The following is a 404,590-nucleotide window of genomic DNA, read 5'->3' as shown; positions in this document are numbered from 1 at the left end:
TTCAAATAGGTCACAACCAAAATATGACTCAAGGTTCCCACAAAAATATACACGTGAATAAATAGAACAAGTAACTGACTCATACATTCAACATTAAAGCCAGATTTCAAAGGGTTAATGACGGTTAGCTGTACAGAACACAAGCTGCACAGATAAGGACATTCATTCATGGAAGCTTCCAACATTCATACAGACTTGAACAAAAGACACAGTAGGGTGAATTTTACAGACCCCCCTGATGTTGGGGCTCATGGTGGGGGAGGGGCAGAAAATGCCTTTTGCAGAGCCCCCCCACGGGCATCGATGCCGGGACGGCCAGGCCTGATATTGGCGATGGCGAGGCCTCGTGGCGGCCACTCCACCGCTTGGGGACGGGAGCCAAATTTAAATATGTAAAATAATTAAAATAAAAGAATAAATTACCTTCTCACTCCCGCCACCTGTCCCTGTGTGATATTGGTGCACAAAGGCAGCTGACACCATTGTCAGGGACGGACAGCCGGCCCCCTCCACGTCATCAGGGTGGGCATCCTCCCCGGCTATTTAAATGAGTCACCGCAATTGATATTGCAGCAGCTCCATGACGTGCAGCCCGCATGGGTGGACCGCCATTGTTTAGGGAAGTATAAATTTCAGCCCAGTAACTTGCTTTTACTCACTTTAACTTTCACTAAAATTTTCTTACTTAAGTTGTCCCTCTTTCCTCAATTTGATACCTATCACTTTCCTGCTCTGGCTCCCCCCAATCTACAATTCCATTATCGTCCTCATAGGAGGCTGGGACAATGCCTCCCATGGTTACTACAGACAGGAATGCCCAATGTCTCCCCAATCTTCCCTGCAGTTCCAAATTTAAAAAACAACTCTCATTCTCCTCCTTCTGTTGTTTCAACTGACTTTTATTTTCCTGAGCGTCAGTCACAGCTGCGCTAGTGTTCAGGTTAGAGATATGCTACTGTCGCAAAAGAGCGCTCGTATGCTTGTGGCACAGCTCCAAATCTCAAACCCACTGGTTCAGTTGCTCAATCTCTTTATCTCTTAGAGTAGAGGCCTCTTGGATCCACTGAGTGCTGTATGCCAGAAGGTTTTTTTGCCTTCTCTATCTTTAACTTCTTCTGGCCTATCTTATCTTGAATGAACTCTATAACTTCCTTGTATTTCTGCTTGAAGACCCCTTTAACGTTGTTAGACGACATAACTTTATTTATACTCTTGATATTCTCATATAAGTGCCTTTGATCACTGGTGGGTCTGTTAAGATCTCCACACTGCCCAATGGGTTTTCCCTCCCAAGACACGCATTGGCCGGACACACAAACTCTTTCTCTCAAAAAAAGTTGGCAACATGCCACGACCTGCCATGGTCACCAGATGTAAGATTAGATAAGATGGTTAGGGTTTATGCCCCCTTCTAGGATGGGAACAGACTTGGCAGCAAAGCTTGTTGTGAATCAACTTTATTGAGATAAAGGTAAGGATAAGTTTATGAAGTTTTCCGATAACTATAGTCACAAACTCAGGCAGTGATTAACAGGTCTAAAACAGATACTACCCGTATAAGAAACGGGATGGCTGGAGCGCATGACTGGTTTCAGTTGCAGCTTTTGGTCTTCAAGCTTCAAGCTTTTTTCTCTCTCTCCCTTATAGTTTCTTATGTTCGAAAAGTTCTCTTAGCCATATAGAGGCACAGACACAACACCTTTATCCTGGCTGCTTTCCAATTAACCCTCCCTTTCCCCAATCAGTGATTAGTCTTGTATTAAACGTTGACTTTCTTAATGAAGTGGCAGCGGCGGCAGTGAGAGGAGCTGAGGTATAAAAAGCAGAGAGCCGAGACCCGAGACCAGAAGCGGCAGCGGTGAGAGAGCTCTGTTCAGTTCTGTGGACCTGCTTGACCAGCAAAAATCAAAGTGTGATGTCACAGGAGAGCTGGTAAGTGATTGGTGGGTATTTGTTTTGTGTCTCTTTTTTGTTTTGGCCAAGTGATTTAAATCAGGAGACGTCATTACGGGTTAAGAGTACACTTAAATTTTTTTTTAAATACTGAGATCTAAATTAATTAATTAAATAGAATAGAGATGGCTGGGCAGGCGATGTGTTACAGCTGTAGTATGTGGGAGCTGGTGGAGACCGGTGCGATCCATGGTGACCACATCTGCAGCAAGTGTTGGCTGCTTGAGGAACTTCGGCTCAGAGTTGATGAGCTGGAGACAGAGCTGTGGACACTGCGACACATCAGGGAGGGGGAGAGTTACCTGGACACTGTGTTTCAGGAGACAGTCACACCCCTTAGATTAATTACATCCAATTTGGACCGTGGTCATGGACAGGAGGGTGTGACTGTGAGTGAGGCAGGTATGGGGATCCAGAATTTAGCTTTGGAGGAGCCTCAGCCAGTGCCCTTATCCAAGAACCTTATGATGTGGATGATGGCACAGACTGCAGGGAGGATGAGTGAACTGACCACAGCACCGTGGTTCAGGGTGCCATTCAAGTGGGAGGTGAAGAGAGAAATGTAGTAGTAATAGGGGATAGCATAGTTAGGGAAATAGATACTGTTCTCTGGAGCAAAGATAAAGAGTCCTGAAGGCTATGTTGCCTACCTGGTGTCAAGGTTAAGAACATCTCTTCTGGGCTAGAGAGGAACTTGGAGTTGGAGGGAAAGGATCCAGTTGTCATGTTCCACGTAGGTACCAACGACATAGGTAGGACTAGGAAAGAGGTTCTGCTGAGGGACTTTGAGCAGCTCAGGGCTAAATTAAAAAGCGGAACCACAAAGGTAATAATCTCCGAATTACTACCTGAGCCATGTGCAAATTGGCATAGGGTAAATAAGATTAGAGAGGTAAATGTGTGGCTCAAAGATTGGTGTGGGAGAAATGGGTTCGGATTAATGGGACACTGGCACCAATACTAAAGAAAGAGAAAACTGTTCCGTTGGGTTGGGCTGCACTTGAACCATGCTGGGACCAGAGTCCTGGCGAATCGTATAACTAGGGGGTTGTAGATAAGGCTTTAAACTAAATAGTGGGGGAGAGGGTTCAATTGAAGGGAAGTTTAAAAAGTCAAAAAGTAACGAGAGAGCAGAGGTGCAGGGTAGTGAAGGAGCATACATTAATCAGAGTGTGACAGGTAGGTTCAGAGAATACAAACATAAGAGTACAGGAGAAATTAGAACCAGAGTGGATAAAAATGGTAATAAGTCAAAGCTCTTCATCTGAATGCAAGTAGCATTTGTAACAAGATAGATGAGCTGACGGCACAGATAGAAATAAATGAATATGATTTGATAGCTATTACAGAGACGTGGTTGCAGGATGACCAGGACTGGAATCTCAATGTTCAAGGATATTCGACGTTCTGGAAGAATAGGCAGAAAGGAAAAGGAGGTGGAGTAGCTTTGCTATTAAAGGAAGGGATCAGTGCAGTTGTGAGTGATGATACAGGTGTAATAGATCATGATGTAGAATCAGTTTGGGTGGAAATAAGGAATAGCAAGGGGAAGAAATCATGGGTGGGAGTGGTCTATAGACCCCTGAGGAGTTGCCTCTGTGTAGGACAAAATATTAATCAGGAAATAATGGAGGCGTGTAAGAAGGGCACTGCAATTATCATGGGTGGTTTTAATCTGCTTATAGACTGGACAAATCAAATTGGCGAGGGTAGCATGGAAGACGAATTTGTAGAGTGCATCAGGGATTGTTTCTTAGAACTATATGTTGCAGAACCTACCCAGGAACAGGCTATTTTAGACTTGGTAATGTGTAATGAGGTAGGATTAATAAGAGATCTCGTAGTTAAGGATCCTCTCGGGGGAAGCAATCATAACATGGTAGAATTTCAAATTCAATTTGATGGTGAGCAACTTGGGGCTCAAACCAGTGTCTTCAACTTAAACAAGGGTAATTACAGAGGTATGAAGAAACAGTTGTCTAAAACGGGCTGGAAAAATAGACTACAGGGTTAGTCAGTAGATGAGCAGTGGCAGACTTTTAATCAGATATTTCATAACACTCAGCAAACGCTTATTCCGGTCAGAAGGAAGGACTCGAAGAGAACAATGAACCACCTGTGGATAACAAAGGAAGTTAAGGAGAGTATCAAACCAAAAACAAAGGCGTGTGAAGCGGCAAAAGCTAGTGGTAGGCCAGAGGATTGGGAATTTTTTAGAAACCAGCAGTGGATGACTAAAAAATTAATAAAAAGAGAGAAAATTGATTATGAGAGTAAATTGGCAAGAAATATAAAAACAAACAGCAAGAGCTTCTACGGGTATATAAAAAGGAAGAGAGTAGCTAAAGTAAGTGTGGGACCCTTGGAGGATGAGGCTGGGGTATTAATAACAGGGATCAGGGAAATGGCAGATAATTTAAACCAATATTTTGCATCGCTCTTCATGGTGGAGGACACTATAAACATCCCAAGGAGAAGAGAGGGGCAAGGTGTAAATGGGAGGGAGGAACTTGTAACAATCTCTATCGCAAGGGAAAAGGTGCTTGACAAACTGATGGGATTAAGAACAGACAAGTTGCCAGGACCTGATGGCCGGCATCCAAGGGTTTCAAAAGAAGTGGCTGCAGAGATAGTAGAGGCATTCGTCATAATATACCAAAACTCACTGGATTCCAGTACGGTACCAGTGGATTGGAAAACCGCTAATGTGACACCGCTATTCAAGAAAGGAGGGAGACAGAAAGCAGGGAACTATAGACCAGTTAACTTAACATCTGTCATTGGGAAAATGCTAGAGTCCATTATTAAGGAAGAAATAGCAGGACATTTAGAAAACATAATGCAATCAGACAGAGTCAACATGATTTTATGAAAGGGAAATCATGTTTGACAAATTTGTTAGAGTTCTTTGAGGATATAACAAACAGAGTGGATAAAGGGGAACAGTAGTAGGTAGTGTATTTGGATTTTCAGAAGGCGTTCGATAAGGTGCCACATAAAAGGTTATTGCACAAAATAGGAGCTCAGGGTATTGGGGGGTAATGTGTTGTCATGGATTGAGGATTGGCTAACACACAGAAGGCAGAGTCGGGATCAATGGGTCTTTTTCAGGTTGGATAGCCGTAACTAGTGGGTTTGCCACAAGGATAGGTCCTAGGGCCTCATCTATTTACTATCTATATTAATGACTTGGAGGAAGGGACACAGTGTAGTGTATCGAAATTTGCTGACGATACAAAAATAGGTGGGAAGGCATGTTGTGATGAGGACACAAAGAATCTGCAAAGGGATATAGATAGGTTAAGTGAGTGGGCAAAAACTTGGCTGATGGAGTTCAATGTGGGAAAATGTGAGGTAATCCACTTTGGTAGGAAGAATAAAAAGGCAGATTATTACTTAGATGGAGAAACACTACAAAATACTGCAATACAGAGGGATCTGGGTGTTCTTGTGCAGGAAACACAAAACGTTAGCATGCATGTGCAGCAAGTAATTAGGAAAGCAAATGGAATTTTGTCCTTTATTGCTAGGGAGTTAGAGTTTAAAAATAGGGAAGTCTTATTACAACTGTACAGGGTGTTGGTGAGGCCACACCTGGGTACTGCGTACAGTTTTGGTCCCCGTATTTAAGGAAGGACATACTAGCATTGGAGGCTGTTCAGAAAAGGTTCACTAGGCTGATTCCTGGGATGAAGGGGTTGTCTTATCAAGAACGGCTAAACAGGTTAGGCCTTTATTCATTGGAGTTTAGAAGAATGAGAGATGATCTTATTGAAACCTATAAGATTCTAAGGGGGCTCGATAGGGTAGATGTTGAGAATATGTTTCCACTGGTGGGGGAATCTCGAACTAGGGGACATAGTGACAGAATAAGGGGTCACACATTTAAAACTGAGATGCAAAGGAATTTCTTCTCTCACTGGATGGTGAGTCTCTGGAATTCTCTACCTCAGAGTTGTGGAGGCTCGGTCACTAAATGTATTTAAGGAGGAGGTAGATAGATTTTTGAAATCTCGGGGAGTCGAGGGTTATGCAGAGCAGGCCCGAAAGAGGAGTTGAGGCCTGGGACAGATCAGCCATGATCTTATTGAATGGCGGGGCAGGCTTGAGGGGCTGAATGGCCTACTCCTGCTCCTACTTCTTGTGTTCTTGAGTTCTTGTGTTCTGAACCAACCAAGGACCATTTTGTGGTTGTTGCTAATCCTTCCAATTTACGTAAGTAATGCCATTGTTTTTACTTTCCATGGTTTCTTATCTTATTGAGAGACAAATCTACATTTGTTCTTACAGAAGCTGTTGTCATCGTCTGCTCTCAAGATCTCACCTTTTTGCTGCAAGTAAGCATTGTAAAACTTGACATAATCTCCCAGAATCCCTCTACCTTGATATCTTGTCTATACTGTGCCCTATTTCTAAGCTTTCCTACTTTGCCATGCTAAAAAGAAGGGTTCTAATAAAGCTAAATGTTAGTTAATGATAATGGGCTGGGTTTTAGGGAGCCCTTGACGTCAGGATCCGTGGTGGTGGGAGGCTTGAAGATGGCCCCAGATGAGGCCCGCCATGGATCACGACGCTGGCAGGGCCCGGCCCGATCCTCCCGGTGGTGGCAAGGCAACATGGCAGCCTACCCGCCAATGGGCGATGGCACTGCAATTTTAATATTCCAATCAATTAAATTAATTAATTTAAATATACTTATATCGCCTCTTGCTGGCCTGCTGCGATCTTTGGTCCAATGGCCGGCTCTCCTGCACCTTCAGATCCCGGTCTGGGAAAATGAGGCGCAACACTGGTGGGGAGGGGGAAGGAGGTAAATTTATCAGAATGGGGGTGGGGAACAGGCTCACATTAACGTCATGGATGTAGGGAATGGTGGAAAGGGTTGTAGTTTAAACTTTGTGCCGTTCGGAGGGGGGAAGGTCAGATGGTAAAAGTAAGTGTTTTTGGGGGAAATGGCAAATTTAATTGTTATGGGGGGGGGTGGTGGAAGAGGGGCAAAATACATGTTTATTTATTTAGAGATACAGCACTGAAACAGGCCCTTCAGCCCACCGAGTCTGTGCCGACCATCAACCACCCATTATTTTAATACTAATCCTACTTTAATCCCATATTCCTACCACATCCCCACCTGTCCCTATATTCCCCTACCACCTACCTGTACTAGGGGCAATTTATAATGGCCAATTGACCTATCAACCTGCAAGTCTTTGGCTGTGGGAGGAAACCAGAGCACCTGGCGAAAACCCACGCGGTCACAGGGACAACTTGCAAACTCCGCACAGGCAGTACCCAGAATTAAACCTGAGTCGCTGAAGCTGCGAGGCTGCGGTGCTAACCACTGCACCACTGTGCTGCCATGTATTTATTTAATTTTATTCCATGTATCTTTAAATATTTAAATAAGCCGGTAGGGCTGACAACCCTTTAAAAATGGCGCCATTGCCAGGGACGGACAGCCCGCCTCCTCCACATGATCGGGGGGCAGCCCACCCCGGCTACATAAATGAGCCGCCATTTTTGCGGTGGCGCACTTATAAAATCCAGCCCAATAAGTCAGTTGTAGTTTATAATAGCTAGACTTCAACAATTAGTATTCTGGTTAGTAACTTTTTAGTAACCTTATAATTTTACAAGTTTGATGGAAGCAGAGACAATGAATGATTTCAAAAGGAAATTGGACTGGCACTCGAGAGAAATAAACTTGCAGGGCTAAAGGGATAGAGTGGGGGAATGGAACTGACTGGCTTGCTCTACAGACTGCTGGCATAGATTTGATGGGCCAAATGGCCTCAATCTGTGCCATAATGACCCAATGGCCAGAATTATAACAGCCCATTGGAGACAGGCTGGAGGTGGAAGGGGTGGTAAAATGGCAGGAAAAGGCATTGGGAGGGAAGCCTGATGTGTTTCTGCCACCAGGGGATGCTCCCAGCAGCGGGAACGGCAGTGGTTCAGTTGCCCACCAACTGGAGAGGGAAGGGGTGATACCTTCCGTTACGGAGGCTCCATTGTCCAAGGCGTAGGCCCATGGTGGCAATGGCTGCCCTTTAGCTCCACCATTGCTGCTAGAGTACAAGAACACAAGAGATAGGAGCAGAAGCAGACCATATGGCCAATAGAGCCTGCTCCGCCTTTCAGTACTATCATGGCAGATCTTAGGCTTCAATTCCACTTTCCTGCCTGCTCCGCATATCCCTTGATTCCCTGCGAGACCAAAAATCTATCTATCTCAGCCTTAAAATGTATTCAATGATGGAGCATCCACAACCCTCTGGGGTAGAGAATTCCAAAGATTCACAACCCTTTGAGTGTAGTAATCTCTCCTCATCTCAGTCCTGAATGATTGGCCCCTTATCCTGAGACTGTGTCCTGTGTTCTAGAATCCCTGACAATCTCTCAGCTTCTACCCTATCAAACCCTTTCAGAATCTTGTATGTCTCAATTAGATCGCCTCTCATTCTTCTGAACTCCAGAGAATATAGGCCCAATTTACTCAACCTCTCTTTATAGGACAACCCCCTCACCGCAGGACCACTTTAATAAATCTTCCCTGCACTGCCTCAGTGCAAGTATATCCTTTCTTAAATGTGGAGACCAAAATTGCACACAGTATTCCAGGTACAGTCTCACAAAAGCCCTGTACAATTTTAGTAAGACTTCTTTATTCCTGTACTCCAATCCCCTTGCAATAAAGGCCAACATGCCATTTGCCTTCCTAATAGTCTGCTACACCTGCATGTTAACTTTGTGCGTTCCTTCTATGAGTACCCCCAAGTCTTTCTGAACATCAACACTTACCAGTTTCACACCTTTTAAAAAATATTCTGCTTTTCTATTTTTATGACCAAAGTGAACAACTTCCCTACATTATACTCCATTTTTCATCTTGTTGCCCACTCACTTAACCTGTCTATATCTCTTTGCAGCCTCTCTACATCCTCCCCGCAGCCTACCTTTCCATTGAGCTTTGTATCATCAACAAACTTAGATACATTACTCTCTGCCTGTTCATCCAAGTCATTAATATAGATTGTAAATAGCTGAGGCCCCAGCACTGATCCTTGCGGCATCCCACTATTCACTGCCTGCCAACCTGAAAAGGCCCCATTTATGCCCACTCTCTGCTTCCTGTCTGTTAACCAATCCTCTACGCATGCCAATATATTACCCCCAACACCACGAGCCCTTATCTTGTCTATTAATCTTTTATGTGGCACCTTATCGAATGCTTTTTGAAAATCCAGGTATACTACATCTACTGGTTCCCCTTTATCTACCCTACTAGTTACATCCTCAAAAAACTTTAATAAATTTGTCAAACAGGATCTCCCTTTAGTAAAACCAAGCTGACTTGTTCAAATCATACTATTTACCAAGTACAATGTTAAGACTTCTTTAATAATAGTTTCCAGCATCTTCTCAACAACTGATGTTCGGCTAACTGACCTGTAGTTCCCTGTTTTTTCTCTACCTCCTTTCTTGAAAAGCAGCGTAACATTTGCCAACTTCCAATCTCACAGGACCATTCCTGAATCTAAGGAATTCTGGAAAACATAGCCATATAAAATCATAGAGAAGTTACCTCTCTGATTGCCAGGGACTGCCTACCTGGCCCCAGCACAGAAATATATGACTTACCAGCCCTTTGAGGGCTCCTCAATATGGAGGCAACCTCTCCTCCTTTCAGCCTCAGCAGCGGCTACCTCTATCTGTGTCGCTGCCGAGGCTCCAGAGCTGCTGGCCTCTTGATTGTTTGACGCCGGGAATTACAGCATGCTGGTAAGATCCCGGCCTATGACTTTGTAAGTGATACACTGACTGTGATTAGATCAATTCGATCAATCAGAATGGAATTAGGTGAGTGATAGAAGTATTTGAGGGCAGCTGAGGAGAAATCTTTTCACCCATGGGTGCGATCTGGAACTCACTGTCTGAGAAGAAGGTTGAGCCAGAAACCCCTCATTGCATTTTAAAAAAATGTGGACGAAGTGCCATAACCTAGAGGGCTATGGACCACAAGCTGGTGAGTGGTATTAGGCTGGCTAGCTCTTTTATGGCCGGCACAGACACAAGGGGTTGAATGGCCTCCTTCTGTGCTGGATGATGGTGGAGAGGTGTTGGTGGAGGATGTTCAGCTGTGTCAAAGGCTGCAGAGAGGTTGAGAGAAGGATGAGGAGGGATAGTTTACCTTTGACACATTCACGCAGGATGTCATTTTGACTTTGTCAAGAGCCATTTTGGTGCTGTGGCCAGTACAGAAACTTAATTGGAAGGATTCAAATATGGAATTCTGGGAACAAGGAGCAGAGATTTGGGAGATGAAAACATGTTCGAGGACTTTGGAGAGAAGAGGGAGGTTGGATATGGGGTGGTAGTTTGCAAGGATGGTGGGGTCAAGGGTCACTCTTTTGAGGAGCGAGGTAATGAAGGCAGTTTTGAAAGAGAGAGGGACAGTACCTGAAGAGAGAGAGCCTTTACAATATCATCTAAGGTGGGAATCAGGAACGGAAGTTGGGTGATCAGTAGCTCAGCAAGAATAGAATCAAGGGAGCACGAGGTGGTTCACATGGACAAGATGAGCTGGAAGAGGGCATGAGGAGAGATAGAGAAACTAGAGAAAGATGTAAGTTTACAGCTAGGGCGGCAGGGAACTTTAGAAGAAGTTTGGCCCGGTGGGCTAAGGGAAGATAGGCAGGCAGCAGAGGCAGCGAATCAGATGATCTCAATCTTAGTGACAAAGAAGTCCATGAGCTTCTTACATTTATTGTTGGACGTGTGGAACAGGCAGGAGAGAGGGGTTTAAGAAGATTGTTTGCAGTAGATAAAAGAAGACATGTGTTATCTTTGCACTTCTTGGTGATCCTGAAATAGTGAGCAGTTTTCACAGATAAAAGTAGGACCTAATAGTGCTTTATGTGGTGCAGCCAGATCTGGTGGCAAATGGCTCAGCCAGTTGTCAGCTATATCTAGTCAAATCAGCATCTCTTGAACTTAAGGGAGCAGAGACGAGGGCCATACCAGGGTGAACAGCCAGAGTGAGAGAGGGTAATGGTTTTATTGGGGTCTATGGGATCAAAGGTGGAAATGGGGATGCAATTGAGCAAATCAGTAGCTGCAGAAATGTTGTGGTGAACAGAGGGCCAAAGGCCAGACAGTTGGGATTTTAAAAGTGCAGTTGTAACTGAATTGGGCAATAGTTTTTTCCGGGGGCAGACACAGAAGGAAGTAAGGTTGGAACAGGGACAAGAATGTGGGTGGAGAGTGATACATGGAAGTGATCAGAGATGGCCTTTTATCTGTGATTGATGCGATATTTTGTAGCCAACTAACTATTTGGCCCTGCATGCTCTAACCTTAGTCATGAGACTACTATATGGTATCTTATCAAAGGTCTTTCGAAAATCCAAGTATATTATGTCTACTACATTACCCTGTCAACTCTTTGTTATTTCTTCAAAGAATTTAATAAGATTGGTCAAGCATAGAACCATAGAAAGCATGATCTCTTTTGAAATCCGTGTTGACTATATTATGTTTTCAGTTTCTAGATACCTTTCTGTTACACCTTTGAGTAAAGATTCCATTACTTTTCCTCCCACTGGTATTGTTAACTGGGCTATAGGGCTGGATTTTCATTATGGAGGTGGGAAACAGGAACCAGGTCTGGTTTTGGGTCAGAAACTCGTCTCCTGTGGGAAACTGATTCGGATTGCAGTTTTCAAATGGGTGAGCCCTAAATTGGTTTGGAAACGTGTTTCCTGTTCACCTAGAGCTAATGGGAATGAAAATGGTTTTGAGTCAGATCAAGTGTGGGGCTCATGTAGACTCCTAACACTGCCATCACTGAGGCTGTTGGTTGTCCTGAGGGAGAGATCTGTCTTCCACAGCGCCAGAGGGAAGCAAGTTTCATGGGAGAGGGAGGGCTGGCACTAGGGGCAGGGCAGACCCTCTCCATCAATGCTGACCTGGATCGAATGCTGGAGGCCGTGATGGAGAGGAGGGAGGTCGTCCAACCAGAGTGTGGCAGGAGGAGGCCACCTTGTCGTGCAGCAGGGGCACCTCTCTGTTCAGTGTTATCCCCCTCCACCTCTCCTGCTTCTCCCCTGATGAACTGTCTCCTTCCAGGACCTCACTATCCTCAAGGTCCACACCCCTCTGGAGGGCAATGTTATGGAGAGCACAGCAGACCACCACAATGACCGAGACCCTTGCAGGAGGGTATTGGAGGGCACCACCCAACCAATCCAGGCGCCAGAAATGCATCATCAGAAAACCAATGACCCGCTCAATGGTTGACCTGTTGAGCAGGTGGCAAGGGTTGTTTTGCCTCTGTGTCTCTGTGCCTCTGTCTGGGGCTCCCATAGAGCAGTCAGTAGCCATCTCTTCAAAGGATTTCCCTTATCCTCTTGGATGCATCCATGCACTTTGGGGGATGGAGTGAAGTACTGAGGCAGTCTGGTCTGGTGCAGGATGAAGGAGTCATAGCAGCTGCCAGGAAAGCAAGCGCACACATGGAGGAAGCTCTTGTTGTGGTTGCTGACCAGTTGGACATTGAGGCAGTGGAATCCTTTCCGTTGGATGAAGGCAGCAGGCTGGTCTGTGGGTGCTTTGATTGCCACATGCATGCAGTCAATCACCCCTCCACCTGGGGAATCCAGCGATGGCCTGCGAGTCCTATAGCCCTCTGAGCTTGACTGTTTGGATGGGTGTGGAAGTGTACATAGTCGTCTGCCATCCTGAACATGGCTTTGGTAACCTCCTTGATGCAGCGATGTGCCGCAGATTGGGAGATTCTGCACATATCTTCAGTGGACCCCTGCATAGAATTTCTGAGCCACGGTGACTTTCAGCGCTACTGGCATTGGGTGTCTGCCACGTCCCAGGGATCTCATGGCACATAGATCATTGACAGCCTCCCTAGAGAGTTGCAGGCTTCAGACACCCTGCCGCTTGGACATCTGCAGGAAGTTGAAACATGGCCGGTATACCCTCTGCGGAGGGTACCTTCTTCTGCGCACTGGGAGTTGTTACCTTGCCCCTCTCTAGCCTTCTCCAGCCTCCTGAGCCTGGAGCTGGACCTCCTGTGGGCCCCCAATATGCTGTCACTCCCCTGCCCATCCCTGAATCTCCCTCCCTCCCTCTCTCCTCCTCCTCCTCCTGGGGAGCATCAAAGCCAAAGTGAATGAAGTCTATGAGAGGTTAGCCTCTCCCTGACTGCAAGGCCTCCAGTCCAAATATGGATTTCCAACCATCCCCAATCCCAACATGTGCCCTTCAGGGAGGTGGCACAGTCCCGATGCTATCCTTTTGTGGGTGCCCCATGGTGCTGACATCTTGACCCCCAACTCCTGACACTGTTTCCCGATGAGCTCACCCCATCCTTCCTGGCAAACAACACTAATATTGAGCTCCCTCCTCGTCACCTCTTTGCACTAGGCGAAGCTCTGAAGCCCCGTAGTTCCCATTCGCCCTGAAGAAAATTCAGAACTGTGAATAAAATTGCTGTGTATTGGCTTGTTAACTGCCTTAATTGGCTTCCCGACTCGTGAATATGCTAGGCCCACCCTCCATGTCAGCCGCCTAGGGAAAAACCCCCCAGCCACCGTAGCCTACATTGCCATCTCAAATGGGCCCATAAAATTCAGCCATAGTTTTTTGGACTTGTTGGGCTGAATTTTACAGACCCTCTGACATCGGGGATCATGGCCAGGAGGCCGGGAAAATTCTTCCGGGAGAGGCCCGCCACGACACCTGATGCCAGGAAGGCTCTGCCGCATTTTACTGGTGGTGGTGAGGCCTCGCTGTGGCCCCCGCCCCCGCCGCATGCTGCGGAGCCTTCATTTGCTTATTATAATGAATGCAAATAAATGTTAAATAACTTACCTGGACCGGGTGCCATCCTACGGCGATATTCCGACTGGTGGCCGGAAGGCCCGTGCCTTCAGAACCCCTTTTGGGGAACCGAGGCAAGACACTGGTGGGGAGGGGGGGAGGAATGTAACTCTCAGGGCGGAAGCAGGGAGAACTATTGTCATTGGTTGTGGGGATGATTGGAAGGGGTTGACGATCAAAGGTGCTGAAGTCGGGGGGGGGGGTGTTGGTGGGGAGGTTCAGAATATCAAAAGGTATTTTTGGGGGATATGTCAAATTATTAAATGAAGACTCATTGCGGGGGGTGGGGATGGGGGGGCGGATGGCAGGGTGGGTGGTTTTGGGTGAGAGTAATCATAGTAAAATTAAAAGTATTCTTCAGTTTTCTTTGAAATGGGACCTTTAAAAATTTAAATGAGACTGAAGGTCCTGAAGCCCTTTAAAAATGGTGCCGGCGCCTGAGTGGTGGTGCCGGATGCTGTTGTTGGGGATGGAGCGGCTGCCATTCCCACATCATCGGGGGCAGCTATTCTGCCCCCTCTATTGAAATGAGCCCCCGCATGAAATATCACGGGGGTTCAGCGACAGCGCATCTGCGCCTGAAGACCAACGAGATCAGAGCGTGCCACTGCGATTTTAAATATAGAAATAACTTTTGCTGTCTTCCAGTCTGCTGACACTATGTTGTTTTCCAACGAATTTTTAAAAATATATTATAATGCTTCTGCTATCTTTCCACTAACTTCTTTTAGTATGCATGGATGTAATCCACCTGAACCTGGGGACTTATCCTCCCTAAGTTTGACTAGTTGATCAGTTACCTCCCCTCTCTATTTTAAATCTTTTAATCTCTTCTTCTAATATTATGTCTATTCCTGGTAAATACTGAAGCAAAGTAATTATTCAATATTTCTGCTATTTCACTGTTATTATCTGTGAGTTTATCCTGTGTATTTCCTAGATACCCTATCCTGTAGAATAATTTACTATTACTTTGTATATTCCATGATAATTTAATTTCATAGTTCCTATTTGCTTCTCTAATAGTTTTTTTTTACTTTTTTCCTAACCTTTGTAATCCCTTTTGTCATCCTCTCCTTTATTGTCTACGTTAGTGTAGACCTTTTGCTTTAGTATTAATTTTGCCCTTATCTCTTTATTCACCCATGGGACTGAATTTTAAGCAGCCCTTGGGGATAGAACAGAGGGAAGGGGGGATAAAATTGGGACAGGAGGCGTTAGAGCAGAATTCCAATTTTGTGATGTCCCATCCTGATTTTATCAATGGTGGCGAATATCGAGGGCGGAGACCAGACATCAACACGGCCGACAGGTGATTTAGGTCGTTTAGAGACCTATTGACAGAGATTTTATTCTCAGTTTTAAGTTTTATTGATGGCGCTGGGGAATCACGGGGTTTCAGAGCCTCAGCTGGTTGAGGGAGGCGACATGGAGGCGGGAGTTCGTTGTTGACTGCAAAGGGAGGCCTTTGGGAGAAGCAGCAATTGCCAGCCAGCATGGAAAAGGGAGGGCATCGAGAATTGTCTGAGGAGTGGGGTCAAAGATGCTGGTACAGCGGGAGGGGGATGAATGGGAAAGTGCCATTTCGCCAAAGATGTCATGTGCAGGAAAGGAGGGGTGCCATTGACAGTGAAGGCCTTGAACTTGGGGGAGGCCACATATCATGGGCTTCATTCATGCAGGCTTTGGGGACCCCATTGAAGAGGAGGTGCAGCAGAGCGGGAGAGAGGTCCAGGCACAGGAAGGGACACCACAACAACCTGTAAGCTCACAGCAGGGAAACATTGGCCTCCAGATGGTGAAGAAGGATGCAGAGGGGAAAGTCAGGAGCCTCCTTCGCATGGAAGAAGCTACCCTCCAGAGATCGTCTACCGGTCAAGGCTCAACTACGGACAGATGTCCGAGAAGCAGTGCCAAATAAGGTTCCGCCTCTCCAGGAAGGCCATCACTGACCTATGCTCTATGATGCAGGACAATCTGAGCCCCAGGGGACTTGGTGGAAATCCAATGCCAGTGGCGCTGAAGGAACTTCTACGCCTCTGGATCATTCCTGGATTCACTGGGGACACGTGTGCAATGTCACAGTCAGTGTCCCATTGATGCATCAAGGAGATCACTAATACCCTTATCAAGAGGGCTGGAATCTATATGCATTTCCATATGGATCCCAACCTTCAGAGAGGTCCATCATTTGGGGCCATTGCTGGATTCCCCAGGTGCAGGGTGTCACCAACCACAGGTGAGAAAGAATCCGGCTATAATGAGGGGTTATTATGTTAAAAGACTTATTTTCCTTTGAATGAGGGATTAAAACTTTTAAAAAAGGGTACATCTTCCTAAAGATCATCTCTATAATACTAAATGGATATAAACCTTAGTGAAAAAGCTTGCCTCATCTTAGAACCATAAAGGCAGGTTCTAATAAGGAGGATTTGCTCCAAAGTCATGAACCTCACATTGATAATACGGTTTTACAAACTATCACAAAAGCTACCACAGCATAATCATTGATAAGATTTTATGGTGATAGCCCTAAACCACAGTGAACTTAAATTTTGACAAAGCTAATCATACCCAAAAACTGAATTATAATCTTGAAACACAGTTACATGACTAACGAGAAATTGACCATCATGAAGCTTGCAGCTTGGCTTTCTTGGGAATCAAAGAGGGTGGACCTTATCTAGGAATTAACAGTTATACAGCCTTATTTGGGAAATAATGGGGGACGAACTTACGTGCAGTTGAGGTAATACCTCCATACCTAAGAAATCAGTTATGCAACTTGAAAAACAGTATATTAGAAGCACACATTGGATTTTTAAATTCATTGGACTCACTCCAACATCTCTCATGGTAAAGGTACGACGATTGGAGTAAAGCAATGATAATTCTCCCCTTAACTGGGATAGAGGTATCTCACTGACTCTGTGGTCTTCTACTCAGGGATTTAATGTTACTTTAATAATTGATGGATATCTAAGTTAAATATTCTACTGTAACAATATTTAGATTTAAAAATTGGATTTTCTACTAGAAACAAGATTGTACTTTCTATCTTTTCCTAGAACTATTAATGTTGTGATTGACTGTCTCACCAACAGCGAATTGCATGTTCAGTTCTTTAATAAACTTTTATATCAATTAGAATTTATATTTTCTCATATAGTCTTCTGTGGGAAAAATACATCCCTTGCTTTACTTTAGTTCGGACAAGACAAACAGTCTAGTGAGGCAGGGACAACAGCCAAATTATAGTGTCATGCAGGCCCCTACCTGCCAAGAATGAGGCACATTAATTTTGCCACATGGACATTAAATTCCAAACTGTTGCTGGAAAGAAGAGAAGGCCTGTTACAAGGGGTTGCCAGACTCCTGGCTGGAAAGGCATTTTTGCATATTAACAGACAGTGCTGGAACAAAGGAGCTATCCCCTGCACCAATACAATCCACAAACAGACCTGGTCAAACCTGTTAGTCACATGACTAACCTGCTTGGCAGTCTGTTTTTTTTTAATTGTAGAGTTTTGAACAGAAAGCTCTTTGCTCCTGGATTGAAAAGACCTCTCCTGGCTGGTTCGCCACAGCCTCTTCTGTCTGCTCCCATCTCTTTCTCACGGAACTCCAAAAAACCCACTGGAGACACATGAACCCCAAGAGAGAAAAGTCTCCTACAGTGAACAAGGGCGGCACAGTGGCGCAGTGGTTGGCACCGCAGCCTCACAGCTCTAGCGACCTGGTTCAATTCTGGGTACTGCCTGTGTGGAGTTTACAAGTTCTCCCTGTGTCTGCGTGGGTTTCCTCTGGGTGCTCCGGTTTCCTCCCACATGCCAAAAACTTGCAGGTTGATAGGTAAATTGGCCATTAGCAATTGCACCTAGTATAGGTAGGTGGTAGGGCAATATAGGGACAGGTGGGGATGTGGTAGGAATATGGAATTAGTGTAGGATTAGTATAAATGGGTGGTTGATGGTCGGCACAGACTCGGTGGGCCGAAGGGCCTGTTTCAGTGCTGTATCTCTAAAACTAAATAAAACTAAAACTAAGAATACTGGGCCCCAATGAAAAGCAAGACCCATCTACAATCAAGGACTTTACAGTGAGCTTGAAGAACCATAACAAAAACTCTTCAGATATTGCCTCAAACCTTTCCACTTTATTTTTCTTCTGCTCTTTTCTGTCTCTATTTGCATGTGTGTATCACATATGCATGCTAGTGTGGGCACGTTGTGTATCTGCAGGCGTCAACCAAATTAGAGTTTAAGTTTAATAAAATTTCACCTTTCTTCTTTAAACCTAAGAAAGCCTGTTTGTGCTCGTTTCTTTGCCTTATAATTGGAAAGCGGTGAACAAAGATTCACCAAGGGTGAGCTAAAAACACAGTATGTTTAAAAATAAAACCCCGTTCCAGTAAGACCAGGTGAAGGCTGAAAGGGAACCCTAGACCTCTTTCTCACCTGGTCTTAACAATAGTCAATCAACCAGAATTTATTAAGATAATGTCAACAGTATACTGAACAGTAGGCAATGAGCAATGAGTGTCCACGTTCCTTGCTTTCCTGAAACTGTCAGACTCTAGACAATGCTCTCTCCTCGGTTCCTCTTCTTCTCGTCTTCAGTAGTAGATTGAGTACGTTGAACAGGCACTGGGGATTTTTGTAAGGTTCTAATCACATATTCTGATAGTTTAGTCTCTAGTCTCATACATTGCTTTTTTAGTCTTAGGTTTGTTAGTTGCTTTCTGATTAGTTACTATTTACTCATTTTCTTGTTAATGATGAAGCCCCTTCCCAAATCTACATCGTGACTGCATATGTGAATTTCCAGTCAGGACGAGCAGTCTGCTTAATCACATTATTCATACACAGGGAACATATTTCACTCTTCATTTACACCTTGTCCGAACCTGAGCCGTCTGGCTCCTCTGTTTATTCACACTTTCTGATTGTGTAACACTGTCGACCCTGGCTTTAAGCAAGCTGTGATTTCCCAATAGTTGCAAATGTCTAAAACTCACTCTATAGTTACTGAAGGTTCATGCACATTTAATCATACAAAAGCATAAGGTTTACCCATAGTATAAGAATGACAGCACGCTGTCTTAAAGAGAGATAGTATAAGTTTGACAAGCATTACAATAGGTGCTTCAGCTTAAACAGGACCCACCAAATTCATAATACATAAAGATATGTTGGCAAGCCTGCAGTTCTTACAACAACAGTTTTGACCACAGACTTAGCCGACACTGATGCCCTTTGTTCCCCCTTCCACATGGTTGGCAGTTTCTTGACAAACTCTACTTGTCTCTATAACATCTTGTGGTCTCAGTTTAATACATATTTTAGCACCATGTGCAGTAAGAGTTGACCCATTGTTTCCTACAGTCCCCATTGCCTGAATGCCTGAACCATACATCCAGACAGACTTGTTTTAATTTCCACGTAATTGTTCTGAATTGTTCTAACTTCTTATCCTTTGTCTCTATAAATGTCTAGTTTCGTGTAATGTTTTTATCCCTAATCACCATGTGACATCCTTTATTTGCACCTAACATAATCAATGCATACCAGCAGTTAGCTCTTTGATTACTAAAAGCCCACACAAACATTTATGAAGTACTGTATCTAAAATTCATAGTACAAGGAAAAAATATTTAAAAAACATATTTCTCACACTTCTGTTGCTAACTCATGAAACTGTCTCTGTACACTCTTTGGCAGGGAGGTACATTACTGAGGAGAGATTCCTGGACACTCATAATATCCAGGTTATTATAATCTGGCTGAAATTTGTATAAAGTTAAGCTTCTATCTCACAAAGCTTCTATCTCTGGAGGATGGTAATATTCTAAGCAGGATCCTTTCCTTTAGGAAGAGTTAAATCAGTCCTTCAGACCCATTCGAGTGTCTTTGGGATGTCTTTCTCAACCTTATGTTGAGAGTGATCATTTGAGAAGTAGGCCTGCTCCCGGATAGCCCAAAAAAAGGGCTAGGATTATAATTTACTACACATGCATATGGCCATCAAGGTTCCTGCACACCAGCAAGGCCTTAATCAACAGGAAGGGCTTCTACTCCCTCAATGTTCAACTTGTCTGTGACCACTGTAAATGGATCCTCCAGGTCTGTGCACGCTTCCCAGGAAGTTGCCACAATGCCTACATTTTAAGGCAGTCCCACGTGCCAGAGCTTTTACAGCCTCCTGCATGGCTTTATCCTCAGAGACAAGGGCTACTCACTGAGGATTTGGCTACTGATGCCTGTGATGAACCCATGCACAAATGCGGAGGAAAGGTACAACTCCCAATAGAGGACAACTCGTGCGACTGTGGAGAATGCCATTGGTCTGCTCAAGATGAGATTCTGGTGCCTAGATTGGTCCGGTGGAGCTGTTCTGTATGTCTGGTGAGGGTCTCATGCATTGTGGTGGTCTGCTGTGCACTGCACAACTTGCCACGTCAGAGGGGGCAGGAGTTGAACAACAAGGTTATTGAGGAGCATGATGCTCTTTGGATAATGAGGATGTGGAGGAGGAAGCCGGCCAAGCATCTCAGATGAAGGATCCCAGGGAGAACAGGAAAGATGCCATGTGATACTCATAAGGGAAGCTTGCAATGCCCTTAAACATTCGCGTTTCCTTTGATCCTTACTGCCAGTTGTAGGTTAACTAATAAAGACTTACCTTTATGCAGCTCTGTTGTCACCTTCCTTCCTTTAGGAAGCATTCACCCAGCACCCAAATGCAAAGTGCTCAGCTGGCAAGGTTCAACACTTGACCGCTTGTAGCAGGATCCATTCTCTTGAGCCCCTTGACAGAGGCAGGATTAACCATGAAGCCCCAAAGGCCATAAATAAGAGGAAGGATATCTTGTGAGATAGAAGCGTAACTTTATTATCCCTGACAACAAACGCGACTCTTTCTATTTACATTAAACATTCACCCGTGAATCCCAAGTGCTTCTAGGTGCCCTTCTTTATTCTTTTGCATGTACTCCTATGTGGTGCTCACTCTGCGCTGTCAGTTGAAGTGGAGGCAGACTGCTGACCTTATTGCCCCTTGGCTAAGGCCTCCTGCACAGAAGCAGTACCACCCTCTGTTGTCAGGGATGAAGGAGGATCTGGCATCACTGGCAGAGGAGCTGAGGAACTGCTGCCTGCACCAGTAGCACCCTGAGAGGAGACTCCAGCTGCGGGGTTGGGGGGTGGGGGTGGGGGCAGCCGCTCTTCCTCCCTTGTAAGGCACACTTGTGCCTCACTGCTGACCTGAGAGGGTGAAGGACGTAATGGTGACTCCAGGTCCCTCATCTCCCTCTCGCCTTGCCACTGCTGCCTTGAGCTCATGGTCAAGACTTACTCAATGTCCCAGAATCCACTGCACTCTGGGGTAGTGAATTCCACAGACACATGACCCTTTGAGAGAAGTAATTTCTCTTCATCTCTGTTTTAAATCTGCTACCCCTTATCCTAAAACTATGACCTCTTGTTCTAGATTGCTCCACAAGAGGAAACATCCTCTCTATGTCTACTTTGTCAATCCCTTTAATCATCTTATAAACCTCAATTAGATGTCCTCTCATTATTCTAAAATCTAGAGAGTAAAGGCCTAAACTGCTCAATCTCTCTTCATAAGACAAACCCCTCATCTCTGGAATCAATCTAGTGAACCTCCTCTGAACTGCCTCCAATGCAACTACATCCCTCCTAAAGTAAGGGGACTAAAACTGTACACAATACTCCAGGTGCGGTCTCACTAATGCCTTGTACAGTTGCAGCAACACTTCCCTACTTTTATACTCTATTCCTTTAGCAATAAATGACAAAATTCCATTTGCCTTCTTTATTACCCACTGTACCTGCAAACTAGTTTTCTGCGATTCATGCATGAGGACACCCAAATCCCTCTGCACTGAAGCTCTCTGAAGTTTTGCTCCATTTAGATAATAATTTGCATTTCTATTGTTCCGAACAAAATGGATAACCTCACACTTATCCATGTTAAACGCCATCTGCCAAATTTTGGCCCATTCACCTAACCTATCCAAATGCATTTGCAGATTCTTATTTCTTTATTGCAACTTACTATCCCACTTAGTTTAGTGTCATCTGCAAATTTGGCTATAGTACCTTCTATCCCTGCATCCAAGTCATTAATATAGATTGAAAATAGTTGGGGCCCGAGGACCAAACCCTTTGGCACCCCACTAGTTACATCTTGCCAACCAGAAAAAAGACCCATTTATCCCGACCCTCTGTTTTCTGTTGGTTAGCCAATCCTCTATCCAAGCTAATAAATTGCCTCTAGCCCCATCTGATCTTACCTTGTGTATTAACCTTTTGTGTGGCACCTTATCAAATGCCTTCTGGAAGTCCAGATATGCTACATCTACAGGATCCCCATTATCAACTTTGCTTGTTACATCTTCGAAGAACTCGAGCAAATTAGTCAAGCACGATTTACCCTTCATAAAACCATGCTGACTCTGATGGATTGTGTTTTGACTTTCTAAATGTCCTGTTATTACTTCCTTCATAATGGATTCTAACAATTTCCCAACGACAGATGTTAAACTAACTGGTCTATAGTTTCTTATTTTCTGCTTCCCTCCCTTTTTGAATAAGGGCGCTTTTTTCCAATCCACTGGAACCTTTCCCGCACCCAGGGAATTTTGGAATATTATAACCAATGGATCCACTATCTCTGCTGCCACTTTCTTTAAGACCGTAGGATGTAGGCCATCAGGCCTTGGGGACTTGTCTGCCTTCAGTCCCAATAGTTTGCTCAGTACTTTTTGCCTAGTAATGATGATTGTTCTAAGTTCCTTTTCTATAACCTCTACAATACCTGTTACTATTGGGATGGTACTAGTGTCCTCCACCATGAAAACTGAGGCAAAATATTGATTCAGTGTCTCTGCCATTTCTGTGTTGCCCTCTATTAACTCCCCAGTCTCATCCTCCAAGGGACCAATATTCACTTTAGCTATTCTCTTCCCTTTTATATACTTATAGAAGCTTTTGCTATCCATTTTTATATTTTGCGCTAGTTTTCTTTATCGTTGCTAATTTATCTTTGCCCTTTTTATTACTTTTTTAGTAACCCTTTGTTGATCTTTAAACATTTCCCAATCTTCCAGCCTGCCATTGGCCTTTGCAATATGGTATGCCTTCGATTTTGTCTTTGTTATCCTTAACGTCCTTGCTTAGCCATGAATGTTGTTTCCCTCTCTTACAATCTTTCTTCCTCTCTGAAATATATTTTAGTTGGGAGGAATGGAATATCTCCTTAAACATCTGCCACTGCTCATCAACTGTCCTACCTTTTAATCTTCCTGCCCAGTCCACTAGGGCCAAATCTGTCCTTATGCCTATGTAATTACCTTTGTTTAGTTCCAATACGCTAGTGTGGAACTCCAGTTTCTCAGCCTCATACTGAATTTGAAATTCTAGCAGGCTATGATCACTCTTCCCTAGAGGATCCTTAACTATGAGATAATTAATTAATCCCACCTCATTACACAATACCAAATCTAGAATAGCCTGCTCCCTGGTTGGTTCCACAACATATTGCTCCAAAAAACAATCTCAATGGGGATGTAAAGGGGAACCGGTGGATGTATTGTACTTAGATTTCCAGAAGGCATTTGATAAGGTGCCACATCAAAGGTTATTGTGGAAACTGAAAGCTTATGGTGGAGGGGGTGACATTTTAGCACGGATAGAAGATTGACTAGCTAACAGGAAACAGAAAGTAGGCATAAATGGATCATTTTCTGGTTGGCAAGATGTAATGAGTGGTGTGCCACAGGGATCAGTGCTGGGGCCTCAACTTTTTACAATTTATATAAATGACTTGGATGAAGGGACTGAAGGTATCGTTGCTAAATTTGCTGATGATACAAAGATAGGTAGGAAAGTAAGTTATGAAGAGGACATAAGGAGGCTACAAAGGAATATATAGATAGGTTATGTGGGTGGGCAAAGATATGGCAAATGGAGCATAATGTGGGAAAATGTGAAATTGTCCATTTTGGCAGGAAGAATAAACAAGAAACATATTATCTAAATGGTGAGAGATTGCAGAGCTCGAGGTGCAGAGAGATCTGGGTGTCCTAGTACATGAATCACAAAATGTTAGTATGCAGGTACAGCAAGTCATTAGGAAAGCTAATAGAATGTTATCGTTTATTGCGAGGGGAATTGAATACAACAGTAGGGAGGTTATGCTTCATTTATACAGGGCATTAGTGAGACCACATCTGGAGTACTGTGTACAGTATTGGTCTCATTTAAGGAAGGATGTCAGTGCATTGGAAGCAGTTTAGAGGAGGTTTACTAGATTAATACCTGGAATGGGCGGGTTGTCTTACAAGGAAAGATCGGACAGGCTAGGCTTGTATCCACTGGAGTTTAGCAGAGTAAGAGGCGACTAGGTTGAAACATAAAAGATCCTGATGGATCTTCACAGGGTGAATGTGGGAAGGGTGTTTCTTCTTGTGGGAGAATCTACAACTAAAGGTCATTGTTAAAAAATACAGGGACACCCATTTAAGACAGAGATGAGGAGAAATTTTTTCTCTCAGAGGGTTATGGGTCTTTGGAATTCTCTTCCTCAAAAGGCAGTGGAAGCAGAGTCTTTGAACATTCTTAAGGCAGAGGTAGATTGATTCTTGATAAGCAAGGGGGAGAAAGGTTATTGGGGGTAGGTGGGAATTTGGAGTTGAGGGTACAATCAGATCAACCATGATTTAATTGAATGGCGGAGAAGGCTCGTGGGGCCGAGTGGCCAACTCCTGCTCCTAATTCGTATGTTGGTATGTTCATATGAAGACGATGCCCTCCACATAAGGTATACTGACAATGCATGAGCTTCCTGAATCTGACAGTGTATCAGTCACCGAAGGATGTGCCTACAAGGCATATGGTAACAGAGTTGTGTGTCCTGATGGGGGGCCACCTCACTTCCTTGCTGGGAGTGTCAGCCCGCCCTGCCAGTAGCTGTTAAAGTGACTGTTGCACTGACAATCGGCTGCCCATCACAGCATACAGGAGGTCACAGATGCCCTGTTTGAGAGGGCATTGGATTACATTGAGTTCACCACTGATGGGGCCATACAGGCACGGAGGGAAGTGGGATTACTTCCATTGCTGGACTGCCTCAGATGCAGGGGGCTGTTAACTGGACCCATTTGGCCATCGATTCACTGGCAGAGCAGCCAGGGGCATTCATAAACAGAAAGGGATTCCACTCTCTTAACATTGAGCTGGTGTGCGACCATCAGAAGTGTCTGTGCACGGTATCCTGGCAGTTGCCATAACTTCTTCATCCTTAGGCAATCACAAGTGCCACAGCTGTTCATGCCACCGCAGAGAATACATAGATGGCTGTTTAGTGACAAGGGCTAGCCATCGAAAAGAAGTCTGCTAAAACCTTTATGAAACCCTTCAACGGAGGCACAGAGGCACTACAACCGCTGCCATCTCAGCACAAGGGCTGCCATAGAGCAGGCCATTGGACTTCTCAAGATACAGTTCCAGTGCCCTGGCTGCTCAGGGAGTGCCCTCCATTACACTCCTTCAAGAATTTCTTGAATTGTAGTGGTCTGGTGCACTCTTCACAATATGGCCATCCAGCGTGGTGTGTACCTTGATGAAGGAGAAGTGGAGGAGTGGCACACTTCCCACATTGAAGGTGCCACATTTGGACAGGCCAAGGCGCCTCATCGCTGCCTGCCTCAGCCCTTTCATGTGACACTTGATCATCAGAGGGAACCACCAGCTGGGGCACACCTGGCATCCACTCCATACATTGTTGCGTCATCAATGTCACTTACCGATCAATGCTACAGAATGTGTCACACATTCTGCGCCTCTCAGTGTGCTGCTCCTGCATCCACTGAGCATCATGACACGTTTGATTCTCCAAGAGGTTGGCCAGTCTCTCAATGGATGATGACATGCACTCATATGCCTGAGACATAGCTGAGTACATGTCATGGATGGACGCCTCCATTCTCTGCCCGTGACTCCACCCTGCCTCAGAGAACTTCAACATTTAGGCACAGATCTCGTGCTGCTGCTCGAGGAAGACCCGCCTTGTGTGTGACACCCGAGGCTCTGCATCTCTCCCCAGCTGAGCATGGCTGTGTCTGTCCTCTACCCCCTTCTGTGATATGTTGCTCAACCTGTGCCACCCGTTATTAACGTGCGTGAGGTCATACCCAGGTGAGAGTATCTGCACAGGTGGAAGGTATGCTTGACTGATGTGACTGTGTTGGCCTGATTGCTTCTTCCTTGGCTGAAGAAGATGATGATGTCACTCGTTCCTGCGCTGGCTCTCCCTCCACAACTGGCCCTGCAGGAGACATAAGAAGCTGGTAAGGAAAACTTGCCTATTTCATCAGCTGCATTCAATTACATCATATTTATAGGAATGGAGGAAACTGAGGAGGAGAGAGCTCCATCCCCGTCACCTGGAGATGGTAAGATCATTTCACCCTCTCTTGAATGGACGCTCATCTCACCATCGCTGACTTCCTGATGGGCTGCCACCCTGGCAATGTCAATGGCCTCCTCCATTGACGTTAGAACAGCAAGATGGGGCATTACACCACCTGACCGAGTCCTTTCCCTGGAGTTGTGAGCTTGCTTCTCCGGCAAGGTCAAGAGCAAGAATGGTAAGACCATGTTGTCATCCTTCACCACTTCTCGCGGCTCAGACACATGAAATTTCAATGCCTTTCATGCTGCCTCCTCCACAAGTGACAGTGGTGTGATAACTGCCACTGCCTCAATTGTGCTCCAGGGCATACATCGTTTTAATGATCAGGAGCACTATGCGGCCTCAGGTTACTCAGCTTGTGGGTGAGTTGGTCAGTACAGAACTGGAGTCGTCATGTGGCTGTGACACTGTATTCATCTGGCCAGCCCTCAGTAGGTCATTGATGTGCTATTGGCACTGTACCCACATCCTGGCAGCAGCGCTGCGGCTGTTCACTTCACATGCCACCCCCAGCCATGCCACCTCTGTCTGGCTGGCTGGCCTCTTCCTGCCACTCTCTGGGAAAAGTATGCTCCGCTGTTCAACCGCCTCCAGAAAAAACTCAAGGGAGGCATCTGAAAATCGTGGGACTGCCCACACTTGAGAGTCTACCCTGCTGGTGGTCCACTACTCACCTCTCTCTTCAAACCTTCAACAACTCCATTCCTACAATGGTGGTGCTGTAAGCCCTTTAAAGTGGGCTCGCCGTGTCCAGCTCCCTCACCTAATTGGATGCTGAACGTGCCTTCTTGCTACTAATTGGCCATCTTATTGAAAATCATGGCAGTAGTCATGTGTGAGCCAAAAATGGTCCCAACGTCAGGATCCTGACCCTAGAAAATTCAGCCCAACGTCTGCCAAATTCCTTCAGAATCTTATATGTTTCAATGATATAACCTCTTGTTCTTTTAAACTCCAGAGAGTATAGACCCAATTTACTCAGATTCTAATCATAGGACAACCCTCTCATCCCAGGAACCAATCTAGTGAACCTGAGCTGTACCACTTCCAAGGCAAGTATATCCTTCCTTAAATATGGAAACCAAAAGTATGCACGGTACTCCAGGTGTGGTCTCGCCAAAGCCCTATCAAATTGCAGCAAGTTCTACAACTATATCTGTTCCTTGACTCTGTATCAACTTTATTGCTTATCTTGGTCCAACCTTTCATCTCATCTCCTATTTCTTTTATCTTCAGACTTATGTTATTTCTATCATATCCCTCTCCACCTTACTAGTTTAAAGCCCTATCCACAGTTTTATTTATTCGCCAGGACTCTGGTCCCATTCCAGTTCAGGTGGAGCCTGCCTCAGCAGTATAGCTCCTTCCTGTCCCAGAACTAGTGTTATGATCCCATGAAATGGAAGATCCCCTTCCCATACCAATCTCTTAACCACGCATTCAATTCATTCACCAATCCACCCGTCTGTCCCTATGTCAAATAGCACGTGGCACAGGCGCTAATCCCAAGATTACCATTCATGAGGTCCCTCCTTTTAATTTAGTTCCTAACTTCTCATATTCTCTTGGCAGGGCCTCCTCCCTGTTCTTCATGGATGATGATAACTGGATCTTCCCCCTCCCTTTCCAAGTCCTTCTCCAGTCCCTCTGAGATATCCTTTACCTTTGCACCAGGTAGGCAACAGAACCCTCTGGACTCTTGATTGCAACTGCAGATGATGATCTATGTCCCACTAATTATCGAATCCCCATGACTACAACCTTTCTATTCTGCTCCTTTCCCCTTGAACTACCTCCTGCTCCACAGTGCCATGGTTAGCATTCTGACCATCCTCCATCAGCCTTCATCCTTCTCCTCATGGGCAGCAAGTACATCGTACCTGCTATGTCACAGAACCTCTCTCTGCCTTCCCTACGTTCCCCCTACTCTGCCTACTGATAGCCAACTTTCCTTTTCCTGCACCTGTGCTTTCTTCTGAGGTTTGACTGTACTCTGGAGAAAACTATCAAGAAATTCCTGTCCCTCCTTTATGTGTCAGAGTGTCTCCAACTCACACTCCAGCTCAATGACTGGGAGCCAGAGTGACTCAAGGCAGAGACATATCCTGCAGATGTGGCAATCCTGGACAAACATACCTGAGCTGACACTACAAGCACACTAATTCCAACATACTGCAGCCCCAACCGACTACCTATGCTGTTTATTTATTGTTATATGAGCAATGACGGACAGGAAAAGACTCTTTGTTTCATCCAGCCTGTCGCAGACAATTGCTGTTCCTTGTGCATCACAATATATACACTCTCATCCACCTGAAATCCATGCAATCTATACATAGATAGTATTCTCTATAATCTTAGGAAAACTTGGTACTCAGGAAATATTCTCTTCTGATGCCTCCTTTTCAAAAGGAGAGTGATGAATATATTGCCTTTGAAAATAATCATAGCATCATACAGCACACAACACCATTTAGCTCATTATGCCTGTGTGGGCTCTTTGGAAGAGCTATCCAATTAGCCCCACTTCCCTGCACTTGTCCATATTTTTTGCTTTTCAAATATATATCCAGTTCCCTTTGAAAGTTATTATGAGGCCTATTTCATTTGCTTGTTGCAGCTGACTGGCCGATTAAGTGTGTCTTACCAGTGGCAGCCTTGCAGATAAAATGTTATTGCATGTCCACTGGAAAAGTCCAGGTGGCCCAAGTTATCAGTGTGTCATTCTTTCTATGAAAGGCAGGTCTCCTCATGCCTGGGAAAATCATTCTTGGCTAATGATTGCAGTTCTTAGGAAAGGGTGTATATAATACCTGAGGTACAGTCACACTGCCTTTCTCAGGAACTGCTCTTCTCTTTCACTTTTAACAACGCTATTGGAATTCCCAAAGAAATGCCTATCCAAGCTACTTTGGTTGTTAGAAGCAAAATAGCAGCTGGAAACAAAATGGTTGTATGAAATTGATTTGGAAATAACAGTCTTGCAATTTAAAACATCAGGCACAAAGAGCAACAAATATTAATGTGACAATGAAAATGCAGATAAAGTAACAATAAATTAAAAAATAAACTTGAAAATCATAACCTAAAAAATTATTATTTGTCTTTAAGAAGTCTACTACTATAGGCCAGGCTAGCCACACACTGGAGCATCAATTTCAAATAGGCAAGCTATGCTACTTGCAAGGAATGGCAAGAAATATGCAAGATCCAGTCAGAGGTTTATTTATCAGGCCACAATCAAATATGCTGCCATTTTATATGCCACAAAATACTGCCCACTATGAATGATAGGCCTTTGCACCCAACTTCACAACCTGTGCTCTTAACCAACATGATAAGCCTTCAGTTCTTAGTAATCTAGAGAAGACTTATCATGATGTGTCAAATTGCACTTGCATTTGTAGATTTGACAAAGATACCTGAGCTGACATTACAAGCACATACACTATGTAATAGATTTGGGCTGCCTGAAATGGAAAATGTTATGAAAGTGCTTCTTTTAAAAAAAATATTTTTCTGAGAACTCGTGTTTTAGAATTGTGGAGATGGATTCATTGGAGGACTGAAGAGATTCCATGGATGTGGTTTTTTTAAAAGGGTCACTGAAAGGACACTTGGGATTTTAAAAAAAACTATTACTGGAAGAGTCAAGAAGTGCTAAATAAACATCAGAAGCCTTGCTGGCTATCGGAGATGTTTACAGAGAAGCCACATGTCTTGGTTTATGGTGATCAGGAGTTTTTGACTTTCTGGTTGGGGTGTGGACTGTTTTGAATGTCAGTTGGCGATAAGTGTGCTAAGAGAGCAGCCATCACCAGCTCATCCTTTTCCATCTCTTTGAGAATCCCAGAGAATCAAGTGTAAGAAATAAAGAAACTGAAGCAGCATTTTTTCTGAAAAGCTGCTGCGAGACTTCCTCTTGACATCTCCTGAAAGAACTGCTTCTGAAAAGATCCCAGTGAACCGTCTATGTGTACTCGGACGCCAGACTGTATGCCATCTGGAACATAACATATTTTATCCTTTTTCTTCAAGAATTAACAAGTACTTTAGCCAAAGCATCTTTATTTTTCCCTTAACTGGTGTGTGTGTGTGTTGGGTATTTAGAAGGGAATATATATCTATATATATATAACAAACAAATTTCTCTGCAGCACCTGTGAAAGAGCCTGTCACTCCAGAATTGGCCTTTATAGCCACTCCAGGCGCTGCTTCACAAACCACTGACCACCTCCAGGCGCGTATCCATTGTCTCTCGAGATAAGGAGGCCCAAAAGATATATATACTGTCATATTTCAAACTGTGTGTTAAAGCTTTGCATCTTTATTGACTAAGTCTTGTTTTATAATAAGTTAATAATTTTGTTGTTTATTAAAGAAACCTGGTTGGTGGATTTTACTCTGAAATGAAAATAGAGTATATGATTGGCCATATCGGTAACTAGGTAAACATTTAAATGTATGTTGTGACCTGTGGAGAAGTGGAACTAGAGAAAGACAGGGCAGTTCTCCCATAACAAACATAACAGTTCTCGGTCATAACAAAAGAAATCAGAGGACTGACTGTATTTCCAACAAAAGACTGACCACTGAAATATTTTGTATGTTGTTTACCAACCTTTATAATTTGTAGCTGCCCATGTTGCAATACCGCTCCTCAGGGCGGCTTATTCTCCAGGGGTGGTGGGACGGGGAATGTGAATGTGTTAATTAAAGTAGGGAAGCTACTGAGTGAAAAGCTGTTTAGGGGTTTCCTGTGGAGAACAGACCAGCACAAAACTGCCATAGCTAGGCAAGGATGGAATAACAAAATTCAGATTTATTTGCAACTCACAGGGGACAAGATAACAAACAGTCCCACACCTGACTATCCACTTTGATAGCAGGCAATTCACGGCCCTATTGTACGCATGTGCCACTTTCTGTATGATGAAGGCAGAAGTGGTAGATCAGCAGACCTCATATAGGTCCAGCCCTTATAGTGACAAATTCTATCAGCAATGGACTGACAGGGAAAATTACCATTGAATTTATCCCACTGGCATTCAGATTTTATCAAGATTGTTTATTAACTGAGAATTTGTCAGTGCCTTTCCTGCTAGATCGCAATTTCATTTGTTAGTAAGGAGTCATGATTGATTAAGTTTGATAATAAATATTGAATGTCTTATAGAGAAAGGAAAGCTCCTGAGAGGCAAGTTTTAGTCAGATAGAAACTGATAGATAGTATTAATGAACCACATATAGGGCTGAATTTTCTGGGCCCTTTGGGAGCGGGCTTGGAGGTGGGGCAGTGGGTGGAATAGCAGGATGGAAGATGTCGGAGCGGCCAATGGCAACCAACATGGCAGGAGGACATTGCATGAATGTGACAGAAATGTAATTATGGCAATTAATTGGCCAATTGTGAGAAATTTCAGAGGGGTTTTTGAATTTTACAAACGGCACACGGGAACCACGGGGCTTCAAACCTCACCCTGTAAAAGCAGGCTGCATGCAAATGAGAGCTCAGTGCTGGCTTCATCCAGTGGCCATCATGAGAGCCAGAGTGGTGTTCCAGGGAGTGGGAAGCAGCAAGGGCACTGGCAAACAAAGGGAGGGATAAGTTGCTAGCATTGTGAGGGTGTGCTGCCAGGGTCCCATCTGGACAGTGGAATTTGAACATTAGAAGCAGGGCTGGGGGTGGGGGGGAGTGCGATAAAGTGGGGGGGGGGGGGGCGCCTTTGCATAAGAGGCCTTGGAAACTGAGAGAGGCCACCTGCCATGGACCTCATTCACCCTGACATCAGGGCTTTTGGTGAGGAGGAGGAGCAGCAGAGAGGGAGGGAAGGTCAGTCATAGGCAGCAAGAGATCAGCAATCTCTGTGCCAACCGAAGAGCCTACCCTGAGGTGGGGATGCAGGAGAAGGGTGCTGAGGGGCATGCGACCTGCCTTCTGAGTGCAGAAGAGGCAATCCTCCAGAGTGGGTCTATTGTCCGATGCTCAGCTACCTTCAAATGTTGGAGCAGCAGTGTCGCCAAAGGCTGTGCCTTTGCAGGGAGATTATCACTGATCTGTGTGGCACGCTGGAGCACGAAGAAAGCCCCATGGGAGGTGATGGCCACCCAATGCCAGTGGTGCTGAAGGTCACCATGGCACTGAATGTTTATGCCTCTGGATCTTCCCAGCAATCCGCTGGAGATATGTCCAGCATCTCAGTCTGCAGCACATCAATGCATCAAGGTAGTGACTGATGCCTTGTTCAAGAGGGCTGGCGACACATTTCTGTACCAATCCAGACAGGCAAGCTGAGAGAGCCATTGGGATCAGGGTCATCCCTGGATTCCCTTGGGTGCAGGGTATGATCGACTGCATGCGTGTCGCCATTATGACTCCCACAGACGAGCCAGCAGCCTTCATCAACAGGAAGGGCTTCCACGTGCTCAATGAAAAACCAGTCTGCAACAATCCCAGATGGAGCATTCAGGTGTGTACACAGTAACCGGGAAGCAGACACGACACATACATACTTCGGCAATCCCAGGTGCCACAGCTTTCCCAGACCCCCGCGTGCCTTCAGGGATGGATACTTGGAGCGAAGGGTTATTCACTGAAGACATGGTTACTAACATCTGTAAGGAACTCACACACTGATGCAGAGGAAAGGTACAACATCTGCCACAGGGAAATCTGAGCCACCATCGAGCAGGCCATAGGGCTTCTGAAGATTCAATTCAGTTGCCTTCATCGATCCAGTGGAAGCCTTTAGTTTGCCCCAGCACGAATCTCGCATATTGTGGTGGTCTGCTGTGCACTGCACAATCTGGTGCTGCAAAGGGAGGAGTTGAACAACGAGGATCTTGTGGATTGTGATACCTCCTCTGACAATGAGGATGTGGAGGAGGCTGCTGACCAGGCGATGCAAAAAGAGGGACCTCAGCGAGCACAGGCAAGATGCAATGAGATATGCACAAGGGAGACTCAGGACATGCTAATACACAGACATTTCATATGACCCTACGTCTGTTGGATACATACCAACAAAGTGTTACCTTTTTACAGCTGTGCTATTGCCTGCTTCATTTACCTTTCCAGTGCCCTGCACCCAGTTGCACATCGCACAGTGGCAAGGGTGAAGCGTTGACCGCAGGCAGCATGATCCCATGCAACCAGGTGCTAAATTGGGGGAAGGCTAATTATAACAATATTAGGCATGAATTGAAGAATTTAGATTGGGGGCGGCTGTTTGAGGGTAAATCAACATCTGACATGTGGGAGTCTTTCAAATGTCAGTTGATTAGAATCCAGGACCAGCATGTTCCTGTGAGGAAGAAGGATAAGTTTGGCAAGTTTCGGGAACCTTGGATAACGCGGGGTATTGTGAGCTTCATCAAAAAGAAAAAGGAAGCATTCGTAAGGGCTGGAAGGCTAGGAACAGACGAATCCCTTGAGGAATATAAAGACAGTAGGAGGGGACTTAAGCAAGGAGTCAGGAGGGCTAAAAGGGGTTATGAGAAGTCATTGGCAAACAGGATTAAGGAAAATCCCAAGGCTTTTTATACGTATATAAAGAGCAAGAGGGTAACCAGGGAAAGGGTTGGCCCACTCAAGGACAGAGAAGGGAATCTATGTGTGGAGTCAGAGGAAATGGGTGAGGTACTAAATGAGTACTTTGCATCAGTATTCACCAAGGAGAAGGACTTGGTGGATGATGAGCCTAGGGAAGGGAGTGTAGATAGTCTCAGTCATCTCATTATCAAAAAGGAGGAGGTGTTGGGTGTCTTGCAAAGCATTAAGGTAGATAAGTCCCCAGGGCCTGATGGGATCTACCCCAGAATACTGAGGGAGGCAAGGAAAGAAATTGCTGTGGCCTTGACAGAAATCTTTGCATCCTCATTGGCTACAGGTGAGGTCCCAGAGGACTGGAGAATAGCCAATGTTGTTCCTTTGTTTAAGAAGGGTAGCAAGGATAATCCAGGAAATTATAGGCCGGTGAGTCTTACGTCAGTGGGAGGGAAATTATTAGAGAGGATTCTTCGGGACAGGATTTACTCCCATTTGGAAACAAATGGACTTATTAGCGAGAGGCAGCATGGTTTTGTGAAGGGGAGGTCGTGTCTCACTAATTTGATTGAGTTTTTTGAGGAAGTGACGAAGACGATTGATGAAGGAAGGGCAGTGGATGTTATCTATATGGACTTCAGTAAAGCCTTTGACAAGGTCCCTCATGGCAGACTGATACAAAAGGTGAAGTCACATGGGATCAGAGGGGAGCTGGCAAGATGGATACAGAACTGGCTCTGTCATAGAAGACAGAGGGTAGCAGTGGAAGGGTGCTTTTCTGAATAGAGGGATGTGACTAGTGGTGTTCCGCAGGGATCAGTGCTGGGACCTTTGCTGTTTGTAGTATATATAAATGATTTGGAGGAAAATGTAGCTGGTCTGATCAGTAAGTTTGCGGACGACACAAAGGCTGGTGGAGTTGCGGACAGTGATAAGGATTGTCAGAGGATACAGCAGGATATAGATCGGTTGGAGACCTGGGCAGAGAAATGGCAGATGGAGTTTAATCCGGACAAATGTGAGGTAATGCATTTTGGAAGGTCTAATAAAGGTGGGAAGTATACAGTAAATGACAGAACCCTTAGGAGTATTGACAGGCAGAGAGATCTGGACGTACAGGTCCACAGGTCACCGAAAGTGGCAATGCAGGTGGATAAGGTAGTCAAGAAGGCATACGGTATGCTTGCCTTCATCGGTCGGGGCATAGAGTATAAAAATTGGCAAGTCATGCTGCAGCTGTACAGAACTTTAGTTAGGCCACACTTAGAATATTGCATGCAATTCTGGTCGCCACACTACCAGAAGGACGTGGAGGCTTTGGAGAGGGTACAGAAGAGGCTTACCAGGATGTTGCCTGGTATGGAGGGCATTAGCTATGAGGAGAGGTTGGATAAACTCGGATTGTTTTCACTGGAACGTCGGAGGTGGAGGGGCAACATGATAGAGGTTTACAAAGTTATAAGCGGCATGGACAGAGTGGATAGTCAGAAGCTTTTTCCCAGGGTGGAAGAGTCAGTTACTAGGGGACATAGGTTTAAGGTGAGAGGGGCAAAGTTTAGAGGGGATGTGCGAAGCAAGTTCTTTATACAGAGGGTGGTGAGTGCCTGGAACGTTGCCGGGGGAGGTGGTGGAAGCAGGTACCATAGAGACGTTTAAGAGGCATCTTGACAAATACATGAATAGGATGGGAATAAAGGGATACGGACCCCGGAAGTGCAGAAGGTTTTAGTTTAGGCAGGCATCAAGATCGGCGCAGGCTTGGAGGGCCAAATGGCCTGTTCCTGTGCTGTACTGTTCTTTGTTCTTTGTTCTTGAGGGAGGCAGGGTATAACTGAAGTCCCAAAGGGATGCAAAAAATGGAAGGAGATGTAGCGCCAACACATTAATCCTTTATTTAACACAACAACAAATGTGAGGCTTCACAGTTTGACACTCTTCACCTGTGAACCCCAAGTGCAGCTAGGTGCTCTTAAATTTCTTACGAGTGCTCCGAGGTGGTGCTCCCCCGGCAATTACAGCTGAGATGGAGGCAGGCTACTGAACTTGCTGCCTCGTGGCTTGGGATGATCTTGGCGACTGTCCTCTGGCTGCCTGAGGCCTGCAGGCCCTGGCAGGACCCTCCTCTGTTTTTGTAGCTACTTGAGGCACTGGTTTCACTGGCAGACAGGCTGACGAGCTGTTCTGAGAGGAGCCACAGATGCATCAGGCATCCGCTCCTCTTCCCCTGCAAGGCACACTTGCTCCTCCCTGCTGACCTGAGAAGTGCGAGGACCTGGTGGAGAATCCAGGTGCCTCGACCCCCTCTCGCCCAGCCAATGCTGCACAGAGCTCATTGGTAAGTTGATGGCATGAGGTCTGTGTGCATCTCTGGCATCTACTCAGTGGTTTGCTGGATCTGGTTCTCCATGAAGGTCACCAATCACTTGATGGAGAAAGCCAAGTGTGCATCCATCAGAGACATGGCAGCACACATGGCCTGGATGGACTCCACAATCATCCATGCATGGTTGCGCATTGCCTCTACAATCACCAGATTTTCTCTTACATAACACTGCAGCTCCAGCAGGTGCTGTGTTGCCAATGACTCCAGAGGCATGTCATCAAACTGGGGCCCAGCATCAGTCTGGCCTCCCACAGGACTCCGACTCTCAGTGGCCTGGGCTGTCACAACCTCTGTCAGCTGTTTGAGCGAGTCTGTGATGTGCTCATCAGGTTGTGTTCCCGAACCCCGGATACCCACTGATGTGAGAGTACCTGCGCTGGTGGAGGGTGTGGGGGAATGATGTGATGGTGCATCGAGGTCCCCATCCCCTCCTCGCTGGCTGCCCCCCAGTGACTGCAGCTCTCTGCTCTTCAGCCTGACTTGCATGAAAGAACAGATAGATTAAAATGTTATTCACTCCCATTGCGTCCTTCCAGCTATCCTGGTGTGGAGCTCCATGTGTCTAATGGTGGCACATGAACACTTTAACTTGCGTGTGCCAGAGGCTCCCTTGTGCCTCTGCACTCAGCCACTTACTCTCTTGGGTGTGCACTCCTGTTGCACCATCTGCGATGGAGCAGGCACCATGCTGCCATGCCAGTTGTAATGCCTCCTCCTCCATGGGGATTAGGATGGGCAGGTATGGGACCCTCTGCCGGTCTTGACCCATTCCTTAAAGTGTCTTGTCCTATAAGGAGAAAGATGAACACTGTTAGTCTTCCTGTGATGTCAAGCACAACACGTATGCTGACGGTAGCCCAGCCGTCCATGATGGGGCCAAACAAATGTCTCCTGCATGCAGCCACTCTCGAGGGACCTTGTGGTAGTCAGCAATCACAGATGAACACCTCTCACTGAGATGTAGCTATGCCTCTGACAGGATATGTTGTTACCTGTCCCCTTTGTCACTGACTAAGTGGTCATTCCCTCTCCACCAAACTCACCCTCTCATGGGACTTGTGCAAGCCCCAAAGGGAAAAGAGGTATGGAGTGCTCACCTTGGCAGAATGATTAAGGTTATTGACGCACTTGCAGCTCTTGATCTAGGTTCGTTTTTTTAAAAATTCATTTATTTAACCTTTGCAGTATCCAGTGCCTTCAGTCGTTTCTTGACATCACATGGAATTGGCTGTGATGCTGGGGACTTCAGGAAGAGGCTGAGATGGATCATCCACTCGGCGTTTCTGGCTGAAGATTGTTGCAAATGCTTCAGCCTTATCTCTTGCACTAATGTGCTGGCTTCCCCATCATTGAGGATGGGGATATTTGTGGAGCCACCTCCTCCAGTTAGTTCTTTAATTGTCTACCACCATTCACAACTGGATGTGGCAGGACTACAGAGCTTAAATCTGATCCGTTGGTTGTGGGATTGCTTAGCTGTATCGCATGCTGCTTACGCGGTTTGGCATGCAAGTAGTCCTGGGATGTAGTTTCACCAGGTAGACACCAATGCCTGGTGTTGCTCCTGGCATGCCCTCCTGCACTCTTCATTGAACCAGGGTTGATCCTCCATCTTGATGGTAATGGTAGAGTGGGGAATGTGCCGTGCCATGAGGTTACAGATTGTGGTTGAGTACAATTTTGCTGCTGATGTCCTACAGCACCTCATGGATGCCCAGTTTTGCATTGCTAGATCTGTTCAAAATCTATCCTATTTAGCACAGTGGTAGTGCCACACAACACGATTGGAGGGTATCCTCAATGTGAAGACAGGACTTCGTCTCCACAATGACTGTGCTGTGGTCACTCCTACCAATACTGTCATGGACAGATGCATCTGTGAGAGGCAGATTTTTTTTTACAACAATTGACAATGGTTTCATGGCCATCATTAGACACCACAGCTGCTGATCTCCTCTGCTCTCTCCATCAAAGCTTGCTTGGTCAGGTGGGCCAGTCTTCTCCTCCTATCTGCGGGAAAGAAGACCTCCCACCTTGCCCTTGCAGCCTGGAGGAGAACATGCATGGAGGCATCACTGAACCGTGGGGCCACTCGAGGTCTTCCCTCTACCATTCTCATTGCCGCTTTCTTCCCTTTCTAAAGGTTTCCAGGCAGTCTCCAGTATATTGAGCGCATGTCCAAGATGTCTTTTCAATCCAGCGGAAGGTTGTTCCACTTCAAGTTACTACTATTTGAGCTGTGCAGTGCCCCAGCTGTGTTCCAGTACCTTATGAATAATGGGCTCGTTGTTCTGTCGTGTTCCTAGATGATATTACACCACCCAATTATTCAGGACCAGCTGAAGTATTTGCAACAAGTGTTCTTCCAACGACTAAAGAAAGATTGACTATAAACATAAACATGTTAATTTTTAGAGTCATAGAGTCATACAGCATAGAAACAGGCCCTTCGGCCCACCGCGTCCGTGCCGACCATAATGCTTATCTATACTAATCCCACCTGTCTTTTAGAACATTAGAACATTACAGCGCAGTACAGCCCCTTCGGCCCTCGATGTTGCGCCGACCTGTGAAACCATCTGACCTACACTATTCCATTTTCATCCATATGTCTATCCAATGAGCACTTAAATGCCCTTAAAGTTGGCGAGTCTACTACTGTTGCAGGCAGGGCGTTCCACGCCCTTACTACTCTCTGAGTAAAGAAACTACCTCTAACATCTGTCCTATATCTATCACCCCTCAACTTAAAGCTATGTCCCCTCGTGTTTGCCATCACCGTCCGAGGAAAAAGACTCTCACTATCCACCCTATCTAACCCTCTGATTATCTTATATGTCTCTATTAAGTCACCTCTCCTCCTCCTCCTCTCCAACGAAAACAACCTCACGTCCCTCAGCCTTTCCTCGTAAGACCTTCCCTCCATACCAGGCAACATCCTAGTAAATCTCCTCTGCACCCTTTCCAAAGCTTCCACATCCTTCCTATAATGCGGTGACCAGAACTGCATGCAATACTCCAGGTGCGGCCTCACCAGAGTTTTGTACAGCTGCAGCATGACCTCGTGGCTCCAAAACTCGATCCCCCTACTAATAAAAGCTAACACACCATATGCCTTCTTAACAGCCCTATTAACCTGGGTAGCAACTTTCAGGGATTTATGTACCTGGACACCAAGATCTCTCTGTTCATCTACACTACCAAGAATCTTCCCATTAGCCCAGTACTCTGCATTCCTGTTACTCCTTCCAGAGTGAATCACCTCACACTTTTCCGCATTAAACTCCATTTGCCATCTCTCAGCCCAGCTCTGCAGCCTATCTATGTCCCTCTGTACCCTACAACATCCTTCGGCACTATCCACAACTCCACTGACCTTCGTGTCATCCGCAAATTTACTAACCCACCCTTCTACACCCTCTTCCAGGTCATTTATAAAAATGACAAACAGCAGTGGCCCCAAAACAGATCCTTGTGGTACACCATTAGTAACTAAACTCCAGGATGAACATTTGCCATCAACCACCACCCTCTGTCTTCTTTTAGCTAGCCAATTTCTGATCCAAAGCTCTAAATCACCTTCAACCCCATACTTCCGTATTTTCTGCAATAGCCTACCGTGGGGAACCTTATCAAACGCCTTACTGAAATCCATATACACCACATCCACTGCTTTACCCTCATCCACCTGTTTGGTCACCTTCTCGAAAAACTCAATAAGGTTTGTGAGGCACGACCTACCCTTCACAAAACCGTGCTGACTATCGCTAATGAACTTATTCTTTTCAAGATGATTATAAATCCTGTCTCTTATAACCTTTTCCAACATTTTACCCACAACCGAAGTAAGGCTCACAGGTCTATAATTACCAGGGCTGTCTCTACTCCCCTTCTTGAACAAGGGGACAACATTTGCTATCCTCCAGTCTTCCGGCACTATTCCTGTCGACAATGACGACATAAAGATCAAGGACAAAGGCTCTGCAATCTCCTCCCTGGCTTCCTAGAGAATCCTAGGATAAATTCCATCTGGCCCAGGGGACTTATCTATTTTCACACTTTCCAAAATTGCTAACACCTCCTCCTTGTGAACCTCAATCCCATCTCGCCTAGTAGTCTGAATCTCAGTATTCTCCTCGACAACATTTTCTTTCTCTACTGTAAATACTGACGAAAAATATTCATTTAACGCTTCCCCTATCTCCTCTGATTCCACACACAACTTTCCACTACTATCCTTGATTGGCCCTAATCTAACTCTAGTCATTCTTTTATTCCTGATATACCTATAGAAAGCCTTAGGGTTTTCCTTGATCCTATCCGCCAATGACTTCTCGTGTCCTCTCCTTGCTCTTCTTAGCTCTCCCTTTAGATCCTTCCTGGCTAGCTTGTAACTCTCAAGCGCCCTAACTGAGCCTTCACGTCTCATCCTAACATAAGCCTTCTTCTTCCTTTTGACAAGCGCTTCAACTTCTTTAGTAAACCACGGCTCCCTCGCTCGACAACTTCCTCCCTGCCTCACAGGTACATACTTATCAAGGACACGCAGTAGCTGCTCCTTGAATAAGCTCCACATTTCGATTTTGCCCATCCCCTGCAGTTTCCTTCCCCATCCTACGCATCCTAAATCTTGCCTAATCGCATCATAATTTCCTTTCCCCCAGCTATAATTCTTGCCCTGCAGTATATACCTGTCCCTGCCCATCGCTAAGGTAAACCTAACCGAATTGTGATCACTATCACCAAAGTGCTCACCTACATCTAAATCTAACACCTGGCCGGGTTCATTACCCAGTACCAAATCCAATGTGGCATCGCCCCTGGTTGGCCTGTCAACATACTGTGTCAGAAAACCCTCCTGCACACACTGGACAAAAACTGACCCATCTGAAGTACTCGAACTATAGTATTTCCAGTCAATATTTGGAAAGTTAAAGTCCCCCATAACAACTACCCTGTTACTCTCGCTCCTGTCGAGAATCATCTTCGCTATCCTTTCCTCTACATCTCTGGAACTATTCGGAGGTCTATAGAAGACTCCCAACAGGGTGACCTCTGCTCTCCTGTTTCTAACCTCGGCCCATACTACCTCAGTAGACGAGTCCTCAAACGTCCTTTCTGATGCTGTAATACTCTCCTTGATTAACAATGCCACACCCCCCCTCTTTTACCATCTTCTCTGTTCTTACTGAAACATCTAAATCCTGGAACCTGCAACATCCATTCCTGCCCCTGCTCTACCCATGTCTCCGAAATGGCCACTACATCGAGATCCCAGGTACCAACCCATGCTGCAAGCTCACCCACCTTATTCCGGATGCTCCTGGCGTTGAAGTAGACACACTTTAAACCAAGTCCTTGCTTGCCAGTGCCCTCTTGCATCTTTGTAACCTTATCCCTGACCTCACTACTCTCAACATCCTGTACACTGGAACTACAATTTAGGTTCCCATTCCCCTGCTGAATTAGTTTAAACCCCCCCGAAGAGCACTAGCAAATCTCCCCCCCAGGATATTGGTACCCCTCTGGTTCAGGTGAAGACCATCCTGTTTGTAGAGGTCCCACCTACCCCAGAAAGAGTCCCAATTATCCAGGAAACCAAAACCCTCCCTCCTGCACCATCCCTGCAGCCACGTGTTCAACTCCTCTCTCTCCCTATTCCTCGCTTCACTATCACATGGCACGGGCAACAACCCAGAGATAACAACTCTGTTTGTTCTCACTCTAAGCTTCCACCCTAGCTCCCTGAATTTCTGCCTTAAATCCCCATCTCTCTTCCTCCCTATGTCGTTGGTGCCTATGTGGACCACGACTTGGGGCTGCTCCCCCTCCCCCTTAAGGATCCCAAAAACACGATCTGAGACATCACGAACCCTGGCACCTGGGAGGCAACACACCAACCGTGAGTCTCTCTCGTTCCCACAGAACCTCCTATCTGTTCCCCTAACTATGGAGTCCCCAATGACTAATGCTCTGCTCCTCTTCCCCCTTCCCTTCTGAGCAACAGGGACAGACTCTGTGCCAGAGACCTGTACCCCATTGCTTACCCCTGGTAAGTCGTCCCCCGCAACAGTATCCAAAACGGTATACCTGTTGTTGAGGGAAACGGCCACAGGGGATCCCTGCACTGCCTGCTGGTTCCCTCTCCTTCCCCTGACGGTAACCCATCTACCTACTTCTTTTACCTGAGGTGTGACTACCTCCCCAAAACTCCTCTCAATAATCCCCTCCGCCTCCCGAATGATCCGAAGTTCATCCAGCTCCAGCTCGAGGTCCCTAATGCGGTTCTCGAGGAGCTGGAGTTGGGTGCACTTCCCGCAGATGCAGTCAGCAGGGACACTCTTGTCGACCCTTACCTCCCACATTCTGCAGGAGGAACATACAACTGCCTTAACCTCCATTCCCACTATTCTAAATTCCCAACAAATCTACTGAAAAACCAAAAAAAAAAAGTCAAAACTTGTTCGCTTAGCAATCCGACGGACAGAACTTTTTAAATAAAAAGCTTAACTTATCAACACACCAGAGTCCTTTTTTTTTGGTTAGAGGAGGAGGGTGGGTGGGAGACACTACACGTGTAGTGTCTCGGGTACAGCCACCGCCCAAATATATAGTTTTTACTTACCCAGCAGTCCCCTGGTCCTCCGAAAACAAAAGGGAATTAACTTTTAACTTACACTGAAACTGACCTGCATTAATTCCACATCCCTCTATGCCTTGCTCATTCAAGTACTTGTCCAGATGCCTCTTAAATGTTGCTGCTGTTCCTGCCTCCACCACCTCCTCTGGCAGCTCATTCCAGATACCCACTACTCTTTGTGTGAAAAATTTACCCCTTTGATCCCCTTTAAACCTCCTCCCTCTCACCTTAAATCTATGCCCTCTATTTTAAGTCACCCTTACCATGGGAAACAGACTCTGACTATCTACCCTATCTATGCCTCTCATAATTTTATATACCTTTATCATGTCCCCTCTCAGCCTCCTTCGCTCCAGGGAAAACAGACCCAACCTATCCAATCTTTCTTTATAACTCAAGCCCTCCAAACCAGGTAACATCCTTGTGTATCTTTTCTGCACCCTCTCTAGCTTAATCACATCTTTCCTGTAGTGCAGCGACCAGAACTGCACACAGTACTCCAAATGCGGCCTAACCAACGTCATGTACAACTGTAACATGACATCCCAACTCTTGTACTCAATGCCTCGGCAGATGAAGGCAAGCATGCCATATGCCTTCTTCACCACCCTGTCTACCTGTGTTTCCACTTTCAGGGAACTATGTACTTGCATCCCAAGGTCTCTCTGCTCAACAACGCTCCCCTGCCATTCACTGTATATGTCCTGCCCTGGTTTAACTTCCCAAAATGCATCACTTCGCACTTGTCTGCGTTAAATTCCATTTGCCAATCCCTTGCCCAATTTCCCAGTTGATCTATATCCTGTTGTAACCTTAGACAACCTTCGTCACTGTCCACTATACCACCAATTTTGGTGTCATCTGCAAACTTACTAATCATGCCCCCTACATTCACATCCAAGTCATTAATATATATGACAAACAACACAGGGCCCAGCATCGATCCTTGCGGCACACGACTGGTCACCAGCCTCCAATCTGAAAAACAACCCTCCACTACCACCCACTGCCTCCTATCACCAAGCCAATTTTGTATCCAATTGGCTAGCTCACCCTGGATCCCATGTGTTTGAACCTTCTGGAATAGCCTACCATGTGGGACCTTGTCAAAGGCCTTGCTAAAGTCCATGTAGACAACGTCCACCGCCCTGCCCTCGTCAATCTTCTTGGTCACCTCCTCAAGAAACTCAATCAAATTCGTGCGAAGCCATGCTGATTATCCCTAATCAGACCTCGCTGTTCCAGATGCCTATAAATCCTGTCTCTCAGAATCCCTTCCAGTAACTTTCCCACCACTGATGTAAGGCTCACCAGCCTGTAGTTCCCTGGCTTATCCCTGCTGCCCTTCTTAAATAAAGGCATAACATTAGCTATCCTCCAGTCTTCTGGTACTGCACCCGTGGCTAACGATGATACAAAAACTCTGCCAGGGCCCCAGCAATCTCCTCCCTTGCTTCCCATAGCATCCTAGGATACACCTGGTCAGGCCCTGGGGATTTATCCGCCTTAATGCACTTCAAAACCTCCAACACCTCCTCCTTTGTACTGTTGATATGCTCTAGGATATTGCTGTTCCGTCCCTTGAACTCATTAGCTTCCATGACATTCTCCACAGTAAATACAGACGAGAAGTATTCATTTAAGACCTCGCCCATTTCCCGTGGCTCCACACATAGATTACCACACTGATCCTTAAGGGGACCTACTCTCTCCTTAGCTACCCTTTTACTCTTAATATACTTATAGAATCTTTTAGGATTCTCCTTTATCTTATCTGCCAGGGAAATCTCATGGCCCCTTTTCGCCCTCCTAATTTCCTTCTTAAGTGTACCCCTACATCCCCTATACTCCTTGAGGGACTCACTTGATCCCAGCTGCCTATACCTGACATCTGCCTCCTTCTTTGTCCTGACCAGGCCCTCAATATCCCTCGTCAACCAAGGTTCCCTAAACTTGCCAGCCTTGCCCTTCAATCTAACAGGAACATGCCGGCCCTGAACACTTCCTATCTCACTTTTGTGAAATTAAATAGCATTCTTGGAACATATTAAGCATAATTTTCCAAATTTGTATTCCCTGTGGGGCATCTCATACCCCTGCTCAAGGGGCATTACTTACAGAAAGGTATGCATTCATCACACACCATTTTCTGAGCATTAATTTAAATGGTCAGTGCCTGAATTTGTGTTGAGTGCTTCCTCCAGGTGAAAGAAAGAAAAACATTTACATGATGCCTTTCACAACCACTGGGTGTCTCAAAGCACTTTACAGCCAATGAAGTATTTTTGAAGTGTAGTCACTGTTATAATGTAGGAAATGTGGCAGATAATTTGCTGGTGGCCTTTGCAAACAGGAATCTTGACAAAGTTTACATACAATATACAGTGCAGAAACAAGCTATTCAACTCAACAGGTCAATGCTGGTGTTTATGCCCCACATGACCCTCATCTCATCCCTCTTCATCTAATCCTGTCAGCATAAACTATTCCTTTCTCTCTCATATGTTTATCTTGCTTCCCTTTAAAATGCTATTCACCGCAACTACTCCTGTGGTAGTAACTTCCACATGCCGACCACACTCTGGGTGTAGAATTTCCTCCTGAATTCTCTATTGGAATTATTTGTGGCTATCTGATATTTGCAGCCCCTAGTTTTGAGCTCCTCCACAGGTGGAAACATTTTCTCTCCATCTATCCTATCAAACCCTTTCATAATCTTAAAGACCTCTATCAAGATGGAGTGTAAATATTCTGCAACTGAAAATGAGTGCCTGGCAGTTCAATTAAAACCATTTGTTATGTGATTTGTTTAATTATATGCATGACTGGCAGCGGTTGGAATTTTTTTAACCTCTGAACCCAACAACCACAGTTTTAGTCTGTGTCTTATACCTCTTTTTAAAACCTATTAACTTCTCGGTTGGCCCAAAAATGGGGGACTTATTCCAATTAAAATAACATTACCGGGGGAGATGGTGCATTCCAGTCCCCCCGGTGCCCATGGGTTGCAGAAGGCCTCAAGCGAATCGACGGAAACCGTGTGCTCCTTTGCCAGAGACACCCGGGTGCAGACATAGCCATGGGAGAGGCAGCCAATTGGGCCGAGCGATCCCCTCGACCGCCCGCTTCCTGGACCTGTTGCTGGCCACCTTGGCCAGGCCCAGGAGCAATCCCACGAGGAGGTCCTCCGATCTGCTCAAAGATTCGTGGTCAAAGATCAGGAGTATGGTACTGAAGTACAACCAGATCTTGAGGAGCAGCCCCCTCAGATAGTCAAATAGGGCTGCAACCTCATACTTTCCATATAAACGTGAAACACAGACTCCTCCAGACCGCAGAAATTACAGGTGAGCTGGTTAGAATTGAGCTGACAGTTAATTAAATCCATCAAGTCCTAAACCATTACTTAAATAGGCTAAACTGTTAATGTTAAAATCATTGAGGCAGTTTGAACCTTTAAAGAGAGATGGGTTAGGCCAGTTCAGCTTTTGCAGTTCGAAAGACACCTTGAAAAGAATACTGCATATTTAAAGGCTAACAACAAAATAATAGCTAAACATATATAAATAAGGTGACCATTTATTGTTTTGTTCATGGAGCTGATTAACATAATATCTACTGAAAATATTTACATAAAATATATTACCATTATATACCAGAATGTTCATCTTTTGCTCAATAAATTTATTTATTAAAGTTCAAATGAAGTCTGATGTTGTGATCCTTTGATATTTTTAAAGACAGAACAAAGTTTCTATGAAGGTACAGGATAAATCCAGTAGCTACAAGAATTTACCCAAAGGTTTTCTGATTACTATCCTGTCCCAGGTTTCTGCTCCAATGCAGTTACAGCAATGAAATCAAGCCCAGGATTTTCCGGCCTTGGAAATGCAATTGTTGAAATGTTAGTGCTAATCACACTCCACATGGCAGCTTGCCAATTGGGAGGGTGGGAAATCTGGCAGGTGGCTGCCACCTAAAGGCACCTAGCTGCTCCTTTAAAGGGTGCGGGGAGCTGGGCAAGAAATAAATAGTATTGTAGGTAAGGAGGTGAATGAAGGCAGTATGAGTGGTAGATGTATATTGGCACCATCTCTGAGACTTACCTTAGCTACTCTTGTGAGGATAGTGAACCTCTTCCAGTACTCTGCAGCAGTTCTTGGGGTGATGGAGGTAGAACTCTGCCACCTCCTTCCATACAAAATGTACCACCCTCTTGTGGGGTTTCTTGGCCTCATTGCCGGTAGTGTTTTGAAAATATCATTGTGCATTTTGTTCACTTGAGGCTGCTGTACACACACATGCCAGCAGAGGAGCTGAAAAGTGAAAGTAAAAATAAAGAAGTATCCATTGTTTCAACAGCATGCTGTCCGTCTCATATCTTTTACTAAACACTACTGAACTTTACTTCAGTCCCGAGAATGTCACTGTGCCCAGCTATTCTGGCATTGGCTTTGACCAAAAGGGACTGCCATCCATCCTGAAATGGGCTTCAAATCTGATTCAAGCATATGACACAAATCTTGTATAGCCTCACAAATGAAGCATTGGTTCCTTAAGCATTGCTCATGTTGTGAATCTGTGGTGCCTGATAAGCCTGTATTCCATGAATTGCTCTTCCTCATTCATTTCTCCTTCGAAATAGCACAATTAGAAGGGAATCTCTAATAGATGCATCTTTTTTGCCTGTGTTGAATGAGCTACATAAAGATAGCCACAGGAAATAAAAAACAACACTGGAACTAATAGAAAGATTTGGATCAAAAAAGAAAAAACATTACTTTAGTGATCGTTCACAAGCAAATTTATAGCAATTTGAAGATCCTATGAAGGTTCACTTTAAATGTGGTTCCACCTGCTACTGAATGCCCCTTAATGGCCTTCTTAGTGATGGCCTGACCACAGACAGAAATCAGGTGGCTGACATGAATTCCAGTAGACTGTATTTGGATGGATGCAACTGGCCATTGTCCTCGGGTTGCTAACCCTCCAGGAACAGCCTGGCATCTCCAGGAATTGAAGATTAATCTCCAGGACACTGTGGCAAGCGACCTAAGTCATAGGGGCATCAAAATATTGAACATTTCTAAGATATGTTATAAAAATATTGGAGATGGAAGAAAGGCTGTTTGGCTGACAGTCAAGAATGATCCAATTGGGCAATGAAGAGTCTTTTTGCTTTCCAACTGGGGTGGGAAGGCAGTGCACAATGACGGTGGATGTTTTGGGCGACAAATGGCAGGAGTGTTGGTGAGAGTGGTAGTGGTTGGGAGGCAGGAGGTCATGTGATGAAACCTCCAGGAATACATACAACCAGAGTTGGTAACCTTACACTGTCCTCATGTCAGAGGAAAATGCTGACTGCTATTGTTAAGGAAGAAGTGATTCAGTGGACAACCTCATCAACCAGTTTCATCTTCTCCCTGTCCTGAAACCAGCCAGGTGTTAACTTGGAAGAAGTCCAAGTCTAGGTTAATTTATGCTTCAACTACTGAGATGATGAAAATGTCCTCTTAGTTTAGAATTGCTAGAGAAAATCTTCTGTTGCTGTAAAACTAGTAGGATATATGCTTTTGGTGGGATAATAGTCTGCGAAAGGTAAAATTTGTTACTGATATGTTTTGAGATGCCCACCACCAAGTGATTATAATTATTTTGATCCAGCAAAGTCCTCTCAAGTCTGATTAACCTGCTGACTTCTTGTTGCTATGTTTCTTCATTAATATTTATTCCTACAAAAGACATGAAACAGTAGTGTTTTTGATGCCTTCAATTAATATTAACTTTTTCATATAAATATGCTTATTGTTAAAATGTTTTTAAGGCTTGTTCAATTGAGCTAGATTAACTTTACAATGATCTTTCTAGAAACATTGATGTGGATAATTTGAGGAGCAAGAATCTGCAAGAATTTAGGCTTGAAATGAAAATGCATTTTTAAAATACGGAACTATCCATTTTTCAATCAACAGGACCATATATTTATACAATAGTCTTCATTTTTTTTTTACAGTTTATAGTACTGTAAAACCATAGTGAATTCAGTTTAATATAAATTACCCCAAACAAGAGGATGAGTGACTCCCAAGGCTTCATTCACATGTACACGCCTGTCTGTATCTTAATTACTATTATACAATTTAACTGCTAATTATGGTTATTTGTTTGGCTTCAGATACTAGCACATTTCATCCAAAAATATAAAATCAATGACAGCAATGGTGAAGGTGTTAGATATCTTATGCTAGACTGAAAAGTAAACTAATTTTGTATATAAGTTAAATGCATTAGCATTAGACAATTCATACATTATACAATATTATAATCAAACAGCAAAGATGTATTTTTTAAGAAAATAATACACTTTGACATATCAAACATTCCTTGTTGAAGGAGTAACATTTCATCAATATTTCATAAACAACAAAGAGGAATAGGTGAAGATATTAACAAAGGAATAAAGAGATACACCCTGTTGTGACTAAATAATTAAATAATGGACTAATAATGATATTTTGTGTAAAAGTTAGATGTTCTGACCAAACATTTTATTGCAGAAGTCAAAGATCCAACAAGTTGAATATGATAGAGCAGATGTAATGCTCAGTAAGATACCAATCTTTACAGCACTGCAATTACAGAATACTAATGAATTTAATTCCCTAAAGTCTATATTGGTAATAGCTGACAAAATATTAAGGCTTAGCATTATAAAATAGAGGAGGAATAATCTCTAGATCAAATTCGAATGAATTAAATAATGTTCTAAATGATGATTAGTTGTCATCAATATTATTATGCCCTTGTAAACCTGTCCCAATAATTGATCCACTTTATCTGAGGCTTCTGTTTTACTAATGTTTTACTTATTGTCTAATGGCAGCCTCTCATTACTATAGTATAGATTGGTGGTAGATACGCAACTCGCCCACCAAACATTATTGTCTATTGTTATTCCTAAAATTGGCATTGAATTTTAAAAATATATTGGAAATTTAAAAAAAATTCTAGGAAACAGGATGAAGCAAAAATATTTGCTTCTCTCTTTGGAGTGTCCTTTCTCACTGATGTTTTTGAGTCTAACATTATAATGGATTTTCCCTTTTTTATCTTAAACTTGCTTCCTTTTGCAAAAAAGGTATTTCCTGCTGTTGAATATTATTTATGTAATCTGCCTATTTACTGGACAGCATGCTGCTGGATTCTAGGGGCAGATTTTCCGAAAGGATTCCTCAATCACTGGCTGTAATTTTTGCAGAAGATCGGCAGAAATCCTGGATTGCTTCAGGGTTTCAGCCAACCTTTCCCAGAAGTTATGGCAGAAGGTAAGAACTGCCATAGAAATTCCAGGTGACTGTGTTGAAAACAGAAAAATTGGACACATTTACAATGTTTCCATAATGCCACTTAAACTATCGGGTATGTTCTTATGGTACTAAATTTGTGGGAGATAAACATGTTCTGAAAATAATGCCCAGAATTCTTCAACTAACCTGAATAATAATAACTTCAATTTAGTTTTTGAAATAACACAATGCTATTTATAAATAGCTTAATAGCATGAGGTGAGGCTGAATTTTAAGCCAAAAATCTACCAATTAATATCTGGACCCTTGACAACCCCTTTAACCTTCTCGAAATAAACTTAATGAATCATTTACAATTACTGCACACCTTCTCATCAATATTGCTTAGATAGCTTTTACTTTTTCTCAATAGGAATTCCCTGGGCTGAATTTTACAGACACCCCGACGTTGGGGATTGTGACATAGGGGGAGGCTGGAAATTGCCTCCGGGAGAGGGCCGCCACGCACCTTGACACCGGGAGGGCCCGGCCCGATATTGCCGGTGGCGGCGACGCCTTGTTGCAGGCCCCCCACTGCCACTTGGTGACGGGACCACCATTTAAATATTTAAATACATTAAAATTAATGAATTAATTATACTTGCGCTGCCACCTTCCGTCCCGGTGCAATCTTCCTGCCGCTGGCCAGCACCCATGTGACGTCGGATCCCCCTCTGGGGAAATGAGGTGGAACACCTGTGGGGAGGGGGCAGGAAGTAAGTTTCTCAGTGCGGGAGGGGGGAACAGGGTCAAAGTGACATCATTGGTGTAAAGGATGGTGGGAAGGGTTATAGTTTAAAGTTTATGCACTTTGGAGGGGGGAAGGTCAGGTGTGCAAGGTAAGTGTTCTGTGGGGGGAGAGGGCAAATAATTAATTTTATGTTTATTGGGAGTGGTGGGAGAGGGGCAAAATAAATATATTTACTTTTTTTTATTCACTGTCTCTTTAAATTTTTAAATTCAACAGATGGGTTCAAAGCCCTTTAAAAATGGCACGCTTGTGGGCCGCTATTGTTTTCGCCTTTATTGACATTATTGACACTACTGTCAGTCTTAACTTAGACGGTCTTCAGATTAACAGATAATCATTGATTACTTATTGCCATAAATTGCACTTAATCTTTTTACCTTTTGCTTACAAAATATGACGAATGGAATTTGACTATTTTTTAAATTACTTTATAATGTATCATTATGGGTAGAAACCTGTAAAAGAATGCAAAGAGAGGTTTAAAGTTTACGCATGTACAGTTGTCTGTGAAGGCTCATGAACAGTCAATCTGAACAGATTGATTTAAATTCAACAGTAGGACTCAAAGCCCTTTAAAAATGGCATCAGCACTTGTGCACAGGCAGCTGATACCATTGCCGGGGACGGACAACCTGCCCCATCCATATCATTGGGGGAGGTAAGTCAAGGCTTGTAATATTCAGCAGTTGTAGAAGGGTATTTTCTGATGTAAAAGGTAGGATAGTGCTGAGAGGGGGAAACAAGAAGAAACAGTGCTGAGAAATTGCATTGGTGCTTCTTCAATCTTTTGTTATATTCAAAGACTGAAGCCTAATATTTTTTAATATCAAGGAAGAACCAAATTTAAGGTTTGAAGTTCCAATGCAAAGATTTCTTTCAATGTACACAGGAGTCTTTCTGAGTAAACCCGCAGTTCATTATGTTAGAACTGAAAGTACACGTAAGTTGTTCATTGATAAAAGCACTACAACATGTGATTACTGATTCGTATCCAATACAGTCCTTGTTGAGTGTATCGAACAAGATGTGTCATACTACTGTGTAGTGTTATAGGTTCCATCTGTGCATCGAGATCATGAAAGAACTCTGAAAAGAGAAGAAACTGAAGTTAATTTGTATGCAATGGAGCATAGATTAAAAAAAACACACCATGTCAAAAATGAGAAGATAAATAGTAAAACAGATTAGAATCACACTGAGGTTAATAGTGCTCTGTTTGCTTTTTTCAATGAGTGGCACAGAGAGCTGATGACACGAAATTGACTGACAGGGCACTTGCATGGGTGTGCCATACATGCTCCAGAAGCATACAGAGTCAGTGGATCACAACACCAAATAGTCTCCAATGCTGATTTGGCGCACAATCTGCCATTTTGGACTGTGCAGGTCCAGTTAAAGCTCTCTGTTAATCATTACCTGCTGAACATGTGTTCAATTGCATGAAGGACCCCCTACTGGTGTTACTTAAAGGGCCAACCTGACCTTCCAACATAAGGGCAGAAGTGGAGATGTTCACTGATAATTGTACAATGTTCAGTACCATTTGTAACTCCTCAAATACTGAAGCAGTTTGTGTCCACACACAGCAAAGCCTGGACAAAATCCAGGCTTTGGCTGATAAGTGGCAAGTAATGTTAATGCCACACAAGTGCCAGGCAATGACCATCTCCAAGAGAGAATCTAACCATCTCCCCTTGACATTCAATGGCATTACCATTGTTGAATCCCCCACCATCAACATCCTGGGGGTTAATATTGACCATAAGTGGGAACCGGAGTAGCCATATAAATATTGTAGCTACAAAAGCAGGTCAGAGGCTGGGAATTCTGCAGAGAGTAACTCACCAACTGACTCCCCAAAGCCTGTCCACCATCTACAAGGCACAAGTCAGGAGTGTTATGGAATATTCCTCACTTGCCTGGATGTGTGCAGCTCCAACAGCACTCAAGAAGTTCGACACCATCCAGAGCAAAGCAATCTCTTTGTTCAGTGCCCCATCCATCACCTTAAATATTCACTCCCTCCACCACCGGTCTACAGTGGCAGCAGTGCAGACCATATACAAGATGCCCTGCAGCAACTCACCAAGGTTCCTTCGGCAGCACCTTCCATACCCACGACTTTTACCACCTAGAACGACAAGGGCAGCAGACACATGGGAACACCACCACCTGCACGTGTCCCTTCAAGCCACACACCGTGCTGAACTGGAACTATATTGCCATTCCTTCACCATCACAGGATCAAAAACCTGGAACTCCCGTTCTAACAGCACTGTGGGTGTCCCCGCACCACTTGGACCAAAGCAGTTCAAGGCGGTGGCTCACCACCACCTTCCCAAAAGGAATTAGGGATAGGAAACAAATGCTGACCCTGCCAGCAATGCTCACATCCCATGAAAGCAGAAAAAAATCCTTCTCCCAGATGAGGTGCTTTTGACTTACTTTCGCTCATGCAGAGTTAGTGGAAGTACTGTGCTGTGTTAATGGAGGAATTTTGCTAACTTATTGGATTTTCAAGTGAGTGATGCTGGATCCTCACAAGGAGGTCAGTGTTGTTTGGACTGGCAGGAGAAAACTTCCTTCGGTAATGGGGGCTACAGTTACAGTCCCTCTTTGGTTGCAGCATGACTTGGAAATGGGGCAGACGCAGCAGAGGAGATGCAGTGCACAGAGGGAAGAGGAGGAGGGCTCTCAATAGAAGGCCCTAGGCACCAAGAGTGTTTAGGGAATACTTCTCTTACCTCCACTTCAGCCAGAAGCAGTGTCCAAGGTGATTCAGCAAGGAGGTGGTAGCTGAACTGTGTCACCTCCTGCAACTCGACCTGCACTCATGCAGCAGGGCAAGGACAGCACTGTCAGTGGCTGTCAAGATCCCCATGGCCCTAAATTTCTATGCCAGTGGATCTTTCCAGGCAGGAGCAGGCAACATCAGCAAAATCCCACAGATCACCTTCCATCGAAGCATTCGGGAGATCACTGACGCCCTATATAGAAGGAGAGGGGACTTCATTGTCTTCTTACTGACCAGAGAGAGTACATGATTTTGCAGATTCGTGGGATTCCCAATGGTGCAGGATATGATTGACTGTAGGCCCCATACAAGGGCTACCACTTCATCAACATCCAGTTGGTGTGTGGCCATGACCAGAAGATCCTCTTGGTGAATGCCCACTATCCTGGAGCAACCATGATGCCTTCATCCTGAGGCAGTCAGCCATACCCGTCATCTTTGAGCCATCACAAAGAACCAGAGGCTGGCTGCTGGGTGACAGGGGATATCCGGTATACACCTGGCTCATGATTCCCCTCCACCACCCAACCTTGTGAGGACAATGCACCAATAATAAGAACACTGCAGCAGCAAGGAATGTCATGGAAAAAACATTGGTGTTTTGAAGCAACAGTTCCACTGCTTGAACCACTCGAGGGGCCACTCTTCAGTACTCAACAGAGCATGTGTCCAAGTTCATGGTGGTCTGCTGAGTCCTCCACAACCAAGCGGTCATGTGGGCACATCCCTTGCCACCAGATATTCGGAGGTCATCTAGGGAGGAGGAGGAGGAGTAGGAGGAAAAAGAGGAAGCATCTGGGACCCCTTTGCCCAAGACAGCTGTCCATGAGCATATACTGAGACTCTGGTTCCCCTAAAATGTCATTCCAACATCACAGTACCTCCACAATTCCCCACCTTTCAATCCATCTGCTACATAGTCAGGATGGTGACTTGGAAGGGAACTTGCAGGTGGTGGTGTTCCCGTGCGCCTGCTGCCCTTGTCCTTCTAGGTTGAAGAGGTCGCAGGTTTGGAAGGTACTGTCAAAGGAGGCGGTGAGTTGCTGCAGTGCATCTTGTATAGGGTACACACTGCTGCCACTGTGCATCAGTGGTGGAGGGAGTGAATGTTTAAGTTGGTGGATGGGGTACCGATCAAATGGGTTGCTTTGTCCTGGATGCTGTTGAGCTTCTTGAGTGTTGTTAGAGCCACACCCATCCAGGCAAGTGGAGAGTATTCTATCACACTCCTTACTTGTGCCTTGTATATAGTGGACAGGTATTGGGGAGACAGGAGGTGAGTTATTCGCCACAGAATTCCCAGTCTCTGGCCTGCTCTTGTAGCCACAGCATTTATGTGGCTATTCCAGTTCAGTTTCTGGTCAATGATAACACCCAGGATGTTGATAGTGGGAATTTCAGCGATGATAATGCTGTTGAATGTCAAGGGGAGATGGTTAGATTCTCTCTTATTGGAGACGGTCATTGCCTGGCACTTGTGTGGCTTAACATTACTTGTCACTTATCAGCCCAAGCTTAAATGCTGTCCAGGTCTTGCTGGACTGGACTGCTTCTGTATCTGAGGAGTTGTGAATGGTGCTGAACATCGTACAATCATCAGTGAACGTCCCACTTCTGACCTTATGATGGAGGGATCGTTATTGATGAAGCAGCTGAAGATGGTTGGGCCTAGGACACTACCCTGAGGAACTCCTGCAGCAATGTCCTGGGGCTGAGATACTTGGCCTCCAACATCCACAACCATCATGTGCTAGGTATGAGTCCAACCAGTGGAGAGTTTCCCCTTGATTCCTATTGACTTCAGTTTGGCTAGGGCTCCTTGATGCCACACTCGGTCAAATGTTGCCAGGGCAATCACACTCACCTCACCTCTTTTGTCCACGTTTGGACCAAGGCTGTAATGAGGTCAGGAGCCAAGTGACCTTGGTGGAACCCAAACTGAGCATCCAAGAGCAGGTTATTGCACTTCAAATGGCACTTGATAGCACTGTTGACGACACCTTCCATCACTTTGCTGATGATTCAGAGTAAACTGATGGGGCAGTAATTGGCTGGATTGGATTTGTTCTGTCTTTTGTGTACTGGTCATACCTGGGCAATTTTCCACATTGTTGTGTAGATGCCAGTGTTGTAGCTAGACTGGAACAGCTTGGCTGGGGGCGCGATCAGTTCTGCAGCACAATTGTTCAGTACTACAGCTGGGATGTTGTCAGGATCCATGACTTTTGCAACATCCAGTGCTTTCAGCCATTTCTTGATATCACATGGAATTGGCTGTGATGCTGGGGACTTCAGGAGGAGGCCGAGATGGATCATCCACTCGGCACTGCTGGCTGAAGATGGTTGCGAATGCTTCAGCCTTTTCTTTTGCACTGATGTGCTGGGCTCCCCATCATTGAGGATGGAGATATTTGTGGAGCCACCTCCTCCTCCTGTTAGTTGTTTAATTGTCCGCCACCATTCACGACTGCTGTGAGAACCTGCATGGCCCTTTGCACAGCCATGACGGTAGCAGTCTGAGTCTGCATAGCAGCAAGCATGGATCTCTTGACCTTCATCTGAATTTCCACTGCAGCACTGAGATATTGGAGCTTCTACCTGTGCTGCAATGGAAGCTGAGACATCAGCCACCAGGAGCTGCATCACAGGTGGGTCCGCAAGTGCTGTTATGGAGTTCGCCACGACTTCTATGATGGAAAGGAAGGGCGCCAAGCTCTGCAGAAATCCCTGTGGCAGGTTGGAGCTGGACTCCTCCATGCTTCTCGACAGTGACAACAAGCTGTCCAGCAGGCCTGCCAATGCACCAAGCATCTCAGTGTGCATGACCATCAGCGTTCTCCTGTAGGCTGCTCCATCAAATTTCTCATCAGACTGCTCTGCAGTGGCACTCGTCTGTGACCTTGCACTCCTTTGAGCTGGCACACAAACTATCCTTTCCCTGGCATGGCTGCAGCCCTCTGGTGCCCGGTGACTCATCATGTACAAATCCCAATTCTATACTACCCTCTAAGGCACATGCAGTGCCAGTATCTGAGTTGGTGTCTGTGAGTGTCACATCATGTGACAGTGCTTCTTCATGAGAGGTCAGGTGTAGTTGTCACCCTTCCTCATGAGGCTGCAGTGGCTGGCCAGGTGGCAGTTCTTGCATATCTGAAATCATAACTGCAGAAGGGGAGAGTTGGAATGAGGGAAGTAGGGTGGATGGGAAACAAGAGGTCCACGCCCATGCCATCTGTAGCTTACACTTCATCCTGCTATCTGGCATGAAGGTGAGGTGGGATTTGAGAAGGGGCATAAGGCAGGAACATACTGCCATCCTGAATGTTCTCAGTGATGCTGTATGCAATGACCTCAGTTACAGCAAACTCTGTGATCCGGAGTAACATTTCCTCCAAAGTCCTCAGGTGATGCAGGCTTGCCTGTCCCCTGCTGGTTTTGTGATGCTCCCTATGGTTATGGGTCACCTTGACCTCTAAGAGAGGGAAGAATGGCAGTGAGTGTGTTACAATGTGTTTGGGTGCTGTGCCTGCCATAGCTGAATGGCTGGAGGTCTGTAGAAGCAGTGAGAGGTGAATGTGAGGCTGGAAGCATTGGTAGATGTGTAAGGATGAGGCGGTGTATCTGGATGTTAGGCATGAGTCCTGATTGCTAGAGATTGCTGATGGGTGAGTGATGGGAGTGTGGTGCATTGAGCAGTGAGAGAGGTTGGTCATACAGAGGGTAGGGTATGTCATGTGTAGATGCACTCACTGACCTTGACCACCTGTGTGAGGTCTTTGAACTTCTACCAGTACTGCTGCCAGATCCTTGAGGTCAGACTCCAGGAATTGACCTCCCTGGCCACTTGCTCTCATTCCCTTCTTAGGGTGTGCTTTGAGGGACTCCTGGCCCTCTGCGGAAACATCGTATCACTTCTCCTTTCCAATTCCTGGAGTAATGTTTTCTTCAGGCAGCCAGTGGTTACCTTCTTTCTCCTGCTGTGACAGGTTCCTGAAGCTTATTGCAGTAAGTCTCCACTCCTAATCTGATGCAACTGCCATTCATTATAACATGTGTTATTGTCAATACTCTCCCTGCTCCCATCTTAACTGTGATAGTTCTTATCATTTTATATTGTTGTGATGACGCATCAATAAGACTTTGATTAAACATTAAAAAAATCTTGAATGTAAAATGTTCGTAACAATTCTTTTAACATGGAAACTAAGGTTAGACAAACTTGCCAGAAACTACTTTAGGCTTCCACAGATTTGTAAGGTGAAAAATGGCGAGCTATGCATAGGTGGTTTGGCAAACTTGTTCAAATTACTAGTAAATTCTATGCATTTAAATCTCGACATGGAGCTTGGTTGGCGTGTTCTTTTAAAACTACTCCCAACATAATGGAGACACAAAATAGATATCTATGGAATGCCAGAGAAGGATAGGTCAAAAGTATTGTATCGTTCTCATGTTTGCATATTTGATGTTCACATTATTCTGTTTCTGGACCTCATTTTGTTTATATGTGAATGTTATCTCATTATTATGTACTTTGGAATAAAAACCTCAGACTGGCAAGCAGAAAAGCCACTGTTAAAGCAATCAATCTACTATACGTCATCTCCAACTAAGCCAAAATATATACCTTTGTTCTCCTTGGTCAGCTTATCAGCCATTTCCCAGTAGTCGTAACTGTAGAGAATGCTGTTGGTGATGTTGACATGGTTAGCAGCCAACTGATGGATACGCTGTGGAATGTTAATGGTTGAGGAGGGGGATGACCCACTATTACTGGAACAGCTCCTATGAGATCCAGCTGAACTAACTAGGGAGGGCGTAGACAACATTGGTGAAGATGTTCTTATGCATCTAGAAAGACAAGTATAAATTTAGCTGAAATAATACAGAAAGAACAATGACAGCTTTTTTTCATACAACTTAAGATTTGTCTTTAAAAAAACACATTTTGAATTTTGAAATTGTTGGGGATTATGTCAGCTTTGTTTTTTCCTGAGATTTTAGGTTGGTATATAAGAACAAACAAACATAAAAAATCAGAGCAGGAATAGACTATACAGCCCCTCGAGCCTACTCTATCATTAAAGAAGATCATGGCTGATCCTCGACCTCAACTCTACTTTCCCATATCCATACATCTATAATCTCCATATCCCTTGATTGCCTTGGAATCCAAAAATTTAGCAATCTCAGCTTGAATATACTGAATATAATGACTGAGCATCCACAGCTCTCTGGGGTAGGGAATTCCAAAGATTTACAACCGCCCAAGCGAAGAGATTTCTCTTCATTTTTGAGGAGAAATGGCTGACCCCTTTTCCTGAGACCGTGCCCCCTAATTCTAGCCTCTCCAGCCAAGGGAAACAGCCTCTCTGCATCTACTCTGTCAAGCCCTGTTACGACCAGGTGAGAAAAGTGTCTAGGGGTCCCTTTTAGCCTTCACCTGGTCTTATTGTAACAGGGTTTTGTTTAAACTCACTGTGTTTTGAGCTCCCCTTTGGTGAATCCTTGTTCAATGTTTTCCAATTATAAGGCAAAGAAATGAGCACAAACAGGCCTGCTTAGGTTTAAAGAAGAAAAGTGAAATTTATTAAAACTTAAACTCTAATTCGGCTAACACCTACAGATACACGCCGCGCCCCACACTAACATGTATACGTGATACACACATGCAAATAGAGACAGAAAAGAGCAAAAGAAAAGTAGTGAAGAGGTTTGAGGCAATCTCTGAAGAGGGGTTTTTGTTACTATGCTTTGAGCTCGCTGTAGTCCTTGCTTGTAGGTAGATCTTGCTTTTCGTTGGGTCCCAGTATTCTTCTTAAACCTTATTCACTGTAGGAGACTTTTCTCTCTTGGGGTTCATATGTCGTCAATAGATTCCAAAGCTGGTGAGAACGAGATGACAGCAGACAGGACAGAGGTCTTTTCCAGTCCAGGAGCAAACAGCTTTCTGAGTTTTAAAACTCTGTGGCAAGTTCAAATTCAAAAACTCAATTTGCTCAACAAGTTAGTCATGTGACTGGGGGGTTGGTGTGACCACATCCGTTTGTGTATTCAGCCATCTTAGCAGTAAACCTGGAAATGTGGGCTCCTCCACCCTTAACATCTGTTAATCAAAAGTCCATTGTGGATTAAATTGGAGCAGGGAGTGGCCCCTTTGTCCTATCCAAGTACTGTCTGTTACTATGCAAATGGATTTCCAGTCAGGGGCTTGGCAACCCCTTGTAATAGGCCTTCTTTTCTTCCCAGCAACAATTTTAAAATTTAATGCCCTTGTGGCAAAATATATGTGCCTCATTCTTGGCAGGTGGGAGCCTGCATGACACCCTCTTAGTATCTTTTATGTTTCAATGAGATCACCTCTCATTCTTCTAAACTCCAGGGAGTATAATCCCATTCTACTCAATCTCTCCTCATAGGACAACCCTCTCAACCTAGGAAAATGTGCAGCTGCTCATGGATATCAGGCATTAACTTGCAGGATTACATTGCTGTAATGATGTGCAGATTTCTGGTGTGGTATTCGTTCTCTCTTTCTAATTTGGGTCCATTTTCCCAATCTAATTCTTTTAAAATGTTCTAGGTTTACACACAGACACTCGCTGTCACCCTGTTACGTCTTCTTGTCGTTTTCTGATTCCCAGATGTTGGAAATAACCACACTTTAGACTTGGAACGGTTGGAGCTCTTTGTGTTTAATACAGCCCACCATGCTGCCTGGTAGGGCTGACCAGACTGTTTTTTTGTTCTACATCCTATGACTTTCAAGTGCAGCCGTGAATGTGGCCCCACTGGAACACTTACACATATCAACCAGTTCCTAGCTAATTAGTTCATAGTACTTTACAGATAGTATAACAATATATAACTCATACTCTTGTACAACCAGATAACTTCCCTCTTCCTTTTCCTACTGCTGCTACGTGGTGCAACCTCTGTGGCATCAGCAGAGGTAGAGGCTCTGACTACTGAAATGCTCTTGGCCGACATCCTACAAGTTTTGATGGTGTCATTGAAGTGGGGTGCAGCCTTTAAGCATTTTGAATCCACTGTCAAAGTTATTCCTCTTTTGTTTCCAACTTCAAATTTCTTCAAATTCCATCTTTGTATTGACCCTTTAAATGCAGGTCTTTATCACGCCCACTGCTGTGCACTAGACACCATACCCAGAAGTACAATGATAATGAGATGGCTACATTAAAGTATTACAGACACGCTAAAGTTCCTTCTGGGTCTCCCAAATGATATTGGATCCCCTCTCTCCACTGCTTCCAAGTTACTATTGGGGCCATAGATTCCTGATGCCTATGTGGGGTCTACCTATAAAGACCCAGGGAAAAAAGTTGAATTAGGCTTAAAAGGTCAGATGATAGTTTAGAAACAGTTTATAAATGAGGGTTTTTGAAGTAAAAAACTAGAAGTATTGAATTCCTCGTCAATGCTTCTCAACCTATGGCTTACTCGGGGAATTTAAGATAAAAGTTTACTTTAAATTTTGATGGATATTCTAAGATATTTTCCTGTAACATTATCAAGGTTAAACTTGTATGTTCAATTCTTTAATAAATATATAAAAGTTAATAAATCATCTCATGTAGCATTCTGTATACAACTACAAGAACCCTCTCTCTGTGTTTCTTTAAGTGGAGAGATAAGTATTGAAGAGAGTTTCCCAGACCCTTATAATATCTGGGATATTTATGACTTAGTCATAATTATTTAAAAAATAGGCTATCCGAAAGATGATAATATTCTCTGTTAGTTTTCTTTCTTTGAGGGAAGACTAGTTCAATTCTTTGGACCCAAAAAAGTGTCTATAAGAATTTGTCTGGCTTGAACTTAAAGGAGATTCATAGGGATGTACGCTTGATTTGGTTTTATCCCTATAAGGGTTTAAAGTCATTAATCACTTCACTGCCGGACAAGTTGACGCATAGCCGGAGGCAGCAGGAACTAACCAGTGGGCTAGAATGCATAGTTGCACAATCTCACCCCCATAGATTTGATATTGGCCCTCATTGGAGCAGCCATGACTGAGGCTGTGGACGTGGTGGGACTGAAGTTATTGAAGATGACAATATGTTCCTACCTAATCCACCATATATCCCACTTTCTCCTCATCCTTCTGAACTACAAGCTGCAGATGATGCAAGCATGCAACTCTTGCTTTTCCTTCACTTCACTCACCCCAGCCTTACCCTTGTGCCTTTCTTCTTTCAGATATCCAAGAACTGCCACAGGACCAGACAGTGCTGCATGAGCAAAAAGTGCAAGACGAGCAGGGCACCGATGAAAAAAAAATCCTGTCACTTGATCTCACATTCACAGCCATCACCTAAGATATTGGCACTATATGTACTTTAGGGAATAGCACAGTGACATGATCTGCACACGAAGGGCTGAATTTAATGAGTCGACATGGAAAAGGTTATTGTTCGCATTCATCATGTGGGCAGCTGCACTACCGCGATTACGCGGCAGGTGGCAATTTTGCACAGGGGAGTTGCGGGTGCCCCTCAAACACATGTTGGGGGCAGGAGGAGAGTCGTTGAATACAGCCTCAGATGACTCCTGAGAAGGTGCTGGCACCTTATGCCAGCCCTGCATTCATTCCTGCCTTGGATTTATTGTCAGCTTTGTGCAGCCTACAACTCTGTGTGACTGGTTCCTGTACCTTCATTTCCCGAGGAGGGCAGAAGATGATGGCTGTGGCAAGACATAGGGTGACCCCACAGTGTTCAGTGATGCCTCCCTGCAGATTCTCCTCCAGGCTGCAAGGGAAAGGCGGGAGGTTCTCTTCCTCCACAATGGCAAGAAGAAGTCCTCCCATCTGACCAAACAAATCTGGGTGGAGATCGCAGAGGAGGTCAGCAGCCAAGGGGTCGCCCAGCGCAACTTGGGCCAGTGCAGCAAGAGGGTCAACAACCTCTTATGTTCTGCCAAGGTGAGTGCTTGATACCATTCGCCTTTCTGAACACTGCATGTGACAACGCAAGAGGTTGCGTGACATGGGAAAGGTAGCAGCACTGTGGTGTTGGCTGATTGGCTAGGTTTTTATCTCTTCCTAACAGATGCATGGCTGCCTTTTGGCCACAGGCCACCTTCCTTCATAGCTCACCCCTCTTAACTTCCCTCACAGTGAGTGTCAGCATGAGATAAGTCAGATCCTCCAGTAGGGGACAAGGGGCTGACATGAGCAAAATTGTTATTCTCAACTATCTCCATCCTTCCTCTTGCAGGACAAGAGGGCCCATAATAGGAGGGAGATGGCCCAGACTGGCAGAGGTCTCCCACATCTGTGTTCTCTCACCATTGCGGAGGAAGAGGCATTGGAGCTGGTGGGCACCCAGGGCGGCCATGCAATATCAGACAGGAAGATTAGAATCCCTGCGCAAGAGAGTGAGGATTGACTCCAGTTGGCATGCGCATTAATGTTGGAGACCCACATTAGGCATGGTTGGCATTAGAAGATCTGCACAGCCTAACCCATATATCTTTGTGTTCTCTCATGCAGGTTGCCATTCGCAGCGGTCTGCAGCCACAGGGGGACAGTCGTCCACCTCTGAGGAGGAGGACCACTCAGAAGATGCACCATCCCATGACTTTCTTGCATCCTCCACTAGTGCAGATACTTTCACCTCGGTGGGTACCTGTTCGGTATTAGAATCAGGGTCACAAGATGGTGAGTGCACCACACACATTCCCGTGCAGCTGGTGAAGGTGAGACAGCCTAGGCCTCCGAATGTTGGAGGACTGTGGGTGGCCAGGCCCTTGTTGAACCCCAGGCTGATGTTGAGCCTCTGATGTTGGCAGCCCAGGGCATGCTGGAATTGCAGAGAGAGATAAGGCAACATCGGGCGGAGATGCCAAAGGTCATGCACAGTCATGAGTGGATGATGGAGGTGTCCATCCACGCCATGAGTGCTGCCATGTCTCAGACCTATGAGCACATGACTTTCTCCATCAAAAGGTTGGTGACCCTCATGGAAAGCCAGATCCCACAGATGCATGCAGACCTGCACACCATCACCTTGGCGATGAGCTCAACGCAGTAGTGGCAAGGCGAGAGAAAGAACAGGAGCCCAGAGCTTACTCCAACTCCTGGGTCCTTCTCTGGGGAACAGGGAGGCTCAAGTGAGCCTTCAAAAGGAGGAGGAGAGGCTGCCATCCACATCTGGGGCCTCCCCTCAGGGTACTCCATGTGGCCACCAGCTCCTCAGCCCCTCCGTCAGTGAGCCCAGCTCCAGCAGCCGCAGCACCTGATGAGAGTCCTGCACCAGACCAGGTCACCCCCGGGCACCTGGGGCCTTCCAGGCCTCAGGCAGCCAGAGAACACCCACAAAAGTCATCACAGGCCAAGGGGCAGCCTGCCTTCAGCCTAGCTGCTGCCGTGGGGATCATACTGCAGTCGAGCACCCGCAAACGTATTAAGAGCACATAACCACACTTTGGGTCTCACAGGTGTAGCATTTATGTTTTTTGGTAAATAATTAAAAGATCCTTTGTTCAAATCATTAGGTCATATTATTTGAAAGCCATATGTCATTATGTCTTAATTGTGAGCTGCTGACCTCCCTCTTCCCCCAGGGTTATGCCAATGAGACCACAGCCCTCATTAACATGCCAATGTGATGAGAGCACTCAATAACATAAATTCTCCCATGGTCATGAGTGTGTACTGCAACTGCTTGCAAGACAGGGACCACAAATGGGACAGAGGTGGCAGAGTTCATGTATTAAGGTGAACCTTTATTTCACTCTCTAAACGAGTCATTATGAGATTGTTTCTTGCCTCCTTCGTGCATTGCTTAACCTGTCAGGCCTCCTACCTTAGGATGTGATAATTCTGTCAGCGCAGTCGCTGATGGACCTCAGAGGCCAACCTTGATGATGGCCCAACCTCTGTTCCAGCAGTGTGAGCAAACAGACCCATCATGCATCATTTAGCCATCCCTATACAGACACCCCCCCAGGCACAGCCACACTTAGCCCCCCCTGCAGAGCCCCCAGAACCCTGGACCCCCCCTGCAGAGCCTCCCGGACCCCCCTGCGGAGCCCCCAGACCGTCCTGCAGATTCCCCAGAACCCCAGACCCTCCTGCAGAGCCCCCAGAATCCTACAACCCCCTGCAGAGCCTCCAGAACCCCGGATGCCCCTGTAAAGCCCACAGCAATACAGTCGATCAATAGATCTAAACACCCCCTCTTTCCCTATGCAGCAATGCTCCAGGCTGCCTACCCGTCACAGCAATATGTCCTCTCACCTCTGTGCTGCCAGGCTTTACCAGTCGTTAATCTGGCAGCATGTGAGTGATGCCCCCCATTCATGGAATCACTTACCCATCATTAAATCATTTTTAATTATATTTTAATGCATGTAAATTGGCATTTCAGCAATTTAAAATAGGTTCCCATCATGTTACAGCAGTAATGCCGCCATTGTGCTTTCCTGCCACTGACAAAATCCAGAACCGATGCCATGAAGCCGGACCTCCAGGTGGATGGTTACATTGCAATTTGCCATCCCCACACACCACCATACCCGCCCTTGATGGCTGCACAAAATTCATCTCGGTGAGTCACCGGGCACAAGTGGCATACAGCCAAGGCAGGGGAAAAGGGTAGCGCAGGTTCCAGCTCTTCAGCCAACAAGGTCACAAACAAATACTGCTACAGAGGATTCAAATGAAGACTTCGATGGGGCAGTGTACAGGAAAAGGTTGTTGGGCATGTACACAGAAGTGCTTGGTGCATTGGCAGGCCTGCCCAGAAAGTCTGATGTCACTGTCAAGGAACATGGAGGAATCTGGCTCCAACTTGGCACAGGGCTTTGTGCAGAGCCTGGAGCCCATCCTTTCCAGCATGGAGCGGTGACAAACTCCACAAGAACACTTGCTGACCCAAACATCATGCAGTGCCTGATGGCTGATGTCTCAGCTTCCATTGCAGCACAAGCAGAAGCCACCCAATGGGGGAAGTTTTATGCTTGCGGCAGGGGGGGCTTGATATTGGGGGAAAATGATGCCGAGATCTCCACGTTGCCTCTTCTATGGAAGGCCTGCCGAATTTAGTGCCAATCAGGCACTTAACTGGACGGCTGGCCTTCCATAGGATCTAGGACCCAGTTGCCAGAAGTCCCAGCCTTGTTGAGCTGCCAACCAATCAGAAGCCGGTAGCTGCAGCGCTACTGCACAGGCGGTGGTGGCTGCTGCAGCCACCAGACATTGAGGAGCGGCGCTGGAACCAGGCTTAAGGTAGGTCAGGGTGGGAGGGGTCTTGCGGGGTGGGGGTCCCGGTGGGGGGGGGGAAGGGGAAGGGAAGTTGGCAGCAAGGGCAGGGGGTTGGCCCTCAGTGGGCCCCCCCTTCCTGATGCTGGGTCCCTTGTTCAGGCACTGTGCCTTTGAATGAACAACCACCTCCCACAGCTGGGAAGCAACCTGCACAGTTTAACGTACCATGCTTCCCATGCAGCAACAGGGCCGCCCGCCGCACAGATAATTGCGGCTGCGGCGGGAAGAGGCCCTTAATTGGGGCTGAATTACCCATTTAAGGGCCTCAATTAGCGGCAGGGTGGAAAGACCGTTCACAGGCCTTCCCGGCCTGGACTAAATTTTGGTGGAGGCGGGATGGTGGCGGGGACCCCAACCCCCCACCCGCCACCATCCCACCTTATTTTATGCTCTCTCTGTCTCCACATTTGCTGTGGGGGAGAGCATAAAATTCCACCCAATGTCTCAGTGCTGCAGTGGAAGCACAGACTGAGGTCCTGAAATCTCAGCTTGCTGCCATGAAAGCACAGCTCGTTGCCATGTAGGCTCAGATTGCTGTCATCATGACTGCCACACTGGGGGAGGAACAGTGGCTCCATGGAGCATGAAGCTGCTGTCCTCTCTCAGGATGACAGCATTTGTGCTCCCACCACTGCCACTCCACCAGTGCCCCTGCTGTTGCCTGTCAGCCATCCAGCACAAACTGCTGCAGCAGTGGTGGTCTGTAAGGGAAGGATAGTAAGGTGTGTGACTGTTGTACAATGGGGATTGTACAACAGTGGAACTGTAGTCATAGAATTACAATGGCACAGAAGGAGGCCATTCAGCCCAACAAGTCCACATCGAACGAGGTGATCATGGACAGCCTGGCCAGAAAGAAAATGTGCTAGTTGCCTCCTCCCTTCCTCCTGCTTCTTCTCCTCCACTCCCTTTACCTACTTCTCCAGAACTGCTTTTATCCCTGGTGGCAAGGGCTGTGCTCTCATAATGGCCAGGTTGTGGAGGATACAGCAGACCTCCATAAATCTGGGCACAAGCTCTGGTGAGTATTTTAGGGCTTGTCCAGAGCAGAACTGACAGCAGAACTGTTGCTTCAGCACTCCAATGATCTGCTCCATGATGTTTTGTGTGGCAGCATGGCTCTCTCAGTCCACATGCTGGCCATGTGTGGTTGGGTTGCAGAGTGGAGTCATGTGCCAGATGTTAAGTGGATTGGCCTTGTCACCCAACGGCCACCCTCTGTTTTGATGTGTTAGCTCAAATATTGAGGGAACAGTGAACTGATGCAGAATAAAAGCATCATGACTGCTCCCAGCATTCACCAACATAATGTGCAGAGCATGGTCTCATTCAGCGAGTAGTATTCTTTGCAGCACTATGGAGATATGGCCTGGGAGTAAGACTAATTGGAGAGCTCTTCCAAGGAGCTGGCATAGGCATGATGGCTGAATGGCCTACTTTTGTGCTGTATCATTCTATGATTCTACAATTCTGCTGCAGTATAAATTGGGAGAATGGGAATCTCTTTCTGTATTTCCATAGCGCTAAAGAAAACCAAATCATGAGGATACATTTTTAGGTCCAAAAGCATTTCAAAGGGTATGTTCACTCTCAAAAGGAACTGCACTTATCGACCACATCACTCCTGCCTGGGTTTCCAAGTGGTAGAAGAGTCAGTAACCAGGGAACACAGATTTAAGGTAATAGGCAAAAAAACTAGAGACATGAGAAATCATTTTTTAACACAGTGAGTTGTGGTGATCTGGAATGTACTACCTGAAAGGGTGGTGGAAGGTGAATCAATAGTGGCTTTCAGTATCTGAGCTATATCAACTGCTGTAGATTGGTTCATAGACATCAAGGTGGTAAAAGGTTTTGTCCTTTCCAGATGGTATTGTTATTAAGATGTTTCTCTTCACAAACATGGTATCAGCCATTTGGTTTGTCTACAAAGTAACTGCTTTTTCACACTTCTCTGCATTAAATTTCATTAGCCCATTTCACCAGTATGTCTTTATCCTCCTGATCTCTCCTCAATAGAGTCATAGAGAGATACAGCACTGAAACAGGCCCTTCGGCCCACCGAGTCTGTGCCGATCATCAACCACCCATTTATACTAATCCTACATTAATCCCATATCCCCACCTTCCCTCAATTCTCCTACCACCTACCTGCACCAGGGGTAATTTACAATGGCCAATTTACCTATCAACCTGCAAGTCTATGAAATGCTTTTGGACCGAAAAATGTATCCTCATGATTTGGTTTTCTTTAGCACTATGGAAATACAGAAAGAGATTCCCATTCTCCCAATTTATACTGCAGCAGAATCATAGAATCGTAGAATGATACAGCACAAAAGTAGGCCATTCAGCCATCATGCCTATGCCAGCTCTTTGGAAGAGCTCTCCAATTAGTCTTACTCCCAGGCCATATCTCCATAGTGCTGCAAAGAATACTACTCGCTGAATGAGACCATGCTCTGCACATTATTTACTATATTTCTGAGCTTTGTGTCATCTGCAAATTTTGAAATTATATTCTGCATACCCATGCCCAGGTCATTAATATCTATCAAATAGAGCAGTGGTTTGAATACCGACCCTTGGAGACCTCCCCTTGTCCTCATCTTTCACTAACCGGCACATTCAATACATCAACCTCTGCCATTTCCGCCACCTCCAGTGAGATGTCACTACCAAACAAATCTTCACCTCCCATCCTCTTTCAGCATTCCAAAGGGACTGTTCCCTCTGACACCTTGGTCCATGCCTCAACAGCCCCTCCCCTTCCCACACAAGTGCAGGAGATGCAACACCTGCCCTTTTCCCTCGTTCCTTCCCACAATCCGAGGCTCCAAATGCTCCTTCCAGGTAAAACAGTGAGTTACTTGTACTTCTTTTAATGTAATATACAGTATTTGCTGCTGATGGTGCAGTCCGGTCTACCTTGAGGAGATGAAACCCTGACTGGGTTTGAAGAATGCCTACATTCAGTTCGCAAGTGTGACACTGAGCTTCCCGTTTCCTGTCATTTTAATTCTTTGCCCCACTCCCAATGAGGCTCTATGTTAGTTTGAGGAACAGCACCTTATCTTTCACCTAGGCACTTTACAGTCTTCCAGACTCAAACTTGAGGTCAACGGACTTTAACAATTTCAGAACATAACCTCAGTCCCATTTTTTTGGACAGCAGCCGTTGATGTTGACTCTGCTTTCCCATTTACACCTCTTCTAGACCCATATTTTGTTTCTTTACTTGTCCCATTACCATCTCTTTCTGCCTTGCATCATCATTGTTCTGTTTGTCAGTTAATCTCTCCTATCTCCCATCCTATCACAAACCTTCCCTTTGGTTCTTCCACCCGCACACCCTGCCTCTGTACCTGCTTAAAACCTGTTACACCTAAATTTTTTCTAGTTCTGATGAAAGGACATTGGTCTAAAGTAAAAGCAAAATACTGCAGATGCTGGAAATCTGAAATAAAAACAAGAAATGCTGGAATTGGCCTAAAGTGTTAATTTTCTTTCTCTCTCCACAGATGTAGCCTGGCCTGCTGAGTATTTGCAATATTTTCTGTTTTTATACAACTGTACACTCCCCTCCAGTCTGAAAACAACTGTTCACCCAGTACTCTCTCCTTTTTGTGCCTTAGCCAATTTTGTACCCATGCTCTCCCTGTCCCTTTAATCCCAATGGGCTTTATTTGCTGACATGTCTGTTATCTGGCCTCCTCCTGAAATCCCCACCATCATAGCTGCCAGTCTTCAGCCAATTCGATTCACTCCGCATGATATCTAGCTATCACTGGATACTGCAAAGGCGATGGGCCCTGACAACATTCCGGCAATAGTACTGAAGACCTGTGCTCCAGAACTTGCCGTGCCCCTAGCCAAGTGTTCCAGTATAGCTACAACACTGGCATCTACCCTGCAATGTGGAAAATTTCCCAGGTATGTCATGTACACAAAAAGCAGGATAAATCTATCATGGCCAATTACCGCCCCATCAGTCTACTCTCAATCATCAGCAAAGTGATGGACGGTGACATCAGCAGTGCTATCAAGCAGTACTTGCTTAACAACAACCTGCTCAGTGATGCTCAGTTTGGGTTCCGCCAGGGCCACTCAGCTCCTGACCTCATTACAGCCTTGGTTCAAACATGCACAAAACAGCTGAACTCAAGAGGTGAGGTGAGAGTGACTGCCTTTGACATCAAGGCAGCATTTGACCAAGTATGGCATCAAGGTGCCCTAGCAAAACTGGAGTCAATGGGAATCAGGGGGGTGACTCTCCGCTGGTTGGTGTCATACCTAGCGCAAAGAAAGATGGTTGTGCTTGTTGGAGGTCAATCATCCCAGCTTCAGGCCATCACTGCAGGAGTTTCTCAGTGTAGTGTCCTAGGCCCAACCATCTTCAGCTGCTTCATCAATGACCTTCCTTCAGTCATAATGTCAGAAGTGGGATGTTTACTGATGATTGCACAATGTTCAACACCATTTGCGACTCCTCAGATACTGAAGCAGTCCGTGTAGAAATGCAACAAGACCGGGACAATATCCAGGCTTGGGCTGATAAGTGGCAAGTAACATTTGCGCCACACAAGTGCCAGGCAATGACCATCTCTAACAAGAGAGAATCTAACCATCTTCCCTTGACATTCATTGGCATTATGATCACTGAATCCCCCACTATCAACATCCTGGCGGTTACCATTGACCAGAAACTGAACTGGAGTAGTCATATAAATACCGTGGCTACAAGAGGAGGTCAGAGGCTAGGAATCCTGTGACGAGAAACTCACCTCCTGACTCCCCGAAGCCTGTCCACCATCTACAAGGCACGAGTCAGGGGTGTGATGGAATACTCTCCACTTCCCTGGATGGGTGCAGCTCCAACAACACTCAAGAAGCTCGACACCATCCAAGACAAAGCAGGCAAAACTTGACAGGCACCCCATCCGCAAACATTCACTCCCTCCACCACCGATGCACAGTGGCAGCAGTGTATACCATCTACAAGATGCAATGCACCAAGGCTATTCACAGTCTCCACCACCAAGAAGGACAAGGGCAGCAGATGCACGGGAACACCACCACCTGCAAGCTCCCCTCCAAGCCACACACCATCCTGACTTGGAACTATGTCGCTGTTCCTTCACTGTCCCTGGGTCAAAATCCTGGAACTCCCTTCCTAATAGCACTGTGGTTGTACCTACCCCACATGGAATGCAGCGGTTCAAGAAGGCTGCTCACCACTACCATCTCATGGGCACTTAGAAATGGGCAATAAATGCTGGCCTGGCCAGCAATGCCCCATCCCATGAAACGAATAATTTAAAAAAATTTGTCGAATGCCAAACGTCCATATACACAACATCAACTGCACATTGCTCATCAACCCTTGTTGTATCTTCTTCAATGTTAGTGAAACATGATTTGCTTTTAATAAATCTGTGCTCACTTTCATTAATTAGCCCATACTTTTCCAAGTGCCAATTAGTTTTGTCTCAAAAAGTTCCCACACCACAGACGATAGATGATTTGTAGTTGCTGGGTTTATTCCTCTCCCATTTTTTGAACAGGGATGTAAACATTTGCAATCTTCCAGTCCTCTAGCACCACTGTCATATTTAAGGAGAATTGGAAGATTGTGGCCAGAACCTCCCTTACTTCCCTCAGTCACCTAAAATGCATCCAGACTGGACCAGGGTACATTTTTACTTTGAGCACTGCTAAGCTTTTAAGTATCTTTTTTTTATACTATCCAATATCACTACTACCTCCTCCTTTACTGCAACATTGGCAGCATACCCTTCTCTAGAGAAGACAGACACAAAGTACTCATTTAGTACCTCAGTCATGCCCTCTGCCTCTACAAGATCTCTTTTTTGGTCCCTAATCAGCCAGACACTTACTTTCACTACCATTTTACTATTTATAGGTTTGTAAACACTTTGGGTTTCCTTTTATGTTAGCCACTAATCAATACACTTAATCTCCCTTTGCCTCCCTTCTTCCCATTTTTTAGATCTCCTCTGTACTCTCTCTATATTCATTTGGCTTTCTTCTGTATCATCAAACTTATCAGTAATTGCCAAAACCCCAGGAAATTGAGTTTTAACAAAATGAAGGCTTCAACAAAAAGACAAAAGTGTAGAAAGAAGAAGGTGCCAAACTTTCCATTCCCTGAGCAGATAAACACTCGCTGTCAAAAATCTAGGCATCAATATTGATGTGAACAACAGCGATAGCTTTAAGACAGGTGCCCAATTTAAGTGGCTAAACAGTATGCAGGAAACAGGGCCTCAATACAACTTGTGAAATTCAGTGAGAGATTCTATTTAATAATTAGGTTAATAATTATTGCCTGCAGTAAGGCCTCTTCATTTCGCTCAAATTTGTCGATTGGAAAATTAGGCATCAAACAAGTCAGGTGCATGTGGTGAGGTGCTGGATTTTCCAAACTGCGCCTGCCACCAGTGATGCTCTGTGCTGCTGTCAAAACCTCAGAATAGAAGAACTTTGAAGTCATTAATATAAGGAACAGATTACCATTTGGCACTATAAACGTTTACTCAAGCTGAAGAATTGCAAGTGAATTAGGTTGATTCCTGACACTGCAGGGGTTAGAGAAATAAAAGTGGAAAATGGTTGGATACTGAACCAGGTCCTGGGCAATATAGTGTGCTGGATGTGCTGAATGATTTTTATCATTACTATAATAAGCTTAAATGCAAGTGACAGGATGTAGATGCAGTGGGGACAATTCTGAGTAGGTTTTCCATCTGTCATGAAGGTGCTTCTATTATTAATATTTTTTCAGGGCTCATGTTTAAAATATTGTGAAAATTGGTTCATTTGAAAGACTGAGGAGATGCCTGACTTTGTTTTTTTAAAGGGTTACTGGAAAGACACTTTGGATTAAAAAAAACACTTACTGGAAGAGACAATGAAGTACTAAAATAAACATAAGCATCCTTGCTGGCTATTGGAGTTGTTTACTGAGAAGTCACATGTCTAGGTTTATGGTGGTCAGGAATTTTGGCTTTTTGATTTGGCTTGGACTGTTTGAATGTTCAGTTGGTGTATAGCCTGCTAAGAGAGAAGCCACCCAACTCAAACTTTTCCATCTGTTTTGGAAAATCTTCTGAGAATCCAGTGTGATAGCTGAAACCACTGATGCAGTAATTCTCTCAAAAAGCCTGCAAGACTACTCCATGACGTCTCCTGAACAGAACTGTTCCAGAAAGATCCCAGTGACAGCCGTCTACATGTACCAGGATGCCAGACCAAAGGCCATCTGGGACATTCCATAGCTTATCCTTTTTCTTCAAGAATTGACAATAACTTGGCCAAAGTACTTTTTTAAAAGTTGATCTCCGCAGAGCCAGTTTTATTTATTTTTCTTTATTTTTTCCTTTAACTAGTGTGTTTGTGCATGTGTTAGGATATTTTAAAAGGGTATATATTTATACTTTCATATTTCAAACTGTGTGTTAATAAGCTTTGCATCTTTATTGAATGAGTCTTGTTTTATAATCAATAATTTTGTTGTCTATTAAAGAAATCTGGTTGGCAAATTTTTTTAAAAATTCTGAAACTAATATAGATAAAGTATATAATTAGCCGTCTCAGTAACTGGGTACAACAGTTAAACATACATTGTGACCAGTGGAGTAGTGGAACAAGAGAAAGACAGTGCATTTCTCCAACTGAGGTCATAACACATCACTGAAATACAAAGAGAGCTGACGGAAGTTAACTGTGTTGGTACTGCACAGATAACATGTTAAAATAATGAAGTAATCAATATTGTGAAAGTAGGGAGGTATTTTGTGACAAACACAATGTTAGTTTTTTTCCCATCCTTGCTAATTTTCTCCTCCGTCTTGAAGACACTGGGGGCTATTTTCCCTGGATCCTTTAAAAGCTACAGAGCCTCCGAGGTGGCCAAGATGGGGTCTTAAGCTGCAATGCCGGTCTAGCTTGCATTTATTTCAAGACACCAGCTTGCTGAAGAGTTGAAGACTGCATTAAGAACAGCCACCTGGAGGATCAATACGGGGCTGATTGACAATTAAGTTGCCTGCTAGCGCTCATTAAAGCGGCTACACGTCATTTTGGTGGCTAGAGATTGACTTAACCTAAAATGTGTTAGTGTTGTGCTACTGTACCTTATTGAACACCTTGTAGGAGTCAACAGGAGAAAGAGAGTACTTGGTCATTGGCATCTTGCTCGGGGACACTCTTGGTCTTTGGGAGGAATGGGAGGAGGATATGAGTCCAGGAAGAGCAGCACCAGCTGCTGTAGGAGTGAGGGACAGGAGGGCAAGGTTGACTCATTCTCCCCTGTGGGTACATGTCATCCCTGCTCATCTGGAGCTCCTCCACCAGACCTCTGAGACCTGTGTCTCAGAACCTACGTTGTCTTTCATTTGGTCCTGAAGCCATCCTGAATTCTGCTGCTGTTTGCCAGTCAGACCACTCTACACCTTCAGTAGAAGTGGGTAAGCTACCTGTACAGCTCCAGGAAAACTGTGTCTAATCACTTAAGTGCTAAACCTGCAGTTGTCATTCTCAGTGCCTGCAGGCGTGTTTAAGTCATGATAATCATCAATTTGTCCAAAAATTGCAGGCTAAATCCATACTTTCAAACAGACATTTCTTATTACTGCAGCACCCATTTGGTACCTGTTTTCACTTTTGGGTCAAAGTAATTCTTCATGGGAATATAGGTCTAGGTACTGCAACACTTTTGATCATTTGTTCCACTGCCATCCCTGCTGAGATTAGCGAATTTAACATGTAATGGGAATCAAAGCTGAGATACTCCTAGTTATTATGACTCATGGTATAAATTCCCTGAGAGCACAGGTAAGCCTAGGTAATTCATTTTCACTATGACAGGTGGATGTCAGTGACAAGTAGCAAGGAGACTTGTTGAATTCACGACTGCTTGGATGGGACACCAATGCTCTAATTAGCAGGCTCGGAGAACAATCACAATCATTCTTTGAAAGCTTCTATTCTTTTTGTCTTTAAAATACTGAAAACATTGTATGAAGACTATGGCTGGAATTTTTCGTAGGGCTGCGGGGCCCCGTCCACCAGCCGAAAAGTCAGTGGCAAGTCCGTCTCCGCCGGGCCTGGGGAGCCAGATCGGATTTTACGCTCCCCCGGCCCTTAACTGGTGTTGGGCGGGTCTTCCACCTCCTTGAGACAAGAAGTCCCACCGAATGGAGCTGCGGCCAATCAGCAAGCCGGCAGCTCTTAGTCCCAGCAGTGCCACCGGGAGCAGTGGCCACTGCTGGGACTGCATCCAGCCATCGGAAAAAGATAAAGGATGGCCCTGTAAAAAAGGTATGTTTTTAGGGCCTCGCTGGGGACAATCAGTCGGGCCCCGGCAAGGCAAGGAGGATGGGTTAGGGAGGTGGGAGGAGTATTGTGAGTTGGGGGTGGTTGGGACTTCGGGGGCGGCCTTATCAGGAAGGCCTCCCCCAGCCCGCAAGAAGGCTCCTGCTTTCATTAGGCGAGCTTTTTGAGGCCTCAGCTGACTGCCAGCCAAGGGTAAAATACCTGTGGCGGTGGATGGAGGCCCTTAAGGGCCAGTTTATTGCCCACCTATGGACCGTGATTGGCCTGGGGTAGGCGGGTCATTTCTCACCATCGCCGCCCTGTGTAAATTGGCAATGGATGTGGGAGGGGGTCGGGAATGCCTCCCCCCACCTCCCACTCAATTTTACGCCCCCACCCCGCTTGTTTGGGGGGCGTAAAATTTCAGCCCATATTAATTGAAATAGTTTTATTTATAGTTTTCACATAAGGCACAGAAAGGCACTGCGAACCAATTTCATGGGCATTGTCTGAAGAAATACAAGTTGAGATATTGAGAAGACCATCCAAGTTGGAAGGGGGTGGGGTGGGTGTAAAATGAGCAATATTGGACTTCCATTATACACCCCATTTGATTTTTCTTTCCAAATAGGATGTATAATGGAAGCCAATCCAATATTACTCGCTTTATGCCACTGTTGATGTTGAACATTTTGGCCATTGTTTCAGTTTTACTTTTACATAGTTCCATTTTCGGTCAGAAGAAAGAAAAGCATACTTACTTTCCACTGGCACCCCACGGATTTGATGTTTTAACTGTTTCACCAGAGTCCTGTAATATTAAAATGAATCTATTTTAGACAGAAATTTCAATTTCTTTGCATTTTTTGTGGTTTTTTTAGATCAAATTTAGTCAGAACAATACAACTTGTCAAAAGCAATTGGATATTAGGTGTAGTCAGCCACTAAAGGAGGATCTAGATAGGCTGAATGGTTTTCCTCACCGAGTGTTACAGCACTGAAATAGGCCATTCAACCCATTGGGCTAGATTTTAAGAGCCTGAAAAAATTGGTGGCCCTCATGTGCGGGGCCGCACGCTGCACAGCTGCCCCGATCTCCAGTGTGGTGGCTCATTTAAATAGCCGGGGCGGCCCACCCTCCCAATCACATGGAGGGGTTGGGATGTCCGACACCGGCAATGGCATCAGCTGCCTGTGCAGCCAGCCCTGTCGGCAAATTTAAAATTTTAAAGATATAGCCCCCCCCTCCCCCAATATGTATCAAATAGAATCCTAATACTCCTTTCCCAACCCCAATAAAAATTACTTTAAGTATTTGCCCTTCTCCCCCCCCCACCAAAAAAAACCACTTGCCTTTGAAATCTGACTCTCCCCCACCCCACAGACTGTACAAAGGTTAATGATCATCCCTTCCCACCATCCCTGACACGGACGATGATTATTTGACACCGTTCCCCATCACCCAGTAAAATCTTAACTTCCCCTCCCTCCCCACTAGTGTCACGCCTGCTTTCCCCAGACAGGGAATTGAAGGTGTGGGAGTGCCGGCCATAGCACTGAAGATCGCGGCAGGCCCGGAAGACTGCTGGTGAGTTTATTCAAATTTATTCATCTCGTTGATTTAAATATTGAGATGCAGTTCCCATTGCCCAGTGGTGGGGGTGGGGGGGGGCTGCCACAGAGCCTCACTGCTGCCAGGAGGATTGGGCCGGGCTCTGCCAGTGTCAAGCTCAATGGCTGGCCTCTGCCGGAACCATCTTCTGGCCACCCCTGCCACAGAGCCCGATGTCGGGGGCCCGTTAAAATCCAGCCCATCAAGTCTGCATTGGTGTTTACTCTTCACATCATCTAAACAAATCCCACCCTCCTGCTTGTTCCCCATTCTCATCAATATTCCTCTTTAACAAACAATTAATACCCATTTAAAAGAATTTATGGGCTAAAAAACAGCTTGTGGCAGAGAATTTCACATTTTAGCTACCCTTTGGGCAAATTGTGATATGTGAGAAGACTCATCCTTGGTACACTTTTTGACTAGAACTAATTTGCAATTCTAGAACAAACACGAGAACACAAGAAATAGGAGCAGGAGTAGACCATATGGTCCATTGAGCCTGCTCCACCATTCAGTACGATCGTGGCTGATCTTAGGCGTCAACTCCACTTTCCCGCCTGCTCGCCGTATCCCTTGATTCCCTTAGAGACCAAAGATCTGTCTATCCCAGCCTTAAATGTATTCAATGATGGAGCATCCACAACCCTCTGGAGTAGAAAATTCCAAAGATTCACAACCTTGTGAATGAAGTAATTTTTCCTCATCTCAGTCCTAAATGATTAGATTCCTCGACCAGTGGAAACAATCTCCCAGTGTCTAAAATATAGACTCAATCCCTGAATTTAATTCCATAACAACATCTTAATACAAATTACCTGAAGTTCCTCCTAGGTTAAATAGTTAAATAGTGAAATCAGAAACAAAAATTGAACTACAGTTCAAATTTCAAAAATTGTGTGCATCATTTTCTTAAATTCTATTTCTTTTTTTTGGGTTAGTTTTGGCCTCTTTACAACTTTGAAATTTTTGATTCCTCATGATGGGGAATTAAGTATAAAGGCAGGATTTTCCATTTGCGGTTGGGACTCCAGTGGCGGAACCATTTCCGGATCCGACTCGCGCTCTGAGGGTGAAGCAGGCACAGGACCCCATTTTCCCCAAGGTTGGTCCTAATTGACTGGACGGTGGTTTTGGTAGCCAATTAGTGGCAATGAGCATGGAAAGATGGTGGGAGTTTTAAAGTGTGGGCCCGATTTAAAGGAATGATGGCAGTCATTTCTGTGGCAGCCATCCTGCAACTCAATGGCAAGCAGAAGTGAGGAAGAGGAAAGGCAGAGGCCAGGTACACCTGGGCAGGGCTGTCTGAAGGTTTAACCATTGAGGTCATTTTGGAGGCTGCGTGCATAAGGCAAGGAATCTTGTTTTCGGAGGGTGGCAGCAGAAGGCCACCCTGCTAAACTAAACAGGCCTGGCTGGAGGTGGCAGAACATGTAAGCAGCTGCAGTGTTGTCAGGCGGACCTCGGTGCTTTGCCACAAGAGGTTTAATGACCTTCTTCTGGCAAGGTGAGTACAATGCGACACCCAGATGACAGACCTCCAGCTCTGCAGCCACTAACAGACAGATCAGCTGAGTAGTTTGAGAGTGCATAGCGCTCCAAAACATGGGAGAAATGTGTGTCCACTGACCCGTCCTCAAAGCTCACCGCTTTAGCCCTATTGAGGAGATGGTAGCATTGATAAATGCAGAATCTTATTTAAAGGAACCACTGGAAATGGTGAGAGAGGCCAGAAGTGCCTAATTTCTCTCTCTTTTGTCCTTGCAGGAGAAGAGGGCACATAGTGCAAGGGAGAAGGCATGTACAGGAGAAGGAGTACCCCAGCTCACTATCCTTCCTCTGAAGGAGGAGGCAGTATTTGACATTGCCGGGGTGGCGCTTCATGAGGAATTGGGCGATGGAGAGATGGCCGTAACAGTAAGAGAGGATGAAAAGATAGTGAATTCTGTAGATGAAGGGGATGGAGTGCACTTCTCATCATGCGACAGCATTCCAAAGCCTCAGCTGCATTGGGAGGCCTCTGTTCTGCAGAGGCATCTGCTGTCAGAGGTGAGTTCTCATGATCTCCTTCTTCTGTCTCTGGGGGAGCAGGCCAGTGCCTCTGTAGCATCACCAGGGTGCTCAGACAACATGGAAGCCACAGACCCAGCACCGTTACATCAATCAAGCGCACCCTCCACCTGAGCAGATAATTCACCTTGGTGGGTCCTTGTGCATAGTTAGATAGGATGGCACTGGGTGAACAGCACATCACTAGTGAGCAGGAGGTGAGAGAGGCAGCGATATCTATGAGCAGTTCCCCTCAGAGGATGGAGGATAGACACAGCCATGCTCAGCTGGGCGCAGATGCACAGCCTAGGAGTGACAAGCAAGGCGGCTCTACTTTCACCAGCAGCATAAGATGTGTGCCTACATGTCAGAGTTCCCTGAGGCAGTGTACGGTCATGGGCTGTGAATGGAGGAGCTCATTCAGCTCATGCACTCCCATGGCTCAGGGTTTTGAATGTATGAGCTCCTCCATTGAGAGAGTGGCTAACTTTATGAAGAGCCAAATGTGGCAGCACTCTGAGTGGATGCAGGAACAGCGCACTGACATGCTACATTCTATAGCATTGACTGGTCAGTGGCATTGTATAGTGCAAAGATGCATGGAGTGGATGCCAGCTGCGTCCCAGCAGGTGGTACCCTCCAGCAATCCAGAGTGCCAAAGGACTGAGGCAGTCACTGAGGAGGAAGAGGGTGCCACCTCTCATGGGCCACCATCATTATCACCAGCCTCCTTGGCCCCTCTGACTGAGGGACCATCTATGCAGCAAGGCCCTGTGATGGAGGCTGCCCTTGCAATGATGCCAGTGCAGCAGCCTCTGGAGGTGTCCCCATTGGCAGCTCTATGACCAGGAGAACCACCACGGGCATCTTAGTTGCAGGCAGACACATGCAAGCAGGCTGCCTGTACCTCATCCGAGGCCACAAGGCGAGCATTGCGTAGAAGTGTCTGAGAGTGAAGGCCATTGAACTGGTCATTACACTGAGTGGTTTGCTGGGGTGACTTTCATTTGTGGTTGTGTAAATTGTTAGTTATTAATTACATTGAAGATTTTGAGCTATGATCCCAGACTTATGAGCAGGCAAAACTGGAAAAGCGGGAAGAAGTGGTGAAGGGAAGCAATGGTCTTTGAACGGGGACATTGAGACCGCTGGAGAGATATCTACAATGCATTGACGGTAATAATGGAACAAATCAAAGTTGTGTGTTTAGTGGATGTGTTCTCACAGGCAGTGCAGAATGAGTGCCAGAGCATGCAGTCCTGCTGGCTGAGTAGCGTTCAGGTGAAATGTGCCTTGATCAGATGTGCCCCAGCATTGATAAGTGCTTTGACTCCTAAGCTGGCCCTGGCCCCCTCCCTGCACAAAATTGGCAAAGTTCTGCTCTGCATATTTGTCCTCTTCCTCCTCCTCTGATGAACTGTGTTGATCTGGTGCTTCACCCTCTTCAAGGTCCACACCTCTCTGGAGGGCCATGATATGGAGAGCACAGCAGAGCACCACAATGTGTGAAACCCTTGCAGTACTGTAGGGTGACACCCGACCGGTCCAGGCACCAAAACAGCATCTTCATATGCCTGATGGCCTGCTTGATGGTAGTCAATGTGAGCAGATGGCTTCAGTTATAGGGCCTCTGTGCCTCTGTCTTGGGGTCAGTAAAGATGTGAATAGTCATCTTCAAGGGATATCTCTTGACCCCTAGCAGCCATCCACAGAGTTTCAGTGGTGACATGAAGAGCTGTGGCACCCGAGACAGCCGGATAATGAAAGCATTATGGCATCTGCCAGGATAACGAGTGCACACATGCATAAAGCACTTGTGTGGTTGCATACAAACTCAACGTTTTAGGAAATGGAGGCCCTTTCTGTTGATGAATCTCACTGGTTGCTCACTCAGCGCTTGCATGGTCAGAATGATGCAATTAATACCTTGCATCTGCAGGAATCCAGTGTTGGAGGCAAATCCACTGCCCTTTGTGCCAGCGAGGCCCCATCTATTTGAAATTGTATGAACTGCCCTGCTTTTGCAAATAGGGCATCAGTGACCTGCGATTTGCAATGGTGTGCTGCTGCTTGAGAGATGCCACAAAGGTCCGCTGGATCCTTGGAAGGAGCCAGAGGTGAAGAAGATCAAGGTCATAGTGACTTGAGTGTCTCCAGGCATGGCATGGTGAGAAGTACTGTGAGGTCTGAGGTCCTCCTCAATGAAGGCACAAGTCTCAGATACCATCTACCTAGATAAGCGCAGTCTCCTGTTGCACTGATCTCTGGCATTTCCAGGTAGCATCTTCTTCAGCAGTACACTCGATGCTGAGGGCATGGCCTTCGTTACCTTCCTGCCCCTCATTCCTCTCCTTTGCCCTCCTCATGCCCAGGGCTCTGCATCTGCCCCTGGAGGACCTTGATCCTCATTGCTACTTGCCCCTATTTCCGAGTACCTTAATCCCATATCCAGCTGTTGCCTTGCTTGCAGTCAGCTGCACTCACAATGCTTACTGTAGCTTCCTCTTATGGCCCCCCTGAAGGAACACGACCCCCTCAACTGACTGAGCATGCACAGATCACTTGCTCCGCTAATTCTGTTCATCTGATGGAAACTGTGTGCCAATGGATGAGTACCCCTTTCAGCTGTGCACCCTTTTATGAGCCCATCTCATGGAATGGTGCGGCCATGACTGGCTCCTTGTCATGTTGTTACCTCCTCCTTCTTGGCCTGTTTCAGATCCAGCATGGATCCTGTGCCTTCCCACAAAAATTGCAGACAAGCCCTTAATGAGTTGACAATAAACTTGTGAACAGGCTTAATTGAATATTGATCCAAATTGAGTGGGTTGCCGGGTCCCACCTTCTCCCCTCCTGAGCAAAATCGCTGACTGTTGGAACGGCATTGGGAATCCAGCGTGACAAAATTATATGCCTGCCCGCCTCCATTCCTCCCCCTATTTTGCCACCCGAATCCTATGTCTGAACAGAGACTTTCAGCAGTTTACTGTTGACGTGCTTAAAGTGACCATGGATGAAACACTGCTCAGATGATTAAGCTGCAAGTGAATGAAGTACAGTAAATGAAAGCCCCAGTGGTAATTGATGCTTAGTTTCCAATAGAGTCTTTGGTCCCAAGCAGCCCCCTCTCACCTACAACATGAGCTAGTAAATGGTAAAATCATAACAAAGTCCATGCAGAGTTTACTACTCCATTGTTGAATTAACTCCAGTGCCACAGTTAATTCCTACCTAATTGATTAAATCTTTTCCAAGGGAAAACTGTAACATCTTCCTTTTATAATTCATTAACAAGGCCAAAACAAAGAGGCAAATACAGAAAAAAATGGCAGTTTCAGCACATATCCTGGTTTTCCAATGATTTTAACATTAATGTTAAAAAGCAACAACAGAGAATATTTGCCTATATTCCTTTAAACCTTCTTATACCCATATATTTCATTTTATATTCCTGGTAAGTGTTACATAGTTGTGCCCATGATATCCCACACCTATTAATCTTAATTATTCCCTTCACTTGGGCAATGACTTCATTCTGACTTTAGCCACCCATCATTTTTACAAGTGGAAACAGATCAAAAATGTACTTGCAGATTCTATGGCACAAAGTTCTACAAGTCAGTTGTCAAGAAAAACCTGCTTAAAAATTACATTTGTTATGGAAATTGTTTTTGCTAAACATCAGTCAAAAATATATTTTTAAAAATTCAATACCTCTTTTTGTATAAAACTGCAGCAATGATGGATGTGTGACTGAGCTTTGAATTTGAGTGGTTGACTGCAGTACTGATGTGTGCACAGGTCCTTCTGATCCACAGCAGCATGTGCTAAACCACTGTTTAGCACTTCTTTCCTGTTGCACTGAGGTCAGAGAGCAAAGAAACATATTTAATTTGGGCAGTCTCCTGTTAATGAAAGAACAATAAGGTTTGACACTAAAATAAAAGCAAAATACTGCGGATGCTGGAAATCTGAAATAAAAACAAGAAATGCTGGAACCACTCAGCAGGTCTGGCAGCATCTGTGGAAAGAGAAGCAGAGTTAACGTTTCGGGTCAGTGACCCTTCTTCGGAACTGACAAATATTAGAAAAGTCACAGGTTATAAGCAAGTGAGGTGGGGGTGGGGCAAGAGATAACAAAGGAGGTGTAGATTGGACCAGGCCACATAGCTGACCAAAAGATCACGGAGCAAAGGCAAACAATATGTTAATGGTGTGTTGAAAGACAAAGCATTAGTACAGATTAGGTGTTAATACACTGAATATTGAACAACAGCAAGTGCAAACATGAAAAAAAAAACAGTGGGTAAGCAAACTGAACAAACTAAGATGAAATGAAATAAATGCAAAAAAAAAATTGTAAAAAATGTAAAAAAGAATGTAAAAAAGAAGAAAAAATAACTAAAAATGAAAGTAAAATGGGGGGCTGTCATGCTCTGAAATTATTGAACTCAATGTTCAGTCCGGCAGGCTGTAGTGTGCCTAATCGGTAGATGAGATGCTGTTCCTCGAGCTTGCGTTGATGTTCACTGGAACACTGCAGCAATCCCAGGACAGAGATGTGAGCATGAGAGCAGGGGGGAGTGTTGAAATGGCAAGCAACCGGAAGCTCAGGGTCCTGCTTGTGGACTGAGCGGAGATGTTCCGCAAAGCGGTCACCCAGTCTGCGCTTGGTCTCCCCAATGTAGAGGAGACCACACTGTGAGCAGCGAATACAGTATACTACATTGAAAGAAGTACAAGTAAATCGCTGCTTCACTTGAAAGGAGTGTTTGGGGCCTGGGATAGTGAGGAGAGAGGACGTAAATGGGCAGGTATTACACCTCCTGCGATTGCAGGGGAAGGTGCCATGGGACGGGGACGAGGTGGTGGGGGAAATGGAGAAGTGGACCAGGGTGTCGCGGAGGGAACGATCCCTTCGGAATGCTGACAGGGGAAGGGAGGGGAAGATGCGACTGGTAGTGGCATCATGCTGGAGGTGGCGGAAATGGCGGAGGATGATCCCTTGGATATGGAGGCTGATGGGGTGGAAAGTGAGGAAAAGGGGAACCCTGTCACGGTTCTGGGAGGGAGGGGAAGGGGTGAGGGTAGAGGTGCGGGGAATGGGCCGGACACGGTTGACGGCCCTGTCAACCACAGTGGGGGGAAATCCTCGGTTGAGGAAAAAGGAGGTCATATCAGAAGCACCGTCATGGAAGGTAGCATCATCAGAGCACATGCGTCGGAGAGGGAGAAACTGGGAGAATGAAATGGAGTCCTTACAGGAGGTAGGGTGTGAAGAAGTGTAGTCGAGGTAGCTGTGGGAGTCAGTGGGCCGACTGCTCACCACTTGCTTCCCACCTCGCCGCATCACCCCCCTCAGCACTTGCACCTCACCTGCTCTTCCCGCCGCTTCTCCAGGCAGCGAGGCGGGGAGCGAGTGGCAGGGGAGAATGGCGAGCAGATGGGCGTAGGAGAAAACAGAGGAATGGAGCGGCGAGAAGGAGGGTAGGAGAGGGAGTGGGGAAGAGAAGCGTCGATCACGGGAGGGAACGAGAAACTGTTGGGAGGATGGAGCTGGTAATCACAGCCATTGAGGGTCAGGGTTTGAGTTCAATTAGTTTTTTGTGTCAAATTGAGCAGTGCCACTTTTATTACTGGAGCTGCCTGAGACGTCACCGACAGTGAAGTTTCTGTCAATGAGGCTTCATTTGGACATGTGCCAGTTCTGCACCACCTAGCAGCTGCGTTGTCAGCAAACACAGCCTTTAAAAAAATGGACAATGCTGCCAAAAATGGACACCAAAGGTAAAAAACCTGACGTTTGTAGCTTCAAACTGTCTGACAGGGACAAAGGAATACCTTTTGAGCTGGGAGAGGTCATTTACACCCATCATAAAAACATTCTTGAATGAATGGGTTCTTCTGAAACAAAGAAGGTGCAAAGTAGCCATATCCTAGGCCATTGTTAGTCACCACAGGGACGGAGATCCACATCTCCCAACAGAGACAAAGGTGTTAAACCAATTTTTTCCTTAAAGGTAGGAGAGAGAGAGGGAGACAGCTAGAAAAAAGCCACACCAAGAAGCTTGTTTCCAACTAAGGGGCTGGGAGAAATCCAGCAAGCTGTGAGCCCTGTTGCAGAATTCTACATCTTTACTTCTGCAGCAGTGAATTAGAAGTGATCCACTATCTTCAATGGAACTTTCCACCAAGAAAGAAACCTACCAACACCTCAGACCTGCAAGCAAGAGTATTTGACTTCCGAGAGAATTCAACAGGTTTACTGTGACCCCTGAATCCTACTCCACTAACAAGCACTTACCCCTTTTCCTCTCTGTCTCTTCTAGTGTGTGTGAGTGGATGCGGTTGCGACAATTTTGGGATAAGGCATATTGTTCAATAAATAATTGATTTTCTCTCTTAAAGCTATAAGAAAACCTATCACTGTCTGTTTATTTGTCAAATTAAACATAAAGGGGATAAAAGCAAATAACAAAAACGGAGTAACTCCTGACAACGCAGAGCATATGCACAGCGATCATGGATGTCATCAGTGTGTGTGAACATTTGCCAGCTTGCCAGTTTGAATGCCCGCATGCACGTGCTAATGTCACTGCGCAATGACGTCCTCACCCCTCAATAACTGCAATCGTCGTCTCCATTCCCCCCCAACAGTATCTCACTGCCTCCTGCCATCCCCACCTCAATTACCGTTTTCAGTTTCCTGCTCCCAACTACTCGCTGATCCATCCTGTTTCACCACATCCCCTCCCTCAGCCTCTCACTCCCCACTTCCTCCCTCGGACACTCGCTCCCGGCCTCACCGCTTTCCCACCCCTGTCTCTTCTCTGGGTGGTGAGGTGGGGAGCGAGTGGCCGAGGAGTGATGGGGTGGTGCAGGGAGTGAGCAACCAAAGAGATGATGTAGGCAACGGGTGGCCGTGGGGTGATGGGGTGATGCGGGGAGTGAGTGGCCGAGGGGAGGAGGCAGTGAGCGAGCAGCCGAGAGAGGGAGGCAGGGAGGGAGCAGCCGTACGCAGGAGGGAGCGGTGAAGAGAAGCAGAGATGGCAGGAGGGAGCAGGGTACTGTTGGGAGTGGGGAGGAGGAGGCGATTGTAGCCATCGAGGGGATTTGGGTTTAATTTGTTTTTTGTGTCAAATTGAGCAGCACCATCTTTATTACTGGCAGCTGCCTGAGACATCACAGACAATGATGTTTCAGTCGATGAGGCTGCGCTTGCACATATGCCAGTACTGCATCACCTAGTGGTTGCGTTGTCAGCAAACGCAGCCTAACAAAAAACACTTGCTATGGTCAGGGGGGAGTTGAACAGCCAAAGTTGAACAGTTGAACCCACCCAAACCCCTCACCATGTGGTCAAAACAAATTGGGGGCTCAAAGCCAGGATCTGAACAACCAGACCAATGAGAAATTTGGAAAACAGGAAGAAAATTAACCTCTAAAATTGTGGAAAAGTAAACAAACAAGTTTTTTTGCATTCTTCTGCTTTTTCTCTACGGTGTTAGAAACAAAAGAGATGACTGCATTTAATGCTAAGGCATTTGTAGAGTGGGGAGACATATCCCATGATAAGTTAAATATTTAAATATTGAAGATTTAAACAGCATGGCTACAAACTAAAACAAATAAACCTGAACTGGTGAAGAGTTTAGCAAACCATTTTAAACATACCCCTGAACCAGACGAAGACAGAATTGAATCAGAGTCTGAAAAAATAATTCTAGCTAGAATCCAGTTGCAGACGAAAAGGGAAGAAATATAATTGCAGTTGAAAAGAGAGGAGATGCAGTTTCGGAAGGAAAAGGAAGAGAGAGTTTCAAAAGGAGAAAGAACAAAGGGAGTTTCAGATTCACAAAGAAAGAGAAGAAAAAGCGTTTCAAAGAGAGAAAGAGGAAAGAGAGGTGAAACAGTTTGAGTTAGCAAGGTTGCAAACCCAAAATGAAAATACCACTAGCCACTCAAATCTTGTCTCCAATTCAGAACAAAATTTTGATGTACTGAGATACTCAAGACAAGTGCCAAAATTTTAATGAGGAGGAGGTTGAGTCACATTTTATCTTAGCTATTTTCTCAAATATCAGGCTAAAATGACCGAAAGAATTTTGGACTCTCCTCTTACAAGGCATGTTTGTGAGTAGGCTCATAAAGTTTTTCCCGTTATCAGAAAATAGTTCCTCTGACTATGTACAGATTAAAACTGCAATTCTAACTGCATATGAGTTAGTACCTGAAGCATATAGACAAAATTCAGACACACCAGGATAAGGCCAACACAGACTTACATTGAATTCGCAAGAATTAAACATATGGCTTTCAATCACTGGATACAGTCTCTTAAGCTAGAACCCTCATATGAAAATTTGAAAGAAGTGATATTGCTGGATGAGTTTAAAACCAGCATCCCAAGTAGTATAAGGACCCACATTGAAGAGTTACAAGAGTAAGAAAAGCAGCAAAAAAAACCTGACAATTATGAGTTAATTCACAAATTTCTAACTCAGAATAAATTTGGGTATAATAACTCTTACAGGTTAGGGAAAGATAGCAGGGATGTAGAGGAAGCAGAAATGGGCTTGAAAAAAAAGGAGAGTAGGGAAGGAAAACCAGATCAGTCTCCAACTTTTAAAAAGAAGGAACCCAGGTGATAAACCAGTAGGGGTCTGCCCAATGTGTTTCCAGTGTGGCAAATCTGGGCATGTCTAAGCAAACAGCAGGCTTTCCAAAAAACAGCAGGAGGCACTGTAGTCAAGCTTGTGTCCATAGCTATGAAAGTTGTGAGCATGTGTTCTAACATAATGCAAGAACAAAGCACATACCAGAACTTTTTACAAAAAGGAAAAATGACTCCTTTTGTATCTCAGGCAATAAGCAAAGCGATAACCATCCTCAGGGATACTGGTTGTTTTCAAAACCTACTGGCAGCCAGATTTATAGAAATGTCACCCAAAAGCAGAACAAATGCCATGGTATTAGTAAAAGGGCTTACTGGCAAATGCTTGAAGGTTCCTTTAGTTAAAGTTTACCTGCAGAGTAAGTTGGTCACTGGTGTAGTGACGGTCAGGATCATTCCGAGCTTACCAATGCAGGGTGTCGACCTATTGCTGGGCAATGACTTGGCAGGAAGCACAGTATTGTATCCAGAGGATCCAGAACAGTCCAAGGAGACTGGAGAAACTGAGAGGAACAAACAAAACTCTGCACAACTGCAGAGGGCCAAGGTAGTTCCAAAAGGCCAAGACAGAGCCAGTAGAATTTAAAAAGGCCAGGATAGCGCCAGAGGAATTTACAGGAGCTAAGATAAAAGCAGCAAATGTTGAAGGAAAAGCACCAGAGATATGGTTGGCTGAAACCCTCTTTAAAGATATAAATAGGGACAAGCAAAGCTCCCAAACAGGCAAGCCGAAAGTGAGGACGATGCCTCACCTAGTTGAAGTACCATAGGGGAATGCAGTGAAAGCTGGATAACCACCTAAGAGCAGTAGTGTCCCAGATGACATGGGGCAGATTAGGGACAAACCCATCCCTGACGTAAAAAGAAAAGGGAAGGTAAAATGCCCTAAAGTTGTTCGTATGTTCGTATGTTTAAAATCACAAGAGAACTCAAAGTAAGGTCAGAGTGGATGTATCCATTGAAGAATCAAACTATCAGGTTCTAAATCCAAAGCTAATCAAACCCAACAATTTAGATTCAGAACTCAGCAAGAACAAGGGGCAGGAGGAAATCCCAGATGCCTCTCAGGGGCTAAAAATCAATTTATCACCCACTATCCCCCTTGAGATAAGAATTATCAATGTGCCAGTACGTGAATTGTTAAGCCCATCTGTTGTGGAAACAGCATCAAGGAGCTAAAACTTATACAAGCAGTGCAATTTGCCAGCAACCCAGAACAATACAGTAATGGAAATTTGCATACTACAAGCTTCACCAACAACCACATGCTTATTGAGATTAACATTCCCAAAATACTACAAACTGATTCTAGAGAAACTCCTATTTGACAACATGTATCCAAAGGAAGTGCAATCTTTTTAATGGTACCTCATCCAAAGGAAGGATGATGAAAAAACTTAAACTTGAACAAGAAATGGCTGTTACAGACAATGCCAGCTTTAGCAGTTGTGAGATTTAGGTATGGATGCCATGTGTGCAGTGGTGTGGCCCCAAAACCTTTTCCCCTTCTTTCTTTCTAAACCCAAAAACCAAACCACTTAAAGAAATGAAATCTGAGTAATTTCTTTTTTTTTCCCTTTTGGGGGAGGTGTCACACACACAAGAAGTGTAATGATGAAAAATTATGGGCTAAACTGAAGAGTTATAAAAATTGACTTTACCTTTTTAAAAAATGGACAATGCTGCTAAAAATGGACACCAAAGGTAAACAACCTGGCCTTTGTATATTCAAACTGTTTGACAGGGACAAAGGAATACCATTTGAGCTAGGAGGGGTCATTTACACCCATCCTGAAATAGTCCTGAATTGAATGGGTTCTTTTGAAACAAAGAAGGTGTGAAGCAGCCACATCCTAGGCCATTGTTGGTCACCACAGGGACAGAGATCCACATCTCCCAACAGAGACAAAGGTGTGAAACCATTTTTTGACCTTAAAGGTAGCTCCCTGAAGAGATAGAGGGAGACACCCAGAATGAAGCCTCACCAGGAAGCTTGTTTCCAGCTGAGGGGCTGGGAGAAATCCAGCAAGCCAGAATGGAAGTGCAGAATTTTACATCCGTACTTATGCAGCAATGAATTAGAAGTGATCCACTGTCTTCAATGGGATTTTTCACCAAGAGAGAAACAAGAAACACATCAGGCCTGCAACCAAAGAGTATTTGACTTCTGAGAGAATTCAACAGGTTTACCGTGACCCCCAAATCCTACCCCACTTACAATCATTTACCCCTTTTCCTCTTTATCAGTCTCTTTGTGTGTGTGCGTGTGTGTGTGAGTGATTCGTGATTGGACGTGGTTGTGACAATTTCGGGATAAGGTATTGATCGATAAATAATTGATTTTCTGTTTTTAACCTACAACAAAACCTGCTGCTGTCTATTTGACAAATAAAACACAAAGGGGTTAAAACTTAATAACAAAAAACATTTGCTGCGGTCAGGTGGGAGTTGAACAGTGGGAACCACCCAAATCCCTCACCATGTGGCCAGAACAACCAATTTAGGAATGTTTTACTGGAGGATTCCATTTCTTTCACTATGAAATTCTAGGGGTATAATTTATATTAGATACCGTAATAACCTATCAAGGAATGGATCACAGCTATCTTGATGACGTCTTTTGATGGTTTTGGACTTGTGTGTACATACTTTTCCACTGATGCACAGTGGCAGCAGTGTGGACCGTCTTCAGCTGCTTCATCAATGACCTTCTTTCAGTCATAAGGTTCAAAGTGGGGATGTTTGCTGATGATTGCACAATGTTCAGCACCATTCGCGACTCCTCAGATACATAAGCAGTCCGTGTAGAAATGCAGCAAGACCTGGACAATATCCAGGCTTGGGCTGATAAGTAGCAAGTAACATTTGCGCCACACAAGTGCCAGGCAATGACCATCTCCAACAAGAGAGAATCTAACCATCTCCCCTTGACATTCAATCACATTACTATCACTGAAAGCCCCCACTATCAACATCCTAGGGGCTACCATTGATCAGAAACTGAACTGGAGTAGCCATATAAATAACGTGGCTACAAGAGAAGGTCAGAGACTAGGAATCCTGTGGCGAGTAACTCACCTCCTGACTCCCCAAAGCCTGTCCACCATCCACAAGGCACAAGTCAGCAGTATGATGGAATACTCTCCACTTTCCTGGATGGGTGCAGCTCCAACAACATTCAAGAAGCTCGACACCATCCAGGACAAAGCAGCCTGCTGGATTGGCACCCCATCCACAAACATTTACTTCCTCTAACACCGATGCACAGTGGCAGCAGTGTGTATCATCTACAAGATCCACTGCAGCAATGCACCAAGGCTCCATAGACAGCACCTTCCAAACCTGCGACCTCTACCAACTAGAAGGACAAGGGCAGTAAATGCATGGGAACACCACAACCTGCAAGTTCCACTCTAAGTCACACACCATCCTGACTTGGAACTATATCTTCGTTCCTTCACTGTCGCTAGGTCAAAATCCTGGAACTCCCTTCCTAACAGCACTGTGGGTGTACCTACCTCACATGGACTGCAGCGGTTCAAGAAGGCAGCTCACCACCACCTTCTCAAGGGCAATTAGGGATGGGCAATAAATGCTGGCCTAGCCAGCAACGCCGACATCCCATGAATGTGTAAAAAAAAATCAACTCAGCACTGCAAATATATCTGGGATTAATTTCTCATTGTCGTCTTCTTGAAAAAACACAGAATCATATACTAGACTCCCTATGAAATTACCTTAGTGCTTTATTTGGAGAAATGTTAAGTCTGAACTGAAGCTAAGAATAAGTAAATAAATTGAAAAAAACTATTATTCAAGCTATATTCAATAACTCCAGTTTATGAAGTAACAGAAGATTCAGAAAATGTATCAAATGTTTACCTTGAAATAGTTGATCAGGGCTTTAGAATACTTAACAGCATTGTCCCTCTTAAGTCTGAACATCCTCCAATAAAGGAGGGCCAAACAACGGTAACTGTAGAAATCAAAAGTAAAGATTTCATAAACTGTGCTCAGACTTACAATTAGACAGATCAATGGTGCATTTGATAATCACATTTGTCTAGTCTACATCTAAAAAAGGAAACAGTTCAATGAATTCAAGAATTCTTGTCTCCAATCCAAAAAATTTTAAAAGCACTACTTTACTGTAACTTCTTAGAAACAGCATCTTTCACACCAACAGATAAAAAAAACACAATGGCCGGATTTTGCTGTAATAATAACTGCAAGGCTATGCGCATCAATGTTATTACGGGGTAAATCTGACAATAACTTCTGGTTTTTGCACATGTGCAGGTATATATGGAACCCCAGTTATTTCCGTCAGAGATACCCTGCTCTTCCACATGGTGCGCTATTGCAGTCTTTGCTGACAGATTCGGCATTGAAATCACTTTAATGGCGTGACCTTGCTGTACTTACCCACTAGTTCCGCACTGAAGACAGATGAAAAAGTTAGAGCTAGAGCACTCAGGAGTAAGTGAGTTTTTAAATGGTTTAATAAGTGATAATTACTGCTACACGACCTCTCTTGCCCTGAAAAATTAATTTTACAAGTGAGGAATCTCATTCCCTCAGAAGAAAATCAATATTGCGAGTTTTAAAAAAAATGTATTAAATTTTTTAAAAAGTTTTTTTCTTTTGATTTTCTTTTTTCTCCCTTAATCCCATCTGTACATCCCAATTTTTTATTTTGCTTTCTGTATATTATTTAAGCAATATTTATATTTCCTGTTTTTACTTCTTGGTTTGCTCAGTGAGGATACTTCAATCTGACTGGTTGAAGACCCTTGATGTTGCATGCCCTGCTCACAGGTGCCACAGACCTCTGTAGGGGAGGTTACAGTGGATTAGATTCCCAATTGGTGGAAATCTCTACTGACAAACCCATGAAAAGTCCCTAGGCAACTGTATGCGACATGAATGAAAAAGCTGTTCCTTCGCCACTGAGAGCAAAATCTGTTGCAAAGGCTATTAAGAAAAATGCAATATGAAACAAAACAGAATATTCATAATTAAATAAGATATGTTGCTCCATTTAGGGATTTTTGGACCATTTTTCTATAGAAACAATTTCAAAATATGTTACATTTAAACGGTGCATTTAAATTAAAGTGGATTCATGCAGATTTAGAAATTTGTTTACAGCAATATGCTATAGCCATTGTGACGAAAAGTAATTTACGAGTTAATGGACCATGCATTGAGTATGTGTTTCCACAGTGACCTGGGACAATGCTTCCTATGAAAATCCATGCCGATTATCATGGAGATGACCTATTATTCTGAATCATCCATGCCGAAAATCTTCATTTGTTGCGGGGTGTGCGGCATTGGGGTGAGTGGGAAATAGTTGAGTTTAGGGACAGGCTTACTGGTGAATAATGGAATGGGGAAGAAATTGGAGGGATAGTTCACCCACTTCCTGTGATTCAGAGTAACATAAATGAGAAAAAAAACAATGTTCAATGTCAATCAAATAGGTCTGTTAAGGGAGCAGAGTCTAGCAAGGGAAAACTCACTGATCTTAAACTTTGACTGGGTCAGGCCCAGAAAATCGACCAGGAAAAGTTAAGTTAGTCCACTAATTTGGAAAAATGTATTTTTTTTAATTCATGGGGGGCTGAAGTGAAATGAATGAGTTTTGATTAGAACGATCACTCTGTGCCTTCACTTGCCACCTGGCTTTGTCTCATTCTGCCTACTGAAGAATTGGAGAAGTTTATGTAAAGGCACAGGTGAAAAGTGTGATCTCCAGTTCAGATCACAAGGAGGTACTACTGTTCTAGCTCTGAATTACATGACGTATAATTAGATATTGGGCAGTACATTCTCACCCCTGAATGTAAAATGCAGAGACTGCTTACAGGAACAACCAGTACCTCTGAACTGGAGAGAAATTTATAACACATTGTAAACACCACAAAAGTCAAGTAAACCAAAGTAAAATCATGTTAAATGTGCAAAAGTGTAAAACAGATGCTTTCAAGTATTTTCGCCCTGCTGTAAATATTTTCCTCATGTTTTTGCTAGTCACCACTTCCACGTGCTTGGAAGATGCAACATCCAGCTGCGGTCCCAAATTTCTTTATTCCCATCTCTTTTACAGACTGATTATCTAGTTTCAAGCAATGGCTTCTACTAACATGTTTAAAAATGTATCACTGCACCACCTCATATGCGAAAACCACAGTTTCTGGATTCTTATTGTACCTAGTAAAATAACATTAAAATAGAACAGAAGATGGATTTTACAATTGTATGTATTCCAAGAGAAACCATTAATGAGTTGTTAATGAGTAAGATTTCAAAATTCACTTATTTGTGTTTTGAGGACAAAACTCTTCAAAATCTTTGTATTTAATCCTCTTTCTCCTTTCTATCAAATGTTCTGCAACATTTTAGTTGAGGAAGCCAGATAGTGAACTGCTCCCAGATCACTCCTGCATCATTGCCGAACCTGTTCCTGAAAGTTGAGAGAGAATTACTTGTTCACCAGTTTTTCCTCTCTCTAAGGAAGTTTCTACTCCTGATTCCTATTCAATGCATCGCCATGGTGGCATGGATGAGAATAAAAACTCAGATCTGGGGGTGGGCAGGGAAGTATTCAAGCTATTCCATATTTCACCAATCTACAATGCTCTAAAATGCGGCCTTACTGCACCACTTATTGACAGACAAACACAGACACAACTACAATTACCAACAACTGGATTTGATTTTTAAACAAAATACTTCTGTATGTAAAGTTAAGATGTAAAATGCAAATTTTTAATTCAGTTTCTATGTTAGAGAGATGTTTCACAGTTGAATAAAAAGAATTAATGACTGATACTGTCATTTTATACCAAGAAAAAAAAGAAAACATTTATGTAATGGGATTTACTTTGCAGTCTCATAATTTAGAAACTCACCACAAAGCAGCTAGCTGCTTGTCTGCTTGAGTGGCTGTTGCACCTGAATGAGTCTTCAGTTTCATAGCATATCTTTAAACAAAATCCAAATTAAAGCAATGGTATAAATAAAAGATAGAAGCAAAATTATTTCATATTACCAGATTCACTGCCAAGATGAGACATTTAACATACAAGTGAACTTTCAGTTGAAGTGTTTTAATTTGATATATTAGGCAACACCTGCATAGAAATACTAAACATTCATCAGTTTTTGTTCAATTAACCTGCAGCATTTCTAAATATGCTAAACAAATCTGTGCTATTAATCAACTTGTGTTATCCATGTAAAGGGACTTTATTAGGCATTACTTATGAGCTAGAATTATAGAATCAAAGACTGATACTGCACAAAGGAGGCCATTTGGCCCATCATGTTTGTGCCAGCTCTTTAGTAGAACGATCCAATTAGTCCCACTCCCCTACCCTTTCCCCATAGCTCTGTAATTTCTTTTTCATCAAGTATTTATCAAACTTTCTTTTGAAAGTTACTATTGAACCTGTTTTCACCAGCCTTTCAGGCAGTGCATTCCAGATCATAAGAACTCACTTCATTAGAAAAATGTTTCCTCACATTGCCTCTGGTACTTTTGCCATTTATCTTGAATCTATGTCCTTAGGTTAGTAATCCTTCTGGCACTGGAAACAGCTTCTCCTTAATTACTTTATGAGCTATAGAAATCTCAACTGCAAAATGTGCTACCCCAATGCCGCTCTTTTAATTTGGTTTCTGGGAGTCTGGTATCTGGATCCCAAATTTTATGCTGTTAAATCAGCTTTTCACAATCCAGCAGCACAACAGTAGACTCAGTTAAAGAATATAAAACAGGTAAAGCTTTGATTTTATAATGATGGCATTCAATTGCTTAAATAGTGGTGACCAATTTGAAATAAAAATTCTGTGTTCATTTATCATGATTTTTCTGTTTAACTTCATTGATCAGCAACTCTCCATTGTATTACAGTTCCAAGTAGGCAAACCTGTCATTTAAATCAGAAATGAAAGTGGAGGTCAGGTACATCTGAATTGCCCTGATTTAGGCTCTAACTCCAGATTTACAGTGCAAGTTTCATGTCAGTGCAAATCTAAAATTGCTAAATTTGCAATGCAATTGCACCCTAAAATAGTTCAGAGAACAGATCGAATGACAGACACAAAATATACCAGAGTAGGGTGGAATTGGGGGAAAGGGAATTGTAAAGGGATCTAATAGATCTTGCTTAGCAGATCATGTTTTAATGACAGATGATCTCTGGTGACTTTTACTCAAATATGGCAGCATAAAAAGTTTTGTTAAGACATGCATCCTGGAGTAGAATTTGAACTAGAGGTTAATCTTATTTTGCACAATTTTAAGCATTGCTGGCAGATGAGGTGAGACGGAGCTTTGCTGTAGCGAGGAAATGGGCAACATTCAAGTAATGACAGTAAAACTTTGAACTGTAAAATGTATTTAACAACAACTGTCAGGAGATTATCTGCAGTATGACATAAATCCTATTCAAAATATCTGCTTTCCTCTTGAAGCCTTCAGGCTGAGATTTTCCATTTTGGAGTCCTAAGCACTCCCAAGAGTGTATATCAGGAAACTGCACACCTCAGAATGTGATTTTCCATTCTTTAAAATTAACAGAGAATTTTGGGCTAAAGGTGTGCAATTATCTGATCTGTTCTTGTGGAACACTTTTAAGTGGAGAAGCCTGATGAAAGTATTTATAGATCAATCCAATCTCTAACCACTAGATGGCAATATATAGCTTGACATACATGATTACATCTTCCTTTTTCAAGAAACTAATAAATTCAAAATACAAATAAATTTGAAACTGTAGCAATTATTATCATATGTTTATATCATCATACAGGTAAAAAGGTCTAATCTATCAGATGATTTTCAGATTGTGCTTAGGTATTTCTTCCAAAACTCAGGTTTAGTTTGTTGTTGCACGACTTTATTTTATTGGTTCACACCACCCTCAGCCTTTCAAATGTTTTATTGAGATCTCTCATATTCCATCTCAACTGTGTAGGAGAAATTGCCCTAATAGTTACCTTAAATGAGTCCTCAAAATGTAGTCAATATTATGACTGAATAATAGGAAAGGGTTAATGTTAATTTAACCATGAAGCCTTATACAAACAAAACATTCCTTACCAGGGACAGAAACAAGCTTTCAAGACCACAAGCCATGTGGTCATGTGGCCATGTAGATGGCTCATTAAATATGTCCTGCCTTGTCTGGACCTGTGTAAGGCCCTTTGTTAGAAAAGACTTGAAGCAATGGATTGAGTGAGTGACCTGGCACGTCTAGGTACTGGTGCTTCACTGATTTGGAGGTCATCAAAGGTACCCAGAGAGCTGTGTGAGGTGATTGACAACAGATTGGCTGAACTTTTCTTACACATTTCATTTGGATTAATCAATAGAAATGGGGAGAACGTTTTTTTGGAAATTACAAATATGATAAGAAATTGTTTAAGACACAAAGGGGTCAATTTTAACTCCCTCACATATTTGATCATTATGTCTTATCCACTCCATTCCCACCCGATGATGCCATGAGGCTCGATCTGCTATTTTAACCTGAAGCCTGAGTGTCGGAGGAGTGATGACTTTCCTGCCAGGCCAACGCTGCTGAGAAGAATTGCCAGGGCCACATGTGGCCCAACAAGGTCAGATTTTAACATGCTTTTTCAGTTCCTCGTGCGCCAGGAGAAGCAGTCCTACAAGGAAACCATGGTCCGCTCCTGCCCCTGGACGTTCCCCCAGCTATCAACTGGGACTCCCTTCCTTACCTTTTACTAAGGACTGTTCTCCTGGATCTATGACTGCATCCTCTTGTTTCCTGTTTTTAACAGCCAGGCAGCCACTTCCCACTGACTTCCTTGTTGCTCCAGTCGGAAAGTCGGCAGGAGGTATATTGGCTGAGTGTCTCTGCTACCTGTCCCAGATGAGTTGGATGCTCGCTATGTTGTGTTCCTGCCCAGAGCCCTAAAGTTCAGTTTCAGTTCTCAATCTTCAGTTTTCAGTCTATAGTTCTTACTTTAGTTCTAGTCGTTTGTCTACAATAGATAGAAGTGTGTCTAAAATTGAAAAGTACATCTTCGGCAGAGAGGTTACAGAAGGTGTACAGCTATGTCAGCCAGATATGAGTATGTCACTTAGATGTACCAGTTTCACTGAGATCAAGGTAGATGGAATTCAAGCCAGATAGTCCAAATACAACTACCAGTGTGAATGTTGAATGTACCCAGGAACAGAGGATCCAGGAGAAATGGATGGTACTACCTATTATATTGTTATATTATCCAAAATGACATAGGAACTACATTGTTCAAGCATCTGTATATATATCTCCACAATGTCACATCACTCACTACTGCACTATAACCTGTACCAAACACATATTGTATCACTCTGCCACGCGTGGAGAGATGTGACGGAATATATTAAATGCAAGCTCCAGTATCTGTATCAAAAGTGTGATTACTTAAGAAGCTCTGGGAGCCACAAGACATAATATGGTGGCAGCAAGTTGTTTTGAGTAGAATTCAAACCCTACGAGTCATGTAAATGCTGAATTTGACTATGACTAACAACCCAAATTAGTGCCAGAAAAAAAACTGTGTAAATCATGTGAAAAATGAGATGGCTGCCACTGCAACAATGAACGCGTGGTTCCAGCCCATAATGAATTGGGCGACAGACAACGTTGTGGAGGCAATCGAAAAGTTTAAGCAAAAGTGCAAATTAACATTGAATAGTTTTCTGAAGAGGAAAAGGCTAGCTACATCGTTTTGTGGACAGGAGAGAAAGGGTTAGATCTTTTCAATAGCTGGGAAATGAGTGAGGACGATAGTAAAAACACAGACAAGATTTTTGAGAAATTCAGCACGCATCTTCAGCCAAAGTAATACCATCGGATCCACCATTATGAATTTCAGAGCCTGAGACAGAAACAAGGTGAACTTATTGACAATTTCTTAACAACACTGAGAAACATAGGCAGCAAGTGTAAATTCAAGCACATGGATGAAAGGCTGGTCAATCAGCTCATTTGGAGCTCTGCACACCCTGATATACAAAAAGCTTCAATTGGAAAGGACAAGCTTACAATATTGCAGGCTGTAGACACTGCCTGAGCACATGAAGCCACGAATAGACAGATGAAGACACTGATTACCCAAATGGCTAAGCTTCAGTTAAATCAAGGGAAAGGATGCAGGGTTGATGCAGTGAAACAGCAACAAAGGAATGCACACCAGAGAGAGAGAAAGATGTGCAAGAGATGTGAACAACTAGATGAGCTGACAGACAGAAAGAAATGTCCTGCATATAGCTCAAACTGTGGAGCTTGTGGAAAGCCCAATCACTGGGAAAAGATATACAGAACAAAGAAAGTAGATGGTAAAGGAATTACCAGAGGCAGAGCAGCAAGGCAAATGTGAAATAAAGGAAAGCATCCATATCCCAGAAGATGACGGGGAGTTTGAGGATGCAGTAGACATAGGAGCTGTAAGGGGAGACTGGCGTATGGGGATCATGGGATACTTGGCATAAATTGGGTCCCTGAAACGTGAGAAAAGCTTGCCTGTTAGACACCCGAATCACATGAATAACCTAATCAAAAGGTAAATGAGATCAGGAGGGAGACACCTGAATCACATGAATAACCTAATCAAGAGGTTGATGAGGTGAATAATATAATCAAGGCAGGATGAGATTATGGAAGACGGCAGATGGGAGATGATGTAATTAAAGAAATAGCTTATCAAGTAAACCTCCTGTAAACTGTATAAAATGACTGTTTAAACATTGTACTAGTAGAATCCCTACAATCATTTGTGAGCGTAGGAGTTCTCCTTGCATGCTCATAATAAAGATCGCTCGTTTATTTAAGACATCTGACTCTCGAGGCATTTTTGGGTACCGGGACAAGCCCTCACCCCTTACAGAACCATAGACTTACATGAAATGTCTGGTTGCAAAAGTTCCCAAAAATAAAGTAAATTTACACAACCATACAGATGAGGAGGAAGGTGAGAAGTAAGCCCACACCATAAACCTGAAGCCGATTCTTGAAACTGGAGCACAGAGTAACATCAACCCACTCAAATTATATCAGAAGATCTTACCTGAAAACCTGAAAGAAAATCAGTACCTAAAGAAAGATGCTCTGAAACTGTGCAACATCATGCTGACAGCATATGGCGGAACTGAGATTCGATGGCTGGGAACAACCCAAATCAGAGGGACGCACAAAGGAAAATATGTTAACTGTATATAATAGATGGTCTAGCTATCCTAGGGTTGAGCAGTTGTGAAGAGCTGCAGCTGATCTCAGTAAACCATGAGATGAAGGAGACATCAATGAAAGTTGAAGGTAGCCCACCCATTGAAAAGTGCCCTCCAATCAAAAGTCCAAATGTATCCACAGTGTTTTGAAGAGACTGCTGGATGCTTTGAAGATTTTAAGTATAACATTACCATTGACCCAGAGAAGAAACCAGTGATTCATCCCCCACATAAGGTATCATTAGAGCTAAAAGGAAAGCTTGAAAGAGAACTCAAAGAGATGGAAGAAAATAAAGTGATTGCTAGAGTCACAGAGCCTACAGATTGGTTAAATTCCATCATGGTGACAGAGAAGCCAAGTGGACGGCTACAAATTTGCCTGGATCCCAAAGATCTTAATCAAGTAATAAAGAGGAAGCATTACCCTATTCCAACACTGGAAGCGATCACGCCAGCACTGGCACGCAGAAAGATTTCAGCAACATCAATGCCTCCTGGAATGTGAAGCTTGACAAGGTATCTTTGCTGTTGACAATATTCAACACACCCTTTGGACGGTACAAATTCCTGTGTCTACCTTTTGGGCTTAAAGTTAGCCAGGATGTGTTCCAACAGAAAGTAGACAAGATATACCGAGGATGTTAAGGAGCAATCAGAATAGCTAATGATATCCATATCTATGGTGTGGATGAGAAAGACCATAACTACCACCTACATGAAACCATGGAGAGAACCAGGAAACCTAGGATCAAGCTAAATGCTGACAAATGCATTGTAAAGGTGACAGAACATCAGTCCTTTGGAATGGTGTACACATCTGATGGAGTCAAGCAAAATCCTGAAAAAGTTACAGTTATCTCTGAGATGGAAGCTCCGAGAGACAAGAAAGAGCTGAGAAGTTTTCTTGGAATGATCCAGTACATGAGCTGTTTCATACCTCACATGTCAGAGCATACAGCAAACCTACAAGAGCTGATGAGAGAAGATGTTGAGCACCAGTGGTCAGAGTCACATGAAAGGAGTTTCAGTAAACTCAAAGAAGTAATATGCAAGGAGACAAGTCTGTCATACTACAACAGAGCAAAACCTGTCACTCTACAAGTAGATGCTTCTACAAAAGGACTGGGAGCGGCCCTGGTACAAGAAGGAAAGACGATAGCATTTACATCCAAAGCTCTAACATGAGCTGAGACCAGATATGCCAACATAGAAAGAGAGCTTTTAGCAGTGGCATATGGATGCGAGAATTCCACGCATATCTCTATGGAAGAAAATTCATAGTGGACAGTGATCATCTAGTAGAAAAATCTGTGTTGAGCACCAGCAAGATTACAGAGGTTATTCCTGAGGCTTCAGAGTTACGATTTCACTCTGAAATACAAGCGGGAAAAGAAATAGTGCTAGTGGATACTCTATCTCGTCTGTCACCACAACTGAAACACAAGAGACTGGAGACAGAGCGAGAGAGAGCGGAGCACGGCAGGAGTGGAGAGAGAGAGAGGAGTACGGTGGGAGCGGAGGTTTAAAAAGAGCACCAAAAGCCCAGAGTCAGAGACCGGAGACAGACAGACAGAGAGGAGCATGTCAGGAGCGGAGCAGGGAAAAATCGAAAAGTGACATCAGAGTGACATCACAATCAACAGTGAGAGCAGGGAAACAGAGAGCCGCTGGGGTGAGTATACGTGTAAGCTCTTAATTTAATTTAATTTAAATAAAATATAGCATCAACCATCACAGGCAAGTAGGTAGGTGATTGGTTTGGGAAGAAGCTACCTGATGGGGAATATCTGGCAAGTGATTAAGGTCCATTCTAATCCTAACGTTTAAAATAGTAAAGGAACTAGTGGTAAGCTTAATAAAATATATAAAAAAAGGAAAATAAAATAAATAATTGAATAAAATATTTAAGTAGTTAATTAAACATATTAAGGATGTCAGGACAGATGATGTGTCACAGCTGCAGCATGTGGGTGCTCCTGGATGCCAGTGTGATTCAAGGCAACACGTCTGTAGTAAGTGTTTGCGGCTCGAAGTGCTTCAGCTCAGAGTCATTGAACTGGAGTTGGAGCTGCAGACACTGCCACACAAAAGGGAGGGGGAAGGTTACCTGGACATTTTGTACCAGGAGGTGGTCACACCCCTTAGGATAGGGTCTCCCGGTTTGATCAGTGGTCAAGGACAGGAGAGTGTGGCTGCAGGCGAGGCAGGTAAGGGGACCCAGAGTGCAGGAGTTCAGGAGCCTCAGCCTTTACGATTGTCCAACAGGTTTGAGGTTCTTTCAGCTTGTTTGGATGAGAGTGGGGGCTGCAGGGTGGATAAGCAATCTGACCATGGCATCATGGTACAGGAAGCCATTCAAGTGGATGGAGAAAAAAGGAATGTAGTGGTAGTAGGGAACAGTATAGTTAGGGGGATTGACACTGTTCTCTGCAGCAAAGAACGAGAATACAGATGGCTCTGTTGCCTGCCCGGTGCCAGGGTTCGGAACATCTGCTCAGGGCTGGAGATGAACTTACAATGGGAGGGGGAGGATCCAGTCGTAGGCAGGACAATGAAAGAGGTTCTGCGTAGTCAGTATGAGGAACTAGGCGCCAAATTAAGAAGCAGAACCTCAAAGGTAATAATCTCTGGATTATTATCTGAGCCAAATTGGCATAGGGCAAATATGATTAGAGAAATTAATGTGTGGCTCAAAGACTGGTGTGGTAGAAGTGGGTTCCGGTTCTTAAGTGGTGGCTGTACCGTTGGCACGGTCTACACCTGAACCATGCTGGGGACAGTGTTCTAGCGAGCCACATAACTAAGGAAGTAGAGAGGGTTTTAAACTGAATAGTGGGGGCAAGGGCTCAAATTTGGGAAGATATGTTAAATCAAGTAGTAGAGACAAGGCAAGAGAGAAAGGTATTAATATGGGAAATGATAAATAGACTGTGACAGGAAGGGACAGAGCGTACAAATCTAAGAGTAAATCAACAGCTTGTCAGAAAGGTACAGAGATGATTATGGGGGATTTTAACTATATATCGACTGGAAAAATCAGATGGGCAGAGGTAGCCTAAATGAAGAGTACAAAGAATGCTTTCAGGATAATTTCTTAGAACAACATGTTCTCGAGCCAACCAGGCTATACTAGACCTGGTATTGTGCAACGAGATAGGATTAATTAATGACCTCATATTTAAGGCACGCCTAGGTAGCAGTGATCATAATATGATTGAATTTTACATTCAGTTTGAGGAAGAGAAAAGTGGGTCCTATGACTAATATTTTAAACTTAAATAAGGGCAATTATGAGGGCATGAAAGCAGAGCTAGCTAAAGTGAACTGGCAAATCAGGTTAAGGAATAGGTCAATAGAGATGCAGTGGCAGACATTTAAGGCAATATTTCAGAATGCACAGAATAGATACATTTCAACGAGAAAGAAAAATTCCAAGGGTGGGCCTGCCACCTGTGGTTAACTAAAACAGTTAAAGATAGTATCAAACTTAAAGAAAAAGCCTATAATTGCGCAAAGATGGTAAGCAGGTCAGAAGATTGGACAGAATATAAAAAGAATGACTAAAAGATTAATAAGGAAGGTAAAATTAGAGTATGAGAGAAAGGTAGCTAGAAATATACAGACAGATAGTAAGAGTTTCAATAGATATTTTTTAAAGAGTTAACAAAGTGAGCGTTGGTCCTACAGACAGTGAGTCTGGGGAATTAATAATGGATAATAAGGAGATGGCAGATGAATTGAATAGGTATTTTGCATTTTTCGTCACTATTGAGGATACAAGTAACATCCCAGTATTAGCTGTAAGTCAGGAAATGTAAGGGAGGGAGGAACTCAAGAAAATTACAATCACCAGGGAAGTGGTACTGAACAAATTGTTGGAGCTGCGGGCTGACAAGTCCCCAGGTCCTGATGGACTTCATTCTAGGGTGTTAAAATAAGTGACTAGTGAGATAGTTGATGTGTTAGTTTTAATTTTCCAAAATTCCCTAGATTTGGGGAAGGTTCCATTAGATTGGAAAATAGTGAATGTAACTCCTTTATCCAAAAAGGGAGGGAGGGAGACAGAAAGCAGGAAGCTACAGGCCAGTTAGCTTAACATCTGTCTTAGGGAAAATGTTAGAAGCTATTATTAAAGACGTTATAGCAGGGCATTTAGAAAAATTCAAGGTAATCAGGCAGAGTCAACATGGTTTTGTGAAAGAGAAATCATGTTAAACCAATTTATTGGAGTTCTTTGAGGGAGTTACATGTGCTGTGGATAAAGGGGAATCAGTGGATGTATTGTACTTAGATTTCCAGAAGGCATTTGATAAGATGCCAAATCAAAGGTTATTGCAGAAAATATAAGCTCATGGTGTAGATGGTAACATATTGGCATGGATAGAAGATTGGTTAGCTAACAGGGAACAGAAAGTAGGCATAAATGGGTCATTTTCTGGTTGGCAAGATATGAATGGTGTGCCACAGGGATCTGTGCTGGGACCTCAACATTTTACAATTTATATAAATGACTGAGATGAAGGGGCCAAAGGCATGGTTGCTAAATTTGCTGATGATACAAAGATAGGTAGGAAAATAACTTGTAAAGTGGACATAAGGAGGCTACAAAGGGATATAGATAGGTTAAGTGAGTGAGCAAAGACCTGGCAAATGGAGTATAATGTGGGAAAATGGGAAATTGCCCACTTTGGCAGGAAGAATAAAAAAGACACATATTATCTAAATGGTGAGAGATTGCAGAGCTCTGAATTGCAGAGGGATCTGGGTGTCCTACTGCATGAATCGCAAAAGGTTAGTATGCATGTAATTAGGAAAACTAATAGAATGTTATCATTTATTGCAAGGGGAATTGAATACAAAAGTAGGGAGGTTATGCTTCAGCTATACAGGGTATTGGTGAGACCACATCTGGAGTAATGTGTACAGTACTGGTCTCCTTATTTAAAGAATGATGTAAATGCATTGGAGACAGTACAGAAAAGGTTTACTAGACTAATACTTGGAATGAGCAGACTGTCTTACAGCTAGGCTTGTATCCACTGGAATTTAGAAGAGTAAGAGGTGATTTGAAGGAAACATATAAGATCCTGAGGAGCCTTGACAGGGTGGATGCGGAAAGGATGTTTCCTCTTGAGGGAGAATCTAGAACTAGGGGTCACTGTTTAAAAATAAGGGGTCACCCATTTAAGACAGAGATGAGGAGAAATTTTTTCTCTCAGAGGGTCGTGAGTCTTTGGAATTCTGTTCCTCAAAAGGCGGTGGAAGCAGAGTCTTTGAATATTTTTAAGGCAGAGGTAGATAGATTCTTGATAAACAAGGGGGGGGGGGGGGGTGGTGGTGGAAGGTTATCGGGGGTAGGTGGAAATGTGGAGTAATAAGTTCAGCCATGAACGTATTGAGTGGCAGAGCAGGCCCAAAGGGCCTGTTAAAAGATCTAGGTATAAAGATATATTACATAGTGAATGCAACACCACCGAAAGTCAAATCAGAGCTATGATCAGTAAAGAGGAAGAGTTACAGATGCTCTCTCAGCAAGTGATTCAGGGATGGATGGATAAGGTGGAGCAAACAAAACCAGTACAGCAGTATTGGTCAATCAGATATGACATCTCATTAGAAGATGGTGTTTTGCTGGCCAGATCCAGAATCATTGTACCCAAAATGATGCAGAGAGAACTTTGCAAGAAGATACATGAAGGTCATGTGGGAATGGAGACGTGTAAACTTAGAGCCAGATCAGCTGTGTACTGGATAGGCATCTACAAAGACATTGAAAAAATGGTATCTACATACAGGGTATGCCAGAAGTATAGAAATACACAGCCAAAAGAGGAGATGATGGCTGGTGAGGTACCACCCTGACGCTGGCATACTGTGGGAGTCAACTATTCACACAGAACCAAGAATGGTATCTTATAGTAGCAGACTATTACTCAAAAGTTCTCCTTCATCAGAAAGGTAAAAGATTTAAGAGCTACTACAATCACCACAGCAGTATGAGTCCTGTTTGATAAGCAAGGGATTCCAGAAAGGGTGATATGTGATAATGAAACCCAATTCATCTCCAGAGAGATTAAGGACTTTGCTGAACAGTATGGATTCAGCATCATAACTATGTCACCACATGACCCAAGGGGGCATGGTTTTATAGAAAGACATGTCCAGATGGACCCTCATAAAATGCTGAGAGACAAAGGATGACCTAAACCTTGCCTTATTGTCACTCCAAGCTACACATCTCAAGGCCGACATGAAATCGCCTGCAAAGATACTGAATGGCAGAAAATAGAAGACAACTCAACCAACCAAAATACATCCTCCAAATGACCATGGGGAAGTAAGATGAAAAATCACTGATGCACAGGTAGAAGGAAGTCAGCACGTCAACAAACATTGCCTGAGTTATTGAGCAGACAATTTATGCCATTCAATAAGGACCCAATCCTGAAAACCAGGAACCCAGCAAAAGTTGTTGGTAAAGCTGAGGCTCCAACATCAACGAATCTGAAAGCAGTTGAGAAGGAACAGAATCCATATTCGGCCTACACCAGAATTTGTAAAGTAAAAAAGGTCATCAGGAACATCACCAACAGGTGACACAACATCAACAATATCTCCAACAAGTGGTGGAACATTAGCAACATCACCAGCGAGTGACACAACATCACCAACATCAAGCACAACTTCTGCAACAAGGAGCAGCATGCACAACAACGCCGGTACAGAGCGCCAACTCATCATAGACAGGGATGACGACACCTGATCCACTAGATGGAGGCACAACATCTGAACACCAAAACAATATCTTGAACAATGCTTTGAAAGAAAATGAGCAATAGAAGAGTTTTAGTTGTAGAAGTTGATCAGATATTTTTTTTAGTAGCCAGAAAAAAAGTTAATGTTTAGAAAAGTTATGCTGATAAAAAGAAATTGTAATTTTAATTTCTATTCTTTCATGGGATGTGGGCATCACTGGCAAGGCCAGCATTTGTTGCCCATCCCTAATTTCCCTTGACAACTGAGTGGCGTATTAGGCCATTTCAGAAGGCAGTTAAGAGTCAACCACATTGCTGTGGGTCCAGAGTTACATATAGACCAGACCAGGAAAGGGAGGCAGATTTCCTTCTTTGAAGGACATTAGTGAACCAGATGAGTTTTTACGACAATCGATGATAGTTTCATGGCACCATTACTGAGACTAGCTTTCCAATTCCAGATTTTTATTAATGAATTGAATTTATTAATTAATTCAATTTAAATTCCACCAGCTGCCATGGTAGGATTTGAACTTGTGTCCCCAGAACATTAACCTGGGCCATTGGATTACTAGTTCAGTGACATTACCACTATGCTTTTTTCTAAGAAAGAGGGGGATGTATATTGTTATATTATTCTAAAATGATCTAGGATCTATATTGTCCATGTGTATGTATACATGTATATCCATAACACCACATCAACCACTACTGCAGTACAGTCTGTGTTCCAATGACACATTGTATCATTAGACCACATGTGTAGAGATGTGTAAAATTTAAAGAATGCAAGCTCAAAAAGTGTGATTATTTCGGAGATCTGGGAACCACAAGTTGTAATACTCAGTAAATGTAAATCTCTTTCTTACTTTTGTTGCACTTAAGCTGTCATGAAAGTCCTTTGATAAGTTTTGTTTTGATCATTGGTCATTTGAGGTGGGAAGTGTTCTGTGGCTCAGCAACAAAAACATTATGATGATAAAATAGGGCTAGATGTGCATCTTGACCTTTTGCTTCCTTCACATACTTTGCAATTAGAGCAGCATTATCAGATTTCCCATTAAATTGTAGGGGCGTCAGTGAGAAGGTTGGGTGGTTGACATTGTAGGCTTCACGAAAATTTCTGGACTCTGTACTTGCAAATCAAGGTACATGATCTAAAACAACTTCAACTGGGATCCATATCCAATGATTGCTGCTTGCAATATGCACTAACTTTTGAATTCTGAAAGGAACTGTGTTCAAGCAATTTGAAAAGAAATCTATGACAAATAAATAATAATTTGAATAAAAATCAAATATATCCATGCCAGCCTTCTAACAAGGTCTGCTCAGGATGTTATATGATTTCATTGGCTCTTTGCACATTATCTTTCTGTTATATGTCACATGTTGGACATTAGCTAAATACATCTGCAATTTGTGCTCACATACCGGGCCTAATTTTCTCAGATGTCGAGAAGTCCTGCTGCCAGGACCAAAAGTGGGTGCCGACCCCGCGCCAGTGGGTAGTGGGACCCGGGTGGGGGTGGGGCAGCATTTTACCGGCAGTAGCCAATTAAGGGGCACCACCAGGGCTGCCATCCAATTGAGGACGGCAGCCCTCCTCCCGGAGCTGCTGGCCCATTAGAGATGGCTACTGCTGAGATGCTGAGACTGCAGCATGAAGAAGAGGGCTGTTCAATGGCAACGCGCCCTTGAAGACGAGGTAAGCTCTGTTGAGTAAGCTGGGACCAGGCAAGCACGCCCTGGTGTTTTGAGTGGGGAGGTGCATATTTTAGCAGTGACACCTTAGCCGCAGGGGCAGCCATTCCTGCTGGGGTTCCCTCCATGGGCCATGGAGCGGTCATTAAGGAGGGCTCACTGTCCCCAACCCACCCCACTCCCCCCACCACCCCCGGGAACCTGCTGAGAGGCTGCCAGGGTTTATCTGGTGGTCTCCCTACATGGCAGTGGGCCCTCCTGACACGGACAAAATGCCTGCGGGGCGGAAAGTGGCCCTTAGTTGGGCACTTAAGTAGCGGCCGCTTCGCTGAGGTTCCCACCACTGGTATTATGCCAAAGCGGCAGGAAGACATCAGGCTCCTCCCCAGACGCCTTCCCCTGCCATATTACCAGCCCTCCCGCCTGCCAGTCTGTCGCCATAGGGCTGATAAACTTCAGCCCACTGGGTCAGAACAAGACATCTCTTGCAGTTTTCTATTCCTTGATGGTTTTGATGTATTTTCCCAAAGTAAGCTTTCTCTGGCTGATATGATAGTCTAATGGTTATACTAATGATTTCACAGCCAAAGGTCATGAATTCAATTTCCAATTTGCAAGTCATAAATCTGAATTCAATAAATCTGTTAACCTTTGGGCTGGTACCAGAAAAATGACCATGAAAGCTACTGGTTTGTTGTAAAACCCAAATGACTCCTGGAAAGGACTCCAGTCCCACATTCTGTGGTTGACTTTTATATGTTCTCTGAAATGGATGAAAAAGCCATTCAGTTATACAAACAATCATTAAGCAGAAGTCTTACTGTTTTCACGGCCACGAATGAGCAACAAATACAGCCTTGCCAGTATCACCCACATCCTGAGAACAAACAACAAAAAAGGTACAAGAGCCTGGTAGTCTTTAAGCCCTTCTTTGGTTCATCTACGAAAAATCAGGGATTTTTACTTTTGTAATGATTGTTCTTTCTCAGTTTCCGTTAACATTTCAACTATTACTGCTTTTGAATTCAGGAAACAAGTTAGCAACCATAATTGTTTGATCATCTTTACCATCAGTTTCAAGTAGGTAATTTCAACTCCTTCTACTGTGAGTGTGTGTTTTATGTTACTGACTTCTTGTATGTTGAACTTGTAATTATTGTTGTGTTCCTGGTGGTATTCCCTTACTTGTTGTAAGACTTTTTCCAGCCTTGTTTCTATTCGTTTTTTCTCCAATTGAGGGTATGATACAGTATAACTGCCGTCTAGGACTTGTGACATTTAAGTTGGAATAGCTATAGAGTTGCAGTGATCCTAAAGGCATTTTACATGTTAAAAGAACTGTTAAAAGAACTATTAAACATGCACAACTTTCATGAATCTCCATTTAATTGTAATTGCCAGTAGCCACAATTAGCACCAATTTAAAGATCCTGACCATCATTTTCCAATCCTCTCTGGCTACAGGGATGGTGCCAGAGGACTGGAGGACAGCTAACAATATATCATTGTTTAAAAAAGGAGAAAGGGATAGACCAAGTAATTACAGGCCAGTCAGCCTAACCTCGATGGTGGGAAAGCTTTTGGAAAAAATTCTGAGGATCATGATTAATCTCCATTTAGAAAGACAGGGATTAATCGAAGACAGTCAGTCTGGATTTGTTAAGGGAAAGTCGTGTCTGACTAGCATGTCTGAATATTTTGAGGAGGAAAGAAGGAGAATCGATGAGGGTAGTGCATTTGAAGTAGTCTATATGGATTTTTAGGAAGACTTTTGATAAGGTCCCACATGGTAGACTGTTCACGAATGTAAAAGCCCATAGGATCCAAGGCAAAGTGGCGAGTTGGATCTAAAATTGCCTCAGAGGCAGGAAGCAAAGGGTGATGGTGAATGGGTGTTTTTGTGACTGGAAGGCTGTTTCCAGTGGGGTTCTGCAGTGCTCAGTACAAGTTCCACTGCTTTTTGTAGTATATATCAATGATTTGGACTTGAATATAGGAGATATGATTAAGAAATTTGCAGATGATACAAAAATTGGCCATGTGGTTGATAATGAAGAAGAAAGCTGTAGACTGCAGGTAGCTATCAATGGACTAGTCAGGTTGGATGGAACAGTGGCAAATGGAGTTCAATCCGTAGAAGTGTGAGGTAATGCATTTGGGGAAGGCTGACAAGACAAGGGGATACACACTTAATGGTAGGATACTGAGAAGTGTAGAAGAACATTGTATGTTTTCAGGAAGGAGTTCGATATAGCTCTTGGGTTTAAAGGGATCAAAGGATATGGGGTGAAAGCGGGAACAGGTTACTGAGTTGGATGATCAGCCATGATCATGATGAATGGCGGAGCAGGCTCGAAGGGCCGAATGGCCTACTCTTGCTCCTATTTTCTATGTTTTTCTAACAGAAGGACCTTGGAGTGCATGTCCACAGATCTCTGAAGGTGGCTGGACAGGCAGATACGGTGGTCAAGAAGGCATAGAATATAAGAGCTGGGAGTTTATACTGGAACTGTATAAAGTACTAGTTAGGGCACAGCTGAAGTAGTGTGCAGTTTTGGTCACCATGAGATGTGATTGCCCTAGAGAGGGTACAGAGGAGACTTTTGAGGATGTTGCCTGGACTGGATGATTTTAGTTATGAGCAAAGACTGTATAAGCTAGAGTTGTTTTCTTTGGAACAGAGGAGGCTGAGAGGATACCTAATTGAAGTGTATGAAATTATGACGGGTCTAGATAGAGTGGATAGGAAGGCCCTATTCTCCTTGGTTGAGGGGTTCATAACCAGGAGGCTTGGATTTACGCTAAGAGGTAGGAGGTTTAGAGGGGATTGTTGGAGGCGGTTCAGAGGTTTACTAGGAATGAGCGGGTTGTCTTATGAGGAAAGGTTGGACAGACTGGGCTCGTTTTCACTGGAGTTTAGAAGAGTGAGGGGAGACGATTGAAGTATATAAGATCCTGAATAGTCTTGACAAGGTGAATGTGAAAGGATGTTTACTCTTGTGGGTGGGTCCAGAACTAGGGAACACTGTTTTAAAATTGGGATCACCCTTTTAGGACAGAGATGAGGGGAATTTTTTTCTCTCAGAGGGTTGTGCGACTTTGGAACGCTCTGCCTCAGAAGGTGGTGGAGGCGGGGTCATTGAATATTTTTAAGGCGGAGGTAGATAGATTCTTGTTAGGCAAGGGAATTAAAGGTTATCGGGGTTAGATGGGAGTGCAGAATTTGAAACACAAACAGATCAGCCATGATCTTATTGAATGGCGGAGCAGGCTCGAGGGGCCGAATGGCCTACTTCTGCTCCGAATTTTGTATGTTCATATGTTTGTATGTTCGTATGATTCAAGGGGAAATCTTTTCACCCAGAGGGTGGTGGAGATCTGGAACTCATTGCCTGAAAGGGTGGTAGAGGCAGAAACCCTCATAACATTTAAAAAGTACTTGGATATGCACTTGACATGCATAAGGCTATGGACCATGAGCTGGAAAGTAGGATTGGATTGGATGGCTACTTTTCAGCCAGTGCAAAACACGGTGGCCTGAATGGCCTCCTTCCTTGTTGTAAATTTCTATGATTCTATCTGAGCATTTGATACCCATGATACTTTTCTCCATTTGATAATGTTCTCTTTTTATAGATTAATTTGAATCTTTAGGGTTCAGGCATATTCATACTTGTTCATTGTTTGGTTTAACTACTGTCACCATACTGCTGATCAACAGGCTTGGTTCTTCAACTTTATTGCCTCAGGTTTCTCCATTCTATCTAACTCATCATGTATTATCAAAGAGTGCAACCAGCTTTTCCCTGCTGAATGTTTGGCTGTTGTCATATGCTATGCTTTCTTGCTACAAATTCTAAGCTGTTACACATGTTAGCCAACTTGTCTAATACTGCATTTATTGTTAGTGGTTATATCAACTCTTTTTATCAATCCTAAATTCTAGAATACTTGTCTACTTGCTGTTCCAGGATTTTGAATTTTAATCTTTGTTATTTGTTTTTATATCCACACACCACATCATATTTTCCTATGACTTGATTTTGTGGCCAGAATACACCAACACCTTTAGTTAGACTTTCTCAATTTTGTACTTAAACTCTGTAAACTGACTGTGATATGATGTTAAATTGAGCTCCAGTGTCTAATTTAAAATTATCAGTTCATGGTTGCCATTTATCTTGAGGTTGACCTGCAGACTGAACAGAATCTCCTGTCTGAATCTCATCCATAAAACAAATCATTCTCAATCTCTCAGGTTACTCTTCCATTGTGTGAACTTTCTTGCATTCTTTTATCTGATCAGGAGTCTTTTGCTTTGGCTTTGCACACTTTTGCAAAATAGTTTTGTTTTTCATACTGCATAGACGCTTGACCATACACTGGGCAGTTTTTCCCTTTACTACACTAACTACCATGATTAGTTAATCAGTTAAATATAATTTTTTCCCCACAACTGTGAAAAGTGACATCTCTGCTCCATTCACATCATTTATAGAACTGACAGCATTACATAGGTTCTTTAATTATGTTTTGCTAGCTTCTGCTGCTATACAAATATCAACGGATTTCTATAACCTGGGTGCCCTTGTTCATGAATCATTCAAAGCTAGTATGCAGGTGCAGCAAGCAATTAGGAAGGCAAATGGTATGTTGGCCCTCATTGCAAGGGGATTTGAGTACAGGAGTAAAGATATTTTGCTGCAATTGTGTAGAGCCTTGGTGAGACCGCACCCGGAGTATTGTGTACAGTTTTGGTCTCCTTACCTAAGGAAGGATATACTTGCCATAGAGGAAGTGCAGTGGAGGTTCACCAGATTAATCCCTGGGATGGCAGGATTGTCTTATAAGGAGAGACTGCAGAAAGTGGGCCTGTATTCTCTAGAGTTTCGAAGAGTGAGAGGTGATCTCATTGAAACTTACAAACTTCTTACAGGGTGTGACAAGGTAGATGTGGATAAGATGTTTCCTTGGCTGGTGAGTCTAGAACCAGGGGACATAGTCTCAGAATAAGGGGCAGGCAACTAAGACTGAGATGAGGAGGAATTTCTTTACTCAGAGGATGGTGAATCTTTGGAATTCTCTACTCCAGAGGGCTGTGGAAGCTCAATCATTGAGCAAGTTGAAGACAGAAATCGATAGATTTCTGGATACTAATGACATCAAGGGATATAGGGATAATGGGGGAAAATGGCATAGAGGGAGATGATCAGCCATGATCTGTTTGAATGATGGAACAGCCTCGATGGGCAGAATGGCTGACTCCTGGTCCAATTTCCTATGTTCCTATAACTCTAAACTCTTGCTTCAGGTATCTGGCTCTTATTTGATCATCTTTATTTTATAACTACAATTCTCTGTTCAATGAGGGAGCCAAACTGAGAAGATTTGTGCCAATAATTAAGGTGTGGATTCTCCAATCTCCTGACATAACTTCAGTGGAAGATCAGTAGAAGCCCCAGGAAATGGTGTTAACACTGTAAATGGTGTTTCTTTGGGGTTTGCACTGATCTTCCACCTAATCTACAGTGGGAGATCTAGAACCTCTGTGGAAATTCTACCCCTTGGTCCTTGTTCACAAGCCTATGGCATACCAATCAATCCTTGTGCTTGAATCTCATATTAAAGGCATATCTTTTGTAAGTAAGATTCTTCTGAGGTGTGAAATATACCTCAAGCTTGGCCATTAATTTCATATTTCATTTACCCTCTTCCACTCCGTAGGTAAATGTAATGTACATCCCTGTTACTTTCTCAGGTATTGCATTTATTAAAGCTTTCCGGTCTGCAGCTTATCTATTTTAACTTGTACGCTAGTTACTGTTGCAGTACTTTGAAGCATTGTTCTAAATGTCTCTATATATCTTGAAAATTTTGTTCTAGTGTGAGATGATATGGGAGCTTTACAGCTTCCATTTCCATCCTAATTCTATCACCAGGTATCTTAGCAATTTGAACAGCAGCTTTTTGGAGACTCTGCAATATCTCAACCTTTATTCAAAATGACTTCTTCCTTCTCTGAGCATGAAGGTAGCGTTTCCATGTCATCACATGCATTGATGTACTGTGCTACAGGTTCACCACCTGCAATTTTCTCTCATGTCATTACAATGTGCGCTTGTGGCATGGGAAGACCCGGAAAATAAATTCTATGATTTACACATATGAAGAGAGATTCCGCATTCCCGCACTTCCAGCAGGAAGCTTAAAGGAGTGCACAGTAGGAAATCAACTGCAAATATCCTGCAATTAATGCTTGCAATTTCTTGCAATCCAGTCCCTGTGCATGCTACTCCTTGCTGTGAAATAAACTGGATAGGGTGAATGGCTTCTTCTAATTCTTACATTGTTATGTTCCTAATATTGAAATAAAATTTGAAAAATGTTGGATGAGTTTATCAAGATGAAGGATATTAACATTGAGGAGTGAAACAATTTACTATTTCAAGCACACAGTGTTAGCATCAAGCAGGTCAGGAATTGCATAGCAACTGCAGAGTAAAACTCACTTAAATCTGCCCAACAATGTGCCTTAGTTCAAACTCACAATTGTAATCTCTATTGCACTAATGTGTTATTTTCACTTCCCAACACTAGCCATACTTTCAGTCTTTTTGAAAGGCCCTCAGATAAGGCCCTCAAATACCAGGAACAAGGAGGTAGAAAAATGCCATTGTCTGGGCAAGTGGGGGTAGAATTTTGCCAATTAGAAATTCTATCTGAAGTTGAGTGGACTCATGATATCCCTGTCCACATATGGGCATGCATATTGTGATGCTATACAAATAAGGAAAATAAGTTGTATACCATATTTCCTATTATTTGTACCTTAGCAATGCTTGGCTTCTGAAAGCCAGTGTTGCAAAGTGCCTCAAGGAGAATTTAAAAGGCTGATTTCCTGAAAGCAATCAATCACTGAAATTGGGCTAATTGGAAAGTGGCAGCACAGAAAACATTTTAAACATGTTGAGCCAGGACTGCTGGTCTACTTAGCTGCGGCAACAAAATTATTTCCCCTATCCAAGGCTGGTGCCCCTTTAGCACCGTAAATGACACGGACATCTGCCTGCAATATGTTAATAACCTTTTACCCTGTAAATGAGCATGGGTCAGTTGTGCAGCCAGTCCAAACAGGCTTTCCCAGGAATTTTTAGGCCAAGGTTCCCGCTCACATATATGCACTTTTTCATTGCACTGAATTGCCTTAGCTAAATCTTTGCATTAACTATGTATACTATTATCCATTTCCTGCAATCAATGATCTTAGCATTTTTAACATACCTGATAAGTTCCACTGTTTCAGAATACATCCTATATGGAGATTTGGCTTCAAGGGGTCCATGCTCCATTGCATTGCCACACTCAATAAAAGATAATGCTGCATCTATATAATTCACTGCCTTTCCGAATTTTTCCACCTAAACAAAACACAAAAATAACCTCAGCATTGAAATGTTCTCATGAGGACATATTAAATTGTATCACCTTTCAAAAAGTTAATATATTAAAATCATAATACAAAACCACACTTACCACAGCATCAGCTTTGTGCTTCATTCTCTTTGCCTCTTGCATGTAGTATTCTGCATTGTGTTGCCTACAGAGATAAAAATCAAAAAGTTCCAAACTGGTGAATATTTACAAGGTAGATTAACCTCAAAAATTGTATAAATCAACTGAAAATTGCTAGAGGTTACATTGTGTGTACAGTGTTGATTGCCCTTTTAAGTGCTTAACACTTAAAAGAATTATAATGTAACTTTTTCAAAATGCCTTACTCACATGTCATCAAATACAAGCATAGGTCTCCTAAAATCTTGTTGCTCCTCTGATGCTGAAGACCAAGAACTTGCTTGAGGTGGTTGAGATAATTGATTATTACAAAAACGATTGCTTTCTGAGTTAATGTGGTGCTCTTTCTGCATCATAAATACAGCAAAATAATTTTAGTAGTCTATTACAAAAGAGATCAGAATAAAGAACATGTTAATAATATTCTTCATAAAACCTGTTTATAAAGGTTTGGACATTATGACAGACCATAGCTACAATGTACTAATTAGCAGCTAATCAAACACTGCATGTACAGTAAATAGGGACAGATTCACTGTAAAAAATTTTGCAGACCTAAGAAGTTGCTTCTAACTATGTTAGTGATTTCTGTAAGTTTGATTCCATGTGTCTTCCAATATTATTATCTGCAAAACATAATTGTTAACGGTACTGCACAAGAAGTGAAAGAGTACAATATTCAGTACTGGCAGGATCTCTGACAGCTGTGAGTCAGAGCCAGCAAGAGTCTTGAGAAGAAATGAGTCACAGAATAATTAGTGGCATTAGCCTTGAGAGGGAATGAATCGCTTAATACAGAGGGAAAAGCTGCCCTCCAACTCTTGGATTACATATGTGGATTTGTATTGGCAGATATTAAGGAAGAAACTGCATAGTTCCCCCCTTCCAGTTGGTGGAAAATGGCTGGCGCAGAGTAACCTGTGAAGTGAGAAAATGTGATGGAACTGGAAAGGAACAATAACATTTTAAAAAATCTGCATAATATTATCCTTGCTTCCTCAGAACAGCACAAACTGTCCTTCACATAATTCTCAAAGGGTCACAGATCCTTTCACAATTAATTATTAATAAGCCTGTTAGTAGCCATTAAAATAGCTCCTGGATTGATTCAGGTGGTAATGGCAGCACAACGCTGAGTGATTTGGACCAGAGGTCCTAGGCTCGATTCTTGGAGTGTGCTGCAATAGCCATTTTGCAGGTGTGGAAGTTGTAGTAGTACAGTTGGCCTCAGGTTATCTAGGCTAAGGAGGAAAAAAAAATCAACAATGCTCCTGATTACTGTTCCCCATGCTGCATGGGTATGTCAAAGGTGGGTGATGACAGGAACAGGTTGGTCTATATTGCCACTGACCGTTGAACATCCTGCCAACATTTTATCTGATTTCCATAATAAGAACAGCCACTTGAATGAAGTTGTTACAGCCACGTGGTGTGATGTGGATAGTTCCCACTGTTCAATTCCCCACCTGACCACAGCAAGTGAATTTGTATTGAGAGTTTATCCCCTTTGTGTTTTATTTTTCAAATAAACAGAGACCGACATGCTTTCTTGTAGGTTTTTAAAAACAGAAAGTCAATTGTTTATTGATCAATATGCCTTATCCCAAAATTGTCGCAACTGCATTCACTCACGCATCCACTCACGCAGCGTACACACACACACACACACACACACACACACACACACACACACACACACACACACACACACACACACACACACACACACACACACACACAGAAACAGATAGAGAAGGGAAAGAGGTAGGTGGGTTTTTGTGGAGGAATAGGGTTACGATAAACCTGTTGAATTCTCTTGAGACTCAAAGTCCAGACAGTTGCAGGCCTGCAATGATTGTAGATTTCTCTCTTGATTGAAGACTCTGTTGAAGTTGGTGGGTCATTCCTAGCTCTCTCTCTGCTGTATGGTGCAGATGTTGGATTTTTCCAGCAGCGCATGTGCTTTCTGGCATGCTGGAATGACAGCAATTACAAGTAGCTTCACCTTCTGGGTCAGTTTCTCTCTCTCTCTCTGGCTGTCTTTTTTAAAGGTAGAACTGCCACTTCTCACCTCCTGTTAGGAGACATTCTGGTTTCTGTCCCATGGTGATCGCTCAATGGCCCAGGACATGGCTACTTCATACCTCCTTTGTTTTAGAAGAAGACATTGAATTCTGGAATGTTTCTATGATAGGTGTGTGAAGGGTTTCATTATCACCTTTTGACTTTGAAGATTTGTGTGTGTATGTGTATAGAAAATTATACAATTTCAACATTTACCATGTTAAAAAGCAAATGAAATGTAGGTATTTTTATTTGCTCTAAGGATAGGGGTATCACGTGGCAAGGCAGTGTTTAAGTCTGATGACCAGGTGCCCTAATGACATTTAATGTCAACCATGCATTGTCAGACTGGAGACTGATGTCGATAGACCGGATGACATGATTCTTTCCCGGATGGACATTATTGAACTAGTAGGGTTTGACAACAAATATAATTTCATAGCAGTTTTCTAGTGCTCTCTCACAAGTTACCAGATATGGTGAGTTCCATTTCAGAACATGTCATGGTGAGCTTTGAACTCTCGACTTCTGGGTGGACAGTCCACTCAGATACTGTACACTTCTTGAGAATAACTTCTTTGGGTGGCACAGTTGCGCAGTGGTTAGCACCGCAGCCTCACAGCTCCAGCGACCTGGGTTCAATTCTGGGTACTGCCTGTGTGGAGTTTGTAAGTTCTCCCTGAATCTGCGTGGGTTTTCGACGGGTACTCCAGTTTCCTCCCACCACCAAAGACTTGCAGGTTGATAGGTAAATTGGCCATTATAAATTGCCCCTAGTATAGGTAGGTGGTAGGGGAATATAGGAACAGGTGGGGATGTGGTAGTAATATGGGATTAGTGTAGGATTAGTATAAATGGGTGGTTGTTGGTCGGCACAGACTCGGTGGGCCGAAGGGCCTGTTTCAGTGCTGTATCTCTAAATAAATAAATAAAATAAATTTGTCCTTTGTCTTTATTTGAATATACAAAAGGTTAATCCCCTTTGCTTTGGTGGCCATTTTGGACCATTGTTCACTTTAAAAAAATATAGGTTCATTTTTTAAAGACAAAGTCTGTTTTATCATAACTCTTCAGAGTTACTCCGTGAATGTTGTATCATCGCACATCTGATGTACATGGCAAGGTCATGAAGGCTGCTTGGCTCCCATGAAACCAAACTCCAAAAGCAGTCAATACCTTCTGAAGAGGAGAGAAAAAATATCTTTGAAAATTACACATTGTTAACTTTTTAATCTCTTGATGAGTTAACAGTGTGAATGTATGAGAACCAAATATTCAATGTGTTATAAAAACAAGAAATGCTGGAAATACTCAGCAGGTCTGGCAGCATCTGTGAAGAGAGAAGCAGAGTTAACGTTTCAGATCAGTGACCCTTCTTCAGAACTGGCAAATATTAGAAATGTAAAAGGTTATAAGCAAGTATAGTGGGGGTGGGGCAAGAGATAACAAAGGAGAAGGTGTAGATAGGACAAGGTCACAGAATAGCTGACCAGAAGGTCTTGGAGCAAAGGCAAACAATATGTTAATGATGTGTTGAAAGACAAAGCATTAGTACAGATAGGGTGTTAACGGATTGAAAATTGAACAGCCGCAAGTACAAACATGAAAAACCTTCTCCTTTGTTATCTCTTGCCCCACCCCCGCTTTACTAGCTTATAACCTTTTACATTTCTAATATTTGCCAGTTCTGAAGAAGGGTCACTGACCTGAAACATTAACTCTGCTTCTCTCTTCACAGATGCTGCCAGACCTGCTGAGTATTTCCAGAATTTCTTGTTTGTGTTTCAGATTTCCATCATCGGCAGTGTTTTGCTTTTATTTTAGTATTCAGTGTGTTCCCTAGTTCTACAACACACCACCTGTGGTCTTTTGTGTTGGAAAGACAGGAAGAATCAGGCCAGGATTTTATGTGGCGATCCAAAGAGCGGCTGCTGGGACTGGATAGTGGGTGCTGCTGGCACTTGCGACCCAATCCCTGATTGCACCACTATCTTGCACCATCTGGCTAATAAACCGCTGGCAGGCGAGGGGGGTGGGGTGCGGAGGCTAACCATGGCAGCCAATTGTGCACCACAAGCTCCCACAAACAGAAATGTGATAATGATCAGATATTTTGTTTTTGTGATGTTAATTAAGGGATAAATATTGGCCAGGAGACTGGGGATTTGAATTAGTGCCACTTATGTCCACCTGAGAGGGTAGAGAGGGCCTCAGTTTAATGTCTCATCTCAAAGACAGCACCTCCAACAGTGTGGCATTCCCTCAATACTGCACTCTAATGTTAGCCATGATTTTTGTGCTCAAGCCTTGGAGTGGGATTTGAACCCAAAGCCTTCAAACTCCGACCACCTCCCAAGCACTAATACCTATAAAACCATCCCCACAAATCAAACAGGCTGCCAGTGAACCTGTAGCAAGAAAACTAGTTCCAGGCTTTCAGAAATCCAAGCAGGCCTTGAGTTTGTGATCACTAAGGAAGTACAGATTTTATTACCATTAGAGGCAGAACTCCCCACTGCCAAGATGGGCCTGGACAATGAAGGATCAGATTCTGGGTCACTGGAAATGGTTTGGGGACAGGACTGAACTGTACACCTGAGCAGAGTAAGGACCCTTTTTTAATAAACACAAGTTGTCATTTATTCAGTTAAATGTATGATGGCTAATTAAATCTGCGTGCCAGTTACAAATATTCGGAAAGGCCACGGCAAAGCGTGTACAAATGGCTGACTCTGGTTGATAAATGGAGTTATTAGAAGATAGTTAAACCAATAGAATCTTCACAGGAAATGATAAGGTAGACCAGTTAGCTCCCATAGTTGGAAAACATTACAAGAGAAGGGGAAAAGGACTATATTTATAAAAATCAATAAGTAAGTAACTTACTTAGCATTAATGTAGATTCTGGGGGTTTGGACAAAAGCTCATTGACCCTGCTTTTCTCTCTACAGATGCTGCCTGACCTGCTGAGTGTTTCCAGAATTTTCTTTATTAACTTCATAATTCCAGCATCTGCAGTATTTTGCCTGCTGCCATCAATTTTTTACATTTGAAATTAATCAGGCAGGCTCCACTTTTTGACCACCAGTCTGCTTCTGACACCAAACAAATGGCCAAATCCAGTCAAAGAGTGAAACAAACATAACCAAATACACCTCGTCACAAATAGAGATTAGTAAAAATGTTTCAGTATTGTTGTCAAATATATACTGTATGATTAATCATGTGGGTAAAAAATGTATCATAATGCTCTTGGTTGTTTTGCCCATTCAAATGGATACACTATTGAAAGAAAGCAATTAACTTGTTTCATTGAGCTGCCAGTATATCTGGAATTTTGAAGTGTAATTTTTGAAATGCTGATATTTCTCTCTATATCTGCTATACCTCATCTAAAACAGACCATTACACAACAGAGGACAAGCAAATCAACCAAGAGGTTTGCTGCTTTCTGCCTTTTTTTTTACTTAAGTAAATAATAATAATTACAAAGTCATTTTTAAGCTGTGAAGAACCAGTGCAGACCTTGCAATGAATCACCATGTCCCAACACAGACAATAATTACAGTGCTGTTATAGAATGCAATGAATTGGCTAATAACATAACCAAAGAAAACTGAACAAATAAAGTTTTCTGTTACAGACTAACTTAATTTGGTCATTCCTTTTTTCTCCTTGTGGTCTAACAGTGGTTCTGGTTCCAACCACATGCTTGTGCAACAGCTGCTGATTGCAACAAAACTGAAATTTATCAGTTCTGCAAAGAAATGTTTTATTTAGTCAACTGAGTATGAAAAAGATTCATTATGCACATGTGATAAATACCATCAAACTTCAAATAATACATTCACCAGGAAATATCTTAGAAGTTCTCCCAAATTGCTGCCATAACTTCGGTGGAAAATTAGTGGATACTCCATTTACCCCTTGTCTGAGGTTTACACTGAAGTTACAGAGGCCGATTGGGAAAACCCCTCTGGAAATTGCTGATGATTGTCTTTGCAGCTTTCAGGAAGCTGATACTTACAACGTACATTATAATCAGATTGATAAATGCAAACTGAGTGACATAGTAAAGAATAATAGGTTCAAGAAACTGCTATCTCCCTAGGCCAAGCAACTCAAGTTTACAGCTTATGCAGTGATGCTGAAAATAATTTTAATCTTATGACAACAAAGGTGCTCAAGTATCAGTAATAGGTTTAATTCTGTAATATTAACCCTACGCTACTAAAATAAATCTGCAAGTCAAATGCTGGTCTTAATACCAGATGATTTTATTAATGACAACAGGTTCCCCAATAGTAAGTGGGGAGGGGGGAGGGGGGTTCACAGTAGGTGTGGCCTAGACTTTCCTTGTGCAGCTTGGAGGAGGTGTTAGTGTAAACATTTTCAGTACAGCAATTTCCAGGTGCATATCATTTTAAGGACTCATAAGGAGTAAGCATTCTTTCCCTTATTTTAGGTATGTGCATTCACAGAACAGAGCTGCAATGTGTAGATCTATCACTACGTCACTAAAAATCAATCTAAATTTGTCCAGTGGTCTCATAACACAATTAGACTTTAAACATCAGATTTATTTCCATTCTACTTTTCCTGTATATCTTCCAGTTCATGTTCAAATGTCAGTAGATGAGGGAAAACTATGAAATTTTCCATATTTTTTAATGTGTCTGAAATCCTGTGCATACAGAACACTTAGCTTCTCTAATTCTCTCACTCCTGCTTCATTCTTTGTCATTGTGAGCAGTATGGATGTACTATAGCAAAATGGGCAATAACATTTCTCATTTATTTATTTTGTCAGAGAATCTTGGCAATCAGTTTCATGGCTTCCAAAGTGTATTAGAAATCCCGTAATTGAATTACATAAAATTTACAGCATAGAAGAAGGACATTTGAGTCAACTGGTCATTGTGAGTTTTTTTTTGTCCACATGAGCCTTTTCCCATCCTACTTAAGCTAACCCTGTCAGCAATTCCATCTATTCCTTTTGCCTTACGTATTTATTGTAGTATAAGGATGTAAAGGGCTAATACTGAAAATGGTGAGAGAGACTCTCCCACTGTACGAGTGATGATGTAACAGTCAAATGAGATAGGCTTGAGAAGAAGAAGGTATAGCAGCACAAAGGATGATACCTTAGGTGGCTTGCGGAGAGTGTATATAGAAACTGTAAATAATAGAGCTGTTAGTTAACCTTTACTGGAGTCTAAGACTTTCTCTAGAATGCCCTACAACACTACTAATACAAATACAACTAAACCCAATGCTTATATAGCTTCCTCTATAATGCAACTATGAATTCCTTCTCTTATATGTGTATCCTGATCTACAGGAATTTCTACAGCTATGGTAGCAATATCTGGTTTACTTTCCCACATTATAATCTCCACTCTCTCCTCTACCACAACAAATACTAGCTTGGTGTGTAACATCTCAAATGGAATAAATGGAAAAGCACTATTTGTGTGACTCTATTAAAGATTTGTTTCACATGCTGTGCCACTATACCTTTAACTAAATCACAACCATTCTACCCTGCCAATGCTATATGAATACCTTGGGTAACTTGGTCTAAATCTATCAACAGATTTTGTAATAAATTAAAGGCTGTTGGAGAGTCTTTAAAATAATAAAGCAAAATGTATAATGCCCAGAATTTCCATTATTACATGTTGTACAGAGTTTGAATGTTATATTTACTTACACTTGAGTCTTTAGTGCAATGCTGTGATTTAGTCTCAGATTTCCAATGTTTTAAGGAAGAGAAGGTTGATGAGGAGCTGTTTGGTAAAACAGTGTCATTGCTTCCTCCAGTGGTAATGTTATTTTCAATGGGGTACTTCTGATCTGAAATGTCGGATAACGGTGAAAGTGGAGGTTGAAGTATTTTCTCTCTGTCATTTGTTTGCTTGGATAATCTACATTAAGATAATGACAATAGAAAAAAATATTGGAATTATAAGGTAACAACAACATTAAAGAACTATTGGCATTTTTCATGTACGTTTAGTTTCTGATTATTATAAAGTAAATATTAAGGGTAAGAATTCCACTGGGGGTACAGGGTGTCGTGCACAGCTGCTGTCATTTGTATAAAAGATACACTGCCAGCATGATTGGGCCATGCTCTGATAGCAGTAAGGCCAGGGAGGGAAGGCATGGGAAATCTACACCATGCTCTACGACGGTGCACTGTGAGAGTGGCAGCCTTCCGACATGCAAGAGCTGCTGCACAGCTCCCGTGATATTACGCACGGGGTCTGATTTAAATAGATGGGGCAGAACAGCCACCCCCGATGACATAGAAGGGGTGGCCACCGCGTCCCTGATAATGGCGTCCGACGCCATTGTGCAGACACCATTTTTAAAGGAGTTCAAGCCCTGACAGCTGATTTAAAATTTTAAAGGGACCAGCACTTTAAATGTCAATAAAAACATTAACTTCAACATAAAAGTGCTACTTTCACCCCCCACAATGATCACAAAATAAATTTATTTCCCTCTCTGCCCCGAAAAACCACTTTTAACAGTCCCGACCTTTAAACCCCAAACTTTGCACACTTAACCCTTCAACTCCTTCCCATCATCCCCACAGCTAATAAAAATGTTTTCCCGACTCCTCCACCCCGCCCCCCACCCCGAAAATGTTATTCCTCCTGCCTCCCCACCAGGTTCTTGCCTCGGAACACAGTGTGGAGTTCTGAAGGTGCGCAAGCTGCATTCGGCAGCAGTAAAATCGGCGTGGGACGGCTGCCGCCTGCAGGTAAGTTTATTTATATATCATTTAGGTTGATTTAAATATGCAGATGAAGGGTCTGCTGCCAGGCGGCGGGAGGGCCGCACTGAGGTTCCCCCACCGCCAGTAATATGCCATGGGCCCTTCTCGACGTCGAGGGTTGAGGCGGGCCTCTCCCCGCAGAATTTGACAGGCCCCCGCCGCGATCCATGGCATCAAGGCGCTGGGAAAATTCAGCCCGTGAGGTAAGGGACAGTTACCATTTTTGGTTGTGAGGAGCAACTTCCCCACAGGTGAATGCAGTTTCTGTTGTGTTACGAGCAGGAGAGAAAGAGGTCTAGGGTTCCCTTTCAGCCTTCACCTGGTCTTACTGTAACAGAGTTTAATTTTGAACACACCGTGTTTTTAGCACCCCCTTGGTGAATCCTTGTTCACCGCTTTCCAATTATGAGACAAAGAAACCAGCACAACAGATTTTCTCAGGCTTAAAGAAGAAAAGTGAAATTTTATTAAACTTAAACTTAAAGTCTAATTCGGTTAATGCCTACAGATACATGATGCGCCCACACTAGCATGCACATGTGATACACACAAGCAGATAGAGACAGAAAGAAAACAGAAGAAATAAGGCGGAAAAGTTTGAGGCAATATCTGAGGAGGTTTTTTGTTACAGGTCTTCAAGCTCACTGTAGGGTCCTTCACCATAGGTAGATCTTGATTTTCGTTGCAGCCCAGTATTCTTCTTAAACCTTGTTAGCTGTAGGAGACTTTTCTCTCATGGGGTTCATGTGTCTTCAGTGGATTCAGAAGCTGGTGAGAAAGAGATGGGAGCAGGCCGTAGAACTGTGGCACGCCAGCCAGGAAAGGTCTTTTCAATTCAGAAGCAACGAGCTTTCTGCCTCAACTGTTTGTACAAATTCAAAAAACTCAGGTTGCCCAGCAGGTTAGTCATGTGACTAGCTGGTTTGACCACGTCCGTTTGTGTACTTGGCCATCTTCGCAGTCAACCTGGAATGCAAGCTCCCCTCCTTCAATGTCTGGTGATCAAAAGTCCATTGTGGGTTGAATGTCACGGAATGGTTGCTTTGTCCTTTCCAAGTACTGTCTGTTAATATGCAAATGTACTTTTTTCCAGCAGTCCTTGTAACAGGCCTTCTCTTCCCAGCAACAATTTGAAATTTTATATCCATGTGGTGAAATTAATATGCCTCATTCTTGGCAGGTGGGGGCCTACATGAAACCTCCACACCCAGGGGAATGAAATGCAATTTGAGAAAATCGCATTTAATTAAAAGGCTTGAGAGAAAATATAAGATACAGAAAATAACATGCATTTCTCTCAATTTCCATTCATTCATAAATTCTAAAGCTTATTAAAATTGTCTGTCTTTTCTTGGTGCCAGGGCTACTTTAATTGCCCCCTTTTGGCATCCCAGTAAACATGTGGTTCTTTGGGGAAGTTTTTCTTCAGTTCACCTATTTCCATTACTGCCTAGGGCCTTTGTTCCTGCTGTGGTCTGGCAAGGGGTGGGGGTGGGGGGGAAGGGTTAGATTTAATTAACCCTATGTTGGAGATTTTTTTCCCCAAAAGAGTCAGTAATGGGCAGGTCTATCCTGAACTCTCTTTCAGTGCTTTGCTGAGTCATGCAAAGGCTTTTGACTTCAGGGGATGGGTGGGGGTTCCCATTTTCTCCGACTGTGAGGGAGGGTTCTTTGCTAATCTCCCCTTTTTTCTCTGGGACACTCCTGCCTGCAGGTATTTGTGCAGCCTCTACTGCAGTCCCCTGCGGCACTTCGACTAATTGGGGCATCACCCTCACGGTTTCTCTGCCCCGAGATGTCTTTCTTTGTCTCTGCAGGTTCCTGTAAATGCTGGTGGGGTGCTTCTAGTCTCTGCATTTACGTAGGAGGATGTGAGGTCTAACTTTTCACATTTTTGGGGATGGCTGACTGGATAGTAGGGGTTTTAATCTGATATTCCTCCCGGACTTCCTTTAATCTGCCCTCTTGATCACTTTTTCCCCTTCCCTGTCTAACCGTTTGCCAGCCTTGTGCTTGCCTGTTCCTTTTTATTCTCAGTGGGGGTCCCTTACAGTTCATTAGCCCTCTGCTGGAGGGTCCTCCTAACACGGTACAGGACTTAGGGGTGCAGGTTTCACTGTAGGTTGGGGTGTCCCCTCAACCTGGCACATGTGGCAATCTTGCAGTATTCCACCACATTTATGTGCACTTTTGGCCAGTCAAACTGTTGTCTAATGCGGGCTTTCATCTTTCAAATACCGGTGTATACAGCCACTGTAGTCTCATGGGCCCTTCTTAATATTTTTCTCCAGTATCCTGTGGCACCACTAACTGGTGAACCACTGTCCAATCCTTGCTCTCACGTCAGTGAGGAGAACTCCATTTCCTCATCAGTACCTCATTCTTTAAATATTAGCAATCAGGGACTCCCTCTCCTTCACTTTCAGACTGGACAGCCTGTGCTAACTCTCACAATACTGGGTCAGCTCGCTGAGACTCAGCTAGGGAAAATCCATTTAATTCATTCCCTGGGTGTCCTAACTGTCCAAAGGAAGTCTTGGACAAACAGAAACGGTCATTTGCCTGCAGTGCCAATGCAGTCTCCTCTGGGGGAGCTGGTTTGATCATTGCCTGATCCACTACACATTCAGGAAAACTGCAGGGGACCGTCTCCTGCCACTGCCCTGTCTCTCTGACCTCCTGTGCTTTCTTTCACTACTGGGGGCTTACCACTTTCACCCTCGCCAGATCATTACCTAGGAACAGGTCAACTCCGTCCACAGGCAAACTAGGGACAATCCTTACGGTCACTGGTCCCAAAACTAGATCGCACTCCAGGTGCACAGGTACACTGCCCTCCAATACCATTCACCATCATTCTGGTGTTCACTGCACTCTCTGGGGGAAAGGTCAGGCCTTTTCCCAGTAAAAGGGATCTAGTGGCCCCTGCATCCCTGAGAATTACTATGGGCTTGCTTGCTGCACTCGAGGGGTATGGGGTTACTTTCCCTTCAGCCACAAAACCCTGATAATCTTCAGGAATCCTATTAACTTTTCCTGCACTTGTAGTAGTAAGCTTCCTGGGTTGCACTCTTACTGCAGTTAAAGCCACGGCTTGTTCTGCTGTATTTTCCATCAGGTTCACATCTTCACTGAGTGGGTGTGCCCTGATTAACCCTACAGGTTTTCCCTTTAATTTCCATCAGTTAACTTTTAAATGCCCTGCTTTATTACAATGGAAGCACACAGGTCTCTGGGTCCCACTCTTGCTCACATCACCTTCCTTTTTGGATTTGATTTGTGGGGGTGATTAGGAAAGGTTCTCACCTGGTAAACCGACTTAGAAATTAAAGCAAACTCATCAGCTAGAATGGCTGCTTGCCGGGCTGTCTGAACCTGGGGCTTTTCTACAAGGGTCTTTATGGAGAGTGGGAGAGAGTGTTTAAATTCCTCCAACAGAATTTATTCTCTGAGATTCTCATAGCTGAGCTGTACTTTACGAGCCCTCAGCCACTGGTCAAAAGCCAGCTGCTTACTTCTTTCAAACTCCAGATAATTTGATTAAATTGCTTCTTGAGGGTTCTAAACTTTTGGTGATAGGCTTCAGGTACTAACTCATATGCCCTTGAGGTTAGCATTCTTGGTCAGTTCATAATTTGATGAACTCTCATCTGGCAACAGGGAATAAACCTCATGGGCTTTACCAGTTAGCTTGCTTTGTAGTAAAAGAGACCAGGTCTCAGCTGGCCATTTTAGCTGCCTTGCCAGTTTCTCAAAAGACACACAAAAATCTTCTACATCTTCCTCATTGAATTTTGGGATTAGACAAGCTAGTTGTAACAATTCTGTACACAGCCCTGAATTACGTTTCTCCATATTGTCCACGCTTTCATTGGGATTGCTCTCTTACCCCCTAGTTAACTCAAGCCGCTTCAACTCTCTTTCTTCGCATTCTTTCTGGAATATTCTTTCTCTCTCCTTTCTTTCATTTCCTTCACGTTCCTTCTGGAAGTCTCTTTCTTTCTCCCTTTCCTGTCTCTCTCTTTCCCTTTCCCTGTCTTCTAATTCATGTTTCTTTCATTCCAAATGTACCTTTGCTAGAAGTACCCTGTCTGGGTCTGCTTCTAACACTGTTTCTGCATCTTCAGAATCAAGGGAAAACTGGTCGGCCACTAGCCTTAGGAGTTCAGACGTAGCCTTGCCACGTACAGTGATGCCACACTGCTCAGCCATTTTCCTCAACTCCTCCGTACACAGTGCTTCTAACTTATCCCAAGTTATTTCAACCTGGCTTGAAGAGCTACTCGCTTCAGTTGCAGACATGTTAGCATTCAAGCACACACAACCACAAGAAAGTCCCTATTGAAAATTTGCTCTTTTTGATTGGGAACAATTTGGCTCCCCACTTCCAAATTCTCTCGTTTGTCTGTGGGTAAAATCCTGAACAGTAGCCCCCAAATTTCTGTTACAACCAGGTGAAAAAGAGGTCTAGGGTTCCCTTTCAGCCTTCACCTGGCCTTACTGTAACAGAGTTTAATTTTAAACACATTGTGTTTTTAGCTCCCCCTTGGTGAATCCTTGTTCACTGCTTTCCAATTATAAGGCAGAGAAACTAACAGAACAGGTTGTCTCAGGTTTAAAGAAGAAAAGTGAAATTTTATTAAACTTAAACTCTAATTCAGTTAATGCCTACGGATACATGACGCGCCCATGCTAGCATGCACACGTGATCCACACAAGCAGATAGAGACAGAAAGAAAACAGAAGAAATAAAGTGGAAAAGTTTGAGGCAATATCTGAGGAGGTTTTTTGTTACAGGTCTTCGAGCTCACTGTAGGGTCCTTGATTGTAGGTAGATCTTGCTTTTTGTTGCGGACCAGTATTCTTCTTAAATCTTGTTCGCTGTTGGAGACTTTTCTCTTGTGGGGTTCATGTGTCTTCAGTAGATTCAGAAGCTAGTGAGAAAGCGATTGGAGCAGACAGTAGAGACTGTGGCGAGCCAGCCAGGAAAGGTCTTTTCAATCCAGGAGCAAAGAGCTTTCTGCCCCAACTGTTTGTACAAATTCAAAAAACTCAGGTTGCCCAGCAGATTAGTCATGTGACTAGCTGGTTTGACCATGTCTGTTTGTGTATTCGGCCATCTTCGCAGTCAACCTGGAATGTGAGCTCCCCCACCTTCAACGTCTGGTGATCAAAAGTCCATTGTGGGTTGAATGTCACGGAATGGCTGCTTTGTCCTTTCCAAGTACTGTCTGTTAATATACAAATGTCCTCTTTACAGCCATGGTCTGGCAGTCCATGTAACCTGCCTTCTCTTCCCAGCAACAATTTGAAATTTAATATCCATGTGGTGAAATTAATATGCCTCATTCTTGGCAGGTGGGGGTCTGCATGACAGTTGCTTGAAGCCTCCCTTCCAGATGCTGATATTTGTTTGAAATAACAGTGAAAATGAAGACTGGAGTACAATAAATGCATTGCAGCAACTGCTGAGATACTTAGAATCTAACTCCAGAATACAGTTCTGATGATCACTTAAAAACTGCAAATTAATGGAATGGTGTTCTTTCCTGTTCAAAAATTCATTACATTGATGCAGGGAGTCATATGTGTACATAGCTAACTCTGATGAAGCCTAGTTTCTTTTTGTAATGCCATCTACTAAAAAGTGAAGAGCCCTCTTCTGCTGATAATCATTGCCATCAGGGAAATTGATAAAAGCCCTTGTCCCTAGAAATCAACTCTTAATTAACTTAATCAACAGTGTTGCACTGCAGCCTGGTCGATCTGATAGATATCAAACTTGGTAGTCTGAAAAGAGCCAGTGGCTTAGAAGTTCGAGTTAGTCATGACTTTGACTACCGTAATAGAGCTATGCTAGTTACTGAGAGTGTTTCGAGATCCAATAACGGGTAAGCAGCAAGGACTCACTACTCTGACATGTTTAGTTAACTATGGTGTTTTCTATAGATGCACTCCTCAGGCAGGCATGGATCCACTGAGCCCTCTACTGATGCAGGTATGCCTGCCTCTACTCATAGCTATAGAACTCCTCATCCTCATTTTCCAGTTCTCTGACAGCAAAAGGAATTTCCAGATTACTGCTCATACTTGGCGAAGGGACTGCTGACAAGTACAGTATATCTCTCTTGAATAGTAGGTGGTAAAAAGAGGCAAAGCAATAAAAATGAAAGGATAAGTTAAAGTGCAGTGTCAATGAATACAATGCAACTTGAGCAAAGCAAGTAATCAAAAATGATGCAAAAAAATCAACCAAGGTAGCATTAAGAACAGGAATGCCTTCTGCTGGTTTTAAACCTACTTTAATTTATGTACTTTGAATTTCATCTATCACTGTTCAACCAATATTCATTATTTATCTAGCCTCTTTTGTGGTTCTTTGGCTTCCTCATTGTACTCATGCCTTCCCTGAAGCATAGTGTTGTCTGCAAATGTGATCAATTTTCTCTAAATTTCTGAATCCTAATTGCTGATACAGACTAGAAACAGCAGGCACTCTACCATCATTCCCTGAGCACTCTATAAAGTACTTGCTTCACATCTGAGTCACTCCCCTAGTAAGTGCCCACTGCTTCTTTTCCTTCTGCCACTTTCTTGTCAGGTTTTACTTTGAATTATCAAAGCTAATGTAACAGCCTCTTATGACGAATATTGTTGATTGGCTTTGTGGAAGCATTGGTACACCATTTTATAATGCTTTCCATTGATTACTTACAATGTTATTTCCTTAGAAAAGTGTGTTGGCTGCTATTTTCTATTTGATTGCTCAAAATTCCCAGTTTAAAATGAGAAATAGTTGACTCCTGTTTACAATAGAAACAATGGTAAGGACAAATAATAACACCTACTCATTGATGGACATGGCTTTTTGACTTGGCACAGAAGAGCTGTCAATGGAGGGCAGTACTGCAATGAAAGGCTCTTTGTCTAAATGTTTCTTTTTATTTTTGTTGTAAGCCTCGTTGTTTTCAGACTGCAAAAATATATAATGGTAAAAGTTATTACAAAAGCTTGTAAATATGTAGCAAACATTGCAAAACCACTTCACAGAATCATAGAAAATTACAGTACATTACATGTAATTACGTGTTGCCCATCTTGTCTGTGCAGGTGTTTTTATTTCCATTTGGGCCACCTACTCTAGCCATTTCTCCTGCTTATCCCAGATGTTTTAATATTCTGTGTCTTTAAGAAATCACCAAATGACTTAAAGAATTGATGGAATCTCCTTCAACAAGTAGACATTGCTATGGTGGAAATAAGCAATCTTGGTAACGGTTATATGTGTTTTGAAGCTCAGCTCTGGGTCAAACAGAACACTGGGGTTATGCACAGTCTAGTTCAGTGTGAACAAGTAGCCAGGGAGGGGGTGGGTGGCGGATCGTGGGGGTAGTGGTGGTGATGGTGCTGATGGCAAACATGCAAAGTTTTGAAGTGGGCCATAAACAATGGCTTTGGTCTTTCTAATGTTCATGTGGAGGAAATATTGGCTCTTCCAAGACTTCATAACAAGCAGGCAGCCCAATGGTACTAATGCAAATCCAACAAAGCTTCCATCGCTTCACTCAACCATGGCTCTCTGCCCTCTCCTCGTCTCCATCATCATAGTTGTCCCGTGGCCTTGGTCCAATTATCTCCTCCCTCTAATCCTGCCCTGAAAACTATACTTGGTCTTGTCTTCCTGTGTGCAATACCATGGGAAATAGACTAGTAATATAAATAGAAACTGGAGACAAACACCTTTTAAGCATGCTGCTTCAGTCAACAGTGTTTGTCTGCAACATAAAAACAGATGTGTGGCACCCAGCAACTATAATGGTAAAAACACTTAAGTACAAAGGCTACAATTTGTTTTCCACCCTTGTATTGGAGACAAGGGACAGGAAGTTTTGTTCCTGACAACCCAGTGTTCTGATGATGATCTAGGTGGCAAATAGTTTTCATTTCAATAGTTCCTGATGATTTCCCCCCCCAAATAATTGAAGAGCCAAGCAAATTATAACAATATTAGGGTATCTATCTACTGAACCTCCACAACTTTGTGATAATCTGTTTGACAAACTTTCCAACTGTTATGAGATTCATTCTCTATTGTAACCTTCTAGTGAATAAGAGTTTGTTACCTACATAAAAGAAAATAATAAAGACTTGCATTTATATAGTGCCTTTCACAACCTTAGGATGTCCCAAAGCACTTTACAGCCAATGAAGTACTTTTGAAGTGTAGCCACTGTTATAATGTAGGAAACATGGCAGCCAACCGGCACACAGCAAGCTCCCACAAACAGCAATGTGATAATGATAGATAATCTGTTTTACTGATGTTGATTGAAGGATAAATATAAGCTAAGGCACTGGGAATAACTCCTCAGCTCTTCTTTGAAATAATGTCATGTGATCTTTTACACTCACCTGAGAGAGCAGATGGATCTCAGTTTAGCATCTCATCTGAAAGACAGCACCTTCAACAGTGCAGCACTCCCTCAACACTGCACTGGAAGGTTAGCCTTAATTCTGGAGTGCAACTTGAACCCATAGCCTTCTGACCCAGAGGCAAGAGTGCTACCAACTGACCAGGGTGGCCAATGCCAGAGGCCAAGAACAGCGGGAACCAGACCTGGCAGACAAACAGTGCTGTGGCACAGGGTGGAATGATGTCACTACGCATGGAGATGACTGTTTTCTGATTGCCTTTAAGACCGATGTCCCTTTAAGATCTTAGTTTGTTAATGAGCCAAGTACCAGGATGCAGTCATGTGATGCAGAGCAGAGTCACCCTGCAACTGTAACACCTACAGTAAGGTTCTGTAAATAGTTTGCTCTGTACTGTATAATAGTTTAGCTGTAATAAACCTGTTTGGGATCTTCAACGACCTGGACTCCACGCATCTCATTTATGTTGCTTCAGATAGCATAAAAGAACGCATTACACTCAGCAGCCCAATAACATTTAATATTCTTTTGCTGCCTGATCTTCCTGCAGACATAATTAGCTTCCATGTTTGTTGTCATACCAGCAGTGACTCCATTTCAAAAGCAAATCGTTGGTTGTAAATAATAAATAATTCAATAAAAGGCTTCCGGAAAAATTTCTTTATCCAGAGAATGGTGAGAATATGGAACTTGCTACCACAAGGCGTGGTTGAGGCAAATAGCATTGATGCATTTAAGGGGAAGCTGGATAAACACATGAGGGAGAAAGGAGTAGAAGGATATGTTGATAGGGTGAGATAGAATCATAGAAGAATCATAGAAATTTACAGTATGGAAGGAAGCCATTCAGCCCATCATGTCCTCACTGGCTGACAAGCAGCCACCCTGCCTAATCCCACCGCTACCACCATATAATGAGCTCTTTATGTTGACTGATGCAACATAAATGAGATGCATGGAGTTCACCAAGGCCATATGGGCATAGAGCATGAGACACTGTTTATTGGCCAGGGATAAACAGTGACATCGAAAGGTTAGTTAGGATGTGCGAGGCATGCCAGAGCCACCAGCCACACCAATGCAAAGAACCTATACACCCTCACGAGATTCCGTCAGTCCCTTGGTCCAAATCGCCACTGACTTGTTTTCTGTTCATGGAGACGACTTTATCTTATGCACTGATTATCTCTCCAAATTTCCAATTATCAGACAGGTAAAAAACACGCCAAGCGCGGTCGTCGCAGACACATTGAGTGCCATATTCTGTCTATTTGGTGCACCTGAAGAAATCGTTTCTGACAATGGGCCACTGTATACGGGCAAACCTTTCAGGGATATGTGCGCCAAATGGGACGTAAACCATGTGATGTCCTCACCACATTACCCTAGATCTAATGGTCTTGCCGAGAAAATGGTTCACACAGTCAAGTCACTTATCCTGAAGTGTAGGACAATGAAACAAGATTTTCGTGTTGCCATGCTCCACCTCAGAGATACACCTATGGATATCGGCTTACCATCACCAGCAAAGATCATGTTTGGCAGACAGTTGTGGACAACTCTGCCAAGCCACCATTTGTCCAAATTCTCCGAGAAGCAGGAGACACTGCTCGAAAAACGGGAGAATGAAGATGGTGCATGACCGACATGTAGGGGCGGAACTACCTCAGCTACATGTAGGACCAAAGGTCAGGGTCATACACCCCAAAATGAGAATATGTGAGAATATGGTTACCCGCAGAAGTATCCAAAATTTGTAGTGAGCCTAGGTCCTATGCAATTGCAACACCTTGCAGAGCGGTGTTGAGAAGGAACTATAGCCAACTAAGAGGAGTGTACAATAACCCAATTGGGTACAGTGGACTGGAAAGAATGCACTCCGTAGATGAGGGTGTCATAGAAGAACAGGACAACGACCAATACAGTGACAACATACCTGCAAACCCAAAACAGCCAAGGATGACATCCCCAGAAGGTTATACCATAACCAGATCTCTAAGAGTTGTCAAACCACCGAAACAATATGTGGACTATTAAGCTTCTGCACGGATAAATTTCATAATCTCTATACCTGTGTAAATAATTTTGATGTTATCTAATTTTATGTGTTTTTACTTTTAGCATACAAAACTTATCTTTGGAAAGAAGGGGGATGTTGTATGATTGCCTTTAAGAGTGATGTTCCTTTCAGATCTATGTATGCTAATGAGCCAAGTACCAGAATGCAGTCATGTGACTCAGAGCCAGCATCACTCTGCAATTGTAACACCTAGAGTAAGGCTCTGTAAGTCGTTTTCTCTGTACTGTATAATAGTTTAGCTGTAATAGACCAGTTTGGGATAATCAATGACCCGGACTCCATGCATTTTCATTTATGTTGCATCAGACAACATAAAGAACTCATTACAATGACGTCATCCTGAGCCACCCATCTACAAGCCCGCAACAAAAAAAACACCAGAACCACTTGCGTTGTGAGTATAATGCATTAATTTCCAGTGAAAAACATTGATGAAAACAGCAAACTGAATCGCAGTGTATTCTGGCTAGTCATTGTCTTTTAGATTCCTGTATTTTGCAAAATTACTTTAGGTGCATGTCTCTTTAAATGATTCTTCTGTCCTAACCCTAGTTTACTGGACATAAAGGCATCTGGTATGGGACAGTGGACAAACTGGCTAAAAAACAGACTGTCCAGTATAAAACCGGATGAATGGCCATCCTGCAACTGAGCCATGGCTGACATTTACATAGGAGTCAATGCTATTATGTATGCATAAATCTTTTTTTTTAAGAGATACAGCACTGAAACAGGCCCTTCGGCCCACCGAGTCTGTGCTGACCAACAACCACCCATTTATACTAATCCTACATTAATCCCATATTCCCATATCTTGTTGAAACCTAAGTGTTTAAAGAATCTATGCACACCGACGTTGTACATGGACAGAAAATGTAAAATTACAATTGCAAATTTGTGCATCCAGCCCTGGGGCAAGGTCTTTAAAGGCTAGCAATGCTGAAGGTTTATTATTAGCCTGCATGCAGGCAATTCCTAAAATGGCAACATACTGTCAAACATCTTCACACAAACCTATATTTTTGCTGCTATCAGCAGTTTGATTTGGAGACAGAGTAAAATCTGTTGCAGGAAATTTTCATTGTCTCCACTAGTAAATTTCTTGGATTATTTATACTGCACAGTTGTAGTATATAGGGGGAAATTAAATTGTAAATGTTAAGAGTATAAGCGATACAGCAAAATGCTATCTTTTACAATTTTATAAACAATAATAGGAAGACTATGCTTGGAATTACATATTAATTTGACCATTTAGCAACAAAGGTGTTATATATGACATCATATTTTGTACAATGGTTGCCTTGATTACAGCTTTTCAATAAAGGCAAATGAATGGCCAAAGGCTGAAACGGTATCTCCTGAAATACCTGGGAATGCAGGTTAGTTTACAGGAGGAAATCATTTTAATAGTACACTGTGATGAAAGCGACATGCACATTTTTAAGAAGGTAATAAACTGAGATCTCCTTTTGCTTATGACTCAGCTTCTTTTTCCCTCTATTCTCTTCTCCATCTTTCTTAATATTTAGCTGTACCAAGTATTGTTCGCAAGTTAAATGTCATGTGATTTGGTAAGTGTGTTCTTAACTACTGTGCACAAAACAAGCATATGTTTGTTTTTACCTTGCACAACTGTAGTGACTTCTTCATTTCCAAGGTTGAGACTTCTACAGCTTCCTCAGTTTCCTTCTTCCCTGTTCTAAACCTGAACCAGTCTCCTACCTACTCTAACACTGAGCACTTACAATTTTGCAGTTTCTCCCCTGTCTCTCACCCTACGCTTTTCAAAATAATTTGTAGAGTCATAGGAACATAGCAACAGTCCTCCAATAATCCATCCTTGGTCCCTTCTCTTACTCATCTATATGTTGCTTTTTGGTGATTATCATCCACAAGCATGAAGTTAACTTCCATATTAATGCTGCTGACACCCAGCTCTGCCTCTCCACTTCTCTCAATCCCACAACCACCCCTTTGCTGTCAGATTGCTTCTCTGAGATCAAGTCACAGAGAAATCATTACTTTCACCAACTGAACATGAGGAAGACCAAAACTATTAGCTTTGTTTAGCTTCCTTTAAATTTAGCCAGCAGTCAGAAGTAGTTTTTTTAAAAAGCTACTATCAGAATCTTATTGCAAGATTGACTCATTACAAATTTTGCAAGTTTCATCAGGTATCTTCAAAGCTTAAGGGTAGACCTTTTGCAGAAACACAGACAGTGTGATTTATTCAGTTATATGTACACAACAGCGAGCTATTTTCAAACATGCCCAACAGTAAGTCTGATAACTGTTTTGGGATAGTTCAGAGGTATAACTGTTCGAGTCTAAGCCCCCTAAATTTACAGAGAGGGAGCGGGGTGCTGCAGTTATGTGAGGGTAGGGGAACCCGTAAATCGTGGGAACACCTAGGTCTAGCCGAATCTAACGACAGGACATCATTTATTCTGTTTCCCAACAGGCAGCCAGCCAGGTTGACAGGAGAACAGCAATCGGGAGGGAGTGAGGCAAAGATTAGAGTTTGGGGTGATGGAGACAGTGTGGAGAGGCTGTGATGGGCAGAACATTTGCTTGAGGCGAAGGTGAGAGTACTCCAACTCCTCCTGGCTCACATGCAGTGGTATAAAAAGAACTTACTTGCTTGATCCTTTCTCCATTTAGCTGCTGAGTTTCCCAAGCTCTGGGAAACCTGGCCAGCATTAAATTTAAGTCAGGCCTCCAACTGCATAGGAGTAAATATTATAACAAAGTGTCCTGCCTCTTGAGAATGGGACAGAAACATGCCATGCAACCCACCACTACAAAAGTGATGTCAGATATGTACACAGCAGGTTGGGGTTGTGTTTCAGGATTTTAAATTTTTAACCACACCCTCGACCATCTCCCATCTGTTGTGAAGGGTCAATATTGACCCACAAGAGTAAGATTTTAACTTCCAAAAGATATACTTCATATTAAGACAGTTACCTCAGTCGTTAAAAAAAACACAAGAAGGAAGGAAACACTGTTTATGTAAGAGTTGTTTATAAAAGAGTAGATTAACATTTAAAGCAAATTTAAATAGTTGTTTTTACTTGTTCGTCTTTATTCCTTGCCTTTTGAAGAGCTAAACATAAGGGCCTAAAAATTGGTCTGCACCCATTGATGGGCACGGGGAGGGACCAGGGGTGGGGGGGCGTGATTCACAATCTAACTGTGGCCATTCCCGGTTGAGGCAGGCAGTATGCAAACTTTGCGCTGTCTCCTCATTTTCATGATTGAGGTTAGATGACAACTTCCTTGTGGGTGCTAGTTCATAGAGAACCTGCTAGCTAATGTCATCAAGAAGATGACCGAATTCCCAAAAGTGGCTGCCCGACCTGAAAACCTTGAAAGCATCAAACATGTCAACTAAAGGTCCCTTTCAGAGCCAACCAACCAAGATAATCAGTCCAGCACTCCACATTTATCACCACAACATTGAAGACCTGTCCAGAACGAAGTGTGAGATCTTGTCAAGGGACCACAGAATGCAAATGATCCATGTTCTGCCCTCCAAGAAACACGCCTACCTGAGCCAAACTCATACCGGATGCAGATAAATGGATTCCACATGATAGCGTGCCAATACCACATGAAATATGGTATGGCCACATATGTCCAGATTCAGTTGATTACCAAAGCTGAAGAAACCCTGCCAGCATCAGTTCACCGTTGTCCATTACAATCAGACTGGGAAAGCTGATCATCATGAATGTTTAGAAACTGCTGACAGAGACATGTCCAACCATCACCCTACCAATCGTCCATCACCCAGCCACCTACATTGGCAATTTCAACGTCACCACTACCTGTGGGGCTAGCAAAAAGTAGACTGAGCGGGTGAACAGCTGGAAGACTGGGTGCTTGTCTCTGATATCCATCTTGTCCAAAATGCCAAACAGCCATGCTTCTTTTCTTCTGCCCGCTGGTGGCAGAAATACTCATTGGATCTCTGTTTTACAACCAGTGACAACAAAGGATGGCCACTCACCTTCTCCTGGAAGTTCCTTAAGAACTTTCCCAACACAAAGCACCAACCCAGCATTGTACATGTAGGGATAGAGTTGCCAAAACAAAGATGGAACTTTCATAAGGCTTCCAGGCCTACCTTCACAAGCATTGTTGAGAACACAACCCAGAGAATACTGCCAGCTGCTGAAAGTGGGGGCTGCCAGAATTATCCCGTGTGGCTACAGGAAACAATACATGCCATGTTGGTCTACCAGGAGAGTGAGTGATTGCTGGCAGAGTTTAATGTCACTCAAAACTCAGATACAGCAACAGCACTCATAAATTCCCTAGGTGAAGGCAGATAATCGTGATGGAGATAAACAACTGAAAACCTGGATTTCTCATGTTTCAACAGGAAACCCTGAAACTTGCTTCACTGGCTTGGCGCCCCCTCCCTGCCCTGACATGAGGCGCCATGTGATGGAATATAGGTATAATAGGCTTAATTAGGTAGCATTTAGATATAGTTAATATATTATACCTTTTAGAATTAAAGATTGAATAAATGGTCAGTTTTCAAGACTCACTGACATTCCCCTTTAAGAAGGTAGAGTTAAAAATTTCAACGTCTTTCAAGGTCCCTGTTATGAACCAGATACAAGTTGTGAAATCCATTTGTGTCTCTGTTGTCAGGGACTTGGAAGATAAACACACACATTGAAATATCATGTGTGACATCAGTAAGAGGTAGCAATAAACTTAATTAGTTTATGGGGTGGTTGATGCAGATAAATCGGCTCAAAATGTTGACCCACTCCCGCCTTGGTCACCACTTTATGCAGGGTGGCGGCAGCGAAAACCAGCTTGCCCGCCCCAGGCCAATCAAGACCCTTAAGTGGCCAATTAACGGCCATCGCCTGCCTCCATGCGGATTCTACACGTGGCAAGCGGGCATCCTGGAGCTGGGAGAAGCTGCCTAACCAAAGCATTGTGCCCGATGGAGGGCCGCTCCTGCTACCCCAACCACCCCCATGACCCAACACACCCCCCTTCCCCCCAAATGACCACACTTGCCTCACCGGAGCCTGACCAATTACCCCCGGTGAGGCAACCAAAACTTACCTTCCTTCCCGGCTCCCAGGCATCTTCTCTGCATGCTGGACTGCAGTCCCAGCAGTGGCCACCGCTCCCAGTGGCACTGCTGGGACTAAGAGCTGCCGGCCCGCTGATTGGCTGGCGTCTCTATTAGGCGGTCCTTCCTACCTCAAGCGGGTAGAAGTCCCGCCTCACGCCAATTGAAGCCCAGGGACCCGCAAAATATGGGTCAGATCCCCAGGCGAGGCGGAAGCGGGTTCGACACTGACTTTTCAGTCGGTGGCCAGCTTCCGTCCGCCTAGGGTAAAATTCCGGCCTTTGTGTCTCTTTAAGTGGAGAGATACATGTTGAAGAGAGTTTCCCAGATCCTTATAATATCTGGGATATTTATGACTTAGCCATAATTATTGAAAACGTAGGCTATCCGAAAGATGGTAATATTCTCTGTTAGTTTTCTTTCTTTGAGGGAAAGCTAGTTCAATTCTTTGGACCTGAATAAGTGTTTATAAGAATTTGTCTGATTTGAACTTAATTAAAGGAGATTCAGAGGGATGTACTGCTGATTTAGTTTAGTCCCTATAAGGGGTTAAAGTCACAAATCACTTCAGCCAAAGGTGAGTGCAAATGTTATCATGGTCTGCCTCCTAACCAACTCAAAGGCAAAGATGATCACCAAATACAAACCGAGTGGAAAAGTTACTTGTACTCTATGTGGAAAAAGCTGCTCCACACATCACCTTTTCGGTTGCCTTCAGCACTAAAGGGGTGAACACGGTGTTGACAGCCACTAAGTCTAGGAAGGTCACTGGGATTGACAACATCTATCCAGAATTCCTCAAGAACCAGGGTCCAAATGGACAAATGTGGCTTGCCAAACTTATCTCCAACATCCTTGACACTGGGATAATTCCAGAGGTTTGGTGCCATAACCAAAATCATTGAAATCCGAGACCCAGGAAAAGAAGCCACAATCCCATAACTATCATCCAATTGCCTTTCTGTTTATGTTCTACAAGGTGGCCGGATGGCTTGTCCTTAACTGCATAAAGCCAGTTTTGGAAGCCACTGTCTCAAACGAGCAGGCAGGTTTCAGAGAAGGAAGAAGCTGTTTTAACCAGGTCCTTACACTCACTATCACCATTGAGGCAGGGTTGCAGAAACAGCTGAAGACTGGAGCTACCTTCATAGGCTTGTCTTCAACATACAACACTGTCCATCGCAAAGGCCTGCTACTGAAGCTTTCAACAATCATTCAATGCTATAAAACTCTTAGGCTTATCAACACCCTAACAAGCAACTGTAAGTTCCGTGTTTATTGAAAAGACTAGCTGAACATGGATGATTAACAATGATCTGCCAAGGGGTTGATGCTCGCACTGGTCTTTTTCAACAGTGGACATACCTTGCACCAAATCACAGAGGTTCATCTATGCCAATGACACAGGCATCAACACTAAAGGAAGCAAGTAGGATGCTCATCACGACCTGGACCTTGGAATGCTACTTCTGGACCTGGTGCCTCCACCCCAATCCAGAGAAGACAGTTGTGTCAGTGATCCACCTCAACAAAAACGCTGCCAGGGAAGAACTAAATGTTTCCTTCTGCAGAAGGTGACTTACTCATGATTCCCACACAAAATACCTGGGTGTCATCCTGGACAGGACTCTCACCTATTGGTCTCATTTCCCCAAACCCAGCCAAAAAGTAAAAACCAGAGTAAACCTTGTCCAGAAACTCGCTGGAACATCATGGGGGAGCAGAAGCAGAATATTTTACACTGGAACAGTGGCCCTAGTCTATCCTGCTGTAGAAGACTGCTCTGCCTCATGGTCCTACATTTACCACACAAAGATCATGGACATGTAGCTGAACACCGCCATGCAGATGGTGTCAGAGGTGCTTAGGTCCACTCCAACTGAGTTGCTCCCAGTGTTGTCCCACATTGCCCTGCCTGCCATTCACCGCAATGTCATCGTGCTTTGTGAGATGTAAAAAGTCATGAGCTACACCAACCTATCCATTCACAAAGACCTGAAAAACGTACCAGGAAAATGCTTAAAATTGCACTGGCCGTTCTGGGAAACAGCAGTTAATATTCATGCAGCTGGTATCAACCCACTATCCAGATGGAGGGAATCATGGGACAGATGCAGCATATAGAACCAACACCTCATCATTGACCCGACAACTGAGGTTCCTGGCTTCAAACTCCCTCGAAAACAGTGGACAGCGCTCAATCGAATCCACACTGGGCTTAGACCATGTGTCCACCTCCATTAGTGGAAGATGAGGGACAACCTGAAATGCAATTGTGATCATTTGTCACAGACCAAAGAACATATCACATCAACCAGCCCACTAAAATCTGTAGTGGGAGGCCCCTCATTTCTCCACCTTGCATCTTACAAGGACATCAATTGGATAGCCAAACTAGACATTTCATTATTTGCTTTTCCCGTCATATGAATGTAATAGTATTTCCATGATTTCTGCGAGCAGTCCAGAGTGACCCATGCTGCTGGCTGGCTGCACACACAACAGGGGTGTGCCATAGTGTGCCAAGCTAGTGCGTTTGCAGTTAGCCTCCAGTTCTTAAAGGCAGTCTGTCCCTCTTAAAGGGAGGATGCACTGAAACACAGGAGGCTTCTGCTGAATGATATTCCTGCATTTCTTATCTTGCTATCTGTCATGAACAAATTTCTCTGCAGCACCTGTGGAAGAGCCTGTCACTCCAGAATTGGCCTTTATAGCCACTCCAGGCGCTGCTTCACAAACCACTGACCACCTCCAGGCGCGTATCCATTGTCTCTCGAGATAAGGAGGCCCAAAAGAAAAGAAAGAATCTGTCATGATGTGCAAGCAGTAAGATCTTGGACCTCTTCCTTTCCTCCCCATCCCCTCTCCCTCAGCCCAACCCTCCCCTTCTGATTTAAGCTTTCAGACACCCAAGAACTGGTGCCTGGCCAGCCACAACACATCCAGGAGGAAAACAGAGAGCAATCGCTTCCAGTGATGAGGAAGCACTGTCACTGTATCTGACACAGCCACCAGCTCAGATACTGCGCATACCTTAGAGACTAGTACAGAGTCCAGAGCATGAGTAGGTGGCAGCCAAGCCACGGGAAAGGATAGCGAGTGTGTCAGTTCACTGGAGGGCGAGGTAGCACATGAGTTCTGCTACAGGGGACTGAGATGAGCATTTTGATGGGGCAGCCTACTGGAGAATGCTAAGGAACAGGCAGACAGATGCTTGGTGCATTTGCTGGCCTGCCAGACAGCTTGTTGCCACTGTCAAGGAGCATGGAGGAGTCTAGCTCTAACATGGCAGACGGCATTGCACAGATCTTGGAGCCCATCCTTTCCATCACGGAAGTGATGAGCAACTCCATGACAGCACTTGTGGAAGGCACTTTCTGACAACGCGTCCAGAGCAAAGGGGTCCAGAATGCACCATCCATGCCGACTCCTCTTCTTCCTTCTCCGTCTCCTCCCCTTCCTCCTCCTGAGGTGACCTCTGGATTCCTGGAGGCAATGGCTGTGCCCTCATAGTGGCAATATTATGGAGGACATAGCAAATCACCACAAACTTCAAAATCTGCTCCAGTGTGTACTGGAGGGCTCCCCTCAAGCCGTCAAGACAGTGGAACCATTGCTTGAGGAGGCCAGTTACCCGCTCCATGATGTTTCCTGTGGCTCTCATTATATACCCGCTGTCTTTGCTTGGTTGGGTGGCGGAGGATGATCATAAGCCACGTGTACAGAGTCTAGCTCTTCCCTGTGCATCCAGCTTCTGGTGCTCCATGGAGGACCGAAGATTGTGGGTACGGCTAACTGGCACAGGATGAATGCATCATGGCAGATCACTCACCAACTGCACGTTTGTAGAATGCTAGCCATTGCGATTCCTGTATCTCTCCCCATTGACATGGGGGACACGCAAAGCCACATGCGTGCAGTTGATGGCTCCCTGCACCATTGGAAATCCCACTATCTTGGCAAAGCCACAAGCCCTCTCATCCTGTTTGCCCCTGCTGACAGAGAAGATGATGCGCTCTTCTCTTCTGGAATAGATGGTTTCCATGACCTGCTGAATGCTGTATTCTGATATGTTCAAGATGTCGCTTGCTTGCTCCAGGTTGTGTTGTTGGAGGTGGCATAGTTCAGTTACCATCTCCTTGTCAAACCTGTGTCACCATAGACATTGCTCCTGGGTCAGGTGGAAGGAGACATGCTACTGAGAAACCTTTGTTTGGTAGTGCCTTCTGCATAGAGCCCTCTTCCACCTCCCTCTTTACAGCATTTCTCATCTCTGCAGCCTTCACTCCATTTTTGGGGAGATGGTGGTGCAGCGGTAATGTCGCTGGACTGGTAATCTAGAGATCCAGGCTAATGCCCTGGGGACACAGGTTCAAATCCCACCACGGCAGCTGGTGGAATTTAAATTCAATTCACTAATAAAAATCTGCAGTTGAAAGCTAGTTTCAATAATGGTGCCATGAAACTATCATCGATTGTTGTAAAACCCCATCTGGTTCACCACTCTCCTTCAGGGAAGGAAATCAGCTGTCTTTACCTGGTCTGGCCCACATGTGACTCCAGACCCACAGCAATGCAGTTGACTCTTAACTGCCCTCTCAAATGTCTAGCAAGCCACTCGATTGTTCAAGGGCAATAAGCGATGGGCAACAAATGCTGGCCTTGCCAACGATACTCACATTCCATGAAAGAATATTTTTAAAAATCTGATGGTCATATTGCAGACCGAGGCCCTGTAACCACAGCCCCCATACGTTGGTCACCAAGTCTTGTGTCCTGCCTGATTTTAAGCAGCAGCTATCCAAAACACTTCCAAAAATATACAATGGCACTTCCACAACCTGAGCCTAAGAATAAGCACTTCACCTTCAAGTTGGTGTCTGGTCCTTTGAATAACACAAGTGAGGGGACCCTCGTGCTGTTGAACATGTGATCAGCACAGGTATTCATTGGCCATGTCCAGATGAAGTTCCTGAAACTAATGTTAAATCATCCGAAGGGGCTGCAATGGCTGTGCTAGAAGTGGATGGAAGCTTGGGCAGTGCCATTTTCTTGCGTCAGGGCTTCCATAGCGTTACGGAGAGCAATTTCGCACTCAAGGACTTCTAATGCAAATGTACCAAAATATTGAAATACTATTACTTTCACTTGTTCATCTTCTGTCCTACCATTGTTGGCAGAGCCTTCAGCTGACCTTATCCTGTTCTTTGTGACTCTCTCCCTAGAACCCTCTTTAAAAAGCTTCTCAAAACCTATCTTTTTGACCAAGCTTTCAGTCGCTACTCCTAAGCTCTCTCCTTATATCTTGTTATACATAGAGTAAAGCCAGTTAAAGTAGGACTATGATAATCCAGTAACCTAACTAACTAGACTAACAATCCAGAGGCCTGGACTAACAATCCAATAGAATGTGATTTTAAATGTTACCATGGCAGTTTTTTAAAAAATCCACAAAAAAAACTGATATTGGTAAAAATGACCACGAAGCTGTCAAATTGTCTTAAAAACCCAATTGGTTCACTGATGTCTTTCAGGGAAGAAAACCTGCCATTCTTGCCTGGTGCACCCTCAATGTGACTCCGATCTCACAACAATGTAGTTCAATCTTAACTGTCCTCTGAAGTGGCCTAGCAAACTACTCAATTGTATCAAACCACCTCTAAGGGCAACTAGGCTTGGGGAATAAATGGCGGCCTTGCCTCTATACTCGAGAATAATCTTTTTAAAACGCTGGATGTATTATCACTTGTTGCAGAATAGGCATACAATCTATTGTACTGCCTGCTAGCCTGTCTTAAGAACCAGCTTTTATTTTATTCAGCTGCATCCAGTACTCCATCTGAACTAGGCAAATTATGTGGAAGTCAGAGCATGTCCTGAGTACCGTGCTGATAGATGGAAATAAGGAAAGAAAAAATGCACAGTGACTGTTTGCATTAATTGAGAAGCAAACTGAATGCATTATGGGCTTAAAATAAAAATGCCCTGAAAGTTTGTGGGCTTTTTAGTGCAGTGCCATCCCAGATATTGTCCCGTGCATCAGGTGAATGGCCAGGGGGACAGGACTTCTAGGCTAGCCTAGGATCTTCTGGGTGGCCAGTACATTGAGTGAAATGAGCCTCCTGGCTAGTGTAAGTGGATCCCACTAGGTGGGATCCAAGCTTAGGTCTTAGCCTGCAACCCTGAAAAACTGTTGACAGGCTTCCAGCCTGATTGGCCCATTTTAAAAGGGGGCTGGTAGGCATTTCTGAAATTTTCCATTTTTGCTGCAGTGCATTAGGGTGGATGGCTTCACACCATCTCTTGAATCCTACTGGCAGATCACAAAGTACATATCAAATAATGATAATGTTTTCCGTTTATAAATAATTATACATTGACGTACCTTGCGTTTTCTTATTAATTCTGTTGATTGTTTCTCCTTTGAGGGACTGCAACCTTCATTAACACTGCTATTGCAAATCCCCTCAGCAGTATTTATTTGGGTTAGAGAGTCTTTGGGTAACTGTCCAGGAATTCTGGATAAAAGTGTCAAGTCTATTTTTACCCAGAGAGACTTGAGTTCCTCATTGTCTTTTAAAGGTGAAAGAAGTTCATTTCGACCAAAAGGAACTAAAGCAAACAGCTGTCCTTCTGAGTCAGTGCTTGATTCGTTACTATTCCTATTGACAGAGGTGACTGCATTGCAGCTCCTGACTCTGCTGAGACTGTTACTACAATCATTTAATTTGTGGTTGTCTGGTGAAGTAGAAGCTGGTGGAAATTTGGCTGGAAGAAATTCTTCATTATCTGAGTCTAGTCTTGAGCCTGATGAGGATGAACATGATGAGGATACAGAGTCAACAAATTCTCTGGATTTAGGTACACTTTTACCAGTTTCCCTGTGCTTCCTTTCTTTGCAAAGAGAACCCATCTGCAGTTCTCTTTTCGGCCCGACATTGTTGGCATTAGGTTTGGTTTTGTGCTGTTCTGATATACTGGAGTCCTGACTTCCTTTTCCCTTAGAAATTATGCTTTGATTCTCTGAGTTTAACAAGCTGAGATCATCTTCAGTAGACATTTTTACTGTCCTCCTGGACTGCTTTTTGCCCAATGTCCTTCTCTGGGAGGCAGATTCATTATGAGTAGGTAACTTTTGTTTACCAAGTTTAGTTTTGTGAGCAGTTCTAGGCCTTTGCTTTTCTCCATTAGAACTTTGATTTTCGTGGTCTTTGAAGTCTGTTTGGCTGAGTACAAGAGCTTTTCCCTTTTCCTGGTTCTTATACTGTTGTATACTATGAAACTGATAGTTGCTGAGTCCATAATTGCCATTTTTGCTCACAATGGTGTTATTGTTTTGTGAGCTCACTTTGTTTAACCATTTGTCAAGTTGCCACTTGTTAGTTGAGGTCTGCTGTGGCTGGAAACAAATTTAATACAATATTTTAACATAATAAACTATTAATAAGAGAGATGCATTATGAACCAGTTATGATTACAACGACTAATTAACCAAAAGTGATTACATGACAACATTTGCTTGGAAAACTTGTATTTATGAGTAGTATTTGGTCTTAAGATCAGCGCAGGCTTGGAGGGCCGAATGGCCTGTTCCTGTGCTGTACTGTTCTTTGTTCTTAACAGGGTTTTGGAACACAGCCCAGCACCATATTAATCTGCATGGTTAAATTGCTAGGTTGTAAGATAAAATCTAAAATTAACTTGTAGCAGTTTCTCGCTGATAATATCTTATATTTAACTATCATGCCAAAAGCATTATTTAAGGGTAATAAAACCAATTATTTAATGCACTTTCGACATTAAGGTTAGATCAACAGCCTGTTATGTTATGCCACTGTCAATGTAATTTTTGCAGAGAAACGTCTGGGAAATATACTGTAATCATTATGTGGGTTTAAAAAATTATTGTAAAAGCAAAATACTGCAGATCCTGGAAATCTGAAATAAAAACAAGAAACGCTGGAAATACTCAGCAGGTCTGGCAGCATCTGTGGAGAGAGAAGCAGAGTTAACGTTTCACGTCAGTGAAGGGTCACTGACCTGAAGCCTTAACTCTGTTTCCCTCTCCACAGATGCTGCCAGACCTGCTGAGTATTTCCAGCATTTATTGTTTTTATTAAAAAAATATTGCACTGACAGTAACACTGATATCTTTGCTTTAAAGAAAACAATGCTGTAGTGTGTAATGATGCTAACTTTTTGGCACCTGCCACCTTTTTGATTTTATGATATTATGACCCTGTTACTTTCCTTTAATACTAATTGTTATTTAGAAATGTGTTCCTACCTCAGGAGTAGTGATATGTGAAGGTTTGCTGCTATTGGTGTCACTGGAGTAACTTTCAGCCTCAGAGTCAGAATCTGAACTGCTTTCTGATTCACTGGAATTGCTTGGCTCCTCACTGTAATGACTTGAAGCTGTGCCTTGAGTCTGTTGCATTGGACCACTGTAAGAAAGTACAATAAAGATTACAAATTAAACAAATATCTGTTTCTAAATAGCAATCTCATACTGTTGTATACTATGAAACTGATAGTTGCTGAGTCCATAATTGCCATTTTTGCTCACAATGGTGTTATTGTTTTGTGAGCTCACTTTGTTTAACCATTTGTCTAACCATGCAGATTAATATGGTGCTGGGCTGTGTTCCAAAACCCTGTTAAGACCAAATACTACTCATAAATACAAGTTTTCTAAGCAAATGTTGTCATGTAATCACTTTTGGTTAATTAGTCGTTGTAATCATAACTGGTTCATAATGCATCTCTTTTATTAATAGTTTATTATGTTAAAATATTGTATTAAATTTTGTTTCCAGCCAGAGCAGACCTCAACTAACAATGGCAATCATATCCAATTAGTGTGTATTATTACTTTTGCATTGCTGAGAAATGGTTCTGATTCATAGAAATGCAAAAGTAACTATAAGGTCAGAGTCCTGATTCTAGATCTTCTGGAGGAAGCCATCTGTTTTGGTTTGACACCAAATAGAATATCACTTAGTCTAAGTCTAGTTTGAAGGATGTTTAGAAGCCCATTGGAATGGGCGGTTATTTAAATGCTTGAGAGTAGGAGCACTTTCACCTCTGTTTTAAGTATACAGACTGGGAACGGAGTTCTACTCATTGGCCTAAAGACACGTGCACAGTTGTTGGCTGGACCCCAGAATTAAATTTGCAGCTAGACAGTATAAACAAATGCAGTTGGCTGTGAATTACTACTTTAACCATGAGTGGTAGCTGTGACTGCAGCCTCAGTTAACATGCACATCTTTTACAACATGCATATATTTTACAACTTAATTTATATGTCGTCAAAATGGGTAATGAACTGGCTGCTCGTTCCACATTCTGCTTGATTTTTCTTTCCTTAGATGGGCTGTAAAATGGGCCTTCCATTTTATGCCTCCAACTTCAAAGTCCATCCGTAGCGCCTGTTTCTTTTCCTGCATTATAATTTTACTTTTCAAGTTGGCCTCAAAGCACTGTGATCGATAAACAGAAATCATTTTTATTACTCTTCCCTGCTTGCCTTTTAATGAATCAGAGTCTCTTTGAAAGTATTATGATCAAAACTTTTTAATAAAATTATAGGACCAATTTGAAACCTGCACCCTCGGTGGTCCATGAGAATGGGGCATGTGGGTTTGTAAAATTAGAACCAGTGTCCTGCCCTCAGACTTAGTGCTACACTCACATTGATCTCTGTTAACTCCTGGATTTTGGAAGTTGTTTGAGGCCCTCGCTAGGCACACTGTGTGCCAAGAACCAGTAGGACCAGAAGATGGCTGCAGAGGTAAGTGAATTTAATTTTGTAAAGATTTATTTGTAGGCCCAGAGGAGCTCTCCTGTTCCCCATGACCCAGCGTTCCTCTTCTCCCTCTGATCTTCAGGTCACAGGGCCTAATTTCAATTTATTTTGATGACGGGGCTAGGGGTTGTTGGGGAGGTGGACTCCTGTGCCTGGGTGGCATCTGGGAATCATGGAGGTAAAAGGGGTAGAAGGCTTTCTTTCAGACCTCCCACTTCATTAGCATGGCTGCCCTAAACTTGTGCAAACACTTGACAGCCCCTTGAGGGAACCCCAAGAAATTTCCTGCATAGCATAAAGGGGGCTGAGAATTGGTGCATAAATCTCCTCCACTTTTTCCTATCACTTATGACTGGAAGCTGATCATTACCCAACTGTAAAGGAAATGAAAATGTGTCCCAATGCTTCTTCTTGTATATTATTACAGTTAATAAAAATATTGGAATTAACTGAAAATATTTTAACTTTGGTTAAAACTTTCTTTTAACTTTGCCATAAAATAATTAACTTTCTGAACACTGAATTGGGGAGATCATTTCAAAATAGATTAATAGGACAAATTTTGATGTGATCCCTTTCTTCAGATGGGAGTGAGTCCCTTACCAAAAATGGTGGGGATGGTGAGGGACAGCTGCCAGTTGACTTAAGATAATATAGGAGAGCCACGTAGGGTTGGGAATTGAACAGAGTAATTTTTGTCCTGCTGGTCTGCCAACAATCAGTGAAAACCTGCCTACCTGAATTTTAGAGTCATTTGCAGCAGTTCCTTTAAGGATTTCTGGCGAGGCCACTTTATGTCCAGTACTACCAAGCACAGCATAGACCACTCACAGGGCGGAATTTAATGTCAGTATCCCGGGTCTTTGGTGGTGGACCCAGAAGTGGGCGGCATTGCCATTCGGGGAGGGGGGGAAGAGGCTGGCTGAATGCGATTATGCGATGACAAGCCAATTAGCAAGATGAAAGTGCGGGGCCTGGCCAATCAAGAGCTAGGGGCGGGCAGGAAGGTGCCACTCCCGGCAATAGCTGATATGAGAACAGGTGCTGGTGCTATTTTTAAACAGCAGCCAGTCCTGACAACAGAGTCTGTGACCCTCTCGAGTCACCATGACAGCCACCGAAAGGTTCGAACTTCTGGCCCCTGAAGAGCTTTCCAACTCTGAGCTGCCCTGCTGAGTGACTGCCCCTCAGCTCCTCTGAGCTGACCCACTGAGTGACTGCCCCTCAGCTCCTCTGAGCTGACCCACTGAATAACTGCAATGTCATCATCTCTTGTAACTGCTAAAGTTTCAGTCCAATGGAACGCAGCTCCACAATGGCTGACTTTCCAATTGGAACTGAGGCCACACCAGGATGCCCACCTTTGAGTGGTCAGGGATCTGATGGTCATGGATCTCCTGGCTCCAAAGATACAGGTAGCATTAAATTTTAATCAATTGCGTGTAAAGTCTTATGGGGTGAGAATGATGCCCTGGGGCCGCCTTGACTGGCTTCCAACTGTGTACCTGCCTCCTCTCAGCTGTTCAGAAACTGACAGCTTCTAAAACCTGTTTGTCCCTTTAAATATTCCACTCTCCCCCTTCAACAAGCTCTTTATGAGCTTCTTAAGTAGTTTAATTGGCCTCAATTGGGAGGAGAGCAGGATTCCTGTCCCACCCTCCCCCCTCCCTGGTGATCATTGCCAGCGCCAGGATTAGTGCCTTGAAATTGACATGCTGCCTTCCGTCGTTATTTTCGGGGCCCCATGCCTCTGTTCCAGACTTCAGGGGACCGTGAAAATTCAGCCCCCTGATTTAGATAGATATGAAAAGAACTATGTAAGGATTGTCCCAGGTCCGTGGAACGATGGATGAGAGCTATTGAATGAGGTAAATCACATCAAACACTGTGGAGAAGTGAAGAGGATGAGCAGAGAGAAAATAACGCAGTTACTGTCACAGAGAATGTTATTCGTGACTTTGGTTCGTGCAACTTTGTTACCATTTAAGCATTTACAGATTTTAAGACATGTGTCAACTTATATGCAAATTAGGGTATAATACATTATTGAGATTTAAAAAGTTCGCATAAAAGTATATTCCACTTTATAGAACATAAGAATTTGTAGTGTCTGAGATTTCTCTCTGACTGAAGCACCTTGATCAAGGCTTTCTGTTTCCGTATTTGCCAGCACATAATTTTCCACCCATTTTTTACTTTACTAGACCATTTCAAGGAGAAATGTTTAGTGGTCCTGTCATTGACACCACTCATAATAGAAGGGACCTGACCTTCAGTATTCTGACAGCCGCACAGATTCAGATTTTTATGGGTCTAGCAGTCTGCTATCTGATGCCTCTGTTCCATGGCTAATCTGGTTGACATTACTGAGATTGCACAGCCACAGAGCTGAGGTTATTACACTGCCTAAATTATGATGGGTTGACGTGCAGACCTCAAATGGTGGTTTCTGTTAGTTTTGAAGCTGTGCACTTGAGTTGAAAAGAAAAGACCATAATGCATTGTTCTGTTCTCATTGTAACCTATGGATATGCCATTCAATGAAGCACATTGGAAATGGTCTCCATATTGCAATTCAGTCTAACACTATGTGAGCACCATATGCGACATCTCAGGTACTGAAACAGTCCATGTAGAAATGCAATAAGACCTGGGCAATATCCAGGCTTGGGCTGATAAGTGGCAAGTAAGATTCGTGCCACACAAGTGCCAGGCAATGACCATCTCCAACAAGAGAGATTCCAACCATCTCCCCTTGATGTTCAATGGCATTACAATTGCTGAATCCCTCGCTATCGACATCTTGACCAGAAAGTGAACTGGAGTAGCCATATAAATACCGTGGCTACAACAGCAGGTCAGAGGCTAGGTATCCTGCGGCGAGTAACTCACCTCCTGACTCCCCAAAGCCTGTGCACCATTTACAAGGCACAAGTCAGGAGTGTTATGGAATACTCTCCACTGCTTGGATGGGTGCAGCTCCAACAACACTCAAGAAGCTCGACACCATCCAGGACAAAACAGCCCAGCTTGATTGGCACCCCATTTACAAACATTCATTCCCTCCACCACTGACACACAGTGGCAGCAGTGTGTACCATCTACAAGATACACTGCAGCAAAGCACCAAGGCTCCTTAGGCAGCACCTTCCAAACCCATGACCACTACCACCTAGAAGGACAAGGGCAGCAGATGCATGAGAACACCACCATCTGCAAGTTCCCCTCCAAGCCACAGACCATCTTGACTTGGAACTATATCGCCATTCCTTTACTGTTGGAATTCCCTTCCCAACCGCACTGTGGGTGTACCTACCTCACATGGACTGCAGCGGTTCAAAAAGGCAGCTCACCACCACCTTCTCAAGGGCAATTAGGGATGGGTAATAAATGCTGGCCTAGCTCATGATGCCCGCATCCCATGAACGAATAAAAACAAGAAAATATATATGGGGAAAGGAAGGGATGCAGGGAGCCCATTCAAGTATCATTTTGCCAAACACCAGTTAAAAGCTCAGCAGTAAGGCAAAACATCTCAAAAAAACACACTGGATAGGCATCATTGTGTATACTTCTTGGTGAATCTTTTGTTGTGGTGTCAATCTGATTCATATTGTTGCCTACTTTGCTGTTTAACTCAGGAGATCTGCAGATGTTCTTGCCGCATAATCCATACTCCACTGTTATTTATACAACACAAGGGAGATTTTCCCTTCGCGGGCAGGAAACAGGAATGGGACTGTATCTGGGTCCCAGACCTAACTCTGGGGGAGGTAGTCACCAGGGGTCGGTAACGTGTCCGTATGTGGATATCAGTATCCGTGGTAAAAAATTTGAGGTACTTGGTAATTTTAAATTCAGGGATGAGAAATTTCTGCCAAATGGTGGATTTGCAACATTGGGATTTCAAAAATGTGCCATTGACTTCTCCCTTTGCCTGCTGAATATTAATTTTAGATTTCCAGCATTCGTAGTAGTTCGCTTTTGTTCTAGTTAGAGACATCAGCTGAGGACTGTTTGCCAGCATTAAAGATGGTGAACGCAGTTTTAAACATTGGCTGAAGCCAGTTTGCCAGCACTAAAGATGCCAGTGGTTGTTATAGGCATTGGCTGAAGGTGCTATGACAGTATTAAAGAAGGCAGTGGATATTCGTTTAGCAATGGTACGAAAGCGCATCTCTTTACCAGCTGAGGTCAGTAAACAGAGAGCAGGAGACATAAAGCGGGGAGACACAGAGATGGGGGACAGAGAGAGAGAGAATGGGTACACAGAGCGAGTTGGGGACACAGTAAAAGGGGTAGATAGAGAGAGTGAAAGGGAGTTAGAGCGAGGGAGGAGGACACAGAGGGGGGCAGTGAGAGAGGGGGAACACAGAGGGGGGGACACAGTGAGAGGAGGGACAAAGAGGGGGGTCACAGAGAGGTGGGACACAGTGATGGAGTGTCAAAGAGAAAGGGGGGACAGAGAGAGAGAGAGAGGGAGAGAGACTCAGACACAGAAAGAGAGACACACACAGAGAGGGAGAGAGACACAGAGAGGGAGAGAGAGGGAGACAGACAGGGAGAGAGAGGGGGAGACTGCTATGGAGAGAGAGAGACAGACAGACATGGAGAGAGACCTGAGGGAGAGAGACAGAGACATGGGGCCGGGTGGGGTGGGGGGGGGAGAGAGAGACAGAGAGAGAGAGAGAGTGAGAGGGATCATCAGATGGACATCTATCTGGAATACTCTGCATTACTGCATCAAGTATAGGGCAGACATTGAATACTTGTGCAAACAAAAACAATGCCAGGCATCTCACTAAATAGGGAGAAAAGTGTTTTAAGTCAGACGGTGTTTAGACGGCATTATGTTGGCGAAACACTTTACAGATTAATTGCCCCAATGTCTGTGGTTGAGTCAATAATGGTGCAACATGTTGGTGACTATCCCTGATAGTCACTCTTTGGCATTTTACAGAAGTGCCTCCTTAATTGGCATGGATATGGGGTTCCTGTCCAATTAAGGGTGGTGGGTGGGCTCTTGAAGCTGGAGGGCCAAACAGAGTCCTTCCAGCTTGAGAGAAGCAGCAGCCTGCAATGGATGGTAAATAACTGACAGGGCACTTCAACATGGAGGTGCCCTCTCACAAACATTTTTAGAAACTTTAAATAAAAATGTTTCCTAAAGCCAGGCCACCAGTGTGGGGGCGTAATTCCTCCACAGGGCGGCATGTGGCTGCTCTTGTACCCAGGCAGGCAGGGAGGGCCTCAAAGCCTGCCTGCAGCACTGGCCGCCCCAGCCTGCTGCTGGGTGCTCGCCTCCAACCAGTTAAACTGTCCCCTGCCGGTTTGGAAAACTGGAGACCAACTGGAAAATTTCAGTCGGCCTCCTGTAATTAGAGTTAACAAGGCTCTTAACAAGCCTAATTGGCTACCCACCCAGTGAGGGTGGTAGCCCTGCTGATCCCGAACTCACCTCCTCTAAAATTAATGGTGTTGGGAATAACATCGGGAAATCAGCACACCGGCCAGTGCTGGTATTTTTAGTCCCCGTCTGCCTCCGTTCCTGCCCTTGGCAGGGGCTAAAATCAGCCCCATGATATTAAATGAAAGCAGAAAATGCTAGAAATACTCAACAGGTCTGGCAGCATCTGTGGAGAGAGAAGCAGAGTTAACGTTTCAGGTCTATGACCTTTCATCAGAACGCATGATATTAATATAGTTTTAAAATGTATCCTAGCTCATTCAAATAAGTTTAGATTTCCTGTTTCTAGGATGTAGCTATTAATATCTATTGTAATTTATTTGCCCGATGTCATGCATTCATTTTTTTAACTTTCAAATCATCATCTTGTGCGTGTAACCTATTGTAACTCAACAACTGCCACCTTTAAGAGAATGAGCACAATATTAACGGGCCACCACCTCTGGTCCAGTACACCTACTCAGGATCTATGCTCCAACACTCTGCTCCCCACCTGAAGCTCCCCACCAGTTCTACGAGGAACTCCATAATATCATTTGTAGCATCCCCAACACTGAACACCTGTTCCTGCTGGGGGACTTTAATGCCAGGGTTGGGGCTGACCATGACTCATGGCCCTCCTGCCTTGGGCGCTATGGCGTTGGAAGGATGAATGAGAATGGACAGAGACTGCTTGAGTTGTGTACCTATCATAACCTCTGCATCACCAACTCGTTCTTTCACACTAAACCCTGTCATTAGGTTTCATGGAGGCACCCAAGATCGCGTCGTTGGCACCAGCTGGACCTCATCGTCACAAGGCGAGCCCCCTTAAACAGTGTTCAAATCACACGCAGCTTCCACAGTGCAGATTGCGACACCGACCACTCCCTGGTGTGCAGCAAGGTTAGACTCAAACCAAGGAAGCTGCATCACTCCAAGCAGAAGGGCCACCCGCGCATCAACACGAGCAGAATTTCTCATTTACAGCTTTTACAAAAATTTCTAAATTCACTTGTAAAAGCCCTTCAAAACACTCCAACAGGGGATGCTGAGACCAAGTGGGCCCACATCAGAGATGCCATCTATGAGTCAGCTTTGACCACCTATGGCAAACGTGCGAAGAGGAATGCAGACTGGTTTCAATCTCATTTTGAAGAGCTGGAACCTGTAATAGCCGCTAAGCACATTGCACTGTTGAACTACAAGAAAGTCCCCAGCGAGTTAACATCCATAGCACTTAAAACAGCCAGAAGCACTGCACAAAGAACAGCCAGGCGCTGCGCAAATGACTACTGGCAACACCTATGCAGTCATATTCAGCTGGCCTCAGACACCGGAAACATCAGAGGAATGTATGATGGCATTAAGAGAGCTTTTGGGCCAACCATCAAGAAGATCGCCCCCCTCAAATCTAAATCAGGGGACACAATCACTGACAAACGCAAGCGAATGGACCGCTGGGTTGAGCACTACCTAGAACTGTACTCTAGGGAAAATGTTGTCACTGAGACTGCCCTCAATGCAGCCCTGCCTCTACCTGTCACGGATGAGCTGGACGTACAGCCAACAAAATCGGAACTCAGTGATGCCATTGATTCTCTTGCCAGCGGAAAAGCCCCTGGGAAGGATGGCATTATCCCTGAAATCATCAAGAGTGCCAAGCCTGCTATACTCTCAGCACTACACAAACTGCTTTGCCTGTGCTGGGACGAGGGAGCAGTACCTCAGGACATGCGCGATGCCAATATCATCACCCTCTATAAAAACAAAGGTGACCGCGGTGACTGCAACAACTACCGTGGAATCTCCCTGCTCAGCATAGTGGGGAAAGTCTTTGCTCGAGTCGCTTTCAACAGGTTCCAGAAGCTGGCCGAGCGCGTCTACCCTGAGGCACAGTGTGGCTTTCATGCAGAGAGATCCACCATTGACATGCTGTTCTCCCTTCGTCAGATACAGGAGAAATGCCACGAACAACAGATGCCCCTCTACATTGCTTTCACTGATCTCACCAAAGCCTTTGACCTCGTCAGCAGACGTGGTCTCTACAGACTACTAGAAAAGATCGGATGTCCATCAAAGCTACTAAATATCATCACCTCATTACATGACAATATGAAAGGCACAATTCAGCATAGCGGCGCCTCATCAGACCCCTTTCCTATCCTGAGTGGCGTGAAACAGGGCTGTGTTCTCGCACCCACACTGTTTGGGATTTCCTTCTCCCTGCTGCTCTCACATGTGTTCAAGTGTTCAGAAGAAGGAATTTTCCTCCACACAAGATCAGGGGCAGGTTGTTCAACCTTGCCCGTCTAAGAGTGAAGACCAAAGTACGGAAAGTCCTCATCAGGGAACTCCTCTTTACTGACGATGCTGCTTTAACATCTCACACTGAAGAGTGTCTGCAGAGTCTCATCGACAGGTTTGCGGCTGCCTGCAACGAATTTGGCCTAACCATCAGCCTCAAGAAAACAAACATCATGGGACAGGACGTCAGAAATGCTCCATCCATCAATATTGGCGACCACGCTCTGGAAGTAGTTCAAGAGTTCACCTACCGAGGCTCAACTATCACCAGTAACCTGTCTCTAGATGCAGAAATCAACAAGCGCATGGGAAAGGCTTCCACTGCTATGTCCAGACTGGCCAAGAGAGTGTGGGAAAATGGCGCACTGACACGGAACACAAAAGTCCGAGTGTATCAAGCCTGTGTCCTCAGTACCTTGCTCTATGGCAGCGAGGCCTGGACAACCTATGTCAGCCAAGAGCGACGTCTCAATTCATTCCATCTTCGCTGCCTCCGGAGAATACCTGGCATCAGGTGGCAGGACCGTATCTCCAACACAGAAGTCCTCGAGGCGGCCAACATCCCCAGCTTATACACATTACTGAGCCAGCGGCGCTTGAGATGGCTTGGCCATGTGAGCCGCATGGAAGATGGCAGGATCCCCAAAGACACATTGTACAGCGAGCTCGCCACGGGTATCAGACCCACCGGCCGTCCATGTCTCCGCTTTAAAGACGTCTGCAAACGCGACATGAAGTCCTGTGACATTGATCACAAGTCGTGGGAGTCAGTTGCCAGCAATCGCCAGAGCTGGCGGGCAGCCATAAAGGCGGGGCTAAAGTGTGGCGAGTCGAAGAGACTTAGCAGTTGGCAGGAAAAAAGACAGAAGCGCAAGGGGAGAGCCAACTGTGTAACAGCCCCAACAAACAAATTTTTCTGCAGCACCTGTGGAAGAGTCTGTCACTCTAGAATTGGCCTTTATAGCCACTCCAGGCGCTGCTCCACAAACCACTGACCATCTCTAGGCGCTTACCCATTGTCTCTCGAGACAATGGAGGCCAAAGAAGAAGAAGACTCCTCTATTTATTGAGCCATCCAATATTCCACACAAAAATCAACTAATCACGCTTGTGCATTCCTTCCTGGCAGGCCTGCCAATGTACCAAGCACTTCTGTGTGCGCAATCATCACCCTTTTTCTATTTGTCACTCCACTGAAGTTCTCATCTGAGTCCCTTGCAGCAGAACTCATCCTCCTGCTCCCGCTCCTGAGCTCCTCACCGTATCCATGGCGGCAAGGGCTGTGCCCTCATGATGGCCAGGTTGTGGAGGATACAGCAGATCAAAAACTTTAACCAACGCTGCAAACACCAAGCACTTCTGCAAGCTCAAACAGAGCCAGTAGAAATTAATCAGCAACTAACCTGCTAGCTGTTGATGATCCCTTTAAACAGCGCTGGTGGGGAGTTCTTCCTGCTGTTGAATGCACGCTTAGCTGTGCAAATTTAAGAGAGAGCATTAATTGGAATGGTGAGGTTGAAAATGACAGTGCTGTTGTCAAATCGGCGTTGGACACTGATTGGCATCACGATCTGCCTACTCTGCTTACTTCTGGCGCACACTCCTAATGCCCAAGCTGATGCCCTCACCAGGATGGTGTTCGGCGAGGCCCCGCTGGATGTGTGCACACATGCAGTATAGATTCCATTTTGGTACCAAAACAGCACCTGTAGCGCTGAGACTACGGACAATTCGAGTTCAATTTCGCTGTCTTAATATTTTGGCCTATGGAGGCCCCCTGTAATAACTTTTCAAGATACTCCTTGCCTTCATAAAGCTCATTTATGTCGTGTAATATTGGATCTATACTAATTATAGAATAAATGGTAGTACAGAACTTGAGTATTGCTGAAAAAAGAGACATGCTGTCGAAGTTTTTCATCTTGCACTCATCAGGACAGACGCAAGAATGTCAAATTTCAAAGGGAGCAACAATTTATACTGCATGAGAAAAAGGTGCTGATTGGTTGGCAAGTTGACTCGGATTGGTTGAGGCGTTGCCATGGAGAATGCACCAGTGAACTGTTGTCCCCCATGCTTTTCTTTAATTCTAAAAAACGGCGCAATGCCCGGACATGTTTCTTTTGCTTGAAAAGGGCAGGTCCCTGTGTATGAATATATATAGCTTCTAGCAAGTGAAGTGAGTCACATTGCAAGCCCGATGAATGTTAAATTGTTTGTCACTGTAATTCTTAGCACACACGGGATTGTTCAGTAAGTGCTGTCCATTTGTGGAATCACATCTAACGTTAGACATTGGCTGGGATTTTATGAGTCCCACAGCATTTCCGACGGCGGGACCAGAAGATGGCGTAACTTCCGTTTCTTCCATTTTCCCCATATCCCATGTGATTCAAGATTCAAGTGAGCGGGCATGGGAGACATGTGGTATCACTTGGCGGGGACAGCCTTTCATTGGCGGAACCCGCCGTCACTGGGCCAATGCGATGGATATAAAGCATTCTGTGCTTGCAGCCTCAAGGATCAGCAACCTTCCTGTTAAGTAAGTCTCTTCAGAGTAACCTAAATTAAAGCTTGTACTTAATTCAAAATACATTTGCCTCCCTTGATTTGTGAAAACTAGCTCCAACTTCACATCATTTATTTTCCCTGCAGCAAAAGTGAAGCAGACAGTGTCTCCCCCCACGGTTCAGTGATGCCTCCCTGCAGGTTCTCCTCCAGGCCATGAGGGAAAGGCGGGAAGTTCTCTTCTCTGCAGATGGAGTCCAAAGACCCTCCTGCCTGACCAAGCTGGCCAGGATGGAGGTAGCAGAGGAGGTCTCGAACTATGGGGTGACGCGCAGAACCTGGGTTCAGTGTCACGAAAGGATCAATGACTTGCTTAGATCGGAGAGGGTAAGTGGTCTTGCCAAAGCAGCTCCATTGTTATCCTCCTTGGCTCCATGTCTTTAAGACAGAGGATAGACAAGGCATGTAGTGGAGTGCGTGAGCAGCCTTGGTGCCATTCACTAAATGATTGTACGCCGAGATGACGATTAGCATTGTTTATGTGCTTGGATATGTTATGCGAAAGCCACTGCAGAATGAGTGATTTTGATGCATGTATGCAATCGTTGTGATGCATCTTTTGACATGTCATTAAATCTGCACAGTCTCCTACAGGATAAACGCACCCACAAGCAGCACGAGCATGCTAAAATGGGAGGAAGTGTCCCTGACATCAGGCTGAGGAGGAAGCATCGGAAATTGTGAGAGAGGAGGGAGGCAGGGCGATTGCAGATGGCGAGGCAGGGTCCACAAGGCGTATGGATAAAGTGTCAACTCCACTCTTGCAGCCATATGTGGACACCAAAGGAAAGTGTGTGAACTCATGTTTAAAGTGCCCCTGTTTGTGTCTCCACTGCAGGTGCCCGCACTCAAGTTGTGGAATTCCATGTGGCCAACGATTTCTCCTCTGGGGAGGAAAAAGAAGCCAATGCCCCACAGGGTGCACCATCACTTGCCTCTTCTTCCACCTCTGCCAGCACAGGTATATTCACATGGTCCGCAGGGGGTTCAAGATTAGAAACAGGGTCACAAGCTGGTGGTCACAACACAGATGTGTCCCAGCAGCTGAGGGAGCATGTACCAGCCAGGTCCCCTGACAATCGGAGGACTGCTGGGGACCAAGCTCCTGCTCAGCTCATGATGATCCTCTGTTTGTTGCAACAATAAGTCTGCTGGATATGCAGCAAAGCCATTTGGAAAATATGTCGGAGATGTCTGAGGTCATTGTGGCTTTGTGCATGTCACAGACAAGTCCATGCCAGCCATGACATCTGCCATGTCCCAGCCATGAGCGTATGGCTTCTTCAGTCGAGAGTTTGGCGAGCTCTGAGTGAGTCTGGTTAAGCACTCAAGCCATATGCAATCTGACCTGCACTCCATCGCTGTTCCCATGGGCTCCATGCAGCAGAGTCTAATCGAGAAGGGAACAAGGAACCTGGACCTCCCTACAGGTGTTCCTTCCCCTTAGGGAGACAGGAATGTGCCATTGTGCACACAGATGGAAGAGGAGCACGTGCCAGCTGCCCCAGGGCCTTCTTCACAGGACACCCCTAGGGTAAGCAGCGTCTCATCCTCCTGCCTGACATTGACCCCCTTATCTCCATCAGGCGAGCACACAGGGGATACTAAATCACCATTGCTGCAGACCCCCAGTAGGATGGAACCAGAAAATCCTCATGCTTCCAGAGGACACCCGCCATGATCATCCACAGCAACGGGGCAGCACATCGAGCAGACTGCCTCCACCTCAGCTGCTAATGTCGAGGTTGCACCTAGATGTAGTGGCAGGAAAAGTAAGATGAAAAAGTGATGAGCATGAAGGTGGCACAGGTTGTTGTCAATAATGTCCACATTTTGATCCATTTTCAATACATCTTTATTTACTTTAATTTTTAATCCAATCGTGAAAGTCATTTGCTTGGTTTCATTTGAAAAGGAAAACATTTACTGGAGGTGTATGGCAGGAATGCATTGTTGCTTCAGAAAGTGTCCAGTGTCCGTTTATCAGCTTGATGTTAGCCTTCAATCGTCAATGATTGCTGTATCACGTCAGTATATTTGTCAATGTCCAAACTACAAACATGCCTTCCATTTGTGGATTTGTGGTCAAATTTTATTTTCCTAGCATTGTTATGTTCCCTGTTCATCATAGCCCACACGACATTAGATCTGCTGGACACATCAAAGTGCTGCAACGTTGTAGCTTCCTATGTGTGCGGGTTAATGCCTTGATGCATTATGATATTTTCAATGTAGACGCATGTCACTGGCAATGAAGTGGATAGCATAAAGGCCATTTGCAACATCTCCACTACTGGTTTATGTGATATTTTCAGAAGAGTCCTTTTTGTTTGTAGCAATAATTAAGACCTCAGGCGCTGGTGAACATATTGAAAGAATGTATGTTTCCTCCTCTCAACGTAACTCTTTAAATGGGGTTATTGTTGTCTGAAAAGTGCAAATATGAGGTGTTCGCTGATGTCCCTTGCATGTCTCTCATATATAACGGCATTGTTTGTATTGTTGTCCTCCTCCTCACTCCTTCATAGTTAAGGAGTTGGCAACAGTCGGCTTTGTGCAGTCTATCTGTAAGGACTGGTGTTCCACCTGTTCCTTCGTCTAAAGAAAATATCCATAATGCACAGCAGACAACGAGGACTCATGAGACCCTCTCTGGCGTGTTGTGATGAGCCCCTCCAGACCTGTCAAGGCAGCGAAGCGCATTTTAAAAATGACAATGCTGTAATTGATTATAGCTCTGGTGGATGTGTGAGCAGCTTTGCATCTATCTTCAGCTCCACATTGGGGATGATGCACTGGTGTCATCAACCATGTATAAAGAGGGTAACACTTGACATGTAGGATCCAGCTATCCACTTCGGCTGGTTCTTCAAAAACTTCTGGCAGCTGTGATCCCCTAAATATGTATAAGTCATGACAGTTCCCTTGGAAACGTTCGCAAACCTGCATTATTTTTCTCCGGTGGTCGTAAACTAGTTGTACCTTCAAATATTGGAAGCCTTTGCGAATCACAAATGCAGCAGTCTGCTCCCAGGGAGCTGTAATGGCCACATGAGATCCTGCAAGATGAACTTAAGGAGTTAGGAGCTAAATTAAAAAGCAGGACCTCAAAGGTAGTAAACTCAGGATTACTTCCTGTGCCACGTGTAAGTGAGTTAGGAACAGAAGAATAGACCAGATGAATGCATGTTTGTAGTTTGGACATTGACAAATATACAGATGTGATACAGCAATCATTGAGGATTGAAGGCTAACATCAAACTGATAAACGGACACTGGACACATTCTTCCAATATGTTCACAATATGTTCAGAAATGGTGCAGGAGGGAGGGATTTAGATTCCTGGGACATTGGGACCGGTTCTGGGGAAGGTGGGACCTGTACAAGCGGGATGGGTTACACCCAGGGCAGGACTGGAACCGATGTCCTCGCAGGGGTGTTTGCGAGTGCTGTTGGGAAGGATTTAAACTAGAATGGCAAGGGGATGGGAACCTGAGTGGGGAGACTGAGGAGGAGGAAACAAGGATAGAAATGAAAGACAGGAAACAAAAAGACAAAAGTGGAAGGCATAGAAATCAAGGGCAAGAAACAAATAGTGCAAAATAATGCTAAGATGACTAAGAATGTTAAAAAGACAAGCCTAAAGGTATTGTGTCTCAATGCGCAGAGTATTCACAATAAGGTAGGCAAATTAACTGCACAAATAGATGTAAATGGATACGATACAGTTGTGATTACAGAGATGTGGCTGCAGGGTGACTAAAGATGGGAACTGTACATCCAGGGGTATTCAATATTTAGGAAGGACAGGCAAAAAGGGAAAGGAGGTGGCATAGCGTTGTTAGTAAAAGATGAAATCAATACAATAGTGAGGAAGGATATTAGCTCAGAGAATCCTGATGTGGAATCTGTATGGGTGGAGCTAAGAAACACCAAGGGGCAGAAAATGTTGGTGGGGGTTGTATATAGATGCCCAAACAGCAGTGGTGATGGAGAGGATGGCATTAAACAGGAAAATTAGAGACGTATGCAATAAGGGTGCAACTGTAATTATGGGTGTCTTTAATCTATATATAGATTGGGCAAACCAAATTAGCAATAATACCATAGAGGAGGAATTCCTGGAGTGTGCACGTGATGGTTTTTTGGACCAATACGTCGAGGAACCAACTAGAGAACAGGCCATCCTAGACTGGGTGTTGCGTAATGAGAAAGGATTAGTTAACAATCTTGTTGTGCGGGGTCCCTTGGGGAAGAGCGACCATAACATGATAGAATTCTTCATTAAGATGGAGAGTGAGAGAATTGATTCTGAGACTAGGGTCCTGAATCTAAATAAAGGAAACTATGAAGGTATGAGGCGCGAGTTGGCTATGATAGATTGGGGAACGTTACTTAAAGGGTTGACAGTGGATAGGCAATTGCTAGCATTTAAAGAGCATATGGATGAATTACAACAATTGCTCATTCCTGTCTGGCACAAAAATAAAACAGGAAGGGTGGCTCAACTGTGGCATACAAAAGAAATTAGGGATAGTATTAGATCTAAGAAAGAGAAATATAAAATGGCCAGAACAAACAGCAAACCTGAGGATTGGGAGCAATTTAGAATTCAGCAAAGGAGGACAAAGGGATTGATTAAGAAGGGGAAAATAGAATATGAGAATAAGCATGCAGACAACATAAAAACTGACTGTAAAAGCTTCTATAGACATTTGAAGAGAAAAAGATTAGTGAAGACAAATGTGGGTCCCTTACAGTCAGAAACGGGAATTTATAAAGGGGAACAAATAAATTGCAGACCAATTAAATACATACTTTGGTTCTGTCTTCACAAAGGAGGACACAAATTATCTCCCAGAAATGTTGGGGAACATAGGGTCTAGTGAGACGGAGGAACTGTATGAAATCAGTATTAGTAGGGAAATGGTGTTAGGAAAATTGATGGGATTGAAGGCCGATAAATCCCCAGGGCCTGATGGTCTGCATCCCAGAGTACTTAAGGAACTGGCCCTAGAAATAATAAATGCATTGCTGGTCATTTTTCAAAATTCTATAAACTCTGGAACAGTTCCAACGGATGGGAGGGTAGCTAATGTAACCCACTATTTAAAAAAGGAAGTCGAGAGAAAACAGGAAATTATAGACCAGTTAGCCTGACATCAGTGGTGGGGAAAATGCTAGAGTACATTATAAAAGATATAATAGCAGCACACTTGGAAAACAGTGACTGGATCGGACAAAGTCAACATGGATTTACGAAAGGGAAATCATGTTTGACAAATCTACCGGAACTTTTTTGAGGATGTAACTAGTAGAATAGATAAGGGAGAACCAGTGGATGTGGTGTATTTGGACTTTCAGAAGGCTTTCGATAAGGTCCCACATAAGAGATTAGCGTGCAAAATTAAAGCACATGGGATTGGGGGTAAGGTACTGACACGGATAGAGAACTGGTTGGCAGACAGGAAACAAAGAGTAGGAATAAATGGGTCTTTTTCCGAGTGGCAGGTAGTGACTAGTGGGGTACCACAGGGATCAGTGCTCGGACCCCAGCTATTCACAATATATATTAATGATATAGATGAGGGAATTAAATGTAATATATCCAAGTTTGCAGACGACACAAAGCTGGGTGGGAGTGTGAGCTGTGAGGAGGATGCAGAGAAGCTCCAGTGTGATTTGGACAGGTTGAGTGAGTGGGCAAATACATGGCAGATGCAGTATAATGTGGATAAATGTCAGGCTTTGGTGGCAAAAACACAAAGGCAGATTATTATCTGAACGGCGATAGATTGGGAAAGGGGGAGGTGCAGCGAGACCTGGGTGTCCTTGTGCACCAGTCACTGAAAGTAAGCATGCAGGTGCAGCAGGCAGTTAAGAAGCAAATGGTATATTGGCTTTCATAGCGAGAGGATTTGAGTACAGGAGCAAGGATGTCTTGCTGCAATTATGCAAGGCCTTGGTGAGACCACATCTGGAGTATTGTCTGCAGTTTTGGTCTCCTTATCTGAGGAAGGATGTTCTTGCTATGGAGGGAGTGCAGTGAAGGTTCACCAGACTGATTCCTGGGATGGCAGGACTGACGTGTGTAGAGAAATTGGGTCGATTAGGCTTGTATTCACTAGAGTTTAGAAGAATGAGAGGGGATCTCATAGAAACCTGCAAAATTCTAACAGGACTGGACAGACTAGATGCAGGAAGGATGTTCCCGATGGCGTGGGAGTCCAGGACCAGGGGTCACAGTCTAAGGATAAGGGGTAAACCATTTAGGACTGAGATGAGGAGGGATTTCTTCACCCAGAGAGTGGTGAACCTTAGGAATTCTCTACCACGGAAAGCAGTTGAGTCCAAATCATTAAATATATTCAAGAAAGTGTTAGATATAGTTCGTAGGGCTAAAGGGATCAAGGGATACGGGGAGTAAGCGGGAACAGGGTACTGAGTTTGGATGATCAGCCATGATGGTAATGAATGGTGTGCAGACTCGAAGGGCCGAATGGCCTACTCCTGCTCCTATTTTTCTATGTTTCTATGAGTGCAATCAATCAGCCCTTGCACTCTAGGGAACCCAGTGATTGCGCCAAAGGCCGCAGACCTTGCTGCATGTCTGACCTCATGTACAGGTACGTAGATGAACTCATTGGCACAAAGAAATAGGGCATTGGTCATCTCTTTGATACATCTGTGGATTGCTGACTGATATGCCACATATGTTGCCCATTGATCCCTGGAAGATGCCAGTAAGCAATAAATTAAGTGCAGCAGTCACCTTGAGGGAAAGTGGCATGGGTTTCCTGCTAATCCCAAGTGGCTGCAGGTCATGCTGCAGGATTGCAGAATTTTCTGTGACCATTTCATGAAACATCCTTAGGCTTCTCTGGCATTGCCTTTTTGACATATGAAGGTGATTTGTCCTTGTCCTGAGGATGCGATGACATGCCAGTTCCCATCTTCATTCCTGCATGTTGTCAGTCGCAGCATCCTCATCTTCCTATTCTTCCTGTTGCTGGCATTCATCCATCATGCGATGAGGGAAAAGATCCATCCTTAGTTGCTCCCTGTGCTCCTCTTCCCGTAGTATTAGAAAAATGGGGGAATGACACCCATGTCGCTGCAGCTTTGCAAATAATGAAGCGAACAGAACATTTCAATGCAGCCTTCTGCTGCCAATCAGCAGAAACATCCAGGCAATGTGTAGTCTTCTTTTCTGTGTCTTAGAATTGCAGCCAGGTTGAGTAACCACCCACAATTATTTGTCTCCTCCCACTTGCCTTGCAATCCTTGAGTGGCCACATGGTTTTCATTATTGATGGAGAAAATGGTGCAGCTGCAATTTAAGGCAAGTGTCACCACCTTCCAACCTCCTCCAGCCACCTTCCAGCCTGAACCCTTGACCCACCCAATGTAACCTTAACACTTTCCTCCATTACCATTGAACTTTCCCGCATTACCGTGCAGTGTCACAATCAATTTATTCATGACATCCCTCCCCCCGTTCCAACTTCTGTCACCATCGAAATGCCCACTCTGACCCTTGATCCTCCTGAAATCAAGCTGAATATTACTGCTGAATCCCCTTCCCTTCCCTATGTTCCCGTAGAGTATCTCTGCCTGCTGGTACCCTGAATTCACCCCACAGGTCCCCGATGTTGACAGCACTAACCCTCACTTTAGGCCCTTAATGATCTTCCGTTGACTGTAATACTCAAATCCACCCAACAACCCTGCAGCTGCCCACAGCCAGCTTCAGCAGCAAAAATAGTCACTGCATACCCTGGATGCTCCCCTCCTCCCTCCCCTGCTCCTCCATGCATACAGTAACCCCACCCTTTGTTTTCCCCTGCTCCCTCCCCTGCTCCTCCATTCTCCTGGTAACTCCACCCTTGGTTCTCCCTGAGTAACCTCCCCTGCTCCTCCATGTAGTCCCAGTAACCTCACCCTGTCCTCCCCGAGTAGCCTCCCCTACTCTTCCTCGTAAATCCACCCATACCTTCACTGCCATCCCCTGAGAAGAATCGCCCCCACTGGTGTTAAGCCTGGAGGTAAACATTTGTTCCAATGTTGGTGTTCTTTTTGTCAATGAGTGCAAAGAAGAAAAACACTGACCTCGGACATAACTGCACAAAGCCGACTGTTGCACGCCACATTCAAACAAATGTGAACTGGGTGGCACGGGAATAGCCCTCCCCGTTCACTTAATCTGGGAGGTAGAACTTAATTGGAACTAAGTGTAGGGTAATGAGTATTCATGGCAGTACATGAATGCACAGCTGTAATCTGCCACTGTATGGAGGGGGCGGTGGTGGGGGGCGGGGGAGGGAGCCCTGGAACGCTCCAATGCGCCGCCGACTTAATTTTGGTAGAAAATCCCGCTGTCGGATATCTGAAAAAACATCTCACGCCTCATGAAATCACCCGCATGCCACCAAATCTGCTCTTGCAGGGCCCATAAAATTCCACCCATTGTGGTCTGAGTTTTGCAAGTAGGGGCTAGTTGAGTATTGTCACTACTCTGCCTATTGCAAACAGCTGAAGGAACGTGCTGTTTGATACGATTTGCCAATCTTTGGGACGTACGGCCTATGTACCTGGCATCACACCGGCATTGGAATTCATGTACCACATTATTCATTTATGTGGTAGGCAAAACTTTAGTGGAAAATACCACTTGTGTTGCTACTGCATAGTTGCAATGTGAAACAGCTAGCTACACCTGTTGCTCAAATTTTTTGAGATAACCTTACCCTTCCAAAGAAACTATGCCTCCTCTCACTTCTTGATCTGTCTGCAGCCTTTGACATGGTTGACCATACCATCCTTCTCCAACACCTCTCCACCATCATTTAGTTGGGTGGGATTGTACTTACCTGGTTCCATTCTTATCTATCCAATCATAGCCAGAGAATCATCTGCAGTGTCTTCTCTTCCACTCCCACACCCTTACCTCTGGTGTCCCCCAAGGATCTATCTTCTCTACATGCTGCCCTCGGTGACATCATCCAAAAGCACAGTGCTAGTTTTCACATGTATGCTTGTCTGACATCCAGTACTGGATCAGTAGAAATTTCCTCCAATTAAATATTGGGAAAATTGAAGCCATTGTCTTGAGTCCCCGCCACAAACTCTGTTCCATCGCCACTGACTCCATCCCTCTTCCTGGCAACTGTCTGAGGCTGAATGAGACTCTTCACGACCTTCGTGTCATACTTGACCCTGAGATGAGCTTCCAATCGCATATCTGCGCCATCACTAAAAGATTCTATGTGCACCTCTGTACCCGACTCCACCTCCGACCCCACCTCAGCTTATCTGGTACTGAAAACCTCATTCATGCCTTTGTTACCTCTGATCTTGACCATCCCAAGGCAGTCCTGGCTAGCCTCCCACTTTCAGCTCCACAACCCTGCTCTGCCAATTCTAGTTTTTCGAGCATTCCTGATTTTAATTGTTCAGTTATTGGTGGCAATGTCTTTAGATGCCACAGCCCTAAACTCTGGAATTAATTCCCTAAACCTCTCTGCCTCTCTTTTCTCCTTTAAGAAGCTCCTTAAAACTTACTTCAACTGCCCTAGTATTTCTTTATGTGGCTCAGTGCAAAATTTTGTTTGATAACGCTCCTGTGAAGCACCTTCAGATATTTTATTAAGTTAAAGGTGCAATATAAATGTTGTTGTTGTACTGCCCACACTTGTGGGTGGCTTGAAGAACTGCTGGTAGCAAAGTGGGTAGAGATGAAAGAGGTGTTTGGACCTTCAAAGGTTTGCTAGTGCTGTTGGGATGGTTTAAACTAGATTGGCAGGGGAATGGGAACCTGAGGGTAGTTTCAGATAGGACAAATTCAGAGCAGGGAACAGGAGGCAGAAAATTCGCAAGTGACTCTGAAAGACAGAAGAAGCAAAGTTAAAAGATGTACAGTACAGGAATTTGGCAGTGTTAAAAGGTATTTATTTAAATGCAAGGAGTATAGTAAATAAAGCCGATGGGCTGAGGGCACAGATAGACATACGGCAGCATGATATCGTTGCTATAACGGAAACTTGGCTTAAAGAGGGGCAAAAATGTCAGCTCAACATCCCTGGATATAGAATTTTCAGGCAGGATAGAGAGGAGAATAAAAAGGAGGGGGTGTAGCATTATTGGTTAAAGAATCAATTATAGCTGAGAGGAGGGATGATATGCCAAATGAATTATCAAATGAGGCCATATGGATTGAGCTCATAAATAAAAAAGGGGCAGCCACACTACTAGGAGTGCACTATAGACCCCCAAATAGTGAGAGGGAGATAGAAGAACAAATGTGTAGGCAAATTTCTGAGTGCAAAAACAATAGGGCAATAATAGTTGAGAATTTCAACTACCCTAATATCAACTGGGATACAAACAGTGCGAAGGGCACAGAGGGCACAAAAGTCTTGAACTGCATTCAAGAGAACATTTTTAGCCAGCATGTAACAAGCCCAATGAGAGGGGGCGCAATTCTAGATTTAGTTTTAGGAAATGCAGCTGGGTAAATGGATCAAGTAGCAGTGGGTGACCATTTTGGAGATAGTGACCATAATACAGTTAAGTCTAGCATTATTATGGAAAAGGACAAATATAGAACAGGAGTAAAAGTTCTAAATTGGGGGAAGACAAATTTTACGAAGCTGAGAGATAATCTGGCGAAAGTGAACTGGGTACAGCTATTTGAAGGGAAGTCAGTGGCAAACCAATGGGAGGCATTCAAAAACAAGATTCTACAGGCACAGCCAGAAAGAAAAAGGGTGGTACTGCCAAATCTAGAGCCCCCTGGTGATTTAGAAGTATACAGGGTAAGATAAAACAGAAAAAGAAAGCTTATGACAGTCACAAAAATCAATACTTTTGAAAACGTAGAGGACTATAGAAAGTGCAAGGGTGAAGTAAAAAAGGAAATTAGGAAAGCAAAGAGAGGAAATGAAAAAAACATTGACAGGTAAAATCAAGGAAAATCCAAAGATGTTTTATCAGTACATTAAGAACAAGAGGATAACTAAGGAAAGGGAAGGGTCTATCAGAGATGCACAAGGTAACTTATGCATGGATGCAGAATATGTGGGCAGGCTTCTTAATGAGTACTTTGTCTCTGTCTTCACAAAGAAAAGGGATGGTGCAGACATTGTAGTTAAAGAGGAGGAGTGTGAAATATTAAATATAATAAGCATAATGAGAGAGGAAGTACGAGAGGGTCTGACATCCTTGAAAGTGGATAATCACCCGGGCTGGTTGGATTGTATCCCAGGCTGTTAAAGGAAGCCAGGGAGGAGATAGCGGATGCTGTGATGATCATTTTCAAATCCTTACTAGATACAGGTGAGGTACCAGAGGATTGGAGGTCTGCGAACATTGCACCATACTCTAAAAAGGGTGTGAGGGATAGGCTTAATAAATGTAGTCTGGTCAGTCTGACCTGGGTGGTGGGCAAATTATTAGAATCAATTCTGAGATAGGATAAAATGTCACTTAGAAAGGATGGACTAATCAGGGATAGTCAGCAGGGATTTGTTAAGGGAAAGTTGTGTCTTACTAACTTGATTGAATTTTTTGAGGAAGTAACAAGGAGGATTGATGAGGGTAGTGCAGTGGATTTTGTCTACATGGATTTTAGTAAGGCATTTGACAAGGTCCCACATGGCAGACTGGTCAGAAAAGTAAAAGCCTATGGGATGCAGGGGAATGTGGCGAGTTGGTTCCAAAATTGATTGATGGATGTTTTTGTGAATGGAAAGCAGTTTCCAGTGGCGTTACACAGGGCTCAGTGTTGGGTCCCTTGCTGTTTGTGGTATATATTAATGATTTGGACTTAAATGTGGAAGGCATGATTGGGAAGTTTGCAGATGACACAAAAATTGGCCGTGTAGTTGATAGTGAAGAGGATAGCTGTAGACTCCAGAATGATATCAATGCTTTGGTTGAGTGGGCGGAAAAGTGGCAAATGGAATTCAATCCAGAGAAGTGTGAGGTAATGCTTTTGGGCAGGGCGGCAAACAAAGCAAGGGAATACACAATAAACGGGAGGATATTGAGAGGGGTAGAGGAAGTGAGAGTCCTTGGAGTGCACGTACACAGGTTCCTGAAGGTGGCAGGACAGGTAGATAAAGTGGTGAAAAAGGCATATGGAATGCTTTTCTTTATTGGCCGAGGAATACAATACAAAAGCAGGGATGTAATGCTGGGAATGTATAAAAAGCTGGTTAGGCCACAGCTGGAGTATTACGTGCAGTGCTGGTCACCACATTACAGGAAGGACATAATTGTTCTGGAAAGAGTACAGAGGAGATTTACAAGAATGATGCCAGGGCTTGAAAACTGCAGCTATGATGAATGATTGGATAGGCTAGGGTTGTTTTCCTTGGAACAGAGGAGCTTGAAGGGTGATTTAATTGAGGTGTACAAAATTATAAGGGGCCTAGATAGAGTAGACAGGAAGGACCTGTTTCCCCTAGCAGAGAGGTCAATTACCAGGCTGCACCGATTTTAGGTGATTGGTAGAAGGATTAGAGGGAACACGAGGAAAAACATTTTCACCAGAGGGTGGTCGGTGTCTGGAATGCCCTGCCCAGATCGGTGGTGGAGGCAGAAACCCTCAACTCATTTAAAACGTACCTAGACCTACAACTGAAGTGCTGTAACCTGCAAGGCTACGGACCACATACTGGAAGGTGGGATTAGAATGGGCGGCTAGGTTTTTCAGCTGGCGCAGACACGATGGGCTGAATGGCCTCTTTCTGTGCTGTAACCTTTCTATGGTTCTATCAACTTCATCATTTGACCTCTATTTATATACATTAATGAAGTCTGGATTCTGATCAGATTGGTGGCCGCCTAAATTGAGGTCCACCCAAAAATAAGAACATCTTCAGTGGTCGCTGGTGGACTTTTTTCAGTTTCCATCTCTTTTATAGGCATAACAGGATTGGTAGTGAGACAAAAATCAGACCCATGCTGTCTGTTTGTATCTCAAGTGATATTTGCTACTGCTGTACTTTGAGTCCTTAGTTTATTTTTTAATTGGTTCTCATGATGTGACAACATTGGCAAGGCCATATTTACAGTGTGACTTGTCCTTGACCTGAATGTGAAGAATTTATGGTAATATTTTTGTTAGATCTCCATAGGAATTTGCTGCTAATGCCTTATTTGTTACTGCCAGAATGGAAATTGCTGTAACTCAATTCAAGAGAACTCCCACAAATATTTTACTCCCTTACATGTGAAGCCACGTTCAGGCAACATTTTCCTTTATAAATTCTGATGACCACAACTATAATTACAGCCGAATTACAGCAATGGATGAGGTACTAAATGAATACTTTGCATCTGTCTTTACCAAGGAAGAGGATGTTGTCAAAGTCAGAGTGAAAGTGGAGCTAGTTGAGTTACTGGATGGGCTAAAAATTGATAAATAGGAGGTACTAGAAAGGCTGAATGTACTTAAAGTTGATAAGTCACCAGGATCAGATGGGATGCATCCGAGGATGTTCAGGGAAGTAAGGGTGGAAATTGCGGAAGTACTGACCATAATCTTCCAATCCTTCTTAGATACAGGGCTGGTGCCAGAGGACTGGAGAATTGTAAATGTTACACCCTTGTTCAAAAACAACTACAGGCCGGTCAGTTTAACCTCGGTGGTGAGAGACCTTTTAGAAATGATAATCCGGGACAAAATTAACAGTCACTTGGGCAAGTGTGGATTAATTAAGAAAAACCCAGCACAGATTTGTTAAAGCCAAATTATGTTTAACTAACTTGATTTGATTTTTTTGATGAAGTAACAGAGAGGGTTGATGAGGGTAATGCTGTTGATGTGGTATATATGGATGTCCAAAAGGCATTTGATAAAATGCCACATAATAGACTTGCCAGAAAAGTTGAAGCCCATGGATTAAAAGGGACAGTGGCAGCGTGGATACAGAGTTGGCTGAGTGACAGAAAATAGAGAGTAGTATTGAACAGTTATTTTTTGGGCTGGAGAAAGGTACCCAGGATGGTTCCCCAGCTATAGGTACCAAGACCACTGCTGCGCTTGATATATATCAATGACCTAGAATTGGTTGTATAGGGCACAATTTCAAAATTTGCAGATGACACAAAATTTGGAAGAATTGTGAGGAGAATAGTGATTGACTTCAATAGGACATAGGCAGGCAGGTGGAATAGGTGGACATGTGGCAGATGAAATTTAATGCACATAAGTGTGAAGTGATTCATTTTGGTAGGAAAAACAAGGAGAGTCAATATAAACTAAAGGGTACAATTTTAAAGGGGGTGAAGAAACAGAGAGACCTGGGGATATATGTGCACAAATCGTTGAAGGTGGTAGAACAGACTGAGAAAGTGATTAATAATGCATATCAGATCCTAGGCTTTATAAACAGAGACATAGAGTAGAAAAACAAAGATGTTATGATGAACCTTTATAAAATATTGATTTGGCCTCAACTATTGTGTCCAATTCTGGGCACTGCCTGGCACAAGTGGGCAAAGTTAGCAGAATGGATCAGTGCCAGAGTATCACCCACAGGACATAGCTGCAATGTAGGAAAAAGTTTAATGATAAACCATGGATAGCTGAGTTAAGTTTCCTAATCATATCTCTCATTTCTCAGCTTTGCCTCAGCACTTAATGCCCTGCTCTCCCTGAGTTACAAGCACTTTCCACTAATCACGACAGGGCACTTCACACCAACATCTTTCACTCCTAATGAAGCACTCTGCACTCATTAGTCTTTTCATTGTTATTCCCTTCGCCTCCTTACACCTCTGCCATCTTACATACTCCAGAAAGACTATTCTACCCTGATATGCACATCCTCAAATCTTCTGACTACTCTAACACTGACAGTTCCTACTTTCTTGCAGTAACAGGGACCAGGCCCCATGTTTCGTCCATGTACTTTTCCTGACTTGAAGAACCATTTATGGGCAATGTGCAGAGAGGGTGTGTCTGGAGCATGGAGTCTAGCTGCAGGACGTCCCTTGTTTCTCTTTTACTGAAATTTCACTCGTACACATTTGCATGACCAACTGTTGCTTTCAGAAGCCACTCATCTGTCCCTGCTTACCATCAGGAGGTGTGTATAACAGTCAGCCAAACTGTTATCACCCATTATATGCTATTACGAAAAGTTACAATTACCCAATGAATCCAGTATGTTTCTTTAAATTAAAAAAATAAAAATCAATTAAGCTTATCTTCAAATTTACCATTGGCAACAATGACCATAATGACAAAAAGGTGACTCCTGTTACAATGATACCTTGGTAGCTTCCTTCGGGTGTGCCATCTTCTTTCGACACCTTGTGGAAATTGCAATTGCATTGTGTACACTTGAGGCTGCTGTAGAACACACATGTCAATGAAGGGAAAGTGAAAGTAAAACAGAATAAAGAAGACTGGATGATTTAGTTTAGTTTAGTTTAGAGATACAGCACTGAAACAGGCCCTTCGGCCCACCGAGTCTGTGCCGACCATCAACCACCCATTTTTATACTAATCCTACACTAATTCCATATCCCTACCACATCCCCACCTGTCCCTATATTTCCCTACCACCTACCTATCCTAGGGGCAATTTATAATGGCCAATTTACCTATCAACCCGCAAGTCTTTGGCATGTGGGAAGAAACTGGAGCACCCGGAGGAAACCCACGCAGACACAGGGAGAACTTACAAACTCCACACAGGCAGTACCCAGAATTGAACCCGGGTCGTCAACAGCTTGCTGCCTCTGTCTCAGTCTTTGCCTTAACTATACTAAACTCAGCTAAACCTCACTCCAGTCCCAAGAACATCATAATGTTCCAGGCATTCTGCCCTGCTGCCCTCTGGGAAGGACATCCTTGAATGTGAAACAGGGGATAACACTCCTTGTAATCATTTTGTGCTGTAAAATCTCTACTTTGCCAGCCATCAAAGAGATTTGAATCTGCATCACCCCATCATGAGCCCGTAGACTCAGGTCCTGCCTCCATCCTTATTATGCCAGCCCTGTGTTTTGCAGCCTTTTGAAAAGCTGAAATAGACACTTAAAATATTTGCAGTTTTTTAAAGACTATCAAAATTATTTTCTTCATATGCAGCTACTGCTCTTTAAGTGAATACACCCTTCTAAATGTCCCTAGCATCCCTTGTGACTGATTTTACAGAAACTCTGCTGAGTTTCTGGCACTGGGATCAAGATGGTTTGGGAGCTCATTTGGAATATTTAAATATATTAAATGTGAAGACCACAGGAATTCTATTGTACTTGGAATTCAGGCAAAAACTGGGAGCAGAATATCTTTGCTAAAGTTTCTATTATTGAAAAAGAAATAATACCTAGGGGCAAAGCATAATATAATTTTTAACTTACAACAGAGGAAAAGTATGTGTATAAATAGAAAAGTATATTGCCTATATTTTCAGAAAATACAACATCTTGACTTGTGAAATAATTTTCATATCAGACAATGTTATAACAGGTATGAAGTCACAATATGTTTATGTGAAAATATCTGTCCTATGTTTAAACATGGCTGTCACACACATATAATAAAGTATTTATATGATATAACCCTTTCATGATTGATGGATGAGGATGTGGAAATATAATGATATGGACTGGATTTTAAGAGCCCACCACTCTTACTGCAGTTATACAGAGCTTTGGTGAGACCACATCTGGAGTATTATGTGCAGTTTTGGTCTCCTTATCTGAGGAAGGATGTTCTTGCCATGGATGGAGTGCAAAAAAGATTTACTAGGCTGATTCCTGGGATGGCAGGATTGACGTATCAGGAGTAATTGGGTCGACTAGGCCTATATTCACTAGAGTTTAGGAGAATGAGAGGGGATCTCATAGAAGCCTATAAAATTCTAACAGGACTAGACAGGATAAATACAGGGAGGATGTTCCCGATGGCTGGGGAGTCCAGAACCACGAGTCACAGTCTCAGGATATGTGGTTTGCCATTTAGAACCGAGATGAGGAGAAATTTCTTCACTCAGAGGGTGGTGAACCTGTGGAATTCTCTACCACAGAAGGCTGTGGAGGCCAAGTCATTAAATATATTCAAGAAGGAGATAGATATATTTCTTAATGCCAAAGGGGTCAAGGGATATGGGGAGAAAGCGGGAACAGGGTACTGAATTAGCCGATCAGCCATGAGCTTTTTTTGAATGGCAGAGCAGGCCCGAAGGGCTGAATGGCCTACTCCTGCTCCTATTTTCTATCTATGTTTCTATGATCTTGGCTGCACTCCAAAGATCTGCTGGGATCTTAAGTGCAGCGGCTCATTTAAATAGCTGGGGTGGCCTGCCCCCCCCCTCCCCCCAATCTCGTGGAGGGGGCGGGCTGTCCATCCCCGGCAATGGCAGCATCTGCCTGTGTGCAGGCGCTGGCACCATTTTTAAAGGGCAGCCAGCCCTGCCGCCCAATTTAAAATTTTAAAGTCCACAAAATTAAATAAATAAATTTCAAACGACTCTTTCCCACCCCTCAATAACAATTACAATAGTTATTTGTGCTTTCCTCCCCAAAAGACTTACCCTTTTGTCATGCAGGCCTCCACCTGCCAAGAATGAGGCACATTAATTTCGCCACATGAACATTGATTTTTAAACTGTTACTGAAGTGAAGAAAGAACTTGCTTTTTAAAAAAAACACACCAGACCCTTGACTGGAAAGATATTTGCATAGTAACAGACAGTACATGGAAAGGACAAAGAGGCCACTCTCTGCTCCAATTTAATCCACATTGGACTTCTGATTACCAGATGTTGAAGGTGGAGAAGCTAGCATTCCATGTTGACTGCTAAGATGCTCCCAATGTGCAGAAGAGACTTGGTCAAACCAGTCAGTCATGTGACCACCTGCTGGCCAACTAGGGGAGTTTTAAATTGGAGAAACATTGTTTGAAGGCAGAAAGCTGTTTGCTCCTGAACTGACAAGACCTCTCACGGCTGGCTTGCCGTAGCCGCTCCTGTCTACTTCCATCTCTTTCTCACGGAACTGAAAACCACTGAAGACATAAGAACCCCAAAAGAGAAAAGTCTCCAACGGTGAACAAAGTTTAAGAAGAATACTGGGCCCCAATGAAAAGCAAGATCTACCTACAAGCAAGGACTACAGCGAGCTCGAAGCACAGTAACAAAAACCCCTCTTCAGAGATTGCCTCAAACCTCTCAACTTTATTTCCTCTGCTCTTTTCTGTCTCTATTTGCATGTGCGTATCGCATATGCATGCTAGTGTGGGGCATGCGTGTATCCGTAGGCGTTAACTGAATTAGAGTTTAAGTTTAAGTTTTAATAAATTTCACTTTTCTTCTTTAAACCTAAGAAAGCCTGTTTGTACTCATTTCTTTGCCTTATAATTAGAAAGCAGTGAACAAGGATTCACCAAGGTGGAGCTCAAAACACAGTGTGTTTTAAAATAAAACCTTGTTACAGTAAGACCAGGTGAAGGCTAAAAGGGACCCCCAAGACATCTTTCTCACCTGGTTGTAACATTTTACATCTGACCTACACCCCCCAAACTGCACAAAGTTTAAGGTTCAATCCTTCCCACCATCCCCTACATACACCCATTACGTGTATTTAACCCCATTCCACCCCTCCCCCACACTGATAAACATACCTCCTCCCCCCTCCCCACCATTGTCACACCTCGTTTCCCCAGACTGGGATCTAAACGCGTGAGAGTGCCGGCTGAAGCTCTTGGCGGGCCTTCAAGATCTCAGGTAAGTATATTTAAATGTGTAAATTTTATTAATTTGAATATTTAAATTGTGGTCCCGTCACCCAATGGCGGGTGCCCGCCATGGAGCATCACATCCGCTGGGAGGAATGGGCTAGGCCCTCACAGCTTCAAGATCCATGGCGGGTCTCATCCAGAGCCATCTTCAGCCCCTCCCCACACATGGGGGAGAACAAAATCCAGCTTAATGTTAATGGACTAGTAATCCAAAGGCCTGGACTAATGCTCTACAGACATGAATTCAAAACCCATCACGGTAGCTGGGGACTTCAAATTCATTGAATTAGATAAATCTGGAGTAAAAAGCTAAAATCAGTAATGGTGAACATGAAACTACTGGATTGTTGTAAAAACTCATCTGGTTCATTAGTGCTCTTTAGAGAAGCAAATCTGCCATCCTTACCCACTCTGGCCTATATTTGACTCCAGGCCAACAGCAAAGTGCTGACTCTTAACTATAACAGCTTAGCAAGCCACTCAATTATTTCAAAGTGCTACATATCATAAGAATAAATCTACGCACTGGTCACAACAAAAATACAGCCAGTTCCATCGACCCTGAAAAGTCCTCTTCACTAACATGTGTGGACTTGTGACAAAAGTGGGAGAGCTATCCCACAGACAAATCAAGTAACAGCCTGACATAGTCACACTCACAGAATCGTACCTTTCAGCCAAAGTCCCAGACCCCTCCATCACCATCACCACTGGCAGGACAGACCTGCCAGATGTGATGGCACAATGGTATACAGTTAGAAGGGAGTGAGCCCGGGAGCCCTCAACATGAAGTCTCATGGCATCAGATCAAACAAGGAAATCTTCTGCTGATTACCTCATAACACCCTCCCTTAGCTGATGAATCAGTACTCCTCTAAATTGAACACCACTTGGAAGAAGCACTGAGGGCAGAAAGGGACACAATGTACTTTGAATAGAGGATTTCAATGTCCATAACTACAGTAGCTCAGCAGCCCCACTAATGGTCGAGTCCTGAAGGACATATCTGCCAGACAGGTCCTCAGGCAGATGGTGAGAGAACCAACATGAGGGGAAAAACTTCTTGACTTTGTCTTCACCAAACTACCTGTCCCAGATGCATCTGTGACCACTGCAGTCCTTGTGGAGATGAAGTTCCATCTTCATCTCCACTGAGGAAACCCTCTATCATATTGTGACGCACTACCACAGTGCTAAATGTGATTGATTCAGAACAGAACAAGCAGCTCAAATCTGGACATACATGAGGTTCTCTGAGTCATCATCATCAGCAACAGAATTGCATCCACCACATGTAACCTCATGGCCTGGCATATCCCTCACTCCACCATTATCATCAAGTCAGTAGACCAACCCTGGTTCAATGGGGAGTGTAGAAAAGCATGCTAAGAACAACATCAGGTTACCCAAAATTGAGGTGCCAACCTGCTGAAGGAGGAAGCTCCATGAACATCCCCATCCTCAATGAAGGCAGAGTACAGCACATGAGGGCAAAAGACAAGGCTGAAGCATTTGCAGCCATCTTTAGCCAGAAGTGCTGAGTGGATGATCCCTTTCCTCCTGAGGACCATGGAATCACAGATGCCAGTCTTCAGCCAATTCAATTCCCTCCACGTGATATCAAGAAACAGCTGAGTGCACTGGATATAGCAAAGACTATGGGCCCCAATAACCTCCCAGCTGTAGTGCTGAAAACCTACATTCCAGAAATAGCTGTGCCACTGGCCAAGCTGTTCCAGTACCGCTACAACACTGGCATTTACCCAACAAAGTGGAAAATTGCCCAGGCATGTCCTGTCCACAAAAAACACAACAAATCCAATCGACTAATTACTGCCTCATCATCCTACTCTCAATCATCAGCAAAGTGATGGAAGGCATTGTCGACAGACCTATCATGCAGAACTCGCTCACTGATACTCAATTTCGATTCCTCCAGTATCACTCAGCTCCAGACCTCATTACAGCCTCGGTCCAAACATGTCCAAAAGAGCTACTTCCAGAGTTAAGGTGAGAGTGACTGCTCTTGACATAAAGGCAGCATTTGACAGAATGTGGCATCATGAAACCCGAGTAAAATTGAAGTCAATGGGAATCAGGGGAAAATTCTCCACTGACTGGAGTCATACTTAGTACAAAGGAAGATGGTTGTGGTTTTTGCAGGCTAATCATCTCTACCCCAGGACATCACTGCAGGAGTTCTTCAAGGTAGTGTCTTAGGCTCAATCATCTTCAGCTGCTTCATCAATAATCTTCCCTCCATCTTAAGATCATAAGTGGGAATGATTGCTGATGATTGCGCAGTGTTCAGTTCAATTTACAAGTCCTCAGATACTAAAGTAGTCTATGCCTGCATGCAGAAAGACCTGGACAACGTTCAGGCTTGGACTGATAAGTGCAAGTAACAATCAAGTCATACAAGTTCCAGGTAGTGACCACTTCCAACAAGTGAAAATCTAACCACCTTCCTTTGGCATTTAATGGCATTACCATCGTCGAACCACACCACCCCACCACCACCCCCCACCCTCCCCAATCACACCATCAAAATTCTGGGGCCATCATTGACCGGAAGCTTAACTGGAGCAGCTACATAAATACTGTGCCTACAAGTGCAAGTCAGAGGCTGGGTGTTCTGCAGCAAGGAACGCATCTACTGACTCCCAAAAATATTTCCACCATCTACCACGCACAAATCAGGGGTGTGAAGGAACACTTTTTGATGATTGCCACTCCAGCAACACTGAAGAATCTCAACAACTTTCAGGACAAAGCTATCCACTTGATTGGCACTCTATCCACCACCTTAAATCTTCACTCTGTCCACTACCAGCACATAGTGGCTGCAGTCCATATCATCGACAAGCTGTAATGCAGCAACTCACCAAGGCTTCTGTAACAGCATCTCCAAAACCAATCCCCAGACACCACCACCCTCCTCCACCTGGCTGAACTTGTTTTCACATTGAACAACTTCTCCTTCAACTCCACTCACTTCCTTCAAATAAAAGGTGTTGCAATGTGTACCCGCATGGGTCCTAGTTACGCCTGTCTTTTTGTGGGGTATGTCGAACATTCCTTGTTCCGGTCCTTCTCAGGCCCCCTCCCCCAACTCTTTTTCTGGTACATTGATAACTGTATTGGTGCCATATCCTGCTCTTGCCCCGAACTGGAAAACTTCATCAACTTTGCTTCCAATTTCCACCCTTCTCTCACCTTTACATGGTCCATCTCCGACACTTCCCTTCCTCGACTTCTCTGTCTCCACATCTGGGGATAGATCGTCCACTAATATTCATTATAAGCCCACCGACTCCCACAGCTACCTCAAATACACTTCCTCACAACCTGTTTCCTATAAGGACTCCATTCCATTCTCCAAATTTCTCTGACTCTGATGCATCGGTTCTGAACATGCAACATTCCACAACAACGCTTCTGATATGTCTTCCTTTGTCCTCAACCAAGGATTGCCCCACACTGTGGTTGACAGGGCCCTCAACCATGTCCGACCCATTTCCCGCACTTCTGCCCTCACCCCTTCCCCTCCCTCCCAGAACCGCAACAGGGTTCCCCTTTTCCTCACTTTCCACCCCATCAACCTCCACATCCAAAGGATCATCCTCTGCCATTTCCACCAACTCTAGCGTGATGCCACCACCATCTTCCCCTCCCCTCTCCTGTCAGCATTTCAAAGGCATCATTCCCTGGTGCACTCCTCCATTACCCCTGACACCTTGTCCCCTTCCCATGGCACCTTCCCATGCAATCGCAGGAGGTGTAATACCTGCCCTTTTACCTCCTCTGTCCTCACCATCCAAGGTCCCAAACACTCCTTCCAGGTGAAGTGGTGATTTCCTTGTATTCTTTCAATTTGGTATCTTGCATTTGCTGCTCATAATGCGGTCTCCTCTACATTGGGAAGACCAAACGCAGATTGGGTGACCACTTTGCAGAACACCTCCGCTCAGTCGCAAGCATGACCCCGAGCTTCCGGTTGCTTGCCGTTTCAACACTCCCCCTGCTCTCATGCCTAAATGTCTGTCCTTGGCCCACTGCAGTGTTCCAGTGAACATCAACGCAAGCTTGAGGAACAGCACCTCATTTTCCGATAAGGCACTCTACAGCCTTCTGATCTGAACATTGAGTTCAATAATTTCAGAGCATGACTGGCCTCTTCTTTTTTATTATTACTCGATTTTATTTGGTTTGTCATTTTTTTTAACCATGTACCAGCCTTAAACTGGGTTTTTCATGCTTGTGCTTTTGGTGAGGGCTGTTCATTATTTTGTCATTAACACTCTCTCTTCACTAATTCTTTGTCTTTCACCACACCATTAACACACTCTTTTTGCCTTTGCTCCATGACCTCCTTGCCAGTTAGTCTCTCTGGCCCTCTGTCCTATCACACATCTTTTTTGTTCTCTTTCCCCCCACCCCTGTTTTACTTGCTTAAAACCTATTACATTTCTAACCTTTGCCAGTTTTGATGAAAGGTCACTGACCTGAAACGTTAACTCTGCTTCTCTTTCCACAGATGCTGCCAGACCTGCTGAGTATTTCCAGTACTTTATGTTTTTATTCCAATGGGAACACTACCAGCTATAACTTTCCCTCTAAGTACACACCATCCTGACTTGGCAATATATTTCCATTCCTTCATCGTTGCTGGGTCAAAATCCTGGAATTCCATCCCTAGACTGCAGCAGTTCAAGAAGGTGGTGCATCACCACCTTCTTAAGGGCAATTAGAGATGGGCAATAAATGCTGGCTTTGCCAGCAACACCCACATCCTGCGAATTAATAAAAAAAATCCATTATATACTGGCAAAAATTGAGAGAGACTCTTGGTTTGGGTACTGAATGGGTAAGATCTCGGCGGTCTGCCTATGGCATTTGCCCAGCACAGTAGCTGGGTGTAATTATTCAGGCATGATTAACATTTTCTCCATGAGCTTCAGGTGCCAAATGGGTGTCCTACTGCATCTTGCTGGTCAAGTGAGTAGGAAAACTGGCTGCCTATTATATGATGCAGGCTGGTAGGCAAGACATTTTGGTAGGGAACCAGATGTTGAGGTGGGGAGGAGATGAGAATGGACTGTCAGCAGTCTGGAAGATTTTTTGTGGGGCACAAAGATTTACTCCTCTCCTCCTAGCCAGACAAAAATCTTTTTTTTTTCTAAGGACCACCAGTTGGCCTCTTAATGCCTGCAGAAAGTGGGGCTGGCGTGAACCATGCATACTTTGCCTGTCTCTCCTTAAAAGTTCCAATTGGAGTCCAACAACAATTGTAGGACCCTGACTTGAGTATTTGAACAATCTCCCACCTGCTTTGGGTGGGAGAGTTGGGCATCCATTGAAAGTTGATTCAGAGGGAAATTGGGTGCACAAGGTCCCTATAGATTTTCAACTGCTGGGTGCCCGTTGTTCAGGCGAGAAACAGCATCTAGCTGATGAACGTATCCCCGTCATTATAAAGCAGAATTCATGAAAAAAATACTGACAGACCTTGTTTACAATGAGAATCCATCTGTGCCATTTCCAACTATGAAGGAAAGCACCAACCTTTCCTACACTCTAACAATGTTCTGTGACAGATCAGTCGGATATTTGGAAAAATTGACTAAAGGTGCTCTTTTGCTGTTCAGCCTTTTATTCAATCCCGCAAACTGGCATCTGTGAGCTGCCTCCAGGGATGTATGTCATTAAATCCACTTTTCTTCACTTGGCACAAGATGTGCAGATACAGGTAAGGTTTAACGGATGGGAAATTGTGCAGAGCATCCCTGATTTCCTGATATTAGCTACTGGTAGGCAAGGTTCCTCATCAGGATCATAAATTTGTAAAATTGGCCCTGTTGTCTCTGATGATCCTTTTTCAGTCCTGTTGTGCCTACTGTCATGCAGGCCCCCACCTGCCAAGAATGAGGCACATTGGTTTTGTCTTATGAACATTAATTTTGACCTGTTGCTGGAGCAAGGAAATGACTTGTTGAACAGATCAGCCATGGCTGGAAAAAAATATTTTTGCATACTAACAGATGGTGCTTGAGTAGACAAAGGACCATTCCCTGACACATTCAACCCACAATGGATGTTGATCACTGGACAGTGAGGGGGTGGGGAAGCAATTCCAGGGCCTGCTGAGGTGATGCAATCCACAGGTGCCAGAACTTGTTGGACCAGCTGGCCACATAACTAACTGGCTGTTCCAGGGTTTCTTTGAACTAGCCACAGAGAATTTGAAGGCAGAAAGACTGTTTGTTCCTAGACTGAGAAGATCTCTCCTGTCTATTCCCATCTCTTTCTCACAAGCCTCTGAATCCACTGAAGACACATGAACCCCAAGAGAGAAAAGTCTCCTACAGAAAACAAGGTTTAAGAAGAATACTGGGCCCCAACAAAAAGCAAGATCTACCTACAATCAAGGACTCTACAATGAGCTCGAAGAACGGTAACAAAAACTCTTCAGCTATTGCCTCAAACATTTCCACTTTATTTCTTCTGCTCTGTTCTGTCTCTATCTGCATGTGTGTATCACGTATGCATGCTAGCGCGGGCACGCGTGTATCCGTAGATGTTAACTGAATTAGAGTTTAAGTTTAACTTTTATAAATTTCAACTGTTCTTTAAACCTAAGAAAACCTGTTTGTGCTGGTTTCTTTGCCTTATAATTGGAAAGCAGTGAAAAAGGATTCACCAAGGGGGAGCTAAAAACAGTGTGTTTAAAATTAAACCCTGTTACGTCAAAACCAGGTGAAGGCTGAGAGTGACCCCTAGACCCCTTTCTCACCTGGTTGTAACACTACCCTTATGGCTCTAATGAGATCATGGGACATAATTGTTACAACGTATGTTCTTCTGTTCTGTGTTACAGTAGATCTGCACCATAAGGGCAATATTGAACACTTAATAAAAAAAACACAGCCACCAACATTCTCAGAATAAAAAAGTGTAACCTTGAGTTTTATCTTTCTGGATTAGTACTTCTGCAAATCTCAAACGGTTACATTTGGTTAACATTATTAATGCTATCAGTATTTTTAGTGAAGAAATCCGAAAAAAATTACCTCTCAGAAATAGTCCTAAGAACAAACTTCTGTGATACCTGCTGAAAGAAAAAAAAAGTTACTTTTGTAACAGAAGTATGTTGTGCATCATATGTTGAACAGTAAACTGAATTTGTCAACAATGCATTTGGTTAGTTAAAAATACCAAAAATCATGAGCAAGGTTGATGGTAAGACTTCCTCTGGCATTATAGTGCATGCCGAGAGGATGAATGAATCATTTCCTACCTATTTATAGCCTTGTATCGTGCAAATGTTAACTTCAAAATAAACAATTATTACGACCGAGGTGGGGGGAGTGCAGTGTCGTTTCTAGTTCCACTTCTCCACAGGTCACAACATATATTTAAATGTTTACCCAGTTACCGATGCGGTCAATCATTACTCTACTCTTTATCCCAGAATAAAATACACTAACCATGTTTCTTTAATAAACAACAAAATTGTCAGTTCATTATAAAATAAAACTTAACCAGTAACGAAGCAAATCATTAGCACACAGATTGAGATATGAAAGTTCCCTTTTTACCTTAGCCCCTCGCAGACACACACACACAGGGCTGAATTTTACTAGCCCTCTGGCATCGGGTATCATGGCAGAGGGGCCCGGAAAATTCTTCCGGGAGAGTCTCGCCATGACCCCTGACACCGAAAAGGCCTTGCCACATTTACCGGCGGCGGCGAGGCCGCGGTGCAGCGGAGCCTTCAATTTAATATTAAAATTAAGTTAAAAACATGCAAATTAACTTACCTTATCCCGGCGGCCATCCCACGCCGATATTCCAGCCGCCGGGCAGAATTCCCGTGCCTTCGGAACTCCGTTCGGAGTTCCAAGGCATGACACTGGTGGGGAGGGGGGGAGGAGTGAAATTATCAGGGCTGTGGGGAAAACACTTTGTATTGGCTGATGGGATGGTGGGAAGGGGTTGAAGGGCAAAGGTAATGAGGTTGGGGGGGGTGGGATGTTCAGGATGGGAATAAAGTTTATTTCGTTTCGATAGGCCCAAAAACAAACACTGGGGGTGTATGTGTGTGTGTGTCGGGGTGGGGGGGGGGAGCTCCAGCTTTTATTTAATTTTTTAAGGACAATGTCAAATAATGTGCCTTTAAAAAAATCAAATGTCTTCTAAGGGCTCGCAGCCCTTTAAAAATAGCACTGGCACCTGCGCGGTGGCGCTGGATGCCGTTGCCAGGGTTGGAGTGGCCGCCCCCTCTGTGTCATCAGGGGTGGGTACTCTGCCCCCTCCATTTAAATGAGCCCCTGCACGAAATAGCATATTGGCTCAGCGACGGCTGCTTCGCGGCGGCAGGCCGCTGAGATCAGAGCACACCACTGCGATTTGCAATAAAATTCAAGGCACACACACACTAGTTAACCAAAAAATAAAGAGATGTTCTCTTTAGAGCTCTGTTACAAAATAAGACAAAAAAATACTTTGGCCAAATTCTTGCTAATTCTTGAAGAAAAGAGACGTGGAAAGATGCCATCCCAACTCCCTGTCCAAAGTGAAACCCAAGAGTCAAGCCTCCTGACTCTTATTAATCTTGACCTGTCACTTCTCTGTAAACATCCTCCCCAGGTCACAAAAGCCCCTGCTGGGTACTTATATGTAGACAGGTGACTTCCAGTAAGGGTTGTTTACAAACCAAGTCCAAAAGGCCTTCTGATGATCTCTTTTAGAAAAAAAACACCAAGTCCAGCATCTATGGAATCCTTTTCAATTTTAAAACTCTAAAACCTCAAAAAAATTTAACAAAAAATGGAAGCACTTTCGTAACACGATCTATAAACTTAATTTGAAAATAGTCATATTGAGAAATAAAAAAGGTAAGTAATACACTTATGAGTTTCCAAAATTTCTGAAGTCATGAGATTAATCATCTGAAAAAACTTTACTGGTTTAAAGTTTTTTAATTTAATGTCATTTCTATAGATTATGCTTTAAAGGTAAGAGTTCAATATGTACCCTTCTTATTGATCCTGTAAACAGCAGTCCAGATACTTTAAAATAATAATGAAGCAGTTAAACTAAAATCTGCACCCTGGACTCCCTCTTCTGATAAATTACAAAAGCGAAGCACTTTCATTGCCTCATACATTGATACCTGAGAAACTACACACAGTAAATCATTTAAATTGTTCAATTTCACTACCTCCGGAGTAACACAACAAAAAGGGCCCAGCTTGTCTCTGCTGAAATGGGTTATGGATACATTTACTGCCAAGTTCATTGATCTGCATACAAATTATTTATCATTTATGGAAGATTCCAGCTCTACCCAGTCTATTAGATGAAACAAGTTCTATTGCCTGTCAACTGCAATCATTTGTCAACTTGCCATTCCCAGCAGATTGCATCTACTACACTGTCCCTATTTCAGCAAAATTACTTAGCAACAGGATCAGCAGGCTTTCAGGTTTCAATGTGCTAAATGAAAGCTCCAAATTAGTCTATGTCATACATCTTTCAGTGTTTTATGACCATGCCATGTGTTTTTGAGGCAGTAGTAAGAGATAACGGACCCAATTTTTAAGAATGCTATTTCACAAGTGCAACTGTGCTTACTCTGTGTCTTCCTTTTACATAAAAAATAAATCACCATCCAAACGTAGGTTTTTGAAGGCATGCGTGTGTGTGGTTGATTAATTTATGCCATTTCTATTACACGAGTGAGCCTGAAAATACAGCATAAGCTATATCCCATGTTGCTTCATGGAAAAATAAAAATAAGATCTTAAATCAGCTACTACACAACTGAATTTTCATTCCTGAAGAGTGTAAATTATTCTACCATTTCTCGTGCTTACTTACTTTCTATAATTTTAGTATGGTCTTATATTTATTACTCAATAATACATGGGGCTTAGCTATAGAAGTAAAACATATTTAATAATATTAAAGGACTAGGATTTTAAGCCCATCCAGTATGATCATTGGCAGCAATCCAGAGCCCTGTATGCTCACAGGGCAATACTAATAGAGCAGAGTGCAGGTGAAAGGGATCTTCTGCTGGTGAATGCCGGTGCCTCTTGGATCCAGCAAATTGAGCCCAAGAATAATTTAGGACAACAGGCCCAGCGTATTTCACAATTCCATGAATAATTGTTACATTCTCAGTCAAATATTTGAGACAAAGGTAATCTGATGTGTTATATTCAAGGATTTTAACCACAAATAATGATGCTTAGATGTTTACTGCAAATATCTATACTCAATAAATTTCTATAGATTTCTCCCCATCAATGCTCTCATTTACTCCCCTGAGGTTGTGTCTTATGCTGGGGTACAGTTTTTTGGGCACTGACAGCATTTCGATATCACACCCAAGTCACTATCTTTCATATGTAGGTGTCATGTTTCAGGATGCTGCGGTTGCAGGGGAAAGGGGTGGGGAGTCAATCAGAGGAGGGATCCCAGGTGGGCTGGAGTTCCCCGGGTGGGTGGTGGTAAGGGAGGTTGGAGGCTTGGAGGCCTCAGTGGAGGGTGATTGGAGGCCTTGGGGTGGAGGTTGTGGGCCTGGGAGAGGGATCCGAGGCCTTGATGGTGGGAGGTCAGGAGCTTGGGATTATAAGATCAGAGGCCTTGGTGGGGGAAGGGTGGGGAGAGAATTGGTGGCCTGGGATGGAGGAGGTTGGTGGCCTGGGAGTGGATATGAGGCCTTGGTTGCCTCAGGTAGGATCGGAGGCCGTGGTGGGGGATTATCGGAGGCGTCGTGGAGTAGGTCAGGGCAAGGTGCCCGACTGAGGGGCTGCTCAGGCAGGCCGCTGGATCCAGAAGGATGTGTAAAGGCACACCTCCTGGATCTGCCAAATGCTCACCCGGATGTCGCTGCCGGGTTTTTCAAGGCTCTGGAAATCCACTTCCTTGGAGCAGATTGGTCTCCCGCCCACCTTCCCCACTCATTTAAAGCCAGAAATAAGCAGGTTGGAGGAAGGGTTAACGTTTCGGGTCAGTGACCCTTCTTCGGAACTTTCGAAGAAGGGTCACTGACCCGAAACGTTAACTCTGCTTCTCTTTCCACAGATGCTGCCAGACCTGCTGAGTGATTCCAGCATTTCTTGTTTTTGTTTCAGATTTCCAGCATCCGCAGTATTTTGCTTTTATATTAGGTTGGAGGAAGGTTTGGTTTTGGAATCTGATTTTTTAACATTTTAACCCCCTCCTGACCCAACAGCCCATGCAATGCCCCCCACCCCTCCTCCACACCCTCTTAATTTGGTTAAAATTCTCCCTAAAAGTGCAAAGTGAAAAGAAGCGAGTCTATTTCAGTCAGAAATACAACTTACTCAAGAAGGGTAGCATTGCATGTTCACTATTTTTCTTAGCTTGCTGAGATAAATTCTATCGATTGAACTAAGTGACTCTAATCATAATTATTGCTTTGTACATTAACCTTATAGTGGACTAAAGTACCTTCATGATCTGTATGAAGTTTTGCTCTATCTGATGTCAACTCAGTCTGATATTGCAGAGGTTGAAGAAATACACATTAAAAGACACAGCTATCTAGTTCTTATCGTAAGGTGGAGGTTGGAGGGAGGGGGGTTGTTCAATTTTTATATACCTGGCTATTCTATTTTACAAGTAGACAAAGGGCAGCCTGACTTAAATCCTATAAAAATATGATACTCAAATGTTTACAAACTGACTGATAACATTGAACCCAATAAGGTATCGATGGCAGACTTGAATTTGTGACAGTGAATTACCAAGAATCCATGGGCCTTCGATCCATGCATAAGTGGTAGAATTGGCATGATGGGAACCTCTGCCACTGACCTTGCCAGATAGCAGGGATGTGGGATTTCCCTGATTTACGTAGCACTGGTGGGTGACCATGCTACAATGGATACATAGTGGGTCGAAAAAGCAATGGTAGGTGTTAGATCTCACTTTGTAGATCTGCTATTGTAAATATCTGGAAGAAACACACAGCACTACCTTCTGGATTGCTGCTGTAAACTGAACTTTTATTATCGACTCCCTGTCGTGCCACACTGCACATGCTACACCAAGCATGTTCAGTGGCCTCAAATAAATAATACACAACATATTAAATGAACAATACACTACATCCCTCCCCTTCTTGGTAAATGAGAGTTTCAGTTGTTTGCTTATATTGTTCTGTTTGGACATTACCTCAGTTTGTAATATAATAGCTAAATATGGCAGACGTTACCACTCATGAGTAGGATATCAACGTGTGACATTAGGTGTTGTCTCATATAAATCATGTGCTTCATTTGAAGTGTCAATGTCTGGATTGGATGCAACACTTGCAGATGGTGTTTGCAACACTTTGAAGAATGACACGCTTCCTGTAATGATTTGCGAACTACGCTTAGCAGTGATCAGTGATGCTTTTCTGTTGGTCACAACAGAGGGTTGTTTGCTTCTCAATATAACCACCATGTTTTACAAGCACCTTGTCTCCTGACTTCAGTGGTGTAGTTCTGTACTTATGTTTTGCTCTGCATTTGCTTTCCTATGATCTTTCTGTCCTCGATCATGCTCATGTACATGTTGATCATTAGCTTTGAGGAGTAGTTCAGGATGATGTGTGCATACAGGCTGTGCAAAGATGAGAGTAGCTGGAGGCTTTCCAGTAGCCAAATGAGGAGTCATTCTGTAATTGCGAAGAAAACAATACAATTCTTGTGGAGCAGGCTCGAGGGGCTGAATTGCCTACTCCTGCTCCTAGTTCTTATGTTCTTATGTATCACCTTTTTCAAGGTATGCATGAATCTCTCAACTTCTCCATTAGCTCTGAGCTAACAGGGTGTGATTTTTCATTGAGTGAAGCGCAGGTAGTTCACGAATTTACTGAACTCATTGCTGTTGAATGTTGCCTCTCACCATTTGAGAGACTCTAAACAAAGCGAAAATCTGGTCAAGCTTTGGGAAGACAGCTTTCGCTGAGGTAGACGTAACTATTTTGACGACTGAGGATCTGCTGTAGTCGTCAGAGACAACAAGCAAGCACTCATCAGTGGGCAAATCTGCCAAATCTATGCTAACTTCAGTCCATGGTTCTGCAAGTAACTCAGACATGTTGAGCACCCCATGAAGATTTGACATTATGGTTACTTGACTTGGCAAACACTGACTGATTTTGTGCTCCACCATGTGGTCAATTCCTGGGAACCACCCCTTTTCCCGAAGAAGTTGCTTGGTTTAGGCAATTCCCTTGTGACCCTCATGTGCTATTTCTACAATACATTCTCTCAATGATTGTGGAATGACAATGCAGTTGCTGCGTAAAACAAGATCAGAAGTGAATCCAACTGTGAGCTTATTTGGAACATTGTGAAGACCTTGTAGTATGTGAGTGATTTTGTTTCGCTCTCTCAATCACGTCTTTCCAGTTTTGTGATTTCATAGTTGTCATACGTAACTGCAATGCTTCATCTTGTTTTGTTGCTACTTTGGTGTCAGTTAATTTTAGCGACTTTAGCACCATGTTTATGTTCACATAGTTAAGATGTTGTTTAGCAGTCTGTTCTTCTCAACTAGTAGAACTGCTTGTCGGCAAAGGATGGCGAGAAAGGTGGTCCGCTGGGTTAAGTTTGCCTGGCTGATACTTAACACAAAACTCGTACTCCTGTAGTTTGAGTATCTATTCGAGTAGGTGGCTTGCTAAGCGGATTGTTGAACATGCTCACTAGTGGCCTATGACTGGTTATCACTTCAAACTCGCTTCCATACAAGTAGAGTGTAGGATGCTCCATGTGATTGAGAGTGCTTCACTCTCTGCAAATATCATTGTTCTACGAGCATTAACAATCTGCTTGCCACCACAACGATTGATGGGTGAGCTGCTTTATCTTCCTGCACGAGAATTGCATCTAAGCCAACCAAGCTCACATCTGGTATTAGCTGGGTGGTTTTCTCGGGGTCAAAATAGCCATTTGTGCTGACAACAATTGTTTGATCTGGTGTGCAGCTTGCTTGTGTGATTTAGTCCACTCGCACTTGGTGGTCTCTTTTGTTAGATCGTGGGGGGTGGTGGGGGTGCGTAGCGAGATCAGGAATGAAATGACTACAGTCACTGATGAGCCCAAGCAGACTCCGGACTTTCTGCATATTTGTAGGATCTGCAGCCTTGGTTTCAACTTTCCATGGATCAGATGATACCCCTTCACCGCTGAATACATTACTGAAGAATTCAATTCTGTTTTCAATGAACAGGCACTTGTCTTTGTTCAGGGTGAGGCTACATTCTTTAAGATGTCGTAGGCTTGTCTCAAGTTCACTTTCAGTGCGACGTAGATGAGAATGTCATCACTGATATTCAGGATGCCCTCAAGTCCTTGCAGTGCAGACTGAATCATGTGCTGAAATACCTCAGCTGCTGAGTTGACTCCAAAGTTGGGCCTCTTGGATCGAAAGAGCCCGATGTAAATGGAGAACACTGTAAGATATCACAGTTCTTCTGCAAGCTCGATTTGATGATAGCCTTTGGGGTCCAGTCTAGCAGAACGTTTGTCACCATTCACATTCTGTATGATATCGCCAATTATCGGTGTCAAATGTCTTTCTCGTTGTATTGCTTGGTTTGGTGACCGCATATCGACGCAAATTCTGATCTTGTTCTCTTTCTTGGGTTTCTTGTCTGGGTGAGACTCAAGGGGTGGGTTCATCCCTAACATTCTCAATGATGTCAAGGTCAAGCAAGCACTGAAGTTCCTTCTCTGTCTGCTTTCTGAAATGGAATAGTATTTGTCTATGTTGATGCACGATTGGATGCAGCTTGGGATCTACATGCAGCTTGTATGTAGCACCCTTCTGTTTGTCAATATCCATGAAGCAGTAAGCAAGAACGTTATTGGTATGCATAGGAACTGCGTATGTGACTGCAATCATGCACAGAACTGTTGTTGTGTGGAAATTGATGCGAGTGTCACTTTCTCAAGATATGACATAGAATACAGCATTCATTCTGGTGTCTTTGAATGTGACTGACGTTTCAAGAATCCCAAGAACTTTCAGTGATTTGTTATTGTTGAAGGGGAAGGTTGTTGATTTCCCTGATTTGCAGAGGATTGGGCAGTCCTGAAGTTTGTTGAACATTTTATCTCCCATGACATTGACAGATGCTCTTGTATTAATGAAAGCACCTACATTCGAGCAGCCAATGGTCACTGTCGCACATGGCTGGTTGCTGTGTCCAGAAGAGTATATTCAGGGTCATCTATCTTTACATCAGCCACATTCTCTTGCCCTTTTGGTGTGGTACACCCACCTGGCAACCTTTCGGTAGTATTGGTTTTCATAGTTGATTTTTGTGATGAGTAGCAAATATGAGTAAAATGGTTAAGTTTTCCACAAGCTTTACACTGTTTGCCAGCAGCAGGGCATACTGTCTGGTGTGGATAAGCACCACCATAGTGGAAACATTGCTTAGACAAATCATAATCCTGTTTGCGAGATTGCTGCCATTGCTTTGCAGGTGGTTGCTTGGCACATGAGGGGTGAACACTGTTCACAGTAGTTCAGCTTGAAGTGTGGCATTGCTGTTGGTAGCCTCAACTTCAGCAGCTCTGGACTCTGAAAAGGTTAGAGATCTTGCTAACTCCAGCAGCTCTGACAGCTTTCTGTCTTCATTGAGTGCTTTTCGGCATATTGGACTAGAGAGGCAACCTTCAATTATTTGTGTTTTGATTTCCCGTTCAACATGTTTGATGTCACCAAACACAGATTTGGTTGCCAGTTGTCTCAATCATATGCAGTATCGATCAATTATCTTATTTTCTTCTTGCTTGGTTCATCACAAAATAATCGTTTTGTATATTGTACTCTTCTTGGGTGTGAAATTAGTCGTTAGTGCATTTTTGTTTGCTGAGTTGTAGTCACCTTGCACAGGTGTAAGTGTCTCAAAAATATTTTCCAATTCTTCACCTCCATATTGGAGAAGTAAGGTCTTTTTCTCTTATTATTGGTGATTCCAAAACCCACCATTGTGCCCTTGAGTCGTCACAGCCACTTCTGCCAATACGGGAACACAGTTGAGAGCTCAGAGTGCACATCAAAACGTGAAAGATTGGGCCATCTTGATCAGCAGTGTAGCAATAGTGCATGATCAAGGATGCAGGATAACATATTGCAGTCACAATCACATAAACATTGTCAAAGTAGTAAAGGCAGGTGGAAGCAACAAATACACATTTCATAGGGTGCTACAATCCGCATAAATTCTTCTCTAAGATTTAAGCAGAACAAACTATCCTGGAATTGATGTATGAGACAAAATGGCTGACCTGCATTAACTGCACAAAGATACAAGGCCTGCTGTGCACAAACCCCAATACCATGTGCATTTGACAATCTGCATTACCTGGAATTCATGACTGAAAGTACAGCCAATTATACCTGGCTATAAAGTAAATGCAGACGCCATCCTCTTCGCCATTGTAAGATCGCATATTGTTGATCTGCTTTTGTAAATCTCTGGAAGAAACACACAGCACTACCTTCTGGATTGCTGAACCTTTTTTATTGACTCTAATGTCTCACTGTGCATGTATTGTGATGGAAACTACACCTGCCAAATGAAAACATATTAATTTCGTCAGATGGAACACTACATGAACCCTTTTGCTGGATGTTGCACAGAACTTGTTTAAAAAAGACCACAGAGTTGGACAGCTGAAACATGGCTGCATATTTGCATTCTGAGAGATAGTTGACTAGAGAGATAAGGGGAGTACTCACTGATTCAATTAAAAAGATTGGTATGGGTAATCATAATAATCAACCTTCTTTGGCTGTGTAAGAGCCAGAGCTCAACACCCCAGCAAGTGTGACTGGAGAACTTTGAGAATCAACAACCCTCGCAGACGATGCTGTTTCAAACAAAGAGCTGGTCGCAAGACTTACCTACTGGCCAGACCGGGAACTGTTTGAATTGTGAAGACTGCAATTTGAAGACCAAAGAGAAGGAAGGTCCCTCACTCTCTCTGTCTCTCTCTCTCAAGTAAAGTCCCAGGGACCCATGGAAGCAGCTTAAGCCTCAAGACAGAGGACCTCTTCAGCCTTCTGGTACCAGAGAGGTAAGTTTGAAAGTGTGCACTGGGCCCCAGCAAGAACTGCAAGATCTCAATTCCAACCAAGGACTTTACATTCAAACCAAATGGCAGTAGCTGAATTCTATTTATTGCCAACCCCACTTAAACTTCCCCTTTTAATTCTTTCTGCCCCTCTGTATCTATTTGTGTGTGTGTTTATCTCATATGCATGCCAGCTTGTTTGCATCACATAGTTTATAATTTTAACCGAGTTAGAGTGATAAGGTTAATAAACTTACATTTTTCTTGTTTAAACCTGAGAAAACCTGTCTGGTTGGTTCATTTACAATTACCATTAGAGAGCAATGAGCAAGGACTCACTAAGGTGTTAAGCTAAAAACATTGCATTTTAAAAGGTTAAAGCCTGTTATAGCCAAACCAGGAAAGGGCCAAGAGGGGAGCCTGAGACCCCTTCCTCAGACAGTCGTAACAGAGAGGTGGTCTCATTAAAACTTACAGGAATCTTACAGGGCATGACAGGGCGGATGTAGATAGGATGTTTCCCCTGTCTGGTGAGTCTCAGAACCAGGGGACATAGTCTAAGAATAAGGGGCAGGCCATTTAAGACTGAGATGAGGAGGAATTTCTTCACTCAGCAAATGGTAAATCTTGGAATTCTCTACCCCAGAGGAGTGTGGAAGCTCAATCATTGAGCATGTTCAAGACAGAAATCAATGGATATCTGAATATTAATGACATCAAGGGATATGGGAATAGCGCTGGAAAGTCGCATTGAGGTAGATGATCAGCCATGATCTAGTTGAATGGTGGAGCAAGCCTGATGGGCTGAATGGCCTACTACTGTTCCTGTGTTCCTATATTCCTAAGTTCCTATTCTGTAAGGATCCATTGACCACTTTGTAAAGGGGGCTGGCTGGACTTGACAGAAGGCAGAAGACTTTGGGACTCCAGGCCTTCATCCTTAAAACTATACCACAAGAGAGGAAGGGAGGGGTAAAAATTGGAGGAAAGGAAAGTTACTCAGCTCATCTGATGGTTGCTGCTTCATCCCAGTCATGGCCACTATGACATTGGGACCATGATCAGAGTAGATAAAGATTTTGCCTCAACCAGACTCCCCCTAGAAAATTTACAACAAAGGCTGGGATCTGACATTTCTTGGTTCCAGTTTAATTTGCAGGCCTTCCATTACATTCCCAGGGAAATGATACCAGAAGTGCACTGAAAGGCCCATAGATTTTTGAAGGGCCAGAATGCTGAATGTCAGCATGCCATTTGACTACGGATGGTATCAAAGCTGAGCTGACCCAATCCTTGGCCTAACTTTTACAGAGAACACAAAGACAGTCACTATCTAGTTGAATTTCCAGCAGAGCTGCATGGTGATCTAAAGCGGGAACATTGCCTGATTTTATTCCTTGCTCATCCAATGAGTGTTAACTGTAGTGCAACAATTTACCTCGGCTGAGGTTAACTAACTCTGTGCAGAAGAAGGTTGTAACATAAGATCTGCCTGGCCTGTTGGATTCAGTAGCATTAAGGAAGCACAAATAATCTTTTAAAGAAAAACATTCAGCCTTCCAAGAAGGAAACTTTTAAGTTCTTAATTATCTAATATAATGAGACAGCAGTCATCAAATGGGCTGAGTACCTTTTTTGTTCCAATTTTTCACTCTCTCTTCCTGGTGGGGTATCGTTTTAAGGCCCATTCACTGTCAGGTAGCTTGATCAAGTAACCAGTATTAATGTGTAAGCTTTGATAGTGCTAATAACTATCTGACTGTGGAAGACATCAACAATAGCAACTTGCATTTATATAGCACCTTTAACACAATAAAACTTCCCAAGGTGCTCCATAGGTGCATTACATAAGGAGATACTAGGGCAGATGACCAAAAGCTCAGTTTTAAGAAGCGTCATATAGGAGGAAAGTGAGAGGCGGAGAGGTTTAGGAAGGGAATTCTAGAGCTTAGGGTTTGGCAGGTGAAAGCATGGCCACCAATTTTGTGATGGTTAAAATCAGGGATGTTCAAGAAGCCAGAATTGAAGGAGTGTGACTATCTCAGAGGGTCGTAGGACTGGAGGAGATTACAGAGATTGAGAGAGGTGAGGCCATGGAGGGATTTGAAGACAAAGCTAAGAATTTTAAAATCAAGGTGTTTCTTAACCAGGAGCCAGTGTAGGTCATACAACACACGTGCGATGGGGAATGGGACTTGATGAGAATTAAAACAGAGTAATCAGAGTATTGGATGATCTCACATTTATGGAGTGTAGAAAGTGGGAGGCTGTCAGGAGTGCAATGAAATAGTCAAGTCTAAAGCTAACAAAGGCATGGATGAGGCTTTCAGTGGCAGATGAGCTGAGGCAGGGCAGAGTTGACGAAGTTATGGAGGTAGAAATAGGAGGTTTTAGTGATGGCATGCGAACCATATTCTATGCTCACCCAACATTCATATACTCATTCCCAGCAGAGATTTCTGGACAGCTTTCAGGAGGGCAACATTGGCTGATTTCCCTTCATTAATCCAGGGGTGCTGTTGCCACTATAGCATCACAGTTGAGTTGAGCTAACTCAGCATAGGTTGAGGATTGAATCTGAGACCTTATTGGTCTGTATGGCACAGAAAGTGTGCCAATTGAGTGGCCATTTCAAGTAATTAAAAACAACATATAGGTATACAGGTAATATGAAAACGTGGCAATAACATTAAGCAGGAAGCTGGCAGTGTAAGACCTCGGCTAAAACAAACCCATAATTTTGGGAAGTGTATAATTACACACGGTAATCTGTTAACAGTGGAATCGTTGAGATATATGTATCTCATGCACTTTGGAAAATGTCATGAAAAACACATTGTTAATACAAACAGCTTCAGTTCTGCAAAATTACAACATAAACAGCCTTTTGGATGTCATAAATGGAATTTAAATTCTGAACTAAGGAAAAGCTTGGAACCATTCCATCCTCTCATCTTTTATAACCTATCATCTAGAAGTATGCTACTTACTTATTTCACATGCACTGCTTATTATAATCTACAACAAAGTAAATGGAAATATCACAAAACTCTGCTTTATGTTCACACAATTAATCTAGACTATCTGATGTCTTAATAAACCCTTTATCTTCAAATTGTGCAAGAATGCTGTTTAAATTTGCCCTTTTAAAACATTACAAAGTATTAGAGGAATGCAGCCACACATACTAAGGAGCCAATGGTTATAAATCCCAAAGGATGTGGAAGTGCCTTGAGTTGCTAAACTAAAGGAACAAATTACAGATGAACACAATGGATCCATTTAGTCAAGAGTTGGCAGTCTAGATATAGACTTACTCTGTAGGTAATAAATTTTCACATCCACCAAACATCAACAGTCAACGGTTCAAGAGTCATAGAAAAGAACTTTGTAATAAAATAGGTCCGTGTTGTTTAAATAGTTCAACTTTCAATTCAATTTGTTACGCTAAATTGTTTCTTTAACTATTTTAAATTGCACCATTTAAGTATTCTTTAATCTGATTGATCAAAACCTGATTCATGGAATAGTGAATTTTACCAGTTAAAGATCAAAAGCTGAATCCAATCTTTTCTATAGCTTTCTTTTTAACATTTATTAAGAAAATGTACACAAATTAACAAAATATTAACTTTGAAATAATGTAGGTCCAGAAAGTTTCATCACTTAAGTATCCAATTTCATAGTTCAATTTTATTGTGTCAAAATAGACATGTTGTACTAGAATCGAACAACATCAAATTACTGTAGCATATTTTAAAAAATTAAATATATAGTTTTCCTTTTATAAAATTTTTTATAAGTGTAATATTAGTTATATTTTTCATAGTTAATATACAGCTGATAGCAGATGTTGTGCTCACAGTAGTCGTTTATAAGTCTCAGAAGCCACTACCGAAATGATTTTGCAGGGTTGCTGTGTGTGCCTCAACTACCTTTTGCTTTCTGGCTGCCTAACAGTCATACTCTCATTCTGACAGTTTATTTATGTTGTGTAGCTCTCCTTCCTCCCCAATATCAGTTCTGGATGTTCATTTACAGAGTTCCCTGATCTTCAGTGTAACCTGTAATCCCAAGCTAAACTTCCAATGACAATAACCTTCAACAAGCCTTAAAACTAATGGCATTGTACTGTTCACTATGCCCTCTCCTCTGCATAACATAAGACATCAAAATGTCAAAAATAGAGCAACAAAAAACATCTTTTTAAAATAACATGCAGGCAACATCTTGTATAATATCAACAAAAAGGTGGGGAGATTGTGGGAAATAAACTATTCAGATAAACCATAATGTGGTTAACATAACTCACTCATGCTTACATCATTCAGGAGTTATGTGCCCAATTCACATCAACGATTTATTTACATAATGCATTGCTACACAATATGCTTTTCTGTATAATTATAGATTTGATGGGCTGAACTTTGGGGAGGCAGCAGAGGTCCTGCCACCAGAGCCGAAAGTGGGAGGCGACACTGCTTCAGCCAGCAGTGGGACCCAGGGAGGCATATTGCCGGTGGCAGACAATTAGGTGGCTGCTACCGGGGCAGCCCGTCCCAACAGCTGTCAGTCCAATCAGAGGGCTGGCGGTCTCAGCAGCAACACAGTTAGTGGGGGCCACTGCTGAGGCTGCAGCTACAGGATGAGGGTGCCTCAATGGCTGGGTGCCCTCAAAGAAAGGTAAGTGGGGTTGGGGGGGGGCGCGCCAGGGCTGGACAGGCAGGCCCCAGCAACTGGGTGGCAAGAGGTTAGGTGAGGGCCACTAGCGGCATTACCATAAGGACGGCCATTGCTGCCGGGGGCCATGAGGTGCCCATGAAGGAGGGAATCCTCCTGCAACTTGCTGGGAGTCCACCAGGTTTCACTGGGTGGTCTCCCCTCATGGTGGCGGGCCCTCCTGATCTGGGTAAAATATTTACCAAGGGGGTGAAGTGGCCCTTAATTAGCCACTTAAGTGGTTCAATTGGGCTCCCAGCGGACAGCCAATCTACCAACTTTCCTGCTGCTGGCAAAAGGACATGGTGGCGGGAAGACGTTGGAAACCTCCACTCCTTGCCAATGCCTTCCCACACCATTTTGCCAGCCTTCCCTCCTCCCAGACTTTTGCCAAAGGGCCTGGAAAGTTCCGACCGATATTTCTTTTTTTGTTTGGAATGATGATTTTATCACGAATAATTCTTAATTACCTGCACCAAAATAATTTAGTTGTTGAATGATCTTTGTACTGAAGCATACCAACCTGGCTATACTTTCCATCACCAGCTCCACCCAGACCACGGTGGCCCTTATTCTCAAATAAAACCTTGCTCTCCTCTCACTCCTCTGGGACCTTCTATTCCTTCAAGCTTCTCTTTATTGCACTCTTATCTCTTCTTTAAATCCTTGTTGTCTACTGCCCACCCCTGCTGTCCCCCCAAGCATCACCCTGAGTTTCTCTCTGAGATATCTTATTTCCTTTTCTCCCTCTGTCTGCACTGAGTGACTCTTCATTCTTGGTGTTTTCAATCTACATCTCAACTCCCTTTGGCCTTTCTTCCATGAATTCACTGCCCTCCTGTCCTTTCTAAATCACTCCCTCCATATAAACTTTCCTACCAATATTCAGGGCCCCCCTTTTGGCTAGCTATCTCAAGTGGCCTCTCAATTCTGTGGTCCAAATCACTGACAAGGCCATCTTGAGCAATTCCTTGGATCCCTCTCCATCATAAAGACTGTCTACTTCTACCTCTGTAATACTTCGGCCTCTGCCCTTACCTTAGCTCAGTTGCTGCTGAAACTTACATCCATGCCTCTATCACCTCTAGACTCAACTATCCCAATGCTTTCCAGCCCGCTTCACATCCTCTCAAACTTCAACTCATCCAAATGCTGCTGCCTGTATCCTATCCCATGCCAAGCCATGTGCACCTTGTTCTTGGGAACTACATTAATTCCTGGTCTTCAATGCCTCCATTTTAAAATTCTCATCCTTTTGGTTAAATAAATTTGTGGCCTTGGCCCTCCCTATCTCTGTAACCTCCTCCATCCCTACAATCTATCCTTTTCTCTCACTTATGAATCCCTCCTCCTTCCCTGCTGACCCTATCATAGTTTGGTGTCCTTTTTTTAATTTCACCCTTGTGAAGTGCCCTGCGTCTTTTGTTCTACATTAAAGGCACTACATAAAAGCAACCTGCTGCTGGTTGGAACTGCAAACCTCTTCTCCATTTGCAATATTCTGTGAAAAAAGTCAACATTGTAATTTTTAACATTTTAGTTCATATTGTTAAAAGTGATACTGGAACTTAAAAAAATGGAAACTACTAGCTCTGTTGAGGAAGAGGGTTTTAAATTATCAAGGTGCATGAAAACACTCTGGTCTTTTTCTTTGGGTATTTTAATTGTTCTAATATTCAGAGAGTATTATTTGAAGTTTGGCAATTATATTCTGAACCATATTCCGCTTGTGACAGCAAAGTCAGACCTTCTTTCCCTGTAAATTATGTAAATTCTTTTGGAAAAATAAGGATTAAAGCCAGAGCATTTGTAGCTTTGGGAAAAGCTTGGCACCTGTATTGTAATGATCTATGAGGCTCTCACCCTTGTCTCTTGGCATTTCTTCGCGGACTAGGATTTTGGGAAGATTGTACTCATCGGAAGTAGTAGTTGGGGTGGATTTCCTTCCTGCCTGCGCATTGGTGCCTTCAGGTGAAGTACATTTTCCGCTGACTGACCCCACCCTTTAAGTCTGGAGCTCATCTTTCGTGGCCCAGTGAACTGGGACGGTGGCAGTGAGGTCTCCACGCCGTAGGTTTGGATTCAGGGTTTCCTTCGTCTAGGTGGGTTGCCGACCAAGGCTTGAAGGGACCCTCCTTCCCTTGCCATTTTATCCATTACTGGTATACCAACTACCGTAGTCCACGCAATATGGTGTGGCACGCCTCTGGTCCAGAACATGATGTCACTTGATCCGCTTGGAATCCTTCAACCCTGGTCACTACCTTTATCAAGAAAGACATCTGTCCAGGTGGTGTCATGTTCATCATTTCTCCCCTCACTACGTTTCGCCTGTCAGCTGAGACGGTGTACTGGGGTGTGGTGCTTGGAACCAGCAGTGTAGATGAGGACCAGTGATTCCAGTCCATTCTACAAATTGGATGCAGCTGACTGAAAATAAAAGGGTACTATCTCTTTCTGAATACCCCATACACCCTCACCCTTGTAAAAAGATAAGAATTACATCCAGCTTACCACATAAGTGAATGCCTGACTTAAACAGAATTCACATATAGAAATCTGACATGCTTTCTGCCAGATGAAGATGCTTCAGAGGTTGACTCTGAAGTGGTGTAGCAAGCAACTCAGTTGTCCCACCACTCCCTTCACATGGCAACTACTGATGGACAAAATGCTAGCCTTGCAAGCAACACCCATATTGCGAGACTGAATAAACTAAAAAAGCCCAGACAATCCTGCACTCACCAGTGTGAGAAAATCTATGGTTCCTGCATGGGCTCATCCGTTGCCATGGGATGCAACAAAGAACCTGAGAAATTTCTGTTGAAAAGCACCGTGAACTACCTGACTATCAAAGGCGAACTGTTAGCTGCTCTCTACACTACTCTGATGAAAGGTCATAACCTGAAACATTAACTCTGCTTCTCCCTCCACAGATGCTGCCTGACCTGCTGAGTATTTCCAGCACTTTCTGTTTTTATTTCAGATTTCCAGCATCTGCAGTATTTTGCTTTCATTGTAACATTCTTACTGACAATCAGGATAAGTTACAGATTGGGCATTTTCCACCTGTTGAGACATGTGTAAGCAGCATATTTACTATTACTGCAATGCTGACTGGGAATGAATTCCAGGCATAACATTTTACAGCATCGGTGACCCTACCTACCACTGACAATGCGTTTCCTATGTTGTAAGTCGGTTGCAGATGCTTTGTTGCATGTGGCAAAACTCTGTAACTAGCTTCCTACTGACCTTGTGCTAGATGAGTTTGCAAATAAAGTCTGGTGTTTTCTGATCTCCTTAGCATGTTGCAATCTCTCAATGCTACATCTGAGACACTTTAAAAACAAAATATTGGCCCTTAAAAATATTCTAAAACAATTAATAACATTTCAAAAGTAGGGAAAATTTCTAATAAAACAATACAATGCCCAATTGCAAAAACAAACATACAAAGACCACACCACTTTAAGAGCTACTTCACCCTTGGAGCTTCCTTTGTTCATGTTCCAAGTGGGCACACAATAACAAAATAACAAACCCAGTGAAAATCCAGTATAATTGCGCTCGGGATATTCTATAAATATTTTTTGCACAAATCCAGTGTCTTAATGAAGGTAGCACACTTTATTGGTGCAGCATTCTAGAACATTAAAGTTGAGATGATCTGTGACACAACTGTGGCATGGATGTGGGCGTCACAGGCAAGGCCAGCATTTATTACCCATCCTTCATTGCTATTGAGAAAGAGGTGGCAAGCCGCCTTCTAGAACCAGTGCAGTGTGTATGTGGTGAAAGTACTCCCAGGTAGGAACTTCCAGGAATTTGACTCAGTGATGATGAAGCAATGTCGATATATTTCCAAGTCATAATGGTGTGTGACTTGAAGGGGAAATTGGAGGTCACAGTGTTCCCATGTGCCTGCTGCCCTTGTCCTTCTAGGTGGTAGAGGTTATGGGTTTGGGAGCTGCTGATGAAGTCTTAATGAATTGCTGTGTGCATCTTGTAGATTGGACAAACTGCAGCCATGCTGTGCCAGTGGTGGAGGAAGTGAATGTTTAAGCTGCCAATCAAGTGGGCAGTTTTGTCCTGGTTGGTCTCAAGCTTCTTGAGTATTGTTGCACACTGCCCACGTGTGGGTGAGATGTGCACTGGAGTCATGAGCCAGGTGGTTAGCAGGTAGCTCTTGTCGCCCAGTAGCCACCCTCTGGTTTCTCATGGTGGCTTATATTCTGATGGTATAGCGGATTAGCGCAGAATCAAGGCATCATGACTGCTGCCAGAATACAGGGCATTGACTTGTATGATACACTGAGTATGGTCAAACACCAGCTGGACATTGAGGGAGTTGGAGTCTTTTCAATTGCAGTACATCTCTCTGAAATTACATGTGGAAAGACAGAATGCAATGTATCCCCCTCTTTTTGCGTACAAAGCATCAGGCTCCTCCCTTATACAATAGTGGACCGCGAACTGCAAGGTTAGAGATGTCATCTGCTCCAGGCTGGGAGAAGCCCAACGCAAAGAAGTTCATGGCCATGGTCACCTTTACAGCCATTGGCAATACCATTCTTGCCCTTCTGTGAGGTTACAGGTCTGCCTGCAGCAGGTGGCAGATTTCAGTGAGTACCTCCTTAGTGAAATGGAGATGTCACTCACATGGCTGCTCACTGAAGCTGATTTTAAAATACTCTCTGAATACATTGGCTGAATTTGGCCTCCTGCTGTGAGCCCTTCTTCCCTTCCTCCTCCCTCTTTCAGCAGCTTCTCCTCCTCTTTGTCACCTCTGCTCGTTCTCCCTGTCATGCAGCAGGTCAAAAGGGATAGAAACTACAGCAGCCATGACATGGAACAGTGGTCTGAGTAGAATCCTTGAAGTGATAACCAAGGCCTTCACCATGTGCCACACAATTCCTTGTCAACATCACCAACTTTAAGTAGCAGTAGAAACCACCAAAACACTTCCAATAACTCAGCAACAGTTAGTAGAAATCAATCAGCAAATAACCTGAATATAGTTGGTGATCCTTTAAACAGTGCTGATGGGGGTGGGCGCTTTATGCGACTGAATATGTGTTCAGCTGTGTGGGATTAAGAGATGGTGTCAGCTGTAGCGTTGAAGTTGAAAATGGCACAGCTAGAGTCAAATCAGTGAAATCACAATCGGACTACTCTAAATACTTCCAGTGCACACTCCCAGTGCCCATGCTAACAACCTACCCAAAATGGCGTCCGATGCAGCCCACACCAGAAGAGTTATGCAACAGAATTTTATAGCCCCTATGCTACTATTAAGAAGACTATTTTGACTGGGCACCCTCCTGTACATTTGTTAAGGATAGATCTTCCTCGTCCTTATCCATTGGGATTTGACATTCCTCAGACATATGGAAAACACAATAGGGATCTTGTTGACACTTTACACTAGGGGGTTACTTTATGCTCGTGGCGAGGGTCTTGAAGTCGGGGGAAACCAATGCAGAGATCCCCATGCCTGCTCTTCTACGGAAGGCTGGCTGAATTTAGTGCCAACCAGGCACTTAACTGGACAGCGGCGGGCCTTCCATAGGATTTAGGACCACATCGCAGGAAGTCCCAGCCTTGCAGAGCTGCTAGCCGCCACAGAGGCAGTGGCTGCAACGACCAGACACCGAGGAGCAGCGCTTGAACCAGGCTTAAGGTAGGTCAGGGCAGGAAGAGTCTCGTAGTATGGGGGCTGTGGAGCGGGAGGGAGGTTGGCAGCAAGGGCAGGGGGGTGGCCCTCAGAGGGCCCCCATTCCTGATTTCGGGTCCCTCATTCAGGCATTAAGTGCCTTTGAATGAGGGAACCCCCACCCCTCCTGGAGGCAGAAAGCAGTCCGCATGGTTTTCTGTGCCATGCTTCCTGTGAAGCAGCAGAGTCACCCGCCACATGAATTTTTGCTGCTGTGACGGGAAGAGGCCCATAAAATGGGGTTAATTACCCAGTTAAGGGCCTTAATTGGTGGGGGTGGGAGGGTGGGAAGGCTGTTCACAGGCCTTCCCACCTCACAATAAATTTCGGCGGAGGAGGGATGTTGGTGCGGGTCCCCCCCCCCCCACCACCACCATCCCACCCTATTTTATGCTCCAAACCCACCGCAGGGGAGAGCATAAAATTCCACGCTAGGTCTCATCCCCTGTGCTGTCATGGTATTTCCTGGGCTTTCCCTGTTAATGTAGGCATAGCTCCAGTATTTCTATTGCAGTGAGGGCGGGAGGGGGCGTTTATGGCCTCTTGCCTCATTTTGCAGTGATAACAGCTGAAGAAAACTGTTGCAATATCTGCCTATAGATCAGGACTATCAATCACTATATCTTGCTTCCCATCCCCTGCCAAACTAACTGGCAGTGGGATGGAAACCAGGATATAGCATTAGAAAGGAGAAACAAGGTGCATGAAAGATTGGGAGAGACAGCTAGCAATACAGTAAGAAAGAGCAAGGTATTAGGTGAGGTCAGACTAAGAAGGAATATAATAATGTCTAAATTAGATTTACAGTCCATGTATGTCAACACACAAAGCGTGGTCAGAAAGATAGGGAAGGAAAGAAAGGAAGATCGTTGGCAGTATTGATTAAGGAGAATATTATAGTGCTGGGGAGAGAGAGAGTGTCAAGGACAGAATCTATTCCATTAAAGTTAAGAAACAATAGAGGTACTATTACACTACTGGGTGTATTCTATAATTCTCTCTCTCCAGCACTATAATATTCTCCTTAATCAATACAGCCATCAAATATACAGGGGCAAATTTTCAGGGAAATTACAGAGGTGCAAAAACTATAGAGTAGTGAAAATGGAGGATTTTAATTATCCTAATATCGGCAGGGATAATAATAGTGTAAAGGGCAGAGATGAGGAAGAGTTTCCGAAGTGTGTTCAGAAGAATTTTCTTGATCCGTATGTTTCTGGCCCAATGTGGAAGGAGGCATTGCTGGATCTGGTCCTGGGGAATGAGGTGGATCAAGTGGTCAGTAGGGGAACATTTAGGGAAAGGTGATCATAGTATCATAAGTCTTAGATTAACTATGGAAAATGAAACGGAGAAACCTAGAGTAAAAATATTTAATTGGAGAAGGGCCAATTACAGTGGGATGAGAATGGATTTGTCCCACTTAAATTAGAAACAAAGATTAGCAGGAAAAACTGTAACAGAACATGGGCTGCCTTTAAAGATGAAATAGTTTGGGTACAGTCAAGGTACATTCCCAAGAGGGGGAAAGGTAGGACAACCAAAGCCAGAACTCCAAGGATGACAAAAGAAATAGTGTGATGTTCTTGGGACTAACAGTAAGATTCAACCAGGAGTAAGACACAGAAATGTTGCACATGCTGCTAAAACATGGATTCCTTTATTCTCTTCCAGACACCCTCTGCTGGTATATATGTGTATGGTAGCCTTAAGTGGACAAAGTGCACAATGCAATTTTCAAAACAGTAAGATGAAGCAGAAAAAGGGTGTGTATGACAGATGTCAGGTTGAAAATTTAACTGAGAACCTGGCTAAATATAAAAAGTTCAGAGGGGAAGTAAGAAAGAAAATAAGAGAGGCAAAGAGAGAGTATGAGAAGAAACTAGCAGCTAATATAAAAGGGAACCCAAAAGTCTCTAAGCATATAAATAGTAAAAAGGTAGTAACAGGAGGGGTGGGGTCAATTTTGGAGCAAAAAGGGGATCTAGCATTGGAGGCAGAGGGCAGGGCTGAGGTACTAAATGAATACGTTGCACCTGTCTTTACCCAGGAAGAAGATGCTGCTAAAGTCATAGTCATAAAAATATGAGATAGATGAGATGCTGGATGGGCTAAAAATTGATAAAGAGGAGGGATGAGAAAGGCTGTATTTAAAGTTGATAAGTCACTAGGATGGGATGGGACGCATCTAAAAATGCTGAGGGGAGTAAGGGTGGAAATTGCGAAGGCACAGGCCATAATCTTCCAATCCCGCTTAGATACGGGAGTAGTGCCAGAGGACTGGAGAACTGCAGATGTTACACCTCTGTTCAAAAACATTGTAAGAACAAACCCAGCAACTACAGGCCAGTCAGTTTATTCTCAGTGCTGGGAAAGCTTTTAGAGATGATAACCCAGGACAAAATTGTCACTTGCACAAGTGTCGTTTAATAAAAGAAAGCCAGCACAGATTCATTAAAGATAACTCATGTTTATCTAACTTGATTGAGTTTTTTGATGAGGTAACAGAGAGGGTTGATGAGGGTAATGCAGTTCCGATTGTGTACATGGGCCTCCAAAAGGCGTTTATGCCATATAATGGGCTTGACAGCAAAATTGAAGCTCATGGAATAAAATGTACAGTGGCAGCATGGATATGAAGTTGGCTGAGTGACAGGAAAGAGATTAGTGGTGAATGGTTGTTTGTCAGACTGCAGGAAATGAGTTTCCCCAGGGTCAGTACTAGGACCACTGTTTTTCTTGATATATATTAATGATCTAGACTTGGACATACAGGGCACAATTTCAAAATTTGCAAATGACACAAAACTTGGAATTTCTTTTCCTTTTCATTCGTTCTTGGGATGTGAGCATCACTGGCAAGACCAGCATTTGTTGCCCATCCCTAATTGTCTTTGAGAAGGTGGTGGTGAGCTGACTTCTTGAACCGCTACAGTTCATGTGGTGTAGTTACACCCATAGTTCTGTTAGGGTGGAAGTTCCAGGATTTTGACCCAGTGACAGTGAAGGAATGGCGATATTGTTCCAAGTCAGGATGTTGTGCGACTTGGTAGGCAACTTGCAGGTTGTGGTGTTCCCATGCATCTACAGACCTTGTTCTTCTTGGTGGTAGAGGTCACGGGTTTGGAGGTTCTCTTGCAGGAGGCTTGGTGAGTTGCTGCAGTGCATCTTGTAGATTGTACACACTGCTTCCACTGTGCGCCAGTGATGGAGGGAATTAATGTTTAAGGTGGTGGACGGTGTGCCGATCAAGTGGGCTGCTTTGTTTTGGATGGTGTCAAGCTTCTTGAGTGATGTTGGAGCTTCACTCATTCAGGCAGGTGGGGAATATTCCATCACACTCCTGACTTGTGCCTTATTGATGGTGGACAGGATTTGGGGAGTCAGGAAGTGAGCTTCTTGCCTCAGAATTCCCAGATTCTGACCTGCTTTTGTAGCCACCGTATTTATTTGGCTGATTCAGTTAATTTTCTGGTCAGTGGTAACCCCAAGGACGTTGTTGGTGGGAGATTGACTGATGGTAATGCCGCTGAATATCAAGGGGAGATAGTTAGATGCTCTTTTGTTTGAGATGGTTATTGCCTAGCACCTGTGTGGAATGAATGCTACTTGCCACTTATCAGCCCAAGTATGAATGTTGTCCAGGTCTTGCTGCATGCAAGCAAGGACTGCTTCAATGTCTGAGGAGTTGTGAATGGTACTGAACACTGTGCAATCATCAGCAAACAATCTGACTTATGATCTCATGTTGGAGGGAAGGTCATTGATGAAGCAGTTGAAGATGGTTGGGCCTAGGATGCTACCCTGAAGATCTCCTGTAGCGATATCCTGGGGCTGAGATGATTGGCCTCCAACAACCACAACCATCTTCCCTAGTTCTCGCTATGAAGCATAATGAACTCTGAGGAAGATAGTGATAGACATCAGAAAGATATAGACAGGCTGGTGGAATGGGTGGACACGTAGCAGATGAAATTTAATGCAGAGACGTGGGACATGATACAATATGATAAAAAGGAGGAGAGGCAAGGTAAAATAAAGGGGACTGTCATGCAGGCCCCCACCTGCCAAGAATGAGGCATATTCATTTTGTCATATGAACATTGATTTTAAACTTTCTGGGAAGAAGAGAGGCTTGTTACAAGGGCTGCCAGACACTTAGCTGAAAAACATTTGCAAACTAACAGATAGTGCTTGTGGAGATACAAGGACCATTCCCTGACACATCCAACTCACAAGGGATTTTGATCACCAGACATTGAAAGTGTAAGGAAGAGCATTCCAGAGACTGCTAAGGTGATACCATTCACAAAAGGCAGGACTGGTTAAACCAGCTGGTCACATGACTAACTGGCTGGTCTAGGGTTTTTTAAACTAGCCACAGAGTTTTTGAACTGAGAAAGACTCTTTGCTCCTGGAGTGAGAAGACCTCTCCAGTCTGTTCCCATCTCTTTCTCACAAGCCTCTGGACCCACTGAGGATACAAGAACTTCAAGACAGAAAAGTCTCCTACATCGAATAAGGTTTAAGAAGAAAACTGGGCCTCAACAAAAAGCAAGATCTACCTACAATCAAGGACTTTACAGTGAGCTTGAAGAACAGTAACCAAAACCATCTTCAGATATTGCCTCAAACTTTTCCACTTTATTTCTTCAACTCTTTTCTGTCTCTGTCTGCATGTGTGTATCACATATGCATGCTAGCGTGGTTGCATCGCGTATCCGTAGGTGTTAGCTGAATTAGAGTTTAAGTTTAATAAAGTTCAACCTTTTTTTTAAACCTAAGAAAACCTGTTTGGCTAGTTTATTAGCCTTATAATTGGAAGTTAGTGAACAAGGATTCACTAAGGGGGAGCTAAAAAAGTGGGTGTTTATAACTAAAATTTAAAATTAAATCCTGTTACGATAAGACCAGGTGAAGGGTGAGAGGGAACCCTAGATCCCTTTCTCACCTGGTCATAACAGTACAATTCTAATTGGGGTGCAGGAACAGAGAGACTTTGTTTACAAATCATTTAAGGTGGCAGGGCAGGTTGAGAAAGTGTTTAAAAAGGCATACGGGATCCTGGGCTTTATAAACAGAGGCAGAGTGTACAAAAGAAAGGAGGTGATGATAAGCCTTTATAAAACACTGGTTCAGCCTCAACTGGAGTATTGTGTCCAATTCTGTGCATCACACTTCAGAGAGAAACAAGAGAGAAAAAAAAGTAAAGAAAAACTAAACAAAATAGGGAAAGAGGTTCCGATCTAAAATTGTTGAACTGAATGTTGAGTAATGAATCCTGTGAAGTGCCCAATAGAAAGATGAGGTGCTATTCCTCGAGCTTGTGCTGAGCTTCACTTAAACTCTGCAGGAGACCGAGGACAAAAGGGTAGAATGGGAGCAAGGTAGGGAAGTAAAATGACAAGCGATTGGAAGTTCAGGGTCACACTTGTGGACTGAAGGGAGGTGTTCCACAAAGCTGTCACCCATTCTGTGTTTGGTATCCCCTATGTAGAGGAAACCATATTGTGAGCAGCGAATACAGTATACTAAATTGAATGACGTACAAGTAAATCACTGTTTCATCTGTAAGTAGTGTTTGGGACCTTGTGTGAAGGGAAGAGGTAAAAGGGCAGGCGTTGTATCTCCTAAGCTTTCATGGAAAGGTCCTATTGGAAGGGGAGAAGTTGTTGGGGATGCCTGAGAAGTGGACCAGGGGATTGCAGAGGGAATGGTCCCTTCAGAATGCTGAAAGGGGAGGAGGGGGGAAGATGTGTTTACTGGTGGCATCAGACCGGAGGTGGCTGAAATGCGAAGAATGATTTATTAACCTTCAGGGCTACGGACCAAATGCTGGAAAGTGGGATTAGGCTGGGTGACTCTTTTTCTTTTAGCCAGCACAGACATGATGGCCATAAACTTTCTATGATTCTTAAACTTTCTATGATTCTAGGATCTATTGAATACTGAGGCTAGTTAGTTGGAAGGTGAAGACAGGGGGAGCCCTATCATGGTTCTGGGAGGGAGGGGAAGGATTGAGAGCAGAAGTGCAGGAAATGGAATGGACACGATCGAGGGCCCAGTCAACCACAGTGGGGGGAATCCTTGGTTGAGGAAAAAGCAAGATATAGCAGAAGTGCTAGTATGACGGCTGCATCAACAGAGATGGAGAAATTGGGAGAATAGAATAGAATCCTCACAGGAGGTGAAGTGTGAGAAACTGTAGTCAAGGCAACAGTGGTAGTCATTGGGCTTATAGTGAAAATTGATTCATAGCCTATTCCCAGAAATACAGATAGAGAAGTCAAGGAAGGAAAAGGAAGTGTCAGAGATGGACCTTGTGAAGGTGAGAAGGGTGGAAATTGCAAGTACAGTCAATGAAATTTTCCAGTTCAGGGCGAGGGAAGGATACAGCACTGATACATTTATCAATGTACAAGAAAAAGAGGTGAGGGAGGGGGCCTCAATGGTACTGGAACAAAGAACGTTCCACATATCCCACAAAAAGGCAGACATAGCTAGGCCCCGTGTGGGTACCATAGCAACACCTTTTATTTGGAGCAAGTGAGTGCAGTTAAAGGAGAAGTCATTCAATGTGAGAACAAGTTTAGCCAGGTGGAGGAGGGTGTTGGTGGAGGATGGAGACTGGTTGGGTCAAGGAAGAAGTGGAGAACCTTCACACTGTCCTGGTAGGGGATTTTGGTGTAGAAGGATTGGTGAAGAGGAGACCGTTAGGGCCAGGAAACTGGAAACTGTGAAAGTTACAGAGGGCATCAGAAGAGTAACTGGACAAGGGGAGAAAAAAATAGAGTTGAGATAGGAAGAAATCAGTTCGATGGGGCAGGAACAGGCTGAAACGATAGATTTATCAGAGTAGTCCAATTTGTGGATCTTGGGAAGGAGGTACAAGCAGGCTGTTCAGGGTTTGGGGACTACGAGTTTGGAGAGTGTGGACGGAAAATCTGCAGAGGAAATTAGGTCAGCAACAGTCCTGGAAACAATGGCGTGATTTTTGGTGGTGGGGTTATGATCCGGGGGAGGTAGGAGGAAGTGTCTGAGAGTTGGCACCCATTCACACGTCCTCTAGACACAGCTTTTGTTTCTTTCTGTATCCCATTACTACTCCTTTTGGCCCTGCACCATGAAACTTTTTGTCATTTAATTTCTCCTGTCTTCCACCCTATCACAGACCTTCCCTTTTGTTCTTTTTCCCACCCTCCCCTCTTTCATTCACTCAAAACCTATTACATTTTTAACTTTTCCCACTTTTGATGAAAGGTTACACACCTGAAATGTTACTTCTGTTTCTGTCTCCACAGAAGCTGCCAGACCTGCTGAGTAGTTCCAGCATTTTAAGCTTTTATTTCAGATTTCCAGCATCCACAGTATTTTGCTTTTGAAATAAAAATTAGATGCTGTGTGACCTGACTTTCCTAACTTCAGGCTCCTGGCAGAATGCCTTGCCTGACAGAAGTGTAAGTTGGAAACTAATGGTCAGAAAATCATGAGCAGTGTGTGCCTGAATTTCTAATATATGCTCCCAACTGGCAAGGCGTCCCACTGGGAGTGCAAAATGATAACATTAGCTCTTATTATAGGATTTGAGGTTTTGATATTTTATGCTGATTATATTTATTTTCCATTGGCCTGAATATTGCACAATGTACAGTACTGCATAATGAATCATTCTACAAACAAGATATAAAAAGTGAAAAAACTCTGACAAATAATGCTTTTTAAGTCAATGGTTCTCAAACTGGAGTCTGTGCACAGAAACCTACCAGGGGTCCGTGACACAGGGCATTCCAGATGGCTGGCTGACATGGTCAAAACTAAGTGGGTAAGCAGCAACCGGAGACGTGTTCTTCTCTCCCTGTGCTCCTGCTGTCCTCCTGCTCCTTTATTGCTCTTTGCATGCTCTGCTCTCTCTGTGCTCCTCCCCTCTCAGCATTCCCATTCCCCCCTTGCTCTTGCTCACCCCATGCTTCTATTCCCCTCCTTACTCCCACTCTCCCCTTACACCTGGTGCCTCCATACTCCTGCTCCCCCATAGGATCATGGAATGGTTACAGCACAGATGGAGGCCATTCTGCCCATCCTGTCCGTGCCAGATTTCTGCAAGAGGAACTCACCTAGTCCCACTCCCCTGCCTTTTCCCCGTAGTTCTGCAAATTTTTTCTCTTCGGATAATTATCCAGTTCTCTTTTGAAGACCTCGATTGAACCTACCTCCACCACACTGTCAGGCAGTGCATTCCAGATCCTAACCACTTGCTGCATAAAAAACAGCTTTACTCTTGTCACTGTTGCTTCTTTTGCAAATCACCTTAAAAAACTGCAGACTATGCTAATTTTGTCTAACATATAATTATTTATGATAATTAGTCATGATTTACACTTTACATTAGGTTAAATAGAAAACTAACATTTTCCTAAAATTCAAAAACTGTAGCATTTATCTTGAAATTTTGAAAGTATAATTTTCATGGATAACCTGTTAATAAAACAAAGAAGAACAAAGATAATTACAGCACAGGAACAGGCCCTTCGGCCCTCCAAGCCTGCATCGATCCAGATCCTCTCTCTAAACATGTCGCCTATTTTCTAAGGTTCTGTATCTCTTTTCTTCCTGCCCATTCATGTATCTGTCTAGATACATCTTAAAAGACTCCATCGTGCCCGCATCTACCACCTCCGCTGGCAATGCGTTCCAGGTGCCCACCACCCTCTGCGTAAAGAACTTTCCACGCATATCCCCCCTAAACTTTTTCCCTTTCACTTTGAACTCGTGTCCTCTAGTAATTGAAACCCCCACTCTGGGAAAAAGCCTCTTGCTATCCACCCTGTCTATACCTCTCATGATTTTGTACACCTCAATCAGGTCCCCCCTCAACCTCCGTCTTTCTAATGAAAATAATCCTAATCTGCTCAACCTCTCTTCATAGCTAGCGCCCTCCATACCAGGCAACATCCTGGTGAACCTCCTCTGCACCCTCTCCAAAGCATCCACATCCTTTTGATAATGTGGCGACCAGAACTGTACGCAGTATTCCAAATGTGGCCGAACCAAAGTCCTATACAACTGTAACATGACCTGCCAACTCTTGTACTCAATGCCCCGTCCGATGAAGGAAAGCATGCCGTATGCCTTCTTGACCACTCTATTTACCTGCGTTGCCACCTTCAGATGCCACCTTAATGAATCATAGCAATCAGACTCAATTTATTTATGCAATTAAATTACTTACAAAGTAGTTTCCCTGTTAAATTAAACCATTCTAACTCCTATCTTGTAGCTATGTTGCACTTATTTGTTCCAAACTAGTCCCCAGTATTGATTTTGTGACGATATTCCAAAAAGATTTGGCCTAATTATCCTGCTGTTCTCACCACTTACACTGATATGAGGAAGGCTCTTGGAGGTCTATATATATATATATATATATATATATGCTAAGCTATTTCTACACGATGTGCTGATGTCCTGGACTGTGATTCTCCACTCTCCATATATGGATCACTGAACCTGTTTCTGATAGAACTGGAGACTTCATGGATTTTATTATTTCTTACAAAACAACATCCTGACCACAAACTATACTGATTAGAAAACCTTAGAGCCACGTAAATTTGGATGCATGCAGTGATGTCATCCTGTGAATGCATTATAAAATAAACTGTGGGGCTTAGAACTGGTTTGAAAATTTAGGCGAGCAGTCATCCTGCCTCTTCCAAATCCTGGGGAGAAGGTTGTATAGCCCCCGAAAACAGGCACTGGGATCATGATATGTCATTAACCTGCACCTCTTTGTTCCAATTTACATAATTGCAGCATGGTAAGTGCGCTGCTGAGTGACCTTTTGGATACGAAGGGAATTAATGGATATGGGAATAGTGCAGGAGGTGGAGTTAAAGTAGATCATCAGCTTATTGAATGGTGAAACAGGCTTGAATGGCCAAATGGCCTACTCCTGCTCCTATTTCTTATGTGCTTACGTTCTTATCTTCATCTCGCAATCTCTTCTGACTTACAAGTTGCAGATGGTGAAATACTACACCTCTTGCTTTCCCCCTCCTCCCCACACCACATCCCTACCCTTGTGCCTTTCCTCTTTCAGGTACGCAAGAACTGCAACCTTACCAGGGAGAGGTGCAGAAGCAGGAAGTGGAAGAGGAAGAAGACACTGATGATGAAGACACACTGTCATTTTCTCTCACACTCACAGCCACCAACTCAGATGCACGTACTTTAGAGGGTAGCTTAGATGTGAGATCTGCATGTGGGGTGTAGATGCACTCTGGGCATGAGTGGCCTGCACCTAGCACAGGGGAAAAGGGTAGCACAGATTTCAACTCTCTGGAGGACGAGATCACACACAGGTTCTGTCACAGAGGGCTCCGATGTGGACTTCGATTGGGCAGCGTACCAAATATGGCTGATGGGTATGCACACAGAAATGCTTGCTGCCTGCCAGAAAGCCTGCATTCATTGTCAAGCAGCATGAAGGAGTCCGGCTCCAACTTTGCACATGGCTTTGCACAGACCTTGGAGTCCATCCTCTCCAGCGTGTAAGTGGTGGCCAACTCCATTACCACACTTGTTACAGCATCTGATGATCAATGTCTCAACTTCCATTGCAGCACAAGCAGAAACCACTCAAAGTCTAAGTGCTGCAGTGGAAGCTCAGACTGAAGTCATGCAAGCTCTGCTTTTTGGTGTGCAAGTTCGGCTTGTTACCATGCAATCATGTTCAAAGATGCTTGCAGGGTTTCAAAGCAGTCCAGAAATCTGTCCTCCAACACATTGCTAGGATGGCTGAAGTGTTGCCCCCGGGGAGCGGCAGTGGTACAGTGGAGTACAAACCTGCTTTTCTCTCTCAGGATGACAGCATTAGGCCTCCCACAACTGCCACTCCACCAGTGTCCTTGCTGTTACCTATCAGCTAGCCAGTGCAGACTGCTGCCATCCTTGCCCAGGAGATGCACTCCAAAGCCAGGCCTCTAGGCCCAGAGCTGCATGATGTCATGTAGCAAGACCATCTGCAGTGACCCCACTGAAAGATAGAAGCTTTCCAGCATCCATGCTGCCACCACTGGGGTAGCACTGTGCAGGAGCCCTAGGGCAGGCAAAGCCCTCAGCAAGACAGGCACTAAGGAAATGCACAAGAGTGATTATTGGACTTTTGTATTGGATATTTGATGATTTGTTGGATAAAGTTGGTTTGGAATGGGTATTTTGTGATGGCTTTTGTTTCAGCATTGTGGCCAAGAGGATGCTGTGATGGTTAGTAATTGAGAGAAGGAAAGGTGTGGGACTGTTGTAGAATGAGAATTGGTGTTTTAGGCACAAGGGCTATCTGCTAACCACTTGGCTCATGACTCAGTTGCACAACCCATGCACACGTGGGCAGTATGCATACAATTGCATGAGCTGATCATGGACAGCCCAGTTGGAAAGGGGATGCGTTCGTTGCCTTCTCTCTTATCTTCCTCTTCTGCCTCCTCCTCCTTTTTTTCCAACTCCTCCTCAACTGCTTGCTGTATACCTGATGGCAAGAGCTGTGAGCTCACGATGGTGAGGTTGTGCCAGATGCAGCAGACCACAATAAATCCATACATGCGCTTTGAAGAGTACTGAAGGGCTGCTCCAGAGTGGTCCAAGCAGCGGAAGTGCTGTTTAAGTACCCAGTGATCTACTCAATGACATTTCATGTGGCAGCATGGCTCTCATTGTATGCATACTGCCCACGCGTGCATGGGTTGTGCAACTGAGTCATGAGCCAAGTGGTTAGCAGATAGCCCTTGTGCCTAAAACTCATCCTCTGGTTTCTAATGGTGCTGATGGCACAGTGGACTGGCGCAGACTGAAGGCAAAATGACTGCTGCCAAGATAGCAGGCATTGACCTGCATGATGCGCTGAGTACGGTCACACACCAGCTGAACACTGGGTTGTGGTACATTTTTGACTTTACATGTGGTGCCCAGAAAGTGACATGTGTGCAGTCAGTGGCACCCTGTACCATGGGGAAGCCTGTTATCTTGGCGAAGCTGTGAGTACACTCCGGCTGCTTCTCTCTGGAAAGAAAGAATGTCATGTATTCCCCTCTCTTTGCATACAGAGCATCAGTGGATGATGTTAATTGTATATAAATTTGATGGTTCATTGTATTCAGGTGGTGGGCATTAACTGGGGATTCACTTGTGGTCCTATAAATAGTATCAGACTGAAACAGTGTTAGTTAGGTTTGGAGGTGGATATTTTTAATGCATGTCTCTGTAAATAAAAACTTATAAGGGTGTAAAGACAAGGCTCTAGTTCTATCCTTCATCTCCTGGTTACCTTGAATGTAACAGATGGCGAATTGTGAGATGTTGAGGACATTGCCTGCTCCAGCCTGGAAGGAGCCTGACACGAGGATGTTCATGGCCACCGGCACCTTTACAGCCACTGGTAATGCCATCCTCGTCCTGCTCTAAGGCTGCAGGTCTGCCTGCAAACAATGGCATATTTTGGTGAGCACCTCCTTACTGAAACGGAAACATCGCACACACTGTTCCTCGCTTAGGTTGAGGTAAGGGAATTGTTCCATGAAGACCCTGGGTGGATATAGCCTCCTACTGAGAGCCCTTCTCCTCCTCCTTCTCCTCCTCCCTCTTGAAGCAGCTTGTCTTCCTCTGTATCACTGCTGCTCATTCTCCATGTCATGCTGCATGCCAAGTGAGATAGAAACTATTACATGCATTACATGCATGACTTGGAGCTAGTGGTCTGAGCAGAACCCTTGAATTGAGAATCAATGCCTTCATTACATCCCACACCACACCCTGAAGACTTCATCAACTTCAACTAGCAATACAAACCTCCAAACATTTCCACTAACGCAGTAACAGCCAGTAGAAACCAATCAGTAACTAACTCAAAAGTAGTCGATGATTCCTTTAAATAGCACTGGCGTGGGGTCCCTCCTGCTGCTGAATGCATGTTCAGCTGTGTGAAGTTAAGAGAGGGCGTTAGCTGGAGGGTTGAGGTTGAAAATGGCACCGCTAGAGTCAAATTGGTATTACACGCTGACTGATGTCATGATTTACCTACTCAGTATACTTCCGGCAAGCACTAACAGCGCCTGTACTAATGACCTACCTAAAATGGCAGCCAGCACGGCCTGCACTAAAAGTGGTTGCCGTTTTGGATGTGACATGGCATCTGTAGTGCTGAAAAAAATGGGTGCTATGCAACCAACTTTTGCGGCCTAAATTTTCAGATGCTTCATTGGTTTTAGAATGGGATTGGCAAAGCTCCCCTTTACATTTGGGAGCGGTTTTAAAAAAGTATTAAAACTCAGTACTAGTTCAGTTATGTCCAGGATCGGGTGAAACTTTTACAGTACATGGGGCAAAACTGAAACCATCCTGTTTGGTTCTCATCAGACAAGTGCAGCAACACCCTGTTTTGCTCATTTGGACTAAGCCCTGTGATGTGCAACCTTGCTGTTTTCTTTGAAGTGAAATTTCAACACCACAGCAGTATATTGTCAGGACTGCCTTCTTGCCCACTTACAATCCTATATTACCCCATTTGCTGTTAATATTCTCAACTTCAAGTACATCACCTTGTAGATCGAGTTTTCAAATATTCTTCTCACTGAATTCCCCACCTCTAGCCTTCACAACTTCAGGTAAATCAGAATCCTGTGGCCTCTCATGCAAATTTTTACATATAAATCATTGCTTTCCTTATTCAGCTCTACTGACTGCTCACATTATTTGGGAAATCTTCATCCAAAAAATCTCACTCCAAGCCCTCCGGTTACTCTGACTCCAGTACTGCTTATTCTCAACCTCTTCGGCCACACTAGCGTGGCTGATCCTTCTGTCAATCAACCTCTACACTTTGCACTTTCTTCCTAAATTACTTTAGCTTGCCTTCTCTTCCTCGGCACCCAAAATCCTGCTTAAAAAAATCTAATTGACTGTGTTTTACTTTCTCCCCCTCTTTTGCCTCCAAACTCCTTGGTTGTGAAATTCAATAAGCTTCAAAAGCAGGTGCAGGGATCACGATGTGCTATAAGCCCTCACCCGTCACTTTCAATGCAGGCAGCACACAAACTTTGTGCTGCCTGCTAATTAAATGAAAATGATGGGAAGCTAGCACTAAGCACACTGTTGAGTGGCTGCACACCTCAGCAAGGGACACAAAATTGTGAGAGGCAAGCATGCGTTTAAACTAGCCTGTAATACTTAAAGCCAGCCTGCACCTCCTTAGGATGAGGTGCACTTTGACAGAAGCCAGTGCAGGAGGTCATTCTACAACTGAACCTGACCTGGGCAAGACACAAGAATGGCACAATATGGCAGAGAGCAGGCTCCAAGATTTTCTGATACTGCACTGGAGATCTTGCTGCAGGAGGTGGAGAGGAGGAGAGATGTCATCTAACCACAGGGGTGCCAGGAGGCTCTCCAGACAAACTTTGCCAAGACAGTGGGACCAGATAGTCATGGCAGTCAATGATAGGAGTGTCGCCCCGAGGACCTAGATGCCGTGCCACATGAAATTCAATGGCGTAACACGAGTAGTCAAGGTCAGTGAACATATATTCAAATGCCATATCCCACCAACTGTATCACTAGCCTCACACTCTGCTCAATGCACTACACCCCATCACTCACATACCAGTAATCTCCATCACTCATACCTAACATTCATGGCTTCACCTCATCCTCATGCATTTAACATTGCTGCAAGCCTCACACCCACATCTCACATCTTGCACACATTGCCAGATATTCATCACGACAGCAACATTACCCAAACACATTGCACCATACTCACTGATACTGCAATTCTGGTGAAGCCACATACTCACTCGACCTCCTTCTTCTGGCAAGAGAGAACGAAATACATTCAGCTCTCTTGGAATACAGAGTGAGTTTTGAATGGGTTAAAATCAGACCCAGAGACTCAGTGATCTCTATTATGCAACAGTGGGCAGCAAACTGTGAGATATTGTAACTATCACTTGTACTAGCCTGGAAGGTGCCAGAGGCATAGCAGTTCATGGCCACAATTACTTTCACAGCCACTGGTAATGCTGCCCTCACCCTGCTCTGTGGCTGCAGTTCGGGCTACAAGTGACAGATTTCAGTGAGGACATTCTTAGCGAAACAGAGGCATCTGACACACTGTTCCTCGTTGAGGTTCAGATAGGAGAACTGCGAGAGAAACGGTGAGAGGAGAAGCCATAAAATATGGGAGAAGCGACTGTGAGGAGAGGCCATAAAATGTGGAAGAAGCAGCTGAAAGGAGAGACCATAAAGTGTGGGAGAAGAGGCTGAGAAGAGAGTCCATAAAGTGTGGGAGAAGCGACTGTGAGGACAGGGAAGAATCTGAAAAAAATTCTAAATGTGTGTCAAAGCAGTAGTGGAGCCTAAGGAGCCTAAGCACAGTGATTAATTTATTTTATAACTAAGTTGTGTATAATTTATCATATAATTAAGTTTAGTGCTTAATTAATGCATCAGATCTAGGGGGATAAAATTAAAATTAACTAAACAGAGGACACTAACATTAAGGAGTTCCGAATATTTGCCAAATTAAAATCTGACATATATAAACAAGAGGTAAGTAAATAACACAATAAAGGAGCTGATAAACAAAAACAAGGAGCAGAGCAGAGTAAAAGACCAGGAATCGGCGCAGCATGAAAAGAAGCCCAACATTAATTTAATTTCAATTAAATAGTTCAACAGGAATGACAATGCAGGTTGTGTGCTGCAACTGCAGCATGTGGGGGTTTGTGGCGAGCATTGTGATTCCGCACAACCACATCTGCCGTGACTGTCTGCATTTTGAGGAACTTCAGCACAGAGTTGTTGAGTTGGTGTCCGAGGTGCTGAAACCTCTGGGCATCATAGAGGGGGAAAGTTACCTCAACCCTTTGATCAGGAGGCAGTCACCTCCCTTACGTTAGGTAGTGGTACAGGTTTGGCTTGTGGTCAAAGACAGGAGGGTATGACTGCTGAAAAATTGGGTGCAATGGAGTTGAATTTCATGACATCTGATTTCTGTTATTTAAGGTCAATGGTAATTCACTTACATAAATGAGTTAGTGCAGAGGTGTAAATTTTGCTGAACAGAATATCCTGCCTTGGAGCTGAAGGGCTTTTGCAATATGCTGTATTTTCGCCACTGCTTGGTTTACGAATGGCTCTGCGTTCCCTCATTATTAGTCCTGCCATGGCTTGGAAAGTTTTGGTGCTAGGAAATAGGAATAATTTTATTTTTCCCTGTGAATATGCCAGCCTGCATTGCTGATGAGTCTAATTCTTGAGGTCTTTTTGCTTTCTTCAGTTGCCTTGCTGTATAATTTTGGTCAGCTGCTGGCCACTCGTTTTGTTCATCCAATTTATGCACTTTTATTACTTCACTTCATTGTGATTACACCCCTGAGTGTTACTGTTACCATAAGTAATAAGCTCATTGCAATTTATCTGATTCTGCATTTTTAAAGACAAAATCCTGAAGTAACAAGTTTTAAAAAAATAAAGAGGTAACAGATTTGGCTAGAAATGCCTTTTCTACTATGTAGGAACAGATCTGTGGCAGGGTGGAATTTCCACCCACCCATAAATATGCCCATGAGCCAGTCCTAAATTCTAGGGTCAGAATAACATACATAGTATGGGTGGGTACCAGTACCTTTTTGATGTCACTGGAGTCTCTGCCCGAGAGGAATGCAAGGTGTGAAGGGGATTTCACTGTAACATCTTGCTGTGCGACTGATTGCCATGGGGAGGCAGCCTCTTGAATGATACTGAGTCCCACTACTCAAAGAATTAAGCTCTGGCATTACAGTGGAGGCAGTGGAAGCAGAACTGAAAGGATTCTGGATGGATTATATCATTCTGCCAGATCTAATTCTTCTGGTGATATCCATATAAAGTTGAGGGGGTTGCTGACACAAGAAGTGCCTGCTCTCACTTCTAGTGAAATTTTAAAACAGTAAAATAAGTGTTTGAGATCTGGGGTTGCCAAATCCTGCCTCAAATTTCTTCCCTGCCGCCCACCCCCCCCGCACCCCCCCCACCCCCCAACCCCTGGGAAATTCCATTCCTTTTGTTTTTTGATACCGTTAAGATGAGTAATAGAATTACCATTGTAAACAACATTTTTGTTTTATGTAATATTTTCTGTCTGAAATGTTAGTGTAACATGCGTTATACAAGTCAATTGCCTGGAGGATTGCTCATGTTGAGGCAGCATTGTTTTATAATGACAGGAAAGCTATACCATGTGATGTACAATGTGTTACCGTATAATATTTAAGTTTTGTTTTTATGGTTTGTTATGTCAACAGGATTCACTGAATGATAAACCGATTTTTACTCAGACAGTCAATCTTACCTGTTCACTTTCTTCATCACTACTGATTTTAAGATCGTTTTCTAGCATTCTATGGATAAAAAAACAGAAAGATCAGGAACTTAAAAATTATTAAATACACCTTTTATCATTTAACAGGTAACTAAATGACAACAGGATGTGAAAGACATTTTGAGAGGAGAAGCACAGTATATAAACTCTTCTTAATATGTTCCCCATAGTAAATCTGGATTATGATCATTGCTGGAACAAAGTAAATTAATATTCAGACAAGGAGTATATATATATATAAATTCTGCTTTGGACATGTCCCATTATTCACCATTGTCTCAATAATTAATTGGCATTTTAGACATAAGAATATTAATTAAATATTTGTGTACTTTTCCAAGTCTTTAAACATATTTAAGAAAGATGCCAAAATATGTGAAACTAGTAGAAATATTTTATGAATACAGTAAGCTTAACCAATCTTTTACAGATCTTGAATGCAAGTTCTGAATACAGGTAAGAATGATGGCACCTCTGGGGAGTGCAGGGAAAGCTAAGTCCACGGTACCAAGGGTGGCTCAGCTGCACAGTTGGGGAAGGAAGCAGAGTGGAAGAACAATAGTGATAGGGTATTCGATAATGAGGGGAACAGACAGGAACTTCTGCGGCCGCACCTGTCACTCCAAGATGGCATGTTGCCTCCCTGGTGCCAGGGTTAAGGATGTCATTCAGCAGCTGCAGGAGATTCTGAGAGGGGAGGCTGAATAGCCAACGGTCATGGTCCATAACAGCACCAATGACATAGGCAGAAAGAGGGATGAGGTCCTGAAGGCAGAGTTTAGGGAGCTAGGAGAGAGATTGAAAAGTAGAATCTCTTAGGTAGTAATCTCTGGATTACTCTCGGTGCCATGTGTTAGTGAGTACAGAACTAGGAAGATAAAGCTGATTAATATGTGACTGGCGAGATGGTGCAGGAGGGACGGCTTTAAATTCTTGAGACATTGAGATTACCTTTGGGGGAGGAGGGACCTATACAAGCTGGATAGGTTGCACCTCAACAGCGCTGGGGCCAATATTCTTGCAAGGGGTTTTGCTAGTGCTGCTGGGAAGGGTTTGGCAGGAGGAACTGGAATCTGAAAGCAGATTCAGAAAGGAGAGAAGAAAAGTTAGAAATGAAAGACAGAAAATTAGGAAACGTATTTGGAAGGCAGGGGAAACAAAGGCTAGAAAATAGACATCAAAGGAGTTTGGCAGTGCTAAATGGTATATACTTCAATGCAAGAAGCCTAGGAAATAAGGCAGATGAGTTCAGAGCACAGATTGACACATTGGAATATGATAGTGTAGCTATTACTGAGACGTGGCTAAAAGAAGGGCAGGAATGGCAGCTCAACATTCCTGGTTACAGGGTTTTCAGACAAAATAGAGAGGAGGATAAAAAGGAGGGGGATCACAATATTGATTAAAGAAACAAGTATAGCTGTGAGAGATTATATGGTAGAAAGATCATCAATTGAGGCCATATGAATTGAACTGGAGAATAAAAAAGGGGCAACCACACTACTGGGAATGTACTATTTTGACCCTCAAACAGTCAGAGGGAGATAGAACAGAAAATATGTAGATAAATCTCTGAGAAGTGCAAAAACAATATGGTAGGAGTAGTGGGAGATTTCAACTACCCTAATATTAACTGGGATAGAATTAGTGTGAAAGGCACAGGGGGAGCAGAATTCTTAAAATGCATTCAGGAGAACTTTTTTAGCCAGTACGTATCAAGCCCAATAAGTGAGGGGTGGTTCTGGATTTAGTTTTAGGGAATGAAGCTGGGCGGTGGATGGGTATCGGTTGGGGAGCACTTTGGTGGAAGTGGTCACAATTCAGTTAGATTTGGGGTAGTTACGGAAAAGGACGAAGATAGACCAAGAATAAAAGTTTTCAATTAGGGAAAAGCTAATTTTACTAAGCTGAAATGTGACTTAGCTAAATTGGATTGAAAACAGCTACTTGAAGGTAAATCAGTGCCAGATCAGTGAGAGGCATTCAATGAAGACATCGTGAGGGTTCAGAGCAAGTACGTTCCCTTAAAAAAAAAGGATGGGACGAACAAATCCCCTGGATGTCAAGGCGCTTAAAAGAGAGGATAAAAAAAGGGAAGCTTATGGCAGATAAAGGGTTCAATACTGCAGAAAATATAAAAAGTGAGGATGGGGGTGAAATTCGGAAAGCAAAGAGAGGGCATGAAAAATATTGGCATGTAAAACCAAGGAAAATCCAAAGATTTTTATAAATACATAAAGAACAAGAGGATAACTAAAGAAAGAGTGGGGCCTTTTAGAGGCCATGGGTTAATTGTGTGTGGAGGCGGAGGATGTGGGTATGGTTCTTAACGACTACTTTCTGTCTGTTTTCACAAAAGAGTGGGACGATACCAACATTTCAATCAGAGAGGAGGAGTGTGAAACATTAGATGAAATTAACATAGTGAGAGAGGAAGTATTAAGGGGTTTAACATCTTTGAAAGTGGATAAATCCCCAAGCCCTGATGAAATGTACCCTAGGCTGTTAAGGGAAGACAGAGAAGAAATAACAGACCATCATTTTCCAATCTTCTCTGGCTACAGGCATGGTGCTAGAGGACTGGAGGACAGCTAACATTGTACCATTGTTTAAAAAGGGAGAAAGGGATAGACCGAGTAATTACAGGCCAGACAGCCTAACCTAGCTGGTGGGAGAATTATTGGAAAAAATTCTCAGACAGGATAAATCTTCATTTAGAAAGACACAGATAACTCAAAGACAGTCAGCATGGATTTGGTAAGGGAAAGTTGTGTCTAATATGTTTGAATTTCTTGAGGAGGTCACAAGGAGGGTCGATAAGGGTAGTGCATTTGATGTAGTCTATATGGATTTTAGCAAGGCTTTTGATAAGGTCTCACATGGTATAAAGGTCACAAATGTAAAAACACATGCGATCCAAAGTGAAGTGGCAAGTTGGATCCAAAATTGGCTCAGAGGCAGGAGGCAAATGGTAATGGTCAATGGGTGTTTTTGCAACTGGAAGGCTGTTTCCAGCGGGGTTCCGCATAGCTCAGTACTAGGTCCCTTGCTTTTTGTGGTATATAGCAATGATTTGGACTTGAATGAGGGGATATGAAAGTCTATAGAGCAATAGTCTTGCCCAGTCTACTGTACACATGCCAGACATGGACTGTGTACCAATGTCATGCCAAGAAGCTCAACCACGTTCACTTGAGCTGCCTTTGGAAGCTTCTGAAAATCAGATGGCAGGACAAAATACCAGGCAGTGAGGTGCTTACCCGAGCTGGTATGCCAAGCATTCACACCATGTTGAGACAGTCACAACTGAATTGGGCTGGTCATGTAGCCAGAATGCCAGACACTCACTTACCAATGCAAATCTTCTATGGAGAGCTTGGGTCTGGGGTGCACTCTCATGGTGGTCAAAGTAAACACTACAAGGACACTCTGAAGGCTTTGCTTAGGAGTTTTGATATTGACCCTGAGTCCTGGGAGAAGCTTGCCCAGGATTACTGCACCTGGAACAACCAGTTAAAAAAGGATGCAGCCTCCTTCAAAAGCAACCACATATCAGAGGTAGATAGAAAATGCAAGGGAAGGAAATCCCAAGCCAGCAGCTCATTCAAAACTCAATCATCTGCGGTATCCTACCCTATTTGCAGCAGAACCTTCTGGGTGCAGATCAGCCTTAGCAGCCACTTACATACCCACCGGAAACCTACCAAACACCCTAGATGATGGACATGGTCATCTTCACCTTGAAGGATGAGCAACAGAGGGTATGATTAAGAAGTTTGCAGATGATACAAAAATTGGCCTTGTAGTTGATAATGAAGAAGAAGGCTGTATGACTGCAAGTAAATATCAATGGACTAGTTAGGTGGGTGGAACAGTGGGAAATGGTGTTCAATCTGCAGAAGTTTGAGGCAATACATTTAGGGAATACATAATAAATGGTAGGATACTGAGAAATGTAGAGGACAGAGGGACCTTGCAGCGCATTTCCACAGATTCCTGAAGGTGGCTGGACAACTTAATAAGGTGGTCAAGAAGGTATATGGGATGCTTGTCTTTATTAGTCAAGCGATAGAATATAAGAGCTGGGAGGTTATGTTGGAACTGTATAAAACACTAGCTGGCCACAGCTGGATTACTGTGTGCAGTTCTGGTCACTGCACTATAGGAAAGATGTGATTACGCTAGAGAGGGTACAGAGGAGATTTATGAGAATGCTGCCTGCACTGGAGAATTTTAGTTATGAGGAAAAATTGGATAGGCTAGGGTTGCTTTCTTTGGAACAGAGTAGGCTAAAGGGAGACCTAATTGAAGTGTACAAAATTATGAGGGGTCAAGAGAGAGTGGATAGGAAGGCCTTATTCCCCTTGGTTGAGAGATCCATGTCTAGGGGCATTGATTTAGGATAAGAGGTAGGAGGTTTAGAGGGGATTCAAGGGGAACTCTTTTCACCCAGAGGATGGTGGGGATCTGGAACTCACTGCTTGAAAGGGTGTTAGAGGCAGAAACCCTTATAACACTTAAAAAGTACTTGGATATGCACTTGAAGTGATGCAAGGCTACGGACCAAGAGCTGGAAAGTGGGATTAGGCTGGATGTTGGCCAGTGCGGACACAATGGGCCGAATGGTCTCCTTCTGTGCTGGAAACTCCCATGTTTCTATGTTTTTAAATCAACCCCTTACTTAAAACACTTACGCTTAGGGGACAATATATTTTTTATTGGTCAATGGCCCTTAATGCTGCTATTTAAATAATAATAGAGAACCATAAGCAGGTTCATAAACCGAGTGGCTCCAGCATACTTTACATACCAGGAATAGTTCAGAACACTTATTAAGGTTAGAAGCACAGGCTAAACCCTTACAATCCCTCATCAGTCAAACTAAGAATGCATTCTTTATTCAAACACAGAAGTATATCTATGAGCTTTGGCAGACCTTTTGCTGATTTCTTTATGTTGGAAAAATAAATTATGCTGGCAGAAATTATGAAAACGAAAATGACAGAAGAGATGTATGATCTGTTCCCGTCACATGGACCTGTGTGCTACACTGAGTAAATACACCATGGCAACAGAAAACCAAATTATAAAACCAGCCTTTTTTGTGACTTGCTTCTCTGGCATTTATTAACATAGGAATTGATAGAAAATAGTCATTATCAAAATATTCAATTGAATTTTTCAACAGAAGTTTTCATACTTGTAAACTCAATAAAATAATTAATTAAAAGTGAAAATAGTGCTGTTTTACAACAGTTAAAAAATGTTGCTGTTATTTCTGTCTGAAACTCTATGGCATTCACAAATAGTATATTTGCATCTGATGACAGTTAACAAAAATGCAGTGATATTTTTGATTGCAGTTGCACTATTTAACAGGGTTGTTTGTAACTTACACAGAAAATTATAGAAAGCTAAATGACTATTTTCACAAGTTTGAATCCCTAAACAGTGTGAACAAGTGTCAAATTATAATAAGGCCAGTGGGCCAGTGTTGGAGCAACAAGGCTAAATAATTACTGTCCCATGTAAAGAATCTCAGTCTCCAGACTGTAAAAGTCACTATTTTCATGTGCCATCTATATCCTTGAGACGTTCCCAATAGCTAGAAACTTTATAAGTCAATGGGGTAAAGAAGGGCCTGAAATCATGCAAGATGAATTTAGGAAACAAGTTTAGGAGCAGATAAAATAGATGACAATCTCAGATTACTTCCCCAGATTTTCACTAGAGTAGGCAAGGACAATACGATCAATACATGGCTATAGGTATTCTGTCAGGAAGAGGGATTCTATTTTATTGGGTATTGGCACCAGTTCAGGGAAATATCGAAACTATCCTGCAAGGATGGGTTAAATGAACAGGCAGGAATGTACCAACAGAACAGTTAAATAGTGAAGTGATGAAATACTTGAACTAGGGAGCTGAGAAAATAACATCAAGCAGGATCAGCTAATAATGAAGGGACAAACAGTTGAAGATAATAATTGATACAGAAACCAATTTAGCAAGGGGGATATGGCAAAGAGGAATACAATTAAATTGACTACTTACAAAACAGGGAATAGAATGAAGTAAAGGTAGGGGGTAGTTTAGGCAAAAAAAAGAAAATCTGTAATGTTAAAAAAAAAGAGGCTAAAATGCATGTATTGCAATGTGCGACGAAAGAAAATAAACTGGAGCAACTGGAAGCAATTATTTTGCACAGAGTCCAGACTTAAAAACATTCACAGAAACCTGTCTGCAACTGGACAAGAATAGAAAATAAACATATTATGATATAATATATGTATAAGGAATAGAAGAGATGAGAAAGGGGGCCAAATGGCTATATTAGTAAAAGATAGAATACATGCTGTAGAGAGGATTGATGTAGTTAAAAGAAGGGCACACACAGTCAATCTGGCTGGAACTTAAAGATTTGAACAAAAGCTGGTTGTATTAGTACGGGTGTATTATACATTTACAGATCATGTGAAGGAAATGGAAGAGGAAATCTCTAGTCAGATTAAAGAGATGAGTAGGAATAACAAAATTGTTGTTTTGGGAGCTTTTAATTATCCACTTGTCAATTGAGACAGAGAGGATAAATGGAGAAAAGGGAATGGAATTTCTAAAATGTGTACAGGACTGCTCCCTGAAGCAGTATGTTAGTAGGCCTACAGGAACAGAATATTGCTCGATCTGGTTATGAGTAATGAAATAGATCAGGAAGAAAAACTTAATAGGTATGAACACCTTGGGAGTGGTAATCACATAAGGTTCAAAATTCGACTAGAAAGGGAAAAAATTCCTTACAAAAACTAAAAGTCCAGACTGTATTACAGCAGCTTTTAGAAAGATGAGGACCAGACTACGTGAGGTGAAGTGGAAAGAAAAATAAACACACAGGACTGTAAAGCAACAGTGGGGTGTTTTTTCTTAAAAAAAAAGACATTGCAAAGGTACAGATTAGGTATATTCCATTAGAAAAGGAAACTACTGGAATCTTTAGCTGCATTGGATAAATAAAGAGGTTAGATGCAAATTAAGATTGAAGAAGAGGGCCTATGAGGGTTATAATAATGAAATATGAGAAAATACAAAAAGAAGTTAAGAGTCTGATAGGAAAAAAACTAAAAAAGGAATATGAGTAAAATTTTTCAATAAAATTTTAAAAAATTATAGAATTTTACATGTATATAATAAAAAAATTATTATAAACTAAGTGGGACTCCTGAGAGGAGAAAATTGTCAATTTGGGAAAGATGAACAATAAATAGCAGAGCTATTTAATAAGTACTTATTATTAAGTACTTCAGTCTTAACTAAAGAGATGGCTATGGCTTTTGTTCACCCCTTCTAATATTTCCTTCTATTGCTTGGCACCCATTTTTCATCTGATTCTGCACATGGGTCTTTCTCTATGTTAAAGGCATGATATAAATGCAAGCTGTTGTTGTTGTTGTTGCATATGCAGGACTTTTAACGCATTAGTCACAGATTTGTCCTTGCTGAGTCAAACGTTTGTAGGCCAAGATTATGCAATGGCCTTCTTTAAGAGGGGTCTGGGGTGAGGCTAGATTTCCACCTGCATTAAGGATGCACCTCTGATCCTTACCTAAGCCCTGGGGGTCATAATCATATGTATGTTATAGGTAGGCATCTGTGCAATTTACAGCATTGAAGAGACACAGCGTAATCTTATTCATACAACCCTCAGACCAACCCATTTTGACACAGGGATCGTTCATGTCAGCCTGCCAGCATGAACCAATCTGTAGGCATATGTTCTTATGTCCAAATCAAGTCAGTATCTTCCATATATATACTGGGAGCACAAGTGAACCTTGCACTAACTCCAGTCTTTTCCAATCAAAATAACATCTATTTACCCTAACGTTTTGTTCCCTGTCCTTCTACCAAATTCGTATCCATGCAGCTACATTTCCTCATACACCATATGCCTGAATTTTTCTTACAAATTTCTTGTGAAATACCTTATCTAACATATTCTAACCATCTATATGCACAATTGCATTCCATTTATCTATGAAAACATGATTCTTCAACTTGACTTTCCAAACAAATTCATGCATTTCTAAATGCTAATTAACTTTATCTCAAATTATGGATTCACAAGTCCCAATTTTAACCAGGGGCACAAGATAAGCAAGGGGTCGGGACAATGAGCCTGCTGCTCTTCCAAATCACCAGCATGAGGCCTGGTTTTTAAAACACCTGAACATAGTGCAGGCCCAACTCCTGCCCAAACCCATGTTACGACCAAGGTGGGAGAAATACACTGACTTTTCTAGTTTCACTTTTCCACAGGTCACAACATATCTTTGGATTTTTTTCCCAGTTACCAATACAGCCAATCATATACTCTATTTATTATCGCCGAATGAAATATACCAACCAGATTTCTTTAATAAACAACAAAATTATCAGTTTGTTACAAAAGAAAACTTAACTAGTAACGCAGCAAAGCATCATCACACAGGTTGAAGTATGAAAGTACCCTTTTTAAAATTCCCCAATTACACTCACATGCACACTGGAAAAAATACAGAAATACTCTCTGCAGAGGCCTGTTCCAAAACAAAAGACAAAAACGATTACTTTGGCCAAATACTTGCTAATTCTTGATGAAAAAAAGAGAAGATATGGAAGGAAGTCAGTTGTCCCTTTTTTGGTCTGAGACAGGTCACTGGGATCATTTCAGAGGCAGTCTATTCTGGAGATGTTGAGAATTCTTCTCGTAGGCTTTCCAGGAGAAATGTGGCATCAGGGTTTTCCACCTGCACGCACTTGAATTGCAGGATTTTTTTCAACTTCTCAGGAGCACCAGGGATTTTAGTTCTCCCACACTGGGGGCTGGATTTTACCAGCCCATTGACGTCGTGGGTCATGGCGGGGGGGCCCATACAATACTTGCAGGAGATGCCCGCCACAACGCACGACGTCGAGAAAGCCCCGCCACATTTTACCCGCTGCGCCGAGGCCTCGGTGCGGACCCCCGCCGCCAAGTGGCGGGGCCTTCATTTAAATATTAAAATTAATAAAAGCAAGATGCAAATAAACCTACCTGGTCCTGGCAGCCGTCCCACGCTGATATTACGGGCACCGGCTGCAGCTCATGTGTCTTTGGAACTCCGAATGGAGTTCCGATGTGAGACACTGGTGGTGAGGGGGGTGGTGGAGAGTGAAATTATCGGGGCGGGGGGAAGCCGGGAAAATGTTTTTTATTGGCTGTGGGGATGGTGGGAAGGGATTGTAAGGCAAATGTAATGAGGTTGGGGGGGAAAGTTCGGGGTGGGAATAAAGTTGAAGTTCGGCATATGGACCAATTAAAAAAACATTGTGGGGTGTGGGAAAGGGCCTCCAACCTTCATTTAATTTTTTAAGGCCAATGTAAAATACTGTTGCTTTAAAAATTCAAATGTCTTCTAAGGGCTTGAAGCCCTTTAAAAATGGTGCTGGCATCAAAGTGGTAGTACTGGACACTGTTGCCGGGGATGCCCGGCCGCCGCGATTTGCGTCACACTCATAAAATTCAGCCCTGGATCGTTGCAGGATTTCTTCAAAGAGGTAGAGAAGGTGGTGAGCTGGGTGGTTTCTGTTTTTCCCTGTCAGGAAAACACCAACTGTCTTCAAGCAGTTCACACCCCAACTAAACTGAAAACAATGTCCAAAAGAGCGCGGAGTACTGGGAGAGGCTACAATGAAAAGAGCACGGAGAGTGCAGGTGGCTTCATTGACAAGAGTGCATAGAATGGGGAGAGGCTTCATTGAAAAGAGTGCAGAGAGCGGGGAGAGGCTTCATTGAAAAGAACATGGAGAGCGGGGAGCAGCTTCATTGAAAAGAGTGCAGAGAGCGGGGAGAGGCTTCATTGAAAAGAACATGGAGAGCGGGGAGCAGCTTCATTGAAAAGAGTGTGGAGAGCAGGGAGAGGCTTCATTGAAAATAGTGCAGAGAGCGGGGAGAGGCTTCATTGAAAAGAGTGCAGAGAGCGGGGAGAGGCTTCATTGAAAAGAACGTGGAGAGCGGGGAGCAGCTTCATTGAAAAGAGTGTGGAGAGCAGGGAGAGGCTTCATTGAAATGAACGTGGAGAGCGGGGAGATGCTCCATAGAAAAGAGCGCAGACTGCTGGGAGAGGCTTCATTGAAAAGAGCGTGGAGAGCGGGGAGAGGCTTCATTGAAAAGATTGCGGAGTGCTGGGAGAGGCTTCATTGAAAAGAGTGCGGAGAGCAGGGAGAGGCTTCATTGAAAAGAGTGCAGAGAGCAGGGAGAGGCTTCATTGAAAAAAAACGTAGAGAGCAGGGAGAGGCTTCATTGAAAAGAACGTGGAGAGTGGGGAGAGGCTTCATTGAAAAGATTGCGGAGTGCTGGGAGAGGCTTCATTGAAAAGAGTGCGGAGAGCAGGGAGAGGCTTCATTGAAAAGAGTGCAGAGAGCGGGGAGAGGCTTCATTGAAAAGAGTGCAGAGAGCGGGGAGAGGCTTCATTGAAAAGAATGTGGAGAGCGGGGAGCAGCTTCATTGAAAAGAGTGTGGAGAGCAGGGAGAGGCTTCATTGAAATGAACGTGGAGAGCGGGGAGAGGCTTCATTGAAAAGATTGCGGAGTGCTGGGAGAGGCTTCATTGAAAAGATTGCGGAGAGCAGGGAGAGGCTTCATTGAAAAGAGTGCGGAAAGCAGGGAGAGGCTTCATTGAAAAAAAACGTGGAGAGCAGGGAGAGGCTTCATTGAAAAGAACGTGGAGAGTGGGGAGAGGCTTCATTGATAAGAGCGTGGAGAGCAGGGAGAGGCTTCATTGACAAGAATGCAGAGAGCGGGGAGAGGCTTCATTGAAAAGAATGTGGAGAGCGGGGAGTGGCTTCATTGAAAAGAATGCAGAGAGCGGGGAGAGGCTTCATTGAAAAGAGTGCAGAGAGCGGGGAGAGGCTTCATTGAAAAGAATGTGGAGAGCGGGGAGATGCTCCATAGAAAAGAGCGCAGACTGCGGGGAGAGGCTTCATTGAAAAGAGTGCAGAGAGCAGGGAGAGGCTTCATTGAAAAAAAACGTAGAGAGCAGGGAGAGGCTTCATTGAAAAGAACGTGGAGAGTGGGGAGAGGCTTCATTGAAAAGAGTGTGGAGAGCGGGGAGAGGCTTCATTGAAAAGAATGTGGAGAGTGGGGAGAGGCTTCATTGAAAAGAATGCAGAGAGCGGGGAGAGGCTTCATTGAAAAGAATGCAGAGAGCGGGGAGAGGCTTCATTGAAAAGAATGTGGAGAGTGGGGAGAGGCTTCATTGAAAAGAGTGTAGTGTGCTGGGAGATGCTCCATAGAAAAGAGCGCAGACTGCTGGGAGAGGCTTCATTGATAAGAGCGTGGAGAGCAATGAGTGGCTTCATTGAAAAAAACGTGGAGAGCGGGGAGAGGCTTCATTGAAAAGAGCATGGAGAATGGGGAGAAGCTTCATTGTTAAGAGCGTGGAGAGCAGGGAGAGGCTTCATTGAAAAGAGCGCGGTGTGCTGGGAGAGGCTTCATTGAAAAGAGCGCGGTGTGCTGGGAGAGGCTTCATTGAAAAGAGCGCGGTGTGCTGGGAGAGGCTTCATTGAAAAGAGCGCGGTGTGCTGGGAGAGACATCATTGAAAAGAGCGCGGTGTGCTGGGAGAGGCTTCATTGAAAAGAGCGCGGTGTGCTGGGAGAGGCTTCATTGAAAAGAGCGCGGTGTGCTGGGAGAGACATCATTGAAAAGAGCGCGGTGTGCTGGGAGAGGCTTCATTGAAAAAAGCGTGGTGTGCTGGGAGAGGCTTCATTGAAAAGAGCGTGGTGTGCTGGGAGAGGCTTCATTGAAAAAAGTGCAGTGTGCTGGGAGAGGCTTCATTGAAAAGAGCGCCGTGTGCTGGGAGAGGCTTCATTGAAAAAAGCGCAGTGTGCCGGGAGAGGCTTCATTGAAAAGAGCGTGGTCTGCTGGTAGAGGCTTCATTGAAAAGAGCGTGGTCTGCTGGGAGAGACCTCATTGAAAAGAGCGTGGTCTGCTGGGAGAGGCCTCATTGAAAAAAGCGTGGTGTGCTGGGAGAGGCCTCATTGAAAAGAGTGTGGTCTGCTGGTAGAGGCTTCATTGAAAAAAGCGTGGTGTGCTGGGAGAGGCTTCATTGAAAAGAACATGGTGTGCTGGGAGAGGCCTCATTGAAAAGAGCATGGTGTGCTGGGAGAGGCCTCATTGAAAAGAGCGCGGTGTGCTGGGAGAGGCCTCATTGAAAAGAGCGCCGTGTGCGGGGAGAGGCTTCATTGAAATAGCGTGGTGTGCTGGGAGAGGCTTCATTGAAAAGAGCGTGGTGTGCTGGGAGAGGCTTCATTGAAAAGAGCGTGGTGTGCTGGGAGAGGCCTCATTGAAAAGAGCGTGGTGTGCTGGGAGAGGTTTCATTGAAAAGAGCGCCGTGTGCTGGGAGAGGCTTCATTGAAAAGAGCGCCGTGTGCTGGGAGAGGCTTCATTGAAAAGAGCGTGGTGTGCTGGGAGAGGCTTCATTGAAAAGAGCGTGGTGTGCTGGGAGAGGCCTCATTGAAAAGAGCGTGGTGTGCTGGGAGAGGCCTCATTGAAAAGAGCGCGGTGTGCTGGGAGAGGCCTCATTGAAAAGAGCGCCGTGTGCTGGGAGAGGCTTCATTGAAATAGCGTGGTGTGCTGGGAGAGGCTTCATTGAAAAGAGCGTGGTGTGCTGGGAGAGGCTTCATTGAAAAGAGCGTGGTGTGCTGGGAGAGGCCTCATTGAAAAGAGCGTGGTGTGCTGGGAGAGGTTTCATTGAAAAGAGCGCCGTGTGCTGGGAGAGGCTTCATTAAAAAGAGCGTGGTGTGCTGGGAGAGGTTTCATTGAAAAGAGCGCCGTGTGCTGGGAGAGGCTTCATTGAAAAGAGCGCCGTGTGCTGGGAGAGGCTTCATTGAAATAGCGTGGTGTGCTGGGGGAGGCTTCATTGAAAAGAGCGTGGTGTGCTGGGAGAGGCTTCATTGAAAAGAGCGTGGTGTGCTGGGAGAGGCCTCATTGAAAAGAGCGTGGTGTGCTGGGAGAGGTTTCATTGAAAAGAGCGCCGTGTGCTGGGAGAGGCTTCATTGAAAAGAGCGTGGTGTGCTGGGAGAGGCTTCATTGAAAAGAGCGCCGTGTGCTGGGAGAGGCTTCATTGAAAAGAGCGCCGTGTGCTGGGAGAGGCTTCATTGAAAAGAGTGTGGTGTGCTGGGAGAGGCTTTATTGAAAAGAGCGCGGTGTGCTGGGAGAGGTTTCATTGAAAAGAGCGTGGTGTGCTGGGAGAGGCTTCATTGAAAAGAGCGTCGTGTGCTGGGAGAGGCTTCATTGAAAAGAGCGTGGTGTGCTGGGAGAGGTTTCATTGAAAAGAGCGTGGTGTGCTGGGAGAGGCTTCATTGAAAAGAGCGTGGTGTGCTGGGAGAGGTTTCATTGAAAAGAGCGCCGTGTGCTGGGAGAGGCTTCATTGAAAAGAGCATGGTGTGCTGGGAAAGGCTTCATTGAAAAGAGCGTGGTGTGCTGGGAGAGGCCTCATTGAAAAGAGCGTGGTGTGCTGGGAGAGGCCTCATTGAAAAGAGCGTGGTGTGCTGGGAGAGGCTTCATTGAAAAGAGCGCGGTGTGCTGGGAGAGGCTTCATTGAAAAGAGCGCGGTGTGCTGGGAGAGGCTTCATTGAAAAGAGCGCGGTGTGCTGGGAGAGGCTTCATTGAAAAGAGCACGGTGTGCTGGGAGAGGCCTCATTGAAAAGAGCGTGGTGTGCTGGGAGAGGCCTCATTGAAAAGAGCGTGGTGTGCTGGGAGAGGTTTCATTGAAAAGAGCGCCGTGTGCTGGGAGAGGCTTCATTGAAAAGAGCGCGGTGTGCTGGGAGAGGCTTCATTGAAAAGAGCGTGGTGTGCTGGGAGAGGCTTCATAGAAACGAGCGTGGTGTGCTGGGAGAAGCTTCATTGAAACGAGCGTGGTGTGCTGGGAGAGGCTTCATAGAAACGAGCGTGGTGTGCTGGGAGAGGCTTCATTGAAAAGAGCGTGGTGTGCTGGGAGAGGTTTCATTGAAAAGAGCGCCGTGTGCTGGGAGAGGCTTCATTGAAAAGAGCGTGGTGTGCTGGGAAAGGCTTCATTGAAAAGAGCGTGGTGTGCTGGGAGAGGCCTCATTGAAAAGAGCGTGGTGTGCTGGGAGAGGTTTCATTGAAAAGAGCGCCGTGTGCTGGGAGAGGCTTCATTGAAAAGAGCGCGGTGTGCTGGGAGAGGCTTCATTGAAAAGAGCGCGGTGTGCTGGGAGAGGCTTCATTGAAAAGAGCGCGGTGTGCTGGGAGAGGCTTCATTGAAAAGAGCGTGGTGTGCTGGGAGAGGCCTCATCGAAAAGAGCGTGGTGTGCTGGGAGAGGCCTCATTGAAAAGAGCGTGGTGTGCTGGGAGAGGTTTCATTGAAAAGAGCGCCGTGTGCTGGGAGAGGCTTCATTGAAAAGAGCGCGGTGTGCTGGGAGAGGCTTCATTGAAAAGAGCGCGGTGTGCTGGGAGAGGCTTCATTGAAAAGAGCGCCGTGTGCTGGGAGAGGCTTCATTGAAAAGAGCGTGGTGTGCTGGGAGAGGCTTCATTGAAACGAGCGTGGTGTGCTGGGAGAGGCTTCATTGAAACGAGCGTGGTGTGCTGGGAGAGGCTTCATAGAAACGAGCGTGGTGTGCTGGGAGAGGCTTCATTGAAAAGAGCGTGGTGTGCTGGGAGAGGCTGTCCTATCCCATCCTCTGTTCATTTCAGTGGAACGAGCTCGTTCAAGAAAATCAAATGTGACATCACAGGCAAGCAAGTAGGTGACTGGCTGGAGAAGAAGCTACCTGTTTGGTGAATATCTGGTCAGTGATTAAGGTCCATTCTAATCCTAACATTTAAAATAGTAAAGGAACTACTGGTAAGCATAATAAAATAGATTAAAAAAGGAAAATAAAATAAATAATTGAATAAAATATTTAAGCAGTTAATTAAACGCATTAAGGATGGCAGGACAGGTGATGTGTCACCGTAGCAGCATGTGGGAGCTCCTGGATGCCAGTGTGATCCAGGGCAAACACGTCTGCAGTAAGTGTTTGCGGCTCGAAGAGCTTCGGCTCAGAGTTATTGAACTGGAGTCCGAGCTGCAGACACTGCGATACATCAGGGAGGGGGATAGTTATCTGGACATTTTGTACCAGGAGGCGGGGCGGTCACACCCCTTAGGATAGGGTCTTTTGATTTGGTCAGTGGTCAGGGACAGGAGAGTGTGGCTGCAGCTGAGGCTGGTAAGGGGTCCCAGAGGGCAGAAGTGCAGGAGCCTCAGTCTTTGCGATTGTCCAACAGGTTTGAGGTTCTTTTAGCTTGTTTGGATGAGAGTGGGGGCTGAAGGGTAGATGAGCATCTGACCATGGCACCATGGTACAGGAAGCCATTCAAGTGGAGGGAGAAAAAAATAATGTAGTGGTAGGAGGGGACAATATAGTTAGGGGGATTGACACTGTTCTCTGCAGCAAAGAGCGAGAATCTAAACGGTTGTGTTGCCTGCCCGGTGCCAGGGTTCAAGACATTTGCTCAGGGCTGGAGAGGAACTTACAGTGGAAGGGGGAGGATCCAGTCGTCGTAGTCCATGCAGGTAGCAATGACATAGGCAGGACAAGGAAAGAGGTTCTGCATAGTCAGTATGAGGAACTAGGCACCAAATTAAGAAGCAGAACCTCAAAGGTAATAATCTCTGGATTATTACCTGAACCACGTGCAAATTGGCATAGGGCAAATAAGATTAGGGAAATTAATGCGTGGCTCAAAGTCTGGTGTGGTAGAAGTGGGTTCCGATTCTTGGGGCACAGGCACCAGTACTGGGGAAAGTGGTGGCTGTACCGGTGGGATGGTCTACAGCTGAACCATGCTGGGGCCAGTGTTCTAGCGAGCCACATAACTAGGGAAGTAGAGAGGGTTTGAAACTAAATAGTGGGGGTAAGGGATCAAATTTGGGAAGATATGGTAAATCAAGGAGTAGAGATAAGGCAAGAGAGAAAGGTATTAATATGGGAAATGATAAACAGACTGTGACACGAAGGGTCAGAGCATACAAATCTAAGAGTAAATCAACAGATAAGGCTAGAGGTTACAAGAATAATAAAAGGACAAAACTAAAGGCTCTGTATCTGAATGCACATAGTATTCGAAACAAAACAGATGAACTGAGAGCACAAATAGAAATAAATAAGTACAATCTGATAGCCATTACAGAGACATGGCTGCAGGACGACATAGATTGGGACCTGAATATTGAAGGGTACATGGCATTTAGGAAGGACAGGAAGCTAGGAAAAGGTGGAGGGGGTAGCTCTGTTAATTAATGATGGTATTAGCACAACAGAGAGGGATGACCTAAGTTCAGGAGACCAGGATGTAGAAGCAGTTTGGATAGAGATGAGAAATCATAAAGGCAAGAAGTAACTTGTGGGAGTGGTGTACAGGCCACCTATCATTAACCACACTGTAGGATGGGGTATAAAGGAAGAAATAATCGGAGCTTGTCAGAAAGGTACAGCGATAATTATGGGGGATTTTAACCTACATATAGACTGGAAAAATCAGATGGGCGGAGGTAGCCTAGATGAGGAGTACATAGAATGTTTTCAGGATAATTTCTTGGAATAGGACGTTCTGGAGCCAACCAGAGAGCAGGCTGTACTAAACCTGTGCAATATTGTGCAACAAGATAGGATTAATTAACGACCTCATAGTTAAGGCACCCGTAGGTAGCAGATATCATACTATGATTGAATTTTACATTTAGTTTGAGGAAGAGAAGAGTGGGTCCAAGATTAGTATTTTAAACTTAAATAAGGGCAATTATGAGTGCATGAAAGCAGAGCTAGCTAAAATGAACTGGCAAATTAGGTTAAGGGATAGGTCAATAGAGATGCAGTGGCAGACATTTAAGGGGATATTTCAGAATGCACTGAATAGATACATTTCAACGAGAAAGAAAAATTCCAAGGGTGGGACCCACCATCCGTGGTTAACTAAAACAGTTAAAGATAGTATCAAACATAAAGAAAAAGCCTATAATTGCACAAAGATGGGTGGCAGGTCAGAAGATTGGACAGAATATGAAAAACAATGAAGAATGACTAAAGGATTGATAAGGAAGGTAAAATTAGAGTACGAGAGAAAGCTAGCTAGAAATATAAAGACAGATAGTAAGAGTTTCTATAGATATTTAAAAAAGAAAACTTAACAAAGTGAGCGTTGGTCCTATAGGAAGTGAGTCTGGGGAATTATTAATGGATAATAAAGAGATGGCAGATGAATTGAACAGGTATTTTGCATCAGTCTTCATCATAGTTGATGCGTTAGTTTTAATTTTCCAAAATTCCCTCGATTTGAGGAAGGTTCCGTTAGATTGGAAAATAGCGAATGTAACTACTTTATTCAAAAAGGGAGGGAGACAGAAAGCAGGAAACTACAGGCCAGTTAGCTCAACATCTGTCTTAGGGAAAATGTTAGAAGCTATGATTAAACACATTATCGCAGGGTATTTAGGAAAATTCAAGGTAATCAGGCAGAGTCAACATGGTTTTATGAAAGGGAAATCATGTTGAATCAATTTATTTACTCCAGTTCTTTGAGGGAGTTACATGTGTTGTGGATAAAGGGGAACTAGTGGATGTATTGTACTTAGATTTCCAGAAGGCATTTGATAAGGTGCCACATCAAAGGTTACTGCTGAAAATAAAAGCTCATGGTGAAGTGGGTAACGTATTAGCATGGATCGAAGGTTGACTAGCTAACAGGAAATAGAGAGTAGGCATAAATGGGTCATTTTCTGGTTGGCAAGATGTAACGAGTGGTGTGCCACAAGGATCTGTGCTGGGGCCTCAACTTTGGCAGGAAGAATAAAAAAGACGCATATTTTCTAAATGGTGAGAGATTGCAGAGCTTGGAGTTGCATAGGGATCTGTGTGTCCTAGTGCATGAATCGGAAAAGGTTAGTATGCAGGTACAGCACGTAATTAGGAAAACTAATAGAATGTTATCGTTAATTGTGAATTGAATTGAATACAAACATAGGGAGGTTATGCATCAGCTATACAGGGTATTGGTGAGACCACAGGGTTAAAATAATGACTTTTTGCATTTTGCACACTTCCCAAAAGGCGCGTGTTAAAATAGTTCAAGGCGAGATGTTGACTCGAATCTGGTTAGTTGCACGTAACTGTGATTTTAACAGTCAGCTCTCATGGAGGCATAGGGGATTAAAATCTGGGTTTAAGAGTTTACCCACAACAGCAATTAGACTAACTGGTCTGTATTACCTGGTTTATCTCTTGCTCCATTCTTGTTTATGTTGAGACCTAGTCCTGGAAGTTGATCATTGGTTTATAGGCCTGGCATTGAAGAATTTATATTATCGATCTCAGTCATGAAGTGCTAAGGCTGTATTTTCTAAATCATAATTTATCTTTTTGCTTGGAAACATCGGATACTGCATGCAAATGCAACAAATGCCTGTTATCTCTTCTGGTTCCCATAAGTTAGAATTAATCACACTTTAGACTTAAAAATGCTGGAGCTGTATATTTTGATACAGCTTTCCATGCTGCTTGGTGAAAATGCTTGGGACTGGTGTAGAGTTACATGTCACATGACTCTAGTGCAGCAGTGAATGTTGCACTCTGGAACACACTTACACATAACATTTAGGCCTAGCTAATTAGTTCCTAGCTCTTTACAAATAATATAATATATAACAGCTTGGGAAAACATTCTTGTGGTTTTTATGAGCTTGAAGTAGATGTCTGATAGAACAAGCTATAGGTGGTATGCAAAGGTAAAGGAATGCATTGGATATCATGGCAGGATTTAGTTGCTATTCTTCCATCAATTTATAATATTCAATGTAATTCCGTTATACAAAATACTCACTTGCGTTAATGAGTTGCACTGTTTTGTAATGAGTGATTCAGGAATAGCTTTTCCTGTGACTGTTGGCAAAATGGCAGGTTGGGACTTATGCCCATTCACATGACAGTATTGACACCTTACAACAGTAATTTCATTGCAGGGGCTTTAATGAGCGTACAGGTCAGGTTTGGAATGGGAATCCTGTCCATGACAGGTTCTCTGTTGTAGGGAGGGAAAAAAATTGGGGCTAGTTGCAGTAAGTAAAAGGTTGGTGCTGCTGAAATGGCTCTGCAGAGGGGTGAATGGATTTCTCCACCCCCTCACTCCAACAGGTGAGCCTTCGGTCAGTGCTTCTTAAGCACTGGAAACTTGCCTAATTTATGCAGATGAGGCCTAACCACGACAATAGTTGGTAACAATGGCCGATCACTTCACCCTTTGCCCATCTAATGTGCATGACAAATGAAAATCAGCCTCCTCCTCTTCCACTATTCCACTGTAACATTTACATTTCTTGTAATATTTGAGTATGATGTGAAGAAACTGCTACATTTCCTGTCCCTGTAAAAGACATTGTGAATTAGTCTAGGGAATTCCTAAACACTTGTGTTCAATGCATAGACAAAAACTGGTTCCCCGAGCAGACCGTCAGAGTCATTTGGCGGAATGCCTCATCACCAGAACTTTCAAACAAGCATCAAGATGTAGCTTGGCTGGTGGTGAGAAGGGCCCTCCCTGTCAGATCCTTCATGCACACCCGAAGTCTCGCCCCCTCTGCACAATGCCCCCCTGGCTGTGGTGGGGAAGAGACAGTTGCCCACCTCCTCCTGGAATGTGTCTTCGCAAAGCAGGTGTGGAAAGAGATGCAGTGGTTTTTGTCGAGGTTCATCCCAAGCAGCTCTGTAACACAGGAGTCTGTGCTCTACGGGCTGTTCCCAGGGACGCACACCGAGACAAACATCAACTGCTGCTGGAGGACTATCAATTCGGTGAAAGACGCCCTTTGGTCTGCCCGAAACTTGCTGGTCTTCCAGCGCAAAGAGTTGTCCACCACCGAATGTTGCAGACTGGCACATTCCAAGGTCCAGGACTACGTGCTGAGGGACGCACTAAAGCTTGGGGCAGCCGCAGCAAAGGCTCAATGGGGAAAGACCACAGTGTAAGGTCCCCCCACCAAGCTGAACTGAGGGGCTGGATCCATGGGAAACCCCTCGAACTGTATCGTTAATATTTTCATTTGCTGTAAATGTAAAACTGTAATTGGCATGACAATTGTGAAATGGAAGGGTTGTGAAAAAACTCATGATTGTATTGAAGGAAACTGATCTCCCTTGCAATGTTTGTATTTTTTGGTGCTGTTTGAAACTGTTTGGCAATGTAATTTTTACAGATTTTTATGAATAAAGTATATTTTGGAAATTAAAAAAAATAGACAAAAACAGAGGTATAGGCCAACGATGAGTACAGGAATAACAAGCATCAGACCCCGAGTAGGCACGAGGAGGAAGCTCTGTGACTCCTGGGTATCATATATAAATACTTTGAAATTAGGCATTGAACTATTGTACATTACTGTTCAACTGCAGTGAAATACTTTACAAATTAATATTTAAGCAATTGCACACATAAACCTTTTCTTTGAGTAATATCTGATTTAAACTCCAATAAATGTTATTTTTGAGAAAAGGAAGCAGTCTAATCTGCAACGTGAATGATTTCAAATTATCTTTGAAAAATTAGCATGACATGCAGAAGCAGGCCTGAATTGTGATTTGTACTCATAGAAATTCCACAGCAACTTACCAAGAGTTATTCAGTTAGCATTAGCAAAAACTGCTGTGAATAACATTATTGCATCAAATAAAATTAAACTATTTCTGTGATGGCTGGTTTTGGAGGAGTTGCGGAGATTAGAACACACAAATTTATCACAATATGGATGTAGAGGTTCAATTAGTTCCTATCCAGATATTTATCAATAGTTGACATAAAATGTATGTACTCATCTACTTCCAAACTGGAAAAAAGGTCTCATGTCAATTTGTAGTGATAAAGCATAAATGTTAGATTGGACATTTGGTCAAACACTCAGTGTTTCAAATTTGATTTTTTCCTTCTTTTTTAACTGTGAATTAGAACTCTTCCTCTTCACCTCTGTGACCCTAGTTCAAATCCATCGAAACCTGATCCGACGACAGCCTCCTCTCACAGCTAGCCTTAAATATGGTACTTGAAATGAATTTTTACAATCTCAAATCATTCTGAGTGGTACAAGTCCAGAGTAATTCTACACTAATGAGTACTGAATCAATAATTACTTAACAAGAAAGATTGAAAACAGAAGATTCACGCTGGTTCAGAGGGATGCTCTTGAGATTGGGCGAATGGTTTTGTGCTCAAGGTTTATGTAAACAAGTGTGAAATTCTTGACAGTATCACGTAAGCTTCGGCTCAGTGGTGGCACTCTTGCCTCTGTGTCAGGTTGTGGGTTCAAACATGAATCCAGAGACTTAAACACAAATTACATGCTGACACTTCAGTACAGTATAAAGGGAGTGCTGCACTGTCAGAAATATTATCATTCAGATGAGATATCAGTCCAAGGCCCTGTCTGTCCTTTCAGGTGAATGTAAAAGATGTTCGGGCATTGTTTGAAGAAGAGCAGGGGAGTTCTCCTTGTGCTCTCGTCTACTTTCAACCCCTCAACACCTAAAACAAGTGATCTGGTAATTTATCTCATTGCTGTTTGTGGGAACTTCTGTGTGTAAATTGGCTGCCATATTTCCTACGTTACATCAGTGACTACACTTCAAAAGTACTCTCAAATGATCTGAGACATCTTGAGATTATGAAGTTTGCCGTATAAATGCAAGTCTTTTTTTAAACATTGGCATGAGAAAGAGTTTCTTTGCTAACACAAATCTGGCCTGATAAGCTATTGCTTGTTTGATTCACTTTGATGATCACAACATTATTGAATAAGTCAAAGGATGAAGAATTTAGCCTCTCAGCATTGAACAAAGTATTACTGTACTGTTTACTGTATTTTATACTTTGGGATTACCTATATAAGATTGCACAGGAAATCCTTTTGATAATATAACTTTTTGCTTTTCAAAATATTTTCGTTCTTACTTTCATAGAATAAACAATGAGTTCTGTTCTCTAAGGGTCAGTGTCTAGGGAAAGAGTATTCCTTGAGTTCAAAAGTAAAGAAAAAGGGATAAAGTCAGGCTAAGCACTATCATTGGGGGAATAGAGTTTTCCTGTCCTTCACATTTCACTTCCTTATTGTTACCTTGGAAGGCTGCTCAGATGCAAGGCTACCCAAAAAAGTTGTGCAGGCAGCTAGGCCAAGAAGGTCAGTTGTCAACAGTTTCCAACAGCAGCCAAGGGCCCTGATACCAACAGCCAGTCCTATAACTGTAGGTCTCGCTGGCTTGAAGCTGAACTTCTTTTTCCATTCCTGATCTATAAGTAAATTCCTGACCGTGACTTTCTTCTTTGAATAACAGAAAAGGTACAGATTTCAAAATATAGTTAAAGTGAATCAATTTCATTCAATTGTGCAGTAGTAGAAGGATAGTAATTTTTATTTTCCTCTTGCATGCTGCACACTTTTTCACGGTAATTGTGCATATGTATTATTACTAGGTGTCTCCCTAGTTGAAGGAATAGAATTAATGGGTGGTTGTAAAATCTGCTGGTTAACTGCATGATATACAAAAGGCCCACTATTTATGTCTGCAACTAACACTGATGCACCTGCTGGGTGCCAGGGATCTCCTTTGCTGGAGTTGTAAGATCATTTTTTTTTAGAGGCAGTGTCTGTAATTATCTGAGAGAACAGAGGCAGTGCCTGTAGTTATCTGAGAGAACTAAGCATGGTCACTTTCTAAACAAACACACCACAAAATATGTATGTGGTCAATCTTCATGACAATTTTGGGCTGATTGAAGCTGACAGAATAAAAGAATAAAACTAGTGAAAAAGACAAGCATAATCATTATCTAACCAGTCAGACATTTATTTCACTAGGTGCATGACAGGGGATACTGACAAATCCAAAGAGAATAAATATACTGGGGTAATTTTGACTTTGTGTGACATGCGAAACAGGTGATAGTGAATTGGGAACCCATTTTACATCTTTCCCAATTTTTGTTTGAATTGATAAAAATCGGAAGAGACGTAAAATGGGCTCTCGATTTGCTATCAGCCATTGTGCACTGTCGCAGTTAAAATTACCCCCATTATCTACAATGCATAAATACATTTTTATTTGTCTGCCATAAATATGGACTAAGGTTTCTCTTCATATAATGGTTGTCAAATATTTATTTAGAAGACAACATCTTGAAATGTATGAATGAATGTTCATGAATAATTTATGCTGTGATAGCAGGCAGTGTAATTATATCTAGTTTATCATCTATTGATTTATTATTTTAAACTTATCCTAAATCTAATTCACATAGTATATTGCAAAATCTTTCATCAGTTTCTGCCCAGTAGATGAACGGCATTCAGTTTGATTCAGTGAAAAGGAGTGACAAATGTGCCAGCTAAACTTGTTTTAAACGTCATTTAGAATAACTTTTATTTGACATTTAGTACAATTAAACCTTCCTGTTGGACTTGGCCATATTGATTATGCACCTTACTCATGTCTTGTAGCCAGTAGAAAAGCTAGTTTTATTTAGAATTACTTATATAACTGCAGCCATTCTGATAGAAAAGGAAGAACTTGCATTAATAGAGTACCTTTCATAACCTCAAGGCACCCCAAAGTGTTTCAAAGGCAATGAGGAACTTTTGACTTGCTATCACTGTTATAATGTAGGGAAATACAGCTGTCAATTTGCCCTTAGAAAGGTTCCACACACAGCAATGAGATAATGACCAGATCATTTGTTTTAATGATTTAGTTGAATGATAAATATTGGCAGGACACTAGGAGGATTCCACTGCTTTTCTTCAAATAGTGCCATGGGATCTTTTATGGCTACTTGAGATTGCAAACAAGGGCTTAGTTTAACATCTCATCCGAAAGGCAGCATCACTCACACTGCAGCAAACCATTGAGTACTGAAGTATAAACCGTGCGTATGTGTTCAAATTCTCTGAAGTGTGACTTGAACCCACAAACTTACAAGTGAGAGGCAAGTGTGCTATCACTGAGCCAAGGGTGACACCTTGCATGCACAGCTATATCGGAAGACTCAAGTCCAACAGTTAGATGTATCTTTTTATATTGCTGCTAAACTTTGCAGCTAAATATTTTGTAAATGTTCTAGTAGTGTGCTACAATTATGTCAAAATACTTACTTCCCTTTTAGTTTACTTAACTGACATGAAGCCACTCTAGTTACAGAGGTTAAGTCTAAGAGTGGTCAGTTGCAAACATTGGCCAGGTACAAAACCATTTTGAAACATACCCTTAACCAAGGCTGAGAAAACCAAAAATATGAGTTACAAGACAGGCATTTAACTCTCTGAGGTTTATTTTAATGTATTGCACACTGAAAAACATAAGAATACTGTTATTCTAGAATTCTGAGAGCTACAATGTTCTCGCAGTGGATACTCCAGAATTATGAGAACAAAGAACAGTACAGCACAGGAACAGGCCATTCGGCCCTCCAAGCCTGCGCCGATCTTGATGCCTGCCTAAACTAAAACCTTCTGCACTTCCGGGGACCGTATCCCTCTATTCCCATCCTATTCATGTATTTGTCAAGATGCCTCTTAAACGTCGCTATTGTACCTGCTTCCACCACCTCCCCCGGCAGCAATTTCCAGGCACTCACCACCCTCTGCGTAAAGAACTTGCCTCGCACATCCCCTCTAAACTTTGCCTCTCTCACCTTAAACCTATGTCCCCTAGTAACTGACTCTTCCACCCTGGGAAAAAGCTTCTGACTATCCACTCTGTCCATGCCACTCATAACTTTGTAAACCTCTATCATGTCGCCCCTCCATCTCCGTCGTTCCAGTGAAAACAATCCGAGTTTATCCAACCTCTCCTCATAGCTAATGCCCTCCAGACCAGGCAACATCCTGGTAAACCTCTTCTGTACCCTCTCCAAAGCCTCCACATCCTTCTGGTAGTGTGGCGACCAGAATTGCACGCAATATTCTAAGTGTGGCCTAACTAAAGTTCTGTACAGCTGCAGCATAACTTGCCTATTTTTATACTCTATGCCCCGACTGATGAAGGCAAGCATGCCGTATGCCTTCTTGATTACCTCATCCACCTGTGTTGCCACTTTCAGTGACCTGTGGACCTGTACGCCCAGATCTCTCTGCCTGTCAATACTCCTAAGGGTTCTGCCATTTACTGTAGCCTTCCCACCTGCATTAGTCCTTCCAAAATGCGTTACCTCACATTTGTCCGGATTAAACTCCATCTGCCATTTCTCCGCCCAAGTCTCCAACCGATCTATATCCTGCTGTATCCTCTGACAATCCTCAACACTATCCGCAACTCCACCAACCTTTGTGTCATCCGCAAACTTACCAATTAGACCAGCTACATTTTCCTCCAAATCATTTATATATACTACAAACAGCAAAGGTTCCAGCACTGATCCCTGCGGAACACCACTAGTCACATCCCTCCATTCAGAAAAGCAAAAATGTTAGTTTCTGAATCCCAGTCTAAACTTACGTTTTCAACTGGGCTTACCCAATTGAAAAGAAGTGAGTTTGTGAGTCTCAACAGGGATTCATGGAGATGAATTCTTTTAAGCTTCTCAGCTCAAGAATGCCCAATCTTAAAACAAATGATTCAGAAGTGCTATTGACAAGATCCATGAACAAAATCATCCTGTTCCACCCTAAGGAAGATAGTTAAGTTGCAAGAAGTTAAACTTTAAGAACATTCACCAAACATTATTAACCACATAATTTTTCTGTGGTTACATTTATGCTTCTGTACAATACTATAAAGAATAGAAGTTTGGGAATGCCTTAAATATTCTCTTGGTATAGCAGTGCTAGTCACTGCTGCAGTCTGAGTGCCATTCATTATGGGTGTGTTCATTCTATACAACAATGTAACCTGGATGCAACAATGGCCTGCTTCTTGTGGTCTGAATGGAATATTAGGGTCTATCACACATGCCCATACATGCACATCCCAAATCATTTCAAAGGCAGACTGAGAAAACATTTGGGAAGACAAGACCAGATAGAATCATTAAGTTGCTTTATTTCACAATGAGTGAACATACAGAGCAACAGTTGTGATTGGATTCACTAAGTTCAATCAGTAAAACTTGCATAACAATAAAATAAAATTAGCATGCTACATTTCTCCTTATCAAGATTTTTTTGACTTAGCAAGATGGGGTGATATTGGTCTTCAGCTGTAGTGCAAACTGGAAAAGAAAACTGGGCGTATTGTAAAACTGGCTGCCGTTTCACTATTGCCCATTTTGTGCTACAGCTGAAAACCAAGTTCACCCCCTCCCAAAACCCCCATACCACTGACAGTTAGTTTAAAACACAAAACAAGTACCCCTGTTACATCTCTAACTCAGCCTCCTCCTGAGGTCCCCAGAATCACAGGTGCCAGTCTCCAGCAAAGTTGATTTACTCCATGTGATATCACGAAACGGCTGCGCACACTAGACACAGCAAAGGCAATGGATGGAATTTAGAGCGAATGGCGTGGGTCTTGGTGGTGGCACCAGAAGCAGGTGCCATTGCCACATGAGCAAAATGTGGCCGGCCAACCACGATCACGTGGTAGCCAGTCAATTAAGGAAGGGGAAACGTGGGGCCCATGCAGTTGGACACCAGAGGTGCCAATGACGGTGTCATCTAACACAACAGCAAGTGCAGATGCTATATTTAAAGGGCTGCCAGCCCTGCGTTCACTGCTGTCTGTTTTAAAGGACTGCCTTCCTGAACACCCTGAAGAAGCCTGCTGCTCCCTCTTCTCCCTGATAGGCAAGGAGCTGAATGCAAGCCTGCAGCAACCATGACTGAAGGAATACACCCAAGATTTAGCAATGCCTTCCTGCAGTTTCTCCTCCAGGTTGTAAGGGAAAGGCAGGAGGTCTTCTTGCCCAGCAATGGGAGGAGGAGACCTGCCCACCTGACCAAACAAGCCTGGACAGAGATTGCAGAATCACCCCCAGGATATGGATCCAGTGCAGAAAGTGGATCAATGACCTGATTCGGTCTGCTAAGGTGGGAACTCCAAACACTTTTGATCCTTTGAGTATTACATTTGGCAGAGCGAGAGGGAGTGTTTGGTGGAAAGGGAGTGACTACACAGTCATGTGCATCGGGTAAGGGCATTAGGACATGCTTCCTGAGGCTTGGCTGCATCTTGGTGAGGAGGCCTTTAAGTGGCAAGTAATTGGTCACTTAAGGCCACAATTGGCAGGACAGCAAGATGGCCACTCCATAGCTGATGGAAAGACAGAGACACCTATCCAAGAGAGAGAGTGAGAATCTCCTGGGGCACAAGGGTACATTTGCTACAAACGAGCCATGCTGTTCATGTATTCACTACTGCATCAATGGAGCTGCACAGTAGAGGTGGTTGGAAAGTCGTGATGAGTAGCCCTTAATCCTTCAATGTCTCTGTTCTCTCATGCAGGGCAAGATGAACAACAAGAACAAAGAGCTGAAGAGACTGAGGGACAGCTGGCCACCATGAGAAGGAGGAGGGAGCCTCAGAGGGTGCACCGCCACATCATTCCCCCGCACCTTCCACCAGCGCAGATACTCTCATGTCGGTGGGTATCCGGTTGTGGTAAGATTCGGGCACACAACCTGGTGAACACATCATGGATGCGCCCGAGCAGCTGATGGAAGCTATGACAGCCGAGGCCGCGGAAAGTCAGAGGACTGCTGGAGGCCAGGCCCAGGCTGAGCCCAGGCTGATGACTTGCCTCTGGTTTTGACAGCAACATGGGAAATGCTGCAGCTGCAGTGAGAGGTAAGGCAACATCTGGCAGAGATACCACAGACTCTATGTACACAAGCCCAGACGATGGAAGAATCCATCCAGGCCTTGGGTACTGCCAAGTCTCTGATGGGTGTGTGTTTGGCTTCCTTCATTGAGAGAGTGGCAATTCTCATGGAGAGCCTGATCCAGCAGACCAATGAATGGCTGCCGGAAATGCGCGCAGACCTGCACACCATCACATTGTCCATGTGCTCGATGTAGCAGTAGTAGGGTGAGAGGGAGACGAGGTAGCTGAAGTCTCCACCAGGTCCATGTCCCTCTCAGGTCAGCGGAGAGGTACAACTGTGCCTTATAAGGGGGAGGAGCGGCTGAATGTTGCATCTGGGGATTTCTCTCAGGAGGCTTGGTGTGGGCAGTAGCTTCAAAGCCCCTCTGCTAGTGACAGCAGTGCATCCATCATCCCCAACAACAGAGGGGGTCCCTTCACCAGTGCAGGAGGTCCTCAGTAAGCCGGGGCCTCCAGGCCTCTGGCAGCCAGAGGACAACGGACAAGGTCATCCCAAGTCACGGGACAGCAAGGTCAACAGCCTGCCTCCACCACAGATGACAGCATAGGGGGAACACCCGGAAAAGATTTAAGACGAGCACCTAGAAGCACTTGGGATTCACGGGTGAATGTTAGTCTGCATGGACAGGGCTGCGCTTGGTGTCAGGCACAATATAGAAGTACTACTATGTCACAAAATCTCCCTCCTTTCATTATTGCCCTTCGGGATGTCATTTAAATCCCGTCTCTGTGAAGGGGCTGGAAGTGAGGGACCAAGTCGCGAGCGCTCAACCCTTCAGCCTTGCCATCTGGATGCAGGGCCACAGAGAGCGAAATGAAGGAAGGTGACAACAGAGCTGCATAAAGATACATCTTGATTGTAGCAGCTACCAATGGTAGTAAGTGTCATACACAGTGTGAATGTATAAAGGCATCTCGAGCCTTCCTTGCGCGAATCTCATGGCACCTTTCCTGCTGTCCCTGGAGGATTTCATCCGGTACTGCCTGGGCAGTGTCCCCCTCCACATCCTAATCATCGGAGGAGGTTGATATCCTCACTGGGTAATGTATTCCCCCCTTTGCACTGCCAGGTTGTGGCGCACATTGTCGCCTCCCTTCTTGAAAATGGCACTTGTGATGTCCTTGATGGACCAATGCGCCGCATCTGCGAGGTCCCACACATACCTCCAGTGGATCCTTAGAAAGATCCAGAGGCACAGAAGTTCAGTGCCACAGTGAGCTTCAGCACCAATGGCATTCAGTGTCCAACAAGTGCCATGGGGCTCAGCTCGTCCTGCATCATGGCACACAGATCAGTGATGACCTTCCTGGAGAGGCGGAGTCTTCGTAGACACCGCCGCTCTGCCATCTGCAGATAATTGAGCCTCAGCCGGTGGACCCTCTCTGGAGGATAGCTTCTTCTGCGCGCAGGGGGCTACAGGTGCGCCCCTCTGCACCCTTCTCCAGCATCCTGACCCTGAAGCTGGCCCTCCTGGGGGTCCTGAGGATGCTGATGTCCTGCTGCCGGTGCCTGGACCTCCCTCCCTCTCTGCTGCTCCTTCTCAATGGGGGCCCCAAAGCCAGGGTGAAAGAAGCCCATGACAGGTGGCCTCTCCCCTTGTGCAAGGCCTTCACAGTCAACAGTCCCCCCTTCCTCCCCTCAGTTGTCACCTCAGAGGAGGTGGCACTTGCCCGATGGGATCCTGGTATGCCTCCACCGCAGTGCGGGCTCTTTTGCCCCCATAACCCAGACCAATTCCTGGCAATTCACGCTGCCTCACCTGATGGCTTCCCTTTGCATCCAGAATTGAGCGCCCACCTCTTTGTAGCCTCCTTTAAGTAGGTGAAGCTCCAAAGGCCTGGGATGCCCATGCGCCATCAGTTAAATGCAAATTGCTGAATAAAATTGCTGTCAATTGGGCTCTTAACTACCTTAATTACCTTTCCGCTGCGTAGATGTATGAAGTCCGCCCTCCCTGTCAGCCTCTGGCAGCAAAATACAAATGTATTGTTCGTCCCGATTTTATGCTCCCCTGCCCCGCTTCCGTTCCCTTTCCCAATGTTCAAATAAAATTCAGCCTTTTGTTCATAATATCCCGGCTATAGTGCTGAAGATTTGTGCTCTGGAACTAGCCATGCCCTTAGCCAAGCTGTTCCAGTACAATACACTGGCATCTACCCCACAATGTGGAAAATTGCTCAAGTATGTCCTGTCCACAAAAGCATTACAAATCCAATCTGGCCAATTACCGCCCCATCAGTCTACTCTCAAACATCAGCAAAGTGTTGGAAGGTATCACAGTGCTATCAAGCGACACTTAATCAGGAATAACCTCCTGTCGATGCTCAGTTTGTGTTCCGTCAAGACCACTCAGCTCCAGACCTTCCAAACCTGCGATCTTTACCATCTAGCAGAACAAAGGCAGCAGGCGCATGGGAAAACCACCACCTGCACGTTCCTCTCCAAGTCACATACCATCCTGACTCGGAAATATATTGATGTTCTTTTATTGTCTCTGGATCAAAATCCTGGAACTCCCTTCCTAACTGCACTGTGGGTGTACCTACACCACAAGGACTGCAGCGGTTCAAGAAGGTGACTCAGCCACCACCTTCGAGGGCAATTAGCGATGGGCAATAAATACTGGCCTTGCCATGCCCACATCCCATGAACGAATAACAAACTCTATTTCCAGTTCTGATAAACCGGTTACTCTGTTTCTCTCCACAAATGCTCCCTGACCTGCTGTGTATTTCCAGCATTTTATGTTTTATTTCAGATTTCCAACATCTGCAATGTATTACATTTATATTAACATATAATACTTGACTGTATTTTCATTAAATAAATTAAATTAGAATAAAATTTATTTGACTGTTTATACAGATTATTTGAAGAAAAACTAGAGGACAAATTTTAAATTGCTGAGTGAAAGATCCTACATAGCCTCTTCCTAATCTCCCCACCATCATAAATGTCAGTGTCCAGCCATTTTAGTACACTCCATATGACATTAAGAAGTGGCTGGGTGTACTAGACACGTCAAAGTCTGCAGGCTCTAACAACATCCTAGCTGTAATGCTGAAGACCAGGTGACCATAGCTAGATACTCCTTTAGTACATGTATGAAAATAACATCTCCTCAACTATGTGGAAGGTTTCCCAGTGGCGTCTTAACCACAAAACACTAGATAAATCTATCCCAGACAGTTTCCACCCGATCAACCTCCTTTGAATCTTCAGTAAAGTGATGGAAGGAGTCTGCAATAGTGCCATCAAGTGCTATCTATGGCTCTGTTAACTAATGCTCAGTTCAGGTTCTGCCAGAATCACTTGGCTGCAGATCTTATCATAGGCTTGATTCAGACATAGATACGAGAACTAAATGGCAGAGTTGAGAATAGCTGTCCTCAACCTCAAAGCAATATTCAGTTGAGTGTGATACCAAGGAGCCCAGAAAAAAAATAGCTCTAAGTTGTCAAAGGGTAAAACTTTCCAGTGGCTGGAGTCATTCTTGACACAAAGGAAGATGTTTGTAGCTATGGGGGTTCAGTCAGTGCACCCCATGACATCACTGTAGGAGTTCCATAGGGAAGTATCATTGGTCCAAAAATCTCCAGCTGCTTTATCAAGGACCTTCCCTCCATTATAAGATCAGGAGTGAGGCTATCCATTGATAACTTCACAGTGTTCAGCTTCATTCACAACTTCTCTGCCAATGAATCAGTCCATGCCAGCCTAGAGCAGGACTGGGGTGACATCCAGACATGGACTGACAAGTGGCAGGTAAAATTCATACCACATAACTGCTCATGTGACCCTTCAAAATCTATCCACTAGCAGCAGGGCTGAAGTCAGGAGTGTAATGAAATATTTACTGTTCGCTGGATGGGTGCAGTCACAAAAAGAAGCTGAAGACCATCCAGTTCTCCTGAATGACATCCTTGTCACTAGGCTCAATATTGGCCCCTGCCAACGCCAGTGCATTGAGGCTGCAGATCTACAAAACCTCCCTCCTCTGCGACCTCTACCACTGAGAAGAACAAGAGCACTGATGCTTGATTTTGCAGCAGTCCAGAGTTGACGGGATGTGCTAGAGCCTTGGTTTCTGCATACAGCCTGTCACCCTAATCTAAATGAGGCCTTGTCCTTGATACAGAGTGAGCCTCCCAGTGGGATTGCAGGTAACCAGCGGACGTGATCCGCTGGCCATATGTCTGGATATTGTTGTGGGGGAAAATCCACCCCAAAATATTTTACAGATTGTTTGTCTGCTGGTATTGGAAACCTTTTAATTGATAGTTTTATTAGTAGCAAAAAGGATAGGACATATTAAACAAAGTTGATGCTAAACAATTTGGAATAGAATAATCTACAATATATTTTTCTAAAGGCAAGTTTATAATAGTATTTATTATCAATTTGAACCTAAAACTAGAGTGTAAGCAGTTCAATGTTTGGAGGAAATTGCGATACATTGGCTGGAATTTTAAGGGGGAGGAGCGGCTGGCTGTCACATCTGGGGATTCCTCCACCGAGCCTGGAAACCATGCAGCGATTTTGCGTGCCTCAGGCCCTTAATTGGCCTCGAGCTGTTAATCTCATTGATGTGGCCCACCATTAATGTGCTCAGGTTTCTCCATTACAATGATGATCCTATAGCTTCAGGTCTAGTCAATAAAATGAAATTGCTGCTGAGTCATTTTGCACAAATATTACACACTCCAAATGTACATGTTTGCAACTTACAAGGTTAGAGCTCCCTTAATACGTAGTTTATTCACACACAGCACCAGTAAGCTTCCTACTGCTTGTCCAGCTAGAACCTGACTACTCCTGAGGCTATTGCCTTGCAGAATTATTGGAGCCAGCTGAGAATAATCCAATCTGCAGTGACAGGTCCTTTAATGAGACAAGTTGATCAATCAATGACTTGAATGACTGTAGACTCACCTGGCTCTGAAACTGGATTATTAAGATAACCAGAATGAGTTGGTTCCAATCTTCCATCCATCACTTTGTCATCTTGCAACCATTCAACACTACTTATCTTCACATGCAAGGAGAATAGCAGCTAGTTGATCATTAATTCCCTCTCTAAACCTCTCACCTCTTCTCCTCAAGCCCATCTCTTTCTTTGGCTTGGTATCCATTTATCAATGATTACAACTCTGTAAAGCGTTTTGGAACTTTTTTTTACATTAAAGGATCTACTTAAACACAAGTTGTTGTTAGACAGCTGGTAAGTTCAGGTTTATTTCCTTGCTAGGTGAGGAGCAAGTACCAGGAACTTGGCAGAACAATTCCATAAAATGTGTGAATGCATTACTATTGGTACTATCTGAATCACAGTATTGGCATGATGCCCCATCATATTATTCCACCAGCTGGAGGTGTGAATCTTCTGCAGCAACTATTTATTGCTGATCTGTTAAGGAGGGGAAGTTTGAACCTGCTCACAGATTATGACTGAGTTTGTAATAGTCCATATAATAACAAAAACACCCATATGACAAGTATGATTATTTCCTCCTAATGTACCATCTGCTGTTTTGATAGATCAAAGAAAATGCATTCATTCTCCTCAGAGCATTCAGCAATTGTCATTACCATTATTATCAATTACAAAGTTGCCACTTACAATGTGCCTTTTCGAGCAGAAACAGGCGTCCAGTAAGTAGTCTGCATGTTGTTAAGGTACAATTACCTATTATACTTCTTGGTTATGGAGCTAACTAGGGGATTCAGCTGAGAGAAGCTGGCTAAAGTTGATTTGATCACTGTGGACAGCATCAGTATGGAAACACAAGTGAGGGGTTCATAGTTTTTTGCCATGCCCCATCAGTGTGAAAATTGCATAGAACATTACACAGAAATGATGGTGTACATCGCACCAGAGGAAAGTATGAGCAGGTCAGAATTATCATCTTTTGTTCAGGCATTTTACAGCCTTCCAGACTCAACATTGAGTTCAACTGTTTCAGATCGTAACTTCTGCCCCCATTTTGTTTCTTTTATCTTTGCTGTTTTTGGTTTTTCTCTCTTGTTTTCCCTTCTTTTTTGCTTTTGGGCAGCAGCTGTTCATGATTCTGCCATTCACACCTCTAGACACACTTTTAAAAATAGACTTGCATTTATATAGCACCTTCACAACTATCAGATGTCCCAAAGTGCTTTACAGTCAATGAAGTACTTTTGAAGTGTAGTCATTGTTGTAATGTAGGAACACGGCAGCCAATTTGCGCACAGCAAACTCCCACAAACAGCAATGCGATAATGACCGGATAATCTGCTTTTTGGGATGTTGATTGAGGGATAAATAGGGGCCAGGCCACCAGGGATAACTCTAGTACAAAAGCAAAATACTGCAGATGCTGGAAATCTGAAATAAAAACAGAAAATGCTGGAAATACTCAGCAGGTCTGGCAGCATTTGTGAAGAGAGAAATAGCATTAATGTTTCAGGTCTCTGGTTGGAGAAAAGCAGGCAGAGCCTGCACTGGTGGAGTGGCAGAAATGGGAGGACAAGGCAATGCCATCCTGAGGGTGGGCAGCAGGTTCATGTTCCATGGAGCCACTGCCACTCTTTTGGGGTGGCGCCTCAGCAATTCTAGAAATCTGAGGACAGATTGCTGTACTGCTGTGAGACCCAGCAATCCCCATGATAGCAGCAGTCTCAGCCTGCATGGCAACAAGCTAACATTTCATGACTTTAGTCTGAGCTTTCACTACAGCAGTCAGGCATTGGGTGGCTTCTGCTTGTGCTACAATGGAAGCTGAGACATCGGCTACCAGACCGCTGCATCATGGTTGTGTCTGCAAGTGTTATCATAGGTTTGGCCACCAATTCCAAGCTGGAAACAATAGGCTCCAAGATCTGCACAAAGCTCTGCCAAGTTGGAGCCGGACTCCTTCATGCTCCTTGACAGTGACAGCAAGCCTTCTGGTAGGCTTGCCAATGCACCAAGCATTTCATTGTGCACAACCATCAACCTTTTTCTGTACATTGCCTCGTCAAAGTCCTCAGCTGAGTCCTCTGCAGCAAAGCTCATGTGCAACCTAACCCTCCCAGGAGCTGGCACCTGCGCTACCCTTTCTCCCTGCCCTGGCTGTGGGCCACGCATGCCAGTCACTCACCACATGCAGATCTCGCCTCTATGCTACCCTCTAAAGCATGCGGAGTGTCAGTATTTGAGCTAGTGGCTGCGAGTGTGAGCTCAAGCGACAGTTTTTCATCATCATCAGTCTCTTTCATTTACGCTCCTGTTCACTGCCTGGTCAGGTATTAGTTCTTGGGTATTGGAAAGGAGAAAGCCACAAGGTAGGGTTGTGGTGAGGGAAAGAGGAGAAAGAGGTGCATGCTTACAACATCTGCAACTGGTAAATCAGAAAAGATTGAGAAGGAGGATTAGGTAGGAACATACCATCAGCTTCAATGGTTTCAGTCCTGCCGCTGGCCACGGCCTCAGTTGTGGCTGCTCCAATGATGGCAACCATCATTTCCTTCATCAGGATGAGGGCATCCAACTGTGCCAGTAGCCCGCTGTTTAACTGCTGGTGCCCATGATATTGCACCAACTTGTCCTGCAACAGAGAGGGAAGTGTGGTGCAATGTGTTTGGGTGATGTGCCTGTCTTAGTTAAATAGCTGGCAATGTATGCAAGTTGTGAGATGTGGGTATGAGGCTTGCAGCAGTGTTAAGTGTGAGAATGTGAGCTATGAATGTGAAGTATGAGTTGCAGTTAATAGAGATTGTTGGTAGGTGAGCGAAGGAGGGTTGGTGAATTAAGCAGTGCGTGAGGCTACGGGTTTGTTTGAAAGGATATGACATTTGAAGATGTATTCACTGATCTTTACCACTTCTGTGACTTCTTGCAGCACTGCATGCAGGTCCTTGGGGCTACACTAGTGGTATTGACCGTGATGGCTATCTGCTGTCAATACCTTCGCTGTGTCTGTCTGGAGGACCTCCTGGTCCTCTGTGGATAGAGGACCTCTCTTCTCCTGTCCACCTCCTGCACCAAGGCTTCCATTGCTGCACCTGAGAACCTTGGGGCATGTTCTCTGCTCTGCTGAGGCATGTAGCCACTCAATAGTCCCTTTAAGCACTAGGTTGCATGCCACTATCATTTAAATTAGCAGGCAGCTTGATGTTTGCGTGCTGCCTGCTTTAGAAAGAATGGACATGGGTTATTTGCACATCGCCTCATCCAATTTTTCCCTCCTAGTCCGTTAACTTTTTCTATTTCCATTCTGCCATTTTCTACTCATGCCTAACTTCTTGAAAATATTATTGAACAGAGGAATATAAATCACTTGGTTAGTGCTGTGGGGGTTTTTCCAAATTTTGTGATGCATATTTGCAAACTCTGGATGAGAATTTCCCACAGACCTTCTCTGCTCATTTGCTGTAACCGCAGCCGAAGAGCAGCAGAAACCCCAGGAATATGGTGTAAACACTAATTACACATATTTTTAGGGTTCTTCCTCCAATGTTATGCTGGACAAATGGGAGAAACTCCATAGAAATTCACCTGCTAGGTTTTGAATCTAGATATGTGGCAGAAATATAAACTGGCTTAATTTCAATTAATTTAGTGAATATACTGATTGTTTGCAAATAGTTATCAAGTACCATTCTAACATGTGCTTCTCAACATAGGGTTTTATTACTTGCACACATGGAGAAGCAACTTCTGCATTGGGTCAGGTAGTCTTTTATTACCGAGTCATGCAATATAAAAATTGTGGGAGTTAATTTTTTTTACTGGTGTGGTGCACAATCAGATTTTGCAGCAAAAAAGTTATTTAAATTTCAAATTAATGTTATGTTTTCCCCATCTTCTGCATCTATTTGAACATCAGCCTTTTAATGCACTATATTTGAAAGTAAATAAATCAAAAATCTTCAAGATTAAAGTTTCCAAAATATCCACAGGTCTAGAATTTACAAGCAGCATATTTTTGAGCTTCATATATATATAAAAGACTGATATAAAGTTAACATACCTTAAAGATGGTTGACTCAGGTTATGGCTAAGCAGGTCAAACACTGGTAAGCTTGCTTCCAGCAACATTCTGACAAACCCAGAAAGTTTTCTTTTTGAAGATTTCAAGTTAAAAATAATCCCATGAGTCTATAACAAGGCTAATGAACAGGCTTCTTCAGGTAATTTATCTGGCTTTAGATTATAAATGTATTTGACTTAAGTCTGTAACCAGTTCTTTCCAGGCACAGCAACAGACACAGAAGGCAGCTTTTAAGGACTTTTAGAAAACCAACAGCAGACTCATTTCCAGTCCAGTTCAGTTCAGTGATCAGTAGCATTCAGCATTACAATGAAGATCAGCAAACTACATCCTCTTTGCCACAGTGCTTTAAAAATACAGTAAAAACTTATTTCAGGTAAAGCACAGGTTCTTCTGGTCAACTTTACAAAACATCACCATAAAGAAAGAGCTTTTCTTAAATGAATACAATCATCTTCTTAGTAGCAAATTATATCCATTGCACTTTTATAAAATTGGAAAAGGAAAAATCCAAAAAGCACAGATAATAAACGATTACTATTCATATGAAGCTTTCTCTCCTATGGCTAATAAAATGACTGTGTTGCAGAACTGGCCAATATTCAGGCTAAAGAGACTGTGAAACAGACTGTTTCCGCCCTATGGCCTCACTCCTAGGTTTTCTTCCATGCAAAATGTTAGTTATTTTGCTTGGCTCCTTGCCAGTTTTAAATATCTTGCTGTGTACAGTATTGATCCAGTATAATTTCCAGCTATCCCTTTGCACAAAAGGTAAACTAGAATCAAGATAGTGTATATCATCAACTAGAGGATCATGTTATCATGGCTTAAAAGAAGTTTTTTTATGAACTAGCTGACAGTCCAGGTTGTGCCAATTAGTGATTCCTTAGCCTGGACACTATGAACCACTAGCTTCAGCTTAGTGCTACAACCCAGAGTTTCAAATTTCAGCCAGCTTACTTTCTGAACATAGTGTTTCCAAAAGAAAATCTGTCACCCTAGCAACAGGGAATCATAACCCAACAGACATGTCAGAGTTTTGATCTCAACACATCACTCTCTATGAGACAATGTTTTACAATTGAGAATTAAGCAGCAAGTGAAGACAAACAGAAGTCTGTCCAGCCTCAAGAGTATTTAAAAGCTAAAATAAGAAAGTAACTTTATTTTGTGGTATCTGTAAAATAATTACAAATTAACTTCTGCAGCTTCAATCCTATCTGTCCTGTTTGGCCGAAGGCAGTCTTGCCTGATTATAAAAAGATTGACAAGGCAGATGAGCTTAGAGCTTGGATTAGTACTTGGAAATATGATGTTGTTGCTATTGCAGAGACTTGGTTGAGGGAAGGGCAGGATTGGCAGCTAAATGTTCCAGGCTTTAGAAGCTTCAGGCGGGATAGAGGGGGATGTAAAAGGGGTGGGGGAGTTGCATTACTGGTTAAGGAGAATATCACAGCTGTACTGCGGGAGGACACCTCAGAGAGGTCATGCAGCGAGGCAATATGGGTGGAGCTCAGGAATAGGAAGGGTGCAGCCACGATGTTGGGGGTTTACTACAGGCCTCCCAACAGCCAGCGGGAGGTAGAGGAGCAGATATGTAGACAGATTTTGGAAAGATGTAAAGGGTTGTAGTGGTGGGTGATTTTAACTTCCCCAATATTGACTGGGACTCACTTAGTGCTAGGGACTTGGATGGGACAGAATTTGTGAGGAGCATCCAGGAGGGCTTCTTGAAACAGTATGTAGATAGTGCAACTAGGGATGGGGCCATTCTGGACCTGGTATTGGGGAATGAGCCCGGCCAGGTGGTCGAAGTTTCAGTGGGGGAGCATTTCGGGAGCAGTGACCATAATTGCATAAGTTTTAAGGTACTTGTGGATAAGGATGAGAGTAGTCCTCGGGTGAAGGTGCTAAATTGGGGGAAGGCTAATTATAACACTATTAGGCAGGAACTGAAGAATTTAGATTGGGGGCGGCTGTTTGAGGGTAAATCAACATCTGACATGTGGGAGTCTTTCAAACGTCAGCTGATTAGAATCCAGGACCAGCATGTTCCTGTGAGGAAGAAAGACAAGTTTGGCAAGTTTCGGGAAGCTTGGATAACACGGGATATTGTGAGCCTAGTCAAAAAGAAAAAGGAAGCATTTGTAAGGGCTGGAAGGCTAGGAACAGATGAAGCACTTGAGGAATATAAAGACAGTAGGAAGGAACTTAAGCAAGGAGTTAGGAGGGCTAAAAGGGGTCATGAAAAGTCATTGGCAAACAGGATTAAGGAAAATCCCAAGGCTTTTTATACATATATAAAGAGCAAGAGGGTAACCAGGGAAAGGGTTGGCCCACTCAAGGACAGAGATGGGAATCTATGCGTGGAGCCAGAGGAAATGGGTGAGGTGCTAAATGAGTACTTTGCATCCGTATTCACCAAGGAGAAGGACTTGGTGGATGATGAGCCGAGGGAAGGGAGTGTAGATAGTCTCAGTCATCTCATTATCAAAAAGGAGGAGGTGTTGGGTGTCTTGCAAAGCATTAAGGTAGATAAGTCCCCGGGGCCTGATGGGATCTACCCTAGAATACTGAGGGAGGCAAGGGAAGAAATTGCTGGGGCCTTGACAGAAATCTTTGCATCCTCATTGGCTACAGGTGAGGTCCCAGAGGACTGGAGAATAGCCAATGTTGTTCCTTTGTTTAAGAAGGGTGGTAAGGATAATCCAGGAAATTATAGGCCGGTGAGCCTTACGTCAGTGGTAGGGAAACTATTAGAGAGGATTCGTCGGGACAGAATTTACTCCCATTTGGAAACAAACGAACTTATTAGCGAGAGACAGCATGGTTTTGTGAAGGGGAGGTCGTGTCTTACTAATTTGATTGAGTTTTTTGAGGAAGTGACGAAGATGATTGATGAGGGAAGGGCAGTGGATGTTGTCTATATGGACTTTAGTAAAACCTTTGACAAGGTCCCGCATGGCAGACTAGTGCAAAAGGTGAAGTCACACTGGATCAGAGGTGAGCTGGCAAGATGGATACAGAACTGGCTCAGTCACAGAAGACAGAGGGTAACAGTGGATGGGTGTTTTTCTGAATGGAGGGATGTGACTAGTGGTGTTCCACAGGGATCAGTGCTGGGACCTTTGCTGTTTGTAGTATATATAAATGATTTGGAGGAAAATGTAGCTGGTCTGATTAGTAAGTTTGCGGACGACACAAAGGTTGGTGGAGTTGCGGATAATGATGAGGATTGTCAGAGGATACAGCAGGATATAGATCGGTTGGAGACTTGGGCGAAGAAATGGCAGATGGAGTTTAATCCGGACAAATGTGAGGTAATGCATTTTGGAAGGTCTAATGCAGGTAGAAGGTATACATTAAATGGCAGAACCCTTAGGAGTATTGACAGGCAGAGAGATCTGGGCGTACAGGTCCACAGGTCACTGAAAGTGGCAACGCAGGTGGACAAGGTAGTCAAGAAGGCATACGGCATGCTTGCCTTCATTGGTCGGGGCATAAAGTATAGAAATTGGCAAGTCATGTTGCAGCTGTACAGAACCTTAGTTAGGCCACACTTAGAATATTGCGTGCAATTCTGGTCGCTACACTTCCAGAAGGACATGGAGGCTTTGGAGAGGGTACAGAGGAGGTTTACCAGGATGTTGCCTGGTCTGGTGGGCATTAGCTATGAGGAGAGGTTGGAAAAACTCGGATTGTTTTCACTGGAACGACGGAGATGGAGGGGCGACATGATAGAGGTTTACAAAGTTATGAGTGGCATGGACAGAGTGGATAGTCAGAAGCTTTTTCCCAGGGTGGAAGAGTCAGTTACTAGGGGACATAGGTTTAAGGTGTGAGGGGCAAAGTTTAGAGGGGATGTGTGAGGCAAGTTTTTTACACAGAGGGTGGTGAGTGCCTGGAACTTGCTGCTAGGGGAGGTGGTGGAAGCAGATACGATAGCGACGTTTAAGAGACATCTTGACAAATATGTGAATAGGAAGGGAATAGAGGGATATGGGCCCCGGAAGTGCAGAAGGTGTTAGTTTAGGCAGGCATCAAGATCGGCGCAGGCTTGGAGGGCCGAATGGCCTGTTCCTGTGCTGTACTGTTCTTTGTTCTTTGTTCTTGAGCTGTCAAACCTTTTCACCATCAAAATCTATCAACAACATCATTCTAGATTCAGACTGGCTAAAATGCTTTTAAGATTCATGAATGACCCAAATGATGCATATTAAGATTTGTCTAATTTTTTTCAAATTTTCTTTATACTTCCTTGTTTTACTGGGGTTAGCCACTCATATCAATTAGTTTTAATTTAATTCATTTTAGTGTCTATTTTGTCTTTTTACTATTGATAAAAATTATTTTTAAATTGCAGGTTTTGTTCTGAGGCTTTTCTGCAAAATCATTCAATTTACATTATTAGCAATACCTTTCATTATTCCTTTCATGACTTTGTGGGTGAATCCATAAAAGTCCTCGGTTCCATCCCAGACCTGTGTTAAGTGAGGTGATCTCAGCCAGGGCAGCAGTAAGGGCATTATAATTGACATTTGTGATCCTGGGCTAAGGACAGGAAAAAACAACGGGGTTTCCTGATCTTGATTGCATTCAGTGACCCCACAGTAAAATATGTGTGTGTTTGTTTGGAAATCTGATGAAGACATGATGAGACTTGGCAATGATACACTCCATAATTTAATAGTCTACCAACGCGCACTGTCTGGTCTCATACATGAAGAATGGCCACTTGGGTAAGGTACTGGAGGCCTGCCAGCATCTGTGGAATCATGAGTCACCACCTTCATGAGAGGCAAAATTGGAAAGAAAAAAATATCTTAGGCTTGAGTTTAAAAAGAGTATTACAAAATCTATACAATGCCCAAGTTTAATTTTGGTATGTTTTAAAGTCCAACTACGTCACCTAAGGCTGCCATCATTCATAAATTGTACAGCAATATATAATTAGTTTTTAATGGTAGTTTTGCTCCTCTGACCTTAAAGTGCAATAATGCATCCACATAGTTCTGTTCCATGAAAACTTCACAAAACGAAAAATTGTCTGAAAAATATTCAAATTTAAATGGACATCCTAGAATTGCAAGTTTTCAATCTTCTGCTTGAATGGAATTAAGTGCATGAACATAGCATGATAGGGTGCCGTGGACTGAAAATATGTGACATTTCGGCTTCAACTTAATTATTGTGATTGAATATCTACTTTGTACATTTTCAAGATTCCTTGGAAAAACTTTCAATTTGCCGCCAAAACAGGCATGAAGTGGACAGGGTGACTGTTTTACTCAGTTGGTGACATCAGGGCAATATACAAAAGCCTTAAGCTAATGCCCCATTTAAATTTGGTTGGTCAGCACAAAGTTAGTGGCCCCAACATTGGTTCCTGGTGGCCTTGCCCTCTTAAAGGGGAAGTGCAGTGCACTTTGTGGAGTTCGACTAAAGGCTGCTCGTGTACGTTAAGATGACAATTATCAACTAGGAGAGTGCCACTATTCTCCAATACTGCCCTAGTGGCTTTCAAAGAGAAAGTTAAGAAGAAACCACAGAAAAATTACGACACAGAAGGAGGCCATTCAGCCCGTTGTGTCCGTGCAGGATGAAAAAACTAGCCACCCAATCTAATCCCACCTTCCAGCACCTGGTCCATAGCCTTGCCGGTTACAGCACTTCAGGTGCATTCTTTTAAAAGAATTGAGTGTTTCAGCCTCCACCACCATTCCTGGCAGTGAATTCCAGACACCCACCACCCTCTGGGTGAAAAACTTTTTCCTCATGTCCCCTCTAATCCTTCTGCCAATCACCTTAAATCTGTGCCCTCTGGTAATTGACCTCTCTGCTAGGGGAAACAGGTCCTTTCTGTCCACTCTAGCTCAGTCCCTCATAATTTTGTACACCTCAATTAAGTCACCCCTCAGCCTCCTCTGTTCTAAGGAAAACAACCCTAGCCTATCCAATCTTTCCTCACAGTTGCAGCTTTCAGGCCCTGGCAACATTCTTGGAAATCTCCTCTGTACTCTCTCCACAGCAATTATGTCCTTTCTGTAATGTGGTGACCAGAACTGTACACAATACTTCAACTGTGGCCTACCAGGGTTTTATATAGTTCCAGCATTACATCCCTGCTACTGAATTCTATACCTCAGCCAATAACGGAAAGCATTCCATATGCCTTCTTCACCATTTTATCTACCTGTCCTGCCACCTTCAGGGACTTGTGAACATGCACTCCAAGGTCTCTCACTTCTTCTACCCCTCTCAATATCCTCCCGTTTATTGTGTATTCCTTCACTTTATTTTCCCTCCCCAAATACATTACCTCACATTTCTCCGGATTGAATTCCATTTTCTACTTTTCCACCCACTCAACCTTTCTGAAGTCTACGGCTATCCTCTTCCCTATCAAGTACTCGGCCAATTTTTGTGTCATTGGCAAATTTCCCAATCATGCCTCCCACATTTAAGTCCAAATCATTAATATATACCACAAACAGCAAGAGACCCAACACTGAGCCCTGTGGAACGCCACAGGAAACAGCTTTCCATTCACAAAAACATCCGTCCACCACTACCCTTTGTTTCCTGTCCCTGAGCCAATTCAGGATCCAACCTGCCACATTCCCTTGTATTCCATGGGCTTTCATTTTACTGACCAGTCTGCCATGTGGGCCCTTGTCAAATACCTTACTAAAATCCATGTAGATCACATCCACTGCACTTCCGTCATCAATCCTTCTTGTTACTTACTCAAAAAACTCAATTAAGTTAGTAAGACATCACCTTTCCTTAACAAATCCATGCTGACTATCCCTGATTAATCCGTACCTTTCTAAATGGCAGTTTATCCTGTCCCTCAGAATAGATTCTAACAATTTACCCACCACCGAGGTCAGAATGACTGGCCTATAATTATTTGGCCTATCCCTCGCACCCTTTTTAAATAATGGTACAATGTTAAAGAGAAGGAAGATTTTTCTATTTACATCACATGGAAGAAGAGTGCTTTAGCAGACTGCCAGAAAAGCATGCAAAATGGCAGAGGTTTAGCCCCTTAGGACCTGGAAACAGTGCAGAAAGAAGTTCAATGACCTGACCCAGGAAGTATCTTATCCAAACATTGAAACACCATTCAGTGGCCCTCTTTCTCATGTCACTTCCAAACTCTGCCACTGTTCCCATTGTTCATGGCCTCTCTTCCAGACACCTGATGCTTGTTCATAACACCAGAAAAACTAATCTACGCTCAGATACAAAGGTTCAGAACTCTTAGCTCAGTACTCACTAACACACTCACTTTACTCTTGCAGGACAAACTAGTACATAATGCCATGGAGCAGACCCGCACTGAAGGAGAAACTCCATCCTATCCTCGCATGAGCTGGAGAAGTTGCTATGGATATTGTGTGCAGAGAAATAGGCGGAGCTGTTGCAGAAGGTGAGGAAGGAAGAAGAATGCTATAAGGTTCTGGGCCTTATAACCTAGTATCACTAATCACTTAATTACCTCTCTCATTCAGCCTATATGGGCGGCACAGTGGCGCAGTGGTTAGCACCGCAGCCTCACAGCTCCAGGGACCCGGGTTCGATTCCGGGTACTGCCTGTGTGGAGTTTGCAAGTTCTCCCTGTGTCTGCGTGGGTTTTCTCCGGGTGCTCCGGTTTCCTCCCACAAGCCAAAAGACTTGCAGGTTGATAGGTAAATTGGCCATTATAAATTGTCACTAGTATAGGTAGGTGGTAGGGAAATATAGAGACAGGTGGGGATGTTTGGTAGGAATATGGGATTAGTGCAGGATTAGTATAAATGGGTGGTTGATGTTCGGCACAGACTCGGTGGGCCGAAGGGCCTGTTTCAGTGCTGTATCTCTAATCTAATCTATTACAGCCTGGTGCTTCAGTGAGCAAAGACTTGTTTGAAATTATATACTATTGCCTCCAGGAACTAACTATTTTCTCTGCTTTCACTTTCCAAGACCTAATGAAGTCTCAGGCCCATTGCCAGTAGAGGAGGAGGAGGAGGAGGGCACTGGAATTAAAGGTGCACCATCATTCGCTCTTACACTGGCAAGCACCGACTCAGAAATTGGCACCCTGCTTGCTTCCTATTCCTGTAGACATTATGCTCTTCTAATGTAGCACATGAGGCTATGTGTCTGCAAGTGATGATCCCCTGCAGCTGGGGGAAGCTTGCAATCCTTGCAAAGCTTAGAGACACATCTTCTTGCTTCAAGTAGGGTTATGAAAGTCATTGGCTTTGGCAAAGAGCTTGTCATTCAGCTGAATAAGGCAATCCTGCACAGCTGATTGGTTGATAATGCAGATGTCACATGCTGCAGCCTAAAAAGATCAGGAGGCATCAATATTCAGGGCCACAGTGACTTTAACTACCACAGGCAAGGGTATATGCGACTTGGTGCTGGGCTGCAATGGGTACTGCAGCAAATGCCAGAACTCTGTGGTAAAGAGGAGCCCCCTCACATACCGCTCCTTGGTGAATTGTAGGTAAGAAGTTGGTGCCTATACACACATCTGAGGTAAGGTCTCTTGTGATCTGCTCTCATTCTTTCTTGTTTCTTTGCTGGTGTAGCTCTGTGGACACTACTCCCCTTCCTCCCCTTCCTCCTCTTCGTGCCATAATGGCAGTGCAAGCACCAAATCCACTGAGAACAATCAGTAGTTTTCAAAAAGCCCTGGACAAAATCTCTTTGTTGACTCAACAAATTACTTTCCCAAAAGAATATCAGTTCCTGCAGCCAAAACTCACAAAAAGTTCAAAAATAACACACAAGCAGTCTGAATAAATTAACCAACGATTTGCCTGAGACGAGTTGATGATCAGTTTAAATATTGTTAGAAATGGCATCCTACAGCCTGTTCCTGCTCATGATTGCTGTGACTGATTTAGAATTGGCGAATAGGTTACCACAGCTGTTTGAAAGGGCATTTGGATCTAAAACAAGTGCAGAACCCGAATTAACATGTTTGTGTAGATGTCTGCTCATTTCATGCAGGAGTGATGGATGCCTAAAATCTCTTTCGATTCAAAGTGGCAATGGGAAAATTCTGTCTGTGAAACAATGACAACATCCTGAATTCCAGGGCCGGATTTTCATGTGCCATCAGGGTTGGGAATGCTTGTGGACGCGATATAAAAACCTTGGTCTGGTGGGCGTCTCTGTATGCTGACGGCTCCAGGACAGACTACAATTTTTAAAGTGAGGGCAGCAGGGGGAGGGAATGAGCTCGCCTCCAATTAACAGCCCATTAAGCTCCTAGAGGAGCTTGTTAAGGGGCAAGGGAGGTCGGCACTGCCATTTTCAATTTGGATTTCAGTGAACCCGAACAGTTGGTGCACAGCTGTCGGATTCACAGTGGGAAAAAGGGAAACTTTTTTTGAGGTTGAAAATGATGGGGCCCTCGAGGATCTTGTGCCGGATCATGTGCATTACCTCAGTTTTGGATGTTTGAATATTGTCAAGTTCTTTTATGCTGCTGGCCCTCTAAGGAGATGCCTGCTCTCTTCAGCAAGGCAGTGGCAGTCTCCATCATGGCTGCCGTCTGCCTTTGACATTCACGCTCAACAAGCAGCTCCCACCTCCTGAAGATGCTCAGCACCTTTTAGAGCTGTGCTCGCCTCCTGCCCAATTAGGGGATTAGCATATCAAAATAGTGTCGCGTGAGCGATGCAGTTGAGACGTGGGATCGGGACCCAGAAATTATCAGGGTGTCGGGTTCCCAACCCCGTTTTCAAAATCCAGCCCCCAGTGTCTGTGGGAGTGAAACAAGTGCTCCCAAGATGAAAGTACACTGTCCACCAACACCCACCACACTCTCCCACCAAACCTAATCTAAGGCTACAAACAGAAGGGTGAATTTTCTATTTTATTCTTTATAAGCACTTGCATTTGAAATTGTAAAACCAATGATTATCAATCATGAAGATAAATAATTGAGCTGTTTAATTTCATATTGCTCTTTGTCAGTCTATACAAATAAGTGATGAACTTAGTAAATACAAGAGGTAGTTTATTCTCATTATGCTGTCAGTAAGTTAAATACTGTGTTCAATATCATTTTATTGAGAGCTTATTTCTGAATATTTTTGTTGAGCCCAGTGTTTGCATAATTTAACATTTAAACCTTGTGGTGAAGGAAAGTTATAAGATTTTGTGAAAGCCAGTAATAATTTGCTGAACAGCAAAATTCTGTTTTGGTTACACAGCTGGATTTTAAAAGATACCAAATTTAAATCTGGACAGCTTTAAAGCAGAAATTGATTTTGTATGGACATTAGCAAAAAAACCTACAAACATTCACACATCATGTGCGAACCAAGAGCATGAATTGTTCAGTAAGCATGCCAACATTATAAAAGTACTGTACAAATACGTTCTAGAATATTAAAGGGTCACAATATGACAGCAATGCGATTAATGTTTCAAATTAGCTTATTTTTCACTGTCCGGATCAAAGGAGATATATGTTTTCTTATTAAATTGCCATTTATACAGATGGCCATGTATATATTGGTGCTACTATTTCCAGATGTAAAAATATAACACAACTAAAAACAGGAGTTAAGTAAGATCCATAAATTAAGACCAGATGAGGCACACATTAGGTACAGAAGAATGGAATGCAATTTAAGCCCTATGCTTGTGATCACTGACTCAAAATAGCAACTAGGTTAATTATGTGTGCCACAGTATGGACATTAGGAGAGACAGTTATTCGGATTCCCAGTTCTGCCACAAACCCAAGATTTGCATCTGCAGCATTTTCACAACCTCCATTACTAGCAGTCAATGAGATTAAATTGTTGCAAGCTGTGTAATATATATATATATATCTCACCCACCCATTTAGGATTCATGGAAGATATTCTCTCCTTCCGATCTTAGCACATACAACCTCCAGAGCCTTCTGTGATAGGAATGTGCAAAAACCATCTCACAAAAAACTGGCGTGAAGTAAACTGATTGGGGTTATTTTGAGTGATCTTGCTTGCCATCAAGGGGACTGTAAAGCTACTGACTCCATTTTTAGACCTTTATCAACTGTTAACACTGGCAATGCAGCAGGCTCCATTTTAAAAGGGGCCTATTGCCAGGTGTGCAAATTTCCTTTCTTTAGATACCTGGCAATAAAATCTTGTTAATATTGAAATCAGGGGGCTTTGATGTAAATAGAACCTCAATTGCCATTTTGGGTTGGAACTGGTTGGGGCCAACATGGTGTAGGCTCTAATCAGTTCCATGGGCAATGAAAGAGAAGGTAACTCTTGAATTATTTTAGTGGACCCTTTGGAGTAGGAGTGCTCCTTTGCCACATTAAAATGAAAATTAATTTTTCCAACTTGATTTTAATTGCTGTACAAATTATTAAAGGGCTCAGCCATAAACATAATGCCTGGAAAGTCACTATTAATTATTATCATTCTTCAGTCATGAATTCATCAAATCACACCATCCTGACTTGGAACTATATCACCGTTCCTTCACTGTCGCTGGGTCAAAATCCTGGAACTCCCTTCCTAACAGCACTGTGGGTGTACCTACCCCACATGGACTGCAGCGGTTCAAGAAGGCAGCTCACCACCACCTTCTCAAAGGCAATTAGGGATGGGCAATAAATGCTGGCCTGGCCAGCGACGCCCACATCCCATGAATGAATGAAAAAAATTGATTTAGTTTTGTTTAAATTAACTAAAACAAGCAAACTAAAACAATTGATCATGAAAATAAGAATAATCAGTGTTAGGACATGGAACATAGAACAGTACAGCACAGTACAGGCCCTTCGGCCCACGATGTTGTGCCGAACCGTTAACCTACTCTAAGATCAAACTAACTACCTACCCTTCATTCTACTATCGTCCATGTACCTATCCAAGAGTCGCTTAAATGTCCCTAATGTATCTGCTTCTACTACCACCGCTGGCAGCGCATTCCACGCACCCACCACTCTCTGTGTAAAGAACCTACCTCTGACATCTCCCCAAAACCTTCCTCCAATCACCTTAAAATTATGCACCCTGGTGATAGCCCTTTCCACCCTGGGAAAAAGTCTCTGGCTATCCACTCTATCTATGCCTCTCATCATCTTGTACCCCTCTATCAAGTCACCTCTCATCCTTCTTCGCTCCAATGAGAAAAGCCCTAGCTCCCTCAATCTTTCTTCGTAAGACATGCCCTCCAGTCCAGGCAGCATCCTGGTAAATCTCCTCTGCACCCTCTCTAAAGCTTCCACATCCTTCCTATAATGAGGTGACCAGAACTGAACACAATATTCCAAGTGTGGTCGAACCAGGGCCTTATAGAGCTGCAGCATAACCTCGCGGCTCTTAAACTCAATCCCCCGTTTAATGAAAGCCAACACATCATACGCCTTCTTAACAACCCTATCAACTTGGGTGGCAACTTTGAGCGATCTATGGACATGGACCCCAAGATCCCTCTGTTCCTCCACACTACCAAGAATCCTGTCTTTAAGCCTGTATTCCGCATTCAAATTCGACCTTCCAAAATTAATCACTTCACACTTTTCCAGGTTGAACTCCATCTGCCACTTCTCAGCCCAGCTCTGCATCCTGTTAATGTCCCGTTGCAACCTACGACAGCCTTCCACACTATCCACAACTCCAGCAACCTTCGTGTCATCGGCAAACTTGCTAACCTGCCTTCCACTTCCTCATCCAAGTCATTTATAAAAATCACAAAGAGCAGAGGTCCCAGAACAGATCCCTGCGGAACACCACTGGTCACCGAGCTCCATGCTGAATACTTTCCATCGACTACCCCCTCTGTCTTCTATGGGCCAGCCAATTTTGTATCCAGACAGCCAACTTTCCCTATATCCCATGCCTCCTCACTTTCTGAATGAGCCTACCATGGGGAACCTTATCAAACGCCTTGCTAAAATCCATATACACCACATCCACTGCTCTTTCTTCATCAATGTGTTTTGTCACATCTTCAAAGAATTCAATAAGGCTGGTGAGGCATGACCTGCCCCTCACAAAGCCATGCTGACTGTCGCTAATCAAACCATGCTTTTCCAAATAATCATAAATCCTGTCTCTCAGAATGTTCTCCAATAATTTGCCCACTACCGACGTAAGACTGACTGGTCTATAATTCCCAGGGTTATCCCTATTCCCTTTCTTGAACAAGGGAACAACATTTTCCACCCTCCATTCATCGGTACTACTCCAGTGGACAGTGAGGATGCAAAGATCATCGCCAAAGGCACGGCAATCTCTTCCCTCGCTTCCCGTAACATCCTTGGGTATATCCCGTCTGGCCCCGGGGACTTATCTGTCCTCATGTCATTCAAAATTTCCAGCACATCCTCCCTCTTAACCTCAACCTGTTCGAGCATATCAGCCTGTTCCACGCTGTGCTCACAAACGACCAGGTCCCTCTCACTAGTGAATACTGAAGCAAAGTATTCATTTAGGACCTCCTTCTTTAATCAATGACCTTCCTTCCATCATAAGGTCGGAAGTGGGGATATTCCCTGATGATTGCACAATGTTCAGCACTATTCGTGACTCCTCAGATATTGAAGCAGCCCGTGTCCAGATGCAACAAGACCTGGACAACATCCAGGCCTGGCAGTTTGGACTTCCAAACATCAAGGTGAATGGTATTTGGTTTTTCCACTATACTAAAGACAGATATCCATCGTATAGATGATGATGATGATAATGACGATGATGATGATGGAAGTCTGAGAATTAGGATGGCAGCTGTTGGAAGGTGTTACCCTGAGGCTGTTTAAAAGGATACATGTTTATATATCCAAGGATTGGAGAAACAAACAGATGGCACTGAAGCTTTCCACCTCAAATTGGTCAATGGTATGCTATAGGGTATGCCATGAATCCACATTATGATCAGGAGGATGGTGCAATTTACTTGCATATTATGTATTGCGCTGCTCATCGTGCCACTTGTAGGACCTCCTGGTGACTGCGTCCACCTGGTGAGGGTTCAAATCCATCTTGTCAGTTGTTTAATGACCAAATTGCTCAGAGGCAGGGGGAGGATGAGTCGGTATTGAAGGCAAGTAGGGTCCCTAGGGAATGGAGGTAGCTCCAAGAGAGCGGGGCGGGGGGGGTGGGGGTGGTGGTGAGTTTGATCGCATAGCGCTGTTACACCGACTCCCAGGGGCAGACAGCGCCAGCAGCTGCCACCTGGGCGGCCCACGCATTCCTCATCGATATCATCAGCGTAATTTGTGTAGCACCACTTGAAGCATCGCTACGTGACCGAATCTTTCCCCCAGCATGTCCGACAGTAAAAGTTCAGAATCAAATCAGTCCTCTGTGGCTGATTCAGTAATCGGATACCTGAGCAAGGCAGGTCTGCAATATTCCACAGCACTGTGGATGCTTGACCATACACCCTCGCTTATTAATGGAACCTAGAACAAAATAGATTTGGAGAATGTTATGTAGATGTTTGTGCAGGCTCATTCCCCTGCCTTTTCTACATACCATTTTAATTTTCTCTTTTTTAAATATTAATCTACCTCCAACTATTCAGGAGTTGATGGCTCTCTCTCTCTCTGTCTGCTTGCTTGAACTAAGTTAACTCAGAGCAGTGCCTGAACAGCGTAATGGCTTGTGTAATGCAGCAATGAACTGCTGACTGAAGGACGTGACACCAGACACTATCTGGAAGCATCCAAATGCATAAAAGTTAAGTGCTGTTGTCATATAGTGTACAGTAATGCAGTAGTTATGTTGCTGGAGTTGTAATCCAGATGCTTGGATTAATAATATGGAGCACATGAGTTCACATTCAAGGTAGTTTTAATTTTCTCTTTCAAAATTGGAGATTAAAAGCTGGTATCAGTAAAAGTGACCATGAAGCTATTTGATTGTTGTAAAAACCCAACTGGTTCATTAATGTCCTTTAGAGAAGGAAATATGCTGTCCTTATCAGTCTGTTTATATGTGACACTGGTCCCACACCAAAGCATTTGACTCTTAACTGCCTTCTGAAGTGGTGTAGGAAGCCACTCAATTCTCAGGGCAACTGGGGACCAATAAATGCTGGCCTTGGCAATGGTGCCCACATCTTGCGGAATGAATGAATTCTTTAGTAATTACAATGGAAAGAAGCTGCAAGTCAGATTCCAAAAGTTGGCATACCTTTGTGATGGTCTTAGAAAGAAAGCACAGCCTTCTCAGACACTGACTAATCTAACTGAATTATTTGAACAGGTCACTAACATGATGGATAAGGGAACATCTAGGGATGATATCTACAAGTAGTTTCAGGAGGCATTTGATAAGGTTCCACACAGGAGATAAACATGAATGCGAACAGAATTGGAAGCAACTTTGCAACATTGGTTGGAAATTGGTTAGGGGGTAAGAGATAAAGATTATTGGGATATGTCAAATGGTGTTCTCTAGAGATCTGTACTGGGGCCTCAGCTTTTCCCCATATATATCAATGACATGGATGAAGCAATAGAGAGTTGTATATGCAAGTTTAGCTATCACATTTTTCTGGGAGGTACAGTAAGTTGTGCATTTGGGAGCAGTAAGTTACAAAGAGATATAGATTAAGTAAGTGGGCAAAATTGTAGCAAATGGGATTCAATGTGGGGAACTGCGAGGTCATCCATTTTGAATCCAAAACAGACAAATCGGGGTATTTTCTTAATGGTGAGAAACTAGGAACTGTGGAGGAACAAAGAAATTTAGCTATCCATGTAGACAAATTGCTAAAAGCTAGTGGACAAGTACAAAAATTAATCAAAAAGGCTAATGAATGTTAGCTTGCATCTCAAGGGGCTGGAATACAAAGGTGAGGAAGTTATGCTTCAGTTGTATAGAGCTTTGTTCAGACCCCATCTGGAGTACTACATTCAGTCCTGGGCACCAGACATCAGGAATGATTTATTGGCCTTTGAAAGGTACAGCACAGACTTTCCAAAATGGTACACTGGGGCTTAAAGCTATAAATTATGAGGATATGTTGCATAAACTTGGCTTGTAATCCCTTGAGTATAGAAGGTTGAGGGGTGATCTACTTGAGGTATTTAAAATGATAAAAGAATTTGATAGCGTAGATACAGAGAAACTAATACCCCTAGCGAGGGAATCCAGAACAAGGAGGCACAATTTAGAATTAAAGCTAGACCATTCAGGAGTGAAATCAGGAAGCATTTTCTCACAGAAACGTAGAAACATAGAAAATAGGAGCAGGAGTAGGCCATTTGGCTCCTCGGGCCTGCTCCGCTATTCAAAAAAGATCATGGCTGATCATCTAATTCAGTACCCTGTTCCCGCTTTCTCCCCATATCCCTTGATCCCTTTGACATTAAGAAATATATCTATCTCCTTCTTGAATATATTTAATGACTTGGCCTCCACTGCCTTCTGCGGTAGAGAATTCCACAGGTTCACCACCCTCTGAGTGAAGAAATTTCACCTCATCTCGGTTCTAAATGGCATACCCCATATCCTGAGACTGTGACCCCTGGTTCTGGACTTCCCAGCCATCGGGAACATCCTCCCAGCATCTAGCCTGTTTAGCCCTGTAGAATTTTATAGGTTTCTATGAGATCCCCTCTCATTCTTCTAAACTCTAGTTAATATAGGCCTAGTCGACCCAATCTCTCCTCATACGTCAATCCTGCCATCCCAGGGATCAGTTTAGAAAATCTTCTTTGCACTTCCTCCATGGCAATAACATCCTTCCTCAGATAAGGAGACCAAAACTGCACAAAATACTCCAGATGTGGTCTCACCATGGCCCTGTATAACTGCAGTAAGATATCCTTGCTCCTGTACTCAAATCCTCTTGCAATGAAGGCCAACAAACCATTCGCCTTCCTAACTGCTTGCTGCACCTGAATGCTTGCTTTCAGCTACTGGTGTACAAGGACACCCAGGTCTCGTTGCACCTCCCCTTTCCCAATCTACCACCATTCAGATAATAATCTGCCTTTCTGTTTTTACAACCAAAGTGGATAACCTCACATTTATCCACATTATATTGCATCTGCCATGCATTTGCCCACTCACCCAACTTGTCCAAATCACATTGGAGCCTCTTTGCACCCTCCTCACAGCTCACATGCCCTCCCAGCTTTGTGTCATCTGAAAACTTGGAAATGTTACATTTAATTCCCTCACCCAAGTCATTAATATTGTAAATATCTGGGGCCCAAGCACTGATCCCTGCGGTACCCCACTAGTCACTGCCTGCCAGCCGGAAAAAGACCCATTTATTTCTACTCTCTGTTTCCTATCTGGGAACCAATTCTCAATCCATGCCAGTATATTACCCCCAATCCCATGTGCTTTAATTTAGCTCATTAACCTCTTATGTGGGACCTTATCAATTGCCTTCTGAAAATCCAAATACACCACATCCACTGGTTCTCCCTTATCTATTCTACAAGTTACATCCTCAAAAAATTCCAGTAGATTTGTTAAGCATGACTTCCCTTTCGTAAACCCATGCTGACTTTGCCCAATCCCGTTTATGCTTTCCAGATGTTCTGCTATCCCATTCTTTATAATAGACTCTAGCATTTTCCCCACTACTGATGTAAGGCGAACTGGTCTGTCGTTCCCTGTTTTTTCTCTCCCTCCTTTTTTAAATAGTGGGGTTACATTTGCCACCCTCCAATCTGTAGGAACTGCTCCAGAGTCTATAGAATTTTGGAAGATGCCCACCAATGCATCCATTATTTCCAGGGCCATTTCCTTTAGTACTCTGGGATGTAGATTATCAGGCCCTGGGGATTTGTCAGCCTTTAACCCCATTAATTGCACTAGCATTATGTTTTCACTAATACTGATTTCCTTCAGTTCCTCCCTCTCATTAGACCTTTGGTTCCCTAACATTTCTGGGAGGTTATTTGTGTCCTCCTTTGTGAAGACAGAACCAAAGTATGTGTTTAATTGTTCTGCCATTTCTTTGTTCCCCATTATAATTTCCCCCGTTTCTTACTGTAAGGGACCTACATTTGTCTTCACTAATCTTTTTCTCTTCACATATCTATAGAAGCTTTTACAGTCAGTTTTTATGTTCACCGCAGGTTTACTCTCATACTCTATTTTCCCCTGCTTAATCAACCTCTTTGTCCTCCTTTGCTGAATTCTAAACTGCTCCCAATCCTCAGACTTGCTGCTTTTTCTGACAATTTTGTATGCCTCCTCTTTGGATCTAATACTATCCCGAATTTCTTTTGTAAGCCACGGTTGAGCCACCTTTCTGGTTTTATTTTTGTGCCAGACAGGAATGAATAATTGTTGTAATTAATGCACACATTCTTTAAATATTATCCATTGCCTATTCACCGTCAATCCTTTTAGTAAAGTTCCCCAATCTACCATAGCCAATTCACGCCTCATACCTTCATAGTTTCCTTTATTTAGATTCAGTACCCTAGTTTCGGATTTCACTACTTCACTCTCCATCTTAATGAAGAGTTCTATCATGTTATGGTCGCTCCTCCCAAGGGACCCCGCACAACAAGTTTGTTAATTAATCCTTTCTCATTGCATAATACCCAGTCTAGGATAGCCTGTTCTCTAGTCGGTTCCTCAACGTATTGGTCTAAATAACACACTCCAGGAAATCCTTCTCCACAGTATTATTGATAATTTGGTTTGACCAATCTATATGTAGATTAGAGTCACCCATGGTTACCGTTGTACCCTTATTGCATACATCTCTAATTTCCTGTTTAATGTCATCCCTTAATCTCCACTACTGTTTGGAGGCCTATAGACAACCCCCACAAACATTTTCTGCCCCTTGGTGTTTCTTAGCTCCATGATACAGATTCCACATCATTATTTTCCAAGCCTATATCCTTCCTCACTATTGCATTGATTTCCTCCTTTACTAACAATGCTACCCCTCCTCCTTTCCCTTTTTGCCTGTACTTCCTAAATACTGAATACCCCTGGATGTTCAGTTCCCATCCTTGGTCACCTTGCAGCCATGTCTTCATAATCGCTACTATATCATACCGTTTATATCTATTTGCGCTGTTAATTCGTCTACCTTATTGCGAATGCTCCGTGCATTAAGACACAATGCCTTTAGACTTGTCTTTTTAACATTGTTAGTCATCTTAGCTTTATTTTGCACTACGGCCCCATTTGTTTCTCGCCCTTGTTTTCTCTGCCTTCCACTTATACTTCTTACCTTTCTGTCTTTCATTTCTATCCATGTTTCCCTCTCCCCTGTCTCCCTGCTCAGATTCCCATCCCCTGCCATTCTAGTTTAAACCCTCCCCAACAGCACTAGCAAACACCACCACCCCCCCCCCCCCCCACCCCCCGCCCCCACAAGTAAATTCCTCCGGGTCCTGCCCAGATGCAACCTGTCCAGCTTGTACTGCTCCCACCTTCCCCAGAACCGGTCCCAACGTCCCAGGAATCTGAATCCCTCTCCACTAAACCATTTCTCCAGCCATGTATTCATCTGATATATCCTGCTATTTCTGCTCTTGCTAGCATGTGGTACTGGTAGTAATCCTGAGATTACTAGCTTTGAGATCCTACTTTTTAATTTTTGTCCTAACTCCCTATATTGAGCTTGCAGGACCACATCCCTTTTTTTACCTTGCGATATGTACCACGACAACTGGCTGCTTGCCCTCCCCCCTCAGAATGCCCTGCAGCTGCTCAGAGACATCCTTGATCTTAGCACCAGGGAGGCAACATGCCATCCTGGAGTCTCTTTTGCGGCCGCAGAAACACCTGTCTGTTTCCCTTCCGATGAATCCCCAATCACTATACTCTGCCACTCTTCTTCCTCCCCTCCTGTGCAGCAGAGCCACCCATGGTGCCATGAACTTGGCTCTTGCTGATTTCCCCTGAGCCATCTCCCCCAACAATATCCAAAGGACAGTAAAGTTTGATAAATCACCAGGACCGGATGCGATGCATTCGAGGACACGGGTGGACATTGCAGAGATATCTTCCAATCCTCCTTAGATACAGGGGTGATGCCAGAAGACTGGAAAATCACAAATGTTACACCCTTTTTAAACCATAGAACCACAGAAAATTTATGGCAAAGAAAGAGGCCATTCAGCCCATCGTGTCTGCACTAACCGATAAAACTAGTTGCTCATTCCAATCCCACCTTCCAGCACCTGGTCCATAGTCTTCAAGAAAGGGTTGAAGGATAAACCAGCAACTACAGGCTAATCAGTTTAACCCCAGTGGTGGGAAAACTTTTAAAAACAATAATCTGGGACAAAATTAACAGACAAGTGTGCATTAATTAAGGAAAACCAGCACGGATTTGTTAAAAGCAAATCGTGTTTAACCAACTTGATTGAGTTTTTGATGAGGTAATGGAGAGGGTTGATGAGGGTAATGTGGTTGATGCAGTCTATATGGACTTCCAAAAGGGGTTTGATAAAGCGTTACATAACTGGCTTGTCAGCAAAGCCCCTGGAATAAAAGCATGGATACAAAGTTGGCTGAGTGACAGGAAACAGAGAGTAGTGGTGAATGGTTGTTTTTCTGAACTGGAGAAAGGTACATAGTGGGGTTCCTCAGGTGTTGGTATGAGAACCACTGCTTTTCTTGATATATATTAATGACTTAAACTTGGGTGTGTAGAACACAATTTCAAAATTTGCAGATGACACAAAACATAGAAGTATTGTGAACTGTGAGGAGGATAGTGATAGATTTCAAGAGGACATAGACAAGCTGGTGGAATGGGTGGACACGTGGTAGATGAAATGTAATACAGATAAGTGTAAAGTGATATATTTTGGTAGGAAGAATGGGGAGAGGCAATATAAAATAAAGGGTACAATTCTAAAGGGGGTTCAGGAACAGAAACAACTGCGGGCATATGTGCACAGATCATTGATAGTAGCAGGGTAGGTTGAGAAAGTAGTTAAAAATACATAAGGGATCCTGGGCTTTATAAATAGAGGCATAGAGTACAAAAGCAAGGAAGTTATGCCAAACCTGTATAAAACACTGGTTCGGCCTCAGCTGGACTATTGAGTCCAATTCTAGGCACCAAACTTTAGTAAGGATGTGAAGGCTTTAGCGAGGGTACAGAAAAGATTTACGAGAATGAGTCCAGGGATGAGAGACTTCAGTTACATGGATAGATTGGAGAAGCTGGAGTTGTTCTCCTTAGAAAAGAAGCTTGAACAAAGAACAAAGAAAATTACAGCACAGGAACAGGCCCTTCGGCCCTCCAAGCCTGCGCCGATCCAGATCCTCTATCTAAACATGTCGCCTATTTTCTAAGGGTCTGTATCTCTTTGCTTCCTGCCCATTCATGTATCTGTCTAGATACATCTTAAAAGACACTATCGTGCCCGCGTCTACCACCTCTGCTAGCAACGCGTTCCAGGCACCCACCACCCTCTGCGTAAAGAAGTTTCCACGCATATCCTCCCTAAACATTTCCCCTCTCACTTTGAACTCATGACCCCGAGTAATTGAATCCCCCACTCTGGGAAAAAGCTTCTTGCTATCCACCCTGAAGGAAAGCATGCCGTATGCCTTCTTGACCACTCTATTCACCTGCGTTGCCACCTTCAGGGAACAATGGACCTGAACACCCAAATCTCTCTGTACATCAATTTTCCCCAGGACTTTTCCATTTACTGTATAGTTCACTCTTGAATTGGATCTTCCAAAATGCATCACCTCGCATTTGCCCTGATTGAACTCCATCTGCCATTTCTCTGCCCAACTCTCCAATCTATCTATATTCTGCTGTATTCTCTGACAGTCCCCTTCACTATCTGCTACTCCACCAATCTTAGTGTCGTCTGCAAACTTGCTAATCAGACCACCTGTACTTTCCTCCAAATCATTTATGTATATCACAAACAACAGTGGTCCCAGCACAGATCTCTGTGGAACACCACTGGTCACACGTCTCCATTTTGAGAAACTCCCTTCCACTGCTACTGTCTATCTCCTGTTGCCCAGCCAGTTCTTTATCCATCCAGCTAGTACACCTTGGACCCCATGCGCCTTCACTTTCTCCATCAGCCTACCATGGGGAACCTTATCAAACGCCTTACTGAAGTCCATGTATATGACATCTACAGCCCTTCCCTCATCAATCAACTTTGTCACTTCCTCAAAGGATTCTATTACGTTGGTAAGACATGACCTTCCCTGCACAAAACCATGTTGCCTATCACTGATAAGCCCATTTTCTTCCAAATGGGAATGGATCCTATCCCTCAGTATCTTCTCCAGCAGCTTCCCTACCACTGACGTAAGGCTCACCGGTCTATAATTACCTGGATGTTCCTTGCCACCCTTCTTAAACAAGGGGACAACATTAGCAATGAGAAGAGATTTGATAGACGTGTTCAGAATTATGAGAGGTCGAGACTGAGTATATGGAGAGAAATTGTTCCCGTTGGTGGAAGGGTCAAGACCAGAGGAAAAGGACCAAAGGCGACATGAGGAAAAATTTTCTATGCAGCAAGTGGTTAGGATCTGGAATGTACTTCTTAACAGGGTGGTGGAGGCAGATTCAATTGTGGATTTCCAAAGGAAATTGGATAAGCACCTGAACAGAAAAAAATTTCAAGGCTACAGAGAAAGGGTAGGGAGTGGGACTAGCTAAATTGCTCTTGCAGACAGCTGACATGGACTCAATAGGCCCAATGGCCTCCTTCCATGCTGTAACCATTCTATAATTCTATGATTACATGAATTCAAGAAATTCAAGAATGCCATTGCTGAGTTCTCCGATGCATTCTGTAGACAGTATACACTGCAGCCATAGTGTGCTGATGGTGGAGGAAGTGGATGTTAAAGGTGGTGGGTGGGGTCCCAATCAAGCAGGCTGTGTTGTCCTGGATGGTGTTGAGCTTCTTGAGTGCAGCTTCTTCAGCTGCACCATCCAAGCAAGTGGAGATTATTCCATCACACTCATAACTTGTGCCTATTAGATGATGGAGAGGCTTTGGCGAGTCAGGACGTGAACCACTGACTGCAGAACACCCAGCCTCTGACCTGCTGCAGTATCCATGGAATTTATGTGGCTGGTGCAATTGCATTTCAGGTGAATGGTGACCCTCAGGATGTTGATGCTGGGGAATTCGGCCATGATAATGCCATTGAATATCAAGGAGATGGTCATTACTCACTTATATGACATGAATGTTACTTGCCACTTCTCAGCCCAAATCTGAATGTTGTCCAGGTCTTGCTGCATGCAGGGACAGACGGCTTCATTATCTGGGGAGTTGCAAATGGAACTGAACACTGTGCAATTGTCAGCAAACAGCCGTATTTCTGACCTTATCATGGAGCGATGGTCATTGATGAAGTGAAGCGGTTGAAGATAGTTGTATCGAGGATGCTGCCCTGAGGAAATTGTGTAGTAATAACCTGGGGCTGAGATGGCTGGCCTCCAACAATCACAACTATCTTTCTTTGTTCTAGGTATGACTCCAGCTGGTGGAGAGCTTTCTTCAAGATTTCCAATGACTTCAATTTTAATAGGGATTTAATATGGTGCTTTGAGGTGGTTAAGAAGGCATATGGAATCCTTTCCTTTATTAGCTGAGGTATCGAATACAAGAGCAGGGAGGTTATGCTGGAACTGTATAACTCATTGGTTAGGCCACAACTTGAGTACTGTGTGCAGTTCTGGTCACCTCATTACAGAAAGGATGTAATTGCATTGGAGAGGGTACAGAGGAGATTTACGAGGATGTTGTCAGGACTGGAAAAATGTAGCTATGAGGAAAGATTGGATAGGCTGGGGTTGTTTTCCTTGGAACAGAGAAGGCTGAGGGGAGATCTGATTGAAATGTACAAAATTTTGAGGAGCCTGGATAGAGAGGAGGTGAAGGGTCTATTCATCTTAGCAGAAGGTCAGTGATGAGGGGCATAGATTTAAAGTGATTGGTAGAAAAATTAGAGGGGAGATGAGGAAACACTTTTTCACCCAGAGGATCGTGATGGTCTGGAACTCACTGCCTGAAAGAGTAGTTGAGGCAGAGCCCCTCAACTCATTCAAAAGGAGTCTGGATATACACCTCAAGTGCCGTAAGCAGCAAGGCTACGGACCAAATGCTGGAAGGTGGGATTAGAATAGGTGGATCGTTTTTCGTCTGACACAGACACGATGGGCCAAGTGGCCCCTTTCTGTGCCTTAAACTTTCTATGATTCTATGATAAGAAAAGCCATTTACAGCTGTCCAGTTTGTTCTGTCAAACTTTAACTCAGCCTAGCATCCAACTGCACTCAAAACTCCTTTAATGAAAATGCAAATGTCCCAACACTCCCTATGTTGAATGTTCCTGCCACCTGGCCCATCAATGGGACCTAGCATATGGTCAATGGAGATATGCTTGGCTAGACCAGGCATGATGACCAATCATGGGCAGTAGTCGGGGCCAAGCTGCAATTCATAATTTTAAAGTGCCCTCCTGCTGTAAAGGTGAACATGGGATATCTCTCTATTGGTTCCTCTTTAGCAGGTGGGTGACCTAGATGTGCTCCTAGTGGTGTGAGCACCTACCATTCGCAGCCAAATTAGGAAACCTCCTTCTGACCACGGAAAGCCCTCTGGGGTCAGCGGTTAGATTTGGCACTTTAAGAAGTGAAGTTCAGATAAGGGTAAATATGAAGATGTTGCATTCAAGGGAGATTACTACTTTGGTCAGGCATCTCATAAGCATCCTGAACTGAAGTCCCTGCATTGTAGCTTATGCATTGGATACTGAACCTTTAGCTTTTGAATAAAATAGCAATATTCTTATCCTTGATATTTATGGCCACGAACCAGTATCCAGTACATACAGCTTGACAGTTTGAATTTAGAGCAAAAGTAAAACTGAATTTAACAAAGTGAACAGCTGGAGTTTCATTCCTCTGATGATTTCATTGTAAAACTGTGGATGTGGGTTGGAAGGACAAAGTGTCCTCTTTTCCCTTGCCTAAGGTGAATACAGTATATGGCTCTGAAATAAATCTTCCTTGTCTTTGAGAGGCTGACTATATGCCATCATGAGGGTGAGATGACACTTGCTAATACATCTAGTATAGCAGTGAGGTTTTCTCTTATCAAGGAATTTCCAAGGCTTTGGTTAGAACTCTTATACCAGAACTTAAATACATAGTCAGAGATGCTTGTAGAGTAAGATTTACTGTACAGGTTAGTCCCAAATCAAGATCATCTATACAGCACTTCTGTATCAACACTGTAATGTTTAAGATGTTTCCATTGATGAGGTGTTTTATCACTCATAAGGATCTTGGAAGTTCCTGGGCAGTTTCAAGTGACTCTTCAGATGAGCTGGCTGTTAATTGCATATCTTCTTTGGTCTCCTTATCTCGAGAGACAATGGATAAGCGCCTGGAGGTGGTCAGTGGTGTGTGGAGCAGCGCCTGGAGTGGCTATAGAGGCCAATTCTAGAGTGACGGGCTCTTCCACAGGTGCTGCAGAAAAATTTGATTGTCGGGGCTGTTACACAGTTGGCTCTTCCCTTGCGCCTCTGTCTTTTTTCCTGCCAACTGCTAAGTCTCTTCGACTCGCCACACTTTAGCCCCGCCTTTATGGCTGTCTGCCAGCTCTGGCGAACGCTGGCAACTGACTCCCACGACTTGTGATCAATGTCACACGATTTCATGTCGCGTTTGCAGACGTCTTTAAAGCAGAGACATGAATGGCCGATGGGTCTGATACCAGTGGCGAGCTCGCTGTACAGTAAGTCTTTGGGGATCCTGCCATCTTCCATGCGGCTCACATGGCCAAGCCATCTCAAGCGCCGCTGACTCAGTAGTGGGTATAAGCTGGGGATGTTGGCTGCCTCGAGGACTTCTGTGTTGGAGATACGGTCCTGCCACCTGATGCCAAGTATTCTCCGGAGGCAGCGAAGATGGAATGAATTGAGATGTCACTCTTGGCTGACATACGTTGTCCAGGCCTCTCTGCCATAGAGCAAGGTACTGAGGACACAGGCTTGATACACTCGGACTTTTGTGTTCCGTGTCAGTGCGCCATTTTCCCACACTCTCTTGGCCAGTCTGGACTTAGCAGTGGAAGCCTTTCCCATGTGCTTGTTGATTTCTGCATCTAGAGACAGGTTACTGGTGATAGTTGAGCCTAGGTAGGTGAACTCTTGAACCACTTCCAGAGCGTGGTTGCCAATATTGATGGATGGAGCATTTCTGACGTCCTGCCCCATGATGTTCATTTTCTTGAGGCAGATGGTTAGGCCAAATTCATTGCAGGCAGCCGCAAACCTGTCAATGAGACTCTGCAGGCACTCTTCAGTGTGAGATGTTAAAGCAGCATCGTCAGCAAAGAGGAGTTCCCTGGTGAGGACCTTCTGTACTTTGGACTTCGCTCTTAGACGGGCAAGGTTGAACAACCTGCCCCCTGATCTTGTGTGGAGGAAAATTCCTTCTTCCGAGGACTTGAACGCATGTGAAAGCAGCAGGGAGAAGAAAATCCCAAAAAGTGTGGGTGCGAGAACACAGCCCTGTTTCACGCCACTCAGGATAGGAAAGGGGTCTGATGAGGAGCCACCATGTTGAATTGTGCCTTTCATATTGTCATGGAATGAGGTGATGATACTTAGTAGCTTTGGTGGGCATCCAATCTTTTCTAGCAGTCTGAAGAGACCACGTCTGCTGACGAGGTCAAAGGCTTTGGTGAGATCAATGAAAGCAATGTAGAGGGGCATCTGTTGTTCGCGGCATTTCTCCTGTATCTGACGAAGGGAGAACAGCATGTCAACGGTCGATCTCTCTGCACGAAAGCCACACTGTGCCTCAGGGTAGACGCGCTCGGCCAGCTTCTGGAGCCTGTTCAGAGCGACTCGAGCAAAGACTTTCCCCACTATGCTGAGCAGGGAGATTCCACGGTAGTTGTTGCAGTCACCTCGGTCACCTTTGTTTTTATAGAGGGTGATGATATTGGCATCGTGCATGTCCTGAGGTACTGCTCCCTCGTCCCAGCACAGGCATAGCAGTTCATGTAGTGCTGAGAGTATAGCAGGCTTGGCACTCTTGATTATTTCAGGGGTAATGCTGTCCTTCCCAGGGGCTTTTCCGCTGGCTAGAGAATCAATGGCATCACTGAGTTCCGATTTGGTTGGCTGTATGTCCAGCTCATCCATGACTGGTGGAGGCTGGGCTGCATTGAGGGCAGTCTCAGTGACAACATTCTCCCTGGAGTATAGTTCTAGGTAGTGCTCAACCCAGCGGTCCATTTGTTTGCATTGGTCAGTGATTATGTTCCCTGATTTAGATTTGAGGGTTTGCATATACAATTGCATATACAAGATTTATACATAAGCAAATGGCACTATCCCAAACTATGGCTGGATTTTCAAGACTCCTTTCAGCAAGCATGGGATTTTTTTCATGCATGAAGTATTTTCCAAATTTCAACTCCACAAGGCAAGCACTGATTTGTGACAGAAGTAACAAAAAGGTACAAAAAAATAAAATGCTGGGAATACTCAGCAGGTCAGCCTGCATCTGTGGAGAGAAACGCAGAGTTAACATTTCACGACCTTGAGTGCTGAGGAAATCATCGACCGGCAGGTCATCGGGGGAGATGGTGGCATAGTGGTAATGTCACTGAACTAGTAATCCAGATGCCCAGGCTAATACCCTGGGGACACGAGTTCAAATCCCACCATGGCAGCAGGTGAAATTTAAATTCAATTAATTACTAAAAATCTGGAATTGAAAGATAGTCTCAGTAATGGTGCCATTAAACTATCATTAATTGTCATTAAAAACCCAACTGGTTCACTAATGTCCATTAGGGAAGGAAATCTGCTGTCCCTCTAGACTTACATTCACTTTAATTTCTAATGTTAGAATAGTTACACAGCTTAAGATCTAACAGCAGCTTGATGAAACTTACAATATCTGTAGTTTCTTCGCATGAATATCACATTGTTCTGCTGAGAAAATACATTTGAAAATTAGTGTAACACCAAAAGTGAATACAGTGCAACCTTCAGTTAGCAATATCCTATTTACTTAACAGATATTAATTCATTAATACTTAACCAAAGATAGAACTTCATTAATGTTAGTGTAGCAAAGGTTATAGAATCTTTGATATTTATTTAGGCACACAAGAAAGACTACCAGGTTTTATTCTTATGTGCTTGGATTAAAAGACAAGCACTATTTATAAAAAAAAAAGTTTGGTCCCTAGATTCATCGCACAGAATCACCTTTTGTTTACCTTAATTCAAAGATACAAAAAATTGAAATCTGAAATTGTCAAAATTAAACTTCACTTATTACTGATCAGTTTTTGTGATAAGTTTGAATAAGTTTCTGTGTTAAGAATGGAATAAGATACTTACTTTGATGATTAAATCCAGTGCCTACATACTGCCAGTCCTGAAACAAAAATAGCACAGTCTTGTAGAAAATGTGAAAATATGGATCACAATACAAAACTGTTTTTTCAAACAGCACATTCTGTAACATGTCCAGAAAATAGCACAGATTTTAATTAAAGGTAGCACTCTCATCCTCCTTTTACATAATTTATATTTGAATTAAGAATTTTACATACATGCACACTTTCTTTCCACAAACCTCACTTTATGTGGGGAAGATGGTGGCATCATGGTAATGTCACTGAATTAGTACTATAGAGGCCCTGAGGATATGGGTTCAAGTCCTACCATAGCAGCTGGTGGAATTTAAATTCAATTAATTAAAAAAAAAATCTGGAATTAAATGCTAGTCTCAGTGATGGTGCCATGAAGCTTTAATCAATTGCTGTAAAAACCCATCTGGTTCACTAACATTCTTTAGGGAAGAAAATCTGCTGTCCTTATCTGATCTGGCCTACATGTGACTTCAGCCTCACAGCAATTTGGTTGACTCTTAACTGCCCTCTGAAATAGCCTACTAAGCCATACAGTTCAAGGACAATGAGGGATGGGTAACAAATGCTGGCCTGCCAGCAACATCAAATATTATCATAATTTTTGGTCATGTTTTTATGTCAACACTTGTCATTGAAACTGCCTGTTAATATTTTATAACAACATTTTTTGATGTAATTTACATTGAATTTACAGTACAGAAATAGGCTAATTGGCCCAATAGGTCTCAGCTGGAGATTATGCTTCACCCGAACCTTCTCCTACCTTATTTCCTTTCACCCTATCAACATATCAATATTTGCTTTGCATAGTTTGTTGATGAATCAATCAGATTATTTCGATGCTTTTTGGAATAAAAATCACCGTACACATTTTGCTCAATAACTAATGTTCAAAATGAAGTTTTAAATTAAATTTAAAAAGTCAAAAAATTGCCTATTTCTCCATAACATGATTACATTTGTCAATTTAATTTTTTTTAGTGTCTTAATTCTCAGCCTTTTCCAAAAGCCTGGGCTTGGGTCTGGTCCACCAACATTGAGGCTATTCCGGAAAGTTTCTGTGAAGTTTCAAAACCATCAGTAAATAATGGACCAGAGATTCAGAAAAAGGATTTCAGACTCCAACGAGAACTGTCTAAATTGGTAGCAAGGTAAACTGTATTAGGGCAATACTTGTCCGCTTGATGAAGTTTCAATAATTGGGTAAACTAACATGGGAGCAAAAACAAATGGATCAGTAACTCTAGGTGGTGAAATCAATGGAATGGAAATTTGGATGAGGTGTATAGCAGGGTGTGAACCATTATCGCCTGTTTTATACTGTCAGCAAAAGTTAAAATTTATCCCTATTAGAAGTGAGGAGATAGCAGAAGACTGGAAACTGGCTAATGTGGTGCCCATTTTCAAAAAGGGTGAAGATATACAGTAATACATAAAAGTTACAACTAGAAAACAGGTCATCTGTCCCCAGCACTCCATGCTGGTGTTTGCCCTCCATGGGCCTTAATTCCATTTACCTGCCCATATCCCCTTTTCATTCATCCACCTCTCCAATCTAATGTTAAAGGTCGGTATAGTTTTTATCTAAACTACTAACGCTTGCAATGAATTCCTCAGCCTCACAACTCTCAGTCTGAAGAGTTTTTTCCTGCCCTCTGTTCTAAATCTACACCCATATCTACCATGTCTGTTGCTCATCAAAGAATTCTACAAGGTTTGCCAAGCACAATCAGCCCTTTGGAAATCCAATGACAGTTTTATGCCGACAGACCAGCTGAAATTCTTTCTCAGTGCCTCTTCTTATTCCAATTTGAGGTCTTTATTTAAAAATGAGTTGAATGTTGAAGGTGAAATGAAACTCTCTAAATATCACTTGTGTTTTATTGATAGTTGGAAAAACTAAAATTCCAATTATTGCCAGCTTGAAGAAAGAGGAACAAAGATTGAAGGAATAATTTTAACTGTGCCCAGACAGGTGGGCAGTTTAAAGCACCCACAGGACTCAACAGTTCCCCACTGATCTTGCAGGCTACAATGTTAGCTTGATTTTCTAAGCAGGCAAGAAGGACACCTTCCAGAAACCAGCAGGGTCCTTCTTTAAATATGCAAGTCTGGTTCCAATGCCATCACCTTGGCCTGACTGCTATGTTAAAAATGGGCCAACCTAGCAGAAGAGTTGGGTAGAAGAGAACCAACAATTAAGTCCATTTACGTGTTTTTTATGTGGGGTCTGGAGGACAAGAGTGCTCCTCTGAGGTCCATGAAGATTGTTCAGGTCTTCCTTGCCCCATGTACTAGCAGCCCCCATCCCATGCTGATTTACTAACCTGACTAGCAGGGATCTTACATTCAGTTCCCAGGCACAGCAAACTGTTTCTTAACGTTGCAATCCCACCTGCTGGTCAGCTGGCACTTTCCATGACTTCAGGTGAGAAATTGACAGGGGGTATGTGGGATTTCCAGAGCTCTCATCCCCCACTTAGACAGTTTGTCCCTTGCTGCTAAGAGATTTTAATGACCTACCAACCACAACTGGGATTGTTCTTCCTTCCATCTGTCAATCCTGGTCCTCCATCCCCGTTATCCCCTTTGCCTCTCCTCCATCCCTGTTCTCCTACTTTACCCTCCTGCTCTGCCCCCATCAGTCCTATCCCATGTTCTCCTCCTATCGTCTTTTCTCAATCCTTTTCCTCCCCATATTTTCTTGCATCTTCTTCTCTACCTCTGGCTACCTCTCCTGTTTTTCGAAATCCATCTCTCCACCCTGCCAACTGTAACTTAGATAGTCAAAGAGGATTTTCCTCACAATGTTCTGTGGCCCATACTCCCTCCAATTCTGGTTAAGAGGTTTTTGAGCCCACCAATCCCTCCACCACTCTGTTGCATGAGTTTGCTGCTGCTTTGATGAGATTGTTTCCTACTCCCCACCTCACTTCTGTTCCCTGTTCCTCTCCACCAGTCAACTTCTACTTTTCTCCCCATCCCCTTCCCCTTTCTTTTCTCAGTTCCACTTCCCCCTTCACCCTTCTCCCGTTCTAAGACCACCCCTGACCTCTCCCTATTTCCCCTTCCTCTTCCCTTATCTCACCTGCCTCCTGTCCCTACACCTCACTACATTCCCCACCTGAGTTCATTTGTCAACCACTCTCTAAACCTACATGACCTGAATACTGCACTTGGTGTTGATTCCCCAGGCAAGAAATTGGGCTCATTAGTGCCCATCTTTACGTACTACGAGTGCTCTTAGTGCTGCAAAATGACATCTATGGTGCGTACGCACATTGATGGAGCAAATCGTGCTGGACACCATATTAAAGCAGGTGTTAGCGGGTGCCTAGAGGACATGTGCTGGTAGTATGTAAGGCAGGCAAATCATGACGTCAATCAGTGTGTAATGCTGGTTTGATACCAGTGGTGCCATTTTGGAGCTCAACACTCCAGCCACTGTCCAATCTTAAATATAGGTTCAGCACCAGGAAGATTCCCTCTATCCACCATTTTTAAAGAGATCATCAACTACTTACAAGTTAATTGCTAGTTGATTACTTCTGACTGTTGCTATGATTCTACATGTAATTGGTGCTTTCCATAGTTATTTCAAGTTGCAGAAGTCTACATGTGCTGAAGGACATTTTGATGATTCCAAGGCTTCAGCATAAACAATTTGCTCCTAGACATGGATGGGCACTAGTAAGCATTCCCCAGAGAATATAGCATGACTTGGAAAATGAATAGAGGCCACACAGCGCAGGACAAACAGCTGAAAGAAGGAAAAGGGGGAGGTGGGAGAAGGACTTTCAGCAGGAGCCATATCCACCCAGGGTGTTCAAGGAGAAATTCTCTTAACTTCAGCAAGGAACAATGTGTGAAACGTTTGCACTTCAGTAAGGACATCCTCACTGAAAACTGCCTCTTGCTGCAGCCACAACTGCAACCTCAGAGCAAGACAAGTACCATGTTGCCAGTCCCTGTGAAGGTGACAATCACAATGAACCTTTATGTGTCTGGTTCCTTCCAGGCTGGAACTGGAGATATTTACAACATCTCAAAGTTTGCCGTCCACTGTTGAGCAGGGGAAGTCACTGAGGTTCTCTATTCAAAAGGCAAATTCCATTTCATTTTCTCTTGCCAGAGAAAAGCAGGCAGAGCAAGCACAAGGATTGCAGGCTTCCACATGGCACAGAGTTCCATTGACTGCACACACATCACCTTGCAGGCACCACATGTCAACTCTGCTCCATACCGGGCCAATAGCGATTCCACTCTCTCAACATCTAGCTGGTGCGTGACCATAGGCAGCGAATTATGCTGTGGCAGTCTGCCATGCCAACTGCATTAGAGTCACCATGGCAAGCCAAAGGGTGGCTTCTCAGCAACAAGGGTTATCCATAGACGACATGGCTGACGACTCCAGTGAGCACATGGGCAGCATGCCTAGAATGAAAGCTAGGCTGCTACATGAAGTGTGATAGAGCAGGCCATTAGCATGCTGAAACAACACTTCTGCTACCGGCTCTGGAGGAATCCTGCAGTACTCAGCAGAGCAGGTTTGAGACTCATCTGCTGCATATTCAATAACCTCACCATCATGAAGGAAGAGCACTTGCCACTGGATATATGGCAAGCAGCGGAGAAGCAGGAACAAGAGTAGCGCACCTGCATGTTTTAACCCCCATGGAGGGGACAGTGCTGACTATCATGGGAAGAAGAGTCACTAAGGCCGTGGCCACGGATGGCGCTGGAGGAATTAATAATGAGGGTATCAGCATACCTAATCCTCCTTCACTCTCCCTACTTCTTCCTCATTCCACAATCTCTTCTGATTCACAAACTGAAGATGGCATAAGCATGTACTTCTTACTTTCTCCTCTCTGCTTATCACAAGCCAACTCTAGTCCCCTTTTCATTTTCAGACACCCAAGAACAGGAACCTTCACAGTGAGAGGAAGAAGGCAGTGAAAATGAAGTCACCATCACTCGATCTTGCACTTGCAGCCACCACTCAGATAGTGACACCGCATATACTTTAGCTACTGGAATAGAGAAGGAATCTGCACATGGTGATGCAGCGGGCAGAAGCACACTGGAGCCAGGGTGGCAGGAAAAGATAGTGCAGGTGCCAGTTTGCCAGAGGGCAAGGCCGCACACTAGTTCTGCAGGACTCAGATGAGGTCTTTGATGACCCAAGCTACAGAAGAAAGCGGATGGGAATACCAAGTGCTTGGTGAATGGAAAAGACTGCCAGCACAACTGTGGAACCTACCATAATGCAGCATCAGATGGCCAATGCCCCAGCTTCCATTCCATATGACTGCTGAATTAGAATCTCAGACTGCTGCCTTGCCAGCCCAGACTGCTGCAGCCAGGGCTGAGATGCTGTAACAAAAACAAGAAATGCTGGAATCACTCAGCAGGTCTGGCAGCATCTGTGGAAAGAGAAGCAGAGTTAACGTTTCGGGTCAGTGACCCTTCTTCGGAACTGAGATGCTGTAGTTTGAAGCCGGAACGTCTAGGCCCAGAGGTGCTCGAGGTCATTCTCCAAGGCCATCTGCAGTCTCCTCAATTGAATGTTGGCAGCCTTCCAATTCTCATGCTGAAGCCACTGGGGAAGCGCCCCAAAGAAGCACTAGGAAAGGTAAAGACTAGGATTAAGGGAATGCACAAGGGCAGTGAGTTCCATTTTGTATGCATTACTTAATGTATGAATTTATAAAATTGGATTTGAATTTGCATTTCTTGCTGGTTTTTATTTTTCTGTTGTTGGAAAGAAGTCAGTGTACAGGAAAGATAAGGAGTATGGGCCTGTTGGTGAATGGGAAGGTATAGTTGAGGTTGCTGGTATCACACATGAATAATCTGATCATGTAGAGCCAGGGCAAAAATGGACCATTTATGTTATAGTCTCCCTTCCTCTTTCACTTTCTCCTCCACTTCCTTCCCCTTCTAGCAGCTTTCCTGCTCTCTGTGGTCTCTCTCATTCTCTCTGTCATGTTCAATTCCCAGAGGAAGCTCATCCATGTTTCAAAGCAACTTTTTTCAGCACAATATTTTGTACAACAAAAAAGTCTTGCAAGTGCAGTCAGACTGCAGGCCTAAGGCCTGCAGCCACTACTTTTTGTACGTATTATGCTTTTGCATTTTACTTCTGCTTTGCTTTTGGTTTTTTAAGAAAACCTGTATTAAACCTGTAATGAATTTTTAAAGATCACTTTGTAGACATTGATTTAAAACTAATTGTGATTGTATGCTGATTAAGTCAAGTAATTAATCAATTATGTAGTCAATGGCAATCAATAGTAATATTATTAACTATGAACTTGTTTTTCTCAAGAACCTTTTCCTTTTGTTTTCATGCTGGTCAGGGCAGGCCATGCACAGCTGTTGTTTTGTCTAAACTACTATTTATCTCTTCTTCAAAAGAACGGTCATTTTCCCATTATTTAAAACAGAATGCGGTTCTTACCGTATTTGATGACGCTTGAACTACAAGCCAGTAGGATAATGGAAAGCCTTGCACATGGAGTGGTCCACTATGGTGTGAAGTCAGAAGATGGAGTTTAATTGATGGACAGTATAACCTAATTGATGGCAGGTGAGAGACACCATCAAAGGATGTGTCAACAGCCTGACTGACCTCGTAGTGCCTGTGAGAGGAATTAAATAAGGACTCATGGTTGTCAGACTCTTGTTTTGAGAAAGTCTGATGGAGACCTTGGAAAGCTGGAATGGAGCCAGAAATTGGAATTAAAGGGGCACAGCGTCCAACGTTTGGAGCTGCAGCCGGAGTGGACTAGTCAACTACTGAAGACTACAGAGGAAGGGACATCGATGGAGTGACTGACGGAGAGTCCACCGCTGTGCAAGGTTCTCCGGAGACTTGGTGATGTATGTACCAAGGGGGGGAGGCGGTACCATTTTTAGGGAGCTGTCTGGAACAGACTAATTTGGGGTTATAGCAGTTGTGCTATAAATTCGGAAACTTGGTGGTGTATGTACCAAGGGGAACACTATTATTTTAGGGAGCTGTCGTGAACAGACTAATTTGGGGTTATAGAAGTTGTGCTATAAGTTATTTTGTCTTTCTATACTCTTTTTTAAAAAATAAAGTTATCTTTTTTCCTCTTTTTATCATTAATAATTGTTTTTTTTATTAATAATTACTCAATAAATTTACTGATTTAACACATTATTTGGTATTGAGTCACTCATTCTTGTTGCATCCAAAGTACAGCTCCAGACCTAAGTGAGACTCCGCAGGGGACTTCTCACGCCTAACAGATTTTTGGCCAGCCAGCCAGGAGCCCGAAGACGAACAGGGATGAGGCTCTAGAGAAGTATCTTAGGGATAGTTTACCCCTGAAAGAAGGGTGGGTTCAACTCGTTGATAAGTCGGACGATCCCGTCTCTGAGGTGAAGCTCTAGATGGGGGGGATCTACATATAAATCAGGGCTGTTAAAAGCAGTCTTGTTTATGGCACTACAGGAGAAATGTATGAGACTAGAGAACCAAGTAATGGCAATGGAAGTGAGTCATAGTGATCAGGAGTAAGAGTTGAATAAGTATAAAACTAAATTGGCTGCAAACAAAACTAAATCGACAGAGAAAGAAGAGGAATTTAGCAAACCTCTCCAGAGAAAAGGAAGAGCAATGCGCAGTTGCAGACTGTATGCTGGGTCAGCTCCAGGAGGAAAGAGAAGGGCGAGAGAATGACAGGGATAAATATGCCACAGGAATTGACTGTTGGGCAGGAGAGGTGGAATATATTAAAGCCAGTATGTAAAGGCATGTGGAAAGAGGGGAGCTTTGGAAAAGTTAAATGACCTCGGTGGTCTGTCAGAGATTAAAAAGTGAAAAGGAGGATGTGAAGACAGCTTTCAAACTGCTGCTGAGAGATCACACTGCTTGCAAGCAGGAGTTGGTTGCAGTAAAAATTAAACAGAAATAGCAGCGTGGGATGGTTTGGTCATTAAGGGCACTAGAACCCTATGAGTTGGGCAATTGTGGAACCTCTGATGAGGAAGGAGATGATAAGGAAGGACAAATGACTGTCTGTCCGCCAGGGAGATCAGGAAAAATGGCAGGCTAAATACCAACTGCCTGCTGCACCGGCAGGGGCATTGGGAGCCTTGGATAGGCAGTTTACCATTCCATATACTTCAAAGGGAATTACAGAGGATAGCTAGTAACATTAAAAAATTGCACAGAGGGGAAGAGCCCTATGGACACTTCGTGGAAATTGACCAAATTGCAGGATTACATGGACTAGATGATAATGAAAAGAACAAATTGTTCCTATTTACCATAGCTCTGGGAGTTTACTGGGCTCTGCCTAGAGAAACAAAAATGGGAGGGGGGTACATGGGAAGAGATGAAAACTAGGGTAGTGGAGGCCATGGGTCTGACAAGGGGAAACCTCTTGGAGATGCTAGAGCAAACTCAGCAGTGACGTGATGAGAGTCTGAGTGCATTTGCAGACAGGCTGTGGTCTGTTTATGCCAGAACAAACATGGTGGTTAATTTGGATCGAGGCAACCTACAAGGACTGCACCTTAATCACCGGCTCTGGACCATAGTTACCCACGCTGTATCATTAAAAAAGGGGGGGATTTGAAGATTTTGACTTGGAGCATCAGCCTACCACCAAGGATGCGGTGGTACGGAAAATGACCCTTCGATTTGAGAAAAGGCTGAGGGAGAAATTGACAAGAGGTTATAGGGAAAAGGGGAAGGTGGAGGAGATAAAGGAGGGGAAACAGTGGAACCAGGAGGGACTCTGCAAGGGGAACGATGGGCTGAAGGACCTAGAGGAACTGATAGCAGCAGCAGTTGAAGCTGCAAGGAAGAGACAGATTGCAGCTGTGACTGGGAACCCTTACCTTCCTTCCCACCCCCACCGCCTCCCATTCACCAATGACAGGACCGCTCCCGGCCCGAATAATGTGTCCACTCAAATATGATTCTTACAGGCAACCTTGCGTGTATGGCAAGGTAGGGGGATGGGGCGGAAATTATTTAGTAGGCACGGGAGCCTCTCAGACTGTCCTTTATTGTGAGACTCTGTTTAAGAGTCCTTGGTCAAGTGGGAAACCGTATGTCCTGGAGGGATTTACTGCGAATGGCTCAATGGGGACAGTGTCTATTCGTCTGGAGGTTGAGGTGGGACCACTACAGACTCATTGGATGTGTATATTAATCAAATGGTCAGACACGGGTGTCAGAGTATTGGGATCAGATTGGATAAAGGTCCGCGATGTTGGCAATCGCTGCTTGTGGAGGGGAATAGAAAGGGAGGAAACAATCTTGATTATGCCCCAAGTACAACATAAGTAGAAGGAACGGATAGTTAGTTTACGGTCATACGATTTATCTGACTTAGTGGAGTCAGTCTCTCCTGAGTTTCAGGAGATAACACAGAATGGGAAAGCTTTTGTCCGGCACAAGAATGATTGTGTTCGAGTTAAAGGGGTGGAGGTTAGAATTGATGGAGATCCCATGTCACGACCTCAAAGACAGTACAATTTCCCACAGGAATCAGAGGTAGATCTGACTACTATGGTAGAGCAAGAGGTATTGAGATCAATAGCCACGCATGTCAATTCACCTATTTGGCCAGTCTGTAAACCAAATGGATCATGGAGGCTGACAGTGGATTATTGGGTCTTAAATAAGAGCATTCCTGCCTGCACACCCACAGTAGCTGCAGTGGTAGACTTGGTGACAGTCATATCCCAAAAAGCCACAGTGTTCTCTGTGCAGGACATTTCAAATGGGTTTTGGTCAATTCCCATACTTTGGGAAAATCAATACAAATTTGCCTTTAACATGGGTTTTCACTATAGTCCCTCCATCTTTCATCAATGTATGGCAAACGAATTAAAAGTTTTCAGCCAATCTGAGTGCTTGATTCAATATGTGGATGTCATTACTATTCACAGAGAGTGAGCAGGAGCATGCTGACAGAGCTGTTACAGTTGCTAGAGAGAGCAGCAGGTAGGGGCGTGAGATGTTCAGTTTCTGGGATTGAGCTCAGGAGAAAGAAGTATTGATAAGGGTTCCCTGTCACAGCTGCAATCTGTCTCTTCCTTGCCTCTAATGTTTGTACTGTGTCTTTATTGAACTTTTGTTTTTATTCATTCAGGGGATGTGGGCATCGCTGGTTAGGCCAAAATTTATTATCCATCCCTAATTACCCTTGAGAAGGTGCTACCTTTCCAAACCACTGCAGTAGTGGTTTGATACAGCTGAGTAGCTTGCTAGGCCATTTCAGAGGGCATTTAAAAGTCAACCACACATTTCTATAGATCTAGACCAGGTAAGGACAGCAGGTTTCCTTCCCTAAAGGACATTAGTGAACCAGATTTGTTTTTACAACAATCAGTGATGATTTCATGGTCACCACTAGACTAGATTTTTTTAATTCCAGATTTATTAATTGAATTCAAATTTCACCATCTGCTGTGGTGGGATTTGAACTCATGTCCCCAGAGCATTAGCCTAGGCTCTGGATTACTAGTCCAGTGATATTACCACTACACCACTGCCTCCCTCTATTGATGGATGCCTCCAGTGAGATCCTGATGGTAGAGGTCACATGATTACAGCAAGCCAGGAGGCAAATTAGTACAGTGTTGCATTTCTCTTCCAAATATCCCACTTGTCATACCACAAAAAAGAAAAATTTTCATGCATTATCATTTACACTGTGAGTTGTTCAAATTACCCACTATATACAAAACAGTTCTCATGCATTAGCAGTTCGTTATTCTTGTCAGTCTCTGCACATGCTTTGCACACATAGTATTTAAATCGTGCCAGTCTCTTAATGTTGCACATGCGTGTTGTTATTGGCTGTTCATCTGGGTGATTTTCCTTCTCCGGGGAGTGTCGTTCCCGTGTGACTTGTTGCTGCAGTAACTGTTGTTGTTCTGTTTCCATTGTTGGGGTGCTGTGGACCTCGAGGACTGATGGTTGATCTGTGGTCTATGCAGATGGTGAGTACACGTCCTCCTGATCGGCCGCCTGCAGTGAAGGAACAGCTTCTCCAGTTGTCCGTATGTGCCTGCGGTTGTGATGGTATATATGGTCTGACTACTATGGTAGAGCAAGAGGTATTGAGACCAATAGCCACGCATGTCAATTCACCTATTTGGCCAGTCTGTAAACCAAATGGATCATGGAGGCCCACTGTCCCCATTTCCATCGTGTACGATCGAGGTGACAACTGCTCTATGCAGGTCACAAGTTGCCACTTGGGCTGACTCTTATTAGAGCATTGAAGGTTTTTACCCTGACTGGCTCTCCAATACTCAATCTGGCAATGGTTTGGCAGTTTTGTCAAAATGAAATTTGGCTTTCTACCGTTTCACCTTGATTTTGTCGCTCACTCCTGTTGCTACTTCTGGCGTCAGTAGCTGTTTTGCAATTGGAAGAGTGGTTTGGGTGCAGCCTGTCATTAGTCTTTGTACTGGACTACTTTCCACACCTTCAGTAGGTGTGTTTCTCCACTCGAGGATTGTCTTGTATACATCTGTGCTAGATTTGCTCAATTTCTTTAAGATTCCTTTGGCGATTTGCACTGCCGCCTCAGTCTTTCCATTTGACTGGGGATACTGTGGAGATAAAGTATGGTTGTTAAATTTCCCAATCCTTTATAAAGCAGCTGAATTCTTCACTCGTGAACTGAGGACCATTGTCAATCATCACAATGTCTGGAATGCCGGAACGACTGAAGTGTGCTTTCAGGCATTCTACAATCTCACCGTTAGTCATTGAAGTCAGTTGATCTACCTCCCAGTAGTCAGAATAGTAGTCTACGGTGACAAGATAATCAGTTCCTGTGAGAGTGAAGAGGTCTACGCCCAGCTTCAACCAAGGTCTGTCTGGGATGTCATGTGGCATCAGCGGCTCTTTAGCTTGCTTAACTTGGTACTTGTTACACTCACTGCATTGGCTGATGGTGATCCTTGATTTCATTGCTCATGTTTGACCAGTAGAGCACTTCTTTTGCCTTCCTCAGACTCGACTCAATTCCTTGGTGGCTTGCATGGACGCACTTTAGTATCTCTCCTCTCAACTCCTTAGGGATAATGACTCAATTTCCTTTGTACACCGTGCTATCTTGGGCTGTCAATTCATCTCTGTATGCCCAATTCGCTCTTGTGACCACAAGAGTATCCTTGATGCTTTCAGGCCATTCTTTCATCACTGTTTCTAGCAAGGAGAGTTGCATCTTGTTGGGTAGTTCACTTGATTTGAGCAAGGTGCTTGTCTGTCATATTCAATGTCTCTGCTGGGTTGATGACTTCCAGAGCATGTCAAGCTGCAGCTTCACGTTGGGTCTGGAAGATTTCACACTCTGTCGTAGCATCCTCTACTTTCTTCATAGGGAGTTCTGCTGTCGACAGCACATCAGTGGCGTACATCTGTTTCCCTTGCTTGTATGTCACATCCAGATGATATCTCTGTAACCGGAGTAACATTCTTTGCAGACACTTAAGAGCAGATAGCAGCAGTTTGAGGAAAATGCTTTGAAGAGGTTTGTGATTGGACTCGACTGCCACTTTGTCTCTTCCAAGTAGGTATTGATGAAAACATTCACAAGCAAAGACAATGGCCAGGCACTCTTTCTCAATCTGAGCGTAGCATCGTTCTGTTTGCATTAACGCCGTGGATGCAAATGCAATCGGTTGTTCTTGCTGCATCAGTGTTACTCCAAGTCCTGTCTCACTGGCGTAACACTGCAGGGTGACTTCATCATTTACGTCATAATATTTCAGCACTGGTTTTGCTGTCACTAGTTGCTTGTTTTTAGTGAATGCTGCTTCTTGTTCTGTGCCCCAATACCACTGCATGTCCGTGGCAGTGAGTTGGTGTAACGGTTCACACTCTGATGACAAATTGGGCAAGAATTTTGCTAAATAGTTGACAAAACCAACAATTCATTGCACTGCTCTTACAACTGTTGGCCGCTCTCACCTTTTTGGGATCTGGGTGAAGGCCTTTTGTTGTCAGTACATGATCCATGTACTTGACTTCGGGCATCTTTAATTGCAATTTTTTTTTTCAGCTTCAGGTTTAGCTGGCGAGCTCTGTCTAGCAGTCACACTAGGTTTTGATTGTGGTCAGCAATGGCTTCTTTCATGGTGTTTCCACGTCCATAAACTCGCAGATCATCCACTGTAGCTTCCACTGCGGGAAGGTCACTAACTATCTCATGCTGTCTGAGTTGATACTGCTCTGGAACCATGGAAATGCCAACAGTATGTGGAACCATCTGCATCTCCCGAATGGCATCCAAATGTAGTTAGAATACTGCTGCTTTCATCCAGCTTCATTTGCCAGTAACCATCCTTCGCATCGAGGGTAATGAAGACTTTTGCCTTTGCAAGTTGTGGCCAAACCCTTTCGATAGTTGGCATGGGGTAGTGAGATCTCTTCAGAGCTTTATTTAGATCCTTTGGGTCGATGCATACTCTCAGCTTTCCAGGTTGTTTCACTGCTACCATGCTGCTAATCAATTCTCCCTTCTTTTCCAGCTCTTTTATCTTATCTTTGAGGCTGGCCTTGAGGGCAGCTGGAAATTTCCTCAGCAGATGCTAAATTGGTCTTATCCTCTCATCTACTTCGAGATCATATTTTCCAGAAAGACATCCTAAACCTGTAAACACATTGTTGTACTCCTCTAGGTTCTGTTTCTCAGTCAAAGGTTTAGTGTACTGCAACATGTTGCAAATCTCTTTTTGCACATTGAGGGTTACCAGTCCAAGCTTTAGACTTGCTCCGGCTGAGATGAGTGGCGTTTGCCTGCCATCTATGATCTGGAGCTCCAGATCTTCGTTCTTGTCATTGCATTGGGCTCTCAGAGTAATTTGTCCTCTCGGCACTGGTATGGTGCCATCATAGAGCCTCAATCTTACTTTCGAGGGCTTCATTTTTGGATCACTATGTTGAGCCAATTTGCACAGGTCTGTGAAGGTCATGATGTTGCATGGCGCACTTGTGTCTATCTGACACTTTATGTTGACTTGATGTTCTCCTTCTGCAATCATCATTCCAACAGTCACAAACCATTTATCAGCTATCAACATGAATGAACCAACCTGTTGTTTGTTGAATAGTGATTCATCAGAATATTCAGCTGATACCTCTCCAGTGGTCATCTGTACCTGCTTGCTGTGCTTCCTTCTAGCTAAACACTTGTGTGCAAAATGATTCAGCTTCTTGCAGTGAGAACACTGCTTTTCCCACGCTGGACATGCCTTCTTTTCCTTTGTGTGATGTCCTCTGCAGTATTTGCATCCTGCCCTATGTGATCTTTCTGCCTGGAATGTCTATCAGCACAATGCAAAAGACTTGGTCTGTTCTGCCATGAATATGCTCTAGTTTCTGATTACAACCTCAGCGCTTCTGCACACATTGATCGCTTTCCTGAGAGTAAGTTTCTCCTCTTTCAGTAGACGTGCTCTCACAGTGGGATCTCTTATGTCTAATGCAATCCTGTCTTTAATTAGATCAGCTTTTAGTTGCGCAAATTCACAGGGTTATGCAAGCTGTGTTAATGCAGTCACATATTGATCAATGGACTCTTTTTCACCTTGGGCAAATGCGGATTAATTAAGGAAAGCCAACATGGATTTCCTAAGGGAAAAATCATGTTTCACTAACTTGGTGTTTTTTTGAGTAGGTAACAGAGAGGGTTGATGAAGGTAATGCTGGTGATGTGGTGTACATGGACTTTCAAAAGGCCTTTGATACAGTGCCACACAACAGACTCATGAGAAAACTTATCGTTCATGGAATAAAAAGGACTGAAGCAACATGGATACAGAATTGGCTGAGTGACAGAAAACAAAGAGTTGTGGTTAATGGATGTTTTCAGGCTGGAGGAAGGTTTGTAGTGGAGTTCCCCAGGGGTCAGTGTTGGGACCCTTGCTTTTCCTGATATTTGTCTTAATGGCCTAGACCTTGATGTACAGGGCACAATTTCAAAATTTGCAGATGATACGAAACTTGGAAGCATTGTGAACTGCAAGGAGGATAATGTAGAACTCCAAAAGGACATAGACAAGTTGGTGGAATGGGCAAACAGGTGGCAGATGAAGTTCAATGCAGTGTTATGAGGGTTTCCAATTTTGTTAAAACTTGACAATCTATATTCTAAAATATGAAAAGGATTTCATGGATGCTGGAATCTTGAAGAAGCTAAACTTTGGGTGTTTTTTTTAAAAGGAAGGTCAACAGAATGTTGACTAGTAAAAACGTTTTTTCTGGAAGGCACATGATTTCAAGTGAACACAGCAGGGGATTGTGTTATTACCTGAAGAGCTATTTTCTTAGTGACAAGTCAAGATTTATGATTGTCATAGGACTTGCCTCTGAAAAAGTTGGTTTCATTTTGAACTGTTAAAAAAGCCAGTCGGTTTGGCTAAAAACAGGCAGTTGGAGTTTGATTATCAACCTGCTAGGATAATAAGACCCTACTTATCTTGCCCTTGAAAAGCAAATTCTGCATCAAGTTGTAGTATTGCCTCCTGTATTTGAAGAAATCCTGAATTAAAAGAACTTTGCATCAAATGTGTGAGAATTGTAACCTTTGTTGCTGCACACCTGATTTTAGACTTGGGTGAAGCCTTTTGTGGCTGCATTTCTTGAAAGCCTACACAGACTGTTCATCAACATTGCCTGGAAAGAACTGTTCTAGGAAGACTCCTAGTGGCAACTACTTATTTGCCTTTGGGACACCTTGCCCAAAACAAAGGACTTCCATATCTTCTATTCAGTCTAAGTTTTTTTTTAAAAATTCCTTCTATTTCTTTGCAACAGCTGTAAACAAAAATCCCTTTTTTCCCCCAGTGAACTGGTCGTGTATGTGAGTGTGTGTGTGAGGGTTAGGATAACAAAAGGGGCTTTAATATTTCAATTCACATACATGTTTGCTTCATTATTGTTTAAGACTTAGAGTCATAGTGTTATACAGCACAGAAACAGGCCCTTCAGCCCATCGTGTCTGTGCCAGCCATCAAGCACCTATCTATTCTAATCCCATTTTCCAGCACTTGGCCCATAGCCTTGTATGCTATGGCATTTCAAGTGCTCATCTAGAACCTTCTTAAATGTTGAGGGTTCCTGCCCCATCACCCCTTCAGGCAGTGTGTTCCAGATTCCAATGACTCTCTGGGTGAAAACATTTTTCCTCAAATCCCCTCTGAACCTCCTGCCCCTTAACTTAAATCTATGCCCCCTGGTTACTGACACCTCCGCTAAGGGAAAAAGTTTCTTCCTATTTACGCCCCTCATAAATTTTGTATACCTCAATCAGGTCCCCCCTCAGACTTCTCTGCTCAAAGGAAAACAACCCTAGCCTATCCAGTCTCTCTTCATAGCTGAAATGCTCCAGCCCAGGCAACATCCTGGTGAATCTCTTCTGCATCCTCTCCGGTGCAATCACATCCTTCCTATAGTGTGGTGACCAAAACTGTACACAGTACTCCAGCTGTGGCCTAACTAGTGTTTTATACAGCTCCATCATAACCTCCCTGCTCTTATATTCTATGCCTCAGCAAATAAAGGCAAGTATCCCATATGCTTTCCTAACTACCTTATCTACCTGTGCTGCTGCGTTCAGTGATCTATGGACAAGTACATCAATGTCCCTCTGACCCTCTATACTTCCTAGCGTCCTACCACCCAATGTTTATTCCCTTGCCTTGTTAGTCCTCCCAAAATGCATCAACTCACTTCTCAGGATTAAATTCCATTTGCCACTCTGCCCATCTTACCAGCCCATCTTATATAGTCCTGTAATCTAAGGCTTTCCTCCTCACTATTTATGACACCACCAATTTTTGTGTCATCTGAGAACTTACTGATCATACCTCCTATATTCACGTCTAAGTCATTAATGTACACTACAAACAGCAAGGGTCCCAGCACCGTTCCCTGCGGTACACCACTTCCAATCGCAAAAACAACCCTCGACCGTCACCCTCTGCCTCCTGCCACTAAGTCAATTGGAGTCAATTTGCCAAACTTGGTTTATAATGAACAGATAATTTTGTTGTTTATTAAAGAAACCTGGCTGGTGTGCTTTATTCTGGGGACAAATAGAGTATCTGATTGAATGTTTCGGTAAGTGGGAAAATTTAAATATATGTTGTGACCTGCGGAGAAGTGGGACTGAATTAACAGTCATTCATTTTGGTAGGAAGGACATGGAGAGACAATATAAAACAAAGGGTACAATTCTAAAGGGGGTGCAGGAGCAGAGGGACCTGGGTATATATGTGCATAGGTCATTGAAGGTGGCAGGACAAGTTGAGTGGGAGGTTAATAAAGTCAGTATCCTGGGCTTTTTTAATAGCGACATAGAGTACAAGATCAAAGACGTTATATGGAACTTGTATAAGAAACTACTTGGCCTCAGCTGGAGTATTGCATCCAGTCTGGACGGACCTCTTTAGGAAAGACGCAAGTATTTGATAGAGTGCAAAAAAGATTCACGAGAATGGTTTCAGGGATGAGAAACTTCAGTTATGAAGACAGTTTGGAGAAGTTAGGATGGTTTTCCTTGGAGAAGAGAAGGCTGAGAGGTGATTTAATAGAGGTATTCAAAATCATGAGGGGTCTGGACAGGGTAGGTAGAGAGAAACTGTTCCCACTCGTGAAAGGATCAAGAATGAAAGGGCACAGATTTAAAGTATTTGGGAAGAGAAGCAAAAGTGACATGAGAAAAAACTTTTTCACACAGCGAGTGGTTAAGGTCTGGAATGCACTGCCTGAGAATGTGGGAGAGGCAGGTTCAATTGAAGCATTCTAAAGGGAATTAGACTAGCAGTTGTAGAGTGCATTGCACTCTGTGTTATATGAAAAGGAAGAATGTGCAGGATTACAGGGAGAAGGCAGGGGAATGGAACGGAGTAAATTGCTCTTTCAGAAAACCAGTGCAGACAATGGGCTGAATGGCCTCCTTCTGCAATGTAACAATTCTGTGATTCTATTGACCACATACTGTTCATAAGTTACGTTCACATGGGGTTCAAAGCATTCAAGGCTTTCAACATTTCTGCTGTCCGTTTTTTTTGTTCTTCGGAGAGATTTAGGGTGGAATACATTTTGTAACAGTCTCTCCCCAACAGTGATAAAAGTGTAGCTACTTGTAGCTGCTCTGGTTTGTTAATTAAATCTGTTGCAATTTTGTAATTTTGCCATTGCGAGTGGAAAAACTGCCAGTTATGTTTTGTATCACCTTTAATATCGACCGGAGCTGGGAGAGGAAGATTTGCAGCCATTGTTCAGCACTCCTTCGTTCCTTTTCTGTGGCTTCCTGTGGCTTTTAGCAGCTCTGAACGCTCCTGTGTTCCTCTTTTAGTAGCTTACTTCTATACAGCTCTTCAACACTCAATCTCAGCTCCACTCTGACACCATGTTACGAGCTCACAGGACAACAGTCTTGCTTGTACTGTGCTTGTATTGAACTGCCTTCTGATGGATGCCTGCAAGTGAGTGCCTCATGGTAGAGGTCACATGACTATGACAAGTCAGGAGACACATTAGTGCAGTATTGCATTCCTCTCCCAAACAGTATTAACCCATCCCACCTCAGTGGCCATACTTCAGCCTTTCCTTGGACTGACAGGTTATTGTACAGAGTTTATTGAAGATTATGGGGGGAGCTATTCCATGGCTAAACCTGTTGAAAAAGGGAGAGCCGTGGAATTGGACAACCCAATGTGAAGAGGCCTTTGAGAGACTGAAACAGGACTTTCAGGGGGCACTGTCACTGGGAATCAGTCAGATTAAGGAATTCACTTTGGACGTTGCAGCTCGTGATAACAGCCTTAGCGCAGTATTGATGCAGGAGATTCAAGGAAAGTATAGACCAGTGGCATATGCTCCCCGAGTATTAACTGAAGTAGAGAAAGCATACTCGACATGCAAGCACCAACTATTGGTCATCTTCTGGGCTGTAAAGTATTTTGCAATCTACACTGGAACTCCGACTATAACCTTGTTGACTCATCATACCCCAACAAGGTTATTACTAGAGGGAAAGATTAAAGACAGAACAGTATCTAGTACCAGGATTGCTCGATGGACCCTGCTTTTACAGGGCACAATCCTGAAGGTGCAGTCACTACAAGTTAGCAGCAAATGTGTTATACAAAGAAGAACTGCACAAACATTCAGTCAAGGGTATCTGGGAAATGGGGTGGACTTTAAAGCAGGAATACATCCAAATGGGTGAGACACCTATGTAGATGGATCAAGTTTGGTAGTGACAGGCAAACGGCAAACGTTGTGGGATTTACGACCCAGAAAAATTAAAAGTGGTTAGATCTACAACTTCTTAACCGCTTTAGCACTCAGCAGGCAGAGTTAGCAGCTGTAGCCTATGTGGTTCTGAATCTGGGGGCATTACCATCACCTTATATCATTTGTTCAGACTCAATGTTCACATGCAATGCATTGACCGAGTTCTTGGCAATATGGGAAAGACAGGGATACATCTCAGCAGATAAGCCACCGACCATCAAACCTCTGTTAAAGGCTTTTTTGCAGGCAATCTGACAAAGGCCAGAGCAGTATTACATTCATAAAGTGAAGGCCCATTCTAAATCAGAACCCAGGTGGGAAGAGAATGGTAAAGCTGACGAGTTTGCCAAGAAAGGGGCAAAAATAGGAACAGCATGGGATCCCTTTGCAAGGGAAAGGGCACAAGGTATTACTGGACATGGGACCGAGGGAATACCATTGCCCCTTGATCTAACCAAAGCCCAGAATCAAGATCCAATATTGAAGGTAGCCATTGAGGCTATGAGTAAAGAAGAGCCCATAGCCGGACCATTGGGAGGCCCCGAAATCAACATAAAATGGGATGATATTCAAAGGTGATAAATGGATAGTACCAGAAGCATTATGCTGCAAAATGATGGAATGGATCCATGGAGGTCTGGGAGCGGGCCACCCAGGACCAGAAACCACTTGGGAATGGTTACGGCACATAGGATGGTGGCCTGGAATGAAAAAGGCTGTAGATGATATGTGTAAGCGATGTTTGATCTGAGCTGCTAATAATCCTGACCCACAAAAGAGCAAGGCACCTATGGGACAAACTAGGAGAGTTGAGGGTCTGTGGCAAGGGATCCAAATTGATTTTATAGGACCTTTGCCTCAAACAAAGAAGGGGAACAAGTATTGTCTGGTGCTAGTGGATAACTTCACCAAATGGGTAGAAGCATTCCCCTGTTAATCCGTAACTGCACTCTGGACAGCCAAGACACTAATATGAGAAGTGTTTACAAGGTGGGGTTTACCTCAAATTGTGGAATCTGACCAAAGAAGTCAGTTTTCCGATCAGGTGATGCAACGCACTCTACAACTGCTAGGAATTGAGGGGAATTGGCATGTGCCTTACAAACTATAATCATCCGGGATAGTGGAGCGTATGAACCATGCTATTAAAACAGCACTGAGGAAAGAGTTAATGGCCCAAGGGGGGTAAATGGGATGAAATTCTACTGCTGATACTTAAGATCAGGGCAGGAAAGTCTAAGGAAACCAGATACTCTCCCCATGAATTGGCCACAGAAAGACCTATGAGAACTCTGTACACCTGTGGGTTCCCATTCTGACTGAGAGACAGATTAAGGAAGTTACTGTCATAGAAGTGTAGTTTTCTTTTTCCTCCGTTTTAAAACTAAGGGGGGCTGTGTGCCTTTAAGGCAGAGAGAGACTTTTGGATTCCCTGGGCACAGTGTGCCAGCAGCAAGTCTGTTTCCTAGGCAACAGCAGGAGAGAGGAGGGCCACCTGCTATAATGTATCAGTTAACAGTGTGTAAAGACTGGCTAAAACTAGTCTCATCTGGAGATCAGCAAAGTGTCCTCACCATTAAAAAAAAGGAGTTCTCTGACTCTCTCAGCAGAATAATCTACATTCATACAGGCTGTGTTAATGCCTAAGGAAGAAAAAATCCCTGGATGAGAGCATATGTTTTGTTGGAGGTAGTAATTTTTTTTTTTTACTTACAAATTCTAAGAAGACTTTGCCTCAGGAGTGACTTTCTGTTGCCTGTTTGTGTTTGCTGGCATTCTCAGTAAAGTTGCTACTGAAAGACTACCAATTTTAAAATCCAAATAGACCTGTTGCTATATTCCTTGTCGAAAGAACTGTGTGACGCTTGCTGCAACCAAAGTGCTTTGAACGCCTATCCATTAAAGATTGTTCATTGAATTTGCCTGGCGACTTGGAGTGGTATCTGGCTATTTGACTCTGGGACACCTCACTGAACTGGGAATGTAATCAACAAAGACTTACAATCCAGTGACTTATTTATTCCTAAAGAAACAACTAATTTTATTGAAACCGGTTAACCGTTGTTTTTTGAATGTATGTGTGTGTGCATGAAGGTTAGGCTAAAATAAGAAGTTATCTTAATCTTAATATCTTAATTTATCTCAGTATTGTTTAAGATTTAGTTTATTAATAAACAGTTAATTTTTTAATGCTTAAAGATATCTGCTTTGGTCTACTTTATTCTGGGGTGGGGTGGGCGTGGTAATCAAGTGTTTAATTGGCTAATTTCCAGTAGGTGGGAAAACTTCAATAATATGTTATGACCTGTGGAGTAATGGAACTGAATTGACAGTGCATTGCTCCTGCCTCGGTTGTAACATATTAATTTGGGGCTTGATTGTCCGGGATCCAATCCAAATCCAATGCCAATTACATCAATTATAAGGGGAGTAATAATTTGAAAGAGAAAAAAAATAAAAGGAGCCAGGTTTTTTGTATATAAGGGTAAAGGCTGTATCATCAGAATGGCATTAGCAGTTGCAGCAGAGTTTCTGGGAAAGGAGAATGTGTCTCTCAGTGACTTGAGAACTTTAAGAATAAACTAAAAGATTTGGCAGCAAAATTGGGGCTAGAGTTGAAATTAGGTGTCAAAAAATAAGTGATAATTGACATAATAATCCAACATCTGGAATTGGAAGATGAAGAGGAAGATAGTAAGTCAGAGAGTGATGCAATGGTATTGGCTAGGATTCAGTTAGAAACAAAAAAACTTAAGGTTGAAAAAAGAAAACAATAGCAATAAGAAAACTTGAACTTCAGAGAGAAAGTGAAAGAGAAGAAAAAGGACTTACAGATGGAAATAAGGCAAAGGGATAGTCTTGAATCCAGGGAAAGCTCTGGTCAGGAAGAATCTGAATTCAGCCCAGGACACAGCGAAAAGCTGTTTAAATTGATACAGGCTCTTCCTAGGTTTGAGGAAAGGGACATAGAGGGATTTTTCATAGCATTTGAAAAAATAGTCAAACAAATGAAATGGCCAGAGGGTGCATCATGCTAATAAACTGCTCCTAGAACCGGCCAAACCACAAGAGTGGGGTATCGGTCATCAGGTTATGGTGCAAAATAATGTGAAGGCTGGTCTATTTGAACCCCTATACCAAGGACCATATAGCATTGTAGATAAAGCCAGCCCAATGGTGTATGCAGTCCAACATCCTAAGTGGGTTAAGTGGTTTCATATTAATCAAATGAAACTATTTGAAGGGGGACATTTGCCGAAAGGAAAGCAGCCTGCATCAGAATCATCGACCCGATAGTATGGGATCCAGAAGAACCAATTCCAAGGGGATGCCAGAGGAGAGGTTCAAGCTGGGAGCGGGCCCTGTCCAGGAAAGCAAAGTGCCGAAGGTATAAATTGCAAAGACAGGGCTTGATGGGAGAGGACTCAGATGATTGACTCCTGCATAGAAGTGAAAGAGTTAATAGTGGCCGTAGAAAAGAGAAGCAATGTTATTAACCCTTAACCATTAGCCTGTGTCCGAAAAAGGTTTTGCCCACCGAGCTTGATGTATTTTTGTTTTGTGTTTCAGAAAATCCAGATTGGTGACCAGTCGAAAATGTGGGCCCAACATTAACGATAAGTCACCTGTTAATAGCCATCCACACTCTGCATGGGGTGACACCAGCGTATGTTGGTAATCCAGATTGGAAAGGCGACTTCTTTGATTGGTCACTAAGGCTGGACCATGATTTTGCCTTTACCGAACCCCAAGTAGATCCTGGGGAGCCGGGGAGGGTACACATGTTGAAATAGCATGGAGAGATCAAAGGGGACAGTTCAGGCAATTGCTCTTTTCAGGGAATGCAATGGGTATGGCGAGCTAGAGGAGGAAAGGGAGTGTGTTTAATTTGTGAGTTTCGATGGAAGGTACTTCTGTTGGAGTCTGAAACTGCTCTGCCCATTGGACATTCCACATTTGTCACTTTAAGACAAGTTGAGGAGGGTAGCAAATGGAAAAGGGTGGGAGTTCATAGCCCAGAAGACAACCCGAGAATAATGATGACAGGCCAGTTAATTATATCCAGTTATGTTGGTCCAAGTGGCAGGGTAAATTCCAATCAGGAAACTATGGGCTGAATTTTACCAGCCCCTCGGCGTCAGGGTTCATGGCGGGGTGGGGGGGGGGCCAGTAAAATACTTGAGGGAGCAGCCCGCCATGACCCCTGACACCAAGAAGGCCTCGCTGCATTTTAGCAATGACAGCGAGGCCTCAGCGTGGCCCCTGCCGCTTAGCGACGGGGCCTTCATTTAAATATTAAAATTAATTTTAAAAACATGCAAATCAACTTAACTTGTCTCGGCAGCCGTCACACGCCGATATTACAGCTGCCAGCCACAACTCGCACGCCTTCGGAATTCCGTTCGGACTTCCAAGGCATGACACTGGTAAGCGGGGGGAGGAGTGAAAATTTCAGGGCAGGAGTGGGGGGTTGTGGGTGAAGTGGGGAAAACCCTTTTGATTGGTGGGGGAGGGGGGAAGAATGAGGTTTTGAGTTGTTAAATGTCGGGGGTGGGTTGCGGGAAATGTCGGGATCTGCACAGAAGTTTTCTGGGGAGGAATGTCCAATTAATCAATCGGTTCTTCCTTGGAGGTGTCGGTGAGGGGAGTGAAAATGTTATTACATGTGTTACTTTAATTTTCAACATTCTACGACTTTAAAAATGCTAATGCTCCTAAAGGGCTTGAAGCCCTTTAAAAATGGCGTAGGTGCCTGTGCGGTGGTACTGGACGCCATTGCCAGGGACAGAACATCCACCCCCTCTATGTCTTTGAGGGTGGCCACTCTGTCCCCTCCATTTAAATGAGCAGCATGGTGCCTAAATATGGCCCAATTTAGCCTCCTATGTCTTTATTTTAGCACATTCCATGGTTTAGGTTTTGAGGAAACATAGAATTTTTGCCATTATATTGCTATATAAATTACAAATGGCAAGTATTTTAATCTATGGAAATTAATCTTGCTATTAGGCTGCATTACATAGAATTTACAGCACTGAAACAGGCCAATTGGACAAACTATTGAGGTGTTTATGTTCCACATGAGCCTGCTCCCATTCTATTTACTTCATCTCACTCTTGGCATTCTTATCTTCCTTTTTCCCTTTGTGCTTATTTAGCTTCCCCATAAATACATATATGCTATTTGCCTCAACCACTGCATGTGCTAGCAACTATGTTAATGCTGTGAGGTTGTTATTCTGAAACAAAATTATTGCTGTTTGTGCAATTAACTGCCCGCGATCAGAGACCCCGTCCCTTTAAGGAACACGCTGCCTCCAAGAGCTGCTGGCAAATTTGAGGGCCAGCAGCGCCACTGCGAGCGGTAATGAAGCAGTACCAAAGAGAGGAAAAGACCCCAGGAGAGGTAAGTGGAGTCGGGGTCGCTGGGGCCATTCAGGCCGGCCCTGGTGATGGGGTTGGGTGGGGCGTTGGTGAAATTGGGTGGGGGGGGGGGGGGGGATCTTCCTGGGCAAGGTAGTGATTGCTGCCAGGCAGGCTCTCTGGGGGCCCAGATTGCCCCCAAAGGAGGGACCACCCCCTCGACCCCACTTGGAGACTGCTAGGTTTTACCTAGTGGCATCTGACCATGGTGACAGGCCCCTCCTTCTTCCACAAAATTGAGGTGGAAGTGGGAAGGGGCCCTTAAGTGACCATTAATTGACTACTTAAGGGCCTCAATTGGCCTGGGGCGGGACGGCTGTCCTCAACCTTCCCCGTCCGGACTAACGTGGAAGGATTTGGGAAGGCAACGGGCACTCCACATCTCTGCCCCATCCCTAGGGGGCCCATAAAGTCCAGCCCTTACAGTCATACATAGAAGTAGTACAAAAATTACAAGTGTAATCATTAGTAATATACCAAGTTGTGTCGTGATTGGTCCTTGATAACTTTGCGGTGAGCATAGAGAAAATTAATGTTTACCCAATACTGCAGTTAATTTCTGTTGCTGCATCTTTTATTTATGATAGTTTAAAGAAATTAAGAACAAAATTAAGCTTCATGTCAAAACACTACACACAAACCAAATTCCTGATTATTTCTACAATTCTGTTACATTACCTTAGCTCGAATTAAAACCTTGTTTGTTTCCCCCTTACTAGGTGTGTGAATGGCAGTGAATGGAGGTGGCCATGAATGGGTCATCTCCTGTAAAAAAAAGGAATCAGAATTTAATGGAATTCACCTCTTGTTTAAGATCAAAATACATTTTTAAAAAACATTTTAATGTTCATAAGCTTGAATATGCAAATAGCATATTTCTTATAATAAACACAGATGCAATGGGGAGGGGTAATGAAGCCACAGAGGACATCAATACAAAACCATTGCTTTAACCAAATGAAACATAACAAAAATCTTACAACTAGAATATGTATCAGTGACCACACACAAATGATTTGTGAATATATTTATAAATACATTAGTCCTGACTTGCTTTTGTCCTGCAAAAATATTAAAACTTTTCTTTATTCCTATTTTTCATTCAGTATTTTCCTTTATGTTTTGGATCTTGAATCATAGTCAGAACTTCTTGTTGTTAGCCCATTGTTACATGAGCAATTGTGCTGCATGTAGAAAGTAGACAATCTTAATCACTTCAAAATTGTAACTGGTTCTTTGTTCTAATTATTTTTAGTTTGAAGATACCTTACAATTATGATATCAAGTGGCACACTTGGACCATACATCAGAATGTTGAATTGAAAAGGTTAACCACAGAATCCATTAAGCATGTCATAATACTGCGGGAATTTTCAATACTAAACAAATTTTCAGCCTCAACGTGGATTTAGTTGACTAATCTGGATTATTCACGAATCTGCATCTAATCCTATTTGCATGTTCTCCTATAAATTTCTTTAACATGTGTGAAGAACATAGCAATCAATCCTGGGTTGTTCGTCACAGGTGTTGAAAATATTAAAGAATATGGCACATAATAACAGAATCGTTACAGTGCAGAAGGAGGCCATTCAGCCCATCGTGTCCGCACTGACTCTGTGGAAGAGCAACGCCCTCAGTTCCATTCCCGTGCCTTCTCCCCGTAACCCTGCACATTCTTCCTTTTCTTATAACTGTCTAATTCCCTTTTGAACGCTTTAATTGAACCTGCCTCCACCATGTTCTCAGGCAGCGCATTCCAGACCTTAACCACTCGTTGCATAAAAAAGTTTTTCCTCATGTCACTTTTGCTTCTCTTACCAAATATTTTAAATCTGTGCCCTCTCGTTCTCGATCTTTTCACGAGTGGGAACAGTTTCTCTCTATCTATTCTGTCCAGACCTCTCATGATTCTGAATACCTCTATCAAATCACGTCTCAGCCTACTCTTCTCCAAGGAAAACAGTCCTAACTTCTCCAATATATCTTCACAACTGAAGTTCCTTATCCCTGGAACCATTGTGTACCCTCTCCAATGCCCTCATATCTTTCCTAAAGAGTGGCGCCCAGAACTGGATGCAATACTCCAGCTGAGGCTGAACTAGTGTCTTAAAGTTCAACATAACATCCTAGCTCTTGTACACTGTGCCCCTATTAATAAAACCCAGGAAACTGTATGCTTTATTAACTGCTCTCACAACTTGTCCTGCCACCTTCAATGACTTATGCACATATACACCTAGGTCCCTCTACTCCTGCACCCCCTTTAGAATTGTACTCTATTTTATATTGTCTCTCCATGTTCTTCCTGCCAATGTTACACCCGAATAGTGAATTCAGGTAGTAAATCTGACATGTCAGTGTTATTATCACGAAAACAGCAATGTATTTTGTTGTCTTCGGCAATTAGTCATTTCTTAACCAAAGATTTTTGATATTCTTTAAGACTTCAACATGCATCAGTTTTTCGACAATATTCTCATTAGGAACATAGGAGCAGGAGTAGGCCATTCACCCCATCGAGCCTGTTCTGTCATTCAATTAGATCATGGTTGATCATCTACCTCAACGCCACTGTCCCACGCTATTCCCAAATCCCTGGATATTATTTGTATCAAGATATCTGTCGATTTTTGTCTTGAACATGCTCAATGATTGAGCTTCCACAGCCCACTTGTGTAGAGAATTCACAATCCTCCGAGTGAAGAAATTCCTCCTCATCTCAGTCTTAAATGGCTGACCCCTTATGTCCGAGAAACTTCTAAGTCTGTTAGTGAAGAAGACACTGAGACTAGGATGCTTTGGTGGAGATTGTTTATTGCTTGCCACAAAGCTTACTTCTGCTCTCCAAAGACCCAAAGCCAGTGTTGGCTGGCTCTTCTTTATATACACACTTGAATACAATTAACTAATTGACACCCAACATCTGTTCACCCTATTATCTTGAACTACCAGGTATTTATCATCCATTAACAGAACTTCAGACTCTAACAGATTCCCCCCTTTTATATTGAAATGAAATGCATATATGAAAAAGAAATAAAAACAAAATAATGATAAATAATTAAGTTACGGAAAAATGTATTAACTTCCAACAGCACCAGCCATTAACATGCTGTATATTCCCCCCTTTAAAAAACTTTAAAGGAAAAGTGATCTTATAAAAAAAATTCCACGTTTACCTAACTTATCATAACCCAAGACAGCCCTCTTCGAGGACATCCAACAATTTTTTCGAACAAGCACCTCTCTTCGTAAAACAATTCAACAACTGATGGCTTGCATCAACCCATTTTATTTTGGAAATTTCTCCTTTCCAACATTTCTTTTATACTTGCGAGATCAATCCTCAATCTCTTCTCCGTGACATTTTGTCAAATGGACATTGTCCCAGAGAGAATGGTTATCTGTGTAGCATTCTATCGGAAAACTTTTCTCTGATTGCTCCTTATATAAGAATTCCTTTAAAATACTCGATAAATACATACCCATATCTATCACTTCTATCAGTGCAAGTGTCTTAGCAGCTAAGGTGCTTTAACTATCCTCTTTATTTTCTTCGATTCCCAGGCTAATGGACAACATTTATCATTTCTCCTCACCAAAAATATAATGTGCTCGAATAACCATCGGGAAGATTAGCGTGTGAGGTGTCACTGAAAATGACTAATTTTATTTCTTCTGGGTCACCTAGTGCTGGAAACTAGAGTGGAGATTTGTCTAAACTCAATTTCTTCAATGTCTTATTTGCTTTCTGCACTTCCCCCAACAGTAGCATGTTTCAGCATGATGCTCAATTCTAATACATTATAGCAAGCATCTGGTCTAGTTTGCGTGCACAACCAGTTTAATTACCCTATTAATCTCCTTAACTGGTTTGCTTCTTCTTTGGTTGCAGAGTCTTCCTTTTGTGAGGATCTGGCCTGATTTATTGGGATCCCATTAATATTCTCCAGGTAAGACTGTTGATTTAGGGTTACCCCCAACTTAGTCTGCCTAACATTCAACCCTATAGATTTAAAAGCTCTGAAAGCCTGACTTCCAGTTTGAAATTCTTGCAGAACTTTATCTACCACAAATTTCTTAAATGCCTCAGATCCTCCCAACAGAAAATCGTCCACGCGCATCAAGAAAATGCCTGCTAGTTTTTCTTTCTAGTACCAATAAAACATTGCCAGATCCACCTTTAGTTGAATACAACCAGCTTTTAGTAGGACGGACCTAACTGAAAAATACCACAGCCTGGATGCATCATTTAGCCCATAAACACACATGTTTAGCTTCCATAATTTCCCTTCTATATTTCCAGCTTCTTTTGGTGGCTTTAAATATAGAGTCATAGAGAGATACAGCACTGAAACAGGCCATTTGGCCCACCGAGTCTGTGCCGACCATCAACCATTTATACTAATCCTACATTAATCCATATTCCTACCACATCCCCTCCTACATTAATCCCATATTCCCTACCATCTACCTACACTAGGGGCAATTTCCAATGGCCAATTTACCTATCAACCTGCAAGTCTTTGGCGGTGGGAGGAAACCGGAGCACCCGGCGAAAACCCACGCAGTCACAGGGGAACTTGCAAACTCCACACAGGCAGTACCCAGAACCGAACCCGGGTCGCCCTTCCCTTTGAAATTTTTCCCCTTGCAAAAAAGCTGCTTTGATGTCAATGGACTTGCATTCCCATGAGTGTGTCGCTAAAAGGACTAGGAAAATCCTCAAACTTGCTTTTCCTGCTGTTTGTGAGTCCACTCTAACTTCCTGGTCACTTTGTCATTCCTCAAATCCCCAAGCTACAAGACTAATAGCAAAATACTGCAGATGTTGGAAATCTGAAAGAAGAACAAGAAATGCTGGAAATACTCAAGAGATCTGGCAGCATCTGTGGTGAGTGAAGCAAAGTTAATGTTTCAGGTCAGTGACCCTTCATCAGAACTGGCAAAGGTTAGAAATGTAATAGGTTTTAAGCAAATAAAGCAGGGGTGAGACAAGAGATAACAAAAGTAAAAGGTGTTGATAGGACAGGATCACAGAGAATAACTGACCAGAAGATCATGGAGCAAAGGCAAACGGTATGTTAATGGTGTGTTGAAAGACAAAGCGTTACTGCAGAAAGGGTGTTAATGGACAGAAAAAATGAACAGCCCTGGTCCAAAGCACAAACATGAAAAAAATAGTGGGCAGGCACATGGTAAGAAAAATGAATGATGATACAAACTAAAATAAAATAAAAAGAAAAAAGAAAAAACTGAAAATAAAAAGGGGGACCCGTCACGCCTTGAAATGATTGAACTCAACGTTCAGTCCGGCAGGCTGTAGCATGCCTAATCAGTAAATGAGATACTGTTCCTCGAGCTTGCATTTGCATCCAATTTCCACCCTTCTCTCACCCTTACATGGCCCATCTCCGACACTTCCCTTCTCTTCCTCGACTTCTCTGTCTCCATCTCTGGGGATAGGCTGTCTACTAATATTATAAGCCCACTGACTCTCACAGCTACCTCGATTACACTTCTTCACACCCTGCCTCCTGTAAGGGCTCCATTCCATTCTCCCAGTTTCTCTGTCTCCGCCGCATCTGCTCTGATGATGCAAACTTCCATGACAGCACTTCTGATATGTCTTCCTTTATCCTCAACCGAGGATTCTCTCCCCCCCACCACCCCCCACCCCACCCTGTGGTTGACAGGGCCCTCAACTGTGTCTGGCTCATTTCCCACACCTCTACCCTCACCCCTTCTTCTCCCTCCCAGAAACATGACATAGTTCCCCTTGTCCTCACTTTCCACCCCACATCCAAAGGGTCAACCTCCACATCCAAAGGGTCATTCACTGCCATTTCCACCACGGCCAGCGTGATGCCACTACCAAACGCATCTTCCCTTCCCTGTCAGCATTCCGAAGGGATTGTTCCCTCCGTGACACCCTGGTCCACTCCTCCATTACCCCCAACACCTCGTCCCCTTCCCACGGCACCTTCCTCTGCAATCGCAGGAGGTGTAATATCTGCACTTTTACCTCCTCTCTCCGCACTATCCAGGGCCCCAAACACTCCTTTCAGGTGAAGTAGCAATTTACTTGTACTTATTTCATTTTAGTATACTGTATTCGCTGCTCACAATGTGGTCTCCTCTACACTGGGGAGACCAAACGCAGATTGGGTGACTGCTTTGCACAACACCTCAGCTCAGTCCGAAAGCATGACCCCGAGCTTCCGGTTGCTTGCCATTTCAACACATCCTCCTGCTCTCATGCCCACATTTCTGTCCTGGGCTTGCTGCAGTGATTATCAATGCAAGCTCGAGGAACAGCATCTCATTTACCGATTAGGCACACTACAGCCTGCCTGACTGAACATTACGTTCAATAATTTCAGAGCATGACGGCCCCCTTTTTATTTTCAGCTTTTTCTTCTTTTTTATTTTATTTTAGTTTGTTTCATTATCCATTTTTCTTACCATGTGCCTGCCCACTGTTTTTTTTCACGTTTGTGCTTTGGGCCAGGGCTGTCCATTAACACCCTTTCTGCACTAACGCTTTGTCTTTCAACACACCATTAACATACCATTTGCCTTTGCTCTATGACCTTCTGGTCAGTAATGCTCTGTGACCCTGTCCTATCAACAACTTTACTTTTGTTATCTCTTGCCCCAACCCTGCTTTATTTGCTTAAAACCTATTACATTTCTAACCTTTGCCAGTTCTGATGAAGGGTCACTGACCTGAAATGTTAACTCTGCTTCTCTCTCCACAGCTGCTGCCAGACCTGCTGAGTATTTCCAACATTTCTTATTTTACCCCAAGCTACAAGTCTGGCCTTCGCTTTATATGTACCATCGGGAGTAATTTCTCTGTACCGATCCATTTATGGGACAATGCTGGTTGTCCTCTATCTGGCACTTCCGTGTATACGCCAAATTCTCTCCAACTGTCAAGTTCTTTTTGTTTGCCATCCTTTGATCAATTTACCATCCAAACTGGTTAGTAGCCACTAGAGCTTCTCTATTTTAAGGACTCCTACTACTTGTGGTGCCCCTCACTTGCTCTCTGGCCCTTGCTCTTGTGAAACCACATCCCCTACCAGAGTTCCTACCCCTTTCTGGATTACTATTACTTGACCTATCCCTCCTACAACCAGACATCCTTTCACAAATTCGTGACCTTTTCGTTGGACTACGATCATCTTCAAGTCCACTGTTTGAACTTACACTACATTTTCTGACTGTCCACAATTTCACTTCCTTCTGCCAATCTATAGGTCTGATATCCTGTCCCTTGTCTTGCACATTCAGCCAATGATTGCATTTCCCTGTGGCCTTCCTGCCCCTCCTATAATGGTGGCTTCCCTCCATTCACTAGTCCCTTCTGGCATATATGTCATTCTAGTCCCAACTTTCAGTAGTTGCCCTTTGGGATAAATTGCCTTATCTGGATCTTCACTATCACTTCGTCCACTTGCAGTCAGCCCATTATCTGTCACAATCTGTTGCTCGCAAAGGTCCGACATACGTGCATGCGAAATATATGGTGCATCAGTGTCCATCACTTGTTCAGATTCTGTCCATGTATAATCAGTGCCAATAAGCCACGAGGAATGTACTCTAACAGTTTGATTGCCATGTTGCAAAATCACCATTTTGCCATCAGTGCCTATAACTTTTCCTGGGCCTCTCCATTCTTTCTGCCCTTCTCTTTTGTAATACACCCTATCCCCAGTATCAAAATTATTTTCTGATGGCCTGATAACTCAAAGCTCTCCTGATTTTTTCGGAAACCTCCGCTTTAATAAATGCTCTTCTCCCTGCATGCACAGCATTCAAATGTTCTGCAAAAATTTAACTAATTATAGTCCCCTCTAAAGCCGGGGGATGATCCCATATTACCGAAGGTATTTTCGGATTCCTGCCATAAACTAATTGATATGCGCTGTAGCCCCCAAACATTTGAAGCGTGTTTTTTGCATGTTCTACTTACGCCAGAGCAGTAGTCATTTACAATTTGGCTGGTAGGCTAAACTTTTTCGAAGCATTTCGTCAATCACGGCATGATTTCTCACAAATCCCATTGCTAAAAAGGACTTTCTGCTGCTGTGTGCATTGCTGCCATATTCATATTTTCACACATACTCCTGAATTCATCATTGGCAAACACTCCTCCATTGTCAGTTAGAAACCTAGCCGGTGCTCCCAGACCCGTTCCTATCCACCTTTCCATTATCTTTTGTCCACTATTACTCTTTTGTCTTTACTATAAATTACCGTTGACAGACTGAATTTAGTTGCTACATTTAAGTATAGAAGAAAAATGTTTTTGTCTTTATCCCATACCTTCAAGTCCATCGCTACAGTTTCATTAAAGTCTCTTGCTACTGGGAGACTCATTACGGGTCACGATGGAGTCTTCCTGTAATTTTTACAGATCACATTTTTCTCTGATACCTTCGATAAGTTTAGTGTAGTCACCCCTGCAACTTTTAATGGAATCTTCAACCTATGGCAAGATGGATGTACAAACTGTCAATGTACTTTTGAAATAATTTGCCTTTTCTCCCTTAAATCCCTACCCCCAGATGCCATGAATACTTCTTTAGCATCCTACTTAGAGATGTTAGGTCTCGCTAAAGGAAAATAATAATTCCCAACTGTGTAAACCACTATTTCCCAAAGAAATTGCCTTATCCTGTTCCATCTCCAATTTCATCCTAGCCTTTTTCCACAGATGGTTTACCTAACAGCAAAGGTACATCACTGGATACTATATCCATACTAATAAAATGGTTTATCCCTGCTATTTTACATGGAACTACCACTCTTTTTAGTGATTTCAATGTGTTGTCATCCCCAAACCTGAAACAGATAGAAGTGTCGTATTCTTTGACCTTATTTCAGTCTTCCTTCTTTAAAGAATCCATGTAACACCTTAACCAGTCCACTCCACATACTGTGGACATACACCTACTGTTTTGTACTGAGCAATAGAACGAATCTGCGACTACTACACTCATTACCGGACTGAAACTTCTCGTGACCAGTACCTTTCCTTCTGATTGATCAGTTGTGTCATCTTCGCCTTCTGAACCTTCCACGTCATGTGTCATCTCAAAAATCCTGTTATTCCTTTTTGGACAATGCAACGCATAATTATACTTTGAGTCACATCGGAAACACCTGTTGACCGCCCCCTGGTTATTCCTGCCATAATTACATAATTCCTGCTATCTGTTATAGCTGTCAAAAGGGTCTCTATCCTCATTTGTTTTATATGTGTTTCTCCTTTCGTACTGACATCTGGGCCCCATACTTGAACGGCCTCAAAATTCTGCTAGCGTGATATCCTCCACCTTCGGTATCACCGCTGTCACCATCTGCACCATGAAAGCAGCCAGAAAGGAATGTTTTCCCCCAAATTTTTTTATAGCGTCAGACATCTGGTCAAACAGCATATTTTTTCTTTGAATCTAACTCTGGTTAATACCAAGAGCCTAGCCATGTTCGATATCATAGCACAATCCAAAAATTTGAAGACAAGTACTGATCTAGGAATTTCCAAGTGGAATCGCTGTAACCTTGCATATAGTCAGTTAAACTCCATAATATATTTTTTCTGGAAGAACCATCCATTTTTCTAAATTTATCAAAGTCCGACCCCATCTCATAGGCACTCAATAAGTCATCTTTCATATAAATCTTATCCATAAATGTCAAGATATTGTATAAACCTTTCTCATTGTCCAAATAACAACAATACTTTTCACCTGATCTTGCTTCTGGCAGGAAGTGAAAGTGCAAGGGCTATTCCTTGCTTCCTTTTTGATAAAGATGTAACCATGTCCATAGATCAACTTCATTCTTCCATTGATCATAAGGTTCAGCTTCATAAAACAGCAGTGGAAAATCATCCCGAAACCTTACACTTGGTTTTAGTCACCTTGCTTCAAAAAAAAACTCCAAATACAGCCTTCTCAAAAAATAAACTCCAATTCTCATCTCCTGTCTGAAAACAAATCTTAGTCTCCAATATTCATTTTTAGGCAACCATCCTCTGCCACCAATGTTAGAGAAACTTCCAAGCCTGTTTGTGAAGAAGCCACTGAGACTAGGATGCTTTGGTGACAATTGTTTATTGCTTGCCACAGAGCTTACTTCTGCACTCTTAACAACACCCACAGCTATATATATATATATATATATATATATATATATACACACACTTGAATACAATTAATTAATTGACACCCAACACCTGTTCACCCTATTATCTTGAACAACCAGGTATTTATCATCCATTAACAGAAACTTCAGACCCTAACACCTTATTCTGAGATTATGTCCCCTGGTCCTAGACTCACCAGCCAGGGGAAACATCCTATCTACATCCACCTTGTCATTCCCTGTAAGAATTTCTTAAGTTTCAATGAGATCACCTCTCATTCTTCAAAACTCTAGAGAATACAGGCCCAGTTTCCTCAATCTCTCCTCATAAGACAATCCCGCCATCCTAGGGATTGGTCTGGTGAATCTCTGTTGCAATCCCTCTATGGCAAGTATATCCTTCCTTAGATGAGGAGACAAAAACTGTACATAATACTCCAGATGCAGTCTCACCAAGGCTCTATACAATCGCAGCAAGACTTCTTTACTCCTGTACTCAAAACCCTTTGCGACGAAGGCCAACATACCATTTAAGAACATAAGAACATAAGAAATAGGAGCAAGAGTAGGCCATTCAGTCTTTCAAGCCCACTCTGCCATTCAATATCATGACTGATCTTCTACTTCAACACCATTTTCCTGCACTTTCCCGTAACCCTTGATGTTTTTATTATGTAGAAATCTATTGATCTCAGTCTTGAACATACTCAATGACTGAACCTCCGCAGCCCTCTGGGGCAGAGAATTCCAAAGGCTCAGTCTATATAATCTTTCCTCATAGGACAGCCCCTCCAACCCAGGAATTAGTTTGGTGAACCTTTGTTGCACTCCCTCTATGGAAAGTATATCTTTCCTTAGGTACTGAGACCAAAACTGCACACAATACTCCAGGTGTGGTCTCACCAAGGCTCTATATAATTGCAGTAAGACATCTTTACTCCTCTACTCAAATCCTCTTGTAATGAAGGCCAATATATCATTTGCTTTCTTAATCGCTTGCTGTACCTGCATATTAGCTTTCAGTGACTCATGCACAAGGACACCCAGGTCCCTTTGAAATTCAACACTTCCCAGCCTCTCACCATTTAATAAATACTCTGTATTCCTGTTTTTCCTACCAAAGTGAATGACCTCACATTTCTCCACATTGTATTCCATCTGCCAAATTTTTTCCCACTTGCTTAGCCTCTCCAGATCCCCTCAAAGCGCCTTTGCATCCTCCTTACAACTCACACTTCCCCCTAGTTTTGTGTCATTTGCAAACTTGGAAATAATATATTTAATCTCCACATCCAAATCATTGATTTTGATTGTGAATATCTGAGGCCCAAGCACTGTTGCTTGCAGTACCCCACTAGTCACAGCCTGTCAATCTGAAAATGACCCATTTATTCCTACACTCTGTTTTCTGTCTGTTAACCAGTTCTCAATCCATGTCAGAATATTCATCCAATCCCATGTGCTCTAATTTTGTTTACTAACCTCTTGCGAATGTTAGCGGAGGGGCAATGAAGATCGGTGCGGCAGAGGCCCACCACCAACCCCAATGGCGACAGGCCCCGTGCCGATCTCAGCGGCGATGGCGAGGCCTCGTTGTGGCCTCCCTACTGCTCAGCGACGGGACCCCCATTTAAATATGTAAACTAATTTACATACCTAATTTAATGAGGGTCCCATCGCCTCCTTAATTGCCGCACCGATCTTCATTCGGGTGGCCAACAAGTGGACTATACAAAACATTTTAATTTCAGTCAGCCATGAGTTATGTCAAAAAAATAAAGGGAATGGTTCTCGAATACAGTTAGTTATCATTGAAAACAAAGTGGGGCTTTAATACAGGAATACAGAGTATTTATTAAATGGTGAGAGGCTGGAAGTGTTGAATTTCAAAGGGACCTGGGTGTCCTTGTGCAAGAGTCACTGACAGCTAATATGAAAGATTGAAAAAAATATGAGACAATCCAAGACAAATAAAGAACTAATGTTTTAGGTAATGATGCACTTTAAAAGCTTGTAAATTGTAGTAAGAAAGGAAAACTGATGGAGGCTAGGACAGAACTTCCAATTTTTGTGTGAGGTACAGCAAGCGATTAAGAAAGCAAATGATATATTGGCCTTCATTACAAGAGGATTTGAGTAGAGGAGTAAAGATGTCTTACTGCAATTATATAGAGCCTTGGTGAGACCACACCTGGAGTATTGTATGCAGTGAGGAGGATGCAAAGGCGCTTTGAGGGGATTTGGAGAGGCTAAGCAAGTGGGAAAAAATTTGGCAGATGGAATACAATGTGGAGAAATGTGAGGTCAACCTCTCTTTATTAAACTCTTTCTTGCCTTTCTCAATGTTATGGACTGTTATTGAACTTACTGGCCCTTCTGAACTTTACACATCTTGCTCCTAAACTCCAAGAATGCAATTCTACATGATTTTCCTCCTCCCTTCCTGTTCACTATGTTGAAATTAAGAATTCACACACTGCCTCCTACTCGAACTCACTCCTTACTAGATTTTCAAAACTGTGGGATGAAAGCATCAACGTCCACAGGGTGTAAAACGGGTGATAGCAGATCGGCCACCCATTGACTTCAAAGGAAAGGAAAACCGGGCAGGGTGTATAATGCCCTGACCAACTTGTGCTCACACAAAAATTGGAAGTTCTGTCCTAGCCTCCATCAGTTTTCCTTTCTTACTACAATTTACAAGCTTTTAAAGTGCATCATTACCTAAAACATTAGTTCTTTATTTGTCTTGGATTGTCTCATGTTTTTTTCAATCTTGGTGGTACATTCTACTATGGGCTTTGGCCCTTTGCCTGGTTTCTCAATTAAAATCTACTTGCATATGGCTTTAGTTTAATTCTAATCCAAAAAAATACAGATCACCGTGGTTATTTGTGATACCACTGGAATGAAACTTCATGGCATTACATCAATCAGTTGTTCTACGTTTACACATAGAATTGCATAGAAATTGCAATATAGAAACAGGCCATTCAGCCCAATCTTTTCATGTTGCTGTTTATCCTTCATTGGAGCAGTGATTCTCATCTCATGTTGCCATGTCCCTTTATTCTCACAAAACATCTGCTCCCTTACTATCTCTAATCAGCTGTTTTAAAATATAAAACCAAGCAACAAGCAGCACATTTTGATATTAACTCCTTTTATACCTTCAACAGACTGTTCCCTCCCTTACCTTCAATACGTTTGGTTATTCACCATAACACATCACTCCTATTATCTGTTAGCACCCAAAGAAGCATTTGAATTTGATTACCATCCTGCATTTACAGTACTCTGCAGCAAAACAACAGGATGATTTAATAATACTTTTCTTATCATAGTCAGTGTCTTCATTTTGCAGCACAAGTTTACTAAAAATGTGCTCAGCATTCATACCTGAAGTTAACATGACTGTGTGAAAATATTACAATGCAGACTTTCATTTTGGAGCACAATAATATTCTATTTTGTATATACAGTACCTGCAAATTATACAAAAACCATAGAATGAACTCAAGGTATTACAGTGAGCATTACTAGTTTCCAGTAAGCCCACTGGACATGTACTCAAGACAAGGTATTTCAATAATATGGGTTTAATTTCCCATTGACTGGAGAATTTGTGATGGGCACAGCAGTTGATAATTATTTGTGATACTGCATACTGCAACAGCCCTCCCAGCAAATCCATGCCTTTAAGACCCCACTGGTCTGCTTGATGAACAATCTAGTAGAGAGATATAGCTTCCTGTAGGGCTCCTCTGCAGCTTTTTGAGCTACTCTTAGTGGGTTCAAAATCTTTGGGAGTGGGGTTAGGCTTTCTCACTCAGAAGCCATTGCTTGACATGATTTTCTTCTCTGACGAGGTTAGGGAGGGACAGATTTTGAAGCATGAATGCATTGTAACAATTTCCAGCATATTGGGCATTGACATTTACAATCCCCTGCAGGTTATCACACACAATCTATGTATGGAGGATGGTATTTTATGAGTCCCGCGGCATCTCTGATGGCGGAGCCATAAGTGGGCGGCACTTCTGCTTCCATCCATTTTGCTGTTTCCCACGCGATTATGTATGTAAATTTAAGTGCCAGCGGCAGGCATGGGAGACACTTGCAATCATGTGGCGGGGATAGATTTTCATTGGTGGAACCCGCCATCAATCTGCAAAGCACCATTAATGGCATGACTATAAATCATTTCGCAGTGTAAGCCTGTAGGTTCAGCAGCCTGCCCAGTCTACTTGTCACCGAGGATATTTTTTTTTCATCTTGCATAAATTAAGTAATTTTTTAAAATCCTTCATCGTTTCTAATCTCTCTAACCCAAGCACCAACTCCCTTTTTTATTTGATTTCCCTCACCATCACCGCCCACACCAGCACCATTATGTCATTCAGCAGGCAGCATCTGGCCCCACGGTTCAGTAATGCTTCCCTGCAGTCTCTCCTCCAGGCCGTCAGGGAAAGGCTAGAGGTCTTCTTCTAGAAGACCCTCCCACCTGACCAAGGATCCATGGATGGAGGTGGCGGAGGATGTATCGAACCATGGGGTCACATGTAGAACCTGGGTCCAGTGTTGGAAACATGTCAATGACTTGCTCAGATCTGCAAGGGTAAGTGATGTTGCTGAAGCTGTACAAGTGTTCTGCTCCGTGGCTTTGTGAGAGTGTATATATGACAGTGGGCAGTCATGGCATGTGTTATAATGTGTGATCAACCTTGGTGCCAAATACCACATGATTATGCAGAATGTAAAAGTGTGGCACATGTTTGCGCTTAGATGCAGTGTGCGAATGACAGTCCAGAAAGAGTGATGTCGATGCATGTGGAAAATGCTTCTTAGGCATCATTTGACATCTCATTAAATCAGCACCTTTTCCTGCAGGATAAACAGTTGCACAATGTGTGTCAGTGGACCAAAATGGGTGGAGGAGTGTCCGACCTGAGGTTGCTCACACCAGCAGAAGACGAGGCAGTAAAGTTGGCTGGAGAGGAGAGAGGTCGAGCTATTGCTGATGGCAAGGCAGGATTGTCGAGGCGTAAGGGTGAAGTGTTAAATATAGTGTTGTAGCCATGTGTGATTACAAGAGGAATGTGTGTTGAAGTGTTGACCTCATGATGCAATGATGCTTAATGAGTCTCTATTTGTTTTTCCACTGCAGGTGCCCACACTTGACTAACTGCATGCCACAACAAGCAGGCAACCTCCTCTGGGGAAGAGGCTGTCAGTGCCCCAGAGGGTGCACCATCACCTGCCTCCTCTTGCACCCCTGCCAGCACAGAAACATCCACACACTCCATGGGGGTTTAAGATTAGAATATGGGTCACAAACTGTGGGCACAACACAGACACGTTCCAGCAGCCAAGGGAGTATATTACAGCCGGGTGCTTTGACAATCAGAGGACTGCTGGGGACCAGGCCCCTGCTTGGCCTCATGCAGATGATGATCCTCAGTTTGAGGCTACAAGAAGACTGCTGGAAGTGCAGAGAAATCATGGGGAAAATATGTTGGTGATGCCTGAGGTCATGCGTGGCTTTGCGCGTGCCAGGCAAGCCACGACGTTGCCACGTCCCAGGCACAAAAGCGAATGGATTCCTCAGTGGAGAGTTTGGCGAGCTCCATGGCGAGTCTGGTTGAGCACGTGACCCATATGTGCTCTGACCTGCACTCCATCGCTGTCGCCATGGGTTCAATGCAGCAGTAGCAAAGCAAGAGGCAGACAAGGAACCTAGACCTCCCTCTGGATGCTCCTTCCCCTCATGGAGACAGGCAGGTGCCATTGTGCACCCAGATGGAGGAGGAGCACGTGCCAGCTATCCCACAGTCTTTCTCTCAGGGCAGCCCCAGTGTAAATACTAGCTCTTCTTCCCCCACCAACATTGACCCCCTTACCTCTGGCAGGTGAGCCCCACAAGGGATGCTCAAGCACCAGTGCCAGAGATCCCCAGTAGGATAGAGCCCTCAAGGCACCATTCTCCAGAGGATCACTGCCATGGTCATCCAGGGCAAAAAGGCAGCACAATGCGCAGACTGCCTCCACCTTAGCTGCTAATGTTAGGGGTAGCACCTAGACCTAGTGGCAGAAGCATAAAAATAAGCGATAATGAGCATGAAGGTGGCATGGGTGGTTATGATAGTGTCAAGAGGATGTACAATACTGTAAAATATATTTATTCATTTTACTGTCATACGTTCTCATTGCTTATTTAAAGTTAGTGATCTAAAGAGATTATTTGCGCCTTATGGCTGGCATGCATTTATGCTTTCAAAGGATTCAATAGAGAGACTATTGAGTTGCTATAATTGACGTTTATGCCTTCAGTCTGAAATGACAGCTGCTTGCTTCATGAAGATGTTTCACATTATTCCGTAGAGACATGCCTTCCAATGTAAGTTCTGTAGGGTCTCTCTTACAAGCCCTGTGTAGTAGCTGCTGCAGCTCCATTGGAACCATGATCGTTCTTGCTGTGCTGGTCTAATCAAAGTGCAGCATCTTATGTTCCAGGGGAAATCCCTGGATGCCAGACACTATTACCATGGAGACGCAGGTAGTTTACAACAAAGTTCAAATCAAACAGGGCATTAAGTTCATCTCCACTGCTGGTGCTATTGTTGTTATTCCTTGAGGCATCCTTCTACATTACAGAAATGAATCAGGTTGTGGGGGTTTATGAATATCCTGCGAAGTTGCATTTTGAAACATTTGAGCTTTAATTAGGTAAGTGCATCACTCTTTGCTGAAACGTTCAAAGATAATGTTCTCTCTGATCATCCCTTGCACTCCAGGGAAATGAGCGATGGCTCCTGTCTACTGGGAATTAGATACAGTCATTGGCATGACAGAATAGGGCATTGGTCACCTCTTTGACTCACCTATGAGTAGCAGCCTGTGAGATGCTACATATGTTGACCGCTGAGCTATGGAAAGCAACGCTAGTGAAAAATTTGAGTGCTGCAGTCATGTTGAGAGCAACTGGCATAGAAATCCCACCAGAAGCACATGGTTGCAGATCATGCTGATTGTTTGCATAAATTTAATTGAGCAACTCCACGACATCCTCAGCTGTCTCTGGAATGGAATCTTGCACATTAGAAGGAAGTTTGTCCTTATCCTGAGGATGCGCTCATATGCCAGCGCCACTCATGTATAATGCCTTCCCTAGATATCCTCATTCTGAGCTGTCTCCCCCTGCTGTGCTGCCTGCTGCTGGTGTTGTGTCATCAGCTGTAAGGGCCCTCCTCAGTCGCATCCTCTGCTCTTCTTCGCTTGGTAGGTAATTCATTGGGTGTATGAAACCCATTGCAGCTTTGCAACTTTTGAAGTCAGACCAATGTTAAAATTCACCCACAGTTTGCCATGGAGCTGTTCCATTGCAATAATGAGCAGATAGCTTGTAGGTGAGTCACACTGCGCACAACCATCAATGGTCGCTTCCCAATCGATTTGAAATCCTTGAATCTACGTGTGGTTTACAGTGTCATTTGGCAAAATGGAGTGTGTGTCATTCCAGGTGAGTTTTCTCCATCTTCCAACCTCCTCCTGCCTCCTTTCAGCCTGAACCCACCACCCTTGACCCACCCAACATTACCTTACACCTTCCCTCTGTGACTCTTGAACCTCCCCCTTGGATCACATAATGATAAATGCATACATTTCATCCCTACCCTGTTCCTACACCTGTGACCATCGACATGCCTACTTTAACCCTTGATCCATCAAAAATCAAACTGGAAATCATTACCAAGTCCCCTTCCCCTCTTTATGATGATATTGAATAGTTAACCCTTACTCCTGACCAAATACTGATTGTTCACTCCACTTGCCAGTACCCTGAGTTTGTACCACAGCACCCTGACATGGACAGCACTCAGTCCTCCTTTAGGCCCGCCATCACCAAAACTCTAATCTACTTTGCAAAACACAAGCTCCCAGACAGCTGCATCATCAACATCACCTAGTACAGACCCTGGATGCAACAGCAATCCCTCCCCTGCTCCTCCATGCATCCAAGATCCCACCCTGTCCTGCCCAACTAACCTCCCCTGCTCCTCCATGCACCTGAGACACCACACTATGTCCATCCCCCCATGCCATCCCCTGAGAAGAATCGCCCTTGCTGGTGCCGAGCCTGGAGCCAAACTTCCATTCCAATGTTGGCCTCCCTTGTGCCAATGAGCTAAAGGCATGAAACCAATGACCTGAGATACAGCTGCACAAAGCCGGTGTATGCCACCTTTAAACAAATGTGAACCAGGTGCCACAAGATCCCCATTCGCCAGTAACTTAATATGGCAGGTCAGACTTAATTTGAAATAATTATACGGTAATGAGTATTCATGTTTTGGAAATGTATGCAAAGCTGCAAACCGCCACCATACAGGGTGAACTCCGGACTGCCGCAAACATGCCGCTGACTTAATTGCAAATCAAAACCTCCATCGGAAAACCGAAATATGAACTCACACCTATTTAAGTAACCCCGCCGCCACCAAAGCTGCTCCTGTAGGGCCCATAAAATTCTCCCCAGAGTGTGTGGAAACTTTTCCTTTTGAGTTAGTTAAGGAATATAAGGAATGTAAGAAATAGGAGTAGGAGTAGACCATTCAGCCCCTTGAGCCTGCTCCACCATTCAATACGATCACGCCTGATTTTCTATTTCAACTCCACTTTCCTGCTCGCTCCCTGTATCCCTTGATTCCCCATCAGATCAAAAATCTATGGATCTCAGTCTTGAACATACTCAATGATGGAGCATCCACAACCCTCTGAACTGGACAATTCCAAAGATACACAACCTTCTGAGTGAAGAAATTTTTCCTCATCTCAGTCCTAGATCCTTTATCCTGAGACAGTGCCCTTGTGCTCTAGATTCTCCAGCTATGGGAAACTATCTCTCAGTGTTTACCCTGTCAAGCCCCCTTCAGAATCTTGTATGTTTCAATCTGATCACCTCTCATCATAGGATAATCCTCTTATTCCAGGAATAAATCTAGTGAAACTTCACTGTATCACCTCCAAACCATGACCCCGAGCTTACGGTCGCTTCCCATTTCAACACACACTCCTGCTCTCATGCCCACATCTCTGTCCTGGGCTTGCTGCAGTGTTCCAGTTAACATCAATGCAAGCTCAAGAAACAGCACCTAATTTACCGATTAGGCACACTACAGCCTACTGGACTGAACATTGAATTCAATAATTTCAGAGCATGACTGGCCCTTTTTTATTTTTATTTTTATTTAATTTATTTCATCATTTTTTGTTTACCATATGCCTGTTTTTTCATGTTTGTGTTTTTGGTTAGAGCTGTTCATTATTCTGTCATTTAACATCCGCTCTGCACTAATGCTTTTTCTTTCACCATACCATTATCACACTCTCTTTGCCTTTGCCTTCACCCCATGACCTCCTTGTCAGTTAATCTCTCTGGCCCTCTGTCCTATCAACCACTTCCCTTTTGTTCTCTTTTCCCCCACCTCTGCTTTATTTACTTAAAACCTATTACATTTCTAACCTTTGCCAGTTCTGATGAAAGATCACTGACCTGAAACGTTAACTCTGCTTCTCTCTCCACAGATGCTGCCAGACCTGCTGAGTATTTCCAGCACTTTCTGTTTTTATTTCAGATTTCCAGCATTTGCAGTATTTTGTTTTTATTTTATTGAAACTCCTTATTTCTATCTATATCAGCTGATCCTCGCAACAGCTGCATCTGAGAAATCTTAGTCTAAGTTACCCTGAATGGTTTGTGAGTGTAAAAACAGGAAACTGGGCACTTCAGCACCATTAGATGCTCATTAACAATAAATTAGGGCATCCGGGACTCAGCAGGGTAATCGTAGAAAGGATAAAAAGCATGAGAGAACTCAGCAGAAGCAATATAATAGCATCAAAAAGTAAGTAGAAAGGGTTTCTGTCTGATTTTTCTGCCACAAAAATTTTCTTGACTCATTGATACACTGCTAATATGCCAAAAACAGTGAGGGAATTTACCCCCTTTGTATCACTTCTATTATGGAGTTCTCATATGGAACATCATTCCTTGAAGGCGTTGCAGGATTTGCCAGTGATTTTTTAAAAGTCTTTCATGGGATGTGTGCGTCACTTGCAAGGCCAACTGAATGGCTTGCTGGGTCATTTCAGAGGGCAGTTAAGAGTCAACCACATTGCTGTGGGTCTGGAGTCACATGTAGGCCAGACCAGGTAAGGATGGCAGATTTCCTTCCCTAAAGTAAAGTTCTGCACAGGGTACTTACATGGAGGTAGAGGTCTGCATAGGAAACCCGAGCCGAGCCCGAATGCCAGACCCGGAAGTCCGACCCAACCCGACACATGTTGCCGGGACCTGTCGGGGTCGGGTTTGGGTTAGGTCAGGTCGGACTTCCAGGTCCGGCATTCGGCCTCGGGTCGGGTTTCCGATACAGACCTTTACCCTAAAGGACATTAGTGAACCAGATGGGTTTTTATGACAATTGATGATAGTTTCATGGCACCATTGCTGAGACTGGCTTTCAATTCCAGATTTTTTTTATTAATGAATTGAATTCTTGATTAATTGAATTTAAATTCCATCAGCTGCCATGGTGAGATTTGAACCCGAATCCCCAGAGGATTAGCTTGGGCCTCTGGATTACTAGTTAAGTGACATTACCACTATGCCACTGTCTCCCCTATGTGATTTAATGTAATTGTTTTATGATGATGGCATCCATACTGTTCATTTAGTTCTCTTTTATATCCTCAACTTTGTTACTACACTTTTAGCAGTTTCCTGCTATTACACTTACCTTTGCTTACCTTATGAGTTAATTAAACATCTTCCTTTACTGGAAGAAAATCCTAGAGATTAGTGTTGTCACATACTGCCTTTACTGCTTCATTCCACATGGTCTTATCTGCTGTATTGGTAGGTTGACCACTCTCCACTGTGCTAACATTCTATTTGTCGTGTTTAATTTCAATTAGAAGAATATTTTTTTCACTCTCTCAGATGTTTGAGACTCTTTTTCCTGGCTCCGTCTTGGATCCATGTGCACAGTTTGCTGCTCACTGGTTCGGCTTTAAGGGCACTGCAGTTTCAAATTCTGCAGCTGTGGCCTTAAATTCTTCCTGAGAAAGGCTGATGCTGGAATCTTAAAGGTTGCTGTGAATCATTGTGCTATTGTACATGAGAATTATTACTTCACTTTGGAGTTGTTCAGTACACTTTATTTTTGAGGCTCTCAGCTTAATTTAGAAGCCTCCAGTGAAACTGTTTGCTATTTGAGGAATTTCCCTAAAATGAAGAACCTGCAAAATATACTACCCTCAAGAGGGTTCCCTTCTTTATGATTATTTGTTGGGCTCGGAAGATCAGGCAATCTAGACTCACAAAGCAGAACTGCAGAAGATCTAGACCTTCCTACAGATACCCTGTTGCAAAATGTAAAGCACCAAAAGAACATTCCTCAATATGTCCATGGAGGTACATATCAGAAGTCCTCTGGATTCTGTGGGATATAAGCCATGCCAGTTCCTGGAACTGCCACTCACTCCAAGACACTCTGCACTGCAGAGAAGACCCCTCTCTTTTAGTGACACAAAGGATGGCATTTGACTCTGCCAACATACCTGCAAAGATGCTGCACATCTTTAAAGAGGCTTTACATTGCCTTTTTATGCTGATATGGTTCTAATGCACTTCAAGCATTCTCCTTTCATGGCAAGAGTCCTGAAATCATTGCACAATAGACAGGGTCTGATATTTTCTAAGCCTCTGCATCGGTACATCATACCCGTCATCTTCTGGCTTCCTTGAGAGTTGTGAATCACCCGATGTTAAACCTTCATTTAGACTCCCTGTATCACCCCAAGTTAACCCATCTGAGCTTGTGAGTGCAAGTAATAAGATACAAGATAGAGTGCTCTGTATACCAGATTTTGAAAATTCTGGAATTTTTTTCCTTTGCTCTTTCTTGCTTCCAGCTTCTATGGAGATAAGAAGGAAAAATGTAATGAGCTTACTGCTATACATTTTTTCATTACTGTTAGGCTCAAGTAAGTGTCTACTCAGAGTATGAGCCCCAAAAAACAGATGACACTTTAACCATTAGCACTTAGCACAAACCATCTATGGATGCAAATCTTCTTATGTCCCCGTCCTCCACAGCATTATCTGAATGAATTCCAGGATTTACCTTGCCTCCTGCTCTTGTTGTCCCTCCTCCTGCAGTCTGTTACAATCTTTCCTGAATGACAAAAGAATGCTTGTCATTGTCAGTCACAGACCATTTCATTTGATAACTATTTTAGAATTCTCATAACTTCTCTTATGGAAATCCCACAAGAATAGTGAATCTTCAACAGGCGTGCTTCAGTATTTGTCTGTTGTTTGCCAAACTCACCATTAACAAAAGTGTTCCATGCTTGATTGGCCCTACAAGCAGTGTGTGCAGAAATAGGGAGAACACTCACCTACGCCTTGCTCTTAATAGCTACACACTTCTTCCTCATTTTCAGCGAACACAAGGAACCTGGGTGATCACAATGATTCAGTTGCCAAGACCATTCCATGAACCTGTGCTTTACCAAAGAGTTGCGTTCAGCTCTACATAGGGCCACCCTCCTTTAATGTCACTCCAGCAGCACAGCCTCTAATTCTTCAGTGTCAAGGGAAGCAGTGTGGCCTGCATGTCTCCATTGTGCCAGTTTGAACAATTAATTCACTCATTTACCACACCACAATTTCCCCATTTTTTATGAGCTGCAGTCCTTTGAAAGTTGCATGCCCAGCAGATTTTTGGCACCCAGCGATTTAATATAGGGGTCAGGGCTCATATTGCAAATTTGGCTCAGCCTGCAACCTCTCTCACCCAACCATAAAGGCCATGCTATGGATGTGTGTGGAAACAATCTTGATACAATTCCAAAACTGGAGCTAATATGAGAATCTGCCTGAGTTATCAGATGTCCTATCTGTAGTAGAATCCAAACACTCAATAGTCTTAAAGCATTAACAGAATTTGAAATTTCCTATTTTTGTAACAGGCATAAAGCTATTGAAGAGATGATCTGTTCTGGATAGCACATTATCCTTCATCTGAAACAGCTGGGAATTTATTTTTATTCTTTCATGGGATGTGAGCACTGCTGGCAAGGCCAGCATTTATTGCCCATCCCTAATTGTCCTTGAGAAGGTGTTGGTGAGCTGCCATCTTGAATTGTTGCAGTTCATCTGGTGTTGGTACACCAGTAGTGCTTTTTGACCCAGTGAAAAATGAAGGAATAGTGATATAGTTCCAAGTCAGGATGATGTGTGACTTGGAGGGGAACTTGCAGGTTCCCATGCATCTGCTGCCCTTGTCATTCTAGGAGGTAGATGTTACAGTTTGGAAGGTGCTGTCAAAGTAGGATTTTTTTATTATTTAGAGATACAGCACTGAAACAGGCCCTTCAGCCCACCGGGTCTGTGCCAACTACTGCCATGGTGCACCGATGATGGAAGGAATGAATGTTGAAGGTGGTGGATGTGATGCCAATCAAGTGGGTTTCGTCCTGGATGGTAAACATAAGAACGTAAGAAATAGGAGCAGGAGTAGGCGCCTCGAGCCTGCTCCCCCATTTAAAAAGATCATGGCTGGTCTGATTGTAGCCTTAACACCACTTTCCTGGCTGCCCCCCAAAATCCTTGATTCCCTTGTAGATCAAAAATCTGTCTAACTCAGCCTTGAATATATTCAATGACCCAGCCTCCACTGCTTTCTGGGGAAGAGAATGCCAAAGATTAATGATCCTCTGAGAGAAGATATTTCTCCTCATCTCCATCTTACAAGGAAGACCACTTATTTTGAAACTGTGCCCCCCAGTTCTAGACTCCCCCATGAGGGGAAACATCCTCTCAGCATCTGTCAAGCTTCTTAAGTGTTGTTGAAACTGCACCCATCCAGTCAAGTGGAGAGTATTCCATCACACTCTTGACTTGTGCCTTGTAAATGGTGGACGGGCTTTGTGGAGTCAGGAGGTGAGTTACTGCTGCAGAATTCCTAGCCTCTGATCTTCTTTTGTAGCCATGGTATTTATATGGCTACTCCAGTTCAGTTTCTGTTCAATGGTAACCACCAGGATGTTAATAGTGGGGGATTCAGTGATGGTAATGCTGTTGAATGTCAAGGGAAGATGGTTAGATTCTCTCCTGTTGGAGATGGTCATTGCCTGGCACTTGTGTGGTGTGAATGTTACTTGCCACTTATCAGCCCAAGCCCAGATGTTGTCCTAGTCTTGCTGTATGTGGACATGGACTGCTTCAGTATCTGAGGAGTCACAAATGGTCCTGAAAGCTGTGAAATCATCAGCAGACATCCACACTTCTGACCTTATGATGGTGTGATGGAATAGAGGTATAATAGGCTTAATTAAGCAGAATTTTGAAATAGTTAATGTATTATGCCTTTTAGGATTGAATGGATGATCAGTTTTTAGAACTCACTGAAATTCCCCTTTAAGAAAGTAGAGCTAAATATTTCAAGGTGCTTGTTAGAATAGAATTTCTGTTGCCAGGGAATTTGAAGATAAACACACACATTGAAATATCCTGCATGACCTCAGTAAGAGGTAGCAATAAACTTAATTAGTTTATGGGGTTGTTGATGCAGACAAATTGGCTCCAGAGGTTACTTTAAGGTAACATAAAAAAGGCAATTATAAAAAATGGACTCACAGGAACAAGAGGTCAAGTAAACACAATTATAAACATTTTGACCAGGTAAAAGCTCACAACTTCAAATTCCAGTAAAACATTAAGTGGAAATGGTAGTTAAAAATATGGATTTTAAAAGGAATACAGGAAAGTCACATAAATGCTGGAGGTCAGATGACACCTTAGAAATTGTATAAAACTGAGAGATTTTGAAAGTAAAGTTTAGGGCTGTTGTATCCTCTAACAACACTTCTTACCCCATGCCTTATTCAGAGGATTTAAGGTAAAAGTTTACTTTACATTTTGATGGATATTCTGGATATTCTAGGATAATTTTGCTGTAACATTAGCAAGATTAAACTTTTGGATTCTATATTAGAAATAAGAATGTGTGTTACATCTCTCAGTAATATTTGATATTGTGATATACTTAACCACTTAAGAAGTTTATAACAAGTTAATAAATCGTCTCATGTAGTATTCTGTATATAACCACAAGAATCCCCTCTCTGTGTCTCTTTAAGTGGAGAGGTACGTATGGAAGAGAGTTTTCCAGACCCTTATAATATCTGGGATGTTTATGACTTAGCTATAAATATCAAAACTAGGCTATCTGAAAGATGGCAATATTATCTGTTGGTTTTCTTTCTTTGAGGGAAAGCTAGTACAATCCTTTGGACCCAAATAAGTGTCTGAGAATGTGTCTGGTTTGAACTTAATTAAAGGAGATTTATAGGGTTGTACTCCTGATTTGGTTTAGTCCTTATAAGAGGTTAAAGTCATAAATCACTTTAATGGAGGGAAGGTCATTGATGAAGCAGCTGAAGATGGTTGGGCCTAGGACACTACCGTGAGGAATTCCTGCATCGATATCCTGGGGCTTAGATGTTTGGGCTCCAACAACCACAACCAGAGCTGGAGTCTCTGGATGCAGGGAGTTAGGTGGGCTGAATTTTGTTCTCTTGTTGGAGACGGGGTCGTTGGCGTGGGGAGACGGAGAATCTCTGTGGAGAAGCCCGCCACAGAACCTGGCACCGTACCACTGTTTGCCACTTTTAATCGAAGGCAGGGAATCACCATGGCAGCACTGACGCTCCAACGTGACAGCATCATCATTTAAATGTTTTAAATATTGCTTTAAATAAATTTGAAATTCATTCACAGCCATCCAACAAAGGGTTCTCAATTTTGTGATTGATGTGCGGCACTCAGGTGCCTTCAGTTTCTCGACTTTCAAAAGCCGTTGCCACCGAGGCAAAAGGGAAGCTAACCTCACCGGAGTTTTTAAGGGGAAGCAGGGTTTACAGCAGCCATTGCTGCTATGTTGAGTGTGTAAGGGGCTTGTGTGTAAATGGCGGGGGGTGGAGGGGGGGATCTCTGCAAGGGGCTGGTGTGTAAATGGCGGGGGGTGGAGGGGGGGATCTCTGCAAGGGTGTGTAAATGGGGAGGATCGCAGCAAGAAAGTTATTGCAAACCACAGAAGTGTTGCTTCAATAAACTGCTGTTCAATGCATGGAGAGACTAAGTGCAGGACCGTCAGCCTTTTAAAGATGGCACCAGCACCTGCTCCAACATCAGGTACAGAATGAAAGGTGTCTCAATTGCCGTCCCTGCCCCACACGATTGAGGGGGATGTCCACCGTCATTATGCAAAATGGCCACCCGCTTCACGACCGCTGACCTTACAGGGCCGCCATTTTGCACACCCACCGCCACTCCCGGCAGCAGGATCATAAAATCCAGCCCCGTGATTGGGATGGTGGGCATTGCAGCGGTGGAAAAGTGGACTTATAATATGGCAGCATGGGTAAGATAGTGGAAAGATGTTTTTAGGCTTGGGCATATCAGGTAATGAGTTGCAGGATGCTGCTGACAAAAGCAAGGTCAAAGGGTTTTTTTGGGAAAAAGCTGCTAGTGAATGCTCAGTATAATGTGGTAGGAGGCGGATTTCTTAAGAGGGTTTCTCAAGAAGTGACTTGGGGATATCTGTACTACTGATAATGCAGTTAAGTATTTATTTAAATTGTAAAACAGTAATATCTCTTTCTCTGCTCGCTGTCCATATTTATCTGCTTACACCTCTGTGAAGCACCTGTGAACATTTTTCTATAGTCAAGGCGTTATTGTTGTTGAAGTAGTGTGACAGGAGGAAGTAAGTATATGATTTGACAGGAAGTATGTGCATAACAAAGACTTCTAATACATTATTTATAGACATGCTGGCTGCTCTGGCACATGTAAGACAAATATAATTGATTAGATTAACTCTAACAAGCTGTTTCATATCTATCAATTATTTCAGTTTTGCACAATTTATTATCTTGTTTCCTACAGCTGTAGCATTTTACTTATTAATGATGAGCATTAAAAAGTCAGGCTCAATTAAATAATTAGTGCTGACTAATTCACAAAGGCTTCCTGATTTAATATTGCTGTCTGCTGGAAGACAGAACTGAGCCACAATTAAATCACAGTGTCATTAAATTCCACAGATCTATTAATAGAAAATACTTACTGTAGATATTCAAATTAAATACCGTAAATAAATTTCAGAGTAACACTTACACATTACAAGTTGCCTGTTCTAAAGACAGTTGATTCTGAAGACTAACTGCCTCAGTAGATGTTACTTAGTTAACTAATTTGCTGCTAATTAAAACCACCTCAGAAATGTACCATACCGAGCATAAATGCAGCAAATTTCTCCTTGTCTTCTCTTTTGTGATTGCTTATCAAAAGCCACTAACATGTATCAATTAAATGAGGGCTTACTTAAATATTAAATAGTATTCTAAATCATAGTGTATAATATTTTCCAGATGTTAGAAATCAAAGTCCAGCTAGGTGGTTATTATCAAAGCAGTAGCTTTTTTACAATGAGAATAATACTAAAACAATATCATTCCTGACCCCTCATGATTTGATAGAGGTATTCAAAATTATGAAGAGTCTGAACAGAGTAGATAGGGAGAAACTGTTCCCACTTGTGAAAGGATCGAGAACGGGAGGGCACAGATTTAAAGTAATTGGTAAAAGAAGCAAAAGTGACATGAGGAAAAACTTTTTCAAGCAGCAACTGGTTAAGATCTGGAATGCACTGCCTGAGAGACAGGTTCAATTGAAGCATTCAAACAGAAATCAGACAGTTATATGAAAAGGAAGAATGTGCAGGGTTATGGGGAGTAGGTGGGGGAATGGCACTAAGTGAATTGCTCTTTCGGAGAGCTAGTGCAGACACGATGGGCTGAATAGCCTCCTTCTGCACTGTAACAATTCTGTGATTTTGTGATTTTGAATACCTCTATCAAATCTCCTTTCAACCTTCCTTTCTCCAAAGAAAACAGTCCCAACTTCTCCAATCTATCTTCATAACTGATGGTCCTCATCCCTGGAACCATTCTCGTGAATCTTTTCTGCACCCTCTCTAATGCCTTCACATCCTTCCTAAAGTGCGGTGCCTAAAACTGGATGCAATACTGCAGCTGAGGCCGAACTAGTATCTTTTACAATTTCAACATAACCTCCTTGCTCTTGTACTATCTGCCTCACAGTTCACAATGCTTCTAAGTTTTGTTTCATTTGAAAACTTTGAAATTGTGCCCTGTACACCAAATTCTAAGTCAATAATATATATATAGCAGGAAAAGCAAGGGTCACAACACTGGGGAACTCCACTATAACCCTTCCTCCAGCCTGAAAAACATCCATTGACCACCACTCTTCATTTCCTGTCATTCAGCCAATTCCGTATCCATGTTGCAACCATCCCTTTTATTCCATGAGCTATAGCTTTGCTCACAGGTCTGTTGTGTGGAATTGTATTATATGCCTTTTGGAAGTCCATATACACCACATCAACTGCATTACCCTCATCAACCCTCTCTGCTACCTCTTCAAAAACCTCCAGCAAGTTAGTTAAACATGATTTTCCCTGAAGAAATCCATGCTGGCTTTCTTTAATTAACCTGCATTTGTACATGTGACTATTAATTTTGTCCCAAATTATTCTTTCTAGAATGTTCCCCACCACTGAAGTTAAATTGACTGGCCTGTAGTTGCTGGGCTTACCTTTACATCCTTTTTTGAACAAGGGTGTAATGCTTGCAATTCTCCAGTCCTCCTGCATCACCCCTGAGTCTAAGGAAGACTGAAAAATTCTGGCCAGTGCCTCTGCAATTTTCACTCTCATTTCCCTCATCAGATGCATTTCATCTGGTTCTGGTGTCTTATCCACTTTAAGTACAGACAGCCTATCCAATTCCTCCTCCTTATCAATTTTAAACCCTTCTAGTGTCTGACTTACCTCCTCTTTCACCATTGCCTGGGTTGCATCTTCTTCCTTGTTAAAGACAGATGTAAAGTATTCATTTAATACCTGAGCTTTGCCCTCTGCCTGCATGCGCAAATCCCCTTTTTGGTCCCTAATCAGCCCCACTCCTCCTTTTACTACCCTTTCACTACTTATATGTCTATAGATAGCTTTGGGGTCCCTTTTATGTCAACTGCTGGTCTCTTTTCATAATGTCTCTTTGCTTCTCTTATTTGCTTTTTCACATCCCCTCTGAACTTTCTATATTCAGCCTGGTTCTCAATTGTATTTTCTACCTGGCATCTGTTGTAAGCACACTTTTTCTTCTTTATCTTAATCTCTATCTATTTTTTCATCCAGGAGCTCTGGATTTGTTTACCTTCCATTTCCCCTTCGAGGGAACAGACCTTGGCTGTGCCTGAACTTTCTCTTCTTTGAAGGTAGTCCATTGTTCATCTACCATTTTCCCTGCCAACCTTTGACTCCAATTTATTTGTCCCAGATTTGTTTTACCCCATTGAAGTTGGCCTTCCCCCAGTTAATTATTCTTACTCTGGATTGTTCTTTGTCCTTTTCCATAGTCAGCCTAAACCTTATGATACAATGATCACTGTCCACTAAATTTTCTCCCATTGACATTTGATCCACTTGGCCCACTTCATTCCCAAGAACCAGGTCTAGTAGCACCTTCTTTCTTGTTGGACTAGAAGCTGTAGAAAATTTTCCTGAACATATTCTAGGAACTCTTGGCCCTCACTGTCCTTTCCACTACTACTATCCCAGTATATGTTTGGATAATTAAAGTCCCCCATTATAACTACCCTATAATTTTATGAGGATATGGTGCAGTGATGATCATAGAATCTACTGTAATTTTCACAAGACTGTTCTAAAATTTCAAGATGAGAGTTGATCTTTTTATTAAATAACACAGTATAACAGGGTTTGTGATTCAAGTTTAGTGAAATCCACAATATTAATATCTTCTAAGAGTCTGTCTAAGGTTGAGAGCTCGTATACATTACAACAATCTGGTCCCATCTTTTATTGAAATGATACAATGCAATACATGATCCACACTTGAGGAAAATCCATTACATTTTCTCATTCTTCAGAATTTGTAAAGTGGGTAGAATGTGGAAATAAATGGGGGAAAACTCGACAAGGTCCTCTTTCAGGCATGGGGGTCACGATGTGCTCCATCCTGTTGTCGTAGGCAGCATGCAATCTTCGTGCTGCCTCCTCATCGACATGACTTCAGCGTGCAGCCCAGTGTGAAATGCACTTTTGACTGGCTGCAAGCTCAACAGGGGGTTCAACAACTATCACCTCTTCAAGGCAGCCTGCCTCTCTTAAAGGGGAATTGCACTCATTACAAGGAAGCTGCTTCAGCCAGTTTGTGGAAGACTTGAATAGAAGCAGAAGCACAGAAAATGAAGCAACAGGCAGGAGCGAGGGCTCCAAGGTTTTCAGCAGTGGTGCTGGAGGCATTAGTTCAGGAAGTGAATAGGAGGAGAGATGCAATATTTCCCAGGGGGCCAGGATGCCCTCAAGGCACACATTGAGAAGGGAATGGGAACAGGTGGCTAGAGGGCCAATTCCCAGATTCTGACCTCAAGGACCTGGTAGCAGTGCTGGAAGAAGTTCAATGGCCTCACTCGGGTCCTCAAGGTCAATGAATGCATCTTTACACAACATCTCCTACCCACTGTACCACCAAGCTCTCATATTGCTCAGTGCATCACACCCCCATCACTCATCCATCAGTAATCTCTAGCAGTCAGGACTCATGCCTAACATCCAGATACTCCACTTTACCCTCACACACCTACCAATACTGCAAGCCTCACACCCAACTCTTGCTGCTTCCACATACCTCCAGTCATTCACCTATGGCAGGTACATCACCCAAACACATTGCAACACACTCACTGAAATTCTTCCTTTTCTCTTGCTCTCTTGCAGGACAAGAATGCCCATAAACATAGGGAGCAGCGCAGAACCAGTTGGGGACAGTCACATCTGCATCATCTGAGCCCTTTGGAGGTGATGGTGCTCTGTATCATGGAGCTTGCTGTGACTAAGGCTGTTGCATCCAGTATCACTGAGAACATTCAGAATGGTGGTATGTTCCTGCCTTATGCCCCTTCTCAAACCCGACCTCACCCTCATCCTGCTATCTGGCATGAAGTGCAAGCTGCAGATGATGAATACCATGGACATCTTGCTTTCCAACCCACCCCCTTCCCACACCCCAACCCTCCATTTGTGCATTCAGATACCCAAGAACTGCTGCCAGACCAGCCACTAAAGCTTCATGAGGAAGGGTGACTGCTACACCTGACCTCTGATGAAGAAGCACAGTCACTTTGTCTGACATTCAGCTCAGGTACTGGCTAGCTTGGAGGGTAGTATAATAGAGTTGGAATCTGTACATGGTGAGTCGCCGGGCACGGGTGGGCATCAGCAAGGCCGGGGGAAAGGATAGTTCATGTGCCAGCTCACCGGAGGGCAAAATTGCATATGAGTTCTACTGCAAAGGACACAAGTGAAGACTTTGATGGGGTGGCATACAGGAGAACGCTGATGGACTTTCACACTGCGATGCTTGGTGCACTGGCAGGCCTGTCAAACAGCCTGTTCTCACTGTCCAGAGGAGTCTGGCTCCAACTTGGCACAGGGCACAGTTTTGCATGTATTATTGGAAGCATTGTTGAATCATGTTGTTATGGAATAATTTTTTGTTGGTGTCTTTTATTTCAGCATTTGGGCCAAGAGGACACTCAAATGGTTTGTATCTGATGGATTGAAAGGTGGGAAATTGTGGAGCTACTGTGATGTTGGGATGGCATTGTAGGGGAATCTAAGTCTCAGTATCCTATCACAGACAGCCTTGCCTGGGATGAAGGGGTTCTGGATGCCTCCTCTTCCTCATCTTCCTCTTTTTCCTCCTCCTGTTGCACCTCCTACTGTCCATCCTCCTGATCCTCCTCTTAAAGTGGCCTACGAATGCCTGCTGGCAAGGGAAGTACCCTGATGATAGCTAGGCTGTAGAGGAACTAGCAGACAATCACAAACTTGGACAATTGCCCTGATGAGTACTCTGAGCAGGCCAGGCAGTGGAACTGCTGTTTCAGAACCTCAGAGGTTTGCTCCACGACGTTCCTTGTTGCTGCATGGTTCTCATTATAGGCACACTGTCCTCGTGTGGTCAGGTGGTGGAGGGGAGTCATGAGCCAGTTGTATAGTGGGTATCCCTTGTCACCCAGCAACCAACCTCTGTTTCTTCATGGTAGTCCAAAGATGACGGGTACAGGTGACTGCCATGAGATGAAGGCATCGTGGCTGGTGCCAGGATAGCATGCATTCACTGAGAGGATCTTCTGGTCATGGACACAGATCATCTGGATGATGATAGCGTGGTAGCCCTTGCAGTTTTGGCGTCTCTCCCTCTTAACATGTGGGGACTGCAGAGTCATGTGCATGCAGTCGATTGCACCCTGCACCATTGGAAATCCTGCCAGCCTGGCAAATCCACATGCTCCCTCATCCTGCTTCTCTCTGGTCAGTCAGAAGACAATGAAATCCCTGTCCTACTATATAGGCCTGTGTGACCTCCTGGATGCAGCAAAGGACAGCAAACTATGAAATGTTACTCAGGTAGCCTGCTGCCGCTTGGAACAATCTAGTGACATAGAAATTTAGAGTGACAGTAGCCTTGACAGTCACTGGCAGTGCTGTTCTCGCCCTGCCGTGCAGCTGCTAGTTGGGTTGTAGGAGGTGGCACAGTTCAGCAAGCACCACACCCCCCTCCCCCAACCCCTGTTGAAACACAGGTGCTTCAGACACTACTCGTTGCTGAGGTGGAGGTAGGAGGGTGTTCCCTGAAGACCTTTCATGGGCAATACCATCTAATGAAAGCCCTACCCCTCCAGCTGTGTATTGCTTCCCCATTCTGCTGACTGTGCTCCATTTCCAAGTCATGCTGCTGAGAATACAAAGCTAGGTGAGAATGTAAGCTGTGACGAGGATACAAAGAGGCTGCAAAGAAATATAGACAGGTTAAGTGAGTGGGCAACAAAGTGGCAGACTGAATATTATGTGGGCAAGTGTGAAGTTATTTTTATTGATATATTGATATACTTCCACAGCTCTGAATTTATATAACTGCCCTAGCTTTGAGAGACAAGAAGAAAAAATGCTGTAATACTCACTAACCAATTATCTACCTGTTGTCAGGTGACATTACTCCTTGATTTCTTTTTTGTTTTCTCTCCACTGCTCTTTATATCTCTGTCTCTGCTACTGCTTGTGCTGCTGCTGCTGATCTGGGTCCTCCAAAGCCTCTCTGTCTTTGTCCAGCTGGGTGGGATTGCAATCACCTGCTTCATTCTTATCAATCTAATTGCAGCCAATCACCTGCAATGGCTTCTATTCCCCCTCCCACACTGTTGTCTCTGGTGTCCCTCAAGGATCTATTCTTGGACCGCCTCCTATTTCTCATCTACACGCTGCCCCTCAACAACATCATTCGAAAACAGTCAATTTTCACATGTAGGCTGACAACACCCAGCTCTACCTCACCACTACCTCTCTTGACTCTTCCACCATTGTTAAACTATCAGACTGCTTGTCTGACATCCAGTACTAAATGAGCAGAAATTTCCTCCAATTAAATATTTAGAAGACTGAAGTCATTACCTTTGGTCCCTGCCACGAACACCGTTCCCTAGCTGCCAACTCCATCCCTCCCCTTGGCAACTGTTTGCAACCTCAGTGTCATGTTTGACCCTGAGTTGATCTTCCGGCCATATATCCATGCCATCACTAAGACCAGCTATTTCCAACTCCATAGCGTCATCCAACTCCACCCCTGCCTCAGCTCATTTGCTGCTGAAACCTTTATGCCTTTGTTACCTCTACACTTGACTATTCCAATGCACACCTGGCATCCTCCCACTTTCTATCCTCTGTAAACTTGAGGTCATCCAAAACTCTGATGCCCATATCCCTAACTCACACCAAGTCCCATTCACCCATCACCCCTGTGCTCACCAGCCTACATTGGCTCCTTGTTAAGCAACCCATTGATTTTAAAATTCTCATCTGTGTTTTTGAATCCTTCATTGGCCTCGCCCCTTCCTATCTCTGTAATCTTTTCCAGACCCACAACCCTGTGAGATATCTTTGCTTCTACAATTCTGGCCTCTTGAGCATTCCTGATTTTAATTGCTCCACCATTGACGGCCGGGCCTTCGACTGCCAAGGCCTTAAGCTCTGGAATTCCCTCCCTAAACCTCTCTGCCTCTTAGCCTTCCTCTCTTCCTTTAAAACACTCCTAAAAACTAACCTCTTTGACCAAGCTTTTACTCATCTGACCTATTGTCCCCTTATGCGGCTTGCTGTCAAGTTTTGTTTGGTAATGCTCCTGTGAAGAGCTTTGGGACGTTTTACTATGTTACAGGTGCTGTATAAATACAAGTTGTTGTTGTTAAGTCCTTTGTGTAGACCTCTTTGTGTCACCATGCTCCTTTTTTTTTGAGTGCCTCTGTCAGATACTCCATTTTATGCTTTAAAAGTGGCACAAGATCATACAAAAGCCCACAATGACATATATCTGTCAGTGAACCCTGGCAAACGGTTTTTCTCTTACTAGTTGTTCCCCCAGGTTGCTGTTGCAATCTTCAGCAATTCTTGGCTTTTTAAAAATTGCACACAAGCTGATTCCCTCCACTGTCATCTACCCCCATACCTCCGCAAATTACATTGGAGTCAATGCTGGATATTATGGAAGGCGCAATTCCTGACTGAGGGGCATAAATGGCTCCTTAAAATTTCCAGGTCATTTAAACTTCTCCACAAAATTGACCACATCCTGCCTGAAATACATTCAATAAGTTTTGTTTTCAGAGGCTAAACCTCAGTCAGGAGCTCTGAATTTGAGCTTCCCTACTAATGTTTTCCATGCCTTTACACAGGGTCCAACTTAGTGCACTCCAGCGAACCATTTCTAGCTGGAATTCTGAAGGGCACAGGAAAAAACATATTGGCCTTAAAAGTCATATAAACAAGGATCACCTCAAAAATAGGGGATGCTAAGTAATGTTCTCTGGCATTCTTTGGCTTAGGAAGGTCCATGCATGGCTTGATGAACCTAAAGGCCTGCTTCTCTGCCATTATGACTCTATGACTCCGTGCCTGACAAGAATCAAACGTTCAATGTAAATGGGGAGCCTCCTGGGAGAGGCAATTTTCCAGGTCTCTTCTGGTAGAAATTGTACTAAAACTCCCTCCCAAATCAGGAATTTCAAAGCCACGGACTCTTACGTTAATAAAAGAAATTGCCCAAGACCATGAATATTGCAGTCATTACTTTTTTTTAAATTAAAAAATCATTGTAGATTACATTGCATAAAAGTGTGGGCACAAAATGCTTGTTAAATGTTTGTTAAGGTATAAACTTATCAGATAAATTGGGGGAGGTCAGAATCTGGAACTTTGATTAGATCTTCCAGTTTTAAGTAACATTAAGCCCCCTCCCCCACTTAAATTCTGCCAGAAGTGAAGTAAGATGCATCCACTCTAGCTCATGATGGCTTTAAGCAAGGCTGACATCGGTGTCTTTATTCCCTAGGATCTGTTGAGCTAATGTAAACCACTATAACATAGGTAACTTAAAGAAGCAACTGTGTAAGGTGACCTAGACCCTCTTACAGATAACCAACCAGCAGGGTGTACAGACCCAGAAGATCATTCCTCAATATATTGTTACAACTGAGGTTGGAGGAGTGCACTGTCTTTCTCTAGTTCCACCACTCCACTGGTCACAACATATATTTAAGTGTTTTACCCAGTTACCGATACGGCTAATTATATATTTTATATTAGTTTCAGAATAAAAATCTGCCAGGCAGGTTTCTTTAATGAACCACAAGATTGCTAATTTATTATAAAACAAGACTTATTCAATAAAGATGCAAAGCTTATTAACACATAGTTTGAAATATGAAAGTATAAATATCTACCCTTCTAAAATATCCTAGCATACACGCACACAAGACAGTTAAAGAAAAAAGTAAAGAAAAATGAAAGAAATTGGCTACGCAGGGATAAAATTTTTTTTAAAACTTTGGCCAAATTGGTGTCAATTCTTGAAGAAAAAGGATAAGATATGGAATGCTCCAGATGACATTTGGTCTGGCATCCGGTTACACGTCAGTAGGATCTTTCTGGAGCAGTTCTGTTCAGGAGACGTCGAGGAGTAGTCTTCCAGGCTTTTTGGGAGAATTACTGCAGCAGTGGATTCAGCTATCACACTGGGTTCTCAGAAGATTTTTCAAAGCAGGCCGAAAATGTTGAGTTGGGTGGCTTCTCTCTTGACAGGATACACACCAACTGAGCATTCAAACAATATACGCCCAAATCAGAAAGCCAAAAACTCCTGACAACCATAAGCCTCGACATGTGACTTCTCTGAAAACAACTCCAAAAGCCAGCAAGGCCCTTATGCTTATTTAGCTCTTCATTGTCTCTTCCAGTAAGTAATTTTTTTAAAAAAACAAAGTGTCCTTCCAGTAACCTTGAAAAAAAAAACAAGTCCAGGCATCTTCTCAGGTATTTTCCACAGTCTTTTAAGCACAAGTCCTCAAAAAAATTAAGAACGGAAGCACTTTTATGATAATATCCAGTGACTTATGTGTTAAAAGGCCTTTGTGTTCTGTGGGACATTGTCAGAAGTTCCTGGAACAGCCAGTTGCTTTAGGATGCTCTGCATGGTACAGAAGCATTCTCTGATAGTGACACCAAGGATGGCATTAGACTCTGCCACTATCCCTGCAATCTAGCACACATCCTTGGAGAGTCTATGCAGTGTCTTCATACTGTTTTGATGCTCTGCAAGCATTTGTCTTCGTGGCAGGAACCTTGAGATCATTATCTGAAATCTGAACAGTGTTTGACATCTCCTAAGCTTTCACGCAGGTATATCAGCTCCACCACAAATATCTTTAAAATGTCATTGGTGGCTCAGTTGGTTGCAATCGTGCGGCTATGCCTGAAGGTTGTGGGTTCAAGAGGAGGAAGCAAAGTAAATCCTAGATTTCAGAGGATGGGGTATAGGTGGCCAGAACCCACAGATGGTTTGTACTGTCTAAGTGTTAATGGTCAATAATCAGCCATGATTTCTCTTTTTTTAAGACTCATGCATTTAAGCCCCACAAGAGACTAATGTGAAAGAAAAAGTGGACAGCAGGAAACCAAATAATTTCTATTTGAGTATTGCTGAAAATAGAGACATTTTGTCGAAGCTTTTTATCTTGCACTCATAAGGACAATTTGCAAGAACACCAATGTGAGGGAAACAACAAATTTATACTGTATGAGAAGAGAGTGCTGATTGGTTGGCAAGTGGACTCTGTACGAATCCAATACATAGCTGAGGATTTGGACTGGTAAGATATTTGCACTAGCATCAGAGTCATAGAATCATAGAGTTATACAGCACAGAAACACGCCCTTCAGCCCATCGTGTCTGTGCTGGCCATTAAGCACCTATCTATTCTAATCCCATTTTCCGGCACTTGGCCCATAGCCTTGTATGCTATGGTGTTTCAAATGCTCATCTAAATACTTATTAAATGTTTTGAGGGTACCTGCCTCTACCACCCCTTCAGGCAGTGTGCTCTAGATTCCAACCACCCTCTGGGTGAAAACATTTTTCTTCAAATCCCCTCTAAACCTCCTGCCCCTTACCTTAAATCTATGCCCCCTGGTTATTGACCCCTCCGCTAAGAGAAAAAGTTTCTTCCTATCTATCCTATCAATGCACCTCGTAATTTTGTATACCTCAATCAGATCCCCTCTCAGCCTTCTCTGCTCTAAGGAAAACAACCCTATCCTATCCAGTCTCTCCTCATAACTGAAATGCTCCAGCCCAGGCAACATCCTGGTGAATCTCCTCTGCACCCTCTCCAGTGCAATCACATCCTTCTTATAGTGTGGTAACCAGAACTGTACACAGTACTCCAGCTGTGGCCTAACTAGCATTTTATACAGCTCCATCGTAACCTCCCTGCTCTTATATTCTATGCCTCGGCTAATAAAGGCAAGTATCCCATATGCTTTCCTAACCACCTTATCTGCCTGTGCTGCTGCCTTCAGTGATCTATTGACAAGTACACCAATGACCCTCTGACCCTCTATACTTCCTAGGGTCCTACCATCCATTGTATATTCCCTTGCCTTATTAGTCCTCCCACTTCTCAGAATTAAATTCCATTTGCCACTGCTCTGCCCATCTTACCAGCCCATCTATATCATCCTGTAATCTAAGGCTTTCCTCCTTGCTATTTACAACACCACCAATTTTCGTGTCATCTGCAAACTTACTGATTATACCCTCTATATTCACGTCTAAATCATTAATGTACAGTGCAAACAGCAAGGGTCCCAGCACCGATCCCTGCAGTACACCACTGGTCACAGGCTTCCAATCGCAAAAACAACCTTCAACCATCACCCTCTGCCTCCTGCCACTCAGCCAATTTTGGATCCAATTTGCCAAATTGCCCTGGTTCCCATGGGCTTTTACCTTCTTAACCAATCTCCCATGCTGGACCTTATCAAAAGTCCATGTAGACTACATCAACTGCTTTATCATCATCTACACATCTAGTCACCTCCTCGAAAAATTCAATCAAGTTTGTTAGGCAGGATCTCTCCCTGACAAAGCCATGCTGACTATCCTTGATTAATCTCTGCCTCTCCAAATGGAGAGTAATCCTATCCCTCAGAATTTTTTCCAATAGTTTCTCTACCACTGATGTTAAACTCATTGGCCTGTAATTACCTGGTTTATCCCTGCTACCCTTCTTGAATAATGGTACCACATTCGCTGTCCTCCAGTCCTCTGGTACCTCTCCTGTGGCCTGAGAGGATTTGAAAATTTGTGTCAGAGCCCCTGCTATCTCCTCCCTTGCCTCACATAATAGCCTGGGATACATCTCATCTGGGCCTGGGAATTTATCCACTTTTAAGCCCGCTAAAACAGCTAATACTTCCTCACTTTCATGGCTGATCTGTTTCTGTCTCGAACTCCACACTCCCATCTACCCCCGATAACCTTTGATTCCCTTGCCTAACAAGAATCTATCTACCTCCGCCTTATAATTATTCAATGACCCTGCCTCCCCCACTATCTGAGGCAGAGAGTTTCAAAGTCGCACAACCCTCAGAGAAAAAATTTCTCCTCGTCTCTGTCCTAAAAGGGCAACCCCTAATTTTAAAACAGTGCCCCCTTGTTCTGGACTCACCAACAAAAGGAAGCATCCTTTCCACATCCACCTTGTCAAGACCGTTGAGGATCTTATATACTTAATTCAAGTCTCCCCTCACTTTTCTAAACTCCAGTGAAAACAAGCCCAGTCTGGCCAATCTTTCCTGATAAGACAACCTGCTCATTCCAGGCATCAATCTAGTAAACATCCTCTGAACCACCTCCAATGCATTCACATCATTCCTTAAATAAGGAGACCAAAACTGCACACAGTATTTGAGATGTGGTCTCACTAATAGCCTGTATAACTGAAGCAGAACATCCTTACTTTTATTTTCAATTCCTCTCATAATAAAGGATAGCATTCCATTAGCCTTCTTTATGACTTGCTGTACCTGCATACTAACATTTTGTGACTCATGCACTAGAACACCTAGATCCCTCTGCACTTCGGAATTCTGCAGTCGTTCCCCGTTTAAGAAATGCTCTGCTTTTTTATTCTTCCTGCCAAAGTGAACAACTTCACATTTTCCCACATTATACTCCATCTACCAGATTTTTGCCCACTCACTCAACCTATCTATATCAGTCTGCAAGCTCCTTATGTCCTCTTCATAGCATACTTTCCTACCTATCTTTGTGTCATCTGCAAATTTAGCTACCATGCGATTGCTCCCCTCCCTTACTTTTTTCCCCAAGCGGTCTTTCTGAAATGCTTCAATGGGTGTTGATGCAATTACCAGCTCCAATATTTGGTCTGACAGCTCAATCTCTGAAAAATCACATTCATTGCCCTTGCTACGGCATCTACTGATGAACTAGTCTATTGATTCCTGTGGCTGTTGCCTGGATGACATCAATTTTAGGTGGTGAATTCTAAAATTCACTCTTATTCCGAGTTGATCTTCCAGCACATTCCATATCTTTGCGGAATCTTTCTGGTCCTCATCAGATAAACCTGAGGTATTGATCCCGTATAATCCCTCATTTCCAATTGCTATTAATATTTTAAGAGCTTGCTTCTCTGGTTCTACCAACTTCACACTTGGTCTGTGAAGCATAATGGCATTCTCTGGACAGTTGGAACTCAGGATATCAATGGCTTCATGGCCCAGTTCATGCTGGGAAATCTTGCTTTAAGTCCTGGTTCTGTGACTCGTACTGCTTTCCCTTTAAACAAATTCTCTTCTCTAAACTGGTTTGTTTGATTGACAGGAGTAGCTTGTCTGTTTATCTAGCTTCCAGCAGTCTAGTTTGTTTGTTTATATAGTTGTACAACAGGCATTTCATGTGTTTTTTGCTACAGTCTGTTTATACAGCCATTCAATAGGCAATTGTTCATGCTTGAGTAGATTCATGAGTTTTTAAAAACTCTGGCTGAGTGAATGAAAGATCTGCAGCGTTTGAGTCATTTAATGGTTTCTTTTTATAGCTCTAGCCGCGAGCTGAATGAACGGAGGATTCTGCGCTTTTCACTGTGGGGCACCTCCTGTAATGGCGCGGAGCTGATCAGCCTAAGAAAGGGATTGTGTCTCCTCCGTAATCTTTACTCTCCCAGGGAGTCTTTAGCAGAAAAAAAAACAATCTTTTTAGGACTTCAAGGTTTCTCTTTTTTTTAAACTTGGATTTCTCTACCGATGGCAATCAGACTCACCCGATCATAGTGATTGATTTGCAGCCTGTCGTTCAGAGCTCTGTCTTCGGCAGTTGGAGGTGAGCTTTTTCTTCTTCTTTAAACTGTTTGGCTCAGTATTTCTTTAACCTTCCCTCCTTTAACTGTTGGTAGTTTTTAAAGTTATTTTCCTGTGGTCTTCAATCTTGGATTTTGTCTTCTCACCACAGCTGCCACCCTACAATGAGAAGCTTTTTATGTTGTCTGATGCAACATAAATGAGATGCGTGGAGTCCAGATGATTGACAATTTCAAACAGGTTTATTTACAGCTAACTATTATACACAGTACAGAGCTATCTATTTACAGGACCTCCTCTTGGTGTTACAGTTAAAGAGTGAGAGTGGCACATAGTCACATGACTATGTCCTGGCACTGAGCTCATTATCATACTAAGATCTTAATTGGACATCACTCTTAAAGGCAATCACACAAGAATCGCCAGTCACAGTTCAATCTGACAATTATTTGAGAGCTTTCATGACTTCTCTTCTGGAACTTCACTGAAATATGAGGCTTCAATGGGCATGCATGCATTGCAGAATGTTGCATTCATTTAATTGTGTTCTTGCATGTACAGCTGATACGCTTATGTTTGTAACTTATTCCTCTTATTGGGTATCCCTCGCACGCAAATTCCTTAAGTGCACTTTTAAGGTAAATTCAGGTCTACTGTCTAAAATGTACAAAGTATACATTAACAGCAGCTTGCAGCCATAACACTTACCTCAGTTGACTCTTGATCAGGAAACGTTGCCCTGCAATGGACAGGGGTCCTATGAGTTAGGAAGTTACCACTCTAACAGCATTACTTCCTTCCGTATGCTTCTAGCTGCTGAATTGGCACTTACCACTCAATTCCACTACTGCATCCCACCACGTACCTAATATGAATTTGAAAAAATTGGGCTGCATTTTACATCGGCGGCGAGCTTCAAAGATGGCGGCCCACATGCCCGGGCTTTACTTCGCGGAGCCGCTGTGATATTAAACATGGCGGCTCATTTACATGGCCAGGATGGACTGCCCTCCCCCCACCCCTCCAATTACTTGGAGGGGGCAGGTTCTTCGTCCCCGGCAATGGAGTCTGGTACTGTGCAGGTGCCACGCCACTTTTTAAGGGCTTCCAGCCTTTACATTTAATTTAATTTTTTTAAGTTACGGGAGTTCCAAAAATTAAATAAAGTTATCCCCACCCACCCCCCAATTACCATCAAATTTATTACTTGCCGTCTCTCCCCCAAAAAACCTGCCTTGTACTCCTGACCATCCGCCCCCCCCACCAAAGTTAATAAACTATGAACTTTACCCCTTCCCACCAATCCCCAGACCAATTGAAAACGTTTAAGCCCGCTTACCTCCGCCCTGAAAAATTACCTGATCCCCCTCCCAACAAGTGTTCCGCCTTGGACCTCCGAACGGACAGCCAAAGGCGCGGGAGTCCCGGCAACTGACCTGAATATTGCAGCGGGCCAGCCGGCGGGAGAAGGCAAGTCATTAATTAATTAGTTTGCATTCATTAACATACTTAAATCTTGCTCCCATCACTGAGTGGTCGGGGGGCCACCACGAGGCCTTGCCGCCGCCGGAAATATGGGGCCGGGCCTCCCCGGCGTCAAGGCCCGTGGCGGGCCTCTCCCAGAGGCATTTTCCGGGCCCCCCCGCCATGACCTCTGATGTTGGGGGATCGGTAAAATTCAGCCCATTGTGTTATTCGCCAAAAGCTTAAGGTTTTTCTTAGCTGTTTTTTGTTGGATACATTTCTTCAGCATGCTGCCAACTAGCTCTGCTTAAAGAGCAGTCCAACTTTAAATTCTAAGGCTGTGCCGGCAACTGCTTCCTCTGTGCCCCCCAACCATGTTCATTCAGGGTCTTATGATGTAATTGACCCACTCTGCTGGTGGATTTGCATTTTTGTCCAGCCTAAAAAATGTTAAATTAGCTGATCCCAGGATTTCTGATGGGGTCATCATCAGGACATTGTGTACCTTGAAGTCCTATTCTGCTCCACTTACAGGACATGCAATTTTGGGGCCTTAAGTCTTGTGTGAAACAAACATTAAGCCAGGCTCTTCTTTCACTCGATACTGGGGCCTGCCTTGTTGTAGTTCTTCTTTCATGCAAATTGTAGAATCTCAGTGGACATGCTTGGGGTTGGAGTATTGAAATCCTGGCATGTAGCAGATCCAAGCTCTGCCCTCTGAATAAGGGGTTGACATCCAGTGGGATACTTGTGTCTGATGGAAGTGGATTGATAGCATCCCTCCACCCTCTGCTCTCTAACGCCCCATTCAACCCTATCTCATTGAGCAGGTCTACTGGTAATGTGTTGTGAGCCCGGCTAATGATCTATTCGAGTAGAATTCCATTCTCGAGCTGGCTGATTTTCCGTGGCATCCAACCAGTGAGCTTTTTAAAACAACGCCAAACTTGAAAGTGGTTCGGGCTTCCCAACTCTGGTTTTGGGCAGGTAACACAACTGTATTGCCGATATTATGCCCATTGGGCTGAATTTTATGAGCCCTGTAGGGACGGGCAAGGTGCCAGGGAGCCCATAAAATTGCAGGGGAAATGCCTGTCACCTTCCCAGTGCTATTCAATTTAGTCCAGGGCATGGGAGGCCAAGGATTGCCTTCCTGCCCAGAGACCAAATGGCCACTTAAAGGCCTCTTCCCACCACCGCTGGCATTTTATCAGCAGCGGGTATGCCTAGTAACTCCAGGTGGCCTCAGCATGGGCTTCTGGGCGGCTCTCCTCTGTGGGCAATCTGTGGCCCACAGAGGGCTTCCAGTGGCAAAGACCACCCTTGTGCCACTATCTACCTATTCCAGACTCACAGCAGTGTGGTTGATTCTTCAATGCCCTCTGAAATGGTCTAGCAAGCCACTCAGTTCAAGGGCAATTAGCGATGGGCAATAAATGCTGGCCTAGCCAGTGACGCCCACATTCCATGAACAAATAAAAAAGAGCCTTTAAATGGGATGGTTGAGAATCTGATGATGCAACAGACTGCAGATGAAAATGTAATAACCTTTTAAAGTACTATTAACTTATAATGATACAACTGGATTGTTAATTTGGATAATGTAGTTCAGAGGTTTCCAATCTCTTTTTGCTGAGCCCACCCCCCCACTTCCAAGAGTCATGACACCCCCGACCCCACCCGCCCTTTCTAGAAACCAGTATTTTTGCTTCATTGATGTTAGATATAGCTGCCAATCCAGAATATATTGGCACTTTAGCTGTTTTAATACTGCTCCTTTACACTTTAGTGTTTTAATATGAAGTCCAATTATGTCACTGACCACTTCGCTAGTGTTACTTTGCTGGAAGTGCAGCGGAAACACTATTTATGTGTGCTTCCACCACACTTCTGATGAGATAACCCCAGCGAATAATGAGCCTGCCACCATGACTGGGTAAGCAACTTCACTGAAAAGTTAACTTCCGGTTGGGGTGTGAGCCAGGTCAAGGATGAAAAAATCCTCTGCAGATGGAATTTGAATGTGTGTTCGGGTTGTTTAAGGGTGGAACAGGGAGTAATGAAATGTTGGGTTGCTTTGGAGGAGGTAAAATATAAATAAATGGTTTTTATGCAAACATTAAGGACCCATGAGTGCAAATGTCATTATTAATTAATTTCTCAATTTAATATGACACTAACAGACAACAACACAAAATCCAAACAGAATAAAATAAACTTCCAAATAAATACAGATCCCTGGGCAATAAAGTAATTTTTGAGGCTGAGACCAGTTTTTTAATAAAGGGCTACTTGTCTATTCCCTCTAAAGGATCCAAGGACTCATGAGGCCTTCGATGCAGGGTTGGGGGGATGGGGGAAGTAACAAATGCCCCACAGAGCTGTAGAACTCAGGGGAAAAAGAACCTTTTAATGTATTTTGAAGCAGAGTTGGGGAGGGGCACCAACTTGCCACTATTTATTTATTTTGCTATGGCAGCAGGGACCCCAGCACTCAAAAGCACTTCTGAAAATAACATTTATGCTACACAGAGGTACCAACAATAAGGCAAACATATTTTTTCAACTAAGTAAAGCACATTTAAACTGAGAAATATTGAAAACACCTGTAAGATAGAATTCTTTGCAGAGGATGCCTGAGTTTGCACAGCAGTTAAGGGGGAATGCTACAGTGCCACCAGTGGAAAAAATACATATTGCAAGTATTACCTATTAACGAGTTGCAGCGAGTGTCCTCCTCATGTCGCCCTGATAATCTTGTCAAGCCCCCAGTTTGGAAACCTCTGGTGTGGTTATTAGACTCTTGTGCTATAAAACAGCAAAGAATCAACCAAGCTGTTTTATTACAGGAGGGTATCAAATACCACCTTATCAAAATAGAAATTAGAACCTCTAACATTAGAACATTTTTATTCTTTTCAGGAAATATACAGACTTTGTAAAAATGTATTCTTTTTCAAGGAGTTAATTTCCAATTGATTGAATTTGCAAGCAATTGTTATATGCTAAGGATGCTTTGTTACAGGATGCTTCTGGGACAACTGCTGCGTCAATTACTGGTTGTCAACATTACTAGGCATATTGGCAGTGATTTTTGATCCCATTTTTGAGCGGGAATAGAATGATAGCAAGCTGAAAATTGTGGTTTCATTCAATGAAGATGAAAATTTGAAGGTTTCTATAATGGGAGGATAATCAGTTTTACACCCTGGTAACCAGCTGAAAATCTATACAATGCTATCCTAGCCTGAACACAATTTCAATACTCGATTACTTTTGCCAGGATATTAAGAGGGCAGGTCATGTAGGCAGTGGGGGTGGGGGGGGGGGGGTGGGGGTGCGGTGGGGGGGTAGTTTCAGACACCTCCAGGTTTCCCTGCATGCTGTGGAATTGAGTTTTAACTCCACAGCCTACGTCTTTATTCCTTGACAGGTTCCCTGCCTGGAAGTCAGCCTGATTGACAGGCTTGGCTTCCAGTTGGGTGGGAAGAACCCCCATGCAGGCTGCAGAACAAGGTAGTTCTGATCCCAGGGGTCCAATCCTCAAACTCAGGGGTCTTTGTATGGTGGGGAGTAGCTTGGGTGTCCAGGGAGAGGCACTCCTGCTCCTCCTGGCCCACAAGCAGTGCGGTAAAGGTACTTACCTTCTCCTTGAAACAGCACTCACCTCCCTTCAACGGCCAGGTTTCCCAAGGCTGGGAAACCCAGCAGGCCACAGTTAAACCTGTGAAACAGTTTAAATCAGAGGCTGTCAGCCTCATTAAAATATTTAACTTGCCAACCTGCCTCCTGGGAGCAAGATGGTTGTCTGCCCCTTGTCCTGCCTTACTTAAACCCAGATGTAGGCAGATTTGGGTTTGGTTTGAGATTTAAAAAAATGTAACCTCTGACCCAACCCCAGCCCACCAGTTTTGGATGCCAAAATCCAGCCCTATATTTCTTTTTACATTAATACCATGGGCTCAATGTTGCTGTTAAAGGTTATTTACAAATATTTTGCTTGCTGTTTCAGAGGAATGATTCAGAGGAATGGTGCCCTAAAGTTAGTCAAATCTAAACTGCTTGTTTACAATGTTCAGTGTATTTAGGAGAGCTGAGTTAATTTGCTTGTATAGTAAACTAGAAATTATAACTTGGTAAAAGCTTTAGTGGGTCTTCCCTAAATTTTAGGTTTTAGTATGAATTTTAGTTCAGAAGAACTTTGGATAAGGCAGACTGGGGTGCATTCTGGTAGATTATGTTCAAAACTCAAATCAGAGAGAACAACAGTAATTATGATGGTTCAGAAGAAAAGCATAACTACAAATATGTGCACAGTGTTGATTGCAAGTAAGAAAATGGTGATATACAGAAAAGATTATTACAGATGACTCACTCCTGAAAACATTTCATTGCAGAGGAATATGAAACCAGCACATATCAAGAATAGCAGAACTGTTTTGATAGCTGCAGCTCAACTGCTCTGTGAAAAGTATAGTTAAATAGGGAAGAGCATGACTGATGCCTGTTAACTCATGATATATAATATATGTAAGTGATAGCGTTGCCAAAAGTCTCAGCCTGTTGCTGTACTGTATTAAGTTGAAGCCAGTTATGGTTGTAATACTATAACATTCAGCTGAGTTATGTATCATGCTTTTTATGCTACAGATGGCCTGCGGAATCTGGTGAATTATAGGTGGTGCAGTGTGAAACAACATAGCAAATAATTACAATCTCTAGGATGAATTTTTAGCAACCTCAATTGCTCAAGACACCTGTTGTATACAGCCATTTCTTATTTCCAGTGCTGCTATGGCAGTAATAATGGTAAATTTAAATGTATATCGAGCATATGGCAACATTCCGTCATTATCACTGTATTTGGTTATAACGGCAATTTATGGGCACTTGTTTCTGACAGCTGATGGAGGGATGCTGGATGATTGTTATTGAGAGCAAAATGGGTAGAATTCCCTCCTAATACAAAGAGGTCAGAGATCGGAGCCCCTACCTAGGGCTGGGGATTGGATTCCACCAACCCCCTGCCCTCAGGTGGGGATCACAGCCTTTCCCATCCCCATGGCTGGTGATCAGGACCCCAGAGTCAGGGATTGGACTTCACCGCACCACATCACCATCCCGCCCCACGGTTGAGGATCAGACCCCCGGGGTTGGTGATCGGAGTTGGGGATTGGAGATCAGACCACCTCTGCCACCCCTGGAGTTGTGGATTGGACCTATGGCCTCCTGTGGCCTGCTCAGGAGTCCTCCCCACCTAACCAGAAACCTGACTACAGAATGGGGAGCCTGTCAATGACAAACTTCACAGCATGTGGGGAAACCTGGACGTCCGGGTTTCCAGGCCAAAACTCTGCCCCCTGCTTAAGTAACCTGCTCTTGTCAATATCTAGGCCATAAATGTCCCTTATGACACCCAAAGGAACAGACCTACTCCTCCTGGGGCTACAAAGGGAAGTAAAAAGATTACTTGGAGGACTTGGTGGGCATCTCCACACTGACTGTGGCAGTTTTCCCACTCAAACATAAGTTAAAATTATATTGAAGTGTGATCACATCATCGGATTTCAACTGATCTGTGTAAATTAGGACGCTGTCGGCTTTGGCTTTCCAGCAGGTAAGTAATGCCCCACCCATCTAGTTTCCATCAGGCGGATATCCACCTCCTGATTCTTGTATCTGAGTTGGTTATATAAAACAACTCAAGAGTAAGTCAAACTTGGTATCACAATGAAACAAAGACACTATTGTAAATCTGATTCACTCAATTCACTCAATCCTACAGCATCATCAATAGAAAAAAATATATAAAATATTCAGATTAAAACAGAACTATTTCAACCAGAGAATCCAGTTTTAAAATGAAACTTGGGAAATGATTTACTGTTAACGAATAAAACCAATTCCTTTAGGTACGAGTAGCATTGCAGCTAGATTGGCACAAGAGAATGCCCCTAAAATCTTAAATAGTCTTGTTGTTAGCACAGTTTAATGCCATCTCAAAAAAATATATATCTTCTGTTGAAGAAGCTCAAATTTTAAAACTTAAGTTTGTGTAACTTATCTCAATCCCTTTAATTTGTGTATTGCGTTATGCTGAAGAATAGTTATACAGTATTTTTGCAGTTAAAATTATCTTGGCATGTATGTATATTGTACTTGTAATTGCATTGATCCACTTAACTTTATTATTCAGTGAGATTTTCATGCTTAATTAATTGCCCAGTGCACAAAGCACTGTCGCGTCCTGCTGTCATCTGCTAAAACTGCTCACTATTCCAGGATCATTCTAGAATGCAAAGGTAAGAACATCAGAAATAGGAGCAGGAGTAGACCATTCGGCCTATTGAGCCTGCTCCGCCATTCAATAGGATCATGGTTGATCTTCTGCCTCAACTCCACTTTCCTGACCACTCCCCATATCCCTTGATTCCCTGAGAGATCAAAAATCTGTCAACCTCAGCCTTGAATATACTCACCGATGGAGCATCTACTGTCTTCTTTCCTCTAATGCAAACCAACTTCTTAAACCCCTCTCCCCTGTCTCCTCCACCCTCACCTCCAACAATAAGCGTGAGGGGCTCATGGACGTCTTTGTCACTATAATTGAGACCATCTGATCAGCTGCCTCTGCTGTGCCCTCCCTTCCTTTAGCCCATCAGACCAAACTTCCTCTAAAGATTCCCCATTCCCTAGCCCTGAACTCACATCTTTGTCTAGGTTCTCTTCTGTTTCCTTTCATACCCTCTCCAAGCTCATCTTGTCCACGAGACCCACTTCCTGCTCCCACTAAACTACTGATCACCCAACTTCCCCTCCTGGGCCCCATGTTAGCTGATATGGTTAGTTGCTCTCTCTCTTCAGGTGCTGTCCCTCCCTCCTTTAAATCTGCTTTCATCACCCCACTCCTCAAAAAACTAACCCAATCTACCGCTCCATCTACAACGTCTCTTTCCTCTCCAAATTCTTTCAATGTACCTGGCTTTCCTGGAACTCCATGTTTGAGATGGTAACGTAGTGGTAATGTCACTGTACTAGTAATCCAGAGGCCCAGGCTAATTCCCCAGGGTTCAAATCCCATTGTGGCAATTAATAAATTCAATTAATTCATAAAAATCTGGAATTGAAAGCTAGTCTCAGTAATGGTACCATGAAAGTATCATCGATTGTCAGAAAAAAACACCTGGTTCACTATTGTCCTTCAGGGAAGGAAATCTGCTGTCCTTACCTGGTCTGGCCTACATGTAACTCCAGACCCACAGAAATGTGGTTGACTCTTAACTGTCCTCTGAAATAGCCTAGCAAGCCACTCAGCTGTCAAGGGCATTTAGGGATGGGCAACAAATGCTGGCCTTGCTAGAGACACCCACATTACGTGAAAGAATTAAAAAAATCAGGTTGGCTACCCTACCCTAATACGGAACTGTTCTTATCAAAGTCACAAATGATATCCTATGTGACTGTGGCAAAGGTACACTTCTTCCTTCTTGACCTGTCTGCCTTTGAAATGGCTGACGCAACCATCCTCCTTCAAAGTCTCTCCATTGTTGTCCATCTGGGAGGGACTACACTCACCTGGTTCCATTCTTAACTATCTAATTGTAGCCAGACTATCACTAGAAATACTTCCACACCATTACCTCTGGTATTCCACAAGGATCTATCCTTGGCCTCCTCCTATTTCTCACCTACATGCTGTCCCTGAGCGACATCATCCGAATGTGCAATGTTAATTTTTACATTTATGCTGATGACACCCAGCTCTGCCTCACCACCACTTCCTCCTGACACCTCCATTGTTGTTAAATTATCAGACTGCTTATCGGACATCCAGTAGTGGATTAGCAGAAATTTCTTCCAATTAAATATTGGGAAAACATTGACTTCAGTCCCTGCTCCAAACTCCGTTCCTTAGCTACTGACTCTACCCCTCACCCTGGCAACTTTTTGAGACTAAACCAAACTGTTCGTAATCTTGGGGTCATATTTGACCCCAAGGTGAGCTTCCAACCTCATATTCGTGCCATCACTAAGACCGCCTACTTCCATCTCCATAACAATTCCCGACTTTGCTCCTGCCTCAGTTCAGCTCCTGCTTAAACCATCATCCATGCCTTTGTTACCTTTAGACTTAACTATTCGAACACACGACTGGCTGATCTCCCACATTCTATCCTCCATAAACGTGAGGTCATCCAAAACTCCGCTGCCTGTGTCTTAACTCGCACCAAGTCCTGTTCACACATCAGCCCTGTGTTTGCTGCCCTACATTGACTCCCAGCCAAGCAATGCCTTGGTTTTAAAATTCTCTTCCTTGTTTTCAAATTCCTCTATGGCCTCACCTCTCCCTATCTCTGTAATCTCCTCCAGCCCCACAAACCTCTGAGATATCTGCACTCATTTAATTCTGGTCTCTTGAGTATCCCCAATTTTAATTGCTCCAGAATTGGTAACCATGCCTTCAGCTACCCAAGCCCTAAGCTCTGGAATACCTTCCAACTCTCTACCTCTCATTCTTCCTTTAAGACACTTCTTAAAACACTTTGACCAAGCTTTTGGCCATCTGCCCTAATATTGCCCTATATGGCTTGGTGTCTAATTTTGCTTTGTAACACTCCAGTGAAGTGCCTTGGAATGTTTTATTATGTTAAAGGTGCTATATAAATATAATAAAAGCAAAATACTGCGGATGCTGGAAATCTGAAATAAAAACAAGAAATGCTGGAACCACTCAGCAGGTCTGGCAGCATCTGTGGAAAGAGAAGCAGAGTTAATATTTCGGGTCAGTGACCCTTCATCGGAACCGATGTCCCAAACCAAGCTAGTTGGGAGCAGCAACAGGAGTGGACGGACCTGTGAGAGAACTGATGGCAGTGAAACACTTCACCTGAGGCTGAAGGCCCAGACTGAACTAGTTGGGAGCAACAGTGGGATTGGGCAGACCAGTGAAAGAACCGACGGCAGTGGCTTGCTTCAATAAAGCCTGAGGCTCAAGGCCCAAACTGAGCTAGTTGGAAGCAGCAGTGGAGCAGATGGACCACTTTTGAATCAAGAGTTCATAAAAAACAGGGAAAAAATACCAAATACAAAGTCACAGGAAAGGAGGTAAATAATTGGTTGGTGATCTCTTTTCTTTCTCTCCAAACTAGGGCATTGATTTTAACTAAGAGCCGGTAAGTCAAACATTTCAATCGGGGTAAGAAAACAGTAAGTGAATTAATAATGAGTATTAGCACAGAGCAGCTTCACCTGAGTGCAAATTTCATCAGAGTACAAGGGAATTTGGTGGGTGTGGGAATTCAGTGAGGTGGGAATAAGAAGTGCTGCTTAATATATAAAAAATAAATAGAAATAAATAGGGTTAAATTAGGACTGTGGGCTAAGTTACAGTAAAGAATTAAAGCATATTACTAAATTTAATTAATTAAACAAGGTTATTACCCAGATTAAAAACCATAAATCGACTATTGAGTGATACTTCAAAACTTGAAAATCTAATTAGTTAAATAACATACAACAGAGATAGCAGGGCAGGTGATGCATTGCAGCTGTAGCACATGGAAGCTGGTGGACATCAGTGTGATCCACGACAACCACAACTGCAGTGTCTGCAGTTTGAGGATTTTCGGCTTAGAACTGATGAGCTGGAGTCTGAACTTTGGATCCTGCCATGCATCAGGGAGGGAGAAAGTTACCTGGACACTTTGTTCCAGGAGGCAGTCATACCCCCTACTTCAGATTTGGTGCGTGGTCAGGGACAGGAGGGTGTGACTATGAGCGAGACAGGCATGGGGATCCAGAAGGTAGCATTGGAGGATCCTAGTGCTTCCGCTTGTCCAATAGGTACCAGGTTCTTGCAGCCTGTGTGGACGAGAACGGGAATTGCAGGCAGGATGAGCAAACTGACCATAGCACTGTGGTACAGGGGGCCATTCAAGTTTGGGGAGTAAAAAGGGATGTAGTAGTGGTAGGATACAGTATAGTTTAGGGGACAGATGCTGTTCTTTGCAGCTGAGACCGTGAGTCCCAAAGGCTGCATTGCTTGCCCAGTGCATTCAGGACAATTTCTTAGAACACAATGTTATGGAACCAACCAGGGAACAGGCTATTTTAGATTTGGTAATGTGTAATGAAACAGGATTAATAAATAATCTTGGAATAAAGGATCCTCTGGGGAAGAGTGATCATACATGAAAGAATTTCACATTCAGTTTGAGGGTGATAAACTTGGGTCTGAAACTAGTATCTGACACTTAAATAAAAGCAATTACAAAGATATGAAGACAGAGTTGGTTAAGGTTGACTGGGAAAATAGATTAAAATGTAAGATGATAGATAAACAGTGGCAGACATTTAAGGAGATATTTCCTAAGTCTCAACAAAGATATATTCCATTGAGAAAGAAAGATTCTACAAGAAAGATGAACCATCCGTGGCTAACTAATGATGTCAAGGATGGTATCAACTTGAAAGAAAAGGCATACAATGTTGTGAATATTAGTGATAGGCCGGAAAATTGAGAACATTTTAGAAACCACAAAGGATGACTAAAAGCAAGAGGGAGAAAATAGATTATGAGAGTAAACTGGCAGAAATATCAAAACAGACAGTAAAAGCTTCTACAAGTAATTAAAAAGGAAGGGTAGCTAAAGTAAACATTGCTCCTTTAGCGGATGTGACTGGGGAATTAATAATAGGAAACAAGGAAATGGCAAAGACTTTGAACAAATATTGTATATCTGTCCTTATGGTAGAATACACTAAAGTCATCCCACTAATGGTAGAAAATCAGGGGGCAAAAGGGAGGGAGTAACTTAAAACAATCATTATTACTGGAGAAAAAGTACCAGGCAAACTAATGGGACTAAAGGTTGTCAAGTCCCCTACACCAGATAGCCTGCATCCTAGGGTCTTAAAAGAAGTGCTTGCTGAGATAGTGGATGTGTTAGTTGAACATAAAAACATAAGAAATAGGAGCAGGAGTAGGCCATTCAGCCCTTCGAGCCCACTCTGCCATTCAATGAGATCATGGCAGACCTTCTACTTCAACACCATTTTCCTGCCCTATCCCCCTATCCCTTTATGTTTTTAATATGTAAGAATCTATTGATCTCAGTCTTGAACATACTCATGAACTGAGCCTCCACAGCCCTCTGGGGCAGAGAATTTCAAAGATTCACCATCTTCTGAGTGAAGAAATTCCTGCTCATCTCAGTCCTAAATTACCTGCCCCTTATTAGATTAGATTAGAGATACAGCACTGAAACAGGCCCTTCGGCCCACCTAGTCTGTGCTGACCATCAACCACCCATTTATACTAATCCTACACTAATCCCATATTCCTACCAAACATTCCCATCTGTCCCTATATTTCCTTACCACCTACCTATACTAGTGACAATTTATAATGGCCAATTTACCTACCAAGCTGCAAGTCTTTTTGGCTTGTGGGAGGAAACCAGAGCACCCGGAGAAAACCCACGCAGACACAGGGAGAACTTGCAAACTCCACACAGGCAGTGCCCAGAATCGAACCCGGGTCCCTGGAGCTGTGAGGCTGCAGTGCTAACCACTGCGCCACTGTGCCGCCCTGAGACTAAATACCCTGGTTCTCGACTCCCCAGCCAAGGGAAACATCCTTTCTGCATTTACCCTGTTGAGCCCTGTAAGAATTTTGTATGTTTGAATGAGATCACCTCTCATTCTTCTAAACTCCAGAGAAAAAAGGCCCAGTCTATTTAATCTTTCCTCATAGGACAATCCCTGCATCCCAAGAATCAGTCTGGTGAACCTTTGTTGCACTCCCTCTATGGCAAGCACATCTTTCCTTAGGGTAAAGAGACCAAAACTCCAGGTGGGATCTCATCAAGGCTCCATATAATTGCTTAAGACATCTTTACGCCTATACTCAAAACCTCTTTATTAAAGGCCAACATGCCATAACATGGATGCGTTCTTCCAAAATTCCCTAGATTCTGGAAAGGTACCAGCGGATTGGAAAACTGCAAATGTAGCATCTCTATTCAAGAAAGGAGGGAGACAGAAAGCAGGAAACTGTACTGCAGTTAGTCAAATATCTCTCATTGGGAAAACGCTGGAATCCATTATTAAGGAAGTAGTAGCAGGACATTTAGAATCAGGCAAAGTCAACATGGCTTTATGAAAGAGAAATTTATTAGAGTTCTTTGAGAATGTAACAAGCAGGGTAGATAAAGGGGAACCAGTAGATGTAGCATATTTGGATTTCGAAAAGGCATTCGATAAGGTGCTACGGAAAAGGTTACTGCACAAGATAAGAGATCATGGTGGTGGGGGTAATATGTTTGCATTGATAGAAGATTGGCTAACTAACAGAAAGCAGAAAGTCAGGATAAATGGGTCATTTTCAGGTTGGCAAACTGTAACTAGTGGAGTGCCACAGGGATCAGTGCTGGGGCTCGAATTATTTACAATCTATATTGACTTGGATGAAGGGACTGAGTGAATTGTAGCCAAATTTGCTGATGATACAAAAATGGGTAGGAATGCAAGTTGTGAGGAGGATAGAAAGAGTCTGCAAAAACAGAGAGGCTGGAATGATACATTCGGCAGGAGGCCCTGCCCACCGGCTGAACAGTCAGGGGTTAACTTGCCTCCACTGGGCCTGGGGAGTCACGCCGGAACTTTTTGTTCCCCAGGCCCTTAATTAGCCTTGGGCAGGGCTTCCACCTCCGTGAGGCAGGAAGTTCCACCTAATGGAGCTGCCGGCCAATCAGCGGGCCAGCAGCTCTTAGTCCAAGCAGTACCACTGAGAGAGATGGCCACTGCTGGGACTACACCCAGCCAACGGAAGCAAGAGGAAGGACGGCCCGGAACTAAGGTAAGTTTTTGGGGCCTTGCTGGGGTCAATCGGCCAGGCCCCAGCGAGGCAAGGAGGGGTCGCTTGGGGTGGGGGATGGGGGCGGTGTCGTTTATTTGAGGTGGTTGGGCCATGAGGGGGGCCCTCCATGGGGCACAGGTTGCCCAATCATGAGGGCAACCCCCAGCCCACAAGAAGATGGCCAGGTTTTACCTGGCGGTGTTCTTCGGGCCTTTGCCACTTAAGGGCCTTAATTGGCCTGGGACGGGTGGTGGGGGGGGGGGTTCTTGCTGCCGCCACCCCGCGTAAAATTTGCAGTGGGGGCGGGAAAGCGTCAGGAACGGCCCCCACTCTCTCTCAAATTTATGGCCGCCTCCACCCCCCACCCCACCATCAGCCCACTCGTTGGGGGGCCCTAAAATTCTGCCCATAGATAGGTTACGTGAGTGAGCAAAAATTTGGCAGAGGGAGTATAATGTGGGAAATGTGAGGTTATCCACTTTAGTATGAAGAACAAAAAAGCAGAATATTATTTAAATGGAGACAGACTACAGAATGCTGTGGTACAGAGAGGTCTGAGTGTCCTTGTAAATTAATTACAAAAGGTTAGCATGCAGGTACAACAAGTAATTAGGAAAACAAATGGAATGTTGGCCTTTATTGCAAGGGGAATGGAGTATAAAAGTAGGAAAGTCTTGCTGCAACTGTACAGGGCATTGCTGAGACACACCTAGAGGACTGCATACAGTTTTGGTTTCCTTGTGCATTGAAGGTAGTTCAGAGAAGGTTCACTGAGTTGATTCCTGGGATGAAGGGGATGTTTCGTTGGAGTTTAGAAGAATGAGAGGTGATCTTATTGAAACATATAAGATTCTGAGGGGGCTTGCTAGGGAGATGCTGAGAGGATGTTTCCTCTCATGGGCGAATCTAGAACTATGGGTCATAGTTTCAGAATAAGGGGTCACCCATTTAAGACAGAGATGAGGAGGAATTTCTTGTCGCAGAGAGTCATGAATCTTTTGAACTCTTTACTTCAGAGAGCAATGGAGGGTGAGTCATTGTGTATATTCAAGATTGAGATAGACAGGTTTTTGAATGATGGGGAGTCAAGGGTTATTGGGAACAGGCATAAAGGTGGAGTTGAGGCCAAGATCAGATCAGCCATAATCTTAATGAATGGCAGAGCAGGCTCAAGGAGCCAAATGACCTACTCCTGCTCCTATTTCTTATGTTCTTATGTTCAGTGTCATTCCTGCAGGTGAGAGGGGCCATTAAAAGTAGCACAAATTTTAAACCTGGGTTTTTAGGCCTTTTAAAGCTCCTTTTTTTGCTACTGGCATTTAATCTTTCCTGAGCCCTTATATCAGTTATTCTTTTTGACCTAGCTTCCTTTCTTGGCACTAGAGGATTTGCTAATAGGGATTCTCTAAGCTGGTAAGTTCGGAGGAAGAGCAAGACACACAAAGAGATAGCTGGCAGGTCAGGCTGCCTAACAGGTGCTCCATCTCCTCAAATCTTCACTTGCACATCTGGGCGAAACAGATAATGTGTCTCACTTCAACAAATGTTGTTGTGGTGGGGGGCTTCTTTTCCCAAAGGTGATTGCACCAGCAGACCCCTGATGGGATCACAATAAAATGTGAATGCCTGAGTAATCATTATGCTGGAAGATTCTTCAGAAGCACCCGATCATAGTGCGTCATACTTTTATGGTCCTGCATGGAAGAAGTCACACCAAAGTGATCAGGAGCCAGTGCTCCTTGTCTGCGACACCTATCAAGATGCCACCATTGATCATAGGAACAGGTGTAGGCCATTCAGCCCCTCCAGCCTGTTCCATCAGTCAATTATATAATTTCTATGGGCCCTGGCGAACCTACCTGGGAATGACTATGTAATCTGCCTTCTCAGGGTCTAGGTCAGCAGCCAAACTGAACCACGTGTTCTAAGGACATCTGCAGCTGCTATGCAATGTGGAGTTGCACATGCACAGGGACAGTAGCAAGCAGCTGTGGTCTGAAATGCAGCTGCTTCTTTTTCGAGGCAGGCCATAGTGCTGACAAAAGGGTTAGTGCTGTGAAGTGGCACAAAGGTCAATTTTCGTCACAAGCATCTCATGCAGCAGTTTGACTTCAGTAAAGATGATGGTATTGCTGTCACTTGGTTGTGAATGAATGCCTGCACTTAGGGTCCCCTTTCCTTCATTAAGACCCACCATTTCTTGATTCCCTGACACCAGCTTCGGCAAAAGCTGCTGATGGGTTGAAATACTTTTTAATGCTCTCCGAAACTTTCTGAATTTTACTGTTTCCTTGTGGCACTTAACTTTAATTTTTCCAATCCTTTTAAATTTAAATTGCATACAGTTTCCCTCTCCTGCCAGTTACATCATCCTTAGGCACTGAGTTTGCATCTGGAATGTGGAAATAAACTTCAACTGGAAAATTAGAACAGTTTTACACCTGGAAAAAAATTGCCTCAGGTGTTTTGGAATCTGAAGTCTGCTCCGTCTTGTTACCAACTGAACTTTGTAATAAACTCTATGGGTTGGATGTTGCTGTTGAAATAACAGTGAGGCTAACAGTGCTCACTGTTAGTAAATTGTAAATTGGACAGCAACTTCCGGAGACTGCATGTGCGCAGTTAAACGTGCGAATCAGGAAGTTGCTTCTGAGTTTTCCTGTTCCTCCAAAACCTGCCCTAGACCGGTATCCCGCCGAGTGACTCTCTATTGAAACACATTAAGTTGCTGCCTTGTGTGATAGATATCCAATAAACTTGCCAGAAATATTTAGGGCTTGTCCATTCCAGTGAGTACATTTTTAATGCCATGATAAATCTTAATTACTGTCAAACTCTCTGGCAATGAAAATTTGCAAGTGTGAAGTCTCATTCCTTCAGATTTTAATTATTGTTGGTGATTTAAAAAAGAAGTTTTTTATTACTTCTTTCTGTCTCTTTTGTCACTGTCTCTTAATCCCATCTTTATTTCCCTCTCTATTTCGCTTTCTGTATTTGATTTGATATTAAATAGTCTAACTGACACTTCCTGTTTGAGGATCTGTGCTGCTTGTTAATTATTCTTCAATCTGATTGGCTATGGAGGTACACAATTGCTTGTCCTGTTCACACAGGTCCCAGATCCCCTGTAGAGGACACTGCACAGTTTTGGGTCTCTAAATCACAGTAAGGATTGAATTTAGTGAGCCCATTTGGAGGAGGAATGGATGTGCAGGGGACAGAAAATGGTGTCGGACCCATTCGCCCAGAAACCCGATGCCATGACATTGGTTCTGAATTTAGTTAACGGCGGGAAAGCACCAAGGCGGCATTGCTGGCCTGATGACACAGGACTGACATTTAAATTGTAGAGCAGTTAATTATAATATATTTGCATGTAATTGAAAGCGACTCAATGGGGCACTTGGAATTAAGCGGATGACGGCCGGCTGTCACGTGCCTTCGGATTCCTGGACATTAAAAGCTAGTGGCACTGAGGCGAGACCTCAGTGCAGCGATGGGTAGGCAGCCATGATCAACATTGGATAGGGGAAAAGGGAGGACCGAAGGCCATTGTTGGCCTGCAGCGCTGTGCACTCTGCACAGGTGGGCTCGGTGTTGGGTAGTCTGAACAGGTGGGCTTGGTCTCGGGTGGCAGTACCAGGTGGGTTTGGTCTCAGGTGGTCTGCATGGTGGGGGGTGAACGCTTGGTCCCGGGTCAGTACTGGTTGGGTTTGGTCTCAGGTGTCAGTACCGGTTGGGCTTGGACTTGGGTAGTCTGTATACGTGGCCATACTGCTGGGTGAAAGTGTCAGGTGGCTATACTACTAGGTGAGAGGGTTAGGTATCAGCAAGGGTGGACACTGAGGATCATTAGTGAGCAAGCTGAGAGGACTAGCAAAGGCAAAGCTGCAAAGGCAACTTCATTTCTGCAAGCACAGCACTCTAGAGACCTACTGATCACGTGGCATGGGCCTCATACACCCTGTCCTTTTGGACCCCTGTGGCATGATGCAGTGCCTCCAACAGAAGGAGGGTCCGGAAGCAACTGCGCATGCCCATTAAGCTCCATGATAAGAGCAGCAGCAGCTGACTATGCCAAGAAGGGCCCACCTGCACCAGAGAATGTACCGGACTTGAATCAGCTATCTCCAAATGTCAGATCAGCATTGTTAGTGAAGACTATGCCTCTCCAGGGAGGCCGTCACCGACTTGTGCACCATGCTGCCGGGCGAGGTGCGACCTATGGGATTCAGTGGTTATCCTATGCCCGTGGCCCTGAAGATCACCGTGGCATTTAACTTTTACGCATTTGGATCCACTGGGGATGTGTGATGTCTCCCAGGCAGTAGCCCATCACTGCATCAAGGAGGTGAACAATGCCTTGTTCAAGACTGCCGGCAACAGTGTTCTCTACCAGACCGACTCTGACAGGCTGGGAAGGCTCTCGGATTTGGGGCCATCACTGAATTTTCCCAGTGCAAGGCGTGATAGATTGCACGCATGTGGCCATCAAGGCTCCAATGGACCAGCCATCTCCATTGACAGGAAGGGTTTCCATTCCACCAACGTTCAACTGGTCTGCGACCACCAAAAACATTTCCTGCAGGTGTGTGCCTGCTTCCCGGGAGGAGGCCACGATGCCTAGAAACTTCGACAAGCCCACGTGCCACAGCTCTTCCAGCCCTCCTGCTCGCCTTCAGGGATGGATTCTCGGGGATAAAGGCTACTCATCGAAGACATGGCTACTGATGTCTGTGAGGAACCTTCGCACTGCAGCAGAGGAGAGGTACAACAATTGCCATGGTTCCACCCGAGCGACCATCGAGCAGGCCATTGGGCTGATAAAGATGGGATTTTGTTGCCTGGATTGATCCAGTGGATCCCTGCAGTATTCCCCAGTGAGGGTCGCGTGCATCATGGTGGCCTGCTGTGCTCTGCACAATCTAGCCCTTCAGAGAGGGGCGGTCTTGCATGACGAGGACATGATTGATATCCGCTCCTCCACTGACGGGGAGGATGTGGAGGTGAGTGGTGAGCAGGCAGCACTGGATGTTGAACCCCTTCCAGTGGAGGCCATGCACATTGAGCGACGGGTCAAGCAGGCAAGAGACAGTCTCATACTTACCTGCTTTCAGCCACCATGATGGTCTCTTAGAGTGAACTCAATAAATTCTCGCCTCAATGCATTCAGTCTGTCGCCTCCTTTCTATTTGGGTTCCGTGCATTGCGCCCAGCTTAACCAAGCACTATGGCCCACATGAGATGCTAACCAAAGGAGGGCTGTACCTATACTGACAGCCCACTATGCAGGAAGGGTGAAGTCAGCATGTCACAATTAAGGCATGAAAGAATAAGCATTTTCCACAATTAAAGTTAATTTAATAACGAAAAACTTCATAAGACAAAACAAATGGCAAATATCAAATACCTATGAAACCCAAGTGTGTCTAGGTGGTTTTCTTCATGTTTTTTATTCCTTCATGGATGTGGGCATCACTGGCTAGGCCAGCATTTGTTTCCCATCCCTAATTGCTCTTGAGAAGGTGGTGGTGAGCCACCTTCTTGAACTGCTGCAGTCCATCTGGTTTGGGTACACCCACAGTGCTGTTAGGGAGGGAGTTCCACAATTTTGATCCAGCGACAGTGCAGGAATGGTGATATAGTTCCAAGTCAGGATGGACTATGACCTGGAGGGGAATTTGCAAGTAGTGGTGTTCCCATGCATCTGCTGCCCTTGTTCTTCTAGGAGGAAGAGGTCACGGGATTGGAAGGTACTGTCGAATGAGGTGTGGTGAGTTGCCGCAGTGCATTTTGTATATGGTACACACTGTTGCCACTGTGTGCTGGTGGTGGAGGAAGTAAATGTTGAAGGTGGTGGAACGGAAGCCAATCAAACAAGCTGTTTTGGCCTGGATGGTGTTGAGCTTCTTGACTGATGTTGGAGCTGCACCCATCCAGGCAAGTGGAGAGTATTCCATCACACTCCTGACTTGTGCCTTGTAGGTGATGGACAGGCTTTGGGGAGTCAGGAGGTGGGTTACTCGACGCAGAATTCCCAGACTCTGACCTGCTCTTGTAGCCACAGCATTTATGTGACTGGTCCAGTTCAGTTTCTGGTCAATGGAAACACCCAGAATGTTGATAGTGGGATATTCAGCAATGATAATGCCGTTGAATGTCAGACGAAGATGATTAGATTCTCTCTTGTTGGAGATGGTCATTGCCTGGCATTTGTGTGGCACGAATGTTACTTGCCACTTATCAGCCCAAGCCTGAATGTTGTCCAGGTCCTTCTGCATATGGACACGGACTGCTTCAGTATCTGAGGAGTTGTGAATGGCACTGAACATCGTGCAGTCATCAGCGAACATCCCCACTTCTGACCTTATGATTGAAGGAAGATCATTGATGAAGCAGCTGAAGATGGTTGGGCCTAGGACACTACCCTGAGGAACTCCTGCAGTGATTTCCTGAGACTGAGATGATTGACCTCCAACAACCACAACCATCTTCCTTTGTGCTAGGTATGACTCCAACCAGCGGAGAGTTTTCCCCCTGATTCCCATTGACTTCAATTTGGCTTGGGCTCCTTGATGCCATACTTGGTCAAATGCTGCCTTGATATCCAGGGCAATCATTCTCACCTCACCTCTTGAGTTCAGCTCTTTTGTCCATGTTTGGACCAAGGCTGTAATGAGGTCACAAGCCAAGTGGTCCTGACGGAACATTATACATTTTCGAATGCTTCACTGAGGTGTAACCCCTGCGCTAGCAGCTGGGCTGGAGGCAGGCTGCTGATCAGGCTGCCCTTTGGCCTGTGATGATTTTGATGGGTGTCCTCTGGCTGCCTGAGACTTGGATGGTCCCGGCTGCCTGAGAGTTTCCTCCACTGGTGCATGTCCCTCCTCGGCTCTCATGGCTACTGGAGCTGGGCTCACTGGCAGAGGGGCTGAGAAGCCATGGTCCACACTCAGAGCACCCTGAGGGGAGCCCCCAGCTGTGGAGGTCAGACTCTTCTCCTCCCTTTCAAGATTAACTTCAATCTTCCTGCTGACCAGAGAAGGACAAGGAGCTGGAGAAGATTCCAGAGGCTACTGCTGCATTGAGCTCATGGCCAAGATGATATTTGCAGGTCTGCATACATTTGTGAGATCTGGCTCTCCATGAGGGTCGCCATCCTCTCGATGGAGGAAGCCATACGCTCATATGCTTGAGATATGGCAGCACTCATGGCATAGATGGACTCCTCCATCGTCAGCTGATGTCTGTGTAAGGCCTCTGGCAGCTCTACCAGATGTTGCCTTACCTCTCTCTGCAACTCCAGTATGCCCTCTGCTGTCAACACCAGAGGCTCGTCATGAGCCTGGGGCACAGCTTGGGACTGGCCACCCACAATCCTGCCAATATTAGTGGCCTCGGCCATCTCAGCCTCAGCCAGCTGCTCGGGCGGGTGTGCAGTGCTCTCACCAGCTTGTGACCCTGATTCTAAAGCTGAGTGGAAGCCCACTGAGGTGAAAGTATCTGCACTGGTGGAAGGTGCAGGAGAGTCATGTGATGCTGCATCCTCTGACTGCTCCTCCTCAGAGATGAATGATCTCCCGCTTCTGATGGAGCCTCCTGCAGAAACCAACCTGCATGAGAGAACACAAGCATATGTGGGTTAGGCTTTGCAGATCTTGTCTTGCCAATCATGCATGGATCTCCAGAAGTGTGCTGTATGTTGTTTGAAGACCATCCTCACTCTCTTGCACGTAGATTGCAGTCTCACCATCCGCTATTGAGTGGCTGCCCTGGGTCCTCACTGTCGAGAGAGGTGTCTGGTATTCCTCCGCAATGTCTCCCTGCTGTTATGGGCCTTCTTGTCCTGCAAGTGGGAAGAGGGAGATAGTCATACTTCACAGAAAGCGGCACAGTGGCACAGTGGTTAGCACCGCAGCCTCACAGCTCCAGGGACCCGGGTTCAATTCTGGGTACTGCCTGTGCGGAGTTTGCAAGTTCTCCCTGTGTCTGCGTAGGTTTTCGTCGGGTGCTCCAGTTTCCTCCCACATCCAAAAGACTTGCAGGTGATAGGTAAATTGGCCGTTGTAAATTGCCCCTAGTGTAGGGAGGTGATAGGGAATATGGGATTACTGTAGGGTTAGTATAAATGGGAGGTTGTTGGTTGGCACAGACTCGGTGGGCCGAAGGGCCTGTTTCAGTGCTGTATCTCTAAATAAAAAAAATAAAGAAGGTCAACTTAACAGATCTGCAAGTGGAAGCACTTCGTCCTCTACTGGGGTTTCCTCTATAGCTCATCCTGCCGTCAGCTCTCAGGGGAGATAATGGGGGTGAGCTGTTAAAGAAGGTAGCCTGTGGCCAAGATGAAGCCATGCATATGTTAGGATGAGGTGATACCTAACCCTCTTTGCAGCACCATGGTGGTGCCTCCCTCCCCATGTCCCGCTTCCTCCTGTGCAGTCACATGCAATCCCTAAAAAGGAAAGAGGTATGGAGCACCCACTTTGGCAGAACAAAGGACGTCATTGACCCTCTTACTGCATTGGACCCATATTCAGGAGCTAACCCCACAGCTACTGACCTCCTCAGCGATCTCTATCCAGGCTTGCTTGGTCAGGTGGGAGGATCTCTTCTTGCCACCACTGGGAATAGGACCTCCCGTCTTTCCCTTGCAGCCTGGAGGAGAATCCCCAGGGAGACATCGCTAAACTTTGGGGCCACTTAGTGTCTTTCCTCTGCCATACCTCATCAAGTGGTGGGGTCTCTAGGAGTTACTCCAACACCACTTTCAGCAGAGGCCATGAAACAGCAAATGATTCTCAGGCAGCAATGCAAGCAGGGCTGGCAAGGCTTTAAATATGGTGCCAGCACCTGCTCCGGAGTCATCTGACGCCGTATTTAGCACCTCAAATCCCGCCCCCCTCATGTGATTGGCCAGGTCCCACACCTTCATTATTATAATTGGCTGCCCGTGTCATGATTGCAGTGGGCCGGCTGCACATGTGATGAGCAGCAATGGTGCCCACTTCCGGGTCCGCTGCCAGGACCCGTGATGGGTTCAATAAATTCAGCGCTAATTTCCAGTACAAAGTTCCATAGAAAGCCTGTGGAAAAATGTAGGTTTGTTCACTGCTAAGAGCAAAATCCAGCCCATCTACAGTTGGGTTTTTGAAAGACCAATGTGCGACTGCTGCTGTTGTGCAATATTGTCATACAATGGTTAGTTAATGTCCAGCAAAGGATTCCCTCCAGGTCCAGAGTTTCTTAGTTAGCCCTACAGCAGATGTTAATGAATTGATATGGTCCTTTGACGAAGACCTAAACATAATGACTGCCTATTACTCCATAAAGTTCTCAGATCACATTGTGAAGCAATTTTCCAATTCCTCCAATCCCTTGTGCAATACTTGAAGGATTATTCCTGGATGCAAGGTCATTTGAGTTTCCTCCAGCCAATGGCCGATATTGTTGATTAAAATTATGTGAATGAATATGCAAATAATCAAAATAGATCCATAAACGTCTGATTAAATTACGTCAAACTTCAACAAAATGGAATGTGGCTATTCAAATACATCCATCAGAAAGAGTATATCAGGAAGGATTTTACCGTGGGCTTCGGAACCCCGTCAGGACCAAATGGACACACTTAACGGCAGTGAGACCGACTCAGCGATATTCCCAGAGGCATCCTCCTAATTGGTTGCCTCCACGTTCTCTGTTCTATTCAGGATGGCGACTGGGCTCCCAGTGCTGCCCCCCCTAGTCAGAGAACCGGCAGCTCCAGAGCCTCAGCAGCCCCAGTGGGAGAGGTGGGCACTGCTGAAGCAGGTCAGGGACCACAAGGACACCTCAACATGGGGGCACTCTTAGAGGGGTAAAATTAAGTAAATACGTCAGAGGGGCCAAACCACTAGGGCCCTTGGATTGAAGGGGAAACCCCTCATTAGAGCCGTGGGGACAGCCCTTCCTATTGGCGGTCCCCCGGACTGTCACAGGCCAAATGCCGTGAGCCGGTAAATGCACCTCTAATTGGGGCCTTAGTTATTTAAATTGGCTGCCCAGCTCTGTGGTGCAGGCAGCCAATCCACATTCCTGCCTGCCCAAGGGAAATATCCCTGATGGCAGGAACGCGTTGGGGAGCCATCCCAAAGCAGCTCTTCACTATTTTCCTGGCCTCCCCAGCCTCTAAACCTGCCACCATGGGGCTGGGGAATTTCTGCCCAATGTCTTTTATATTAATTTGAATATATGAAGAACTTGGAAGGGGAAGGTAGGGTTGTAGGCCCGGAAAAGGTTATAAAGATAAAAATGTGATGTCATGAGGGATTTAAAGTAACAATTAGATTTTTCAAATAAGAGAGATTGGGCATTGTATGTTACTGAGAGGTGATGGATGAATAGGACTTGGCACAACAACATCCCAAGGCTGTGCTCATTATAATGGCCTGACATTTTCAGTAGTAATGTCAGCAAAACTGTCAGTGTCCACAGTCATTACTCCTCTGAAATTGACAGCAACTTCAGGAGTCCACACAATGCCAGAAAAACACAGAAATCCAGAAGTTGCTGTTGGTGGTTCTACACTTTCCAAAGGGTGCACTGTTGAAGTCCGTGCAGACTAGAAATCAATTATAAATGATTGAACTTTTGCACTATGCTATTGTTGTTTAAAAACCCCTGATAAAGTTATTCCTCATTAATCAGGCGTAACTGTGTTTTTAGTAGTGTGCTAAATTATAAGTCCTGCTGAACAACCTCTCTGACCCTGGAAAACTAATTTTTTATTTGTGTAATGTCAAATTTATCCATTCCGAAAAGGATTATTTTATTTAATATAATTTTTCTTTAAAATGCGTTTATGACATTTCAGTTTCTAATGTGTATGGTCCAATCTTTATTTCGCTCTTTGTATCATTTAGAAAAAAGTGGAGGATAATCAGTGTTTTTTACTTCCTGGTTTGCTGTCTGTGAGAGTTTTTCAATGTGATTGACATTGATGACATCAATATTGCTGGATGCCTGGGGATCAATGTTCCTGCTAAACTGCGCATATCTGCGGCGGCGCAGCAGCCTGGAACTTCTATTTAAATACTGTGCAAAAATTTTAAAGGGACCATGAATTAAAAAGCTGGCGATGCACAACAACAAAGTTTTACAGGGAATGTTGCTGGAGATCCCCCTGACTTAGTACCAGATTAAAATTAATGTCGGGAAAGGTGAAATACATGCCACAGAGACCGCTAGATCTTTGAGGGCAGCTTTCTTCAAGATCTATGGCAAAGCATGATACAGGCCAATACAATTGTTGAAGTTTTAGATAGTTCATTACACCTATTATCCATACAGCATAACTCATGTGGTTTTAAAAGGGCATCAATGTCATTTGAAAGTGAGGCATTCCTGTTGTTTACAAACAACAAAGAGAGATAATTTAAATAAACTCATCATTCGAATTACAAAATGCCATTGAGTTTCTTGTACATTATGTAATTGTGACAAAATTGACTCCTCATCTCCCTCCTTAGCCACAACAATAGTTCCATATTTAACAGTGAAAAGCATATTTCATGCCTTCATTACCTCAAGACTTGACTATTCCAACACACTCCTGGCTGGACTTGCACATTCTACTCTCCGTGTACTGCTCGTGTCTTAACTTGCATCAAGTCCCATTCCCCGATCACCCCAGTGCTCGCTGACCTACATTGGCTCCCGCTCAAGCAACACCTTGTTTTTAAAATTCTCATCCGTGTTTTCAAATCCCTCCATGGCCTCACCCCCTCCCTATCTCCGTAATTTCCTCCAGCCCCATAGTCTTCCAAGATATATGGCCTCTCGTGCATCCCTGATTTTAATCGCTACACCATTGATGGCCGCACCTTCAGTTACCTAGTTCCCAAGCTCTGGAATACCCTCCCGACCCCTCGCCACCTCTCCGCCTCATTTTCCTCCTTTAAGACACTCCTTAAAACATACTTCTTTGACCAAACTTTGGGTCATCTGACCTAATATCTTCTTTTGTGGCTCAGTGTCATACTTTGTTTTATAATGCTCCTGTAAAGCTCCTTGGGACTTTTTATTAAGTTAACAATGTGATATAAATATCAGTTGTTGTAGGTGGACAAACAGGCTATTTTAAGTAGGTTCACAGCTGCACAAAACAAAAAAAATTTGCATTTATATAGGGTCTTTAATGTAGTAAAAATATCCCAAGGCACTTCACAACAGCATTATCAGACAAAATTTGACACTGAGCCAACTAAAGATATATTAGGACAGTTGGCCAAAAGCTAAGTGAAAGGTAGATTTTAGGGAATTACCTAAAGGAGGAGAGATAGTAGATAGGTGGAGAGCAGGGACTAGGGGGCACAGTTTTAAAACAAGGGGTGTCCCTTTTAAGACTGAGATGAGGTAGAATTTCTTCTCTCAGAGAGATGTTAATCTTTGGAATTCTCTTCCCCAGACAGCAGTGGAAGCTGGATCATTGAATTTATTCAAAGCTGCGTTAGACAGATTTTTGATCTACAAGGGAGTCAAGAGTTATTGGGAGCAGGCAAGTAAGTGGAATTGAGACCACAATTGGATCAGCCACAATCTTATTGAATGGTGGAACAGGCTGAAAGGGCGGAATAGCCTACTCTAGCTCTTATTTCTGTGAGATGTATGATATGATAGCCATTACAGAGATGGGTTGTAAGGTTACCAAGGCTGGGAACTGAATAGTCAAAGGTATTTGACATTTCAGAAGGATAGGAAGAAAGGAAAAGGAGGTGGGGATAACTCTGTTAATAAAGGATGAGATCAGTACAGTAGTGAGAAATGGCCCTGACCAGGAAGATCAAGATGTCGAATCAGTTTGCGTAGAGATAAGAAATAGCAAAGAAAAGAAGTCACGAGTGGAAGTAATTTATAGGCCCCCTAACTGTAGCTACACTGTAGGACAAAGGCACTGCAATGTAGTGTTGTTGTGTTTTGAAATTGGAATTGCATTGTGTACTCTAGAGGCTACCATAGAACACACATGCTAGCAAGGGAAAGTGGAAGTTAAACACAGAATAAAAGAGGAAGCCTTTATGTTCAACAGCCTGCTGCAGTCTCTGTCTTTCTGTCTCACATACCTAATACTAAACTCGGCTAAACCTCAAGCCAGTCCTGAGGACATCACAATGGCAATGAGATAAACAGCAAAGGATGGTGAAAAACTGGAAACATTGCTTTGAGGTATAAAAATTTTGGAAGATTTTTGTCTACTTTTACAGACAGTATTTTAAGTTGGAGACTGTTGGAGTGTCACACAGGAAGCTTGTACAGTGTATCCTCACATGCTGATCTCTCCAAAATAACCATCCAATCCAAAAAATATATAATCTCGGATCATTGCAGAGAAGTTTCCTCTGAAAAGGAATGCGATCCTGGATCCTTTATCACTGCATTGCTGCTCAATATGGTTTGTCTATGTCCAACCTACAACCTTTTTGATGTGCATTCAGAGCCATTATCTGTATTCCCACGTTAGTAAAAGTGGCTGTGACATTTCACAGGTACAATGGCAAGTTTCGCAATCACAGATGACACAAGGCAAAAGGCCTTGCTTCTACACTATGGAGGGGAAGAATTAGAAGATATTTTTGAGACACACCTGAGCAAAATGACTACAATTCAGCAAAAATGCACGAACAACCTACTTTACACTCCAGAAAAACACCATATATGAAACCATTATATCCCAACGCACTAAGCAAGAAGAAACTGAGACAATTGACCAATATTGCATGCGATTGAGGCAACTAACAACCAAATGTGACTTTGGCGATGTTGAACACATTGTATGGGAAATCAAAACACAAAAAATCAAAAGCTGTCTCTCCAATAACTACACTGAAAAGCACTCAAAGACAAATCTGTCAGAGCTTCTGGAGTTAGCAAAATCACTATCGCTCTGAGTCCAGAGCTACTGAAGTTACTGCTAACAGTAACTACCACACTCCAATTTCAACTCCTGTTAACACTATTCATTGCTCATGTTCCAGCAAACCATCTGCAAAACAACCATAGCTGTCTCTCAACCAGAACTATGACTTGTGTAAAGAATGTTTCCACATGGTGGTGCTTACCCACACCAGACAGAGTGTCCTGCTGCTGGTAAACAGTTTGTCACTTATCAGCAAAATAAAACTACTAAGACCAATACCACATTTTCACACTGCAGCAAAAAAGGTGAGAGAATGTAGCCAAAGTAGAGGCAGATGACCCAGAACATACTTTAGTTCTCTTTCTCTCAGTCACAGCAAACAGTTACATGTGACAGTGACCATTGGCTGTTCAGACATAGATGTTCACATAGACACAGGAGCATCTGTCAATGTCATGGGAGACAAAATATTCAACCAACTTCAGGGTTGCCCCATTCTCTGCAAACCAGGGAATACGAAAATTTTTCCTTACAACCTTGACAACTTACTGAAAATCTCAGAACTTTTGAAATGCCAGTCTCATTCAAAGACACTAGAACAAAAGCTCTATTCTATGTCCTATCTGGAGAATGTGACACACTTATCAGTTTCCACACAGCAACAGATCTGCGCATGATTGCAGTCACATATGCAATTTCTACACATAAAACAAATAACAGAAATGTCCTCGAAATGCATGCTGATCGCCTCACTGGTATTGGCAAGCTGAAAGGTGTTATATACAAGCTACATGTAGACCCTAATGTGCCCCCAGTTACGCATCAAAGGCGTTCATGTCAGGAACAGAGAAGGAACTTCAATGCCGACTCAACCTTAACAACATTGAGAAAGTTGGGGATGAGCCTACCCCTTGGGTCTCACCCATACAAGTCGTCAAAAAACCCAAGAGCGAGAACTAGATTCGAATCTGTTATATGCGATAACAAAACCAAGCCATACAACAAGAAAGATACTTGACTCTGACAATCAGTGATATCATAGAGAAAGTGAATGGTGCTAAATACCTCGCTAAACTTGACCTCCATGCAGGCTACCTTCAAATTGAGCTGGCAGAAGAATTGCGATATCTTGTTGTATTCTCTACTCACATCGGTCTTTTCCAATACAAGAGGCTCAACTTTGGAGTCATCTCAGCAGCTGAGGTATTTCAGCACATGATTCAGTCTGTACTTCAGGGACTTGAAGGCACACTGAAAGTCAGTGATGACATTCTCATCTATGGGCTCACCGAAAAGGAAATCAAGACACTCCTACATGTATGCCACAATGTCTCAGATAATGTAACTTCACCTTGAAGAAAGACAAGTGCTTGTTCAATGTAAGCAGAATTGAATTCTTCAGTCATGTTCAATGGTGAAGGAGCATCACCAGACCCAAGGAAAGTTGAAGCCATTGCAAATGCGACATATCCTACAAACGTGCAGGAAGTCTGGAGTCTGCTAGGATTCATCACGTACTATAGCTGTTTTATTCCTGACCTTGCTATGCTATCTGCCCCCTTACATGATCAGACGAAAGAAACCACCAAGTGGGAATGGACTAAGTCACATAAACAGGCGGTACACCAGATCAAATAACGCTTGTCAGCAAGTTGTGCAAATGCCTATTTCAACCCTGAGAATACCACACAGCTAGTCGTGGATGCAAGCCCGGTTGGCTTAGGTGCAGTTCTCATGCAGAAAGACAAGACAGGTAACCGATCGATCATTGCGATGGCAAGCAGATTTTTTTTAACATTCATTCATGGGATGTGGGCATCACTGGCTAGGCCAACATTTATTACCCATCCCTAATTGCCCTTGAGAAGGTGGTGGTGAGCTGCCTTCCTGAACCGCTGCAGTCCATGTCAGGTAGGTACACCCACAGAGCGATGGGAAGGGAGTTCCAGGATTTTGACCCAGTGACAATTAAGGAATGGCGATATAAATCCAAGTCAGGATGGTGTGTGGCTTGGAGGGGAGCTTGCAAATGGTGGTGTTCCCATGCATCTGCTACCCTTGTCCTTTTAGGTGATAGAGGTCGTGGATTTGGATAGTGCTGCCTAAGGAGCCTTGGTGAGTTGCTGCAGTGTATCTTATAGATGGTACACACTGCTGCCACTGTGCGTCAATGATGGAGGGAGTGAATGTTTGAGCGCTAATGCCTGTAGAGCAATGTTATTTTCAAACAGAGAGAAGCTCACTCAATCACATGGGGTATCTTACACTTTCATCTTTACTTATATGGAAGTGAGTTTAAAGTAATAACTGATCGTAGACTACCAGTGAGCTTGTTCAACAATCCACATAGCAAACCACCCACTCGAATAGAACATTGCATACTCAAACTACAAGAGTACGAGTTCCATCTTGAGTATGAGCCAGGCAAGCTCAACCCAGCGGATTACCTTCCACGACATCTGTTGCCAATGGTCAGTCCTACTAGTCGTGAGGAAAAGGTTGCTGAACAACATCTTAACTATGTAAGCCTAAATGCAGTGCCAAAGTCGCTAAAACTATCTGACATCAAAGTGGTAACAAAACAAGATGAGGCTTTACAATTATTATGAAGGTTACAGAATCAGGAAACTGGAAAGATGTGATCGAGAAAGTGTCAACAAATGAAATCGCTCACACTCTATAAGGTCTTCACAATGTTAGAAATGAGATCACCGTTACAAACACATCTGATCCTGAATTATGCAACAACTGTATTGTCATTCCACATTCTTTGAAGGAACGTGTTGTCAATATAGCATGTGAAGGACACCAGGGAATAGTGAAGACCAAAGAACTCTTTAGGGAAAAGGTATGGTTCCCAGCAATCAACCGTATGGTAGAGCACAAAACCAATCAGTGTTTGCCATGTCAAGCAACCACAATGTCAAATCTTCATGATCCTTTAAAGATGTCTGAACTGCCTCCAGGACCATGGATTCAAGTCAGTGTTGATTTCACAGATTTGCCACAGCTGAACACCAGCTTGTTGTTGCTGATGGCTATAGCAGACTATGATAACTATGTACTCTGAGTGGGGGACTTCAATGTCCATCACCAAGAATGGCTCAGTAGCAACACTACCGACCGAGCTGGCTGAATCCTAAAGGACATATCAGCTAGACTGGGTATGCGGCAGGTGGTGAGGGAACCAACAAGAGGGGAAAACATACTTGACCTCGTCCTCACCAATCTGCCTGCTGCAGATGCATCTGTCCATGATAGTATTGGTAGAAGTGACCACTGCATAGTCCTTGTGGAGACGAAGTCCCGCCTTCACATTGAGGATACCCTGTATCGTGTTGAACTAGGCAGCCTTCCAATGTGGAAGCGCCACCGCAGAGCCCCAACGACATTTCGCGTGGGGGCTCATTTAAATGGAGGGGGCAGAGCGGCTGCCCCCTCTGTCCCTGGCAATGGCACCTGGCGCCACCTTGCAGGCACCAGTGCCATTTTTAAAGGACTGCAAGCCCTTAGAAGAAATTTTAATATTTAAAGATATATTGCAAAGCATTATTTCGTGAAAATTAAATAAATAATGGAGGCTGAAACCCATCTCCCCCAATGTTTGTTTACGGGACATTATGAAAAAAAGGAACTTTATTACCAACACCCACTTCCCTCCCCCAACCTCTCAACCTCTTAACATTTGCCCTTCAACTCCTTCCCACCGCCAATAAGATGTGTTGTTCCTGCTTCCCCCCTCCCCCCCACCCTGATAATTTCAGTCCTCCCCCCACCCCACCAGTGTCTCACCTTGGAACTCTGAACAGAGATCTGAAGGCACGTGAGTTGCTTCCGGCACCTGTAATCTCGGTGTGGGATGGCCGCTGGGACAGGGTAAGTATATTTAAATTTATTTGCATTGATTTTACAATTTAAATGAAAACCCCGCTGCAGAGCAGTGGGGGGCGGGGGGGTGGTGGGGGGGGTGGTGGGGGGGGTGCCGCACTGAGGCCTTGCCGCTGCCGGTAAAATGCTGCGGGGCCTTCTCACTGTCGGGGGTCGTGGCGGGCTGCTCCCGCAAGCATTTTACGGGCCCCCCCGTCACAACCCCCGACGTCGAGGGGCTAGTAAAATTCAGTCTTATGAGTCTGTTATTTTTTCTATTCTTGCGCATTTATATTTCTGTGGGAACCTTGAGTCATGTTTTGGGTGTGAACTAGTTGAACCTGTGTCTGTGTGTTCCTTGGGCTTAGGACTGGGAATTTAATACAGATTTTTGGTACTTTGAATTCATAACCCATTACAGGAATCAATATTTCTAAGTTGTTTTGGAATTAAGGAAGTGTGAATGTGATTGCTGAGTATGCTCATTTCAATTTAAGATTGTGCACCCAGAAATTGGATATAAAAACTGAATTACATTTTAAGTTAAAGATGCTGGTATAGTGTTTTATTTTTATTTTAAAAGTTGGTTTTGAAACTGTGAAAAGGCAATGCACAATTTTGTAAGAGATAAGCTTCAGCCTTGAAGGCTTGGAAACGTGTGGCAGAAATCCAGTTTGAAGTTTTTAAACGCTTTGCATTAATTGGACCAAAGTTTAACTTTGCTATGTCTTTTTTACAGTTTAAATTAAAGACATGTCTTACTGACTATTAAAGGATGAATAAAGGAGATATAGGAAGGATTCTAAAGTTAGTTTAAGAGGCTGGTGTTAAGCCTTTGTTGTAAAAATGTTGAATAACTTTTCTTTAGTTTTTGGTTTATTACAGACATTTGAAAAGGCGCCAGAAGAAAGAACATGAAAAATGACATAATTTACCTTTTTTTTAAAAAAGCATGCGCTATTCCGTTTTATGTGTAGTTAATAAGCATTGGTTTGAATTAAATTTAAATTATTAAGTTTAACTGACCTGTTAGGTTGACCTCAATGAACTTTGAAGTTATCATCTCATGGCATGAGGGAATATTTAATTTAATTCTGGATGTAAGGCTTGCTCATATATAACAATGGCAGTTTTGACTTTTAAATATTTATTCCTCTGAATTGGAATTTGGAATCATCTTTGTTGTATCAAAAAAAAATCCTTGGGATAGGAAACTCTTACAACATGTTAAAAGTTTGGAAACAATTGGAGTTTAATCTAAAATGCCGTCTTCTCAAATGTTAAGGGGAAAATCAAATTTAAACAAACTAAAAAACAAGGTCGTTTCTATGAATGTAGAGAAATAGTCTCTTTTGGGAAGAAATCACCCCAGCAGCACTGTTATTTCAATTTGGGATAATTTTGAAATGCAATAAGTCCAGTGTAATTTAGCAAGTTACTTTTAAGAAACTAAAATGTCATCCAAGATAAAGAACAAACAAATAAACAAAGGATAAAACTGAAAAGGGAATTGTAACTCTGTGTCATGGACACATAAGGCCAAGAGTGTTGCTGCATGGTGTGCAGCAGTCATGAGGAAAGATAAAGGATCTTAGAAGGTCAGCAGTAAATAATTTGGGGTTGTTTTGCCATTTTAGGGGACTGTCCTGAACAGACTTTGGCAGGAGTCAGGAAGAAAACTTATGTGTGCATAAGTTTCTATATGTATTATATTAGCGTCCTGTGATTTCTTCTGCTGTCTGTGATAGCTCTGTCTGCGTCACTGAACTAAAGGTTTAGTAACCCTCAGTGGACTGGTCCTGCATGATGTCTTAAAGTTGGGATAGCTGTATAAAATGGATGAGAAGCTGTTAAAGCACTTGCTTTGTTTTTGCAAGGGAAAAGAGAGAAGGGTTCCTTTAAGCGAGACGATAGGTAATGATACTCAACACTGTCAATTCAATTGTTCATGTGGGTAAAAAACTCAAAGACCACCCTTTCCTTTCCCAAATGCCTGTGAGAGGCTGCTGTTTGAAGTTTAGCAGATTAAAATGAAGGACCAAGACCACTGATGCACTTTATTTCCTTTGTTTTCTTTCTTTCGTCTTAAGTTGTTAAGTTGAATGAGTGTTGCAGAAATTGCATGGATAATGTATGTGTGTAAGTTTCATGTGCTTTCTTCCCTCAAGGGCGGTTGCGCAAAAGGGGTGTAAGCACATTTAAAAAAAAGAGTAACTTCACAATGAGGAATATGGGTTGGATCAAAAGGAAGGTGTAAACAACCTAAATGTTTAAGTTATAAGACTTGAGTTGAGATTTCTGGCCAAGAATCACAACCCAACTGTATTTTGATAAACTTGTGGGAATTTTAATCCGGATATGAATTCACACATGTGAGAACAGGGTAATTTTTAATGTTGGATACTGCTAATTGGAACTTATAAAATAGTTTGTGTCTGAAACAGTCCATGTATTTTAAGTTCAAATTGTTAAAAGGAAGAGAATTTGACAAAGGGATCGAAAAAGCTAGGAATTTTGAAAATTTTTTGGAGGAAAGCATTCTGAAATACAAATTTATTGTTTGTTTGAAAAGTATGCAGTTAGACTATTCCATAGCACATGGTTTGTTCTGTCTTCGTAGGAAAATGGATGGTGACATCATCACTAGTCTATCTGAGAACGTTCAACCACCTCCTTTCAGACTAACAGAAAGTTAACCTTCTCCACGAGCAGTTTAAGCTGATGTTATGACCAGGTGAGAAAGAGGTCTAGGGTTCCCTTTCAGCCTTCATCTGGTCTTACCGTAATAGGGTTTTATTATTAAACACACTGTGTTTTTAGCCCCCCCTTGGTAAATCCTTGTTCACCACTTTCCAATTATAAGGCAAAGAAATGAGCACAAACAGGCTTTCTTAGGTCTAAAGAAGAAAAATGAAATTTATTAAACTTAAACTCTAATTTGGTTAACGCCTACGGATACATGACGTGCCCATGCTAGCATGCATATGCCATACACACATGCAGATAGGGACAGAAAAAAGCAGAAGAAAAAATAAAGTGGAAAAGTTAGAGGCAATCTCTGAGGAGGGTTTTTCTGTTACTGTGCTTTGAGCTCGCTGTAGAGTCCTTGATTGAAGATATGGTCCTGCTTTTCGTTGGGGCCCAGTATTCTTCTTAAACCTTGTTCACTATAGACTTTTTTCTCTTGGGGTTCATGTGTCTTCAGTGGGTTTTGGAGTTCCATGAGAAAGAGATGAGAGCAGACAGGAGGTCTTCTTCAGTCTAGGAGTGAAGAGCTTTCTGCCAGTTCAAACACTGTCTCTACAATTTAAAACTCCCCAAGTTGGCCAGCAAGGTGGTCACGTGACTGGTATAAGCACTTCTGGCTTTGTGTATTGGGTGGGTCAGGGAATGGTCCTTTGTCTACAAATACTGTCTGTTATTATGCAAAAATATCTTTCCAGCCAGGGGCATGGCAACACCTTGCATCAGGCCTTCTCTTCTTCCCAGCAACAATTTGAAATTTAATGTACATGTGGTGAAATTAATATGCCTCATTCTTGGCAGGCGGAGCCTGCATGACACTGACCATACAACTTTCAAAATTTATTGCAACAAGATTGCTGACAGCTTGAGGAATTTGATCAGACATCTACAATGAATTGAAGATGATGAATTAAATTAAGTTAATTTGAGTTGGTATTATAACCTGAAATATAAAGAAATTCTAGGAAAACAATAAAACCACACACACGGTCTCAGTGGTTTCTGTTTGGACAACAGTAAACATTGGACTAAATATGAAAACAACATCACTGTATGTCAGCTCAGAGGTTTGGTACAGGTATCTATCCTGTACAGATAGATTGTAAAAGGAAAAATTTTTAAGTGATGGGATTGGTGCTTTACTTTCCAGGAATGCCGCACAGGATGACACCACTCCCTATAGTCTCAGGTCAAACTACATGACTCACATTCTGTTTCTGCCAACAGGAGGGCCAGCAGCAGATCTCTTAATTATTTTGTTTCAGGTAAACCACTAGAGCAATGGCAGCCTGGTGGGTAGCAGTAACGGTGATCACCGCCTGGTAACTGCAGCAACATGGGAGGCGCCCATCGTAAATATTAAAAGAACCACTTGACTGCATTCAGGACAGTAGGTGCAACTACCTAAAGGAGGGAGCACCTCGAGGACATCCAACACCAGACTGAACATCACGGCGGGATGGACTAATCTGCCTCCATTTGTTTGAGAACTCAAAGGGAAGGGCCTGTGACATGTGGTTTGGGACTTGGTAGATAATGTTGTTTCAGATATTGAAGATATAAGATTTGATACGGCCCCCCAACACATACATCAGGCTGTGAAAAGATTAGACCTCATTAATTTGCACGAGGAAAGACAGGAACTGGTAGTTACATGACCTATAAAGGGGGGAGTGGAGAATACAATCAAGTTCCTGATGATTGTGCCTCAACAGCATGCCAATGCACCTTCTGCCCACAGATCACTGACTCCTTTACAGTGGGGAATTTCCACCTTGCGGGTAGGGCCCTCGTAGGGTAAGTATTCAGCTCCTGGTGGGATGGTTCGTTAAACATTGATGACGTCCAGCGCAGAATAGCCTGGGAAGCTGTGCAAAGGGCCTGAGCTGCCACTAGGAGGTTTATGGAGCAAAGCTGTCAAGCAATCATGAGGGGCAAGGTGCAGGCGAACCTAGCCAAATGCGTGGCTATTGTATTGGAGGACCCGGCAAGCGATAGAGCCAAGATGACAAGAATGCAGTATAATTGGTGGGAAGTGGGAAGGATTGCTGCAGCCATTGCGTCCATTGCCATCCGGTTAGTTGGTCTCTGTATTTGTTGCTACCAGAAGCTGATGGTATGCCAAGTTGTGCAGATAATGTGTTGGCCAACAAAGGGTACATCCACTGCAGTTGAAGCCCTTCTCCCAGGGAATATAAAACTCAGAACATTTATGAGGATTTTGTTATCTAATGGGATGATGGTTCAGGCCCAGCCGAGGTCGACAGGACCTCAGTGAAGCCGTAAGAGAATTGTAGACTAGGAGATCCGCAGCCCACTCAACTTCAGAAGGATCCCTGCAGCAATTGTTGGGGAGAGGATTTTGGGAATGTCCCGCCTAGGTCAGGTGGTGCGCCTGATCAGGAGGCCAAAAGGAGGGACTGAAGTGGGATCAAAGTGGCAATATTAATAGATTATTTAGCATTAGAATCCATTAATAACCTCAGAGGAAATACAAAACACTGTAGTTGTAAGGGACGCATGGAATGATAGAATACTTCACCATTATCTGGGATTTGTACTACTCAGAACCTAATTGCCTCCACAGCCTGTGTAAACATGCTGTCCTTGATTCACTAATCAAAGAGATAAGGGTGAGACTGGAGAAGAGACAGGATGCAATAAACTATGGGAACTGGCAGCTTCACTAGCAGCTTCAAGGTTTAGGGAGGTGATGATTGAAGGGTCACTGACCCGAAACGTTAACTCTGCTTCTCTTTTCACAGATGCTGCCAAACCTGCTGAGTGATTCCAGCATTTCTTGTTTTTATTTCAGATTTCCAGCATCCGCAGTATTTTGCTTTTATTTTAGATGATTGGAGGATGTTTGTGGGGCAATACAATCCAGCGTATTGATCAATTTGTAGACCTGGAATGATGGGGTAGTGTGATCAAAGAACAAAGAAAATTACAGCACAGGAACAGGCCCTTCGGCCCTCCAAGCCTGCGCCGATCCAGATCCTCTATCTAAACATGTCGCCTATTTTCTAAGGGTTTGTATCTCTTTGCTTCCTGCCCATTCATGTATCTGTCTAGATACATCTTAAAAGACACTATCGTGCCCGCGTCTACCACCTCCGCTGGCAACGCGTTCCAGGTACCCACCACCCTCTGCGTAAAGAACTTTCCATGCATATCCCCCCTAAACTTTTCCCCTCTCACTTTGAACTCATGACCCCTAGTAATTGAATCCCCCACTCTGGGAAAAAGCTTCTTGCTATCCACCCTGTCCATACCTCTCATGATTTTGTACACCTCAATCAGGTCCCCCCTCAACCTCCGTCTTTCTAATGAAAATAATCCTAATCTACTCAACCTCTCTTCATAGCTAGCGCCCTCCATACCAGGTAACATCCTGGTGAACCTCCTCTGCACCCTCTCCAAAGCATCTACATCCTTTTGGTAATGTGGCGACCAGAACTGCACGCAGTATTCCAAATGTGGCCGAACCAAAGTCTTATACAACTGTAACATGACCTGCCAACCCTTGTACTCAATACCCCGTCCGATGAAGGAAAGCATGCCGTATGCCTTCTTGACCACTCTATTGACCTGCGTTGCCACCTTCAGGGAACAATGGACCTGAACACCCAAATCTCTCTGTACATCAATTTTCCCCAGGACTTTTCCATTTACTGTATAGTTCACTCTTGAATTGGATCTTCCAAAATGCATCACCTCGCATTTGCCCTGATTGAACTCCATCTGCCATTTCTCTGCCCAACTCTCCAATCTATTTATATTCTGCTGTATTCTCTGACAGTCCCCTTCACTATCTGCTACTCCACCAATCTTAGTGTCGTCTGCAAACTTGCTAATTAGACCACCTATACTTTCCTCCAAATCATTTATGTATATCACAAACAACAGTGGTCCCAGCACGGATCCCTGTGGAACACCACTGGTCACACGTCTCCATTTTGAGAAACTCCCTTCCACTGCTACTCTCTGTCTCCTGTTGCCCAGCCAGTTCTTTATCCATCTCGCTAGTACACCCTGGACCCCATGCGACTTCACTTTCTCCATCAGCCTAGATGAGTAATGGCTATTGTATCCTATAAATGTGTACTGCAAATTCTGTACCACTGAGAAGCTCTGTGGGTTACCAGAAGGTTCTCTCTTGCACATGCTTGACGAGAGTGAGTAGCTTTTCTCCGCAACACATTGGAGGCAGTTCATAGAAGGTTCACTAAGCTGATACCTGGGATGAAGAGGTCGTCTTATGAGGAAAGGTCGAGCAGGTTAGGCCTATACTCATTGATGTTTGGAAGAATGAGAGGTGATCTTACTGAAACATCTAAAATTGTGAGGGGGCTTGACAGGATAGATGCTGAGAGATGTTTCCCCTCATGGGGGAATCTAGAACTAGGCAGCACAGCTTAAAAATAAAGGGCCTCCCATTTAAGACGGAGATGAGGAGGAATTTCTTCTCTGAAGGTCGTTAATTTTTGGAATTCCTTTCCCCAGAGAACAGTGAAGGCTGTGTCATTGAATATATTCAAGGCTGACTTAGATTTTTGATCTGCAAAGAAATCAAGGGTTATGGGAGGAAGGTAGGAAAGTGGAGTTGAGGCCACAATCAGATCAGCCATGATCTTATTGAATGGCGGAGCAGGCTCAAGGGGCCGAATGGTCTACTCCAGCTCTTATTTCTTGTGATTTTAAGATCAGAAATGGTAGCTTAGCCATTACAAGGTGGAAACTCAGTGGAAACAGGATTGATCCCAATTCACGGGACTCAGTGGTCTGAATTTTGTCAGCCTGGTGCAGGTCCATGCTGTGAAACTGCAAGCAGTTTCTGTCACCACATGTCACGTGCATGGCCAGCCGACCGCAATCACTCAGCAGCTGGCCAATTACCATAAGCAAGGCACGGGGCCGTCCTATTGCAGGGTGGGAGTGGGCTACGAGGCGTTGATGGCAACGTCATCTGACGAAAACGCAGCTGCTGGCACCATCTTTAAAGCGCTGCGAGCCCTGCTTGTACTGCTGCCTTTCATTGTTGCAGTTACTGCTGCCCCTCCCCCACCCACTACTGCTGTTACTGTTGGTTCCCCCCCCCACCACCCCTCCCACCACTGCTGCTGTTACTGCTAGACCTCCCCCCCCACCAAACTCCGCACTGCTGCTGTTAATGCTGGACCCCACCCCCCATCTTTGCTGCTGTTAATGCTGGACCCCCCTCACCTCTGTTGTTGCTGCTGGACCCTCCCCCACCTCCACTGCTACTGTTGCACCACCCCACCTCCATTTCTGCTGTTAATGCTGGACCCCACCCCCCATCTCTGCTGTTGCTGCTGTCCTCTTCTAGCTTCATTGCTGTGCCCAACCAGATCCTGGCCCTCCTTCCCTCCCTCTGAGCTGCTCCTGTGCAGCACGAGAGTCCACAAAGACTATGTGTATAAGACCCATGCCAGCTGGTCTCTGCACCTCCCATGCACTGTCCTTGGAGAGACAATCTTACCCTGCTACTCTCCTTTGAAGACATGCTAATGTCCCTCAATGCCTACTCTTTCAGACAGCCCAGCATCCGAGACTGTGCCCACCCTTGAAGTGAGCCCAGCAGTGCAGGCCGACAATGGCCTCCTCTCCCCGCCTTCCCCTATTCATTGTTCACCATGGCTGCCTTCCTGAGGCGGCTGGGGAATTGAAGACACATGACCCCGGTGTGCCATTGACATCCCCCCATAAAATTGGCTTCAATTCAATGCAAATGCATTCTAACTAGCTGTTCACCAAATTAAATTGCATTCCTGCCTCATCATGGCAGCTGTCTTGGAGCTTTCCTGCCACTGACAAAACCATGAACCAACTTCATAACGTCAGGTTTCTGGGCGAGCACATCCACCCTGATTTTATAGCCCCCCAACCCCACACCCGCCCGTCCCCCCACCCCCCCACCCCCCCCCCCCCCCCCCCCCGCCACATCTCCAATCCCGCTTCTGCTGGCTAGATAAAATCCAGCCAAGTGAGTGCAAAGATCATTCAAAGAAGTAGTGAAAAAAATCAGGGGTATGATCCACATTCTAACTTTGAATTTTTTTAAAGAAACAAAGCAATTAGATTTTGAAAGCTATCAAAGCCTTGTTGATGAAGGGAGGGGATGGATGAGGGGAAGTGAGAAACTGGTTGAGGGTTTGGGAGCCTCTGATCTCTTAGCCTGTCATTAGGTGAAATGAATGGGAGTGGCAGAATCAATGAAAGATTACAGGTGAGGTGGGTAACAGTGGAGGAAGTGGGAGTGGAGAATACAGAGGTTGAGTCCAAAGAACAAGAACAAAGAACAGTACAGCACAGGAACAGGCCATTCAGCCCTCCAAGCCTGCGCCGATCTTGATACCTGTCTAAACTAAAACCTTCTGCACTTCCGGGGTCCGTATCCCTCTATTCCCATCCTATTCATGTATTTGTCAAGATGCCTCTTAAACGTCGCTATCATACCTGCTTCCACCACCAACCCCGGCAGCAGGTTCCGGGCACTCACCACCCTCTGTGTAAAAAAACTTGCCTCGCACATCCCCTCTAAACTTTGCCCCTCACACCTTAAACCTATGTCCCCTAGTAACTGACTCTTCCACCCTGGGAAAAAGCTTCTGACTATCCACTCTGTCCATGCCACTCATAACTTTGTAAACCTCTATCATGTCGCCCCTCCACCTCCATCATTCCAGTGAAAACAATCCGAGTTTATCCAACCTCTCCTCATAGCTAATACCCTCCAGACCAGGCAACATCCTGGTAAACCTCTTCTGTGCCCTCTCCAAAGCCTCCACATCCTTCTGGAAGTGTGGCGACCAGAATTGCACGCAATATTCCAAGTGTGGCCTAACTAAGGTTCTGTACAGCTGCAGCATGACTTGCCAATTTTTATACTCTATGCCCCGACCGATGAAGGCAAGCATGCTGTATGCCTTCTTGACTACCCTTTCCACCTGCATTACCACTTTCAGTGATCTGTGGACCTGTACGCCCAGATCTCTCTGCCTGTCAATACTCTTAAGTGTTCTGCCATTTACTGTATACTTCCCACCTGTATTAGACCTTCCAAAATGCATTACCTCACATTTGTCCAGATTAAACTCCATCTGCCATTTCTCCGCCCTAGTCACCAACCAATCTATATCCTGCTGTATCCTCTGACAACCTCATCACTATCCGCAACTCTACCAACCTTTGTGTCGTCAGCAAACTTACTGATCAGACCAGCTACATTTTCCTCCAAATCATTTATATATACTACAAAAAGCAAAGGTCCCAGCACTGATCCCTGCGGAACACCACTAGTCACAGCCCTCCATTCAGAAAAGCACCCTTCCACTGCTACCCTCTGTCTTCTATGACCGAGCCAGTTCTGTATCCATCTTGCCAGCTCACCTCTGATCCCGTGTGACTTCACCTTTTGTACCAGTCTGCCATGTGGGACCTTGTCAAAGGCTTTACTGAAGTCCATGTAGACAACATCCACTGCCCTTCCTTCATCAATCATCTTCATCACTTCCTCAAAAAACTCAATCAAGTTAGTGAGACACAACCTCCCCTTCACAAAACCATGCTGCCTCTCGCTAATAAGTTTGTTTGTTTCCAAATGGGAGTAAATCCTGTCCTGAAGAATCCTCTCCAATAATTTCCCGACCACTGACGTAATTCTCACCGGCCTATAATTTCCTGGATTATCCTTGCTACCCTTCTTAAACAAAGGAACAACATTGGCTGTTCTCCAGTCCTCTGGGACCTCACCTGTAGCCAATGAGGATACAAAGATTTCTGTCAAGGCCCCAGCAATTTCCTCCCTTGCCTCCCTCAGTATTCTGGGGTAGATCCCATCAGGCCCTGGGGACTTATCTACCTTAATGCTTTGCAAGACACCCAACACCTCCTCCTTTTTGATATCGACATGACCCAGACTATCTACACTCCCTTCCCTAAACTCATCATCCACTAAGTCCTTCTATTTGATGAATACTGTTGCAAAGTACTCATTTAGTACCTCGCCCATTTCCTCTGGCTCCACACAGAGATTCCCTCCTCTGTCCTTGAGTGGGCCAACCATTTCCCTGGCTACCCTCTTGCTCTTTATATACGTATAAAAAGCCTTGGGATTCTCCTTAATCTTGTTTGCCAATGACTTTTCATGACCCCTTTTAGCCCTCCTGACTCCTTGCTTAAGTTCCTTCCTACTTTCTTTATATTTCTCAAGGGCTTTGTCTGTTCCCAGCCTTCTAGCCCTTATGAATGCTTCCTTTTACTTTTTGACGAGGCTCACAATATCCCTCGTTATCCAAGGTTCCCGAAACTTGCCAAACTTATCCTTCTCCCTCACAGGAACATGCCGGTCCTGGATTCTAATCAACTGACATTTGAAGGACTCCCACATGTCAGATGTTGATTTACCCTCAAACAGCCGCCCCCAATCTAAATTCTTCAGTTCCTGCCTAATATTGTTATAATTAGCCTTCCCCCAATTTAGCATGTTCACCCGAGGACTACTCTTATCCTTATCCACAAGTACCTTAAAACTTACGGAATTATGGTCACTGTTCCCGAAATTCACCCCTACTGAAACTTCGACCATCTGGCCGGGCTCATGCCCCAATACCAGGTCCAGTACGGCTCCTTCCCTAGTTGGACTATCTACATATTGTTTCAAGAAGCCCTCCTGGATGCTCCTTACAAATTCTGTCCCATCCAAGCCCCTAGCACTAAGTGAGTCCCAGTCAATATAGGGGAAGTTAAAATCACCCACCACTACAACCCTGTTGCTTTTCCATCTTTCCAAAATCTGTCTACATATCTGCTCCTCTATCTCTCGCTGGCTGTTGGGAGGCCTGTAGTAAACCCCCAACATCGTGATTTCACTCTTCCTATTCCTGAGCTCTACCCATATTGCCTCGCTGCATGATCCCTCTGAGGTGTCCTCCCGAGTAGGTAATTCAAAGAGGAAAATGTGGGGTAAGGGTAGTGATGAAGTTAGGGGTTGATAGTAGGTAACGGGGAGGTGAAGGGTTGGGGAAATGATGGAAGTGAAAGGTTGGGGTGAAGCTTCAGTGATTGGAGAAAGGGAGGGAAAGAGAAAGGAGTTTCTGAGGGCATCATCTGCACAGCCCCAAACGCAAATGTAGTCTGCAGCATTGATGGCTTAGTTTCCCACCATATCACATCATATCATGCCAACTATAACCTCCCACCCAAAAGGAAAGAAGAAAATACAGAATCAAAGGAAAATAGAGAAAGGCAAAAAGAGTTTTAGAAAGAAACAGAAGAGCAGAGAAAGACAGAAACAGAGGAGGCAAGATACCGAGAGAAACTGCAACGCAAACTTCAGAGGTATGTAAGACAGGTGCACTTGTTCCAAATTACTGCTTTGTTAGTAAACTGATGGAATTTTAGTGGGTCTGTAATGACTAATATTAAATGGAAAGTTTTATTGCAAGTTGTCCTCATTAAATTCCACCATTAGCATTTTCAGATGCAAATTTCTACCTAGTTGTAAAGACTTTGCCATCATTAATGTTAACGTTGCCCAATATGAGCTAAAACTTTGTGCAGCAGACTAAATCTGCCATTTTTTTCTCTGCTTCCTGTGCTGGAAACTGTCCACTAAACCTCATGCCGGCCAAGAAGTTACACAGCTTATCCACAGATGGTAGCCAAATTTTAATTACTTTTAAGATCAGAATTTGAGCACAGCACATATATGCATGGAGTTCAGCACTTTACTGCTGTTACTGAGCTACCTGTCATTTACATTTACATTTTTTTAATCATGATGCAGTTACTGCTTCTATTTTCCTTCAAATTATTTGTATTAATGTCAGCAGGTACATTTACACTATCACTGATTGGATTCTGTGACAACATCCAAACAACTGTAGATCTATTTAAAAGGTAATGAAATGAATTATAAGTTACATCCATAAGGTACACATAAAAGATTCGTCTAATTCAAGTTTCATTAGATGTTGCACTGCCAAAAATTCAAAATGTGCTGCATAATCCTATGAATTATAGCAGAGAACTGTGTTGAATTTTGCTTGGCACAGAATAAATACAATTTAGTTCAACAAATGCTCTTTCAATTCTTCTTGTTTATTTTTGTAAATTACTTTATATCAATTATTTGCTTACAAAATATGCTCATTAAAAATGGATTAACAGTCTCACCTCACTGCTCAACTGTACCATCAAGGAAGTGCTGACAAGTTTTGTCCTCATTCCAAAAATGGTGGGCATGATTCCCTTTAGTCCTTTGATTTCTTACCCATCACCGTTATTTCTCAGTTACGCAGTAGATCAGAACAACTATCACAGTTCCTTACCACCAATTTTATAAAGAGATTTGAACATCAGCAGATGAGGGGAACACAATGACAGCTGAGGAAACAGCCAGGAGCGGCACATCATTGATAATAAAAGGAGCTAATTACTATGCAAAGCACAGAGAGCCTTTGGGAAGCAGTGAGAAGTAAAAGTGGATAAAGGCTGCATCTGGTACTTGGAAAATGGGTGTCAATTTAAAAATGTGGCCAGCCAAGCAAATCATTTTATTTAATAGCAATACTACATTAGCCATAAAACATCTCCTTTTCTCTATTTCCAAGCCAGTCTCTGTTTTGGCACAAAGGTTTTCATTCTCTTTTGCTTTCAAATAAATCTACTTACAAATAAGCTGAAAAGAAAAAGACAAAAACTGCAAATTCTGGAAATCTGAAATAGAAAATGCTGGAAATGCATATCAGCGAAGAAAAAAGGCAGGTGCATATTTGGGTTTTAAACCTTTGTCAGAGATAAAGGTCTGATGAAGGGTTATAACAAGAACATTGTCCTGTATTTTTACCACTTTTGTGTATTTCCAGTATTTACTGTTCTTGTTGAAAATCAGTTAAATCTGTTTAACTCTTTCGAAAATGCAACATTTTTGCACATTTCTAAATAATAAATAAATTGCAATGAGAATTTCTACCGTCAGATGTATTTTCATGATTTTCACTCATTTGATTTTATCAAAGTTTGCAACATTCAACAATTTTAATTTCTTTTTTAAGATAAATATCAGAAGACTACAAATAATTACAGAAAATAATTGGTGGACTGGACACAGAGCACAAATTTATTTTGTTTGCAAAAATTTTACACTGCCATATCATAAGATGAAATAAGAGACCATTGTGTGAAAATTCTCTAACTTGTAACATGATTTCAGGGGGCCAAATGAAATACTATGGATGTGAATATGCTTAGCTTTACATTATGTGATAGAAACATCATAGATTTTAACACTTAAAAAATATCCAGGGACTAAATTGGATAGCCTCCGTAAACTGGCGCTGGATTGGGATGTGTGATTAACCCGCGTCTGTTCAATGTAATGCAGTGAGCACACCAACTGCGTGCTGCAGGCTCATTTGAATGATTGCTGCGTGCAGCCACAGCTAACTGCACTGTTCATTGGCTGCATGGATCAGCAGGGAGCTGAAAAACATAACTTGCTGGCACCAGTTAAAGCTAGCCTGTAGTGCTTAAAGCTAGACTACACCTCTTAAAGGGGAGGTTCATTGTGGTTGGAGCAGGTGCTGGCAGTCATGCAGGAAGTGAATCTGACCTGGAAAAAAAGTGAAGAATGAAACGTGAGAAAGTGAAGGCTCCAAGGTTTTTGGATGCTGCACTGGAGACCTTGATGTAGGAAGCGTAAAGTAGGAGAGATGATCTCTATCTGCAGAGATACAGGAGGCCCTCCAGACACACACTCAAAAGAAGCAGCTAGCTGTTGAAGTCAGTGCCAGGAGTCAACAGATGACTAAGATTGCTGAGATGTTGCTGCGGGGGAGCGGCAGTGGTCCTGCGCAGCACAACCCGGCTGTCCTCTCTCAGGAAAACAGCTTACGGCCTCCCACCACTGCCACTCCACCAATGCCCTTGCTGTTGCACGTCAGACAGTCAACCCAGACTGCTACAAAAGCAAAATACTGCGGATGCTGGAAATTTGAAACAAAAACAGAAAATGCTGTAAATGCTCGGCATGGTCAAGAAGCATCTGTGGAGATGCTGAGTACTTCCAGCATTTTCTGTTTTTATTTCAGAGCAACGTAAGCTTGAGGAGTAGCACCTCATCTATCGATTAGGCAGTTTATAGCCATTCGGACTCAACATCGAGTTCAACATTTTCATACTGTAACCTCTTCCCCCATTTTGTTTGTTTTCCCTTTGCAGGTTTTGGTTTGAACTGATTTTTCTGTTGTTTTGGCTCTCAGGTAGCAGCTGTTCATCATTCTGTCATTCACACCTCCTCTTGACATAGCTTTTGTCTCTTTACTTGTCCCAACACCACTCCCTTTAGCCTTGCAACAACAATCCTTTTGTCATTTAATCTCTCCTGTCTTCCACCCTAACACAGATCTTCTTTTTTGTTCTTTTTCTCACCCTCCCCCCTTTTACTTGCTTAAAATCCATTATACTTCTAACTTTTCCCAGCTCTGATGAAAGGTCATTGACCTGAAACATTAATTCTGTTTCTCTCTCCACAGATGCTGCCAGCCTTGCTGAGTATTTCCAGCATTTTCTGTTCTTATTTCAGCCCAGACTGCTGCTGCCCATGCTGAGATGGTGCAGCTCAAAGCCCAGCCTCCTAGGCCCAGAGCTGCTCAAGATTGTCCTCCAAGGCCATCTGCAGTCTCCCTCACTGAAAGTCTGCAGCCTTCCACTGGTCAGGCTGCAGCCACTGGGGTAGCATCGTGTAGGAGCACTTAGACAGGCACATGGTTGACAGGCACTAAAGGAATACACAAGGGTGATTAGTCGAATTTTCTATGCAATATGGCATGATATAATTTATAAATTTGGTTTGGAATGTTTGCTTTGTGTTGGCTTATATTTTTGCAATGTAGTCAAGCAGACACTGTGATGATCAGTAATAGAGGGAAGCTAAGGTGTGGGGCTATTTGTGAATGAGGAATTGGGGTTGCGGTTACTGCTATTGCACTTAGATGACTTCTTCATAGACAGCCCAGGTGAAAAGGGGCTGTCTAGGTTGCCTTCTCACTTCCTCTTCCTCTTCTCTCTCCTCCTGCTGCTGCTTCTCAGCTGCTCGCTGTATAGCTGGTGGCAAGGGCTGTCCCCTCAAGATGGCAAGGTTGTTCAACATGCAGTAACACTCACACCACACAAGTGCCAGACAATGACATCTCAAACAAGAGAGAATCGAACCATCTCCCCTTGATGTTCAATGGTATTACCATCGCTGAATCCCCCACTATCAACATCCTGGGGGGTCATCATTGACCAGAAACTGAACTTGACCAGCCACATAAATACTGTGGCTACAAGAGCAGGCCAGAGACTGGGAATTCTGCGGTGAGTAGCTCACCTCCTGTCTCCCCAATGCCTGTCCACCATCTACAAGGCACAGGTCAGGAGTGTGATGGCATACTGTCCACTTGCCTGGATGGGTGCAGCTCCAACAACACTCAAGAAGCTCAACACCATCCAGGACAAAGCAGCCAACTTGATTGGCACCCCATCCACTGCCTTCAACATTCACTCCCTTCACTACCGACGCACAGTGACAGCAGTGTGTACCATCTATAAGATGCACTGCAGCAACTCACCAAGGCTCCTTCGACAGCACCTTCCAAACCCACGACCTCTACCACTTAGAAGGACAAGGGCAGCAGGGTAACACCATCACCTGCAAGTTCCCCTCCGAGCCACATATCATGCTGACTTGGAACTATGTCACCGTTCCTTCACTGTCGCTGGGTCAAAATCGTGGAACTCCTTTGGGAGTGGGTGTACCTATACCACATCGACTGCAGCAGTTCAAGAAGGCAGCTCACCACCACCTTCTCAAGGGCAATTAGGGATGGCATAAAATGCTGGCTTAGCCAGCGACGCCCACATCCCCCAAACAAATTTTTAAAAAGCAGACCACCATAAATCTTGGCACACGCTCTGCCAAGTATTGCAAGGCTCTTCCAGAGCAGTTCAGGCAGCAGAAGTGATATTTCAGCACACCGATGGTCTGCTCTATCACATTTTGTGTGGCAGAATGGCTTTCATTGTATGCATGCTGCACATGTGTGTGTGGGTTGCGCACTGCAGTCATCAGCCATGTCGTCAAAGGATAGCCCCTGTCGCCCAGTAGCCACCCTTTGGTTTGCCATGGTGACTCAAATGCAGACGGCATACTGGAATGCCGCAGAATGAAAGCATCATGTCTGCCACTAGGATATCAAGCATTTACCTGCACTA

At 43.7% G+C, this 404,590-nt stretch overlaps 1 protein-coding gene across 1 annotated transcript; it reads right to left on the bottom strand.

Annotated features, from left to right (window-relative positions):
• Positions 1–51,976: 51,976 nt before the first annotated feature.
• aff3 (AF4/FMR2 family, member 3) lies at positions 51,977–300,561 on the bottom strand. Its single transcript, XM_068034420.1, has 16 exons — positions 300,347–300,561; positions 224,347–224,395; positions 186,482–186,522; positions 148,809–148,968; positions 146,907–147,920; positions 131,750–131,874; positions 123,828–124,041; positions 116,261–116,397; positions 116,012–116,075; positions 115,760–115,896; positions 94,684–94,755; positions 91,649–91,742; positions 82,807–82,953; positions 76,193–76,242; positions 58,434–58,657; positions 51,977–52,098 (listed from the first exon to the last, which is right to left on the bottom strand). Exons 1-16 carry the CDS (start codon positions 300,559–300,561, stop codon positions 51,977–51,979), a joined length of 2,865 nt encoding a protein of 954 aa, XP_067890521.1.
• Positions 300,562–404,590: the final 104,029 nt, after the last annotated feature.

Source organism: Heterodontus francisci, chromosome 6 (assembly GCF_036365525.1).
Source record: "Heterodontus francisci isolate sHetFra1 chromosome 6, sHetFra1.hap1, whole genome shotgun sequence".
Lineage (NCBI taxonomy): Eukaryota > Metazoa > Chordata > Chondrichthyes > Heterodontiformes > Heterodontidae > Heterodontus > Heterodontus francisci.
Note: the sequence above shows the minus strand (reverse complement) of the source record. Positions and strands in the feature narration are given on the sequence as shown.

Coding starts and splice junctions, on each gene's coding strand:
- aff3 (XM_068034420.1), bottom strand. CDS start 300,561: ATGGAAACAGAACAACAACAGTTACTGCAGCAACAAGTCACACGGGAA. Junction 224,396..300,346: donor AACTGTTTTGTATATAGTGG/GTAATTTGAACA, acceptor TTTTATCCATAG/AATGCTAGAAAACGATCTTA. Junction 116,076..116,260: donor ATGCTTGTATTTGATGACAT/GTGAGTAAGGCA, acceptor TTATCTCTGTAG/GCAACACAATGCAGAATACT.